General features: G+C 32.3%; 34 protein-coding genes and 1 non-coding gene across 48 annotated transcripts; 24 read left to right on the plus strand and 11 right to left on the minus strand.

Moving 5' to 3' along the window:
• Positions 1 to 2,354: 2,354 nt before the first annotated feature.
• On the minus strand, positions 2,355 to 4,519 carry LOC140051594 (zinc transporter ZIP3-like). 2 transcript variants are annotated; one of them, XM_072096854.1, is made up of 2 exons: positions 4,439 to 4,519; positions 2,355 to 3,910 (listed from the first exon to the last, which is right to left on the minus strand). In XM_072096854.1, exon 2 carries the CDS (start codon positions 3,829 to 3,831, stop codon positions 2,752 to 2,754), a length of 1,080 nt encoding a protein of 359 aa, XP_071952955.1. In that variant the 5' UTR covers positions 3,832 to 3,910; positions 4,439 to 4,519; the 3' UTR covers positions 2,355 to 2,751. The 2 variants fall into 2 exon arrangements, with proteins under 2 accessions (XP_071952955.1, XP_071952956.1); XM_072096855.1 differs by lacking the exon at positions 4,439 to 4,519 and adding an exon at positions 4,206 to 4,274.
• Positions 4,520 to 8,398: 3,879 nt separating this feature from the next.
• Positions 8,399 to 11,496, minus strand: LOC140052533 (protein amalgam-like). Its single transcript, XM_072098141.1, has 7 exons — positions 11,154 to 11,496; positions 10,700 to 10,880; positions 10,123 to 10,220; positions 9,740 to 9,900; positions 9,354 to 9,528; positions 9,016 to 9,060; positions 8,399 to 8,618 (listed from the first exon to the last, which is right to left on the minus strand). The coding sequence occupies exons 1-7, from the start codon at positions 11,494 to 11,496 to the stop codon at positions 8,485 to 8,487; spliced, it is 1,137 nt and encodes a 378-aa protein (XP_071954242.1). The 3' UTR covers positions 8,399 to 8,484.
• Positions 11,497 to 21,447: 9,951 nt separating this feature from the next.
• Positions 21,448 to 26,880, plus strand: LOC140051076 (transmembrane prolyl 4-hydroxylase-like). Its single transcript, XM_072096165.1, has 8 exons — positions 21,448 to 21,646; positions 22,098 to 22,179; positions 22,486 to 22,640; positions 23,083 to 23,144; positions 23,613 to 23,647; positions 24,104 to 24,269; positions 24,492 to 24,747; positions 25,349 to 26,880. The coding sequence occupies exons 1-8, from the start codon at positions 21,458 to 21,460 to the stop codon at positions 25,592 to 25,594; spliced, it is 1,191 nt and encodes a 396-aa protein (XP_071952266.1). The 5' UTR covers positions 21,448 to 21,457; the 3' UTR covers positions 25,595 to 26,880.
• A 5,056-nt stretch (positions 26,881 to 31,936) lies between these two features.
• Positions 31,937 to 45,747, plus strand: LOC140051538 (uncharacterized). Its single transcript, XM_072096785.1, has 9 exons — positions 31,937 to 32,110; positions 33,995 to 34,166; positions 34,703 to 34,900; positions 36,898 to 37,214; positions 39,502 to 39,662; positions 40,169 to 40,295; positions 40,450 to 40,587; positions 41,252 to 41,368; positions 41,813 to 45,747. Exons 1-9 carry the CDS (start codon positions 32,023 to 32,025, stop codon positions 42,781 to 42,783), a joined length of 2,289 nt encoding a protein of 762 aa, XP_071952886.1. The 5' UTR covers positions 31,937 to 32,022; the 3' UTR covers positions 42,784 to 45,747.
• Positions 45,748 to 47,059: 1,312 nt separating this feature from the next.
• LOC140052534 (pentraxin fusion protein-like) lies at positions 47,060 to 48,744 on the plus strand. Its single transcript, XM_072098142.1, has 4 exons — positions 47,060 to 47,156; positions 47,719 to 47,820; positions 47,934 to 48,059; positions 48,512 to 48,744. The coding sequence occupies exons 1-4, from the start codon at positions 47,060 to 47,062 to the stop codon at positions 48,742 to 48,744; spliced, it is 558 nt and encodes a 185-aa protein (XP_071954243.1).
• Positions 48,745 to 52,445: 3,701 nt separating this feature from the next.
• Positions 52,446 to 55,450, plus strand: LOC140052733 (uncharacterized). Its single transcript, XM_072098430.1, has 3 exons — positions 52,446 to 52,642; positions 54,169 to 54,280; positions 54,449 to 55,450. The coding sequence occupies exons 1-3, from the start codon at positions 52,477 to 52,479 to the stop codon at positions 54,531 to 54,533; spliced, it is 363 nt and encodes a 120-aa protein (XP_071954531.1). The 5' UTR covers positions 52,446 to 52,476; the 3' UTR covers positions 54,534 to 55,450.
• Positions 55,451 to 59,675: 4,225 nt separating this feature from the next.
• LOC140052731 (fucolectin-5-like) lies at positions 59,676 to 72,327 on the plus strand. 2 transcript variants are annotated; one of them, XM_072098427.1, is made up of 7 exons: positions 59,676 to 59,759; positions 60,308 to 60,421; positions 61,746 to 61,835; positions 70,193 to 70,409; positions 70,705 to 70,965; positions 71,251 to 71,362; positions 72,164 to 72,327. In XM_072098427.1, the coding sequence occupies exons 1-4, from the start codon at positions 59,696 to 59,698 to the stop codon at positions 70,390 to 70,392; spliced, it is 468 nt and encodes a 155-aa protein (XP_071954528.1). In that variant the 5' UTR covers positions 59,676 to 59,695; the 3' UTR covers positions 70,393 to 70,409; positions 70,705 to 70,965; positions 71,251 to 71,362; positions 72,164 to 72,327. The 2 variants fall into 2 exon arrangements, with proteins under 2 accessions (XP_071954528.1, XP_071954530.1); XM_072098429.1 differs by lacking the exons at positions 70,193 to 70,409; positions 70,705 to 70,965; positions 71,251 to 71,362; positions 72,164 to 72,327 and adding an exon at positions 62,312 to 62,379.
• Positions 72,328 to 80,181: 7,854 nt separating this feature from the next.
• On the plus strand, positions 80,182 to 84,429 carry LOC140052535 (hyalin-like). The gene is made up of 5 exons (XM_072098144.1): positions 80,182 to 80,185; positions 81,370 to 81,630; positions 81,771 to 82,031; positions 82,550 to 82,661; positions 83,468 to 84,429. The coding sequence occupies exons 1-5, from the start codon at positions 80,182 to 80,184 to the stop codon at positions 83,562 to 83,564; spliced, it is 735 nt and encodes a 244-aa protein (XP_071954245.1). The 3' UTR covers positions 83,565 to 84,429.
• Positions 82,776 to 82,847, plus strand: Trnat-ugu (transfer RNA threonine (anticodon UGU)). The gene has a single exon. It is a non-coding gene; the product is annotated as a tRNA-Thr (tRNA).
• Positions 84,430 to 90,925: 6,496 nt separating the features above from the next.
• On the plus strand, positions 90,926 to 99,373 carry LOC140052726 (uncharacterized). The gene is made up of 10 exons (XM_072098421.1): positions 90,926 to 91,095; positions 91,712 to 91,828; positions 92,135 to 92,224; positions 92,662 to 92,877; positions 93,531 to 93,773; positions 95,080 to 95,340; positions 95,481 to 95,738; positions 96,271 to 96,531; positions 97,571 to 97,679; positions 98,142 to 99,373. Exons 1-10 carry the CDS (start codon positions 90,999 to 91,001, stop codon positions 98,224 to 98,226), a joined length of 1,737 nt encoding a protein of 578 aa, XP_071954522.1. The 5' UTR covers positions 90,926 to 90,998; the 3' UTR covers positions 98,227 to 99,373.
• Positions 99,374 to 100,380: 1,007 nt separating this feature from the next.
• Positions 100,381 to 109,189, plus strand: LOC140052728 (hyalin-like). The gene is made up of 10 exons (XM_072098423.1): positions 100,381 to 100,469; positions 101,021 to 101,134; positions 101,805 to 101,894; positions 102,747 to 102,962; positions 103,305 to 103,547; positions 103,750 to 104,010; positions 104,656 to 104,898; positions 105,184 to 105,432; positions 105,601 to 105,712; positions 106,894 to 109,189. The coding sequence occupies exons 1-10, from the start codon at positions 100,406 to 100,408 to the stop codon at positions 106,973 to 106,975; spliced, it is 1,674 nt and encodes a 557-aa protein (XP_071954524.1). The 5' UTR covers positions 100,381 to 100,405; the 3' UTR covers positions 106,976 to 109,189.
• Positions 109,190 to 112,106: 2,917 nt separating this feature from the next.
• On the plus strand, positions 112,107 to 120,050 carry LOC140052724 (uncharacterized). The gene is made up of 10 exons (XM_072098418.1): positions 112,107 to 112,218; positions 112,915 to 113,022; positions 113,436 to 113,525; positions 113,912 to 114,130; positions 114,616 to 114,858; positions 115,142 to 115,402; positions 115,763 to 116,008; positions 116,928 to 117,173; positions 117,484 to 117,646; positions 117,941 to 120,050. The coding sequence occupies exons 1-10, from the start codon at positions 112,122 to 112,124 to the stop codon at positions 118,032 to 118,034; spliced, it is 1,767 nt and encodes a 588-aa protein (XP_071954519.1). The 5' UTR covers positions 112,107 to 112,121; the 3' UTR covers positions 118,035 to 120,050.
• Positions 120,039 to 128,101, plus strand: LOC140052725 (hyalin-like). 2 transcript variants are annotated; one of them, XM_072098419.1, is made up of 10 exons: positions 120,039 to 120,142; positions 121,533 to 121,646; positions 122,633 to 122,722; positions 123,021 to 123,236; positions 123,652 to 123,894; positions 124,457 to 124,717; positions 125,350 to 125,592; positions 126,254 to 126,499; positions 126,668 to 126,818; positions 127,282 to 128,101. In XM_072098419.1, the coding sequence occupies exons 1-10, from the start codon at positions 120,046 to 120,048 to the stop codon at positions 127,361 to 127,363; spliced, it is 1,743 nt and encodes a 580-aa protein (XP_071954520.1). In that variant the 5' UTR covers positions 120,039 to 120,045; the 3' UTR covers positions 127,364 to 128,101. The 2 variants fall into 2 exon arrangements, with proteins under 2 accessions (XP_071954520.1, XP_071954521.1); XM_072098420.1 differs by lacking the exons at positions 122,633 to 122,722; positions 123,021 to 123,236 and having other exon boundaries at positions 127,282 to 128,099.
• Positions 128,102 to 128,120: 19 nt separating this feature from the next.
• LOC140052727 (hyalin-like) lies at positions 128,121 to 134,353 on the plus strand. The gene is made up of 11 exons (XM_072098422.1): positions 128,121 to 128,254; positions 128,398 to 128,514; positions 128,953 to 129,045; positions 129,267 to 129,482; positions 129,823 to 130,065; positions 130,160 to 130,297; positions 130,533 to 130,676; positions 131,062 to 131,295; positions 131,956 to 132,201; positions 132,400 to 132,508; positions 132,692 to 134,353. Exons 1-11 carry the CDS (start codon positions 128,161 to 128,163, stop codon positions 132,777 to 132,779), a joined length of 1,722 nt encoding a protein of 573 aa, XP_071954523.1. The 5' UTR covers positions 128,121 to 128,160; the 3' UTR covers positions 132,780 to 134,353.
• An 8,488-nt stretch (positions 134,354 to 142,841) lies between these two features.
• LOC140052729 (sushi, von Willebrand factor type A, EGF and pentraxin domain-containing protein 1-like) lies at positions 142,842 to 150,462 on the plus strand. Its single transcript, XM_072098425.1, has 11 exons — positions 142,842 to 143,073; positions 143,184 to 143,459; positions 143,731 to 144,490; positions 145,956 to 146,075; positions 146,674 to 146,766; positions 147,109 to 147,315; positions 147,692 to 147,928; positions 148,509 to 148,772; positions 149,125 to 149,373; positions 149,771 to 149,885; positions 150,336 to 150,462. Exons 3-11 carry the CDS (start codon positions 144,409 to 144,411, stop codon positions 150,412 to 150,414), a joined length of 1,446 nt encoding a protein of 481 aa, XP_071954526.1. The 5' UTR covers positions 142,842 to 143,073; positions 143,184 to 143,459; positions 143,731 to 144,408; the 3' UTR covers positions 150,415 to 150,462.
• Positions 149,879 to 155,848, minus strand: LOC140052730 (caveolin-1-like). The gene is made up of 5 exons (XM_072098426.1): positions 155,776 to 155,848; positions 154,814 to 154,881; positions 152,726 to 152,896; positions 151,857 to 152,007; positions 149,879 to 151,320 (listed from the first exon to the last, which is right to left on the minus strand). Exons 2-5 carry the CDS (start codon positions 154,874 to 154,876, stop codon positions 151,127 to 151,129), a joined length of 579 nt encoding a protein of 192 aa, XP_071954527.1. The 5' UTR covers positions 154,877 to 154,881; positions 155,776 to 155,848; the 3' UTR covers positions 149,879 to 151,126.
• Positions 155,849 to 157,619: 1,771 nt separating this feature from the next.
• Positions 157,620 to 168,907, minus strand: LOC140052211 (uncharacterized). Of its 2 annotated transcripts, none has more exons than XM_072097668.1 (14): positions 168,811 to 168,907; positions 165,458 to 167,238; positions 165,147 to 165,221; positions 164,491 to 164,985; positions 164,246 to 164,377; positions 163,590 to 163,821; positions 162,973 to 163,116; positions 162,530 to 162,643; positions 161,760 to 161,833; positions 161,555 to 161,665; positions 161,071 to 161,186; positions 160,119 to 160,257; positions 159,188 to 159,308; positions 157,620 to 158,528 (listed from the first exon to the last, which is right to left on the minus strand). In XM_072097668.1, the coding sequence occupies exons 1-14, from the start codon at positions 168,857 to 168,859 to the stop codon at positions 158,434 to 158,436; spliced, it is 3,678 nt and encodes a 1,225-aa protein (XP_071953769.1). In that variant the 5' UTR covers positions 168,860 to 168,907; the 3' UTR covers positions 157,620 to 158,433. The 2 variants fall into 2 exon arrangements, with proteins under 2 accessions (XP_071953769.1, XP_071953770.1); XM_072097669.1 differs by having other exon boundaries at positions 165,458 to 167,235; positions 168,811 to 168,887.
• Positions 168,908 to 179,077: 10,170 nt separating this feature from the next.
• Positions 179,078 to 248,281, minus strand: LOC140052267 (atrial natriuretic peptide receptor 1-like). Its single transcript, XM_072097741.1, has 21 exons — positions 247,850 to 248,281; positions 226,588 to 226,690; positions 224,545 to 224,704; positions 223,880 to 224,000; positions 223,210 to 223,417; positions 212,886 to 213,037; positions 210,836 to 210,908; positions 210,223 to 210,364; positions 203,150 to 203,236; positions 202,855 to 202,998; positions 202,011 to 202,132; positions 196,938 to 197,079; positions 195,807 to 195,972; positions 193,978 to 194,191; positions 192,323 to 192,410; positions 191,511 to 191,650; positions 185,038 to 185,190; positions 182,263 to 182,361; positions 181,883 to 181,974; positions 180,290 to 180,506; positions 179,078 to 179,653 (listed from the first exon to the last, which is right to left on the minus strand). The coding sequence occupies exons 1-21, from the start codon at positions 247,904 to 247,906 to the stop codon at positions 179,583 to 179,585; spliced, it is 2,751 nt and encodes a 916-aa protein (XP_071953842.1). The 5' UTR covers positions 247,907 to 248,281; the 3' UTR covers positions 179,078 to 179,582.
• Positions 248,282 to 256,382: 8,101 nt separating this feature from the next.
• Positions 256,383 to 268,578, plus strand: LOC140051122 (uncharacterized). Its single transcript, XM_072096242.1, has 6 exons — positions 256,383 to 256,494; positions 261,451 to 261,530; positions 262,083 to 262,155; positions 262,420 to 262,510; positions 265,679 to 265,742; positions 266,069 to 268,578. Exons 1-6 carry the CDS (start codon positions 256,386 to 256,388, stop codon positions 266,762 to 266,764), a joined length of 1,113 nt encoding a protein of 370 aa, XP_071952343.1. The 5' UTR covers positions 256,383 to 256,385; the 3' UTR covers positions 266,765 to 268,578.
• Positions 268,579 to 268,967: 389 nt separating this feature from the next.
• On the minus strand, positions 268,968 to 288,449 carry LOC140052213 (uncharacterized). The gene is made up of 17 exons (XM_072097671.1): positions 288,284 to 288,449; positions 287,702 to 287,803; positions 287,100 to 287,246; positions 286,615 to 286,847; positions 285,577 to 285,600; positions 285,420 to 285,462; positions 285,057 to 285,314; positions 284,275 to 284,369; positions 283,842 to 284,068; positions 283,321 to 283,405; positions 282,927 to 283,081; positions 278,056 to 278,117; positions 277,463 to 277,484; positions 276,882 to 276,930; positions 275,347 to 275,430; positions 274,158 to 274,379; positions 268,968 to 269,890 (listed from the first exon to the last, which is right to left on the minus strand). The coding sequence occupies exons 1-17, from the start codon at positions 288,306 to 288,308 to the stop codon at positions 269,771 to 269,773; spliced, it is 1,953 nt and encodes a 650-aa protein (XP_071953772.1). The 5' UTR covers positions 288,309 to 288,449; the 3' UTR covers positions 268,968 to 269,770.
• A 111-nt stretch (positions 288,450 to 288,560) lies between these two features.
• LOC140052212 (uncharacterized) lies at positions 288,561 to 299,762 on the plus strand. Its single transcript, XM_072097670.1, has 20 exons — positions 288,561 to 288,731; positions 289,429 to 289,689; positions 289,855 to 289,952; positions 290,058 to 290,192; positions 290,792 to 290,926; positions 291,700 to 291,826; positions 292,005 to 292,120; positions 292,546 to 292,732; positions 293,096 to 293,188; positions 293,625 to 293,770; positions 294,128 to 294,259; positions 294,501 to 294,735; positions 295,586 to 295,764; positions 296,669 to 296,755; positions 296,924 to 297,148; positions 297,740 to 297,858; positions 298,135 to 298,269; positions 298,480 to 298,588; positions 298,701 to 298,821; positions 299,520 to 299,762. Exons 1-20 carry the CDS (start codon positions 288,644 to 288,646, stop codon positions 299,750 to 299,752), a joined length of 2,961 nt encoding a protein of 986 aa, XP_071953771.1. The 5' UTR covers positions 288,561 to 288,643; the 3' UTR covers positions 299,753 to 299,762.
• A 23-nt stretch (positions 299,763 to 299,785) lies between these two features.
• LOC140052216 (phospholipase A2, minor isoenzyme-like) lies at positions 299,786 to 316,193 on the plus strand. Of its 2 annotated transcripts, none has more exons than XM_072097674.1 (5): positions 299,786 to 300,547; positions 312,528 to 312,603; positions 314,157 to 314,328; positions 314,908 to 315,044; positions 315,846 to 316,193. In XM_072097674.1, the coding sequence occupies exons 2-5, from the start codon at positions 312,564 to 312,566 to the stop codon at positions 316,001 to 316,003; spliced, it is 507 nt and encodes a 168-aa protein (XP_071953775.1). In that variant the 5' UTR covers positions 299,786 to 300,547; positions 312,528 to 312,563; the 3' UTR covers positions 316,004 to 316,193. The 2 variants fall into 2 exon arrangements, with proteins under 2 accessions (XP_071953775.1, XP_071953776.1); XM_072097675.1 differs by lacking the exon at positions 299,786 to 300,547 and adding an exon at positions 302,508 to 302,590.
• On the minus strand, positions 302,815 to 308,270 carry LOC140052214 (uncharacterized). Of its 2 annotated transcripts, none has more exons than XM_072097673.1 (8): positions 308,234 to 308,270; positions 307,842 to 307,980; positions 307,163 to 307,319; positions 306,403 to 306,539; positions 305,706 to 305,846; positions 304,319 to 304,466; positions 303,947 to 304,077; positions 302,815 to 303,448 (listed from the first exon to the last, which is right to left on the minus strand). In XM_072097673.1, exons 2-8 carry the CDS (start codon positions 307,894 to 307,896, stop codon positions 303,279 to 303,281), a joined length of 939 nt encoding a protein of 312 aa, XP_071953774.1. In that variant the 5' UTR covers positions 307,897 to 307,980; positions 308,234 to 308,270; the 3' UTR covers positions 302,815 to 303,278. The 2 variants fall into 2 exon arrangements, with proteins under 2 accessions (XP_071953774.1, XP_071953773.1); XM_072097672.1 differs by having other exon boundaries at positions 307,842 to 308,035.
• LOC140052217 (phospholipase A2 AP-PLA2-I-like) lies at positions 308,878 to 314,946 on the minus strand. 2 transcript variants are annotated; one of them, XM_072097677.1, is made up of 6 exons: positions 314,869 to 314,946; positions 312,170 to 312,262; positions 310,689 to 310,773; positions 310,125 to 310,266; positions 309,459 to 309,598; positions 308,878 to 309,172 (listed from the first exon to the last, which is right to left on the minus strand). In XM_072097677.1, exons 3-6 carry the CDS (start codon positions 310,747 to 310,749, stop codon positions 309,018 to 309,020), a joined length of 498 nt encoding a protein of 165 aa, XP_071953778.1. In that variant the 5' UTR covers positions 310,750 to 310,773; positions 312,170 to 312,262; positions 314,869 to 314,946; the 3' UTR covers positions 308,878 to 309,017. The 2 variants fall into 2 exon arrangements, with proteins under 2 accessions (XP_071953778.1, XP_071953777.1); XM_072097676.1 differs by having other exon boundaries at positions 312,170 to 312,270; positions 314,869 to 314,910.
• A 1,128-nt stretch (positions 316,194 to 317,321) lies between the features above and the next one.
• Positions 317,322 to 317,891, plus strand: LOC140052536 (uncharacterized). Its single transcript, XM_072098145.1, has one exon. The coding sequence runs from the start codon at positions 317,322 to 317,324 to the stop codon at positions 317,889 to 317,891; it is 570 nt and encodes a 189-aa protein (XP_071954246.1).
• A 366-nt stretch (positions 317,892 to 318,257) lies between these two features.
• LOC140052127 (elongation factor 1-delta-like) lies at positions 318,258 to 328,136 on the minus strand. 2 transcript variants are annotated; one of them, XM_072097547.1, is made up of 11 exons: positions 328,052 to 328,136; positions 326,038 to 326,182; positions 325,197 to 325,283; positions 322,906 to 323,002; positions 322,382 to 322,479; positions 321,462 to 321,527; positions 321,071 to 321,134; positions 320,693 to 320,739; positions 320,491 to 320,569; positions 319,400 to 319,515; positions 318,258 to 318,693 (listed from the first exon to the last, which is right to left on the minus strand). In XM_072097547.1, the coding sequence occupies exons 2-11, from the start codon at positions 326,152 to 326,154 to the stop codon at positions 318,655 to 318,657; spliced, it is 810 nt and encodes a 269-aa protein (XP_071953648.1). In that variant the 5' UTR covers positions 326,155 to 326,182; positions 328,052 to 328,136; the 3' UTR covers positions 318,258 to 318,654. The 2 variants fall into 2 exon arrangements, with proteins under 2 accessions (XP_071953648.1, XP_071953649.1); XM_072097548.1 differs by lacking the exon at positions 325,197 to 325,283.
• A 1,456-nt stretch (positions 328,137 to 329,592) lies between these two features.
• On the plus strand, positions 329,593 to 372,557 carry LOC140051304 (uncharacterized). Of its 3 annotated transcripts, XM_072096471.1 has the most exons (53): positions 329,593 to 329,759; positions 333,202 to 333,315; positions 335,132 to 335,245; positions 340,434 to 340,556; positions 341,097 to 341,219; positions 341,665 to 341,784; positions 342,109 to 342,228; positions 342,658 to 342,777; positions 343,541 to 343,657; positions 343,928 to 344,050; positions 344,178 to 344,300; positions 344,801 to 345,976; positions 346,157 to 346,270; positions 346,631 to 346,747; positions 347,316 to 347,365; positions 353,758 to 353,826; positions 353,997 to 354,146; positions 354,312 to 354,461; positions 354,561 to 354,710; positions 354,807 to 354,956; positions 355,056 to 355,205; positions 355,305 to 355,421; positions 355,587 to 355,727; positions 355,942 to 356,212; positions 356,525 to 356,647; positions 356,829 to 356,942; positions 357,520 to 357,633; positions 358,312 to 358,422; positions 358,941 to 359,057; positions 359,922 to 360,074; positions 360,637 to 360,927; positions 361,266 to 361,465; positions 361,829 to 362,030; positions 362,181 to 362,288; positions 362,691 to 362,881; positions 363,443 to 363,568; positions 364,456 to 364,526; positions 364,841 to 364,881; positions 365,030 to 365,126; positions 365,398 to 365,503; positions 366,331 to 366,450; positions 366,843 to 366,946; positions 367,242 to 367,380; positions 367,615 to 367,704; positions 367,923 to 368,213; positions 368,636 to 368,767; positions 368,889 to 369,048; positions 369,173 to 369,378; positions 369,649 to 369,750; positions 369,893 to 370,114; positions 370,367 to 370,426; positions 370,633 to 370,687; positions 371,318 to 372,557. In XM_072096471.1, the coding sequence occupies exons 1-53, from the start codon at positions 329,699 to 329,701 to the stop codon at positions 371,407 to 371,409; spliced, it is 8,001 nt and encodes a 2,666-aa protein (XP_071952572.1). In that variant the 5' UTR covers positions 329,593 to 329,698; the 3' UTR covers positions 371,410 to 372,557. The 3 variants fall into 3 exon arrangements, with proteins under 3 accessions (XP_071952572.1, XP_071952574.1, XP_071952573.1); XM_072096473.1 differs by lacking the exon at positions 358,941 to 359,057; XM_072096472.1 differs by lacking the exon at positions 335,132 to 335,245.
• Positions 372,558 to 372,746: 189 nt separating this feature from the next.
• On the minus strand, positions 372,747 to 395,790 carry LOC140051306 (proteasome adapter and scaffold protein ECM29-like). Its single transcript, XM_072096475.1, has 44 exons — positions 395,727 to 395,790; positions 395,027 to 395,157; positions 394,646 to 394,762; positions 392,972 to 393,090; positions 392,641 to 392,796; positions 392,167 to 392,338; positions 391,802 to 391,899; positions 391,368 to 391,409; positions 391,102 to 391,180; positions 390,848 to 390,964; positions 390,302 to 390,463; positions 390,124 to 390,173; positions 389,561 to 389,627; positions 388,979 to 389,101; positions 388,200 to 388,303; positions 387,927 to 388,065; positions 387,009 to 387,368; positions 386,471 to 386,602; positions 385,833 to 386,001; positions 385,141 to 385,424; positions 384,634 to 384,735; positions 384,084 to 384,293; positions 382,998 to 383,112; positions 382,593 to 382,707; positions 382,366 to 382,434; positions 382,057 to 382,174; positions 381,481 to 381,837; positions 381,153 to 381,200; positions 380,850 to 380,968; positions 379,547 to 379,709; positions 379,161 to 379,220; positions 378,941 to 379,030; positions 378,568 to 378,634; positions 378,130 to 378,221; positions 377,945 to 378,011; positions 377,713 to 377,844; positions 377,090 to 377,358; positions 376,729 to 376,772; positions 376,362 to 376,563; positions 375,695 to 375,827; positions 375,122 to 375,227; positions 374,932 to 375,026; positions 374,660 to 374,731; positions 372,747 to 374,367 (listed from the first exon to the last, which is right to left on the minus strand). Exons 1-44 carry the CDS (start codon positions 395,746 to 395,748, stop codon positions 374,144 to 374,146), a joined length of 5,712 nt encoding a protein of 1,903 aa, XP_071952576.1. The 5' UTR covers positions 395,749 to 395,790; the 3' UTR covers positions 372,747 to 374,143.
• A 301-nt stretch (positions 395,791 to 396,091) lies between these two features.
• LOC140051305 (mucolipin-3-like) lies at positions 396,092 to 412,375 on the plus strand. Its single transcript, XM_072096474.1, has 14 exons — positions 396,092 to 396,217; positions 399,454 to 399,707; positions 400,425 to 400,616; positions 401,468 to 401,615; positions 401,880 to 401,970; positions 402,529 to 402,625; positions 402,953 to 403,049; positions 403,891 to 404,015; positions 404,667 to 404,816; positions 407,657 to 407,758; positions 408,026 to 408,148; positions 408,826 to 409,032; positions 409,501 to 409,631; positions 409,837 to 412,375. Exons 1-14 carry the CDS (start codon positions 396,160 to 396,162, stop codon positions 409,874 to 409,876), a joined length of 1,815 nt encoding a protein of 604 aa, XP_071952575.1. The 5' UTR covers positions 396,092 to 396,159; the 3' UTR covers positions 409,877 to 412,375.
• A 1,214-nt stretch (positions 412,376 to 413,589) lies between these two features.
• LOC140051680 (uncharacterized) lies at positions 413,590 to 416,922 on the minus strand. Of its 2 annotated transcripts, none has more exons than XM_072096971.1 (3): positions 416,297 to 416,922; positions 415,878 to 415,937; positions 413,590 to 415,458 (listed from the first exon to the last, which is right to left on the minus strand). In XM_072096971.1, the coding sequence occupies exons 1-3, from the start codon at positions 416,862 to 416,864 to the stop codon at positions 413,927 to 413,929; spliced, it is 2,160 nt and encodes a 719-aa protein (XP_071953072.1). In that variant the 5' UTR covers positions 416,865 to 416,922; the 3' UTR covers positions 413,590 to 413,926. The 2 variants fall into 2 exon arrangements, with proteins under 2 accessions (XP_071953072.1, XP_071953071.1); XM_072096970.1 differs by having other exon boundaries at positions 415,878 to 415,976.
• A 19,835-nt stretch (positions 416,923 to 436,757) lies between these two features.
• On the plus strand, positions 436,758 to 440,572 carry LOC140052537 (deoxyribonuclease-1-like). The gene is made up of 8 exons (XM_072098146.1): positions 436,758 to 436,904; positions 437,272 to 437,360; positions 437,782 to 437,865; positions 438,193 to 438,308; positions 438,753 to 438,865; positions 438,993 to 439,138; positions 439,790 to 439,885; positions 440,517 to 440,572. Exons 1-7 carry the CDS (start codon positions 436,758 to 436,760, stop codon positions 439,824 to 439,826), a joined length of 732 nt encoding a protein of 243 aa, XP_071954247.1. The 3' UTR covers positions 439,827 to 439,885; positions 440,517 to 440,572.
• A 2,784-nt stretch (positions 440,573 to 443,356) lies between these two features.
• Positions 443,357 to 452,385, plus strand: LOC140051614 (uncharacterized). Its single transcript, XM_072096885.1, has 14 exons — positions 443,357 to 443,411; positions 443,892 to 443,961; positions 444,483 to 444,537; positions 445,301 to 445,588; positions 446,245 to 446,496; positions 446,856 to 446,990; positions 447,941 to 448,090; positions 448,239 to 448,379; positions 449,692 to 450,114; positions 450,348 to 450,415; positions 450,665 to 450,938; positions 451,423 to 451,507; positions 451,675 to 451,776; positions 452,111 to 452,385. Exons 3-14 carry the CDS (start codon positions 444,489 to 444,491, stop codon positions 452,226 to 452,228), a joined length of 2,085 nt encoding a protein of 694 aa, XP_071952986.1. The 5' UTR covers positions 443,357 to 443,411; positions 443,892 to 443,961; positions 444,483 to 444,488; the 3' UTR covers positions 452,229 to 452,385.
• Positions 452,386 to 457,052: 4,667 nt separating this feature from the next.
• Positions 457,053 to 461,259, plus strand: LOC140052538 (angiopoietin-1 receptor-like). Its single transcript, XM_072098147.1, has 6 exons — positions 457,053 to 457,101; positions 457,527 to 457,808; positions 458,011 to 458,262; positions 458,644 to 458,778; positions 460,970 to 461,119; positions 461,231 to 461,259. Exons 1-6 carry the CDS (start codon positions 457,053 to 457,055, stop codon positions 461,257 to 461,259), a joined length of 897 nt encoding a protein of 298 aa, XP_071954248.1.
• A 9,819-nt stretch (positions 461,260 to 471,078) lies between these two features.
• Positions 471,079 to 480,160, plus strand: LOC140051616 (uncharacterized). Its single transcript, XM_072096889.1, has 13 exons — positions 471,079 to 471,198; positions 472,816 to 472,862; positions 473,122 to 473,406; positions 473,669 to 473,920; positions 474,984 to 475,118; positions 476,005 to 476,154; positions 476,279 to 476,419; positions 476,775 to 477,197; positions 477,447 to 477,514; positions 477,749 to 477,977; positions 478,462 to 478,546; positions 478,714 to 478,815; positions 479,162 to 480,160. Exons 2-13 carry the CDS (start codon positions 472,817 to 472,819, stop codon positions 479,277 to 479,279), a joined length of 2,034 nt encoding a protein of 677 aa, XP_071952990.1. The 5' UTR covers positions 471,079 to 471,198; position 472,816; the 3' UTR covers positions 479,280 to 480,160.
• An 11,041-nt stretch (positions 480,161 to 491,201) lies between these two features.
• On the plus strand, positions 491,202 to 501,513 carry LOC140051615 (uncharacterized). 3 transcript variants are annotated; one of them, XM_072096886.1, is made up of 13 exons: positions 491,202 to 491,321; positions 491,882 to 491,931; positions 492,182 to 492,466; positions 493,193 to 493,444; positions 495,279 to 495,413; positions 495,706 to 495,855; positions 496,402 to 496,542; positions 497,700 to 498,134; positions 498,449 to 498,516; positions 498,716 to 498,971; positions 499,404 to 499,485; positions 499,644 to 499,748; positions 500,440 to 501,513. In XM_072096886.1, the coding sequence occupies exons 2-13, from the start codon at positions 491,883 to 491,885 to the stop codon at positions 500,561 to 500,563; spliced, it is 2,082 nt and encodes a 693-aa protein (XP_071952987.1). In that variant the 5' UTR covers positions 491,202 to 491,321; position 491,882; the 3' UTR covers positions 500,564 to 501,513. The 3 variants fall into 3 exon arrangements, with proteins under 3 accessions (XP_071952987.1, XP_071952989.1, XP_071952988.1); XM_072096888.1 differs by lacking the exon at positions 500,440 to 501,513 and adding an exon at positions 500,301 to 500,430; XM_072096887.1 differs by lacking the exon at positions 491,202 to 491,321 and adding an exon at positions 491,680 to 491,717.
• Positions 501,514 to 502,894: the final 1,381 nt, after the last annotated feature.

Consider the following 502,894-nt stretch of genomic DNA (forward strand, 5'->3'; position numbering starts at 1 on the left):
CTTCCTGGACAATACTCCGAGGGCAAATAATCTTTTAGGACAACTACCTCCGTAGGACAACTAACCCCTGGACAACATTTCATTTGTTTGTTTTCATTTTACAACCCGGATTATACAATATATTTATATACATGATAAAAAAAAACAATAATAGCTCAGTACCACCAGTAACCCGTATCACTGTAATTCCTTTTTGGTTAATCGTATCAAATTAGAAATTATATTATCATAATCTTATTACCCCGCGGACAACTGCCTCTGACACAATACTCCCCGTAGGACAACTACCTCCTGGACCTGGACAATACTCCGAGGGCAAATAATCTTTTAGGACAACTTCCTCCGTAGGACAACTAACCCCTGGACAACTACCACCCAGAAAACTATCCCTTTAGAACAACTACCCCCCGGACGGACAACTAACACCCAGACCATTCAACAACCTGACCTCTGCAACAGCGTATAATAGGAATTAATAACTATATTTTAATTCGTTACTTTGACAAATTACTATTCATTATTGTAAACAAAAGTAAAAGATTGAACATAAATATAGCCTGGTATAAACTGAAGATTGTCACATGATCATAGGATAGTCGAACGTATTATATAGTACTCCCTGTATTTACTGTAAAAACTGGGTTCGCTAATAATAATAATAATTTTTGCGTCAGGACAATGCTTCGATAACCACTGGTCTTAAAAGAATTAATTTTTGTCTCAAATTTGTCATTTGTATTTTTGTACACTTGAAGAATAATATCACTTTTGATATTTGACCTCAATGTTCACTCACCGAATTAACGGCGATCTTTAAATAAATTCCCCTCAAATAAACGGTGACCATGTCACTCTCATGACACATCATATGGAATAATCGGCGTCTATTTCCATTAGATTATACCCCCTCCCATTGAATAAACAACTTTCTTCCAATAAATGTCCACCTAAAAACCACCTAAACAATAAACAGCCCAGGCCGTTTTTTTCAATAAATACGGTACTTTAAATCTAGCAAATCTAGGGCCTAGCGTGCTGTTAAACAGAATAATCGGTTAAAAACGGGTGTTTCGAAACTAGAGACCCGAGACCAGAGACCATGAGACCCGAGACCCAATACGAAAAGGGAGACCTAAATATACGAAAAGGGAGACCCACGTACGAAAAGGGAGACCCCACTATACGAAAAGGGAGACCCCACTATACGAAAAGGGAGACCCTAATATACGAAAAGGGAGACCTAAATATACGAAAAGGGAGACCAAATATACGAAAAGGGAGACCCAAATATACGAAATGGGAGACCCAAATATACGAAAAAAGAGACCAGAACGAAAAGGGAGACCCTAATATACGAAAAGGGAGACCCAAATATAGGTCTCCCTTTTCGTATTGGGTCGTGTCAGGTCTCTGGTCTCGGGTCTCTAGTTTCGAAACACCCGTTAAAACCAGATGATTTCATTTTTACAGAAACCGGTCCTATATATTTGTCTACTTTTAGATTGGGGGGGGGGGGGGGGTAGTTGACCGGGGGGTAGTTGACCGGGGGGTAGTTGACCGGGGGGTAGTTGTCCTAAGGGGGTAGTTGTCCGGGGGGTTGTTATCCTAAGGGGGTAGTTGTCCTAAGGGGGTAGTTGTCCTAAGGGGGTAGTTGTCCGGGGGGTAGTTGTCCTAAGGGGGTAGTTGTCCGGGTGGTAAACATCCGGGGGGTAACTGTCTAGGGGGTAGGTGTCCTAGAACCATCAAACTAATAGTATAGTACATGCAAATAATATTTTTAAATAACCATGACATTAATTTTTTTAAAGCTAAATATGGTATAAAATATTGAAAAATGATTAAATACTTATGTAAATAAATGAGTATATAAAAATTATAAAATGTATTAATTGTTATTGGACGACCTTAAAAATATTACATTGATAATACTGTACTTATGCATTAAACCAATATTTATTAATATATAGCACACATAATAACGAACAAAATCAAATACACCGGGAAAAAAACATAATACTAATCTAATAAATAATAATAATATATTAATACATAAAAACTATTTTTCAAAAAGAATAATTTTTCAATAGCGATATGTTTTGCATTGATTTTGTTTTAAATCTTAGTTTTTAAAAAAGTACAAATAATCAAATCTTAATTGTTGTATTTGAACATTTTCTGAACAATCAATCATTTCTTTCACTGCATATGAATTCATTATCAACATTTTAAAATCCTAAATACTTTGCATATAAATTTAGTTCTTTAAAACAAATTAAAGAACATTGAACTTATTTAAATAGAATATATTTAACTAAAACGTATTGCGCTACTTAGATCTAATTTCTTACCTTGTATATAAAAATTGATATTGGACCATTGGTAAAGCAATTATTTGGTAATTGGTTTCCAAACACAAAATTTGTATAGAATGATCCTATAATACATATTTCGTTAAATATGCATTGTCCCCAAAAACGTAAATTAAACTTAAAACTTTGGCCATTTTGTAGTTTTAATAAAGTTTAAAATTACTTAATGATTCGTTAAAGAAACAGTCAAATTTAACCAGTAACCCATTTACAATGGCCTTATGTTTGAATATTTTTGCCTTTAAATTAAATAGAGTTTTATCGGATAATTATTTTTTGTTTTCAAAATGCAATTATTTGGCCATTATAAACAATATTTAAAAATTACTTTTCAGGGCGAAACAATATATTGTTAATATATTTTATAATCATGTTTATATTTTCACCCAACTGCTTCAAACACAGCAAGAAAGGCAAATCCAATAACGGTAAACAACACTTTCCAAAGGCCATCTCGTTCATTTTCAAATTCATGGTTTAATATTTCAAAAAATGTAACATAGATAAAAATGCCTGCAGCAAAAGCTTGGAGGATGGCTGAAGACACCTGCGCTACGATTCCCTGAGCTGAACTCACTCCCACTCCAAGCATTATTCCAAATGGTATCATTACAGAGAATATTACTCCGTATAAAATAAAAGTTTTTTTAGTAGCATGCGATTTCAACAAACTAGCACCTAAAGCGAATGCTGCTAACGACTCATGAGCTATCATAGCAATGAGAAGATACCAGACCATTCTGGCTTCATTTTGTAACCCAAGAGCCATTCCTTCAAAAACGGAATGTATCGATAAAGCAAATAAAAGAACTAAAGATCGTAGGCTGTTTATTTGACCACCACCACCTAGGTGACTATGCCCATTTTGATCATGATTGTGATGATTCCGTGAGCTGCCATTTTGAAGCATTGTCAATCTATCGGTTTCAGTACTAAATAGTTCATCTTCGCTTGAATGTTCTAGTCCACTACTTTCATTTAAAGGCGTTTCCTTTTTCATCATTTCGATGTCATTCGTTGCCGATTTTTTTTTCATTGTACATGCTGTCACACATTTTTCAAAAATCAGAATTAGAAAGAAACCAATTATAACTAGCAATTCACAAACAGGATAATCATGATTAATGTGTCTTTCTTTGATAATTTGTTGTACTTGTGTCTGTGCAGCTGGAAATAAGCCTAGGAAACAGGTTGCAAGGAATACACCACCAGCTAAGCAATTACAGAAACTTAGAATTCTACCTTTGGTACTTTGTTGAACAGGTCCAGATCTGGTCCTGCTCTTGGATCGGAAAAGGAGTATTGGAGATAAGGCACCTAGAAGTGTGGAAGCAAAGACCAGTCCCATTGATACAACTTTTAACGTCATCAAATCTGCCATGTTTGGAGTGGTGGTATTTACAATCGGCTGGAAGATCTGGGAAGCAGAAGAATGCTGAGATGTTGTGTAAGAGGACGACATCACCACCAATGTTGTCTTCTGGCTGTTGTTTATTGAATCTTCTTTTTAAATGATCATACTTGTAAGCTGTTATTCAAATCTATGAATGGCAATAAAAAATAGCTAATATAATAAAAATTGTTTGTGTGGAAAATAGTAATATTTATGTTTGTGTATAAACTTAGCCAACGCAATATTACAGGACTTTTTATTAATAGTAGAAGTAGGCCCTAGTAGGGTGGGCCTCTAGTGTATTATGAAATACAAAATTTCAAATTGCCTAAACTAAATAAATACTTGCTTGTATTGTACAATTTAAAACTGAAGAGCTAAATTAAAATTGTACTAGGCCTAGGCTATGTATTGTAATTTTAAAAAAGCTTTATGCCTACTACCTCAGTAACATCGATTCGATCCTAGGCTAGGCCCTTATCTTATGTCTATGATGAGGCTAGAGTACTACTACTATGCCTAGGCTAGCTGCGCCTATATAGTATAAGCCTACTAGCTAGGCCTAGACCTAGCTTAGGCTATACGTACTACTTGTAGGCCTACTGCCTCGAAGCTCATATCTAGCCTATTTTATAGGTCTGGTGGTTTACATAATTCATACACCTAACGTGTTCACCTTATGCAATCAACAAATATCTTGACCTGCATGTATGAATTGTATTATTAAAAATAATAAGTTGACGTAGCAGCCTCCACGAAACCAACTTTGACGAAACCAAAACAAGTAGTCTAATTAGCATAGCGCCCTCAGTTTTAGCACGACCACCACACACTGCGGCGGGCCGATCAAAGATTTGAGGTACAGTATAATAATGTTATAAAAAACTTTACTTGACAACCACTTTTGGATCAGTGGCAACACACTCAGTAGTGGTGCAGTAAATGTAAAACATTTAATAAATTAAAAAAAAGGTCCACTTTTTTAGGCCTGACATTTATAACCCTCAAAATATCTCTCTTTCAAAATAAAAGAAAAACAATATTCATTATTTTCCATTAAAAAATATTCCGTAGAGGTTCGAACCCAATCTACTAGAGCTGAGAGCATTCAAACTTGAGCATTACCCGTTACGCCACGTATTACATGACTGGACAGCTGATAATAGTGTATTTATTGTCGAGGTTTTATGGCAGTCTATTTATTCGCAAATAATGCAATGCAACTTTGTTTCTGAATTTAAAAAAGGTCCACTTGATTAGGCCTGGCATTTACAACCCTCAAAATATCTCCCTTTCAAAATAAAAGAAAAACATTATTCATTATTTTCCATTAAAAAAAAAAATTTCGTAGAGGTTCGAACCCAATCTACTACAGCACCCAAACCTGAGCATTTACGACAAAGTAGTACAGGGCTGGACAGCTGATAATAGTCTATTTATACGTGTATTACGTAATTCATCATTACATCATAAATATCATATTAACCTTGATAAAACCAAAATGATCAGTTAGCTCAGTCGCCTTGACAACACGCATGTCGTAGGTTTGATTCCACGCTGGTCGATGGAATAGAGTTAAAGGTATGCGACCAACTGTGTTTGAGGTTTCACAGAAATATACGCCCCTCTCCCCCCGTCACCACACATCATGAGGCGACAACATCAATGCATCTGGTGATGGTATGATGTGCTGGAAACGACCACAAAATGCTGTGGCAGGGCCTTAGTGCTGAGGCAGGGAGAGCACATTAAACATCTTTTTACATTAAAAAAAAATCTGTATTCCATGTCGTAAATGTTATGTTTGCTGCCCTCAATTGTAAAAGAAATTGAATTTATTATTTTCATCGCAGGTGTACGACATGGTATGCTGTGCGTTGTTATGCAATAGTTGTGCAGGTGTAGTGGGAAAGATGGCATTGTTAGTCATTCACGGTCAACATGCCACACTGTTAAATTTTAGATTTTGTTAATCAATGTTGCTACATTTGTAACGAAAATGTCCGATACATGCTTGATATTGTATTGTAATAAATTATGTTATTAATAAACGTTTTTGGTAGTTGGTGTGTATGTACATCGTCCCAGAATAAACACATGTTTTAAACAGATAGTTTGTCTCCGATGGTTTTTGTATGGGGTTAATGGAGAGTGAAATAAGATCAAATATAGAAAATTTGCAAATACGCCGATTTCTAGACCAATTTCGAAGCTTAGACTAATTCCGCCGCCGGGCTAGGCCTTATGCATATACGAAGTCGAGTTTTTAAAGTAGAAAACCCCACCTAAAATGTTGAAGTCGCGTCTGGATAGTTGAAATTTTAACATTATCATAATTATCATAGGTGATTATGTATAGTAATAAGTATAAGTATAAGTGCAATTCTGGGCTTTATTTTCATTAGGCCTATTAGACCTGCCCCAACAATGGTGGACAAGTACTGGAGACTTAATATTTCAATGAATAGGTGCACTTTTCGGGGACACTAAATAGTACTGGAGACTTAATATTTCAATGAATAGGGGCACTTTCCGGGGACACTAAATAAGTATTTTATCTTAGACAAACGCAAGTTATTAAAATCACTGATATGGCTTGAAACTAATTTTTCTTTTGCATTACGGATGGAGTAACCGATATTGAACCTATATAACAAGTTTGAAGTATTTTTTCTCGCTGTATTCCACCATTGGCGCCAAATTGAATCCACTGGAGCACAGTGTATTAACATACGAAAAGATATTAACATTCAGTGACTTATTTCTATGTTTTATCACTGTGCTCCACTGGTGCCAATGTTTCCACTTGAGCACAGTGTATTAACATACGATCGAAAAGATATTGAAATTGAATTGTGACTTTATTTATATTTTATATCACTGTGCTCCACTGTCGCCAAATTGGGTCCACTTGAGCACAGTATTTTAACATACGAAAAGATATTAAAATTAAATGACTTTATTACTATTTTTTATATCACTGTGCTTCACTGGGCCAAATTGTGTCCACTTGAGCACAGTGTATTGACATACGAAAAGATATTAAAACTTCAAATTAGGTCCACTTGAGTGTTTTAACATACGAAAAGATATTACAATTAAATGACGTTATTTCTATTTTATATCACTGTGCTCCAATGAGGCCAAATTAGGTCCACTTGAGCACAGTGTATTGACATACGAAAAGATTGAAACTTAAGTGACTTTATTTCTATTTTATATCACTCTGTGCTCCCCTGGTGACAAATTGTGTCCACTTGAGCACAGTGCATTAACATACGAAAAGATATTAAAATTTAGTGACTTTATTTCTATTTTATATCATGGTTATACAAAAGTACGATACTATTTTGAAGGCATGTTTAGAATTTTATATATCAGCCAACAGACTTGTAATATCCCAAAAATGTATTGTTAACTACGGTAATATATACTCAATATTATAATATAATTATTATATTAGAATAAATTATTATTAGAACTTGGGAGGAGAACCTTAAGGGGAGATCGTGACTTTAAAGTAACAACTCTTCCCATGAGTAACGTTTTTAGAAAAAAACATATTACTAAGTTCAAAACAATACAAGCTAAAGCTCTGTCTACACTATCAAAGTGTATGTGACAAAAATGTGTGATGTGCTCAAATATGGTAGCGATATGCCCAAATACGGTAGTGATATGACATCGTGTCCATATAGGCATCACATTTTTTGTCACATAAAGTTTTATAGTGTCTCAGAAAGAAATCATGGTTTTATTCTTCGTTCGTTTGTGCTCATGTTTTAGCTATATGAATAGCATGAATTGTTTAAATTTATCGTAAATAGGTCTCAGCACCAAATGTAAATATCCGTGTTTATGAAGTACATGAACTTCTGGTGGCAATTACACTTACCTTAATCAATTTAAAGAAAAAGACGAAAATTATTTATGAATTAAGTAGCATTGTGCGCTTATTGAAAGCAATATTGGACAAAGGGCACATATCAAGAACTTTAAACTGCACGGTGTCGCAGTGTTTCTTTTGTTGCGGATTTTGATGAATATTAGTGACTTATCTAGAGCGTCCATTAATAAGTTTGATCAGGGGAAGAGTGGTGATGTATGATGCGTGGAAATAATGACTATGCCTAATTTGTAATAACTGAAATCAGTTTGCCATTAAAATAACAGTAGGAATGGGTCATTGTTTATACATTGCATACATTAGTACAATATTTATACACTATATACATCCTTTTTTGTCGTTCTCTTGGTTAATATCGAATAGCTATTATCACCCATACTACCCCCGCATGCCTCAAATGTATATAAGTTATTGAAAAATAGTAACAATCTCTATCCATGCCTTGGGATAGGCCTACACCAGGCACTTAAATAAATTTAACACACTTCATTAAAAATCAAGTTAAATTTGACTAGGAAAACCTTCCTACGAAATAATTCATCTTTGTTGCATTTTCAAACCATTCATTTAATAATAATGAGTAAAGGTTTCATTTCTTTAAAAAAATTGAGCCATCTATATCCTAACAATTCGTTCAACATTTCATTCGAAAATGTGCCTTATCAATGTGAAATTATTGCTATTTTTAAATATATGTTTAAATATATGTTTAAAAACATTATTCTCCAATTTGATATGAACATTATTGACTTGCTAATAATAATATTGATTAGTCTAATTATTAGATCAGATTTTAAAGTTATCTCTACTTTATTTTATGTTCCAAATGTTAATGTAATAGAAAGTAAGCAGAAAGTAAATAGGAGTTGAGACACCGATCGCACATTGGCACGTGACGATGAAGGTAGAGCTGAAGCCATGTCTCCAACTTGAGGACAGATTCTTTTTTCTAAAGAAACAAAGATTGAGAAAATTAATTTATTATTATACATTATAGACAGTCGGTAATATAGTCCCATGTAGTGTATTGTGTATTTAGTTGTACATGCATGAATATGTTTGGTCGTTTCCACTGCGGCATCACCTTGTGCTTTCACATTGAGTATATTATTAATTATAGGCCTACCAGGAAAGTACTATTGTACTATTAATTGTTACTTGGTTGTTTATCTTTGTCAGAAAAAACGAATGACCCCATTGGAAATAAGTCCCACATCGGGACTTTCATGGGATATCCTGCATCTCTGTATTTGTCTTTTTAAATGTAAATTGTATATATCTTGTTTCATAAACTTTGTGTTTTTTTTAGATGCTAATAAATAAATCAACATCAAATCAGATACTACCTGGTGTTAGCGATTTCTCTTTTGAAGTTTCTTCTACCAATAACTCTACAAAGATACGTATAAGAATACAACTTTTTGGAAATGGTATATTATTAGTCCCGACACTATGCAATTCAGAATATATGTGAATGGCGGTTTCTATTATTTTATATTTATTACATCATTTTGTGTTATCAAGCAGCCTGGATGTTCAACAAGTTGACATTTCAATTAATAAACAAAATACTATTTCCATACATGGGCAATTTATTCGATGATAAATTATTCCAATATCCAACGATCGATTACCTATTGGCATATTTTTCAAAAAGTGCCCTCTAAATGTGAACTTAGCCTACCTGTCGTTATGAAATATATCGGGGTTGATTCATCACTTTCTCCAAAATCGTTGGTAGAAGAGACAGTAGCTTTATAGCTCCAATCAGGGTGAAGATTCTCAATGTAATATTCGTAAACAGATGATTTCGTAGGAATAGCACCCTTACTTATATATTTTATGACTTGTTGACCTTCCTTTTAAAAACAATTAAAATTATGTTATTTATGTTATATACGAAGCACAAGCACATAGGCATATTCAAACAATTATATTTCAATTATTGGTTTTGTATTTATACTTTTACTTGAAGTTGAACATTTTGTATCTTTCGGTTGGAAATTACCAGTAGGCCTAAAGACTAAAGACGAAAACACGACAATTCATTAACATTAAATACAAACTTACCCCTGTTTGCCAAACATATTGATATTTGATGATGAATCCATTTATTGGAATAACATTTCGATGACTTTCTTCAACCCTTTTCGACGCTTTCCATCGCAACAAATAACGAGTAGACCACGAACTGATGACAGAGGAAACTATTGTAGGCGTCGTTGGTGTTCCTTATTACAATAAAATGCAAAAGAAAAAATGTTAGCAAAATAGAACTCATTTGACGATGTTGCCTTCAGAAATCATTTATTTTCAGTGTAAAAGTATAGTACAAGATGAGAAATGCAAGGAAGCGAATCGATCCTTCCTCATTCAGAAATTATATTAATGAAAATAAAATAAGAACAAAATGTTAAATGCTGCATTGTTCCTGTTGTCACCTTTACACTTACCGGTTAATACAATGTTCACATCTGTATACCCAACATCATTGGTTACCCTGCAAGTGAAGTTTCCATAATGCCTTGCTTCTATTTTGGATATACACAGCCTAAAAGGATCCAATACAATATATTTAAATAGAAGACTTCTATACTCAGTCCAAATAGCACACATTCATGTTTTGCTGATAAAGTCAAAATCTTCGAAACTTGTAAATTTTGAATAGGTTTATGCAATGTTGAGTTAGAAGATTCAACATGGCAAACAATGCATCTCTTTTCATGCGTACATAACAAAAATAAAGAGGAAATAGAATATTCTGTTGACAGAGGCCTTTTGATGTTCATTCTAGAAATCAAAAGCTTGCCTGTGATGTAGGCCTACTGTAGTTGTACCTGTTTTGATTTTTCTGAATTTTAGTTCTTTTTTTGTGTGTGCACCTCCCCAATGCCCAACTAGCCACTGTAGTCTGACGACATTTTGTATTAATTTTGTAAAGCACAGCGGAGAAGATAGAATCTAAGATGTGCATGTACGTCTTCTTTTAAGACGCCACCGGATTCAGAGTTGTGTACTCAATGTGATTACCTTGTTCGCTTTTCGTCACCAGTTATTGAAATACCTGGTTGACGATTTGAAAGCACCGTAGTGTTCTGAAACCATGTAACTGCATCAGGTACGGGAAAAGCGTCGATACAACAGGCCATGCAAACATATCTTCCAATACCACTACGATAGAGCTGTCGGCTAGGTTTTATTCGCGGCTTATCTGCAGTAATAATACTAGTTTAGGTTATCTAATTCAATATTTAATTCATCTATACTGTTTTAATGAATATTAAAAAGGTCTCTATAATGAGTGTGATGTTCTTAAAAGTGTTGATGGAAAAAAACAGGCCATTGTAAATACATTATTGCCACCAATAGTGTACAAATACGTCCCTAATTTGAATCCAAATGATCAATACCGGTACTACTAGCTAGACAAATATACATTTCCACATATCTAGAAGAGTAGTTATTCGAGACACTTAACACGTACATTTGATTATAAGTTTGACAATCTGCCTGTCACCTTCGGCGTCGTTTAGGTGGTTAGCTGCTGTGCATACATAATCACCAGTATCCTCTACTTTTACGTTCCAAATTCGTGCTACACCTTGACCACAGTCTTTGAATCGTGTATCATTGAGTTCTTTTTGTAGGTTTGTCCGATGCCAAGTGACTGTCGGTGACGGCTTACCGTCTGCTATACAGAACAACACTACGTCTCTTGACTCTTTGAAATACCTTGCGTTTGGATCCTTTGAACCAAGAGTCCGAGTGCTCATCGGTTCAATTTGAATAATTTTTCCAGGAGCTGAAAATATAAGAGCAGTTTCCATCTCGATATTAAAACTTTACGATTGAATACTATGCTAAGAAATACTTCGCAACCCACCATCACACTATACAGCTGATATCTCTAGCGACAATAAGCAGCTTGCACTATCGCTTTTTCTGACAGCAAACTTCATCCCATATTGGATAATGTATGCGTATCTACTCGTCTGCCTATTTTTCTTTTACTCTTTTTTCAATGGTTTAAGCGTGGTTCCCACTAGACGTAATTGACGCAAGGTGCTGTATTGCATAATCACAAGTGGGAACCGACGACGCAATAGTACTGCAAACATCGCAGGTTTGAGTTCATGCAGGCGGGGGACAAACACAATGATTGAAAGGGCATTTTCTTACGGTGCGTGTCTACTCTTTCTCTTTTAATCTTGTTTCAATGTTTTACTATGGATTAATGAATGAATAATGAATATTCATTAATCCATGGGTTTACTAACTCAATTTCGTAATTAACCGGGACTTTCGGGTTATTACTAAAACACTAATTGTAATTGTTTTTTCTGATTATGTCAATCTACACTTTTTTTTACACAATATTTGTTATGGTATATATTGCTAGGAAACGTCTATACCTAAAACATCAACGGTAATCGTGCTTCTCTGGCGCTGGTCAATGTAACATGTATAGTTTCCAGCATCATGTACGGTAATAGATCGTAGAATCAAATTGTTAACACCATTTGCAATGTCATATTCCAAGTGAATGTCTCGCTGTGTTGATATTAGCTCATTATCAAACGTCAGCACTATAATATAATTAGATAATGCATTGAGTTTCTACTGATTAATCTCTAGCTACCTTAGAAACAAATTTAAATACAAATGTAATAACAAGAAAAGAAAAAATATTGAAATGAAAGTAGTAGATAATGAGAATTGAAGATAAAAAAGTATTATAATGATGTTTAACTCATTCTGATAGGATGTTGAGTAAAAGTTATAACGACGATAGGATGTGGAAATATTGTGACAAATACAATGGCGTTAAAACATAATAAGAATAAGGTAAAATTAAAACAAGTACACGTACATTCAACGTTGTTATGAAACCACGTTGCAGCAAAATTGCCAGAAGTTCCAGTAGGCATCGTGCAATATAAAATAGCACTTTCACCTGTTGGCACTGTGATTTTCATAGGAGGACAACTTGAGTCCTGGCAATCTTTGGAGAAAACTATAGTGAAATTAAAAATATGATATTAAAGATTAAGATAATTCTAATAGCAAAATAAGCTTAAAAAATGGGGCGGTACTCTTGTACAAAAAAGTAATAGTTATTGGCCTTTTTAATTTTCTGTGGAAAGCAGTACACTTTCAATTGTTTTACCTACAATTTTCAATGTATTTCTATCGTGCATTATATTTGATTATTTTCAATTTGATATTTTAAAATTTCAAAAACTAGATTTGATACTAAAATAAATTTAAAAACGACGATGATTTGTAAACCGACCTTTTAGAGTGGTCTCCAACGGTGTAGCTGAACTTGTATTTGACATTTCTGCACAAGAAAGGAATGTACACAATTACATTATAAATGGGCTACGTCACCATATTTCTGAATCATAGTAGGTAGAATGTAGAATTAATGAATGCAGAGAATACCAAACGTAGAAAAATGAAACAACTGTGAAAAAGGATATGCTCTTAAGGCAGTGTGGTCCCTTGGTACTTAAAAAATCGTTGGTGCACAATCTATCCCAGACTCCGTGTATTATTTATATGAAAACTAATTTACAGAGTTTGATACCTGTTGATGTTCTAATCGTGGATTCATAGAGCTCTAATCTGGAATTGATCTTCTCTTGTTTATACGCTTCTAATTGTTCGGTCAGCTCGAGACATCGTGTTTTTAGTGCTTTGTCATCTCCATCAGTGGCTACAGCTGCTTTAGAACATTTATCACTAACAGTGTAAGAATTTGAACCTTGAGTTAGTTCTGTCAGAGCAATAGCTTCTACTGCTAAAATATAAAAACAATAAACGACATTAAAGTACGGATACGGATTTAGAATCGGTTTTGATAAAAATGATTTCATGGTGACATATTATGTCTTAATCCGTGACGTATAACCGGTATCCCCTCAGATTTTAATTGACTTGAAATTGATCATCTATTTTCTAATTTATTGATACTAATTCAAATCAAGAAAATTGAGGTGTTTTTGTTCGCCAAATGTGTGTGTTCCTTAAGTTTGTTAAATTGAGTGAAGTTGAAATGTAACTCTGAAAAGCCTTGAACAACAAAATAATTTATATACATCATAAAAAAATGGGCTTAATTATGACTCTTTAATGTCTTTATGGCAGACCTAAACTTGTGTTTAATATTGTCGATCAGCACGTCAATACCGGCTCTGATTAGTTCCCGATCATTAACTCTGCTCCTCAAAGTCGAGCTAAGCGTCAACCAACAAGTAAATTGAGAATATAAAAAAATAAGCGTATCCGTGACGTAGTGATTGCAATGAGTATCCAACTGACTGAAACCGTCAAGTGTCAATCATTCATTTCTTCTTTCTATGTTGACATTGTTCACAATTATTAAGACCAAAACGAGAATATAATTAGTATTAGGACTACTTGAAATCTTGATGAAATTTGTTTGGTATTCGTTAATGGTGGCCATAGATTTTCAGACTTATTTTGACCACCATCCTCCTCATAACATTTATAAATGTATATAGATTTACTAAAATAATGTATTTAATGTGGGAAAACAGTATACCGTAATAAACAATCAATAAACAAACAAAGAAAGAATAGTTATGTTAAGAAGCAGCAAAATGAAAATAGTTCATTCATTCTTAATGTTTTCTACGGTTTGTTTCCATTTTTGTTTGTTTCGGGCAAGATGGTGGAAATAAATCAACGTTAGGCTACATCATGTATATTAATTTATACACCTATATCTTGTTAATTATTTCTTAATCAATCATCGATTGCCTCTCTCATATAATAATTTAGCTAATAATAATCCTTCTATTGATATTTTCTATTTAAGTCTTAGTGCCTTTAAAACCTGTTTAAAACATTCACTACATTTTTAACCATCAGTTGTCACTTGCTAGTTCCCCTTACTTTTTTAATACCGAGCGTTCATTTACCCTTACAAGTTTTTTAATTGTTTTTTCCATGTAACCATTTTTTGTCTTTCTGCCTGTTGTTTTCATCTTGTTGTTTTTTCTGTGTGTTTTGTTTCTGTTATTGGCCAATTGGTTGTTGGTAGTGTATGTGATATAAAATATATAAAATAAATATTAATATATGGAGGGAAAAGGGCTATCACAGCTCATATACATAATACACTATTGAAAGAAGAGTTAGTGGTAAGTGGTAAAGTACTGTTATACAAGTTGTTTGTTTTTTTAATTTAAACATTAAAATCATATACAAGAAGAAACGACATATCTGCTTGGTCCTTAGCCTATTCAGAAAAAATGCTATCGCCTTCAACCCCAGTTGTATCTTTTACGATATTGATAACTATGGAGGAATTACAAACTAATAACCAAGCATAACATAGCTTAACATTAGGGCATATACATTTTTTCTTGTTGTTGCTGCGAGACCATTAAAAAGGCTATATCATCTGAATTATGTTATTCTGCCTAAAATATGGTTTAATAAAAATAAACATGTTTTTTATACGGTTTACCATATTCGATATACCGGATCTTTCGATTGGGATCCTGCCTTCTTCTTTATTATTTCAAAGTTGTAATTATTCATATTGTTGTCTCTTTTTATTCCACCATTATAAATTATCTAAATCAAGTTATTGTACATACACAGGGAGTAAATGAATGTTATGTTGATTGATTGGCTGGTTGATTGATTGATTGATCCCTACTAGAATCATGGAGCTATAGGCCTAGCTCCATGCTCGAATCTTCCGAATTTTAGAGAATGTTCTGTGGTGGTCCAGACCCGACACAACATGCGTTCTATGAATCGTCGCAAATCGAAATCTCTCTTTTATATAAAAGAGCAAAATACATCTTTATACCTTGTGGAAAATTATACAAACATTAATTTGGTAAAGTTTAATCATTTCATCAGCATTTTTGTTATCAGTTAACAGGAAATAAATTAACTAGGTGGTTTTCACTAATATGATTTGTACTTTCTGAGATTAAAAGTAATTTTTAGAAATATGACATCAAAATATTGATCGTAATTGATATGTACATAATTATGATACTGATTTATTCTGCTTTTTATTCATCAACAATAGTAGGCCTATAATCATAAAAGCTGGAAATTGGTACGGTTCATTGTCATGAAGACAACGTACATCAAATCATAATTTAGTTTTTAATTTAATCCTAGACTGATGTCATATTTGTATTATTTTAGCTACAAACACGGAGAAATAAGTTTCTTCATGACTACGAACAGCCGAATTACAAATAGTTGTTAGAAAATGTGAGTAGACAAAAGCACAGAAATACTCTATCATTGTTCAACATGAATGTGTGTATTAAGATTACGTTAGAAGTAATTATGGGTGACCGTCTTAATTTTTAATTAATTTTCAATAACTAATTGCGAAAGAATCACTGTTTTCACAACTATATTTCTAAAAATTTAATAAACTACAAACTTTAAGAGCGTTTAACAATTAAACATTGATGACCGTTTATCGATGCATGTAGAGCGACCATCATTATATGGCGCTTGTAAATCTGTGCAGGTCCCCTGCGTGACAGAAGTTTCAGAGTTGGATGCACATGAGTCAAGACATCATGTGATTAGCTATACTAATTATGCATAACGAATAAGTGATTTCATATGTCGGGGTTTTGTCCTGGCCTTCGGTAATTTTACGATTAATGTTGTCTGTAATTCCCAAGCAAGGAGAATAAATAAACCTGCTATTTCTTCATGCACTAAATAAAATAAAAATATTAAGGATTTCGTTTAGGCATGGATTATTTTTCATCAGCAAATCACTTTCGATCATCCTGAAAATTGTGAGGATGGGAAAAAGATGTACGTGTGCAGTGGAGTATCTGGGATTTGTAGGAGGGCTGTGGAGGGATGTAGGCCTATTGATGTGTGTATATATATATATATAAATCCAAAGGCAAATTACTGAAAAAATAACAATGCTGTGGGTATCAGTGGATTTGGGTATAGACCATTATATCACGTTAAAATCAGAGGCAAACTTATTGTTAGTTATTATGAAGCAGACATATTCATGAAATGTATACATGGTATCGTAAAAATTAAAGTGATTATTTTTCATACATTATTCATTAACAATTTGCAGTTAATTTGTTAGGTCTACCTTAGGTGAAGTTACTCCAACAGATAATGGAACTGCCAAAAATAGTTATGTGTTTTACTTTAACTGCACTTTTGCATAAAATAATAAGAAACATAAAAAATCTCTAGTTATTAATTTTGTATCATATGCACAATAAAAGAATATGATGATGACACAAAATGAAGCCGACATGGTGGAAAGCAGCAATATTGTCGGCGAATAAATAACAATTTGCTTTCTAGGAAATATTACAAAGAACTCTAATAATTACCTTTTACCTTGAACAGACCGCTTGGGCAGTAATGTTAAAGATTCAATTTCTTTGCAATAAACTAGTTTGGTTAGTAAATTAAATTGATAACGTAGGCGGTCAAACAAGCACCATAAGGCCATTTTATATCAAGGTAAAGTCTTTGAATTAATTTACTCTGTAATCAAAATAAATGCTTATTTATGGATGGATACAACTTATTAATGTTTAAAAAAGGGTAATCGACAGTGCGTTCAGATAATTTAGACATAGTTAAAAATAATTGTTTTAAATAAGACCTTTTTAATATTGTAATTATTACTTTCATTTTGTGAAGTCAGTATGTCGTCGCTTATATAAAGAGCGACTTTTCACCTAACCATCATTTTTGTGTGATATTAATATAGCTGTTATTATTATTATTGTCATTATATCAAAATAGTACGGTAGTAGGCTATGTTGTGTTTAGTTGTTTTTGGCAGACAGTTTTTTTTTCAATTGAGTCATGGGGCCTTAAAGGTAAATGTTAAACAAAATAAACAAACATTTGTTATTAGAAATTGTATTCAAAATATTTTGTTATAAATTGTAAATATTTTCTTCCACAATAGTGCATTTTAAATTTACATAAATATTCCAAATCGATATGTAGAACGCTGTAGCAATTAGAAAGAAACCGGACAAAAGATCAAATTCTTCTGATGCGATCAAAGATTTTTTTAAATCTTAAAACTGAAAAGTGTCATTAAAGATGTATTGTCCCCCAAAAACATGAACAAATTAAGGTTAATAAAAATTGTTTGTAGTTTCAATAAATTTAATCACTTCCGTAGGAAAAAACGGAAACAAAAATTAAAGTTTTCACTTATAAAATGACAAAATAAATGATTAAATTCAACCAAAAACCCATTGGCTGACAGCCAATTTGACTATTTTTTTAGGAAAATGCATTTTTTGCGATCAAATTTTTGGTCAAAGTGGATAACTATGGGTGAGATTAAAATGACATATTCAACAACAAAAATAATAAGAATTAATTTTTCAGGGGGACAATACATCTTTAATCTAATTGTTAATTACAATAAATCTTATGAAAAAGTACGGTAACCGTCTACGTACTCTAAAAGACGGATACTCAGCTTAAGTCGTATAAATAAATTAAATAGGCCTAAACAAACAAACAATGTACCGGGATTTTGTGTGTATTATTTTTCGGGAAATCGCTTGATAACAATTCAAAAACATTGCAAACTATTTAGATCTATCAATAACATGACTTAAACTTCAGTATCAAAGTGTATTTAAACAATCAAAATATCGTGCGTGCAAACTAAATGGATCTTTTTTTGCAAATGCGATATTGTCAACTAACTGCTGTACAGTTAGACAGTTGAAAGATAAATATAAAAAGACAAACACCGATTGATACAAATTTACTTCATAAACTAAAATTATATCCTAACTAATATTAGCTGTCTTTATATATATTTTTTATTTAGTACTTAGGCCTACTTAATATAGTACTTACCGATGCTGGTCAATAGGACTGTTAACTTAAGTCGACAGTAACTCGTCATCTTATTCATCTTGTCAACTACAGTCTTTCAATTATTATGATCTGATTATAAGCTCTGGTCAGTGATAATTAATAAGCGTACGTACTTCTATTCATCCAATAAAAATCTTTAACACATGACGAGAATGTGATGTTGGCACGCGGGAAAAAGAGCAGACTATGATTCAAAATGCAAACCGCAGGCGATCACTGATCACTGGGTTATTACACGAATCTTATTATAATGTAACAAGCATTATGAAAAACAGTATAAATGGTCTATGGTGTACTTCGTTTATCTACTCTCTATATGAGTAGTGATCATGTCTGCTATTCAAGGTTTTGTCAATTTTATACAAAGTAACTGACGATAGCATTAGTTAATGAGCTACATCGGGAAATTTAATCAACTTTGATACCAGATCGAGTAAATTAATATCATCATATTGCAATTTGCATTTTAATTTTCTCGAAATTAAAGAAAATACGGTAGGCATATACCCTTATTTTCTCTTTTGAGTTGGGAGAAAAATCCATCAGGTTATTAAGAGGATACAATCGTTTTGACAGCGTGTGTGTGTGTATTAATTTGTTGGTAATGGTAGTAAGTTGATTTGTTTAATGGACCACGTGTCTTCAAGTTCATTTTCAAAATAATTGAATCTTCCTTAAAACGTAACTGAGTGACAGGTAATTGTCAGTGCATATAGTGCATGCTGCGAATTATGTCATATTGGTTCGTCATTAACACATTTTCGTTGTATATGTTTACTATGATAAAGTGGATCCAGGATTATGAAATATCCTAAACCTATTGGTTGCATTATCTTTTGCGTCATATATTATATATCACCAGGAATGCGCGAATTATAGACACATGGCATAAGCGCAACGCAAGCAAGTTGACCAATGAAAAGAGAGTTCGAATAACCCATGTCTTGTGATTGGTTGCGCTTACGTCCTTGTATTGCGTACTAGTGGAAACCAAGCTTACACGTTATGTTATTGATTAATTTTAATAAAAACTTTTAAAAATTACAATACCAAAATATGTCACAACACAGAAATAATTTTGTTGAAAACATGAGATTTATTTTTCAATTAAAAGTACATGTCACAAAGTACGGTACTGCTGCCTAAAACATTTTACATAATGCATGATATTTTAAATACACTTATTCAAAATATTAATTAAAAACATTGTTACAGTTGTATGCCCCACAGCATCTTTATTCATTTCAGTTTGACCTTTTCTAAGGTGACTTGTCTCAAATAAATGAATTAAAAAACTGTCAAGCATAGCTATTCTGTAGTAATATGTCTACCGCCACCTATAAAGAGCATCTACACTTAAATTGGTCAGCATGGTCAGCATTATTATAGCATAGTTACGTAATAAAGTTTTCTAAATATTTTGGCACAATTTTTATATCTTATACAAGTCAATAAGCACCTCTTGTTGTATAAAACAATCTAGTCTAAAAATTGATGTTTACTCTTTCTCCAAGAACTTATAAATCGCAAACGTTTTTTCCTGGTTACCATACTTTACATTGTGATAGACTGTCCATAATCACTTTCATCATTTCAGGTGAATCCTCTTTTAATGCCAAAGTCAATAACACAGGCTTACTGTTCCCAAGTTGATGTAATTTCAAAGCTATATTTCGACCAAAAACATGAGTGACAGGCTGTAAAATAAAGTTAATTTTAAATATTATGAAGTAACATAACATTTTATGAAATTTAAAGTTACATTGGAATTCGCAATAAACATTTAACAATTACCTCATCTTTACCAATAAGCACTTTGGTTTCAAACAATGATTGCTCCAATCCAGAAGTCTCAGCTTCATTAAATATGTACATCTAAAAGTAATATAAATCCAAAAGCAAATTACTAAAAATAATGACAATGCTGTGGGTATCAGTGGCTGGAGCTCAATGGAGATACAAAATAAGTAAAACAGCCAGAAAAATAAGCAGAGCTTTCAGGAAACACCAGCCCTTCATCAGTGAAGAATCACTTTACTAAAAGTAATATAACATATATTATATAAAGCAATTTATTCATTCAATAATTATAATTAAATTATATAAAGTAAATGCTTCTCAGATAAAGATACAGTACCTAAAAGTAATCACAATCATTATTGTAAAATAAGTCTTACCACTGTGCCTAACTTTTGGAACTGAGTCACAACCAGCATCAGTTTGTCAGTAAATGAAGTACAAACTATATCTGTATGTATTCCATTGATCTCTACAGCACTCTGTTAAAACAATTGATTAGGTCCCAATTCAAAATCTATATTTTCTTTTATTTCTTTGTTTTGATTCCGCACATCATTTAGTTATCGATAATAGAGTAATTACTGGGTCGAAACGACCTGGCCTGAATTTGAATAACAACCAACTGCCGCCTGCTAACGTCTAAACAAATAAAGAATCTATCTAGGTAGGCTAGGCCTAGCCATAGAGTGTCTATATTTCACCACATTTTGTAAATGTAGGTAATGTAACTTTAAGTAATATTGTAAATACATTTATATCGTTTAAACTAGCTTTAAACGGATTAATACCTTCTTTGATTGTGGAACAATTTCCACGCTACCTGCAGCCATACTACTTCTGCTCTAAGAAACAATAATAAACAAGTAAGATTAGTTATACATTTTTAAATGTTTTTCCAGATTATATGATAACAAAATAACTATAATAATTTTTTTTATAGTTGATGAATATTGTTTTATACAAATAAAATGATTTTTCTCTTGAGTTTGTAATACATTTATATCTTATTAAAATACTTTTTTATGATTAGGCATAGGTCAGAGAATTATGTTGACCTGTAAAATGTAAACAGAAATGAGGTTCTGCAAAGTTCTTGATACATTTTTTATTATTTTATTAATTAATTCAGCTTATTGTGATAGTGAAAATAAGTATTCTGATTCTAAAAAACCTTCTGATGCTTGCAACGGGAAAGAAAACGATCAAAATGATTACTGTAGCAAATTAGAAGCTAAAAAATTGACACGGCTAGATGGAGTTGAGGTACGTATAGTACCTATTATATAGGGAGGCTAGCCTAGGCTACAAAACCTTTAAAAAAAAAATATAGCATTTAATAGATAGGCCGTGCCGGCTCCATGGTTACGTGTGGGGAGAGTAATTTTTGCTAGATAATGATAATATAAAGGCCTAGGCCTAGTAGATTCTAGAATAATGATTAATTATAATTGCTGGCTCTTGTTTGAGTAGGCCTATAGAAAAATAAATTATATTATATTTTAATAATAATATTATTTTTTCAATACAAAAATATAAATAATGTAATTATATTATAATAAGCATGTGTTTGTGACTAATTAGTGTCTATATTCACACAAAAGAATTAAAATCTCGTTATTTAATTTTATTTAAAACAAGTATGTGTAAAATAAAGTATTTCAGTTTTAGGGTTCAGTATAGATAAAATATTTCCTGTTTTCGTTGTTTTTTTAAGGTTGGATTCTCTCGTGAAGTGAAGGTAGAAGGAGACAAAATTTTACACCTGTCGACGTTGAATATGAAACCATTACTTTTTGGTAAATAGTAATGCATAATGAACTGGTCATCAAAACTTATAAATGCAGTATTAAGGGCACACATTGGGACTCAACAAAGTGTCGACCCTTTAATAGTGTCCCTAGGCCTGAATTAACAAAGTGTCGACCATTTAATAGTGTCCCCTGAATTAACAAATCGTCCCTTATAGTGACCCCTAATAAGGTTTGACCTTTTCCCTTGTTCGTAAAGTGTCCCATTAATGAATAGGAATAACAATCTTGGTATAGTAACTTTAAAACCATTTCCCCCCATATGTCTTACATATGTATATGTTTTAATTCCAGAAATAAAAGATTTCTTGACCAAAAAAGAATGTAGTCATATTATATCTCTTGCCACCAAAGTTGGAATTAAAAGCAGTGTGACGCATCAGGAGACCAATGTTGATGGTATAAGAATTATGGATAATAATGGTGACAAGATGCTGGATATTACAGAGGTAATTTTATTCCCCCTCTTAAGTTCTGTCTACACTATCAAACAAGACAAGAAAAGTATGATGTGCTCAAATATGGTAGTATTGCTCAAATATGATAGTGATATGACATCATCATGTCTATTGGGCACATCATATTTTTTGTCACATAAAGTTTGATAGTGTAGACAGAGCTTAACAGGTCTTTCACACATGTTCCGGCACGGTTCCCGTCAGGTGTAAAGACCCTTTTAATAATGAAACTTCCAGTTGATTATTTAGAGCATACCTGCCAATATTTTTACCAATGTAAAATTGATAGGTTATCTATGTCAACGCTTGTATTTCACCTGCATGTACAAAGCAAGTAATGAGAAGAAGATAAATATAATATATTTTTATATTGATTTATAATTTTTTTTTTTTTAGCCTACCATAAAAATAATGTACTCTTTTTATTTTTTAGATGAAAATAACAATTGAAGATAATTATGATATTTATCTTGATGATGCTGATATTAGAACACTGTAAGTTGATTTACATCCTTTAAAGTCCATCTAGGCCAAGAAGAAGCCTACAAAATGCTTTTGTAACTATCCTTCATTAATCATTTAGTTGTCTTTGGTACAGTAGTTTTTCACATTTCTCAGCAGTCTTGATTTTTTTTTAACACATCAAATTGTGAGTAACTTGCCAAATTAATTGATGGATAAAGTATTACCATGCTTATTTGAGACTTAGGCAGGGAAAAATTTCATTTGAAAATTTTGTTTAGCAAAATTGCTAATCAAACTGATTTTTTAGACAAGAAACATAGTTTTGTATTGTATTTTTTGCTACACAATTGTAGAAATGTGTAGCAAAAAGGTTGTTTTGTATAGCTTTTTGCTATGCTACACTGGTGAAATTATTCCCTGTTAGGGAGGTGACCACTGGACCTAGCTTACCTTGGAATTAGAAGTTATATAGTCATTGAAATTCATATTTTTTCACAGTTATGCTGATTTAGAAATTGACCCAAATAAAGATGGTAAGTAAATCTTAATTGGTTTGTAACATTCATTTATTTAATTAATCTGTACTACAATAAAATGTTGTATATTTGCACAATATTAGAATATAAACTGTACCCAATGAAATACATATCTGTAAGTGTAAGATTGAACACATTTACAAAAGGTGTGAAAGGTATTTCGTTGTTGTTGATTTATATAACCTAATGCCAGGCTTTCACTAAAACCCACTTAAATCTGTGAAAAACCATTTTACCTTTAAATCAATAAAAATAAATTATAATTTACTAAAATGGTGTAATTTCAAATTGTTTAATTTTAGAGGAATTAGTCTATAGTATGAATATTTATTTTAACTAAATTCGCATGAGCAATAAAATTCTACTTGATTACTTTTGATTATCTTATAAATACATAATTGTCGTGTTGATTATATTATATTGTGATATGCTTGTTTGTTATTATCTTTAAAGACATTGTTACCAAAGATGAGATGTTGAAACTTTCTCCCAAGGACTTGAGGGCATACCTGAACAATCTTGTCACGACTTCACCAATTAAGAAATCTCGCTTCAGTGAACAAGCTTGGATTTTCCCAAATGAACACAAAGATAAGCTGTTGGATACCATTACAGACAGGTGAGGAAATGTACTGTAGTTTTTCACAACTTTCCTTTTTTTACTAATTCAGATAAAATGGTAGAAGTAAATAATATGAATCCCATATAAATAAATTACCTCCCTCTGAACCATGTTACGGCCTATCTGAGGTTTACTGTATGTCAGCTCTTTGAGTGATTTTTTTCTTTTTTGAATATGAGAGACATAGTTATTTACCAATAACTACTTATATTATTAAAGGTTAAAGAATATTCTTGAACTGCCTCCTGTTTTAATTGACAAATACAATGCCATCCAAGTTGTCCACTATGGCAGACATGGTCACTATAACGCTCACCAAGATTCTGGATCCACTGACCAACCTTGCTGCCATCTTCACAGCAACAAGAAATGCAGCATCTGTCGATACTTAACGTTCATGCTTTATTTGAATGACGTTGAGGAGGGCGGTGAGACTGCATTCCCCATCGCTAACAACGAGACATTTAATATTCATGTAAGTGTATCAGTTGTAATGAATTTGCTTCTCAACACCATATTGTCAATATGGTCTGTTCAAGATCATTCATTCATTTGTAAATCTTCTAATAGTAACCCACACTCTAATAGTAACCTCCTTCTAATAGTAACCCCCCCCCCTTCTAATAGTAACCTCCTTCTAATAGTAACCCCCCCCCTTCTAATAGTAACCCCCTTCTAATTGTAACCCCCCCCCCTTCTAATTGTAACCCACACTTTAATAGTAACCCCTTCTAATAGTAACCCCCACGCCTTCTAATAGTAACCCACACTCTAATAGTAACCCACACTCTAATAGTACCCCCCACCCTTCTAATAGTAACCCACACTCTAATAGTAACCCCCCCCCCCCCACTTCTAATAGTAACCCACACTCTAATAAGTGTGGGTTACTAATAGAAGGGAGATTACTATTAGAGTGAGGGTTACTATTAGAAGATTTACGGTGACATATTATAGCTCTCCTTCTATCTCTCTTCTCCAACCAACTTCTCCTGGTGGAACTGTGTATTTTAGCATTTTTCATGTTGTATCATTGAACATTGATTTTGTTAATATTATTTGCTATCATATTGTAGACTTTCCGCCAAAGCGGCAACACCCATCTAAACAGCCGATGCAACCAGGCTAACCTAAGAGTGAAACCAGAGCTAGGAAAAGCTGTTATCTGGTACAATCACTTAGTTGATGAAGAGACTGGATGGCTAGGGGATTTGGATGATTACACATGGCACGGAGGATGTCCAGTTACGAAGGGAACAAAATGGATCATGAATCGTTGGATTAATGTGAGTCCGGATAGAGAAATCGATCTCAGGATATAATACATTTTGATTTTCTCACAATAGGTTCATTGATCATGATTCCACTGATCATGATCAAGGCGTGTTATGTGATATAATAACATGATTATCTTAACTACTTTAGCATGATCAAGTGGAGCATGATAGAGAAACATGATTAACCTTGTTTAACATGCTGAAATCAATAAATAAGATAATAAATCAGCTATGATTTAGTACGTCATTCTACACAACCGTATTGGTCAATTTTACATGCCTCATTAGCATAAGTAGTTCATGATCTACTTTCTATTTTTATCATGCTTAACTTATCATGATGATAATTAAGTCAAGGTATTTTAAATGAACATAACCATTGTCCCACCCTAGACTGTATTACTTCTGGACAGTTTTTCTAATCTGATTACTTTAAATAACAGATAATCTTCTATGAAATCCCCTATCTTCTTTCAGTTGGTACTGTAAGTTTAAAAGCTACTTGGCTCTTTAATTTAAATCAGAACGAGATTTTAAATTTTAAAAACCAGAAGAATAATGTTACAAATAGTAGATATGTATGTCACTGTATTTTTAAAAGTAAAGTAAAAGTACTTAAAAAATATGCAAATAATTATTTTGTGCAATAAACTGTTTTCGCGGCGAATTCTGGTTATTATCAATTAGATTAAGATTTGTGACTAGTGCCTTATATAATGTTCTATGTAATTAATAAATAATTTTCACCACCGAAGACATATGAAATTATATTTTTTTTTAAAGTATGGAATACTTAGGCCTACTTGACATACATATGCGGTCATGATGATAATTCGTTTTATGTATTTTTATAATCATTGTTATTGTTGTAAAATAGATTATATTATTACTTTCCAAGTATTGATAATAGGCCTACAAATATTTTACAGTACCTGCTTTATATGCATTATTAATTTTATTTTGTTAACAATTTTTACATTTTTCCTTAGGCCTAATTTTATTTTAAACAAATACAAATTGATTTTTGGTAGGAAGATCGATGTACTATAATTATTGTTATTAAGATTATGCTGTATATTTTTAAATGGGCCGATATTATAATAATAATAATAATATTTATTTGGTCATCAATGAAAAAAAATAAAATATTGCTTAAAAGAAGAAGAAATATAATCAATTATTAAAATTAAAATCTCGAGTTAGAATATGGGCCGAAATATTAAATAGCACGCCCTCTGTCGCTTTCTGAATTTTGCTACAAGTATTCATTTTTATTATTGTTTTTCTTGTTTTGAATGAAAGTAAAAGGATGTTAACCATCTTTCTAAAATTCACATAGACATTTTGTTTAGATAGTTTTATAATATGGCATAGAAGAGAGAAGGGCGGCCCAGTTAATGCACTTTATTATTTGTCACAATGTTTTATTGTCATTTAAATGATTCAGGGAAACTTCTTGGAGCATTTAATTATGAAAAGATTGACTTGTGATTGACTTCAGTTTATAAAATCACCACACCATGTCATGCATGGTCGCCATAACTGAAATACATCAGCAATACAATTATACTCGATGAATAGACGGGCATTCCAATGCATCTGTTGGTTGTTTAATCTACGACAGAAAAATCCCCACTGAATGCACTTGAACAAAAGAATGAAATACTTGAAACTTCAATGCCTTTTGAAATCGTACTTTAAGTAAATCTTTGAACAAACAACATGCTAAACTCACTGAAATTGATGTTGTCTTAACCGAAACCATTATCACAACTGTAATGTGCTTTATACAAATATAACTATGTACCGATAGCGTGGGTACGAAAAGTAATTATTTATATTAGGCCTAGTATGTGTGTGTATTCAAACTTTAGGTTGTAATAATAACTCGTGGGTAAAACCGTGTGCAGAGTAACAAAACATAATTGGTTATGCTTGAAAATCGTCTCGCTTGACTAGTAGACCGATACATCCGTTAACTTTGATCGAATGAAACAACAAGGAGTACTTTCAATCATTGCCAACCGACTGGAGCGTATCCCCCATAGGAAACTAAAGACACCGTTACAAAAAATGCGTTTAAATGGAATGATGTTTACACATCTATACATGTTTCTTTTTCGTGTACAGTACTTAATTTTTCGTACAGTAGCATACAACACAGATAGCAGCCTGCTATAAAACGCAATGTCTTTGTCTGCTATTATATTTCATAATTAAAAATTACGATAAAAACGAACGGACTCCCGTGAAGTGCGTCTGCTGTGGTCCGAATTGATTTCTATTGTCAAAAAATATTAGTAATTACTTAGTGACAGATATGAATATTAATAAGTCAACATGGTGTTGTGAACACTGTATCACGTGCACTCTGGCATTGAACCTGTCTCATAAACATACGGAAGATGAACTCTTATTGATTTATTTTAATATTAATTCTATCAAGAATATTATCAGGCATTATTATTATAATTGATGAGGCACCGGTGGATGATGCGTCATCCGAAAACTGCAAATGCAAGAAGCGGACAGTTTAGGCCTAAAAAATAGTTTGTTATGGTATACTCTGGTTGATATATCGGGCCCTGAAACAGAGTTAGGCCTACTTAGCTTATGAAAGCAAAATTGTATTTAAATATGTTTCTCAGGCGGTTCCGTAATCTCTTTTTTCGTAACAAAACAAAAATGGATTGAAATGCAAAAATGTTACGGATGCGGATTTATCTTGAAATTGTTTTACTGTACTTGCAATTTCTTATCTAGTAAGACTATATTCACGATATACATTTTACTTTTATTAGAATACTTATACAAAATAATAATCCAATGATTCAAGGAAACGTGGCGAAAGACATGTAACCGTACTAGGCCTACTATAAAGATGGCAAGAGTTATAGGCGCGGCTCACCTATGTACAATTAATACTGTACAAATATAAAAATGCTATGGAGAAATGCAATGGAATAATATCTGTATTAATAATACAGATATTATTACTGTATACCATCGTAAACACTATTTCCAAAACGGTAAAAGGATGGAAATGGATAGATATTGGATTTTATGTTACGATCGATTCTAATTTAATTAGTAACTCATAATACGTTTGCAGTAATCCGAAAGCGGAATATAATAAAACACAACACTAACCCTAGTCAAGTACATTTACAAAACGATCAATGAATAATACAATAATAATGGGTGTGACCACTCCTTAAAATAACACATTGTATATAGTTCACACTTTTGGTAACTGCTAAATAGCTGATGTATGGAATGTAACAATACAGTAGCTAGAATTCGTCATACCTACTTACTTAAGCCTTGTTACACCTAGCAATGCATAGGCCTTCAACTACACGTCTCCATCTTACACGGTTCTGGGAAATTCCTTCCTCCACTGTCCTGAGTTGTAGCCTGCATCCTTTCACCTCCTTTTCCAGTTCTCTACTCCATGTGTTCATTGGGTGTCCTCTATTTCGTTTTCCTCAAAATTTCAAATTCAAAGAATTCGTCATAATGAACTTAATTTAGCATTTTTTAATCTGGAAGAATAATAATTTTGCTTTACAAAAATCGAAGCTTTTTCAATAAAATAATTGTTTGCGAATATGAAATTGGTTCAGCGCACTTTTTTTGTCAGCTCTATTTACATTTATGTCATCTTTTATCGTTTACGGTACTTTATAATGAAATTGCGGCTTAATGCATTCAATAATCCCAGAAGTTATTAATATTCTTCGATGCGATTTATTATAACATAGAGGAAAACAGTTAAGCTTATTTTTCTTCATGAATAAAAAGACCTGGTATTTTACAATGGAATAAAAAGTTCAAATCAAAATGTACTAACCAAGTGTCAACTAAAAGATGAACAAATAAAGATTGAAACAGCTAGAATTATAATTGCTTGCCTCACATACCTTATTCTGAGTTTGTATATTATCATATAAAATTAACTAAGGATGTATTATTTACAGTATTATAATAATTATATATTTTGTTAATGAGGCATACACGTACAAAATAACAATAAATTTGTTTTTCAATTCAACTTTTATTTCAGACAATTGTCCATATGGTATAATACATTACAAAGAGAGAAAAAAAGATGAAGGAGAGAGAGAGAGATGTAGGCCTAGTAACTTTTTGAGGGGGAAAACACAAGAAAAATATCCAAATTAGAATTTGTTTTTAAAAACATGGCATACGATTATGCATAGCTCTTGAAAATCGTTTTGACTCCTGTAAATTTATTCTTCAAGGGTCCCCCTCCTGGTCAAATACTTAATGATCTTGTACAAATAGCGTTCTAAGGAATTCTAAAGAAAAGGGTAAATAGAACCTGAGGGAGTGTACTTTTAGATCGTGTTCACTATGAATAGATTTCAATAGAAGATTTACTTGGTGCATGCATAATGCCGTCTTTTGTTACGAGAACACTGCATATTCAATAAAGCTCTTTTTATAAGGTAATGACGAGCTTTTCTATATGCAAGCCGTAGGCATTGAGAAATTGCTTATGCTTTCGTGACAGGAAGCTACTAAACGAAACTTTTCCAGGCCATTTTGGTTCCGCTGTTTGGCTGGCAAACATACGACGTAAGATTCTGTTTCTGCTGGTTTTCTGGGGTGAATTATTAAGGAAGACTTGATCGTTAAGTTGGATTCTACGTACTGTACTCTAATTGGATATCCATATATTTTAGTGCTGGGCTTACAATCGTTAACTCCACCCTTTTACAGAAAATCAATCGTTCATCTGGCGCGAAGAAAGCCAGTAAATCGTCTGATCGATTGAACAAGAACAAGTAGAGAGGATAAGCACGTCAAGCTTCGAAGACTTCTTGAAATATCGGTGGTCAACTCTGTGTTTTTATCAGGATCGTTGAACCGTACGCTGGAGAAACTCTCTTCATGATTGGGGAAGACCACGTATGTTTGAACCAACGCTTCACTGAACTGTAAAGAAAACATTTTTCTATCAGAACCGGTCAACTGTGAGAAGTACTGCTCATCATCATGATGCAAACGGCAAAGAGAAGACGAACGGGAGGTAAATGGGGTAGGAGGGAGTTATTTTTTGGGTTGTGTGTGAAAGAGTACGAGTAGGCCTATGGAGAGTTTATCTTGTGGAATTAGCAGAGTGATAGTTTCCTTTCTATTGGAATGAACCAGACTACTAACTGCAATTCCATGTTACAGTAGATTCAGGTATACTGCAATATCTAATTTATTTCAATATATTTTTGCATTTTAGGCCTATTGTGCGATACAAAATGTAGGCTATCTATTTAAATGTAATCAGAGCTTCTTTATAATATTTGGATTGGTACGAAAAATGTTCTGCATTAATATAACGAGTTATAATAATAATTATTCCAGATAATGCCTTACATTTAGAGGATATTCAGTATATAAATACCCAGGAATTCAACCCGCTGTTGTTGTGCAAGCTCTGAGAGAGTTCGGCGATAATTCATTGGGAGACTACAAAATCCGTGTGGATTTAACATTATTTCTTTTAAAAACCGCAACAACACATTTTCATTGAAAGAACTTCTTTGAAAACATGGGTTTCTTTATAATATAGGCCTATGCATAATAAGTTGGTCTACCTTTCATTTAGATGTGAAAGACTAACAAAAATCGGCCTTGGTGATTTACTGTATTTAAAAAGGGAAAAAGACCTGTATCAACTTGATTAACAATAATGCTTAGCCTTTTTATAAGTACTGGGCGTTTTCTCAAGTAGCAGACTTGATAATTAAAAGCTAACTTATGATTATGATCAATATATATTCCTCTTTTGTTGAGTATTGACATAAGACCTTGAACGAATGCACGTAAAACCGCGATTCTTTTTGAAGTCGAATAAAAAGAAACCTGAATTCCGGTATAGTTCGGGTATTTGTTCAGTTTAGAATTGCTTCAATGGTTTTGCCCGGCTATTCACTTTGTATTGTGTTTGCGCAAAATAATAAAGTCATGTCAAAATTAGTGATAACGTCACGGATAGATATAGGCAGTATTTTTAAACTGAATATATATGTTGCTCCATCACATGCTTCTTCTTATTAGGCCAGTTATTGACTCTACATTCATTCATTTTACGGTAAAAATCTGCATTGTCAATAATTTACAAAAGAAAAATGTACCAAGCAATAAGATTTTCACTATAGCCCAACCATTATGCCTACTCAGGTTTGGCAAAATAAAACCATAAACGACATGAATCTACTATTTGTTCGAGATTTGTTTAAAGGAATGGATTAATTAGAAAAAAATAGGCTCGGTTATAATTAATACTTATTTTGACTTTTTTTTAAAATTGCGCGAAAAATATGGTGTGATTTAAAGAGGGCGCTCATACACCACGTGGGAGTCTTCTTCTTCGCGGTTGTTTACATGATTGTGCGTTCAAGATCCGTTCCGCTACATTGGTCAGAATAAACACAAAATCTGAAGTGCCTATGATGACCAACTCTGAAGCGAATACCGAGGAAATTGATAAGGAGAAAAATGAAGAAGAAACTCCTAAAGTTTCGTCGAAAAAGAGAAGTATGTTTAGATAGTTATTGTCGATAATATCCGTAATTTTGTGAAGATGATTTGCAGCTCCAATATGGCACCACGCCCTGTCGATTTAGAAGAGTGCTGTTGTTGTTTCTAGGCCTTCTTCTCGCGCTCTGCCTGCTGTGTGTTGTTTGTCCTGGGGATGTAAGCTTTGGAATAAATTCTTAAAAATCAATAATACAGGTTCTAAATTGTAATTAAGTGGAATATTTATACTTGTTTAACATTATTTTCGAACAATCATCTTCTACATTCAACGATTTGTTCCATGCATGATGAGAGAAATGTGGCGTGTGTTGAACACTCGCTGTCGATATAACACAGCGCGTGTTGTTCGTTTTGATGGCCATCGTTCGGGGTCGTTCTGCAATTATAAAAAACGCAGGCAAGGCCTAGGTCCTTTCCTATGTTACACAAAAACACACACGGTAATATGAAAAGATAGATTAATAACATTACTATTGTTTACGGAATTCTTAAAAAAAAGTTAATACTACACAGTAGGCCTAACCTAGGCTATTTTTACTCGGGGTACCCGAGTCTAGTACTTACTCATTTTCTCCTTCTCTTCCTCCATCTGGACACTATTGAGTAAAAAGTGCGATTTTTAAAGTACTACTCCTCCCTTATTCGTTATAGTATTGAGCTGGGATTTGGCATGAACATACTACAGGGACATGTCCTCAAAGCTATAGAGCCGGATTTTTAATTTTTTGTTAATTAATTTGTTTAATTAAGAAGCCACAATGTGTGACACACACCACAGCGTTATGTAGTTATATGGTTATATGCGGATTCTTGGCGTAGTGGTTATCACGTTTGCTTAACACGCAGAAGGTACCTGGTTCGAGCCCGGACGAAACCTTTTTTTTTAACTTTATGGTGAAAAGTACTGTATACGCAATATGATAATTATACAGAGTATATCTTATTTTTATTATTTTTTAAAATACTATTGTGTAATCGGTAATTATCACTTTTACACATGTTTATTTTGCTTTGTGCTTATTACCATTTATTTGTAATTTAAATGGATTAAAAAACTTTCTGTAACCCACATTTTTAATGTAAGAGGTTTCGTAGTGTAGTGGTTGTCAAGTCTGCTTAACACGCAGAAGGTCCCGGTTCGAGCCCTGGCGAAACCTATTTTCTTTACTTTCTAACTGTATACGTCTGTATACAGCTTCTTTCGCTGTACCCCGAGTATTGCACATTCGTGCTTGTTAGTATAGTAGAGTTTTGATCAATTATAATACATTTTTTTATGTAAATGCAATACTTTCAGCTTCAACTGCTTCTTGTTACGTATAATTAATAATAAATATAGGCCTAGGCTTATTTATGTTTTTTTATACTGAAATAAATAGATTAATACAGATCGACGTTCATTCATTCATGCTGAATATATATATTTTTTTATTTTATTGTTGTAATGTTTAGGTTTACTGTAGTTGTATATATAATAATTTAGTGGGCTACTGCAGGTACCATATTACTTGGTAAAGTCCTTAGAGACGGAATTTGGCAAAAATTATCAGGTGGGATTATAAATTGATTGCAAACAATAGATTTATTACCAAAATCTTGTGTCTAAATTTAATCGATCACAAAATACTCTGAACTACTGTTTTAATTGTTGTTTATTGTACCATTTTTCATGCTGAAATGTGAAAATCTTTAGTATTATAATCATTTTGTTTTTGCTATAATAATTAATATTAGTAGGGACACTATTTCACACCATTAACCAATTAACATTATAAATGTTAAAAATCGCTGCGCAATAATTTGTTTTACAGCAGTACAGTACTGGACCATGATTCAAATAAAAGTTAGAAAGCTAATTGCTGTTGAATGCTTCTTTTACAGAGATTGATACAGTTGGCGTAAACCAACTAGGAGGGTCATATGCAAATGGCCGACCTCTTCCTCCCACCATCCGTCAACATATTGTTGAACTTGCTCAGCAGGGTGTTCGACCGTGCGATATTTCGCGTCAACTGAAGGTTTCCCACGGCTGCGTCAGTAAGATTTTAGTAAGGTATGGCTTATTCAACACATATTTAGTCTGTAGTATTTTTAAAGCAATTTTACACGCACATTAATTTTCACTATTTTTTTGAACGAACCAAAATTCCAAAACCAAACGCATTTGGACATTGCCAACATTGGTTTCCTTCATGAGTAGGCTTCAGTACTTCTTTAAGCACCCAAACTAAACCGTTAATATGTGTCCTGTGATAGAACAATCAAAAAATAAATCAAGCAATACATTACTACAGTATAACCACCTACAAATTAACCTTTTTGTATTAATGGGTGGTGTCACTCAACCCAGCCTAATTTATACACAGCAACTCCCCACCCCACCCTTTAAAGAGCCACACTTACTGTATATCCCTAGCTAGTGCATCCCTAATAGTGACTATTATTAAATATGACCATTCTATTTTTATACCTGTACATTCTGATGTTATTCTGTTGCACTTACTGATATTAAAATTAATGAATATTGGCAATTTATCGTACTTTATATTGCTTGCTTGGATATATGATAAATGTGTTAATATTTCCCAGGTATTATGAAACGGGGTCAATTAAGCCTGGGGTCATAGGAGGAAGCAAACCCAAAGTGGCGACGCCAGAGGTTGTTACCAAAATCGGAAATTACAAGATTGAAAATCCAACAATCTTTGCGTGGGAAATCCGAGAACAACTACTGAAGGAGAAGATATGCACAGCAGAGAATGTACCAAGCGTTAGTTCAATCAATAGGTATAAATTTTTTATTATAATTGAAATAAATCTTTTTATTTTAATTCATGTAAAAAAAAAATATTTAGTAGTTTAATAGTATGAAATGAAAAGAGCATCCAATTATAAGATTAAAATTTATTGTTTTAAGTGTTTAAAAAAAAAAATAAATAAATTGACTAAAATATGAGAATTAATAAAAATTCATTAATGTATTACAGTGTAAACAATTAATTCTCTTTTATAGTTTCAATGCATTATTATACAGAACCCTATCCTATTTAACCTAATTATTATTATTATTATTATTGTTATATCATTTTCTTTCATTAGCATTTTAATATTATACACAGTATAATATGTACTATTGATGAATATTATTAGCATTTAATATTTTGAATAATTAAAAACACATTTTCTTCCAGAGAATAATGACTCTTTAATTTAAGTTGAAAATAGAGAAATCACATTATGATGATTGTCATTAAGGAAAGCAATCAGTTTTAAAATTATTCTCTAATTTGTAAATTGATTATTACGTCAAATCATTCAGTTGAATTGTAAATTAGCTTATTCACACATTTTACATTGACTAACCTTTTGCTAGTCTATGACTACAATAGTGCAGGTGATCAACAGGATATTACAGTATCACATTATCACCCTTATTTTTATATTTTATCTGCATCACCATCAAAATAATAATATACAAAAATGAATATTTATTAGTTTAATGGGAGAATATTTGTTGAAGAAGAAAATTGTTGAAGTTAAAAGATTGAAGGAAGTAAATAGGGGGTCCACTTTGCAAGTGGGTTTCCTTTTGCCTACAACAGTGCACCATAATTATTTTAAGAGCATGTAATAGCACGTTCAAATATGGTAGTGATATGCCCAAATATGGTAGTGATATGCCCAAATATGGTAGTGATATGCCCAAATATGGTAGTGATATGCCCAAATATGGTAGTGATATGATATCATCATGTCCTTATATGGGCACATCACATTTTTGTCACATAAAGTTTGATAGTGTAGACAGAGCTTAAGAGCATGGGATACAGTATAGTACTGTAGATGTTCAATCTTGAAAATGAGAGAAAATATGTAAACAATTGACTGAAATTAATCAATCAATACTGTAGTTCCATAGAAATTATAATCTTCTGATAAATTGTTAGATTTTGATATTTTTGCCAACTATTTTTATGAATAATAAAACATTAATTAATGACTAAACATTTCACATTACCGTACATTAGACAATGTCAGAAAATGTAAATCGACCCAAAGTAAATTTTTAACATCTTCCTTGTAAAATGTAACATTATTTTATTTGAAAAAAATCAAATAATACAGTACTGTACTGTATAGCATTTTTTTTTGCATTATAAACAATTTTCAATGATTTTTTTTCTTTCTTCAGTTAACATTTTAAAATTGAACATATTTGAATAATTGAGGCTTTTCAACATTTATCAAATCCAAGAAAGATTGTATAAATGGAGCAGCAGCCTGCTCTCATTTATAATTAAATACACATGTGTATATTGTATACAATACTAGCACTTCTACATGTACAGTAGTAGCAGTGACATTTTTAGAATATTTTATGTAAACTCACAATAAATGCAGGTAGAATGTTTTTTTAGTTAATTAAAGTTAAACAGTACTACTGTAACAATTACTTTGTAATAATAATATTTCAAACTTTGATTACTGCAAAACATGTATGACATTTGTAAACATTTTTTCAGTTAGTTTTTTTACATAGTCACTGATTACAAATAGATTAATTATTCTTTAAATATTGCATTCTAGTTTTAAAATGAGATATCTAGCTTGTAGTATGAACTGTTTGTTTATAAAATCATAATAATATAATAATAATCATCTTATTAATGCATGATGGTAACATGGTAGTATCTCACATGTAAATCAGGTGATTATGTGTAAGTTTTGCAGTATACGTTATTATCAGTTTTTTATTTTACAACAAGTTATTTTTTGTATTAAAGAATATTACGAGGCAAGATCATTGGTGGAGATGAACCATCTCCAAGGCAGAGTGGAGCATCGGCTGTCCCCATCACAAAAGAGCAGCAAGCTATTGCAAGTAACGCTAGTATGACAGTAAACGCACTTGCTCACATGAGCCAGGACGAGGCCAAGAAGTATGCAAGCCTCCTTGCAGCCATGAGCATGAATATCAACCCACAAAGCTTTCAACAGCAACAGGTTAATAACGGCGTAGTAAACATAGTTCCTTCACCGTACTCGATTCATAGTCTGCTTGGGATACAAGGACAACCAATTAAGCAAGAGCCATCAGAAGGTAAGTCATCACTTTATACCAAGATTGATGCATTATTCACTGTACTCTCGTTGAAAAAACAAATATGGTGACTGTAAAAACACACCAAATAATATTAGATACATTAAAACTATTTTTTAGTCTTTATTTGTCAATTTTTTGTTTAATTTAAATTTTATCTTTAGACATTTTTATTTCTATATTCAATTCTGATAACATTTAATTGACATAATTATTTAAATACCATTATTGAATAAATGTTTTATTGATATTACAAAAAAATATTACACTTTATCTGTTCTATAACAACTCTTGCAAATCAGTTATTAACCTTAGCAACAAAAAGGTTAGCAACCGGATACCTAGTTAATTAAACAACAATGCAAAGAAAATAATTTGATTGTTATGGTTGAGTGATCCTAAGTTTTCTCTTAGAAACATGATAGGACAGTAGTTCCTTTTTTCTCTCAACCATGTTCGTCTTGTAAGGAATAAATTAGACCACTAACTAAAACTAAAAACAGTTCCTTAAACGCAAATCAATTTTAAGACAAAATTGTATTGAGCAAGAAAGCTTGAAATAAAGAGGTGCTAGGTCAAATGTAATACATAAGGCCTGAGAATATTTTGAATTAAAGATGATTTTATTGGTAAAAATATTGTTTTTATTGGAATATATGAAAAGAAAAGTAAACCAATTACTGTATGTTCATTTATACATTTATACTCCAAATAATGAAATACTGTACTGTATACTTCATTCTGATAAATCCATTATTTTGACAGTGATCATTACTATGTACTACAATATGTCATTGAAAATGGAAAGCTGCCTTAATAATGTTGCCGATTTTTCTTAGAATTCCCAATTGTGTTTCACAAGTATTTAATACTATAGACTTAAACATAATGTATACAAAATATTTACAATATTCATTGCATTTGTCTATAATTGCAGTACTGTATAGTAATAAAAAAATTGTATGATAATCAATGAAAATTTCCCATTCCTGTTACTTCCTTTGCTATGGCAACCATTGCATCAACGTTGAATCTAATATGCATTATTGACTTTCATATTCTGTCAGCATTATGCGCTGCCTAGTCAATAAACTACACTGTTTTCTTGTTTGCCAACATCCGCAGGCAAATATTTTTCTACATTTGTACACAATTTTATTGTTGTTATTTTAACATTTCTGTGTAGAATACTATAATACAAAGATTATATACAGTAGCTTGTATGTCTGTCTTGTAACAGATGTATTTTTGTTTATAATTAAATGATTAGAATGAAAGATGGTATCAACATGAAATGAAAAAGAAATGAAAAAAAAATGGATAGATTTGAAAGCTAGAATTAATACTGTTAATACAGTATACAGTACACAAAATTTGTCTTTTCAAAACTTTAATTAACGACTTATCTAATAATAATAATAAATATATTTATCTAACCTAGCCTTATTACAAATAATTTTGATAAACTGAGAGAAATTGTGCAAAATGGTCAAATTTATTTTAACATGTATTATTATTATAACTTTTTTTATGCAAGAAAGACATTTCTTATTATTTATATATGAGAAATTGTTTATTTTTCATTAAGAAAATACATTTATTTTATACATGGATTACAAGACTTACCAGAAATTGAGAGTTAATTTTTTCAGTTTTTGAATAAAGTTATGTATATACAGTATATCGAATCTGCAGACAGTACTGTTTCGATCTTATTAGATCTCAGCTCAGGTTTCGAAATGAAATATTATATATACTTTATCGTTTTGATTTAGCCTTTTGCTTTTTTTTGTATCTCCATTGAGATTCAGCCACTGATACCCACAGCATTGTCATTTTTTTTAGTATTTTGCCATTAGATTTACAGTACAGTAGTACGTAGTAATCATAAAACAGAGGTTTACAATAGAATTTAAACATTGATTTGCATTTAGATTTTGTTTTATTGCTACAAAGTCTTTTTTAAAGGATTTGCTTTGTGATTGACTTTATATCAAATGTGTATGGTATACAGTACAACACCTCCTTTGGCACACCCCTATTAAGAGGACACTTGAAAAAACGAACAAGGAGAAATATAAAATGTTTATATATGAGAAGCTTTGTTAACTCCCAAAGGTGTACCCTTAATAGGAATTCTTCTGTATTTAAATGGTTGTGGTAAATAAAATATGGAGTAAAATTATAATATACTGTATGTATGTTACAAATAGAGACAAAATGTAAAACGAACCTTTTTGTTTTATCCTCATGTATCATTCTCTAACCAATTGTACGTATTTTGCAGATGAAAAAGCTACAGCTATTGCTATCACTGAAATGGCGAAAGAAAGCAAAGATGGAAAGTTTGATGCCGTTGAGAAAGCATACCAGATTGCAACCAACAGTATTGGAGAAAGCGACATCTCTGCACTCGCCAATGTTGCGAGTCTTGTCAGTAACTTACAGGTACTTTCACTGGAAATTTTGTTAGTAATTTAATAGTTTTTTTTAGTTATGGGTAAATAGACATTTTGTAATTTAAAGGACATTTTAAAATGTCAGAATGACTACAGGGAGCTAAGAGTTTTTTAATTTAGTGTTTATTAATAGTAGAACATCCTTCAGCAATTGACAAATGGTTCCGTTATTGGAAGATAGACATTTTTTAATTTAAAGAACATTTTAAAATGTCAGAATGACTAGCTACTGTAAGGTTTTTATTTGAGTGTTTATTAAACACAGTAGAACTTCCCTCATCACTCAACAAAGTGTTCCATTATTGGAGTTATAAATATATTGCTCTTGTTAATGTCACAGAGTATCCCCTTGATATGGCTTTACTCTCTACTGTAATAACTAAAAAGCAATTTATAATTGAAATTTATTAAAGAAATAATTCTGGACAAAAAAGCCTTTAAACAACACCAGACCAAAACTCTATCTTTTAAATACTATATTGTATATATTTTCAGGTACCTGTCACAGCCCAAAATATTGCAGTGCCTGTCATAACTCATGTTACTTCGTTACAGCATCAGCAAAATGCTAATATTCTCACCACAGACAAAGCAAGAGAAATCGTCGTCCCACTGTCTTCAGGTAACCCAATCAATTTAACTGAATTCATTTATTTTTAGGTTGTGCTGTTAAAAAATTTGTATTTGGGAAAATTTAAAACTATTTACTGTAGAGTATTAAGAGCAACAGCAATCTTGTGTGCATATGATAAACAATTTGTAAATATAAATTTCAGTTCAAACAAGTTTGGCAAACGACAGTGCAACATTGACAGAGCTGCAACCAGCCGAGGTGTTAACCCTCCAGGCACCTGCTGTACCACAGTCCTTAGCAACAACCAAGCCTAACGAAGCTGCTAAACACCCATTACCAGGTATGTTAAGTTCTTATTGACTTCTTAAGTAACCTGTATTGGAAAATAAACTGGCAGCCTGATGTATCAGAGATCGTCAGCCGGATAGGTACTGGTGATAAACACTACACATGTCTGGCCCTTCTTTGTATAAACAATTGCATATGTTCAAAAAGAGTATGGGACTATCTCTTGTGTTCTGAAATGGTATAATGCAGATGTAATGTTATTCTTATCAATATGGAGCTTTCGAATCATGTTGCATGAAAGGACATTGGTATGACCTTCCTCCAATCGAAAGGTCCCCTAATGGGAAACCATAGTTCATATAATTACTGGCAATGTAGATTTGTGCAAACTTCAGATTGAACCTTCTTGGCTAAAAACATCAAATTCACAAATTGTAATTAAACTGTAGACAGCTGTTTTATAATAAAGACACCATTAATATTTTTAAAAATATTCTTTTTCATTTCCCATAGTAAGATTAATCAGTATATTATCTTATTATAAATCTGGATATATTTTATATTTATCGTTATTCCTTTGTTGTAATTAATTGCAGACATTAAAATATAATTTCAGAATTTGATAAGCAGTTCTTTATATATGATTATTTATATGATTAAAATTGTAATCAAAAGATTGATTATGTGGATTGAGATTGTATCTGTTTTTTTTCTAGTTGCTACATACAAGGCTATAGCACCTCGACCAGGATTTAATGTCACACACCCATCTACCATAAACCAGACGAATGGGAATGTAGCCATTTCAAGCGCAATGCTGTCTACCACAGCAGGTAAGGAGAAAAAACATCTTTTGAATAAATATACAAATAAAGAATGTTTATGAGTTTGATTGAAAACTATTTTATGAAATTCTCTTTCAATAAATAAAAATATTCTCCTCATCCAATACAAAACCTTATTATTTGTTACTAATACACCTACTGTTCTAAAGAACAGTTTTATTGAATACACTGCTTCCATGTCTCAAAATGGATTATATATGGCAAACACTGCAGAATTCTAAAAATAAACGTGCAATATAACTATTGTATATAACTATTAAATACAAATTTTAGCATACAATAGCACATGATACAAAATTAACCAATAATGAAACATTTAGTTTTGTTGTACTTAATAAATTACAAAAAATACCTATATCCAAATTATGCTTTCTTATGAGAAATTTATTTCCCCACCATAAAATAGCTATCATAATATATTTTTTGTTCCAGCTGACCAATCTGCTCCTCTTCCTTCAATGAGGGTGGCATTCCCTACATCAGTAGGTAATACAGTTGAATTAACAACAGTTCCAAGTCAGTTGCAGACATCACTGGCACCGCATCAAACCTTAGTGCCACAGTCTATTACAACATCTCAAGGCATTCCGTTATCATCTCTAGGACACACCACAGTTCCTCTACAAACAGTCACCTCATTGCCTGGTTCTGTCAGATATGCACCTGGTACAATCTCAGCTCCACAGATGGTTACCTTTCAACAACTGGCTGCCATTCAAGCTGCTCTACCACCAGGCACCATTGCAGCCCACGCAGCTACGTTGCAACCTTTGCCAACAATGCAGCAGACCTCAACGCTCTTGCAGACGGTAGTGCCTCAAAATACGATGCCTCAGACAACTACTTTTTTGCAAACAGCAGTGCCACAGAATATTGCACAACAGACATCTGCTCTTCTGCAGACAGCATTGACACAAAGCAATGTACCAACAGGCTCTGTCACATTACCTCAACAGACTGTTCCGATTTCAGTTGCAACACAGGGAATTATGCAAGATCAGCGACAAGTTCTTCAGCAAGTTCCTTTGTCACAGCCAACAACTCTACAGCCGCAACCGGTTGCTCTGGCACAAGCACCTCAGCAGGAACAAGTTGCTACCCCAGTAGTCGCCCAATCACAAATTGTACTGCAACCACAAGTTATCACCACAGAGGTTGTTGAAGAGGTTGAAGTACAAGAGGTTATCGAAATACAAGAGGTTGTCACAACACCAGAAGTAACGGTATCTTCCCAGCCAAACATGGAGACGAATTCAGAGCACAGTGTCACCCAATCCACCCCTCAAGAGCTTGTGACAACAGAAGCACCAGTTGTATCGATGGAAATTGAGCTGTCAGAAACAGATGCACCGATGCAAATGGTAGAGGTTGTCACATCTTCACCAACAACTACTGCATCATAACAGAGGAAGTCACATGAGTGATCATTTTACTTAATAATTCCCAAATTTTTGATAATAACTTATAAATAAAAAAAAATATTTATTTCTTTATTTTAACTAGAACTAGCTCAGAAAATTTAAATTCCTTGTAAGTGAACACCTACAATAATGTTAAAAATATATAAACGTTCTGTTAACTGTCAGTGTACATTATCTTGAAAATTTTAAAAGCAATAATTGAGAAATCAGATTTGTTCTAACAAGCGTATTAGTCAATTTATTGAAGACAGAACAAGGATGACTATCTTCATTTTACATATCTTCACAGTTTGTATTATGAAGTAATTATATAACACCAATATTAATTCTACAATACATAAAGTGTATACTTATACAAATAAATAAAATAGATTAAAATGTAAAGCCTGGTTTTCATCGAAATCTATGCATGCAGTCACATTGGGCTACAAAATAAAATACATTCGTTTTTTTTGTTGGAACAGTAGTTTGGTGAAGAATAACCAGTAATGCAATGATTTGCATAATGCAGACCTATGCATAGTCAATGCTATTCTTGTTGAACGTGATAGCAATTCATACTCACATTTATGAAGCATCTCTAATGAAATCATATTAAGAACACCAATTTTAAGAAAACCAGGCTCTGTATTCGCTGTATATTTCGCTTGTCTTTATTCAATAAGTAATAATATATTGGTAGCCTGTAAGCATCACAATAATGTGTATATTTCTCTCGTATTTTTTAACCGTGTCAACTTTATGATAAACCTTAACTCTAATCTGTATATTTTGAATTTCTAGGTTTTAAAGGAAAAAATGGTGAAAAACACATTTCTTTAAACAAGATTTTCTTATTAAAATATTCACTCTTTGATTGTAATAAGAAATTTTTAATTTAGAAATATGTATATATCCTTCTTGGTCTTATAGTAATTACCCATATTCCTTAATAACTTTTAAACCATTTGAGTATATGCTAATTCACAGTAGGGTTGTTGATGCATATTTCTGCTGAGCGTAGCTACATTTTGGTGTATTTTCACCAACATTTGCCAGCACTTTCTAATGGTGTTTTTTTAAGTGTAACAGGAAGAAACTGAAATAAAGTTTAATGAACATAGTTTCCTTACTTTTATATTATTTTTTAAAATAGAATATGACATTAATAATTGTATACGTATCTTTCAAATGAATGGATTTATTTTGACCTTTTTGCTATTATACTTGTATCTTTGGTATGATTTAAATGAATGAAGTTGTTTTCTTGTTTATAATTTACATATTTATAGTCAATTTGAATATACATACATTACTGAATTTAACGTAAATCTATGTAAATGCTGGTTACCGTTTAATTTCTAAGGAAAAAACATTATATTTTATGCATAAAATATGCTAGTATTATAGTGTTCAACATTACCGTAATGACATCAACTTAACGATAACTTTGCAAACCTTATTAACATAATATGTCAACCCTATACATACATTACTGAATTTAACTTAAATCTATGTAAATGCTGGTTACCGTTTAATATCTAAGGAAAAAACTTTATATTTTATGCATAAAATATGCTAGTATTATAGTGTTCAACATTACCGTAATGACATCAACTTAACGATAACTTTGCAAACCTTATTAACATAATATGTCAACCCTATACATACATTACTGAATTTAACTTAAATCTATGTAAATGCTGGTTACCGTTTAATATCTAAGGAAAAAACTTTATATTTTATGCATAAAATATGCTAGTATTATAGTGTTCAACATTACCGTAATGACATCAACTTAACGATAACTTTGCAAACCTTATTAACATAATATGTCAACCCTATTCTATTTTGTGTTCAATTGTATAATATATATTTTGGTGGAGGCAATCTCAGGAGTTTCCCTTTACATTGTCTTTCAAAATTGTTGTAAATACTTTCCCTTATCCATTTAGTGTAACTGATAAAATACCCAATTGTTTACCTTTTACAGGGTAAAATTATTATTCACAATTAAATTATAGTTAAATTTTTACCTTTTTTTTATTCGATAAATTCAGAGAATTAAATCAATATGATTATTTTATTTGGCAAGTAGTGGTTTAAATTATTGGTTAGTTTTTTTCTAATTATAAATGTCAATGTTACCTTAAATAATTGTTTATATTAATTTTATCAACTCAATTTTTATTTTTGCTTAAAAGAAAATAATCTGGAATATCTTCCAGGTTATATACAAAAGCTTTGTTAAGAAAGTGCTAGCAACTTGTTATTTTAAATCTGAATGAAAACTATTATATTAATAATTAAGTGAAGATAAAAAAACCCCACATTTTAGTAAGGACTTATAAATAGAATTCATACGCAGTATTTATTATGTAGAAATCCAAATATATGGCGCCCTCTTTTCTCAACTTTCACATTGTCAAGTAAAATTGAAACACATAAACATCATACAGTATTTCAACCCTTCTAATATTTGTTTATATTACATCAAATTTAAGCGGTTTACTTGTTGTTTTTTTTAGCAACATATCCTTATAGCATACCGTAATATACCTTATTGTGTTTTACCACTTGCTTTACATTACAATTTCTGGGTAATTTTCATTGTAAATATTATATCTAAAGTATTTTTCTTCGTGTATTTTGCCTTTTCATTTTGTAAATTCTTTTTATTAGTATTGTTGTGTTTGTCATAATTTTGTATAATATCGGCCTACATCTTTTCTGTAGAAATGTAGTATATTTTTTTTAATCTGTTGCATTTATATAAGTAGAATACTGTATGCTGTTCATTGGATGTGGATATTGAGTTGACTACATCCATAATCCAATGTTAATATTCTTGTAGGCCAAACATTTTTATTTCTATCTTTATGTATCCACGAAATAAAAGGCTTGCCAAAAGCATTGTTTCTTTTTTGTTGTTGTATTTTTTTAGAATTCATTTAATTTTGTATTATATGCTAGTAATTTAGAGGTAGGCCTACTCCTCTATATTGTGCAGATGATTTAAATACATTTTTCATATCATAAAAGAATAATACAAAATGACTATAGAAAAAAAACAAAGAGAAGTGAAAACGATATATTTATTCCAATTCAATTCCTTTTTATTGAAAATAGATACTGAATATAAAATGAAAACATTGTTACACATTATTACTGTTTTCTGAAAACGAGATTCTCAATAAACCGTTTCATGTGATCCGATCCGGTCATCAAAGCTATCATCTATCATTGTAATCAAGATTACCACCAACAATACCTCAATGACACATAAAGACAAAACCAAACAATGAAAGAAATTTGGTTTTACAAATTACTTCGATTAAAAAATGAATGGTTTTTTTTTCGTAATCTGTGCATAAAAGTCCCTAGGAAATAAACAAACTTGATAAAATACATATTTGTTTGTAAATATTTGTCCATAATATCTGTCTCTGTTGACACTACAATAAACCATGTCGTAAGATAGAAGATAAAATTTCATGAACAAAAAAAATCACCAACAAAGCCTGTTTTCCTGTGGACGTTATTCGACGCTATCGTCGTTGATCGTTAACAGTTCAACGACGATCGTTTGAAAACGATCAAGTTGAAATGATACCTTTTCTTGGAAATCATTAAAATTTCAATGTTTACGTAAAAGATTGCCGATTATTGTTAACGATAGCATCGAATAACGTCAACAGGAAAACAGGCTTAAGAAAGTTAATTTATCATGCAGTGGTGGTGGTTGTAAGATTTTAGCAATAACTATGTGCACTTCCTCTTAACGTGTATGACCTCAGAAAAAAGATGCAGGCCTATATCAATTTCGGATAATATTCTTTGTTATTTTCATAACGAATTTGAAAATATACAATTTTAAAAACGTTACTCTCTCGGGCTCCCTACCTCCACCCTATAAGGGCCCTACCAACCAATAAACTCTATACTTTAAAATGTTATGTGAAACAGAGTATGTTTAGTTCTACGAATATCAAGCATTTCAATAAGGCTAATAATAATAACCGACCGAAAATGTCCAGGCCAAAACGTCCTTCTAAAACCTTTTTTTAATTTTTTTTATTTATTTCATATTTCATGATACCAAAAACAGGACCGACGCAGCGGTAACACACACACAAAATAAATATAAATATCAAATTCTGCAATTAACAAACCTTATGCAGGACATTGTGCGTAATACTGAAGATTCCGAAAACATTACATCCTTAAATAGGAGAAATAATAAAATCCAAGGAAGGAAGGACACGATTAGTCTAACAAAATGTTTTCTCCAGTATACATCGTTGTCTGGTTCTCCATGGTACTTTTGCATATTACGAGATCTCAACAATGTTCAAGCTACGATTCGTTAGAATTAGGTAAGAAAAAAAACTTCGTTTTCAACTTTGTTTATTGTTATTAATAGAGGAAAACAATTACATATAATTGACAAAAAAATAATATTAAAAAAATATAACAAAAATAGATATAGAAATGTTTTAAATCCAAAGGCAAATTACTGAAAAAATGACAATGCTGTGGGTATCAGTGGCTGGATCTCAATGGAGATACAAAAAAAAACCGAAAAGCTAAATCAAAACGATAAAGTAAAACAGTCAGAAAAGTTAGTTCGGGCAACACTAGCCCTTCATCAGTGCAAGTGAAGGAAATGTTTTAAATATACATGTTAAATACTTCTACAACACTTTTTTTTAAATAACACATTTCTAACGGAAGGACTAAGATTAGTTGTACCAACACATGGAAGTATATATACCTGAATTAATACGAGGTATCTTTTAGGATTATGCCCTAAATTGAATGAGGTGTTCTGTCGCTATTAAGATCAGAAATAAAAAGAAGAACATAATGACTCCAAATGAGATTGTAACACAATTATAAATCTTAACATTTTCAAAATTAAATTTTTATTTTGATAAGTGTCCGAGTTCAAAGAGGCAAGACAAAGTTCATTGTACCACGAGAATACCGTTGCAGGAACTGCTGTTGACGGCTCAACTATTCGTCCATGTACTCACACTAGTAAGTAATTCTAAAACAATAACTAGTACAGTAGTATTGAAATTAATATGATAAAACATCAGTAATTGAACATTTTATCTTTGTTAAGACGGTATATTTTTTGTTTATTCTAGTTTGTTTTATTGTAACTAATGTATCATTTCAAATAGAAAACGAACAGACGCCATGGTGGTACCTGGATCTCGGAACAGAAATAGTCATATCAAAGATTGTATTATTTAACAGAGTAGTTTGTTGTGGTAAGACGATCTAATAACAATTATTTTGATTAAGATTTGACTTACAGCCAGCTAAAATACGGTTAGCCTATTAAGACAATGCGTTTTATTCAGAATGTTTTAACCACATTCATCAGACACATAATGCCATAATGCTTTCGAAGTTAGATATCTCGTTTAAGATCGTTGGGGGTTTAGTTAATGTGACTGATTATCCAAAAACATTCCTAATTATCATAGTGGACAGGATTGTACTCCTTCCTACTGGTAAGCAATCCACCAACGTATACCAAGACAAAGCTGCGTAGAGGAATCATTACGATGACAATGTAATTTGCCCATATATGAATATGATGATGCCATATCGCTACCATATTTGGGCATATCACTATCATTTTGTGCACATCACACTTTTTTGTCAAACTAGTTTGATATTGTAGACAGAGCTTTAATGACAATGTTGTTCTTATTAGCGATTAGGTTACAAGGAGCAGATGTTCGTGTTGGAAACAGTAAGGATTTGCCATTTACAGAGAATACAAGATGTGGAACAGTAGTTACACAAAATGAAGCAGAGAATATAAACCCGATACAACGTTACTGTAACCCACCTACTGGCATTGCCGGACGGTATGTCAGCATAACTAAACCTAGAGTTGTTGGAATTCTTTCCTTATGTGAAGTAAAGGTTTACAAAGGTACGTAAACGTTAATCATTTTTAACATCTTTTCAATTAATTAAATATGTTTTAAAATGAAAGCAATTTTAAATTATATTTTTTTATGACCAATATTATCAACATTCATAAAAGTTTTTTTTTTATTATGGCTCTACACCAACTGCAAACTACTGTATCTAGCATTGTTTTTATGTTTCTAATGACGTTTAATAAACTGTGTCAATGAATGAGGATTATTAATAGTCTCAAACAGCTATTATGTCAACAGTCTAATTAAATAATTATGTCTATAGATAGTGGAAAACCTGTAGTTCTGTGTCCAGATGATATAGAAGTAAATGTTGAAAATAATCAAACTTTACATCCGGTTACTTGGAATCTTCCTGAAGTTTATGATAATTTGCAAACAGACCTAATGGTGACCTGCTCTCCGTCATCAGGCTTCTTATTTCACATTGGATTCACCAAAGTTACTTGTTCAGCAACTGACGCAACTGGAAACGAAGGAAACTGTTCGTTTGTTGTAAATATTGCAGGTAAAAACAAGATAACAGTATGTTTTGACTATCAATAGTACAACAACAATTAGCATTACTGTTCTTTTTTATCCTAATAATATCAAAAATAAAGTAAATTGCATACCACAAATAACGATTAATACATGACAAATAATGTCCTTCTTATTTGCGTCCCATATTTTGAGTGTTTAAAAACTTTATTAGGATAGAACATGTTTAAACAACCTTTTTTCAAACATCCTGAATAAATGTTACTACTGACAGTATTTTACTATAGCATTATTCATTCAATGTATTTTACATTTATAATAATGAAAGTGGATTTTATTTGTTTATTAGATAACAAGAAACCAGACCTCGTTTGCCCTACGCATATCACAGTAAAAAGCAACATTGACCAGTACGAAAATCCAGTTACCTGGAGTGACCCAACAGTGACGGACAATTTACATAAAGGTATATCAGCAACTTGTACACCTGCATCCGGATCCATCTTTGACGTTGGTTCAACTATTGTCACGTGTTCTGCAACAGATGGTACTGGAAATGTTGGAAGCTGTTCATTTGTTGTCCATGTCATAGGTCAGACGTTTAATAGTAAGGAGTACTTTTTATTTCATGTAGAGCTATATAATTATTTGTAAGCTTACAGGATCGAAATAGTACCTTAAACACATTCTAAAATAATGTAGGAATATTAATATCAACACAATAAAGAAAATGTATACTCTGGCGTTTCGAAGTAGGCCTACATAAGGTAGTTACCTATTTCAATAATAATTAACAATTATAGGCCTATTTGAGGGAAATTGTGAACTGCGATTACGTACTAAAATACTCTAAAAAAGGAGAATTTTTCAATTATTTGTGTATGTTTCATTTTTTATTCAACATTTATTTAGTCATCAATTACAGTACATCATAATTACAGTACAACTGAAAACAGGGATCCTGCATAAAAAACTGTAGCTTCGTTTTTTTGTAGGACCCTTTTACATAAGAACAAGTATATAGAACTTAAATAAACAAAGGTGTTGTTAATCAGCATATAGTGATAAAAAGTATTTTTTGACCTGTTTTTTTATACATTTATTTTGTTTCTTTAAGATAACCGGTTTATTACCACCATTACAAGTGAATTCTTTCCACAATTTTGGTCCATATATGGGTATAAACTGTTGACTGCAAGTTAGTCTTGTGAAGGGAATTTCGAATTCAGTTTCTGTTCTGAGGTTATGAGTAGGCCTAATACTGTCACAGTAATTAAAAATATTTAAAATGTGATAATGTGGTAATTCATTGAATTTTACGTTTGCCATAAATCCTATGACGTTTACTTTGTAAATATCATAAACGTTTAATATTTTTAGTTTCTTAAACAGTGGCTCTGAGGCTTGTCTGGATTTAGAGAAGGTAATGCATTTTACAGCTCTCTTTTGGAGTTTTAGTATTACTTCTAACGTGCTCTTGTATGTATTTCCCCATATTAAGTTACCATACTGAAGATGAGGTAATACTAAGGTGTTATAAAGACTAATACGGACTTTATGAGGAAAGAATTCTCTTACTTTTAAAAGTATACCAATTGCCCTAGACATTTTTTTTCTAATAAGCTGTATGTGATGTTTCCAGTTAAGATTTTCGTTTAAAATTACACCTAGAAATGTCACATTTTCTTTTCTATGTAATAACACATTATTCATTTTTATTTTAAACTGGTTTTTGTCAAAGTTCTTTTGGTTAGTTTTAAAAACAACGTAATTAGTTTTGCTGACATTCAGTAACAGCTTATTTGCTTTAAGCCATACGTTTATTTTTTCTAGTTCAATATTCATAGTATGGTTTAACATTGTAGGATCTCCCCTTGTTATACAAGTTGTGTCGTCAGCAAAACTAATTATATCTATTTTACTACTTGCTCGACTTATATCATTGATGTAAATTAAAAACAAAAGTGGTCCTAAAACAGAACCCTGTGGCACCCCTATATTGGTGTCTTTTAAACATGATGATCTACCGTTGGCATAAACATATTGTTTGCGGCCACTTAAATAGTTTCTAAACCACATTAAAACGATGCCTCTTATACCATAATGCGCCAATTTGCTCAACAGAATACTGTGATCGATAATGTCAAACGCTTTTGACATATCTATAAAGGTAGTAAGTGCATATTCCTTTTTTTCAAATGCATTTAATATTCTATGGACCAAGTCGATCATAGCATGAGAAGTTGAGTGTTTGTTTCTAAATCCATATTGATTGTTGCTTAACACTTTACATTTTGTAAGATAATTGTATAATTGATTATGGATAATCTTTTCAAAAACTTTCGAAAAAATGGGCAACAGCGATATGTGGTACAGTTAAGAAAATAAATATATAAACCAAATATCGTCATCTTAAACGCTGATCGTCATTAGACATTGCGCGTCTCACTTGTGTTCGCCACTCAGTACGTTTTTGAGCAAGCATGTGTATAGGTCTGCATGTGAAAAGTTCTCCTTTTTTATGTTTACCATCCATGTTGTTTTTGGTCTTCCTTTTGGTCTTTCTCTGAGCCTGAGATTAACAAAATAATAAACTGCAAAAAAAAAAAATCGTGAAAACAATACAGTACAAAGATTAGATTTGCAACGCCTCTCACAAAAGTAAAATTTAAACTGAACATTTGGGGCATTGTTTTTACCTATATCAGAGCTAGTTAGTGTACCGTAGTGGGTCATACGTATATAGTAAGTGTGGTATACGTTTTATAATATCTAACATCTTAATTTAAATTGTGTTTGAAATTATAAATACGCCAGAAATGATTAGCTTTACAACATACACATTCAGAACATTTTGTGTATAAAGGGAAACTAGCGCCCCCATATGGTTATTAAGATTCTATACCAAATACAAATTTAGGCGCCCGATCGCCATTTCCCTCTATTAAAACGTTTCAGTTGCGCTCTGTTGACTCTATATGAACATTACGTTATAGTTTATATATAAAGACAAATAAACGTAATGCTTTCAAGATTTTTTAATATCTAAAAAAATATTAATTAGGCGTACAGTATCATAAATCTAATAATATGTTTAGCTAAAGTTAGAATAATAATAATATAACATTATACATACTGATTCTGTTTGTTTTTTCTAGTTAAAAACAATTTTGTTGATAACAAATCTGTGTTTATTTGTCCTGAAAACGTTACTGTGAACAGCAATATTGACCAATCAAGGGCTTCAGTGATGTGGACTGGAACAATGACCCCTAACAATGGGAATACAATAACGTGCATACCAGCATCGGGATCGGTCTTTGAAGTTGGTTCAACTATTGTCACTTGTTCTACTAGACATAATGATGACGTAACAAGATGTCAGTTTGTTGTTCACGTGGAAAAATTTATTTCAGGTAAGAATACAATCTTCTAATTCATGTAGTGGCTTTTCTTTGTTAGGCCTGATTACAATTAGTATTTATTTTATAATGTGTACTTTTGACATTTTACATTATAAAGTTATTATTTCTTTTTTATATTCGTGGGCTTAGATTTATTCAAACTATAAAGAACTGTAGGATGTATTAATAATTATACTTCCAGCAATTGCCTACTTTCTTAATAAATACGCTTGTTCTCTGGTTCAACCAACGATCTAGTCTAGATAAGTAGCATGACATCCCAAACATTATATATTTATTTCGGTATACATAAACATACAAACAGCAGTAGCCTGGAAACGTTTATTAACAAATATATAAAAGATAAAGTATCAGTGGTTTCAATATAGAATTGTCAATAGAATTTTAACAACAAAAACCTTTCTAAAAAAAATTAAGATAAAGAATTGTGATCTTTGTACTTTTTGTAAAATTAACACTGAAACAATTCAGCATATTTTTTTATGGTTGTATCCATGCAAATACTTTTTGGGTTTTTGTTTTTTCAACAAATTAAAAGCAAATGAATAGTTGGAATTATAATTTAAAGAAAACCCTTACCAGAGAATGCATTTTATTTGGTAATGCTTACAATGCTGTAAATAATCTTGTCATTTAGGTAAAATATTTTATTTACATATCTAGATGTTCTGATATTAAACCACCAAATTTAGGACTGGTTAATTTTTTAAGTCGAATTTTAAAAATAGAAGAGTACTTACATTCGATAAACGACAAAATAGAGTTATTTAATGAGGACTGGAACGTTAAACTTTTGATTTTATAAGTAAATAAATAGGATATACCTTTTACATATTTTGTTTGCATTTTTGCTTTGGCCTTTTAATTATTTTAATTTAATTAAATTTCTGTTTTTAAGATTTGTTCTGCCTCATGTGTCACCGCTGTGTCGGTTTTTTTTTGCATATTTATTTTTCTCTTTTGTTGGGGCAACCCACTTTTATTGCAATGATAAACAATATGGTGAAGGTTACAGTATAATATATGTCTATCTATCTATTTATCAATGAATATTTAAGTGATATTACACAGACAGAGGTTAAAAGATTATATAAAATATTTTGATATTGTGTTGAAATCTAGATAAAACAAACATGTATACAGAGAAAATTTATATTACAGAGCTAAAACGATATAAAGATTGATATTCAGTATTAAAAAGAGATTCGATATAATATAAATATATATATGATAAAATGGTATATTGCATTATAAGATTATGTTTTGTTTGAATACTTTTATAAAATTGTATAGTTTTACATTTTGAACATAATATTTCTTTTATTATTTATATTATAAAATAACAAACTAATAAATATTGCAAAGCTAAACCCAAACCGAAGTATGGGGATACGCCCTCGTCGCTAGCCAGGTTTATTTTAATAGTTCTAGTTTAAATCCTGGCTAGCACGTCTCCGTCATCCCGAATAAAAAAAAAAAAAAAAAAAAATAACATGTGGGTATTTCCAAATTTTTAGAAAATTCATATAGTGGACATGTATCTACCAGCGCAAGTGTTTATAAAGCAGTAATCGCAATGTTCTGTGTAATGGTTGTTATTATGGCATCTGCGTTATTTCTGGTTGTCAGGTACAGTAACATGTCATTTATTCCATTACGATTTAAAATAAACCTAAATATATTTGAGGTAAATATAAGGTACTATTTAAAGAAACTTATTCTACATAATTATATCTTTAAAATATTAATAGGCATGAGCTTTGTGTTTATATTTTTATTTTCATTCGTGTTTTTTAGATACTATAAATCGAAGTTAAATCATCACACAATTGGAGTCACCAAGTTAGAAGGTGATGCGATGAGCTGGAAGATTCTGGAATAATAATACGACGTACTTGTTGTCTAAGAATCATACTCTAATGCACTGTTAACAATATTAAAATAAAGACATTTAAACTATATAATGGATTGAAACAACATCTTAACATGAAAGCATGACGTCCATTTATATTTTCTTAGCTCTCTTATTAATCCTATTGAATAACTGAAACTATTGTTTTGAAGTTACAGCTTAGATTCAATTAATTGAAAGAAGAATATAGCTTCAACTTCGTTGAAGTTAGGTCGATAGTTATAGATCTAAAGTTGCACTCCTAGTCAAATTATCATTCCATACAGGAGTTCTAGTAGCACCAATGGGCAAACGCTATAGAAAAAACCTCTGAAAAAAGTATTTGTAGGCCTTACTTAGGCATAACTGTTACTATCAAAATACGATGTATGTAAACGTCCTATTAAAATCGTTTTACAGGAAATTCTGAACAAAATGGGCCTAGAAGTGGTTCCTGGTGATAAAATCTAAAACCATAAAAGCTTGGCAATAAAGGGAATGAAACGGATGGTATAGAATGATAACAAGTTATTAAAGACTGAAAAGGAAATTTAAAAAAAATTACCACCTGAAAAATGTTTTTTTTTCTATAACTATAGCATAAACCGTAGTAGCATTGATAATGATATATAATAATTAATATTATTATTTTAAGCATGATAACGTTTACATAACATATTGCCTAATTTTGAGTTTTTTATGTAACTCCATGTTTTATAGAAACATGTTTAGGCTATAAGAATGTATCTTCCAAGAAACATAAGAAATATATTAGATAAGAACAATCTTTATTTTGATGACCACAAGGCGAATTTGTTTTCCTTGAAGCTTAATTACACACACTATAGACCTACAGTAATTAAAATTAATACAATATAATAATAAAGATTAAAATTAGAAAAAAAACATGATGGATAAAAAAACATTGAGTTGTTTTGAGTTGAGGACAAATGAATTCCTACATCGAGTGCTTGCTATTAAGATTGTGTCAACCACATCCCGGTGAACAATCTATTTACCCGAGGAATCAAGAGATCACCAACAATCCCAATAAGTATTCTTAGAAAACAGATTTGCAGATGATTCGTTTTATTAATATGATATCTTTTACACATTGTGTAGAATGATATCATTGTTTTGGTAATACACTTTCTGTACCCACAGAAAAAAATTACACATATTGTAGTAATGAAAACGTAATCTGTATATAGGCTAGGCTACAAATTCCCATACTGTAGTTTTTCTAAATGGTACTATAATTTGAAAACATTTCGGTAATTTTGTCATAAATACATTCATATCATTTCCGTCATAGAGATGATTGATTATGATAAAGATGGGAGGTAGCAGGGGCAGAAAAAATTGGGAATTATGGGCGGCAATAGTGGGTTCTACATTTTTGATACCACAAGTCTAGATACTAGTTTATTTTAATAATATATAACATATCGGACCGAACGTTAAATCAACAAAAATACAGTCGCGATATGAACGGAACGAAGTACAGGTATAGGCTACTAGAATTATACGCATGCGCAGATTAATATTTTGTATAAATTACCGTTCCTTTACGTCTACCTTCCCCTTTCGTCTACTAACTATTGACTTTGACCAGCACGGTAACCACTGAGAATGCAGATGTGTACAACGACGCGGCAAGAAGCTTGCAAAGGAAGACACCGATTTCAGTTTCTTTAAAATAATGATAGCATTATTTCTATTGAGATGAATTCGATGATCATAATGCAGCATGGGAATCTTGATAAATGTTTGGAATATAAATAACACTCAAATACTATACTATTTTTACAAAAATTATATTTACTGAATGTGTAACAAAATTGATCGTATTTGATACAACATTTCTTTAGAATTCCTTCTAATTTTCCATTTATAGATTGTTCCTAAATTTTACAATTCACCATTTCCTTAAAGGGGGTTTCCGGGTTTAAAATGAATAGTAAAAAATGTAAAATATATTTGTTTGTCTCTTGAACGGTAAAAGTTTCAATTTATATAAGCGCCCAGTGAAGCAGAACGAAGGCTGTGAAATCAGGCCAGATTACAAGTGCAGCTACGGCAAAATCACACTGTGGTTACAAAATAGGAAATTCGTGAAATGGTCCATCTTCCGACGACTCGTTATCAAAAACCATATCAATTACTTTTGTAAAATTATACTTATCTGATGTAATTTTAGTCGGTCTTCCCATTTATAAAGTCAATTTTTTATGAAAATTCATCAAAACAGTGAAAAATTAGATATGTTTGCACTTTACGTTTGCCGATTTTCGCACCGACTTAGGGAAAAATCAAAATCAATGAAGCGTAACGTATACTGTACATTCCTGCTGAGGATCGAGCGAGACGAAAATACACGTGCTCTCTCTGCTGCCCATGCCTGGCATCGTCACGTGATAAGCAGATACAACAATACCAAACTGGTCGGGTCGAGTATACCCCGTCTATAATCACAACATGAACGATGTACAGTATTTGATTGAAGGTCGACTTGACCTACCGGATTGGTATAGATAATATAGCTCGAATGAGAGAGTTGGAATATTTGTGTAGTGCAGCCTATAGTAAAAGGCCTGGTAGTATCAATTCGCATAGGGTCTACTACACTAGCTAGCTCAATTTTTAACTGGGCCGGATCGGCTAGGTCTCCTTCCTACTACCTGGTCTACTTGCTTGATGCATGAGTATCCGCTTTTTTGGAGAGTAAACTAAGCCTATTTTATTTTAGGCCTACTTAGACGATCGGGACACCATACGTGTGGACGGCGATCGGACCTTGTTTTGCTTCAATATTTACAGCCGATTTTGTAGAACGTTTTAGGTTTAGATTGTTTAGGAGTTTGGTTGATAGGATGGGTTTTGTTATTTATGGGCCAATCGTCTAGTAGTAGGCTAGCTAGGCCCATGGGCCCCATTGTTTTAACGTAGCCATCGTGGCATGGAATCCCTAGTCAGAATGGCTCTCGCCCATATTATTATTAGGCTAGGCCTAGAGTAGTATTGTACGTGAAGCCGATAATACGATCTGTACTATAGAGTATAAAAATAGTATAATTTATGACTCCGTATCTGTACTAAATTTTGTATTTCATTAAATGTCAAATAAATATATGCTACTACTGTTATTATTACACTTTAGGCCTAGCTTAGAAAATCTACAAAAAATGTATTTCACAATGATCGGGTGGTCGTCGTTTGACAGGGGAGAGAGATGTAAATTAAGGCTGGTTTCCTGTCGACGTAAGAACATCACTTTTGTTGCGACTACGTCGATTGAAATGCGGATTTTACAGGAAACCGATTACGATCGAAAATTTATAAAATCGACGTAACGTAAGAAAAATGGTAACGACAAACGATTTTACAGGAAACCGATGACCTAACAATTGTTGCGTTACGACGTTTTCTTCCGATTTTACAGGAAACCGGGATTTTTTATCTTACGCTTGAATGAACGCCCTTGCGTCACGTTTCTTACGTCTCTTACGAAAGTTGACTTGAAGTCAACTTTCGCAAGAGACGTAAGCGCAATCGTAACAAGCAACCAATGAGCGACAAGAGTTATGACGTAATTTGTATGACCTTACAGTGAAATATAGCCGGACAATAACATTTGTATGTATTTACCGTACTACTACAATTTTAGCCCACTTTACGATGTTGTACAATGTACATACTTTACAAATGCACAGTAGTTTCAATATAATATTGTTCTAATCAGGGAGTTTACAACTCACATCAAAATATAATACTCTTATTTATGGACGTGCAATAAACAATCCGCATTGAAACATTCGACATTTTTCTGTTCTATTTGTCGGTAGAAACGTCGCGAAAATGAACATTTGCAACAAGATAAGATATAGAAAGCCCTTGTAAGCAATATAATATTATTATGTAACTTAAAAAAAAAATGTTTGCTTGATTTTGTATAATTTATATTGTTTTGTCAATATAAATTATATTTTGGTATGCCTGGGCCCATAGGTAGGTCTAATAATAATAGGAATCCCGAAATGATTTGCCGTTTTTTAATTTTGAAAACTATTTAAGGCTAGGCCTACTAAGGCCAGAATAATTAATTCATATTTTGGTTCATACAATAGTGCATAGGCCTAGCCTATTAGCCTGGCTCCTAGGCTAGTTTGATTATATTTTGGTCAAATCCATTCCTATTAGTACAGTATTAATTAAGTATTATCACTAATACTAGGGCCTAGCATATCTACTAAAAATAATATGTTGGTGTGCTGCACTGACACTGAGTAGCTACAGGTACAATAACAACATTCAACATTTCGCGCGAAAAATGATAAAACCCGCTCTAAAAAGAAACACCAATCATAGATGTTGTTTCAAATACGTCATAAATCCGACCGACGTAAGAAAAAAATTTCAACTTTCGTAACAACACTAAAATCGACGTAAGCATACGACGTGTGTTTCACAGCCAAAATTTCAACTTTCGGGAGCAGCATAACTACAGATGTTTCTCTGTGGCCCGACACGATCTTGACTAACGTCAACGACGTCAATTTTTTCTCAACTTTCGTAAGAGACGTAAGAAACGTATGAAACGCAAGAATCGTTGCAAAATTCAACTTCTTACGTCGATAGGAAACCAGCCTTTAGTTGACAAACACAACGTACATGACGTCGCGAGTTTGGAATCCACTGGTGACGTGATCTTGTGAATATCTCATGAATATTAATGAGCTTCCCTAAGCTGCTGAAAAACAGACTTTCCATGAATTTACCCTAAAATGTATATGAAATTTAATTTTTTTAATTTCTCGTTAATACTTCTTCATTCTGACATGTCTATATTGTTATAATATTTTTTATTTAATAAATAAACGATATTTAAAACCAATTTTAAACCCAGAATCCCCCTTTAAATATTTTAACAAATGCTAAAAAAGTATAAAGAATGGTAGAGTGTTGTGATTGTGTGTAGTAGTAATACTGGGATACAGAAGATTTTGAACCAATAATAGGTAAGTCTTTTGGTTGCTTTGAATACGCGTTTCCTGGTGAACCTTATACACATTTCACATATTAAATAAATGATGTCACATCTGATGGCCCATTATTACACAATGTTTCCGTCAGTGTACAGCTTCGTCTGTTTTATGGCTTTTCTGCATATATCGACATCAAAAATCATTCAGTCATGCTACAATACGTTCGAATTAGGTAAGTCAAGTTTATTTTCATACATCTTTAAAATCTAATATATAGGCTACTAAGTAGGCCTATAAACAATTTAGTAAAATACTGAAATTGGAATTTTGAGAAAAACCGTAAGCTTTTTTTAAACGTATTGTATTTTATTTTATTGTAAGACTAGATGATTTATCAATTTACGATCATGGGAAAATGTAGAGATACCAAAGAGAAATGCACGGTTGTACATTACAATTCTCATTTAGAAAAGGTATGACTTTCTAGTCAAAACAATATAATAATAATACGATTTACCTCTGCAGCAGACATTCCAATTTTTAGTATACATCCGAATAGGTCGACTACACCAAAAACTATAACTGTAATCTTAATCAAGACTAAAACAAATAAGGAATTTGGGCTAAAATTATGAACCGAATTCACTACACACCCAGCGTTGTTTCTAAATTTGATTGTAGTTATCTGCCAATTGAAATGACAGCATGTCTTTATAAGTATGACATTGTACTGTTGAAGAATAATTATAGCTTTTAAAATGTTTGTCAAAAATTGTCTAGTGTCAGAGTTCAAAACAACTAGACAAAGTACAACACATGGAAATGGTCCTGCTTCGTATGCTGTTGACGGTGGAATAAATGGACAGTACAGCAAACGTACATGTACGCACACTAGTAAGTGATAATGCGTTTTAATTAATTATCTATTTCTAGGATTGATGCATATTCTATAACAATACTTGTTAACGTAGTTTTACTAGCATCAAAAACATAAAACATTTCCAAATAGTTTTCTTATTCAAACGTTAAATAATTTAGTAGTTGTATTTGTTTTATAATGTAAACCTTGGCTAAATACTGTAAACATGACTGACATCCTATATATCCTATTCCGCCTGCATTATTGTTTTCCAATCCTTCTTAAGCAGAGATTATTTATGGTATACAGTTGGAAATTATAGGGGCGATATATAAGCATGAACTTCGATCAAATATTCCATAATAAATCTCATGAATTACTTATGTTTCTGCCTTAACCTGATAGGAGAAAAACATGACACTAACGGCCTCACCTGCAATAACATGTATTCAATGGGTTTAGCGTATGTTACAAACGATGAATTGGGTTTCCTATCCGAAACATAGTTCAATCGAACGTTTAATGATCAATGAAAAATGATAACCGAAAGTGAAACATTAAGAACAAATAATAAATGATAATAAATGAAAACTTATATAGCGCCGGTATCCTCCACCCATGTGGCGCTCATGGCGCTTTGTGCATTAACAACGTGCGAGAACATCAGCGAATAGCGACGTCTTTAGGTTGGTCTTGAAACTGTTTAGACTAGTTGAGCATTTAACTGTTGCTGGTAAGCTGTTCCATACACTTGCGGCCGCAACGTAAAAAGATCTCTGACCCCACTGATTTTTCGCTCTACGATCTTGAAGAAGGTTTTGTGACAATGATCGTAGGCCTCTGCGGGATGATTCGTAACGATCCACAAGGTCAGATAAATAAGCAGCGGAGCACTGTCATTTAGGATCTTGAATACAAACAACGCAAGTTTGTACTTAATACGTTGTTGAACAGGCAACCAATGCAAATCCATCAGGACAGGAGTTATGTGAGCGTTTGATTTTGTATAAGTTACAATTCTAGCTGCCATATTTTGCAAGCGCTGCAAACGTTGTATTTGAGATTTTGGTATGCCAAACAACAAGGCATTACCAATGTCAATTTTAGAAGTGACAAATGAGTGTACAATCAATTCAGCTGTTTTCTTGTTAAGATTACCGCGAATACGACCAAGGTTCCTAATCGATATGCATGCTGCTTTGGATACAGTTGTTATTTGTGCTTCCAATATTGAACAATATTGAACAATACTTCATGTTATCATTCTATGGCAAGGTGAACGTTTCTGTATATTTTTTGTTATGAATAGACAATTGATAGATTCTTAAACAGTATTTTTATTTTTTTTCCAATTGAAAGCCTTCATGAATAATCCATGGTGGTATGTTGATCTCGGAACGGAAAAAGTAATTTCAAAGATTGTTATATTTAACAGAGAAGATTGTTGTGGTAAGTAATAACAATATATTAAACTCAGTATCTATTTGCATGTACATTTAATTCTAGTCGTGACCGCGGTCGAAGGTGTTAAAGAGTCGCTATTTATCTCCATAGACTTACCATTAAAGTACAGTAGTCTAATTTAGGATGTATATTAAGCAGAATACGACATTAAGTCTCCTTTTAATGTATATGAATTGTTAAACCATAGTCTAATCAACCTATATTATCGATGGGCAGTTAGTTATTATACTTTTAAACTATTTTCGACTATGCTGACTCAGCCTGATTTTTTGGTATAAGTTCATTTCTCCAAAAATAAACTCCAGGTAACCTAAAATAAAAGTGTACGGTTTATTCTCGACATCGCCTCGATAGAAACAATTAAACGCAGTTGGTTATCTGAACATAAGTTAACTTTTTCAAGCCTATATTATTATACCTTAATGTTTTTAACATTTTATTTATGAATAATCTTCCATCAGATATTAAATAAGCATAAACGTGCTAATAAAGATTCATCTTGGTAATGTAAAAAAAAAAGAAAAAGAAGACACACTAAAAGAAAAGATAGCTGAAATTGAAAAATTCAAAGATGACTCAACAAGAATGTACCAAGCAGTAAAAAACCTAAAACTTAACGAAAATAAAAGACTTGTAGTAGAAACAGAGTTCGGTATAACAACAAACGAAGAAGAGCAGGTAGAAATAATTAGCAATTTCTTTGAAAACGTCTATCACAAATCACAAGAAAAACCTATAAACGAAAACATTAAACCTATTGAAATGAAGTCTCCCTTTACAGGTGATGAAGTTGCCAAAGCAGCGAAATGCTTAAAAAATAATAAAAGCCCAGGAAGTGACCAAGTATACTCTGAAATGGTAAAATATGCAATAGGGTTGGTGAAATCTGTCCATAATAGGTTACTTTTCTGTCCATAATAGGGGACTTTCTGTCCATAATAGGGACTAGAGGGCGCTGTTGTTTGTCCATAATAGGTAACTTTCATAATTGGCTGTCCAAAATAGGCGACTTTTTGTCCACAATAGGCGAGTTTATTGGAGTAGTGCGCCATTCATTGTGTTGTCCATAATAGGTGATTTTGTTGGCGTACTCGATCGTACGTACGTAGTTTATTTCGCGAGTAGAAGTAGTATTATTAGTTAATACTAATTTGCTTTCTCTTCAAACTTCGAGGCTACCTACTGTAGGCCTAGCTAGTAGGAGGCCTAATTAGTATAATTATTTAAGTCTCTCTAGCCGCTAGGGCCTAGGCTAGTCCTGTTTTAGAGTTAGGCTACCTCAGGCATAGATAGTACTACTACTAGCTTATAGGCCTAGCTGGAGTCCATTTGTTATTGTCCACTATTACTAATGAAATGTGAGCTTTTTTTTTCTAGGCCTACCTTACAGCAGGGGGTACCTCCCTGCTACAGTAGGAATAAAAATGACATGGGCTCATATTAGGTAGATAGGTTTCCTACTACAAACAACTAGGCCTATCCTCATTATCTGTTTTTTTATTATTTTAATATGAATATTTTACAGACTCATCTCGTAACTATACTGCCTAACTGCAGGTCAGGTCTGGCGGACTAGTCACTATACAGTCTTTTACTAATACCACTGCCACCACCGCCCACTACTATACTTTAAAGACTGAAATCAGCTACTACTAGCCTAGTCTACTAGACCTATTGGTAGTTTGTCTTCAAATCACAGACATCTAGATTGCTAGATTGACCTTTTTGTTTTTTTAAATTATTTTTTGAATGAATGAGTCTTATCCAGACAGTTCGGACAGTTAGTAGGTTGGCAGTATAGTAGAGCCAGAGCTATTGTTACTGTATGTTATTAATTATGTCATCTATTTAAATCTCAATTTTTCCCATATTTTTTGCATGTATCAAAGATTGTGTACAGTGTATCTTCTGATCAATGTTATAGTACAGTAGCATGGACATTTCTATTAACTAGGGTAAGTAACAGATAGGCCCAACCTACAATTGAAGAAAAATACTTTACATACAACCCACTAGGCCTACATCTTTTAGGACATTTTTCAATATGACCAAGATACTGTAAAATCCCAAGAAGAAGCCTATTTAGAAAAAGTATTTGTTTGCAAAAGTAATCTTCGGAAAAGAAGGATACAATTTAGTCAAACATTTTCAGAGAGACAAACTGAATTTTATCAGTACCGTAGTAGAAAAACTGACAATACATGAAAATTAATTTTTAACATTCTGATTTGAAATATTCTATTCATTTGAATTGCTAAGAAATTAAAAGTAGATATTTTTTTTTTATTTCCATTCATTATAAACATTACAATCACAGTACAAAGAATAGATAAATCCACTAACAAATTCATGCAGACAATATTTCAAAATTTAATTGAATGTTATATTATTAAAGCATTCATTCAATAAAGCATTTGTCTTTAAAACATTTAATATCAGTTTTCATATAGTGAGTATGGTAATAATTGACTCTAACAACTGGTATAAACTTAAATTTAGTAAAACAATCCTACATATCTTTTTTTTAAATGCAATAAAATATTTAAACATAACTGTTTCCCACCATACAACATGAAAATTTGTCTCAGCATTACTAAGATTGAAGTTTCTTGCATTATACAATACCTTTTTTTTATTATAGGCATACAGATGTTTGATATTCTGCTCATATACAGTATGCTGCTGAAATGAAAAAGTACATCACTTCAACATATTATTTTTGATCATAATCATCGATCAATAATTATAGTAATAAACATAATCATTATGGTGCATTTTATTTATCCTTGCTATTTTTTAAATTGTAGTTTAACCATGTTTTTACACTTTTAAAAATAATATAATTCAGTATTTTTTAAATGTGATTTAGATTTTGAATAAACTGTTCTGAATACAGAACAAAGGTGTTGATTGTACACAGCGTGTATGTAAACTTGATTTGTCGTATTTCTTATTAGTATTAAACATTAAAATTGATTCATTTAATTAAACAATATAATAAATGGATGAGATGTGCTGCTGTTGATCCACTTTAGACTGGGATGGTTTGTCATTGAGCTATGTGGATCCAGAATTTTGAAATAGGGGAGGACCTAAAATGACGAAATGAAGTGCTGAACTGTGATGTCTTTTTCAATATTAAATTGATTTTTATTATTACTGTTAACAAAACAAAATAAGTCCAAAGAAACAATACATTGAAACACCAATGCATTTATAAAAATAACAGTTTACATTTCATTATCTTAAAAAAATAAAACTTTATCAATATTATTATTAATATTAGAGTATTATGGGGTATTTTTTATTTTTGTAAAAGAACGTGTGGGTTCGTTTGGTGATTTATTTAAACTTGCAATAGTATGGTAAGTTGCGTAATGTCTGTCCATACTATCAAACCTAAAATGAAGTTCAAATTAAATTATTTGTTGCTGAATAAATTTCACATTTCATTATTATTAGTGGACAATAACAAATGGACTAGGCCTAGGCTAGTAGGCCTATATAGAGGTAGCCTAACTAACAGGACTAGCCTAGGCTAGAAAGACTTAAATATTTATACTAATTAGGCCTAGGTAGCCTCGAAGTCTGAACAGAAAGCAAATTAGTATTACTTCTACTCGCGAAATAAACTACGTACGTACGAGTACGCCAAAAAAATCACCTATTATGGACAACACAATGGATGGCGCACTACTCCAATAAACTCGCCTATTGTGGACAAAAAGTCACCTATTTTGGACAGCCAATTATGAAAGTCACCTATTATGGACAAACAACAGCGCCCTCTAGTCCCTATTATGGACAGAAAGTAACCTATTATGGACAGAAAAGTAACCTATTATGGACAGATTTCACCAACCCCGCTCAAAATATGCACCTATAGAAGTTTTTAACCACATAGCACAGGCCCGTATGCAGCATTTATAATGAGGGGGTGCGAGCGAAGCGAGCAACAATGGCTGGGGGCCAGGGGGCCGCCAAGGGCCCCCGGTCAGGGTCCAGGGGCCGAAGGCCCTGGAAAAATTTGCGTTATTTGACGTTCTAAAGACTGATGTAAGACTGTCTGTTGTGGCTTGGGCTAGTTGAACGATGGACACCAGAACTTAACGCTTTCATGATGAGGCCAACTCAGCAGGGGTGGCGCCAGGATCTTCCCGACGCGGGGGCTACATTCCCCGATGAGGGGGCTATGCGAGCGAAGCGAGCATCACTAGGCTGAGGGCCAGGGGCGCCAAGAGCCCCCGGTGGGGTCCAGGGGGGCAAAGCCCCCGGAAGCAACGCGTTCTAGCGTCATTTGAGGTCTTTTTAATCAGATTTAGGGTAGCCATTTTTTCCATTTTTTATAATGCATAAATAAAATACTGCGTGCAAAAAAACGATGCGCGATGACTGTTTCAATCCATATTTTTCAATTTAAAAAATAAAAGTTCAAAGAAAATTTAGAAAAATAGAGTTGGAGGTCCCGGAAATTGGACTTATTATACTTCAAAACATGAAAAAAAATATATAAGTCCCTATCATGGGTTGTGACTGAGCTAAGAAATGTTTGAAAAATAGAGATGCTAGGTCTCGGAAAATGTACTTCTTGTTCTTCGAAATATGACCAGCTTTATTGTTGGGGCTGAGCTAAGAAAATGTTTAAAACTAGAGCTGCAGGTCTTCAAAAAATTGCATTTTATACTTTGGTGGAAACATCAGGCCTAGAGGCTTAAAAAACGCAAGCGTAGACCTTTTTCAGTCGGGGAAAAAAGTTTATTCCTCCCAGGTGTATGCATGCGTACCATCTGGACTTCCGAGTGGTGAGAAATTCATGACATACAGGATATTGAAAATGTAATAACTATAGCTATAATGTTGGCTAAGCGAAAATGGCATGTTTTTTTGTTTAGTAATAGATGAAAAATTTATTTTAGGTGCCCCACGGTACAGAAGGTTACTTGTAAATTAAAAAATTGGTGAACAAACGAACAATTAACATAATTCGTTTTTGCTGTAGTGTAGCGTACGTCGACGCAGTACACGACGTAACCGTCGGTAAACTTCGCCTGGAAAATAACACATTACACATTTTGGTCCCTGGATGAAACTTGATATCACGCGTCTCGACCCAACGTTGAACGATTCGTACAAAGGGATACCGCCAGACAAGTGCGTACCTAGCTATTGTTTAGTAGTAAGTTAGATCGCTGGCAATAATGAATGCATATAAAGTGCATATTATCACTCTGACGTACTCTCACGGTCAATGAAACGTCGCGGTTTTCTAGGCGCTGAAGCTAGCTACGAAGTGAACGCGAACGCTTTTTACTGTATATTATATTCCCCGACAAAAAGTACACGTGTTCCCTTCGGTAACCGTCGGTAAACTTCGCCTGGAAAATAACTACATTACACATTTTGGTCCCTGGATGAAACTTGATATCACGCGTCTCGACCCAACGTTGAACGATTCGTACAAAAGGATACCGCCAGACAAGTGCGTACCTAGCTAATGTTTATTAGTAAGTTAGATCGCTGGCAATAATGAATGCATAAAAGTGCATATTAGCCCTCTGACATACTCTCACGGTCAATGGAACATCGTGGTTTTCTAGGCGCTGAAGCTATATGAAGTGAACGCGAACGTTTTTACTGTATATTATACCGCGTACCGCGTACATGAAGCGCTAAGCTATTGCTTGTCGTCACATGATCGACTGCGCATGTTTTACATCGAGTTTGTAGTCAGTTCAGATTCCGTAATTTAATTACCGGTATTTTTTCATTTTATATTAGCATATTTTTGTTTGTATACCATTGATAATGTAAATTTTGTATATATATAATGATATTGTCTTTAGTTAAACAAGACAAGAAAAAATACCAACCGAGGAAATAGTGGACCTTTTGGGACTTGGGGGGGTGCGTCTGCACCCAACGCACCCCCCCTGGATACGGGCCTGTAGCAAAAATATATACCAAACAGCTAAAACAGGAAACATACCTAAAGAAATCAACGAAGGCATATTGCATCCAATACCGAAACCAGGCAAGATAAAAGGTCCACCAAAAAACATCCGACCCATCATCCTACTGTCGGTTCTTAGGAAAATCAAAGAACTTATAACACAAGAATCTCCTGTTCGTCCGAAGCGCGTAACAATTTCGAAAGGCATTGTGGGATAGAATAGAGCTATGGGTGGCGCCATTATGAGCCATGGAGTAGGGCGCCCGCATCAAATTAGAAAGTCAAAATCATAGAGGGGTTCTGCTAATGCTCTAGGGGGTATAGAGTAATTGACTGAGGAGTAGGGCGCCCGCATCAAATTAGAAAGTCAAAATCATAGAGAGGATCTGCTAATACTCTAGGGGGTAGAGTAATTGACTTCCTAGTTTGGAGGGGGCGCTGCTCCATGCTGTGAAATGGCGTCGCCCAGTTTGACCTTTTAACCATTTACTTCCGATACTGTGTTTTGAATGCAAATTGAAGAACAGGAGATTCTTGTGTTATAAGTTCTTTGGGAAAATGCTAGCAATATGCTTACTAAATAGGATAAACGACAGATTAGATGAACATGTCCCTGTAACACAGGCCGCGTATCGCAGAGGACAATGCACCAAAGATTATATAGCGCCGCTACGCGGCGCAAGATAGGTAACTGTTGCCAAGCTCCTATCTTATAACACTACGCGCCCAGTAAATCCATGGACGCCATTCGGGCGGACAGGTTATTATTGTGATTTAAATGTAAATGGTTTAAATTTTGCGGTCCGCCTCGAAGTATCTGTTGTTAACCATCCTTATGATTGATTCATGGAAAAGGGAAGAAATTATGTAAACAAAGTAAAATAAAAGTTTCTTTGGGATCTGGACACTTTCCGATTAATTCTGTGTGTTTACATTTATATGTTTGGTTAGACAACTTCATTCTTTAACCGAAACATTGTGGATATTGCCTTGACGACGACTTTATTCCGGTTCAAACTTGTCCGCCGGAATGGCGTCCATGGATTACAAAGGTCTCACCCAGTTACCTATCTTGCGCCGCGTAGCGGCGCTATACAATCTTTGGAAGCACTACCGAACATGTACATACATGCAAAATGTTAGCAGAAAAGGCAATTGCGTCATCTAACTACGAAATAATATTACTACTACTTGACATGACCAGTGCATTTGACACGGTGCGGAGGAATACTCTATTCGACATACTGACACATATATTACAAGATGATGAACTACACATGTTGAAAGTTTTGATAAACAATGTAAAATTAAGCGTTCGAATTGGAAAACAGACAGGAAAATTGTTTACTACTACACTAGGAGTACCACAAGGTGACTGTATGTCTCCGATACTGTTCACACTATACCTAGCAAAGGCACTCGAATCAGCAAACACAACACCACTACCCCTACAACAGCTTAATATCCAGATGCAGTATGCAGATGACATTTCATTTATTAGCGACTCAAAAGAACACATAACTAAAATAAAGAAAAATGTAACAGAGAAATTAGCAGAATTCAATCTAAAGATAAACGAAAGTAAAACAGAAGAATACCTAATAGGAAGAAACACCGATAGTAAATGGGAAGAATGCAAATACCTCGGTAGTAACTTGGACACAGAAAAAGACATTAAAAGAAGAAAATCACTAGCAGCTATGGCATATAACAAGCTGAAGTCGTCGCTAGAACACAAAACGATGTCTATAGACGTGAAATCCCGTTTGTTTGACGCATACATAGCAAGTATTTTCTTATATAACAGTGAACTCTGGGTACTAAACCAAAAATTACAAGAGAGTATAGATATATATCACAGGAAAATGTTGCGAAAGATGATAGATATTAAAGTAACAGATAGAGTGTGTAACACGAAAATATACGAGATAACAAAACAAGAAGAATGGAGTAAAAGAATTAAACGAAGGAGACTAAAATGGTATGGACAAATAATTAGATTACCGGATGATACCCCAATCAAACAAACAATGAAGGAAACTAACAGGAAAGTAAAACGACCCGTAGGAAGACCAAGAAATAACTGGATGAATCAAATAAAGAAAGACTTACAAGGACTAGTAGACACTAACACAATAACAAACCATCCTGCCATAAACAGAAAAAAATGGAAACAAATTGTGGAAAGCTGTGAATTGTTAATGTTATTGTAACTGTTAATTGTTAGTACAAACACCATTGGAAATAAGCTGTGTCAGCTTTACGGATGTTGTTTCGAGTACCGAAACAAACAAACTGAGTATATCATGTATTTGCATTTTGTGTTTTTTTTTGCGCCTAACGCATGTTAATGTTAATTACTGGTTATTAACAGTGAGTTGTTTGTTTTAAGCTGAGAGGTTAGCAGGAGCAGAGGTTTGTGTTGGAAATAACAAGGCTCCACCGTTTTCGGGTAATGCACAATGTGCATTGACTATATCACGAATGGATGCAATCGCAATAAACCCTATAGAGATGTCATGCAACCCACCTATTTCTGGGCGGTATGTTACTGCATATAAACAGCTTCGAGGATATCTTACATTTATGTGAAGTAAAGGTTTACACAGGTGAGTACATATTAAACTTAGTAATAAATCCTTTACAGTTATTGCTCACCATCTATGGAATTTCTAAAAAATCATTAAAAACAATTGTAGACCTATGCGTACAAAACACACCTTTAGGGCCATTTGTGGAGGAAAAAAACTAAAATTAATACCTATTTATAGTATAGTATTTATCAATACTTTAAAGAGCTTAATTTTAAATTAATACTGTTATATCTCTTTTCGCTATTCATCGTGTCCGATAACGGGCTTAGGATCAAAATACGTATTATATGTGTATTTGTATGTTCTTCAGATAATAAGGAACCAGATCTAGTGTGTCCTGAACCTATCATAGTTAACAACAGCACCGACCAGTACGAATATCCAGTCACCTGGAAGAACCCCATAGTAACAGACAATTTGCTTAACGATATATCAGCAACTTGCACACCTGCATCGGGATCCATCTTTGACGTTGGTTCAACAATTGTCACCTGTTCTGCGACAGATGGTACTGGAAATGTAGGAAGTTGTTCATTCGTTGTCCATGTCATGGATCAGACATATCTTTCTTGTAAGCACTGACTGGCATAACTTTTAACAGTACGTTAAACACTTATGTTGATGACTGATATTAATTGTAAGCAATAGCAAGAGAAAAGTAGACATTCATAACAATTCAATTCTACTGATTACTAGGCCTATCATCATTTTTATTGCATCATGGTTTTCCTTATTATTGGCATTATGAAATACATTTAGTTAGATAAACCTTTTTTAAAATTAAATTAAATTCACATATACAAATTATTATATCCAACCCTTAATACTCAATATTTAAATTTATTTTAAAACGTAGGTTTTTCTGATGAGGGCCATAAATTTATTAGCGCTAGTGGTCAAGTAGCAATTCTCGTAGTCCTATGTATATTCGTTGCTAATTTGGTATTAGCTTTAATTGTGGTTGTCAGGTACAGTAATATTCTGTTATTTTCATTATTTTCAATTTTGATTAAAGCTTTTGAATTGGCGAAAGTTCAGAGAGGATGTATCTGGTGGGTAAAAATCTATGATAATATCATAATGGCTCTGTAGTCTAGTGGTATGATACTCGCCATGTAAGCGAGAGGTTCGAATCCCGCCAGAGACATTTTTTCATACAACTAAAAAATAAAGAACTTTCGCCAATGCTCGACAAGATTATGAGATCATGTTCCGAATTATGAGCACTGTTTCTATAATTTACAGTATGATTTTTATATAATTTTCACAGTGATACGCAACACATTGATTTATATATATATTTGTAAATATACCGTATGTATGTATGTTTTATAATAATACAAAAAGGCGGATCATTTGGCTGCCCTATTCTCTTTATTTTTTAAGGTTTAAAAAGGCGTCTAAGAATCATTTGTAAAAAGTAAAAAAAAAAATCCTATACTCTCTCTCCCTTTCAGAACAATGGAATATTAAACAATGTTATTAGATTGCATGCTATTATTCCTAAAACAATATAATTACTATTATTAATTACTTACAGCAAGTATAATTCCATAAGTTGTTATTTTTCTTTTCATATGACTGTTACTAATTGGATGATTTTGAACAAATTATGCTAGTTTATTGAAATTTGTTTTGTTCTTTTTATGTGGGTTTATGCAAATTCTCCAATATTTAACATTGTATAAATGTAACAAATAAATAAGAATTAAGCAACAATTTGTTAGCTCAACTTTTTAATACAAATTTATAACTGATGTGTTATTTAGGTACTATAAATGGAAATGGAAATATAAGTAGGACACATTTACAGTCAGCAAGAAGAAAGAAGATGATGCAATATACTGTTCTGTATTGCAACCATAACCTACTCATTTACTAAGAAAAAAAAAACCCCATGAGATGGTTGGAAATTACTGTTCACATTTAATTGCTGTGTTTTGATTCTTTTTAAATTTAAACCTAATTCACTAACTGAAAATTTATAATAAGTATTGAGTGGCATATTTAGCAATTTTCATTAAAATTTCAGAATTAAAGTTTTTCCTAATTAATATAATTATCCGGTAACATTATAACGGTTGAATTAGTGAATCTATGTATTATTTGCTATTGTCTTGCTATGCCATTATTATTGCATTATTTCAAAATCAAACAACTGATAAATCTGGAATGGCACATGCCATACATCTTTATTTATATAAAAGTTAGGCATAATTAGTAAAATGTCATTACCAACATAATGTTATTAACCCAAAGAATCTAGAATCATTGTACAGTGTTACTGTGCTTGTGTTGATATTGTATCTAATACTCCCAACAACAACAACAAATGTTTTTTACGCGTTTCAAGTGAGTATATAGTCAACTTAACATGTAAATACTGCTAAACTAATAAATAGTGTAATTTATTATACTGTTAAATACATTGTGAATACACAAACATAATCAAAGAATGGATGTCAACGACTTCCGATGATGATTCTATTTAACATCAAAGTTGGAAAAAACTAATATTAACAACCACTTCCTGTAAATCCGAAGACGGATTTGCAGCAAATTATTGTTATTATATTAATATCTTTCAGATACATTGTGTAGTTTATATTCAAATAGCAGAAGCAAGATAGAAATAAAGTGTTTATAAGCAACTTAGACCTCTGTTCTGTACTCTTACTTGTGGTACCTGTATTCTTAATAAGCTCTCCGTCCTGGTTAGGCCCTATATATGTATTTGGTAATAAGATTCAAGAAGATTCAAGATTTAAGAAATTGTATTGCTCCGTTTAAAATGGAAATTCATTTTGCTTGGGTGGCATAATTAAGAAAATAATAGACAATAAAAATACAAGAAAAATACATCAAATTGCATAAACACTTAGGCCAATGTTAACATACTATTAGAACTATTAAAAATCATTAAATTTTAAAATAAATCTTACAGTATAAAGTTATCGTCGAACACATATGAATGCTATTTACAACAAATGAATTCCTAGTTCTATTTAGATTGGCTGTTGGTGGTCGTAGTCTAATCTATTAAACTTGTAACAGTTGGATGGGGTCTTTCTTAAGATACACTTCTCGTAAATTAGTGATTAGATTAGTTAGATCTGCTTTAATGATACGTTGCGCAATTTTACGTGGTCTCTCTATATTTTTCTTATCTTTTTCATTATAATATGATATACCTCCATGAGGACGTACTGCCAACAGAGATGCGGAGGTATCAAGAGACGATGTGGCATAACAGTAAAAATAATTATGCAACGTTTTCAGAAAGTTAAGCTCATCATTAAATAGCCATGTTTCTTGCAAACAAATAGCATCAAGTCAAGAATCTCCTTCTGTCTAGACTTTAAGTTCTTACAGTTATACGAAACTACTCGGGCATCACAAGTTTGGTGTACAGCCATGACTAGTCAGTATAGTTAAATCAGGAGTATATTGCTTATCTTTCAAACCTATTCTAGGCTCATAATATTTACGAATGATGGCATTAGCATGCTAGATCGACGGATCAAGTATATTATCTCTCTATATTTAGCATCGCAGCTCACAATGAAAGAAACATATTCGACACTTTAACAGCCAAAGCACTCACTTGCAGTGACTGCTCAACGGACCTATTTCCAAGGTATAGACAAAAAGGACCTGTTTTATTAGTTCCACGTTGCGACATTCTGCGGTTGTAGCGTGGTATAATTATAATGTCCAAACAACTAGATAAAAGGCATCCTTATCGTCGTTTCTTTCAACATAAAATCCATTGAATACGCAATGTCATTAATAAAAAACTTTTGCAAGGCCTAATGTTTATGTGTGCTAAGACTTTCAGGAACGGAAATAATATAAAGAACAAATAGTCTTTAAAAAGAAACTATTTCTTGATACACATTTTTATTAAATATCGGACAACTTTCTTCTGAACAATCTTCAGACATTTAACGCCTATTAAAATAACCACTTAGCCAAAATTAAGCATTTAGTAAAAAACAGCATTGACCAGTACGAAGTTCCAATAACCTGTAGTGACTCCACAGTACACCTGCACCGGGATGCATTGCCACTGGGATGCATTCTTTTTTCCCTATTAGGTTAAGGCAGAAACTATAGAGGGTGTGAATCAACACATAAATATTCATGATGTGACGGCAAACCCTGGAAATAGTTTTCAAACGGTAACCGAAAATGATCTCTCGTCGCGTTGCTAGGAAAGCTGCTGCAAAAACATTCACCAACCGTGTAGCCGCACCTACGTACGTATAGTATTAAACATTGTAATGTAGTGCAAATGAATTTGATTAAGAACTAATTGGCACTAAAATAACTGATAAAATACTTTTATTGCAACTTTAGGGTTGAATTATACAAAATGACATACATGTTTAATATTAGTCTGAACGTTGTACTTTCAGACATAATGAATTATTCCCTATAATATACATGGGAATATCTTTGGCACTGCTAATGCAAAAACAAAATAATTAAGAATAAAAACATTATAATAATAATATATGTTGCTTATGTTTATGAAATATTTATTTTTTTGACATCCAACAATGTACATTATTAAATGAATTAATTAAAACTCACACATAATCTTAGAATCAATTGTGATTATACAGGTTTAATTATATCATAGCTAGGCCTACATATTAACGGATTCTGCCAAAAAAAAGGAAAGACAATTAATTCATCAACGCGACAACATCATACCTCCATGTTCAGGCTATTTAGGCCTAATAGCTAGCGTACGATGTTCGTACGCTACGGCTCTTTACCAGCTATGTAGCAGGTCTAGTGTCTTTAACAACAACATTGTATGACGTCATGAGCTCAGGCATGCATCATGAATATTGATGATATACGTACGCCCTCTATAGCTTCTGCCTTAACCTAATAGGAAAACAATAATGCCACCTGGATCAATCTTTGATGTTGGTTCAACTATTGTCACGTGTTCTGCAACCGCTAGAAATGTAGGAAGTTGTTCGTTTGTTGTCCATGTCATAGGTCAGAGAATTGATTCAGGAAGATTTTGTTAACAGATGTAAACGTTGTGTTATGTATAAACACGAGTTTACTGAATAATCATATTCATACCTATACATACTTCGTAGGGCCTACATTAAATGAAAGTCACACTTTTCCTGTTGAACATTCTTACAAAATGTTTTCGTCAGTATATACCATTGTCTGTTTTATGACTTTTCTGCATATGTCGCAATCCAGAATCATTTCATCATGCTATGATACGTTCGAATTAGGTAAGTTATCCTATATCTATTTTCTCAATCATCTAATTTTATGTACAAATTTAAATAAACAATCGGGAATCAAAATCCAAATTGCGTAACCAATTAACACAGTTTAGTAATAATACTTATATTGGACGGTTAAGTTAGGTAACGTTATCCTTAAATGTATTGTATTAGGCTGCTAAATTCATTTATTTCCATCATCATCTAAAGTAAAACAAAAACAAAACCCAAAACAAAGGAGAAATGAAGTGTTGTAATAAGTATCAACTAATGGTTTAGAATGAATGGTTTAGTGACTTATAGGCCGACACATTGTATTACACGATTTTAGTCTCCTGTAAAGTATATACATTCTTCTTAAATATTAACAGCGCGATACATAATTTCCAAACTATAACTTTATTGTTCCGAAATTTAACAACGTAAATAGGTAATTTGGAATGGAAAGAGTGGCAGAATTTCAAAACTTGGATGACAAATGGATTGTCTGTCGTTGGGACGACAGTTAAAATACGCTGCATTTTCAAAATGTTTACCTTTTAACACAATGCTCATTATGAAAATGTACCATTGATGAATATATAATAACTTTTAAAACGTTGATCAAAATTGTTTAGTGTCAGAGTTCAAAGAAGCAAGACAAATTTCAAGATATAATGTAGATGCTTTTTCTTCACACGCGGCTGACGGTGGAATAGATGGAACGTACAAGAAACGTTCATGCACGCACACACGTAAGTGATAAATTGCAAAATGTTTTAACGAATTATCTATTTTGTAGGATTTTATACATATTCATATAACATAACAATACGTGTAGTAACGTATTTTTAAGAGCATCGACGGCATGTAAACCATTTCAAAATAAATAGTTTCTAATTCAAACTTTCTTTTCGATCGATCGCAAAGACTTCAGCGCAACGCAGAATATAGGAATTGACCAATGACATTCGACTGCTCGAATAATCCGTCAAATCCGTGATGGTATTTTTGTCGTATTTTATGTAATGTAGGCCTAATTGATATTTCTTTCATTAAAGTTTTAGAGGATAGTACGTGGTGGTATGTTGATCTCGGAACAGAAACAGTAATTTCAAAAATTGTTATATTTAACAGAGACGATTGTTGTGGTAAGAAGATTAAATATCATATTTGAGTGATTTTTTACTCGGTATTATTCTGAATTCTATTATATTACGTATACTCTAATTTCTATTGCATGCGTGTAAGGTACACTTTCGTTGAAGAGTTTGTATCTATCCAATTGGACTTCTTGTACCAGTGGTCTAATGGTGGATTCCGAGTTCAAATTTCTTCTCACTCTCTCTCTCTCCCTCTCTTTCCCCCATATTTCCTCACTTTAGCGTTTAAATTATAAAAACTTTAGTTTATTTATAGGCTTATAATATATATATATATATTATATATAAATCAAAGAGCTGCATAGGCAGGATATAGAAAAAAATCAAGATCAAATAAGTTAAAACTGCCTCAATATAGATTTATTTTAACGACATGTTTCGGGCATAGCCCATCATCAGGTGAAAAGAATTGTAACAAAGGATAACATATATAAGTCACAAAATTACATAATAAAACAAATCAGCCAATCAAAGATGTTAACAAACAAAAGGCATAGTTATAAAGGCACACCTCCAAAAGCTATGGTGTACGAAGCAGGAATGGTTGCTTATAAAGCAGGAAATTTAAAACAAAGACAAAAGCTTCAAGTGTAAATAATTGTTAATATGTGAATGTCTCTGGCAAAATTAATGTTTAAAGGATCTAAATTGTACATTTATGCCGGTAGGGGCAAGAGTGCCAAGCTTTACAATTATTCTTTCTTCTATAATTCTATGAGATGTCTCAGAACCATTACATACTTTAACACCAGAAATTGTAATATCCGAAAGGGAATGCTCATTATTACAAAAATGGGTGGCTACAGGTAATCCGGGAGTCTTTAGTTTAATAGACCTTAAATGTTCTACAAACCTATCACCTAACCTGCGTTTAGTTTCACCAATATAAAGCATATTACATTTAGTACACGAAATACAATAAACTAGATTTCTAGTGGTGCACGTAATACGATCTGTGATAACATAATTACCAGAAGGTCCTACTATTTGGTTTGAACATGAAACGTAATTACATGTCGAACATCTATTTCTATTACATTTGAATATTCCAGTTGATTCATTACCTTTGTTTTGTAATTTAGATTTAACTAAAGTGTCTTTAATGCTTTGATCACGTCTGTAAGCTATCATGGGTGGTTCTTGAAAAATATCTTTTGTAGCGGATTTATCTTCAGTCAAAATTGAAAAGTTATCGCGGACAATGTTAATAACCTTCTTATTCATAGGATGATACGTGAGGACTAGAGGTATGCGGTCACAAGCATTTGTATTACGTGTAGGTTGCAATGTGTCCTCGTGCGTTAACTGGCAAACTTTTCTTAGAGATTTCACAGTAATGTCAGATGGATATTCGCGTGCATTGAAAAAATCGATCATCTCAGATGCTTTGATGTTAAAGTCATCATCATCGCTACATAAACGTCGAAGTTGCGAATACGGTATAGCATTCTTACAAGCTGGAGGATGCGAAGAGTTGTAATTTAGATAAGTGTGCGCGTCAGTATCTTTGTAGTGGACGGATGTAGAAAGACCAGGTTTATCAATAGATAAACTAATATCAAGGAAAGGCACACACTTGTCAGAAATTTCATGAGTAAACTTTATAGCAGGATGAAAATTGTTCACGAAGTTAATGAACTCATTAAGTTCATCTAAAGTTCCCGACATAACACCAACACAATCATCAATATACCGTTTGAATAAATCTGGTTTCTTTCCCTTAAAATCTCGTAACACATTCTGCTCAAAATACCCCATAAAGAGGCAAGCAAAGTTAGGTCCCATTTTTGTACCCATGCTTATCCCAGAAACTTGCCGAAAAAACTTATTATATATATATATATATATATATATATATAAAGTATCATTAAATAAGATAATTTATTTCAGTTTTGTACTTTTTGCATATTTTCAAATGTATATCACTTGCTCGTTGTATTAACCTGTAGTTCTTTCTTTATTTAAGCGGATAGATTATCAGGAGTAGAGGTTCGTGTTGGCAATAGTCAAGTTTCGCCCTTTTTTAGTAATGCACAATGTAGATCGACTATTTCACGAATGAATGCACTTTTGCATTTTGTGTTTTTTTTTGCCTAACGCATGGTAATGTTACTGGTTATTAACAGTGAGTTGTTTGTTTTAAGCTGAGAGGTTAGCAGGAACAGAGGTTCGTGTTGGAAATAACAAGGCTCCACCGTTTTCGGGTAATGCACAATGTGCATTGACTATATCACGAATGGATGCAATCGCAAGAAACCCTATAGAGATGTCATGCAACCCACCTATTTCTGGGCGGTATGTCACTGTATATAAACAGATTAGAGGATATCTTACCTTATGTGAAGTAAAGGTTTACAAAGGTGTGTACATGGTAATAAAGCTTTCGCTATTGTTGCTAAACATCATGTGTACACTTAGACAAATCACATGTTTTTCCACCAAGGTTTACAGAAATCTACGCTGATTCTAATTTCAAAATCACAATTTTTACTGCGCATTTCCTAAATATGACCATATCAAAAAACGAAATTATCAAAATACTGTGTACATCAACAATAAATTAATCCTAAATCATTTTTTTTTAATAAAAGGGCTTTACTTCATTTTTTTTTCAAATCGAGATTGTTTGAGTATTTGATTTGACTAGTATAATTTATGGTATGACCAATATATAATGAATCAGCTTTATATTAGCGGGTACGATTCTCAGATGAAAAGTTTCTTTGATTAAATTTGTGTTTTTGCAAATATAAAACATGTGAAACTACGTGGAATATTTTATATTGATATACTCCTAAAAACCAGAATACTACCTGTACATTGAAAAACAAAAACGCGTTTTGGTCAAAAGCGACATTTTGTAGATAAGCTCCTTTTCAACATCGGTCAGCATAGTTGGGCCTATTTTTATTTTCATTTATTATATTTCTTGTTATTGATCTTCATACAATAAAACCAATAGGTTCAAAAGAAGGAATGTAAACCTCTGTCATTATCTTTATAGACATTGGAAAACCTAAAGTTATGTGTCCAGATGATATAGTGGTAAATGTTGATAATAATCAGACTTTACATCAAGTTAATTGGAATCCTCCTGACGTTTCTGATAATTTCCATACGGATCTTTCGGCAATCTGTTCACCGTCATCAGGTTCTTTATTTCCAGTCGGATTCACCAAAGTTACTTGTTTAGCTTCTGACGCAACTGGAAACCAAGGAAACTGTTCATTTGTTGTAAATATTGCAGGTCAGGTCAACTATTTATTATTTATAATAATGTATTGTCAATATAATCTGTATGTATTGGTATTTGTTTAACATATATATTTTTCTATATTTGCGATATTTTATATCGTATACATGTCAATTTAATCTATAGGTATGTGTATTTGTTCAATATATATACTTCTATATATTTTTATATATTTGCAATATGTTATACCGTAAATACAAATTGTAAGTAGTAGTTGTACTAAGATGACATCGGGTATGAAGCGTCTCACATACACACAGAGCCAACATTGCATCTTGGACTTGCACAGTGTATGGACTCTAACCTTACGGTTTCCATTAAATATACCATTTCATGCTATCATTCTAAATAACTAACTGTACTTTCAACCTATTGCATTCATCTTTTTTTCATTCCATCCATCTTATCTTGGTGAAAAGGGAGGATACTACATTTTCCTCCCCTGAGTTTATAGCCTCTCTACTCGAACACAAATAAGAACACAAATAAGATAGTTTAACAAGAAAATTTTAATCATGTATTTTACCGCCATTTTTCATTTCTACATTTAAATTAACATCGTATCTAAAATTTTAAATGAGAAAATGTATTGTTAATACTGAATTCTGGCATCTTATTATGTAAATATACCGGTATTTTAACTACTCTAAACACTTACTTTTAATTGTCACAAATGTACTTATATGTATATAATATATTCATCAATGAGAATTTAAATAAACGTGAGAAGAACTCACACAAGACAAAAAAAAAATAATGTATTGCGGAATTACAGAGGCCAACTAGCTAGGCATCCATATATGACGTTCGTTCTTATCGTGGTTTCTTTCAACATTTTCAATTCATTGAATACGCAATGTCATAAATCAAAACTAATTGATAGGCCTAATTTTTATGTGTGCTAAGACTTTCAGGAATGGAAATAAGAACAGATAGTCTTTAAACAGAAACTATTACATTTTAAATAGACACTATCCAGAAATTAAAAAAATATCGGACAACTTCCTTCTGAACAATATCCAGACACCTAACGCCTATTAAAATAACCACCTAGCCTAAATTAAGCATTGAGCCAAGCTGTTTTTGTGGTAAGAGCAGCTAAGTTACTCAGTACGCCGGGGATCAATTTATTAATTATAAGTCTTATTTGCACATCGTAATAATATATTATTATTGTATATTAGATAATAAACAACCAGACTTAATCTGTTCCAAACATAATAGTAAAAAAAAACACATTGAAGAATAATAATGAAGAAAGAACTATGATCCAAACTGTAGTTGGGCATAAAGGTACAAGTTGTTTGTTTTTTCAGATGATAGAGAACCTGACCTCATTTGTCCTGAGCATATCACGGTGGGCAACAATACTGACCAGTACGAAGATCCAGTAACCTGGAGTGACCCGACAGTGACTGACAATTTGCATAAAGACATATCAGCAACATGTACACCTGAATTGGGATCAATCTTTGACGTTGGGTCAACTATTGTCACGTGTTCTGCAACGGATGATATTGGAAATGTTGGAAGTTGTTCATTCGTTGTCCATGTCATAGGTCAAACATTTATTTCTTGTAAGCATAATATTTATCAATACTTTAAAGAGCTTAATTTTTTAAATTAATACTGTTATATCTCTTTTCGCTATTCACCGTGTCCGATAACGGGCTTAGGATCAAAATACGTATTATATGTGTATTTGTATGTTCTTCAGATAATAAGGAACCAGATCTAGTGTGTCCTGAACCTATCATAGTTAACAACAGCACCGACCAGTACGAATATCCAGTCACCTGGAAGAACCCCATAGTAACAGACAATTTGCTTAACGATATATCAGCAACTTGCACACCTGCATCGGGATCCATCTTTGACGTTGGTTCAACTATTGTCACGTGTTCTGCGACAGATGGTACTGGAAATGTAGGAAGTTGTTCATTCGTTGTCCATGTCATGGATCAGACATATCTTTCTGGTAAGCACTGACTGGCATAACTTTTAACAGTACGTTAAACACTTATGTTGATGACTGATATTAATTGTAAGCAATAGCAAGAGAAAAGTAGACATTCATAACAATTCAATTCTACTGATTACTAGGCCTATCATCATTTTTATTGCATCATGGTTTTCCTTATTATTGGCATTATGAAATACATTTAGTTAGATAAACCTTTTTTAAAATTAAATTAAATTCACATATACAAATTATTATATCCAACCCTTAATACTCAATATTTAAGTTGATTTTAAAACGTAGGTTACTTAATCAAACTGTGCAGAATATTTTAATGACTTAAAAGATTGAATATTCTTTTAAAAGCTGCGTGGCAGGGCAGTTGATTTATCATCAGCCTACCTGTACATGCGCAATATTCTCAACATGAAATGGAAGGAGATTATGCACAGCACAAACATACGAAATTAACAAATCAATGGAAGGGTACTACACTTATTGAACAGTATATGACATATTTTAAAATGTTGTTATAGGTTATTCTGATGAGGGCCATGAATTTATTAGCGCTAGTGGTCAAGTAGCAATTCTCGTAGTCCTATGTATACTCGTTGCTAATTTGGTATTAGCTTTAATTGTGGTTGTCAGGTACAGTACTATTCTGTTATTTTCATTATTTTCAATTTTGATTAAAGCTTTTGAATTGTTGAAAGTTCAGAGAGGATGTATCTGGTGGGTGAAAATCTATGATAATATCATAATGGCTCTGTAGTCTAGTGGTATGATACTCGCCCTGTAAGCGAGAGGTTGCAGGTTCGAATCCCGCCAGAGACATTTTTTCATACAACTAAAAAATAAAGAACTTTCGCCAATGCTCGACAAGATTATGAGATCATGTTCCGAATAATGAGCACTGTTTCTATAATTTACAGTATGATTTTTATATAACTTTCACAGTGATACGCAACACATTGATTTATATATATATTTGTAAATATACCGTATGTATGTATGTTTATAATAATACAAAAAGGCGGATCATTTGGCTGATCTATTCTCTTTATTTTTTAAGGTTTAAAAAGGCGTCTACGAATCATTTGTAAAAAGTATAAAATGAAAAATCCTATACTCTCTCTCCCTTTCAGAACAATGGAATATTGAACAATGTTATTAGATTGCATGCTATTATTCCTAAAACAATATAATTGCTATTAATAATTACTTACAGCAAGTATAATTCAATAAATTGTTATTTATTTTCATATGACTGTTTTAACTAACTAATTAAATGATTTTAAACAAATTAGGCTAGTTTATTGAAATTTGTTTTGTTCGTTTTATGTGGGTTTTTATGCAAATTCTTCAATATTTAACATTGTATAAATCTAACAAATAAATAAGAATTAAACAACAATTTGTTTTTAATACACATTTAAAACTGATGTGTTATTTAGGTACTATAAATGGAAATGGAAATATAAGCAGGACACATTTACAGTCAGGAAGAAGAAAGAAGATGATGCAATATACTGTTCTGTATTGCAACCATAACCTACTCATTTACTAAGAAAAAAAACCCCCATGAGATGGTTAGAAATTACTGTTCACATTTAATTGCTGGGTTTTGATTCTTTTTAAATTTAAACCTAATTCACTAACTGAAAATTTATAATAAGTATTATAGTTTCAGATTGGCATATTTAGCAATTTTCATTAAAATTGATTTCAGAATTAAAGTTTTTCCTAATTAATATAATTATCCGGTAACATTATAACGGTTGAATTAGTGAATCTATGTATTATTTGCTATTGTCTTGCTATGCTATTATTATTGCTTTATTTTAAAATCAAACAACTGATAAATCTGGAATGGCACATGCCATACATCTTTATTTATATAACAATTAGGTCTAATTTGTAAAATGTCATTACCAACATAATGTTATTAACTAAATGAATCTAGAATCATTGGACAATGTTACTGTGCTTGTGTTGATATTGTATCTAATACTCCCAACAACAACAACACATGTTTTTTTATGCGTTTCCAGTGAGTATATAGTCAACTTAACATGTAAATACTGCTAAACTAATAAATAGTGTAATTTATTATACTGTTAAATACATTGTGAATACACAAACATAATCAAAGAATGGATGTCAACGACTTCCGATGATGATTCTATTTAACATCAAAGTTGGAAAAATACTAATATTAAAAACCACTTCCTGTAAATCCGAAGACGGATTTGCAGCAAATTATTGTTATTATATTAATATCTTTCAGATACATTGTGTAGTTTATATTCAAATAGCAGAAGCAAGATAGAAATAAAGTGTTTATAAGCAACTTAGACCTCTGTTCTGTACTCTTACTTGTGGTACCTGTATTCTTAATAAGCTATCCGTCCTGGTTAGGCCCTATATATGTATTTGGTAATAAGATTCAAGAAGATTCAAGATTTAAGGAATTGTATTGCTCCGTTTAAAATGGAAATTCATTTTGCTTGGGTGGCATAATTAAGAAAATAATAGACAATCAAACTACAAGAAAAATACATCAAATTGCATAAACACTTAGGCCAATGTTAACATACTATTAAAACTATTAAAAATCATTAAATTTTAATATAAATCTTACAGTATAAAGTTATCGTCGAACACATATGAATGCTATTTACAACAAATGACTTCCTAGTTCTATTTAGATTAGCTGTTGGTGGTCGTAGTCTAATCTATTAAACTTGTCATTAGGAAAACGAGCCCTATTTAACGTGAGCTTTTAGTACCCCGGCTAACCCGGGGTACTATAATTGCCTGTAATTGTTTTGACCCTGATCAGTCTTGTTGATGGGTAATTAACAGAACAGTGGCCATCAATCATGCAGGAAAGTATCTGGGTACTAAAAGAAGCCAAGCCCACTTTGTTTGCCAACAGCCAATCACCGACAGCATCAGGTTTCAGTTACAGCATGTTTTTTAATGATTAGGTAATAGTTTGATTTCATGAAATAAATGAATATTTATAAAATAGCCTTTTCACGCCTTATAATTATTTAAGTAAGCCTTTATTTCCATGTTTCCTTTTCGATTTTGTACATTTTAACAACATTGTATGGGGAGCTACAAAGTTCAACCTTAGATTGAGTAGTCAAGCGATCAACCAATTACAATTAAATAATTTTAATTTTATTAATTTACCAATGAAATACATAGCCTACTACAAATGGATTCTGAAATAAACTGGGATGGTGCGATGGGATTTGGTAGGGATGTCAAGAGGTACACCATCACATCAGACTCGGGCTGAGGTATAGGCAGGGAGTTGTTATTAATAACAACTCCCTGGTATAGGTAGGCCTACAATTTTTGAGAATATGAGCGGGAAATTCAAATAAAATAATGTAGCCGTAGGGGGTGGTACCCATACGCTTCCCAAAAAGTGTTTGCGCTATATTAGTATATAGGACCAGATATATGAATTAATTAATAATACTAAAAAATCTAAAAAATAAATCTTTTTATTTAAAAAAATGTAATTGAATGAATGTTAATAAACATAAACGAAACCTATATAAATAACAATCTTTTTTATTGTGTAACAAGTTGATGTTATACGATATTATAATAGAGGGATTATGCCTCATTTTAGTTGTTTATGTTATTCTAAGAAAACTGCACATAGGCCTACATACATTATGTTCACTTTAGCACTCTAGTATTTTAAAACATTGATGACTAGCAATTATACACGCCCGGGCGGGTTTCCTATGTAGTTTTAAAACTTCACAGTACATTCCCGATCATTTGATAACTCATTATGCAGATGCCCTAAAATGCACCCACCTCCCCAACACACACCCGCACTCGGGGATTTTTTAACTTATAATGTTAAACTTCCTGGTACAAATTCTATTGCAAACCCCGGCTCTATGACGGTTTTCAAATGCAGTTAAAACATACCCCAGTTCACATTACTCATGTGGTCATTGATACTAACCCCAGCAAATCACTAAGCCTCCAACCCCTCTAACCTCTGCACACTGTGATTTTTTTAAATATAGTTTAAAACCTTCCCAGTACAATTGTGGTCATACAATCACGAAATATTGTGCTACCTACATTTGAGAAAGTGTGCAATCCATTAAAAAATTGTGCTCCTCTTTGAGAAATTGTGCTACCTTTTTGAGAAATAATTGTGCTAACCATTCGGGAAATTGTGCTACCTCTTTGAGAAATTGTTCTACCCATTCGGGAAATTGTGCTACCTCTTTGAGAAATTGTGCTAACCATTCGTGAAATTGTGCTACCTCTTTGAGAAATTGTGCTAACCATTCGAGAAATTGTGCTACCTCTTTGAGAAATTGTGCTAACCATTCCGGAAATTGTGCTACCTCTTTGAGAAATTATGCAATCCATTCGGGAGATTTTGTGCTACCTCTTTGAGAAATTGTGCTAACCATTCGGGAAATTGTGCTACCTCTTTGAGAAATTGTGCTAACCATTGGGAAATTGTGCTACCTCTTTGAGAAATTGTGCTAACCATTCGGGAAATTGTGCTACCTCTTTGAGAAATTGTGCTAACCATTCGGGAAATTGTGCTACCTCTTTGAGAAATTGTGCTAACCATTTGGGAAATTGTGCTACCTCTTTGAGACATTGTGCTAACCATTCGGGAAATTGTGCTACCTCTTTGAGAAATTGTGCTAACCATTTGGGAAATTGTGCTCCCTCTTTGAGAAATTGTGCTAACCATTCGGGAAATTGTGCTACCTCTTTGAGAAATTGTGCAATCCATTCCGAAAGTTGTGCTACTTCTTTGAGAAATTGTACGTACGGTATACCTATTTGAGAAATTGTGCTATCTTTTTCACGTTTTTTCATCCCCTTCATAATCCATATTCCTATATCTTACCATGCACCAACTCATTCCAAATGTTAAAGGATACAAGATAATACTGTGACGGGATTTAATATTATGTGCCAACAATACTTTATCGCATTATGCAGGTTCACATTTTTAGTCGCGTGGACGCGACTCTATAGTTCACTATGTCGGTCGGTCGGTCTGTCTGTCTGTCGGTCCGGTATCACTATGCATGTTATCGCTTTCTGACCTTATCTTGATATCAGTTTAATCTAGCTAAGTCAATTTTTCACAGTATATTCCTTATGGCCAGGAATCGATGTGGTTATGTTTTCACGGTGCGCAATAAAAAATTACGCGGTCTACGCACGATTTAACGAAATCACGTTTGTAATCATATCTTCACAACCATGAATCACAATTAAATAAAATTTGGTACTCATAAATTTCAGGGCATAAATCATTATATGGCAATACAATTACGTGCGTAGCGCATGTAACGCATGCGTACGCGCGCTTAAAATTTTCAAAATTTATTTTCGATGAAATAAGAGTACGTTTCAGGCAATTTTAAGGGTTTACAAAATTGCCATGAGTGCGCAGATTTTTGCGCGCGCACTGTGCATTAAATGTTATTGCGCACTCTTTTTGGCCGATTTCTGTTTTCTTGACTTACTTTTCAACTAGAAATTACGTTATATGAGCACGTCAAAAGTGACAGGCTACGCACGTGTAAATTAAAAAAATATAAATGTTTTTAAACATTTCAACATTTTTACACATGTTCAGTAGTTCACTATGTCGGTCGGTCTGTCGGTCTGTCTGTCGGTCGGTCCGGTATCACTATGCATTGTAGCACGCGACTTAATGGCTGTTGGCCTTGTTTTTTAACGGACAGGAATTTTTTAAGAATATATACTCTATAAAATTTAATTCAAATTAGGCCCATAATATATGTTTACATGGCAATTGTTAATTTTCAAATTTCAAACATGCACATACAGATTTTATTCAGTGTATTAATTACAGTATCTGATTTTTTAGTTAATCGTTAAAATAATGATATCCTGGCCTATAACAAAAATGTTCCATCTGTAACATTAACAACCATTTTTTAATATTTACTTAGACCTAATCTATTGATTACAATTCAGGAGTTACAAATTAAGAGTTAACATTTTTGGTATCATTACTTCACACAACTTAGACAAACAAATGTCACATTAATGTGAAAAAAAAACTGAACTATTATGTATTGAGAAAAACATAAATATATATTTCCTCCATAAATGTGCATACAATTGGGGTATACTCAAGAAAAGGGGTTTATAATTGAGACATAAAGTAACTATTATATAAAATATGATTATAAAATACAGTATTTAATTGTTTGCTTATAATTTGAAATAGTATTACTGTACTATTTATTATACTCCCTCTAATGTTAAATATATAGGCCTATTATAGGCCTATATATTTAACATTAGAGGGGTGGCAAATCCATAGAGATCATTTTGAGATCTCAGCTGAAGAACATGAAATAGTTTATAAATATAGTTTTAATTTCAAAACAAAAGTTTTTGCTTTTCCAGCGATTTTAGTCTGGGTGCACAAAACACAAATTTTTAATTTAAACTCATCTCTACAGTTCATTCTTGGCTCCCTGCTGTTAGATTAGAACTGACCTTGCTAACCACAAGGCCACTTGCATTCTTTAATTTTGTGTGCAAAAAATTTACCCATGGTATAATGGTGGTTTCTAAATACAATGAGTGACCAATTCCAAAATAGGCTGTGCATTGCAGCCAATCAGAAGCAAGGAAGGCTGAGCCTGGAAGATGAACAAGGTGTTACGTGATTTATTAATTGCCTAAGACATTAATGACTGGCTTTAGGCAAAAATAAACAAGTAAGATGCCAGAGGCAAAAGCTCACGCTAAATAGGGCTCGTTCTCCTAATGTAACAGTTGGATGGGGTCTTTCTTAAGATACACTTCTCGTAAATTAGTGATTATATTAGTTAGATCTGCTTTAATGATACGTTGCGCAATTTTACGTGGTCTCTCTATATTTTTCTTATCTTTTTCATTATAATATGATACACCTCCACGAGGACGTACTGCCAACAGAGATGCGGAGGTATCAATAGACGATGTGGCATAACAGTAAAAATAATTATGCAACGTTTTCAGGAAGTTAAGCTCATCATTAAAAAGCCATGTTTCTTGCAAACAAATAGCATCAAGTCAAGAATCTCCTTCTGTCTAGACTTTAAGTTCTTACAGTTATACGAAACTACTCGGGCATCACAAGTTTGGTGTACAGCCATGACTAGTCAGTATAGTTAAATCAGGAGTATATTTATTATCTTTCAAACCTATTCTAGGCTCATAATATTTACGAATGATGGCATTAGCATGCTAGATCGACGAATCAAGTATATTATCTCTCTATATTTAGCATCGCAGCTCAAAATGAAAGAAACATATTCGACACTTTAACAGCCAAAGCACTCACTTGCAGTGACTGCTCAACGGACCTATTTCCAAGGTATAAACAGAAAGGACCTGTTTTATTAGTTCCACGTTGCGACATTCTGCGGTTGTAGCGTGGTATAATTATAATGTCCAAACAACAGAGTCCAACTAGATAAAAGGCATCCATATTATATGTGACGTTCGTTCTTATCGTCGTTTCTTTCAACATAAAATCCATTGAATACGCAATGTCATTAATAAAAAACTTTTGCAAGGCCTAATGTTTATGTGTGCTAAGATTTTCAGGAACGGAAATGATATAAAGAACAAATAGTCTTTAAAAAGAAACTATTTCTTGATACACATTTTTATTAAATATCGGACAACTTTCTTCTGAACAATCTTCAGACATTTAACGCCTATTAAAATAACCACCTAGCCAAAATTAAGCATTTAGTAAAAAACAGCATTGACCAGTACGAAGTTCCAGTAACCTGTAGTGACTCCACAGTACACCTGCACCGGGATGCATTGCCACTGGGATGCATTCTTTTTTCCATATTAGGTTAAGGCAGAAACTATAGAGGGTGTGAATCAACACATAAATATTCATGATGTGACGGCAAACCCTGGAAATAGTTTTCAAACGGTAACCGAAAATGATCTCTCGTCGCGTTGCTAGGAAAGCTGCTGCAAAAACATTCACCAACCGTGTAGCCGCACCTACGTACGTATAGTATTAAACATTGTAATGTAGTGTAAATGAATTTGATTAAGAACTAATTGGCACTAAAATAACTGATAAAATACTTTTATTGCAACTTTTGGGTTGAATTATACAAAATGACATACATGTTTAATATTAGTCTGAACGTTGTACTTTCAGACATAATGAATTATTCCCTATAATATACATGGGAATATCTTTGGCACTGCTAATGCAAAAACAAAATAATTAAAAATAAAAACATTATAATAATAATATATGTTGCTTATGTTTCTGAAATATTTATTTTTTTGACATCCAACAATGTACATTATTATTATTAAATGAATTAATTAAAACTCACACATAATCTTAGAATCAATTGTGATTATACAGGTTTAATTATATCATAGCTAGGCCTACATATTAACGGATTCTGCCAAAAAAAAGGAAAGACAATTAATTCATCAACGCGACAACATCATACCTCCATGTTCAGGCTATTTAGGCCTAATAGCTAGCGCACGATGTTCGTACGCTACGGCTCTTTACCAGCTATATAGCAGGTCTTGTGTCAACAACATTGTATGACGTCATGAGCTCAGGCATGCATCATGAATATTGATGATATACGTACGCCCTCTATAGCTTCTGCCTTAACCTAATAGGAAAACAATAATGCCACCGGGATACATCTTTGATGTTGGTTCAACTATTGTCACGTGTTCTGCAACCGCTGGAAATGTAGGAAGTTGTTCGTTTGTTGTCCATGTCATAGGTCAGAGAATTGATCCAGGAAGATTTTGTTAACAGATGTAAACGTTGTGTTATGTATAAACACGAGTTTACTGAATAATCCTATACATACCTGTACATACTTCGTAGGGCCAACATTAAATGAAAGTCACACTTTTCCAGTCGAACATTCTTACAAAATGTTTTCGTCAGTATATACCATTGTCTGTTTTATGACTTTTCTGCATATGTCGCAATCCAGAATCATTTCATCATGCTATGATACGTTCGAATTAGGTAAGTTATCCTATATCTATTTTCTCAATCATCTAATTTTATGTGCAAATTTAAATAAACAATCGGGAATCAAAATCCAAATTGCGTAACCAATTAACACAGTTTAGTAATAATACTGATATTGGACGGTTAAGTTAGGTAACGTTATCCTTAAATGTATTGTATTAGGCTGCTAAATTCATTTATTTCCATAATCATCTAAAGTAAACTAAAAACAAAACCCAAAACAAAGGAGAAATGGAGTGTTGTAATAAGTATCAACTAATGGTTTAGAATGAATGATTTAGTGACTTATAGGCCGACACATTGTATTACACGATTTTAGTCTCCTGTAAAGTATATACATTCTTCTTAAATATTAACACCGCGATACTTGTCATAATTTCCAAACTATAACTTTATTGTTCCGAAATTTAACAACGTAAATAGGTAATTTGGAATGGAAAGAGTGGCAGAATTTCAAAACTTGGATGACAAATGGATTGTCTGTCGTTGGGACGACAGTTAAAATACGCTGCTTTTTCAAAATGTTTACCTTTTAACACAATGCTCATTATGAAAATGTACCATTGATGAATATATAATAACTTTTAAAACGTTGATCAAAATTGTTTAGTGTCAGAGTTCAAAGAAGCAAGACAAATTTCAAGATATAATGTAGATGCTTTTTCTTCACACGCGGTTGACGGTGGAATAGATGGAACGTACAAGAAACGTTCATGCACGCACACACGTAAGTGATAAATTGCAAAATGTTTTAACGAATTATCTATTTTGTAGGATTTTATACATATTCATATAACATAACAATACGTGTAGTAACGTATTTTTAAGAGCATCGACGGCATGTAAACCATTTCAAAATAAATAGTTTCTAATTCAAACTTTCTTTTCGATCGATCGCAAAGACTTCAGCGCAACGCAGAATATAGGAATTGACCAATGACATTCGACTGCTCGAATAATCCGTCAAATCCGTGATGGTATTTTTGTCGTATTTTATGTAATGTAGGCCTAATTGATATTTCTTTCATTAAAGTTTTAGAGGATAGTCCGTGGTGGTATGTTGATCTCGGAACAGAAACAGTAATTTCAAAAATTGTTATATTTAACAGAGACGATTGTTGTGGTAAGAAGATTAAATATCATATTTGAGTGATTTTTCACTCGGTATTATTCTGAATTCTATTATATTACGTATACTCTAATTTCTATTGCATGCGTGTAAGGTACACTTTCGTTGAAGAGTTTGTATCTATCCAATTGGACTTCTTGTACCAGTGGTCTAATGGTGGATTCCGAGTTCAAATTTCTTCTCACTCTCTCTCTCTCCCTCTCTTTCCCCCATATTTCCTCACTTTAGCGTTTAAATTATAAAAACTTCAGTTTATTTATAGGCTTATAATATATATATATATTATATATAAACAAATCAGTGCAAAGAACATATATATATATAAAATATCATTAAATAAGATAATTTATTTCAGTTTTGTACTTTTTGCATATTTTCAAATGTATATCGCTTGCTCGTTGTATTAACCTGTAGTTCTTTCTTTATTTAAGCGGATAGATTATCAGGAGTAGAGGTTCGTGTTGGCAATAGTCAAGTTTCGCCCTTTTTTAGTAATGCACAATGTGCATTGACTATATCACGAATGGATGCAATCGCAAGAAACCCTATAGAGATGTCATGCAACCCACCTATTTCTGGGCGGTATGTCACTGTATATAAACAGATTAGAGGATATCTTACCTTATGTGAAGTAAAGGTTTACAAAGGTGTGTACATGGTAATAAAGCTTTCGCTATTGTTGCTAAACATCATGTGTACACTTAGACAAATCACATGTTTTTCCACCAAGGTTTACAGAAATCTACGCTGATTCTAATTTCAAAATCACATTTTTTACTGCGCATTTCCTAAATATGACCATATCAATTGTAAAAAACGAAATTATCAAAATACTGTGTACATCAACAATAAATTAATCCTAAATCATTTTTTGATAAAAGGGCTTTACTTCATTTTTTTTTCAAATTGAGATTGTTTGAGTATTTGATTTGACTAGTATAATTTACGGTATGACCAATATATAATGAATCAGCTTTATATTAGCGGGTACGATTCTCAGATGAAAAGTTTCTTTGATTAAATTTGTGTTTTTGCAAATATAAAACGTGAAAATGTGAAACTACGTGGAATATTCTATATTGATATACTCCTAAAAACCAGAATACTACCTGTACATTGAAAAACAAAAACGCGTTTTGGTCAAAAGCGACATTTTGTAGATAAGCTCCTTTTCAACATCGGTCAGCATAGTTGGGCCTATTTTTATTTTCATTTATTATATTTCTTGTTATTGATCTTCATACAATAAAACCAATAGGTTCAAAAGAAGGAATGCAAACCTCTGTCATTATCTTTATAGACATTGGAAAACCTAAAGTTATGTGTCCAGATGATATAGTGGTAAATGTTGATAATAATCAGACTTTACATCAAGTTAATTGGAATCCTCCTGACGTTTCTGATAATTTCCATACGGATCTTTCGGCAATCTGTTCACCGTCATCAGGTTCTTCATTTCCAGTCGGATTCACCAAAGTTACTTGTTCAGCTTCTGACGCAACTGGAAACCAAGGAAACTGTTCATTTGTTGTAAATATTGCAGGTCAGGTCAACTATTTATTATTTATAATAATGTATTGTCAATATAATCTGTATGTATTGGTATTTGTTTAACATATATATTTTTCTATATTTGCAATATTTTATATCGTATACATGTCAATTTAATCTATAGGTATGTGTATTTGTTCAATATATATACTTCTATATATTTTTATATATTTGCAATATGTTATACCGTAAATACAAATTGTAAGTAGTAGTTGTACTAAGATGACATCCGGTATGAAGCGTCTCACATACACACAGAGCCAAAATTGCATCTTGGACTTGCACAGTGTATGGACTCTCCCCTTACGGTTTCCATTAAATATACCATTTCATGCTATCATTCTAAATAACTAACTTTCAACCTATTGCATTCATCTTTTTTTCATTCCATCCATCTTATCTTGGTGAAAAGGAAGGATACTACATTTTCCTCCCCTGAGTTTATAGCCTCTCTACTCGAACACAAATAAGAACACAAATAAGATAGTTTAACAAGAAAATTTTAATCATGTATTTTACCGCAATTTTCATTTCTACATTTTAATTAACATCGTATCTAAAATTTTAAATGAGAAAATGTATTGTTAATACAGAATTCTGGCATCTTATTATGTAAATATACCGGTATTTTAACTACTCTAAACACTTACTTTTAATTGTCACAAATGTACTTATATGTATATAATATATTCATCAATGAGAATTTAAATAAACGTGAGAAGAACTCACACAAGACAAAAAAAAAATTATGTATTGCGGAATTACAGAGGCCAACTAGCTAGGCATCCATATGACGTTCGTTCTTATCGTGGTTTCTTTCAACATTTTCAATTCATTGAATACGCAATGTCATAAATCAAAACTAATTGATAGGCCTAATTTTTATGTGTGCTAAGACTTTCAGGAATAAGAACAGATAGTCTTTAAACAGAAACTATTACATTTTAAATAGACACTATCCAGAAATTAAAAAAATATCGGACAACTTCCTTCTGAACAATATCCAGACACCTAACGCCTATTAAAATAACCACCTAGCCTAAATTAAGCATTGAGCCAAGCTGTTTTTGTGGAAAGAGCAGCTAAGTTACTCAGTACGCCGGGGATCAATTTATTAATTATAAGTCTTATTTGCACATCGTAATAATATATTATTATTGTATATTAGATAATAAACAACCAGACTTAATCTGTTCCAAAAATAATAGTAAAAAAACTCATTGAAGAATAATAATGAAGAAAGAACTATGATCCAAACTGTAGTTGGGCATAAAGGTACAAGTTGTTTGTTTTTTCAGATGATAGAGAACCTGACCTCGTTTGTCCTGAGCATATCACGGTGGGCAACAATACTGACCAGTACGAAGATCCAGTAACCTGGAGTGACCCGACAGTGACTGACAATTTGCATAAAGACATATCAGCAACTTGTACACCTGAATTGGGATCAATCTTTGACGTTGGGTCAACTATTGTCACGTGTTCTGCAACAGATGATACTGGAAATGTTGGAAGTTGTTCATTCGTTGTCCATGTCATAGGTCAAACATTTATTTCTTGTAAGCATAATATTTATCAATACTTTAAAGAGCTTAATTTTTAAAATTAATACTGTTATATCTCTTTTCGCTATTCACCGTGTCCGATAACGGGCTTAGGATCAAAATACGTATTATATGTGTATTTGTATGTTCTTCAGATAATAAGGAACCAGATCTAGTGTGTCCTGAACCTATCATAGTTAACAACAGCACCGACCAGTACGAAGATCCAGTCACCTGGAAGAACCCCATAGTAACAGACAATTTGCTTAACGATATATCAGCAACTTGCACACCTGCATCGGGATCCATCTTTGACGTTGGTTCAACTATTGTCACGTGTTCGGCAACCGATTATATTGGAAATCTAGGAAGTTGTTCGTTTGTTGTCCATGTCATAGGTCAGACCTTCAATGGTAAGGAGTACTTTTATTTATATAGAGCTATGATATTATTTACAAACTTACAGAATTGACCAGTATGACAAACAATATTTTAAATTTTTTTTAATCTACTACAATATTTTAATAAATTAAGCAGCCGAGGCTACCTGGGGTTAAGGAGTAAATAATAATTATACAATTAGTATAAAAGTAAAGTAGTAAAAAAACTAAGGAAAATGGTGAATGAAAATTGAATAAATGAAAAAAAGAATCGCCATTTTGCTTTTCGTTATATCAAAATAGTTTACTAAAATCGTCTATATGAACATTTACTTTCAAGTAGGACTAGTTAGGCCAACAAAAATAAAATACGTAGTATTATAATGCTTTAATTATTTTATCTGGATATTTAATAATTGAGATATAGTTATTGTCCAAAAAAGACGAACAATGCCACAAATAGCCAGAAGGCTGAAACTGTGACATTTTACAATACAAAAGTTAAAATCCGTTTAAATATTGTAATTATTATACTTTTATTATCATTTTTTTCTTTTTTTTATAGTTAAAAACAATGTACTTGATAAACAGCCCGTGCTTATTTGTCCTGAAAACATTATTGTTAACAACAGTGGCATTGATTTAATGAGGACACCAGTAACTTGGACTAACCCGACAATGAGCTCTGATAATATTTTACCAACAATCTGTGCTCCGGCATCGGGATCGGGGTTTGACGTTGGTTTCACTACTGTTACATGCTCTGCTGTTACTGATGACGTAATACGATGTCAGTTTGTTGTTTACGTTGAACAATATATTTCAGGTAAGACAATACATGTTCGACGTTCTGTTTTTTTTAACATGATGTACACTATAAGTGTACACAGTCAAGCGGATCAGAAGGGTAATATATCCCGTATTACCTGTTTGATGTTTCTACGCGCGCGTTGTTTATGTAGTGCATTGTATTTTTATCGTTGAGCGCATGCGTAGTTGTAATTTCAAACCCGTATTCGACGGTTAAAAAAGCTAATCGTAATCGTCGAAAGCTCCCTATTGTTGTTGTGATAGCTAGAGCTCAAAATGGATGAAAATAAAGGTCGTCGATTTCAATGTGTACACTAAGAGATAAAATCGTTGCACCCTGCTTGTTCTTACAAAATACGGGAAATATCTAGCCTACGTTCTGGTTCCATGGAATTTTCTTATATTTTGTTATACACTTGACAGGATCATCATTATCATCTATCTCGTTTTAAAATAGTTCACACACTTTCATTTGTTTGTTTTCATTTTACAACCCGGATTATACAATATATTTATATACATGATAAAAAAATAAAAAAAACAATAATAGCTCAGTACCACCAGTAACCCGTATCACTGTAATTCCTTTTCGGTTAATCGTATCAAATTAGAATTTATATTATCATAATCTTATTTCTTAAAGCTACCCATTTTTCTATACTTGTTTCTTTATTGTTATATGTTTCACATTCAATGTTATATAACATATTGCTTTTAAATGAATTCCATAAAGATTTACCCACTGGCTTATTTAGTGCAGATAACATTTTTATTCTATAAATAGTAAATGCTGCAAAAGTGTAAATATAATCTATTAGCTTATCTCCCGTTCCTAGTATTAATTGTTTAAATGATATATTATTGTGATTTAAACTTACAAAGATACTAAGCATTTTCCTCCAATATTTCTGAATAAATCTACAACTAAAAAACAAATGATTTTCATTTTCAATTTCCGTAATATCTGAAGATCTGAAGTGATAGTTTAAATTTGGCGCCAAGAATGTACAGAAAGTAATTTGTGGGTACTTTAAAATTATAGTTATTATTATTAGGTTATTCGTATGATGAACATGTCTATACGACAAGTTTGAACAAAGCAGTGATCGTAACACTTTGTGTAATGGTTGTTATTATGGCATCTGCGTTGTTTTTGGTTGTAAGGTACTGTACCATGTCATTTTTGGAAATTCCGATTTTCAATAAACCAGTAAATATAAGGTGTCTTATTTAAATTAACTTCAACATACATACTACCGCTTACCACTATTTATGAACCACCGTGATTCTAAACCTATTTAATTTAACTTTCGCCGATGAGCTATGCTCGACGCGATTATGGGATCATGTTCCAAATATGAGCACTGTTTCAATAACTTGACAGTATGATTTATATATAATTTACTCAGTGCTACGCAACACAATCCAAATATATACAAGTTTGTATTGGGATTGTTTTTTGTTACGGGTAACTCACTATGTAATGAAATTAGCGGACATACGGAAACCCTAATATAAAATTGATGAAAAGAAACAGGTGGTTCGAAAATGAGGTTGCAAATTAATATAATGTACAGCAATAGAACGCTTTGTGTTTATATTTTTATTTTCATTTGTGCTTTTTAGATACTATAAATCGAAGTTGAATCATCACACAATTGGAGTCACCAAGTTAGAAGGTGATGCGATGAGCTGGAAGATTCTGGAATAATAATACGACGTACTTGTTGTCTAAAAATCATACTTTAATGCACTGTTAACAATATTAAAATAGAGACATTTAAACTATATAATGGATTGAAACAACATCTTAACATGAAAGCATGAAGCCCATTTATATTTCCTTAGCTCTCTTATTAACCTATTGAATAACTGAAACTATTGTATTGAAGTTACAGCTTAGATTCAATTAATTGAAAGAAGAATATAGCTTCAACTTCGTTGAAGTTAGCTCGATAGTTATAGATCTAAAGATGCACTCCTAGTCAAATTACCATTCCATACAGGAGTTCTAGTAGCACCAATGGGCAAACGCTATAGAAAGAACCTCTGAAAAAAAGTATTTGTAGGCCTTACTTAGGCATAACTGTTACTATCAAAATACGATGTATGTAAACGTCCTAATAAAATCGTTTTACAGGAAATTCTGAACAAAATGGGCCTAGAAGTGGTTCCTGGTGATAAAATCTAAAACCATAAAAGCTTGGCAATAAAGGGAATGAAACGGATGGTATAGAATGATAACAAGTTATTAAAGACTGAAAAGGAAATTTAAAAAAAATTACCACCTGAAAAATGTTTTTTTTCTATAACTATAGCATAAACCGTAGTAGCATTGATAATGATATATAATAATTAATATTATTATTTTAAGCATGATAACGTTTACATAACATATTGCCTAATTTTGAGTTTTTTATGTAACTCCATGTTTTATAGAAACATGTTTAGGCTATAAGAATGTATCTTTCGAGAAACATAAGAAATATATTAGATAAGAACAATCTTTATTTTGATGACCACAAGGCGAATTTGTTTTCCTTGAAGCTTAATTACACACACTATAGACCTACAGTAATTAAAATTAATACAATATAATAATAAAGATTAAAATTAGAAAAAAAAACATGATGGAAAAAAAAACATTGAGTTGTATTGAGTTGAGGACAAATGAATTCCTACATCGAGTGCTTGCTATTAAGATTGTGTCAACCACATCCCGGTGAACAATCTATTTACCCGAAGAATCAAGAGATCACCAACAATCCCAATAAGTATTCTTAGAAAACAGATTTGCAGATGATTCGTTTTATTAATATGATATCTTTTACACATTGTGTAGAATGATACATATACTGTTTAACCTCGTTATCATTGTTTTGGTAATACACTTTCTGTACCCACAGAAAAAAATTACACATATTGTAGTAATGAAAACGTAATCTGTATATAGGCTAGGGTACAAATTCCCATACTGTAGTTTTTCTAAATGGTACTATAATTTGAAAACATTTCGGTAATTTTGTCATAAATACATTCATATCATTTCCGTCATAGAGATGATTGATTATGATAAAGATGGGAGGTAGCAGGGGCAGAAAAAATTGGGAATTATGGGCGGCAATAGTGGGTTCTACATTTTTGATACCACAAGTCTAGATACTAGTTTATTTTAATAATATATAACATATCGGACCGAACGTTAAATCAACAAAAATACAGTCGCGATATGAACGGAACGAAGTACAGGTATAGGCTACTAGAATTATACGCATGCGCAGATTAATATTTTGTATAAATTACCGTTTCCTCGTTTCCTTTACGTCTACCTTCCCCTTTCGTCTACTAACTGAGAATGCAGATGTGTACAACGACGCGGCAAGAAGCTTGCAAAGGAAGACACCGATTTCAGTTTCTTTAAAATAATGATAGTATTATTTCTATTGAGATGAATTCGATGATCATAATGCAGCATGGGAATTTTGATAAATGTTTGGAATATAAATAACACTTAAATACTATACTATTTTTACAAAAATTATATTTACTGAATGTGTAACAAAATTGATCGTATTTGATACAACATTTCTTTAGAATTCCTTCTAATTTTCCATTTATAGATTGTTCCTAAATTTTACAATTCTCCATTTCCTTAAATATTTTAACAAATGCAAAAAAAGTATAAAGAATGGTAGAGTGTTGTGATTGTGTGTAGTAGTAATACTGGGATACAGAAGATTTTGAACCAATTATAGGTAAGTCTTTTGGTTGCTTTGAATACGCGTTTCCTGGTGAACCTTATACACATTTCACATATTAAATAAATGATGTCACATCTGATGGCCCATTATTACACAATGTTTCCGTCAGTGTACAGCTTCGTCTGTTTTATGGCTTTTCTGCATATATCGACATCAAAAATCATTCAGTCATGCTACAATACGTTCGAATTAGGTAAGTCAAGTTTATTTTCATACATCTTTAAAATCTAATATATAGGCTACTAAGTAGGCCTATAAACAATTTAGTAAAATACTGAAATTGGAATTTTGAGAAAAACCGTAAGTTTTTTTTAAACTGTATTGTATTTTATTTTATTGTAAGACTAGATGATTTATCAATTTACGATCATGGGAAAATGTAGAGATACCAAAGAGAAATGCATGGTTGTACATTACAATTCTCATTTAGAAAAGGTATGACTTTCTAGTCAAAACAATATAATAATAATAATACGATTTACCTCTGCAGCAGACATTCCAATTTTTAGTATACATCCGAATAGGTCGACTACCCCAAAAACTATAACTGTAATCTTAATCAAGACTAAAACAAATAAGGAATTTGGGCTAAAATTATGAACCGAATTCACTACACACCCAGCGTTGTTTCTAAATTTGATTGTAGTTATCTGCCAATTGAAATGACAGCATGTCTTTATAAGTATGACATTGTACTGTTGAAGAATAATTATAGCTTTTAAAATGTTTGTCAAAATTGTCTAGTGTCAGAGTTCAAAACAACTAGACAAAGTACAACACATGGAAATGCTCCTGCTTCGTATGCTGTTGACGGTGGAATAAATGGACAGTACAGCAAACGTACATGTACGCACACTAGTAAGTGATAATGCGTTTTAATTAATTATCTATTTCTAGGATTGTATGCATATTCTATAACAATACTTGTTAACGTAGTTTTACTAGCATCAAAAACATAAAACATTTCCAAATAGTTTTCTTATTCAAACGTTAAATAATTTAGTAGTTGTATTTGTTTTATAATGTAAACCTTGGCTAAATACTATAAACATGACTGACATCCTATATATCCTATTCCGCCTGCATTATTGTTTTCCAATCCTTCTTAAGCAGAGATTATTTATGGTATACAGTTGGAAATTATAGGGGCGATATATAAGCATGAACTTCGATCAAATATTCCATAATCAATCTCATGAATTACTTATGTTTCTGCCTTAACCTGATAGGAGAAAAACATGACACTAACGGCCTCACCTGCAATAACATGTATTCAATGGGCTTAGCGTATGTTACAAACGATGAATTGGGTTTCCTATCCGAAACATAGTTCAATCGAATGATCAATGAAAAATGATAACCGAAAGTGAAACATTAAGAACAAGCAAGGGTTACAATATTTTCCAATATTGAACAATACTTCATGTTATCATTCTATGGCAAGGTGAACGTTTCTGTATATTTTTTGTTATGAATAGACAATTGATAGATTCTTAAACAGTATTTTTATTTTTTTTCTAATTGAAAGCTCTCATGAATAATCCATGGTGGTATGTTGATCTCGGAACGGAAAAAGTAATTTCAAAGATTGTTATATTTAACAGAGAAGATTGTTGTGGTAAGTAAGAACAATATATTAAACTCATTATCTATTTGCATGTACATTTAATTCTAGTCGTGACCGCGGTCGAAGGTGTTAAAGAGTCGCTATTTATCTCCATAGACTTACCATTAAAGTACAGTAGTCTAATTTAGGATGTATATTAAGCAGAATACGACATTAAGTCTCCTTTTAATGTATATGAATTGTTTAACCATAGTCTAATCAACCTATATTATCGATGGGCAGTTAGTTATTATACTTTTAAACTATTTTCGACTATGCTGACTCAGCCTGGTATTTTGGTATAAGTTCATTTCTCAAAAAATAAACTCCAGGTAACCTAAAATAAAAGTGTACGGTTTATTCTCGACATCGCCTCGATAGAAACAATTAAACGCGCGCAGTTGGTTATCTGAACATAAGTTAACTTGTTCAAGCCTTAAATTATACCTTAATGTTGATACCTCTCTAGCAAATAATTTTACAAAGATTTTCAAAGGAAATCAAACGAACATTTTGTAATTCCTAATATCAAAGGGATAGCTTCGAAAACATTTTATTTATGAATAATCTTCCTTCAGATATTAAATAAGCATAAACGTGCTAATAAAGATTCATCTTGGTAATGTTCATGACTACACTGAAAGTAATGAAAACTGTTAAATAATGCTGTAAATTGTTAATGTTATTGTAACTGTTAATTGTTAGTACAAACACCATTGGAAATAAGCTGTGTCAGCTTTATGGATGTTGTTTAGAGTACCGAAACAAACAAACTGAGTATATCATGTATTTGCATTTTGTGTTTTTTTTTGCCTAACGCATGTTAATGTTACTGGTTATTAACCGTGTGTTGTTTGTTTTAAGCTGAGAGGTTAGCAGGAACAGAGGTTCGTGTTGGAAATAACAAGGCTCCACCGTTTTCGGATAATGCACAATGTGCATTGACTATATCACGAATGGATGCAATCGCAATAAACCCTATAGAGATGTCATGCAACCCACCTATTTCTGGGCGGTATGTCACTGTATATAAACAGATTAGAGGATATCTTACCTTATGTGAAGTAAAGGTTTACACAGGTGAGTACATATTAAATTTGGTAATAAAGCCTTTACAGTTATTGTTCACCATCTATGGAATTTCGACATTGAATTCGTCTAAAAAATCATTAAAAACACATCTTTGTGCCAATTGTAGACCTATGCGTACAAAACACACCTTTAGAGCCATATGTGGAGGAAAAAAACTAAAATAATACCTACAATTAATTATCTATAGGCCTAATGTATGCTATTTTATTACATTTTATTACAAAAAAACAACCCGAAAATGTTGGAAAGAAGGAATCCTGCCATCAAACAGCTTTATTTACTAACTGTTAATAATATAACAAACTATAAGAACTAACATTGGTTTTGTAGATATTGAAAAACCTGAAGTTGTGTGTCCAGATGATATAGAATTACATGTTGGGAATAATCATCGTTTACATCAAGTTGATTGGAATCCTCCTGCAGTTTCTGATAATTTTCATACGGATCTTTCGGCAACCTGTTCTCCATCATCAGATTCTTTATTTCCAGTTGAATTCACCAAAGTTACTTGCTCAGCAACTGATGCAACTGGAAACAAAGGAAACTGTTCGTTTGTTGTAAATATTGCAGGTCAGGAAACTATTGCTAAAGCTTGGTTCCCACTAGGACGCAACACAAGAACGCTTGTGATTGGTCAATTTGCTTACGTTGCGGTAATTACGTCATTGCGTTGCGTCCTAATGGGAACCAAGCTTAATAATGAAGAAAGAACTATGATCGAATCTGTAGTTGGGCATAAAGGTACATCTATACAAGTTGTTTGTTTTTTCAGATGATAGGAAACCTGACCTCGTTTGTCCTGAGCATATCACGGTGGGAAACAATACTGACCAGTACGAAGATCCAGTAACCTGGAGTGACCCAGCAGTGACCGACAATTTGCATACAAATATATCAGCAACGTGTACACATGCATCGGGATCAATATTTGATGTTGGTTCAACTATTGTCACGTGTTCGGCAACAGACGGTACTGGAAATGTGGGAAGTTGTTCATTTGTTGTCCATGTCATAGGTCAAACATTTATTTCTAGTAAGCAATACTTGAAACAACTTAACAGTCCTAACTTAGACAATTTCGTATTTATATGTAATGGTAGAAATATAATATTTAGGCCTATTGAAATACGCAATAGTTGCCACTGTAGACATAAAGTATTACATTATAAAGTTATTTTGTAATTAAATAGTTCGACACATCCCATAACTACGTCTTACTAAAAGCCAAATTATTACAAATGAAATGTTGACGGCGCAATTTTTGTAACGGTTCCAATCCATCCATGTCGTAACACTTTATATAACGGATCGAACGTGATATCAGTCAACAACAGCCAAGCTTCTCAAGTGTCGCGCGCGTGGTTGCTAATACTGCTAAAAAGAACATCAACGTACAAAACTTTGGCATTATAATGACATCGCACTCTCAATGGCGTAATAAGAGTGCACTAGAACATTGATTTAATATCATGTGACACACAACCTTTCATTAAAATGACAAAAATATAGGCGTTGTATAATATTGTTGAACTATATTAATTATATAATTAATTATTATAATGGACATTTGGTTGAATGTCATCATGTTTTATTATGTTGTGTTTAATTATGCTGTAGGCCTATGTATTGAATGGTAAATGGTCTGTTTGATATTAATATACAAATGAAAATATTTTAGATGATGTACGGCCTGTTCTCACTTGTCCTGGGCACATTACCGTTAATGGTGATCAATCCAGGGATCCAATAACTTGGAGTAACCCCACATTGACATATAAAGGTACATTGTCAACGTGTACACCACCATCGGGATATGTATTTGACGAGGGGTCAACCATTGTCACGTGCTCGGCTAGAGACAGCAATGGTGAAGTAATAAGATGTTCATTTGTAGTCCATGTTGAAGAGAGAATTAATTCAGGTAAGTTATATTATTAATATCACATGACAACATAAATTATAAAAAATGTATTAAATTAAGGACATTCAAATTAAAAAGGTCTTAATAAAACACACATACCAATCACTACATTAGTGAAATATCTTTTTAAAATTTCAATTTTTCTACTTAGGCTTACGTTTAAAGTATAAACACATTTCATAATATTCCATTTTAAAAATTAAAAACAAGTTTAAAAATTGGATTTATGTTTACGTTTAAGTTGTTTTTAATTTACAAAAAAAAAAAACGTTTTATTATTGGTAGATCTTGCTATCGGTATTGTGTGTCCAAGTGACATTACGTTTAATACGGATCAGCCTGTAGTTGTATGGAATGATCCCGAGTTGACAGACAACGTTGGTGGTACTGACGTACAGCCAACTTGTAATCCACCATCTGGCGCTACGTTTGAAGTTGGATCAACCAGGGTTACTTGTTTCGCATTTTATCCTATTGTTAACATCAGCTGTTGGTTTAATGTTGGGAGTACAGAACGTTCTACGCCATTTGCAAGTTAGTAACAGTTAATTACAATTGATGCTTACTGCTAACTCAATTTTCATTAACATAAATATATCGGTGAGACGTGTCAAAATTTAAATAAAAATGTCAAGTTATCTGGGTCTTCAATAACCTAAATAGATACGATGATAATTATTGTTTGAATTACTATTCTTAAAGATCATGCGCAAAGTGCCAGAGGATCAATGGATACCCATTCTCTGTTGTTAGCAGGACTCACGGTCATTATAACGCTTGGTCTTATCGCATCACTTATAGGCCTAATAGTCAGGTAATACTATTTGTTATATTTATTGATAAATGTTGTTTATTTTGAAGACCAAATGCAAATTCTTTGGCATCAAAACCCCATCTTGGATACGTAGCCAATTCTTCTAACTATGGTTAGCAAGTAACAAATTAAGTATAAACGTTAAAAAGACTGATTTTAGGAACACATCAAAAATTAAATAAATTGATTAACATGGATATTAATATTAATATAGACGGTACAAAACTTGAAAAAGTAAATAACTGTAAACATTTAGGTGTCTTTATCGATGAAAATTAAAAATGCATAAACAAATAGATCAAGTGAAAAATAAAGTACTATCAGGTCTGTACTATCCAAAAAAATGCAGCAATATTTTCCCTCAAAATATTCAATCATTAATGTACAAATCTATTATAGCCCACCATTTTGACTACTGCAATGTAGTATGGGGTCGTTGTAACCAAACCCTCAAATATAAACTCCAAGTAATCCAAAATAGAGCGCCTAAAATAATTACACATAGCCTAAATCTAGGTATCACAGGCGCTCAAAGATTTAAATTGGCCTAATTTAGAAGAAAACCAATATTACAACGAAGCAGTCGCAATGTATAAAATAATGAATAACTTGACACGATCCTACTTAAGAAACAGGTTCTATGAACGCAAACAAACATATACTACTAGATCAAAAGATATTCTAAGTTTACATAAGGCAAACACTGAGTATAAAAAGAAAAGTTTCTCGTATTCTGTGCAAAGCTATGGAATAGTTTAAATGCTATAAACTCAAATGCAATTACAGCTCCAAATATATATATAATATATTAAAAAAATTATAAATGACCAAAGATAAAATATACTTGAAACTCTATGTTTTTCATGAAATCATTTTTTTTTTCATAATGTACTGTAAATGATAACTTGTGTAATAGTATAAATAGTTTTGTAGTAAGTAAAGGCCTTGTGAAAAACACCAATATGGTGATTCAAGTGTCGCATCCGTTTTTAAATAAAGTTCTTCTTCTTCTTCTTATTATTATTATTATTGTTATTTTATTATTATTATTATTATTATTATTATTATTATTATTATTATTATTATTATTATTATTATTATTATTGTTAGTATTAGTATTATTATTATTATTATTATAATCTATTTAATGTTAATGACTGATGACTGTTTTATTGTTTCAGATATCGTAAAAAAAAGAAGAATAAATTTGGAATTAATATGAAAGCAGATGAAGGAACAGTGACATGGGAGCTAATGGAATAATGTTTAATTCAATTTAAAAAAAATGTTTTTCTAATAGTCTTTTATTATAATTGAATACGTATAATATTAATCATACAGCTGACAGTAATGATTTAAATATACAAATTGGAACCAGTAAATTAGAACAAGTTGATAGTATAAGGTATCTGGGAGTCGTAATCGATGAAATGTTAACTTGGAAACAAAATACTCAATGTATTAGTAAAAATATTGGATATAAAATAACAATGCTAGGTAAAATGGCTAGTAGTTTAAGTAAACCGTTACTAGAAACTCTATATATAAGTACAATTCAGCCTTGTAGTGATTATGCTATAACAGTCTGGGGAAATACGACAGAGTTAAACAAAAATATTTTAAAGCGACATCAAAAAAGAGCTGCTCGAATTGTAACTAACAACTTCGATTATATTAATGTAAGGGGTGACAACATCATCCAGAACTTATCGTGGCAAACTCTTGAAGAGAAACGAGATTTCTCCCTAGCATGTCTAATGTATAAATGTGTTTACGGCCTTGCACCAATTAGATTAGTAAATGAAATTGAATTGATTCGCGATATTCACACCCACTTAACACGTGGAGTAGAACATTTGAATGTAACAATACCTAAATACACCCTTAGTAAAATGAATTCGTCCTTTAAAGTTGCAGGCGTAAAAATATGGAACAATTTACCAATTAATATTAAATCGGCACCAACAATTACGTCCTTTAAGGCTAGATACAAATCTCATTTCTTTTCATAAAAAACTGACATGTATTATATTTAATTAAGTTTCTCTTTTGTATATTTTGATTAAGACAGGACCACAATGTAAAACAGATACACTGTTATCTGATTGTTTTATCCTGTATAAATATATTATTTATTATTATTATTATTATTATTATTATAATATTGTAAAACCAAGGAGATAATAACATTTGATGTACTAGTTTAATTTGCTTACACCAACATTTGAAAAGTAACATTATTGATGCAGATTGTAAAAATAGTTCTGACCAAAGCAGAAGCAGACAATAAATGATATGTAAATATATATTTGCAATATAATTTGTTGGTTTGGAATATAGATATTTAATTTAATCATCATTGTTCTGTCTTTTTTTGCTGCTTTGGTCAGAAATATTTGACAATTTTATATTAATTTTAAGTACTCGCATCGATACGCTATTTACATAAATAATAAGTGTTACTTATTATTTATAATTTGAGAATATTTCAATGTGAAGAATCTCTCGACTGTTATTTCCATTAATTTACATTTTCATCAGGCGAAACCAATATAATATGATATAATAATATTAAGAGACGAGTTGAACCAAGGCAATCTAACAACCGGACACTGAGCTCGCCTTGTCAAGATCGCAGCCACAGATAAACCATTTGATATCAGGAGCGCAGCATACTGTTGTTAGATTTCCTTGGTTGAACAAATAGGCCTACGTTATATTATTTAAGTGAATCTCAGTTGTTGAAACATGCAGCTCTAAATATGCATTCCTATTATAATTATCATTTCACACATGTTTTTTATTACAACTTTATTTAGCAGTTATAACACGAGTGGAAATACTTTAAAACCACTATTTCGCATAACCTTTGTTTAAAGTATGCTGTAGGACTAACTAATGTACTTGCATACTATGCATGCATAATTCAACAGCCTATGACAATAATTTTTACAGGCAAAGTTGATGGATTAATGTTTTCGATTAATTTTTGGTATTATGTGACATTAAACATATTCAACCAAATTATTGTAAACAAATATTTTGTATATAGGCCTATCTTTAACAGAAAAACTCAAATGATGTTATAAACATGTCGAATATAGAAGATTGGGTCAACCACTTCCCGTTGTACAATCATTAACCGAAGAGTAAAGAGATCAACACTCTCAATAATAGTAGACCTATTCTTAGAAAACAGATTAACACACGTTCTCACATTCCATCCAATCCTGCATAGTATGTCAATGAAAACGTACGTAAGGACAAATTTCGCGCCTAATTTGAGATATTTTACTCAACGATAGAAAGTTAAATACATACTTTCTGTACTAATTTTTAACACTTTTTTTTTTCTCTTTTGTGGCGTGAACCACCACCTTTATTCTTTCATATCATAATTAAATACATTACAAATAAATCAGTAATATCTGTCTTCATATGTTCTTTCTTTAATTATATTGTTTTCCGTTAATATTCTACATTTTTCTTTATCTTTTTCTGCTCAAAAAAAAAATATCAGTAATTTTTGTAAATTTTAGTTTTTCACATATTGTTTCCAATATTATCCTCCTGCTTTCATGGTTTGTTATTATTCACATTGTACACAGACAATATACATACCATTTATATACATCTTATAGACATTATATACAAAGATATAAAACAACGTTTAATAAATTTATTAGGTACCGGTAACTCTTTTAACATTATATGAGCGTTAGTTTGTTCAGATCTTTAACAATAGACTTAAATACAATCCAAGAGTTTTTACACACTGGTTTGTTTAATTCAGTTAAAATCTTAATGTTATATATTGAGAAGACAGCAATTGAATATAAGTCATTTTTGTATTCACAATCAGACCCTAAAAGAAGTTCTCTAAAAGAGCTTCTGCCATTGTCAATATTTTTAAAAATGTTATCTATGTTTGTCCATAAAGTTTTATTTCGTATGCATTCAAAAAACATGTGTTTTTCGTCTTCAATTACCCCACATAAGTCACATACATTATTCATTTTCACATGCCACTTATGAAGCCTTTGATTAGTCGGAACAATTTTGTTCAACAGCTTGTAATTTAGTTGTGCATATTTTTTGTTTTTTTCATTTTTCACTTTTTTTATCCAAACGTCACTCCAATTTATTTTCTGAATTTTTAACACTTAATGAAAACCAGTATAATAATTAGGTTAAGTTAGAAAATTAATTATTGACGATTAAAACAAATAAAGGTTAAACGACTCAAACAGGGTATTTTTCAAGTGTGGACTGGTACATACCGTTTGTTGACGCTGAAAATTATCTACAAACAATACGTAATATTACGAGGATTCTTCTCCGTTTACAGTAATTGTTTTTAATTGCTGAATCACGGTACACAACTATACATGCATTACTATAATTATTATCAATTACAACGTTAGGCCTAAACTATTAAAAAAAGTTATAAAAATATATAATGTTTTTTTTATACATACGTTACTTTTATACATAGTATACGTTTATACATTAATTGCTTGACGGCTATGAATTTGGTTTTTTTCCCGCGAAAACTTTTTGTTTGTTTACTGAAGCCACAAAACGGTCTCCTTAAAATTAAGCCCGAACTTTTTTACAAATTACCATAGTACGACACCGATCGGAACTATTATTTCCAAATAAAAAATCGTTATTCTTCCTCTATGGTTCAATATATACATGTATAAATATTATTCTAGTATGTCATAGTTAGTTGTTTTAATTAGTGTTCCATGACTTTCTCGTCAAAATTAATGTCTCTCATTGTTGTGCTATGTCAACATAATGTCAATGACGGCGAAATGTCCCCAATAATGGGGATAGATATGCAAACAAGTAACAAGTAAGTAATAGAGAAGAATATGATTCGAAGAAAATTGTGCGGAGAGATTGAGAGGGGAAAGATCTATACATTCTTTAAAACATTAATTTACACTATTATTCAAACAAGTTACAATGATCTTAAATCTATTCCCCCCACCCCACATTATATTATCTAATTTTATCCATAAACTTTTGTAGTAATTATAATCATACTAGATGGTACGCTCGCTTCGCTCGCGTACCATCTAGGTCGTGCCCACAGATGGTTCTCGAATACACAGTAATTTCAGCGTAACAAAACTGGCGATTTCAAATGTACGTACCGCAGGACTATAATACATTGTCGTTTACAGAATCGAATAAATAGACACGATGATTTATGTAGTCAACTAAAATTAGCACCCTGGGAATTACTTCCGAAGGAGAAACTTATCACAAAATGAGTCCAAATTTTTGATTTGGACTCATTTAAAGAAACCCAATTTGTGTTTTGTATGTAACATTAGGGTTGAGGGATGGGAAAACGGATAGGTACAAAGTGGAACAATTTTTAAATATATTCTTTATCCACTCAGTAACGAAATATTTTTTTCATGTTTTATAGGTCTATAAATAATATACCTCTAAATAAAGTAAAACATTAATACTTTGTTAAAACTGTCACTGTCATAATCGATTGAAATATCAAAGTACATGTCACGATACACCACTACGGCGTTTATCAGTAATAAAGTTTATTTGTATATATTTTTATATTACATCTAACAGTATGAACATTCACAGTAAGAAATGTTCGATTCAAATGACGACCAAAAATAGTTAATAGGTATTTACTGTATTGTCAAAGTATTGCAAGTTTATTCTCAAAGGGCCCATATATTTACCTCCGTATGTGTTAAACCAAGGGCTCATAAATTTACCTACTTGTGTTAAACCATGGAGGTATATATTATACCTCCATGGTTAAACCAAACTCTGGGATGTTCCATTCATCGCAAATCAATACATTAATTTGTATAATCGTATATTAAATCTATCAAAATAGTATTTTTTTTAGAAAATCGGCCTTTCTTCAACATTATGATGCTGTACTTTAGCTGTTCAACCAGTTTTCAGCTATTAAAAACAATTATCGTAGGAGGAGATAGGAAAATGCGAAAAACACCCCTATTTGGGGCAAATCGTTGAACCTAAATTCGTTTTAATCGTCAATAACTAATTACCTAACTCAATTTAATTAGTAAACAGGGTTATGTCAGATGGTTAAAATCAGTACCGAAAGTATGAACCAACTTTATATACCATCGAGGAAAAATTCTATAAATTAACCGAGATTTATCGAATTTTGCCCTTACGTAAATTTATATATAGATTATGATGATATTTGTAACGCTGACAAGATGAAATTTGATCAAATTGGAAAATTTTTGTTTAACAGGTGTGTTTATTTTGGTTGAAATTTACACGTTACGTATTCCCTGATGAATACACATTCGCTTATTAAATTATGGAGCTATACATTCATGTTTAAAAGAATGTCTTTCGCTGTTGCAAACATTCTTACACAATGTTTGCGTTTGTATACACCATCGTCTGTTTTATGACATTTATGCATATATCGACATGTAGAGTCATGTTAACATGCTTCGATACGTTCGAATTAGGTAAGTAATTTTTTTGTCTAACCTAATTTGTGTGCATATATACATAAATATTCGAGGAAATTGTGTAACTAAACAAAAAAAAATAAGTAATAATAAAATAAACTAGAGGGTACTCCGAGAGTACAAGGCTCCGCCTACTGTAAAATTCACCTACATAAAATGTCTCCGGATATATTTTTTTACAATTTGTTTATTAGCTCTAAATGTAAATAGGCTAACTGCACACTACAAAGTTGTGGATGAGAGTTTGGTATAATGGTTATGTACACAGCCTCTCACAGTTGAGATCGCTGGTTCAAGTCCGGACTGGACGAAGGGATGGAATTCCCAGACATCGGCGTTCCTATGGTGATTGTAATATCTGCCATTTTGGACGATATAGCAATATATCATCTCCTGTATGAGCTCAAGAAATGTTTACAATTGATGATATTTTAGGCTGTGTTTGTGGTGTATACCATCAAATAACCGTAATTTTAAACCTTAGTTTCTATTTTTAAAACTTTGTTTATAGTAGCATCTAGGCCTAATTTAATAATAATAGTGAATCTAATTATTAGTAGGCCGTATTGTCATAACCATCCCATCATACATTTCGTTTAATTTAAATGCAATTTTCTAGCAGCAATTATTCCACAAAATAATAAATAAATGAAAACAAAAAGCACCTTTAAAACGGTTGTCAAAATTGTTTAGTGTCAGAGTTGAAACCAGCTACACAAGTTTCAACAGCGTGGTCCGGTTCAGCCTCAAGGGCTGTGGACGGTGGAGATTATTTCGGCAGCGGTTCATGCTCGCAAACGGGTAAGTCATATTGCGTATTGCATATTGTTGATGAATGTATTTTCTGTATGAAATAGGCTTAGAAATACTTCTAACGTTGTTTTACCAGCATCCATTAAAATATTAACATATTCATATTTTTCAAACTTTTTAAAAATGAGTAAGCCTATATTTTTAAATTTTATAATGAAAACTTTGGCTAAATATTTTTATAGGCCTAATCTTAGATTTTATAATCGTCCTTCTCGCCCCAGGTAAACTCTGCTTTCTTTACAACCCATGCAATAGTGTAAATACCATGCTTAGAAACGATGAGTCTTCAAATGACAATATTTTTCCATTGTCTACAATTCTTCTATTATCACGTTATTGCATGTAGGTTATTTTCTTTATTTTTCTTATTTTCGTTTGCCTATCTATTTCTTTTATTAAAGGTAGCCTATATACAACGTGGTGGTATGTTGACCTCGAAACGGAAATATTCATTTCGAAGATTGTTATATTTAACAGAGAAGATTGTTGTTGTAAGATTATATTAATAGTAATTTTAATGCAATTCTCTCTGGGCGGTTTCTTCCTTTTTAAATGAAATGAAATTAATTTTTCATCTTTTTCTCATTTTCAGATTGTTCAGCGGCGCTTAGAGGCACGCTATATTAAATTATGTTTAAAAGTAGGCCTATTCTAAGTATTGCATGTGTTTACTAGTCCACAATTGAGAGTGTTGAAAATCACTTAGACCACTGGGGCTTTCGTGGTATTGTTCAAATTCGATTTGATAGCGAGACTCGACGTGGTACAGCAGAAGAGCTGAAATATGATTGTTAAGTCTTGTTTTGCATATTTTCAAATATTGCTAGTGCACCTTGGTATAGTAATATAATTGAGCTCTTTCTTATTTTTGTTTAAGTCGATTCGTTAGCCGGTCTTCGTGTTCTTGTTGGAAATAACAATGTTTCACCATTTTCCGGTAATTCGCAGTGTGGGCGGATGCTTTCACAATTTGATTCAATCGCAAGCAACCCTATATTAATAACATGCAGGCCACCTATTTCTGGGCGGTATGTTACTTTAATTAAATCAGGTCTACGTGACCATCTTTCCTTATGTGAAGTAAAGGTTTACAAAGGTTTGTACATACTTGGTAATAGAACTTTTTTATTTTCTTTTTCGACATCATGAACTGCTTCATGGCACACATGTAAACTTAATTTGTCTAAAAAAAGCCATTAAAATCACATCTTTCCACCCAGTCAGAGAATCCTATTAATTTCTTAAAATAATAATAATAATAGTCTGTTCTTATATAGCGCATATAAGCAGGCTCTCAATGCGCAAAAATAAAAGCAGGAAATATAATAATTGTGATAGTCTAAATTGCACCATGCAATTATTATTATTGTCATCAATATTGTTATAATAAAATAAACATGTGTATAAAAAATAATATATTTTCGAGAAAAAAAATATAATAAATATATATATTGTATTTCTTTATAATAATCTTAATAAAACGAATGGTCGAACAAATGGATGTAAAGTTGTGTAACCAAAAAAATTGCATTAAATTACCGACTGTCGAACTTAACAATATAAATAACATTGGTTTTGCAGATATCGGAAAACCTGAAGTTGTGTGTCCAGATGATATAGAAGTAAATGTTGAAAATAATCAGACTTTACATCAAGTTAATTGGAATCCTCCCGAAGTTTCTGATAATTTTCAGACGGATCTTTTGGCAACCTGTTTTCCATCATCAGGTTCTTTATTTCCAATCGGATTCACCCAAGTTACTTGTTCAGCAACTGACGCAACTGGCAACGAAGACTACTGTTCGTTTGTTGTAAATATTGCAGGTTGTAACAACATGGATAAAAAGTTTTTTTTTCAACCTTAATTACTCTCAGGACCCATGGGGAAGTCACATCCGAGCATTTACCTTCTTCAGATTTAAGTTTATTGTTCTGATTCTAATTGCTCATGTTAATTGTTTAAGGGTTATTTTTAAAAGCAATTAAAGTTACATAAAACTCTTTGAGAACGTCAGCAACTCATGTTACAATTAGACACAACTGTTTCACTATTTTACGCATGAAAGAAACTTGTACATCACAATTGCAATATATTTTTGTTCTATAGATAATAAAGAACCAGATCTAATTTGTCCTGAACATATCAAGGTAAACAACCATACTGACCAGTACGAAAATCCAGTAACATGGAGTGACCCTACAGTGACCGATAATTTACATAAAAATATATCAGCAACTTGCACACCTGCCTCGGGGTCTATCTTTGACGTTGGATCAACTATTGTCACTTGTTCTGCAACAGATGGTACTGGAAATTTTGGAAGTTGTTCGTTCGTTGTCCATGTCGTAGGTGTAGTATTTATATCTGGTAAGCATAACCGTTGTAGGCCTACCTATGCTATCAGTACCTAGTTAAACGATCTGTTAAACTATAACTAGAGTGTTGCTTGTCTTAAAAAGGAAAAATGATAAACAGTTGGCATAACGTAATAAACATCTAATAAAGTAAAATCGAAACAAGTAAATGTTGCAATAGCTCTTACTGTTTTCCCCTGAACATTTTTTTTTAAACAAAAAATGTTGAATATGGCATTTTAATGTCGCTTAATGGTTATTCAATTTGACCAAACAGTGGATACACAAATAATAGTCAATCGGAAGCCCATTTTGTCAGGCTGTAAAAAAGCTTTTATTTATAAGGCGCCTGTAAATAACATTATATTTATAGATGACGAACGGCCCGTTCTCATTTGCCCTGAGCACATTACGGTAAATAGTGATGATGAGACTAGAAAACCAGTTACTTGGAGTGACCCAATATTGACACTGGAAGGTATATCAGCAACGTGTACCCCTCCACCGGGGTCACTCTTTGACGATGGTTCAACCATTGTCACGTGTTCTGCTAGAGACAGCAATGGTGGCGTAATAAAATGTTCATTTGTTGTTAATGTTAAGGAGAGATTTATCTCAGGTAAGAGTGTTTAATATTGAACTAGCAATACAAAGAACAAAATAAACAGCTGGGCTAGTCAATAGAAATACTTCAAAAGAATGACATATTTGCAGAGAACCAACAACTTAAACCTTAGCACCTGTTTGGTCTTTCCTTGCCTTATTGTTTTGTCTTCTTTGTATTTTGTATGGCAGAAAATTGAATAAATAAATAAATAAATAAACCATTCTAAATAATTGAAAGTGGAAATATATGGTGTAAATTGTAGTACCAAAGTTTTAGAAGAATTTTAAAGTTTCCTTGAAATACTATGTTGTCTTTCAAAATCTGGGCTGCCATACGCCTACTAATTCTAAAAGTTTGGCAAATGTAAAACAAAAGGCAAGAGAAAGGTAGACGATGTGGCTTTCAATTTGATTGTCCATTTGCAGTAGAATTTATATTTTTCTTGGAAGAATATTTAAGCTGTGGTGCTAATACAGAATTTTGGAACAAGTCAGAGTTAATATAGAATTGCTACCACTACAACAACTATTACCACAACAGATTACTATTACTATTAATACAGACAAAACTCACAATTACAACATTTTTTTTTCAGAATGTGTAGAATTGTTTTTGAATAATTAAAATTTGTTTATCAAATGTTCACGTTAAACATACATAATAATTAATATTGTGATCAACCTTTTTTTATTCAACAGATCATGATTGCTACTAATAACAAGTTGTAATAATAATAGTAGGCTACAGTAGCACATACACTTGATTACTTACAGTGTAAACATATGACAGTTCAGACCAAAACACAAATTGAATATTTTTAGTAATATTTTAAAATTATAAAATTGACTTTAAATGTACTGAATCAAAACAATTGTGTCAGTATTTGGTGAATCACTCAACATAAACTACGTTTTATTTTTTGCATTGGTAGATCTTGTTATCGGTATTGTGTGTCCAAGAGACATTACGTTTAATACGGATCAGCCTGCAGTTGTATGGAATGATCCAGAGTTGACAGACAACGATGGTACTGACGTACAGCCAACTTGTAATCCACCATCTGGCTCTACGTTTGAAGTTGGATCAACCAGGGTTACTTGTTACGCAGTTTATCCTATTGTTAACATCAGCTGCTGGTTTAATGTTGAGAGTATAAAACGTTCTACGCCATTTGCAAGTTAGTACAGTCATTTTGGGGTTATTAAAATCTTGAAAATGTTCGGATAATAGCTATATCATTCACATTGACTTCATGAAAAAAAAAATTAAAAATTAATATTATTATCTCGAGTTAATAGGGCGCCCTCTGTCGGTGTGAAAGTATATTTTTCTGTTTCTATATTATATCTATTTCTATATAATTAAATCATGTATGCTATTAATATAAGTACTTAACATAATTATGTGTATATTATAATTGTTTTTAAACTGAAATTTAAAAAAAACCTGCATGATAAACATTAATTGTTAAGTTATTATTTTTGAAGATCATGCGCAAAGTGATATCGTGTCCAGTGACTCCGATAAGGGGTCCACCGACAACGGGTCTACTGACAGCGGGTATACATGCACAATTCCTTGGTTGATAGCAGGACTCATGTTCTTCGTAGTGCTTGTACTTATTGCATCAGTAACAGTTGTGGTTGTCCGGTAATGTTTATATTATTTGTAATATTCCTAAATCTATGAATATCATTGTTATATGTTATACAGTAGGAAGCCAAATATAATGTTTATTACGGAATTATGTGGAATTAATGACATACGAAAATATTGAAATTACAAAGGCAAAATCACATTTATTAATACATTTTATCTCGAGTGTACATATTTGCTTTACCAAAACAATAGTTGAGTATATACATACAAACAAAGCAAGCACACGTTTTGGTTTTAATTTAATAGTCCTAGAAATAGAAAAATTGTTTTGTTGTCATGTTTCAGATATCGTAAATCAAAGCAGAGCACACTCGGAATCATTATGAAAACTGAAGAAGAATCAGTGTCCTGGGAAAAGGGAAATAATATAATATACTAATGTGAAATTAATGTTTCCTATTTAGTGTTTTAATCTACTAAAGACGAAAATATACATTTACTGTTGTTTAAATTACACACTAAAATTCGACTGACATCTCCAAATTAACAGTGTAAACTGGTACTATGACCAAATTAGAAACAAGAAATGATTAAAGTGATTGTCTTACATTCTAAAAAAAGAAAGAAGAAGATTATATTTCTTTGAAACCTGTATGGAACGGACCACTTGGCAACGATCTTACGCATTTACATAATAATTGTTGCTTATTATTTAGAGAAAGTACCAGAACGTCATCTTAAATGTATTTAGTTATTCTGAGTTGAGAACCATGATCATTTGTAAAAACCTAGATCTAAAGATGGACGACATAGTCTAATTAGGCCTACCACTTTGTATGGAAAATGCTTAAGAAAATTGGAATAAGAAACTATCTCACATAACCTATGTTTTAAAAATAATATGCTCTCAATATATACATTAAGCAATTTTAATTAATCATTTAGAGACAAGTGTCATGATTTATATATCCTGATTACATAGTTACAGTACATAGATAGTAATTAAGAATTAGGAAACACGGTCTTTAAATAAAAATGTTATTTTGAAGAAGAAACATGGTACTAAATAATCAGTTCTTTCCTCTTTAACATGGGTTTGCAATCTATATACCGTACAGAGTTCTTTCTTTCTTTTCATAAGCATTATTTCCTCATTTGAAGGAGGAAATTATACGGCAGCATCTATTTACGTAAGGAGGGCAAGGTTTAGTTTTATATACTGTTTGGTACTATATAACTTGATTCACGATTTTTTCTGACAGCAGGTAACTCCCAGGTTGGACATTTTATTTGAATACATAAATTACCATCGTTGCAATGCAATATTCATAGTATTTCTTGTACATTATCGTATACCCTTGCGTACATTTTCACCAAAAAAAAAGATGTTTGCGCCGAAACTTCATTACGGTATTCCAAAAAATCTGTGGGTACTAACTATTGTGCAACAATTCTTTAATAATAATGTCACTGTCCTATAATCATATTATAAATATTTCCGGGTGGAATCCAAAGTACTCTCTTATATCATAATAACATAATAAAAACAACTATGAGAAGAGTTGAGGCTGCATCAGTATGTCGTATTCAAATTTAATCTATCTTGATCAACTTTGTCGAAGCCGGTAGTTGCAGATGCACTCCTTATTGTGCAATTACTATTTCAAACATAGTGTCACACTGTTAGTATTAACCAAGACTGGAAATACCTTCAATTACAGACATGGTATTTCTATACGGTTCCATAAATAAACATGAAAATAAACTACTCATATTGTAATAACAAAAAAAACTTTCACCAACACTTAATGCAGATTTCTGATCTTTGCAACGAATGTTCTTATTTGCTGTTAGGCAACACACAAGACAGTATATATCTATCTACCAGAAACACACAGACAGTTGCCTAAACACAGAATGCAAACAGTGTCTGTAACTAATTAATATATAGGCTTGTGAACTTTACCCTTTTTCAGTATTTTCTGTTTTTTTCCCTCATTAATATCATAATTTTAGCCTTTAGTATCATACCATTAGTAAACATTATTTTTGTTAAATATATCCATTTATATTTCATTTAGCATTTTTGTTTTCTGAATTAAACTGAAACTCAACATTAATACAAAGTATTTACTTCTTAACATTCTTGTTTAGTCCAATTGTATACTAATCAAAATTACAAACTTGTTTATTCATTTTACTGTACTTTTATTTTATATTTTACAATTATTATTTATAGGGCTTTATAGTGAATGATTGGGGTTAATAATTAAGATTTGGGTAGGACATTATAGGTTAGGCCATGTAGGTCTGGTAATAATGGATTAGAGATTTTTTTAACAGATGTAAACATTTTCGTTGCTATGAAAACGAGTATCCTGGTGAGAACCCGATACACACAGTAGGCCTATATTTCGCATATTAAATTTCTGTTTTGCCATTCTTGCAAAATGTTTGCGTCAGTGTACACTCTCGTCTGTTTTATGACTTTTCTGCATATATCGACATCCAGAATCATTCAGTCATGCTACGATACGTTTGAATTAGGTAAGTTATACTCTATTTTTTCAATCATTTAATTATTTTAGCATACCGGTAACGAGTCTTTGAAACCCCATGTTTAACGAAATAGCACAAGAGTTACACTAGGTAAGTTATTCTGGAATTTATTATGTAATGTAAATATATAATTACTTTTATTTCAACGGTCTATTTACTATATATTATGATAGATAAGTTTCAAAGTTAGTATTTGCCATTGGTACCCAGATTTTTCAATTAAATTCAACTTGGTTTTATTTTCCGCACAAGGAAAACCACAGGCCTATATAATATGGATGATTCATATTTTAAGATAGTTCTATAACGTAATGTATATAATACTGTCGATGATAATAATACTAATAAAGGCGAATCATATAATAGAAATAAATAGATCAGAGACGCTTTTACAGCAAATTTGAACCAATTATTATTGTAGATTTTGAAAACGTACAATGCGTCGATTTTCTTTCCGTCACAAAAGCCAATATTATACTTTACGGAACACGACGGTTAGTGGGGAGGACGACGAATATCCTGAGTTCGCTAGAGCGTAAAATCATATACAGTCAGCATAGCCATAGTTTTATTAGGCAAGCTTGGTTCCCACTAGAACGTATCGCAAGGACGTAAACGCAACGCAAGCGTTTTAACCAATGACAAGCGAAGTTATAGACAGTTATCAATCACAGGCGAATAAGCCATCGCTTGTGATTGGTCAATTCACTTGCGTTGCGTTACGTCCTTGCGTTGCGTTACGTCCTTGCGTTGCTAGTGGGAACCACGCTTTACGCACTTTTAGAGCCTTTAGGCGAAGACGTCGACCGACAGTCTCTCCCTCCCCTGTCTCGTGGCGCAAGCCCTTCTGAATAGCTTGGCTATGGGGATACCGAATAGGCCTATTATAGTCTTCCTAGCTAGGGCCTCGCATTCAACCGCCGCTTTTAAGACAGCCATTTTAACCTAATAAAAATGTTATTTCATTAAACAATTAAATTAGAAGTTCAAATATTATTTAGAGTTTTGAAAATTTGAATTGAATATAAAAGGTTATATATACATTATTTCTAGTTGTTCTCCGTAAACGGGAAAATGGCAACTTTATCGTCCTCAAAAAGTTAAGACGACGGAATTTCACTCTAAGCTCCGCCCACTTTGTTCAAGTTCATGCATAAAATTATTCATGGCTGTGGCTTCCCGTCGTGTTTCGTAAAGTCCCTATTATTATGTTTACGTATCTTTTACAAAGTTTAGAACTTTATATATATTCCTGCTTTACCTCAGTCACATAAGGTTCTGGATTATAAAAATAGGCATACGTCTACATCTCCAAAATCATCAAAACTATGCTCGTTATAAATATATAACTTTTAAAACCACTCTTCATTTTCTTCAGTATCAGAGTTTAAACAAGCTAGACAAAGTTCAATGAATGCAAATGGTGTTGCTTCATATGCTGTTGACGGTGGATTAAGTGGGCAATACAACAGGCGAACTTGCTCTCATACCAGTAGGTATACGAGCCTGAAGTCTTTTAAATACTATTAAAATGGTTAATATGTTTATATGCTCTAATTCTTGCCCACCCGCAAGGGGACTGGAGTGTAACTAAATGTGTTTATACTATTAGTAGTGAATGGCAATCAGTTGAACGAGGAAGAGAAGAAGAATTATTTTACGAATTGAAAGATTTAATGTTTAACGATTTGCCGAGTTAAATTATCCAATAACGCTGGTAACCAGGATGGAAGGGGCGGGTGAATGTTCCCCTTTTGTAGAAAAACAACATCCTTTGCAAAAATCCTGGCTCGTTCGTTTCATAAATAACAAGAAATATTTCTTACAAAAAACGCCGCTTGACATTTTAACATCAATCATTGTTCTTTTGATTAATTTAAAATTAATTATTAAAAAAATGTCATTTAATCGCAAAAATACATACAAATCACAGATAGTTCTTTAATTATGAATCACATGCCCATTTTTTCACTAGTTAATTGTATACACAGCATTTGAAAGAAGACATGTGTATTATTTGCCAACAAACATTAATCTACTAATTTAGAAATGGAATTTAAAAATGGTCAATCTTGAACTTCAATGTGCTGTAGTCTGTTTGTTGTGACCTCAACCTGTACTGAAGGCATGTAATTAAAAACCCTCTAGAAACAACGTGACTTCACGGTGGTACAAGTGACAAAATTCTTCCACAATCTGTTGATTCGCGTCAACCACCAATCAAAGGGCGAGAATCCATAATCGTTACCGTAAACCGTGGGCCCTCATACTCTCTTTTTCCTGACGTATTTTGGGTCCAGCAGCTGGGACCTATAAATTATAGTCGAGTTTACAAATTCGCAAAACTGTCAGCCTTAGATACTAAAGCTACCGCTATGAAACAGCTTATTAATGAATATGTTCTTCTGGACATAGCTGGCTAGAGCCGTGGCGCAAAAATATTCTGCAAACAGGGATTTTTTATTTTTTTATTTAAAGCTCAACAGAATCGACCGTGGTGGTATGTTGATCTCGGAACGGAAACAGTAATTTCGAAGATTGTTATATATAACAGAGAAGATTGTTGTGGTAAGAGTACATTAATCATTGATAAAAAAAATATTGGGGCGTTTTTTTAGGGCATATCAATTTTTACCTCTGTTGCATGCGTGTATTGCTATCGCTGTAGACGGTTAAGCAAGTCACTATCCGTGTTTATTATATCTTTTTAAAATGTTTGGGTCCAACCCATGATAACATACAATGACAGCATTCAGTAGTCTAATGGTAATGTCAATCAATATTTCTCAGTTTAGTACATATTTAAAATTTATCATCGTTTATTTATCGTGCATTGTGGTAACATTCAATAACTTTATTTTTTAAGCGGAGAGGTTGGCAGGTATGGAAGTTCGTGTCGGCAATAACAATGTTTCGCCTTTTTCGGGTAATGCACAATGTGGATCGACTATTTCACGAATTACTGCAATCGCAATAAACCCGATAGAAATATCATGCAACCCACCTATTTCTGGGCGGTATGTTACTGTATCTACACCGATTTTAGGAATTATCACATTATGTGAAGTAAAGGTTTTCAAAGGTGTGTATAAACATCAATATACGATAAACATTTTTAAGGTCTATTATGTGTTATTATCTATTATTGGCAGAACGCTTGCAAAGTTACTACGTATATTTGTTTTATGTAAGTTTTTACACAATACACAGCAAAAAGTTACCGTCGACATATTGCTATCAAAATCTCATGTATCTTCAATAGGCGCCCATATCAAATAAAACGCCCTCTGTCGTTTTTATGCATTTGCCGAGTATTTTTCGCTCAGAGTTTTTACAATAAACAAATTTTATTTTTAAAACAATATACCGACATTTTATAAGTCAAAGACATACTACATTAGGTTTTATAGATATTATAGATATATGTTATAGATGACAACTTTATTTACCAAATGTTTAATAATATAATCAACTAAGCACTAACATTGGTTTTGTAGATATTGGAAAACCTGAAGTTGTGTGTCCAGATGATATAGAAGTAAATGTTGATAATAACCAGACTTTGCACCAAGTTACTTGGAATCCTCCTGAAGTTTCTGATAATTTTCATACGGATCTTTCGGCAACCTGTTCTCCGTTATCAGGTTCTTTATTTCCCATTGGTTTCACCCAAGTTACTTGTTCAGCAACTGACGCAACTGGAAACGAAAGAAACTGTTCTTTTGTTGTAACTATTGCAGGTCAGGAAACTAATGATACTATGAAAATTACAAAGTTTTATTTTAAATCTTTATGTTTTGATATAGGAGAATTAATTTTAAAAATTAAGTCACTAATTGTATGGTTAAATGTATTATTGAAAGACAACTATTAGACCTCCTTCAAACCCCCCCACCCCAAGATATCTAATTTAAATATTACATTGTTCGTTAAGCTCTGTCTACACTATCAATGACATCATCAAGTCCATATGCATAATATATAGGCACATTACATAAAATGTGATACTGTAGACAGAACTTTATATAACGAATAAACATGCCTATTTCTTAAATTATAATTTATATAATCATAATTGAAACATTTTGAACATATTGAACCAATATACTCTTGAACTAAGGCTCTGTCTACACTATAACACTTTATGTGCCCATATATGGCCATGGTGATGTGAGATCACTGCCATATTTGAGCATATCACTACCAATTGGGCAAATTACACTTTTTTGTCAACTAGTTTGATAGTGTAGACAGAGCTCAAGATCAAAATACTTATTATGTTATTTTTTAAATGTTTTTTAGATAATAAGGAACCAGACCTCGTGTGTCCTGAACCCATTATTGTTAACAACAGCACCGACCAATACGAAGACCCAGTTACCTGGAGTGACCCAACCGTAACTGATAATTTGCATAATGATATTTCCGCAACTTGTTCACCTGAATCGGGATCAATATTTGGTGTTGGTTCAACTATTGTCACGTGTTCTGCAACGGATGATACTGGAAATGTGGGAAGTTGTTCATTCGTTGTCCATGTCACGGGTCAAAAATTTATTTCTGGTAAGCATAGGCCTAACTTCTACTATTTTTCTTTATTATCTAAAGAACAGACAAATATACATATACATAATATACAGTATAATTGCAATTGTCTCAAGAGGGTAAACTTTTGTCTTTAAAATTAGTATTGCTATATCTCTTTTAGCTATTCATCGTGTCCGTGGGTGGTTATGGGTGCAGAATAAATCTCTTTCTAATTCATCAAAATATATTTATGACAATTCTATTCTATAAAAGTTTTCATGTGCTGCCCTACGAAGAACAGAGCACCTAACAATAATAGTATTTTAATTAAAATGAAGAAGTTTTAAGTTGACGTTTTCGCTCCTCTCAAATCGACAGGCACCGCGTTCCAGATCCCCGGAGCGGTGACAGAAGAGACATTGTCACCAGCTTTCCGATTAGATCGTGGAACGAAAAGTCGAGTGGGACAATTGGAGGAGCTGATCAAAATTGGAATGCAGTATTTTATTGTGTTCCTTAATGCATTAGTTTTAATTTGCATAATGAATATAGCCATACAGAGTTATTTTAACGAACACATTTACGTTTGAATATGCAACAACATTTTCAAAATGGTGCTTTTACTGTTTAATATTTTATAATAAAACACTTAAAACTTAAATGTACAGGTGACCAACGACCTTTCCTCACTTGTCCTGGGCATATTACCGTGAATAGTGATCAATCTAGGAACCCAGTTACTTGGACTGACCCCATATTGACGCCGGGAGGTATATCAGCAACGTGTACACCTGCGTCGGAGTCAGTCTTTGACGATGGTTCAACCATTGTTACATGTTCTGCTAGAGACAGCAATGGTGACGTAATAAGATGTTCATTTGTAGTTTATGTTAAAGAGATATTAAAATCAGGTAAGATAATATTATATTAGTATCACTTGACAACATTGAATTTTAGTGTAGTCATTAATTCATGCAGTTAAGACAGAAAACGGACACCCTTAAAACATTCTAAATAAAAAGGGAAACCACATTATGGAACCCGTAGTGTCCAAAGTCGGATAACGGTCTCTAGAAGTGTGCTGTATGTCATGTTTCTTAACGTCTGTGCTTACAATTACAAGGATAGTTTCTAGAAGAAGTTTATGATATAATGTTTACAATTTATATGTAGGTGCTTTTTGGAACAATTTGAAAGTGTTGGCAAATTATATTTTATTGTAGTACCGGTATGAAATTGGATGTTCTGAAAAATTTGAGTCTACGTAACAGTATTGCCAATTTGAATTGTATGTGTCAATTAGAGTAGATTCCATTTACATTTTTTGTGGAGAAATATTAATTAAAATTAACTATTATTTTGAAACACTAAATCTAGAATTTAGGGACAAGTAAGCCCTGAGAGTAACTTTGCTTGCTGATACTACCACAATTGCTTCCAAACACAAATTCAACATTTCTTTATGTTCAAATTGTTTACAAATGTTGATACTGGATTGAAATTGTATACTTTATAGGCCTACATTGTAGGAAATTCACTTAAAATCGATTTGTTTTAATATATTATGGGTAGATCTCACTATCGGTATCGGTTGTCCAAGTGACATTACGTTTAATACGGATCAGCCTGTAGTTGTATGGAATAAACCCAAGTTGACAGACAACGTTGGTACTGACGTACAGCCAACTTGTAATCCATCATCTGGCTCTACGTTTGAAGTTGGATCAACCAGGGTTACTTGTTACGCAGTTTATCCTATTGTTAACATCAGCTGCTGGTTTAATGTTGGGAGTATAGAAAGTTCTACGCCATTTACAGGTCAGTCTACAACCTTTTAATGAAACACTAGTAATAATTGGTGATGATACTCTCGTCCGTTGAAGTTTGACCGCCTCAGACATAATTGTGTGGTTCACCCATTGTTCCTATTTAAAAACTGGAATTCAATCACGATATCAATCTTTGTTTAAATGATTATTTTTTCAGATCGAAGTGACAGTGGGTCCACCAACAGTAGGTCCACCAACAACGCGTCCACCGACAGCGAGTCCACCGATGCACAGTCTTGGCTAATTGGAGGACTCGTTATCATCATAACGCTTGCTCTTATAGCAGCGGTAACAGTTTTGGTTGTCAGGTAATGTTCATAAATTTTGTTTATTTTTAAGATAGCCAGACCAAATGAAAGATCTTTCTGCTCAAACTATGTTACAAACATAGATTCCATTTGATATTCATTTCTGGCTGACTGATGAAAGATAACGGGTTCCGTTTTCGATCGTAAAAATCATGGAAAAGTGATATTTATTGTTCGGCCGATACAATGATTTTTACAACTTAAAATAAAAAAGAAAACAACTTTTTATTTCCTTTTTAATTTTCGCTAAAAAAAGAACAAAAATGTCATTCTTAAATAACCATCGCTTTGCCGAAACATTATTCCAATTTTTAGAAACATACCGTGCATATAGGTCGCGTACAGGAATCAAGCGAAGAGAATGCATACTTTAGCTAATTTTAATTCAGCTAATTTTAATTTAACATAATAAATTCAATAGATTCAATAATTCAGGTAAAATTAACTTTGTTTATTGTTTCAGATATCGTAAATCTAAGCAGAGTACACTTGGAATCAATATGGAAACAGAAAAAGACTCCGTGACCTTGGGAATTGTTAATTAATGTTATTCCAAAATATGTTATACATGTATATAGGCCCTACGGCCTTAGGCCAAGAATATATATATTGTCTGTACTGTAGTTCAAATTGCTTGCACTAAGATTCGACATAGCTAGTATAATACCATTCACGATAAACATTGTATGGCCTACAATTGTAGCAGATTGTATACAGAATATGATACCTGACCTCAACTGACCTAGCTTGACTACTTTTTTATGAGACATTGTTCAATACATTTTCAAAGAAAAGTAGGTAGTATAAAACTGTAGATAATTGTTGATATACCATGAAGATAAAGATGTGTTGAAGAATTTGGTAAATGTTTTAATATATGCCTTTCTATTATTATTTGTATGCAAACGATTTTTATACTTCGTAATTTTAACTATCTCCCCAATGATCAGAAAGTGCTTATCTAAACGCCCTGCCCCCTCTCCTACAAATAAAACATAGGGAAAACGTCAACCGTATTAAATTAACAAGTTTGTGGTTCAGTACGTTGTACAGTCAAATTATATAACAAATAAAATAGTATTCAATTAATTTACAAGTGTATCCAAACTATTAAAAATCTAACTGCACAAATTTAAGGTATTTTTCTGTTCCATATAGACGTGACACAGGCTTCTGTGGATCAGCAACTTATAATACGATAACCATTAGGCCCTATGTAGGAAATTGTGGTTGCTACAATTTCCTTAAACTACTACTGTGTACAATTCCAAGTAAATAAAGGAACTGAAAGAGTCTCGCTTTACATTAATTTCTCTATTCTCTGGTTGAACATTCTTACAAAATGTTTGCTCCAGTATATATCATTGTCTCTTCTATGACATTTCTGCACTTTTCAAAATCTCAAAAAAATTCATGCTACAATACTTTCGAATTAGGTAAGTAACAACCCTTCAATTTATTGTAATTTATAAATATTTAGTTGATTAGTTGAGTTAATATGTGTATCTATATAAAATGCGCATTCTGAACTGTCAGTTACTATTTACCAATTCAAAAAACGTTTGTCAAAATTATTTAGTTTCGGAGTTCAAAGAAGCTAAACAAATTTCAACACATTCGTCCAATGCAGTTGCGGCATGGGCTGTTGATAGTGGAACAGATGGAATATTTGCCAAACATACGTGCTCTCACACTCGTAAGTGACATTACATAATTATGTAAGTTTGGGAGTCTTTTCACTTCTATATGTTATTTATTGACAACATAATAATTAACATGGTTCACATTATGAGAAGCGACACCCAGGAGTGGACGCAGAGAGTCATTATCAATGTATTCCTTCTCTGTGTTTCGATTTAGAGTGAATTACCTACTGTTCGGACCGATGATATCGGCTAACCAACTGTAGAATGAAGTCAACTAACCATAACAGGCCCTAAATTCAATTGATAACAGAATGCAATCCACTACTTTAATCGGTCGTAAACAGTAAAAGCATAAACTTCTTCAAAAACACCTTTTAAAAAACATATAGTATTTATAAGGTAAGATGCCCCTTATGAGTTTTACTAAATACCCTTTTTACTTTATTGTGGTAAGAATTTCATGTTTTCATAATTTTGTTTTTTAAAAGATCTCGGACCGAATAATCCATGGTGGTATGTTAACCTCGGAACGGAAACAGTTATTTCAAAGATTATCATATATAACAGAATAGACTGTTGTGGTAAGACTATTAATATGATATTCAACGGTTCAATAGGCTTATTAGTATAACATTGTTTAGTATTGTTAATATAATATTATAATAAATAAATGTCTGATTTAGTATCTAAGCTTGGTATGATACTGCTAGATCATTACCATTAAATTAAAACAATCTGTCTTTATGTGCTTAATAGCGCATTTACATTAAAAAAAACATTTTACATTTTTTTCACACTTAAGCAACTAGATTAGCAGGTGCGGTTGTTCGTATCGGCAATAGCAATGCTTCACCATTTTCAGAAAATTCACCATGTGGCGAGAGAATTTTAAGAACAGATGCATTGACCAAAAACCCAATAGAAATGTCTTGCAACCCACCAGTTTCTGGGCAATATGTTACCATATCGCTACCAGGAAGTCAACCACTTACTCTGTGTGAAGTAAAGGTATACAAAGGTACTGTGTACAGATTATATCAACAAATGCACTTACATGCTTAGATCTGTGACTTATATTGTCATTACCTACGGCGTTATTATTTACTCATATGTTATTCACATTTATTTCGAAAATTCCAAAGATAACAAAGATATTATGAACTAGTTCAGGAATCGAATTTTAAAGTAGAAGACTATGACATTCCCTCAACGGAAAACAAATTCTAGCAAAAGGAACTTCCAATTTTAGATAGTTTAACATTTTATGCATGACATGCTTACATTTACAACAAATTATTTTCAAATGTCCTTAAAATAAAATAAGAAAATTTAAGGGAAGACAATTAATTATTTTTCAGATATTGGAAATCCTGAAGTAGTGTGCCCAGATGATATAACAGTAAGTGCTGGAATTAAACAATCTATAAATCCAGTTACTTGGAATCCTCCTGAAGTTTCTGATAATTTTCATACGGATCTTTCGGCAACCTGTTCTCCGTCATCAGGTTCTTTATTTCCAGTCGGATTCACCAAAGTTACTTGTTCAGCAAGTGACGCAACTGGAAACGAAGGAAACTGTTCGTTTGTTGTAAATATTGCAGGTCAGAAAACATATCTTTCTTTAACGAATAAGCCGAATCGCAGAAATTAAACTAGTATGGACTATTAAAAATGCAAGATATTGTTGTTCTTTAGATGATAAGGAACCAGACCTTGTGTGCCCTAAACATATCACGGTTAAAAACAATACCGATCAGTACCAAGATCCAGTAACCTGGAATGACATCACAGCATCCGACTTGGTTGGGGGAAGCGGGGAAGTTTGGCTTCATGGTAAGGGCATCTGTATGCATTGTGATACAATTTTCTCAAACATCCATTTACTTTAAAAATCAGAATTTGCCACTAGCACCAGAAGTGGCTGAACTTGTCTGCTGGGTAAAAATCAGACGACAGATTACCACGCAAGCTTGACAAAAAAAACTTGGTAATTTGTTATCGGGCCTAAATTAAACTTCCACAGTAGGCCTACTCCCTAACTGACCTCAGTTTGTTTCTCCTACGTTAGATATATCATCAACTTGTACACCTGAATCAGGATCAATATTTGATGTTGGTTCAACTATTGTCACGTGTTCTGCAAGAGATGCTACTGGAAATGTAGGAAGTTGTTCGTTTGTTGTCCATGTCATAGGTCAGACATTTGAATCCAGTAAGAATAAGTTTTATATTCTAAAACAGGTATCATCAACAAATTAAAACAAAATACAGGAGGCTACTAAAATGTAATGATAAAAAACGTCGACATTCTTTAAAACACCATCTCCATTTGTTGTGAAATTGACTATATATATTATTTAAATAATATATTGTCAGAAATATCGTGCAAATAATTGTGAAGTTTTAATTGCAAGAGCCAATCAGAAAGCCTAAAATGTTGGGTTTTTAGACACGTATATTTGTTTCTGGTAAGGATACGTAAGCAAGATAAGCACTCAACCTAAATCTTTGAATGAAAACGACAAAGAATTAAAAAAAAATTTTTTATTATGCTATATAATATATCATTAATGTCCCATACAAATACTTTACCTTAGATGACGTACGATCTGTTCTTACTTGTCCTGAGCATATTAGTGTGGACAGTGATCAATCAAGGACAATAACTTGGAGTGACCTTACATTGACATCTATGTCAGCAACGTGTACACCACCGTCGGGGTCAGTCTTTGACGATGGTTCAACGATTGTCACGTGTTCGGCTAATGACGTTAACGGTGACATAATAAAATGTTCATTTGTTGTTCATCTTAAAGCGAGATCTAGTTCAGGTAAGTGTATGTCACTTGGAGGCCCCTCACAAGGTAGGCCTACAGTTTTTGTCGCGAGTAGCGTCTGCATAAGCTTAGCAACAGGAGGTTGAAAAATATACAACAATAATATAAACAAGGCCATATACATAGCTGCAGTCGAGTGCGCAAATTTGAGTTAGTAATCACTTAAACAGTAAACATGTTTGATATCTTTTTAAAAGTCTTTAGAGCTAGATTTAAAAAAAAATATCATTACATAATTTTATTCCAAGATATATTAGTGTAAACATAGACTGTCAATGACAGAATAAGCACATTTACATGATATGGCATGTCTGTGTGAAACGACGTCCAATAGGAACATTGCCATTCAAAATAATAATCAAACAAATAACAAACACAAGAAAGATCCAAGTATTCAAAACTTTAGTTTGGGTATGGGACATGCACATTGGAAATAAATCATACTACATCGTAACCAAACTTGTGCTGGAAAATACACTATAAGAGCAGAACTGAAAGACTAATTAGAATTTACAGCCTAACTACTTATTTTGGTTTGATGGCACTGTGGAATAAAAAATTATCATATAATTTAGAATTAAATTAAAAATTATGCTAAACCGGACTTTTAAATGTACTGAATAATGGTTATTATGTTTTAATTATTATTGGAAGATTTTAGTATTGGTATTGTATGTCCACGTGACATTACGTTTAATACGGAACAGCCTGTAGTTGTATGGAATAATCCAGAGTTGACAGACAACGTTGGTACTGACGTACAGCCAACTTGTAATCCACCATCTGGCTCTACGTTTTTAGTTGGATCAACCAGAGTTACTTGTTACGCAGTTTATTCTATTGTTAACATCAGCTGCTGGTTTAATGTTGGGAGTCTGATAAATGCTACACAGTTACCGGGTTAGTAGCCTACACCTGATATCAACTATATAACACACAATAAATAGTGCAATGTTCTGCTCGCGTGCATTTTAAATATTCTTTTATTCTGTATGCTTTTAAAATCTTTCTTTAAATCAAATTTGTGATTTTCTTTATAGTTCCAAACCTATAAAAATCGGAAAAATCAATAACATTCTTAAATCTTTATTTTCAAAGGGTATTCTCATAGTGACAACGAGTCTAAAGACACACATCACTATTTTGTAATAGGAATAGGCTGTGTAATGGTTGTTCTTATTGCATCAGTCATAATTGTGGTTATCAGGTAATGTTCATATTATTATTTACGATTACGAACCAACTTAGAGTTTCAAAAACTGTTCGATAAGATCAATTTCTATATATTTGACTCATACTTACCTAGCATTCTCAAGAAAATGTCAAGACATTATGTTTATTATTTCCTTTTGAAAACAAACCTAACTTTACTGAAATTAATTTGTTTCAGATATTACAATGCAAAGCGTAAGCAGATTACATTTGAAATCAATATGAAAGCACAAGAAGAAACAGTGACTTGGGACATAATAAAATAATCTTAATTATTCTACACTATCTTAAAAAATTCCATTAGTTAGTAATAATGTAATGCGTATGCTATATTGTAAAACTAAGAATTATATAATGGTAAACAAGGAATGCAAATGACAAATCAGAAAACGTTCAGGGGGAACCAATTCTGATCATCATTATTATATTCGTAATGTTGAATTATTTAGGCTAGCACCTAGCCTATCGACGTAAAATGTTATAATATTTTATTGATATATTGATGCACCAACATGTAATACAAGTGACATTCACACATTTGGATTTAGAGGGTTATCCCGAATACATAATTGTTAACGTAATTCATTTTTATAATACCACAAAAATTACGTATAATCATAAATAGAAGGCATTTTATTACATTCACAACATTATTTAAGCTTAGGCATGCTTCGAGAACCATTTCTCATCATCAGTACAATAATAAGAAGTTATATACCCTCTTAACCACTGTATGTACATGTGACAATTAATTAGCATGATAAAAAAAGGAAAAAACTAGAGGGTACTCCGAGAGTACAAACCTCCGCCTACTGTAAAATTCCCCTACATAAAATTCCCAAGAAAAATGTTTTTTTTTTTTTACATTTTTGTTATTAATTCTAAGTGTAAATAGGTTAACTGCACACTACAAAGTTGTGGATGAGAGTGTGGTGTAATGGTTATGTATCCAGCCTCTTACAGTTGAGATTGCTGGTTGAAGTCCCACTGAGGTTTTGTTTTTTAAATTTTTTTTTGTGGACCTTGATCTTTGACCCTGACCCTTCAAAATTTAACCACAATTATATGATGAGTCATTGTGGCTATGTTTCGTGGGAATCGGATAAAAACTGTGGTCTGTAGGCAGTAAAATAGTTTTTTGTTAGTTGTGACCTACACCTATAACCCTTTCCCTTCAAATTCGAACTCGTCCGAGCTTTTTGGCCATAGATCATTATTGTGGGCAAATTTGGTGAGAAGAGGATAAAAACTGTGGCCTCCAGGCTGTTCACAGACACACACACAAACATACAGGGGTGAAAACATAACCTCCTTGGCGGAGGTAATAACATAACAATGAAATAGGCAGCAGAGATGATTTCACACGTGAATTAAAGGGCGTCCTTAAGTTTGTATGCGGAATCTGCAGAATATAGAACCGTTAAGCATTGGGCATTAGCAAGGTCCTTTTACAGCCAATCTTAATCTTCGATCAATTTTCTAATGCTAATACTAGGCATACATTGCATCTATTTTATTCGATGCAACGGATCTAAAATGGATAACAAAAGTGCATAAACATAACTTACTTTCCGGTAATTACGCCAAATTATTCTGTTGTTCCGCCAACGGCATTGGTTTTTGCCCACTTGAGTTGATCATTCCATTGCAAATACATCTTCAGCCCGCGCCATATTTACCAGCTCATAATAAGACTAACGTGATAATAATACTAGTTGGAATATATATCAAAAACAATACGTTAAGGCATAGGTGTCGTTTTGGATTGTTTTATTTGATGTAAAATAGAATTAGCTATGCCAGACAACTAATACATTTAACATATTTTTTATATTAAAGTACACCCTATAGGTGAAATTTATTATTGTCTAATTAATCATATTAATATGAATAAATAAAAACTAAAATGTATTTTTATTGTCTCCGTTTGTTTATTATTATGTCAAGAAGATATGTATTCATCGTGAATATCGTAATGTTTTTTCTTTTTTTTAGAAGTGAATAATTGAACCTTAGCAGCATTTAGTTGAACCAGACAGTTGTATATAGTAAAGTTCACTAATAGTCAAATGGTTGAACAGAATTAAGGACAAGACATCATGAGAAAATCCATTACTTGTATGTGTTATTATTATTTGGTACCGGTATGAAATACTTCAGAAATTAAAATGCGTTATTTAATGATGGTGATTACGTAAGGCGGAAAATAAAAAGCTTTAATTGGATCGCTTCTATAAACTTTGTACGGAAGAATGAATGTCCGGAAGATGTATGTATCCTGAAAGTTCAATAATTAATGTGTGTAAAAAGACAAAGTATATGTAAACATAACAGCTTGTGTAACCACATTTGTGCATTATTTGTGGATGAAGTATGACCTCACCTCAAACTCAAATTCAGACTTAAACATACCTATAATGAAACATGTTTTCTAGAATATATATTCCTGTATCTTTATTGACGCTTGTTGAATCTTATAATCCATTTGTCGCCGAACGTTATGGTAAGTTCTGCACTCCATTATTTAAGTATCACATAATAAAATAAATAAATCATGAGAAAGTAGCAGACTTGGTGTGATGTTTTCTAAAAAAACATAAACTGTCGTGTGTTTGACAGTTTCTCCATCATGTTGACCAAAAAAATCATCAATAAATTACTCCGCCGGCCATACTGTAGACATTAGAGATATGCTGAATGTATAACAAGCTACAAAAGTTTGTGTTTTGAACAGATCTGGTTTCACGGGGAAAAACTGCAAATCAGAGTTCAACGCATGGACCTAGTGTGGCAAACCAGCAGTTGATGGCCGTAAGGATGGAAACTATTGGGCTCATTCTTGTACCCATACAGGTAAGTAGGCCTAATCATGTCTTAAACGTAAGGTAACAGTTTAGGGACTACGATAAGTATGCAATGTACTTTCAACATCGTTTCCTTAATATGTAAAGTAAGACATTTGTAAACAATATCCCAGTATAATCTCTTATATTATTACGACCTATTATGCATTCGCAAAAGACGGGTTAATACAAACAGAACATAAGTTTTCCATCTTTTAAGCTCGGTTTCCATTAGCTAGGACATAACACAGGGAAGTAAGGGCAACGCCAGTGATATTACCAATCGCAAGCTGTCATTGGTCATTTCACTTGCACTGCGTCTACGTGGGGACCAAGCTTTCAAACATTATTTTACGTACTAGTGTAAATACTAATTATTTAAAAGTTTCTTTCACATTCGTTTACTTTATCTGCAATCAATTTAAGCAGCACACGAGACAAACCCTTGGTGGTATGTTGATCTCGGATCATCAAGACTTATTGCAAAGATCATCATATATAACAGAGTTGATTGTTGCGGTAAGAGTTTTATCAGTACATTATTTTGCTAATTCCTGTATTTATTTAAACAGGCAAAAAGATAATTATAATACTATGGAATCGTAAAAATCAATTGGAAACGTTTATGAAAAAAAAACACCTTTTACAGCGTTGCAACTAGTAGTAGGCCTAAGGCAAAACTAAAACTTCAACTCTTAACTAGTTGTTCTATTTTTTGTTTTAAGGAGAACGGTTAGATGGAGCTATTTTGGGTGTAGGAAACGACAAGGTATCGCCGTTTAGAGGAAATTCACATTGCGGGACATTAGTTATAGCCGATAATAGCCGGCGCATACAACGACTGTGCTTTTTAGAAGGCCAGTACATTAGTGTTTATATACCAAAAAAGGAGGCTCAGTCTTTTTCTATTTGTGAACTAGAAGCATACGTAGGTATGTACAGTATAATCTGAAATAATTAAATTCACAGAAAAATAATAATTAATTAATATTTTGTCACCGACATGGTTAATTTATGATTTGATTTAATTTCTGGTATTCTTCATTCGATGAAATTTGAAAAATTATTGGTTGCTTTACCGCTTTCCTGTTTATTGTAATAATAAAGGTCTTTGTGAATAATACACCAATAACGACATAGAAACATCATAAATATATAATATCTCTTTATATAATGTATTTAGAAATCCTTCCAAACAAAAAAAAAGCTAATTATTTTTTATTATGTTACAGATACACAGAAACCTTTTGTTATTTGTCCAGATGACATTGAGATAAATTCTGATGCTAATCAGAATTTAAATCCTATTACATGGCGAGATGCGGTGGCATTTGACAACACTGGTCATAAAAAGAATAGGCTTAAGTTACGCTTCCATGGTCATAATAGACTAGTAGCCACTTGCTCAAAGCCATCTGGTTCATTATTTGAAATTGGGTTCACCAAGATTTCTTGTTCTGCAACTGACCGAAGTGGAAATGAAGGCAATTGTTCGTTTGTTGTTCATGTCAAGGGTTAGACATTGCGTTTTTGTTTCATTGTTTAGGCCTAATATCTTAGGTTACTGGGAGTATTGTAGGTGTCACTACCAGATTCTTAGCATGTATTCCGCAGTAGGCCTATCATGGGAAAATTACGGCATCTCACGTGGTGCTTGTATTATGTAAGGTTATTACGGTCTATGATAACTACACTAGGTAAAACAACATCATATTAATATAGGGTATATATCTATTGTTTTCAAAGTCAAACTGAAGTAATCGTTATTTCCAATGAAACTTACTTAGCAAAATAATCATTTCTTTCATTTCTAAAACCAACTAAATTAGACATCAAAGAGCACGCTTTCACTTGTCCCGAACACATTACTGTGAAAAATGACGTTGACCAGTCTGAAGATCCTGTAACTTGGAATAAACCCACAGCGATCAACAAAGAACATAAACCTATACCAATCACATGTACGCATGCATCTGGATCAATCTTTGACGTTGGTTCAACTATTGTCACGTGTTCCTCAACAAGAGGTACTGACAAAGAAAGAAGTTGCTCATTTGTTGTACATGTCATAGGTCAGATATTTCTTTCAGGTAAGTCTCGTTGTTTTATTTACTCATAAGTGGTGTCCATTTATACGGCTGTAACTTGTGAAAAGTTAAATCACATTTCTTGTTCTTACAATACCTTTTTTTTTGTAGATGTCCCTATCGTGATGTGTCCTCAAAGCATCTCATTGTTCTCTGATAAATCTTTGCAACCAGTGACATGGAACAAGCCAAAGGTGGTGGACGATTTTGATAGCGATTTAGTGGCAACCTGCATACCTTTCTCTGGTGATTTCTTTGCACGTGGATCAACACAGGTTACATGTTCAGTGACCAATTCATTCGGAAACAATGGCAACTGTTCTTTTGTTGTTGATGTCACGAGTCTCAAGTCACCACAAGGTGAGAATTATTCTTGTCACTGCCTTCAATTATCGTATAAGAATTCCCTCTAAATTATATTACACGTGTAGGACTACAGTATAACAATATTGGAGAGTATATTATGTAGCGTGACTTTTTTTACAATTTAAATTTGTTAAAGCTTTATCTCAAGATGACGATGCGTCTGACATCGCACATGGGTACTTGGCAGCAGCTGTTACCGTTCTTAGTGTGATGGTGTTAGTATTGGTGCTAATACTTACCATCATAGCCAGGTTTGAGTAGACATACATAAAATAAATGAGTATTTGTATCGGCGGTAACATAAAAATGAAAACAATCCAAACCGATAGCCTATGCTAAAACACGTTTTTAACACCATGTCTCTTGCCGTGGCCCTTTGTGGGAAGTTGCAAATTAACTTGAAAATATCGTAAAAAAAAGATCAACAACGTACCCATATAATATAAATCGAATACGCCATATAATACACATATGATCTTTTGAATGGAATCACTGAATGGAGATAGCATAAATGCTGACGATGAAGAAAAAGAATGTTTGCCTTGCAAATTAAAATGAGTGGATAAAAGAAAGACAAAAAGAAAGAAAGAAAAATAGAGCACCATCAAATTAAAAAAAACCAAAATAACAAACAAAATCTTGTTGTTTTGCAGATACCATACACGTAAGAATAAAGCTGGAGGAATTAAAACGGAGGATAACAACGCTTCTTGGATTGTGTTGGAGTAACAAAACATCATGCGAAACATGTTACGTTTATTAGATCCCAATGCTTCGGAGAAATTAATTCGGATTAAAAAAAGATACGTTATTATATAGGCTTATTATATTGATAGAAAACACCTAGGAACACTATTTCTGTATTGTAACGTTTATTAATAGGCCATAACTTTTACAAAACAATAACTAAAAACTACTTTATTGCAACCAACTTATAAATGCTTTGGTTTTAATCGAAAATAAACATTACCTTATAAAATATTATGTCTTATTACATTTGATGTGCAATCATTGAGCGTGTTAGATTGATTCGTGAAAATGAAAGTGTTTTTTCTTTCTTAGAAATGACTTTATTATTACGTTATTTGACAGTACTTGAAACATTAGGCCTAGTGATGCGGCGTTTGCTAATATTTCCTAGTCGATCATATAGATCAAGGTAATATAAATTAATTAAATTGGTATTTCATTAACCATACCCAACCCAACAGTTCCAGCACCATTTATGATATTACGCTACTTATTATACCTGGATGACGTAAGACGGAAAAATGAAAGCTTCAATTGGTTGGCACGGAAGTAATATACGTTCATTGTTATCTTATTGAAAGTTCAGTACCAAAAATGTGTGTATAAAACAATAGGTAAGCCTGTAAATAAACATTCCATATTGCTGAAACTATATTTGTTGATAATTACTTAATGAAATAATGTTGTTAAGAATATATATTATCTTAACTTTATTGAAGCTTGTTGAATCGTTCGTCGACGAATAATTATTCTTATGGTAAGTTGTGCACTTGTGCTATTGATTTATTAATAAAACTAGGAACTCCCTCCCTGGTTCTCGGAATGAAGGTTTTAGAAGGACATTCTGGCCTGGACGTTTTCGGGCGGTTACCATTATTGAAATGCTTGATATTCATAAAACTAAACCTACTACTAACCTGTTTCACAGTGTCTTAGATGATTAATAGTATTTTAACGTATAGTGTTTATTGTTTGGTAGGGCCATTATAGGGTGGAGGTGGGGATGCGGAGTTAATTTGAGGAAGGTGCTTATTCGAGGGATACGTTTATTTTTTTAGTTTTAATAATATGGTAATATTTATAAATAAAAGCCTCTAGATATAAAAAGTGGTAAAAAAGAATAACAAATGCTTGGTAAATTGTAGACAACAGTCCGATGAAATATACTACAAATAGTATAATTGTGTTATAAATATTATACAATATTGTGTCTATAAATGTGGATGGGCGTTTATAATATTTATCGGCGATTCTTATTTTAAGTGACGTTTTATTGGCGAGGTGTTCCGGGCCTTTTTTCAAATAAATACCATCCTAATTGGTATAATTAATACATTATTCCGCGACACAGTGGGCCGTTTTGGCCAAAGATGGAAGATGTTTTAGACGGCTTGCAACATGGGCAGAAGTATCCCAGGGTCCTAATGGGACACAGATAGCGCACAGTATATGCATAAATCCTGGCAGCTTACTCACCAACTCGCCTATTGGAGTTTTACTCTATTTCAAACAAAAGCTCCTATCATCAGTTCTCCCAATGTAATTGTATTTGTGAGGGCGTGTGGCGCAGTGTTTTGGACGTTCGACTACTGATCGTGAGATCGAGGTTCGAATCCAATTCTCGCCGCATTGCTTGAATCCTTAGGCAAGATACTTTACTTACGTTTGCCTCTCCACCCAGGTGTATAAATATGAACCCGGTTAGATCAAAAAGACACAACTTTGCGCTGATTACTAGATGCATTATGACAGTATGTTTCCATACGTGTTTGATCCAAAAAATGACTGGGGTAATAATGTTCAGCGCTTAGAGGTTTCACAACATAAATCCAGGATATTATTATTATTATATACTTATTCCCCACAATATACTCCTATGCTTTATGAATATATTTACTTTGATCTTTATCAATGTACTCTACTGTACCGAAAATTAAAAAAAATAAATAAAATGGCTATCGCCACCAACGGCCAACTTAATTGAAACCAGGAAAGTTGCAAGGTGAACCCGAAAATTACTTACTACCGCTTAAAAATCTATGTTTAGCGGTATGTATCCAAGGCGAAGATTTGTCCTGAAACTTTTCCATTGTGCTCGCCTATGTCAGAATTAACCATAATTTATAATATATAAATATCAAATAAAAAAATTATGTGTTTACAGCGCTTTGACTGCTTCTTTTAGACGATATATTTCATTTCATTTATTTATTTCACTTTACAAATATATAAATATAAAGTGGAAGAGCCTAAAAGAAAGCAAAGCTTGTGGTGAATAGGCTCCTCAAAATATATAAAAGAAATTGTTTTGTTACTAAAGACGCAACGCAAGGACGTAGACGCAACGCAAGCGAGTTGACCAATGGCAAGCGGCAGTTTAAATAATTCATCGCTTGTGATTGGGCAAATCACTTAAGTTTGGCTTACGTCATTGCGTTGAGTCTTCAGAGGGATTTACATAACATCAATTCCATAATTATCAAAATAGCTGTCTCAACGACATGGCACTAAATATTTCGGTATAATAAGTAGAAAAAACTCAGTCTTCATTGTGTGGTGCTTGTGCCTCACAACCATTATTTGATTCAAGGTCCATTAAGCACACTTATGGATCCAATGTTAATGCCTGATAATGTTGTACATTGACCAAAAGAAAAGATATTTTCACACAGAGCTGCTGGTTACAGGACTAAGAAATGCAACACAGAGTTCAACGCACGGACCAGGTGTTGCAAATCGAGCAGTTGATGGCGGCAAAAACGAAAACTATTTGCTCATTCCTGCTCCCATACAATTAAGTAGGCCTAATCATACCTTAAACTAAGTAAAATTAGGTGATAATTATACAATGTAGGCCTACTTTCAAAATCATTCATTGAGACATACAGAAAGTAACAATACTGATGATAATAGGCCTAACACCTTTTAGCTTATTTGGATCCACTATATCAATGTACTCGTGTACGAAAAAGTATATTTCAAATGCGCTCAATGGCTGCACACCAAATGTACAATACGATACGATAGTATTTATTGTCATTTATTACAAGAAGGTACAAATAAAATTTGGTTGGTTGATTTACATTTCATATAAATACAATAACAAAGAAATTACAGAACAAATGTAATACGACATATTATTTTAAAACGATGTTTTAATTTTGGATTAAAACCAAAGGTTACATGATGTCTCTTTCAATTGCGTAAATATGCGACTTATGATTATTAATGATTAAAAAGTTCAATCCATCTCTTTATTTGCATTTTTTTAGCACATGAGACAAACCCTTGGTGGTATGTTGATCTCGGATCATCAAGACTTATTGCAAAGATTGTCATATATAATAGGGATGATTGTTGTGGTAAAAGCTTTAGCATTTTATTTTACAAATGTAAATCCTGCACGCATTTCAGGTCGGCAGCTCAAATTTTAAAAAAAGGAGACGGGATCCACCCGATTCTCAGTACTGAGATAGATTTATTTTATTATACATATGAATTTAATACAACCCCACTAACTGTGTTTCACATGTATATCCTAGTACCATACACCATAAACTAACATTTTATGATACAGTCACCGTGTGTGATACATATGCTGTATTACCAAAAATGATACAGGGCAAATATTGTAGAATATACAGCATTGAGAATCCGATACAGGATCATATCAGCTTGGAATTTGTTATGATTTACAATTTACTATTCTGTCTTTTAGAAGGTCAGTACGTTAGTGTTTACATACCAAAAATGGAAGCTCAGTCTTTTACTATTTGCGAACTAGAAGCATACATAGGTATTTATATTTTTAGACAATTTAATATACAGCACAGAAAAGTTCTTACTATAGGTCACTGACAATGTTAACCCGTAAAGCCGTCGATCCTATTAATATATAATTGCATAGAAGATGATGTGTAGGAAATTGTAAATAATTTTCTTGAAAAATAGTCATTAATCTCATATCGATAATTGGTTAACATCAAAATTCACTTATCAGATAAATTAAGGCAGTCTTTCAAAAATCCATCTATCACATACAGATACAGGGAGCCCTTATGTTTTTTTGTCCAAACGACATTGAGGTGAGCTCTGAAGTGGACCAGAACGTGAATGCTGCTTCATGGTATAGTCTTACGGTTATTGACAATTATTTCGTTGACAATCACATAGTAGCCACTTGCTCAAAGCCATCTGGTTCCATATTTGAAGTCGGGTTCACCAAGATTAATTGTTTGGCAACTGACCAAAGTGGAAATGAAGGCAATTGTTCGTTTGTAGTTCATGTCAGAGGTTAGATTTTGAGTTTTCTTTATTGTTGATATTGGAAGATAGTAGACCCTGCGCATACAAAATGGTGGATTAATTTAAATTCTTGCTGTCATTTTATCTATATAAAACATACATATCATTATAATAAAGGTCGACCGGAATGTTTTCATTCAAATTCAGCATGTTAATACTAGCCAAGTACTACTAAACAAGTTAAAACAACAAAGTCGAATACGGTACTAGTATGTAAAACGTTGTTTTCTAAAATCAAACGTAAGTACACTACGTCTACGCATTATATCGACACTTGTTTGTTTATGGCGATGTTTTACACTAATTTAAATTTCTACAGTAAACTAAATTTAGATGACAAAGGGCCTACCCTCACTTGTCCCGAACACATTACCGTGAACAATGACGTTGACCAATCTGAAAATCCTGTAACTTGGAACGAACCCACAGTAATCGAAAACGTACATAAAAATATATCAGCAACGTGTTCACATGCATCGGGATCAAATCTTTGACGTTGGTTCAACTAATTGTCACGTGTTCAGCAACAGACGGTACTGGAATGTAGGAAGTTGTTCGTTTGTTGTCCATGTCATAGGTCAGACATTCCGTTCAGGTAAACACTTAATTAAGATTGTTTAATTGACTGAAGTGGTATTTCCATTTAGAACCGAAACAGTACTTCAATCTCCAAACTGTTTCTCAACCTACAATCAGAACGTTTGATGGCAAAATGTTATGGGAGAAACCTACTGGGGTCTACCTATATCTATTTTCTATTACTTATAATATACGGTGCCTAATATAACATAGTTACATACAGACTTAAGATATGTGTACCTTATATTATTTTAAAATAAATGTTAGCAAGATCTTTTCTTCTGTAGATGTCCCTATCGTGATGTGTCCTCATAGCATCTCAACGTGCTCGGAAAAATCCTTGCAACCAGTGACATGGAATGATCCAAAGGTGATGAACGATTTTATATCGATTTAGTAGCAACCTGCATACCTTCATCTGGTGATCTCTTTTCACGTGGATCAACATTCAACACAAGTCACATGTTCAGTAACCAATTCATTTGGAAACAAAGGCAACTGTTTCTTTGAGCGAGCATAGTCAATGTTAATGAGTTCAACTACAATTATGCCTAAGCCTATGTCAGGGAAGAGTAAGATTAACTCTTCCCTGATTATGTAAACAAGATATCATGCTAACTTGTAAATAATAATAAGGTAAAAAGCCAATAGAAAAAGGTCAATGTAATAAGACACAATTCATTGTTATTTGGCACCGGAATAAAATCTCCAAACTGTGCCAGTACCAAGTATGTAATGACGTTGTTTAATAGATATACCGGTGATGACGTAACGCGGAATCTCCAATTGGAATTCTTTTACCTTGGCACGGAAGTAATATATATCTGACCATCTTGAAAGTTAAATATCAAGAAATGTGTGTATAAAAAATTGTGAGCCTATAAATAAGCATTAAATATATGCTGAAGACACATTGGTGGATAATTGTTACTTCACTTTACTTGCTTTTACTAAATTAATGAAACATGAAGTTTAGAATATATATTCTTGTAACTTTATTGTCTCTGGTTGAGTCTTTCTTATCCAGAAGCGGCACAAGTTCTTTCGGTAAGTTGTGCATCCGATTATTTAATAAAAATTGCTTGACTTAACTTTCTTAACGTTTTTTTAGTATCTGATACTTAAGGTCAAGGTGTCACATCCATGTTGATACAAATCCATCAAGCAAACGCGTAAATCCGCCTAGTGTAATATTAAGTATGATATTGTCAACTTGTATTGCCTTTCGATGTCTTTTCCATACAAAAAGACAACAACCCTACACAATTTGTTGGTTATCCGCTCTTGGCGGATAATTGGTTATCCGCTCTTGGCGGATAACCCCTTGTTATTGTCAGGATCTTTTTTTTTTTTTTTTTTTTTTTCGATATTCTTCTTTCTTTCCCCGAATTTTGTTCGCAGCGTATCTCTAATTCTTGCTGACATAACATTGCATAACTTTGTCATAAGATTGACCTATAACTTTAGATGTGCAGCCAAGCTTTTCGGTGATTTAGGAGTTGCGCAGCGTAAGTTACGCGCGATTTTATGAATTTCAATGATTGATCATAGATTAAAAACCAAAAGTCATTTTCTATTGAAACTTGGTAAAAATTTAAGTCATATTATGCGCAAACTTTCTATGGATTAAAAATGGCATGTTTTACATAAAGTTACGCGCGCACGCGCTTTCAAAATTTCAAAATGCGCAAAATTCATTTCTAATCATTTTTCTACGCGTTTCATGTCATTTTGAGCATTTCAAAATTTCCCACGCGTGCGCAAATTTTGTACGCGCGCGTGCGCACGTGGCGCAAAAACATCCCTTTTTTGCTTGATTTTTGTTTTTTCAGCCTTTTCTAGTAAATTTATCAATTTTCAATCAATTTCGACTTAAAATCACGTCACACGAGCTCGTAGAATTGGATAATTTGCGCGCGTTTTTGATGAAAAACTTCAAAAATTTGTCAAAATTAGACCTTTTTTTAAACAGTCATAAATTCTAAACTACATTGTGAACTTTTTTTAAATTACATATTCTGGAAGTAGATGAGTTTTATTTCTTGAATCATGCATTGATATGGCTAACCGGACATTGTGACGTCATCGTATGGGCACCCGAATATAAAATATAGGATTTTTTTCTCTTTCGTCATAGCTCGTCGAATTTATTAGAGCGCATCTCTACTTATCCGTCTTCAATTTCCCCCATTTCTTTATATTGTCTAAGTTCATCAATTATCTTTCACATGATTTGCCATTTGCAAAATTGTGATGACGTCATCATGTCCAAAAGCGTCAATTACTTTGGTCACTTATTTTCATCTATTCTGAACTGTATGTAGTAGGTATGTATAGTGTTATTTTGTATATACTTAGACGTGACACAAAATAGAGGGCACACTAACATTTTTTCAATGGCATAATCGTTTTTCTGCGCGCAATATTCTAACGTATGACGTGCACGTGGCTTTTGCGCTGCGGATAACCTAACTCGTCCATAGTGACGAGTTCAAGTCTAGTTTTTATTTAGAGCTGGTTTCACGATTTAAAAATGCAAATCAGAGTTCAACGCATGGACCGGGTGTTGCAAATCGAGCAGTTGATGGCGGTACAAATGGAAACTATTTTGCTCATTCTTGTTCTCATACATGTAAGTACTATAGTGAACATTAATTTATGAACAATTGTGTGATACCGACCGGGCTCAATCTCTTAAAAGAACACATATTGGACAAAAATCTATCAGTTTTACAGGAGTTAAGTTATGGAACAGCTTATTAAAAATTCTTTAAATTTATACTCATTTAAAAATTACTATCAAATATTTATTTGACGAAATGCCTAAAAAGATTTTATATTTTTAGATTACTTCCGATTTGTGTTCTTGTAATGCTAATCTTTCACTGTATTAGTCCTATTAATGTGCCTTTTAGTTTTGTAATTATAGTTAAGTTCCATTAGTAAATTGATCAACTTCAAACTTCAAACTTATTTCACTATTTACCATCTTCTTTTAAAGTAAATTATTCTTGTTGTTGTTATTGATAACTTCTTATTACTTACTGTTTTTAAGGGTCTCGGCTTAAAACTTTGTTTATTTAAGTTCCCTTTCCATAACTTTTTGATGACATATTTGTTCATAGTTTTATGGAATACATTGATTTTAATTGATTTGATTGATTGATTAAATGCGACTTTTATAATAAAATAACTTTAAAATTGCGTATTTTTTCTATTATATCATTAAGTACATGGACGGAAAAACCCGTGGTGGTATGTTGATCTCGGATCATCGACAACTATTTCAAAGATTGTCATATATAACAGAGATGACTGTTGTGGTAAGAGTTTTAGAATTTAGTTTTACTCATGTAATTATTTCTGTATTTATTTAAACGAAAACTAATTCAAAGATTGACATTATATTACAGATATTATATATTGTTTGAAGGTATGTATGGCGAAATCAAATGTTAATATAACGTTTGCGGTACACCACGTAGGCCTACATTTTAGAATTTAGTTTTTAATAACAAGACTAGTATAGTCAGTAGGCCTACATCAATTAAAAAAATAAGATCAACTAAACAAGTTGATGTACATGTTTTACTTGTAGAGGCAAAGGTCAAATTTCAGGTTTACCTTTACAATTATAACAAAACAATTGTTCGTTCAATTTTAAGGAGACCGGTTAGATGGAGCCGTTGTGAGTGTAGGCAATGACAATGTTTCACCTTTTAGAGGAAATTCCCAATGTGGATCCACAATACGTAGCAGCTCATTGTACAGCCGTCGCATAGAACTACGGTGCCAATCAGAAGGCCAGTACGTTAGTGTGTATGTACCAGGAACGGATGCCCTGTCTCTTTGTGAACTAGAAGCATACACAGGTGTGTACTATATAAAAACAAACAATTGATTGACAACACGAAAATAGTATTACAAACACAAGATCACAGATCAAAAAGATATATTAAAGAAGCTATTTGGATAAAAAAAACCATGACAACAACAAAGAAAGAATAAGGCACATACAAATGATAAAATATTTAACATCTGATAGTCCCTGAATTAGACTATTGGAGGGCAAACACAACACCCTTAGCAACCAACAACAAATAACCTGTCATTGCCCCAGCGAAACGTAACAATACGTCAAAATTTCGGCTTACTCAATTACAAGTAATTGATACTTATCTAATAATATTGAACTATTAGTGACGTGATTAACGGAAACATTTTATAGTAACTCATACATCTTTGCAGACATACAGGCTCCTGAGGTCTTGTGTCCAAGTGATATTGAGATAAGTTCTGATGTCAATCAGAATGTGCATCCTGTTAGGTGGCAACCTCCTATTGTTATTGACAACACCGCCCGTGTAGCCATTTGCTCAAAGCCATCTGGTTCCTTATTTGAAGTTGGGTTCACCAAGATTACTTGTTCTGCAACTGACCCAAGTGGAAATGAAGGCAATTGTTCGTTTGTAGTTAATGTCAAAGGTTAGTATTTAAGAATATTAGTCGCTTTACACAAGCACTGAAAGTTACCGGTAATCATTTCCTCTGTAAATGTGTAATTTCACTCCTTCCTGGTAAAACACTGCAATGACAACGATTTTCCACTAGACGAATTTGTTCTCGCGAATTGAAAGCGTCAGCTTATACGCATGCGTAGAGATGGATTTGGTAGATGGAAAATATATAGGCGTAAGGTTTTATAATTTTCGCACGTCATTACAATATTGGATACTCGACTAGACTGTTTTTTTTTAAAATTCAGATAAATAGCATCTAATCCTCTGGAGTGTGATTGCTAAACAATTATAATTATTATTAATTATTTTAAGAATGGTACTAATTCAGCATGCATTTATGACTATTTGGTTTTTTATATCTATAGGCCTACAGACAATTTGTTTGTGGCAAAAATGAGAAATATTAATATACCGTAAAAAAAATAAATTAGTAGATGCGTAGTAAAAACACTAAAAACCAACGTAAGTATGGTACTTGCACTTGCACTTGCTTGTGACGTTTTACAATATATTTTAAAACAATGTTTACAACATACTAAATTTAGATGTCAAAGAGCCTACTCTCACTTGTCCCGAACACATTACCGTGAACAATGACGTTGACCAGTCTGAAAATCCTGTAACTTGGAATAAACCCACAGTAATTGACAACGTACATAAAGATATATCAGCAACGACGTGTACACATGCATCGGGATCGATCTTTGATGTTGGTTCAACTATTGTCACGTGTTCAGCAACAGACCGTACTGGGAATGTAGGAAGTTGTTCATTTGTTGTCCATGTCATAGCTCAGATATTCCTGTCAGGTAAATTTTTAATAAAGGGTTTCCTTTACTCTACTACTATGGAGTGAGTGCAGAATCTGTTTGGGCTTTAGCCTATTCTCATTCCTGGTTATTTTTTTACATTGATGACTGAATAAATATTATTATTATTACAGTATTATTATTGTTATTACTCTATTATCATTGGTGTTACTTTTTAGAACCGGAACTGCACTCCATTCTACAAACTGTTTTTTAACCTACAATCAGATTGTTTTAACGTGATGGAAGACAACTGTGGAAGTTCCACTCTAAATTATCTTTTATAATACACTTAATTAAATCATACGTCCACTACCTGATATTTAAATCAAAAACTTCCTTTCTTTTGTAGATATACCTACCGTTATGTGTCCTCACAGCATCTCAGCGTGCTCGGATAAATCTTTGCAACCTGTGACATGGAACAATCCAACGGTGGTGGACGCCGTTGATATCGATTTAGTCGCAACCTGCATACCTTCATCTGGCGATCTCTTTGCACGTGGGTCAACACAGGTGATATGTTCAGTGACCAATTCATTTGGAAACAAAGGCAACTGTTCATTTTTAGTTGATGTTACAAGTCCCAAAGCACCACAGGGTATGTATACATATTTCTACATAAGTCCTTCTACGTCTACATCTAACCAACAGTCCGCTCTAAATTATAATCATACAGGACGTGTACAACATTCTTTGAGTGTATATATTTCATTTCATTTTTATTAATTACACTCTGTATGATACAAACAAAAATTGATAACAGAAAACGTGCATGTTCTATTCACTGCAATTAATATGTTTTTTTATTTATTATTAAGTTTAATAAAACATATAAGCTCACTGTAGTAATTCTCGTTGAGCATAGGGTTGTTTTGGTTTTTTCTAATAAACCAATCCTTCACTTTATACAGCCCGAAGCAAACTTACGATATATGAATTTTATCTTTTTCGTTGGCATTATACATCTTAACTTGTTTATAAACTTATCTTTAAAGCTTTAACACAAGATGATAATGCGTCTGACGTCACACGTGGCTACCTGATAGCAGCCGTTGCCGTTCTTAGTGTCATGGTATTAATCTTGGTATTAACAAACATCATCATAGCAAGGTTTGAGAAGTGATTTTCTTTCATTTACCAGAAATAAAAATATAGAGATAAATGACATGTAGATGTCAAAATCAATTATTAAAAAAAAAAAAAATTACGCAACTGAACTTGCAAGTAAAGGTAAATTATTTTACAGGAAATAAATTGAATGTATTAGAAAAAAAGACATTATTAAAGTAGACGTATGTAACTAAAAAAGCTATATGATGAACTAACTTACTACAATTTGAGTGGGAGTAGGCGATATACTATACAGCGATCTTGGCAGTAATTGTGGAACGAACATGGCACAGATGGAAAACATAAGAATGTTTTTTCTTGCAATTTCTAATGAATAATAAGTATTATCAAATTGAGCTGATTAAGCGGTAAAAGATACTGTTTTTGGTTCAACAAAAAAGTAAAACATTTCTAGATTTTTAATCAATACGCCTAAATATTTTATTTCAGATACTATAAACGCAAGTGTGACAGCTTAGCTGGAGGAATTATAATGAAAATGGAGGATAACAACGCTTCTTTTAATTAATAGAAGTACAAAAATACCACACATTTTACAAAACTATTATTTATGTAAACATTAAATAAAAAAGGTTATTTAGGCCTACTAACAGTAAGCCCAGAGGTATTCCAACTAGTTTTATGCCATTTTTTTCAAGGGAGGAATTTCAGACATTTAAAAGTTAAAATTACACTTTAGGAGGAGGTAAGCTCACTTGATAAACTACAGTGACAAAACAGAACCCCAACAATTCATGATCAACTTTAATTAAAAGATTAGAAAAAATGTTAAACATATATCATTATTATTGATAGATAGATAGATAGATCGACTAATGTACATTTAAGATAAGTGAGACAGTACACAAATGTAAAAATGTGTTCGACTTTTCAATCCTGTTTAAATATAGTTGTGAACAATGCTTTTTAAAATGTTACTATTATATTGTATATATTAAATTTAGGTAAAACTATAAATACATTTCTAAACCCTAACTAAATTGTTTTATTTAAACTATACAAATATACAATTTTAAAAAGTGCCTAAATTTAACCTTATTTTAGAATTTTAACACATATTTTGGTCCTTTTGTGTAGGCTTCACCGATCGGGATAGAATTGCTTCTTCTTATGTTTTAGAGAGTTTGGTTATTCTATTTGTATGTGTATTCTAAAAATAGATATTTTTCAACATCAGCAGCGTTATTTAAATTACATTATAAACATATATGAAACTATTCTTATTCTGTAGGACTACTTGTTGATACTCGAATGTTTCCCAGAAATCGGCCAGCTGATTCAAATACGGGGTCAGCAAATGTCCTTACACAGTGTGACCAACTCTTGCCTACCCAGTCAAGAGAAACTACCCACATCTTAAGACAAGGCATTACATACCAAATGTGACAAAACGTTAAAAATGCAAATTGAATTCCTGTAAGAACAACCAACAACAACATTCTATTAAAATTAAACTGTGTTGATTAGACATTGCACCAACCCGACGTTGGGCTGCCTTATACAAGCTTCGCTTTTTAGGAATCTTGCCCCTCTTATTTTAATCATTTTTACTGTTAATTTTTAATTTCTATGAAAGAAAAGAAGAGAAATAAATGTTACTTTGATTGATTGATTGATTGATTGATTGATTGACGTAATTCTACCGAATATTTATTTAAAGAATGTTAGAAAATGTGTGGAATAAATTCGCAAATTGGGCTCGAATCTACTATACTTCACTCATGAAGCAACAGGTTATGCACATACGAGATACTTTTTAGTTTAGTTGATTCAGGGGATTCAATTTAATTATTCAATTTTAATTATTCAATATTTAATTAAATAATTTCCCCGATTTTAAGAATTCACAAGTTGTTTTAGTATGGGGCTTAAACCTACTTCCTCTCAAAACTTTTAATTTCAACCAGTACATTAATATTTAAATGATACAGTACTTTACTCACTACTCACCCCAACACAATGAAAACGGTAAACTGCATACGGCTGTTATTATCTTATAACACCAAAGTTTTGACGAGGAAAATGTCAAGAAACTATATTCCCACACAAAATCAAATGAGTGCATGCCATCTGGTTCGGCAAATACGTCATCAAATCCCACCTAAAAGTTAATGAAAAATAATTTTTTATAGAAACAATAATCATTTGGTTGGTTAGCTATCATCAGTTCATATACGGAACTTGGTGTTGCTATATGTCCGTTAATGTATCACATCAGGCACAGAACATTGATTCTAAACCGCTCGGTGATATACTGAAATTTAATTAATTAATTTGAAACGATAAAGATGAGGAAATCTGTGAGAACCGAGATGCGAACCCGGAACCTTCTGCTTAATATGCAGATTTACTAACTATTAGACCACTGGGTCTTTCCTGGTATTGTTCAAACCCGATTGGATAGCGACTCTTCTGTGTGCTACGGCGGAACAGCACTTCTAGTCCCTCAATTGTACGCACGCGCATCAGAGATCAAATTGATACGCCCTCATCTTTCAGTATTTTATTCATGAAGCTGGATCTCCGAAGAGATACTTTTATATATATAAACACATCAGGCGCAGAACATTAATTCTAAACCGCCCGGTGATATACTGACATTTAATTGATTAATTTGAAACGATAATGATGAGGAAATCTGTGAGAATAAGAAAAAGTATATATTTATATTTAAAGTACAAGTACAAGTAAATATATAATTATATTTATTTACTTGTACTTGTATTTGAAATATTTCATGTAGGCCTTAACACGTCACGTCGAATAGCGATTTCCTCAAACTAAGTTGTGCCATAATAACCTGATAAAATAATACTTACTCGAACGTCGTCATTAACTTGATAGGGATCTCTCTCTGTCATGGTTGCCATCACGTTTTGGTTGTGCTTCTTTGGGCCCGTATCTTCCGTGTACGGAACAGTTAAGTCATGTTGTGATAGTCTTCGCCCAATTTCGGAATCAATCTTTTCACCGTTTGACATAATTGTTGGCTTTTACAAAAATAATTAATTAAAAATTAATTAGTTAGTTATGACGCGTAACGTGTGTGATGTGACACCACATAGAATGAAAATCGTTTCTAGGACATACCCATTAGATGTGACGGATTCGAACTTCGTAATTGTGTTTGATCTGATATTCCCTTTTAATATTAAAACAAAAAAACAAAATAGCCGAAAGCTGTCCGCCCCAAATTATAGTAAGCTATCTGACTAAAATCCTCAGTTGGGTGAGTTAGCTGTTTTATTCTCATTGGTAAATTCTTTCAAGAAGTATTTCCCTGTGTTGGTTTGCCGAAGTCTTTAGATGTTCCAAGGAAAGGCGATAAACAACAAGTTGGAATTTGTTGCAAAGGAAGGAAATTATTTACGTTTGGTAGCATCTCTATTTCTAAATTATAAAACAGTATATAGTAAGACTATTAGACTCCTTAAAACCCCTTAGTACCGAATTCATAGAGAGAGAGCCATTTCCCCTATACCATGTTCTTTTGTTCATCATACCATAATAATTTAATTCGAGTTCTCTATCCAAATGCTCATACTTATACGTGATACGTGTTTTTCAGTAGTAATTTCTAAAACGCAAGAATGAAAATGGGAATACATTTTCTTGATCTCTTTTCATTATATAAAGTTACTATAAACCCTAGTGTTATTATATTCCATAAACTATAGGTTGAGTTGAATGATTCATCATTCAATAATTCTAAATTAGACTTTCCTTATTCTATTGTCACTTATCCTGTTACTCTTGCGTCAGGATTTATTCCTCAATTGGAACTATTTATAATTGTACCTAATTAAGTTGTTATGATAATAATATCCTTACCTTTTTGCATTGTTCCCAAAAGTAATTAGACATATCCAAAATAATACATTTGTAAGCTATAACAACTTACACGAAACCTAAACATTTAAGCCTAACCTTGCAATGGCGGAACTGTATTATCCAATACTAAAACGACTTTGAATGTACATCTTGAACCCTGACCGTATGGTTATGGATATTCTTAGTAACATTTTTTTTGGTGCAACTAAAAAGAAACTTAATGAACCTCGTAATACCTCAGTGTAACTTCTGTAAGTACTTGCTGTATGCTTCATAATTTCGTTCAATTCACAAAACGCTGTTGAAATTATCCTATGCTGCGTTCGGTCGTATCTCCAGTCTACGCAGTTAACGAGTATGAAATCCTCTTAAGCAGACTAATAAAGACATTTCTTAGCTTAGACTAGACATGTTTTCCGTTCAAAAGCACAACCAGTTTTTGCAAAACAATTTCTTGTAGGCCTACGTATGCATATTGTTAATTAGCCATGACAACAACATAGTCAAGTCAAATAAATGTACGTTATAAAAACTAAGAGAACCATATTGGTATAGTTTGAAAATGTTAACAAGAAACGACACTTTTGGTCCAATTCCAGATTTAATTGATTCAGGAAATGAAACAATTGGCGGAAACGCACATATGCTAATGTTGATGGATTTTTAACTTTATTACATTTAGAAATATTTTTTTTAAAATTTACATTATTTAAAATTATTTATATTAAAATTATGTAATGATCTATGATTTAAGGTTGACCCTCATTTCTTCTAAACATCCTACTTCTCTTCTGAAATCGAAATTTTTCTTTCTAAAACCAAAATTGTCCTCTAAAATCGAAATTTTCTTCTAAAATCTAACCTTTAGGCCTAATCATCTATAATTAACCTAAGTTTCTTCTAATTGACAACATCTACATATTTTTATCGACCTATCCTGCTTTTTTTTTCTAAAATAGTCTTCATCTTCTTCAATCCGACATCATTCCTTCATTTCATTAATTTTAAATGAAGTTATAAAACTATTATTATGCCTATATTTATGTGTTTAATTTGCATCTAAATTGTGTCCATACCGTATTATAATGAAGACATGCTTGTTCGTAGATAGGTCCTTCCTCCGTACGTTTAAAATCCATAAAATCTGCAAATACAATTTAACATCATAATTTAAAAATGGTGTGATCATTATAATGTTTATAGGCCTAGTTCAAATAGTAGTTTGACATTGAGTGAATGTGCTATTTTAAGATATAGATATATCGCTAGATTCTCACTTCCTGTAGAAACTCATACAAATTACAAAAAAAAAAATCCTATTAAATCAGTTTGTACTGCAGTATTCTAGCACACAAGGTAGGCAATCACTGCAGTAAAAGTATCACTGCTAAATACATTGTAAGCAAGTAACATGTCCATTTTTATGTTCTCAGAAAGTTCATTAGGCTTAATTGTTGACAGTTATATCCGCCAAGTTCACTCTGTTTGAAATTAGTCATAATTAGTTTAATTACAGAATGCGGACATGAAACGTGAAAAAGTGAACAACTTCAACGTTAAAATCATATTATTATCATTAAATTCTAAAGCTCAGAACATGGAAATAAATAGTAAAAGTAAATAAAATAAAATTATCAGTCTCCCACCAAAACAAACTAGTCTAGCATGAAACCCGCCGTACATGCAGTCTGTATGACTATACTTAATTGAAATTAATTAATCGTTTTAAAAATTACATAGAAATACAGAACAATAGAAAGTGAACTTTGAATTTCCTTTTTAATATTAATAAATATTTATATTATATCAATTTTAAATAATTAAAATAATAAAAATGTTGATTGACAGTTAAAACAAAAATTGGCAAAGAAAAATAAAACTTGAATTAGTAAATCAAACTTAAAGAAATTAATAAAGAAAGAAAAGGAGAATTTAGGCATAAGATTTTGATAACGAAGGAAGAAGGAAGGCAATTCTAAAGTTTACAAATTCTAGATATAGATCTAGAGATTGGAAACAGTTCAAGCAATACACTTACATTCACAGGAAAGCACACTCAGTCTATTCTGAGCCACACCATACACATTATGATTAAGTTTCCACAAAATACAAACTAATTTAGGCCTATAAATAGAATATGGCAAAACGAAAATTCTAGTATATGTGCATTCCTATAACCCAATTTATGTCCTTTAAATCGACTTAAAACGCCTTACTTACCTACCTATATTCTAGGCCTATTTCTCCCAAAAAGTTAGATGCTGCAAGCTTTTCTGTGTATACATTATTAACTATGCATAAATCGTAAGGCTTGGCATTACACATATATATCCAATTTAAATACCTTGGCCCTCTAACAGCAAAGATCACTGTACTATTTGACGCACTGATGACACTTCCTGAAATTTTTGAAGTAACCGAAAAATATTAATTCAATGTTACGGTGCCAACAATTATGCATGCTAACGCGTCAATATAGATAATATTTAAACATAAAAGATACTGCAATTTTATTAGTATTATTGGCTTTTGGAATGAGTATTTATCGTGAATAAATTATCAGGAAATCTTTGTGTGTGGGGAATTGTGGTTCAGGACTATCAATTAATTTTATGAAGCTCTACTTCCAACAAATATTTAAAACAGGACGGATCGAGAGTACACACGTAGTGGTGCGCTAGCTCCCTTCACCCCTCCCCCAAATGAAATTAAACACCTTTTTCATAATATGTCTAGAGTATAGCATATTATCTGTACGGAATGTACAAGTGAAAACGGCAAAGGAAGTCTTCTAATATATAGTTTCAAAAATCCTGGATTCCTCCTGGAAAATACATTGGAATCTGGTCTAAAGATGACAACACATATTTTCATTTACTCCTTATAATTGTTATGATTATGTCATAATGAGATGGAAGTAGTTCTGCAACTGACATTTGTTATCATAGTACTGTACTACATTCTGACTCCTATCCTTGCGTAATTCAATTAATTAATAGTTTTGTTTGAACTTGAAATTAAACTGCATTCAGAATTACTGTTTTATAATTCTCATGTCTTATAAACATTTCAATGACTAGGTCTATTCAATATAAGGTCAGTTGATAATTAAATATATAGCTGATAGGTCATGTATAAGAATTAATATTGTAGGAATAACAAACGGAAAGACATTTATTAAAAAAATACATTTTAAAATGCACGATAGGGATCATCTAAACAAATTATTTTACTGCAGTTAGGCCTACTACATTAAAAAAAACATCTATAGCGTAAAATTTGCGTCGTTCAGCAGTCACTGCAATAAACAAATTGTATGATCCCTCCACCCCGCCAGCGATATTTCTTTTCGTACACAAGTTGGGGACCCCTCATGAAACGTCACAAACTACACATGAATATTCATTAGTCATATCCAAAGTTATGGCGTAAGAATTGAGCTAACTACATTTCGCAAATGCAAACGCTTTCTGTCTAGCCGTCTGTGTAGTCGAGTGGATAAGACTATGAACTTTAAATGGGTTCAATTTCCATGAGCAACTTCTTTATTTAGAGGGTAAGGTTTAGTTATATTTAGGAAGTAGTTCGGCTATCTTTCACATAAGAGGTCTGCAACTTATGTACGAGAAAAAAAATAGCATCCCGCCAAAACATTACGCATCCCACAATAAGCTTTCTAAATAATTTAAATGTACTTGCTGCAATGACTGCAGTACAATAAATGTTGACATTTCCCCTTTAACTGTTGATTATTTTAACATTAAAAATAAAGGCACATACAGTAAACAAAACATGCAATGTACAGTAATATATTTTTAACGAATATTTTTTTATTTCTTTTAAAAAAAAATACTTTTTCTGAAAAACAACAAAACATAGCTGGATAATAAAAATATAAGTTATTTCTACAAATTAACAGTACAGGTCACATAACATAACACAAATAAACCTGTTTTACTTAATTGCACTGACAAAACTGATTATTGCTCAGTTATACATTATACTGGACGAATATATCTGGATACAAAAATAGAAAAAAATGATTTAAAAACATAACAAAATATAAATATATTATAAGCAGAGGAAACGTATTACAAATACTTTGACATTAAATACTACAAGTTTACAATGAAAGGACCTTCAATGTTAGGTAACGACATAGTGAATATATAAACGATCCTTATAGGAAATCCTTGATATAAAATGCTGACAACTTAGATATAAACATTTGTATGCAAGATTTTTATCTTACAAAGTAGTAATAAAGAGCTTTCGATTTGCGAAGACTGACGACCAAAGATACAACAAGATACAAAATCATGTTTTTATGTCATTCAAGTTTAAAGCATCCAGTACAATTACAGTGTTAAATACATCAATAAATACATTTGGGGGTAACAAAGTCGTTACAAATTATATTTTCTTAGTGGTTGTTTTAATCAAATTAGTAAGCAGCATGATTGTGGAAAAACATCCAGTAATAAATACATATAAATAACTGTCATTATGTATTACATGATTTTAGACTGGCCACATGGAAAATCCAGGTGTCATTATTCTTATTACAATAATAATAACAATCATGATTGATTGAGATTGGTACAGAAGTAATTATATATTTTTATATATTCTATAATTAGAATATTTCATTTGGGTTTGTTTTGTGAATTTACTAGTACTAGAATTAGTATTTTTGTTATGAATGTGCTTTGATTTTCGAATCTTCTTTTATTTTCCAGAACATAAGCTGTAGACATGATTTAGCATCTTCTGTACTGTCATGTCCATCCACTGAAAAAAAAAAATATAAAAAAATAAACATAATAATACTAACACCCTGGGCTGGCATTTATCAACCTCTTTGAGCCCGTTCGGACTTTACAATTTACATGTGTAATGGTCACTTGTGATGTAATTTTGAGATAAACCAGCTGCTTCAAAACCCCAACTCATGAGGTGGATTTTTCCATTACTCTACCCCTTAAACTGCAAGCTGATTAACCACAAGATAAGGAGCAATTTTACTAGTGTAAAAAGATGCATGAAATATGACCTTGCTGGGTAAACATCTTTGTTTTGTAGAGGTTACCAAGTATAATGAAAACATTTAATTGCAACTCTTGTATTGGTAGTGTCTGGTTTTAGAAAGTTGAAAGTTCCAAATGAGCTGTTTAAGCCACAAGGTGAAGACAAACTTTAAAATAAAAGCACTCAGAAACTGAGTGAAGTACTTGGCAACATATGGCGCAGTTAAAAGAATTCAGATTGTTTTTTTTAATTTGTGAAGTTATTAATGGACCGATTTTCTTGAATTTCAATAAGCATATTTTGGAAATATTCAGAATGATAAATTGAAATTGTAGATGCTATCGTGCTAAGAAACAAAGCAAGAACTATTTAGCAATATTATTTACTGTATTTTTACAACCAAATGATTTTTCTGATCTTACCATTGTTTTGTATTATTGTGTTTAAGCAATCTGCCATCAAGGTTCTCAGAGCTTTCTTAAATGGTGGACCTCTTCTATGTGGAAATACTATTGCTGTATCAATCACTGTACTGTGTATGAGCTGTATAGAAAGCCATGAAATCAACATTATTCACTGATTTCAGAGTTATGATTTGTCATTCAAATAAGCATCATGTTTGAATTTGAACATTTGATAAAGTAGATTTAGAAAAAAAATCAATACTTTATATAGGTAACTACATCATAATTTAGTCCTTTGAATAAAATATCAAGTCATTGGTGTCTTGTGCATGGTAAATCAGTGTACTGATAATGATATGAGGTGTAGGGGATCATGTTCTAGGTCATAGTAGGAGAGGGTAGAAAGAGTAGAGGATCGTTTTCTATGTGCTGATAATAGCATGGGAAAGTGTAGGGGTTCATTGTGCTTATAATAGTATGAGAAAGAGTAGGGGATCATTGTGCTTATAATAGTATGAGAAAGAGTAGGGGATCATTGTGCTTATAATAGTATAGCCCCTTTCTCACAGAGCTGTGTGCCAGGAATATTGCGGGAATATACCATTACCATGCCGGTATGGTTTTCTGTGTCTTGGCATCATGCCGGCATCGACATGACCTGCTTTAGACCTAGTAATATTCTAGGGATATTCCCCGCAATGCCAGACGGGCATTCTGTGAGAACGTAACGCTGTTATATTCCGGGGTTCCCCGTCGAGGCTTTGACACCTTGCACGGTCAGGCAGGAGAAAGAGTAAAGGTCTATTTGTGCTGATAATGGTAGAACAAAGAGAAAGGAATCGTCCCTTATTGTGCTGATATGGCATTGTTATTGGTGTGGGCCCAATTTTCAGTTGACTTGAGGCCTATTTACATTTTAGATGAAAAGAAAGCATGTGGAAATGTATACCTTGAGAGCTAATAAATCACTTTCTAAGCTGTGTCCTAATAAAATTGTGTCAGCACTGAATAAACTGAGTAATACTGCTTGAACATCTCGTATTGATGTAGTCACTGACTTCATATCATTCTCTGTTATGCCACTGAATCTAAAAATAAACACACAATAGGCAATTACACAAACATCTGTTGGCAAAATATGAGAAAGTGCATGTCTAGCTACAAACAAAGACCAATACATACAACAATTGAACACGCATAGCATTGTTTATAAAAAGTGAAACCCTTTTCACCAATTTTCATAAATATTTAATATAAAGTTATGGGCTATGCTGTAATAGTTTATTTTCAATATACTACACTATAATGCCCAGTTCTAAATGTTGTGACCACAAAGACCTTGAACTGTGATTGAAAGAAAAGCTTTGCACATACATTTTGTTTACATCACATGTCTACTGAGCTGTTTGATTCGCATGAGTGCTCATGAACATGTGACAACTCATTTCCTGAGCTCTGATTAGTTGCATATTAAAACTATTCAACTACTATTTCAAAGAAGCAAATGCATATGCATATAAGCTGATGCTTTTGATTCATGCACAACTTCACCTAGTGAAAAACAGGCTTATACCATATACTGTAAAGGCCAACATTTTCGCAGCCCTAAATTTTCGCGATTTTACATTTTTAATTATTTCGCAACCTTTTATTTTCCAGATTTGAGTTTCTTGTGTAATTTGTTGAACCAAATTGGTGAATGTATTTCGCCTCCTTGATGAACGTCAAACAATTGAATAGCGTTGAGTAACATTACAGAATACACGATTGTAAATTTAGGGATGTAAATAAATAATGGCTAACTACAGTAAGCCTAGGTTATGCCTGATCGACTGTAAACAACATTGTTGGGAATTTCGCACGCCCTTAATTTCGCGATCGTTATTCAAGCATTACAATACCTTGTGTTGTGATCTACAATTGGATTAGGTGGTTTCACTAGACTATCATAAACCTTTTCCATAGATTCTCCAATCACTGTTACTCTTGTCAACTCTAAACCCTTGTTAGTGTAGCACTACAAACAGAATAAATGAAAATAATACTGGTTATTAATGAAGAAACAAGGTATAAAATATATTTTAACGAAATCTGTTTGATTTAAAAAAATGAAGATGGTTTTAGTAAAAAATTGCTATTTTGGATCATGGAAAAAGATATTTGTGGCAGTGACATATATAGAAGATAGACAACTTCATCTCATTTTATTTAATATAAAAAGAAGTTATTTTAATGTGCACGTACAAATCACAAGTAATGAAAGTGAAATCAAACATATCACACAGGAAAAATATATATATAAACAAAAATATAACAACTAAAAATGTATGATTTACCATTCAAACTAGGCAATCTTAATACTAAAAAGAGTAATTAAAGAATTACCATTTCACAGTCAAGTGCAAATACTCCGGGGCTTTTATTTGGTAAAGGTGATTTAGCAATAGTTTTCATAAATCCATCAAAATTTTCACATTTTTCATCAGTAACATGATACTAAAATAAAAAAAAAACAGGAGAAGCAAATAAGTTCAGAACCTCAATAATTTTATGCTTTATCAAATTATATTTAAACTATGTATAATTGTACCTTGCCCACACAACATCCTGTGGCTTCTGCATCACCAGAGCAACATGTGTATCGTGACTCAAAACTGCCCGCAACTAAAAATAAAGTTACAGCAATTAAATATTTAACATTAATATTATTCATTCATTTAGCATTGTAATGTTCTAATCTGCTAAACACAAACATATTTATTTCAAAATAAAATAATTTTTGTCTAATCTAAAAGTAAAAATGTACCTTTTACATACTCAATTACCATTTATATAAAACTTTCAAACTATAAAATTGTTTCTGAATTCAATGATATATCAATTTTACGAGTTAAATTATTCAATGGACACATCAACATATGAAAATATTCTCCTCATTCTACGTTTATTCAATTAATACACTGCTCCCTGTTTGAATCAATAACGAAAGCTATGCCATTAAAAAAATATTCTCAAAATGCTTACAAAAGTCTAAACGAGCAGTAGAACAACAAATCAAACTTATACTGAACAGCATGTGATGCAAAATTAACCAATGAAATGACAAGGATACATTCATGTGCATTCTAACAAACAAGTATTACTGTACTTTCTGATGTGCACCATCTTTAGTGATGCACAAATATGTGTTTATTAGGTAGCTTCTGATTAGTGACAACCAATGACCTGAGTTAGGTCATGTTAACTCATTGTTTGCATGTGGGGAAGTTGGGACACTGTATATTCCTCAACACAGTTTTGATGGGGTATACATGTTTACATACAAGTGGACAGCAGATATTTCAGAACATATAAAACTACCTTTCCTTTTCCATAACTTTCCCCAATGATACACACATTCTTCTTTTGTTATATATCGTCCATCAGGTCTGCGTAAAAAGGCTTTGCTACACCGAGTGCATATGTTGTGATTGGCTGCAAGAAAATGTTTGTTTATTTCAGCAAAACAAAAATTATTAGTAAATGATTAAAATAAATAAGTTTGAAGATAAAGGCCAAAATAAGTTTAAAAACTTTAAGTCAAGGTCACTGATTAAAATTGAACTTAAAATTAAAGACCAGTAAAATAAATAATATCTTATTATCCTTTTGTAGTGGCAAGGTATTACCTATCAGATCTCTCAACCACCAAGCCACAGGGCTCATCAAAACTCCGGAGTTTACACACAAACAGGGTATATGATACAAGGTAAATATAATACAAGTTTAAAACTAAAGACTTTACAGTTGTATACAGTACTTACGATCAGATGATTTTACTTTTTTCTTGACTTGCACATAGACAATGGCCTTACCCGATGTGTTTGAATCAGGCCGTGGGTAACCATTATCATTTAGTTCTTGTTCTGTCATTAAATATTTCTGCAACATGTTGTATAAATTCAAGCCTGTATAAAAAATGTCAATTAAATAGATTTTTTTTTCAATCCCACGATATGTTTAGTACTAGTAGTGCAACAAGAAATTATGGATTATTCGAACTAATGCATCTATCTTCTTGCGTTGTGCCTTTAAGGATATTAGATTAGCCTGTGAGAGGGTTCAAGACCCGTCTGTGTCATGCTTATAACCTGTAATGGCAAGATACATTGTACTTTAAATGGGGTGTATAGCCATTGGTTCTGTGTACTTGCAGTATATTACCCATGTACACAATAAAGAACTTCGTACTATGTTGCCTCTATGTGTGCTTGTCATAATCAGTTTGTTATTTATATATTCCTGTCAGTGAAACATAAAAAGGGAGCACTGAGAAGATACAAGAGCTGTCAAAGACAACTACCAATTAAAACAGTAAGTAGCCAGTATAGAGTAGAAATAAATTAAGATTTACTTTTAGGAAATCTACTCTGAAACTAACCTCTAAGTTTTGAAAAATCCATCCCAATCTTCTCTTGTATACTAAAACTTGTTTGAGCTGCACGCTTCCCTCCAATGTTTGCCAAATGAGAAACAGATTTTACTGGAGTTGATGTCTTTTTAGTATTTCTATTGTCCATGGATCGAATTCTTTTCACAGTGTTTATACAAACATTTAGATAAACATTTTTCGAAGAAGCTTTTTCACAAGCGAGCTTCTCTTCTCCTAATGCCTAAAAAGTAAAAGGTTTTGTCAAATTGTTTGTTTACTAGTATAAATGAATATTTAATGAGTTCACTAGAGTGCTTACCCACAGATAACAAGATGCAACCCAAATGACTATACCAACAAAGATGACAGTTATTGTCACAAAAACGTGTGGTAAGTGAGGTAATAATAATATTCATTTGGTTAAAAAAAACTATAATTTACAAATCTATAAACAAAAACAATAATTTTTCATTTTCATGGCCAGGCATCCAAGAACACACTCTCATTGTACCCACTTCGGACTTATATTCATTTCATATGGAAATGACTTTATCTTAGTTTTCAAAATGTACCTTTGACTTAAACGGTAACACCAACTTTATCTAAGAAGGAAAATCCAATTTGCAAAAGTCTAAATCAATTATGCACTAGCTATTATAAGTTACCGTATCAAATGCTGTTTGCTCCTCTAGGCCAACTTTTATCAGCTCATCAATAAACATTGTCAGGTAACGTTGTCGTACAACATTTGGTATATTCTTACCGTATCCAAGTGGTATAACAGGTCTCTTGCTGGCCTAAAAAATAAGTGTTCTTAAAACATTTTGAAACTTTTAAATGATAAACAGCTAAAGTAGTTTAGAGATAATTGTACAGTATACAAGGGAAGATGCATTAAAAGAAACATTACCTTTGTTTTTGGTACATGGGCTACTCTTTTGACACCTTTGTCTGCCGTTCCGGCAATAGTGACCCAGTCTACAGATTCTCTTGGTGTGGGTTTCGGGCTTTGTAAAACTTTTTTGCTGGAGACTACCGATCTGTCAACCGACGTCCTTGATGTATTGGAAGGAGTTGTTGATCTGTCAATTGATTTCCTTGATGCACTAGAAGGAGTTGCTGCAATTGAGTTGAAAGAGTTGGTCTGGGAAGGAGTTGTTGATCTTTCAGCTGACTTCTGTGATGTTCTGGAAGGAGTTGCTGTAATACTTTTATTCCCTTTTGGTGTACTTGTCTTTGGAACAACTTTAGGTAGATGTGCTAATCTTCGTTTATCAAGAGATGACTTTTCTTCAGCAGGAACATTTATTCTTCTGGCAAGCATCTCTTGTATTTTAAGATATCGATTGTGACATATTTGAGCAGGGCTCTGGGCTGGAATACGACGTTGGACTGGACGTCTAACCTATATATAAATTATATGCCATCATTATAATGCAAAGTCTTTCCCAAATATCCAACAGAAACATAAATATATAAATTTTATATTTTTTTTCTTCACATCATTTGCCTAATATTAATAATTTTTTAATATGATATGAATGCAATGTGTCCTTTTGTGCCTACCTCTCCATGTTTGGATACATGTGCTTGTCTTTTTCGCCCTGGGTGATTTGTATCTACATATTCTTCTTCAATATTCTGGAAGAAAAAATATTATAAATACACAATTAGTTATTGTATAACAACATTCCAAAAATTCCATTATTATCTTATTTTAAGTAACAGTTTAATAAAATAATTCCCTTTGGCATTTTTCTACCAATTTCACAGTTTTTTTCTATCCTTAAGTGCTGCTTACATTGTAATATAAGCTCCACATTTACAATTTCCCTTTTTTTTTTAGAGTAAAATTTTATATTAATCATAAAACTGACCATTTTAACATCAGGAACTTCCTCAATTTTGACTTTAGTTTCTTCGTTGAAAATCTTTAAGCATTCTTCATATGTATCTGTTTCAAAGTCAGTAAGATCACTTGAAATGTCATTGTAGGAAACACTGTCATAATCATCACTGGTTGTAAAACTTTTCTTTTTAACGATTTTGCTGGTTTTGTGTTTTTTAAACACCTTGTTAGATGGTTTTTCTTCTTCAGAAAGTGTTCTGCTGGCTTCCCTTAAGTTTTTAGTACATTGTTGTTTTTTCGATGATGACACAATTTTCATTTTCTTAAAAATATTTCCACCTTCTTCCTCAGAATCTTCACCAAACAGTTCTATGCTTATTTTTCTTTTCTTTGTCTTTTTTATTTCTTCACTACTGGAGGATGATATAATATAAATTTCTTTTTTAGGAGCTTGGTTTTCTGACTTTTCTTTCTTTATTTCAAGATCTTCTGTTGAATCTATTTCCTCTATATTTTTCCCACTATGCATAGTTGAACAATTTTTCCGCTTATTTTCTTCATGTAAAAAAGGAGATTTAGATTTTGAAATACTTCTTTTTGATTTTTCAATCTTTAACCTTTTTAATTCAACAGACTTTCGTAAGAGTTGTTTAGATTTTTCTTTGGAACTTCCTTTTTCAATTTTCAATAAATTTGATTTATCACTTTCTCTTTTTAAAAGAAAACCATCTTTATTGTCAATTTCCGTACTGCTATTGTCTGTCTCAATTTTATTGGCTTTTTTGGTCAAGTTTGAATTTTCTTTAAACTTCTGCACAGATTTCTTCTTTTTCATTATCATTTCACCAAATGATTTATTGACTTTACATTTCTTAGAATATGTTTTAACAGGTTTTTTAATGGTCTGTATTCTGCTAAAGAACTCTGCTAATTTTTCTTCTGAAATTTTAGGTTTAATAACAACATGTTCTTGCACATGGTCAGTTTCCTCTTTTTCAGAATCCTCTTTGTCATGGTCATCACTTTCAATGATCTGCAAATCTCCAGTAGTATCAGAGCTATAGTAATCATTATTTGGTTTGATTTTTTCCTCTTTCATTTCTTTATTGTTTACATCTTCAATGACTATTAGAGAAGCTTCATCTTTTTTAATTTTCTTATTAGATACATTATCATCATCTACTTCTATCAGCCTTTTATTTTTAGTCTTTTGTGAATTTATTTTCTGATCAATTGGATTTTCTTTACTTTCTTTTGTAGAATAATTTTTGGCAGGATGATACTTTTGTTCATGGTCTTCTGAAGATGATGCTGTCGAGAGGTCATTATAGGTCAACTTTGTTGCATGATATACTAACTGTGTGCTACTTGGAGAATTGGCTGTATCTTCAGATGCATCTTCATTGGTTTGTAATTCTTGCACAGGATCATATACAAAATCATCGTCAGTAGGGAGTACGCTGTCAAATGAATATCTCTTTGAACCATGCAGATCATCACTGTTTTCAAGGTATTTATTAGAATTTGTTTTGTCTGTGATTTCATCAGGTTCGGTTTCGGAAAAAGCCAAGTCATTACTACCAAAATGACCATACATCGGTGTTGCCTTGTAGGAAAATTCAGCAGTAGTTGACTTCTCTTTCGGTATCGGTGTTGCCTTGTAGTGTAAAACACCACTAGATGTGTCTTTGCTGCCACTGGCTTCATCTTTAGGGCATTTAGCCAGAGGTGTCGCCACATAAGAGCAGCCATTCCCACCAACACTTTCAACTGGATTTGAATTTTCACTTGTAACCACAGGAGATTCTGCTGAAGAAAAAAATGCCCAATTTGAAGGACCATTTTATAGAGGCTAGAATTAATTAACTGAACTTTTCCAGTTGACTCAACACAACCACAATCGTTAAAATTTACTTCCAATAAAACAATTATTAAGAAATTAAATATTTCTACATAATCTAATGATTGAAAACATTTCAATAGAAATAGGAGTGTGATTTAAAAAAAATTAGATTCAGGTTTTCATATTTATCAACTGTGGCGTGGTCTTTCAAAATTAGCTGTAAATGAGGGTGGTGAGGTCATTCAAGATGGGCATAATACTAGGCATAATATTTGGAAACCTGTTTGAACTTGCCGGTTGACTGAAACTAATAGTAGTGTTATTGTTGGGTAAAACGTCTGTGCAGATGGCATATGGTCTATTGTAAAAGTAAAGTTGTTCAACTCAAGAATACATAAGAAATGAGTGAGGCTACTGAAAAGGATTGTTCCTGGTACATACTACACATTGAATTTAATAATGTAAACAATTTTGATCATCTTTTTTACCTTCTTCCAAGATAAGATTTGTAATAAAGTTGGGACCTTCTGGCCAAATTGGTCCGGCAGACGAGTCCAGGATAGAATCATGTATGGAAAAAATCCTGACAGGATAGGCTAGGCCAACCATTAGTATACTATCAGTATGCGAGCATTATTGATTGAAGATATATTTCAATTCAATTCAATTCAATAAACTTTATTGTCAAACTCATGAATGGCTTTAAATTTTGGCTGAAAGTACACACAATTGTCTAAAAACATTGTCGCACAAACAGTAAAAAAGAATAAAATCACATAAAACTGAGAACAAGATGTCATATAAAAAAAAAAATACAGATTGAGTTAAAAATACAGCTAAAATACTTATTGCGTTTATCTTTTCCACATTACATTAAAATGCCTCATAGCAGATGGGAGAAAGGATCTACGTAGGCGTTCAGTGTTCCAGCGAGGATACTGTATGTAGGGCCTAATGCGCCCAGACCGGCGTTACGTAATGTACTGGTTAAGGGGGTGGCTAACATCTGACATAATAATAATAAGTTTATTTGTAAGTGCGTTGTTAAGAACTTCATCTGATTTCTTAATATCGTTTCCTATTATCCTTTTGGCAGATTTACTTATTCTTTGTACTTTTTTCATGCATTGCTGGTTTAAATTGTATATAATTATGTCTTTAAATAAATGTTTTACCGATGACATACATTAATTAATTACATTAATTTGATACAAGGGCTGATGGCTTGTTGATGTATTCTGCCCAGGGACAGTGCATCTTTATTGTGTATAGCCTAAACATAGGCCTAGCATGGAGTAAAGAATATTATTATTCTTTACTCCATCATGGGCCTAGGTAGCCTGGCTAGGCATATACTAGGCCTAGCTAGGCTAGCTAGGCCGTAATTAATATAATGTGGAACCTTATTAATTTTGCCTAGGCCTAGATGACTAGCTAGGCTTAGATCCATTGGATAGATTTGCTTATATTCAATCCAAATGTTAGGAAAACTTGCTAGCTGGGCCTAGATAGACATATCTTTTGAAACGATCGTTTACCTTTGGAAGTTCGAACATGCCTGAAATGACAGTACGGCCGACGACACATGCCGCGGCCTTGAACATAAAACGGGCAATTTACCCCTCGGAAATAACCAGAGGATGTAAACATTATTATATTGTAAAAAAACCCTACGAATATCCTTTCGTTATCGCTCACATTGTTATCATATATAATTAACTATTAAAGTGAATTATATAACAGATACAAGCTGTAAAACAGTGTAGGCTAGTATAGGCTAGCCACCACTGTGTAGGCCTAGTAGCTTCTTTGTGGACGACTACTCAGCAGGCTCCTGTCCTCGATCCTGTGCAGCTTTTTGTTGAGTTTATGCTGCTCACTACTATTAGTAGTACGGAGCGCCATTTATGCCTTTATTAACTTCAATAATAGAAAATAGTACTACGGTAACTGCTCAAGTGGACCCAATTTAGCACCAGGGTAGCACAGTGATATAAAATAGAAATAAGTCACTACTTTTAATATCGTTTCGTATGTTAATACACTGTGCTCAAGTGGACACAATTTGGCACCAGTGGAGCACAGTAATATGAACTCCATTGGCTCCAGTGGACCCAATTAAGTTTCAATATATGTTCGTATGTAATAATACACTGTGCTCCAGTGGATCCAAGTTGACGTCAGTTGTGGAGCACAGCGAAATATTCACATACAAAAACATCGAGAAAAATGCTTCTGAAAAATGTTAAACTTGCTATAATGTTAAATATCGGTTACTCAATCCGTACTGCATAAGAAAATTTTGTTTCAATCCATCAGTGATTTTAATAACTTGCGTTTGTCTAAGATAAAAACTTATTCACTGTCCCCGTAAAGTGCACATATTCATCATTGAAATATCAAATTAAATATTAAGTATGAAATAATAAAAAACTTGTGACTTTATTTCCATGTTATCTGTGTTCCACTGGCGCAAAATTGGGTCCACTTGAGCACAGTGTATAGAACACACAAAAGGATATTAAAGTTGTGATTGGTCAAATCACTTACGGTACGTCTCTATTGAGAACCAAGCATTAGTTTGGCCAAACCCAGACAAGACGGTCATGTGTTTTCTTTTTATATCAGATGTACGTTGATTACTACAAAATAAACAATAATGGCTTTTACGTTGTTGAAATACACGAGTTTCCTATTTATGTGGTTTATATCAGAATCTGCAGACGGTAAATGTTTATTTTACATTCTTTCTAGATCTAACACATTCAGATAAGGCCTATGATTATCGTTATTATTATTAGTAGTAGTTTTAGTGCATTATTTTCCATATAACATCTATTAAATCATTCATAATTAGTTATATTATTTGGACTAACTAATTTTAATTATTGTGAAACCTCATAAACTCAGAACAAAAACATTAACATTAATTTTCTGTTCTGAAATTATGAGTTGTCACAATAATTAAAATATGTAATATGTAGGTAATTCTTTTTACGCATTCTTTTTAGGTAATTCTTCTTTTGTGGGAATTTTGTTCTATGAGATTTTATCGTGAAATAATAGTTTCACTTTATATTAGGATATATCGTATTTTGTATCTTCTTCCCAACTTTTTTATTATTTTTTTCTGGGAGGTGTAAAGTTTCGAACTTATATGGGTTTCCTTCCACACATACTGTACTATGTCTTTTATTTTGTTATTATCGTACGTGTTTATATAATTATAATTTTTTATTTATGTATTTTTAATACGTGTGTGGAGAACATTTAATGAATATTTATTGAATAAACGAATAAAAGTATAAAGTATATTTCGTCAGAAAAATACAATCATAACAAAAACAATTCAAAGAGCATAGGCCTAAAAAAAGATTTCAAAATCTCACAAAAATTTAATAAGATACAATATAATTCAAAATAGAGTAACATTCTTAATAAACAATTCCATTTATTAAAGTCTTAAGGCCCATTTATACTACGACGATAACCGATAAGACAAATACATTTTTCATACATAAAACAAAAGATATCTAAAAAGTTTTCATTCTAGAACTATAAAATAACCATCTGCTTCCTTTTATGAAAATATTTTCACACATGATTAGTAAGAGCAATAATATCGTGACAATACAAAGATTTTATTGTTTTTATTGGATTAAAAGAAATTATATTTCTTTCAAAGACAGCATAAATGATTAACCTTTCTAATTTCTTTTGTTTTACGTAAGGAAATGCAGGCTTATTATTTATCGTCGATCGTTATCGTCCTATGTGTAAATGGGTGTATGAATGGATTTCTAAATCTATTTCATAATAATATCCCTTGATTTATATTATAGCGCCTAATTTTGTGAAACCTCTAATCGCTGTACAAAAACTAATAGGCCTACGATAAAAGGGATTCCACCATGGCATGGCCTTCGTCGCTAACCAGGGATCGGTCTAATTGAACCACCAGTTTTGTTTTTGGACTTCTTTGCTTTATCGGATTGATTTATAATGTTTGTTTGATATTTAAACACAATTTTAATTTCTCTAATGTGTGGGTCACTGGGTAGTAAGTTTCTCAAGTTGACGGCAGACATTAAACCCAATTACTGTTTAAGCCATTTTCACCATCCTATTCATTTTTAATTTGTCAAGTATATCTCCACATGTGAAAACAGATACCACTAATGTACATATAATAATAAATAATGTATATTTATAAATGTAAATAATATATTGTTTGAAGGTTTGCATGACGAAATCTAATGTTGATATAAAGTTGAGGACGATCAAAGCATATTGATCGAAATGTCAAGAAACTCTACAGTTCTTTTCAGTACTAATATACGTGGTGTACCGAAAAGTTTATATCTATATTAAATAACTGATGAGAAAAACATAATGCATAAGATGTCAATGATCTACTCACACAAAATTACATTACTGCAGTTTATAAAAGCAATTTATTTATTTACGTTGTCATTTTCTTATTGCATCTTTTTCTTTGCAATTCTATTAATAAAAAAAAATCAGTAGTTCATAATTTTTTGGAAGTTCTTCTATGAATGTTAGTCATTCAACCAGATGTCGAGCCAATCGCAAGTAGCGTAGGGCATGACACTTTTAAACAAAATCTTAGACGGTGACATTGAATTCGGATAAAAAATTAGTTTTTTTGTTGCTATTGTTATTGTTATTCACGTATTTATTCAATATAAACACATCTGTTGTAGTGTGAAATTTTAGTAGAATAAAGAAGAAATTACGCTTTGGTAGATGATTTTCAGATATTCAATGAGTCTAAAGTACTGTTTTTCATGCTTTGTATATAACACCCTCTTATTTGTGTTTTTATAGCTTGTACTGGAATTGACTTTTCTTCTTATAAAAATGAATACATCCACGACGGCAACCTTGGGTCATTTAGAAACTGTATTGTTGTTGAACACAATGTGATAATAGAAACGGAATCATTTCGGGGGTAATAATAGCTTTTTAATTCATCATCATTATCATTATTATCATCATTATCACTATTATTATTATTATTTGTTTTATTGGTTATCTTCTGGGTTATTGGTCATGTCTCAACTGCTTCCCTTAGAGACATAGCGTGTGCTGCTCCCTGGATGGCCGTCATTTGAGCGCTCCCTACGATGTCCGGTACATTACATTTTTCATGCCTTGTTTTTAAATTTTTGAAAATGTTTCCAAGAGCGTCAATTACGTTTGGAATCAGTGCCACTATAACTTTTTCTTGGATTCACTAATTGATTTCAAAGCGAGTTCTTTGTATTTTCTACACAGCTATGACAACAAAATGTGTGGGCCTACATTTCTTATCAGTGTAAACTGTCATGTCCCAAGTAATTCGAATGTTTATTCTCTGTGACTTCTAATGGCTGTTGGTCATACCATTTGTCAGTACATTCGATTCCGTATTTACTGAAAATCTCCCAGTGTACCCACAATGCTACCTTGTCATGACGCTTTCTATACTCTCGCTTTATTATTATTATTACCGCTATCGCTACCGCTACTATTTATGAAAACGTATAATTAAACATGTTTTTTTCTAGAGATCCGTTTAATGGTGTCATACCAACGTCCTATCAAATATTGTTTGCTTTAGAAAATATTCAAGTAATAAAGGGTTACCTAAAGATTACTGGTGATAGCCCTGAAATGAAACATGACATGAAATATTTGCGAAATCTACGAGAAGTACATGGAAATGAGTTGGATGGGTATATAGTTATTTTCATTTTTACTTGACTTATCTTTATCATACTAAACATGAAGTTCCATCTCATAATATCATAAGTTGTTTCTATGCTTAAAAGACATGTATTCGATAGTGATATATTGACTTATTTAAAGATGTTAATATATACATAATTATTAATTTTATTTCAAGTTGTAAATTACTTTCAATACAACCAACTTAGGCCTATATTTGCTGTATATTTTTTGTATAGTGGAGCAAGCATCATAATCTCCAGAACGGCATTGAAAACGTTGTCATTAACTTCATTGAAACTAGTGGAAAAGGGCCACATATTTATTCAAGACAACGACAATCTATGTCTAACAAACGAATCACAGTGGCATGTTATTGTTTTAGATAATAATATACAAGATATTATCATCTCTCGTAATCAATCGCCAAGCACTTGTGGTAAGTAACTTGTGGACTACCTCAATTTTGATTGTTGAACACTATAATAATTAGTTTTTTTGCTGAAACATGCTCAACTATATACATATATTGTTATATCCAAAATCAATCCTGATCTGCCCATTTTAAATTACCTAATATGCATAAAATCAAAATGGCTGCCAATTATCTCTTAAACCATAAATATATTTTTAAAATTATTAATCATGCGCAATAGGCCTACCAAATTTGTTTTTGGTTTTGTAGATGCCGAAGGCTATGTATGCCATGAAGATTGCTTGGGTGGTTGCTGGGATTTGGGATCAGATAATTGCCACCGGAAATTTTCAAAGTATAAATGCCCAAAGTAACATTTCCCAAAAAAGGAGCATGGAATTCCAAGTAAAATGGAAGTTCTTCGTGATGGCGAAGACTATGAGCCGATTTTCAAATTTGACATTGAACAATAGATTTTATTTTAATATCCCAATTATACATGTTATGGAACTAGAATTTGAATATAATGTGTATATTTTCAATGTTAGTCTAGTAGACGAGGAGGAAATAAAGATGGGCATCCGGCTGGGAGATTTGTCGGACCATTTTTTTAAACATTTTTATTATTTATGAATTGAAACATTTTATTTATACTGGGTGACATCTCCAGAGGGCATAGTTATGATCAGTGGCTGTAGTGAAAGATGTAGTAGGTTCTTTAAAGAGCACACGAGTCGAGAAGACTCTTCTAACACCACCAGAATCGAGTGAGCCCTTGCCGATAGTATGGCTAAGTAATTACGGTTCCATTTGCAATCAATAAACACTCAAACAGTTAATATATTATATTATATATTATACATAAATGTCATCATATTATACGCTATTGGTATACTCAGCGTTAGTCACCTTACTTTATAACATAAAACATTTATAATAAGTATTGGCAATTAAAGTAGTTGCTATTTAATCCTGATTGTTGCTTATAAGACCTTTTTTATTATTATTGTTGTTGCCATTGGTTTCTAAATCCAGATTTAATTGTAGATTTTAAAAAAATATTGCTAATTTGGCTATTAATATTATTAAATGTATACTTGGTTCATTATATAGTCCGTTCCAATAATGCAGAAATATGGAGATAATAGAATCGATCGATAAATGGACCAAACAAAACATTTATTATGTACTATAGTAGAATCCTAAAAGAGACACTTGGATAGGGGTTCCCGTTTATTATGCGGGAAGTACCGGTATGGTGTTCCATAAATAGAGGTGTCAGATGAAAGGGATTCTGCTGTAATTTTTCTTTTCAATTTCAATTTGTTTTTCTTTCTTTTTCGTATTTTTATGGTGTTAGATTATTGTGTAATATCACGAACTTGTGTAAAAACGATCAATGTTGATTGAATGAGTTGTACAATTTGTTCTAACAAATGGAAAAATCAAAATACGTCACGACGTATCTTGGAGTATTTTATATGATTAACGTATACTATAAATATACTATTTACTATATTTTATCTATTATTACGTACTTTGTACAATTTAGATATAGTTTATTTCGTCATTAATAAAAATAAAACAAAAATTCCCTGTTCGTCCGCATCTTGGGATCCGGGGATAAAAATTGGTTTTAACTGACAGTATTTACACGACGACCCCCTATTACCGCGGACTATTGCACCATACCATTTTCTAATCTGGATCGCTTCTCTTTTTTTTAATATTTTCAATCTGAAAGACGGGGTGAAACTAATCTAAGACATAAGAACAACAATTTCGACTGATCAAAAACAGTTTCTTTATTCATGGTCACAGATATTTTGCATAAAATCACTTGTGCGCAAATACAGAATGTAGCTATTATAGGCTGTACATTAGAGGAGAAACTAAATCATCAATAAAGACTTGGCACTGAGTGGTGTCGTAATAATCGGGCAATAATTTACACATGAGGCCCAAAACACTATATCACACCCTTCGTCGGATCGTTTTTATATTACCTTTTTTGTATAATGTAAATGGCATCGAATTGGCCTATGTCATTAAATACAATTAAATAAGCTCTATAACATTGGTCATACGGATCGGCTAACGGGACATTTATATGTGATAAAAAAATTAAAAAAATAAAACCGAGAAAAAAATAAATAAACGAAAATCCAGTAGAGCAAGCCAACTAATAATATACATTTAGTATTCTCGTGACATATACGTACTATTAATACTGTATCGCGTAACAATCATGTATCGAATCGAATGTATGATGACTTTATAATACGCCCTAAGAAAATTATTCTTCCTCCAAAAAAAACTTGTAATTAAACCCTTATTGGTAATCTGATCTTTCAGTAACCAAGTTTAATTCTGAATAGGACAACATACTTTACATGATAATTTAAAAAGCTCTGGTCGAATGCATTACTAATTTTACTGCTAGGCCTACAACTGGTGAAGCGAATTTAGATCAACCCTTTCTCCTACTTTTGTGTTTAATGAACATGTATCTTTGGTTGACACATCTGAATTATCAATATAGGATAGATATCGTATTCAACAAAATAACTAATGCTTATAATATATGATTCCTGTAGGCTTACCAAATTAATATACACACAACATTTTTATAATTATTGTAACAGGTAGCTGGTCTGAATGACACCTTCACCTCTTGATAGTAATCGACATTACTAGATCACTGCTTAAAATCACTTTAAAAATTAATGTTAAACATGATTATTAGTAATAATTGTATATTACAAACTATAAAGACACGAGAAGAACTCAAAACATTATATATACATAATAATGATGAAATACACTTTCGTGCACCATCTACATTCAATATAAATACTATTTATTTAAAAATACGGCATGACGTCATTGTACATCACATGATTTTCAATACACACTGCATCAACAAATAATAACATTTTGACTTTTTAAATGTTTGTAAAATACAGTACATAGGTATAGAAAATCAACGAAGACATAGGATCAGTCCTCACGTTATCTGACACTATAGCGAGAGTACCCTTCCCACCCCGTACACACTTTGTATAACAAACAAATCTAACAACACACTGGGGGTAAAGTAGGACATTTAGACACAATTTCCAAGTAGCAGATCATTTTCAAATATAGTTTAAAACCTTCCCATTTACTATATTCCTGCCATGTCGATACCTCACACGCCATGGAAAAGCATAGGATGGAGGCATTGGATTTTAAAACATTTTATAGTGAAGGCACCATCAGAATAAAAAGAATAATAAGACAACAAATTCGTTCAAGAGATTCATTTTAAGAAAGCAAATATAAAAAACAAACAAATAATATACACAAATAAAAAGAGCATTGGTCATTTTGTTTCATGTTACGTAATGATGACGTGTTTTGATCTTCCACTAATATAACAGGACTGAATACTGCACATTATTTTATACGATACTAAACTGCAGCAGCTCAGTCATTACATTTGGTATCAATTTTAAATCCACAATGTATTGCTCTTTTTTAGGAAGACAGCAATACTTAGGCAAGAACAGAGCATTGTGTTGAGGCCGATTGCATAGATGAAGCGTGCGACAAAAACGCGTTTCAAAAGAATAATAGGTTCACCGATATGAAAAAGCATTTTATAAAGTTTAACGCATTTCAAATGGGCAATCGGGTACACACACATTGCGAAATACAATTTACATTCATGTAACGCAACACAACAAAGCAAAACTGACACTAACCTACAATTATCTTACACACGAATCGCTGGTCGAATTAAACAATTGAACAGATTTTCATTTTTGTGGTGGGTGGGAGGGGTGGTGTTTGGCCTAACCAGGCCTATACACTTATTATTATTATTATACATGGCTACAGTTGAATACAAATACATTATTTTTAAAAATAACATTTTTCTGGAAGTTATAATGGGATGGAAACGGCTGTGCCATTATTATCTATTAATATAAATAAATACTATATATTTTATTTATATAAATCACGTACGTAACGTGGAATAAAACTTTCTTTTACTATGTACACTGGCAATTACATTATATTATATTACAGTAAACGTTCCGGCTAAATTAACCAAGTAATTTCAATGTTTTCGTTTTACACGTAAAAAGAACTATCAATATTTAACACTTTCACTCCTGTGTTAATAGTAGACAAGAAACGCTCAATCGATCTCTTATATAAATATATCTATTATTGTAAACAAGTAAATACGTCACTTGTAGTTCCTAAAGCGTGGTTCCCACTAGAACGCAACGCAACGTAACGCATAAAAGCGAGGGTTTACTCATTTAAGCTTGGTTCCCACTAGCGAGGCAACGTAACGCAACCTACGCAATGTAAGAAAATTCCCTTCCAATAGTTGTGTTTGCCCCCGCCTCCGTGAAATCAAACCTGCGATGTTTGCAGCACTGTTGTATCGTCGGTTCTAATTTGTGATTACGCAATACAGCACTTTGCCTCAATACGTCGCTGCGCTGCGTTCTAGTGACAACCACGCTTAAAATGGACCTGAAATGGATTTTCGATTTTTTTCATTTTAGAATGATGTTTTGGGGGCTATTAGGTGTTGCTAGAATGTATATTGTTACAAAATATAAATTGGCCCTTTTGGGGAAAGCCCCATTTGAAAATCAAAAAAATTCGCGGGTGACGTCACTTTGCGAATATATTCCTATCCCTCCAATGGAAAATTTGCAGTTTTTTGGCTATAACTCTTGAAATCTATGGAGTATTTTCTAAAAAATGCTTGTGCATTTGCAGAAACGTATTTAGAATTTTTTTAGATAAAATTATTACCGTATAAACGGTTATTCATCGAGTAAATGACGATTTAAAATCTTAAAATCAACGGTTTTTTTCTGGCAATACCGAAGTTGGCCTGGCAACGTTGTCCGGGATACAGCTCCGTGCGCAATGATGCGTATCCATATTTTCCGTTCGTGTATTTTGTATATCGTTCGTAATTTATACTGCTAAAATGTGTTAGTTTCTTTAGTTTTTAGTTTAGCAGAATTAAATTAGTAATATGAGATGATAATTTATTTGTCACGAATCAGGCAGTTCGAAAACGAATTTTATTCATATTTTTACTTTGGCTTGACAATGAGCGAAGCAAGTTGTTGATATCGCTTTGGTCCTTGGATGCACATGAAACGGAGCCTCGCCGCATGATGTGGGTGGTGGATCGACTCCGCGCGCTGGATTGGGGGGCCTAGGCCTAGTAAAGGTTTGGGAGGTAGGCCTTCTAAATTCGGGTTTTAGAACAAACGAAGTACATTTTAGGGACCTATATTTCAACAACATTAGATATTGAATAAATTAGTATTAGTGTCAACGCTTCGCGTATCTTTCCAGGCCGTCGATCATTCACTGACTATCGGGCGGCATACACGCTCTCGATATCATCGTGTGTATATGTGACGTCGTGAATATAGAGGCTTCCGACGGCCGTTAAAATAGAATATTGCAATGGCGTGAGTAATTTTCGCTAATTTACCATGGTATCTTAAAATTTCGTTTTTACTCAAAATACTATACATTTTGTTTTTATTTGTATGGGTTTGTGTTAATTTGATACATTTAAATAACATGTGTGAATTTCTTGAAAATCGAAATTCCATTTCAGGTCCATGGTTGAAATATCATTCACTCGAAAGAGTTCGGTTTTTAGTTACAGTAACGGTATGTCGTTATGTGCACTGTCACTTTCTATGTGTAAGCTATATTTGCTGGAAATTCCGTCTACAAACTAAAGTTTTGTTGGTAATAATATATAACATTTTTACATTACGATACTATTTATACATTTGACTGACGTTTAGGTCTTCCTTTATCAATAATGTTGTATGAATCTGGAATGTGTGGCGTAATGTGCGAGGATTGATCTAGGAAATTGGGGATGTTTTTTATCTACCTTTTCTTCTGTCTTTTGTATTTTTACACTAAACGATGGCAATTTGTTACAAATATCTTACACAGTAAAGTTGAAGTTTTTATCTCAATACATTTTAATTTTTATTTAAAAAATCTTTCTACCAATAAATATGTAATAGTAATCCAATAATTTATCTGGCTGGTTCGGTTTTCCTGATTTTCAAGAACGGACTTTGGTGAAGACGTTGTTTAAACACATTTTGTAAGTTAAAATGAACTCTCGTTTATAAGTAATAACTTCTCTGACATTTCTAAACCGTCTTTTTCTTCTATGGAACCTATAAGGAACAAAAACATAATAAATTATTAATGATGATGGCAGTATTACAGTTTATTGTTCTGACGTTGACCGGCCAATTGTACAATTCATATTGATTTTCAAATAGTCAAACTTAGGCCTTATAGTATAACCAATGGTCAACATAATGTATGTAGTTGACGTAGGCATACGCAGGCTGAAATCAGAGGAAAGTGAGATACAACTCTTTTCGGTATAACAAGTGTTTTGTTTATCTAGTTTGTAATAAGTTAACAAAAATTATATATTTAGGTATGCAAGTATTTACGATTTATAATTAATACATTTTGTTTATAGTTTTTGCGAGATATTTAACTTATAATGATAATATGTATGTATAATAATATTATAAGACAAAATAACGCGCACATGTCATTGCATTAGTTAATTGGGAAAATAGTATTGCGCATGCCCGATACACAGGGCCTACTATCACAGTCATATCAACGGGAGGACTAAATCAAAAGCTCTGTCTACAATATCAAACTTTATGTAATGTGATCATATATGGACACGATGACGTCATATCACTACCATATTTGGGCACATCATACTTTTTTTGTCAAACTAGTTGGATATTGTAGACATAGCTTAATAGTGCTTTGATCACCTGTACCTGGAAGAGAAAATCTTCTGAAACTTCCGTCTTCACTTCGTTCTTCTAGAGATAGTTTCTTTGTTCTATTGTCCTCTTCATCCATTATGATATTAGTAGATGTTAGTCCAGATGAAGATCCACCTGTTGTTGCGATTGAATGATGTGAATGACGTAACGAATGTGATGGAATACGCACACGCCCCATTACCCAATACGTCCTCATCATTCCCTTTCCCTGAAAAAAAACCCAAAGTTATTACGTAGATTATTAATCCTGCCTAATAAAACTTTGACTATAAATTATATTAACACCTTCTCTTCCCATGGCTTGTACTTATCCAGCGTCCATTGTAGAACAAGGTGTGTCATGGAATTATATATATTATGTTTTACACTATCGAATTAATTTTTGCGATTTCTTCTTCTTAAAATAATACTATACCTTTTTGTTGATTGACTTACAGTGTGTTTTTAAATGTATTAATTTGCCTATAGGCCTAGACAATCTTTTCATTTACGGTTCACAATTCTGGAATTATGAGCAATAAAACACTTTCAAAGTGACGGTAGATTGCGTCACAAACTGAACCCGACAATGATATTAGAGGTGAACTGTGACTATCACGTAAGATGCATACATTAACATGTTTTCTACTAAGTACCCGTGTGACACTTAAACACGGAAGGTATGCCATGTAAACAAAATAAATGGGGCATTCGTAGAAATACGTCAGTAAAGAGAAATTGCTCTATCCCATAAACTCGAAACATTTTCTAGTAATAAATTAAGATTAATTTCAAATATCAGCATTTACGTTTTATGTCTTGGTTAACCTTTGATGATACCCATTCATTATTGTATTTGATGCAGGTGTCAATTCCCAAGGTAAACCCGGCAATATACATCGTAAACCTAACTCAACTTCGTTTAACTCTTGTCATAAACTTACGCGGGAAAGTGTCTTAAAAACGGAGCCTAGTCATTTTTCATCTTTGAGCAATTATAAGCATAATTGCATTTCGACCACTTAAGTGTATACTAGTAACTAACTGGTTAATTTCCAAGACATTTTGAATACTATTATATATCATGATAATATATATTTCAGATAGTATATTTTGGACAGTAACCTCATTAGGGGCTCAGAATATGTTACACGTCCTAGTTAAAGTGTTTTCCTGAAACATTTCTTCTGTAGAAACCAAATCGTATTGAGAACCTGCATTTCAGAAGAAACCATATCTCCTAAAATAAACAGTTCTTAGACAACCCGTCGTATTCCAAGATTGAGACCGGAAAAAGAGAATCAAATCATATATTTTTATAAGTTAGCCCTGACAAAGATCTTACCGCTTCATCCTCTTTGCCACTATGCAGTGATGTAGGCCTACGTGCATTAAGTTGACCAATCACAAGTGACGAAATATAAGTATGCAGTTTCCAGAAACTTTGTTTCACTCCATACTTTCTTTCTACACAATGTGGTACTTATACTAATAAGCTCATACGTAAGTGCGTTGCGTCCAATGGGAAAGAACCAGACATTATTATTGTGAATATAGCCTGGTTGTAATGACTGTTGAATCTGAACTGAATTGTTTATTATTTACCTTCACTTGCATTTCTCCCCTTTCTTCCACACTGTACCCACCAATCTTATCGAGAACTTTCTTACAGTTATCACTAGCCTGTATTCTTAAAGCTGAAAAATAACATATCATCATCATTTTATCAACTTTTCTAAAAACTATTGTAGGACGCCCTCGCAATAAACATGGTTACGTCAATTTGTATTTTCGCTTAAATTTTCTTTAATTTGATAGCTTATTTCACTGTAATAATTATACGATAACGGTAGTACATGTTCCATAGCAATCACGTTTTAGAATGCATTTCACATACCAGTTTTTCAACGCTTAGGTTTGCGCCTATAACGTTGAGCTATCATCATGTTTAATTGTCCACTAAAATTAGCTATTACTTTGCATACCTTCTCCTGTGGATTCCATTCTAGATGCCGTGTTGACCGTGTCTCCGAATAAACAATACCGCGGCATTTTCAGTCCTACAACTCCAGCCACAACAGGACCTAAAATGTAACAAAACAATTATGAATTGGATTTATTAAATTATTTACTTCTGATTTTTATTCATACAGTATAATTTTATACAGAAGTATATCAAACCCAAACACAAAATTACAATTTTTAAATGTTCTCCTATCAAAGAGCAAAGTTCATGAAATGTAAAGATTATCAATGTAAGAAATTATTGAAAACATTTCTCATTTAGTGAATTTAACAAACAATCCATTGATTACAATTATTATTACTATTTGTACTGCAGAAAAATGTTCCTATGAAGATTCAATTATTCAGAAATGCCATTTTACGTTTGAAAATCATGTTTTATTTTAAAGAAGAAGACAATTATAAATGAAACTTCTTGAGAGCGAAATACATGCTATAGTCATTATGCTTATTATGATTTATATTCCGATTGTACATTATGGTACTATTGCACTTTGTAGTTTAACTACTGACAATATGATAGGAGGATTCCGCCTATGGGAAAGCGGTTGCCTGGAGTACATATTAAGTATTAAATAACACGTTCAACGTTCAGAAAATCCCATCTAGTGCCTGCACACGAATTACGTCATATGCGCTCTTTCACTGATTGATAGTTAATGACATTTTATTGATCTTTATTGAACACACATCATTAAACATTGTGATGGATGAGATTATATAGAACGCGGTTTGTGACTACGTGGATAGAAGATTGGTCACAAAGTATGGGTGTTAGATCCACTGGGATTCTGAGGTATTCAGACCCTAGGAAGATCTGAAATGATTCCATGCACTGAATAATATAACGCTAGTACTAATTTAGTCCTGATTCGTTTGAAAATTGGTTGGAAATATTTAAAATAAACCTGTGAGGTACACTGTGTGAAGCAAAGGTACTCAGCGTAAACTAAAAAAGAAATCCTATTTCAGTGTAGACCTACCGTATCTAATATTTTGACATGGAAATTTTTTGTTTAAATAAAGCTAATCAATCAATCAAATCGTATTAAAAAATTACTATTTCATTCTTGATGACTCTATAATACATTCTTTACCACATCAAGTGAGAAAATATTGATTTTTTGAAATTTCTAAACTCCAATCATCAATTCGCCTCTGGCTGGGCACATATCGAGTTTGTGCAACAATGCTGCGCTTAATTTTCTAAAAAATAATCACATCTAGACCTACATCTAAATTTCTTAAATTATTAAATAGAGTTTAACAGAGTACATTGATATTAAACTGTGTAGGCAGTAAACAACTTCACTGAATTGGTATTGGTAACATGTCTCATATATGTTTTCCTAACAATTATAGTCAAATTTAAACCAAGCTGAAATTAAATAGTGTGTAAGATATACCACCGTGACGTCACTTTTTTTTATTGATATATTTAAGTTATTTTCTTTAAATGAGACCTTTCATAAGCATTCTGAACCATTACTTCAAACAATGTATAATAAGACTATAAATGATTGCAGTACGTAATATTACCTCATGGGTACATTTACCATATGGACAATTGTCTGAAATAAAAGTTGAATTGAATTTCTATTATAATCTAAACAATGAATGTTTATTTAATAATATTTCACAGTTATGAAAAGTGATTTATAAATATATATGGACTCGTATTAACCAATTGTAGAATCAAAGGCATTCTTCAGAAATGATAATAAACATAATGTGGCATAGGTAGGTAATAATACACGGCATTGGACTAAAATAAACCATTTTTATGTCTAAAAGGTGATATTCCAATTCGGAAATCTATGCACAAATAACCAACGCTGATTAATTTGATAACACGTTTAAATGTAATTATTCAATAAAATTACTGGTTTTCAGTTTCATAATTAATTATAATTCATTCATTCCATTATATCAATGGCTAAAACGTAAACACAACGTATATCGATCCCGAAAGTCCAAGCAACCTCCATTTTTGTTGTTGAAGAATGGTTTATATTAAGGCCATTGCGTTATCTTTTGATTATCATCTCAGTTCAGTTTCGGGCCGCGGTAATAAAATCATTGGACAATACATCTAATGGACAATGATACACGACAATACGTTATTTAACGCCATTCAAACTTAATGACCTGATTGATGTGGATGTATAAAGTGTATGTGTTTTTCAATTTCATCAAATTTGATTACATTGTCGAGTATAGGTACGTCTACTCTTGCTAATTCAGTCACTTTCTTTTTCTTTATAATGTCACTTATGGTAAAATGTTTAGAGTTATATAAGTATAGTAAATGATCGTCGCATTGTTTGTAGAGTCAAAATATCGATAATTTAGTCTTAAAAAACATTTATACGGAGCACCTATACAGTAGAACCCATTTTCCACTTTAAAAAAAAAATCCCTCGAATCGAGCATTTCCACGAGGTCTGGTGGATTGGTTGCGAATTATTGATTATGGTATATCTTAATCCCACTAATCTAGTCAAAGTTCTTCCACTTTTCTAATAGGTGAGTCTGCAGGTGGATTAAGGTGTACAGTATCTTATATCTATGTACTTCTTCAATCATATTTTGAGTCTGCTGGTGGAATCCCATTTATCTAATTTCAATGATGACTCTATTGAATACCTGAACTAGACATTACAATCTAATTGAAGCGGAGCAGGTCAAAACAAAAATATAAATCAACATTTGATTTGATTGGAAAATTAACTTACCAGAATGAATTCCAGCCCTAATTAGCAACTTGGTGTCTGGTTTATGCGGTATAACGAATGTGTTACACACCCTAACGAGGTCCAGTGCCATGCTTGCAATTTCACCGGCATGCTTATCTCCATTTCTATTTGGAAGACCGGAGACGACCATATCTAATGTGGAAATAAAAAAAAATAGATTTATTAATATCTATACATATTGTTGCAGATGTATGCATTTCAAAAGGTGTGATAAACGACGCAACCACATGCAGAGTCCTGAGTAGTGTCAAAAGTGGTTATGTCTTATGTATCTTATTTGTATGGCGCGCCAACCTGTCATTTAGTTGGAAATAAAGATATCTCTATTTAAAACTAAGATATCTCTATTAAAAACTATTCTATCATTTCTTATATTCTAATATGAATATACCCTTTTTAAAAGAAAGTACATGTAGTCTTACAATATTCAAGGTTGTGTACGGAATAGTTAAAACAAATTCTGTAGGCTTATAGTGTGATAAAACATGACATTATAAATAGAGAAAATAAAAAAATATATTATAAATCCAAAGGCAAATAACTGAAAAAATGACAATGCTGTGGGTATTAGTGGCTGGATCTCAATGGATCCAAAGGCAAATAACTGAAAAAAATGACAATGATGTGGGTATCAGTGGCTGGATTTCAATGGAGATACAAAAAAAAAAGCGAAAAGCTAAATCAAAACGATAAAGTAAAACAGCCAGATATCAGTTTTCTGTAATAAATAACCAAACAATATATTAATTTGTGTTTAATTTCAACAGTTCAGATCTTCTGCTTTGCCAATTTTCTATTTATATAAGATTGGACGCAATTTTTAAACATTAGAATTGATCCGAAACATTTGGGAACAAGGTACATGGATGTAACCCATCTGATTGTATCCATTTTCAATGATTCTTTATTCCGATTAAAGTTATTTATTATCTTTACTATCATCTATTTTCTTCCACATTGTGGTCTGTAAATTAAACAGTAGCTACTATTTCAATGTAATTATTGCTTTATTTGTCTAATAATTTTGCTATATTGCTGACATACTTTACTGTAAATAATTCAGTATAAATACATATTAATAAGCCACGCACTTAGAATAATCGGTATTCATAATGAATATATTTACATGACATTTGCATAGAATGTTTATTTAAGATGAATATATTTGCATAAACTTGACTTAGAATTTTATTTAAGATGATTGATACCGGTAACAAATATTATAGTATATTAATCTGTCCATGTGTCATATATACATTTTGTATACAATGTTACATGTATACTACCGTAATACGCCGTCTTATGTTTAGACACGTGTGACACAGTATTACAGAAATGGCTGAAATATTTGAGCTGTAACTTCTTTAATCTCCCGAGGTTGTGCACAAATATTTTTACAAATTTATAGTTGTTATTTCAATTTTAATATGTTGGTTAGGTTATGAAACTACTGTTCTAAGAGGTCAGAATGTGTGCTAGTATAAAAGGCTAAATTGCTACCAATATTGCACAGATTAATCATAATTCAATGGTAAAAGGCAATATATGTCACTATTCATCTTCCTTGAAGCTACTTTTATGTATTTTATATCGCTCTTCAATTTATTATGACTAGCATTTCAATTTCACGAGAACATGATGTGCACCTTTACACTCGTTAATTGAAAATTGCCAAAAGCCGTAATCTATATTTAAAACAGCTAGTATATTTAAAACATCTAGATAAATTTCCGCTAATAACCCCTTGTGGCAAATTGAAGTTATTAATTACAATTGCTACTATAATAAATATACAATATTCGAAACGGTTCGGTTACCAACGTGGTAATACTGGTAAGATGATATTCCGATTTTCTATGGGCTGCTTTTGGTCGACTGGCCGAGCAGTTAAGGCCGCAAAAGGATCAACATCGAAAGCTTTCACCGTAAAGGCTTCTGGAGGTCCTTTGTACACATACATATAGTGTGAACAAATAACCAGAACTGTTCTTAAGAGTAAGGGTTTACCCGGTGTACATGACCCATATGCACTGCACTGCGCTGTAGTAACTGTCGTAGGCAGAAGCAAACTACATTTAATGTAAAAAGTTTGTGTAAGAGGAGGCGGTGTCCAAATCACTGGTTTGGAAAGCAGAACCACATTGAAAAAAAAAACCTATTGCGATATATCTGTACATGAATCTGTCTAATTCTGTAGCATAAGTTTTATCTGATTCCCACCCCTGTCGTGTTTAACATATATATATATAAACTTTATTTAGACACGAGACTGATGTGCAGTACAACTCGTTCAATCAATATTGATTGTTTTTACACAAGTTCGTGATACTGTATTACAAAACAAAAAAAATCAACACCATATAAATACAACAGAAACGAAAAAAATTGAAATTGAAAAGAAACAAAATTACAGCAGAATCCCCTTCATCTGACACCTCTATTTAGGGTACACCATACCGGTACTTCCCGTGTAAACGGAAACCCTTATCGAAGTGTAGAATTCATGGGGATTCAACTGTAATACATAATAAGTCTTTTGGATTTCATTTACCTTAAAATAATAGTGATAAAACACACATTTTACTTAGTATTTAGCCATTTTAAAAGTTGGATGTAGATCGTAGATTACCATACCATTATGTTTTACAATGCATTTTTCAGATACGTTTTAAACAACTTAACTGAATTTGGAAGGGTATCAACATTGAGACTATTCCATATAATTGCTCCACGATAAGACAGACTTCGTTTTTTAAAATCGGTTTTTGGCTTTGGGATGAATAGATGTGTATCACTGTGCCTTAGATTATAATTTATATCATTGAATGTAAATACATTATTTAGGTAAGGTGGGGCATTATCTGTCAAAACCTTATATATAACCATACAACATTCATATCTATCTTGATAAAATAAAGGTGACCAATTAATTTGCCTTAGTGCCTCACTACTAGGTGTGTCCCATGTTAGACCACACACGATTCGAGCTGTTCTGTTTTGTATAGTTTGAACTCTTTTCATTAGAGTTTGACTACTATTTCCCCAAATTATGTTACAATAGCTCAAGTAAGGTATTACAATAGAGTTTGCAATATGTTTTAATATGTTTTGTGGAAAATAATAGCTACATCGTCTAAGCATACCCAATCCATTTAGAGCTTTACCTCGAATGTATTCAATCTGATTTTTCCATGATAAATGTTCGTCTATTATGATACCGAGGTGTTTGCAATATCGAACGCGTGGTACAACATCGTTATCTATATTAACTGATCTATTTTTTTCTTTGGTGGTTGCCAATCGGTTTGTCGATCCGATCAACATGAACTCGGATTTAGAGACATTTAGACTCAATTTATTATTTTTTAGCCAATCGTCGATTTGTATAAGTTCTTCATTTATACTTTGGTATATTTCATTTTCATTTTTTGAAGAACAATAAATTATAGTATCGTCAGCATACATACTTATTTTACATTTGTTTACAACTTTCGATAGGTCATTTATATATAAGAGGAAAGCAAGTGGGCCCACGATTGACCCCTGAGGCACTCCACATTGGATGTGTGTATAGTCAGACAATGTATTATTTACATTTGTGAATTGCTTTCGCTCAGACAGATAGCTCTCGAACCATTTTAAAACATATTTACTTAAACCATAAAGTCTCAATTTGCTTAATAGTATGTTATGGTTTACCGTATCAAAGGCCTTTTTAAAATCTAGTAAACAGATTCCGACCAGCTTACCCTCGTCTATTGCACTATACCAGTCTTCCGTCACTTTTGTAAGTGCAGTAGATGTTGAGTATGATGGTCGAAAACCTGATTGATTTATACATAACAGATTATTATTATTCAAAAAAGCATAAAGTTGATTAAAAACGACTCGTTCAATTATTTTTGAAAGTATAGGTAGGACGGAAATGGGACGATAATTATTAGGGTTAGTTTTTTCACCATTCTTAAAAATTGGCGTGACCTTTGCTATTTTCCACGTATTTGGGAATTTACATGTTGTGAAGGAGTGATTTATGATTCTTGTAATTGTTGGGGATATAATCGGGGCAGACAGTTTTAGAATGCCCGGTGGTAAGTTATCATGACCAGTGGCTTTGTTTTTTGAAAGATTACTTAAGTATTTATATACAAATTCACATGTGATGTGTTCGAATTCAAAATTATTTTCGGTGAAAGCATCGATTTCATCATAATTTATATCATTTATCGGCTCATGTATTTGTGATGCAAGATTTGAACCTATATTTGAGAAAAATGTATTAATTTCATTTGCGATGTCCTTAGCTTTATAGAGGACATCGCCATTATCATTGCAAATTGTTTGAATAGTTTGAGTTTTCTTTTTTGACGATATAATATATCTTATGGTATCCCATGTTTTTTTTACATCGTTTTTATTTTCTTTTATACTTTCTTGAATAAAATTAGCTTTACTTTTACGTATTAATTTATTGCACATATTTCTATACTTTCTGTACCTTTTCCAGAGTGATTCATTTTTAGAATGTTTACATTCTCTTTTGAGTTTATCTCTTTCTCTCATATTTTCAATTACATCATCAGAGAGCCAAGGAGCTGTTTTTTTACGTACCCTGTGTTTTTTCCAAGGAGCATGTTTATCTAAAATGTTGGTTAGTGTAGTTTCGAGAAGTTTGGCACTCTGACTTACGTCGCCACTGGCGGTAATACCATTCCAATTTACCATTAATAAATCGTTTAAAAAACTGTCTTCATTAAATTTTTTAAAGTTTCGTGTCATTTTATAATTATGATCCTGTTTAATAATTTTATTTGTTTTATTGGAATCTTTATTATTTTTCGCCCCTTTCCCTATTATAGCGAATGGCATTGAGTGGTCACTTAAGCCGACGTGGATAACTCCAGACTTTAATATTTTAGAAACATTTGAGAAATACATAACATCTATTAATGTAGAGGAATGTTTTTCTATACGTGTTGGTTCTTCAATGATCTGTTTTAGATTAAAATTTTCACTTAATTCAATTAGTTTCTTTGTGTAGCAATGTGGATTGTCAGACATAACGTCACAGTTTAAATCTCCCATCATCATAATATCTTTGTGTTCCAGTTCAATCTTTTGAAATATATTTTGTAAATATTCAAAAAGAACTGCTGTAGTATTTGGAGGTCTATACCACAATAGAACAATTAGATTTTTACATTTATCACGTACTATTTCAATAGATAGGAGTTCGAGTTCATTACACATTAGATCATTCCTGATTTTGTGGTTGGTTTTTAGGTTTATATAGAGTGCTACACCTCCACCTTTTTTAGTTTTACGTCTATCTAGTCTGTGTAATATATAATTGTCAACATGAAAATCTTCATCAATAAATGTATTATCTAGAAATGTTTCGCTTAAGCCAAAAACATTGAAATTGTTGTTATTTAGAATACGTTGCAGTTCATCAAAATGTAAGTCTAGGCTACGTATATTTAAATGTGCAAATATAAAACCCTTTTGATTAAGTTCCTCAAATATATGAGGATCTTTTTTTACTATTTGGTTTATATCTGTTATTGTATTATTCCTATTATTTATAACATATGAGTGGTTATCATTAATTAATACATCATCTATGGCCTGGGAACATTCAGTAGTATTGTTAGTCTCTTTTTCGGACTCTGGCTTTAATGTACTTCTTAGACTCTTTGGTCAATTATTTCGTTCGTAATAATGAATGTGGTTGCAGCTTCTTGCTAGATATTTCAAACTTGGAGATACCGTAACTCTTCATACGATTGATAATATCATATCGATAGGCCACCTATACTATTTATTCGCAAGAGGTATGTATACATTACAGTGTACTTTAGAAAACCTTAATGGGATTACCTACAGTTATTAATAAACGCGAATGTGTCAACTCAAGTGGTTCGTCTGTTTTAAATAAATCAGCTTATAACCCGTCAGATTGAATAAGCCTTAAACTGTTTCTATATTCAATTATATTTACATTTGGTTAAGTGAGTTCTCTATATCATATCCAAAAGAATAATTCACTTGTGTTCATTTTACTAAAAATATTTATGGAATATGAAAATATGATTCAATGCGTTATGATGCAGGAGTAAGTTATAATAAACATCGCGATCACCTTAGGGGTGACGCCTACTCAGAAGGGTGCTCACTCTTGTATGCTATTACGGACTAACACCCAATGCCCATCGGCTTACACCAACAAATCAATGGCGGCTATGCTTTATTCAGTTTAATTGATTGACACATCGATCATAGAAAGTAAAAATAAAGCATGTCTTAAGGTGAACTATGCTTTATATTGGTGTGTTCGTGGTTAAATATCTGTCGACATACACAGCAATTATTAAAGCATAATTATGAATTCGGGGCAAAATTTGTAGACCTTATATACATGCGATTTCCTTGGATTCAGCTAGATAACTTACATGCATCTCCGATTGTCTCAACTTTGTATACGTCGTAGTTATCGATGATTGAGTCAAAGGTCACGTAAAGTTTGTTGAGAAGAGCAATGATCTCATACGGTGAACTGGAACTTGAAAGTTTCGTAAAACCAACTATATCACTGTAAGGGAAAACAGAAAATTAATAATATATTTTTATGAGGTTAGATCTTTTTTTTCTCAACTAAAATCAATGAGTGATAAAAGAAAGTATTTAAATTGGTATTCATAGCCTTAATCATTTTGCCAGTGCGTGACTTTAACACAATTCTCGTTAACTTACAAATCAGACTCCAGATTCATGCTTTGAATTTAAAAGTATGCTTTAAAACATTGAGTTATAATTAAAAAGATCTTTCCAATCCTTCCTAATTATCCTAATATTTTAAACATAGAGAATGATCGTATGTATCTTCACATAGACTCACTATAGAAGAGTGAGATTACCATGAACTGATCATAATTTAGAGTTTTCAGAGGCTTACATAATCTCCAGACTCATGCTTTGAATTTAAAAGTATACTTTAAAATATTTAGTAATAATTAAAAAGAACTTTCCCATCGTTCCTAATTATCCAAGTATTTTAAACATAGAGAGTTATCGTATGTCTCTTCCCATAGACTCACCAGGGAAGAGTAACCACCATAAACTGACCATAATTTGGAGTTTCAGAAATCTTACATAATCTTGCTTAAAGAAAAATATGTATACGGCATTATGGAATAAGGCATTGCTTCTTGATATCTCGTTGTACAAGTTGTTTAATAGTATTTAAACATTTTCAATAGCGTACCTGAAAAATATGGTGCAACCTTCAAAGGATTCTGCCGTTGCGCTTTTCCCACGTTTTAACTCGTCCGCTACAGACTTAGGAAGCATACCTGAGAGGAAAGGATAATTTAATTTTGTAAATCTAGATATTGATGACGTTAATTACATTAGTAAAAAGTATCGTAGATGGTTTTCTGATAATATTCAGTTTTGTCGTATGTCACTGAATGCTCTCATCCAGATATTCATATATTCTGTTTCCTTAGATTATTAACCCGATTTATGACTTTACTATATTTTGATTAAATTTATTCAATAATATTCATACTACAGTTGAGAATTTTAATATTTGATAAAGGTTAATACATTATTAGTAAAAAGGTAGAAATTGTCTTTCTTTAAAGATATATTGTCCACTGAAAAAATAATTCTTAACAATTTTTTTTTAATATTCCATTTTAATGTAACATAATAGTTATCCACTTTGACCAAAAATTGGATCAAAACAAAAGATGTATTTACCTGAAAATGGTTTTTGGTTGAATTTAACCATTTATTTTGTCATTTATACATGAAAACAAATAAACGGAAATATTTACGTAAAAGTGATTCACAATAAGTGTGATAAAGTATATGATAGTAGTTTAAATTCCAGACAAAATATCCTATAATGTACGAAGTAATTTAAGCTTCACATAATATTCATACAGTAGTTTATCTCGTTAAAACCACCTTTTACTGCCGCTAGCCTTTAATTACATCAAACCGGTTTATTATTCCAAAATATTCTGCTTCTATTAGTTTAGAGTTTTGGGAATTATTAATAAGGATTATTAATTTCGGCACTAATTACCAACTTGAAAGAAGTATAGAGCTTCATTGCGACATGAATATAAAGTGGCCAATAAATATTTTACAATGGAATTCTTAAAATAATTAACGCTGAAGAATATTTCAGTTAATGTGAACTTCCCTATACTAACAATTTTGTATTATTGCGCATGATACAATATAATATCATAAATGACCTATAATGAGTATTGTAGAAAGTAAAAGGCCTATATTTTATAATGATAATATCTAAAATTGCACTCTCGCCATTATGGCGACATCGCACATCGATTATTAATATATCAATTTAATTCTAATTTTAATGTTATACGCATTATAACTGTAACTCGTGTGTTGTCATAGCTACTTCACTTATTTAAGAACATTAATACAGAAGTGTCGACGGTTCTATTTGAAACTTAACGATATATATAACTACGATACAAGCATGCCAGTTGACGACGAATACATAGGAGTATTTTATCGTTGTTAAAGATAGTTTACAAAGTTAAATTGCGTTCAATCTATAAGATAATAGTGTATACTATAGGAATACTTTTCTAGCATCGGAATTGGACTTATGATAATAAGAAACTTTTGATTTTGTACGGCCTAATAAGCAAACATAAGCATTAATTGTTTTGCCGTTAGTCCGGGATATCGAGTGAGGGAAGCACACCCCAGTGTTCCCGCATGCGCACAATGAATTATTATAGTTCCTGATTCATAGGTCTCAAATAAAATAAAACGCACTCACTCATGTAATTTAATTTAATATTATGAAGTGTTAATTCTTCAGTAGATTATTAAGGTTTGGTAAAAGAACACAAAAATCCAATAACCTACTGTAAAGTAATCTGTCTGTCTTCTGTTTTTCGTGGATAAGATCTTGTGTTCGTTCGTTGACAAGGACCTCAAGATGTTTGGAATACTTCTCCATTAACTGCATCATCATATCGACAGGACTGAGTTTCGACGGATTAATAGTGTACAGAGTTTGCTTAATATGACTAAAGGTGGGTCTGGCTAAGGCTGAATCTTGCCAACAATTTGTAATCAACTGCATAGAAAAAAAAAATATCAAAAACATCAAACAATTACCTATACACATTTAACACAATGCATACAGTCTTAATTTTATTTTTGAAGCACGTTTAAAAAATGGTACATGATTTAACTAATATTTTTAACTAAAAATGAAAAGTTACAAAATGAAACTAAAAAACCCAAATTAAGTTATACGTTATAAATCAATATAATTTTGAACAGATAAAACTAAAAATGAAAAGTTATTTAAAAAAAAATATTTAAAAGTCTCGTCACATGTTGGGATTTTTTCTAAGGATAAAATGAACTCTACTCCCAAAGACTAATTGTAATAAGACTTGTTTATGTAGAGCATCTTGTGTATATGCTTGTCTTGTGAACCTCTGAGGGTCCCTAATGATCAGCAACTGCTGAATGGATTACCCTTATTAAATATGAAAAAAAAAAACAGATTGGTAGTAATAATACATTTCTCTAAAAATGTGATAATTGTATAATTATTGATTAAACTAGATATAGTAGTTAGTAGTCACAATTCGATATTTTTATTCGAAAATGTTTTCAATATTATATAACGTTGTATTATTAATTAATTAATTAATTACTCACCAAGTTAATTAAATCAAAATAATTAAATTATTCATTCAACTTATCATCGAATTGAAATTATCATTTAACATAGTAATAGCGAAGCAATTAAATTAAATCAATTGCAAAGAAATTAAAAAAATCAACGGTTTGTGGTATCAATTCTGAAATATTGCGTTGATAAATGAAATCACGTGTAAATATTTAAAATTAATATTGTAAATAATATATATATGAAATATTGAATAATTTATGAGGAAAAAATACAAGATTATCTTTATAATTTGGTTTTGCCAACTTTTTATAAGCAATATTCCCATGTGTGAACTGTAAATCCTGATGCAAAATAACGTCTAAAAAATATAGCCAATCAAAGACAGAAATGTTTATAGCCTAAATATCTTGAAGAAAATATCTTAAGGATAAGAACTTAAAGGTTCTACGTAACTGATTTTTGATTAAACAATTTGTTATTCTCCTTCTGTCGTCCTGTTGGTGACGTAAGGTGGATGCCGAAGTTCGTACTCAATAAGTGATACGAAAAGAATAATTTTTCTATCTAACATATCTAATGGTGTGTGATGTAAATTTTGAAAACCCGGAAAACATTCGTCAGAAATATTGTGACTATACTCTGTACCGATTATAAAATATTGCCGATATTGTAAAACACACATGACCCGATGCATCATTTTGCTAATTATGTGATAACTACACAACTATCTGAACCCGAACGAAAAATATCGATAACACCTTTATTTATATATGAGGAATAATGTGTTTTTTTGTACTTGTATTAGCTTAAGGAAATGAGTTCCTTCACAGCTAACGAAGAGTCTACCCGATGGCAGTTTATTCAGCTTTCTTGACTTTGTGTCAAAATATTGAATAACATTCAGATAACATAACTCCTTGAGAGACACTCCTATTCAGAGGCACTTTCCCGTGGAGAAAAAGAGAAGGGCAATCTATAATCAACACTCGGTTAACCCATTATACTCAGGAGAAGTCTTTATTGTATACTGAAAACAATTACCAACCTCTATATATTCTTTAGGACAAGGACAATGTTCATCATTGTTGTTTGATCTTGGTATATCTGCAAGATCAGGTAATTCAGGACGCCATACTCCATTGATCTTTTCTAAATCTTCTGATTCATACGGCTCGCTTCTTGATGCAATCTCCACTAGTATTACAGCGTAGCTACAAAATAAGCAAAACTGACGGTGTAATAACATGTCACCATACTGGATGAGAAAGAATTGGCAAAAGCGTTAAATATTTAAAAGATGGTGATGGAAATATTAAAATCATAGGATGGAAATGATGGTGAAGAAAAGTATTTTTTTGTGGCGATAAAAATATTTAAAACAATGTTTTATTATTAAAGATAGTATGATAGTGGTAACAGTTGAACTGATAAATTTTAAATACCAATACAGAATAACATTCCATATTAACGATATCTATAACTTGATAAATGAAATTATTTGCTCAGCGCTGACGTTTTGTCCCACTCGATTTTTTCTTCAAAATAATTCTCTATGTAAGTCTAGGCTGCCGAGTATTCGCTTAGATTTCGTCAGAGTTGGGCAGAAGATTTAACAGCTTAACTCTCTGACCAAAAATTACTATTATTTCCTGTAGAAACAATCATAATTATACTACATCTCTAGAATAAAGTAGTAATTTTGATAATTAACACGCGTAAGGAAAAGTTAATGGTGATGATGAAAAATGATGATTAACTTTCTATTAAACAATGTATTAAATTACTTCGAAATCTCTTGTTTTGGATTAAATACAACTACTTTAAATTCATTAAACAGTTTTTCTATTAAGCTCTATCTAACTGTCAAACAAATTTGACAACAAATGTGTCATGTGCCAAAATATGGTAGTGATATGATATCATTATTTCCATATATGGGCACAGTACATTTTGTTTGTCACATAAAGTTTGATAGTGTAGACAAAGTTTTAGACGTTACCATGTTTTGCTTACTTTTCCAAAATAGCGAAATTGTTTTTTCATAACGCGCCACTACCACTGGTTAGAAAACTGTGGAAGTGTGGAAACGACGCTATTAGAAAACTAGCATGTGGATAATGACTGCTTGACGCAATAGCTGCGTATAGTTGCTTAAAATTAAAAGTACGCTACTCACCTGTATACATCAGTAGTGGGTGACTGTACAATGCCATGGCCATTGATGACCTCCGGTGGTAGATAAACACGTGCCACTTGGTCCTTATACGTTCTGTCAAATTCTTGATCTTCAACTTGACGAGTAAGGGGCATACCGTAATCTGAAAATATGACCAAACAAGACTACAGCTTTATACTTCACATTATTCGGTAACATGATATTCGTCTACTTTGTAAATATCTGAATGTATTGAAAAAGAGAATGGGAAACGTCCAGACGCCTTATAGAAGAAATTTCTTCCCGTTAAATCAAACTTTGAACAACTTACATACTGGCCTATCAACAATTTAGGAACTTATACATTTTTTTTCAAAGAACAGACAGTATAGCACTGATATAAAAGTGATTAATGGGGCCGAGTTGACTTGGGGCCGATTTGGCTTGGGACCGAGATGACCTGAGGCAGAGTTGACTTGAGGCCGACTTGACTTGGGGCCGAGTTGACCTTGGGCCGACTGGACGTGGTGCCGACTTGATTTTGGCCGAGACGGTTTAGGGCCGATTTTTCAGAAGAAATAACAGTGAATTATTATTTAGTTACAATGATAATCAAACACAGTTGATTCCTAACACACTTGACCTGATCTAATGGATTTTGCCGTAAGAAGTTCAAGATATTGGATAGTTAGTACTTTATTTAAGATTGATTCTGTGTCAGATGTCCAGAAAATAGCAGTATAGACGATATCCTTTATAAGCTTGCTAAGTGCACAATTTGAAATTTCCAGATACAAGAAACGATAGCGTGGTCTTTATGACTACATGCTTTGGTACATATACATTGAAACTGTCTCTTAAACATTTTTGTTTGAAAAAAAACCCATCGTTATTGAGAACAAACCAAGACACTGGCTAAATTAAGCCCATTTATTAAGCTAGATCGACTGTTTCGTTTTTCTCTTTAAGCTATTTGCCAATCAAATCAAACTCATTCATTCGATTTTTCTAAGTGGTAATCTTTCTTGTCAGCTTTCATCATAATGGACTTTCTGATAATTCAATCATACGTTTTCTCCAAGGACATTATGTATCAGCTTGTTCAATTTCAACTTAATACATTCTTTAAATTCGTCCACTTTGTTGTAAATTGGCAGAAATAATGTTATTGTGTACGGCGGTGAGTTCAAGAAATACGAATATAGGAGTCTACAGTTTGGTTGCGTTTTGCGTCAAACTGTCTATATATTTTAATGAATTTGAAGCAAACTTATGCAAACTTGTTGTTATACAACCATTTACAGTTATCAGTACAGACTGCTAATGTTTTAATACGCGGATTTAAAACCCTGATAGGGTCTACTAAGGCTAAGGACAAGGGTAGAGGATCCTTGTAACATTCCCCAAAGATGTTCTTCGAAAGATAGGAAACTTTCTAAATGCGCATGATCTATACACGGAGAATATCAGCATCTGTAGGCTATGGCTTAGTCCTACACAATTGTTCTGGAAAACACCAGAAGTTTCAATACACAATATATAAAATTGCATTTGGGCTAATGGAGAAGGAATCGTTTAGGACTTTTTGAAATCAGCTTTGAAAGTACCTACTCAACATATCAAGGTCATATTATGCACAGACATAGAAATACATGTAATATACTAATTTAATAATAAGGCATAATAATTCTGAAACATGAATATTTATTAAATTAAATGAATTAACAATCACTGCATTTGAATTAATAAGGTATATATATTTCTATTTGTGAAATGCGTATTTTAAGGAAACCCGAGAATGTTGGCTGTTGCACGTAAACAGTTTTAATTTTTGGATTATTGCATATTTAGACATATTGACGCTGTAGTTGTACGCCATTCTGGCGACAAAGGTATTCATAACTATTTATTCATTATTCATTTTTATCATCGTTATGACTTACAAGATTACAATGAATGATATAACAATGTTAACTGATTAATGTTATCAGACAGAGATGAATTAAGGTAGGGCTACATTATCTCTCTCTCTTGGACCAATAAACCGTTAAAGGAACATACAATCCTAGCCATGCCTATAGCTAAGGATACTGTTAGTAATCATAACTATCTTTCGGACAAGACGTAAATCCAATTTTACAGTAACATTGCGAAATGTTGCAACATTGCTGTGGAACAATTGTTATGGAAGAGCTAACTACTGTACATGTGTCTCTCTGTCATATAAGAAAATTTAGGGTAATATGAATTAAAGTTTGCAATCAAACTATAGCTATACGCGAATGTAGCGATCTGCAATACTAACAGGTGCCCCTGAGTCTTTATATCCAATAATACCAGTGTTTTGTACTGAATAGTAATTGCACTTTAAGTTTCAAAACAATAATCCCATATAACCATAACGAAATGGCATATTATTAGTAATTGATTTAAATTTGTTGGTTGAAGTTGAAGCCGACTTATTCGGGTAAACAGCTAAGCCTGAAATGGACACAGTGAATCGTGCTGAGCTAGATATATCCGTTTGTCAATTTTCAGGAAAGTGCGCCGTTATCAAACCATCGATTAAATACCATTGTATTCCCTCATTAGTGTTTGTATTTATTTCTTATGTAACGTTTATATGTTCAGATTTATAGATGGTTTGTCGTGGCGCATAACTATTTATAACTTCCATTGCATTATATCATCATGTTGTAAATATTACATAATTTAATGAGTCTAATAACATTAGGTCTCTTAAGTTTAAATTACATGTTGACGTATGTGACCTTTCACATGATAATGTGTTTCTGTGGCTGAGTAAAGGAATCCCCGTGCATTTAACTATGCTTGGAACTCGAGCGAATAATTGAGTTGACTGGTGCAGTGAAACAGCTAATTCCACGCATCATCAACTAATCCTAGATACATTAGAAAAGATTAATGTATCGACACATGTCACGTGGTTAGGACATAGTTTGGTGTCGCAGACGGTAGTGTCCAGATTGATGTTGGATTCATTTAACTATCGTTCAGATCTAGTTGAACTCGTCAAACATAAAAGAAGCCGGTATCATAAACGGCATATCAAATGATAGGAATCACTTACATTAGATAGTAGTAACTTTAATTTATGAGACTGTAACGGATTATTATTATAAACAAGCTGTTCTATTGCAAGTTTACATTGGTGATACGGTAAAGACGTTACACCATTTCTAACTTAATTACAATATCAATTAATTTGCTTGGATCTTGCTATTTTTGCTTTTTCTAACAAGTAAATAGCAGATGAAGTTCTAAGAAAGGATGAAACAATTTGTTGTTGGAATCATTTATTACAAACCTGTGCAATATCATTACTCGTATACTAAATAGTATTTAGTGTCTATATAAGCTTAATTATCTTGTCATTTGAATGAATCAATCACACGACCTCATTCCCCATAGGGACCCATGTTAATTTTGTGTGTAATTCAGTATACACTAAATGTCAAAAACGTCATTATTTTTACAGATTCTCATTTATACGCCTTGGCAAAGTAAATCGAATGAAGATAAATGACAAGCCTAAAGATAAAGGCAGTATGGCTAGCCTCTCCTCACCAACATCACTTTCCCCCAGGCTTGATAATCATCATTATAGGTTCAAGTTCACTTTGATTTCTCTCAATTCTGTTTGTGTTTTTTTACATTCAAAAATTAAACCGTGTTATTCATAAAAAAAAATCATATGTAGATTCCTATACTTTTCACCAGAGAAAATTTATATCATATTGCCATGCGTTTGCTAAAAGATGTTATATGCCTATAATGTTAGGCTATACTTTATCGTTTTTGCTTATTTTATTTGTCATTAAGATTCAGCCACCCACAGCATTGTCATTTTTTCATTAATTTACCTTTTGATAGGTAGATAAATACTTCTTATCTATTCTCGATATCTTGTACCTTACAGTATTCTACGGTTCTAAACCAACGATAATGACAATGGTGTATCGATGACTCATAGTTATTACCGTTTATCCAAATGTCGATGAATTTACTTTTATGTCTCTTCTATCCTCTTGTCTTAATGATAATGTCACACCTTTCTAATGACGGGTGTTTAGAAGTATAGAATGGCGCCATTGTTTTTAATCCACTCTGTCTTAAAACGTGTTTATGCCATCAACGATATATTACTATTCATTTCTTCACAATTGCATATACAGTAGTTCTATAAGCAAACTGCAACAACGCTTCGTCTCCAGTGGGCCAATTATAGGCCTACATTTATAAAGCATGGACTTTAGTTAAAGAAGACCATAAGTCCAGTTAATCGTTTCGCGCACTCTTCGTAATACAAATAAGATGGATAATTGTAGGAGAGGTATTTAATGATAGTAACACGAGCATACAAGCACAATTCAGAGAGTATTTTCTACGTACCCATTCTTTTCTCTCTTATCTATCTTTAATTGATGATTTTTTTTACTATATATGTTGTAAATGAATTGTATGCTCTTTAGATTTACAAGGATTACAGAAAACTTAACTTATAAACACTTTTCATTGAAGCAATTCCGAAGCACAAAGCGAACAGAACAGAAATGAATAATTCAGTACGTATGGATCATGTGCAGATTTATGACTTCAATTCTGAATTCAAGAATGAACAGACGTCCATTTTAATTCAATTCCACCTGTATTAACCTTGCCAACCGACCTTCATTATGTTTTTTAAAACTATGTAATGCATTATTGTCTTAATATACACTATTATTATAAAACTCTTAAATAATATAGTTGTAGAACAGTATGCGTATACAAATGAATACTATCGTGTACATAGAAAAAAAATTGCCATACATGTAACATATTTGCATGTTAGGAACTAGTACTCCCTTCCATTTTTAAATTAATTTACCTTATATAATTATTTACACTATCTTTTATTCACGATTGTTTAATTCTTTGTTAAATGATTCAAATTAATGTGGAGCATCTAATCCACAGAATATAAATAGTTTAGGCGAGAAAGAGAGAAAACAAATTCGACTTATTGTTAGAAATGGCAGTACATTTATTTTGTTGACGATCATAAAATAACGTTTACGAAAGTATATTTACCTGTGACTTTGACAACCCATCTGTCATCAACAACACAATTTGATGACGTCAACCGTCCGTGGTATATTTTATTCTGATGAAGGTAAGTCATAGCACGAGCTATGTCAGTACAGAAAGAAAATCTAAAAAAAACCAATTATTTCTAATTGAGGCTATACATTGAAAATAACTGAAAGAATGTCTGCAAACAATCAAACAAGCCCTAAAACGAAAAAAGATAATTGAAGTATCGACAAATATCAAAGTCGTTAGCGTTCGGTCAAATAATCAACTGTATCTACAGGTGTTATACTTCAGAGTACATAATATATTACATTTTTCATTCGCACGTTGCTTTTGAAATTGTATCGTCTGTCGTGATTTCCCGCCCAAGGCGAAATAATTGCGACAAAATTCAGAAGTGAAATTAAGCTTTCAATACTAATCAACTCATATGGGAAGAAAATGTTAAAGGATGTACTAGTTATTACAAAGTTACCAATACAACACAACGCATTCTAATTTGGTGAATACAGTGTCAGAAATAAATTTTTTCTAAAGTTTGTAGGCCTAACGTAGAATTAAAATCCAACTACGTGTTTAAATTTATATTGTTCAATACAAAGGTTACGGGTTGCACTATTGATTTTAATCACGCTCTAATACATTAACCTTGGTAATTCACATAATTAAACTTTTTTACAGAGCAAACTTATTGATAAAATAGCATTAAGCCTAATAGGAATATAGTATTTTGTTTAAAAATAGTTAAATGCCCATTGAATCAACCGTGTGATAACACGATATTGGACATACAGTAATTGGCAAAGATTTCATACGACCAAAGTATTGATTATTTCGTTACCTGAAGCCCCAATTTAGTGGAATGTCTTCATTAAGAAGAACGTCTTGCACGCTTCCCTTTGGGCAGTACTCTGTTAAAATGGAAACATTTGGTACCTCGATGCAAGCTCCAATGAATTTACATAAATTGACATGCTGAACATCCCTATAAAAAGAAATATAGATATAGTATTTTAAGACGTTCTACTATTTATTATTATTATTATTATTATTATTATTATTATCAAACACTACTGATTTCTATTTGGTTTTGAGTGTCAATCAATTATCAATGTGGGTATGGTATAGCTACCTACCTTACACTTTTAACTTCTTTTCTGATTGCTTTCGTAAGTTGAAACACTGTCTTCGCTATCCGTTTCACTGCTAATGTTTGACCATTACTAAAAAAATATAGAATAGATAAAAAATAAGGTTAGGTTTACTTTTATTGAAATATTTAAGGATGGAGTTATAATAATAGAAAGAAGGATGCAGGGAAGCCAAAGTAATAAACCATGACAATGATTACTGAAAATGTAAAAACAAAAAAACATTTAGATTTATTGGAAGAACTAGGAATAGGAAAACAGAAGTCATGGAGGAAGCTAGAGAATCCAAAAAAGGAGCAATGAATCATGGCAAGAGATGACAGAGAGAGATTCCTGACAAAGTAATTATTTTCAATTTCGTTGGAAGTAAGATCTTTTTTGTAAAGAAAATAACAGTTAGGCCTATGGGAAAGTAGAGGTAAGGAGGCAAGCAGGTAGTTGATGAAAGAAGATGCAGAGGACAGAGACACACATTTAAGATGCTGCAGTGAAAAGAGGTGAAGGAGGACATGCGATAATTATCTTCTGGAACACAGTGATACTATGTTAACAATTGTATGTCATAAGTTAATTTAATTTCTTAAAAGTTTATACTGTTCTTCGTAGGTTTTTTAAAATAACACTTATTGCCAAACGCATAAAGTGTTTCATTTACAATGGTTGATCAATGGTCTGTAGACCGTTTCCAACATTGGCGAATGATTACGTATTCCGGTAATGCTTACTGAAGATTACCTCTAAGATGGGATTGATCTACCTTCTGTCGCACGTCAGTCTATGACTCAACGAGTTTGATATTGGCATACGCATGGTTTAGTGGCATTACGCATTTAAGAGGTTGACTGTTTTAAAATCTTATAGGAGACATTTTTAAACAAATATCAACCGACGATGAGGTGAAGAAGTAATCTAAACTCGATTACGGTAGAGTAAGTATTTAAAACGTTCAAGCGGTCGAAAGGTCAATGTAATTTCATAATTGTGGTTTGGTGTGAACTTAAAAAGGAGTAATTAACAAACTGAACCATGCGTATCATTTGAAGCAAGTCCCGAGTTAAGAACACACACATAAATTATAAAAATATCTTTCTTAATATACTGTATCGTTTTTACATTGCTACAAAATATAATATTGTTGGAGAGTAAGCTTAGTTCCCAATAAGACGCTAAGGCGTAAGCGCAACGTAAGCGAGTTGACCAATCACAAGTGATTGGTTAAACTGCTTACGTTGCGTTTACGTCGCTGCGTTACGTCCTAGTGGGAATCAAGCTTGAGAGAGTTAAGCTCTCGGTTCTAATCTGAGTGCAACCACGTAGGCCTATTATGATAACAGTGTGTGGCGCTGATATTGAGTATCAGCAACGAATATATTATTGAACAACAGCATTATATTGTGATTGTTCAAGTAAACTATTTTTCCTGATTTTTGTTAACATTGGAAAGAGAAATAATAATACAAACATAAACATGGCAATATATAATATAATATAATTATTATCATTATTTTTGCTTCCTATTTTGTTTACATTTCAAATTGTTAAAAGAGTTTTACATATTGTTTATATATTGTATACGCTAAATGTGAGTGAGCGAAATTTAATTCTAAAAATGTTTTCTCAATTATTAAGCTCACAAAACAGGTTAAAAGTGTAATAACCATATTCTGGTATCTGCTACTATTTCACAAGATTTTTACCAACACACTATTTATTATACACATCTCACAGGAAACAAGCATCGACTAATTTGAATTTTCTTTTAAAGTGATTATCTGATTGATATCTGTTCGACACTTAACTCTTTCTGATAGTAGGCCTACCATAGAGAATTTAAAGAAGTTAATGTTACCAAAGCATGAATGGTTAGTTCATTTAATGTACAAATAAGATATTCGGATCGAGAGATATATACAATAAAAACATACTAATAATTAATAAAATTAATGTTTAGAAACAAGTATAATATTTAGAAATTTGAGTATACTTGTAAATAATAAACTTACGCATCGCTATGAATTGAATGAAGCAACAACAAAAAAATTGTATTTGTGTCAATATCTTTAAAAAAAATATTTTTCTCAATAGAAATGCAGTATATGATGCTAAAAATGAAACTCATTATATTGATTTATTTGGGTAATTTCAAGGCTACTTCAACAAAACTTCTTTGTGCAACGGCATAAGAAGCCTGAATATTAATGGAATAAAAGTTCCTGAACAATTTTGTATAAATGTTTTGTATTTGTTGGACGGACAGAAAACATTTTCACGAGATGAAAGATTTACCGTACTATTCAACTCGGATACGCATCGTTGAAAAAAAAACCAGTCGGTTCAGCTTGGTTGAATAAAACAGTAAATCCTTCAACTCGTGAAAATAGTCTGCAAATTCGATTTTTAACAAGTTATTATTTGTGTGAGTGTATTTTTAATGATTACAATAGGAGACCTAAAAGACGGTAAAAAGTTCACGTTTTAGAAATCCCGTCTCACCAGCCATGATTACTTTTGTTTTTCTTGTTCCCTGTCACCATGTATTGTATTTTTAGTCGCGACGCGACTCTCTACAGCTCACTATGTCGTTGGTCGGTAAAAACATTAACTTGAGCACTCGACTGCACCCATGTATATGGCCTTGCTATGTATCGTTTTGAGGTAAATAAATGAAATGAATATTGACCAAATTATAATGTAGAAAATAATGAAATTAATGTATTGTACAGTTTCACAGAAATACTGAAGCAGCAAACAGATATGTTATTTTCAGGATTGTATTGGGGGATGTGGGGGCATGGACTCAGATAGACATGATCTTGTGGCACACCCTGGATCTAAAACCAGCGAGGTTGCGGTTGTGCATATTTGAACTCGACCAATAATTATACTGAATAGTTTAAAATACGAACTATGACTATGTTCTATTAAATGAGTTCTGGTGATTTTCTCAAAAATTAATAATGAGGTCATAATCTCTAAATATATCAGCAGTGTTCTGCTGTTCTTGTTAAGAGGACGGTTTAGCGTGAAAATGGTCAGTTCCAGTCCAATTCATGTCATAATTCTTTTCTAATTATTATCATTATTTTTGCTTCCTATTTTGTTTACGTTTCAAATTGTTAAAAGAGTTTTACATTGAAGAAATATTGTTTATATATTTTATACACTAAATGTGAGTGAACGAAATTTAATTCTAAAAATGTTTTTTTCAATTATTAAGCTCACACAAAACAGGTTAAAAGTGTAATAACCATATTCTGGTATCTGCTACTATTTCACAAGATTTTTACCAACACATTATTTATTATACACATCTCACAGGAAACAAGCAACGACAAATTTGAATTTTCTTTTAAAGGGATTATCTGATTGATATCTGTTCGACACTTAACTCTTTCTGATAGTACCATAGAGAATTTAAAGAAGTTAATGTTACCAAAGCATGAATGGTTAGTTCATTTAATGTACAAATAAGATATTCGGATCGAGAGATATATACAATAAAAACATACTAATAATTAATAAAATTAATGTTTAGAAACAAGTATAATATTTAGAAATTTGAGTATACTTGTAAATAATAAACTTACGCATCGCTATGAATTGAATGAAGCAACAACAAAAAAATTGTATTTGTGTCAATATCTTTAAAAAAATATTTTTCTCAATAGAAATGCAGTATATGATGCTAAAAATGAAACTCATTATATTGATTTATTTGGGTAATTTCAAGGCTACTTCAACAAAACTTCTTTGTGCAACGGCATAAAAGCCTGAATATTAATGGAATAAAAGTTCCTGAACAATTTTGTATAAATGTTTTGTATTTGTTGGACGGACAGAAAACATTTTCACGAGATGAAAGATTTACCGTACTATTCAACTCGGATACGCATCGTTGAAAAAAAAACCCAGTCGGTTAGGCTTGGTTGAATATAACAGTAAATCCTTCAACTCGTGAAAATAGTCTGCAAATTCGATTTTTAACAAGTTATTATTTGCGTAGTGTATTTATTATGATTACAATAAGAGACCTAAAAGATGGTAAAAAGTTCACGTTTTAGAAATCCCGTATCACCAGCCATGATTACATTAGTTTTTTCTTGTACCCTGTCATTGTTAGTAGCGACGCGACTCTCTACAGCTCACTATGTCGTTGGTCGGTAAACATTAACTTGAGCACTCGACTGCACCCATGTATATGGCCTTGTTATGTATCGTTTTGAGGCAAATAAATGAAATGAATATTGACCAAATTATAATGTAGAAAATAATGAAATTAATGTATTGTACAGTTTCACAGAACTACTGAAGCAGCAAACAGATTGTTATTTTTAGGATTGTATTGGGGGGGGGGGATGTGGGGGCATGGACTTGTGGCATACCCTGGATCTAAAACCAGCGAGTTTGCGGTTTTGCATATTTGAACTCGACCAATAATTATACTGAATAGTTTAAAATACGAACTATGACTATGTTCTATTAAATGAGTTCTGGTGATTTCTCAAAAATTAATAATGAGGTCATAATCTCTAAATATATCAGCAGTGTTCTGCTGTTCTTGTTAAGAGGACGGTTTAGCGTGAAAATGGTCAGTTCCAGTCCAATTCATGTCATAATTCTTTTCTATTTGTAATACAATTATACACGTATTAACTAGGTCTCAATTAATTTCAAGATACTATCAATCATTACGAATAATTCATTAAGTGAAATGATGAGAAAATAGTATTAAATGATTGATTTGCTCAATACATGAGATCATAATCAATAATGATTTATTATGAATAATTAAACTGAACAAAATCCTATGACATGGGGATATTATGTAATAATTAGAATTTCCATGCCGTATAATGAACTATCCATTATTAGTATAAGTCTTATCGAATACATAATCACTGGACCAGTAAAAAATAGTTTTTACCTGCTCTTTCTTAGTATAGAAGTACAGTAAAAATACTGGTTTTACCGTCAATGTTACTAATTATACTTTATTCAGTCGATGAATAAAAGCTATCATGGCTATTTGAAATTATAGTTTTGGTTCGCGTAAAGCCCATTCTTGATTCTAATTGGTTGTGCGTTTTTTCGCGTCACAAAAAGTAGATAAACATAGTTATTACGCATGCGCAGTAATCATCATCACGAATACATTCGCATGATTATACAGAAAGATGATCTATCGTAAGTCTATTTATATAACACATTTAGAAACAATGTTTTATACTTAAAAAAGAATATGTTGAGCGCAAATCTTCAGAAATGGTTTCGGTATAATACAGCACAATTTACGTATTCTATGGAAAGTCAAGTGATATTATAATGTCAATCAGTGTGCTCATTCATTCTGATTAATTTTCACTTTATTAACTTTTTATTTTGATACTCTATAACAGTTTGATTATTAAGGTTATAGACTAAGATTTTAATTAATATGGTAATCAATAATAATGAAAAATATTACTTTTAAGACGTCTAGATTTCATGGGCACTTAACGTCTAATTATACGGTATCAAAATATGTAATTAAAATAATGATACATTGCTATTTGTGAAGAGTTGATGCATACTTAATTACCCGTCGTCTATCTAAATTTAATGTAATACTTAATCAATCGTTCTATCGTAGATATATTTGATTTTACTGGTTTAATCAACTTTATTAAACATTTTCTTTAGAAACACAATTTTCATTATTACTTATTATACGAAAGTTACGTTTGTATTTCCAACAGGAATAAGTATAGTTGAATGCCTTCGGTTGTTTTGCTAAAACCTTCTTCTGGACATATTGTTTTCAAAGAAATGGTTGCAGCATAATCCTGGAGGCATTCTCAACTATACTTCCTTTTGGAAACACATGGTGTACTGCAAACCTCGATGTGCATTGTTTATTTTAAGCCTTGTCTACACTATCAAACTGTTTGTTACAAAAAAAATGTGGCGTGCCCATTTATGGACATGATGTCATATCACTACCATATTTGATCATATCACAACCATATTTGGCCACATCACACATTGTAGATAGTGTAGACAGAGCTTTAAACAAGATTATTTCCTTTTTATTTGTCGTTTTCACTGATCTTCTTCTGAATGTGATATTTAAAAAAAAACATACCGACAATTGAAAAAATATTATTATACGGTCTATAGTTATATAATACACTTTGTCTTCTTTCAAAACAAACATAATGTATTTATCTAAATTATTCAATTATTATATTTGTGTATGCTGAAGTAATGTACTTACTAAATAGCTGCATTATTAATGCAAATTGGATACATAAGGCTTTTAGATTCTCAGAAATGGTGTTATAGTTTACACGCATAGGAATCGCCTTGCTTATTGAAAGACAGTCAATGTTAATGAATAATAATGATAATGGTGTCGGAACGTATTTGTCTCTAAAGAAGGGGCTTAAGTTAAAGAAGTCACACTCGAAGTCACAGAGCATATTGCAAACTGATGAAATACATGCAAGTGTGTAAGGCCTTCTTTATTTCAAAGCAGGCATTACGCAATCAAAGTTTGTGTATATATTTTGATGTGGTATAATGGTAAGGTATCAAATCATGCAGAAGATTCCGGTTTATTTTTCATTCTCGGGTATATCCTAATCTTCTACGGGCAATCATTAATGTTAGTATTATCACTAGAGTTTAATATGCCTGCAATATCACGTGATTCGTTGGCCCCTTCGTTGCCAACTGTGTTGGCCCTTTCAGAGCATCCCAATGTTCCTTTTTTATGTTCTCCTTTTACGTGCATGTTGCAACGATGACTTGCCATTCATATTAAATAAATTTACAACCAATACTTGTTTCCTTGTATTTGTTTATCGGGCTCACGTGTGTCAAAATACTATCTTGTTTTTTGTATGTATATTTTCCCACCTTTGTAAGGTTGTATATGATAAGCATAAACTATGTATGAATTACAAATATTAATTTGGAAATGTTCCGCCTACTATAGCTCCACTGTATTTTGTTGTAGGCCCTACTTAGAAAATAAAACCAAAACTGAATTGATCGTAATGTAGAAAGTGTATACTTACTAAAGCCCTAGTTCAGCAAACACTTGTTTGTTTTGCATCTGTGACGCCAAACCTGTGTGTCCACTACTGATATCAGTAAGGTTTTCTGCACTTAGTAGCATGCTAACCATACTGCCCATTAAACCTCTTGCAGCTCCATTATCTATCATTTGTAAGCAAAACAATAAAGGTAAGCCGACAGTAAAACTGTAAATTAATCTTAGATATGATCATTTACTCTCCAATCAGCAAAGTTATTCGTCATTATTCATCATAAAAAAAAAATGAACTGAAGTTAGAGTGGGTTGATGAAGAAGGTTTATAGATACAATTTATTTTAACATCACTATTATTTATTTTTTAATTAAAATGTTCATTGAAAAAATATTAATTTAAATAAAATCCAGATTTAATTTAAATGAATAATAATATAAGAATTACCGACATTAATAACTAAATAAAAATCATTCTGATGCTATTAATTTTCCATTACTGTCAACATTAAAGGACCATATTGTGTTTTTGAAATTTATACCATACGGACAGTTGTCTTTTACAGTTTTACTTACAACAAAAGTGTTAGATATATCGTGTTGTAATCCCTAATCTCGCTTGAGATAAAGTAATAATTTACCTGGCTTTATTTCATCATAGTTGATTATCCAGCTTTCATCCCATAACATTTTTTGTTGTTTCCAGTAGAAATACTAAAGATGACAAATTATAATAATTTAAAAAAACCTCGCAGATATGATTAACGTAAATAGTTTGATTGAAATAGCTAGAAAGGAGGAGGGGTATGCTTCTCCCCGGCGTTTCCATTTCCTCAGACACCCCACTCTACCTTTTAAAATGTTGTCCCGAGTGTATATTGATTGATAGATTGATCTTTAAAAATTAATTCAATGTTGACATTTAAACGGCACCGTCAGAAAAACTTAAACGTGTCTAAATTATAGGCCTACACGTGTTTGTCTTTTCTTTAAAATCTGTCTTAAGTCGTTTTGATTATACTGTAGTGTTATATTTTTTAAATTTATGCCAAGGCAAGGCAAACATCATAAAAAACCATCCTGCCCATGGCTGACGAAAATGGCAGAAACTCGTGTCATAAAAGAGGCGTAACTGACGATGATTATAAATGCAAGAATCGTGTCAGGTGTTTATATGATGGGCCTCCGTGGATATATATTAAACTTGAACTTAGAATATAACAATGACATAATGCACTCGTAGGAAATTGTAGTTATATTTGGGATACTATCTGAATTATAATAATTTTTAATGCAAACACAGCGTCTTTTAACAATATCATGTTCTATATTATTACGATAGTCTCACTTTTAAGTATGGCGATTATTAATGATAGCGATGGGTGAATAACTCGTTAAATGGTACACATTTTTCTAGACAAACAGTTATTAGTGGCAACACATACCACATGCACGAAGGTGGGGGGGGGGGGGGTTGGAAGAAGAAGGAACTTAATATAATGTTTTATTAAAGGAGCTTTCCGTATGCGATCACGGTCACTGGACATACACTTTACAGTGGTGACTTAAATAAACCTAATTTCTCTGTAGTATTACTAACCTAATTTAACAGTTTAATCAGCTGTATTTAATTGACGCTCCCTATAACTATCACTAAAAACAAATAAGCGGGGCCTATGTCATACTATCTGCAGCTTTTAAATAGAATCAATAACGAACGAGCTGAACTTAAATTGCAAATAAATTAAAACTGTTAACAATGTCGTTAGTAATGTGTTTATTAATCTCCAATTACATAGAAAGTAATGGTTTATTTGATTCCACTCATTAAAACACACGTGATCAATATTCGGTGTGTGATTTTGTTCTACCGGGACTTTACTCGTCTTACAGCACTGTCCACTTCCGTGCAGTAATTCGTGATTAGTTTTATCATGAGTATCAATAATTGAGTAGAATTATATCTCTTAGAAGTTATTCAATTACATTATTGCGCTTTAATGGTAAGAGTAGACAAATAGATGCAAGTTATGGCAATTTGGAGATAGTTCTGTTGTTGCGGCATTTCCGATGGTAGGATGGATCGTATGCAGATTCCTGAATGTATGAATAAAAATGAACTAAGTATAGGTTGCTTATAATTAAGATTATAGCTTGAAGAAAATTATGATACTACATGAATAATAAATAACTGGACATTAATATGTTACCTAACTCTAGACATGAAGAACCGTCTGATTTAAAACATAAAGCATCAACATTTTTTTTTATTAACTTTAAAACAAATTTAATTCCGTTTCAAATGATATGAAGTTTAGTCCAGATGTTTTGCAACAATATAGAACAAAATAACTATTAATTATTAATATTGAATAAACTGGCTGAAACAAATTAAATTTAACAATTAATACACAATATGTTTCTTGTCAACGCAAACAACAATCCAGTGAAATATATTATACTAAAATGATCCTGGAAAGGTAAGATTAATCAGTTATCCCTATAATTATCATGGGCAAGTGGACCAGAGACCAAGACTATGCTGTATACAGTAGTGTCGCTGCTACGGAAAAAGACTAACTCCACACCCCACCCCCCCCCCCCCCCACCCCAAAAAAAAAGATAAGAAAAAAAAAAGAGGGCGGAGATGGAGGAGATAGGAAGCGAGTAGAAAGATACATAAATGCTTACCAGATATATAAGTGCTAATAGCACAACGATTGTGAAAATCGATGCAATGATAGCCGCAATCTCTCCTGTACTCAGAGGACAGCTACCACAATCAGCAGGGCATACGCTACAATCTTCGTCTCGTTCGGTATCACAAAATGCATCACCACAAACTACAAAATTATGTAAAACACGTTTATTCGTAATCGTTGCAGTTAATTTTTGTTAATTTTTGTTAATATACGGTAATATAAATAATATTTACGCTTTACTATATTTTGAGGAATGATCTATAATACTTTGCAAGTATCTTCATATTTGCCAGTTCTTATACTATGACGTTATATATATATATATATACTATGACGTTATCCAAATTCCTTCACTTGCACTGATGAAGGGCTAGCGTTGCCCGAAAGCTCTGCTAACTTTTCTGGCTGTTTTACCTTATCGTTTTGATTTAGTTTTTCGCTTATTTTGTATCTCCATTGAGATCCAGCCACTGATACCCACAGCATTGTCATTTTTTTCAGTTTGGATTCATATTTAGTACACATATTATATTCACAGTTTTTAAAATTCGTATCCTGTAAATAATTATCTGCATTTTATTAACGCGGCTCATTACTAGAATAAACCCTAGTTTCTTTTGTATCTGATATTTAAAAAAACTAAATTAATAATCATTTAATCTGTATTTTCCATGTCGTTAATTTTTCTTTTAATTAGAGAAAATTGATCTCCCATCCATCACATAAATTAAAAAAACATTGGTTTGGCTGAAGTGTTATTTGGGATCACCAAATAGAAAGCAAGATAATTTGTTTATTTATATTAATGAGTTATAATGCTCGTGTAATAATATTGCATTGTACGATAACCAGTTTGTCCTTGTTTTATTTAAAACATCATTTCTACAGTAAACCATTCAGTGGCGGATTACCATCTAGCCGAAAACTATCATTAGGTATATTTAACGTAATAAAGCAATTATTTGTACGGAGTAGGCAGGAGGATGTTACAGTATTATCTTTCTTTTCTTAGATTAGTCTAGATTCTCGAAAATAACATAGTTTAATTTCGTTCATATAGAGCTATAGGGCATATGTGAAAATATTGGTAAAGTGGTCGTCTCCCCGTACCGGTTCTAAACACCCAGCTCGCAAATATTTAGCGCCCCCTTGTGTCATTATACTGTACAATCTAACCATTTCTTTGTAATAAAGTTATAAACATGATTCATCATAGAAAATACGATGATAAGATGGCACTGTAATTTATCATATACAACGTAAGTAAAAAGTGGTATAATGTGAAAAAAAAAAATATTCTAAAGACAGTATGATAATGATTATAACATGCGTGTTATGGTCATTTGAGATCAAAACAAAAGCAAAGAATATGATGGAACTACGAGCACCGTGACTTATCGCCATGTTTGTGGTCATTAGTATAAATATACTTTTTAACTGTCAATACGAAACGCATGCATATTATAAATTATTTGAAATGAGCCCTGATCTTCTGATGACAACTAACTAAAATACATCGCGCGTATTACTCCGTTAACACTGATTTGTATACAGGTGTTACAAAAGAATTTCATGGTTCGTGCGTTTTCTATTATGACACCCCACGAGACGATTGATACAGAATATTATCCCCACGTCCATTGCGAGACATTTCACGTACTAATTGTATTAACATGCAGAAAACATCACTCCTCGCACACACAGCATACCAGAAGTTGGTTGCTCTTAATCGTCATTAACTTTAAAAATAGTTCCTAACTAAACATTCACAAACGAATATCGATCAATTACTCAATGTTATTTTAAAGCCAGTTGAAGAAATTCAATTTAGCTTGATATAGAAGTCATTAAATTATAAAGTACAGTAATCTAATAAAGATTTGCTTAAAGACCTTTCCCACTTATATTGACATCGATCTTTAATATAAAGTCAAATGTATGCAAGTTAAAGAATGATGAAGCGGCGTATACGGGTTAATAATACTTAGTAGAGTTTGTCTACCGAATTACCCCGATTCTAAAATCATCTTATGCAATGCATGGTGAATGATATTCCCAAAATGGAGGTTTAGCATTGAAACTTTGTTTATTTCGTGAAGTGGGGCCTAGAACAAAACATTGTATATATATATATGCCTAGTTGTGAAGAAACTGAAGACCTGTAATAATACAAATACCAAGGCAAGGGAACAATTATGTTTTTTTCTTTTCCTTAATTCAACAAACCTAAAAAATAATTAAATAATAATAATAATAACTTAAATATTAGGAAAAAAATGCAAAAAAAAGTTGTATGATTGACATAAGTACACATTCCATTACTCCTATCCTTTTTTACATAACCTATTTACTGTTTAAAATTTTGTAACCTAATTGGCAAACTTATATATAACTTACAAAGAAATGATCTGACATTAAATGACCTACATATGTGGGGGAAAAACCAACTTATTTTTTCTGCAAAATTATACAACTTTGAAGTTTATCCACAATTCTGTAGAAATTGTGAAATACACTGCTCACAAAAGTAGGCATATTTTTGTTTTGGTGAACCCAAGTAGCATTATAAAACACCCATTTCACGTCAGATCTAAGAGAAGTAATATTATATTTTGACAGCCATTTAAAATTATTTCGCTTGTTGGTGCATTGTCAGATTCTCTGTGGAGCATTGTTTGATTTCGTGTCTAAAATTAGCACGTTTTCGGACAAATATCGATACCACAGCCATCCGTAAATAAAAGAAAAGTCTAGGGACTTCTGTTTGTTGTTCCTCTTCAGTAAACATTCTTGTACAAAGGTGCGTTACTTATTCAAACACTTACGGTACACGTCTTATGACATGACCTAAATATGAATAAAGTGGATAACGAGACCTGGGGGTACTACTAGAAAATATACAATGGGTGATACAGTGCACGGTGAACTTGCCAATACCTTTAAATATTGATTTTGTGTAGGCTACCATCTTGGCTACCATATCAAAACTATGACAATGTTCTATCAGGGAAGAGTTAACAATTTAACTCTTCCCTGGTTCTATAAATAGATATATTGCAAAAAGGTTTTAAACATTCTCTCGTGCTTAATAATTTACTAATAATGATTAGAATTATCTGCAATTAAGCTGAATGTTTCGAGTTAGAACCTTGATTGGGAGGCTTTTTCTCATTCTCACAAAGTTCCTCATTTTAATCGTTTGAAAATTAATTAATTAAATTCAGTATATCACTGGTGGTTTAGAATTTCTTCGATGCCTGTAAATGTTTAAGCTGTTTGTCATTCTTATGAATATATTCTAAACCACCAGGTGAAATATGAAAATTGATTAGTTAATTTAGATAAAGATGATGATATTTATGGGAATGAGAAAAAGCCGCCCCAACCAAGATCCGAACTCACAATATTTCTGCTTGATATGCAGATGTCGTAACCATTATAGATAATATATGCAAAAATGTTATGTAATTTGCATAATTGTCTCAGATGGAATAAATATTTTACGATTACATAATGGTATACTTTATTTTGTATCAAAGTTTGTTGTTAGATTATTTTGGATATTTGTTCAAGCAAGTTAAGGGCAGGGGGCAAGGATATTTCAATAAGCCGAAGTAAAACTAGATTATAGTTATGGTAATAGATACCACATTCCAAACTGAGATTGTTGTCTTAGGCCTAAGGGTTTTGGCCGTGGGGTCACAGCATTTATGATCATAGGACGAAGGGTTATTCGCCTTAAACAGATCATATCGATCTGAAGATCAAAGGTTACAAGACTGGTGATTCTGAGTAACCAAAAGTCACAACCAAAATATAAGCCAAAACTGATACAATTTACCGTTAATACAACTTTCCTACACATTGTGTTGCCTTTTTTTAAATTAACCGATTCTTTCTGTTCTGTTTAGAAATCACGTTTTCTACATCTTATCTTTGAAAAATATTACCGGTACTAGTATTAAATTATATGAAGAGGTTAGCTTAACTTGATGTTCATGGTTTACAGAGTGCATCTCGGTTTTTACTTTCCAATCTTTATCACATCTTTATCGTTGCTTATCGTTTTGGCTTCATTTCATTTTTTCAGGGCAAGGTAACACATTGCGCAAAACAAAACTTGAATCTCTTAGGGAGTTAAATACAACTTTACAATATAAAAGGTGTGACGCATGACTTGAAATATATTAAGAAAACAGAAAAATAAAAACGTCTTAGTTGTCACGGTTTGAGTATGATATACTGTAGAACAGGTTTAAGACAACTGTTACAAAAAGTCAAGATTTCTAGCGGAAAAACATAATTTAATGTAGCCTAGCAAATGTCGAGTTCTCTTTTACAATAATAAAACATGTTGAAATGCATTTTTATAATCAAGTTGTATTATCGGAATGGCAAGCAGTCTGACCCCAAAGCTATCAGATTAATCATTATGTGTTGTCAGTATTGATTATAATGTATACAATTCTACTTGATTGAGGCGTACCATGTAGAAATGTTATACAAACAATTTATATATTTTTTTTGGTTTCTATAAAAAATCTTAATATGCCATATGATAATAAAATAGTTAATCAACTGCAGTACGTATTTTTTCTCATCGTGAATGCAATGGCACAGAGAGTAGTAAAAATACTAATTAGTGTGGTTTTGTGTAAAAACTACTTTTGGCGCTGATGAGCTGCTGACGCTGGAAACTCGCATGTTTTTAAAATGACGTCATTTTCAGAAACTGTAGAATACATTCGCTATTAGACGCGCAGCTCATAAAACGCTTCATTTTATGGTTTTACGCTACACGGACAAATTCAAATCACGTAAACAGTATATTGTTGTGTAAGGCTTGGTTCCACCATGGTTCCACCGTAAGCCGATTTTCCACTAGGCGAAGTTATTCGCGCGAATCGAAAGTGTCAGCTTACACGCATGCGTATTAATGCTTCCATCTTCCAAATCTTTCTCTACGCATGCGTATAAGCTGACGCTTTCGATTCATGCGAACAAATACGCCTAGTGGAAAATCGGCTTTAGGCTCAACGCCATTTACTTTACCAATAATTACTTGCTTTGCGCCTAGGTTCTTGCGTTGTGTCCTAGCCCAATATCCACCCCCATTATATCACAACTAAACGACTATTTTGGGATGGTTTTCCGTGATCTAACCGAGCTACAATATCAATACTTAGCAAAATAGATAAAATGATAATGTAATTAACGGTGAGGTCCCTAACCAACTTCACAACTACTGATGACATCATTTATTATTTTAAAATGTAATGTAAACTACCATGAAAATGAACCTAGCGTAAAATGTAATTAACCATACCTACTAAATGTATATTTATGAAAATTGTACAAGAAAAATATTAGGATAAAAAAAAAATTAGCATTCGTAATTTTTTTTTTCGGTTAAATGACTAAATAATTGGACCGTATACGACATGACTTTAAACAAACTAACTAGGTCTATGATATATTTTAAAAGAAAAACGTTAATATCGATTTCATTCGTAGGAAACAGCGTGATATTTAATAGTTAATGTGCAAATTTAAAAAAAAGTATGCGATTGAATTAGAAATAAATTCAGTTTATAGAATAGGTCTAAAAGAGTACCACTACAAGTCAGACTTTCTACAGTAAAATCAAACTTCATTGTTAAACTAGCATCATCTAGATTTCCAAAGACAACTAAACCGGTAACGATAACACCTGGATTTATGATCAAAGTGGAACTCTATATAATAGACCAATCCCACCTGCATCGTTGGTATTAGAGTAAATTAACAAAGATAAGTTGGCGGTAATTAAATACCCGACGGATACGTCAGACTATATTAACCGGAATTTATTGAAGCGTTGGAGGAAGTAAAATAAATTTTATGGTTTACTTACATAGTTTATGCATAATTATGTCATGAATATTATAACAATAGTAATAAATATAATGATGCGTTGATTATTATTATCATGGTTTGTCCAGCTGTGTCAATTGGTAATTTTAATATTTATGAATTGTTTATTTATATATTTATTGTTATTCTGTGTATTTTTTAAAAGAATAATATCACAGAGGAGTTATAGCATATTGAAACTTTCACTAATTTTTGTTTGTGTTCATATTTGTTGGTATTCAAAGATGCCACATTATATAAAATAATTGTCTAACAACAACCAAGATTTTTGTCAAGACTTTTGTCAAGTTAGAGATATTGATATTCACTGACCGATAATCTATTCTTCCACAGTTAGCAGTTACTGACAATCTTGAAATTTACTTATTGTTTTGTAACCAATTCTGAAAATGTCAATCTCGATAAAAAGACCAATTTTACAAATCTTTTATTCATTTTTTTTTAAATTAAACATTTTTAAATTATTTTTGTAGACTGATATTTAGGGTCCCTCTTTAATGAATATGAAATACTGTACTAATAATAATATATATACTGACGTTTCAATATTACGCCATCATAGAAAAAAACTGAACATAAATATAACTTAGACATGCACAAGGTGACAGTTGACGTCTGTGATTACATCGCCTATTTCCATCGGGAAATAACATTAAACATGAATTTTCTCTTCTTATTGGTAACATTAAACGTATTACAATTTAACTTAATTTAACAGTCAATGTGCTTTTTACACAGATTTGCGTCAATGTCGACAGCCCATGAGTTTCGTCAAACAATCTTGAATGTAAATTAACCCGTATCAATTTAGTTGATTTATCAAAATTGAAAAAGAAAAATCACACTAAAACATACATGTGTCACGCCAATATGAAATGGTTCAGATGTTATACGTCAGACAAGAGTTATGAAAAAAAAACTAATATTTATCAAGTTTTGTAATTTTTTAGGTTGAATTTAAAGTGATTAAAAGCCCACTAGCACTTAGACTGTCGAGTAGTATGGATAATCTAACAATGATAGGTTATTAAATACTGTAAATGTCCAGGCTTTACGTCAACGAATTATTATGGAGCATCTATCTAGTTATCAAACACTGGAGAAATAATTAATATTGAGGTTAGTTCATTCTAAATATACAGGAAAATCCTATGAAATGTACTTTTACTAATACAAAATTAGCGGAATAAAAAAAAAACTTGTGGTCAGAAAACATATATTCTCTCAATATTTGACTGTTCTTTTTAACATTTTTATAAACAAGTTACTACAGCCTGTATACATTTTAAATAGGTTAGGTCGAAAAATCATGGTAGAAATATGGTATATTTGTCTTATTTAATCTTGTATCAAATAAACTAATCTTCGACGACAAGCTGTCAATTCGCATTTCTATGTGTTTAAATGTGTAATTGTGTTTTGGTTTACTACAATTTACCCTTGTAACCTTTAAATATAATTATGTTAAATTAACTGAGACTATTTTGTGAATTGCTTGCAGGCTTGTTTGCTATACAAGTGATAAAATGACTAAAATTGATTTTAGACGAACAATGCAATTACTGCATTGAATAACTAATAGCAAAAGAAAAACACTTAAATATAACTACATGACCCTTGAAATTCTTTTACATAATATTAAAGCGGATAATTGTTACATAATATTAAAGCGGATAATTGTTACTCAAAATTAAAGGAACTAGGCATACACCCGAATCTGCATCTGTCGCTAGGTAGATAATAACTGGCTATTGAGAGTCACCTAGATACGAGTTAGGTTTGTTTTAATCCAGTCGTTTTTTTATGTAAAAACGTTTGATATGATAATATCATATATATTATTTATATAATGTGATATAATACTTTGGTATATTAATTTGTTTGTGTAACCGTGTAACTGCTTTACAAACTTAAAATCCGAAAAACGGCAAAAAAGAAAAAAAATGAGAGTCGCACCGGAGTACAGTCGCACAGTGACGATTAGCGTTAAAAAATCATCGTATAAAATTGGATGGCGATTGATGACAATGCCGTAATTATTGCTACTGTATACAGATTTTGATCAAACTATTTAAATAAAACTGTATAATATTTGTACTGTTCTTTTCCTCTTATAGGAGGTTGAACTCAAATGTTTTAGATAACAGAATAATTTAATTTTGCGAGGAAGCCTTTTTTTTCTTTTAACACTCTAGAGAACTGTGATTAGCATTACAAGATTGAAGTATCGCCCAAATATAGTAATATTATCGATTTTCACTAAATTCAATACGAGTTATGTTATGTAGTTGATTGAAATTTAGATGGCTGACAGAAATTCATAGGATTGCCCGATTTTCGTTAACGCCATGGACATTTTGTATCGACATTAAGCGATGCCAAAAATATGTGTAAATTGTAACGGAAAGTTGAATTCAAATGCTCATACCAATCTATAGTCCCTAATACATCATTGTTTTCGAAGTTACATATCTTTCAAAATAATCCCAAAATAGATCAATAGAGATCAAGCGTGTCATAAATAATTCTCAGTTACAAAGATATCCCCACCTCACATACACACCCCTTGTTTAGTGGTGTACCATCTACTAAGCCAATTATACTGAATTCCTCAACATATGTGGTATTACACTCTCAGTATACGGATGATTCTTATGTTTAGTAACTTATATAGATTCTTTCAATTATTCTTCCTTCCGTTTTCGGTTATACATACAATGCGTTGCGCACGATTACACGCGAGCGTGTTGTTGTTGACTTAACATAATTTTGGTGTGTACACCTGTTTGGTGTTCAAGCTGTTTCCGACCAACTGGCAAAAACAGGTGTTAAACTTTGGTCGCTTAGTTACGGATTCAGTTTGTTCCGCCCGTGCCAAATATCGTGTAGCAATTAATGATATTTAAAGAATGTGCTTTACGTTATTGGATTGCATTGTGTAAATCATATACACAATGAATTGTGTTGACGAATCTAATTATAGATGTCATACGGTCATTCTGCATTATGATGATTCTTTGCTTTAGAATCTGTTTATTGCCTAAGCTACACCTTATACTCATATAGGCAAAGATTTAAGGCCAATTTACACAGACGAGCGCGTAGCATGCCCCATGTAGGATCTGTATATCCTTAATGGGAAAAAAGGCTTTGTGTAAATGGTATAAATAAGGAATAACATAGATCCTATATTATTTGTATGCCTATTTACTGTGTAAACTGGCCTTCAAAGAGAATTGTTTCATTTTAGTCTTACTCTTCTAAAGCTTGGTTCCCACATGGAGGCAACACAACGACGTATACGCAATGCAAGTGTGTTGTCCAGTAACAACCGACAGTTCGAATGACACATTGCATCGTGATTGGTCAAATACTTACGTCGTCCTTGCGTTGCGTCCTAGTGGAAAAGAAGCTTTACTAAAGGAAAGTCTAAACACACATTAGAGCCATAAATAGAGAGAGTTACGACTTTGAATGGATTAGAAGCCATGTTTGTGTCCAACTACTATTCTTAAGTAGCGTATGGAGTTGAGTCTTTTGTTTTGAAAATGTATAACGTTCAAAAGGCTTTAATTATCGAATTTAATATCAAAACAATCAATTTGTTTAAAGGTTTTTGTTAAAATAATTAGAAAATTATAAAGTTACTGCGAACATGATTTTAAACAACAAAAATAGCAATTTCGGAACGGCTCTGGCTGTGCGCTCCATGCACGCGCCTACGCGTGTGCGTTTAGTCTGTACAGCGATTCTCTATAATAGTAATGCATTGTTTTTACATTTTGTTGTTTAAAATCATGTTCGCAGTAACTTTATGATTTTTGATGGCGATTGATGAAAATTCCATAATTATTGCTACTGTGTGTATACAGATTTTTGAAACAAAAACTCTTTAAACAAATTGATTTTTTTTATATTATATTCGATATTTAAAGCCTTGTGAATGTTATACATTTTTTAAGCAAATGACTCGACCCTATACGCTATAATAAGCATAGTTGGACACAAAGATGGCCGGTGTGCACACCACGTGACTTTCTAAAATCTGTGAACGCAATGTCGAAACTCTCTCTATATATGGCTCTGACACACATCAAGGAAATGCGCCCTCTTCGGATGAATAATTTGAAAACTTTCATGATTGGTTCCCTTATTTTTATTTCCTTGGTCATTAAACAAAAGGTCATTACAAAAAAATGAATGACTCAGATCATGACCGTCATGATACCTTTTTATGTTATGTTATAAAATTGTATATGTTTGAAATATATTCGTACATGCACGAAGCTATGAAATCAATATGAAGAACTCCACTGGGGACAATTAAACGTTTGTATTGACATCTGCTACACAAACATAGGTTATTGGCTTAAGAGTTAAAAAACACGTTCGTAACTTACCGACTGCCTCTTCCACTGTCAAGACGCTATGCAAGGCTGCCTGAATGTTCCCTATGCGAATGTGAGCAATTATGGAAGTCAGGCCTGTTGTAACTAAAGCAACCTCCGTGCTCCACATCGCTGTTGCTAGGTTACCGTAAACGGTCGGAGTATGTGTAAATATGGTTCCATTTGGAGGAATCCATGGTCCGCAGATACCATTACCAATCTAAAAATAAATCCGTAATAAGCAAATGAAAACTTACTTCCATAACATATTGCAATTTATAATAGGCCTAAGAATAAGAAGTAATTTCTGCCAATAAAAATAACACACACAAACAGAAATATATATACATATTTTTTCTCATTATCACAGATGTTTTCATCTTTATCGTTTAAAATTAATTAATTAAATTTCACCGGGCGGTTTACAATTTATTCTGTGCCTGTGTGATGTTTATATACATGAAGGGCTAGTGTTGTCTGAAAGCTCTGCTAACGTTTCCGGCTGTTTTACTTTATCGTTTTGATTTAGCTTTTCGCTTTTTTTTTTGTACCTCCAATGAGATCCATCCACTAATTTTTGTTTTAGTAATTTGCCTTTGGATTTATATATGCATATATATAAACTATAAAGTACCTCCTCTCATGTTCACATTGAATAATGATACATAGGCCTATTTCTTACCACACTTTGAGGACATGAGTGGACATTAATATGATGTAAGCAGCAGTTATTCTCGTCGTAACTTGTATCCCTATCGTCACATGTAGTATTATAGCAAAAATCCTTTGCTTCTGCTACAGAGCTGAAATAAACCAAACTTGTGTAAATCATGAGATAAAATACATGCAATTTTACTTGGAGGGTTAGCGAAGTTTTTTTTTTCTTTTTCTTTTTTCTTATGATATTCAACAACTATTGAATGGGCATTTGATTAATTCATTGTATTTGTTATCCTGTATGTTATTATATTGTGGAAATAAATAAAATAAAATAAATTGAAAAATGATAATTATTTACATTACGTTAAATGTTAATATTGTTTTCAGGCTATAGGCCTATATGTGTTTTTTGATAAAAATGTCCATCTTATAGGTTTAGTTGTTACTAATTTAATTTTACATCCAAACTAATTACGTGTAACACGTAGGCTCATAAAAGGCGGGTTATCGTACCATAATGCCACTAAGCGGTAGCAAATGCCCATCAAATAATATTGCATGGACCTATATATCGATGTACAGGTCTATGTTTATTGTACAAACTGTTCAAAATTAAGCCCCTTGTCATGTTTATTCAACCTACTACAAAAAAAAAAAAATAATATTTCCATTTCAGGTTTTACATACTTTTTGTTTAGTATTCGTCCATGTAACAGGGCATAATCTGAATTAGTATCTATCGCCCATTCGAAAAATTCATCAGTAGCTGATAAACTGTAATTTACATAAAATGTCTCCTCGGCGACAACTGTGCTGGGAACATCACCAACCCAAGCAAACGATAAGCCTAAATTGAGAAACAAATATTAAAATTTGTTAAAATCATCAATAATATACTCGTTTTACGAGTGGCAGTTTCAGGACGTTATTTTTGTGATAAAATATCATTCTGTCTGGGCATACATTATTTTGTGTAAAACTAACACAACCTTATTTTCTATCAATGTCAACAATATTTATTTACTTTTCATTTTACATTTTATGGAAATGCGAATGTGAATGGCGCATAACATCGAAGTGTTGACGTTTTTTAGTAAAAATTGTCCACAAAACTGAAAAAGTAAATTACATTTGGAATAGATTATAATTTTGCCAATAACACATAACTCGTTACTTCATCATCGATAATAATAATATAATTCAATAATAATAATAAAAATATAATTTTAGAATGGACAGCATTGGACCGCTGATAATGAATTAACACAACCGTAAATATTTAAAGCTTGGTTCCCACTAGGCCGCAACGCAAGGACGTAAACGCAACGCAAGCGAGTTGACCAATAAAAAGCGACAGTTCGATTAACTTATCGCTTCTGATTGGTCAAATCCCTTACGTTGCGTTACGTCGTTGTGTTGCGTCTCTAGTGGGAACCACGCATAAGATGGTCTGTACGTATTCATAATTAGCGTGGACGCAACGCAATGGCGCACGCAACGCAAGTTACGCATTATAAAGCGTGGTTCCCACTATAACGCAACGCAGCGACGTATCGACGCAAAATGGTGTATTGCGTAAACACAAGTGGGAACCAACGACGCAATAGTGCTGCAAACATTGCAGGTTTGATTTCATTTTCTAACGTTGCGTAAGTTGCGTTACGTTGCATCGCTAGTGAGAACCACGCTTTAGCGACAGTTTGAATGCATGATCCACCACCGCGTCGTGATTGGTCAAATTACTAGCGGTCCGCTTCGTCCGGTCCTTGCCATCCAAATGAGAACGCTTTAACCTTACTTCGGTAATGTACTGAATTGTTACAAAGAAATACAACTTACTTAATTACAACTATGAAAAGGGTCACAGCAAGTGTAGTATAATCATCAGAAATATAACAACAAAACCAAAATGGAAGTACTAGATACTGTCGATTATACTCATTAGTACGGGAATGAAAGGTAGTCATTTTGAAAATAATTAGCCTACATTTCTTGAATGTTTCTCCAGACAATTTATGCTAACTTCACTTCATATATCTAATCGATTTCATCATGTTATTATTCACAATATTAATCTTCGGTGCCGTTTTCTTACTGTATGCAAGAATCGTGCTTCAAGTTAGCATCACTGCTTTTTTCGTCGAATCATAAAAAAAAAACGTTCATACAATACTCGTTTGCACTTTCTTCATAAGGAAAAAACACAGTAACATTTACGAATAACTCCATGTTTTAAAACTTTAATTCTGTGTTAAGAAAGTGAATACAATGAGACAAATAGGCCTACAATTAGGCCTATTATCGATTTTTTTTATATTTTATCGATATATCAATATTGATTGCTTGGTGCTCGTGTAGCCTAATCATTTTCTTTTGATGCTGCCTTCAAAATGCAAAACACGAAGAGGATGTTTATGTTATATTTTCAGAAGTCATATTCATATAAATATAATAAGTTACATATAGGAACCGGCCAAAAAACAATACACCAATGCACTAAGCAAATTATCGACATAATAGAGTGTTCAAATTAAAAATGCTTTTAATGTTTACGTTTCATAACATTTATCAACAGTCTAGTCATTTATTAACAGTCTAGTTCAAATTAATAGTTGATACTGATAGTGCAAAAGTAAGATCAGGGAATGAAGGATGAAAAATGAAATTGAAGTAGGTGAGCCTAACAAATAATAAATCTACAATTTGTAAAAAAATAATAATAAACTTTACCTTTTGCGCGACAGTCAAATACATTGTCTTTATCTTCAGATCCAGCATCTAACGACCAACAGTGAAAAGTTGAATCACCCAAATTATGCCATCCATAACCTCTCTAAATAAATAAGAAAAAAACCATTTAGAGCATACGATTATTAAAGACCCATTCCCTACAATTTGTGACTTTTTTTCACGCCGCTGCTCTAGCCAGCTAGGTCCCATGAGGACTACTCATTTATAAGCTAAAGCAAGCAGCAGTTATAGGCCTAGTATCTAAGACCGGCAGTTTTGCGACTTTGTAAACTCGACTATAATTTATAGTCACTTGTATCACCGTGAAGTCACGTTGTCTCTAGAGGGTATTCAGTTGCATGCCTATAGGCTGACGTCACACACACAGCACATTAAAGTTCAAAATTGACCATTTTTAAATGGGCATGTGATTTTTAAAGAACTATCTTTGATTTGTATGTATTTTTTCCGATTAAAGAACATCTTTTTAATAATTAATCATAAATATATCTGAAGAAAGAACAATGATTAATTTTAAAATTTCGAGCAGCGTTTATTGTAAGAAATATTTCTTGTTTAATAATGCATAAGAAGGTCTGGGTTCGAGTCTCGGTTGGGGCGACTTTTTCTCATTCTCACAGAATTTCTTATCTTATCGTTTCAAATTAATTAATTAAATTTCAGTATATCACCGGGCGGTTTAGAGTTAATGTTCTTTGCCTGTTGTGTTTATTATAATATACTTTAAAAGCATTAAACCAGGTCATTCCTGGTCTTAAATATGTACGTTTTATGGTAAATTATGATAAAAAGAGAGAAACAATGCACTACCTAAGTACCTCGCGGTGAATGTCCTCTCGTGGACGGTCTTTAGGCCTAGCCTAGCTCGGCTTGGTTTTGCAGGCCTATAGCTGGTAAACATCGGTACGGTAACGTACAAACATCGTACACTAGCTAATAGGCCTAGCCTAACTTTGCATAGTTGCTGTATTAATTGTCTTTCTATTTTTTTCAGAATCCGTTGATTGGTGAAAACCCGGCATTTTCATCCATTTGTTTTGGCCTTACGATCGATCGAAAAGTGAGTGATAGCTTACAGAAGAAAATATCAATCCGCGCCCAATGCATGTTGGGATTTATAGTGGGCCGCTTAAATGATTAGAATCGACTTATTTTTCACATTTTTAAGCGTTTAAAGACGAAAAAAGTTATCTCAATACCACCATATAGTATTTATTTTTATATTAAATGTAGTTTGTGACCTTGAATTAGATCTAAAAAACGAGTGAATGAGACTTTAAATGAAAATTATGAAAATTGTTATGATATTGATAACCGGCGCAACAAGTGGAATTAGGACAAACAAAAATACTACAAATGATGATGAAATGATGTTGTTAAGATTTGTCTCCACTGTCACATTTTATGTGACAATATAATGTGATATGCCCATGGACATGACGATGTCATATTTAAGTATATCACCACCATATTTGGGGACATCATACTTATGTGTAGGCCTATACACAGCTTTAAACGACTATGTAATGCTGTTAGCCTTGCTTTATAGGTATAGGACTAACATACAATTCTCTTATTCCTATTAAAATTCTGATTTGAAAAATATGAAATTAGCAGGTCACATAATTGATAATAATTTAAATAGACAAATAGTACGACTCGCTATAAAATAATGAGACCAATAACACGTGTGTACTATGTTTGTTCAACTGTGTAATTGTCTAACAGTAAATATCAAAATGAGACTGGATTCTAATAATTGCCATGAGTATTCGCTAGAGAAACAGAAATTCATGCTTAATACAAATATGTCAATGTACGCAATAGATAAACCATTACATGCAGTGACATGTGGTTTATTGTGGATAAAGGCTCTTTAATGGTTTGTACGGTATTTTTTGCTAACATATTTTAGTATTTATTTAACCGTAACCAAACCGTAACGTAACTTTGGAACGCGAGTTTAAACGTTTTTAAACGCTGGTATCACTGAGTTTCCACAAGAGTTCCATTTAGCGGTGTTGTTCCTGACGAATTTATCAATTAATAACGTAAATAAAAACAAGTAAAATATAATAACAGTGATTTATTTTATTATCCTTTATTAGGAAGTAAATTAATTTTTATAAGAAATTACATCGAAATTTACCATGAAGCCAAAACATGCCAAAACCAACGACTAAACGTCTCAGACGAAAGGCGCTAGAATTAATTTCTCTATTGAAAACCAAGTCCATTATAATCAATTTAAATCTTACAATTCTAAGGAAGGTAAAGCCTTTATAACATTCCTCTTATTATGATATTATTGGTGAAATTCTGTGAATATCATCCGTATAGTTTACATTAATTTAAAGATATAATGTAAATTCCAACATCAGCAATTATTGAAATGGATGGAAATTATGCGTAATGTACATATAGCCAACTGCGTTGTTATAGCTTATTCTCACAATCTTCGGGAGATTTAGACGTATGTAATAAACAGTGCATGATCTCGTTAAAAAGCCATTTCTATGTCTTTATTTTCGTTTTCGTATGAAAGTAGGGATGCCGTGGCGGTTATTTTCATTCTTTCACGCGTTACTGGAATTTATCTGATGTAAACGCACACTAGCGTTGTAACTCATTAACCCTTTTGGATATTTTCCGACACGTTAAAGGGAACACGCTGCATTAAGGTGTGCGTTCATACGCGACTGCTTATTTTATTACTGATATTAAACAAAGAGACTCACGAAGTCTCTTTTAAGAAATTCATAAATGAAAAGTCATTTATATTATCTACTATCAAAAGTATTTTGCTAAAATTCAGTACATCGACAAATATTATGTATAGAGCAGATATTTTCGATCTATGCATATTACAATAATTTGTTTGAATGTAATTATTAATGATTATTGTTCAAGGCGCATAGTGATGACAAATAAATATTATGATTCATAAATTTAAATTATCACAATATTATATTAATAAAGAAGACAGAAAGAGAAACGGTGTGTTCATATGAAAGGATTTCCACAATTCAATAAAATCAATACATAACTTGTGATAATAAATACAATTTTTTTATTCCTAATAATTATTAATGTCTCGCACGTCTCATAATGATTTGGATATTGATTTTTTTTTTAAATAAAAAATAACAATATTGAGCAAAATAGGTTTGGATGATTCGTTAACGACTGGTATGTATATCATTATATGTATCAGAGAATAGACCGTAATGCGTGGTTTCCACTTGAGATGCAACGCAGCCACGTAACGCAACGCATTTTACCAATCTCTCATATCATAGCCTATTTCACCCATTGCTGTGTGAAGGCCTCCTCCAGCTGTTTCCATTTAGTTCTGTTTCTTGCCGATCTTTCCCATGTTGCCGTTTCCATGTACGTTGGTATGTCGTCACGCCATCTTCTTTTTTGCCGTCCTCTTCTTCTTCTCCCTGTCCTCGGCTGCCATTCATTCAATCTCTTCGTCCACCTGTTGTCGTCTCTTCTGGCTATGTGTCCTGCCCATCTCCATTTCAATTCTTCGATCTTTACCACGATGTCTTTGACTTTTGTTCTTTTCCGTTTCTTATTATGCTTTACTCTGTCTGTATTGATAGATTTACCATTTTTCTTTCCATCGCTCTTTATGTTGTTATCAATTTTTGTTCCATCTCTTTCGTTGTTGCCCATGTCTCTGCCCCATATACTATAGTTGTTAGAACACATTGATTGTACACCCTACTTCTTAGTGACATGGGGATGTCTTGGTCGGTCAGGATATGCTTGTGCATCCCGAAGCTTCTCCATCACAAGCGATGAATTATTCGAACTGTCACTTGTGGTTGGTCAACTCGCTTGCGTTGTGTCTACGTCCTTGCGTTGCGTCCTAGTGGGAACCAAGCTTAACCCGACGATTATTATATTAACTAAAGGATCCTCGTTTAAATGTATCACATTGTTGATAGCAAAAATTATTTGACAAACAGAAATAAAATTCGTCAACAAAATAAATGAGTAACACCAGATTCCCAGTGCTTTATCTTCACATACTCTAGATACATGTGAAGCACATGTGATGTTGTATTACCAAATATTCCAGATACTTCGGAAATAGATACCGTACAGTACCGAGAATCGGCTGTGAATAATAGTAATTAAAAAAAACGGGGATTTAAACACTGAACATGCTGAAACAGGGTTTATACGCATGCGTGCTTTATTTATGATTAATTCTGGAGCAATAATATTCACATATTTTTGTTTCCGGATTTATATGATGCCCTTATGACGCAAAAACACATTTTCTGAAAATATTGGTTGAAAAAGATCAATGCTCTGTTGTTTACTCACACAAGGCAATGACTTTTGGGTTACCTGATACAATTGAGTATCAAGCATTAAGTAACAAAGGAGGTTTAATCAAGTAGTGTTTAATTTGTTGATGTAAGTTAAGATCATATAGCGGCTCATATGGCACCAGAAAGCGGTTATGTTAAGTGACCTAAGTGTAACATTATCATAATCTTGCCCTGTACAATGTATTGATCCATACTATTGTCCAGTGTCCGAACATGACAGTAGGGGATAGAATATCTGGCCATATACTTAAATCAGATTTATTGAAATTTCCATTCGGTAATTTTTGTTTCACTTAATATCCCAAACCGGGTTGAATATAAAGAATATACACTGCTTAACTTCTCACCCGAAAGATGGTGAGATATAAGAGTATATTTTAATTTACCATTAATATTAAAATCAACACATGGACCAAACGAAATAATTTTTGGTATGGTGCTGTCCCTTTGTTAAGAGTTACGGTAACTGATCATCGCAGATCAGATGACGTGCCCAAACTTTTTCCTTTTCATTCCACCCCATCAAGATGAATATCATGTTGGATTGCTTTCTTATAACTCGGAATTAACAATGTATCGATAAAACCACACTCTGATTTTCTAAGACAAAAAGTAGGTTCCCTTTACATTGTGAATCTTTATGTCAATTGGAATCAGAAGTGCCAATTTAGTCGACACAGAAAAGTACAGTTAACGGCGATATCATGTTATTGCAGTTAAAAAAAACTTTATATAATCTAAAACTAAATACACACGCCTAGGGTATGTTTGCTCAAGGTATGTGCTGTTTATGGTTCACTTGGTAACAAAAACGAAGTACTTTGGTATAATTGTGGGTGAATAACATAAAACTCGAAACGTATATAAAATATAAAACTGTCGTAAACAAGACTGAAACTGAAACCACCATGGTACTGAATCTGTTTTACTGCAGTGTATAAGAATTACAGTGTTGTGTTATGAACGACAGGGCGTTTGTGCCTGCTTTATTTGTTCTGAAACGTAAACATATATGCCTCAACAAACATTGAACTTAAAGAAAAATATGAAAATACATCTAGCTTACAGAAGGACCCGGTGAGACATTTCAATAACAATTACACATAATACCAGCATTATTAGAGTTGTGCGGGAATTGTATCTACTTTACGAGCATTTATAATGATATTTTGTTTAATTGAAAACTAATGTCAACAAAGACTTTGCTGCCGATTCATCTACATCTAATTGTGATTCTTGTTGTATACTTAACCGATCAATACTTATTTGAATTTAAAGGAGAACTTAAGCAACTGCGCCCAGGGCTTACGTCAATTTGTCCCGACAGATGCTCAAGTGTAGCTACATAAGACAACAGGCAATCGAATAATTAGAACATGGCTCAGGGAGATAGGAAGCTAGGTAGGGGATTGACAGAAAGCTTTTGAAAAAAAGGAAACGTCATTTGAATTAAAACAGAAAGAATGGTATTGATCAAAAGTAGTTTACAGTTAACAAAGTCAGTCACACGACCCATTTTAGTCGCGTACAACGCGATTCTACAGCTCACTATGTCGGTCGGTTGGTCGGTCGGTTGATCGGTAAACACTAACTTGAGCACGCGACTGCAGCCATGTATATGGCCTTGTTTTTTAGCATTGGAATTTCAGTTGTATTGTCCTAAAATTCGAATCCGAAATTAATACACGTTACATAATAAGGGGTATGTGACGAATCATCTGTAGGGCCTATTATGATCTATCATGTGTAGGCCTATGTGTCGAAGTATAAAGAGATTAACAATGGTTAAAATGACATTTTCCTTAAATTAGAAACCCTAGTATTACGGGGACCTTCCGGATCTAATAAGGTTCCCCTTAATATGGTGTTTTCTTAAATTGGGTTTGGCTGTTGACATATATTGCACCTCGTTTAATTCACGGAAAATGTCTCCCAATAAGGGTTCCCTAGACTATATAGGTTTTCCCAAAGATGTGGAGTCTGCTGTACTGCATAATCACATGTTTCATATACGATTTAATTACGGTAACCTCTTAAGTACATATAACAATTGTCTCATTTTAATGATGTATTCCAACACTTAATTAGCGTTAGCATTAGCTGTTCAAAGTGCCTTTTCGTGGTCAGCTTCTGTTCTCTGGAACGCCCTTACAAATTATATCAGGAATGCTGAATCACTCACCACATTCAAACACCTCCTGAAATCCCATCTTTTTAATTTGCATTTTCTTTAGTTTTTGCTCTTTTTTTCTGTTGATTGTTCAGCGCTTAGAGGCGTCCTGCATTTTGCGCTATAGTAAATTGAACATTATTATAATATAATTATATTATTATTGCTACAACGTAGTAGTTACCATAATCATGCACTCTAAGTAGTTTATTGAGTAGATGTGTTCATAAAGTAAATAATTAAATATAAGGCCAACACTTTTATTATTTATTTATGTCTTAAGAGGGTAAGCTAATTTTACATCGTGTTTAGGATTGACATATCAGTGTGAATGAAGGCTGTTAGAACTTTTTTACGAAATCTTCCTTTATATAAATCAATATTCTTCAAGTTTCCTTATGGTTATGAGTAGCGTTTTGAACGGTGAGTAATAATAAGGTCTCCATATACATATATATGCACAAAATATGTTTTTATTTTAGTGGTTTGCACACGAATCCATCTAATATACAGTGGAATCTCTATTAGGGGAAAAGTAAAGTATCTCCTTTAGAGGTGTACCCAAAAAAGTGGTTGACCATCCCCGGTCGTTTCACTGTTGAATGGGGATGATGTACTGTACAATAATCAATACATACTTTCTTATGGTAATGGTATAGAGTAAACTTGCAGTGCAGATAATTTATATTCAATAACAATTGTTACCTTTGCCGTTTCCAATTTTGTCAACTTTATATACATAGTCGAACTACAGTATTAAAATAAGTGAAATTCCTTCTTCTTATCTTATCGATAAAACGAACATATTAAAATGTGTGTGAAACACATGCCTAATCAATTTCAAGTTAGATATATCTTTGGGTTAAGTGTAAACTTATAGAAGTTAGAGTTCGGGACTTGTCCCTAATCAGACTAATTAGGAGAGCTGTCTAACGACACAGCGCTATCGTAAAGGCATGTAACCATGCTGCGCCGCACCAGTCAAACATAACCAGCGCATAATTACAATAAAATGTAAAGAATGGAGATACGCCACATTACCTTACACTTGGCGATAACACTATTTGCTTAATTTGAAAATAAAATGAAGTATGGAGATCGTACAGCTGAGATGCGACAGCATGTTAAACGCCATCAGAAAATCGGTTTGAATGATTAGTGCATTACAATTGATATATGCAACTGAACCGTTCATTAAAATATATATTTTTCAACAGATTACACGCGGAACAATTACATGACGTTAAGTATAGGTATTTGACCTAAGCAATGCACAATAGTTCTTTTTAACAATAGTGAATATGCCAAAAATGTTTGATAAATCAAAGCTTTCTTGAAAAACAACCCATAAGCACGTCATTATGAATTTTTACACGAAGTACGTTGAAATACCAAACTATGATACAAATTAAAAATAGAAATATTAGATATGTTTGACAGTAGCGTTTATGCAGACCTAATTATATAAACCATTATGACTAAATCGTTTTAGAAAAATAAAACTGTCAGACCGAATCTTTATCCACAAATTGATGTACAGATAATATACAGAAAGACATTACACACTTGACATAAACATTCAGGGGTGTATGTGAGAGGGAAGGATTATTACCTCTTTATTTGACACTTACTACAACCTCTTTCCGGACATGGACGTCGTACCATGAAAACCAATCCATTTGGCGTCAAATCACAAGAAGTGACATATCTTTATCGTTAGATTTTGTTCTCGATTGAAAAGAATAGCATTTTAAACTACACAGTGGTATAGAAATGTGTAATACTGAAGGTTTCAGAATATGTTAATTTTCAAAATATTAGCTTACGTGATAACACAATTACAGCTTCTAATATTGCATAAGAATTGAAGGCAAGATGATAATATTTTTAAAAGCCCTGGATTGAAATTAGAACGCGATGAAGTGGTTTATGTTAATTTGCATAAAGATGGTCGCTTAGAATTTAAAATCAATACTTCTTAAAATTAAGAGTTTTTACTTCAAAAATATTGGACTTCAAACGGCTTCCTAAACAGCCGGTAGACCTACAACGTATATCGTCAATAGCAGAGAAATATATGATTCACTACAGGTCCCCGACGGCAAACTTGGAGTAATAATATTATGCATTCATTACATTATTTCTACCTATAAATCTGTATCTTCATGTTTACGCTAAAAAAAATATCAGAAAGGGAAGCAGAATATTACAATTTCTGCAAACAGATTACGTACCGCTGTACACAAGTTCTCTTCATTTCCATCGGCGCCGTGTTATAAACTGTACTAGATTTTGAAAGTAATGAACAGAGAAATATAACAAACCATAAAAACGGGAAAAATATTTCATCTATTCCGTGGTTACGATCGTTGCTAAGCCAGCGCACTGCGGAAATAGCTCAGGCTATTCAGTTCTGAACACATTCACTCTAATATTTTTTATTACAATAAAGGAGGGGTTAACCACAGTAGATGAAAAACAATGCCATATACATGGCTGCAGTCGCGTGCTCAAATTAGTGTTTACCGATGAACCGACAGACAGTCAGACCGACCGACCAACCAACCGACATAGATGAGCTGTAGCGACTAAAAACTTAACGCTACCATCTAATAATCTCTCAATATGTGAAAAAAAGATCCAAACGACCATCCCAGTTTACGAACCAATGTTTTCTGATTGGAAAGCTGCAGCACTAACCAACCGGACAAACAGTGACGAAGAAGAAGCTACAGCGTTACAGGAGAGAGGCATGCAGTATCCCGTGGGATGAATGTTACTGTCAGAAGACTTGATACGGGATGATGCCTATTAATATCATTATGATACCACGGCTCGTGAAATTGTGGTATAATTGTTCTTTACATTGACTTCCAATAGGAATTCAATTGATTCTACGTAACGATGGCACATGAATTAACATATTAAGACCATAAACTTTATAGACCGTGATGGAGCTGTCTAATCATGACAACTGTCATTCGCAAATGAGAACATTAATGAATCGAACATTAAATATATCATTGCAATTACAATTCAAATGATAGCATCTAAGCTTACTGACCCTTATTAAATTCACCATCGTGGAAAACTGAACTATTGAATCGGATTACCCTCTAAAGGAGTCGTATTCAAATTATTTTTGTACATTGCAGTATAATTTAAAAAGTATACCTGGAGGATATATTTTTCTCGAAATCATAAACGAAGAAGATTAAGATGAACAAAACAAATGTTTAATTATAACGGTAACTTTCGTAGAAAAAAAGCACGAACAAAATTATACAATCAAACGGCTAAATTCAACTAAAAACTCATTGTCTTACAAGTTGACTTTTTTTTTGCTTTAATTACAGATTTTTCAGGTAAATCGGATTTTTTCGATCCAAATGTTGGTCAAAGTTAAAAACTATATTTTTGTTCACGGGGACAATGATATAATTAAGTTTTAAATAATTAATTCATGGTTGTACTGTACATACAACTGTCTTACAATTACATGCAGTACACCGAACTTTAACTTTATCATACAACAATACCATGAGTATGACGTGTTTCTTTTCAATGTATATGGTATTTCATGAAAATCGTATTTCTTCCTATTTTAGGGCAATAATGCAATAGAAAATTTCCCCATAAAAAAAAAAACACATAAATTAAACTTGCTCATAAGTGACAATTTATATTGCTGTTAATTGAAATATATGTAGGCTAAAACGACTCAAATAAAATCAAATATATTTTAATTCCCTCTCCTTAAAAAAAGTAATAGGCCTATACTAAATAAATAGAATAGGCAAATGGTAGAAAGTGGAGGAATTTCAAATCCTCAGGTTAACAAAATAATTCAATAGATTGTTCCAGATACATTTGTGTCAAAATAGTCATTTTAATTTGGTATTGTTTTATATATTAATTAATAAGATACTCACTGAGATCGTTATCTCCTTGAAGACGGGACATTACATCTAGATCAAATACGATGAAATTTTGTCATCTGAAAATACATCTTGATTTGTGTAAAATGGAGTGGTTTAATTTGGTAGTGATAGGTTAAAATATTCAGAATTAGTAGCTAACATATTTAAAACATAGCTAATATTCTTTACTTATTATAATAATTTAAGTTATAATATGATAATTGTAGGTTGATTAATTAGGCCTACAATGGAATTCGTGATTTTGTTAAACTATTTTTTTGTCTCACAAGCAGTGGTATTTCTTATAATACGTGATGCATCCAAAATCCATATATGCGTGCTAGTAAGGTACGATAAACATACTGTTAATTGCTGTAGATACGACACCTATCATCATTCGAGATAAGTGTAATGGCTGGTTACCCACACTACATTTAAATGCTTTTGATGATGAGGCACATCTTAAGAATATAAATATTATAATAAGTAAACATTAGACCTTAGAAACTGCCTGCGTAGTCGTCGTCGCAAAGAAGTCAAAGTAAATACACCAACGACAAGTCTAGGCTACTATTTAACACAGTAGTTAACAAACAGCAAGCAAGGTAAATAATCGTAAACCTGTGCTTCTGAATAATAGTTAGCCAATTATCTAATGCTACATGACATTTTGGAAACGCAAACGTTTCATTTCTTAATGGCGCACCTAAAGAAAAATCCCTGAGGTGACTATTGAAAAACACGTTCAATAGAAACAAATGACTGACATAAACATCCATCTACCTCAACAATATAAACATTATAATTTACACAAAAAGTTTTTGAAAACATCATTAAAAGTAATAGAAAATAACATAAAACCTATGCAATATTCTTGAGTGAGAGAAGGAAATAAAATACTGTACATGATAACATAATTTTAGTTTAGTCAAACAAGATGGAGAAGGTGACTATTGAAAAACACGTTTACTAGAAACGAATTACAATTGTAAGAACATAAACATCAATCTAACTCATTAAAAGTAATAGAAAATAACAAATATAATATGATAACATAATTTTAGTTTGGGCATGGAGAATGGTTTGGGCAAACAAGATGGAGGCCGAAACTCCTCTATGAAAAGCAATTAAAGAGGTAAAAGGTAGTTCTATTGAACCGTTCCTATACTGGGGCATTTCCTCTATAAGAATCTCTTCCATTTGGACATCTTCTTTCCTATTTTGGATTTATCTCCTACAATTTGGGCCTTTCTTACATTTGGTCCTTTCCTACATTTGGACCTGCCTTCTCTTTGAATGTCACACTTATTTGGAAATCTTCGTTAAATACTTGGCTCTATATCTCTGTCATTGTTGACATTTCCATGTTGAAACAAGGCTATATACATGGGTGCAGTCGCGTGCGCAAATTTAAGTTAGTGTTTACCTACCGACCGACCAACTGACCGACATAGTGAGCTATTATAGAGTCGCGTTGCACGTGACTAAAAAAGCATAAACAATATGTTTCCAGCTGGAAACACATTATAATATAATATAATATATATATATATATATATATATATATATATATATATATATATATATATATATATATATATATATATATATATATATATATATATATATAATATAGGCCTAATCATTAATGTTTTGTTATTATGTACCGAACGTATAAATTAAGAACAACTATACCTCGATGTACATAATATATTGACATTGATATAATCACAACAGAATGCTAATAAAAATATCGCACAGATATTTGAATAAATATTTTACACTGGCGCGCCAAATTTATATAAAATGTCCAGACTGTGATATACCTTAGGGAATCTATAAGTACAGTAGAAATCAGCTTACAGTGCGACTTATGGTATTGAAGCTTAAACCTTCAAATAGAAGTTCATGAATATATAGCAGGCAAGGGAGGTAAATACTATCGATTTGGCACTGTTTCATTGGAATTATAAACAGGAATTTAAAAACAATAAGTGCATGGTAATCAATCTATTTTGCATACATGTGCGCGAGTGGAAATAATCTCAAAATAACAAACGAATAGCACACAATGTTAAGTAAACCAGATGAGGTACTTACTGTATTCTTTACTACAGAGTACTTTCAACAACTTATTTAAACATATAGTAGTCAGAACAATTGTTCTCTATATACTGTAACAATTATAACTGTATAATTAAACCAAGAACTTAGAGTAGGCCTTATAATGAACAAGGCCATAAACATGGCTGCAATTGCGTGTGCAAATTTGAGTTAGTGTTTACCGACCGACCAACCAACGAAACCGACAAACCCACCGACATAGTGAGCAGTAGAGTCGCGTTTTCACGTTTGCTATCAATATTTTAACAAATGGTAAAGTAATTGATTGATTTAAGTATATGTCATATAGAATAGGGTGCTACTCTTTTTTGAAAAATAACACAATCTAGCTACCCCACCTCCACCACCACTTCATCAATCTAGTGAGAATGTTATTAACATAACTACGTGCATTATATCATCGCCAGTTAATTGACATCTTACCTCTAACAAAACTCAATATTTAAAGCAAAATGCATTTAACGTCTTCTTCATTCTAATGGCGTTTGTTTAATAACAATGACATACAAATACCACATTTGTCTAGTTAACAAGTGACCGATATTGGCGATCCTGAAATTAGGTTATATTGACATGTATTGTATATCTTAGATGTATTCTTCATATTTACGTACGTAGTTTCATTATTAGCATAATACAAGTATCCGTAATTAAAGCCAAAGACAAAAGTCTGTCTCAGCAGTGTTTTTTGTTCATCTCGAATACGTAATAAACACCTGTCTCGTTGAAGAATCATCAACAAGAGAGAACATTAGGAATAGTCTGTCACTTCTTATATTGTTATTAGTTGAATTCTTTGTCAGAAATTATAGGCAAATAATGCGTACAGCTATAGCCATGAAAATGAAGCACAGGGAAATCATTCTGATTATTTACGGAATATGTAATCTTATGTTATTATTTCTCACCTCACCTCACAATGAATACAAACACTTAGGATACACCCTGCTTTTAAATTTATTTGACTACATTTCTAATAGTACACACATAATATCTTCCTCTAAAAGCGTGGTTCCTAGCGACGCAACACAAGGACGTAACGCAACGCAAGTGAATTGACCAATCACAAGCGATGGCTTATTCGCTTGTGATTACTAACTGTATATAACTTCGCTTGTCATTGGTTAAAACGCTTGCGTTGCGTTTACGTCCTTGCGTTACGTTCTAGTGGGAACCAAGCTTCAATAAGGACCATTTTGGTTGTAGTGGTACGGTATTTAATACCGATTTTCGTTAAGAATCATTTTACATCTAGCTTCTTTGTTCCTTCGTACCATAGAATATTGGTTTTGGGTCTTCACAGTGTGAAAATGAATGTGCGTTAAACTAATACCGTAATAATGTTAATACAAATTCTGATAATTTTATAGTATTTAAGTACACAGTCAATAGAGGTATATAAACAACATGCTGTACGATTATTCATGAGACGTTGTCGAGGTAAGTTTTTTTGCATAAACGAATAATTAGCGTTTATTATATTATTTTCAAATTACAGTGAGATTTCGACTAATTAATCAAAGATACTTGTATTTTAATTGGTTGTTCTAGGTATGAATACCAACACAGTAGAATGTTGACTCGAAATGATGTAAGTAATTGACGGGAGATCAACTAATCAATCAAAACTAATCAAGTCTGATGTATGTACTAATTGTGCTTATGAAAGTTATAGACTCATAATTAAATAACATTATCAGGGAAGAGTAGATTTACAATTTTTCATCCCTGATCATTATTCTATTCATCATTGTTATTATCATAATAACCGTCACATCATCATCATTATCATCATCATTATCATCATCATCATCCTAGCATAACATCTTGATATTGTTTTGATCATCATTTCATCACATCATTATCTTCATATTATCAGCATTGTTTCCATCATCATTCTCCTCATTTTATCATCATCATCATCCTAGCATAACATCTTGATATTGTTTTGATTATCATTTCATCACATCATTATCTTCATATTATCAGCATTGTTTCCATCATCATTCTCCTCATTTTATCATCATCATCCTCATCCTCGCATAACATCTTGATAATGTCATTGTTTTGATCATCATTTCATCACATCATTATCTTCGTATTATCAGCATTGTTTCCATCATCATTCTCTTCATTTCATCATCATCATCATCCTCATCCTCTTATAACATCTTGATAATGTCAGTGTTTTGATCATCATCTTCATCACATCATTATCTTCATATTATCAGTATTTTTTCCATCATCATTCTCCTCATTTCATCATAACCACTATCATAATCAACATCATCATTATCATATTCAACATCATTATCATTCCTCATTGCACCATTTCATCATCTTCATTATTCTATTGAATGTTGTCATTTTTTACGATCATCATGCCATCAGTTACAATCACCAAAATAAAAATTACGTGATGTTTAATTAAATAATTAACAGGCCTACTAGTTAGTTAGTAAAGAAAATAATAAACTGTATGATTGTTACTTGAAACATACTGAATATAATAAAAAAAAATTAATACTTAGTAAGAATAATGATTGACTGTGTTAACATTGTTATTTAAACATATATGACTGAATATAATATATTTGCTGACAGACGATATCTGTGTTAGGCTTCTGATTTGAGATTGCATAACTTGAATGCTCACCAAAACTAGTAATAATTTTTAATCACGATTCCTTCATCAAATGTGACTTGTGCTTTCAGAATATCTGCTATTTATTCAACTTGAGTCATGATTTACATAATGCCAAAGAAGTAAATGCCGCGAAACTAGTGTACACTCGTAGAAAACATATACGGGAGCTTTAAATAATTGTAATAATTAAATACATGAGTTGTCAGTAGGGACGTAAAACCGTTTGAAATATTGTTTTGAAAACTAACACGACATCAATCTCCAACTTTCAATACTCTATTATGTACTCAGCCTACACAACCCTGTTATATCACTTCATGTTTGTTATTATATAAACTTTGTTTCGTTATATCTCAATATACAATGCATATATTTATACTATATTTATTATTCTTTATTTATTTATATAATGCAATAAATAGCAATTAAGCAAATTGCTGGGGGCTGTGTTTCTTGCTCCATTTAGAAGCACGTTGTTCACCTTTTAAAGCTCTGTCTACACCATCAAGCTATATGTGACAAATAAATCATGTGATTGCCCATATGGACATGACGATGTCATATCACTACCATATTTGGAAATATCACTGCCCTATTTAGGCACATCACACTTGTTTTGTCAAGCTAGTGTAGACAGAGTTTTTAGTTATTGTGCAAATACAATATTGAACATTCATGGTAATTGCATTCGATGGCAGGCATGCCAGCACTAATTAATAACCATTTAAAACAACTAGTCCTACATTGAAAGTGAAGGTTAATCACAAGGTTATAATGATATTGTCGAAATTATTTGAAATATTATTAGTATCATTATGATCAAATTATTTGGTTTATTAAATGAATCGGTATTGTTTAGCTGGCGACTGTATACACGGTTCGTCAGGTAATTATTTGTCTTTGTAGTAAGGTTAATTATATTATACCTATCTAATCATTATTATGTTTTACATCGAAGGCCTTTCATACGTACACTAAAGAATGCAACGTATACAGTATGGTTATGAGTGTGAATATGTCAATCGTGTGGGTTTACTCAGAGTATTATTGGTGTATTATGTAACATTAGAAATAAATGCAATTTGCTACTATCGTCACTAAAATAATGTTTAATTTAGTGGACTTCTTTGTGTTTATGTTAAAGATATCGCGTCATGAATTGTTTAGATGACGCAAAATAAACTTAATACTGATACATTTAGATACATTTAATACGGACAGTAGGTCTAATTATAACTAACTGGTTTACCACCAGTAAAGTTGGCTACGGGATAATGACTTTTAGTATTAAGTAACAGGGAAATTAATCTCACGTCATAAGTGGTTCCAGGAGGCCCACCTGTATTCAACAACATTAATGAAACGAAGATGGTCGGATAATTGTCTTCATAAAGCCTGTTGAGTACATTCGAATAGGGTGCTTGATGGACCCTAGATCAAGTTAAGCTGGATTACTATAAACTAGACGCGTCTATGTTAACGTACCGAAGTGACTATCAAAAGCGACTCTTGTCGTGTGTAGATACCAGAATACAAACCATGTTTGATGTCCATAATCTACACTACATGATTCACCTATGCAGTCAGCCCTATTGGTTATGGCGGAGATGATTAGAAGGACGCCGTGGACGTCATAGTCTGATTGGCCCCAAAATCAATTCTGTCCGTCTGCACGATCTGTACGTACAGTCAGGACGGCGTGAGAGAGATCTGATACGTCCTCGATCAATAATTCCGTCTATAAAGGAAGTATTTAATTTTCAATGGATGATATCCTTTGTTGAAAATTTAATGTCCTAATTTTGTGAATTACTAATTAGGTTAAAGATTGCTGATACCACAGACTGAAATGTTTGTTTCCTTGCTCTCTGTTGCATATTGGGCAACGTTTCCATGCGAAAAGGGTCTTTCACACCTGTTCCGGCACGGTTCCGGTCCGGCGAATTGAACACCAATGTTTCGTTTTTACGACGCTCCACGCGGCCAAGCACCAATCGATATGCGCGTAGCCGCGTAAAAACGAAACATTGACGTTCGGTTGGATTTGCCGTCGCCGGACCGGAACCGTGCCGGAGCAGGTGTGAAAGGCCCTTTAAAGGGTCTTTCACACCTGTTCCGGCACGGTTCCGGTCCGGCGCCGGAAATCCAATCGAACGCCAATGTTTCGTTTTCACGCGGCTACGCACATATCGATTGGCGCATAGCCGCGTGAAAACGAAACATTGACGTTCGATTCGCCGGACCAGAACCGTGCCGGAACAGGTGTGAAAGACCCTTAAGCATGGTTCCCACTAGAGACGTACCGCAAGGTTGTACGCGCAACGTAAGCGAGTTTACCAATGACAAGCCACTATTTGAATAATCCATCGCTTGTTAAGCGTGGTTCCCACTAGCGACGCAACACAACAAGGACGTAACGCAACGCAAGTGAATTGTTCAATCACAAGTGATGGATTATTGGTGTGATACGTCCTTGCGTCACCGTCTCGAGTCGCAATCAAGCTTTACGCTGTTGGAATTGCGTTTAGTAAGATTAATGTTTTGGTAAATTTCAGGCTTTACGCAGCAAACTACATCTGTGACCTATAACGGTATGAATATATATTATTCCGTAGTTTTTTTAAGACCGCGTGACGCAACCCGCTGCTGTATTTTATAGTCATAATTTTACGATACCTTATTTCAAATATCGATTACACTTTTCTAGTTTTGCATATTTATTACCGAATGCATTGTACCCAGATTTCTACTAACAATCTATTTTATATTAATGAATCTTCTTGTTGTAATTTTTAATTTGAATTTGGTAATTAAAAACAATAAATTGATATCGTCTGCATTCACACCATAAGTGTAATTATACGATGGGAAGCTTCGCAGGTGTTTCTATGAGACAAGCTAAGCCTGCACAGTATTCTCCTAAAGCTTGGTTCTAACTAGCGACGCAATGTAACGCAACCTACGGAACGTAAGAAATGCCCTTCTAATAATTGTGTTTGCCTCCGCCTGCGTGAAATCAAACCTGCGATTTTTTCAGAACTGTTGCGTCGTCGGTTCCCACTAATTGTGATTATGCAATACATCACTTTGCGTCAATACGTCGCTGCGTTGCGTTCTAATGGAAACCATGCTTAAACATGTAAGTATCGTAACATAATTTGGTCCAAGAGCTATAGGGTGTGGCTCCAACTTTGTAGAATATCCTTCAATCCGAAAGTGTTTATTTGAACTTTTAAACCCAACTGAAGATTTTATTTTTCTAAAAGGTTTTTCATTTAGGCCTATCTAACCATTTTTCTTGTACAATGATGTACATCGTATTCAGGGCCTGCTTAAGCGCGCGTATATATATATTTTTTTTGTATTATTGTTCATTGCGTTTCAAGGCCATTGGTTGATGAAATCACTAACCTAATTGAAACTCTAATCGCAGTTTAGGAGTTTCTAATCACAGACCAAATACATTCTATTGAAGGAACTCAACTTGGTACGCGGAAATAAAAGTTCAAATGGAAACGGGGACCAAATACACCGGTCCAAACATGGAAACGGTATAATATAAATAAACAACTTTAAAGAGCTGTCAAATTGTGTGTTTAGAGTAACGTAACGTTTACGGTGTGTTTTTCGGCCACTGCGGCAAAACACGATGCGTTGTATGGAATCTGGAATTAGGCCTAGTTTGAACTGTTTCACTTCAACACTACACCCATTTTCCCGCGATTTTTATCCTCCATCGGACCACAATCTCAATATATAGTTTAAACGTCGGTATAGGATACTGTAAATTATGTTTCAGTTTTTTCCTTTTCATTAATTAATATAGTATCGCCATATGGTGTGATGTTCTCTCAACGCTTTATGAATTTAATTTAATAGAATCAATAGAGTAATTAATATAATATAACAATATGGATACATTTAATTTATACGTCAATTTTTATGTCCGTGAATAACATGCACGTACGCTGACAAATAAGATACGATATAGGTACGTCAGCTATATGGAATGTGTTTCTTGTAGCTATGAAGCGCCATAAATTAAAAACCAACAGTTCGATTGCGTAGAATTATAATGCAATTATAATTTCAACGTAAATTCTTCCTATGTGATTGCAAATATATCCACAATCTCTGTTAGTACTTCATCTGTGTTATTTCTGTTGCGTTAAACTGTAATGTGTATTGATGGCGTTAACAATTACAGTCAATAGCCCTCTGGGTGATCGTACAATTAGCCATGTTAACTGAATGTTTTAATTAAAAGTCGTTGACATTATTAGGAAGATAATGTAGATATTTAGAGTAAAGCATACAATCTGTAATTCTGCTTATAGTTATCTGCAAAGCAAATCTAGGTCTAACACTGACCGTAAACCAACAGTCAACAAAACATAACGTCTTGCTGTCCAGACTAGGAGACCTAACCGTGTAAATCGGTTGTAAATTTGATATAGGGACCACTGAGACTGGTCATGGATCAACACATTCTATAGTATATATAACGGATAAAAACAGAAATGTAAAACCTCCTGAGTTGTTTCCAGACTATAAGGGAACCGAAACTGCTGTATAGGTTGTAAATTTGATATACTAGTTCCACATATTTATACGGAAGGTGATTATTTCTTTCAAGTTATACGATAGATTTCATGTACTTTGGGTGGCGTGGACAAGGCACGCATATTATTATGTTCAAGGACATTTTCTGAACCTAAAAAGATGAAAGGAGCTGATCACCTGGCGTTAGTTTTTCATATTTAAAAAAGTTCTATCACACGATAATTTAATAGTACCGTCTATCGAATACCATGTTATCCATAATTGTTCAATCAAATGACAGTAATCTATTTCAGTTTAATATAGGCCTAAATATAATATTTTGTTTCTTTTGAATATCATGACAACTTTTTGATATAGGCCCCCTAAGCCAGAATATTATGAACGTTAACTTCAAAATACTCAATTTATTACCATTATCCAGTATTATAAGGTCAGTATTTCTAACAGTTAGATACATGGAAATATTTCAAATAGGAAAAAAGACATACTACATTGATCATTATAGTTGTATCATTGCACAGTACTATACTATACAACGGACGATCAATCACAGTCGATACAAATCTATGTAATTAATCATAACATTATAACATATACATATATAAAAATGCTATAAAATATTGACGTTTGTAATAAAATTTATGATATTAACGTGGTTTACAAGCTGTTTCGCGCACATTTTAAACGGAACCGTCCCATTTATGTATCCCTGTCTTTATAATCATGATTAAGCCATATGCTTCTATGGATTGGATTAGGGATATAGAATATCGTTGAAGTGAAAGTAATTATGTCTACAAACTAATTGTACTTACCTGAAATGCGTGTTAATTTTATCAATAAACGTACAAACACGACTAAAAATAACACAAGCCGTGATTTCCTTATTATTAACTGTATGCAATGGTCAGTGATCAAACTCATGGAGATATATAATGAACAATATCTCTATGTCAAAATTAAATGTAGATAGAAAGATATATCAGGTTGTAGGGTAAATTAAGTATCCTACAAATGAATACTGTGGATTTTTTATGACGTATTTCCTGATCCATTACTTCACCCTAAACACCAAATTTGAGTATAATTATGTAGGCCTACTGTGCCTGTAGCCTACCAGGAAATCTAACTTTAACCTAAACTTAACTATGTGATACATATGTGACACTGTCGGGGACACGATTTGTAGATAATGCAAAGTGGATGTAAATCGGTTAAATATTGAGAAAAGAATCAGAAAAATCACCACCTCTGCCAACCCCCCCCCCCCCCCCCCCACCTCAATCTTAGATATAGCAAGGGCATGGCGAAGTTTCAGCGAAAAAACACAGAGTATTTATGATGGCCACTAGCTAAAGTATTGAGAAGACAGAAATATTAGACTCATGAGACTCCTATGGAAAAATACCTCTACAAATGGTATTTCTGAAATAAACTAACGGATAAAAAATCCTCAAATTCTTACCTGCACGACTATCAATGTCAAAAGTGCCTGGCAGACGAAAGTTCGTATTTGCGCCATTGATTAAAAATCATTCAATATTCTTTGAAAAAAAAGTAAAGATCTAGGACATTGTAAAAATCAAACTGCAAACAGAGTTTAAAATCAGCTGTCAAAATTTACTCCAAAGTCGATCGAATAGTTCCTAATAAAAATCTCCGAGACGGTTTATGCTGTCCATATCAGCGAACATAAAATCCTAATTCGTTCTTCATCAGGGGAAGTATTTCCCTTTGATGTGTGGTGAACACCGATTTCGCGGAGTGGAGTTGTCTCGTGTGAAACGATGTGATCGTAACGCAAGCATACGTGGATATACAGTCTCTCTCTTGATTCCAGTCGCTTTATGTTTAGTCTCGGCTGTGTACTTTGTGTTCAGATTGAGGGCTTCGTTTCAAGTTCACCACTGATTTACGCTGAATATATCACGTGATAGCAACCACTGCTATGACATCATAGATACACTTATGTACGAGCACAGCAGAAAGAAATATGTAATATTCAATCTATTGCAACGTGTTTTATTGCAGTGTTCACATTTGTTTGTGTAGACATTGTGCAAATCCATTGAATGTAATTTAAAACTACTATCCGCGCAATGAATGTTTACTATCCACTATACAGGGGGCACTGCAAACATCCAACAATATCAGACTATACCAAGAACAAATAAAATTGTTTTCGATCGTATTATAAAGAGAGAAAATATGATATGTCGGATATTCCTGTGGGAATGTTTCCGACACAGAAGTTGTCAATCACCATAGTCATGCAACATAATTTTCTTTAAAATATGACGTAGACAAGGAAATTGGAAATAGGCCTAAAAGTGAACAAACAAGAGTACAGCCAACTTGATTGTCAAACATTATAATATAATATATTCAGGAGTAAGCCTATATTTCGCTTATTTTTTAGGATACTCTCCTCGGGACTCTCCTATGTCACTTTGATTGTCTATAACGCTTAGGCCTATTTTGTATACGGTTGTACGCAGTTAAGCAAAAGAATTTGTTTTAATTAATTAAATTATAATCAGTCAGAGAAACCTTTCGGTTGGTTACCGGTCGTACTTAACTACCTGAAATAACATGTCAGTTATCCATCCATATAGGTATGAATGGGCATCTTATTTTTTTTTTTATCCGAGATATAAACTTTCACAATCATACATAGAGGGCACTATAGCTTAAATTTAAGTAGAAATATTTAAATCCAACAAAATATTCCAAAGAGATTCAAGTAGTTGCGGATGAGTTGGTGATGGCGGGAGTGTGGGTGGGGCGGTGGTCTTTGGTTCGAGGTGGTATTAGTAAAACTATCAACATTAATTGGATATTCTTAATGATTGTCAGCTTAAAGCAACAATCGGTATAGGCCTACGTGTATTATTAACTATAAATGCCACCGGTATTGTATTTACGAGCCAGCAATATTGCTTTATATATTGATTTATAGTTAATATTGTTATTTATTAAGCCTTATGTTTAGGTTGAATTATAGTAATAACCCTAATTTTTCTTTATTAACCGGTAAAGGTAAATACTTTTGTTGAAGCATGCTAATTCTGCCATTGACGTATGTACTTATTTAGTGACAGTAATATGACTTACTTGGTGACATTTATTTTGGAAACGAATGTTGCAATAGTTGAAGGCTCTGCTTACAAATGCTGTTATAATGTTTATTGACATATTTTTTTAAATTTTATTGACATAAAATGCATTTCTAGGAAAACATATTTTTGATTAAGGAGTAAATATATCTGTGTTTAATAATAATAATAATAATAATAATAATAGGCCTTTACCTTAAACCACATTGATAACATACCCCAATTTGTAACAAGGTGATGCAGTGCCCTATAATTTTCTTTCGTAATAAAATAAGTGAGATTATCATCAATGTTGAAGTTGCGAATGTTCATATTTCATTTTTTCTCTTTTGTGGGGGCAACCCACTTTTATTGCAATGATAAACAATATGGTAAAGGTTACAGTATATATGTCTATCTATGTTTATTTATCAATGAATATTTTAAGTGATATTACATATGTTCATATTTTATAATAAACAATAGAAATTTTAAACCCAGGGTATCTTTAAAGAGATATTTTTGACTGCTGTAATTGATATAATTATCTTTTAATTGCCTTTCGATCAAATTTATGGTTTTGTTTGTTATATGGTTTAAAAATATAGTCTAATTCTTTAGCTAATTGTGTTAAAGTATGCTGTCAGAAAGCAATTCCAGAAAATGTTCTTTCAATGCCGGACCGTTCGGATCAAATCATACTACTCGTATAGCCAATGCTATAGATGTTTAAAAGACTAAACCAACCAAAAAGACTTTTAGAGCTGACTACGCCACATGCCGTGTCTAAACAAAGTAATGAAACAATGGAATGAAATACAGGCTAATAACACAAACAACGATTGTAAATCAAGAGAACCGAGTGCGTTACTCCATTACATAGAATGTTCATTTTAATTGGACCGCCATGTTCTTGTTTATTACGATGCTTATATATAGAATTTAAATTAATGACGTGACATAGGAGAACAATAACGTTTGAAATCTGAAGATCAATTTTCAATTCCGATCCAGAATATCAACCCACCGGCCACGCTGCCTCAACCACTGCTAGCTTAAACAAGATGTCTGAAATAATGACTATAAACATATCTGAAGGAATACGAATACGAATACTTAGAATATAAGAAAGAATACGATACGGCGAATCAAATTTGTCATTCCCAATAAAACGAATCGTAAAGTCGTTTTACTGGTTACACGCAACGCCAAAGCATTTATAGTTGTTCCTTATGTCAACTTTTATTTATCGTTTAATAACCCTTTTTAATTGTATATGTATATAATATGTCGTTATATTTGAGGAAAAATCATTGTTCTATTTCTAACATTATGGATATTTTTATTTTAGGAACATAGTTATCTTTTTTTTATATAAAAATAAAGAAACAGGTGTTAATAAGTAAATGTAAATACAGTAAATACGTTTTAAAATGTTTCTATCGTTTTTAAAGTATAAAGTATAACGTTTTTATTTTAAAATCAATAAATTTTAAAGTATAAATGTATTATTATATTGGGAAAACTGATAAATAGGTCTGCATGTAGATGTGTGCAATATTGATCAGAGAATCATAAATGGAACCAATACCTAATTTACTTGTGCAAATGATCTATTGGTTGACTGGCGTACACTATTTTTCTTCGTAGAATGCAATGTTTTACAATTCGTACTGTAGGCCTATCTACATTGGATATAAAGTGGGACAAACCCACAAAAAACACACTATTGCGTCTTCACCATTAGCCTTCAACTATAACACAGTTTGAACACGTATCACCAATAAAACAAAACCATAAAATACATAAAAGTGATCTCTTTTAAAAACCACATGTAAAAACATGGAGTTATATCAATCCTCTCTGTTGTAAAGTATCAATAAAATTGAGATGTGACCCACATATTAAAATCAACGGTTACCTGCCACACTGTCGTCAACTTATGTATCGATCGCATTCATTGTAAAGAGGACATCATTGATCTAGGCACCTAGTCAGATATCAAATTATCTAGTTTTTACCTAACAGCAATGACCTGAAAAGTGTGCTCTGTTATGTTTGGTGTGATGGTGTTTATAACAGTCATATGTAATGCAATAATGACAATGCAACGTATCCCCTTCATTTGATGTAAACCTACATCATTTCTAAACAAGAAATATTTCTTACACGAAACGCCGCTCGACTTTTTCTTCTTCATTGAATGATGCTTTTTTTTTTAATTCGACTTGAATTTATTCGGAAAATCATCATAAAAAATACATATAAAGTGATTGAAATTAGGCTACTGACATCACAAATAATACATTTATAAAATATTTTCCAGGATAGCCCAAAAAGCTTATTAGCTTATTTCCTTTTATAATCTAAAATAAAAAATATAATTGTTACAAAGTATTGCATTGTATTGTATTGATATTTTATTAATAATTTCAGAAATAATGATTTATTATCAATTTTTTTTAACAATCAGTAGTATAAACTTTTTGTGTAACATAAATAAGTCTGAACTACTCTATTTAATTAGATATAATAGCGCAAGCATGATGTTTGTAACGAATAACGTTTCCTCTTTCTATGAATATTGGAGGAACTCTATACATTATAACGTAGAGCCTCTGGTATTAAATACAAACATGTTTTGAGGATGTATTTTATGATTGAATTTAGTTTTTTTTCAAATAACATGATTTCTCACGAACATTCATCGTACAGAAACAAAAAAACTTTAATAAAAAAATAAGTTACGATATTAGACTTACATAACGTCAAATAAAATCTTTGGGGTTTTCTTCGAATATGAATAAGAATGTATTAATATTGATGATAGATATAATCGATAGAAATATTAATACCAAGATGATAGATTCTTGTTAATATACATTTTATTAGCACATTTGTATAGAGATTTAACAATGCCTATCGCTATACTAATGAAATGCTGTCTGAGTAAAAACAGACATGTAATAATATGAAAATATTCTAAAGAAAATAGAACGAAACCTATAATGATTACAATTACCGAGAATAACAGAAACTTACTTATTTAAATTATTACAAAACTGTTTAAATAAATATACAGAATAGTAAAAAATTGGGAATACATGAATTGGTAACAATAAATACATAATTTAAGAAGAATGAATGGAGACAGTTTTATTTACCAGCACCAGTAAAAAATTTGTAAAATTACTGGCCATGAATTGGCTCAATGTACGTATACAATGTATAACACAACATGAAATGAATGAAATACCATCAGGTATCATCAGGCACATTTGTCATTGATATAATGTTCTAGTAGCACTGTATGTAGTCGAATTATTAGTAAAAAGATAAATATTTTTGCACATATGGCGTTTCATACGTATACTACAAAAATAAAACAATAAATAAATAAAAAAAGACAATGAATACAGGCTTGGGGCAAGTCTACATTGTATGTTGTCTGACGTTGTACGTCCGAATACCCAGTAACCATCCATGGTTTGTTGCGTTATATTTATTGAGTTATAGCCTACTTTCTGGGTTTAGGCCTATGCCTCTTTTTCATCTATTATAATCTACCCATATGATACTAATATCTATGATTTACATTTAGTATTAATTTCACACAAAAAAAAGTGTTAACTTGAATTTGAATTTAACTTGATATGATATCTATTCATAAACTAGTTTAAACTCATAATTGTGTTCCTTTTTATATGCCTTAAATATGTATTATTCAACATTAAATTAATTGAATAAATTTAAGATGGTTCTAATCTTGTAATACCTGTTACTTAAGTTACCTGTTGAATTGCCGAAACGAAAACATTAAAACATTACTTTGTCTTGTTGAGTAAAGAAAGAATTATATTGGCAATAAAAACAGTATGTTCTCGTTATTTCAACTGAAGCGATTTCGGAATTGGCTCATGTTGCCTCTGTAAATTAATTGTTTTATTTTATCGAATCTACATACGTGGATACAAGTCGTTCGTAGTACATTGAATGTGGATCAATGTATTCATGCTGCTAGAAGCATTGACAAATGTATTATTTGTGTTTTGAATAACTTTGAGTTTACTTAATTACGTGTACTTCCAATGTCCACGTTTCCAACAACAGATATGGATTAATAAGTTTTTCAAATTTACAATGTCTATGATTTATTTTAGACTTGGTTAGTGTCAAAGATGATCAAAGCTACCATAATATTATGGTGTATGTAACTTGAATAGAGGTTTGTCTTTAATTGGCTACCCAGTAAAAAGAATAAATAATAATCAGTACGTGCAATAGTGGTTCTGTAGCATTGACAGCTTTTAAACCCATTAACAAATTATATATATAATTATTAGTCATTGATAACATTTGATATTGTACTTTTTTCTTTCTTTATTTGTTGTTGTTGTTATTATAAGTATCTCACGTGTAAAGCTCTGCTTGTAATGGGATACCATTTTCACTTATGTATCATTATTTTATCATCTTCTATAATGGAAAGAAAGATTACTTACTAAATAAAAAATATTCATCTTCCCATGCGCATTTGGAATTACACTTTGTGCCAACATGTCTGTCCATGATAGCAGACGACAAAACGTTTGCAACCCAACGAACGTGTTTGTCATCGGCGAAGTTACATTATGTTGTATTTGTGAACTACAGCATGATTTACAGATTTTCATTTTGCAAACTACGTTTTGCAGTTTTCTTAAATTTAAACAATTCATTCTTAATGTCTGATGTCTGTTCAAAGACGAGTTATCTGTCTTGCGATTGGATAGTTTGGGCATAACCTGAATTCGATATATGGACTTTAACTACCATTTTATTAGCGCAACGAACTATACGGGTTTATCGTCAAGTAGTGACTATAGATTTAATGAATTGAAATATAGAAATGAACATTTATGGAGACGCGTCCAAGCCTGTACAATCAAGCACTTTGATCTAAAATTGTAATCTTTTGCTTGCACATTCCAACTCTTCTACCATAATAATTAGCAATTTCCGCACTATATAAAGAATGAACTTTTCTGTTTATTTGATGTATCAGTCTGCATATATTTTATGATTTTTACTATTCTTCTATACTTTAATTCCACAAAATGGTTTTCACAAATTTTCAAAATGATACAGTTTATATAATTATCATTAATATGTCAAATTGACTTATATTTGAGAATTTTGCTCTCTTCTTTAAATATTTTGTGGAACACAATATATGAAAGAAATTAAGGAGCTCTGCACACGTATAGGCTTACATATTCTCTCCAAACTCCAAACGAGTTTATGCATGCAGTAAAAGAAAATGACGATTATAATGATGATGATGATGATGATGATGATGAGGATGATGATGATGATGACGACGATGACGACGATGATGATTATGATGATACATATTTAGTAATACCTCGTTGGTAATTTCTTAATTGCTGGTTTGGTATTGTCTTCGATTAAAACATATAGGGACCTAATACATGTTTAGAAGAAATACAAATTGAGGTTTCTGAGGTTTGTGACCCCGGGCCCATCAAAACAATAAAGAATGACAGTTTAATGAACATGCTTACATCCATTGTTAGTATTATTTATTATTCAACGTGTATGTATTATTCTACTTACTTTCATCTAATCAATGGCAAAGATCCGCTAGAAGCAAGCTTAAGTCAGAGTTATCATTCTGCCAATTACTTCAATGAGTTACATTCTTATCGTATTACACACTTTATTGAATGTTTTCCATCGATGCTTTTATAGTATGGATACTGAAACACATGCCTAATGACTCACACAAAAGGTTGCACTTACGCCTCAAACTAACCCCAATTATCGATGGTTTGTCTCGAATGACTTCATTATCATTTCAAGATATTTCATTCCATGACTTTAAAGGCTATTATTTTCCGCATTAGAATTGTAGGTCATAGTTTAAAACTCAATGATAATAATATGTAGGCCTAATAAAATAATATTTTAAAGATCTCTCATTATTCAAAACATTAACATTTTAATTTCTTAAATATAAAATACAAATTTTCTATAATAAAATAATAATAGTTGAAAAATAGCTAAAGTATTGCGATCAATAATGCGAGCGACCTAATTATTGTGGCAAAAAGACTGAAATTATAGTCCTATATCGTGATTCAATATATAGGTGACATTTTCAAAATAGATACCGTACTGTTTCTTTTTTCTCTCCTGGTATTAAGCCAAATGTTATACTTTGTATACTAGGCCTGCCTATCTTACATTTTCTTGTGATAGTTTGTTTGACACTACCTATTACACCAAAAATAATTATACATTTTATTACACGAAACTTTTAAACATAGGCCTACTAAATACGGAGTAAGCCTTGTAGGGCCAATCATTGTAAAATAATATACCTCCATCCGGATGACTTCTGGATGGTATGAATAACAGTGCATAATATCATCAACATAATAGTATTTATAGTAATTATAAAATAAATTTATTTATGAATGAATGACCTTCACATCTGTCAGATGTTTCACAGATTTTTGCATTTAATAATTATATTGAGCTAAATTTAATTGCACCTCATTATTATATTGACACCTTTTGTGGTATTTTTAATTAAATAGCTTTCTCAATATGCAAAAGGATTGTTCCAGGGTGACTCGACTCCCCTAGATCGATCATTAAAAAATACCTTAATACAGGTCTATTACATGAGTCTCTCGCAGCTATTATTTATTAAGAAACGAGGATTATGGTTAGTAAAATACGAACCCATTGTCCACGCCCTACATGTAATGATATAGGCTACGAAACTAACTTTAGGTAAGTTGTCAAATCCAGTCAGCCTGTAGAGGGCCGACAATAGATTTTTTCCCTGTTTTACTTCCGTGTTTATATGTTGACTTTTTTTAGACGAGGTTTAAAAACATGAGATTCTGCGAAGGAGAGCTTTTAGAACTTGCAAAACTTCCTCCAGATTTGGATGGTGTTTTGCAGTTCAAACCCCAAGCTAGCAGAATAAGAGATCAAATACAAGGTTTGTCTGTCCTTTAATTGAATCCACGAATTTCGACCATAATCACGACTGTATATCGACCTATTTTTAGGCCTAGAAGCTAGGCCTACTAATCTTTAGGGTTACTAATACTAGGAAACTACGAGGAAGGGACCAGGATGGTGGCCTGATACACATCCCAAAACCTAGTCTGGTATAGGCTGAAAGTTGGCTTGTATTAAACTTGTATGTATGTGAAAACATCAAGATACTATACAGTATGTTATCACATCAACATTGTTGTTTCAACGTTTTTATTATTTTGTAAAATTCTGTCCATTCAGCGATCATGATTATTGATAAATAATAAATTATTTCTTAATCTTCCAGCAGCGAGAATTGAAGATGTAAGCACTATATTAATAAGCTTTATCCTGTTACTTCACAAAGCAAAATATTATGAAATTAGGTAACAGGAAGATATTAAAGCCCAGTGAGTGGAATATAAACATCTGCTTCTCTTTACCATGATATACTTTGTGCAAAACTGTCATTTGTAGCAATAAATAATATTTGTAAATGGCTGAGTCTACTCATCATAACACTACATACTCTTTTCTTCTCGGCTGTGAAAATGTAGAAACCATTTCTTGGTAAATTTGCATTTAGTGGTATATTATTGAATTGTATAAACCCTCCATGACACCTGCAAGTGATACTCTCGCTTTCCTTTTGACATTTAGATACTAATTTTTGATATCTATTTTGACAGAATAATTATTAATGTTATTCCCCCCCCCCCTCCCCACTTTCTTGAAAAACTTTCCCTCAAGGTAGAGACTGTAAAATTAAAAAAAAAGCTTCTACAACATAACTAGGTTTAATAACAGAATGAATTTAATGGAAAGTGTATATTTGCATTTTAAAAATATTTTTTAAACCATTTGACAGAATGTAAATTGCAAATACAGTCTTTCATATTACAATTGGCATTTTATTGTGTAATTTTACGGGTATTATGCTTTAAAGAAGGTTTGAAATTTTACTAAAAGTTTGGATGCTTTATACTATTCTTTAAGCTTAGATGCAATGCAAGTGAGTTGACTAATCACAAACGAAAGTTCAGTTACACTTCGCGTTGTGGTTGGTCAAATCAGGGCTTTGCGTCCAAGTGCGAAAAAAGCCTTCATAACCGATCCTTTTTTTTTCATTTATTCATTCATTTATTCGGTCAAAATCAACATACAATACATGATTACATAACAATGTTACAATACAGAAAGTTGAAACTTGAGATTCACAATTAAAAAGAAGGAAAAAATGTTATAAACAATCTAAAACAAGCAAATGTCTAAAATGATGGTTAAAAAATGGATTAAAAAAGTTTTAAAATGGCATAAAAACAGCATTAAAACAGAATACCGTTTAAAAAGTCATTAGAAATACAAGTTATTAAAAAGACAATAGAATATTAAAAGCGTTCAGTTAAAAAGTAAGCAGCAAAATAAAGTTATGAACATAAAGAAAAAAACAGTTAAGATGAAGACCAGGATAGCCCCAAAAAACCAATTACCTAGGTTTATTTCCGTTGGCGTCCTGTAGTATTGTATTGTGATTTTAAATTATTTTATTTACCGCCGGTTTTCTCTTTTGTTCGCTAAGTATTCTTTAACCAGTTTTCTAAATATCCAAACACTCATGGTGTTTTTTATGTCGTTTGGTAATTTGTTCCAGTCATTAATGGCTGTAGAATAAAAAGTTCCATCGATAGCTTTAGATGCTTTTGGCAGAATGAAGTTGAATTTACTTTGTCGTGTACCATGGCTATGCTGGTCACAGACCTTATCAAAATATTCATTTAAATACGAGGGAGCGGAATTATTTAAAATCTTATGCACTGTATTTAACTTTATTTGAGTTACTCTGTCTTCGACATTTAATAATCCTAGTTTATTCAACTCTTTCTGTCCAATATGGGTTCTTGGTCCTTCACTTAAAATATATCTAACCATATTGTTTTGCATGACTTGTAACTTATTTTTACATTTCTTTGTAGTGGCAGAATACCATGAGGAACATGCATAATCGAAATTACATTGAATAAGTGCATACTGTAGCTTAAAATTTTTCTTGCATTTTCTTAAAACCTTGAATGTAGTGTGTGTGTGCTACCTGAAGTGTAAAATAAAATAAAAAACAATTCTCGTGTCAGAAAAAGATAAATTATTCAGATTTGTAATTAAAGTATTAGCAGTAGTAGTTTGCTTTTGATTGGCTATCAAATCAGATTATCAAATCCATTAAAAATAAAGTACCCAATTTCAGCAACATCTTAACAAAATAATAATTAAATAATTATGTTGCTTCAGTATATTTCACTTAATTTATGTAACCACTTCACAATAGATTCAAATTTATAATGAACTATTGAAGAAAACATAACAATAATAAATAGGTTAAATTTATACTGGTTTACTATCAAAAACTAAATATTATAATGGACTACTTTAGCATTACTACATTGTGTCAAGTTTTTCAAAAAGATAGTGGCCCTTTACTTTTTCAAAAGATACACTGGGTTCTTAAAGTGCCTCTAGTTTTAAGTATGGTACATGTATCTGAGAAGACTAGTTCTATGAGAGCCTAGAACCTAGTGTCGATATGGTGGCTGAATCTTGAAGCTTTAATCAAGTGTCACACAGCTGTTTGTAACACAGGGCATGGATTAAACAATCGTGTCAAATTTATCATGCGCTTTATTAAAAACACAGTGAACTAGATATCACAATCCTACAGTATACATTATAACAACTTTCAGATCCCCATGCCTGCTTAAAATTGAGGAATACCAATATTACAACATTAACAAGCATAAAATACAGTTTTTGTCAGAACCTCTCAAAATGTTGATTGACAAAGCAGGATTTTGGTAACATTTTATGGACACCAAGACCAACAAACATGTCAAAGATGATGAACTGGGGAGCCGAATTTCGCAAGTGACTGAACCATGTAATCAATTTCCATGACCTTATAAGAGAAGCCAACATACAGTAAAATATTAATAACTATAGTACTGTATTCCTATTTTGTTTAAGTAGTTTGGGCAAACATCCCATAAATATTCTTGGATCCATAATTTAAATTGCAATATACTTTTAATTATGCATTTCTCAAGAGAGTTATCAGTGATTTGTTACTCAGCTGTTTTTGTAATTAAAAATAAAATTTTATTTTGAAAATTGAGTTTAATTGTACATCTTCTAAAGTATTTAACCATTAAAATTTATATAAATTTTATTTTAACTCCTCAAACTAAATCTGTCATGAGTCTTCTAAAGTATTTAACCGATAACATTTACAGGTATGTACATTTTAACTCCTCAAACTAAACCTGTAATGACAGCTTAATATACGGGTCTTCTTTTTAAGGAACTTAATATATAATGTCACCTATAGATCTATTATAATATCAGCAATATATTTTTGTTATAACTGTTATGTAATCATAATTATCCTCATAGATTTTACGATATGTTTAAATTTAATGTTAATTTCTATAACTACAACCATAGGTCTCATCCTCTTATTTCATCTCCCAAAATACAGGACTAACTATATTTCACCAAAGTATTAAATACTCTGGTGCAAAACTTTGGAATGTTTTGCCTCTTTCGTTCCAAAGCATAAAAAATGTAAATAGTTTTAAAAAGATTGCAATATATTATTTATTATCAAACGATACTTAGCGGCTACAGTATGTTTTTATTATATATTTACCTCTACCAATTGAAAATGTATTAATATAATTTATACTGCAATTGAAATGTACTGTTTGACGTCTTATTGATTTTCGTTTCTGTGATTTATATATATATATATATGTTTTGTTTGCTTTTGTCTGTTTTGTTTTGGCATCCTTTACTCAAGCATTTGCTTTATTGTTGACGCCACCATTTTAAAAATAAATATTAATTTTGATTGATTGATTGATTTGAATGATTATACAGTAAAATATTATACCATTTTAGAAAATCTTACTATTTTTATACTGTAAGATTTATCCTAGCACTAACTAAACATAGGATTTGAATACTGAACTGAACTGTTATACAGGTAGAAATAAAATGTTTCTTAACATTATGTCTTCATTGATTTTTATTTTAGTATTTTGATGAGGCACCGTAGGTTAAATTAAAATGATATTAAAGTTAAGATACTACAAAGATTAAAGATAATGAATGCAATTTATGTAACTCGATAATTATCATTATTTTATAATGATTTTATAACGAGAATGAGTGCATTCAATAGAAATAAATTTGCTAAAAGATGTTACCGGCACAAAACGACAATAGTACAAGTTACCATGGAGAAATCATCCTCTTCTGTTCCTTGTAATTGATATGTATTGAATTGAATTGAATTGAAATGTATTCTCTTGTTATGATACACTTTGTGCTTTAAGTTGCTTTGTAATTTTTATATTAATTCATAATTATTTATTTGGGGTATTTTTTCAAGAATTACCTAAAATAACTGATATATTGAGAAATGAAATGAATGCCAATGACATTTAGTTCATGTAAGAAATTTGCAATATTTCTATTGTCTAGATAGAGAATAAAACGCTGTATTAAATAAGGATAAATACATGCTATCAGCACAGTCAACTGGTTTTCTATAGGCATGAACATTCATGGGTGTAATGTCTTACTTCATATTTTTTATCAGTGAGGCTATCGCATGGCCAAGCGTTGTTCACTATCAGCAGAGTCAACTCACAGTGTGCCCTATCTGTATTTTAGTTAGTGGCTACAGTGATCTAGGCGCTAGGCCAGTGGAAAATAGTAAACTACATCAGTAAGCTTCCCATTTTATCCAGTATTTACATAAGTTCCATAGTATTTATAGTATTAAATTATTTATTTTATTATTCAAAAATAAATTCTTGATGTACTGTATAATATTATAATCATTCCTTTTTTTAATTTTTAGGCTACAAGTCAAGATGGTTCAAGTTAAAGGGAAACTTTTTATTTTATTACAGAATAAATGATGAAGGAAAAGTTAGAGAAGTAAGTATTGAAGTCAATATGTACTTTAATTAGTAAATCATTTTGAGTGAAATGAAGTGGCGATTATCTCTGATACATATCTTGAATCTTTAAAGTCAAAGCGTATCCTCAGGTGAGGCTCATTAAGATAATGAAGTCAAAGTTGGCTGTTTTAGTGATAACATCACAAACTATTAACTTTCTTATCTTAACCTTTAAGTAAGTGGCTCTGAAATTGATGAGTTTTCACAAAATGTAAAAGTTTATTGAACTCCCTGTTTATTAAAATTATATAGAACTTCTCCTTTGGGATACCTTTATTAAGTAGACACGTTCCTTTGTAACGAATGATAATATTATGTTTTAACACTAAGACCAACCCCTATTTAAGAGGATACCTAAGAAGACAGTATATGTTAGTACTACTAACATACTTTGGTTCCCTAAGGTGTCCCCTTAATAGGGGTTCTAGTGTATCTCAATCTTTGTTTAACTATAAAAGATAAAATACCATAACTCTGCAATGTTTAAACAACATTTTCTATTAATAATTTTGTTGGTTTTGTTTGAAAGCTTCTTGGTGCATTCTTGATGGAGCGATTTCGTATTCTCCTGGAAGTCAAACCTAATTTTGCATTTTCAATTGGTAAGTTTAACCAAACTCATATAATGTTATTTGCATTTAAGATGTATTTACTGCAGTAACTGCAGTAGAATTGGGACAGCTCTTGGTCTTTATTCTACATTACAATTTTTTTTTTAAACTATGTAAAATCGATGTTTGAGTCAGTGGCCTTTCTTCTGTTTAATTATGTTATAAATTATAGTCCCTTATGATCAGCTTCGGCTGAATGGACCACCCTCGTAAAATACTGTTGAAATAAAAATAATTACGGATTTTATCTTCTAGCCTTTCAGAATGATCGTGAACGAAAGTATATTTTCGTGACGAACTCCAATGCTGAATGCCAGCGATGGTCAGCTGCATTACGAAATGCAAGGTACTGTATGATTTAAACATAAAAGAGGCTAGGTTACATCATGACCTTTCTATTTAATATCACTATTAGCATTTGCATTTATTACACCATAGAGATTACTACCTTTAGTTGTGTCCTTATTGTTATGTGCTCATTTTAAATTATTTTTTTTGTTAGTTCAGAGAAATAAAAATGATCAACTTAAAACATACTTTAGCAGTTCCATTTTGGAAACATCATACAGTAAATTATAAAATCAACCAAAAACATTATTTTTATAAAAAAAATTTCCATTATGACTCCTGATTCATTCATAATTTTATTAAAAGTAATCGTCAAAAGAAGAAATTATGTTTAACACCCCTATCGGATAATGTTATTATCCACAAACTGCGCCCTCAAGTGAGTGCCATCCCACCTACTAGTGTCATCATTTCTTTTGATCTTGTTGGTGTTGTAACAGCTGTCTCCCTTGGACTCGAACCAGACCCTAGACATCAGTATAAATTCTGTGGTCTTTTGAAACAAGATCACCAGGTCATAGTTTTGAGTCTCACAGACTAGAAGAAATTTACTGTACTTGTGCTCAATCCTGACCTGTTGCAGGATTCAATCCTGACTTGATCCACAGTTCAATCATGACCAGATCCAGTGTTTAATCCTGACCTGGTGTAGGGTTCAATCCTTACCTGATCTAGGGTTCAATCCTGACCTGGTGCAGGGTTGAATCCTGACCTGATCCAGGGTTCAATCCTGACCTGGTGCAGGATTCAATCCTGACCTGGTGCAGGATTCAATCCTGACTTGATCCACAGTTCAATCATGACCTGGTCCAGGGTTCAATCCTGACCAAGTCAAGGGTTTAATTTTGACCTAGTGCCATGGTTGTAACTCGAATAAAAACTACTACTACTACTACTACTACTTCAAAATGATTATTAATTTACAAGATAATTGTCTCCTTTCAACTTTAATGTTTTATTGTGGTTAAAGTTATTAAGTAAAACTAGAGCAAATACGATAATAATTAACAAGAGTATCGCTACAACAGTGCAACCATGTACATCAGCGTAGGAAATTATTTAAAAGCGAATATAAAAACAAATGAACCATAATTGATCATAAGAAACAGTTAATTGCAGTAAATTGCTTTTAGATATTTAACATCTAAGCAATTGTGCTTGATGGTAACCATTTAAAGTACTTTATTAAAGAGACAATATTCTGGAGACAAACTACTAACATGTCAAAATAGACTTGTTTTTCTCTAATAAATGGCACCATTTTAAAAAGGTCGTACGCTATTTATTGCTAGTTTTTCTTCTTGCTGTCGTTCGCGGACAAGTTTTAATGTAGTTAGCAAGCCTGGCTTGTTTAAGATGTCTACATAGCTATTGGCATGATTCGAAGGGTTCATTTCAAATTTTTTTTTTTCTGCAGTTAATGCAGTAACTAAAATAGTTTTTTTCAATGTTGAAATGACTGCAATGTTGAAATGACTGCACAATAACAGTGTGTATGATTATATTATTACTCTAAAAAAGCTTGAGAAATAATTGCATAAACATGGTTAAAGATTAAACAAGCTGTATAACTGCAGTAGAATTGTGAAATGTCCCTATAAGTCCTTCCAACTTTATACTTCTGTAGATGGATAATACAGATAATTTTAAACACTGCATGGTACAATGAAACAATTATAATGTGTATAAAAAAAAGCATGCACATTCAATAACAACCACTTATTGTTAATAAGAACATTAGTAATTGAAGAAAAGATATTACAATCTACTTTGTGAAAGAAAAACAGTTTCATTTAAATAAATATTAATTTACACAATTTAAATTTTAGAAAGTAGTATTCTGTAAATAATCCATTTTCACTTTAATAATGAATTAATGCAAAATAGAAGAATATTTTGAATGTATGCTTCATTTAATTTATTTCATTGTACAGTAGATTAGTTATGTACAGTAGTTTCTTTATTGTATAAATATTTATTTTTATCACAATTTATTTAATACCAACTGTAAAATACTGATGCTCAATTCTGGCATAAGATATTGAAATTTAGGTTGAACTTTTCCAAATATAGGAGGCCATGTTTCCCATCTTTCATGTTCCAGCTCTTAAAATTTGTGTTTGTGTATTTGGAACAATTTGATATCAAGTATTGTTAAAACATAAAAAAAATATAATTTAGGCCCAGGCTAATGTTTATTTTAGCTTTAACTTGTGGGCTCAAATATTGTTATAGAATATTAAACACGTTTTAGGCTATATATATATATATATATATATATATATATTCTTGAAGAAAACAGCTTAATACAGGACTAGCTTACCTGGATAAACCGACATAGGTCTATTCCCGTTTGTGGGGAGAACATATCGAAAAGTAAAAATATTCATCATATTCCCCTCAAAGTCAGTGGCAACGTCCGTGACCATGGCCTCAGGTTGGCAGCAACGCCCATACATACCTCACCATTTCTTTTTGAGACCTCGAAACGTTTACACATGTCGCCGTATGAGAGAGATACAGTATCTATTGTTATAACTTGAATTCAAGATTATAATCCAACTTGAATCCTACCCCCTAATTGTTGCCTGATTTCATATACAGGCCCCTGAGACTAACACTAGTATGGTATTAGCATATCATTATAAAAATAAACAGTTTCATTTACATTTTCACTCTGTTTAAACTAATATATTTTGTCTGTGTAAGGGGAGGTTTTTTTCTTTTGGAAATATTCTCATCTTATTCCTTTTTATATAATTTGTGTTATTACTTTATTATCACTTTAACATTTTTCTTTTTAAAATTGATTATATTTGTTATGTTTGAACCAATTTATAGTGAATTGAAATGGAATAATTTATTATAGATTTCAGTTAAACATAGTGAATCAATATTTAATTTAACTAATCACTGAACAAAATCAAAAGAATAAAAATAATGTAATATTAGACATAACAGTTGCAATATGTTTTATGTATTTGGTGATTATAGACGCAAATCGAAAAATAAAATATGCATGTTAGCAAAATTGGAATTTGAATAATTAATTATTCAGGTTTTAACCATTAATAGTTATTATGTTTACTGAGAGACATGCATTTGAAAAAAATGCAAGCAAAATGTATTATGTTTAACATCATTGTTTTTTTATTATTTTGTTTAGTTATGAGAAATTACAAACGCAATTCTTCCTTCTACAACAAAAATTGATCCGCATTACAGGGAAAGTAAGTTGTAATAAACATTTTAGTTTTTTTTCTAACCCACTGAATTTGTTTAAAATACCAATGAAAGATAATTAATACTGGAATCAGAACTTGAATGTAGGTTTATAAGGTGATTATAGATGATGTCATATCACTAAAATATTTGGGCGTATCACTACCGTATATGAGAACATCACACTTTTTTTGTAAAACTAGTTTGATAGTGTATACAGAGGATTAAGCCTGTACCTATTTTATATACAGAGCTATTTTATGGCTACGGTTTGGATCACCCCTCCCTTTTGCTCAGCGATTTAACTCTGAGAATTTTGTTTTGTTTATTTCAGAATCCAGTACAAAGGCATGGATTACAAAGGTATTATGTGGATTTTCTGAGTGAAGATGGCATAGAAATAAATGACGATGATAAGACTGATGAAATTAAACCAAAGATAGAATTGACAACGAATTGTGACAAAGAAACAAAGCATGATCAAACTAAATCCAAAGAAATAAAAAATAAAAGGCATCCATTGGCTTCCATACAAGAACATAGATTTCAACAAGAACAGGGTAATGACAATGAAAAACAATGCAAATTAGAAAAACAATCAGATAGTGTAAAGAATAAAACGGAGACATCTCATAATGGTGCGGCGAATTCGGTTTGTAAAAAAGATGAAGAAAATTGCTTAGCTTTTGAAAAGAAAGATAAGGCAAACATACAAAGAGTTAGTTTAAAGAAAGGAGAAATGAATGCAAAGGAGGAAGGAGGCAATCACATTGTTTGTGAAAACAATGAGGAAAGTGATATTGTTTGTGAAGAAAAAGAGAAAAATTGCATTGCTTGTGAAGAGGATGTGAATAATTCAGTTAGCTGTGGTGTGGACAAGGCTGATTGTGTACAACAGGGTGAAGAAAAACAGAATAATACTACAAATCAGTGTGAACAAACGTTTAAAGAAACGAATAAGGATTTTGAGGTTGATATACAAAAGGTTGAAGAATTGATAAACAATGAAACATTAACCAGTTATTTTTAGCTGAAATTGAAAGTGGATCTAGTGAAAGTGTAGGAGGATGATTGAAGCATGAAAAAGACTAGTCTGTTTGCCGTCAGATGTTCAAACAAAGAAATGTGACTTTTGTTAGGGCTACCTAATCAAACGTGTGAATTCCCATTAATCTCCAAAATATACGCATAAATTAGGTGATTTTTTAAATCAAACAACCACTACACTTACAGTATCTTACATAAAAAATGTTTAATGTGAGTTTATGTCAACTTCAGAACAGAAAGAAACTCAAGTTCACTGAAACAAACATACACCTACATCCAAGGGTACCATGCTTTCAATGCTTTATACAATGAAAAAAACTAACCTCACATATGAATGTCCATTTGAATACCCTTGGCATTATGTAGGATGTTTTAAGGGGCACATGGGACTGTATTTCAAATAAGCACCCAATCATAATAAAACATATATCTTTTTATTTCCCCCATAAAAACGAAGAAATGATTATTATTAATGTCGATGGGGATTCCTTTCTAAAATCTCTAAAGAGATTTACTTGAAAATGAAATAAAATTATAAATTATTGTTGATATCAAATGATACGCCATTGATGTTCTTCATGCCTATTCAATATTTTTTATAATCCATATAAAATAAAATTACTGCAGATAATAACCGGGTCCCCAAGTATTTCATGTGAGTGTTAGTACAGTCTAGAGACATTAAGCATGTATGTAGATAATATAGTAAAGAGTTATTCGTTTTGTGCCATGTTTATACATTTTGGTATTTTATCCAACACTATACTGGCCTTTAAATCAAACTCAATCTTCAGGACATTGTTATTATTCAATTCTGTGCAATTAACAATATTCTACCATTTTAATAGCTATACAGTCCATTCTCCCAATACCGGATATGCTTAGGCTGGCCTAACATGTCAGGTTTTCCAGAAATTCTGATATTCCGTAAGTGTTTTTAATGGTTAAAAAAGGGAAATTTTGGGAGAGTTGACTGTATTTAGGTGTGTGCTATTTCATGTAAATATAATATTCCATTAATGACTATCATTATAGTTTATTTTGTCATACAATATATATATTATATTAATAGTATATTAGGTAGTTTTTATACAGCCTAATAGTGCATGTAAAATATAACATTTCAACAATAACTAGTATTTTAAAAATTGTTTAATTATCAATTTTGATAGCTAATGATACACCATCTAACTCAAATTGACATATATTACATAGGTGTTTTAATCGGGTATATCAACATGACCAAAAAAGAAAGTTATTCCAGAATCTAGTGTTCTGATAGTGATAATAAGTCATTTTTATTGATATGCTGTATTCTCCGAAACCGATCTGGACATATTATCTCCCAGAACCAATTTCAATAGTGGAGAAAATCTTAAAAAAACATGATATACATTCCATGGTTGTTTATATTTCTCTCTATCACAAGAAATGTTTGATTTATTATCATATTCCGCCATAAATTTTCTAAATTATTGTTAACGTGGGATCTATAAACATCTTACACATTTTGAAAAAATCACTTTGTTTATCGTTAATGTGTTTTATTTGTACACATTGAGTGGTAAATGAGTGCTTTATATGCAAAAGGTGATGTATAGAATTTTAATTTGGATGTTTTTACATAGAAACACGTATAACCTACTAATCTGAAGCACATTAGCCATAGGTTGATTTTTCACTGACCTCATTAAACTTTGGTATATCTTTATATTTTTAAAATCACATATTTATTTACTATATAGCAATATATAAAATTATATTAATGGATTGTTCTGAAAGACTATTAAATAAATATCACCTTATAATTTCAGTATGAGATTGATTGTGCTTTACTCCAGTACTTTGTATAACCCTTTCACATCCCCTAGCAACATTCCAAAGTTTATACACACCAGTATGTCAAGAAAAGCATTTTGTTTGGTATGAATTAAATGGGAAACTATGGAGTTCAAAACATGAGGGTTGAACGGTTCCAAGTATGAACCGAGGATACAGTACCAACAGCATCATTGTTTAAACTGGTATGTGAAAGAAGTTTTTCCATAGTTTCTAGTCAATGTGAATGGTACTAGTGCACTGGATACACTCTGATGTTTCTCTGTTGACTAATCATGGTGGTGAAAGGGGTACAAACACACGATTATTAAACAAAACTACAAATACAAAAGAAAAAGGAATACAAGTTTCAAATATATGGTTCACATTTTATTTTGTGGAATTTAAAAACATTTATAGCTAGTAACACAGTTCAAAACATGATGTTCTGTATATTACATAAACTACTGTACCCTCTATGACATTAAGCATTTACCATTCTAGGCCTGAATGTCAAACCATTCTATAGGCATGTATGATAACTCGCCAACTGCCAAAACATTCACCATTGTGTAGGCCTGAAACCTCATACAACATTGCAAAGTTGTATTGACTTACTTCAAGAATATATCGATGCTATAGAAATTTACACCACATAATTGAATAAGCATTTATGACATAACCTTGTACTGTACTTCTTGCAAGATTTTACAACGCCATTTTTAACCGTATTTTGATTGAATTAAAATTACAAAGACCACAATAACTGTCCAATGAAACGTGGTATAGCTATATAAATATACAGTGAAAAGGTTTTTTTTGCAAACTAATTTTTAGAGAGAGAATTATTATTCAATTATAATACAGTTGAGGACAATTTTGCGATCAATAAACCACAAAGAACAATTTTGAATACTCAACTAAACAGTTGTATCTTCTATCTATAAAAAAGCTAGACATTTATTTAAAAAATTGTATACTCTTGGAAAAAATATACTAATCAAACACTTGATTTTTTCTCCAGGCACATAAAAACATTTAAAAGCAGTTTAAAATAAAAACAAAATGTATTTTTGAATACAATAACACAGTATAAAACAATTCTATGCTAAGATACTACAAACAACAAAATACAATAACTGAAGATTGTATGGGTTGTATGCTACAACTTCTATCTCCTTCGATGGCCTCGGCTGCGTGGGGGCGATAGTGGGCTGCGACTACGCCTGCTGCTTCGAGAACTTTGATTGCGCCTTACATAGTCATCGGAAGTGTGTACCCTATCATAACCCTAAAAAAACAAAATACAGTATTACTATTTTATAACTTTTTTACAGTCTGTGGAAATTAATAGTAATTTAATTAAATGAATGGTGGATTTGATACAAACTACACGATTTTGACATAATTACAGACATATTTAGTTTCTTTTAAAAAGAAAATTACAGTGTTATTATAGTTTAAAAGAGTTAAAGCTATGTGAAATAAGATGTGAAATAAGATATGTAATATAACAGCGGCATCATTTCCTGCATGCATGATATTTCAGTATTAAATTGCAAGTACCTAAGATTTAGGGGTCGAGGCTTGATGGCCGTGTGAACATTAATAAGGACTTTACAAAACATGACGGTTAGGGGAGGACGACGAATATCCTGTGTTCGCTAAAACGTAAAATCATATACAGTCAACATAGCCGTTTTATTAGTTACGCACCCTTGCGCGAAGATGATGACCAGCAGTATATCTCTCTCCCTCCGCTTTCTCGTGGCAAGGGGCCCTTCTGAATCGCTGACTCTGGTGATACAGCATAGGCCTAGCCTTCCTAGCTAGGGCCTCGCATTTAAATGCCGCTTTTAACACAGCCATTTTAACCCAATAAAAATGTTATTTCATTGAACAATTTTTTTTAATGGGAAACTAAAAAATGGCAACTTTATTGTCGTCAAAAAGTTTGGACAACGGAATTTCACGCTAAGCAACACCCACTTTGTTCAAGCTCATGCATAAATTATTTATGAGGCTTGAATCCATCGTCCTGTGGCTTCCCGGTGTGTTTCGTAAGGTCGCTATTGCCATTTTGAGAGGCAGCTATTTCGAACCATATCATGAAATCCTTTTTTATTTCTCTTGTATTAATTAAACTTTACTAAGAACTTTAATTAAAATGTTGTGTTTATGTTAGCATACATGCAATCAATGGTTTTGATGGATAAACCTACGGATTTTAAATGTCATCCAGTAGAACCCTTAAGGGGATACCTTCAATACCCAATAAAATTTCCTTTTAATAAGAATGTCATAGTAAATTGTTCATAGTGAAAAACTTTGTTCATTTTTCTATAAGTGTCCTTTTAATAGGGGTGTCTTTGAATAGGGTTTGGCTGTAGTGTCGAAAAACTGTTTATTATTCTATAAGTGCTTGAATAGGGGTTTCCTTGAATAGTGTTTTTTGAAACACTTTGTTGCTTGGGAAAGTGTCCCCTTAGGGATGTCCCTTGAATAGGGGTTTGCAGTAGTGTTGAAACACTTTGTTGCTTGGTAAAGTGTCCCCTTAGGGATGTCTCTTGAATAGGGGTTTGCAGTAGTGTTGAAACACTTTTGTTTCTTGGGAAAGTGTCCCTTAAATAGGTGATTAAATGAATGTGCTTTACTGTTACACATATTGCATTTATTGCTATTTCATTGCGATTACTGTTATAACAAATTGAAAATCAATTACAAATAAGACAGAAGCAGATAAATGGTAGGAAAGGTAAGCTCTAACACCTTGACAAATTAATTTATATCCAGAATTGCTCATTCTGCGCTTATTTGAATTTTCAATTTAATTGCTTTATCAGAAACATCTTTAATATAAATTCACTGACATACTCTAAATCAATTTGACTACTCTATTTCTTGAAAGAACCATTCAATCTGCCCCATCATCAGAAATTATTATTAATTACAAGAAATTGATTAAACAATTCAAAATCATTCTTCATCTCTTATCAGAAAACAGTTCCTTGAAAATCAATGAAACTATTAAATGCTTAATTTAAATTCTCTCTATCTTGACACTTTCAAAGAATCCAATTTTAACAAATTAATTTAATGAATTGAAGAGCTTTGAAAACTTTTTTATACAGTAGTAGAGATAAAAATAATAGTAGAGTTATTATAATAGTAATAGCAGAAGAAAATAAATGCAAGACAGGCAGACTGTTCATAATTATTAACTTAAATTTACTTTATGTTCCTTTTGTAAGACTTAGTAAAAGCCAATTTTTTATTACAGTTCATGGACCTAAATTATGGAATAAGAGAATCTAAAAAAATGTGAAAATGCAAAAATATTCAGACATCAAATGAAGTTTAATTATTTGGAAAATTATCATTCACAAATGTATTATTATTATGCCACTTTTACCTAATTTGTATACATTTTTATTTTGTTTTATGTCTTGTTGGGTCTTTCTGAGACAGGCCTTGGCCTCTAAGTCAGATCCTAATGTATGATATATTTATTTGTTTATATTGTTTACATTGTTTAAGTTTTCATTAATTGAATAAATGTGAAATGAATGAATGAATGAATGAATGGTATACCTTCTTCTGAACAACAACATTAAATCAACACACATTTACATATTTTAAAATGTTTTCATATAGTAGAATCCTTATTAAGGGGCCACATTTGATTCCTAACAAAGTGTCCCTTTATAGGGGTGTCCCCTGAATGGGGTTTCCAAAAGCAAGATTTTTACTGTACATTACATTCAGTAATGAATGTAATGTACAGTAGAAACATGGCTTTGCTGTGTGTTTTCACTTTATGTTTTTTTTGCTAAAGCTTAATTTATCATTGTGATGTACTATTTTCAAACTAATTTTTCTGCCTTTTGTATGTTTTTATACCTCAACAAATCAATTCGGAAAAAATGTAAGAATTTCAATATTATATTATTATGAATACCTTAACAATAATATTAACCTATATTCCATACCATGGGCTGGCGCGTAATTGCTTGACATTTAACAATGAATCTTTGACTTTCTAAAACAAAAATAAGCTTCGACATTTATTGAAAATATGCATTACCTATAAACCAAGAAAATGATTGTTTAATGCTAATAAAAAAGAAAATGTCTATAATTTATTTCTTTTACACGCGCAAAGTAGTCAAATAATACATACTTTAATTTTACTTAATTGTTCGCCTTTTAAAGCAATATTTGAAATTTAATCGGATTCTTATTTTTTAAAGCAATACATTTTAAAGTGATAATTCTGCAATTACTTATAAATAGTTGTTAGTCTAAATCCAACATTAAGGCTGTGAACAAACGAAATATCCCCTTAATAGGAGTAGGAGTTTACTTCAATCTTTATAATTGACAAATAATTGCCATAGAGTAGCTTTATTGTTTAAGAACATAAAATAATATATAATTGTGGCATACAGTATGCAAGGCAAATCGGACATAAATCGGAATTTTCAAATTTGAGATTTTCAGAAACTGAAACTACATAATCCAAGATTTAAAATGCTGAAAAAAATATCTTGATACCATGTCTACTTCCAGAGATATCTCAGTCTAAAGGTTTGGCCGTTACAATCAGTGTTTTGAGAAAAATTATTTTAAAGGTAAGTAACAGGAAATGACAAATACAAAAAAATAAAAAGGGCGTGCCTTAGCAAACAGGTATTCTAATTGTTTAATTTTGATGAAACTTCGCACCTTCGTAAATTAACTATTGTTCTATTGTTATGCAAAATTTTCATTAAAAACAAGCCACTGGAACACATTTCAATTTAAGCATAAAACATGATATGTTTTATGAAAATCGTACATAATTTACGCCATCCATTTAACCAACATACCACACAAAATATAAAAATCTATTTGTTTCTTTGTCTCAAAATAGAAAAACACCAAGGTAATGTAAATAAATACTGTTTCAGCTATCATTTTCTGTAAAAATTAAAAAAAATGAAATTTTTCAGCCTTTTATTGTTTTTGACTGTCTTTACAAATCTACACATCAGACTTATGTCCGATTTCGTCACTCATCAAATGGTTGATTCTTAACAATACAGAATAGACTGGTTCTTTTCAGGTGTAGAACTTATAACTAACTTATATTGATGGTGGCAGAAAAGAGCATTCATCTTACAATGTGTGAAATTAAAGAAACAAATTGAGTAACAACTATTAAATAGTTGTGACTCAATTTGTACAAAGCAAAATGGTGTTAAATATAGTTGTAAGTTAGGTTGGTTACTGTCAAAATATACGTAATAAACAAAAAACATCACATATTTTTATTCTATGTGTTTTGACAACAACAAAAAATCTCATCATATCATTATAATTTTATTTTAAATAGTAGTTTAAAGATATATTGTTCCCCAAACACATGAAAAATGAAGATTAATAAAAAAAAAAGCATTTGAATAGCATATTCATAAAAAAAAACACATTTTGTCAAAGTGCTTTAACCATCTTGTGCTGATGATGTAAGTAATTAGTGAAAGAAGGAAAATAATGAACATCAATGTTTTAAAACTTACCGATCGACGATCCTTCCCGCGTCTGTGTTCTCTTCGACCGTGATCTCTATCTCTGTCCCTTTCTCGTTCCCGATGTCTGTCTCGATCTCTGTCACGATCACGACGGGACATGGGTGGTGGTGCAAAATCTCGCATCTGGTCTCTCATTGTTAATGGAGGAAGTGATCTATCCATTGAATAGTGAGGTGGGGGTGGGCCCATTGGTCCTGGAGGGTAAGAATTCTAAAGAAAAAAGGATTTATTATTAAGAAAGTATTTTCAAAAACTTAGCTAGAAATGTTAAAGATGTAAAAAATTATTTTTAACAAAATTGTTGTTGAATATGATATTTTAATGTAACATAATAGCCACTTTTACCAAAAAGTAGATCTTCTACGGAAGTGATTAACTTTATTAAAACTACAAAATAACATATTCAAAGTCTGATTTAATTAATCTTCATTTTTCATGTTTTTGGTGGACAATACATCTTTAACTGAAATGAAATGTGTATGGAGCTTATAGATTAGTAGTTCACCTCTATTCAGTGACACCTCTATTAAAGGGACACTTATCCTGGAAATGAATGAAAATGGTTAGGTAGCCACTATTAAAGTGAGACACTTTGTATTATTTACCCAAAAACATGAAAAATGAAAATTAATTAAATCACTCTCATAGAAAAAACAATATTAAAATAATGTTTTCATGCATAAAAAGACAAAATAAATGGTTAAATCAAGGAAAATTAGCTAGCTGGCAAGCAATGTGACTATTTTTTGCTTTAAATTACAGTTTTTTCAGGTAAATGTTTTTTAAATCAAAATTTTGGTCAAAGTGAATAACTATTATGCGACATTAAAATGGCATTATTCAACAAAAAATGTTAACAAATTTTTTTCAGGGGGACGATCTTTAAAACTAAAGATTCCAGTATAATTATTTGTTATACAATGTTTAAAATAAACTGTAACACTGTGTATTAATTAGCAAAACATAAAATTCATTCTGCAGAATTAAGAAAAATCAATATTCGAAACTATAAATAATTGTTTCTATCATTCAGTTAAAAACTTTATTTCAAAAGACATTAAATTATTTTAATGTTGAACTTTCAACAGAATTAAAAATCAACATTTGAAACTATAAATAATTATTATCATTTAGTTAAAACTTTATTTCAAAACACATTATGTTATGTTGAACTTACAGGATGTGGCGGTCCATATGCCGGAATGGACATAGGAAGGGGATGCCTTGATTGGTGAAAATCACGTAAATAATCCGAGTAGCTCTAAAAAATAAAAAAATGTCATTAAGGAGTCTGTAATAATATAGGCAGAGATAATGAGGTGTGCAACTATATACATGTTACTATAATACCCAAGGCCACAATTAATCATGTTTTTAAGATACTGATGGGATTAGCTCTCGCATGTTGCGCTTTATATTGCAAACACATGGAAAAAGGATCCAAGTAAAGTCTAATTAAACATTTAGACAAAGTATGAAATAAATAAATGACTTTCAAGAATATAGATATTTATAATTTATAATGGGATTTAAAAAAAATTTAATATTAACAATTGCTATAACATGAAATTAAATAATGGGAGACTTCTACAAAAAAGTTGAGGCATAGAAGACAGCCCAAACTGCACAATGAATAAATTTATATAAATGTATGATAAGGAAATGTGATCAGAATGTGAAAGAGCAATCCTGAGACATGAACACTGAATTTTCTGTTTGAGATATCCTACCATTAGACCATATACAAAATTAATTAATTCATTTTTAGTATATCACTGGGTAGTTTACAATTTATTCTGTGCCGTTTGTATTTTTATTATATAAACCAAATGTTTTACTAAATTAATTTTATCTAGAATGAAATGTTGAGGTCACGTACAAAGCATAATATCTAAGATATACTTAGATGTGAATTTAAATCATGAAGCTTTTAATTAAATGCAAATTTTAATTGTGTATGATTGAGATGATTGTTTAATAATTATAATCCAAGGGTTGGTGACAAAACTTAATGATGGCTGATAAAATTGAAGAGTACCTAGAGATTGGGCATTTATGAATCAAACGACCTTAACATGACCTTTAGAGCTGTATGAAGAAGAGGTTAAGTCTAGGGAAAAAGCTTTAGGGCAGAAAAAAGCTTTTCACCACAGAAATGTTGGGCTGAAGAGCTTTATGTTGGGGCAAGAGCTCTAGACTTGGGGAAGAGCACTAGATTGGGGAAAGAGCACTATACTGGGGAAAGAGCTCTAAACTGGAGGAAGAGCACTTGACTAGGGAAAGAGCTCTAAACTCTAGACTGAGGGAAACATCTTTAGGGCTGGATGAAGAGTTCTAGGCTGGGGATGAGCTCTAGATTGGGGGAGGGATAGATCTTTACTGCTGGATGAAGAGCTCTAGGCTTGGTTGAATAGCTTTAGTTGAGAAGACATATTCAGGCAAGTCTACATTTTCCATTATTCATCTTAACCACAAGTAGGTGGCAGCATTTAAAAAAGTGAATAGCGGCATCGTGAATTCCATGTGGCATTATGTGTTTCAACAAAGGTGGAAGCTTTAAAATAATTTTTACATTTATTTTAGGCTGGGTGGCTGTCCCACAGTACCCATCTAAACAAACTTGATTATACTCTTCAAGATTATAATACTGCTACAATTAGAATTCATTATAAAGAATTATTATCAGTATGATTAATATAAATCAATATTTACCCCACCACTCATCAAGTCACGTGGAGGTCCATTACTGTATGGAGGTGGCCTGAAAAAACAAACAAAAAAAAGTTTTAATAATGAGTGGATAAAAGAAGATTAATATCTAGGTCATTAGATGGGTTTAAATGATAGTTCACTGAAAGTTTAATAATCTGGAAAATCACATAAGAAAAAGGATAAAAAATGTATGATTTATTACATTTGGTATCGACTGATATTAAGCCACTAATTTAATTATGCCCTACACATAATGGAAGATCATTATAATTAACATCCAGACACCTGCAAAAATGCTATTAGGCATAGGACACTATTGTCAAGTAGTTTTACTAAAGGCAAATATTGTGAGAGAAATGTAGAACTGAGATAACACAAGAAAAAAATGGTTTGTGGGTATTCCGGTCTTCTGCAACTGGCAGGTGCACGAACAGTAAAATTGCTTATTTGATAAAAGCATTTCAAAACACAGACGTGAACAGCATGGCACAAGCTAACGTTAAGAGGAAATATTAAAATGAATCACACAATGGAGAATGTAATCCATTCTAAAAAAATCTGTCAAATTATTGATATTTTACCTTCTTTTCGGTCTTTCATAGTCTGAAAAAAAAAAACCCCCCAAAAACATTACAATGAATATACTACTTAGGTAACTATGTAATCTAAATCATAACAATATTAAATGGTTGCTACAGGTTTAAAACACTCATTCTATTTACCGCCGTCAGAAGTTGTATCATAATACTGTGGTTTAAACAATATAAATTTTAAACCTGGAGCTATTCTTTAAGCCAAATGGTATAATATCATTAACCATCCATAAAGGATGACAAAATGTAGGATAGGTAGGTAGAATGGTGTGGTGACCTTTACTTGTCTGAAACCTATATTCTAAGTCAGTCATTATTTTTTCAATTGTCTGTGTTTGATTTCAGTGGTAATAAAAACCAGATACAGTTATATTTCTATTCCAATAATTTTCCAATTTACCCATTTTATAGCTGGTGATATAGTGTAAGTAAAGTCAGTACTTGGCTGCTCAATACAATACTAGTCTACTAACTTTAATATTTATTTTAATATTTTTACAGCGTATTAAAATTCTTTTAAATTGAAATTTAAGGCTTTGTATTTATATGACTGTAAAGCACATTAGAAAAGGAAGACTAACCATCTCGTCTGTTGTAGCTAGGCCTGCTTCTCTTCATGCGGTGATAATCTGGACGAGGCGGCCTATCAGGTAATAATACTCATTAGATATTGCACTTACGTAAAACATGTGCAAGAAGGATGCATTAAAAAGAGATTCCGACTTAAATACCGTGGATTATCCTCATAACACTTACTAATATCTTGAAAGGTTTTATAGAAAATTTGCCAAAAAAGGGATAGATTAAATACGAGAATCTACCAATTCACATTTCAAATTTTAATCGATTGAAATCTCATTTAGTGATTTTCATCTCATTTCAAATTAAATTATAATGTTTTTTCATTCGGCGTGTCATGGTGACGACACGTTTGTAAGGTCGTAGTACTGTGGATAATCGAGGCCGGTGTAAAAGTCACGACTTGCTCTTATTCCTGCTAAAACGGGAAAATCAGTTGTGAATATCACACAATAAGTACAATTTAGTCAATAAAACACCATCAACCAACAGGTAAAGTAGATAATGTACTTATGGTTGCTGATATGGAGTTGGTTTGTCTTTCAATTAGTGCTATTTTCCAAGCTACGTTAATTAAATGTAAATGCATGGAGATGGTTTATTAAACTGTTGAGTGTTAGTTAATGTGATTGAAAGTACTTCGTTTACCATAATGCTATAAATAGTTGTTGCATGTAAAAACAAATTTTGTGATTTAATTGAATAACAGTTTGATCCTACTATTAAAAATAAAAACTTATCTTTTTTACGTTTTAAGAATAAATATTCTATGTGTTATCATAATAAAACAATATTATGGATTTTTTTTTACTTCACAGGATCCATGTACCATAGATTGTTAATAAGTGAGGAGGTGAGTCCCGTGTTCTCTGAACGTAGGGGAATGAGCTGTTAGGAGCTCATTGTACTAAGCCTTGGCATTATGGTAGGGTGGCCAGTTCCTTTCCACGCCGCCTTTTTTCTCCCTAGTATTTTCAACCAGGTACTCATTTTACAGCTGAGTGAACTGGGAGTTGTCGGGCATTGAACCCGGGTCTATCTGTACGACAGTCAAGTGTCCTAACCACTCGGCTATCCAACTCCTGTTAATAAGTAATTAAATTGAAAATTACTTTTTTTTTAAATTATAGTACTTCAATTTACAGTTACATTTATTATATCAAAGAAATATATAAAAAGGTAATACATAAGCAAATAAAAACAATATTGAAAAGGCAACAGCCAAGATAATGTTAAAATAATTATGAAAGAATTCTAATTAAAATAAGAATATATAAGAAAAATGAGTTTTAGCAATTTATATTTCATATCATTTTATAAGAAAACTCACATTTGTAAATATACAGTAGCCGTCACATTTTCTAGTAGGAGTTAATTATTCTTCGAACAGAGATAATGGTAAATAACCGCATTACTTTCCGCTATAACATGTACTTTCTTAAGCATTTAAATGTTAATTTTATTATCTAGGTTAATTTGGTATTCACCATTCTTCAGTAATTTATTTATTGTTAAGCTATAAATAAATTACGGCAAAAGGATGTCAATTCAGTTCAATTTACTTCCAGAGTAAATACACAATTTAGCGAAATATCAATGACAATTTTACTGTGAAATATTTTCAATTTGAAGTTTTTGATTGTGTATAAACAAATGAAATAATATCTTTTTTTTTCTTTTTGTATTCTAATATTACAGAAGAATACACTTTTCAAATAGTGAAATATGTTTTAACACTATGGTAACTCCTATTCAAACATATAAGGAGACGATTTATTGGGTCTCTAGGGTGTCCTCTTAACAGAGGTTTTACTATATTTAATAATATTCAGTTATTATTATTTAAATTAATATTATCTATATATAAATTTACGTAAGGGCAAAAATCGGTAAATCGTGCGTTATTTCTAGAATGTTTACTCGATGGTATATAAAGTTGGTTCGTACTTTCGGTACTAATTTTAACCACCGGATGTAACCCTGTTTACTAATTAAATTGAGTTCGATAATTAGTTATTGACGATTAAAACGAATTTAGGTTCAACGATTTGCCCCAAATAGGGGTGTTTTCCGATCGTGGTATACACTGTCTAATGGATGTCAATTTGAAAAATACCCGCACACAATAATACGAGGACACTTCGCATTTTCCTATCTCCTCCTACGATAATTGTTTTTAATAGCTGAAAACCGGTTGAACAGTTCGAGTACAGCATCATAATGTTGAAGACAAGCCGATTTTCTTTAAAAAATGCTATTTTGATACATGTAATATACGTTTTTACAAATGTATTGATTTGTGATGAATGGAACATTCCAAATTATTTGGTTTAACCATAGAGGTATAGATTTAGATTTATGGGCCCCCTTGGAGAATAAACATAAATAGTATTGCAATGCTGTACAATACTGTTAAGGTATTAACCACTTTTGATCGCAATTTGAATCGCAAATTTCTTACTGTGTGAGTGTTGGTACTGTTAGATATAATATAAACAAATATACAAATAAACTTTATTACTGTGAGTGTGGGTAGGCCCTACTGTTGGATTATAAACATATAATATACAAATAAATAAACGTTATTACTGACAGTTGCTTCTCAACGTTTGTATTAATTAATAATTTAAAAATATATAAACGTACGTAGTGATGTATAGTTACATGTACTTCACTATTTCAATCGACCATGACAGTGAGAGTTTTAACAAAGTATTAAATCGTGAATGTTTTACTGTATTTAGTGGTATATTATTTATAGGCCTATAAAACATTAAAAACAATATTTTGTTACTGAGTGGATAAGAATATATTTTAAAATGTTTCCTCTTTGTACCTATCTTCTTCCCCCATCCCTCAACCCTTAATGTTACATACAAAACACAAATTGGGTTTGTTTAAATGAGTCCAAATAAAAAAATTTGACTCATTTTGTTTCTCTCTCGGAAGTAATTCCCAGGGTGCTAATTTTAGCTGACTACATAAATCATCGTGTATATTTATTCGTTTCTGTAAACGACAATGTATTATAGTCCTGCAGTACGTACATTTGAAATCTCCATTTTTTTTTCGCTGGAAAATACTGTGTATTCGAGAACCATCTGTGGGCACGACCTAGATGGTACGCGAGCGAAGCGAGCGTGCCATCTAGTTTTTGTAATTATTGAAAGTAAAAGTTATTATGCTGCTATTGTTACATAGAATATTTGTTTTTAAAATGTGTTCTATTTACAGTTGTGGTATGCTATGAGTGTAAGTTAATTTTGATAAAACAATGTTTGTGTGATGCCTTTAATTGATTTTTATGATGATGATTCAATGACTTTATCTACATAAATGAATGATATTCACACCGACTTACAAGCATTCCTGTTTCGTTTTTAGAAATATAGAACATACCATTATGTCTGGATGTAGAAAGACATCATAGTTCATACAAAGTCCTGGTTACTTTTGCAACTTCTACCTCAATTGATAAATGGGATAGTCCCTTGTAAGTTGTACAACCAACTTATTTTATGTTCAATCTCAATTGAGTATTATGCATATTGTTCAACCAACATTTGTATACCACCTGTGTGAGTGCTGTGCTTGTGAAGTTGATACTTCTAGTCACACAGACACGATATTAACCACAAAAGTCTCTTCATGATGATCAAATACACTTATAAAGTTCACATCCAGAAAGATCTAATGAATATGCATTACAATCATCTGAATATTCACCTACTGCTTAATGAATAAATTAAAAACATGCAAATAATATAGTCCAATTGAGATACTTCTGATGTTGAATAGCTTGAGCAGTAGGATTTGAATATTCAAAAAGATAATGATGTAATTTGCATATACAACAGTTCAGCATGGAAGATAGAGGCAGATGCCAACTTTGGAGATCTCCATGGTAATACACATAAAACAAATACAGTTCATGAACATATTTTCCAATAAAAAAATGTCAACGTCCTTCACTACCTCTACTATCTCTTTTATAAAACCACCGGAAAAAGGGTATAGTTGATCCACGACTGGTGTGACTGTCAAACAGCGCCACCTTCCCACCTTTACGATGATAGTAATATATTTGCATTTGGCAGTCCTTTTGTATTGGCTAGTTAAAAACCTGGGTTAGATTAACAACAGCAACAAGGGAAATGCAGAATAGTGACAAATAATGCACTCGGTAAATTATGTAAAGTCCGGTTTTGAAATTGGGTGAAGTCCGGTTTTGAAATTGGGTGAAGTCCGGTTTTTGAAAATTGGGCGAAGTCCGGTTTTCCTTTTCCGGATAATGGAGCTATGTTGATCTCCACACGAGCTCAACTAGAGGTATTGCGCACAAGTTGGAACCGGAGGAGGCTCAAGAACACGCCTGAACAAGCATTTCGGCACGAAGGACCGTAGAAGCTCGATTTTGGCTGGGGAAGGTTTATGAAACATGATAATTAATACACAAAGTTGTCTAATGAATGCATGCAGAAATAGATAACGTCCCTACATTCTCTCCAAGGATTGATAATTTAGAAAAAAACAGAGTTTTGTTACTCTGGAAAAGGATAGCCTTTAAGTTATTAATTAAAAAATTAATGTATTGGCCCTTTAAACTTGTTTTTACAATTGTATCCAATTTCTGCAGCAAATAATTTTGAATAAACATAAATACTATTAACCATTTCAAGGTTCCTACCATATGGGATTTTAAATATGAGGAATTCGCAATATTATATTAATAAAACATTGAAAATGTTTCAGTAACCAGCTGTAATTATCCCCGAGTTCCAATATCCTGCGACAATGTAAATTCAAAATGCTACAACTGAAATATATCAAACCACAAAAATATATTCCATGAAATCCATACAAGTAGTCTAACCTCATTGAATCACGTGAAGTTCGACTGCCACCACCACCTCGAGAGCCTTCATCTCGCCTTCGTCTTCGTGCATCGCGCAAAATCTCCACAATGTCAATGTGTGGATCCATTGGAAACAAGCGGCAGAGTTCTTCACCAACACATGGTTCAATTTCCTGTCAGAAAGCAACACTATTATGCTTTTTTTTTTTTTTGCCAAACCAAATGATTTATTTGGTTTTGATTACATGGCAGTTTAAAAAAAAATTATTAGAATTGTTTGTAATGCAATTCTGGCGACTTTTGAAAATGCTATTTATAAACTATTTTATGGAAAAAATCGGAGCACTACTGAACCTTTCTTTTCATGAACTTTAGTTCAGTTGGTGTATTGTTATATGTAGGATAAATTTACCTGACCATCACGGCCTATCTTCACTGGCTTTGCGTCATTCCATGGGTTGTATAAATGCTGAGTTTTGGTAAATGATACTTCTTGCCTAAACAAAGATGAGGAAAATTAGTATTCTTAAAATTTTGTATCAAAAATGAACATGGGGACAGTAATAATAATTATTGCTGAAAATGTATTCCTAACACACTGTAGCCCATTTACACTAGGACGATAACGATCGACGATAAATAAACAAATATGCATTGTTCATACATAAAACATAAGAAATCTAAAACGTTTTTATTCTAGAACTATTTAGGAACCATCTATACTTTCTTCGATGATATTTTCATGATTAGTAATAACAATAATATCGTAACACTACAAACATTTTTTTGTTTTATTGATCATGACGTCATTTGATTGGATTTTTAAAAATATTATTTTTATCAAAGACAGACAAAAACCTTTCTAAATTATTTTGTTTTATGTAAGACAAATGCATGTCCTAGTGTAAATGGGCCTCAACAGAAATGATATACCTTGTGATCCAGTCTAGTTCAAAAGTGCCTCCCAAAGCTGCACGACTCAAGCCTGTAGGTAACACCCAATTTACAAGTGGTCCTTCTCGCATAGGAGGTGTTCGCATACGTGCATAGCCTTGGAATTTACCACTTTCTTTCACAGAGAATACCAACACAACGTGACGACAGGACATGTAAGCATCACCAAGCTTGTTTTCATTGATGGGCGGTGTAGCCCATACACCCTAACAAAAAAAAGTTATGTAATTTCATTTATTATTTATTATAGGTTATTAAAGTCAAAGAAGAATATATATTCAGAAATATTACTCTGAATCTTTTAATCATTAAACATTTCATTTACATTAAAAGTTAATTAAACATTTCATTTACATTAAAATATAACATTCCAATTATAATTAAGAAACAGTAAAAAGAAAAAAACTATTACTTTTGCTTTAGCCAGAGCAACATTTTCATGATTGTTACTTTTGATTAAGAAATAGCGAGCACCACGAAACAAATATTTTAACTTTGATTGCTGATCTGAAAAACAAACAAGAAAACATTAGAATTACAACAAACTTGTTAAACTGAAAATAAACCATGCTGCAATCATAATTTTAAAATATATTGGAAGCCAAATACTCTGGTCAATGAATGCACTGTATAATATAATATGGGATTAAGGATGTAGCCAATCAGATGCACTGAAATAAGTCACGTGTACGGTCTATCATGCACTAGAGTGCAAAAAACAGCACCCTGCGTGTAAATCGTATGGCAGATTATGGATCGAGCTAGGCCGAAAATGACAAACCCGGATGTGCCTCGTGCATGTCACACCATTGTAAAAACCTTCAAGTAAATACCCTCTAATGTACTCCGACTAGTGCGTTATTTTTTATATTAATACAAAGGTACACATGGTAAGGATGTGTGGCGCAGTGTGTTGGATGTTGGACTACTGCTTGTGAGATCGCAGTTTGAATCCAACTGTGCCGCATTGCTTGTATGCTTTGCAAGATACTTTACTTACTTTGCCTCTCTCCACCCAGGTGTATAAATGGGTACCTGGTTAGATCAAGACACAACTTTGCACTGATTACTAGCTGCATTATGGAAGTATGTTTCCATACATGTTTGATGCAAAAAAATGACCAGGGTAATAATGTTCAGCGCAAAACCGGATATTATTATTATTATTATTAAATTCACAAGTTGACCACATACCTTCTATATTCTTATTTCGTCGATCATTCTCGTAGACAATAGGCGAGATACGTTTACGTCGGTGACCATGATGTCCATCCGATTCGTCACTTTCTAAAGATCCGGTACCATCACTTGAGCTAGCTTCGCTACGAGTGTCGAAGCCATCATAATCCTGATTGTCATTATCTTCTTCTCTGGTCGATGTTTGTAAATCATTTTCTTCATAAGCTACCTCGTCCAATTCATGTTCTTGACCATCTTCGTCATCATCATCTTCTACAAGAAGGAAGAATATTGTTAGGAAGACTTGTACTGCCTTAACAATTCAAATTTGTCAGAAATCTAGGTATTCTAATCTATAGTTGTATCTATAGTACTAACCTGGTTCATGATCATCTATTTCAATCACTTCTGGTTCTGGCTCCTGTACATAATAAAACAGATGTAAATTGTTTATGTTTTTGCTTTGGCTCTTTTTTCGAAAATATTTCTTTTCATACTACAGTATTCAATAATAATATTAAGAAAAAAAATTTACCTTTTCAATGATAATTTTTTTTTTCTGTCATAGGAGAAGATAATCCCAACATAGAAATAAACAAAAAATCACAAATATTATCAAACTAATTATTGAAAACATAATTATTAATCTGTATTATTATTATTAATAGAGAGTTTTCGCAATCTTACGAATACGATAACGAAAACGGATACGTCACGCACACGTATTCGTTTTCGTAAGCCATAAAAAAATCTGTTTCGCATGGCAACGAAATATTGAGGCGCATTGAAAATATGACTGCGGTAAATTTGAGCAAAGCGCAGGTATGTGTTACTTGGTGCTTGGCTGCCTAGGCCTAGTGTAACATCAAAGCGAGTGAGGACTTTAAAAACTGCTATTTATCAAAATTGACTTGGCATTTTAGTAAATTACTTTAGTAATAGTAAATTACTTTCAATAAATCTATAATTATATTATAATCATGAATCATTCCTGATTCAAATGCAAAATGTGCAAAATAGATCAAAATCTATACTCGTTTTGTAGTTACGAATATGACTGGTGATATTCGTCAAAACACGAATACGCTTTACGAATATGAAATGGGGATCAGCTCAAAAGTTTCACAAATGTATGACGAATCCGTTTTCGTTATCGTATTCGTAAGGTTGCGAAACCTCTCTATTGACTTAATCCTTCAAGAGGAAGTAACACATTATTGTTTCAGTCAGTATGTTTATTTTATGGAGACATTTGATGGCATTTAAATACATGTACAGTATAAATGTTAGGGAAAACTTTGGTCTACAGTACAGTGGTACTTGATTTCATTAAAAAAATAATACAGGAAGTATATAAAATAATGATGCTATATATCTTACAAGTGCCTGGATTTAGGAGATACAAATAAAATATGTAAAACAATAAGTAAAGCAGTCAGAAAGAAGTGCCTAGCTTTCAGGGAAACCACATTCCTTTGTCAGGGCTTTTATTTATGTTTGTATTAGTCATTTATTTGAAATAAACAAAAATCCAGGAAATAGCTCAAATAATGGATTCAAAATCTAAGCAAACCTTTGTAACGTCATCACTTTTGTATTTCTTGGAACTTTTCTTCTTAGGCGACTTCATTTTTTCTTTCTTTTCAGGTTGTTCATTAACTACACTCTCCTCTGCATTCTCTTGGTTAGTGGATTCAGAGTTCATCTCCTTTTTTTTCTTTGCGGGTGAACCTTCATTTTTGGTTGTGTCAGATAGTGCTTTCTTTTTAACCACCTTCTTTTTTGTGTTTGTTACTTTTCCATTTGCTTTGTTTCAAAAATGGAAAATAAATTGTTATTCCCATTTAAATGATAATGAGATTATGAGAGAGAGCTTATCCAGTTTAAAACTGTTTTATAATAACCCAATTTTTACTGGTTATCAGAATGTTTAAAATGATTAATAAATGTGTACATTTTTTTATGAATTTTTTGGTGAATACCTTAAATTAGCCTAAAGTTAAAAATCTTAATTCCAATACTGTATGCAAATCAGACAAAATATGTATAAAAACTAACCAGTATTTTTCTTCTCAGATTTCGCATCAGTTGAAGCTTTTGGCGAGTTTGTCCCAACATCTTTTGGAGGAGATGGTTTCGTAGTTTTGTTGGCTTTGCTGCCAGTTTTAGATTTTGCTTTAGGTTTAATTGTTTTTTTAACTATAACTGTTTGGGGAAAAAAGACATGTTTCATGTATTTTAGCTGCACTATTATTTTGTTTGTGTGTGGTGTGGGATATAGTTATACATAAAATTGCATACATATATTGTGCTACCGTTGTGGCTGCTGTAAAATTCAATTGTCGCATCAGCAATTTAAAGATTGAGTTTTTTATAATTTCTAAGTTTTGCAACCCATAGTTTTTGGAACGTTGACCTAGAACATCATTACATCCTCATTCTCACTCCTGAGGACGATCAAAGCATATTGATCGAAACGTCGAGAAACTCAACAGTTCTTTTCAGAACTAATACACGTGGTGTACCACAAACTTTATATCAACATTTGATTTTGTCATGCAAACCTTCAAACAATATAGAACATTTAGAAACAAACTATTTTGTCAAATTAAATGTCATCAATCAAACTTAACTTAATTTTAAATGTTAGGTTACTGTACCTTTGTGCTCGCCTGAAGGTGCAATTGAAGTGTCAATTTCATCAGCAAAATCATCATCTACAGGAGCTAGAAAGTCTGTCATCAGATGAACCACATCCCCACCTATAACATAAACCAAAAAATAAATTATTTCAAAGCCAGTGAACCAGCCAGACAGGCCCTATAGTGAGTGCAAGCAACATGAAATAATTATTGATATTATTTAATAAATGACTGTTATTGTTAATATGAATCATCCACACAGCATTGATGATTTCTTTTTTTACTATTTTATTATATTTGTGCCACAAAACTACACTGACTGCTGTGCGAGTAGGCATGTATCAAGTTTACTATCGGCACGATACATTGGTCCCTACTTACTGCAGCACCACCCAACACAACAGAGAGAGAGAAGCACACGCATAGACAACGCACGTCTCGGCTAGAATTCACAGGAGGCCTAGCATAGCCCTCTAGACACTAGAGACTAGGCCTAGGCTAGGCCTACTACTACTACTAGCCTGCTAGGCCTAGCTAGGCCTAGTAGGCTAGATAGCTTCACCGATAAAGTTCCTTTAATTCTATAACAGTATTACTCACCTTGATCACTATCTTGATCGGACATTTTTATTTAATCAATAAAAACCTTAATTTAAGTTTAATAACATCTACTCATTTATGCGGTAAATGTAGGAATTTAATTAAAAAACAACCACTCTCCAGTTAAAAAAAGAAACACACACTAAACAACAATGGCGAATTTGCCAGATGCAGCGCCCCCAACCCCAATAGGATAAAATCTCTGCCATTGGTTCTCCGAAACCACCTGACTTCACGCTAAGCGACAACAAACATTAACCACCGTGTTCGGCTGCTGCTGCGAGCTAGTGTCGCGGGTCTAGTTAGTGGGCCTAGGTTAAGCCTCTCTATTTATAATATGCTAAAAGTGTTGTTAACATTATGAAATTAAATTTTCAATCGTTACTACCTCCCTTTGTTATATATGTTTTACTCTACCATACTAGATGTACTGATGTAAACTATAATGGTATGTTAAAAAGTTTTAGTTAGGCCTAGGCTAGGGCCAGGCCTATTCTCTATTTATTTAGGCCTAGGCTAGGCCCTAGGCCTATAGGCCTAACTTTAACTAGTTTAGAGGCCTAGCCTATATAGGCCTAGCTAGGCTATATAAGACCTAGCCTAGCCTAGGCATAAAGGGGAAATACTAAATAGTAAAGAGATTGCTAGTCTCTTGGTTTAGTTCCTTAACTACGATAAAAGACTACAACGTAAAATACTCACCATTGTAATAGTCTTTGTATGATAATAATAAGTGAGTAGTAATAATATAGGTTTGGTTTCCGTCGTCGACTTCTCAAGTGTCCCTAACATACTTGACATTCCAAGATACGCACGGCGGAGCGCGTCCAGGTGTTTAGAACGACGCGATCCGCTTAAGCATCTGTGTAGCGGCACTACAATAGGCTAGCTAGTAGTAGGTAGGTGGTAGGCCCCCCAGTACTGTAGTTGTAGTAGTGGTAAAGTAGGCCTAGTGGTAGTGTACTAGACTAGTAACTAGCCAAATGCCTTTTTTAGCTAGGCCTAACCTAGGTAGGCATAGGCCTAGCCTATTCGGATTTCGATCCTCCTCCCTGGCTGGAGTATGTATTATGATGATTCTATTAAACTCACCATGAATGTATTTGATGTTTGTAATTATTACTAAATACTATTCTTATTTATAGATGAAACAGAAGGATTATTACTTAATGAGAAAAAACAGCAAGCTACAATTTTAAACCTCCATCCAAAAAATTCTTCAAATTCCGGATTAGATCTTAAGTCGTCTGCGAATGTATTACTCCAAACTGAGAACTTGCAAGCACCGAGAGAGCCAATCAAAACAGCAAACCATTTTTTAAAACCCTTTCAACCAATCACATTGAAATTTAATGTCAAGAGAGCGTCACATGAACCAGTCTGTGTGTTATATACTAATAATAACGGTAAACAACAATTGAATAACTTCATAAATTTTTTTATAAATTATACATGTTTTAAGTAAAGTAAAGCATATAAGCTTTGATACACAAAATTTACTAGAGGATGCACTCGCTATGCTGACTTAAATTCTGAATATGTCCAATCATTTGTTTTTTTTTTCTTTTTAGAATCAAGTCTTGATTTCGAAAAGAAGATTTACAAATTCTGGAAAACTCTAGAAAATGATTTTCATTGTAGAACGTGGCAAATTGGATTTATTGACACAGTTAGTTTTTTAAATATTATAAATTAATTTGTTCTGAAAAGTATGCTTCCAGTGTAAATAATAAAAAGAAATAATAAAAACTATTCCTTTTTTTTTTATAAATAGACACGTCAGGATTTATCAAGCATTACATTGCCGCAATCATTGCCAACTCTAACATGTTACATTGGAACAGCCTCACCACATGACTACCATGGCAAAGGAACCAAGAAACACCTTCATAAATGGTTTAACAAATTGGTACGAACTTTATAATAGTACTTTTAATTTTGATTAAATTACTGTAAAGCTCTGTTAAGACTATCAAACTAGTTTAACAAAAAAGTGTGATGTGCTCAAATATGGTAGTGATATCCCCAAATATGGTAGTGATATCCCCAAATATGGCAGTGATATGACATCACCATGTCCATATATTGTCACATATGTAGTGTAGACAGAACTGTACTTCATTGACAAATTTAAATTGACAGAGCTCTTTACTGCATTGACAAAATAAAATGTTTTAATCATTAGAAAGCTTTTATGTTATGTTTTTTTTTTTACCATATTTAATGAGGGACCCTCAGAGGTTCATAGGACAAAAACACACAAGATGCTCTACATAAACAAAGTCTTATTACAAGTCTTTGGGAGTGGAGTTGTAATTTTGTCCTTAAAAAAAATCCTGACATGTGACGGGACTTGAACCCAGGACCCCTTTTTATTTCATTTCTATATTTGAGGCCTTTTTTAATACTGTAACCAATAGGCCTAATTTTTTATAGATTATCTTCTGTTTATAAATACTATGTATTAACCAAAGTAGTTTTATAATGTTTTTATCTATAATTTTTTAGTACTTACTACACCTTGAACGATTGCCCGAGGCTAGACGATCTACTATTGATGATGTAATCAAAACTGCTAATATAACACTCTTAGCATTTCCCGGTACTGTCCATCATTATGATGTCGAAATGATTCTTATAGTAGTGAGTATTTTATTTTTGTTTGTTTTTCAATAGGTTACCTGACAAGTGTGATGTATTGCTGTTTTTGTGTTTCTTTTATGTGTCCCTAATTTGTGTAGATCAGTATCAAAGCAAATGTTAAGCCTTGTGTTTATGAACTTTGTTTGTTTTATCTTTATACTGGTTGACCTCTTCAGTCAAAGACTGATCTCCCAGAGGGCCCAGTTGGTGATCAGTGGCTGTGATGTACTAATACACCGGGGTAACCCCCTACTCGTCTGGAAAGATGTACTAGGTTCTTTAAACTGCACACGAGCAAGTTGTGTACACTGGACCTACGGTTTATAGTCCTTATCCGAGAAGACTCGTTCTACCACCAGAACCATGGAGTGAGTGAGCCTCGAACCCCTGCCGATGTTATGGATACGTGATTACGGTTCCACTGTCTTAACCGCTCGGCCACTCACTCACATCCGCTCGGCCACTCACTCACATCCGCTCGGCCACTCACTCACTTTGAAAATCAAACTTTAAAAACCAAAACTTAACTTCTTTACAACAACAGAAGTAAATATTTATGCATATTGTTTCAGCTTTAATGATTCTTATGATAAATAGAACTGCTATGGTATAGTGCTTACATTTTTCACTATCTTGACTTAAGCAAATAAATAGGTACAGTAGTCTACTGCTCTTATTCACCATGGAGCAATTTACTTGGTGATAAATTAAAAAATATAGTGTTAAACAAAATAGTCAGAAAATGTTTCCACATAAAACTTTTTTTCCCCTAGTTGTCTGATATATACAAATCGTCTGTTAATTTTCTGATGGTGCATTCTGGTTCAGTTGATGAAGAAAGCCTGAAGCGTCGTTTTAATGTTGAAAAAGACCCTGCTGTAATTGCATTTAATGGTTCTGGTAAGTGAGTTAAACCAGTTCTGAGCCATTTTTGCAGAGTTCATGTGTATGCATTTCTTTCCTGAAGTAGATTCGGAAATGAAAAAAAACCTTTCACAGCATAGTAAGTTTAAATAAACAAAAGGTATTATTATTTTGTTTGATTGAAGAAAAATTATTGAAATGCTGTTTGTTTTAGGATGGACAAAAGGATCTACAAAAACATTGGCAAGATTCACAGATGGTCAAGTAACACAAAATAATTTAGAATCATTCTTAGTGACCCAGACGTCCACAAGCACTGTCTTAAACCTGGTAAGCAACGATAATACTTATAGATGACCCAAGCTTCCCCTGAAAAAAAAAAAAATAAAAAGATTAAGTTCAGTTTTACAATTTTTAGGCCCATTTCAAAAGTCTGAATCTGTGATTGATATTAAAGCTTGGTTCCAACATAGGCACAATCCAAAGACCAATCACAAGTAACGACATATCGTGTTGTGATTGGTCAAATTAATTTGGTGGGCTTATGTACGTCCTTGCACTACGTCAAAGTAGGAAGCAATCTTAAACAAACAATCAAATGTGGTCTTTGGGGAATTTGAACATTAAATTTGTATTTTTCAAAACTGGCGTAAATTGGTATTACATCTGAACCTCATTGCATAAGCACTGCACTGGAACCGTATTTTTGTAAGCACTTTTGCATTGGTTATATCAACATTTTTATTTTGTTTTAGAACAACTTCAGAGAGGAGGTACTAGAGGGGGTAAAGATCAAGCAAGCTATCCTTGTTTGTCTTCATGCACCATGGGGAGTTGACAACACCCATTATTTAGACGTTTTTCATCGCTCACAACAAACATTTGAGAATCTCAACATTGATTTGAGATTTGGTCTAGTGGATCTTACAACTGATGCTGAAGGTAAAGATAGTAACTTAAGCACTGTCTGCACTATCAAACTACAGTAGTTTGACCCAAATATGGTAGTGATATACCCAAATATGGTAGTGATATGACATCATTATGGGAACATCACATTTTGTTGTCACATAAAGTTTGATAGTGTAGACAGAGCTTTATAATATATATTTTACAACACACCTAAGTGTATCCTTGCCATTCGATTAATTGATTTTGTATTTTTATTATTCAAATAGATAAGATAATAGAAGATAAAAGTGTTTTTAATTTCTCAATTTAATAAAAAGAAGTATCTTTTGTACAGAGATAAATATTAAAGATATTAGTATTTTTCAATTATGAAACTAAACTTTTATCCTTCAGTTGTTTACCGCTATGTAGATGCCACATATGCAAAATCAGTGCCGTTTACCATGTTATTTTGGTATCCAAAGAAACAACAACACAAGGCTAAAAGTAAGTTTGACCTTATATGGCTTTTATATGCCATGTTTGTTTCTTTATAAAAATGGCTATTTATATAATTTTATCGTAGATTGTATATTATGCGATAAATATTATTTAATAATTTTTTTATATATTATTATTGTTATTATTATTATTATATTAAAAAAGATATTTATTAGTAGTAAATTAAAAAATATAGATATAAGGAAGAAAAGCAAAGAGATTATGGAGCGGCTGTACCAGAATATACAACACTAAGTATTGTAAAGTTATAATACTAAAAAATTTTAGGCGATCTTGTCAAAGGTCAAGCGCCTTCAGCCTGCCACGTTTCGATATTCAATATTTACTATTTGTATGGAGAAAAATAAATGAAGAAAGAATGAACAAGTAATTACTGAACATGCAATAAAACCTTTATTTATAACTTTTTAAAACTTTATAGGAACTATTCATCAAGCTGTTCTGCAATCTGGTTTACCATCCTCTTGGAACATTGCTACATTTATTAAACAACAGGAGTTACCACTTACAGATAAATCAGGCAATGAGTTACAACTTTTAGTTTTCTCAGAAATTTCAGATGTAAAGGTAAATTCATTGAAGTTCATTGCCTCTGTGCTTATAAAAGTCCGAAAAAAAAAAACGCCCGAGGCCTCCAGCTAAACTAGGGGCCTCAGGCCTCTGGATTACGCCACTGAGGGCTGATAATGGCAATAGTATTAGCATTGCATTGAAAGCTCTTTTCATGGCATTAATTGTTGCAGTACAGTTGATTTACCCAATAAGAACCTTCCTACAGATCCAGGCACATAATATTTTCGTTAGTAGATAGCAACAATTGTTTTTCTTTCAGTGAGCTGTGTCAACATTCGACTTTTCAAATTTGTACATTGTCAACAAGTATTTAAAACAAGTTATGTTTGTTTTACAATTTTATATCCACAGTTTGGAGTCTGGCAACCCAATGAAATGTGTTCTACTTATGCTAATTTCACCCAACCAATAACAGTACTCAGGGATGCAGATCCAAAACCAGACCTAAAGAATGTAAAAATGAATAAAGTCAACAAACAGAAGGTAGCTTTCCTCATTGTATGTAGATGTCTTGCAATATTCTAGATATTATATGATTATTCACAAGCATTGTCAAATACAATTTAGTATTAAAGCATCTTCCTCATTAATTTTAAAATTACTAATCAGAATTAACAAATACTATCAAGTAATCAGCTATATATTTAACAGTCTGTAGTTTATATAAGATATGGACTGCCAACTAAGTAAACAATATCATTTATTTGAATGTTATATTTTGTAGAAATTAGTTAAGAGAATTGGATCATTGAATCAGATAACTGCAGCAAACTGGCACTCTCTGATAGAGACATCTGACTCACCACTTGATCTCCAGCGGCCATTTTCATCTGGTATAAGAAAAGAGCAGAGTATATTTGTCAAGGTGTCAGTTGTTGTATTCATTCGTGATAAGTGTAGCAACTGTGCTCGCAAACTTAAGGTCTTTGAGAGAGTTAAAAAGGCTGCTGAGTTTATAGGTAAAAAAACAGTGTTTATTTCTAGTTTTATGCTATGTTATGAATGTCTCTAATCCAGATCTAATACAAGATCCACTGAATAATTTAGGATTAAAAAACAAGGATAACCAAATTGATCAAAACCTTGAATTCCAACTCATACATTCTGTTTCTTTTTTTTGGGTTGCCCTTGTTTTATTTTATAATGGTGTAATATAATGATATACTTTTATAATTAAGAAATCGACCTTTGTATCAGAATTCAAATAAGTTCACAAACTTATCATTGTAACCTCCCCAGATAAGATCAATCACTCCCACTTAAACACCCCTGGACCAACTTAGGACCAATCGTTACCCTCACAGATGACGTAGTGACATATGCAAATGAACCGAAGCCAATATACCCCCAAGTTTCAGAAGAGCCCAGACACACCTTACAGCCACCTCACGGAGCACACACCTCACAGCCACTTCTTCAGAAGCAGACCTACACTCACACCTCACCGACAGCATCACTGATCCTCCGTTCCTTATCTATACTTATAGTTGTATATTGTACTGAAGTATTATACTGAATAAACAATATATGTGTTACGACAGTTAAGCGAGTAAGAGTCTTCATTAGTACCTCAACAAACACTATATTACAATGGTTACAGTTTGAAAAGTTTGTTTGACTATATTCCTGCCTAAATCAATAAGTAGTTATATTTTCCAATGTGTAACATTTAAAATGTACTATAAGTAGACAAAACTGTGAGTTCCAAGCTTTATTTTAGAGAGGTTTTAAAACATGGCTTTTTGTATTCTACTTCTTTAATGAATTCTACTGAAGTATATACTGTATTATGTTTTATTTTTGTTACAGAGGGTGCCTCAGTATACATGATGAATTGCAGTGAAGATGTTAAATTGTGTGATCGACTTAAGATCCGAGGCTTTCCAACTGTGTCTGCTTTTCGTTCAATCAAAGAAAATGCTGTTGAGAATTGTTTATCAAAGAATAGAGACAATTTAGTTAGAGTTGACTATCATGGCTACATAGAGGTAAGCCATCTGGCCTTCAGTGATTGATCAAATTATTTACAAGTCCCTCACACAAGACAGTAGGGAGGTTTCGCAACCTTACGAATATGATAACGAAAAAGGATACGTCACACATTTGTGAAACTTTTGAGCTGATCCCCATTTCATATTCGTAAAGCGTATTCTTGTTGACGAATATCACATATCATATTCGTAACTACAAAACGAGTATAGTTTTTGATCTATTTTGCACATTTTGCAATTGAATCAGGAATGATTCATGATTATAATATAATTATACTTTTATTTAAAGTAATTTACTAAAGTAATTTACTAAAATGCCATGTCAATTTTGATAAATAGCATTTTTTAAAGTCCTCACTCGCTTTGATGTTACGCTAGGCCTAGGCAGCCAAGCACCAAGCAACAAGTACCTGCGCTTCGCTCAAATTTACCGCAGTCATATTTTGGACGGCGCCCTCAATATTTTGTTGCCATGCAAAACAGATTTTTACTGGCTTACGAAAAACGAATACGTGTGCGTGACGTATCCGTTTTCGTTATCTTATTCGTAAGATTGCAAAACCTCCCTAATATTTGCTCTAGTCTTGTCCCGTATCTTGGTCTAAAGATCTACAGTAGTGTAGTATACATGTTATCTTTGCTAGTATTCTAATCTGTGTTATCCCATGTACTATTACAAGCTAGTAGCCAGAAGGGATTTGAAAAAACTACACTTTTTGTTTAGGTTTCCTTATCACACCACAGTAGAGACTAGCGAAAGTGATAGTAAATATGCCTAACCAGCTTAGTTCTTGACAATTAATGCCGGTGTTAAAACCCTATAAAATTCCTGGTTACAGGCTTATGTGGTGGTCTCCACGATACAAGCTGTAAATTACGTTTGTATCTGTTTTAATTACAGGAAAAAGAAATTATGGAATGGTTGTCTCGTGTTTCTATACCGGTAACAGAACTCTCTGATTGGACAAAGTTAGATGACTCGAAGATTGTACGTAAAATGTTTAAAATGACTTATATTGGATTTAATTCCAGGCAAATACATAGGTACAGAATTTCTGTGCCTAAAAGTTTTTTATTTTACAATAATATGTATACAAACTACAGTATTACACTTCTTTATTTGTAAAATTGAACACAACATATATATTTTTTATAGGATAACCAAGATGAGGAAGTGCGTGTACTAGCAACTGTCTTACCACGTCGTCTGGCCTACCACTACCTAAGATCGGCATCTGGTCACACATCTTGGCTCCCTTATCAGTGCTTTGCCGTTGCTTGTGAACGTCTATTTGGTGTTGCTAAATGTTATGGTGCAATTAGTAAAAACATTCCCGATCGTGATTTAAAGGATAAAGAAGATGATCTTGTTGTATCTCAGGTCTGTTATGATAATACTCTTTAATGTCTAAAATGTCTTACCTATGAAATTAATTAATATTATACTGTTTTCAACAACCTTACCTCAGTATACTGTATAAAGCATAGTGCAGTATAATGTTTCATTTTAAAGCTAAACTTGTTTCATTCTAAAACTAACCTACTGTCTAGCAATCTATATATTTAATTATAACACACATTATTGAATTCATCTAATTTGATTGGTTAATTATGCATCACGTATCATTTGGAATAAGCCCTATCTCATGAAAAAGTGATATATAATAGTGATAATGAATGGCTTTAATGCACGTTCATCTTTTTGTAAAAATATTAAGAATTGTTTACATGTGACGTTGTTGACTGATCGCGTTCGGAACTCAACTTGTTGTGCGCACCATCTGTAACTGTTCAGTCAATTTTTCAACTCAAGAAATGTTCTCACCATTCAACTCATGAATATTCTGTTTTTTGTATAATAATTTTTTCTTCTGTTACTTTTTATTGTATTATCTCATAAAGTATGACAATAGTGACAGGTTTATCATTTCTTTTCTTGTACATTTTTATAAACAATTTTCTCATATTTTAGATTATGATGCAGAGGAAAGATGGTGTAGAGGCTTTGATAATGCGTGCTAACACACCACTCTTTCTTACGTTAAAAGATGATTCGACAAAGAAACTTCACAAATTTCATACACCACACAGGTGAATAAACTGAATTTTACATAAACTGATTTACTCTTTATTTAATGTATTGTGAATTTGTTTGCTTATTCTTGTAATTGTGTATTTTGAATGCGTTTGTATTTTTTTAAGAATCACTATTGTAATTTAAGTGCGCTACTGATTTAAAAGTATAAATATGTTTAAATATTTACATTTCTATAGAGTAATAATAAATGTAAGTATAATGTGATTTTAAGGGGTTTAATAAAAACCATACAGATGAGCTATACCTTTCTCATCTTTTGCGCACCATAGGTACAATATTCGTAATAATCAGCGATGTGAGGACGATCATGCTCAATGCACTGAAGTAATCTCGTTGTTTATTCGTGATCATAGCCGTCTTCCTGTCACTCATCTTACTATGGATACATTTCACACATCTACAGGGTAATTCACTTTTTTAATAATCATTTTCATTCTTTTAAAATCTTTGGAAACCATAAATTGTATAGCGCCACAGGGGTTAGGAACATGCAAGGATCCAGTGATGATTAGAGAATTTTTTTAATTTAATAAATTTAATTTAAATTTGGCATATATTGTTTCTTTTATTATGTCTATTTTAAAACATTGTTCGTGTTTCCTTTCTCAACATAGTTTTGCAGTTGATCATGACAATGAGGGCAGTGTTTTTTCTTCTGGTCAACCTGTACTAATTGCGTTAGTACATAGAGAAAATATTTCATCACATTCAGTTTTTCTTGAGGTGAATTTATTAAAAAAAATAATGATTCTGTATCTTAAGTACAAACACATTTTTTTGACCAAATTATGCACATTTGATTTCATTTATGTGTATTACTTTTTTATTTACTCAGTCCTTAACAGATGTCGCCTACACCTTTTACAACAAAATAGTTATAACAACGTTGTTAGTTGAAGAATTTCCTCAGTGGGCTACTAGGTTTGTTCCTTATGGCTATCACAGACACATTTTTGGTAAGTATGTTTTGTTCACACATAAATTGGGTTAAAAATAAACATCAATGACATCACCACAGTATGTGTAATACCCATAGAGATACTATTAAACTGCTAGAGAGTCAACTAAGAGACAGCCTGTGGGAACCGGGTAAACATTTTAAAACTTAATTTATAAAAGATTTCCGATACATAATCATTCAACTGAAATGTTATTCCATAAATTTGCTCCTTCAAAACTAATCCTAAACTTCCCTAAAGAAATACGAGCTTGAGGTAACGCTAAATTATAATCATTATTACTTATTATTAGCATACAAAAATAATAATTTGAACTATTATGAAGAAAAACATAAACTATATTGTTTAAGAAAGGATCCATATAATGATTAACCAAGATGGCACAGGCCTTAATGCTAAGGGTCAAGTTGGCGTATGACCCTTGAGATAATCCACACTTAGATGCACCCAACAGAGCATATTGTATTTTCCAATTGAATGTTTCTGAAAAGTCCTACAACCTGTTTGTTGGGTTCCTGAATGAATGGAATTATAATTAATTAACTATATTATTTTTATCATCTAATTAATAACAGGTTGTTTTATTATTGATTTTCTGTCAATCCAAATTACTGACACATAATGTATTCCTACACATTGCATTTTGGATTTAATAATCAATTCTAAAATGTAGCTCTATTTATTTCTAAATACAGAACATGCAGCCGAATTAACAGAACACATAGTACCTTCGCTTCATATATATCCACGCCTTTGTATTGTCCGTGGCAACGACCACCAGAGGGCAGCTTTCTATCCACATTCTAGTCAGTTTCTGATGCAATCTAAAGAACTTGGTAGAGTTATTACAGTAAAAGAAATTAAATCTTTTGTGAAAGAATTTATTGATGACCCAGAAAGCATGATGGTAAAAACTGAGCATTTTTGATAGGTGGAAATTTAATTAAGAATTAAAGAATGAGCCATTAGAACCAATTCAGCTGTCAATTGTTTGTGTTGTATAGAATGAAGATACTGAATAGGGAGATGTTTTATTGTCTGCCATACAAATAAATAACTGAAAATATTGAACTCTCAGTGTACATCAAAGACAGTTAGAAAATAATATTATTACCTTTACAATCTTTAAATATCAGTACAGATTAAAGCTTTTACAGACGGGAAAGTTTTTCATGCGGAAAAGGGTCTGAATAAGGGTTTTTATAGATAGTTAGGCCTACTGGTAGTAAAAATAGTTACAGTTTCTCAATACCGGATACCATTGGGAATGTCTAGTATTCTGAATGTGTTTTTAATTGTAAAAATAAATTTAGGATCTTTTGGTTCAGCTTTGAAGGTTACCTCTATAATATAAATAAATACTTATTACATTAGTCTAAGCTAACGCCATTCAAACTTCAGAGTTACTAGTCAATATGTGTACGTGATTACATCTTAGAAAACCCTTATAAAAGACAATCAATGGTGCTTATGTTTAGAATTTGAACCATTCCATTGTATGACAGTTATTCATACTTTTCTGTAGTACTGTAGCAAATTGTTACAGTGCCCTACTTTATTGATTGCTCTACACGCATTCCTATACACACAATAGATGCTGTCTTTTATTATTAATTCTATATAATAACTTGGTTCTTTACCATGATAGTGTATTTACTTGTGTCTGTCAATAGGGTAACAGCTTCACTGTTTGAGTACCACATACAGCTTTTTGAAGTGGAAGGTAATTTGATTTAAATTGTTTATATTTATGATTTCTTAACGTAATTGTGTTCTACGGCAGTGCTTGAGGTAATTTGAAAAAATGTTAATATACATAATTTATTATAGCAATATTTGTTAATTTAAAAGTGATAATTTATATAATAATTGTGTGTGTTCTAATATATATAATAATATAAATATGACTTTGACTGTTTTATGAATTGTTATTTATTAATTGTAAAGGAGTGTCATTTTGCACAAAATTTTAAAACTTGTGTTTTATACTGTATACTTTATTGTGTATATCTTTGCGGTTTGTTTCCTTATTATATAGTATAGAAGTATAATTGTTAAGTTTATGTTAGACCTAATTAACTATTTTATAACAATAGATATATTTATAACTTGAATTTATAAATATAGTTTTATCTCACGGGTAAAATCAGTTGATTATTACATTCCAACTATGTTTTAAAAAATCTGTTACAACATTGCAATGAATAACAATTTCGAATTGTTAGGCCTATAACAAGTTTATGTTTCAAATTGAAATTAGGCCTAAATTAACCGTTATAAAAATATATATTTATAACTTTAATTTATAAATATAGTTTATCTGACAGATGTAAAATCAGTTGATTATTACATTCCAGCTATGTTTTGTTTTAATTGTTACATCATTGCAATGAATAACAATCTCGAATTAGGTCTGTTGATTTGTACCGCCATTTTTATAAGGATTGTACATTATTCTGTATTAAAATAGTGAATGTTACTAAAGTAGTATTATTAAATGTTTGAAATTGAAAAAAAAACTTTGAATTAAACCTATTCAAATATACTAGACCTACATTTTAACTGAAAGAGAGAAATTGCAAAATATATTTGAATAAAAATTCCTGGTAACACTAAAGCAATGGTATTCGTTTCAATGCATCCATTTTAGGTATTGTTCAGATAACTCTATGTTTCTAACATCTTACTGAATATGTTCAAATTAGATTTAAAGCTGCATTCACATCAAACCCAAACCGAATTTGCTGTATTAACATATCGATCAAACTTCCTGTTGTTGGTTCGTTCGCCATACCGCAAAATGGGTGTGATCTAGCTTTGTCGACGTTCCATTTTTCGAAAAATTCCCTGTACTAATAGTAGTTTTTTGTATTTTTCGGTTATTTATTCTCAGTCCTGAGGACGATCAAAGCATATTGATCGAAACGTCGAGAAACTCACAGTTTTTTCAGAACTAATATACGTGGTGTACCGCAAACCTTTTATCAACATCGTTTATGTTACTGTTACGAGCGTGATTAAACCATCACGAATCGCCCATTCCATAAAGTAGATGGATATTTGGAAAAATATAACTAATTTTTTCGATTGAAATTGCCGAAAAGTCGATACTGGATATTGCATTGATTTACGTAGAGCCGAATCATGAAGATGCAAAGGGGGTTTTTTTTATTTATTTGTTTTTATTCTTTTTATCGTCCAACCATAAAAAAACAACCACCTGAATAAATAAAAAAAATGCAAAAGTAAGTAAACAGAATGAAGAAATTTAAAGAAAATATAGGATGGTTAAATGTGGTTTTATAATTCCAAAAAAAAATAATTTCAGCTTTTGACAATTAGGCTACACTCATTGTATTCATTTCATAACGTTCGAGTACTTTAAAGTAGTTTCATGCTGTCGTCCAATCAATTTGATCCAAGCTAGTGTTTATCGCAATATTCGCAGCAGCTTTGAAACCTGATTGTTGGACAGGATTGTTATTGATGTAATTCCATAGTTTTGATTGGTCCGAATAAGCCGAAAATGTTTTATCCTACTTGGTTCCCACAAGAGACGCAACTCAAGGATGTGATGCAACGTAAGTTATTTGACCAATCACAAGCGATGGATTATTCAAACTGTCACTTTTCATTGGTCAACACGCTTGCGTTGCGTTTACGTCCTTGCGTTACGTCCTAGTGGGTACCAAGCTTAAGTATTTAAATAGGTCGGTTTTCTCAACCAGTAACATTAGCTTGTCGTTGCTGCATCAACTTTTTTCAGGTTTGTCAATTGTTTTTACTTTACATTTTATTTTACATAATTTAGTAGACAGAGCTTAGGAATATAGTTTTACCAGCATTATAGGTTGTACAACATTTTAATTTGATTGTATTTTAAGAATTCTTTTCTCATAACTTTACTTTCAGCTCAGAACAAATTTGGCAAATAAATATAAGACTATTTTGATTTTATATTTTCTTTATTTTAAACAAAATAACTATTATATCGTTGACAACTTTCTAATACATTTAAACGAAATATTTACATATATTGTACATGGTTTTTTATGTCGGTTGAGAGGAGGAGATTGGTTCGCATATGGTGGCATTTCTGATACCCTGATAAGAACTCAGTTTTGGCATGGAGGAAAAAATAATAATGGTGGTTTTGGTTTATTCATTCATTAATTCATTCATTTCCTTCGATATTATTCATTTATTATTTATTTCCAATATCTGTCTATTGTAGCAACTTTGATTAAGAAAAGAAAACAATTTGAGTATCATAATACAGAAGGAAGTATTATTATAATTAGTTTTCAAGTCGAAATAAAGTATATGCCTAAATGGTTCATCATGTGATTCCTAAAGGGAAGTTTTTAATGACGTTTATGCTTCCTTTAGTAATCGAATTCCTGATGGTACTGTCGTTCCTTGTTCGGCATACCGCAAGCCTACTTTATAAAGAATTATAGACCTACATACAGCTGAGCATTATTATTGATTTGATTTTTACATGTTTTTCGACTGTGCTTACGATATTTGGAGTCGTATGAAGCAGTTTCGAAACAGAGGGCGGCTTCACGGTCACATGTGCAAATTGCTTTTCCACAATCTGTGTCTTCCTGGAAAACATCTTCTGTAAATAAAATGCAAAACTGCCTCAATATAATAGTTGCATCAAACAACACAGAATCATGCGCACATTCGGCCTGTATAGGCCTACCACGTAACATTAGTTATGTCACCAAAGAGGGCTAAGGATGTATTAAGCTTGGTTCCCACTTGCGACGTAACGCAAAGCAACCTGCACAACATAAGCAAATGCTATTTGCATCACTTTGCGTCAGTCGTTGCGTTCTAGTGGGAACCACGCGTTAGGACGGATGAAATTGAATCCATGCATTAATGGTTATTAATAAGTAAGTTGGTTCCATGGGCACAGTCCATCGCTATTTTGTTAGGTAGAAACCAATTCACCAGGATAAATAACTAACTATGTCTGAACGGGCCATTATGACGCAAACATCTGACGTAGGCTACGCGCGACGTGGAGAGAAAGAGAAAGATTTTTTATTGCATTTCCCAGTGAAAACAAAACTTAACATAATATTAGTCACAATATAATAATATTTACCGCATGTAAGACTTGCATCCGATCGACAACCAGTGGTAGAAAACTTATACCGTGCTATATAACTTTGAATGTTAGAACATTTGCCTGTATCAATGGCCTCACCATAGCATTGGTCATGGTTTTTGCAACATCTAAAAAATACCAGTAATATTAATAATAATAGTTTATTGTTATATAGCGCATTTAAGTAAGCTCTCAATGCCCCGCACATTATTACCCCGATCATATTTGCTCGATATCAAAGCGTCTGTAGATATCTCCTATTTTTAGTCAAACTGATCAAATTTCTCTTGTTTTTATTCAATATCCTATTACACAGGCGCCACCTTGGCTTCAAAGCGCCTCTTTTAAAGTCCTACAGCTTATACCCACCTGTCGGTCTCATCGACTGGGGTGCCAACCCCACCAAATCCACACCAACACCCGTAGTGGTTGTACGATTCCAAAACGTGTCTATGTGTGGTACATTTTACCATCGATCGGAATTGGTCTAATGCTCTTTTAGATCGGCGATGCGAACCTAAAAATATAGTATCTATGTAAATATAAAGTGGAAACAGTGTAACATTTGGGTACATTAACCGTCTCGATTAGGCCTACTCACCCTGTCTCAGATGTTTCGCGATAGGATAGGTAGATTTGATACATTAAATGATTAATTCTGAGATAGGCCGCGGACAATGCAACGGTTGTGTACATACTCGTCTCGGTTACTCACCTTTAACTGTCTATGTTCCGCGATAGGTAGATTTGATAACATTTTATTCGGACTATACGATTGTTCCATTTATCTCTTATAACAATTGAGTTTAAATCATCAAGAAATACACTTCAAATAATAAATGATTTTTTCACGCATGATATTTTACCATGTTGCTATGCAACTTATCAACCGAATATCATATAATCGATAATAGGTTGAATATAATCATATGAAACAATTCTGTAGTAGATTATACAAAAAAAAAAACAATTAGGCCTAGGCTACAACGGTATTGTTTTGCTATCACTATTGTATGCATCTGTTTATATAATTTTGAAACATTCGGACCGTAAACGTGCACCATACAGAATCACTACTAAACTAATTACTAATGTATTAGGAATATGCAATCTTAAGTCTAGTATAGTGTTTAAACAGTGTACAAAATTCTTAGGCTATAAGGTAGATTAGCCAAGGCTTATATATTCATCTTTTGGTCATGGCACAAAATTAAACTACAGTACCTGTATTTGAATTAACAGCCTCACTCGCATATAAATTGCATAACAGTATCAGAAATGACGAGAAGAAAATTTTCTGTTCCATGTTGAGTGTGAATAAAAATTATCATAATAATTATGCGTATGGTTGCATTTCATACCGCTGATGGCGTCATCATAACCATTTTACTTAATTTTAAAATACCATTAATAATAGGGCTATAGGACCAACTATACATGAGTGTTATTGCCCGAATAAGTGCTAAATAAATCTCAAATATACAAATAAACATTTACGTATGATTTCCTCACTGTTCAAATAGTATATGTAATATAAACCCGGAAAAATTTAGCCCGGTGAGATAAAAATAAGACTAAAATGGTACAGCCATCTAGAGATTGTTCAAACAGGAATGATGGCCGGCACAAACTATAACTACGATAAAGCGCAAAATGGATCGATACATTTTGTTACTCTCTTCTATGGTAGGCCTACAAGCAGCCTTTATCGTATTATTTTAGCTTGAACTGACAAACACAGTGAATGTTTATTTACTGCAGCTAGATCTGTCGTAGTACCGGTACCCTTCAAATAAGCTTCCTTGTGCAAAACACTTTGCCGCCATACGGTCACATTCGCAAATTTCCATTGCACATTCTTTATTTACTTTATACCAACTATACGAGTTAGCTGGGCCTACAAAAGTAAAAAAAAGGCATTCATTATTATTATTAACTTACGTATTAATAGCCTAAAACCTTGTCTAACCAGGGAGTTGCAAATTATTATTTTATTTATTTTACAATTCCTTGATCAAACTTTATGTGACAAAACAATTTGATGTGCCTATGGACATAATGATGTCATATTACTACCATATTTGGGCATATCACTACCATATTTTCTGGGCAGAGTCATTAGTATGCAGTAAGAATGTAAATGCACTTGGGACCACCACCGTCACCAATAAGCATAGTTAAAGTAGTTTTGGTAGTTACCTCTCAGTTTTTTTTGCCTCCAAATTTTTGTAGAAACAAAATTTTCCTTCATAAAAATGACTTTTGCTGTTGATGTTTCTAAAATGTTGTTCGGTAGGTTGGAGCTAATTGTACCAGTTGTCGAGTTGGTTAATGTGTTTAGTTAAAAGTTGAATTTCTGATTAATTAAAATTGTTTCGATTTGTTTTTTTGATTAAATGTTGTTGTTGATTAATATGTATCAAGTATATCGATTTGATTAATACGTTACATACAGCAAGATATATCAGCATTTGCGGTTCCACATTCTGAGTATTTAAGGCGGTACCATGCGACGTAGGTGAACGATGAGGACGGGCATTTCTTTGTGTTCACTGCCTTCAAATAACACAAATCATGCTGTTGACAACATCTGTATGCAAACGAAAGGAATAAAAATGAAACATGAATATATACATCGCAGTCGATTACCGTACGGCGTCATGCCAAACAACAAGAAATTGCGGGACTGTTCCAAAAAGGACGGTAACAGGCTCATCCATATTATCACACAATAAGTGTGTCGTACACGCGAAACTAAGTCATATGTGACTGTTTTTGTCGTTATGCGCGATACCATGCGATATCTTGTAGGCCTATACGTCGTGTTCGTAACTGTCGAGTATACGCTCAAAAGCGAATGTAAGCATTATATTCAATGTGCGAAAGTTAAGATATGTTAAACTCGTTCTCTATAGGAATTAAATAACATATGAGTCGGTTTTCTGCATTGTTTATTTACATTATCGGATGTACTGTACCTCTCGGAGTTAACGGCACGGAGGTATAAGATAATTAACTAATCACAGTCACCAAATGCACGTCGGATATAGGCCCTAATTCTGATATGATTCAAATCAGCTTAAATCCGTTCTACACGATTAACTCTAATGCGTACGTGTGAACACACTGACAATACAACGTGTCATAGTGTATATACTCATTCCTGGTGTTAGTTACGCCAGTTGCTCCAATTCGTGAAAATGGTTTACCTACCCGTCAATGTGATCAACTGGCTTTCCTTCACCACCAAATCCACAGTAGCATCCATACCCAACGAATTCAAGAGGATCAATCCCCGTTGTACATTGGATCATAGTGCCGAATTGGCTTAGTTCACGCCGTGCGCGATGTGGCGCATTGATAACAGCACCTACAGGAAATAAAAGAGGCTTTTAAATACATTATTTACAGCATGTATTACAGAACATAATTCTGTTATTTAAACTGGATAAAATAGACCATTGTTGCTAGCTGAATTAGTTAAAACGTGTCTGATTGGGCGGGATATTGGTTGGAAATCAGTTTTTAATTGACTCAGTGTGCGATTAACTTGATTTGTTTTTGTTTATGTTGAGGGGACCCTTAGGATGAGGGCTATCCCCGGTACCATACAAAATGATTCCGTTTGTTGTTTCGTTTTTATTTTCTTTTGTTCATGATAATGTCGAAATATATCAAATCAAAATCAGTGATCAGATCCTATAGATTCTGATGGGCGACCATTGCCATTTCGATTAGCCTATAGTTAAACTACACAATCTCCTTAGAGCCTAATGATTATCGATAAGCGTCACACTCATCAGGCTGAATTTGCCATACTAATTAAATTATAATCAGCAGTGAAAAAAACTTTCGAACATGTAGACCTAGCAATAAAAGAAGTTCAACCAACCTGAATTTACATTTGACAATACAACTATGCTTAGTATTGCTGCTACAATCCTCATGTTGTCACTAACGTCTGCTCAGACTGCGTACCGGCCAATGTTCGTTGGTTAATTGTATCGTGATGAAAAACTAGCTGTAGAGACCTAATACATATTTGTACCTTTACCTATACGATAGTGTTATCTTCTAACTTCATATCTATGACGATAAAAGCCAATGCCCTATTACGAAATTAGAGCTAGAAATACGTACTTTAGAATGAGGTTAAATACCTAAACTCATTATTATTATCAACAAGTAAAATAAACTTAATAATTTCTCAAACCCGAGAATGCATTAGGTCTACAGCTGTACATCACAGGTTTAATCTAAAGTAAAACTTTTCACTATACATACCGTGTGACTGCAGGTGATAACGCAACTCTAAGTAGTATTATCAAGAAGACAGGCCAGCTAAGTCGTAAGACTACCTCTGTGACGTAACGATCGTACTATCTTTATACACATGAGTTCAATTTCATGTGACTTATTGTTCTCTAATTGTTTCCGACTTATGAATGTGTAATATGTTTATATAATAGTATTACCTCCGCCACATAAGATTGCTATCCACCAATTATTATTTTGAGATACATAATTTATTTATGTTTTGGAGCCTAACTGGAAGTCTCTTTTTCATTGGCATCGTTTTCAAAAAACGTTTTAGTTTGTATGAAAAGTGTTGAGGATTTTTGTATTCAAATACTATGGCAATGATTGCTATCTGCCTAATTTTTAACAGCCAAAATGAAAAACGGGGTTTTCCGTCAACGGTTATTTTTATTTCAATATGACATAAAAACAGAAAAATAGACAATACAGCAACTAGAATCATATTGAGGATCCATACTAGAAGAATAACATATTCTTTTCACGTATAAAACCCTTTTCAAACTAAAATAATATAATTAACAAAGTAAACGAACATACCGTCGGACTCGGTCTACAAGACGGTCGAGCATTTTGGGGTCTTGGGTACAACAAAAAATAAGTAAACGATATAAAATGATAATAACATTTATTACTTAAAAAATGCATGCATTTGTATTTTTTTTTTTCGAACGCCAGCATTTCCTACCAAACTCGCGGAAGAAAATACATTTTCCGAGAGGCTTGTTAAAGTTATGAAACAGTCTTCAGTTTAGCATTGTGACTTGTCGTGTCTAACATGACTTGGGTTATAAGAATTGGAAGCACTAGCAAAACACAATGCCAGTTGACGATCACATTTGCATATCGCTATTGCGCAGTCTCTGTAAAGCCATTCGTACCATGATGAATAAGCAGACGCAGAGGCTGAAAGACAGACGTAAAATGAACGTAAACACACAAATAAAATAATAATTAAAATAATTATTTTGGCTAACCAATGCCAAATTAAATATCTAAACCTTCCGTTTAATAACTTATTTTAAAAAAATTATTGAAAGGGCTATTCGGTCACTAGGTTAATGTTTTACTGATTAATGCGAAAAAAACAGAATGTTACTAATTGATTCAAGTTTTCTTTTATTAGATTTGGAATTATTTCAATCCAGAGAAGCATTAACGAAATAGTCTTTACTTAGGCATTGGCTCTTACCACATTCAACTTCTGGAGTCACAGACTGACAGTTCCGTGTGTTGTAGCGGTAGTTGGTAGCATACGGCATTAAGCGATAACAAGGACCTCCCTCGCTTGAATCGGTTTTTTCGTAACATCGATCGTGACGCTTACAACATCTGAGAAAATTATTGTATTAGTATTTTATCAATGTAAAAGTGTGCGTATTAAGCTGTGTCACACTATCAAACTTTATGGACATGATGATGTCATACTACTACCATATTTGGCATCACACTTTTTTTGTCAAACTAGTTTGATAGTGTACAAACAAAAGTGTAAAATATAATTTGAGATCAACCTACACTTTACCCATAAATAAAATCGCATCTTCCTGAAGATTCTTTAAATCGAAAATTATTTTATAGCACAATAATAAAATAGGCAGATTAAAATCAAGATGGCATTTAAACAAGTAGGCTTTACATATGTTTATATAATATTATTACCTCTTCAACACAAGATTTCTATCCATAAATTATGATTTTTAGATACTGAATTTCTTTCGTTTTCAGACGTTTTAATTTGTATGAGGATTGATAGGCCTAAGTGTTGAGGAATTATTTTAATGTCAAATAGATGGGCGATGATGGCTATCTGCTGCCTAATGGCATTTAAATTAGTAGGCCTTACATATAGGCTTACCTGTCTGTATTATCAATTGGATCACCGGAGCCTCCAAACCCACAATAACATCCATAGCCATTGTATTCATAAAATGCACTGCGACCAGTTGTACACATAATCATATCGGACATCTGACCTAGAGAACGGCGATGCCGATTACCTTTTTTTGAAGAAAAAATTATAAAAACGATAAAAATTAAATTTATTAACATTTTATTAGGATTAATGTATTACAAATTGTCTTTAATAAGTTAAACAGAAAACAAACAAAAATTAAATAAGGGACGTGATAGTGTCTCTTTTTAATTGTTATTGAGTCTGACGGTTTTTGTAACTAAGGCTTTAATTCCCTTTAAAAAAAAATAAAACCCAATGATAACGGTAAAAATACATGTATTCTATATCCGTCCGTATACTGACACTGTATCACAGTGGATAGCTTCTAAATACAAAATATTTATAGTTAATTATAATTAATATCATAATGAAAATGCAGAGCGTCTTTATTACCTGAAATATTTTGAGCAATCTATCACTTGTAATTTTGATGGTATTATACATGATTTAATTATAATTGTTTACCTGGAAGTGCTGAGCATGTGGATAGACACACGAAAACCAATACAAGGAATGACGAGAACATTTTGAATACAAATAATTCCTGTACCTGTTGAACGAAAATTAACTAATGGGTAAACTAGGACTAGAAGCCATAAGATGAACACTTATGACTGAATATGTATGCTAAAGTTATGAGATGTATGTACATTTTTGTGAAATTTTGTGAGGTTTTTGCGCGTTTACTTTTCATCAAGGATTTCTCCATAGAGATATTATAGTGAATATTATATAATGACATTATAGTTTACTATAATACCTTGATTATGATTATGATTTCACACAAGGAGGGGTAATTGTCGAAGATGTTGAGATAACAAATCGTATGTTTAAATAAGGGAAGTGATCTAGTCTCTCTCTCTCTCTCTGAATTTATTAGTTTTACTTTTTTTGTAACTTAAGTAGCTTTCGATAGTGTTGCATAGTCATTTCCCTATACAACTTTCCATATTGGAGATGTACTGACAAGATAAGGGGGTTATATAATGTATTGCAAGTATATGTACAGGAAATACGTTTTTACTTTGAAGAGGATACCATTGGCCTTAGATATTGGATTTGGATTTTCGTATATAACAATACCTAAGAAAGGAAAGTACTGTGATATGGGCGTTGCTGTCAGCAGCCATGATACCGTGTGATATGTTTTTTGTTGCTAGACATGATACCGTACCGGTAGAACAGGCTGTAAACTAGGACTTTCTTAGACCAATAGGTGAACTATAGGACTATCTTGGGCCTATATGAATAATAATTTAGTTCTAACGGATATTACCGGGATTTGCCTACTATGCTCACTCAATTCAATTCAATTCAATTCACATTTATTTACTCATCGTTTATAAATACAGTTTCATAGCATAAATGATGGCAAGGATCCTGCATAGAGAAGTTTACACTTCTGTTTTCGCACTCGCATGTCATATGGGGACCTCCCATAACATGCAACGATATCACCGACATTACTTTTACTTCTTAATATTATATAAGTGCTAATACGCCTACGCAATATGCAATGTTTGTGGCCTAGGCCTATATAAATGTTGGTAAATGTGGTTAAAACAAGATTTTAAATGTACAATTTTATATATAACAATATCCGTTTTCGGCTTACCTGCTGAAGAATTCTGTTTAATAGGTCAGTGCCGAGGTGTGTTCTAGTTGTTGTTTAGGCACTATCCTATTCAAATATAGGCCTAATAAAATATGCCTAGTGTAAATATAACTACCAAAGATAATTTGTCGGCTACTTTCACATCTTCTTCTGAATTAGCACGTGTTTACATTGTAAATATGACACCTATAATTACGAATTTTAGTAAAATCCACGTGTGAATGTGTGGATGATATCGAGTATCGATAAATCGATTGATATCGAGTATCGATAAATCGATCGGTTTGCTTGTTAATAATAATGAAACAACATAAACAATATTTACCCTTACCTGATTTGTGTTAAAGAAATTGAAACTCAAATGTCCTTATGCAACTGATGCACAAATTTGGTGGCTGGATATTGTTAACGAACTCTCACCAAACTATAGGCCTATTATATAATGAAAAAGTATTGAATCATATTACACAAGCAGCATTGCATTTCGATATCACGTTATACTAATAGCCAATCAGATATCAGGAGTCAAGAAAGTTGAACCTATAGACAGTTTCGTTTGTCTAACAATATCTTGTAACAATTATTCCGATTTTATGAAGTAACGATTCAGTAATTTTCCAAATAGATTGAAATCAAATTAATAGGAAATAGAAAATATTAAAATTAAATATATCTTATATACATTTTAGTTCTTACAGGTAAATATTACAAGAAAAGGATCAAACATGCGTCTTAGTGTTGTGCTGTGTATTGTCATGGTCGCTGGTGAGTGGGAATATTTAAAGATAAATTGTCCTCCTAACATTTTTTGATGTGTCATTTTAATGTCACGTAATAGTTATTCACTGTGACTGAATCGAGAAAAAATTTATTTACTTGAAAAATGTAATTTAAAGCAAAAAATACTAAAATTGTCTGTCAGACAACGGTTTTGGTAAAATAAGTGAAATAATTTTTGGGTTTTTTTTGTACAGAAAGTAAATAACTTTATTAAACTACAAAATGGCATATTTCAAGTTGGATTTTATTAATCTTCATTTGTCATGTTTTGGGGGACAATACATCTTTAAAATCAAGGTTTCAGGTTCAGAGTATTGAAGCAAATGAATACGAATAACATATACATTTAGGGCCATGTTAGAAGAAGTTGTTTATCAAATAATTTAAATTCTATTTCCGATATCGATATGGATAAATATTTTAGTATTGGGTTTATACCAACGGCTACAGTACTCATTAAAATAAAAATAATGTATTCATCATCATAGGACTATAATTATAAGGACATTTTATTAAAATCATATTAAAATCTTTCATTTTCGTAAGTGCAAAAGGAAACGCGGATACTTTTGTTACAGCAAATTTGTAGACAAATCGAAACAAACTTGGGAATAGTTTTTAATGACGTAATAATACAAAGTTCTCAAGTGAGATGGCTCGCATTAAATGGCATTGGTATGACGTTGGGATGACGTAAAATTGCTGGTCATTTTTGGATATAACACCTTGCCCTTATAATTGGTCATAACAGGGAAGGGTTAATTTAACTCTTCCCTGGTCATAATGATAATGTCATGCTAATGTGACGTAGTATATCCTGTCACATTGATTCTATCACATTCACATTCTCCTATCACATGACATGACATTTTCAAATTATGTATAAAAAAAACGTTTTCTTATCTCAAATCAGATTTTAACTGTACTGTATTGATTAGTGGCTGGTAGCGAGTGATGTAGAATATGCACGAGATAGGCCTATGGGAATATTAATTATGTAATTAAAGGACAGGATCTAAATATATAGGAACTACGTTTGTTGAAACGATCAAAGTATATTGATCGAAACGTCGAGAAACTCAACAGTTCTTTTCAGAACTAATACACGTGGTGTACCGCAAACTTTATATCAACATTTGATTTCGCCATGCGAACCTTGAAACAATATATTGAATATTTAATATAGTATATTGAAACGTATTAACATTTGAAATGAACTAGCATGTTCACAATATATAGGAACTACGTTTGTTGAAACGTATTAAAATTGGACATGATATACAGTTTAGTCTTTTCCGTGTCGTTATAATTTGTTGTATTCAATTCAATTCAATTTCTTTTTATTTTGGAAAAATTGTATCCATATCAACAAACGTACAAACAGAAAAAGAAAATTCGCAAACTCTAAGCTTATATACGATATATATTAACGTTTATGAAAGAAATTAGGAAAAAAAAATGTTTTATAATAGCAAATATTATAGGCCTAGGCCTATGCAACCACAAACAATATCTTAACTGCATATTTGTTATTTTAGCATGTTATGGCGGTACAATTCAGCGACATAAAAGGGATCTGATACAATTTGCAACAATCCTCAGATGTGCAACAGACAGAGAAAATTTAATGGATGTCTTATTCGAATTCAATGGCTATGGATGCTACTGTGGCAAAGGAGGCAAGGGCGAGCCTGTCGACGGCCTAGATCAGTAAGGATTTGTGTCCTTTCTAAAGCTCTGTCTAAAACAAAAAGTTATTTATATGGACACGATGACATCATATTATCACTACCGTATTTGGGCACATCACACTTTTTCCTTTGTCAAACTAGTTTGATAGTGTAGACGGAGCTTAAGAGAGTGGGTGTTTTATATGAGGAGAGAAGACTTGAGTATTGCTGCATTTTTCACTACCATATTTGGGCATATCACACCTCGTTTTTTGTCAACTAGTTTGATAGTGTAGACAGCGGTTAAGATAGTGGGCGTTTTATTTGAGGAGAGAAGTGTTGCTGCATTTCTAAAAAAAGAATTTATAGTTTCCTGTTTATTTTTACCTTTTCTGTTGAATTCGATGTCGAGGTTGATTATTTATTAATAATTATGTATCAGTTATTATTTGTCTCTTGTTCGATTTATCTATATATGACCTATGACCTATGACCTATGATATTTTACACCATTTTTTAATACTGTATTAATGATCTGAGCCTAAGGTTAAGCCATACAGTATACCAATACATTTCTAACCTGAACTTGGAGCTAAAATGTTCTTCTTAATCTCTGTAGATGTTGTAAAGTCCATGACGATTGTTACGAGAACCTCCGTAATGCAAACACGTGCAAGAACAATTTTAATCTTTATGCCGCTTCCTATCAATACACAAAAGAAAACTGTGATACCGCAGAACCGACTATAACATGCAGTAAGTGTTTTATATCCGAAGCATTCAACAGAGCTAAATTAAAGATGTATTGTCCCCCTGAAAAAATAATTCTTAAAAAACAATTGTTGAATATTCCATTTTAATGTAACGTAATAGTTATCCACTTTGACCAAAAATTGGGTCTAAAAAAGTGTATTTACCTGAAAAAAATGTAGTTTAAAGCAAAAAATGGTCAAATTGGCTGCCAGCCAATGGATTTTTGGTTGAATTTAACCATTTATTTTTTCATTTTACAAGTGAAAACATTTTTTTTTTTCATTTTTTTTCTACGGAAGTGATTAACTTTATATTAACTACAAAATAAGGTATTCAAAGTCTGATTTAATTAATCTTCATTTTTCATGGGGGGACAATACATCTTTAAACACTATGCTTTATATATGTATATCTATAAGCCAGTTTTCCACTAGGGTATTTTATTCGTGTGTACCGAGGGCACAATATTATGTCTATATTTTTGAATGCGAAGAACTGTCCAACCAATCGGAGCAAAGAAATGTCTTCAGCCGATTTTATTCGCGCAAATCGAAAGCGCCAGCTTATACGCATGCGTATTCATATTTCCATCTTCTAAATCCCACTCTACGCATGCGTCTATACTAGAAGAAAACGAGCTTAATTCATTTTTAGTTTTAAATGCAGTAGAAAATGCCGCGAACTTTTGTTGTTCTCATCACGTCAACGGAAAAGTTCATGACTTATGTTTAGAGAAATGTTTAAAATCATCACATAACGATAACCATGTATTAAAAGTGTACTAATAATTATGCTATTTTTTAGAACCTGCATCAGAATATGATTCCTCCTGGTTAGTACTCTTTTTACGAAGTGATGAATGTGTTGCTGGTCTCTGCCAATGTGATGTTGAAGCTGCAAAATGTTTCGCACAGCAGGAATTGAACGAAAACTACAAAAACCACCCCAAAAATACCTGCTAATCATGGATTGCCGACTGCGAGCATATTTTAAGTAATTTTAGAGCGAAGGAAAAATATAAAATTATAATTTTAGTTTTAAACAGACTTACAAATATAAAACTATGTTTAAACATTACAATACTAGGATGGATATGTAATAGATAGGCATACCGTATTTATGTAATAAATAAATAAATGGGTAGAAGAAAAATCAGAAATGACAGTCTTTTTCATTGAAGAGAATAAAATAATTGAAACTAAGTGCATGAGAATAAAATGCACTCTATAATATAGTTGAAATACTGTAAAGTGGTCAATTTGATGGTCCGTCAATAAGAATATTGTAGCTGTTTTATCGTCATAATAATCAATTATAATCATAATCGATTATTGGCATTTATGGTAACAATAGAAATTATAACGATTTATACATTTATAATATAATAACATATAATATCAGTGGTGGATCCAGGATAGTCATGAGTCGCATGGTCATTGGAAATGAAGTGGTATGGCATGAACCTGGTGGGCCATATACACTGCCCCCCGCCACACTCTTTCATGGATGCGACACTGAGATAGTCTTTCGTTGTCGTTTAGGCTAAAACATAGACTTATTTTCTCGATTTCCATTTCATTGTTTAGTACTGGACTAAACAACTCCTGGCGTACCGTTCATTTGTGATATAACTGGCCAATACAAAAATCGGCTTTTAATCCGATCAGACTGTTCAAAGACACCTTCAAAAGTTTACGTTTAAAAATTAATCAGCAAAGGCATTGTAACTACTAAGTCCTTTGATCACAAGCATGCAATTAGGCATTAGTTAATCAATATATCCCAGTTAAAGTTCTACGACCGGCGCGGTATAAACAATAACTTCTGAGTTAGTCTATCCTTTTAATTATAGCCACACTTTCAATCGTGGTTTTGAAGATATGTACAGTAGGGTCTACTGTAATGCACTATTAGACTTTCAGCTAAAACAACGGTAAGTTTCACATTTTAAAGTGTATTTAATTTATTACGAAATTCTTAATTCGATTTAAAGGTCTCCTTCAAACTGTTAAAAGATTGCGTTATCAAGTGTTAAAATGTGTAAACAATTAGCGAGTGCAGTTCGCAGATTCAAAATCTAAATTACTGTATATTTTTGTATATATTTATAGGCCTATAATACATAGTACTTTTGTTTTTACATACTTAGATGCGTAATGTACAATTTCCTCCAGGAAAACACACAGCATGCCTATGCTTTTCTATTTTATTAATGACGTCCTGGAATAACTTTGCTTGTTTCTATTTCTATGATCATTGTCTTTAGGCCTAGATAGTGCTATGGATATTGAAATAATAAACGAAGATGGAGAGATCGACTCGGGCTCAGAAATCGACGTTGAAGACGAAAATAACGTACAGGAAACCAAGAAAAATAAGCAAAGTAAAGCAACGATAGCCGCCAAGATACTAAACGACTTTGCTCAAAAACGCCTAGAATTTACTATTTCCCATTTGGAAAAAGAATTTCAAAGTAAAACAAATATTCTCACATCTCAACAAAAAGATCTAAAAAAGGAGCTTGTTGTTATAAACCCAGCCAGCAAACCTGTACCAAAAAAGGGCCTGGTCATTCCTCAGGGCCTGACGAAGAAACAAGTGGACAAATTTAAAAAGAACCACTCAAAAAAAGTTCGTCAATCAAACTTAAGCATGTCACTGAAGGAGTATGATGATGCGAAGAAAAAGCGTGATGAAGAAATGAAAGAAAAGCGTCTTGCTGATTCTAAAGAAGACATCGAGCAAAGAACCAGCGCAATGGTGAGAAGAGGACGACGTGGTGCTATACAGCTAGATGACCGGTCACTTATTAAATTGAAAGGACCAAAGTCTGACACAATTACCAAATGAAAAATGCTGTTTAAAGAACCAATGTAGTTTGCCTAATGATTGCTACAGGAGTCTTACTAACCAAATCAGCACACAACACTGTACACATACGGACGCACTAGACCCTAGGCTCTAATAGTACATAGTACTTGTCAAAATAACCCGTAAATAATCAACCTCACTGGACCAAACCTTACAGCATTGTGCACAGGTGTTTTTTAGTAGTACCAGAAAAAAAGAGTGCTAAAAATGGTAATATAAGCATAGCAGTTAAGCCAGTTAACTGGTAATCATTATTATTCTCTACACAATTGGCCGAGAGTTTTTAAATAATGTACAAGGTTGGTAAACAACTAATAAATACACAATCAATTTATTTGAAGCCGTGAGTTAATTTTTTATTTCAGATTGTAATGTTTCACAAATAAATTATTCAATGCTAATGCAGATATTAAAAAGATTTCAATTTCTAAAAATATATATTAATGATACAATTTATAATAATAATTGAGATGAAAAATACCTTTTTCACAAATTACATTTGGAAATTTGAGTTGCATATGCTGCTGCAACATGTAGATGTTTTACATGCAAGATATTCAAAACACTACTGTAACAGCTTAATATAACCATACATTTTATTTCATTAAATTTAAATCTGTATTGCATTAATTCAATATTTTAATTACCATTTTTTTATGAATAAATGTTGGAAATAAGTACTATTGATAGTTGATAACGGCTTCTTTTTTTTTCTTTATGAAGTTAATTCCTGATCAATTTCTTATATCTTATTGAATGCTACCACATCCATACTTTGAACCTGTGTATAGGAAGAATAAGAACAAAGACAATTATTAAATTGTTCAATACAGGTGTGGGATGGGGATTCATATTTCATAAAGATAGCGATGTGATGATGTGAACTGGACTCATTACAGACATTTCCTACTTAAAACTTTCAAATATATACAGTACTAAATATAGAACTTGGAACAATTGCATTTGCTCTATAAATATATTAAAAGATTTTCTTTATTTTTTTATTTTATTTTATTCAATCGAAACCAACAGCGATAATTACCGCCACTAACAGGTTTGATAAACAAACCTTGATTGATCCCAACATTGATCAAGGGCTTCTCTCGTCCAGTGCTCACTTTGACCAGAGGAAAGGCATGGGCCAATACGTCTGAGGCAGATACCAGATGCAGAGGCTGCTATAAGAGTCGGCAATGCTGATTTTAAATGTCTAACAGGACCCCAGCTCTATATACAGCACCCGATATTCCCAGATGGTCTCCCAAGCCAGGCCCAATGTTGCTTAACTTAACGTGATCTGACGAGAACCGGTGTTACAACGTGGTAAAGCCGGTCTATCCCCTTATGCTTGCTTTACCTTCTATTAAATAGCGCACCCTCTGACACTGCTTGCCTTTTTTCACATATTTTTCTACAGAATTTACCTATTAATACTGTAAGAATTTATTTGTAAAATACAGTAAGATTACAATGAAAAGTTGACTTACAAAATCTTCTATATTTGTAATTTTCTCCTCAAGAAAATCTGTACCAACTTTATCATCTTCTACCACACATGATATTTGCAGCTTTTTGATACCATACGCTACTGGAACTAGTTTTCCTAAAAAAACATAACACAGTAAATGCATTTAACATAAGTAAGTATTCAAATTGAAATCAATTTTAAATTAAAGTGGTTACTACTCTAATGAAGCAGAACAGAACAGACTATATTTATCATTAGGCACCTTTAGTTCTGATAAAGGGGTCATTTAGCTACTAAATAATAAAACCCAGTAGAAATCTTTTCATAATCAATGGCAATAGCATGAATTCGGTTGCACATAATGCTGATTTCAGAAATTTAGCGATATCATGGCTACGCGATTTTTACCAATAAAATGACATTTTGGGGAGAGCTAGCTTGTCATCTATCTGATGTAAAATAACACAAGGCCAATACTGCTTGTGGCGAAGTTCGTCGAAAATGCCAATTAATTAGTTTTAGTTAGTTACACGATAGAATAGATAATAGTCGAATATTTGGGTCTACTATAAGCTGGAGAAAAATAATATAAGATATGGCCATTTGAGCGTGCGAGTATAATGCGTATTCACAGTCAAAACCGACTACATCAATTTGGTGTCGATGTCACGCTCTGTACATTAGTAGTAAACTGGCTTTGTTGTCGGAACGAAAGTTTTTTAATTTTAATATATTTATTTAGGTACAAACGCATTCAACTTCCAACCAACATATATACGACCCCCGGGAGAGGGGCGTCACTTGTCCGACGTGCGTCATACCTTATGAATACCATGACGCACCCGTGCGAAAAAAATGTGACTCGCCTTTATTTTGACGCATTTTGACCATGTTGTTTATGATAAGGTGGGTGGTAAAGTGACGGACATTGACACACCTTGTTCATTGATGTGACGTACAATTTAGGTTTTTTGACACACCCCTGCGTCGGTAATTATTTGTAAATGACGCACCTCTCCCGTGGGTCATACAATAGACAAGTGCATTAAGTGAAGTGAAGAAATGTAAATCTTGACCTATAAATGTATAAATAACAATCTTCATGATTACCTGTGCCCCATAAAAGTCCATCTGTTTTAATCTCACGAACCTTCTTTTCTAGCTCTTTCATATCGGTTTCATCATCCCACTGAAAGTAAAAACATAATATATCAGGGCTGGTATTTATCAATCTTTTTGCTTAAGTCAAGAGAAACCAGTTCCATTTTATGTTAATTAAGGAATAAAATATTACATAAAACAAACAATTTACCGGTTTGACATCAAGAATGATGTTAGATTTGGCAATCAATGTTGGCTCTGAAAAAAATTATAAAGTAATACAATTAAAAGCATACTGAAGGAACATCAGATCAAAATAATAAAGATGTATAAAATCAAACTTTGTTAGAATAGGCCAATTTTTGTAAAGCTACTTACATTTGAACACAACACTAATTATTATTTCACTTTATAAAGACTATTAACACTTACATTTAATCAAAAACTTCCCGACTTTAATGGGTAAATCAGGTAAATAATGTTTCATATATTTGGTCCAAGTGAATAAGTATTATACGACTCATTAAACAGTTTTAAAAATTAATTTTTTCATCGGACAATATATCTTTAACGGATAAAACATACTTACTTTTTGCTTTCTTAGCATCATATGCTGCAATACGTTCTGCTTTTATCTTTGCTAATTCTTCAGCCTTAAATAAAAGGGTTTGATAATTTTAAAAAACCAAATATAACAATATCATCATCAGTTGGGCCTCTTGTCTAATGACATAAAGCTTTCCACTATTTTATGCCATTTTCCGTTGTCGTTGTCAGGATGATTTGGTTTTTTCTGTATAATTTAATTATGTAGATTTTGGTCTTTCACTCTGTTTCCTTACTTTTCTGCTTTTACAATAAAATATTCTTAAGCTCTACCCTAACTAGTTTGAAAAAAAAAGTGTGATATGCCAAAATATGGCCACATCACATTTGTTGTCACATACAGTTTGATAGTGTAGACAGAGCTTTAAACTTACATCTTCATCATCAGTATCACCAAATAAATCTTCATCGTCATCGTCATCATCTGCTTCCACGGCTTCCTAGAAGAAAAAGAAAATGAATTTGATTCAATACACCATGCTATTCAATAACACTGAAACATTCAAATCACACATAAATAACACGCTTAAATTAAGTATATCATCACTTTGTAAAAAAAGACTCAATACAGTACATTGTGTTCCTATTTTGATTTATTCCAGTTCTAAAGGCCAACTCAGACAGCATCGTACGAGGTCCGACGAGATGTCTTGACTCGTCTGTGCTGTCTGAGTTGAATCCAGACAAGATGGGTCGTCGTGAGATAGCATCGGGGGTAGTTTTAGGTCGTCGTGAGCATTTTAAACATGTTTAATTTTCACCCGACGGGACGACTTGTATGCGCGCACGCGTTGCAAGGTTTGTTGCATAATCTTGAATTCAACCAATCAGAAGCGCAGGCGATATAGTCGCGTCGGGCTGTCTGAGTTGAGTTGTCGCGGAGCGTTGGCAGGATTGTCTGTCGGCAGGACTTCGAAAAGACAAGACGTTTTATCGGGCCTCGTCGTATCGCCTTAACAAATTTACTGTTTGAAGTATCAATGTAAATTGTTAAAACAATGTGTTATTATAGGTTTCAAACATCGAAGTACAGTCTGGAAACCTCTACGTATGGGATATACAAGAGTTCCAGCTGTTAATACAAACAAATATATGATTCTTCTGTTGCAAAGGGTACAAAATCATACAGCCTGTATAAGGTAACGTTTTATTACTATTTGACGTTTTCCTATGTGGTTCATATATATGTTTAGGCTATATCCGTCATTTTTTTTGTATGTTGGACTACAAGCATTTGTAATTTCTTCAGATTTTTGGAAATAATCATTTTTTCTTTAAATGTCTTTATGTCTACCTCATTTACTCCATTCACTTGTGGTGTACCAGCTGCTTTTTCTAATGCTGCTACTCGTGCAAATAATTTGGATACATCTGCTCTCAAATCCTCGGTAACTTAAAAAGAAAGATGTAAAGAATATCAATAAACACTATAAACAAGTAATGCGATCAGTAAAACATTGAAAAAGTGAGTGCAATAGTAAAATGAAAATGAATGATAAAAATATCTACAGTATATTTTAAAATAAGGTGGTCCATGCGGCTACAATTGAGTAGTCTAGCCTCGACTACTATCCTGCAGGAGGATAGCAGTCGAGGAGCAAGGAGTAACTAAAGCCTGAGTCAAGAGTGCCTACTGATGCCTTTGCGAGTGTACCCAAAAATCTTTGTTGGTTAATACTAATTCTTGCAACAACTTCATTCACAAATGGTGCATTTCATTCTGCCTTGAACTGAAAGCAGTAGGCATTGCCAGAAAATAGCTCAAAAAGACCTGCTAAAATCAAGTAAAAGGATGTGGTATGCAGTATATTAAATTACCTTTTTTTAATAATTTATTTTCCTTTTCAATCTCTTCAAACCTTTGACTTGAAACTCCTGAATCCGGTACAGCAACACCTACTTTTAAACCAACACCCTGAGAAGAAAATATAGGATAAATCCAACGACATGAATCAGTATAAACATTTTGAATTTTAATCTAAATGATTTAATCACACACATAGATTAGGCATAATGCTGAACGTTTAAATTTACTCATACAAACAAAAGAAAATTCACTCAAAAAATTATTTATGTACACAGATTTTAAAAATAAAAAAACATTACAATGCTGTACTGTACTTGGCAAGATATGTATTAACATAGAATACTGTCGGTGTTGTCAATTTTGCATACTTCAAAAAGGTTTACGCCCGTATTCTTAAACCGGACTTTAGTCGTAGTTCGAGCTAAAACTAAAAAAAATGACGTCATTTTAATTCATAAACGGAACTTTAACTAAATCACCGACTAAATCAGGCCAACCTCGACTAAATCGAGACGGATTTTGATCGATTTTTTTAGTCCTGGAGGGGGCAGACTAAATGGTCGACTAAATGGTTTTTAAACGATGTTTATAAAAAACGTAACAGTCATTGAGTTGTTATTATTGGCCCCATAGCGACAATGGGAGATGCGGCAATTCACCACGCGATGGAATGTTTAGGGGGCCTAGCGCTTTCTTGTCACGCTATGAAGTGCGTGGTTCGTGGCGATCATACTTTGTTGGGGCCTAGAAAATATAAAAGTTACCGTACCGCCATGGTTCCTAAATATATTTTTAAGATTTTATTTGTTGTTAATCAAATATACTTCACTGTTAAATTAATACTGATATTGTTCTAATAATTAACGATTAAAATTATTTTTCATGTATATAGTCCTGATGCGTAAAAAGTGTTGTAAGAAATGGAAAGTGATATCAATGCGCAAAATTTCGTCTGCTCCTCAAATACTCTCTTGTCATTGGCCAATGTATAGCCTTTGTTACCGAGACGTGTGCAACTCGACTAAAAGCTCGACTTCATTAAGTCGAACTGCAAACTTCGACTACTTCGTTTTTGAATCGAATTTGAAGTAATAGCTCGAACTACGACTTTTCCAAGTCGAACTTCGAACTACGACTAAAGTCCGGTTTAAGAATACGGGCGTTAGTCTTACTTGCAAATATAAAAATTGCATAAAGGTTTAGTCTTACTTGCAAATATAAAAATTGCATACATGTTTTGTAGTTTTGTTAGTAGAAAATTGAATTGAATACAGATGTGAAGTTTTGTAATACAAGTGCCAATAAAATGTCTATAAATAAAACTTGTTTTGGTGTTTTTTTTGTATTAGTAATTAAGTGCATAATATTGCACAAATATTTGTTATTTCTGTAATAATAATAAAGTAATAGTGCGCCAATTCCATATTCTATAAAATTATCTGTCTTTAAGAATTCATTTCATTACACTTTCATTACATCACATTACCAGGGTGTGGCATATTATAAAATAGCAATCCTTTTCAATAAAACAATAAAATAAAACAAATATACTGTAAATGATAACAAAATTAAAAGGAAAATATGTTGTTTAAATATAACAATCAGAATAATTATTTTATAAAACAAACATAGTTACTGTACAAAAATAATTATCTTGACATAAAAAACCAACAACATTGCTAATTTGAACAAGTAGCACAGCACATTCGTATTTATCAAATGTGTTCTACAAAACGAAGATGAAATGGGAAGGGGGATATGGAGAGAGAGACCAACTAATAGATACAGTATACCGCAACATACATGGAATACACACACAAAGTAAATGCCATGCCAGAATTCAATAACATACCGATATGCTAAACTGTCAAGAAGCAGTAAAGAAATGTAGAAAAATGTCAAATAAATTATCGTAATTGATCAATGATAAGGACATGCAGAAAACCAAATTAGTGGTTTCATAAAATCAAGTAATATAATGGGTAAGGTATAAAGGTTTTCACTTACCACTACTGTAGTACAGTAATGCATTGAAAGATTGTTAATGTTTATATTGTTAATGTTAAAAAAGATGTCCCATAAAAGTATTTGTATAGAAAAAGTAAATTAAAAAGCAACAAAATGGATTTGAGTGTATATTAAGAAATCAATAAAAAAAAAGTTAAAATTAGTAATCACATCATAATTTTAAGCCAAGTCCACCTATTAAGAAAAAGATTGGATAACTTAGCTAGTGACACAAGGCGTGCATAGGTGGAGCAGTACTGTAAATTTTTTGCAAGTAATGCGGATAGCTACTCACATCAGTATTAAGTGAGGATTGTATGTTTTGTCGGGCACGAGCTATCTCACTCACAAGATTGCTGCTAGAGCAGGCACCACCAGAGCTCTGCAAATTAATGCAAAGAGAGAAGAAAGTACACACAGAATTATGCACAGTAATTACTGTTCACTGTAGAGTTTAAATTAATAAGGACTGAACAATAAATTAAACTTATTAATTACATTTTTTGGTTATGAAAAAAAAGAGCATAAAATTTAGGCCCTACCAGCATGTTAGGAGAACAAGTAACTTCTTTATATTGTAAAAGAAAAATTTATATTCCAATACTTTGCCCGAGATTGTTTATGTGTCAGGCCTTGTCTTTTGAAAATTATAGGTATGCTACAAATTGCACTCCTCAATACATTCAGGGATGCTGTAGGTGTGCTGTTTGTATTTTGGTGTGTAGAAATTTACCAAAATTAAGCGTGTTGTAAATCACACTCCTCAAGAGCAATTTAGGAGTATGTTAGGTGAGTGATCGCACTCGCTCGCTTTAAAAGACAAGGCCTGATGTGTGTATAGTCAACATTTTTATATAAAAATTCCCTTTTAAATTTTGCTTTTTATTATAAATTAATAATACAGTAGAACCCTATGAAGAGGATACCTTCCGAACACATCAATATAGGGTTCCTCTCATTCATTTCAAAGAAAGTGTTCCCTGAATAGGAATGTCCCAATGGAGGGATTCTACTGTAGGATTTTTCTTCACTACACCCAAGGCAAAATGTAAAAACAAACAAATTTTAAAGACAAACAATGTTAATATCAATGTGGAACAAAACTATGTTAATATAAAGCAACAACATTTAGTTACCTCGACAACAAGTCCTGCATGTTGGGATGCTAGCTTCTCATGATATTTTACTTCAGCATCCTCAACACGGCATTTGTCAAGCCACACAGACTCAAGTATCATTGGGGGTGGAGCCATTTTAATGAAAATATTAATAGGCTTAGACCTGAAAAAAAAAAGAGATTTATAAATCATCATCTTGTCCTTTCCTACAGTACTACTAACTACGTACTAGCTAGGGGACTAAGCATAGAGTTTAGTTTAACTAGCCTAGGCCTAGATATAATTATTAATCATTAATGTATGGGTAAGTTTAGGACAGGTGGTAGAGTAGCGTATAATAGTAATAGTTAGGATTCCGGCACCGGAATTCAACTGCCCACTGTTAGGGAATCCGACACGCTATTGCGCATGCCCAGAGCGAAGTAATAAAAGCTTGCACTAGTGGTGGAGCCATTTTAATGAAAATATTAATAGGCTTAGACCTGAAAAAAAAAAGAGATTTATAAATCATCATCTTGTCCTTTCCTACAGTACTACTAACTACGTACTAGCTAGGGGACTAAGCATAGAGTTTAGTTTAACTAGCCTAGGCCTAGATATAATTATTAATCATTAATGTATGGGTAAGTTTAGGACAGGTGGTAGAGTAGCGTATAATAGTAATAGTTAGGATTCCGGCACCGGAATTCAACTGCCCACTGTTAGGGAATCCGACACGCTATTGCGCATGCCCAGAGCGAAGTAATAAAAGCTTGCACTAGTGCCACAGACCGCGCACACTACACCACCGTCGAGAGTCGGACGTTATAGAGATTTACTGTAGCCTATTTAGTCGTTGCGCGAGCGAGAGAGCGCGATGGATGAAACTTGGCCTAGGCCATACATGAATTAAATAATTAAAATACGACTGAGCCACGCGTTAAAATAATTATTATGATATGATTAAGAATCAGTATCTATCTAAGAATCGTAATAATGTAAATTTATTTGACAGAGGCAGTATGAAGTTCGGAACCGGAGAAAAACATAGGCCTGCCCAGTGTCATAACGCTTCGTATTTCAAGAAATGTACGAAAGTGAATAGCGTAGCGTTGCGACTTCCCGAACAGTTCTGGTTTTTTTTTCACATCATATCCGCGCGGCGGCTGCCGTCAACAAATCAACTTGTATACGAGTGCATGTTATTACATTATAATGTGTTTTATGAAATCTTCTATTTTGTACTTGAAAAATCATAAAACTAGTCATGTAATTATAATTCATAATTATATGAAGTTTATATATGAATAGGCTAGGCTTCGCCGTAGCGCAGCTATTAATCGATCCATCGCTGTTAGTCTGTAGAGTATACTATTATAGAGTCACCGATTACCTCGCTCTGGGCATGCGCAATAGGGTGTCGGATTCCCCAACGCTGGGCAGTTGAGTTCCGGTGCCGGAATCCTAACCACGGCGTAGTTAATATAGGCCTACACTCCGCCTCCCTCACCCACCCTAGCAGCATAGTGTGTAGGCCTAGTATTAACCAGCCTAACCTCTAGGCCTAGCCTAGTAGTAGGCCTATTCTATAGCCTATAGGCCTAGCCCTAGTAGGTAGGCGCGCTAGCCTAGCCTGACCCTAGCTAGTTAGTAGAGGAGGCTAGAGGAGGCCTAGAGTATTTAACTAGGCCTATTCTATTAGCTAATTTTTCTATTCTTTGGGAAGTTTCAGTTTTCTACTAATGCTATCCGTTTGATTATGTAAAAAGGATTAACAATTTACTGATAAAATGCTAGGCCATGGCTGGCTGGCTGGCTGACCCGAGTGTACGCCCCGCGGTTGTTCCGAGAAATATAGTTATATAGGATAGGTTTTAATGGATTGCCGGCGAAACAATTACGAGGCCTAGCCTAGCACTTGTAACATGCATATGATCGGTTGAGATTTTTGACCTAAAACACTTTAGATATGTACTAAGTTTGCATAAATCTACTAAAAGAATATATATTCTAATATTTGTAACAATATAACAATCAAAACTAAATCTAATACCCTTGAAATTTCAAGTTTAAATGATGGAAAGAACTGATGAAATTCCCAATGTGGTCGACGTGTGATTCTAAAAGGACAGATTGATTCAAGAAAATGGCTTAAAGAACATCGTAGACATCGGCATTTGGTTTTAACAACGTGGCCACCTGCATTTTAATTTATGCATACTTTATAATTATGCTGAATACCATTTCACTCAATGAATAATGTAAAGTAAAGCATTGAAATAATGAATAACAAATAGATGAATTAATTTACAGATTACTTTATACTTTAATAAAGAGATGTAATTAATTTAAGTTAATAATAATACATTTACCGCTCAGTAAGAGTTAAACTCTTCCCTGGTTAAACACACCAATTTTCCTTTACAAACAATGCTCCATGCTTTATCTTTTATAAGCATAGTTTTTTTAAAAGGAAACCTTTGCCTTTTCAGCAGTTTGCTTTTGCAAAATACAGCATTATCCATAAACAAATATTTTGTTTAATTTCACCTTTCTTTAAGAAAAAGAGGGGTGATCGGCCTACTATCTGAAGATCATAGAATTATACAGCCGATACATCGATTATAAAATACACTGATGATATTCGCGGTAGTAAGGCCTACTTTGACACAGTGTGACAGCATTGAAAGTGTGACAAACAAAATTATTCGTACAAAAAAATAAGTATGTCTACAAAAGAAAATAAGTTCTCTCTTCTTGAGCATGTCCAGCCATGCGTTCTAGTACTTGTTTTTCGTTTGTTAGACAAGTTCCATGCTGGTTATGGAATTTAGAATAGAACTCTCTAAGTTTTAGAACAACGAGCTTATACTCTCATGCCTATCGCACAATATAGGCTGATATAAAGTGTGAATACAATTATGGGATATTAAAAGTCAGAGTCAGTTAGGCAATACTAGACCACATCCTCATTTGCAGGACATATCAATTTCTTTTATTTCGGAAAAATTTCGTTCATATCAACAAAATAATGTAGGCCCTACAGTACAAACAGAAAAAGAAAAAATGAGCCCGCCTAATGTAAGAATTTATGATATTTTATGAAAGCAATTAAAATATCAGTTGATAAATTTGAATTGCATATTTGAAAGACATTAAGTGATTGGTGATACGGGATGAGTGTTGAATAGTCGATGCATGCGGTGCTTTTGTGGTTTAAGTTTAAAGTTTGATTTAATATCTGAGCTGATATAGCTAGCTGTTTCGTACCGGAGTACGAAACTCTCGAATATGGTGTTTGATTATTGTTAACCATAGAGGCAATTTATTATGCTTTTACGTCTTATTGCCGGCCTTTGCTTCATAATCATTTTTATTAAGAGTCTCATAGACCTATAAGTGCTAAATGCTCTTAATGCATAAAAACCATACATAAAGCCAAAGCTAAAGCAAATAAACACATTTCAAAGCATGGACCTGTAAGCTGAGTAAATCCCAAAAACTTAAGAACAGAAGCAGTGGACCGTCAGTGTGAAGATTAGCATAACACAGGCCATTCAGTAAAACCATTTACCAATGCATGAATATTGTATACTTCATTCAAAGTAAAACTTTCAGGCAGTACAGCACTGTTAGAGTAACATAAAGTATTAAGTATGATTAATATTTGATAGATTGACACCTTAACGAACGTCATGATATGGAATTTACTTTAGGATTTTTACTTATTCTTCTACTGTCAGTGAATATAGCTGCACAAGGTAGGTAGTTTTAAAAAACATATTCATTTAGACCTCTAAGTAGGTCTTGTATGAAACAAGCACGAATGTGCAATACTCGGGGTACAGCGAAAGAAGCTGTATACAGACGTATACAGTTAGAAAGTTAAAGAAAAATAGGTTTCGCCAGGGCTCGAACCGGGACCTTCTGCGTGTTAAGCAGACTTGACAACCACTACACTACGAAACCTCTTACATTGAAATTGTGGGTTACAGAAAGTTTTTTAATCCATTTAAATTACAAATAAATGGTAATAAGCACAAAGCAAAATAAACATGTGTAAAAGTGATAATTACCGATTACACAAAATAAGTATTTCAAAAAATAATAATAAGATATACTGTGTATAATTATCATATTGCGTATACAGTACTTTTCACCATAAAGTTAAAAAAAAAAGGTTTAGCCCGGGCTCGAACCAGGTACCTTCTGCGTATTGAGCAAACGTGATAACCACTACGCCAAGAAGCCGCATATAACCATATAACTAACATAACGCTGTGGTGTGTGTCACACATTGTGGATTCTTAATTAAACAAATTAATTTAAAAAAAATTAAAAATCCAGCTCTATAGCTTTGAGGACATGTCCCTGTAGTATGTTCATGCCAAATCCCAGCTCAATACTACAACTAATAAGGGAGGAGTAGTACTTAAAGTAGTAAAAATCGCACTTTTTACTCAATAGTGTCCAGATGGTGGAGGAGAAAATGAGTAAGTACTAGACTCGGGTACCCCGAGTAAAAACAACTAGACCCATCTTAATCGAATACCGTACGCGTACTACTAGTCTATGAAAACTTCCTATAATTGCATATTAATATTTTATATGGGCCTCTAATTGACGGTACAAAGTTATTTGACATAGTAGAACCTAATTTTTTGTGAGGTTGATGATAAATCTGGCCACCTAGATAATTGTACATTCATTTATACTAATGTAATATTTAGTATTGAATAGGCCTAGATGCGACATATGGCGTGTTATAGGATACCGGTATAATAAAATGCAGCCCTCCATAAGAAAATATGCTGTTATATAATTATAATACATAATATACGGATTCATATTATTATAGCCTATTAAACATTTAACATTCATGGATCGGCGTCTTGGTTTAAAAAAAAGAAAGAAAGAAAAAGGGAATAAACACATTTATTTGGAGTTTATGTGCTTTCATGGCATTAATAAATTCTTTTTGTGCTTTGCTTGTTTGTTTGTCTGTCCTGTTTTGTTTCTGTATGTTAAATCAAACATCAAAATATGATTGCAATTTGTTTTTCTTAACTGCCTAACCCGTCACAAGCTTTTTTTGGAGGAGACCTTCAAATTGCGTTACTTCTTAGGTTTTGCCTCTTAATTATTTACAGTTATCTAAATTGTATTTAGGCCTACAGTGAAAGAGAAAAGGAAATAAATGTTATTATTATGAATGAATCAATAAATGGTTGGCATTAAGACACCACTCCTATCATATCAAGCCACACCACTTTCTCGAAACTAAACTTTCCTAGTTTGCATTCGGACTATTGTTTGAGTCATAGTTGCCGTAGCGTAATACATGCCGATGTCATTGCTTGGCTGTCCAGTAATATAATAGCCAAACAATGCTTTGTGGTTTACACAATTATTATATCCATTGTACCATGTAACCAGCGGTACCGGTACAGATTGGCCCACACAACGTTTTGATTATGATACTTAATTTTTTCATTCGGTCTTTTAAACATTTTTTAAACAGATATTAATGCATTTTAATTGTAATAAACTTCACAGCAATATTAGCCCATTGTCGGATTCTCAGAAATTTAGAGTATGCGATTTTTGCTTCTGACCCTTTTTGTTGAAAGACTCATGGACGGTCAGGGCATAGTAAAAGATAAACCTCCACATACTATCTGTCGAATACGTGGTATTCGTTTTTGCTCATCTCTGTATAGGACATGCTTTAATTGTATTAATTTTCTAGTTCGTTTTTATAAAATAATTCATTATAATTAATATTGACGTTAGATATTGGCCTCATTATTTTAACTTCAAAATATTTCGCTTACAAAAATGAGGCCTTAGACCTTCACTTTTTTATACCATTCCAGCCCAGTATATACAGTATTGAAGGATTTATTTGTAGGCCTATTTACGTCGTGTTAATACCGTTAAGTGTTGATCAATAACACACTCAAGCTCTGAGTCTGATTTTGACATTCAAATTATTTTTTTTGTGTTAAATTAAATCCAAGACTTACCTGTACAGTAAGTAAAAAAAAAAAAAAATCGAAACAAAAAATCCACCACGTTGTCTTTTTACACGTTTGAATACGTGCGTCCACATTTTCCGATAATTTTCTGACCAATCATGGGTTTTGTTTACATCGCGCACGTGTTTTCACTTCACAGTCGATTCATTCGTCTACATCATAAATTATGCTTTAGGCCCACCATGCATAGAGAGATACATATTTTGTATACTATGTAATACTGTATTAATAATAGACAGCATGATTGGAGCAGGGCTTAGAGTATTGTTAGAGGAACATAAAGTGGGTGTATTCCATTTTGATATCCTAGGCCCTAGCTGAGGCCCCAGCAGACAGTGAGAGGCACACGCAACATCGAGCCAGTGTGCTTAGTTAGGGCAGTAGTAGGCTACACTTGCCCTACTGAATTTAGCTCTAGGCCTAGGTAGAATACTGTAGGCCTACTAGCATGGCATATCACCAGCTAGTGGTTTATACTGCTCTCAACTCAAATTGAAGGTTGTAGAATAATGATGAGGAAGTATGGGAATTTTTCTTTCATTTGACATAAAGTTATGGATGCAAATCTAGCCTCTAGGCACAGGTGACTTTGCATTCTATAAGGAGGCCTATTGTGATTAACAACTGTGTTTTAGAGTTATGAAAATAGCCCACACATGCAAATATTATAATAATTGTATAAACAAAAAACCTTCGAAAGATGTCACTATGAATTAGCTGAAAGCATCAGGTCTACTTTCATATAAATTTATGAGAACAAATTATTTTTGTTGATATCCTTTGAAGCAACGAGAAACGCAAACACATACATTTATATAATAAAAGAAGATTAAACAAAGATTTCTTTGTATTTGAGAAATCAGGTGCATGGTGACCTATGTTGACCTTTATTTCAAACCTGTACAGTGCACGTGAATTGCCAACATGATATTTATAGTGCATTTAATAATGGTTAAGAAAGGAAATTAAATTAAAAAAATGTTGAATGTTATTAATATTTCCTTATAGGCCTACTTGTATAATTATTTTGAAAATTTATTTCAGCAAGCATATTCAATTGTTTTGTATAATTGTGAAAATGAAAACATCTGTGTCAATACAGAAATCAAATGCTAAGAATTCTAAATTCTGAATCAAATAAAACATTTATTTTTTGTTTTGATAGATGATGATCAGTGTGCAAGCTCTCCTTGTCTTAATGGAGGTACATGTGTAGATGCGGTTGACTTATTTGTATGTGATTGCCCTCAAGGATGGGTTGGTTCCCGTTGTGAAGAATGTAAGTATAAAAATATCAATTACTTAATAATAAAATTTTTGTTTGACTAGTGCACTTCACTTTTTTTTAATTTTTACACTTTTACACCCTTTAAAAAAATGCTTTTTGATAGTCGCGCATAAATTCACTACATGAAATATTCAGACCACAAGCATCGACCGTAAATTCTACAGTGGCTCAGGTGTATTTTAGGTGTATTCGTTTGGTTTACTCGCAAACATCTTTCATTGAGTTACTAACTGCTCGCATACTTAAACAGCGAGGAGCTACATCTGCTGATGATTATCAGCATAAAAAAAACAGTCCAGTCAAATATACCTATGGAAACTCAGTCAATGATGTGGATCAAAATACTATCAAAATAAAATATACCTCTCTCAATGACTTTAAATTGCACTATGAATAAAATAACCTTTAAATCATGAATTCAGGTTTCTGAGTTTAAGCACCAAATTGATCCAAGCTATCACAGTTTCTACTTGTGACTTCCCGTACCACCATGGGTGCTGATATATATGACAATCTATTGTAAATAAATAAATAAGGATTTTCTACAATTGTTAACTGTACATATGTACGCGCATTGATATATTTCCTGTTAATGTAAGATACTGTCGCCTACATAGTCAAACAATAAACATTTTCTGCATATAGACGTCGTTAAACATGTAAATGTTTAGTAATATGTGGTAAAACATACAGAACTGTACAGTAATTATTTATTTGGTTTATTACAAAAAAATGTGTACAGTCAAATTTGATTCTTATATACATTAACAAATAACATGATTTCAGAATGAAAACTATTTTTAATATCAATGGGTTACAATAGCATTTAAAGTATTTGAATATGTTATTTATATATTGTATTTATATTTAAAAAAATGTTTGATATTTTTAGTTTTATTTTAAAATGTGTATATGCACGACACATTCACTGAGAACTGTATTCAAAGTACAGTCAATTCTCCAAATACCAGACTCTCTGAAAACCAGAAACTCTCCCAATACCAAAAAGTCCCAAATTCAGTTTTACCGTAAACATACAGTTTTCCGAATACCAGACTTTCCAGAAAACCAGACATATTTGGCCTGCCCAAAGATGTGCGGTATTGGGAGAGTTTACTGCATTAGATGGTTCTTACATGGGAGGTTGTTGCATATAATGGCTATTAAAGAATTACCACTCTCTATGGTGATGCAATCTATGCACTTTCTTGGTATTTTAAGGCACATTCACACTTGTTTCGTTTCATGGAATGGAAGATTAAATGTTGCCTTCTTTTCAGTGAAACGTAATAAATGTGATGTTTTAATCTATGGTTATACAGTAGAACTTCTCATTTAAGACACCCCTATTCAGGTGACATTCCCATTTAGGGGTCATCCCCATTTAGTGGACTCCCCTATTCAAAAGATACTCCTTCTTATCATAGGACACATTCCCATGAAATGAATGAGGGACACTGTTAACACTATTATTCAGTGGACAACCCTATTAAAGCCTGTTTTCCTGACGTTATTCGACACTATCATCTTTGATCGTTAACAGTTTAACAATGATCGTTTGAAAACGATCAAGTTATATTGATGACGATAGTGAGTACCTTTTTCTGTAAATGGTTAACATTTCAATGTTAACGTTGAAGATTTGCCAATTATTGTTAACGATAGCGTCAAATAACGTCGACAGGAAAACAGGCTTTAGGGAGTACTTTGCTTGGACCCTATTCTGTCGCCTTAATTTGGTTCTACTATTTGATAATAACATTACACCATTTGTTTTTGCTGCACGTTTGATTACTAATATTTACAGCATTGGATGCGTGCACTGGTATTACATGCTTTAACGGTGGACTTTGTGTAAATCATCAGTTTTTTGCAAGCTGCACATGCACACCAAATTTCACGGGTATCATGTGCCAAAACCGTACGTATTCATTTCTTTTTTTAATCCTTAACTTTAATAATTAATATAATTGGTACCGTAAATCTTCTAATTCTAACCCTGGTTATTATTCTTTGATTGGTTTTCAGGGTGGGTCACTATTAGAAGCGGGGTTACTATTAGAGTAGTTGGTTACTATTACCAATTTTCTGGTCAGAAAATCGTAGCAAAATAATAAAACAGTACGAATAAATAATAATAACTTTATTTTATTAACTCAAAAACACTCAATCCTCCCCACTCCCAAAATCAACATGCATTATCTCCTTGTTTTCAAAATACGGCTGCATCATAAACGACCAGTTTTCATAATGTCATTTTGTCAATAGTTTTTGTGACTCTAATATTAACCCCCATGGATTACTATTAGAGTAGTGGGTTATTATTATAGATTGACTTATAAGGTGGGTTACTATTAGAAGAGGGGTTACTATTAGAGTGTGGGTTACTATTAGAAGATTAACGGTACTTCTATTTTGGCTTCAAAATATTATGGGAAAAACTGAACTGTTTAAGGAAAAACCAGAATCATAGTTATAAAGCTAAAGCTCAAAAGTCACATGGTATACACAGGGCATGTTTTTTTTCTTTCTAATATTCGGAACTCTTCATATATGGCTCTATGAGAAAGTTTATCAGATCACTGTATCAAGTACAATTTGTACTTTTTACACACAATGAGTAAGTACAGTACCTTGTACAATGAAAAGTTTCAAGTTATGGACAAACGTTAATACAAAGATATTATTCATACAATGAAGCTATAATAATACGGGTTAGTACTATCTAATCAGCTCCATGTTCATCATACCATTTGATTGTCATGCCCTTTTAAAAAGACAGGTATATAATAATACCAGGTCTAATACATACTAGATGGGAACATAACTGAAATTTGCTTCATTACTATTTTGAACAAAAAGCTATATGTCATAATATCCTACCATTGTTTGGTTGTTTATTACTTACTTTCAGAGATAAACATATTATTGAATTAGAGAGTTGTACAGGTTAGACAAGATGCCTGCAAACTGTATAGTAAACAAATAAGGGGACGTGCTTTACTAGTCAACCTTGCAAGCCATTATCTCATAACACAATTAACAGTTTAACTGGAAATCTGTATTTCTGTATTTTCTATTGAGCATACAAATTCCTACAACTGACTGGTCATTGATGTAACAGTCGGGCAAGGATAAACTATTGTTGGTTTCTTCAAAATACAATACTTTTTCGGAAATTACATTGCCAACTATAATTGCAGTTTATTATTCATCAGCTCAATTAAATTTTTATATCAGTGATTCAGATGTATTTATTTATTGAAAAAGCAAATTACTGAAAAAATTACAATTCTGTGGTTATTGGATCTCAATGGAAATACAAATGGAATAAACAAAACGTTAAATCAGTAAAATAAAACAAGCAGACTACCAATCTTTCGGAAAACACTATTCCCTTGGGCTAATATTATTTAAATAGATGTATTCTTAAAAAAATAACAAACTATGAAAATTAACTTTCGCTATGGAGTAAGATTTGTACTTGTTTTGATAATACTGTACAGTATAATAATCATTTTAAATACTAAATACTACTTGCGTTCACGTAGTACATAAAGTTATTACTGGTTCGGTACCATCATTGTCAAAAACAGGCAAATCATCATGTTTAATTTTACAATAGTTACTGTATATCTCTACACTTGATTAATTAAATATTAATCATTAAATTCCATATTCATTTCATTTGGCAATTTAATAACTGTCATTGAAAACAAAGGTGGCTAATTACCAACAAAGTTAATATTAATAAACCAGTGATAGACCATCGAATATCACCAATTTTGAGTTTGTTTAATTTGTACAAGTACTAATAATACAATTTAAACTCACTTTAAAATTTAATTTTAGCAAGCTAAAATGTTAAAACACTTAGTATGTATAAAGTAGTATCATAATTTAGTATGAAGAGTAGAGTTAATATTCAGTCCATAGACCTGGACCTGGACCTATACCTGTATACATTTATACTGTAGGTCCATGGTATAAGGAATTACTTTAATTTGAAATAGATACTAATAGAAATATGAAAAATAATTGTTTGTTTACTTATGATGTTCAGTTTAATAATGTTGATATGAATGATTCTCACTCCTGAGGACGATCAAAGCATATTGATCGAAAAGTCGAGAAACCGATCAACAGTTCTTTTCAGAATTAACATACGCGGTGTACCGCAAACTTTATATCAACATTTGATTTCGCCATGCAAACCTTCAAACAGTTTAATAATGTTTGAAAAAAAAGTAACGTTCTTGAGTTTGTGGTTTGAATTTTGTATTTCAGGGGATTAAGGTAGGCTGTTGAAGGATTAAATAGATTTAGTGATCAGAAGCAAATCTCATTCACACTGTCCTTGATTGATACCAATAAGTTACAGCAAAATAAACATATGTACCATATTCAAGTCATTGTATCGGCATGAGTAAACAATTCTGAAAATGTACTTGAACTAATCCCATATTTAGAATAACTTAGATATATTATTCCATCTTTTTAGTATGTATTATTCAATAACTGTTCAAAGATCTGCTATTGGCTGTAATACTCAACAATAAAATGAATATACAGTATTAATGATGTTTATTTAAAAAAAAACATATTTGTACAGAATAAACCACATCAGACAGGTCTGTTTTATTTATTGTCATGTTTTATTAAATCTATAAAGCTAAAACTACATGCTAACAATAACAACTATAAAAATCAACAAAATATGATTATACAGTACTAAATGATTATATAAAATAATATATATTTAAAAAAAAACAAATCAAAAGTATTTTTTTAGAAAAAATAATTCTTGTTATTTTTGTTTGTTGAATATGCCATTTTAATGTCACCTCATCGTAATCAATTTTTACTAAAAATTTGATAAAAAAAAAAGCATTTACCTAAAAAACTGTAATTTAAAGCAAAAAATAGTCAAATTGGCTGCCAGTAATGGGGTTTTGGTTGAATTTAACCATTTATTTTGTCATTTTATGAGTGAAAACATTTTAATAATTGTGTCCGTTTTTTTTCCTACGGAAGTGATTAACTTTATTAAAACTACAAAATAATATAGTCTGATTTTATAAATTTTTAATTTTCATGTTTTTGGGACACAATTTTCATTTTTAAAGGAATCATAAGCTGATTCTCAAAGAGTTTAGCATTTACAACTTTTATTTGTATTCAATTTTCAAGATTATTTTTAAAGATTTCTTGATTGTTAATATATTATCCCATGATGTAATAATAGTCAATGAAAATGAATACAAGGGGTTTTCTATGGTCCTTCTTGGTATTTAATGCGATTACATTGCTTGGAAACATTTCAATAGCTTTCTTTTTAAAGCCGAAGTTTATTATTATATAGAGATTTAGTCTTATTTAAGTGGTTGGTAGCTTTTGTACCAGTTTGTGCCTGCTAGCAAGCTTATAGTGAGAACTGTATACAGTACATGTGGTGATTTTTTCTATTCTAATTGTTATGGGAACCAGCGATTGTAACAATGTTTGTTATGTAATTTATATTACTGTACCTTTCAACTGTAATAATTTAGAAATAAAATATGTTTTTTAATTTTTTACATAAACATAATTTTAATATCATTATTGACTTTTAAAATTGTCTACCTGATTCAAGAAAACAATTATATATTGAAAACAGCACATAATACACTTGTGTGAAAACTAAAAAATGGAAGAATATTAAAAGTGGAGCAATGAATAAGAATTGTTTATTTCTGTTCTTGATTCATTTTTTGGTGGTTACTATATTAAAGTTTTGTAACATTTTAGATAATATGTTTTTTACTATGAGGCCTAAATGTTCCACAGTCTAACTGGCATATTGAGCAATACATGTTTTGATGCAGTAAACTTAATATACAGAAAATTTGCAGATCTTTGCTAACTAAACAGTTTTAAAATCCTTGTTTGGTTTTTACTATTCTAAATTTGTGTGTAAAGTCTAGAAAACCTTTTTTTGACTAGGAGGCCTAAATGTGTGCTAGTTCTACAAAGTCTAAACTGGCATATTGAGCAATACATGTTTTGATGCAGTAAACTTAAAATACAGAAATTGGCAGATCTTTGTTAACTAAACATTTTTCAAAAATTATCACCAGCAAACATTAGCTCGCTTAGAAATGTTTGATTTGCTAGTTTGTAAGGGTGAATTTCGAACCCTGAAAATACAGTATAATTTGTTGAAAGATTATTGAGCTCTGGTTAAAAACTTTTTCATGTTGTCTTCATTAAAAGTGTATAAATGTATTCAAAGATAAGATAAGATAACTTTTATTGATCCTCAAAAAGGAAATTCATTGCTCGTCATAATAACAAAGAAAACACTATAAAAACAAATATAGCATAAAACCATTCATATAAAAACATCTAAAAAATTACAATATAAAATTATCTTCTTGACTTCCTGTTGTACTGGATGATACCGGAGGGAATAAAGGATTTAGCAAATTGATTTGTTTTCACACTGAGGAGCCTCAATCTACCACTTGGATTAAGTTGGTCTATGATCACTTTGTGGAGAGGATGAGAGGCATCCGACTCAATGCGTTCGAAATCTTTCTGGAGGTGTTCTAGGTGCACATCGGTAAAGGAAGGCAGTTCCAGACCAATCATTTTACCAGCCCGACGGATGAAAGTTTCAAGGCGTCCTTTATTCCCTCCGGTAACATTACCAGCCCAACAGGAGAGGCAATACGTCCAAACACTACATATAACGGATCTATAGAACGAAAGTAACATCAAATCACAGGAGTTAAATTTATATAAAGTTCTCATACAATACATTCTGGGACTTAATTTTTTGCTGATGAAGTCTATATGGTCTCCCCAACTCAGTTTATCATTGAAAACAATTCCTAGATACTTGTACTGGTCAACAATTTCAATTTCTTTACCTTTGATAGTGATTGGTTGAAAATTAAATTTATGTTTAGTCCTAAAATCAATGATCATCTCCTTTGTTTTTGATGCATTTATTTGGAGATAATTATCGTCACAAAATTTAACAAATCTTTGTATTTCGCTACGATAGAAAAGAGAGTCTGAAATAACTATTTTTTAATAGTAATAATATCCTTTTTTTATCTTTTTAGCTGCGACAGCATGCATGCCAAACCCTTGCTTTAATGATGGTATCTGTACTGTTGTGGGAGATAGTTCTAACTCGTACACTTGTACATGTACAGAAGGCTTCACAGGACAAAACTGCACAGAGTGTAAGTGACCCTTTCTGCATATAAAAACACGGTACCGTAATTTTATATTAGTGCTTTCTTTGTTCACTTGAAATTGCACAAGTCTTTTATATCATGTTACATATTATAACAAGTGATTATTTTTGGGACTTACAATTGACAACCTTAGACAAATAATTCTTTAGTACTTGTATTTTGAATAGCTTTAAACCAAACTAAATTTGTGCTTCAGGCAATTGAATTAGAGCATGAAATATAAATAGCATTGGTAGCTATGGTTGTTGTACAGGAACAACAATTTGTACCTGGAAAAGTGTCAAATAATGGAGAATATTAGAATCTATAACTTAAAAAACAGGTGGTGGTCACTTGTATGTAAAAATACAGATACACAATTTTCCAACCCTGCAAATGTACATTTCCCCTTTATTAGTTCACCTATGAACTTAACTGAAAAATGAATTTATTATTTATTTATTTGGATTTATGAAAATTTGATCTGTTGTCTACTATTGCATGATAAAACTGAACTTTTGAAATGTAATTGATTTTCATTTCTAGTGCCAGGCCCATGTAGCCAATTCTCTGATCCCTACTGTTTTAATGGAGGAACGTGTATCGAGTCTCTTTCGCTACCGGATTGTACATGTGCAGCTGGTTTTTCTGGAACAAGATGTGAAACTGGTAAGACTGTACATTAAAGTACAGTACTATAATATAATATCATTGCAAGATACCGTAATGACTGAAAGTTGTGAAGCCATATTATGATATTATTGAACTCCTGTTTGTGCTTGGATTACTGAATAATTTTGTCTCTTATAAAATGTACTTACAGACAGTATTTAAAACACTATTAAAATGGTAGCATTTAGATAATGTACCATTTGTGAAATTATTTAAGGAAAGTATGTCTTATAAGTGTGATTGGTGAATACCACCACTGGGCTGTAAATGTCGGTAACAGTACTTTAATCATGGAAAATAGACAAGGCCTTGATTGATTGACCAGTTTACTTTTTCATTGCCACATTGTCAGTCTGAAATGATACAGTAATTAGGAAATAAAAAACGTTGTCAATTTAAATTTGCCATTTATATATTTTATTTTGCTTTCTGTGAATTATAGAGGATTTAGATTCTTGCTTTAGTCAACCATGTATTAATGGTGGTAGTTGCCAGGTTGAAATCGATGGCAGCTACACTTGTCTTTGTACATCAGGATTTACAGGAAACAACTGTGACTTTCGTGAGTAATGCTTTTAATTATTATTATTATAATTTTTTCATTTTTATTTCTGTTTTTTGTATTTCTTTATTTTCTAATCATCATACTTATTTATTTATTTTTATTATCACTGATTTATTATTAAATAAGTTGCCATTTGCTTTTGCTCTTTTATAACATTTTCTGCTGATTGTTCACCGCTTAGAAGCACCCTGCATTTTGCGCTGTATTAAATTGAACATTATTAATATTATTGTTATAAGTTATAAGTTCATTACATTCTGTTTTTTTTAAAGTTCTGTTTTGTTCTGATTTCCTCTAATAAGTAAACTTTATTCATTTTAGAAACTCTATCATCCTGTTCAAGCCTACCATGTTTGAATGGTGGTATTTGTCAACTTAGAAATGATGGTGGCTACAACTGTCTTTGCCAGTCACCTTTTTCTGGAAATAATTGTGAATTTGGTAAGAATTCTAATAAGGAATTTATCAGTTTGAATTGCTAATCATGTGAAATTGAATACCAAGATTCTCAGTATTTAGTTGTTTAAATAACTAGTGAGTTATCTGTCATGGACCATTTGGTTCAGGGATGATTCCTTTGGGCGGGACCTAAACTGATGGCCCTTCATTTTAAATAAGTATAGAGGCATGTTCTTACTTAATTTTATACAGGAAACACTGAATATCTGAATGTATCTCAAATTATATTCATCTATCCATATAATAATTTCATTTCCTTTATGCTTGGTTTAGACATCTTCGTTATCATGATCCTACATTTTGTTTATACAAAATAGTTTAAAAAAAACAAAAATTACTGACCGCATCATATGTAAACTATGATTTGATTTTTTAAATGATGAATGAAAATAAATATTTTTTCTTTTTCAGGTATAGATTACTGTGCGCTTTATCAGCCTTGCTTTAATGGTGGTATGTGCATGAACCAGGCTGGTGGCAGTGTTGTGTGCCTTTGTACTGAAAACTTTTCAGGAGTTCAATGTGCAACACGTACGATATTAACTAGTCTATTTAAAATTAGAAAAAATTTATATTAATACTATCTACTAAAATAGTTCAAGGAATGTTTTCAAGGAATGTTTTCGCCAATACCACCTTATTGCTACACATTTATCAAATTATTTTAAAGTTGTAGCAGAGGTTAAACTACATTCAAATTATAGAGTCCTGATTTAATTCCTGTCAATCTTATGTAGAGTATTTTGTGTTTGTTCTATGAACATTTTACCACTTAGACTTTGGAACTATAAAAGATTTTATTAATTCATTCAATCTTTATTTACTTTAAATCATTATTCTTACAACAATACATAAACTTAAAGAAATATAATATTTATTTATTTATTTATTCTTTCTTTATTCTGCAAGCACTTTCAGTACTAGTGCACTGATTTCCAAAGTGGTACAGTAATTAAAAATATAACAAACATAATAAAATAAAGACAAAGAGTAATTGAAATATACATTAAAAATAGCAATCAATTTTAGAAAACAAAAAATTCAGTTAAAAATGTTGAGTACTAATTGTATTTTGGAATGAAGTTATTGAAAAATCTTTAAAGTTAATTTTTGATTCATTTGGAAGTTCATTCCAGCTTTTAGATGAACGATAAGTAAAGGTTTTTTTGCCTTGACAAATGTTCCAGGTGGGGACAACTAAATTGAATATGAATATATATAATACAACTGCACTAGAATCACCTTCTGCATGAGTGTAGAAGTAAAATATTAAGATGTCCTCTTATTGTTACAGCTGTTACAAATGCCTGTTCCAGCTCTCCGTGTAATAATGGTGCCACATGCAGTAGTCAGGATGGAATATTCCAATGTGATTGTCCTACGGGATATACAGGATTAACTTGTGACACAGGTAAGTCAGAGTCAAATTATATAACTTAGTGCTAACCAATCAGTGTTGATAAGTATGCTCCAATTAAGTGGAAGATGAAAATAGTATGTACTCATTATCTATCATTCTTAAATACCATTTAGCACAGATTGTTTATTTTTTAATCTAAAAATTACAGCCTTCACTTTACAAATCTCAACTAACAACAGTAGTAGTAGTAGAAGTAGCCTTGGCTAAGAAAGTTTATGAATATTGTTGGAAATACAAAATATCTCTTATTTAAAAAAATAGTTGTTTTTGCCTGTGAAAGCAGCCCATGTTTGAATAGTGGCACCTGTGTTGACATCGGATTGAATGTGTATTCTTGCACGTGTCCAACTGCTTACCAGGGTACTCGTTGCGAGATTCTTACAAGTAAGTAAATTTGTTGATTGTACTCTTGTTGTTTTTTCATTTATTACTTTCCATATTTAAAATACAGTATTGTGTATTTGGAAAGATTACTACATTATTGTTTATTACTTTAATGCGTTTATTACAGGTACAATTCGACCATGTGAAAGTGACCCCTGTTTAAATGGAGGTTCTTGCTTTGATAACCCTAATATCTACATTTGTTTTTGTCAAGAAGGCTTTGTAGGTACCAACTGTCAGTCAATAATAGGTATATATCTTTTTTCTAAATACATTTTTTATTACAGTTATAGTTTTAGATATAAATAACTGTAATTTTTTCTACATTTGTATGTATTACTTAGACGTTTTTTATTTTGTTGTAAACTCTTCATTCAACCTTCTGGTTGTCTTTGAATAATTTATATCATTCGATCAATTCTAGAACATATGTGTTGCATTTATAGCTACTATTTTGAACTTACTAAATGCAGTACCCTGTTTTGATTTTATTAAAATATTGAAAATATCTTGCTGTTTAACATGTATACCTGTAACAAAAAAATGTGAATAAAACAAGGACATCAAACATATCAATTAATGACAGGAAAATGAATGGTTTTTGATGCATTTAAAACAAGAATTCACTAAAACATAGTTAAATGCCAATATGCACACTTTAATTTTACAAAATCTGCACCTGAATCAGAAAATTACTATAAACATTGTCGAAAATAGTAAACTAAACACAGAGTATATTTTCTTTTACAGGCATGTTGCCATGTGATAGTAATCCTTGTCTTAATGGAGGAACTTGCATGACATCTGAATCTGAAACATCTTTCTTCTGCCAATGCCCAGAGAGTTTTACAGGGGTAAATTGTGAAACAGTGGTTATTATGCCATGTGATAGCAATCCTTGCCTCAATGGAGGAACTTGTATGACATCTGGAATGTCTTTTTTCTGCCAATGTCCAGAGAGTTTTACAGGTGTAAATTGTGAAACAGCGGTTATTATGCCATGTGATAGCAATCCATGTCTTAATGGAGGAAGTTGTATGACATCTGGAATGTCTTTCTTCTGCCAATGCCCAGAGAGTTTTGCTGGTGTAAACTGTGAAACAGTGGTTATTATGCCATGTGATAGCAATCCTTGCCTCAATGGAGGAACTTGTATGACATCTGCAATGTCTTTCTTCTGCCAATGTCCAGAGAGTTTTACTGGTGTAAACTGTGAAACAGCGGTTATTACGCCATGTGATAGCAATCCATGTCTTAATGGAGGAAGTTGTATGACATCTGGAATGTCTTTTTTCTGCCAATGCCCAGAAGGATTTACTGGTGTAAACTGTGAAACAGCGGTTACTATGCCATGTGATAGCAATCCATGTCTTAATGGAGGAACTTGTACGACATCTGGATTGTCTTTTTTCTGTCAATGCCCACAGAGTTTTACCGGTGTAAACTGTGAAACAGCGGTTATTATGCCATGTGATAGCAATCTTTGTCTTAATGGGGGAACTTGTATTTCATTTGGAACATCTTTCTTCTGCCAATGCCCAGAGAGTTTTACTGGTGTAAACTGTGAAACAGCGGTTATTACGGCATGTGATAGCAATCCTTGTCTTAATGGAGGAAGTTGTATAGCATCTGGAACATCTTACTTCTGCCAATGTCCTGAAAGTTTTGCTGGTGTAAACTGTGAAACAGCGATTATTGCGCCATGTGATAGCAATCCTTGTCTTAATGGAGGAACTTGTATGACATCTGGAATGTCTTTCTTCTGCCAATGTCCAGAGAGTTTTACTGGTGTAAACTGTGAAACAGCGGTTACTATACCATGTGATAGCAATCCTTGTCTCAATGGAGGAACCTGTATTTCCTTTGATAGCATATACATCTGTCAGTGTTCTTCTATGTATGGTGGCAACAACTGTGAGAATGAAGGTAGATACATTATTTAGTAAGCTGTAATTAAGGTCATTTTGTAATAAGCTAAATTGGTTTTTGTAATATGCACACAGAATTGTAATAGCCATCACAACAAGAACATTTCTGTTTTTTTTTACAATATATTTACTATCATAAAGCCCTGAATTTTAATATTTTATTTTCATTCCTTTTTAGTTCCTATAGTGTGTAATAGTAATCCATGTTTGAATGGTGGACAGTGCTTAAGTAGCGGTGACTCATATACTTGTAACTGTCTGACTGGCTATGCTGGAGACAGTTGTGAACGAGGTAACCTTTCTTAACAGTAGTCTATTAAATGGCCCCATATTGTGAAGTAAAACATAATACCACATTTGCACTAGTGAATAACCTGCCCCTAATGGTAAATATATTCCATTGTTGTAAGGTGTCTTCTCTTGTATTGCTTCCATAAGATTGTAGGCTTATTGGCTTCCTGATTATTTCTGCTTTACAGTATTGTTTTCACATTCCCCAATTGTTACTCTAAAATAAAGATCCTGCTGTAACCTAAGGGATGTTTAAACTCCTTGCCAATTAAATTTGTTAGGATCACAATAAAATGTTTCTGAACTTTTAAACTTAATTTATTGAGACATATCATAAATTGCTAAATAACTTTATTTTTAGAAACATTGTGTGATAGTGCTCCTTGTTTCAATGATGGTACATGCCTTCAATTGGGATCAGCTGCATATTTGTGTTTCTGTCAACCTGGATTCAGTGGTGTCAAATGTGAACTTGGAGGTAGCATTGTAGTGATCATTATTAGACATACATATTCCTTAACTTTTAAAAGGATTTTGAAATACTATTATGTTTATAAACATTCACAAAACATACGGTAGCGGTATAAATGCTAAAATGCATACAGATTTGTCAGTAAAACAAGGCCAACAGCCATAAGTCACGTGCTAAAACGCATAGTGATACCGGACCGACAGACAGACCAACAGACCGACAGACCGACCGACCGACATAGTGAACTATAGAGTCGCCGCATCCACGCAACTAAAAAGTATGTATGAAATATTTTCAGACCAACTCAATGAATATACAATGATCTTTATAAGTGTTACTTTGTATTAAATTCACCTTTTCTTGCAACCTTTTTAGTAAATGTGCTTTAGGGTTTTTTTTCTGCAAAAGTTACAATACACTACATATACATACATTTTACATATTTCTTCTATATATATCTATTAATTAATTAATTAATTTGTATGTTTAATATTAATTTAAATTCAAAACAGTTGACCAAGTTCACACCATTCAGTTTTAAAAGTTATGAATTTTTTAATGAATTGTTTTCTAGATGCAGTTACTGAACCTGGAGTAACAACTCCTTTTCCTGAAATAACTGAGGTTAGACCTACAGAAACATCAAAATCGACTATGACTACAGATTCATTGGCAAGCATGAATTTTAATACTACTGTTCTTGTCACTGAATCCACAAGTGAATTTGTGTCTGAATCTAAAGGAGGTTCTGATAGTGAATTTGAGTCTGATGTGTCTGCATCTGAAGATGGTTCTGATAGTGAATTTGAGTCTGATGTGTCTGAATCTGAAGGAGGTTCTGATAGTGACTTTGAATCTGAATCTGAGGGAGGTTCCGATAGTGAATTTGAGTCTGAATCTGAAGGAGGTTCTGATAGTGAATTTAAGTCTGAATCTGAAGGAGGTTCTGATAGTGAATTTGAGTCTGAATCTGAAGGAGGTTCTGATAGCAAATTTGAGTCTGATGTCTCTGCATCTGAAGGAGGTTCGGATAGTGAATTTGTGTCTGATGTGTCAGAATCTGAAGGAGCTTCTGATAGTGAATTTGAGTCTGAATCTGAAAGAGGTTCTGATAGTGAATTTGTGTCTGCATCTGAAGGAGGTTCTGATAGTGAATTTGTGTCTGATGTGTCAGAATCTGAAGGAAGTTCTGATAGTGTATTCGAGTCTGATGTGTCAGAATCTGAAGGAGCTACTGATAGTGAATTTGGATCTGAATCTGAAGGAGGTTCTGATAGTGAATTTGGATCTGATGTGTCAGAATCTAAAGGAGGTTCTGATAGTGAATTTGAGTCTGATGTGTCAGAATCTGAAGGAGGTTCTGATAGTGAATTTGAGTCTGAATCTGAAGGAGGTTCTGATAGTGAATTTGAATCTGATGTGTCAGAATCTGAAGGAGGTTCTGATAGTGAATTTGAATCTGATGTGTCAGAATCTGAAGGAGCTTCTGATAGTGAATTTGAGTCTGATGTGTCAGAATCTGAAGGAGGTTCTGATAGTGAATTTGAGTCTAAATCTGAAGGAGGTTCTGATAGTGAATTTGTGTCTGCATCTGAAGGAGGTTCTGATAGTGAATTTGTGTCTGATGTGTCAGAATCTGAAGGAAGTTCTGATAGTGTATTCGAGTCTGATGTGTCAGAATCTGAAGGAGCTTCTGATAGTGAATTTGAGTCTGAATCTGAAGGAGCTTCTGATAGTGAATTTGAATCTGATGTGTCAGAATCTAAAGGAGGTTCTGATAGTGAATTTGAGTCTGATGTGTCAGAATCTGAAGGAGTTTCTGATAGTGAATTTGAGTCTGAATCTGAAGGAGGTTCTGATAGTGAATTTGAATCTGATGTGTCAGAATCTGAAGGAGGTTCTGATAGTGAATTTGAATCTGATGTGTCAGAATCTGATGGAACTTCTGATAGTGATATTGAGTCTGATGTGTCAGAATCTGAAGGAGCTTCTGATAGTGAATTTGAGTCTGAATCTGAAGGAGGTTCTGATAGTGAATTTGTGTCTGCATCTGAAGGAGCTTCTGATAGTGATATTGAGTCTGATGTGTCAGAATCTGAAGGAGCTTCTGATAGTGAATTTGAGTCTGAATCTGAAGGAGGTTCTGATAGTGAATTTGTGTCTGCATCTGAAGGAGGTTCTGATAGTGAATTTGGGTCTGATATGTCAGAATCTGAAGGAAGTTCTGATAGTGTATTCGAGTCTAATGTGTCAGAATCTGATGGAACTTCTGATAGTGATATTGAGTCTGATGTGTCAGAATCTGAAGGAGCTTCTGATAGTGAATTTGAGTCTGAATCTGAAGGAGGTTCTGATAGTGAATTTGTGTCTGCATCTGAAGGAGCTTCTGATAGTGATATTGAGTCTGATGTGTCAGAATCTGAAGGAGCTTCTGATAGTGAATTTGAGTCTGAATCTGAAGGAGGTTCTGATAGTGAATTTGTGTCTGCATCTGAAGGAGGTTCTGATAGTGAATTTGGGTCTGATATGTCAGAATCTGAAGGAAGTTCTGATAGTGTATTCGAGTCTAATGTGTCAGAATCTGAAGGAGCTTCTGATAGTGAATTTGAGTCTGAATCTAAAGGAGGGTCTGATAGTGAATTTGAATCTGATGTGTCAGAATCTAAAGGAGGTTCTGATAGTGAATTTGAGTCTGATGTGTCAGAATCTGAAGGAGGTTCTGATAGTGAATTTGAGTCTGAATCTGAGGGAGGTTCTGATAGTGAATTTGAGTCTGAATCTGAAGGAGGTTCTGATAGTGAATTTGAGTCTGAATCTGAAGGAGGTTCTGATAGTAAATTAGTGTCTGAATCTGAAGGAGGTTCTGATAGCAAATTTGAGTCTGATGTCTCTGCATCTGAAGGAGGTTCTGATAGTGAATTTGTGTCTGATGTGTCAGAATCTGATGGAGCTTCTGATAGTGAATTTGAGTCTGAATCTGAAAGAGGTTCTGATAGTGAATTTGTGTCTGCATCTGAAGCAGGTTCTGATAGTGAATTTGTGTCTGATGTGTCAGAATCTGAAGGAAGTTCTGATAGTGTATTCGAGTCTGATGTGTCAGAATCTGAAGGAGCTTCTGATAGTGAATTTGATTCTGAATCTGAAGGAGGTTCTGATAGTGAATTTGAGTCTGATGTGTCAGTATCTGAAGGAGGTTCTGATAGTGAATTTGACTCTGAATCTGAAGGAGGTTCTGATAGTGAATTTGAATCTGATGTGTCAGAATCTGAAGGAGGTTCTGATAGTGAATTTGAATCTGATGTGTCAGAATCTGAAGGAGCTTCTGATAGTGAATTTGAATCTGAATCTGAAAGAGGTTCTGATAGTGAATTTGAGTCTGATGTGTCAGAATCTGAAGGAGGTTCTGATAGTGAATTTGTGTCAGAATCTGAAGGAGGTTCTGATAGTGAATTTGAGTCTGATGTGTCTGAATCTGAAGGAGGTTCTGATAGTGAATTTGAATCTGATGTGTCAGAATCTGAAGGAGCTTCTGATAGTGAATTTGAATCTGAATCTGAAAGAGGTTCTGATAGTGAATTTGAGTCTGATGTGTCAGAATCTGAAGGAGGTTCTGATAGTGAATTTGTGTCAGAATCTGAAGGAGGTTCTGATAGTGAATTTGAGTCTGATGTGTCTGAATCTGAAGGAGGTTCTGTTAGTGAATTTGAATCTGATGTTTCAGAATCGGAAGGAGGTTCTGTTAGTGAATTTGAATCTGATGTGTCAGAATCGAAGGTAGGTTCTGATAGTTACTTTGAGTCTGATGTGTCTGAGTCTGAAAGAGGTTCTGATAGTGAATTTGTGTCTGATGTTTCAGAATCAGAAAGAGCTTCTGATAGTGAATTTGAGTCTGATGTGTCTGTATCTGAGAGAGGTTCTGATAGTGAAGTTGAGTCTGATGTGTCTGAATCTGAAGATGGTTCTGATAGTGAATTTGAATCTGATGTGTCAGAATCGGAAGGAGGTTCTGTTAGTGAATTTAAATCTGATGTGTCAGAATCGAAGGTAGGTTCTGATAGTTACTTTGAGTCTGATGTGTCTGAGTCTGAAAGAGGTTCTGATAGTGAATTTGTGTCTGATGTTTCAGAATCTGAAAGAGGTTCTGATAGTGAAATTGAGTCCGATGTGTCTGTATCTGAGAGAGGTTCTGATAGTGAATTTGAGTCTGATGTGTCTGAGTCTGAAAGAGGTTCTGATAGTGAATTTGAGTCTGATGTTTCTGAATCTGAAGATGGTTCTGATAGTGAATTTGAGTCTGATGTGTCTGAGTCTGAAAGAGGTTCTGATAGTGAATTTGAGTCTGATGTTTCAGAATCTGAAAGAGGTTCTGATAGTGAATTTGAGTCTGATGTGTCTGTATCTGAGAGAGGTTCTGATAGTGAAGTTGAGTCTGATGTGTCCGAATCTGAAGATGGTTCTGATAGTGAATTTGAATCTGATGTGTCAGAATCGGAAGGAGGTTCTGTTAGTGAATTTGAATCTGATGTGTCAGAATCAAAGGTAGGTTCTGATAGTGACTTTGAGTCTGATGTGTCTGAAAGTGGTTCTGATAGTGAATTTGTGTCTGATGTTTCAGAATCAGAAAGAGGTTCTGATAGTGAATTTGAGTCTGATGTGTCTGTATCTGAGAGAGGTTCCGATAGTGAAGTTGAGTCTGATGTGTCTGAATCTGAAGATGGTTCTGATAGTGAATTTGAATCTGATGTGTCAGAATCGGAAGGAGGTTCTGTTAGTGAATTTGAATCCGATGTGTCAGAATCAAAGGTAGGTTCTGATAGTGAAATTGAGTCTGATGTGTCTGTATCTGAGAGAGGTTCTGATAGTGAATTTGAGTCTGATGTGTCTGAATCTGAAGATGGTTCTGATAGTGAATTTGAGTCCGATGTTTCTGAATCTGATGTAAGGTCTGATAGTGAATTTGAATCTGATGTGTCAGAATCTGAAGGAGGTTTTGATAGTGAATTTGAGTCAGATGTGTCTGGATCTGAAGGAGGTTCTGATAGTGAATTTGAGTCTGAATCTGAAGGAGGTTCTGATGTGTCAGATAGTGATTTAGAATCAGAAAACTCTGAAGGATTGGAATCAATTGATGTCACAGACATAATGCATGATGTGTCCATGGTAACATACACAAATGGCATGTCTAGCACAAGTAGCTCTAGAACAAAGTTTGATGAACCAACACTTGCTCCGATCACTGGCATGAGTAACATAGCAACCTTTTCCATGGCTTCTCACACTTCATTAATGGTAATTTTCGTAAAACTTCATAACATGGTATTGTAAAATTATTTTAGCATATGTGAATATTTGCAATAGCATAATACTGTATGTGTTTGTTGTCATTGAATACAGTAGTGTATAATTTGGATGTATGTATAGAAATTGATTTAAACAAAATATGCAATTGTAATACCATGTCATAAGGTTTTATTTCTTTTTATAATATAAAATCATCTAATCTTTTTCTATGTATATTCTTTAAATGCAGGAGGAATCGTTATTCATATTGTATGGTACTATGGTATTAACCTTTGAGTAGTTATGGAAATTTGTTTTTAAAATTTAAAATTTGATTGCAAAGCTAACAATCATACAACATGGTGATAAAAGTATACAGAAATTAATAATAATTCAAATCATTCTGAGAAATTTAAAGTTTAAGATCATATACTGAATTGGATATTACAATTGGAATATAAATTTTGCTCTGTTATTATATAAATTGGAAAATGGGTTAAAGAAATAGGCTAAAAAAGAATTAATTTTAATTTGCAAAAAACAAGCTAACAGCATGATAATATAACAATATACAGAAATACTATTTTCGGTTGTTTTAAGTTTTACTGATTTGGATATACCCATTGGAACATTAAATTATAATAATCTGATATTATGAATAACATGGTTAAAGGCAGCTAGTCCAACCCAGAAAGTGCATGTTTTTTTTTGCTGTTAGGTCAGCATGATAGTTATTCTCTAATTCTAGCACCTCAATTTAGATACACTATGTGCATGGACATTGCAGAATAAGGCTATTGACATTGTTAACCATAAGTGTAATTCAAAGTTTTCTATAGGCATTGTTGACTGGAAGGAAAAGTGTGTGTGTAATCCCTTGTTTTTAATGGGTATGGTCGACCATGCTTCTTATTTCTGTTGTCTATTATTAGCACAATTGAAGTAGACACACGATTGACTTAATTGCTGGTTGATAGAAAACACGCTAGAGTGTCACTCAACTATGCCGATACAAAATGATAAATTGCACTCACAGTTGTCCATGCCACACAGTCACTTCAAAAGCTGCATGGCATATTGCATGCTATTTTCTATGAATGGTAGTATTTCAATGCAGTGCAGTGAACAATTTCATTCATGTATAGTCTTATTATTCAACAAACTCTAAATGGCCAAAAGCCTAGTATTCACTATTATCAGAACCTTTTAAATTTTACTTTGCATCATCTCATTTTGGTTTGACTATGATTTTAAATCATTTCATTGAATTTTCTTGTTTGATGTGCCTTTCAATTTTATTTTTTAAGTTCCATTCTTGTTATAATTCACAATAATTGCATGTCACAATTGCACAATCTTCTCTCTAAAGCACGTTTGCCCTTGAAACAGAAAATCAACATCAACACATATTTCAGTAAAAACTGTAGCTTAAATTTAAATTTAATTGTTTGAAAGTTTTTAGTATAAAGTAGAACCTCTATCTAGATTACACCTATTCAGGTAGCACACCTACTTAAGAGACACTTTGTTGGGAACCAAAGTTTTACCCCTTATGCGTTCAACTGTAATTCAGAAATATTATTTACATGCAATGTTATATTTAATGAAAGTTCAACTGTATTCCAAAATCATACATTTGCAATAAAAACAATGTAAGGGTTAAACCTCCCAAAGATAATTCTGCGATGAATAATATCTATTTATAAAATTTTCTAAATAAATGACTGTATTTATAGACTGAAGGAGTAACTGAAATTGTAGAGGTGACAGAAATAGAAGAAGTCACAACGCAGTCACTTGTCACTGTAAGTAATAATAAGTAACAAAGAGATTACAATCTACTGCGTTTGTATGGATTACATCAGTTCATCTAATATGTAATTGTCAAAAGTATGCAGCATGTTACTTGATAAAATTTGGAAAACAATCAAATAAACTAAAATTTAACACTGATTTTTAATTATTTTCAAAATAGGATACACCTAAACCTTATACTCTAAGAACTCCTCCACCTCCGCCGCCATCTATTCCTCCTCCTCCACCATTTACTACACCCAGAGTGGATCAGAATGAAACTGAGGAAGTAGTAACGGAATATGAAGAAGTAACTGAGTTTATACCAACTGTGAGTATTGTTTATTTACACCTGTATACATCTAAATATTCACTATTAGCTTTCTGTATTGTTGATTTTTACAACTTTTTATCACTGTTTTTTAGGAAATTCCATGTATTCACAGACTTTCAGTAAAATGATTGATCTTTCCAACTTTTTATTACTGTTTTTCAGGAAATTCCAACTTCTGAGACCGTGAGAACTCCTCCACCTCCGCCACCATCTATCCCTCCTCCACCACCATTTACAACACCCAGAGTGGATCAGAATGAAACTGAGGAAGTAGTAACTGAATATGAAGATGTAACTGAGTTTATGACAACTGTGAGTATAGTTTATTTACACCTGTATACATCTAGCTTGTCACAATTTAGCTTTTTGTAAAATTGTTTATTTATCCAACTTGTTATCAATGCTTTTCAGGAAATTCCAACTTCTGAGACCGTGAGAACTCCTCCACCTCCGCCACCATCTATCCCTCCTCCACCACCATTTACAACACCCAGAGTGGATCAGAATGAAACTGAGGAAGTAGTAACGGAATATGAAGAAGTAACTGAGTTTATGACAACTGTGAGTATAGTTTATTTACACCTGTATACATCTATGTCACAATTTACCTCTTTGTAAAATTTTTTATTTATCAAACTTGTTATCACTGCTTTTCAGGAAATTCCAACTTCTGAGACTGTGAGAACTCCTCCACCTCCGCCACCATCTATCCCTCCTCCACCACCATTTACTACACCCAGAGTGGATCAGAATGAGACTGAAGAAGTAGTAACTGAATATGAAGAAGTAACTGAGTTTATGACAACTGTGAGTATAGTTTATTTACACCTGTATACATCTAGATTGTCACAATTTAGCTTTTTGTAAAATTGTTTATTTATCCAACTTGTTATCAATGCTTTTCAGGAAATTCCAACTTCTGAAACCGTGAGAACTCCTCCACCTCCGCCACCATCTATCCCTCCTCCACCACCATTTACAACACCCAGAGTGGATCAGAATGAGACTGAGGTAGTAGTAACGAAATATGAAGAAGTAACTGAGTTTATGACAACTGTGAGTATAGTTTATTTACACCTGTATACATCTAGCTTGTCACAATTTAGCTTTTTGTAAAATTGTTTATTTATCCAACTTGTTATCAATGCTTTTCAGGAAATTCCAACTTCTGAGACCGTGAGAACTCCTCCACCTCCGCCACCATCTATCCCTCCTCCACCACCATTTACTACACCCAGAGGGGATCAAAATGAGACTGAGGTTATGCCTACTGTGAGTGTGGGTTATTTAAACAGATTCACAAGCTTTATAAAAACTATTAATTTATCCAACTTGTTATCATTGCTTATCAGGAAACCTCAACTTCTGAGACTCCACCTCCACCATAGCAACCAGCCTAGAAATACTGTCAATAACATTTCCATTACAATTTTTCAGACTATGCCTAGTTTTACTAGAACACCGCCACCTCCACCACCTTCTATTCCTCCTCCACCAATAACAACATCTGGAATGGAGACCAATGGAACTGAAGAAGTTGTTACAGAGTTTGAGGATGTTACTAATGTTAATCCAACTGTAAGATTTTTGTTTTTAAAACTAATTTTAGAATTGTCTCAAAATTGTCACGTTAGTTTGTTTTACAGCATACACTATGTCTCACCACCAACACTTTGTGTGATTAACAATGTCACTGACAAAGATAAATTTAAGTAGCCTCTATCAATAATTTAACAGAAACTATGAAAATCTGACATCATCGACAATTGACAATGTTTTTTCTTTTTGGTAGGATCTACCTCAATCTGAGACTCCAAGAACTCCTCCACCTCCACCACCATCTATCCCACCTCCATTATTGACAACATCTGGTAATTCAGAAGTTTTGACGGAAATGATAACTCCATCCTTGCGTCCTTCACTAGCACCAATAAGAGCAACAACATCATCATTTGATCCGTGTCAGAGCAACCCTTGCTTAAATGAGGCTACTTGTCAGTCCGACGATGGACAGTTTAACTGCATTTGTGCTGAGGGGTATACTGGAGCCTTATGTGAAAGAAGTATGTATACACTATAACATAACCATTCATATATGTATTGAAAGAGAAAACAATGGACCGAGTCATCGGCTTTCCTCAGCTTTACCCAGTTAGAGTCAGTCAGGTAGAAGAATGATTATACAAGAATAATAATCATAGAAGAATTACACTTTTTAGTTTTAACAGCAAAAATCCCGAAAGTTATTTTTAACAACTTAACAAATTTAATACCAAAAACCCTCCAGTCAAACAAATTGCAAAAGTTGATTTTGTTAATGCTGTGCACTAACAAATGCATTTTATAGAATAAAACAAATTTCCAATATTTTTTAGTTATTACAGTTATAACGCCATGTGATAGTGATCCTTGTCTGAATGGTGCAGTATGTACAGATGGACTCTCAGTGTTTAGTTGTGTATGTTCTGTCGGTTGGATGGGACCTACTTGTGCAATACGTAAGTTTACTTTTAAGTGTCGGATCCAGAGGTTGATTTTTTGTTCGAATCCAATTTTTGGTCAAAGTAAATAACTATTATCACATTAAAATATTTATATTCAATAATTTTTTCTAAAGTTTTAGGAGGACAATATATCTTTTCATAAGCAAAATATTAAACATTATTTTTTCTTCGACAGCGGTTAATGCATGTAATGAATCTATATGTTTAAATGGTGGTGTTTGTGTTGACAGGCAGTATTTTGCACTGTGCACATGCCCAGCTGGTTACTCAGGTGTCCAATGTGAAATTAGTGAGTATTAGTTATTACTACCTAATCACCATACAGTTGAGCCTCTATATGGGGACAGCTTTGGATGTGTCAGTGTCACCTGAATAGGGTTGGCCATAGTTTTAAAGCTTGTATTGCTTTGTTCCTCTTAAGCATGGTTCCTGTGATTCTTGTGATTGCTACTTTTCTTGTCATTGGTTAAAACGCTTGCATTGCGTTTACGTCCTTGCGTTACATTCTAGTGGAAACCAAGCTTTAGTAGGGGTTGGCCATACAAGTATCCCCTGAATGGGCATTATCCCAAAATAGAGGTTATACGTACTGAATCTCTTTTATTTGATTGTATGTATAAAGTCTTCAGTCCTTTATTTGATGTAGTATGAGTTGCAACTTAATTTGGCATAATATCACACTTAAGTTATACTGGTACAAACATACATGTTGTATTTCAAATATTTTTCTTGCAAAATGATCTATACATGTAATGACATACAAATTCACAATGTAAATGACTATCTATCCTAATACACAACTTGTTATCTTATTGTAGATATAGTATTGCACTGTAATTCATTTTTGTTATCTTATTTCTGTATAGTGGCCATGCCATGTGCTAGTGCTCCCTGTTTTAATGATGCAACATGCGTAGAAGAAGGAGACCAGTTCCGATGCGACTGTACTGATGGATTTAAAGGATCTCTATGTGCTCAGAGTAAGAGGATTCATTTTATACAACTGTTTTATATTATTGCAACTTTAATAAATAAGTAATGTTGTTTATTACTGTGAAGGAGCTTTGTGTCAGGGGGTAAGTTTATTGGTTAGATGTTTTGTCTTCTCTGACATAAATTGTACTTTTGTGGAGATGTGTAAACAAGTAATTCTTGGACAGGTGAACAAGTAATTCTTTTTCCTCCAGATCAGTAGCCTGGCATTCATGCCTCTAGATCACCAAGCTCAATTTAGGATTTTAACCCAGTCACCAACAATTCACACTAAGGAAACACATTTAAAAATTCTCTTATCTAAGTAAATACTACATATGGATAAATCCTAAATATTTATTGTGAGAAATTAAATATTTAGCATCTAAGAGGAAACAGTAATACAAAAAAGACATTGGAAAAGTTTTCATACTAGATCTTTATTTGGCCTTAATGGAAGTCTCCCTGGTCCTTTTGTATATTTTTTGCTTTGTATTTTTTTTCTTTATGGATCAAATAAACTGACTTGTGACTTGTGTAACTTATTACTATCTGATGAAAAAAAATCCAATAAAATGATGTCATTGTCAAAAAGAACAATACACTTATTGTGAAAATATTATTTTTATCAAAGCCATGAAGTATAAGTGATTTACTGTAGTTGTACTTTTATCTTTTTGTTGCAGTTGCTGCTTGCTTTAGCAATCCCTGTATGAACGGAGGTGAATGTACAGAAACTGGGAATGAGTACTCTTGTAATTGTCCTCTGCCATTTAGTGGACAAGACTGCTCAATGGGTGCGTATTGGAGTATTATTGTGTTGTGTTTCAATTGATGTTTAGTTGCTATATATATTGTTTTGCTTTATCCGTTTGTTATAGTACCGTTTTATCTTGTCCTCACTTTACTGTCTCAAGGCAAGGTTACATTTTAACTGGTGTTTATTTAATCCTCTTTTTATCAACATTCCGTAGAAGCTAAATTACACTGTTTTATTTGTGTGTGTTTCAAATCTGTGAAAATACTGTGGTTTAACTGCATGACACCACACTTGGTTGGTGGTGAGAATTTGCAGGATCGAATCTCACCTTTCTTTTTATTTTTAAAAGTTTTAACTTCGAACTAACTTTTTGACATCTTGTTCCAAATTAAGCACTGTTTTTATATATTTTTTTGTTTATACATGTTTCGACTGTGTGTGCATTACTAATACTAATTTTAAAATTTTTTACTAAATAGCAATGTATCTCGTTTTTCCACTGAACTGAAAATATAGTAGTAATAACAAAGATACTAATATTGCATGTTTTTCCAGAGAATGATCTTTGTTCATTCGTGCCTTGTCTAAATGGAGGCCAATGCTTCAATGGTGGCACTTTCACGTTTTGTGTCTGCACTCCCGAGTTTGAGGGAGTTGATTGTGCAACTAGAAGTAAGTAGCATTCATGTAGATAGCGCCCTCATACATAATGCATATGAATGCTCATTTTAGACTTAAATGTACAGACGTTGATATGTACATTAACACTTATAGTGACTTATATATAGTATAGTAGCCTATTAACACTGCTGTAGTCAACTACGTAGCAATATAACGTACACTGTACAAGAATTCTTTAGCAGCCACATAACAGTAGTATGCTCATCTCTGAGATATGACATTAATTTGTAGAGATGTACAAAATGTCCATGTAAGTTGCACTGTATGACATTCACTTGATAACACTGTCACAAACACCACATTTAGATACAATTCTTTAAGAAAACAAACATTTATGTTTAAAATGCTATTAAAGGCAAACACAACAGCACAAGTGTCACGTGTATGTGGTTTGTATATACAAATGCATTGTTCATATAGCACTCAAACCAAACAGCAATAGCACCCAATGTTGGTACATGTTTGTTTTTACCTTGGTGTATTTGTAATGTTAGAAACTCGTGAAAAGTAGATTTTACTACAGGTATGTAATAATGTTGAACATTTGACGTTGCGATCATTTTCAAGGATCTGATGAGCTTAATTAAGTTTTTTTCCATTATAGTATACAAAAGTGCCAATGAAATTGATCAATAGTGGTTAATGATATCAAAGGAGTAATAATAAAATAATAATATAAACAGTTAATCGTTAAAAAACTAATTATGAAATAGCTGAAGTACCATCTTTGGAATTTCATTAGAATTACATGGTTTAAATATTCGGACTACTTTATATTAAATCATTTGTGGTGAGTTTTAAATAACATGTCTATTATGTCAAATATTTTGTTATTATTCTCCAAATTTTTATTAGAAGGTACAACAGAAGTTCCCCAACAGACAACTACTCCATCATCAGTAACCACCCTATCAGTAGAGCTGCAAACCAACAGCAGAGGAAATGCCAATACCCTTACTCAGAAGGCTACACCAACTGGTTCTGGATCAACACAGACTTCATCTGATGGTAGGTTTTCTTATTAGGATTGATGCCTTTATACAGAATGTTCTTTGTATCATACAATCTTTATTTATTATAATATCCAAGTTCACCTGTGAATCTAATCATATTCACTATTATCATATATGTAATTTTTTTTCCTTACTTTAGTAATGTTGGCAAAAACACACTGCTTTTCTCTAAAAATGATACTATTAGACTTTATTATTTGAATTATAACTTTATATTTGTACAGGTTATATTAGATTTATCTAAATGTTTGTTCGGGTTGTCTAAGGTGGATCAGCAAGTCTGAGAGCTTCAGCTTCATTTTATTGCTTTTTCTAAATCTCTGTCTACACTAAAACTTTATGGAACAAAAAAATGTGATGTGCCCATATATGGACATGATGATGTCATATCAATACCATATCTGGGCATCACATCACACTTTTTGTTTAAACTTAGTTTGATAGTGTAGACAGCTTTAGATTCTCATTTTGTTTTTCTGTTTGCTTTTTTTAATAATGAATAATAAATGAAATACTAAATAGTAGTATTATATGTCTGTATATTATTTGCAATACAGCTCAACCAAGCAATTTTACTGTAACCGGGGAAGCTAGTAGTGATACCGCCACCATGACATGGTCATCTGAAGCAAACGCTACATTTTTCCAAGTTGACATTCGTGAAGTGGATTCACGTCGTAAGAGGCAGGCTGATGGTAATTGGATAAGCTCGCCGATTTTGCCTGCTAATGAAACTGAATATAGCTTTAATAACTTAAAATCAAACACAGTGTATATTACGCGACTTGTTACATATGATATGAAGATGAATAAACACTTTAGTAAACAAGTACCATTCAAAACTGCAGGTATGAATAAAATTGAATCTTTAAAAAACATTATATTATCCAATTTTTTAAATCTATAATTAGACCATAAAAATAAATTTAATTACTACTTTCAAGCAAATAAAAAAATAAAGATTATCCAGATATTTACTTGTCAGATTATTTTTAAGAGCAGCTACAAAAAGCAATGACTGCAAACAAATTTATTTCGGTTTCTGAATGAAAAAGTGAAAATTAAGAAAATGAATGTTTCTAAATTATAGAATGGGTGTCCCCTACCATCTCCACTCACCACAACATCTATAAATCTGAATTCTGTTTCCAGTAAAGTTAAAAAAAATTGTTAATTTTCTCAACAGTTGCATCTGATGGCAATTTCGCTGCGTCAGATGATACTACGGACTCAAGCACAACGTCCAGCAACGCTATGCTGTTTGTCATGTTGGCTCTGGTACTGGTCATCTTAATAATTTTTGTTGTCACTGTAATGTACATGACTGGCCGAACACAAAACAGTTCTTCATCATATTACCCAACGCGGCAGAAATCTGGAAAAATGGTATGTATTTATATGATACTAGTGGTGTAGGCTGTATAGCCAGCCTATAGATAAGTACAGGTTCCAATCAAGATAATTTTGTTTATTAAGACTTAATTCATTATCTATATATTTTACATCCATTAGGTACAATTAGCCTTCCATACACATTACAAAATATGAATGTTTAAAATATTAAAATTATATTGTTAATATTAAACTTTGAAACTGTTGTTTAAATACATTTACTTGGATTGAAAATAAATAATAATAATTTTTCATTAATAGTCATGCATACATTGCCATAAAAAAAGCATAGGTACAATATAACATTATCACATGTTGCATATAACAAAATATAATGTTTAAACATTTTTAATCTAGGTTGATATCTCATATGATATTGAAGCAAACGTTGAGACAGTGGAGGTACAACAGGTGACCATTGAAGTAGACGTATGGGAAATTCCCAGTGGAAAACTTGCAGTGGAAAATGTAAAAGAGTATGGATCATATACGGAATTATGTTATGGAACGCTGGACACCAGAGGCACTGTTAAGCCAGTTTTTGTTAAGAAACTTAGAGGTATGTATGCTAAACCTTAATAGGTAGTTTTGATAGTTTCAAGAAGGTTTAACAAACGTGATCATAAACACTTTATATTTTGTATTGTGTACTTTTTGTAGATTAAATGTCTGTGTATTACTATTTTATTTACTTTTTTTGGTAAATTAGATATCTCCTCAGATGTTGACCAAAGGAAGTTGAAAGCTGAACTGGAGATAGTGTGTCAAGTTAGTCACCATCAGAATATTGTCAATTTAATTGGTGCTATTACTCAAGGTAATTCTTTTTATTATAAAAAAATGTAATTCGATGTAAAAAAGAATCCCTCCACTGTGATAGCTTAAAACTCCATGATTCAGATGTACTCAATGTTGTCTGTTTATATTTTTTTTAATAAAGTTCTTGTGATTGCTCAAACATTTATTAAGATTGCATGTGTATACTTTTTAATTAAAGATATTAATTGTATATGCAATTAGAGTTGTTGACACATTAAATCACAGTGAATTAAAATATTCAGACATGAATATGAAGATAAAGAGCACTTTACAAAGTAGTTTAATACTAATTATCTTTAGAATGTCATAATTCATGCAAATTACAGTAACTGTTGCTTGTGTTTTTTCTTTCTTGTGGCTTTATTAAATTTTACATTTTGCTTATTGTATTTATTTACAGATCAGATGACGCTTGTGTTTGAGTATTGCGAGCTAGGACGACTGAACGAATGGCTGACATCTTTACAAGAGATACATCAGCTCCTTATACATGACAACCCAGAGTTTGACATGCTATCACCCTTGATGCCTCATGCCCTGCACATTGCTTCTGATATATCCAAAGGCCTGGCTCATTTGGCCATCATGGGGGTTTGTAGATTTTTAATTGTTCATTTATTCATCGTTTACTCTATTTGTTCCAGCTCACTAGCTCTTTGAGTAACATAATCTTGTGTATCACTGGCTTTGCTGCAGAAAAACTGTAGTACATTTCAATAAAAAGTACACCATTACATTCCTGTTTAAAAATGTTAACCTTTTAGGACACTGTCTGGTGGTATTTCATTCTATATGACATTGTTAGAAAATTGTCTAGAAATTCTTTTTCAAAGAAATCTTCTCATAAAAAATCCTCTCAATCAAAATTTAAAACAGCTGGATTTAGATCTATATCGAGGTGTTCAAAATGTACTGGATTAAGATCTATCTATCAAGGTGTTCAAAATGTTAGGCATTTTTGTTTTATTATTTAGTTTTAACTGTAACAATATTCATCTTAAAATAGTTTGTATTATATTGTTTTATTTTTCTGTTTGTTTACTGTAATATGGAGTGAATGCAGAATCAGTTTAGGTTTTGCTTATTCTCACTCCTTGTTGTTTTGCATTGGGGACCAAAAATAATAATATTATTACTTATTATTATTATTAGTGCACAAAACATTGTTTAGGATCACACAACATAATGTTGACGAGTCACCTGACAGCCAAGGTGTGTGATTATGGCATGAGTGCTTATTCAGATTTAGACATCTTTGCAGGTGCTAAAGTTGTACATGTAAGTTTTATTTATTTTTCTTTTAATTTTGAAACCTAGACACAATTGGCTCAATATTAAATTAGTTAAAGCTTGTATTGTTACTGAATAAACTTGTGTAAAGCCTTGTCTACACTATCAAACTTTATGTGACAAAACAATTTGATGTGCCCATATATGGACATGATGATGTCACTACCCTATTTAGACATACCGCTACCATATTTGGTCAAATCACGCTTTTGTTTGTCAAACTAGTTTGATAGTGTAGACATAGCTTAAGGCCTTCAACTTCAACAAACATTTATTTCATTAAATGCCATACAAATAATTCAGATTATAAAAATGAGGACCAACCTAGAAGTAAATATGTCTCAGTTGGCCCTTTAACACTAGTAATGTTACTTTGCAAACTCTTGAGTTTTGCAAAACAGTTTCAGTTCAAAAACCACAGAAAACTAGTTAGCTCTGCATTTTACATATTTTTTCCTGTATGATAACAGACAGCATCAGATAGTTGGACAATACAATACCAGTCAGAGGTTCGATGTTTAAGAGTGGATGTCTTTATTTTCTGTTTGAAGTTATACATTAATAATTGCATTCTATAAATCTCTCTATCTACTATCAAACCAGTTTGACAAAACTGTGGTAGTTATATAATTTGATATGGTAGTAATATGACATCATCATGTCCATATATGGGCACATCACATTTTGTTGTCACCTAAAGTTTGATAGTGTACACAGAGATTTAGACCTGCATTTCTACAGAAATAAAAAGTTAATTTGTTAGGGATCTTTTGTTTATATTATGTTGTTGTTGTTGTCACATACAATTTGATAGACGTGTAGAATGAGGTTAAAGAAAGTTTAGCAGAAATCAGTTTTGTTTCTTTATTTTACAGAGTTCTCCACATACAAGATGGATGGCATATGAGACGTTATTGTATAATTCTTTCTCTGAGAAGAGTAATATGCAAGTGCTACATTTTGTTCAGAATAATTATTTGTAAAGCTGTATTATAAATATTGATCAAATTAGTAGAGAAATATGTGAAGAAACTATACTGTTACATAACTATTGTAATGGCAACATAATCATTCTAATATAGGGATTAAGGATGTAATTTTGATGATAGTTATTATATGAATATGATTTTGATTTGATGATTATGACAATGTGATAGTGTTTATAAGGATAAATATTAATATATATAAATATTTATATTAACAGGATAACAGAATAGGATTGGTAAATATTAATTATTAATCTTTTTTTTTTTCAAATAGCTGGTCATTTGGAATTATCTTGTGGGAAATTTTAACATTTGGTAAGTATTGAGAATTATGCATTATTCATCTGTTTTCAACAATAATTATTTTGTGAAAAAAAAGTACAATAAAATAAATATATATTATTAATTACTAATTTCTGTTTTAATTTTAAATTGTAACCTGTCATTATTGTATGTTTCTTAGGAAATAAACCCTACAAGAATATTCAGTTGGACAAGTTACGAGGTCATCATAAGGAAGGACTTCGACTTCCTAAACCTTCCACCATTCCTTCTGACCTGTAAGTACTGTATTTAACATAGCAATAAATAACTCTCAATTAAAGACCAAACTAGGAAATATATAACAGTAGTCCAGAAGAACATTATGTGGTTTAAAACCTTATCAATAACAATGGAAACATCCTGCCAAAGCTTCATCTAGATTGGTTGTCAAATGGCAGCATTCAGCAAAGAGGATATTATACAGTTTTATATTTGAGTTTTCATGAAGTAAAACGTTTTCTTTGGAACTTTAGTATTTTTCATAGTTTTGTTCGTTTCTGAATTTAGATCGACATTGTTGTCACAGTGTTGGAAGCTACAACCTAAAGACAGACCAAACTTCGAATACATCAATAATCTACTAGATAAACGGTGTGCTAATATGGAATTACAGGTTGGTTTCAAATTTCGAAACTTTTGAATAATAATATATATTCAGATAATATTCAGATAATATTTATTTAGATAATAATGAATGAATATATACAAAATAGAAAAAAGATATTAAAGTGAACATAGATAAAGCAGTAATTGGTAGTCATTATTATCATGGATCCCTTCTAGAAGTTAAAAACTTGTCTCGTAGGGACCCATAACAAAACACATTACTAAAAAAATAAAAATAACCTAGAATATATAATTATATAATTTAGGATAAAAAATTACAGTATAATAACATAACTAACATCTTCTTTATAAAAATTATTTAAATTATATTTCAATAGTTTCATGATAATTATAAATGAAATAACTACCGATATTGGTAAATGAAAAAAAAATATGTATACATAAATTATAATTCCAGTATATATATAGTATATACTATATATACATTATATATAGTATAGATTAAAGATTGCAATAATAAACAACAACTAATATTTTGTGTAAGACATAAATAGTATATGAGTATAAATAATGATAATAATAAATTGACAAGTTATCAGTTACACTTACTGCTATGTTGTTCAGTAGCTGTATTATGAATGAGTTTTTTTTATAGTAGAAGAGATACCTTCAGATCCCTTTCCTATGGGTTTCCGGCATCATTTGTTGAAAATGTCCCCTAATATGAGTGTTCCAAAGGAGCAGTCATATTGTAGTATACTCATAATTACCAGCATGACTCGATCTTTAAGAAAATAATTAGTTGTAAGTTGTTAAAGGTTTTATTTATTAGTTCTATATTTTAATCAATTTTCTCTTCATTTGTTTTTTTAGAATGTTAGTAAAAGAAAGGAGGTGTTTGCTTCCCTCACTAGGATTGGTTCAGCAAGTGATCACATGACTGCTTCTCACATCAAACAACTCGAACACCTAACAAATACCAGTATTCAAAATGTAATTGTTAGTTGTTAGTTATAGATTGTAATGTTGTGATGGTGGTAAAAAACATGATGATGATAATGATGATGGGGTTGATTGTCAACGGTTGTCACTGTAATTAAGCGCCTAAAGATGATTATACAAATATGATTGATATTACAATGAAAATGATAGAGGTGATAGAAAACATTTTTGTCCAGTGTTCATAATGGTGATTTTGATGTTGTTTGAAAATGTCAGTGTTGATTGAATTTCAGCTGTGAGAAGGAAGAGGTGATTTCAGTTCACAATGTTGTTTGTCAATAATAATTATACTGGTTACATTGTCAATGTTACAATGATTTCTTGATGATTAGATTAAAGATTCAATACCTGTTCTTTCATGTAATTGTGATTATATTTTTCAGTCTTCTCCTGCTAGTCGCCTGATGGCAGTGCAGTATGCTGGTACAGTCTTCCCAGGGAATCATGTTCCATCTAAGTTTGTACTTCTTCTTGCCTGTGGTGATGAGTAAGTATACTTTTCTCTTTTACACTTTCTTTTCTCTTCTATTCATTTCCCTCTATTTGACATCTTTTTCCTCTTCTTTTCTTTTCTTTTTCCTTGTTTCTTTCAATTTTTTCTACTTTTTGCTCTTCCATTGCACTCTGTCTTTCCTTTTCATTTTTTTTAGCTTTCTTTTTTTCTCATCCTTTAGTTTGTCTTAGTTCTATTTTCTTCCTTTTCTTTTCCTTTAATCTTTCTTTTCTTTACTATCTACTAAAATTTAATTGTTTTTTTTAATTTTTAAACTTTTTTTTATTAGGAATGATACAATACGTAGTGAAGCCGTAAACATTCTCCGTGCTCACACAAAGGTCAGTGAAGCTGACATAACATCCCATCAGCCAGCTGGAACTTACATGCCATCATTTCCTGAAATGGCATTGCATCTGAGGTCAAAGGTAACAGTAAGTGGGAAATGTGGTGACTTTCAGAACAGAAATTGGAAAACACATTTCAACTGTTTTAATTTACAATTAACTTTAAAACAATTTAAACTGTTAAACATTCAATAATTGGTTGGCATGTGTTTGTTTATCTGTCCTGTCGGTTTTGTTTTTAGTGTTAATGACTGCATTATGAGGATGATTTGTTTAATTGTACGTAATTTTAATTCTTTTTGAATATTTTTCTAGGCTGCAGAAGCCATGAATGCTCCAAAGCTGAAGTCACAAGGCCCTCTTGGCACCTTTACAATCCCATTCCATCCTGGGTCTTTTGAGAAGGTAACGCATTATTGCTTGCGCTTTTGTAATCATCATTCATTATTATATTCTAAATTATGAAATTAGGTTAATTAATAGTTAAAAATAAATAACACTTTATATTTTAAAATCTCAACTTTATTTTCAGAGGGTAACCCTCTGGCATCCAGAATGACAAACGTACTTAATTAAATTAAACTATTTATGTGCTTTCTATAAATTTAATTTATCTTTTCTAGATATCGGTTTACTTACGAATGTGCTTAGCTTATTCTGCCGGTGTTACGCCAAATGTAAGCACCATCGAACAAAGGCAGAAACAAGGCCCTGCTCTTTATACATACATTCAAGGCCTTCTACAGAACTATAGTGGTAGTCGACACAATCCTCTCATGACATACCTAGGCCTACTGAGACAGTATGTATCAGCTATAGGAGGTGGGGCGGCTATGCTGCGTCTACTAGAACTAGCATCTATTGCACCGAGTAAAGTAGGGCCTGAGTTTGCTACCAAAACTGAGCATTTAAAGGTAGGTTTTTGATGTAGTACAAGAGTAAGTTGAGTGGCCGTGCGGTTAAGACAGTGGAACCGTAATTACATAGCCATAACATCGGCAGGGGTTCGAGGCTCACTCACTCCATGGTTCTGGTGGTAGAACGAGTCTTCTCGGATAAGGACTATCAACCGTAGGTCCAGTGTACACAACTAGCTCGTGTGCACTTTAAAAGAACCTAGTACATCTTTCGAGACGAGTAGGGGGTTACCCCGGTGTATTAGTACATCACAGCCACTGATCACCAACTGGGCCCTCTGGGAGACCAGTCTTTGACTGAAGAGGTCGCCCAGTATAAATATAAAACAAAACAAAACAAAAACTAGAGCAGCACCAGTATTTTCTAATTTTGTAAAGAGTAATTAACATTCATAATGCTGTTTTGTTTATATTTCTAGGCCCTAGTGGAGTCTACTGATGATAAAATGAGGGAATATGCAGCACAGATGTATGGTATTGTTGCTTGCTATATGGAGAGGCCTAGCCTCAAGCAAGACCTTAAACATTTGATACACTCCATTGATCATGACGTAAGGGAATTGGTTATAACTATTGCTGAAAGTTTACTTTACACCTCACTCAATAGGTTATTGGTTGGTTTGTGCATATTGATTTGTTAGTGAATTTTTGTTTTGTTTTATTTTGTTTCAGAACTATGCTACTCAACATGGAGCCATATTGGCTCTTGGCTACATGATAAGTAAGCTGATCGAGAAAGAGAATAAGGATGGCAAAAGCTACATCCAACGTGACAGAGACAGTCTTGATTCCTCAGAAGATGATGTTTATAACGATGCAATGAAAGCCATTGGTAAAACATGTTTTATTTTAAGAGATTGATTCTGTCAAAGTGGTGTTCAAATAGAGGAAAACCTGTAAAAATAAATGTTAAAAGTGTATAAAATTATTACAAACATTCTTTGGTTTTGTTATAGGGGCTATGCTTGAATCCACCAATAAAGATTTAGTTTCTGCAGCCTGTGATGCCATTGCTGCTGTTGCCTCTCAAGGGGCACTGCCACTCAGTGGTGGTGGTAATGGTAGCTTCAAGGGCAAGAATAAGGGCAGTACATCAGTTACTAAGCATTATGTTGTGAAACAACTGACACAGTTGATCAGTAATGAGGGCTTTGCAGAACAGGTAAGAGCATTTAGGATTACTTCAACATTTTGTTTAAATGCCCCTCCTTTTGGATACCACTATTTAGGGTATATATGTTTTAACACTACCCCTATTATATTATTATTATCCCGAAGATATCCCCAAAATTGGGCATTCATTTTAACTGTACTTAAAACTGACCATAAGTTGTACTAGTATTAAAAAACTATCTTGGTTTTGATGATACCGCTAATTGTTTACTTTAGTTTCAAATACATTAAAATTATTATTATGTCTTAATATGTTTAGGTAAAAATAAAAGCTGCTAGAACACTTGGCAATCTTATTGTCGGTGAAGCAGATTTCCCATACAAAGAAATTGTAATGGAAGTATTAACTAATACAATTGAGGTGAGTAAATGTATTTGATCAAAGAGTCACAATAGTACTGTGATACTGTTATAATATTTTTACATTGTACATAGATGAGACAATTTAATTTGGTCATTATAGAACTATAATTGTAATGGATATCTCTTCCATCTTTCATCAGAATTCAGCTGCCAAAAAATCAAACCACATTGAGCTTCACTTTGGCTTAGGAGATGCTTTGGGTACTGCCATGCAGGGAAGAAGTGCCCCAGAGGGGCGTGACCAGTGGCTTGAGGTGACAGCTTATGATGGTTTAGGAGACATAGTTAATGGAAACCTCAGTGAATGTATTGAAACATTGTTGATGGGTTTCAAGAACAGTGACAATGAGAAGTACAAAGAGGTGAGTACAGCTCTGTCTACACTATCAAACTAGTTTGAAAAAAAGTGTGATATGCTTAAATATGATAGTGATATGACATCATTATGTCCATGGGCACATCACATTTTTTTGTTTGATAGTGTGGACAGAGCTTTAGATGACCACGAGTAAAATGTTCATTTTATGGTTTTTGGTTAATAGCAGCTTTTCAAAATAGTGAACGAACTACTGTATTGTTTTTGATACTATCTTAAATATCAATTTGTTTTTTAGGCTGTATGTATCAGGCTTTTGATTCTTGTAGAAATCTTTTATCAACGTGAGGAAATTCAGGTAAACAAAATTTAATTTTGATTTATAATTTTTAATACAAATATGCTATTACTATATTATTGGCTGTTTATATATAAATAAATCGAGTTTATTATCAATATTTACTAATGTTTAAAGCCATTAATTATATTTTGAGTGTCATTGAACCTTTTATTATAATTATAATATTATTTCATATTTAAACTTTGTTTTAATTTAATTAACAGAGCCAGCTACCAGATCTTAAGAATATTATCACTCAAAAAGTTCGAGAGTGGGATGGTATGTTCAACCGATTTATAAAAATATCTTCTTTGTACAGAAATTAAGTTCTTGATACAAAAGCAGATTTAGCCTTAAATTGTTGCTATTTGAACTCCTATATGCAGTAGCGTACACAGGGGAAATGGTCCCTAGTTTAACACTTCTTGGGGCTGGAGAATTGCATTAGGGTTGTTTATGCTCTGGGGCACCTTAAGCTATGGTGCCCCTGGGTTTAGCCTTTTAGTGCTCATAGTTGATACGCCACTGCCCAATGTGAATTAAGTTATATTTTTTCATATTTTTTTTTCTCTTTTGGTTTTTGTTTGTTATTCATAACATATGTATGTTGAATCGACTATTATGTATTTTATCCGTTTATTTTATATTGACACTGTTGATTCGTCTATTTGTTTTTTAAATATTTTTATATAGTTTATTTTATATCATTGTTGTTACTTTGGGAGTACGGAACCTGAACTCTTGTTATAGTGATTAGGTTCACTTTTAGGTTCCTGCCTACTCCCTTAGTTTCTGTGTTTTGTTTGTTTGTAACTGGTTTTTGGCAATAAATAATAATAATAATAATAATGTATAATTTTTGAAATGAACAATAATATAATATAGCTTATTTATTTATTTATATTCCAGGTTCTCAGCAGATACAGTATCTTCCTGAAGAGACCCAGTCTAGGTTACTTATAGCATTAAAGGCATTAAAGGCTGCTGAGGAGATTAACTAAAACAAGACCAAAGTTATCGCCCATTTAATGATGAAAACCCCACCAAAGCAAGAGTATCTAACTTATAAACATTTTATTTTTATATGTAATTTTAATCATTTTTCCACCAACTTTTCATTTATTTTAGATTGTTAATTATTTACATATATAAATCCAACCTGTTTAGATTTAAATTTAAAGGTTAAAATATAGTAAAAAATAAGGAAAAAATTGAAACTGTTGGAACTTCAATACCCAGTATAGACACAATTTATTTGAGCATTGTAATGTTTGTAATTATATAAAATTGTATGTAGTTTTTATAACTCCTGACAAAACAATATTAAAGGGAAACCTCGGTCCACAGTGTTTATTTGTATACTGTATATGGGATAAGTGTAGTTTTTTTTTTAAAGATTTTTTATATTCTCAGGAAAATATTTTAAATACATTTTTATTGGTGTCTTTACAATATTGCAAATTTTACTTCATATTCATATTTTTGTATTATCAATTATAATATGATTTTTAGCTTTTGAAACATTCCATAGTGTAAATACAATTGGTAGGTTCATTTATTTTGTATTTTTAATTGCAGTACTTGTAGAGAAGTAGAGGTTGTGTATTTTGTCAGCTGATTATTTATAATATTGATCTGATACATTTTATGTATGTACATTATAACCAATTTTAATCAAATATAATCACCTGGAATCATAATTAGGCCAAGAAACTGGAAAAAGAAGTCGGTTTTACAGCGTCTAAATTGTACTGTGATGTGGTATGCTGTAGGTTTTATAGAGCAAGTCTTCCCTGATGCTTCGATCAATATACCTTACTTTAACATATTAATTTCGCCACTTTGCACTTTCGCTTGTCTAGATTTAGTCAAAGGAAGTATAATATTTAACTAAACAGATGCTAGTACTTAAATAGAGCATAAAATAAATGCAGAAAATGAAATTAACAAATTAATAAGTAAATAACATTAGAACTGATAAATAATATAGTACATTGTTTGGTAATGTTTTAGAATTTAAGGAAGGTGAGAAACATTGTTAAAGGGACATATTTTGCTGGCTGACACATGCTGGTCAGAATGTTAAGTATACTGTAGTGTAGCATCTCATTTTATGCAAAGTAAATAAACAATTATATATGTTTTGTAATATGTTTTAGTTATGGTTTTATTTTGTAACTGTTCAAAAAGGGCATTAACCAAAATAATAATTATTAACAGTATCTTGTATCAGACTTTATTTAAAGCTCTGTTTACACTACCAAACTTTATGCGACAACAAAATGTGATGTACACATACAGTATATGGACAATGATGATGTCACATCACACTTTTTTTTTACTAGTGTGGAGAGAGCTTTACAGTGTATTGTAGTTTTGAATACGATGTCCAATGTATGATTGTACTTTGTCTTTCGAGCAAATTAGCACACACTTATGAATTCTATATGAAGACAAAATTTTGGGTCACATCTTGTAACAAAAAAATATCTATATACATAAATCAAACATTCTTAATTTCTAGTTTGATTGTAGATTCAACAAGAGACACTCAGTTATTAGATGTAATAGAAATGTATCAATTTATTATGAAAACATTCTAAAAATCACTTATTGTTAATGTCAATGTTTACAAAAGAATGCAACACGGACGTAAGTAAAACGCAAGTAATTTGACCAATCACGACATGATGAATCACTATTCTTTACATTGTGATTGGTCGAATTACCTGTGTTGCGCTGACATGTTTGTGTTGCATCCCAGTGGGAGCCAAACATAAGTACTTGCCAAAGTACTTCGCCTTATAAGTGTCCATATAAGTATGTCCTAGATGATATTAGTTCAAGTATCTTTCAATAAAAGCCATATCTGTTTTTAGGTATAGTTATACTGTATCTAAAATTCATTGAATAATTCCAAAATTAGACTATAATCTGGAAGTGATTGGTGGGAAGTAATGTATTTAAAAATAAATTAATTAAACTTAGTATTAAATAATAGTAATTTATACACTTTTCAAATCTGCAAAATGTAACAACTTGTAAGAAGTTGTAACCAGGTTTGCATAGTGTGAATACAATTTTGCGGAAAATCTCCTATGATTTCACATGGGTCGCTTGTAAAATCTCGGAAGAAAAAAACACCAACAAGACTCCTGTGTTTTTATTCCGAGTTCTTACTGCGTGCGTGTGTATTGCCCTGGTATTAACTGACCAATCATAGTAATCAAATACATAGCGCGCAACTATTCGATTTCACAAGGCTCGCATGTGCGTGTGTTAAAACATATAACAAGTCAGGAGATCAAACCTGGTTACAACTTGTAACAATTTATGCAGATGTGAAAAGGTTATTAGTATTAAAGATACCAAAATAAACAAATCCAATGCCATCCACAGCATTTAAAATTGATATAGTCTATTATAGTGATATAAAAACTAATATGATTATTACTATTTTCATTTTTAAATGTTCATTTAACAGCAGCTGATATGTTTCATTGGTGATAATTCAATTTGAAAAAAAAATAAAATTTAATAAAATTAATAACATAAATCATATGATAATAGCCTATTATAAAAATAAATAAACTAATTAATATTTTGTTCTTATCAATTCAACATTGTAGCTGATATACTTAAGTTAAAATAACTGCATCAAAAAAGAATTGTGTAAAAATAATATGAATGAAATCATACATCCTCTTATGGGATTTAAATGCTTAGTTTATTATTTTACTCTGTAACATCCCCTTGATCCTTCAGTTCTTGTTCAGCCTCTGCTTCTGTTGCCATTTCCTCCACCTCCTCTTCAGGTATGGCAGGCAAGCTAGAGATGGCCTTCCTGACATCTGCAGCATGGTCTCTCAATGGTCTGTCTGGATCAGCTCCCATCTTATTCAGAGCATCCAACAATTGACCACGTAAATTATTAGTTAAAAGAACAGTCACATCAGCACCTGGAAGTGACAGAATGAACAGATAATTAATGTATACAAATAATTAATGTTTATGAGAAATGTGAAACCAGTTTCATCTGGTTTCAATGTAGTAATAAAAAGATATAGTTAATGAATTACAAACTAGTGTAAAACCTATGTATATGAGTTGAAGGAGAAGAATATTTCTATGAGAAGAATAAATCAATTCTATTTAAGAAGGCGGAGACGAGTTGAATAGGACAGTCAGAATTAAAAACGAAAATATATCAATGGTATGAAAAAGTCAGCATTAAAGTGTTAAAATACTCACTTGATAATCTAGCAACCATATCATCTATAATTTTTACTGCTGATCTTCTAATAGCTACATACTTAATAATAGCTGAAATAAACAAATTGAGAATATATCACATATTTTGGTGTATAAGCTATATTAAAAATAAAGTCTGAACTTCTTTATATACAGGTATAATAATAGGTATAGGTATATAATGCTATATTAAAAATGATTAAGCCTGGCATTGTACATAACCTAAAATATACAGGAAATAATGCATTATTTTTGGTACCATCCAAACTTACCAAGTCTGCTACATAAAACTGGAACTATTTTGATCAAAATTGAACTAAGAACGACTTCATCTTCAGAACTGAGATTACCTTGTAAATATACCAAACTGAATTGAAAAAAAAAAAATTTTAATTAAAAAATCTTTGTTTAGTCACCCCTACTTACAATCAAACGTATATTTCCAATTGATATATAACTTACCGTTGTAGGAATTGTGACATTGCCTTTAATATATGCACTTGTATCTTGAAGGTACTGATTTCTACACCAGCACACATTAAACCACAAAACCGTTCATGTTGAATTTCTAATATAGTAAATATAAAACAAAATGTTAGGTAATAAAGATATTAGAAAAATAATTAAACAATAATTTAAATGAATTTCCTTCATAAATTTCTCAAATAAAATGTATGTAGATAATTAAGATTACGAATAATGGAATGTACCAATATTTAGTCAACCAGATACTATTGGGTATAGGACTAAACAGTTTTCAGGAAATCTCCATTTCAGAATGAAACTATATACAAGATTTTAGAAAATTAAAACTAGTTTTGTGAATGTTTGAGTTGAAATTTGAGTTGATAGAAAACTTTGAGTGTGGTTCATATTGAGATCAATAAGCTTACCTTTAATTTTGGTATATTACAGTATAACCACTAAAGTGTTCCTTGAATTGGGGTTCTTTGGTGTTTCATGTGAAATTGAATGAATAGGGGTTTCCTAAAGAAGAGGTATTATTTTTAACAATTGTATAGCATCATACAGTACCTTGAGTGTGCCTTGTTTTGGGCCATGCTTTACCTAGACTTTCATAGGCAAACTCCTCAAGTATCAACTGCTCTTCTTGTGCTTCTCTGTCTTCTTCTTCCTCTTCTTCTTCATCATCATCTTCCTTTTTTGTCTGTCATTATTTTATTGTTGAAAACACAAATGTTAAACTTTTTGTATAAAAGGTGACTATAATAGCATAACAAATTTTCATATATTTATTACAAGTACAAAAAATAAATAATAAATTGTGTAGCAAATAAAACACAATTGTCTTTACTGATGAGTTTATGGCCACTGGAAAAACAACATCGACTAGAGCCTTTATATATATATAAAACTCCACTCCCAAAGACTTTGTTTATGTAGAGCATCTTGTGTTTATGTTTTTCTTGTGAATGGGAGTGCCATATAAAGGATAGTGAATGAATTTACTTATGGTTATCCTTGGCAATTTGCCTAAATATAAATAAAAGGATTGGTAAAATCATTCTGGCAGTAGAGACTAGTAAATATCAACTTCAATATGGTTGTTTATTAAACAAAACAGACATACAATAATAATCATCAATAGTTTTCATTCACAAATGAAACATTGCTGGTTTATACAGGACATACATACATACATACAGTATATAATTGAATAAGTAAATAGACACTATCCTACCTTATCTATAACAGGGTAGAGTATCTCTGCCAAGTCTGCAAACCTATCGATATCATGCGTTAGTAATATAGTGGACATACACTGTAAGGCCTCCACCTTGTAGCTAACTTTCTCTTTTTTACATTCCTTCAACAATGCTGCTAAGATATCTTCCATGGTTGGCTGATCTGATGATGTATCACCCTCAACTACCAATGAACCTCTAAACAAATATAATACACATTATTGTGACAACTGAAATCTATCTGAAAAACCACAGTAGTAAAATATACACAGTATATAAAAAGATAAACTAACGTTCCAGTTTAGTACTGTACTCAAATTAAATTCAATTATATTGTAGAAGACACTAATGATGTTCACTTACTTTGATTTTGTACATAAGGATGTTAAAGCCTTCAATAACTCTTCCTGTGGATGACATTGTTAAACATAGCAATCGTAAATTATCAATTGATAAATACCAACTTTAATACAATGTATATCTAATAGTAATATTGCATTTGAAATGACATTTTGAACGTCAATTAACTATTGAAAATCTAAACAGATTTTAATAATAGTTCGTTCTTATATAACACAAAGCAAGCTCTCAACGCGTTGCACATTTTAACCTATTTTAATCTATACATTTACAAACATATTACATATTATTCTTATATTATATTATTATTTTGTAAGCTTTGAAATAATAAAGATATCTGCAAATCTAAATTATTTCTGCCTACCTTCCCATCCCATGTTCTACCAGCTAAGCCCTTCACAACCAACTTCAGTAGCTGGCCAAGATGTGGTTGAGTTAGGCTTGACCCTAGCTTACTAGCTATTGTACTTATTGCTCTTGCGCCCTGTGCTTTCCTGGGCCAGGATTGTGAAGCGAGTGCATCTTGGGTAATTGTGACAAGTTCTGGTAGATAAAGGCGAATGCCTCCCTCGGTGCCTGGTGTTGAATCAAGCCAAATGTCTTCCCATATAGACTCCACATGATCAGAATTTGCTGTTTGTTTGGAAAAATAAAATGTCATAAAAAACAACAGTATAATCATGTAGAATAAAATAATAGTACAGTATTGGGTTTTATTTATATTATTTTATTTATGAATACTTTTAAAGAATAACAGGTAACACTCTAAAGCTCCGTCTACACTAACTTTATGTGACAACAAATACAATGTGCCCATATGGACATGATGATGTCATATCACCATATTTGGGCCTATTGCTACTATATTTTGGCACATCACACTTTGATAGTGTAGACAGAGCTTAATAGTGTAGACAGAGGTTTAGAGTTTGAAATGGAAATACATTCATAACAAAAAATTAAAAGATTAAAGAAAACATATCAAACCTTTTTGTGGTTTTTCATGCATAGCTAAAAAGGTCAAAGGTAAAGCTACTGATGCATGATTCTTCAAAACATCTGAATTGCTCCGTGAAATTGCATGAAGTGTCAAACCACAAGCATCTCTCAGTGAATCATCTATGTAACAAATTTGAAAAAAATGTTATCATAATTATTATTAACAGTACATATTTATAGATACATATACACAGCAACAAATATTTGAAAAAAACCATACCATCTTTTTCCAGATACCAGGATTTAATACGGTTAAGAAGTTTTTCAACACTACTATCCTTTGCTACCTGAAAAAATAAATATTAAAGTTATTTCCGCAGAATGCATTATAAGATCCACTCATTTCTAAAACAATATTTTATGCTTCAAAGACTTTTTCTTTATATATATAAAACAAAGCAATACCTTAACTAGATGTCCAATTGCGGATGAATTACTCTTCCTGACAGCTGCGCTACGGTCACTGAAACCAGCTAGGAGACTGCTTAGAATCTTGCCTATATCAACAAACAAAAATGCATATTATGAACAGTTTTGAACCTTTGGTTTAAACTAATGATTATGGATGACCATAACTCAAAGCTAAGAAATGGTCAATAATCTGTGTAGGTGCCGTATGTAATGGCAATGACAGTTTTCTGTTTCTTGTTCTCTTCAGCAGCTCCTGCACTTCCTGATGTTGTACTCCTTTTGTAAAGCCACTCTGTCAGGCTGGACATCCACAGTACACTTTTACTACCTCTTCCAATTGATGTTTCCAGTCAAAGGCCAAGTTCTTGATGCTGTCTTTTCTGATAATGTACTGTACAAGGGCAATGATGATATTAATGAAATAAGTCTTACTTGCATATTCTTCAAGATCTCTCGGACAATGGCTGCTAAGCATCACCATAAAATTAGCTGCCCCTACCTAGAAAGAATTCAAAATTAAGTAGAGGGAGGAAACAGACTTTCTTTACTGTACAGTAAGTCATAGTCAACACGGAGGAGCATCAGTATTAAGCATTTTCATAAAGCTTGACTGTCTACACTATCAAACTTTTATGACAACCAAATGTAATGTGCCCATATATGGACAACTTGACGTCACATCACTACCATATTTGGGCACATCACACTTCTTGTCAAACTAGTTTGATAGCGTAGCTTAAGAATGTGAAATTTGATCATATTCATTTCAGTTTTAAACACTATTTATCACGTTGAAACCACTTACTTTTGTATTCACTCCTACTCCATACTTGATGACGTCAATAAGTCTAGGAACAAGCTCTTTTAACACTTCACTATCGACATATTTTGTGCACTATAATAAACAGAATACAGAGTTTTTAGTAACTACATAGTTGCAAAAACAAGCAAAATAATGTGAGGTACACATCATACTCTATATTTTTGCTGCATAAATATACGGTATACAAACATATTTAACTCACCAATGTTATGGTTTCCATCATTGATGAAGATTTTGCAGCTGCTACTCGGATATCATCAAGCTTTTACAAAGAAAAAGTGTAAAATAGATGACATATTATTGTACATTAAAACATATAAACACCTAATATATAAATACCTAATGTACAGTTTTGTCACCTTGACTCTTTTTCCACTTATCATTATTAACACTTAAGCTCTCTCTACAGGAAACTTTATGTGACAACAGTGTGATATGGACATGATGATGTCATATCACTACCATACTTGCGCACATCACACAAATCAGTTCATACTTCAATATCAATATTTCTAGTTATTTAATTAGTATTTCCTTTCTCTACTAACATAATATACATAATAGTCATCATCATATACTATAAATTACCTTTTCAACAACTCCTTGGTTTGCACTGACTCGTGATGATAAATAATTCAAACGGTTATCTTCAAGTCCACTTAAAGATTCAAGCAATGCAATGACCAGTAGTGGGATGTGTGGTGTTAGCATTTTACCAGCATTCTTAGCAATCTTTACAATCGTATCCAGGCTAATACATGAAAACATGAATTTATATAATTATAAAAAAAACAAGGCCAACAGCCATTAAGTCGCGTGCTACAATGCATAGTGATACCGGACCGACAGACAAACAGACCGACAGACCGACAGACAGACGGACCGACCGACATAGTGAACTATACTGACCGAAATTACTGAACATGTTTAAAAATGTTGAAATGTTTAAAAACATTTATATTTTTTTAATTTACACGTGCGTAGCCTGTCACTTTTGACGTGCTCGTATAACGTAATTTCGAGTTGAAAAGTAAGTCAAGAAAACAGAAATCGGGCAAGAAGAGTGCGCAATAACATTTAACGCGCAGTGCGCGCGCAAAAATCTGCGCACTCATGGCAATTTTGTAAACGCTTAAAATTGCCTGAAACGTACTCTTATTTCATCGAAAATAAATTTTGAAAATTTTAAGCGCGCTTACGCATGCGTTACATGCGCTACGCACGTAATTGTATTGCCATATGATGATTTATGCCCTGAAATTTATGAGTACCAAATTTTATTTAATTGTGATTCATGGTTGTGAAGATATGATTACAAACGTGATTTCGTTAAATCGTGCGTAGACCGCGTAATTTTTTATTGCGCACCGTGAAAACATAACCACATCGATTCCTGGCCATAAGGAATATTCTGTGAAAAATTGACTTAGCTAGATTAAAATCATAAAGCGATAAAACGCATAGTGATACCGGACCGACAGACAGACAGACCGACAGACAGACCGACAGACAGACCGACAGACAGACCGACAGACAGACAGACAGACAGACAGACCGACCGACCGACATAGTGAACTATAGAGTCGCTTCCACGCGACTAAAAACTATGTTACAACTAAATAACAATAAGTAGTCAAATACACTAAGTTTAACATGAACATTTAATGCACTACAGACGGTTTTATGAGAAGTACCTTAATCTTCAGGAGCTTGGCTATTGATTGTTTATATAATATTTTAGAGTGTATACTGTAGAGGTACTGTAATCTTTGTCTGTTCATATGTATTTAAGAGTCAGAGTTTAAACTGGCAAATTAAAAAAATTGAAATAAATAAATTAAGGACACCAAACCATGGTCGAAAAACTAATATCGACAACAAACTAACTTACCAAATCTGTTTAGCCTTATCAATTCCACTTGAAAGACCCTTGAGTAAGCACGGTAAAACAGATGCAATGGCTTCCACTCCAAGCTTACCTCTATCAACATCACATAGTTTGATTGACACCTGTCATAAGTAATAGTATAAAATCAAAAAAAAAAAATACATTTTACTACAGTGTAAAATATATATCAAATGTTCCTTCTAATAATAAATGATTATCTAACTTTATTGTGGAAAACTCAATGATATTATTTTTATTTATTTAAAATCATTTTTCGGAAAAAAAAAATGCAATGTTTTATTGTACCTTACTAAGTTGTCTACAAGCACCCTCAGCAGCCTCTCTCACCGTTGCCTAAAAGAAAACAGTATCATCACAAGTTTGGTGAATTCCAGGCCAATGATCTAGATTTCTAGAAGTTGTGGTCGTGGTTCAACCAGAGAAGTACTTTTTTTGCAAGTATTCTCAAATGTTATTATATACTCCTTAAATTAAAAAGTATGCTGAACCTGTTGGGTTTTTGTGTTTACAAATCATATACATACCATACTATAAGCATAATTAAAAAGGAAATTATAATTTTTTTAGAGAATTTTCCAAAGATTACAGAAATAATAAAGTGAAAATCATGTACCTTAATATCATCAATGACTCTTAAACATGTACTCCATAATTCTGGAAGTTCACCAACCAAACTATCCAAATCTCGATTCCTCAAAAGATCCACCATTGCTCTGCAGCTAGATTCACGATTCCTCCACTGAGGGTTAGTCAAGTTTGCCTGAACATCCTTCAGTATCTCCAGTAAATACTGGTCTGTCACCTTCTTCTCGTCGGTTACAAGAGCAGACCAGATACTGGTCATAGCTTGCTGGATCTGTCTGTTAGGGTCGTACTGGTATCGGTACAGCCTGGGCACTATCTTTGGTAAATGCACCGCTAGTTGCTCACTGGCTTGCTTGGCAATTGTTCCAAATCCAAATGCAGCCCCCTAGATAGTAATACGATCGAATATCAATTATAAATCGACAATAGTTACCATTGTAAATGAACACTATTAATTATTTGAAAGAAATTAAAAGTATAGACACTTCTCAGTTTATTAATTACTGTATATCTACATGAAGCAATTTCAGAATTGCAATTTTAACAATTTTATGCTTAATGGGGGAGATACGAGGTAAAATAATGCTAAATATATTTAAAATACCTTTCTAGAATTCCACATGGCATTGTGACTGGCCAGATGCATAAATTTGTACACCAAATCCGGTTGGTTGAGATCACTAGCCAATGAACAAAGCTCTTTATAGGTTGAAAGGCCACCTCTGAAATACATAATGAAACATTTGAGTTGGTCAAGCTATTTATTTATTATTTATTTTTTATTTATTAAATTTTCTGCCATTTACAATACAAAGAAGACAACAAAAATATAAAAGGCAAGGAAAGACCACCTATGCTAGTTGGTGGCAGCACAATATTTGTTAGGCTTAAGTATAAGTGAATGTTAACCTACCCTGTGGGGTTTTTACCAAGAGTTCCCTCATCGAACAGCTTGGTATCATCTGTCACGGTCTGCTTAGCTCTGGAATAAATTTAAAAAAATGCAAATTCAAGTTGTAACCGAGTGAATTTGCACTGGATATTGAATTTAACTAGTTTTGGTGTAAAGAAATAAACAGGTAATGTGATTTACACCTTTTCAAGGCTAAATCCAAAAATAACATTTTTTCTCCATTTTACCTTTTACCAGTCATAAGTCGATCCACTAATGCAGTAACCAATTCTTTGCGGCCCTCTTCACTGCTCTGCTCATAAACAAGACTTAGGCCTTTGGAAGCCACATCCTGTGTAAACTCTGTAAAAAGATATCCATCATTACTGTTAGTTTATACCACATTCAATATTTTGTTAACAGTGGCTGCTGTAAATGATAACTTATTTTGTATATTTGTCATCTGTCTTCACTGCCATTATCTTTCTGATTATTGTTTCCCTTAATTAATAATTAATTTGTTTATCACTACATTTAACACAAACAATCATAATTTATGAACATATTACCATCACCCTATTCTTATCATCAACATAATTTTCAACATTGTTATCATATTTGTTACCTTAATGTAATCCTTGTAAAATACTCACCACTGTTTTCGCTCAGCAAGTCCATAAAGGCCTGTTGTAGTTCCTTAAATCTGCACTTTAATGCAGGATGGGCACCACACCTCTTTACCATTGACAACAGCCAAATACAAGCAGCCTATTAAATACACAAGAAACAGACGTCATTAATACTTGAAGAGAGATTAACAGTGGTGTAACTGCCCTAAAAATAATGCGAGTGATATTCGTTATTCAAGTCCAACACCCAAGGTGCTCCTTTATTCCTGTTTCTTGAATGTGAACCAGATTACTAAAACAAAACATAACAATGACCTATAAATGCATGTCTAGCAATATATGTGGCTCCTTAAGCGTCAAACTGAAAAGTTTTGTATTTAAGTTAAAACAAACAATATAAAAGACGATCCCTTAAACTAATTAAAAATGCAAAACCGTGTCGTCATAGCAACGGATAACAAAATCCTTGCGGTAAACTCCTCCTCCTACAACGACGCGACATGCCATTGACATTGTACAGCTATACGTAAATCAATTAAAATGATCACATGAGCTATAAAGTTTTGCGAAGATTATCATAACTATAGTATCCAGGTGCTTAATGCAATGCAGTAACTTTAACAATGAATTATTAATACTAATACTTAGTAAATAATTAAATTAAGGTACAACAGGTCAAAGCCATATCTCATCAATATATATAGGCCTAGGCCTAGCTAGGTAACATAACCGAAATTAATGGCGTCTCAATAGAACTTGGCCTAATAACATTAAATCTGTATGAGTTATTGATCAATAAATGTAGCGGAATGCAGCTTACCGAAAATAGCAAAGTCACCCGCTATCTGCAGTACATAAACAATTCAGGTAAATATCAAAAATTAAACAATATATGTCAATATCCTATAATTAAAGTCACTAGCTGTGATCATACATCCTCTCCTCCCTAATGCAAGATACCTCCTCACATGGTCCTAAAATGACGTCATTTTCTTAATAATGCGCCCTCTCTAAATATAAACTAGTTTGGGACCAAACAAGTGGTTTTTCAAAAAAGGTAAAAACTTTGTGGAATTTCCAAATCAACTGCACCGACTATCTTTTATCTACCTGTTTCTTATGTGGATTCTCGCATGTGACATATTCTTTCAAGATTTTTACTAAGGTCCACTCCACTTCATCTTTTGCTGCTTCTTCCACAGTAAGGTCAAGGGTCAGTTCTTCCTGTCTCCAGACATCTCTCCTGGCAGGACAATGGACTGCTAATGCTGCCTGGCTAATAGCTTCTCCGACAGTAAACTGTAGTTCTATCTGCTTGGTCTAGGAAAACAAATTCGAAGAGTACAGTAATTCAGTGTTTTTAATCATGGTAACATTTGCAGGACACTGTCTTCGCAATAAAAGAAGAAATCATTTCAGATGTTCTGCTGTGGTAGTCAAAACATGGGCTTGAAAAACAAGGAAGACCAGCACCGCATACATTGATGTACTAGAGATGGATACTGGTATGCAGAGAAATTAACTGGCTGTCACAATGGCTTATAGGAAGTTATAGAGGAATCTAGTCATAGTTAGAGTAGCAGGGCTCTTAATATCAAATAAGAAACTTTCTTAAAACCAGAAGTTTATTAGTATACGTAAATTATTTTCCAAAGCTTACATTTGCAGTTTTCATCAGTAACATCAAAGCCTCTTGTGTATGAGGAAAATCAGGATCTCCGATTGGTATAAAGCCAAGGTTCTTGCAAGCTCTCTCCTTTAACTACAAGACAAAAATTGTTACATTAATTTAGTATTAGTTAAATACATTTTGAACAATTGTATCCAAATATTACACCACTGGTGCAATATCATTAAATTAATTGCATTTTTATTAAAATATTACTTTTAAGTAAGACAAAATTAATTATCAGCAGTCACATTACATAATGATTAAGCTTTAGTCATTAGGATGCAACAGAACAATGCAAACATTATAATCATCTAAACTGTCATTTGTGATTGGTCAATACTTCGCATGAAGTGGGGTTCTAGATGTAATATTTTATTACCTACCATACATTAGCATACTAATTAAAGTGTTGTGTTAATAAATTTACATTGGGGCAGATTTAACATTTTTTTTATCTATGCAGCTACTGTATTTTATTTATACTAATTAAAGTACCTTATGTGGGATTTTGATGGAGTAAAGTTTAGAACTAAGTTTCTTGACAATAGAAAACAGATTTATTTCATCATCTTCATTCCCCTCTACTTTCATATCTTCTACTGCCTCATCTGTATCAATGATTTTATCTTTGTTGATATCATCTTTCTTGCTATTACTCTTTTTGGCTAATTGAGTTTTGCTTGCTCTTGGAACTGGGAGCGTTCCGTTGCGGCCAATTTCACCAATGGCTGTACAGGCACCTAGACATAATATTTCTTGGTCTTTATCTAAAGTTTTTGCTGCAAAATGAAATAAATAGATTGAATGATTATTGCTTCTACAAGTATATGAAAACAATGGGACTGACACACCCAATGGTTACTATGTCTCAACAGTTCCCTTAATGGCCACATAATCATTTTTATTTGTCATTGATGATTGGCTGTACTTATAAATCATCACAATTTTATTATTATTTATTACCATTACTGTAAATAGTCACTGTATATATTTTATAATCAATATTATTTTGTACAAATCAATGTACCAACACGTTATTTATGGTTATCATTAATATGAAAATATATTACGATTGATTGAATAAAGTCCACAAGAAACTTTAATTTTATATGCTCCTTATATTTCATTTTTCAAAGGTGGGACCTCTGTCATATATTAAAAAAAACTTCAATTTAAAGAAGTCAAACCTATAAAGACTACAGCTTGTTGTATAACTTCAGCTAGACTCTGTGAAGTAGCAGGCTCATCATCAACTTCCATATTTTCCACAACGATATCTTGCTTTCTGTCTAGTAGATATCGCCTACCAATGGTGTAGCCTAAGCCTAAAATGGCTCCATGCTGTACTTCAAGACTCTAAATTTAACGAAAATGATATTGCAAACACTATATAAATGTTACATTATACAGAGATAAATAGATACTATAACGGTATAGCCATTGTGAAATGCATTGAGCAATTTTTTTTGTACATACTGTATATAAAAACTAGTGGAGAAAAAAAAATGTGATGCGCCCAAATATGGTAGTGGATGCTTAAGTATGGTAATGATATGACATCATCATGTCCATATATAGGCACATCACATTTTGTTGTCACAAAAAGTTTGATAGTGTAGACAGAGCTTTAGACCTGCATTTCTATAGAAATAAAAATTTGATTTGTTAGGGATCTTTTGTTTATATTATTTGTATGGATGATAATAGGACTGAAATAAACAAATGTAATTGATTAATGCTTTGTACATAGCTATGTTTTTCTGTGGGTTATAAATTCCAGAATGAAGTGTTTGCATTATTAAGTGAATTACTATTAAAAATTTACCTTTGTTTTTGCCAGACTGAGCATATCAGTAATGATGGCAGTTAGTTGTCTCTCATCAGATGCATTAGCCACGATTGACATCAACTGAGCTGAAAGATCACGAATGGCCTCGCGTCCAGATTTCATAAGGTTCTGAATCACGAAAAAGATATCATGAATTTAATATTTACATTCAGGAAATAAAAACTGGTCGTAAGGGTCACAATACAGTAGTCTTTATTTATTTATTTATTTACTTAACTTTTTTCAAAGGGTAGTTCTAAAATATAAGTAAAGTACCTGAAATGGGGGTTGTTTTTGCAATATATGGATACAGAAAAATAAAGATAATTTTTTAATTTTTATTTTATTTTTTCACTATTTTTTTTTTTTTTTTTAGAATGCTGAAAATATTGTTTTCGTTTACAACATAAGAAAAATGGTTTTCAATACTTGGAACGCACAATATAAAAATTAATTGAAAATTAATTAATTAAAAATGAAAAATTAAATAAAAAAATGCAATAAAAATGAATAAAAAGGTAAAAACCGCTAATACCTTGATCCAGTCAAGCTTCTTTAAAAACATATCAGCAAACAGATCTGTAGCAATTGAAACGATCTCTACAAGACAGTACATTGCTTGAGGTTCCGCAGACACCTTTAAAAGCTCCATGATGAGGTCGACATAATTAATTAAGGTCCCTCGTCCAGGCCCTTTGAGCATCTCCTGAACATGGCAGTACAGACCAGGGGCTTGATCTTGCATTTCCAGAGCATCCATTACAGGGGTCACACCTGTCTCATAAACTAGCGTTGACCTCAGGTAAAAGATGATCTCGTTAAAGACAATTGGTGTAAATGGAATAACCATTGTTCCAATGGTGACTCTAGACTTTCCTTTAAGTCGTAATTTAGCCTGTGAAATAATGTATAAGATTTTATACAACTACCTACATTGATAATTCAATATTAAAAAAAGAAAGACAATCTGTTACATTTATTGATTCTACAAGATGATTAACCAATCATTTTTTAAAGTAAATGAAACCAAAAAGAACTCTTAAACGTGTTTAAAACATTGACATATTTTATTCCATTATAACAACTCAATTCGGTTATTAATTTTTGTCAGTATACAATACAAGAACAGATTTCACAGGGCAAATGTGGAGATATTCTAGTCAACATAGGAAAGTGCTGGTTTTTGTGAGAAATATGCCTGAAACTTATGTTATTATCTTATTTTAAGACACATTGCCAAAGATTATCGTGAGTGAATTTGTTCACGGTCCTAATACACAGGAGATAATCTCTTCACAAGACAAACACACAAAATGCTCTACAATTGTTGTTTTGTCATAAGAACAAATCCTGACATCCAACAGGGAGTGGCAGTCGAACATGTTAATCATTAATCCACCCCGATAAGATTTGTAGGCAAGTATCTCACCACCAGGCCCATGCATTCACTTACTTGTTGGTATGTATAATGAGCCATCTCCTGAAAACTAGGCATTAAATCAGAACCTTTTGGTGAGTCACTCGGTAAGGACAAATCATGTTTAATCCCAACATGCACTGCTTTCAAACACATCTGACGAATATCTTCTTTGCTGAAATAGATTATCAACATAATAAATAACTATAAAATATATATTTTGATATCTCATTTATGCATGCTATAAGTATAGAGTTATATAAACTAGACCTGAACATGTTTTAATTGAATCTTGACTCCTGGACTCACCTATCAGCGGTGTTGAGAAGTAGTACATATCTAGATGGGATATGATTAGAGGGAAACACTTGAGCTGCATACTGGGCAGCAGCTAGTCTGGCTTGTGGCTCAGCCTGAAAATACAAAATGATGGTTATCCTTGCATTTTGATATTCTTTAGTGCTGCCCATTTGAAATTAAAAATGGAACTCGATAAATCAGAGAAATAAATACATTGTTTGGACACTTAGCACTTAACATAGTTTTAAATCATTTGTCAGATTTGCTTCAGTATGGGAAAAACGATACAAGAAGTGCAATGGTGGAAAAAAAACCAGAAATAGAACATATACTTGCCATTTATGTACCGCTAAGAAGGAATGCAGAGAGCAGACTAGGCCTAGGCCTCACAGTACAGTAGGTGGGTTTAATGTATATAACATATAATTCATTCATGTTTTGTATTTGTTGAATGGAGACAATATTTCATGAGTTGAAATACTGCTCTATTTATCTTGGCTTCACCTCGTTGAATAGAGCAGTCAATTTTTCAACTCATAAAAAAATCTCACCTCAACTAATAAACATATATATATTAAAAGTAAAAGGCCACTTTGACACTTATGTTTAAAAAATCAGAACCTTTCAAACACAATAATACAATGGAGATAATCAAAACCAGACAAAAAAATTTAATCGAAAAAGAATTTAAAAAATATGTATCTGAAATAATATCTTCTTAATAAACTCATTTAATCACATTAGTAGAAATCTCATTCATTCTCAAATTCAATACAAATATTCTTTACCTTTTCTGCATTAGTCATAATAATCGCTTCCATCGCCATGAGATTAGCTTTTGCCATGTTTTTAAAAGAATCGGCCATCATGGACAAAGACTCTTGGATATGCATACGCATCTCTGGGTCTTCCTATAAAACAAAAAACATACACAACTATAAAAATATAAAAGTATCTCGTTTAATAAAAATAATCGGTGTTTAAACGGTCTGATGCAGGTACTGTATCTTGTTAGTACAAATATTAATTGCTTCGTAGGAACTATTTATATTCTGGACAGCAATTTGACCTCCTGCTATGCTTCATTGCTTGTCAGATCTGAAAGGTCATGGTTTGTCTGGCCTAAGATGACCTAGGCAAAGTTTACAGCTTTTGCTTTCTGCAGAAGAAATCAATTATTTCAGGTGACGAATGATTGTACACTGCATAGTTCATGAGAGGTCTTTTGTCATCCAATGAGAAGCATTCTAATATCGGTTTGAGTCTTCAGGAGGGTCCTGCGTAATCAAAACCATCGTTATGCTATAGATACTACTCGCAGCAATCACTTGCAATTTGACATTTCTAGTGTAAAAAAACGAATTGAGTACCTTGCACAGTGAATCAAAGAAGCTCTGTATTATTGAGATGTCATTTGTAACTAGTTCTGGCAGCCTCCTGAAATTATAGAAAATGATAGGTAAACTTTTAACTCAAATAGGTGTAATTTACTCTCTATTAATATTAAAACATATTTTCACATTTGACACTGCAAAGGCCAATTTACAGTAAACGGTAATTGTAAGCGGAAAGCCGCATGACTTGTCCCATTTACACAGTGCGCGGAGTTCATGAGCGGTGTGACGGAAAGTAGGTGCTTGTAGACCTTGAGACTACTGCATGTTGCAAGCACGGCGCTGGCTTGAACTAGTCTAATATGACTGACTGTCAGTAGGCCTAGCATAGTAGCCTACCACATACAGGCCTACGTTTAGAAGGACTTGTTGTCTAATAACAGGTAACATAGAATTATTTCCTAAAATTATCTCCTAGAATTACCTTCTAGATTATCTTTCGAGACTTAACCTTTTATTATGGGTTGCTTTTAAACAGGAAAAACATATCACAAAATAGATTTAATTATAAGAATTTCATTTTAATTACTTTTGCTTACTTTGATAATTTAGCTACTGCTGTGTAGGCCAGTCCTTTCTGTTTGCTTTTCTGTGGGAAATAAAGTATTTTGTATGCATGTTAGTAATGTGAAATTATTTGTTTGTAACAAAAGCTGGATATAGATATAAACAATATTCTATATGTTTTTAATAGTTGTATATACTGTATATACTCACTGTGATAGTTTGTGTACCTTCTATCATCATTGGCATTAGTACTGGTCCCACAGTGTTCAAGCTCGCCTCACTGCTGTACGTGAACACATGGTGTACAAACTGGAGGCCCATAAGTTTTAGTTTATCATGACTAGTTTCTCCACTAACACATTCAGAAATCACCTGTTTACAGTATCCAGTAAATACAAGATAAAAATTAAAAACTATAAACCCATTTTATATCTTTTCATATAAAAGGAAGATCAAAACAACATGGATGGCAAAAATCTAAAAGGAAACAGAACTTTTCACATGCGGACATATACACATGCTTGCTCAAAAATGTTCACAAATACTTGGCAAATGTCATTTATAATTTTTTGTGTGTAATTTTTGAATTGTAAATTATTTTTAAAATGTTTACAGCGCTTTGGTCTTTGGAAAAAGTGCTATATAAATCACTATAATAATAATAATCTTCTTTATTCTGTATTTCAACTGAACAGTCACTGACGGCCTGGTGTCCTCAATCATGAGGACGGTTAACATAACAAGTAAGTATCTAGCCTTTAGTAACTGATGAGTATGGTTGGTTGCTTCCCTTGACTTGAGTAGGTATGGGAACAACTTTAACTTGATTCTTGTTGCCACTGCTGGTCGTTTGTCATCAGCTGGCATGTTTTCCTGAAATAAAAGAAAATCCTTGAAACATTAATCCTAATAAATACTGTAGTATATTATTACTGAAAAAAGATATAAATAGATTCAGATTCGAAACAGATAAATAAACAAATAGAATAAACAAATAAGAGTGTATTTACCACTTTTGTTGTAACTTCATTGCCAAGAAATAAAGTGTAAAGCTGATCTATCACTTCAGAATCATTCCAGTCTACCTCACTAAAAATAAATAATAATATGATAAAAATTGGTGTCAAAATATAAATAAAAATTGAATTGAAAATTCAAAAGAAGTAGAACATTTTGTACCATTTATGTTCCAGTCTTCCGTAACAGAAAAAAGATAAAAAGAAATTTAAAAACAAGTTGAACATTTTTGATATTGTATTCCTATTTTCATGCTTACCTCTGAAATCGTTTAATTAAAATTTCTGCCCCTGTTACTACTCTGAAAACAAAATTAGAGAGCATAAATCAAATTATGAAAAAAACCAATTTAATAAATTTACCATTGCAATCTACCAAATTAAAAAAATAGTTATTAATTGTTTTTAAAACAGAGAAATGGTTATGGTAATCTGGCAACTGAGGAGTAAAAGTATTAAAAGCTAACAAATATTTTTAAAATCCACTCAGAACATAGAGATAATGTTATAAATACTAGAGGGACAACTAAGTGGCAATGAAGCTAGGTGGTAATTAGGAGGTCTAACATGGCTGTCATCTGGCACATCTAAGTGCCCATTAACTGCATGGTAGCATATACATTGTGGCTCACGTTTTGAGCTTTGCTTATTATAAGTTGTAGGTCTATACCAAGGTCTCTGTGAATTTACTCACTTGTAACGAGTGTCTGCTGTAGCCACAATCAAATGGCAAATCACATCTTTCTCTGGCAGGATATCTGCACTTAAAAATTTGACAATACCAACTTTCCGCTAGAAAAGCAAATTGATTATAGTTGTTTTAGTATATGGAAGTAAAGGTACCGTAGGAAAATGTGAAAATAAAGCAATGTCTAACATTTTTCTGGGCCCCATTGATGTTTTCAAGTCTGATATTGTCATAAGTAGAGAAAAACTAGTTTTTGATGCATTTTGAACATTTGTATGCAAAGTTCCTAAAAGCATAAATTAAAAAGTTTGGATTTCTAAAGATTTCCAGCAAATGGTGTCAGCCAAAAAAGTATTATTAAAACAAACTACCAATTCAATATCCTGACCATCTGGAATACGATCTCCAATCACTTTCTTGAGTGAATTGACACTTAGGCCTGGTGGGACATTCAGTTTTACAGTGTTGGTAGCCTCTCCAGCAGTAGCTGAGGCAGGTCTTACTGGTTCAACCACACCACCTGTAGATGTTACTGGTACTAAACTGTAAAGTAACCAAATGATTAATGGTTATACACACATAATGTTTTAAAGTAAACTGAACTGTTGCTGCTGGTAAAGTCTTTTAACTCTCAGGTTAAACAAATAACAATTATTTTTTGTTGAAGTGACAAATCGCAACTAACAACATGGTTCTCATCAGCACATTAATTATGAACCACTTCTAGGGATGATGGCCAAATTGTGACAGAAAACTACATAATTTTTATAGAACAATAAACATAATAAATTAGATTAAACAATGGCATAAAAACAAAAAAAATAAAATGTTACCAGTCATCTTACCTGAATGTGTATGGCAATAAAAGATAGTCAAACATGAAATCCAGCATTAGTTTGGAAACCTCTGGTTTTCCCGATACCGGAAATAGAGCCTTCTTCTTGTCAACGTCTCTAGGCATCTCAATATTTGGCAATGCTGATACAATCATTTGCATAAGGCTGGAAAAATAATTTAAACAATAATTAATCAAAATCTAGTATTCAACTTTAAATACCAAAATCGGATTTGGGCTGGGGTTGTGTCTGGAAGTTAGAATGTGTTTAGTGTCTCATATCCACCTGTAGTATATTCAATTAATAAATTATGGTTGGTTGAAATAAATTGTGTACTTACAGATGTTGCTGGTGAGTTGGTTTATTATCTAAGCACTGGATAAGAGAGCTCACAAGAGCACCTTTTTTCTCATTTTGTAAACGACTGTAACCATCTTTTAAATACATAATTGTAAAATTCTGTAAACAAAAATCAACTTAATTAAATACAGTATTTGTATTATATATGGTTAAAACTAATTTGTAATACTAATAATATTAAATTATTTCAGGATATAAATTGCGGTGTACCACAGGGTTCAATTCTGGGGCCTCTACTTTTTATTTTGTACATTAACGATGTATTTAATTGCTCAAACTCGTTATCTTTTGTTTTATTTGCTGACGACACAAACATATCTGCATCTCACGAAAACTTGGATACGCTCATAGAACTAGTTAATGGTGAACTAAAAAATGTTTCGGATTGGTTCATGTGCAATAAACTATCAATTAACGTTAAAAAAACTAATTACATAATTTTCCGCAATCAGCGAAATCCAAGTAATTTAGAGAATGTAAATATTTATGTCAACAATAAAAGAATAGATAGAGTTAAATCGACTAAATTCCTTGGAGTACATATTGATGAATTTCTCACATATAAAAACCACATCAATGTTACAGCTAGGAAAAAAAAAAAAAAAAATATCTCGATATGTAGGCATACTATATAAAGTAAGACATTTTTTACCAACCTATGCTCTCTGGACAATATACAAATCACTCATTGAACCAGTATTAAATTATTGCAACATAATATGGTGTAGCACATTTCCAAGTTATTTAGATGAGTTATTTAAACTCCAGAAAATGGCATTACGAGCTATAACATGGTCAAAGTTTAATGATTCAATGACTGAATGTTTCTATAAATTTAAACTTCTTAAAATTGCGGATATCAATAAGTACCAAATTGGGCTTTTCATGTATAATGTTACTACTAATCAGGATGTGCGTTTTTCATCGCTCTTTATTAAAAATGGTTCTTACCATAATTATAATACAAGATCTAAAGACAAAATGAGACTCAGAAAACGTAATCGTACTTCTACTAGTTTTACTGTGTCATGTGTGGGACCCAAATTGTGGAATGACTTGAATTACGAACTACAAAGTACCAAATCAATATATATATTTAAATCATTGTTTAAAGAACATTTATTATCATTTTACAAATAATTTTAAAAATAATACTTGTTGCAGGATTTAGCTTTTTTTATTATTTATGTTTTAGTTTTTAGGCTAGTTTTTAGGGACATAGGGGGACACAACTAATCAAGCTCTTTTGAGTTTTTATGTGTTTCCTTTTCATCTTTTTTATGTTCTCATATATTGTTGTTGTATATTTTCATGATTGAGGATGAATAAAGAATATTTGAATTTGAATATATATCAATAATATTACTAAAGACAATTCTAGAGTCATATCTTTTGAGGCTTTATTCATTCAATAAGATTATGTTATTACATTATTAATAAATAAAATAATTAAGAAAATAATTCAAATTGAATTTATTAACCATTAATGGGATCATTTCTAGAAATAACTCTTTGCCATCTACCCAACACTGCACTTCGTAAACAAACAGTAAAATAAATGGTCACAACTGATTATTGTTATTGCTATACAAGAAGGCATCTTTTAAAAAACGATTGAGTAATTATTGATTTACTTAAAAACAGAAACACTTACTGTCACAAAAGAGGTGTTAGCTGGATCCTTATACTGATTAAGTAATGACTCCATTGGTAACTGAACCTGTGGCCTGCTCTTTAACCGTTTATTGATATGTGCCAATAACTGTATAACCTGTGGAAATACATATAAAAAAAGATTGACTTTTATTGAATAGATTTTTATGTAAAGATATAAAGATATAATAACAATGTTGGTGTTCAGAATTTGTTTTGTTTTAATGTGGATGGATGTATAGTTGAATATTTTTTTGAGTATTAATCTTCAATTACATTATACATTTTCTAAAATACTTTCTTTCAGAATATGTAATCTATGGTTATTGTTATTAAACACGACATTTGACTTCGTTTTACACAGCACCAAATATTTATTTACCTTCTTGCGGACTCCAGCATGCTTACTTGCTAGTTTAAGTAAAACCGGTGGTAAAAATCTGTTAATAAACTTCTCCAATTCTTCATCCGATGTAACAGACCCAACACGTAGAAACACACGCTCTAATAATGCTATAAAAATAAATCATAATGTATTATTTTTTATTTAATATATGAAAACACTATATAGTACTCAGACATTGTATTTTCTGAATATGTATTCCATTATATGTATTGTATCAGGATTTGTTTGTGCAATTTAAATTTGTACACGGGTTCATTACCTTTTGCAATTATAATTGTGCATGTTTTGTTAATTAATCAAATTCAAATCGCACTGCACAATTTGAATACAAAGAGCTATAATGTTAAATTGTTCGTCCAGCAGGCAGGGCAGGCGTAGCGAGTACACAATAGTAGTAGGCCGGTCTAACCTCTAGCCTAGCCCCTAGTTACTAGGGCCTAGTTAGGCCTACAGGTCTACTACTACTCTGAGGCATAGGCCTACTGTGTACTAGGCCCTACTAGCTAGCTAGCCTAGTAGTTAAGTTAGGCCTAGGCTAGGGCCTAGCTAGCTAGGCCTAGGAGTTATGTAGGCCCAGCCAGAGAGAGGCTATAGCTAGAGTAACAAGTAAGGTCTCCAAACTAGGCCTAAGCCTAATTAATGCATTTCATAAACGTACAAAAATACTCCTACTTACCTAATTCATCTTGCGCGTTCATATTATTATTTTTTGTCTTTCTTTCCAAAAAAGAAATGAGGAGTTTTAAAAGTGTGACATAGCAGAAAAAACGTCTGCTCTAATTCTAAGGCAACATATTGGAAAAGTGTATGTAAATAAATCTATAATATGTTTTAGTAAATAAATTAATAGCATCAATTACTTACAAAATATTTATACATTATAAAATAATAAATTTGTTATATTTTGTATTTTTATTTATCATTTAAAACATAATTTTATAATTTAAAATATATAGTTTTATGTATGAAAAGAACTTAAGTCATGCTTGAACAAGCATGACACATAACAAAGAAAAAGGGTCACAAGACACAAGACAGTAGTCCGAGACGACATTTTTACGCCAACGTAAAATTACTACGGAAATTATCAAATTATTTAAGGAAGACACATGAGTAGATACAGTCGTATTTGTGTATCTGTTCGCGATCATTACAATACAGACGACGGTGAGTCTTTGTTTATTATCAAATGTTTTTAGCCTAAATTATTAGGTCCTATTCAGGCTAGCTTGGCTAGCCTACTAGCTAGGACTAGCTAGGTAGGCCTAGGCCTAGAGGCCTAGCTAGGCCATCTTCTACTTACACTTACAGTAACTCCGTGTTTAAACGTCATCTTTCGTAGAAGGCTAGGCCTAGCGGCATTGATTGGTATGTAGCTATACCATCGTCCATATGGAATGGGAAAATTGTTCCCTATAGGCCTAGGCCTAGTAATAATGTAATTTTTAGCTGTAATTTTTTTATAACAATCTGAATTTTATGCCTGCCGATAATGATATGTTTTTTTCTACCCTTTACCTATTTGTTGTCTTGTTTTGCCCTGCATATGCTTGGTCCCCCATGCTGTGACCCAGGATGCTTGTTACATTTTTTGTTTTTATTTGAAATGAAAGATGATTTTATATTCTGTATAAACAATATTTTCATACATTTCTTGGATTCTGATGATAATTAATAATCCTTTCTTTGTACTAATATTTCACTGACATTGTTTGTACAGTGTATTACAGTACATGCTTTGCCCAGGTGAAAATAAAATCCCATTGTTTAAAGTTTGACACATGACTGTTAATCAATCTTTTGTCAGCCAGGTCAGACCTCTTATCATTTATGAATGGTTACCCTATCTTGTTTATCTAATCTTGTACTTTGTACTAATTGCATGTACACCATTTTTGATAAACTAAAATAGAAAAAAACAGATTTTAAATGATAATAGAAATAGAAACAAAATATAACTTTCTATTGACTTATAAATATAAAGAATATTAGGAGTATTGAGGATACTACTGTAGTACTTAACTGTAGAAATGAAACAGGTTTATTCAACTTTTATTTTTAGACAATCTGTCTGATACATATTACAAAAATAAAAACATGTTGGTTTCTGTAACAACCATCGACAAATAGCACGAAGTAGAGAGGACCGTTGACAGTAAATGCCTCTCTCTATAATACATGCTGGAATCCATCAAGATACATATTATATTTAAAAAATTTTATCATTTTGTTTTTTACTATTCTGTCAAGAAAACCAAAGATAGAAACCATGTATGACTAATAGGTAAAAAATTTAGGGATTTTTTTGTGTCTTATTTTTGACATTTTTAACTTTAGTTTTTTGTTTTTTTTATTAAACATCAAATCTAATTTAAGAAAAATTGTTATGCTATGTATATTTATAGTGAACATCTTTCTTTAATTTGTGTTGATGCTGTATAGAAATAAAAGTCCTTTAGACACATTTTAAATTACATTTTTTTTACTGTGTACTGTACATAATTATTTTGGACAAAACTGGTTATTTTTTTCATTGTTAAACATCATCTAATATTAGGAATAAATTTTATTCTATGTTTTTTTATATATTGTAATTTTATCTTTAATAGGTTTGCACACTTTAGTAGAAATATTAAACAATCTAATATAGTTTGTTTTGTTTTACTGTAGTAACACTAAAAGGCTCAACTTTCCTTCCCTTCGCAAATTTGATATTAGCGAATATGCTAAAAATAGAAAGAAATGAAATGTTGGTAGAAATAGGATACCTCTTAATGTTAAAATATCCAAAATAGAAACAATTTTATACAGTACAAGGAAATTGCTTCACATTTGGACATTATAAGTATCTACTTTGGCTTTCGAGAATTGTAGGAGTTTGATTGAACAATTTGATAACATTTCCTGTAGCTTCAAATAACACTTAATTTGTGGGTTTAATGTTTAGAAAGCAAAAACAAACAACACCATGCATTGTGCCCTTGTGTTGACATACAGTTCAGATTGGTAGTGTGCTGTATGTCATTCTGTCATGTATTTTAAGTGTATTAAAAAGCTATATTTACTATACAATTTCTACAGTACTGTACAGAGTAGTACTGTACAGTGGTACTGATCGTAACAGTGTAACCATTGTTTGATATCCCTATAGTATCGCCCACACTATGTGGGAACAATTACTGAAGATTTTGTAATAACTTAATGTGCACTGAACAGATACTTTTACATAATTTTTTATTTTTGGATGCAGAAGGCTACAAAACAGCTTTTGCAAAACTAGCCTACCTCCTGTACCAGGGCTCGAAATTCACGCTAGCAAACTAGCATTTTGCTAGTAGATTCTTGATAATTGCTAGTTGAAAATTTCAAAACTAGCAAATGTTTGCTAGTGTAATTTTTGAAAAAATACGTACTTTTTAGCTTAGCCACGCTAGCCGCAAATCGCTATGTCGACAACGGCTAATAGGAACCAATTTGGTGAAAACAATTGTTTCATTTACACGCCGCCAATTTACGTCAAGGAAACGCGAATAGCACCGTGAATCATGTGGTAGCATAGTTGTTAACGATGTGCATTATAAACAGCAAGCTTTTCCCCAACACAAAAGCATGTGCATTTAGTACGTCGCTAAGGATTACATCATCAGTCACGTGATTACAGAATACTCGATTATCAATTTAAGGATTTAACAAAATAAATATTTTGCCTACACAGTGGTCGAAGCGCGTATTTAATAGATTCGTAAATAGTAAACACCCCCCCACAGTTTTGTCATCGGCAATAATATTTTATACATAGGCCTAGTCAATTTTATTCCGCTTCAAATTAAAAGTTTGATGTTTCGACCTAAAAAAAAGTGGGCCGAAACATCTCGGGACGAATCGTCCATAGGCCGAAACGCCCTTGATTTGGCTAGCATGAAAGCATGTCTTGATCTTTTTTTAATTTGGCTAAAAAGGGTACTACTACTACTACAGCTTTGCCTAGCTAGCTAGGCCTACACCTAAAAGCTAGGCCTAGGTCTACACCTAACTAAATTCAGATTTGTGTAGAATTTAACTATTTTACCGAAAAAAAATTGTGATTGCTAGTTATGCTGCTGATTTTGCTAGTTAATTTTTTTACAACTAGCAAACTTTGCTAGTCGAAAAAAAAAGTAAATTTCGAGCCCTGTGTACTGAAGTGGTTATAGGATTTGTACCAGTAACTTTAAACAAATTAATATATACCATCTTCTCTACTGTAAATGATACCTTTAATAGTAATTCTCTAAAATTACAAGGTCTTTTGAGGAGCGGAGAAAGAGCACCATCTAGAGTGGTTTGTCAAGTTGTTGAGTTGAGGATTCTTTTAAAGGGTTTTAAAGAAGTTTATACATTATGTGTTTTATATTTTCATACAGAACTACCAGATATTATGGATACCAGCAGAAGCGTCACTGCGACAACCCGCTCAAGGGCAAACACTTATGAAAACCCACCTCAAAACGGCACTTTAAATTGTACTTATTTTGAGGGACATTCAAATGAGGTGGAATGCTTTCGACGCATGTTAAAGTACTTTTTTATGAACACATGGCAAAAGTATAAAGCAAAAGGAAGGAAACCATGGAAACTCGGTGTTCAATTATTAAAGATAATATTTGTGACAGTTCAAGTAGGTTTTAACAATTTATATGTTTTTCTTACAGTACATACAGTATTCATATTTCTTTTCTTAGTTGTAATAATATATTGCAATCATATGTTTAAGTGGTTATCATCTCTTCATAAAATGAGTTTCATTTTACAGAAGTACATTTTCTTAAAATGTTCATATTAATAAAGGGGATTCTGTTACAAGATCATGTGATTACTTTTATACAGTACAAAACAGTACTTTGGATGATGCTTTCTGTCACTGTTTATTGACCTAGCTGTGAGGTTAACACCTACAGTAAATGTATTATTCATTCTGGTGATGGATACCAATATCGGATTAAATTCATTGTCACGTTTGTCACTTATTGTCACATGTTCAGTACAGTAAACATGCAATGAATCATTTGTCCACTGTCTCTCTGAAAACTCTCCTAAAATCAGATTTTTTTTTAGTTCCAAATCTTCCCATTTTCTTTTTTACCATTAAAAATATTCAGAATAGAATTGACTTTTCCAAAGCCCTGCCATATTAGGTTAGCATAACAGTGTCTGGTATAGGGAAAGTTGACTGTAAATAGTTTTATTTACCTGTATTTGCTGTGTTAGCCTATTATCTAAAATTATATTGATTGAGGCAGGCAGCAGTCTGTACAAAGAGTTCAAAAGGATACCAAATTGAAAAAAAAACTGGTTTGCATTCTTCAAACGTCTATTCTCAGTTTTTTTTTTTCAGCTATGCTTGTTTGGCTACAATCAATTCTCTCTTGTGACGTTCTTGGAAGGAAACCAATGGGCGTTTGAACACATGTTTATGTTGAAGTGGGACAATGCATATGATTCTTTTGCCTATCCGAATACTCGTAATCTTTATGCTATATACGAGAAAAAAGAATTTTATGATCACGTGGATCATGCAGTGAATCAGGTATAGTAATGAATCCAAATGAACAAAAAAATAATATATTCACTAGAGGGCGATCTATTTGAAACTTACTGTGTAGAAAATAAATGAATACAAATTTTGGTAAATTAATCAAAACTAACTTTTTTAAAGAACTAACTGTACCACACTTTATACCATACGTTTTTAAATGGAATAAACTTTGTATACTTTGTCAGAAAAGAAAGTGCCACTGTCTGATATAAATCTGTTGCAACCATTTTTTTTCTGCTATTACATTAAGAAAAACACTGAAATACCAGGGGCGGATCCAGCATTATAGATTCATAAATAATTATTTTAAAAAGCATGGTTAGCCCCCACCTTAATCTGCGCCTGAATTTGAAACAATCTCCTTTTCACATATCACAAAGCTGTGAAAATGAATGAAACATACAGTATGAAAAATAAAATAATATTTGTGAATAGTTTGTAAACTCTGGCTTCCTGCTACTAAAACACATTTCTAGTACAAATTTCAATTGTCCTTTCTCGGGTATCATCGCAGGAAATGTCTAGATTAAGCTTAGTAACCACAGCATAATGTACAGTACTCTACACTTTATAGTAACAGGTCAAAGTACATGCACTCGTCAGGCATTAAACTGCAGTATAATGATCTCTTTATTTAAATACAATAACATTACAACCTGGTTATTCTTGATGATGTATGTATGGTAATTTCATCAAGGGATGCATAAGGACAGTAGTATGGACATTAGTATATACACGTTATAGTACTGATACTGAGCCATAGTACAACCTCTCTTTGCTGAATATAATCATTGTATTTAACAGTTATTAATTCATTAATTAATTCTCTTTTAAAACTCTAGTTTGCCAAGCTAGAAGATCTTGCTATAGGATCGTATGAGTATGTGGATAATTCCACTGAACACCATCAGGTAGACATTTGCCAGACATATTATGCCAACATTACTGCATCTGAAAATACATATTCTGTAGACCTAACAAAAAAAACAGGTAAGTAAAATTGCATTTTTATTGTATTTTACCGTAATAATAGAAATATTTTTGTGTTTTTTTTATCTAAAAAATGTAAATAAAATTTCTTAATTATAAAATGATTGAAGAAACTTATCTATATATGTATTTCAATATTTATAAAAATTAAACAAATTATAACTGTATTGGTAATATTCTTTGTACAATGAAATAAAGTTCAAATGATAAACTTAAACTGGAATAAATCACTGTGCTCTAATTTTATTTATTTTTTAATTTCAGAGTGTTGGCAAATTAAGGTTGATACTGCATCAAACTTCTCTTTTTTAGAATATCTGAGAAATCATAATGAACCAGAAATTAACTTTGACAGGTACTGTATAAGAATTTCAAAAGATTTATAAACTTTAGTAAAAATGTGAAAAAGAAAAAAGAAACTCACAATAATTTAATTAAAGTAGGACTATTTATAGGTACTGTATTATATAATAAAAATGTTTATGCATTGAGAATGCATTTCACCATGTGCATCTAGCCTAAAAATGAAAACTCCTCATTTAACCCTCATGCATGGGCCTTTATTTTGTACCTGAATTGGAAAATTCCTAGCAGAGTACTATAATCTAGCTCATGTGCACTTTAAAGAACCTAATACATTATTCAAAACGAGTAAGGGTTTACCCTGGTGTATTACATTACAAGATACAACCAAACTACACATTATTAACAAATCACACCTTAGGAGTTATTTATCTTCAATACTTTTTTATAATTTAAAAAAATGTATTGTGCCTTGAATATGAACACTTAATAAGAAGTGGCTATTTTATTTATTTGTTAATCCCAGCAACAGGCAACTACCACTTATGGTTGACTTTATTAAAAAAAGTCTTCTTTGATGTTATTGCATTTCCTGTTTTGTCTTACTTAGTTTGGTAGAAGCAAAGGTAAATTTCTCTGTGAAAACTTTTCTTCTCAAGTTAGAGAAACACCTATCCTCTCCAGATTGTGTATTATTCCATATACAAGTAAGTTGGAAGAAGAAGTAGGTAAACTAAAAGATGGATAAACATTTTAAACTAAGGATTACATTTTATGTTATAAAAACAAAATCTAGTAGTAGTTAGATAATTCATGAAATATAAAATTAATTTGATGTCTTTGGTACAGACATTCCCTGGCATACCTCATCAGCATGAGTTCAATTTAAAGAGATGAGCTCTGTCAATAATATTTATTTATTTACAATAATATTTTGTTTATAAACACATTAGCTTGTACTGTTGATAACATGTAATTTGAGATGAGCTGTTTCAATAATATTTAGTTTTGTTTCTTGTTGTTTTTTTTTTCAGATTTTATATTCCAATAGTGAACATAATGGCAGATTGAGGCCAGAAATTAGTCAAACACATGACTTCCAGCTCCAATGTAAAGGTAGCATTAAAGGAGGTAAGATTTATTAACTAGTTTTCCATGTTAAGCTATGTCTAAACTGTGACTGTGTTTAAAAGTGTGACGTGCCTAAATATGGTAGTGATATACCCAAATATGGTAGTGATTTGACATCATCACGTCCATATATAGCCATACCACACTTTATTGTCACAAATTATAAATATTTAGAAAGATTTGCCACATAGTTTTAAAGATCTCTACAATGTTCAAAATCTCTGCTTAAGTATTCTGATGAGAATTCCTTTAATTTAAAGATTTACTTTTTAAACCATTTTTACATTGCTTATGGTAACTGGATTTGTCAAGACGAGTATAATCATAGATATTGTATATTATTTATACTACAGTAGGTGAACTGTTGTGGTCACTTTGATTGGTGGTGGTCGCTATTAAAGTAGAGGGTAATTTTCCCCGCATCCCCACAAGGGAGTGCCTCACTGTAGGTGCTGACCAGTCGTGGGCGACCAATGCTTTTACCTTTTTGTACATAATTGTTGTTGTTGTATGTTGTATGTATGTACATGTAGATGTATTTAAATAATAGTTACCGAACTGAAAAGCACTTGCTTCTTTTTGGTGTACTGTTGGGTGGTGTTGTAAATGTAATTGTAATTGTGTATAAACATAAACTATATGAACTCTTCAGTACAATACTTTTCACCCAGAGTAACTCTGATATTTGAGACAATCCCTCAAAAACTCTTTTTCAAATAGTGTCAATGTTGTTTCATAGGTACTGCGATAGGAGCTTGCTCTGCCAAGCAGGCAATTGAAGACTTGGTTATGTATACACATTTCCCATTGTTCATAATTGCTTATTTTGTATTCTTCATAGGCAAATTGAATTTCAGTACAACCAGAAACTTAATGATTATGTTTGACGTTGTTGTAACCTTGTTGTCCATCCTATCGCTGTTACTGTGCTTAAGGTCACTGTGTAATGCTCACAAGATGAAAAAGGTATACTCATTTTGAAAAGTTTTAAATACAAAATTGAATATTATATTGTATTGTGCAATATTTCATTTATTGACCTCCTTCAAATCAAAGCTTAAGACATTTATCATCAGCTCGGAATTTGACTTTAATACATGATTCATTCATTGCATTGTTGTGTCAATGCACCATGATCATTCAAATTTGGGATGGAAACCGGTGCAATATAAGATTTCCTTATTAGTATTTATTTAAATAATTATTTGATTTTATTAGATAAGAACAACTCCAAGTCCACTTAGCTGTAAATAAGGAAACTGGCCTACCACATAATGCCACAGCTTAGTACAATGAGCTCAGAATAAATATGGGACTTTACCTATTTTATTCAACTGCCTGTGTTTGTTTATTCATTTTAGTAATAAATTGAAGGAAAACTTTATTTGAATGTATTTTTTATTGTATTGGCATTTCAGGCTCCCCCTTTTTATGGCAACTCAACAAATTGAAACTACTATACAGTACTAAAAAAACCAATCACAAGCGATAGATTATTCGAACTGTCGGTTGTCATTGGTCAACACACTTGTGTTGCTTTTATGTCATTACGTTGTGTCCTAGTGGTAACCAAGCTTTACAATCAATCAAACAATCACTTTTATTTGTAATTTGCAGAAAACACTCAAGTTCTTTGAGAAACATTTTGAGAAGTCTTTAACTTCAAGTGATCGACTGAAGTTTTATGATTTTTGGCTTATTGAGATTTTAATCAGTGATGTGTTGGTTATTTTTGGTTCAATGTGGAAGCTACAAATTGAAGAGAAGGTGAGATTAAGTTTAAATCAAATGTGTAAGATAAACATTTTTCATGATCTGTTCCCATCATCAAATCTGCTGTTATACTGTATCAGATATGCAAGTTTGAACCTTAACTCATTATACAGTCACGCATCACTAGATATTGGTAAATGCGCAAGTTAATCATATCAACTCATTTTTTTTATTTTATATTGATGATCTTCATCATTTTATTACCATAATATATCCTATCATAAAAACTATACTTTATTAAACAAATGTTTTTGATTGTATATACTGTACTATTAAATAATATTTTGAACACATACGACAGCCATTTTGAGGATTCCCCGCCCTGCTAAAATCACTTCACTCTCTCCTTATTGACTCTCCATTTGTCATATAACTCCATGGCATTTTTGTATCTAGTCTAAATCTAAAGCTGCGTTTCTATCTATTTTAATTCCCAGCTGATACTAATACGTAGAATGTTGGTAAGATTCAATTACTGTATTGACTTGGGTATAATAATTATACTACTGCAAAATCCAACCCCCAAATTGACTATGAGTATGAGCTTATACCTTAGTCAGTATGGTAGTTCACATTTTTTAAAGTATAATTAGCATTGAGCTTAAATGATCCGCCTTCAGTGGTGGAGTAAATCACATCTTTTTTTTTGTAGAGAATAGTTAGTTTTCTGCTTTTTTGCTTTGTTCTTCTGCAGGATCTTTTAACATAAAAATGTCCATGATCATTTTCCTTCATCCTATAACAATAATGCAATTCAACTGTTTTGTGTATCACATGCAACATCGTCTATGTACAATGTTTGTAATTGTTTTACTGTACAATACTGTATCATCATCCTCACCAATCGTTTTTAACTTCATATTCAGTGATAATACACTTTTTTTTAAATGCAATGTGTTTTTGTATGCAGTGACAATATTTGATTATACGTTTCTAGAGGAATTAAAACAATTGCCATGAGCTGTTAAAATGAAAATGGCCACCAATATTCCTTTCGAATGGGATTATGAAGCCAATAATGTGTAGCACCATCTATGCACAGTTTCACTTTTTTAATCATTAAAATTATCATCTAAACCAATTGTCTTTATAAATTATTTTCATTAAACTAATACTTAATAGAAGCGTAAGGTAAGTTGTAGCAGCTGCAAACCCCACCACCTCCAAAAAAATCCAAAAAGGTTTAGGCCTTAGCCTGCCAGTACTATCCTAGGCCTACATGAAAAATATGCAATATAACAGTAGAACTTAGTAAGTTCATAAAATTACTTGCTCTTTTTATGAATAAACACTCCACTGTATTAAAAATAGACTGCTAAACTCTAAAATTCATTAGTATAGTTAAATATTTACAGGTGTTTAAAAATAAATAACCTTAAATATAAATAAATAAAGTAGAAATTGCTACTATAAAAATGTTATGCTTTAAATGCATTATTTTAATTTCTTTTTGTTTCCTATTATTGAAGGCTTATCATAAATAGAAGGCTTATAAAGTAAAATCAACTGTCAGTCTAGTAGACAAAAACATTGTTTTGCATTGGATTTTTGCTATGCTACACTGGTTAAATTATACCCAGAATGAAGTCAAAACCATAATTTCATGTTTAAAATGTTTGCATACATTCAACCCACATAACAACCAGCATATGCCTTTAAAAACTAACCAACATTATAGAAATATATAATGTAGAATATTTTTAATGAGTTAAAAGATTGACGGTTTTAATTAACCAAGATGAAGCCGAAACTATTAGGGCATTCAGGCCCTTAACTCATGATAATTTTCTGGCTTTTCAATGAACACAAAACATTATTTAATTAATCTCTAAAGAGTTTAACTGCACAATTCAAACAGGGACCAGTGGCCGTATTAAGTTAACTTAACTGAGATAGTTCCCTTACATAAATTTATATTTCACTTATAACTCAATAAAGTATTTCCCTTAAAATTGATTATCACTTTAGATAGGAGAGTGTTAGTGTTTTCCAAGTATGCTAAGTGTGAATGGTTAATACGGCCATTAAAGATTTGGTTATCTAACCATATTTAGTTGTATATATTCCAAGATGGATAACATTAACAGGGTTTATGTCATGGTTAAATTTTATAGGTGTAATAACTTTAAATCATAATTGCTAATATTTCTATATCATATCGGTATCATTTCAATATTTTAACTAATATAAATAATGATTAATAATATTAATGATCATTTTAACTCATTCACATTCTCTAACTTATAGCATTTTGATTAATTTGATTGGTGGTGGAGAGAATTTAGAAGTTTGTTCCGTGAAACATGGATTTGATTCCTTTTTGCTCAACGCCAAAAGATTTGCTGTTGTGTCCAGTACCACCAGATCATCTATGTTGTTGTCATGTACAGCATTGTAAATCCACTCATGTGCAACAGAAAGTCATGCTCCACATTTTATACCCCATTATATAACTTAAATTAAATATACACATAAGGTTTTATCTTTTGTCCACTCCCGACATAAAAAAATGGTTACAGACTGCATCAAAATCACCATCAAGTTTTTTACAGGAGTTATCTGTTATTTTATTTTTGTCTTATATTTATTTAACGCAAGCCAAGATTATGAGCTCTGTAATTTCCATTATATCGGATAATAATAGGAATCCGTATCTGTGTTTCGATGACATGTCGCGCAAAAACTGTTTTTTTAATAGGAATTGACCCATAGAGTCCTGATGGGATCACCATTTCAAGAGAATCAAATGTTTGAGCTCATCCTTTATTTTATTTTCAGCCCTTTTGAGTGAGTTATATTGTCTCTTTACATTTCTTTCTTTTGTATTTAAAAAGAATTCTTCAAGTTACGATTTATGCAGTATATTACTTGGTATTGGGTGCCTACTTGTCTGGTGCGGAATCTTAAGATATTTAGGTTTCTCTTCTAAATACAATGTAAGTAGTAAACAATATTGTCCATTGAATTAATATAACATTTTTCTTATTCAAACTGTGTTTTTTAATCAAGTTATTTTTATTCAAATTATTGAATTATAAAAATACAATAAATATTGTGAATAAATTCAATAACACTAAAATTGCACTCTTGATGACATAAGCGTTCAATGGAATAGTTATTGCATGACACACAATCCTCCAATCAAATGTAATGATCTACTGTACTCAGTTGTGTTGTATTTTTTGTATATTTGATTCTTGCAGATTTTGATCTTGACAATGAAGAATGCGATGCCTAATATGTTGAGGTTCTTGCTTTGTGCTGGCGCAATATACATGGGTTACGCATTCTGTGGTTGGATAGTTTTAGGTCCTTATCATTACAAAGTAAGTTATTGGTTGTAGATTTAGCATGGTTGCAGATTTAGAGTGGTTGCAGATTTAGAGAGATTTAGAGTGGTTGCAGATTTAGAGAGATGTAGAGTGGTTGCAGATTTAGCATTGTTGCAGATTTAGAGAGATTTAGAGAGATGTAGAGTGGTTACAGATTTAGCATGGTTGCAGATTTAGAGAGATGTAGAGTGGTTACAGATTTAGCATGGTTGCAGATTTAGAGAGATTTAGAGAGATGTAGAATGGTTGCACATTTGGCATGGTTGCAGATTTAGCATGGTTGCAGATTTAGCATGGTTGCAGATTTAGCATGGTTGCAGATTTAGAGATATTTAGAGTGGTTGCAGATTTAGCATGGTTGCAGATTTAGCATGGTTGCAGATTTAGCATGGTTGCAGATTTAGAGATATTTAGAGTGGTTGCAGATTTAGCATAGTTGCAGATTTAGAGATATTTAGAGTGGTTGCAGATTTAGCATGGTTGCAGATTTAGAGTTTAGTGATCTTTGTTATAGCATCTCTCAACTTCATTAATAATAATGGTATACTGTATGAAATGTTTAGCTAATTTTTTTTAAGAGATGAGAGAGCTAATAAGTTTGTATAATCATTATATTATATGCTTTTAATAATCATGTTAATAACAATTTTTGTAACATTTTTTCCCTTTAGTTTCGAACCTTAATTCGGTCAGTGGAGTGTATGTATTCTCTTGTGAATGGAGATGATATGTTTGCTACATTCGCTGAAATGTCTGAAAAGAGTGTTATGGTTTGGTACTTCAGTAAGGCATATCTCTACTCCTTCATTAGTCTTTTCATATACGTTGTTCTCAGTTTGTTTATCGCAGTCATCATGGATACCTATGAAACACTGAAAGTAAGTACATAATTATAACACACATAAGTGTATCCTTGCCATTTGATTGGTTGATTTCAATTCACATTCATTATTTCCTATCATTTCAAAAATACTAATTGTACCATCACCTTTTTATAAATATCATTTTGTACAACACTGTAGGCTGGTGAAAATAATCAATAACTAACCTGTAGTGTGCGCCGTACTCCCCAATATTTCCAATTGTTGAAAACCTGACTATCCTACTCGCTTAATATTTGTACCATTCAATGGATAAAAATCATTATTTGAGCATGAAAATGGAATTTATTCAAGGACGTTTTCAAGAAATTCAGGAAATCAGATATTTTTTAATGTCATAAAAGATTTTGGTAGATTTTCCAGTTTTTATAGAGTCTGATATTGTGAAAGTTGGCTGAATAGAACTAAATACAATATAATGTTGCATAAAGTTCCTGAATAAGATTCTGACATATGCTTTTCTAGGATTACCAACAAAATGGATGGCCAACCAGTGAGTTGACATCATTCGTGGAAATGTGTACGGATCTTCCAGAATCTGGTACATTCAGAGTACAGTCAGATGAATCAAGTTTATTTTCGTGTTGTCCTTTAAGGTCAGTTAAAATGATTTTCTTTTCATTTCTTTCAAATTTATCTAAATTAATTAACTTGCTAATTGCAATTGGCAGTTTGGAGTCTTTAATACTTCAACTATTTTCATAATAAAGGTTTAAATAAATAATAAACATCATTGAGAAACTTTATTTATTTACTACCAAAACCTCTAAATTGATATCCTATTTATTCTTTTTATTTCAGGAGAGACAATGATACGCAACATGATAACCTTATACGGTGATATCAATTATTTTTCACAAATATATTTTAGTATGAACTTAAGTAATGTATCATACCGTATGACTTTGATATTTGATAACTCTTTGCCACTAAGTTGTTAAATAATAAGCAATAATTCCATAGCTTACTGTACAATACAATTATTGGTAAGGAAACTGGTGTTCCGTGTACATTGTACAAATACAGCATAGACGCCAGTTTAAAAAATGTTGAACATTAAAAAACTGAACATTTTTTCTTTCAATTCATATTTCAATGTATGATATATTGTAAAAATTATAAATTTTGAACAAATAGTATGTAGTCAGATAATTAATTATAGGTAAGGAGGAGACTGGTGTTCCACGTACACTGTACAATTACAGTATAGACGCCAGTTTAAAAAATAAAATGTTGAACATTAAAAAAAGAAAAAAACTTAAAATTATTTTCAATGTATGATATATTGTACAAATTATATATTTTGAACAAATAGCATGTTCAACTATTAAAATTAAATTGCCATATTTGCCTTATTAGATAAAGCAATATAATTCCATATTATATTATGTTTATGATAGATAGGATGGTGGACAATGTTTATATTTATGAATCTGCTTTAATATTCTGTACAGAAAAATATGTTTGTCTTCAATGTTTAACATGTTTGCATTCTTAAAACCTTGTTTCCAAATTAATGCTAAAATTGTTGATATTGTTGCCATTTTTCATTGCTTAAAAAAAACAGCATGAAAATTGAACCTGCCAAATTATCCTGTCCCTTGTTCTTTGATTTGTGTACTCATCAGCAACATATTTTATAAGAGCCTGGGCAGGTTAAATTATTTACCCGATTGTTTGCACATGAGTTTAGCAAATTGCCTTGTAACCTTATGAAATAAAAACTATTGGCCCAGTTAACCATGCATCATATAAATTCCTTATTTTCTATCAACATGGTCCATGTCCATCTAATGCTTTGTTTTGTAGTTTTTTTATCAGCAAATAACCTACTGTAATGCTCAGTAATGCAAATAGAAAACATTATGTTAGATGGAAGGTCAACTGAGGTCAAAGGTCAACTGTGCTGATAGAAAATAATAGTTTACATGATAGTCAGTTGCTGTACACTTTGTACAAATGCCTTTAACTTGAAAAATTGTATAAGTTAAAGTTTGTGTTCAAATTCAAATTGTATAATTTAGGAGGTGTCCAATGTGATAATATGGTGCTAGAATAATAGTTTTGTACTGAATTGGAAGCAGGAATTCCAATATACATTTTAGAATAGAATATATCCATTTTTGGATATTCAGTATTAATCAGTTAGTTATTACTAATACAACTAGAGAGTCAACTCCAACACAATCATTACTGAAAAAACAAACCACCATTGAGATGGACCATTAAATATTGGCAAATCAGATACTGTACAGTATGCCCACTAATTCATATACCACTACATCTGATTGTTGAGCTTTGGGTGCTACAGTATATTTGGTTTTCATACAATTTTCATCAAAATAATATTTTTGAACAGATACTATTTTTTAGGATTCTATGAAGCCATTACTTTGCTGTCACTTGGTTGACTCTCTAGTTTTATAAAATGTACACTATATGATAGATGCATCCAGATATTCCAAGGGAACAAATGTGTAAATCATATTGATTTTGTTACCATTTATATCTGCCCAAAGAGATTTAAAGAATAATCTTTACATTTATTTTGTGTTATGCATATTAAAATCTAAAATCTTTTATTGTATCTTTAGAACCTTATAAATGTCTTTTTATTTTCATTTTATCTGAAATAAATGTTAGGTATTAAAGTAAACACAACTTTATTGTAGTTATCATACCGTAATTGTAGTTAAACATGATATACTGTATTCTGCAATCTGTTTTAATGTAAACAACATACTGTAGGTTCCATAAAAAACATAAGAATCATTTATTTTTGTTATGGCTCTTGTTTGTCTGATGTTGAGTTCTAGTTTGATAATTATAATTGATTCAGGGACAAATTTTTGTTTTGGAATTATACCTTAGGCTGTGTTCGGACGTAAAATCAGTTACATGTGTAATCGGTGATCGATCGGACGATGAACATATTTATACACGTGTAAACTAACAAAAAAATACCCAGCAGGGTCATATTTCATGCATCTCTTTATACTATTAAGGTCAAATTGCTCCTTATCTTGCTGTTAATCAGCTTGCGGTTTAAGGTGGAATTGAAAAATCCACCTCATGAGGTGGATTTTTGAAACAGCAAGTTTATCTCAAAATTTACACCACACGCGGCCATTACACGTGTAAATTTGTTCCATCCGAACGGGCTCTTAGTCTTCCATTCCTCTGTGTGAAATCAGTCCCAGCCTCTTGGAGCAGAGGCTATTGTGTATGCTTTGACTGTAATTTCAAACACTAATGTCTCTGAAATGTATTTGTGTTTGGGCCCATGTTGCGACCCTGATGTTATTGCATTTATATAATGCTATTTTTGTAATTTAAATAACTTTTCATCAATAAAAAAGTAAGTAAAACTCTTGTCTCTTGTAATCTTGTACTAACAATTTAAGATCACTTTAGATAGATTTTGATGTATTGAAATTATTCCTACAAAATTGAATTGAAAATGTACATAAACTCCTGTAAAATCAGACCCTTTAGCAATTTAGCAATCGAGTCGAAAGAATTACTGTAATAGACAACATTTTGGTTTTGGAAGTTCAGAGAATCAGGGAGTAGGGATTTGATGTTTATTTAATGAAGTGCCCACTGTATGTACCGGTATATGAAACTTGGACATTAAACAACTTTTTTTTAAATGGTGACGCTAGACTCTAAAATCAAATTCCAAAACGCAATATATATTTAAAAATACAAAAATGCATATGATTTATTTTCATCTAGCCAATAAAATTGATTTTAATACAATTTAAAAAATAAACACATTTCAGTAATACTCAATTTTAATCATTATACCAAAATACCTGTCATGAATACAGTACTCTTATTTATAATGAATAAGACCATACCACAAGGTACTAGTCAGTTTCTTTAAGTTTAATTTACTTAATTAAAATGTTTTCAAATACAAATCTATAATATTGCATTATAAATAAGTACTTGTGTATCAAAGAGTTTGCTTTACTCTACTATAAATTTCAAAACATAGACTTTGTCAATTACTGGAATGTGTTCAATGGGTGTTGCACAAAATTGTACAAAGGATTTAGTTAAATAATATAATTTACATCTTTTACTTTTAGATTATTTATCTATTTATTATACACAATACAATTTTCATAAGTTAAATACTACAGTATTAATGTCCTTAGTAACGAAAAATCATGTTGGATTATTGAATACACACTTTACATTGAACATATTGTTTTAAACGTGATAGCCTCTTAAAATCAATAAAATTAAACTTCTAGCCTAACAAAATTTAGGGTGAATATTTTAAAAATCCTGTGTCCAGAACTGAATAATAAAACTGCATTGTTATTTTTTTATTACTAAAAGTACTAAAAACATTTACAAAAGTAAAACTAAATTAATAAGTTGGCAGTTATGAATATATTCAAAATTAAATTCAAATGCATTCAAATATGCATTATCACATACAATCATATGTTTTATCAATTCATTGCCTAAAATTATAAATTAAAACGTTAAAGTTTACTATGATTTAAATAGCACCTAAGTCGGTGACAAGAAATGTAGCAAACAATAGTTTCCATGAAAAAATGCAAAATAACAATTAGTTACTACTAATGTAAAGGACTTATAAAATCATGAAGTAAAAAGTTTCAAAGGGAATTATATGTTATTATGGCAAAATGAAAAGCTTAAACAATCAAATAATCTACAAACTGCAGCAAAGTAGTATTTATACAGTATTCCTTATATTAATGAAGTTTCTAGGAAACTAATGCAAGAGAACAACTTCTATTGTATATAAATACATTAAAGCTTTTAATTCTATTGCTTGTGATTGGTCAAATGTTGTGGGTACATTGTTGCACCCTTGAACCAAACTCTAATTGGCAACTTCAAGTTATTAGTACTGGTATATGTTGATTGAATTACCATAGACTACAGCGAGACGCCCATTGGAAGCTGAAAGTCCAAGTGAGCATTCCTCACTATAAATTGCCTTCACAAATTTAAAATCTTTGTCGTACATTAAAATACGACTTTTCATACCTAAGAAAATATTATACTCTTCATCAACACAAACAGCATAATCACATTTCAAAGACTTGACACACATATTAGATTTCATATCAAGAACTTCAACAAAGCAAGTGTTGCTAGAAATCTCTGAGTCATCTTCATCACCTGATGATGAATGTGTGGCTTTGTTGTTACAAATAAACAATTTATCATTTGTATGTGTAACATCAAGAAACCAGGGTGATATTGATACTGTTCTGTTATCAGGAGTAGAAAGAATTGTAATTTGTTTACACAATTTTTCGTTTATGTAATGATTAACGCAATTTCCTACATTGTTTGACACATAAACATGGACATTCCCTGATTCTTTTGAAACTGCAATACCTTGTGGTATTCCTTTATCGCCAAAATCTCCTTTGCCAAATTGGCTTATTTCCCATTTCATTTCATTTAACATATCGAGAACAATAATTTCTTTTGCATTTGTCTCTGTAAGGAAAATTTTACTATCAATGCAGCAAATATTAAAAAATTTACTCTTATCACCTGTTGAAAAACATTCACAACTACTACTACGATCAAATCTGACAATTGTGTTTGTATTGTTGCAACAAAGAAGGTACTTTCTTTGAGAGGTGAAGCATACATCAAATACATGCTGAGGTTCTTGCCACTTCATGATTTCTGTCAAGTTGAAATCAATTGGTTTTGAAATGTTTTCACCACAAACATACGCTGGGCCCAATCTCCACAATCCTGTATTTTTGCTTTTACACTTAAATTGTAGGGTACAACGGTTTTCCAACTGACTCTTATCCAATTCATAATTACCTTGATTCTCAGAGTTTTGCAGAATTAAATGTGCTGATACAGGTGTATCTTCATGACTTTTGGTTACAGGATTACCAGCAGAATCTCTTAAATCAACTTCTACCCTTATTGTTTCATTGTTTTCAAATTTACATATTTTAGGAAAGCTGATAGAACATTTACTAGTATCTACTGGTATATAATCAACACACTGACAATATTCATTAACCATGTCTTCAAATTTTTTCAAATCATCCTGAATATTACTTATTGGTTTGAAATAACCAATGCAATCTGGACAACATCCTTTAATTTCATCCATCAACGAATCAGAAATTGATGTCTTACTGATCTCTTTTAAAAAAAGTTCCAGTTGTTTAATTTTCTGTTCAAGTTTTGAAATTTTATTTTGTTTCGTTTTTTCAAGACCACGTATGCGTACACTTACCACATCATCAATCTTATTTTTCATATCCTTGCCAGTCTGTACAAGGCGAACTCTACATTTTTCTGCTGTTTTATGTACACGTTTCTTTGTCTCTATACATTTTATTAGTTGTGTTTCTATCTGCTTCTGTAGCAACTGATGTTCATAGGGCAAACCTAACAAAATAGAGTGAACTATAAATGTTTCTATAAATGAAATAGAACAAAAAAACAAAGGCCTGCCTACAATTAAGAAATACGATAACAAAATTAACTTTTTCAGGCTTAACTAAAACAAGGCTGGATTCTGATTTTCATTATAGATATGGTGAGACCAAAACAGTATTTGAAAACAAAGTTTAAATTTGATAATTTTCAGTTAATAAAACAACAACTTCATGAAATAATCTGTTCATTTTAAAAAGGAAGTAAAATTAATAAATAATTTTTGGCTTTTATTACACTATGTTAAAGTAAACAGAATATATTTTAAAGTTTTTTATTTTAAAATATTAAATAGTTATTTGAACAAGAACAAGATATTGATTGATTAAAAAAAAAACCGAAATATGCCAGTTTTTTTATGTCTCACTTACTTTGACCTATATCTGTTGGATTGCTGCTATCTGCTATGTCAATATCTACAGTTTCTTGTTCTGTAACACCAATAAAACTACTCTTGAATTTTTTTGCAACTGAAAAAAGGTATGGTTCATTATAATGGGTATTTTGCAAAATCATAGAATCACTTACTTTTACCCAGTTGAAATTCTGTTTTAAATAACAATATTAGCTCAAATAATTGATTTTCTACTCAAATTCTAATTTCATTTATTTTTTATCTTTTTATACCATTTATTTTAGAAACAAGTGGTTTGAATAACATTTAGTACACCATTAGATCAGCTCCATATCATTGGTGACTTGCAATTATTTTTAGGCCTTTTGTCTACTAAAATTCTAATTTAATTTATTCCATTTAAACTATATTTAGTTTGAATCATTATCAGCCTACCATATTTTTCAATTGTTATTGATCCTCTGGAGTCACCAACTTTTTGGAGATGTCTTTGAAACTTCTTCAAAGTTGACACATCAGACTGATTTAATATCAATTTCTCATCCAGGTGTAACAGTAATTTCCAAATGCAACTGAAATCTTCTTTTAATTCATAAAGACACTTCAAAGCTGTCAAATCTCCTGTAAATTGATGTCCAACTTCAATCAAAGCCAGACGAAAGTTAGAAAAGTGTTTTGACTCCTTTGTTACATCATACTTATAGTCTGGAACCTTCCCGTTATCAGCAACCATTATTTCTTTGACTGATGTCCACAAGCGTTTGTTCCCAATCAAAAATAGAATCTCATACATCAGAGACACATCTTGGGTTGTAATTAGATTGTGATTCAACAGTTTTCTAAAATAATCAAATGTGTTGCTTTTTGGGAACTTTTTCTCAAAAGCAAGCAAACTTAAAATGTCCTTTTCTTTCAGAGTTGTTTCCTGATTAACATGAGTAATGGCACTTAACAAATTGTCCTTTTCCACCAAAGTTTCTTCAGCTTGTTCTGCTCGATCCATTTTTGTTTTTCGTAGCTGGACAATTTTATCTGAATTTTATAACTTAATAATATTAAGATTGATGGAAATTGATTAATAATAATATTTATTTTATTCCTGTTCAAAAGAAGGTGTATTATTATGAAAAAGATTTTATTCAGATAAATGAACATGTATTACATGGCAAGCGTACTGTATGTTTGGCGCAATCTTTATTATATATTTCGTATTTTATAAATACATGGTTCCATGTTGCTGTCATATCCATCACATTTATGGAATATACAAAGATAGAAAAAATAATGGGTTAGGAATTATAACATTATTTCCATTATTAATTCTTTGATACTATACAGTATTTTTTTCTCGATTAATCAAAAAAAGATTGTTTTAACATTTATTAGTATGATGTTATACATTCAAAACCATTTACTATTCCAAAAAGACTGTCACTGATGTTTTACAAAATTCTGTTAAACTAATATATTACTATACCATTGACATAGTATAAGAATATTGTTTATATTTCAATTACAGTATACCACATAATTAATTGCATTCATTACTGAAATATTTTAGGATCTAAAAGGATAAAATATCCATCTCCGTCACAACGAAACATAGGGAAATGTGACGGAGCTGACCGTGACGGAGATGATGTATTTAGCATAGGACAGCCCAGGATCACCTCGTAGGCATGTCTGACAGCGGAGACGGAGTACATACTTCTAGATACCGTAAATAAATTGTACTTCCAGTTGAAAAAAAACCAGAAATTATAATTATTTTATACATGTGTTCTATACCGTTCGGATATGACATTCAATAAAGGTACGCAACTGTAATTTTTCTAAAACCTCGTTTTATTAGCTTTTTTCCTCTTTTATTGAAAGTGCGACTAATTTTATTTTCATATCTTCGCATGTTTACAACGCACAATCAATTTTTTTCCCTGCCGTTCACTAAATTGTAGACGGTACTTTTAAATTATGTTACGGTATACGACACAAAACTGTGGGACAAGCTTTTTCCAAACAAAAACTTTAAAAGTTTGAGATTTATATGTATGTAGAGATGTATTTTGAATAATAAAATCGCATGAAATCATGATTAACTAACTTTTTACAATATTTTCATTAACAAAAATGCTGTTATCAAATATATACGGCGATCATAAAATTGAAGATCTGATGAGGTTTTCTGAAACATATTTATAAAAATTAACAATATTAATGTTATTATCTTTTTTGGTTTATGTAATTAAATAGGCCTATTACTCTAGTAGCTAGATCAACTTTCGTATGCACTTTGAGGTCCAGAGAATTTGACTTCAGAAATTGGTTTAGGGTGGTCAAACAATCATTTTTGGCTTGGTTACACATTTTGAAAATGTGGCGAAAGGTCAAAAGGTCAGGGTGAAAGGTCATAAGACCAAACACCAATATGTCCTTAAATCTCAACAACCACTGGTCACAGCGAAGTAATTTTGGTCTCAAATTGATCAGAAGGTATACATTCAGTCTAATGGGACATTTTAGTCAAAAATGACCGGAAATGCCATTTCTGACCTTTGACCCACACCTCAGGGCATGTATGTATCTCCGTAACTACTGATCGTAGACACTTAAATTTGGTCTTAAATTGTTTGAAATAAATATTTATTATTTGTAGCAAATTTTTAAAAATGTTACAAAAGGTCAAAGGGTCAAGGTCAAAGGTTATATGAACAAATAAAAATAGATACTTGTATCTCGGCAACCACTCGCAGCAAGTCAACTTTAGTCTCAAAATGTTCAGAAGGCATGCTTTCATATTCAATCTAATGGGACATTTTAGTCAAAAATTATCAGAAATGCCATTTCTGACCTTTGACCCACATATCATGGCATCTTCATATCTCTGTAAGTACTGGTCGTAGAAACTTAAATTTGGTATCAAATTGTTCGAAATATACATATTTACATTCAATGTAATAGAAAATGTGGTTAAAAGATGAACAGAAATACTATTACTAATGTTTCAAACAAAAAACATATCTCTACATAACTTATCCTTAGACAGTAATGTTATGCAATAACTGATACTTTAAATTGTTTCAATTTCAAGTACTAGTTATTGCTGTCCCCAAGAACATTTTGATAGAAACGTCAAGCTCAACAGTTCTTTTCAGAATGCTAGAAGTAACTTGCCATGTGTATCCGATTAAACTCCCCGGGCATTTATTGTTCAAAGGGTTTTTAGGGGCAGGGGAGGCATCTTTATTTGTGGTATAATATGGTAATATGTATAATCAAATAAATACCATCTAGATGTAAAAAAAAATACAGCACAATTAATATCAAAAAGTGAAAAAAATGCTTGGTAAATTGTAGGTTATGGTAGTTAATGTAATGTGTTGTGATACAATTATTGTGTAAATGCATGTGGCGGGCGTATTCCACATGGTGTTCTATTAGAGGGAATGGTGGCGTTTATTTGAGAGAGGCTTTTATTCAAAGCGGGTGTTAATTCGAATAATTACTCTAATTTTAATAATTATAATTCGTTTCTCAGCTGATAAAAGGTACTTTACATGATTCGTTTTCTTCTTTATGCTTTTTAACGAAATGTTTCTGTCTTTTAGAATAAAAGTGACACTGTCATAGATAACATTAAATGAATCTTCTCTTCCAGGTGCCAGTATAATGATTATAAAACAATGACATATCATTATCCTGACACAATTGCACTCATAATGGATCTTCATTCTATCATCTGTTTGTTTGTGACTACAATTTGACAACAATCTTTTGCATATTTTTAAATGCCAATACATAGCTTCATTACTATTGTACAATATGTCCAGCTTTCCTGAAAACACCCTTGTGTACTGTAGTACAGTGTTGTAGTATGATTTTATCATGATAACTTCTGATGCTTTTATTGTCAATGAATTCAGTACCTAAAACATGTCAAAGTTTCTAGTGGTATTGATAATAAATCTCCAGAAACATATATTGTTTTATTATCTACACTGGGAACAGACGTGTATAATAATATACACCGACAAAACTTCGTAACATTCAAAAATATTATGCAACAGTGTTACGGAATAATGACAATGAATTGGTCTATTATAGTTGTCTCTGATACCTTTTATTACATGATTGTACTTGCAACAGGATAGAATGAGGTTTAATCCAGTTATTATTCTTATTATATTAATTTTTTTTTTTTTATCTGAGGTGTATTTATTTGATTATACATGTTACCATTATTACACCCAAACAAAATAAACGCCTTCCCTGAATAACTAAATGCCAGGACCTTTTATTCGGGTAACTATAGTAAGTTACTTCTAGCATTCTTAACTGTTGAGCTCGAGTATTTATTCGAATTAACACCCGCTTTGAATAAAAGCCTCTATTCCCTTCAATAGAACATCATGTGGAATAAACGCTCCGCCACATGCATTTACAAAATAATTGTATCACAACACATTTCATTAATTACCATAATCTACAATTTACCAAGCATTTTGACATAATGTTATCATTTTTTTATATTAATTTTACTGTATTTTTTTACATCTAGGTGGTATTTATTTGATTATACATGTTACCATATTATACCCCAAATAAAGATGCCTCCCCTCCCCCTAAAAACCCTTTTGAACAATAAATGCCTGGGGCGTTTAATCGGATACACATGGCAAGTTACTTCTAGCATTCTGAAAAGAACTGTTGAGCTTGACGTTTATATCAAAATGTTCTCGTGGACAGCAATAACTAGTAGGCCTACTTGAAATTGAAACAATTTAAAGTATCATATTGCATAACATTACTGTCTAAAGATAAGTTGTGTAGAGATATGTTTTTTGTTTGAAACATTAGTAATAGTATTTTCTGTTCATCTTTTAACCACATTTTCTATTACAATGAATGTAAATATGTATATTTCGAACAATTTGATACCAAATTTAAATTTCTACGACCAGTACTTACAGAGATATGAAGATGCCCTGGTATATGGGTCAAAGGTCAGAAATGGCATTTCTGATCATTTTTTACTAAAATGTCCCATTAGACGGAATATAAATGCATGCCTTCTGAACATTTTGAGACCAAAATTGACTTGCTGCGACCAGTGGTTGCCGAGATACAAGTACCTTTATTTATTTGTTTATATAACCCTTGACCCTGACCCTTTGACCTTTTGTAACATTTTTCAAAATGTTTTTCAAATAACAAAATATATATTTCGAACAATTTAAAACCAAATTCAAGTGTCTACCACCAGTAGTTACGGAGATAAATACATGCCCTGGGTTGTGGGTCAAAGGTCAGAATTGGCATTTCCGGTCATTTTAAACTAAAATGTCCCATTAGACTGAATATAAATGTATACCTTCTGATCAATTTGAGACCAAAATTACTTCGCTGTGACCAGTGGTTGTTCAGATTTAAGGACATATTGGTGTTTGGTCTTTCACCCTGACCTTTTGACCTTTCGCCACATTTTCAAAATGTGTAACCAAGCCAAAAATGATTGTTTGACCACCCTAAACCAATTTCTGAAGTCAAATTCTCTGGACCTCAAAGTGCATACGAAAGTTGATCTAGCTACTAGAGTATATTACGTTAATTATGATATAAGTCAAGAATTTTTATTTATTAATGATGAATTTTCAGTCTCTATCCGACACTTATTGAAGAATGATCCATTACAAAAATATATGGGTAGTAGATGGGCCTCTATGTATGTCGATGATGTGTTGTCCAACTTTCCAACAGGATCTTCCCCAATAAAATAATTTGGTTGAATCTTTCAATTCGAAGCTAGGCCATACAAAAGGCAGCCCAGAACTCCTACACTAGGGTAGGCCTAGCTACTACTACTACAAACAACAACTCCCTGCTACTAAGTAGGGATCCGTAAGTAGTAGTAGTAGGGCCTAGCTCCTTTCGTTAGTTAGCTCTAGCTCTAGGCCTACTATAGGCCTAGTAGTATAGTAGTAGGCTAGTAGGTAGTAGGGCCTAGGCCCTAGAAGTAGAGAGTAGAAGGGCCTAGCTAGGCTAGGCCCTAGGCCTACTACTACTGGACGAGGCCTAGCTAGTATTTTAGTAGGCCCTAGATAGCTACTAAAAGTAGCCTAGAGAAAGTAATAGCAATTAGGTTGGCAGAAAGTAGGCCTAGCCTAGGTAGGCTCGGTCCGCCTAAAAACCGGAAAAAACCAAAAAACACCGGAAAAACCAAAAAATACCGGGAAAAAACAAAAAAATACCAAAAGAAACCGGAAAATACCAAAAAAAAAATGACTATTTACCGGAAAAACAACAGATAGGCTAGTAACAAATAAATTAAATGTGATTTTTGTGTCAAAGTCGATCGTCAAACGCCACAAGTAAACATCTTTGTATAGAGGGCGCAGTCAGATTATGGTTAAAATTATAATAAATAATATAGGCGGCCATTCTTGCTGTAGTTAATCGAGGTCTAAAAAAATAAATATTTACAATACTGTAATATTATAATTAATTTTAATCAATATATTTTTTTTGTAGGCACGTACGCACCAAGTCACCCCTTTTGGCCAATTTATCCCATTACACTATTTTCATAAATTATACATATATAAAAAAAAAAACACCGCATTATCTGTTTCAGAACATTTAAATTGTCCATTTATTTGACACAGAGCATTCCAATCCAAAATACTCGTTCATGCTTATTTTTCATGATAACATTAATATTATATACTGTACTGTATAAATAAATAAAAATAAATTGATATAATTATATCTATATAAACACAACAGACAAAGAACATTTATTTTAAACCGCCCGGTGATATACTTACATTTAATTAATTAATTAATTTGACACGATAAGATGAGGACATCTGTGATAATGAAAAAAAAAAGATTCGAACCCGGAACCTTCTGCTTCATATGCAGATGTCCTAAACATTCGAGCACTGGGGCTTTCATGTTCAAACTGGATAGCGACTTTTTATCACTCTGGGCCTGGTACAGCGGAACAGCACTCCCTCAATTTATATATAATTAATTATAGGCTAATTATAATTATTAACGTTTAGACCGTAAGTATACGGTACTTTCTACAATAACCAACAATAAATGATACAAAATAACAGTAACAACAAAGACCGTGCCAACCCTCAGCACTAACATTTCTACAAATTAATCAAATTCAAGAAAATCAAATAATTATGTTTAACACTACAGTAAGGCCTACAACTAATACTAGCCTTACAGATTGTATCAATATCAATGAAAAAAATTGTAAAAGGTATACAGTAAGAACGCGCCAATATTTTAGATTTTTAAATTAAAATTGTAAAATTGTGTTGCTTTTTTCATATACAATGAAGTTGAAATCAATAACACTAAAAATAACTACAGTGATAAATAACATTAATTATTTTGTTTATATACTTGTATTGTTATTTAAATATTAAAACGTGTTCAGTATTATAATTAGTTTAGACCGTGTAGGACCACCTATAGAATATCATATCATCACATTATCGTTACATTGTATCATATCTATAGTACATTATTACCGGCAGTACAGTTTAACTGATCTCCTATGGTATTTAAATCAAGAAAAGAATAGTTATTTATAATATATGAAATATGGTTATATAACTAAATAAATCATTGCCTTCCTTTTTACTGTTAAATGGAAGAAATTCCTAATCCTAGGGACATGAAGCAGATACGAAATATAAAGTAAGGAATATCATGGAAAAAAGAAAAGGGACATCCGGGACAAAATACAGAAGACAAACAATGCGTGGAACACCCGATATTTATTGCACTGAGATGGGTTATGAGAGACCTTTCTAGATTTCTTAAAGGGAAGATAAGAGAGATTTTGAGTCTGAAGTGCATCTGACCGATGATGTAATTAAATGAATTAAAATTAAGATTAATAAAAACGATTATTAATTTGGAATAAAAGCAATAGCGAAAATGACAGAGAATTGAAGAGAATTATGCACAAAATAATATAATATGTAAATGGTAAGGCTGTAATCAAATACTAATTACTCTTTCCGATTTTCGAACGAGTCTTGCTTGATCGCGGTCGTTTTCTTTGGCCTGGTTTTTTTGCTGTTCAAGATGATTTTTTTTTAATTTTCAATTTTCCGTCAGTGGATGATATTGAAGTTTTTGAAATGTTTGCGTTTAGTTGAACTCTCATGAACTTGGAGTATAGACGATTTCTTTCGTCATCTTGTTTCCCAGCCCATATCGCATGCGCTACCACGATTTTTTTGTCTACAACATAATAATTCCCGGCCCTGTCCGTGTAGTGCTTGTCGAACATCAGCGTACTGCAGCTGTACCACTTTGTGCAGGATGTCAACAAGTTCCGGTAGTTTTTTTGGTTGCCAATTAATTGCCAATTTCAATATGTGATTAATACTTTCACAATTATTGTTTGTCCATTTTTTTGGAATTACCGTTTCTTTTCGGCGCGGAGAGAACACTTTTTCTTTTATAGTGGGTAGAAGTGTATTTCTAAAATGGTTTAAGAAACCAGGGGCTAATTGGTTTAAGTAGATTTCTATATCTAGGGCTTTCGCCTCAAATTCTCTGTCATTTTCGCTATTGAGTAATTCTCCGCAAATCATATTCACTATCCTATTTCGTTGTTCTTTGCTAACCCCTTCTTTGTCCCTCAGGAATTGTATGATGTTTTCTTTTATATGCCGTGTGCATAATATGTGATGGGACGAAGGAAAACAAAACTTTATTGCCTTTACCAGCGCTTTCTCTTGGTCAGAACCAATAATTATGTCATCGGCCAGATGCACTTCAGACTCAAAATCTCTTGAATTTAACTTCCCTTTTAGATGCACAAAGAAATCTAGAAAGGTCTCATATAACCCATCCCAGTGCAAGAACATAGGTCCAATAAATATCGGGTGTTCATTAGTGGTTGTTCGACGCATTAACCGGTGTTTGAATACAGTTAAGGTTAGAAAACAACCACCCAGGTTGAAAGTCCGGTCTACTCCAACAATAGATTTTTCTACCGGCCCACAACAAAATCTCTTCATGTCACTTATTTGATCTTCTGTATAAAGAACTACACTTGGTGGTTTGTCACCTACAGCGTATACTTTCTTGACAAATTCATTGTCAGTAAGCTTCGTCAAGATCGTTTGTAATTCGTCTGCTGTATTCTGTCCTGCATGATGTCCCCTTTCTTTCCTTTTCATACTATATTTTATATTTCGTATCTGTTTCATGTCTCTAGGATTAGCGTTGCTTTCATTTAACAAGAGATCAGTATAAACGTCTCTTGGGGCTTGCGTGGCAGAAAGTCTATGTTTTGCTGCCATCATTGTACTTTTTGCGGTTCTTATATATTCGGTTCCGGGTGTATTTCTGTTTCCGTGACTTCTCTTTGTTTTAGGAAATTTGCCTAGGTATTCCACCAACGCTAGATTTGTTGACTCGTCGGGAAAAGATTTATCTATCCACGTGACCCTTTTTCGGAAAGAAGGGTCACGTTTAAGAGTCATGTAACATCGGCACACTAACATTATGTTTTCAGGTTGTGGGTTCATTGGTGTCCAGGCACCTTTTACCTTTGTACAGTACACACCATCCCGTTTAACCACAGTTATCATAACGCCATTCATCATAGCAATTATTGTTCGAGGTGTTGTAGTTTGAGATGAATGCCAAGTACCACAGTCATCGTAAAAAATACTGCGTTTACCATCTGCCCTGAGTGCAAAGTTTTCTCCATTGTCTACAACAAATGCAACGTTTTCTTTTATGCCACAAGGAACCTCATTGATAACTTCACTAATTGGGGTGTGTACCAAAATTTGTCTCACGCGACTGATTCCAAGAAATCTACCTGTCAATTTGATACCCTGTCCTTGACATGGTTGTACAACTTCTGCAGCATTTTGAAGCGACTCTAAGTCCGAGGATACCGAGGGTGGATGTGATCTGTAGAATGTATTCCTCCATTTGAAATCTTCAATCGATTCTGGGTCAGAGGATGATACCGTCCTACATGGTTCAGCATCCATTGATGTGGGAATTTCGGACCATTTTTGTTCATCCTTCCAGTAAAATTCGGGCACTGAATCTAGGTCAGATGATGAACATACATCTTCATTTTATGTTGTTTTGCATTAGACGATGGTACACCTATTATAAAAAAAGAAATGGATTAAACAAGTTCAAAGATTTCGTCAATTGTTTGAGATTTGCTACTTTTTATTAATTAATTTAGGCAGGCGTCATCTTATTTTGCAAAACATTTAATAATCTTAATGGGGGAAAAACAAAATGTCGAGAAATAAGTAGCCGTCTGTTTCTGTATTTTTGTTTTGATCTATTTTTCTTTTGCCGTATTATTGTGGGTTTTTTAAATTTCCGTCTGCAGCGTTGGTTCGGCTGATTATTTAGTTTTTATTAAAAGATGTGTTTTTTAACATGTTTGACCTTACCTTTTGTTTGTTTATTTTTCTTGTATTTTGTTTTCCTGCTTTTCTCCTTTTCCGGCTTGTTTCCCTGTCTGTTTGGTGTCTGTGAATGCTGATCTTCAATCGACTCTGGGTCAGAGGACGATACGGCCCTTGGTGGTTCAGCATCCATTGATGTGGGAATTTCGGTCCATTTTGGTTCATCCTTCCACTAAAATTCTGGCACTGAATCTATGTCAGATGATGAACATACATCTTCATTGTTAAGTTGTTTTGCATTAGACGATGGTACACCTATTGTACAAGAAATATAACTGTTACTAACGGTCGAGTTTATCATTGGAACATAACTTTGTTACCACTTCTTATTTATTGCGTAAGATATGCGTTTTAAATGTATGCAAACATTTAATAATTTAGAGTATAAGTAAACAAGGTAGATAAAAGAGAAAAATATTTTGTAGGAAAAAGTAAGTCACCTTTCGTTTCTGCATTTTTTTGTTCTCTCTCCGTTTTCCGTTTTTCCGGCTTTGAATCCGTGTGCAGCGGTGCTTCGTCTGATTCCGATGAAATTATGATCGGGGACAACGACCCTGAATTACATAGAAAAAATAAGACCATACTTTTAATATAGTTGTAAATGGGCCGCTGTTTCACGATTTTTTTGTGTGTTTTTGACCTTATACGAAATGTTTTTATGTCATCAAACGCTTTCAAAATTCAACGCAACTCAACGCAACTCGCCGTAACGTTACGTCGACAGGAAAACAAGCTTAACGCTTGTTAACAGTATGCGGTTTCTTACCTTTTGGTTGTTGATTTTGCTTGTAATTTGTTTTCTTGTCTTTCTCTTTTTCCAGCTTAGGCCTATTTGCACGAGGCAATGATTCGTAACTTCTGTTGGAATTGTTTTGCGGAATTTAGAACCTAAGAGAAACCCAAACAATCTAAATCAATTAATTCTGAATTTTTACTTGTACATTATTTTGAAAATTTGTTCAAGTTTATATTTCAAATATTAATTTTTTTTACCCTTTCTTTGTTTTTGTTTTCTTTTTGTTTTGTTTTCTTTCGTCACATTTTTCGCTTTGAACGTCATGTCATCGGATTCTATTTCTGGCATGGAGAACAACGATTCTAAACAGACGAAAATAGCAAAAAAATATAAAAGCACTGGTAATTATGACAGTAATTATCTGTGTTCAGGGGCAACTGTTTTTGAATTAAACAAGTTAGGCCTAAATGTTTTTTATGGAGTTAAATTGTTTACAGTATTGTATTATGAAATTATGACATCAATACCTCATTGGCTTAATTATTCTTACCATCTAGCTTTTCGTGCCCTTTGCGTTGTCTTGACTTGTCAATGCTTTCGTCTGATTCGGATGAGCTTATCATAATTATGGGAGATGTTTTTAAACCTGATTTGAAATACAAAGAGCAAACCATTAGATGCCAGAAACTTAAAATAAAAAATTAACTTAATGAATAAAGTTGTTAAATTTAATATAATAGACCTAAAGTTATACCTTCAGATTTGTCTTGGCATTTCTTTAAATTTATTTTAAGACCAATTCTGATCTTGCCTTTGTATTTTCTGTTTGCTGTCAAATGCGGAACATCCATTAGCGGCACAAAGTGATTTGGTGTCTAAATGTGTTTCTCTTCTTTCGGATCCAAGATTTGTGTGCTCGTCCACATGATAAAAATTGGCTGACTACCTGCCTTTTGTTTACACGGTTAAAACTTCTATTCAGAATTCGATACACCTTGTCCATCATGCCATTCAATGGTGGGTATATTGAAACTATTTCGTGACCTATGACAGTGGCTAACGCTTGAATTTGCCATGAAGACGAATATCCACTTTCACGACTACAATCCATACAAGCCGTGTCATAATCAGGGCTCACAAGGCCGATTTTTGAGTACTGGTGCATCTCTATATAGAAATCTTTCTTCGAAACCATTTCAATAAATGTTCGGACGCGCAATTCAATAGATAGTGTGTCATCCCCGGTCAGCGCCATGGACACGGCATTGAAAAGGCAGCTTCCGTCACCAGAGACTGATATGGGTTTCAATTCTCTGACATTACCACATCTTCTCAGTAGTGCCATTGAAACTTCATCAATTTGAAAATTCCCAGTCAACTGAGATGTTAGAACATTAAAATGTGTATCTCTTAGCAAAAAATCTTCCATCTTGGCCACTTCCTTTATATCTACATCATTTCCAATTGCTGATGACATTCTGAATAGTGACTGAAAGTAGTCAAACGTTCCGTCGTATAAGCAACAACATTGTTTACAACTGTAAGCCAAACTAGTATTTGAGAGGTACTTAAGGTTTTCTTTGGTTACATTTTCACATTTTATATGAAACCATCGTTGACATAAATCGCAATAAATTGAATCGCCTGCACAACTGATGTTGCAAACGCCACACAACCATTTCCTCCCGGCATTGCTGCAGCTCTGACAAGACTTTCTGGATTTCTTTCTCCTTTTACTTTCCATCACCTTATCTGCAGTAAAAGGAACTAAAAGAAATATTTCTTGAACGGACTCAGTTTCAGGAAAGTCACTCAATCCAATGCTTTATGTCGGATCACCTAAAAAAAAAAAGTTTGCCTGTAAGCGAAAAGTCTTCAATTAACTATGGAATTGATAAAGTTCACGTTAGATTATTTGAATTTAAATTTCTAAATATAATTTTTATTATATTGTTGAATAACCATAACGGATCATTCGTCGTAATAACAAAAGTTAACATTTTGATATTGTTATTGTTATTTAGGCATATTATTAACAGAAAATTGAAACATGTCATAAAAAATTAATTGAATCAAATGCCCAGTATTTGGTGCGGCATTAAAATATCATACTCATTGTTTAAAATAGGCCTAATTTATTTTCAGTTGGACAATTAGACCGTACCTTTACTATAACTTACTAAGTCTACCTAATATCTGAAGACATTAAAAACAGCTTATTTATTCAATACTTCCAAACGACAATTACCAACTACAACTTTATTCTACTGAATAAATAGGACAGGGGTAGTGACCTACTTTTTAAAACTATCCCACGTACAAATAATCTTACTCTTCACACATACCATAATAATTTTAATCGACGTTTGTCCTATAATTGAAATTGATTCAATTTCAATTTATTTCTATAATATAACATACATAATAATATAAAATAACATAATGTTAATTATTAATAAATAAAATTGCATATACATATAATGAAAAGTAGTTCAGTCATGTGGGGTGAGAGTCATATAAATCATAAATACTTGATATTAAATAGACAATTATAAAATCATATAACTCTTTAATTTTGATAATAATCAGACTTGACGACCTAGGAAGGACGAAGTTGGACTATTCTTATCTTCGTGTGTCAAACACGTGTAAACAAATTACTTCCTTGATCGACGTCAGGCTTGTTAACTTGATTTATCGCGAGTTAACTTTTCAGGTTTACTGATTGTTACATTGCACGCGACGGATACACTCATGGGCTGTGTTTGACCTAAACATAATTCCATGTGATGAATAATCATTATGATACACACAGTACCCGCGAATGGAATTCCATTTTTTAAACTACAAATATTGCTGATGTATTGTATTGGCTAAACTTAATTTTTGGTAGTATTTATATCGTCATTGTTACTGTCAAATCAAATACTGTTAAAATAGAAAAACACGCTCTTAGAAAAGAATGTTATAAATGCGCAAATGTAATGTTTATTATTCATCACACGTGGAAATATGTTTATATCAATTTAGATTTGATAGATTGTATTTTAAGCAATTAAAAACTTTAAAAAATTGTAATGTGACGAATCCGCGATCTGTAAATAATATTAAGTATCAACGCTTAAAGCAAAAAAATCAAAACCAGACAACAATGTAATTACAAAACTAGCAAAATAGATACCAAACCTCACACAATTGCAAAGTATAAAAACCCATTGAAAAAAAAAATAAATTGTCTGATTCTGATGCATATCCAGTATTGCTTTTATTTTGTAGCATACATATATTTCAAAGTAAAGGAATCCTTTGTGTATAACAAAATCAATGGCCGTAAATGGTTCCGAATTTTATTATTGGTAAAACATGAAAAACGAAGATTATTTAAATCTTTGAATATGTTATTTTGTAGTTTTAATAAAGTTAATCACTTCCATTGTTTGCTTTAAATTACATTTTTTTCAGGTAAATACATTTTTTTCGATCCAATTTTTGGTCCTAATTGATAACTATTACGTTACACTAAAATGGAATATTCAACAAAAAAATGTTTAAGAATTATTTTTTCAGGGCGACAATACATCTTTAATAGTTTGTCAGGGGCCGGAAGAGTGCACTTTTATTACACTTAGCCATCCCATTGCAACATATCAAACCATCAAAATAACAAAATGTGAATGAATAAATATGAACACACAACAAACAAAGCGATTCCAAATGGTTTGATTGTCGAACATGAAATCATGGAGGTGTATATACCTCCATGATGAAACCAACTTAACCATTTGTGTTTCCGCAGCAATGTGTCGATTTAGCTATGTATCAAATAATTAGTATACCTGGAAAACACCGGAAATACTGGCCTATAGTTTGATATTTTATACTTTCGTTTCGCCCATCATCTAATTCACACAGCACGATTTTTCTTTAGCGTCTTTATTTTCGTTAAATTCAGAACAGTCAAAAGAAAAGGTATAAAGTTCCATATCCAGTAATGCTTTCATTTTTTATCTTACATATTTCTACTTGTGTTAAACCAAACTCTGGCAGACTGAGAGATTGGGATGTTCCATTCATCATAAATCAATACATTTGTATAATCGTATATTAAATCTATCAAAATAGTATTTTTTTAAGAAAATCGGCCTGTCTTCAACATTATGATGCTGTACTCTAGCTGTTCAAACAGTTTTCAGCTATTAAAAACAATCATCGTAGGAGGAGATAGGAAAATGCGAAGCCTCCTCGCATTTTTGTGGCGGGTATTTTTCAAGATGGACATCCATTAGACAGTGTATACAACGATCGGAAAACACCCCTATTTGGGGCAAATCGTTGAACCTAAATTCGTTTTAATCGTCAATAACTAATTATCTAACTTAATTTAATTAGTAAACAGGGTTACATCAGGTGGTTAAAATCAGTACCGAAAGTACGAACCAACTTTATATACCATCGAGTAAAAATTCTAGAAGTAAGGCGCGATTTATCGAATTTTGCCCTTACGTAAATTTATATATAGATATAATAAAATCAATGGCCATAAATAGTTTATCAAATGCTGTTATAATAAACTACACGCTCTCAGGGGAAAATCTTGCAATGCGCAAATGTAGTACGTTATATTTTTATTGTGTGGAATTAATAATTATTATTCATCATAGGGAATTATGTTTATATCAATTTAGATAAGATAAAGTATATTTAAAGCAATTACACGTTTTACATAAAAAAACGAAAAATCCTGTAAATGCGTACCTATAAATATATTGTTATTAAGTCCCCGGGTGTCACGAAACCTAAGACCACGAAAGCTAAGACCCCCTAAGACCTAAGATCACGAAAGCTAAGACCCAAGACCTAATCTAATAAGATTACAAATATTTATCTTTCGCACCTGCCTTGTATTTTAACTCCCAACATTTATTCTGAATATCACACCTTAGAATTGGCACTTTTTTTTATGAAAAAGAATCACATAAAAAGTAACGGCGCTAGTTCCGTTTCGCACCTGTCGTTTATTTCGACTCAAAATTGATTAAGTAACTTTATCGTGACTACCACACCTTAGAATTAGGCCTCAAAAATATTTTTACGAAGGAGATCACACAAAAAGTAAAAAATAAATCCTTTAAATTGATGAATTTACAGACGTGCTTCTCGCACATCGGTTCGTGAATTTCGCATACTCCATGTTCAATGTTGTTGTTTCTATGGAGCGCCAAAAGAGCAATCATAATAGAGGGCTAAAAACTATATATATAATATTGGGTATATTTAATGCATTTATTGGATGAAAATTACGTTCAATTTTATCATATTTTGTCAATGTCAATGCAACAAAAATATTACTGTTGATACTGTACATGGTTTTTGCAGGAACTTTTAGGAATGAAAATCGACAAATTCATCATCATATTACATGTACTGTAGGGGTATACCTGATCTAAATAATATTCCTCTTAAGCCCCTTTCTCACAGAGTTGTGTGCCAGGAATATTGCGGGAATATACCATTACCATGCCGGTATGGTTTTCTGTGAGAACGGGTCGTCTTGGCATCATGCCGGCACCATGCCGGCATCGACATGACCTGCTTTAGACCTAGTAATATTCTAGGGATATTCCCCGCAATGCCAGACGGGCATTCTGTGAGAACGTATTGCCGTTATATTCCGGGGTTCCCCGTCGAGGCTTTGACACCTTGCGCAGTCAAGTGTATCACTTTGGCGCCTATTCAATTCAATTAACAATAATAATGTCGAACTGGAGGGATAATGAGATAAGAGAGCTGCTTAAAATAAGGGGACAAGAAGAAATTTGTAGCATAATCTATATAGGCCGCTAGGCTAGGCCAGCCATAGCTCTTTGTTTGTTGGTGCCTGACCTTTCGTCGCCTTGTAAATTGTAGGCCTACAGCCTTCTAAGGTGTTTTACAGATTGCCGATGACGGCAAATTAATTGCTATACCTGTATAATATATGCACAATATACTGTACATAGCATGTATTGCATAAATATGCTATAAAGGAAGATAATAATCTGTAACTTAACATTCGCCGCCATATCATCGCTAGACAAAAATAATAACAATAAAGGACGCCCTCAATAATTATTTTGTCAGAGACTTTTTATTGGCCGAATATGCCCGACTCCTTTCTCACAGAAAGCCGGTATATACCGGTTATATTTCCGGCACGATAGTCCGATGAGAATGGGTATATGCCGGTAACGATACCGGCACGACGCCAGCACTGTACCGGTATATTGCAGGCACATCTGTGAGAAAGGGGCTTTAGTCTTAGTCTTACTCTTAGGTCTAGGGTTGGTTGCTATTTGAAAACAGCAAATTATTAGCAGTAAAATGTTACAGCATTTTTATTGACAAAATATATTAAAACTAGACATGAAACTCGTCACTTTGACGAGTTAGTTATCCGCACCACGACAAACGCCACGTGCACGTCTTACGTTGGAATATTGCACACAGATAAAGATTATGGCATTATGACAAGAACTGAAGAATATGATATGCTGTTAGTGCTGAATTCTGTCAATTTTGTGTCATATAGTATATACATGCAAACAGTATAATCTGTATACATATTACATACAGTGTAGAATAGGTGAAATTACGGGACCCGCCATTTATTCCAATTTTTAACATGGCGACGGTATCAAAATGAAACACTTAGATAGCAATTTCAGAAGGAAATTATCTCAGGAACAACATATTAACGTGTAGAAGAAATTTGAATACGTAAAATATAGATGCGCACCCTTTTAAATGTGATGAACTATTACGCAAAATATGAAAATACGACTTTTTTTATTCAACTGGCCATATGATGACGTCACAACATCCGATTGGCAAAATGTTTACATGAATTCGTATCTACAATCCAATAGCTTCCATAAAACGTTTTAATCGTGATTATCACATTTTATTCTTACGAGCTATTACAGATTAAAATTTACTGTAAAGATGAAATTAATGACCCACGTAATTAAAATTTTTTGGCATGATGACGTCATAAAAATTAAAATATTTTTATCTCATGCTAAAGAAAGTTGATTGACCTACACAATATATAAATGTAAGAGAAAAAGGAATACAGATAAGCGTGATGCGCTCCATTGAATGTGATGAACAATAACGAAAGAGACAAAAATCCTATATTTTACATTCGTGTGGCCATACGATGACGTCACAATGTTTTTTTAGCTTTATCGATGCATGATCCGATATCTACAACTCATCAACTTCTAGATTTTGTAATAAAAATAAACGGTTCACGGTTTACTTTAGAAACTATGACTGTTTAAAAAAAGACATAATTTTGACGATTTTTTAAGCTTTTTCATAAAAAACGCGCATGAAATGTTTAATTCAACGTGTTCGTATGGCGTTATTTAAATTGGAAAAGGTCTAAATTGTTTTCAAAATTACTAGGAAAGGCTTGAAAAATATGATTCAAGGGAAAAAAATATGTTTTTAACGCTACGTGCGCACCGCGTGCGTAAAAAATTGCGCGCCCGTGGGAATTTTTGACATGCTCAAAATGACAAGAAACGCATAAAAAGTTGATTAGAAATTAATTTTGCGCATTTTGAAATTTTAAATGCGCGTGCGCGCGTAACTTCTTGTGAAACATGCCATTTTTAATCCGTAGAAAGTTTGCCCCTGATATGACTTAAATTTTGTCAAAGTGTCAATACTAAATGACTTTTAGTTTTTAATCTATGATCAATCATTGAAATTCATAAAATTGCGCGTAAGTTACGTTGCGCAACTATGACGTCATTCAAAAATAGGAGGTGCACAACTTCACGTAAATGCCCATATGTTGTCAAAGTTATGAAATGTTATGTTTACACATTTTAGAGAAACGCGATCCACAAAAAGGAAGGATGGAAAGAAGAATAATACAGAAAAAAACTGTTGATCTCATACAATAACAAGGAGTTATCCGCTTGGTATACCAAGCGGATAACTAATTAAACGTGTATTTCAATAATAAATGCATTAAAAGAAGACGCATTCCACTGAGTTTTTAACCATCTATTGTTGTTGCTCTTTTGGCGCTCCATAGAAACGAAAATATTGAACTTCGAGTATGCTAAATTCGCGAATGGTATGCGAGAAACATGGGGTGTCACGAAACCTAAGACCACGAAAGCTAAGACCCCCTAAGATCTAAGATCACGAAAGCTAAGACCCAAGAACTAAGATTACAAATATTTATCTTTCGCACCTGCCTTGTATTTTAACTCCCAGCATTTATTCTGAATACCACACCTTAGACTTAGCACTTTTATGAAAAAGAATCACATAAAAAGTAACAAATACATTTTTAAATTGATGATTTTACAGACGTTTTTCTCGCACACATACTGTTTGCGAATTTCGCATGACTAGCCTAACAGTATACAGTAGGCCTACCCCATGTTCAATGTTTTTGTTTCTATGGAATGTCAAAAGAGCAAAAATTATATAGAGGGCTGAAAACTCTGTGGAGTCCATCTACAGTGTGGATGAAACAATGTAAAATTAAAATTGTAACGATAATAGTATAATCATGCTAGTATGAAGAAATAAATACTCGCAAATAAATTTTAATTTAAAAATCATGATAATTTCGTTTTCTTTGTGTTTTTAAACTTGTACTATTATTGTTGCTCTTTTGGCGCTCCATAGAAACAAAAACATTGAGCATGATGGGAGGAGTTACAGTATACAAAGAAACACGTCTGTAAAATCATCAATTCAAAGGATTTATTTATTTGTTTTTTTGTTTTTTTTGTTTTTTGTTTGTTTTTTTTTTAGGTGTGAAAGAAAAAACATCCTCTGAACCAACACAATGGAGTAAATATATACCAACAAACAACCCGTCAAGTTTGTTTGTTGTAAAGAAAAAAATATACATTTACTCAACGGGCGAAAATAATGTGAGTTTATCTATGTTTTGCGGTAGTATTTAATTATATTTATGGTAATAAATGAAACCTACTGTGTTTAAAATTATGTATGGATAAACAAGTATTGTTTTTAAGCTGTATAGTATATCTTAGAATTTGTAATCTTAGGTCTTGGGTCTTAGCTTTCGTGGTCTATATATCAGATCTGACGAATGCAAAGAGTTTTACAAATTTAAAATAAAGTTGGTTGACCTTATTCCTAAATAAAAGAATAATTATTTTGTTTCCCGTGGTCCCGCTCCTGGTACAACATTTTAGACCTTTTTGTCGTGTCGATGCATTTCCACCTAAATATTGTCTTAGATAGGACGATAGGCTATCATATTAATGTTCCATTTGCATTAGTATTTAAAAGTAGTGTTTTATTTCGTGTTATTGAAGAAATAAAATAATTGTCATTGTCGGGCGGTTTATTCAATAAAACAACATCGATTTAGTCACCACTTCATTGGATTCAATAGCATTAATTCAATATTGTCTTACTCGAGGGTGACAACAAATGTCTTCAATCGATTCCCTTTTTTCTACAATGTTGCCACCCAAGGCTATATTGAATTTAATGAAGGTGTGGTAAACTAAATCGATGTTTTATTGTATAAAAGTTGGCTGTTTCCCAGCAACATTGTTTCACTCTGCTCCGCCTGGCCGTGGTGTCCATTAAGTTAACAACTTCCGAACGGGATAGTCAGATATTCAATTTTATAATGGCTGTAAGACCACAAATTCTTCTGGCTACATTCTGCCTCATAACTCTCACTCAAGTGTACTCAATAAAGATTGGGTCCTTCAATATTCAACTTTTCGGGCAATCTAAAGTTGCTAAAGATGACGTCGTAGATGTTTTGGTACAGGTATGCTTAAGTATTTTCTTTTTAGTTTTAAACAAAGACATATACATGGCTGCAGTCGCGTGCTTAAGTTAGTGTTTACCGACCAACCGACCGACATATAGTGAGCTGTAGAGTCGCGTTGCACTCTACTAAAGATAAATTAAATAGAACAGAATGGTAAGATAAGTAAGACAAACATAATGTTCTACTTAAATACAAAGATTGCTTTAAAAAAGCTAAATCTAGCAATTATATTTGTTCTGTTCAATTTATGTAACCTCTTCAGCTAGTAGGCCTTCAATCTAATGTATATAGATAAGAATTATAATCAGAATTCTGAACTCTGGTCATACCATAATTGAATGCATTTTGTATTCGTTTGTTTAAGATTTTAAACCGCTATGACTTATTGCTTATCATGGAAATTCGTGATAAAGCCGGTACTGCAATAGTGGAACTATTGGATGCACTCAATAAGTAAGTATAGTGACGTAGTTAGAATGTATACATCAAAATAAATAAATGTAGAATAAAGCCAACAGAAATGGGTTTATTATTCTTTTAAACGAAACCATGTCTGCTAAACTGTAATAAACAATGTTTTTACACAGCTGGTTTAAAAATAGGCGTTATTACAATAATTTTAATATATCAATAATTTATTTTGTAGTAAAATATTTATTTTGATTTGTATATAAATGTGACCCAAACAATTAATATTAAACATTGTAAAAACAGTTAGGCCTAAACAATGCATCACAGAGCTAATACTAATTTACATTCATCTGTCACTACTACTAAATTTATATTAGTGTTTTGATCCAAAGTTTAGTGTTTTTACGACTATTAACACAGATGAACATGTTAATAAATGTTGATAAACTTACCTTAATTTCAGTGTTTCATCAGAAAATTATAAGATGGTCATAAGTAGCAGGACTGGTAGATCAACATCAAAGGAACAATATACATTCTTTTATAAGTAAGTGATTCTACACTGAACATACACAATTTATAATACTTATCTTTAAGAAGTAGTGCCAGAAAATGATTGTGATTTTAATTCCAACTATTTCGATACGATCTTTTATTTTCACGATTTGCATTTTCTATAATTTGCCCAACAAAATTGGTTGTCCTCATCGTCAAATTGGTGATTGTATTTCGCCTCCCCTCTGGACGTCAAACAATTGATCATGAAAACGGCGATGATTTAATCAAGGTTTATCAAATGAGTGCTCTTTATAATAAGTTTTTTTCTGGAAAAATGCTTTAGGCCTAATTTTTTATATTTTTTTGATCTATTAAGGCCTGAACTTTTTGAGGTGACAGACCAATATGAATACGACGATGGTGATGAGGAATTAAAGGAAGATACATTTGAACGGGAACCTTTTATAGTTCGCTTCAGTTCTCCATCAACATGTAGGTTGTTTTTGTTTTCTCTTTTGTGGCGTACATACCACTTGTATTTACATTAGTATCATCATAGTCATGCCATCACCACATATTATTTTCATTATATACATAGTATCACATTGTTTTTTTCTAATGTTTTTTTTGTATCAGTGATCAACTTCATCAGTGGTATAACATTTTAAATTTTGTAAATTCACTTTATATTACATATTACCTCTTTAAGTTAAGTTGTTACTAACAATATTATATTCTAATCAAAGGGCCTACACAATACATCTGTTTTTATAAGTAGGTTTGTTAATTATGGCTTGTTCCATGAAAGGTTTAATATAGGCCTACTTTGCACATTTATACTCAACAACAAAAAAAGTACAAAAATGCAACAGTGGAACAATTTAGTTAATAATTAATTATTGTCTTCTATTGTTTCAATTTTAATTGCTACTGCAGTGGTGAAAGATTTTGCAATGGTTGGTATACATACTAAACCTGATGATGCCTTTAATGAAATTGACACTCTGGCTGACGTGTATGATGACATAACAGAGAAGTGGAACATCGAGGTAAAAGAACAGATTGTCTAACAACTTTAATTAACTATGCACGTGGCATGCCAACATATATCGATTTTTGTATAAATAAGTAGTATTTATTTTCTGCTTTAAAATTCATCAATATTACTTTTAACAGGATGTCATTATAGCTGGAGATTTCAATGCAGGTTGTTCGTATGTTAAAGATTGGACTGGTAATCGACTGAGACAAGATAGATTCAAGTGGCTGGTAAAAGATGATGCAGACACTAATGTTGCTCACAAGCAATGTCCATATGACAGGTAAGATTTCTAAGACTCTGTCTACACTATCAAACTTTATGTGACAACAAATGTGATGTGCTCATATATTTTTTATTTTATTTTTATTAAACTTTGTTTAATTGTTTAATGAGCCGGAGCTGACATGCATGAGGTGATCAACACAAAAACGGGAACATAAATACAAAAAGACGAGAAAAAGGAAAACAAAAGGAGTGACCAACAAAAATATAAATAATATATATGGACATGATGATGTCATATCACTACCATATTTAGGCATATCACTACCTTATTTGAACATATCACACTTTTTTGTCAAACTAAGTTTGATATTGTAAACATAGCTTAACAATAGGATAAAGGAATGATGAATGAAATGTCAAATATCCCGATATCATCATCACCATCATCATCATCATCATTCCAGTAGAATTCATAATAAGGTGACACCTTTCTCATTAGTGTAAGTGTTAAAACACATATTTCCATTCTTTCCCCTGAATAGGGTGTGATGCAGTGATGTGTTGTCAGTGCTTCAGACAAGCAATTATTAAACCAGCACGGCATGAACATGAGCTACATTTAAACAAACTATAATAACAAGAAACAGTGACGAGTACTTTGAATTAACCTTGCAATGGTTTTGTTTGCTATTTCACAATTTCACAGATTTGTTATTGGTGGAACAGTCTTTTTGAAGGAGTGAAACCACAGTCAACACAAGTGTTTAATTTTAGTGCTAAATATGGGCTGGATGAAGAATTTGTAAGTATAGTATTTAAAAATGTAATTTTATTGGTAGGCTTATTGCATTTAATTGAAAATCGATATCACTGTTGTCGCTCCCAATTATGACTATTTAATATTAATAAATTACTATTAATTATTAATACCAGATACAGGTATTCCCTGGTAGGGTCGAATTAATTCCGTCTTGTTTGAAGTTTTGATTTAAGTTAATTTGTTAGTTATTGAATCAATTGAATGTTTGCTACTTTAAACATTTATATAAAGTTCCATTGATTTCCAACAGTTAATATTATTGTAAATAATGACACAATGCTGATACAGGTATATAGTTGGAAATTACTATAATATTGTACGGTTCACTAAAATAATTAAAAAGTGAATTGTTAGATATTAAATACAAAGAAACTAAATTATAGATTTATGTGCTGATTGAAAAAGGAAATGTTAATGGAATTTATGAAGAGGTCATAGTTAGACATCAACAGTGTTACTCACCATGCAAATATGAATGTTGAGAATAAATGCAGGATACACTCAATAAAGAAAACAAATTACAAAATTATAACCATTGCAGATATATTTTTATATAGGCCCTAATAATATTTTTGTCTTCATATCAAATATTAACCTTGTTTCAATTTTGTAGACAAAGACAGTTAGCGACCACTATCCAATCGAATTCCAGCTTTTAGAGATTCAAAGGTAAATATGTAGAATATTATAGATTAAAGCCTGGTTTCCATTAAAATCGCTACACGCGCAGATGTCGCCGACGCAATCGGGAAGGCTCCCCGATTCATCGCAGTCAAATCGGCAAAGTTCAACCATGTTCAACTTTGCCGATTTTGTCGGCGATGAATCGTATACGCGTACTAGATCCCCGATAAACTCTAGCGTTTCCATAGAATCGCTACGCTCTGTCATGTAGCGATTTTATGGAAACCAGGCTTAACATTCTGTGTATTAATAACAAGTGACATTTGTTATTAAACATGTATGACCAATAAGGTTAATTATGAAGACGATACCGTACAGTATATATTCTATTCTATACTCGCTTTAAAAAAAATTTCTCTCCCGAATAAATGCCCCCACCCATAGAACGTTTATTTTCTTGAATAAACGTCCGCCACATGAATACGATATTGTATTATAACACATTTATGTTTTTTATGTTTATTAGTAGAATTCATCACTTTCATGATCTACAATACTACTGTATTTTATCAGTTCTTGATATAATAAATCTGTTGTTTTTTTTCGTATCCTGGGCAAATTGATTTGATTATGTTACCATATTAAAATAAACGCTTCCCTCGAATAAGCGTCCCCCACCCCGAGCAATAAACGCCTTGGGGCATTTATTCGTATGTAATATGTTTCTGTTTTTATTTAAGCCCCGAAGTCCTACATAATGTAGAAGAAGAGATGACACGTTTAGTACTCGACGAATTGTAGATAGATTACTTGGATAGTACCAAGTGACCTAGGCCACTTATTGCACGTGAGAAATAAAACATGGAACTCAGCAACAGATCCAATAGAAGCGTAAACAATGCAGTAATAATTAATGTGCATCACCTCAACAGTTATTCATAGATAGAGTGTGCAAAAAAAAAAAGACCATAGGAAGACCATAGATTAATGAACCAAATAAAAAAATATTTAAAAGGGAAAAATGTAGATATTAACACAATAACAAACCATTCTGCACTAAACTGAACAAGGTCATTTACTGACCGACCGACCAACCGACCAACCGAAATTGCTGGAAATGTTTAAAACATTTATATTTTCCTCCAAGTAGTAATATCTACTGTCAAAATAACGAAAAAATATGAATATGAGGTAGTGTTTACCGATCAACCGAAGTTGCTGAAAATGCTAAAAAATGACATAGTGAGCTATAGAGTCGCGTTTGCACGCGACTAAAAATGGAAACAAATCGTGGATCGTGTTTGAATGACGTAAAACATTTTTAAGAAAAAGAGAAACATCTAATTTCAATCCAAATTATATATATATAACTTTATTCACGATCTCAGATTAATACAAAGTACATACACAATTAATTGAAGTTGTAGTTACAAATTCATTAATTTTTTTCAGGCAAAATATAGTGAGGAACTATAACTAGACTAGTTATAGCAACATTTTAGGTGCGATGATCTTGTAACTCACCAACAATGAGAATATAATATTTGTCTCATCAATAAACATGCGTTATGTTAATGCCTTTCCCATCCAAAAATAGTTTAAGTAGACATGTCACGTTTGTTTGCAGTTAAAGTATAGGGCCTAATATATTGTCGAGTATGTTTGCAGTTAAAGTATATGTTGTCAATTATGTTTGCAGTTAAATTAGTTTTCTTTATAATTAATGTATTAAGATTGTTGTAGTACGGTAGATTGTTATGCGGTGTGTACTGATGTGTTATTTAATATTGTACTCTATGGTATGGCCTAATAAATTATATTTCTTACGATTTTGTATGATGTGTTCATTATTAAAAAATATTTAATTTACCACGTAAGACATTCCTGGTACTGTATCTAGTTTTCTCCAGTATCATAGAAATTTAGTAATACATCATATGTATCTCCTAGCATTATACCATAACCCTTGAACTTACAAAATACAGGCATCCCATATGATATCAATATGATAATATGATATCAATGAGATGCTGTATTTACAAGGAAGAGTGAATTCATTCTTCCCTGGTATTACCATATTCCTATGATAGGCCTAATGGGACAATATTATAGTACAGTATGTAGAGATACAGCACTGTATAAGTACAAAGAGGCTGGGTACCAGGTACAAAAAGTTATGCAATTATATTCGCTTAAATTGCCTTATTAGAGAGGTTTCGCAATCTTACGAATACGATAACGAAAACGGACACGTCACGCACACGTATTCGTTTTCGTAAGCCATAAACAAATCTGTTTCGGATGGCAACGAAATATCGAGGCGCGTCCAAAATATGACTGCGGTAAATTTGAGCGAAGCGCAGGTACGTGTTGCTTGGTGCTTGGCTGCCTAGGCCAAGCGTAACATCAAAGCGAGTGAGGACTTTAAAAACTGCTATTTATCTAAATTGACCTGGCATTTTAGTAAATTACTTTAGTAAATTACTTTCAATAAATCTATAATTATATTATAATCATGAATCATTCCTAATTCAATTGCAAAATGTGCAAAATAGATCAAAAACTATACTCGTTTTGTAGTTACGAATATGACTGGTGATATTCGTCAACACGAATACGCTTTACGAATATGAAATGTGGATCAGCTCAAAAGTTTCACAAATGTATGACGTATCCGTTTTCGTTATCGTATTCGTAAGGTTGCGAAACCTCCCTATTGTTAAAGATTATACGACAAAAACACATTTGTAACCTTTGTGTGTTTTATACAATACGGTTGTTATCGAAACTGTTTTCAATTCACTTCCTCATTCTGTTCAGCAGAGCAAAGATAAGTTAAACGATTTTACAAGTTTGTTGCTAAAACTAAATTCAGAAACTAATCGTAAGTATTCTTTATTCTTACATGGCATCTTTCATGGTGTATGCATTTTCTTGAGCAAAGAGCCGATCTCTTCTTCGTCAATTTAAGTTTCAATTGAGTTTATTCCCGAGTTTATTGTACAAAGATGGGTTCCAGGTTAGTATAGATTGGATCATGTTTGACACTGTCGGTTCCCAGTTCTAAATTTGTAATCGTAATCAGTACCCACCGACAAAGGTATGTTTTTATTAGTTGCCTAAACACTATTTAACGACGCAACGAATCATCAACGACTGTATTAAACAAAATTGTATCACTTGAATTTTAAATTATACTAGGCGTACTGAATTATTACGACATTTCCAATGCTTCCAACTGGTCTATTTAAATTGTATATCAACAGATAAAAAGAAAGCAGTCAGTCAGACAGACAAACAGACAATATTTATATTATTTTTCTATGAAAAATGGGTATCCATACTTTTCTTTTTCGTTTATTAGACCATATGCCTACTTCCACAAGTACACTGGGTTTAGGACCACATTGATTTCCTTCCGGACTCGAAGCTCCGTAAGTATTATTATTAGGTATTTCAGGAAGTTCGACAAAGTGTGCCTAGATAGAGGAAAGCTATGCAGTAATTTTTAAAACACACCTGCAGATGATAAGAGATCAAGTTAAGTTTTTAATATTAAATAGAATAGTAGGCCTATTATACATGTCTTGTAATTATAATATTTGTTTTAAAGTGTGGTGATCTATACGGAGGTCTTATATAAGATATTAAAAGAATGGTTATATTTAGATGGTTAAAACAACCAGAACGAATAATTGTTTTACTGGGCGGTTGTCTTTATGGAGAGATTCTTATCATAAACTCTCAGTATTAGCACAACATTCAGCACTTAATAAATGTTACATTGTTTGAACACAGTATCAAAACGCAATATGATAATACTCATTATTTAATTTATTTCACATGCAATTTTATATTTTTTTTACAGTATTGTTTTTATTTGTAATTAATAATTAATTAATCAATATCGAATGAGGTAACACATAAATAAGTTTTTATAACTTTTATAATTTAGAAAAGTATGGTTGTCATAGTTGTAATCTTGCTTCAAGTTATAACTTCATGTCTGGGTAAGTTTTTAAATGTTTCCATGAAAAACTAGCATGCAATTATTCCTTTAGTTAATTAACTTGTCAAAGTTTAAAAATGCTGACCCCCTGCGTTTGGTAACCATTCTATGTGGAAAATAATTACTATGTCATAGTTTAAAATTAAATTTCTTTAGGAATTATTTGTGCACAGGCCAGTTATCTAAAATAATCTAAATTTAATATTTTCTGCCTTAATTTATCATCGCCGAAATGCATTTTAGGTATAAGAAAAGATCTCAAACCCATTTAAATATATTAATCTTCTATAAGTCACAAAATAAACTAATTCTATTTTTATCTTGGAATTTTCAAATGGCGCCCCTTTTAATTTTTATGTCATGATTTGATATCTTAAAACGTACAACTTACTGTTTTTAATTAAAAATGTAAATTATTGCTTACATGCATTTCAAACTTAGGCATACTTTTGCTGATTGAATACGAGTCTTAAATTATTTCGGTTAATTCACTCTTTTTTTCTGTATTGATGTGTCATTCTTGCCATTTTTAAATAGGGATGGATTCAGCACAATTCACTGCTTTGTCCGACGTTTGTCATGCATAGTCTTAAAAATTTACCACTCCAGAGTTCGCTTCCATATATTGGTAGCAGGCCTTTTTCTTTAGTAATTTTTTTAACATGATATCGTGTGAAAATGATTTGCTGCCTGCCTGCCTGAACGAATGATGAATTGCAACATTAATCAAATATGGTAAATCATATACGTCTTTTCTGCTCTAGGAAATGAAGAATATATAACAGTTCTGAATCAAAATCCACAAAGCAATGTTGACACGTATTATCAATGTTATACTCCTACTGGTTATACTGATTATATTTTGAGTTACGGGAGATCATTTTCAGTAGCGAATGATGAAAGTTTAGATGAAAAATCGTGGACCGACGTGCCGCGTGATAATCCGCGTAGATATGTTGTAGAAGATCCAGTAGGCATGGGAGTATACTATTGGAAGATAGTAAACAATGATGACACCACAGTGGTTCAAACTATTAAAATAAGAGACGATGGTAAGTAAGTAAGTAAGTAATATTGTATTGTTCCAAGAACAGTACAATTTATAAAACAGCATAAAATATGAATGAAAATAAATACATAGAGTAATACAACAAAGACTTGGAAAGAAAAAGAAAACATGGAAAGCAGGAGATAACCCTGGTATTTTGTTATTTATTTTATTTTATTTTCAATCTTTCAAAAATCAGAAACAATTAACGGGCTGTCTAGGTAAAGCAAAAGTTTAAAAAACTGTCATCAAATTAGAAACTGAATAAACGTTTTATAAAGAAACGACTATAAAAAAAAAATAGTATAGGCCTGAAAAGATTATTTGTATTTCTACTTACTGTTTGCTTAAACGTGTTAACGTTGGTGTAGCTTGTGATCTAGCCATTTTCACCAACCTCATTGTTTTTTTTCTTTTTAGTTTTAGTATTTCTGTATCTTAAAAAGCTTAATATTCATTGTATTTCATTGTTAGTGACGTGATTATTTTAAATAAATACGGAATTAAAATGTTTGTTAAAATATACTTAATTACGCAACTATTTGTATACATTAGAGATGACGTCACAATCAATTGGTTATTCCTATTTAACTGTTAGTAAACGTAAGTATTTTTTTTTATCAAAATGCTACGATAAATGTTCTTTTCTACAACCAACAGCCTTAATAACGCCTGGTAATTCTAAAAACACAGTAACTGTAAACGTTGGAGATGACGTCACAATTAGATTTAACACTCATTTGAACAGTAATTTAGCCTGGAATAAAGATGGCTTCAATAACATACAGGTTGGAACGGAAAAGAGCATGACCTTTGACCAGGTAGAGACCAGTAATGCTGGTGTTTACGAGATGTATGAGGATGGAAACCGTGATCATCGTAGACATGCGTTTATCAAGTTGATTGTACGAGGTAATATGTCATGCCATAAACGGTAATAACGATGATTGCTTTGTCAGTTGAGGCGCCGGTTATGAACTCCTGAATATAGGCCCCTATACATAATTAACTCACCATCGGATATTTTACGGCGGTCGAAATGAACGTGACTGTGACGTAATGGTCTAGACCTAAAATGAAGAAAGAATCAATATTTCATGTATGTAGGCCTAATGTACATGAAATGTATGTATGTAATGTATACATAATACATTAACAAATACATTACATAATCAGTGACAACATGACGATGATAATATATGTTGTAACATGACTGACATTTTGTGACATTATGTTTTCGATTTTCTACTTGATTTTCCCCCCTTTTATAGCTTGTCCACATCAAAAATGGGGTCCACCTGACTGCACTGGTGAATGTGAATACTGCTATAATGGAGGTGTATGTGATGATAAAACAGGATTTTGTATCTGTGCACCTGGATTTAGTGGATCTACATGTGAAACAGGTGAGACTGTGCTAAATGAAGACCATCAATCAACAGCACAAACAAATAAATTTTATTGACACACAATTAGGCCTACCTTACGGTGCGTATTCCTAAATTTTAGATATAGATTTATTTGAATGATCTATCAGCTAGATAGATTGAACTAAATTGTATGCAAATTAACCAGCCCTGAAGAAAAGTAATGTACAATATTTAATTTGTATATAGGTTTAGCGAATAACCATGATTTAAATGTGTGTGTATTGGTGTGCACGTGAGGATTTAGTAAATATTCAAAATAATTGTGTGTTAAATATTATATAAATTGTATGTATTGTATGTTAAAAAAATAATTTAGTTTTTGCAGTTTCATTAAATGGCTTATACTATTGATTCCCACTCGTAAGTTCGGTGGTATGGTACATGCTAAGCTATATTGAAACTAGCGAAAGGCAGTATATTTATACCAACTCTTGTGCATGGTTTTATTTAAACAAAACTTTATTATTGTAATTATCTATTTATAAATTGCTCTCGTCTTCTCTTCACTGGATTAAAAATATTGTCTACCTGTGTGCGACGCTTAACACTACGCGATCATTATAAACCCAGGTCGACTTTCATGGCTTTCTGTTAAGTAACGATCTTCAAAATCCAGATTTAAACTTTTAAATCTTATTATTTTTCCAATCTGGGTATTTTACATCACTAAATTAAGAAAACAATATAAATAAAACTGCCTCCGACTTTGCTACGAAGAACTTTGTCAAGCATTCACTCAATTTCATTTACTTTTTTCTTTTTAATATTAATTTAAAAATTCAGTTTACAATGTGCATTTTTATTTGAGAAAAAACAAAACCATATGCTACATAGATAGTGATAGATGTGACAGTGTAGTAAACTGTGTTTAAATTTAAACATATAGTTTCTAGTAGTATAGTTTTTTTATCCATTTTCTATTTTAGAATGCGGTGGAAATAAACATGGTTGGAATTGTGAACATTTTTGTACCCAACACGATGATCTTACTGCATGTAAAGATAAACAGTTCTGTTTACCTGATCCATATGGATGTAGCTGTGTTACCGGTTACAAAGGATTAAAATGTAACACAGGTAACAAAAAAAGTTTTTATCTGAGCGTTAGGCCTACTGAATATACGACTCGCGGTAGCCTAACTAATATAAGTAATACGGATTATTGCAGTGGTCTTTAACATAATTATTTAATTGAATTATGTTATGTTATTAATATTGCATCCAGAATGTTCGTCGGGTACATTTGGTGCAGATTGTGCCCAAACTTGTCATTGTAAACAAGGTGGTTGTAATCGATATACAGGAATATGCACTGACACTCAAGACTCATCTTGTGCATTTCCATGGAAAGGAACTAACTGTCAAGGTAAACCAATATTGTACAATTACATAGACATACTAATATAACTACTAAAATGAAAGTAGGATGAACCAACAAAAAGACTAAAAAGAAGATGTTACACTCCTGACGAGGACGCTGAATAAATTAGTATTTTATGTTTTATAATTTATTTTTTTTTAGTAATGAATTGGACGAATCCACAGAATACAATATTTGGTTTTAAATGAATGACATAAGATAAGATAAGATAACTTTTATTGATCCTCAAAAAGGAAATTCATTGCTCGTCATAATAACAAAGAAAACACAATAAAAACAAATATAGCATAAAACTATTCATATCAAAACATCTAAAAAATTACAAGATAAAATTATCTTCTTGACTTCCTGTTGTACTGGATGATACCGGAGGGAATAAAGGATTTAGCAAATCGATTGGTTTTCACACTGAGGAGCCTCAATCTACCACTTGGATTACCGTTGGTCTATGATCACTTTGTGGAGAGGATGAGAGGCATCCGACTCAATGCATTCGAAATCTTTCTGTAGGTGTTCTAGGTGCACATCGGTAAAGGAAGGCAGTTCCAGACCAATCATTTTACCAGCCCGACGGATGAAAGTTTCAAGGCGTCCTTTATTCCCTCCGGTAACATTACCAGCCCAACAGGCAGAGAGGCAGTACGTCCAAACACTACATATAACGGATCTATAGAACGAAAGGAACATCAAATCACAGGAGTTAAATTTATATAAAGTTGTCATACAATACATTCTGGGATTTAATTTTTTGCTGATGAAGTCTATATGGTCTCCCCAACTCAGTTTATCATTGAAAACAATTCCTAGATACTTGTACTGGTCAACAATTTCAATTTCTTTACCTTTGATAGTGATTGGTTGAAAATTAAATTTATGTTTAGTCCTAAAATCAATGATCATCTCCTTTGTTTTTGATGCATTTATTTGGAGATAATTATCGTCACAAAATTTAACAAATCTTTTACATACAAAGTTTTCTAATGTTTTGAAAGAAATTTCTAGGAATTCACTCCGATTTAGGTGATTATCAAAAACCTCGTATATACCATTCTATATCTCGTATGTAGCTACTTAAGCAATACGTGTTCCGATTAACATTTTCTGCTTTCTGATCGGTTATTTATCAAAATATTAGGTATATGCCTAAAATTCCATTTGAGAAAAACCCGGAAACACGAAGTTTTGTTAGTATAGTGATGATGTACTGTAGTATTGGCATCATGCAATAAAGATTATTGTATCTCACTCATGTTTCTAAAAATGAAATATATACATTTGTGGGCAAACTTTTTTGTAGAATGTCAGTCTAAACGGTTTGGAGAAAACTGTGACATTGATTGTACCAAACCATGTGAATGTCACCGACTAAATGGAAAGTGCATCCAAGGGACATGTTTTTCTGGTTTTCTTGAACCAAATTGTGTACCTACATATGACGGAAGCTTGATAGCTAATGCTTCAAGTTCTTCTATCACTATTGAATGGACGCCGTGGAGTACTGATAATGGAGAGGAAGACCTGGTTATTGGATACTTTTTATATCACAAACTAAGCAATACTGATGACTGGAAAAAGGAATTCTTCAATACTTCCTTATCAGGTACTGTTACAAGGTTAATAGTGGACACACACTATACTTTAGGTGTTTCAGCTATGAGAGCTGGCGAAGAAGGTGAAGGACCAATTGGAGGGATAATCACAGTAACAACACTTTGCGGAAGTAAGTATCTAATTATAAATGATATATTATATATGTAATTTGGCGCAAATTTAATTAGTGAGTAGAAATAAAACCATGAAAGAACATAATTTATTATTGAGAGTTTATGTTATTCATACTTGTGAATCATGGAATAAATATATCCATACAATCTTATGTATCAACTGTGGCAAACTAACATTGTTACTAGGCTTCTTCAAATAACAAAAAAATAAACAACAATTTTTTAACAGAACCTTCTCCAGTTGAGAACGTAAAACTCCAAACACCTTCAAACACTGGTATTATTGTTACATGGATAGTAAGTACAATTCTAGAGATTTGTTGTTAATACTCATTTCGTCGTTTTATACGAAATATATTCTGTGGATTCTCATACTTTACTGAACGCGTCGAATGAGTTAATCGGTTACATACTGTAAATCGGTTGACAGAAGGAACTTTCCAAATGTAAAATTGTCCCAAACAATCATTTATGTTTCGTACTATCACATATTTATTACAATTATAACGTTTTCTATACATTGCGTTCTTTCCGTTCGTTTTTTAGGGAAAACTTGACGCTGAGTCATTGAAATGCTCAACTGCGGTATTTGACTATAGAGTATACCTAAAAGTAATCAACAATAAAGGATATCGGGAAGAGGTTTACCAGACAAAAACAAATCAATTTAAAATTGAAAATGTTGAAGTAGATGACACTTATGCTATCTTAGTCACTGTGTCTAATAAAGACAGTGAGAGTGAACCAGTTAGCATTTTAAACGTACCAGAACAAGGTAATGCTGAACAAGGTACTACTGAACAAGATACTGCTGAACAAGGTACTGCTGAACAATGTCTACTGCTAAACCTAAACTAAAACCTTTATGCATTTGATTATAATAATAATTGTCTAATTGATTGATTTTGAATAAACTGAGATGAAGTTGAATTCCTCTCAAAACCCTTACAAATTCAACATTCAAAGTTTAAGATCTAGGTCTACCTCATCTGTTTTGTTTCAATTCAATGATACAGAACTCACAATTATGTGACACATAAGTAACGTTAAATCACGAATTTTGTCTATAAAATTGGACAGATATTTGTAAGGAGAATCGGATACATTCCTAAAGTCAAATTAATATTTTATTTTCTACCTTTTCGTTTGTTTTGAAGCTGCCATATCACGTTCATATCTATTCTGCTTTAGCTTCATATTTAACCCATTTTGACTCACCTAATTAAGCATTTCCTTTTACGTCATTATGTATTACATCACATCTTAAACATCCACATGATTTGTTTGTATTATTTGTTTCTAAGAAAATGCAAACGGAATCATTGCTGGAGGTGCTGCGGCAGCAGGGGTGTGTTTTGGAGTCATCATTACTATTATGGTTACGATCTGGTAATTTATCCAATATCAATTTTATATTTTAAAATATTTAGAATATTAGATAAAATTTGTTATTATGTATTTTAATTGTTTGTTTGTGAGCCATTCTAAGTTTCAAAACCATTGTAGGCAGAATGTTAAAGTTTAAAAGTGATGATCTATCTTGCTTGTTTCTAAAGTAAACAAAGACTTCGGAAGAATGTGAGTAAACCTGATGCAGCAAATGATCCACAAGTCTACTATAACACTGCAAGTAACAATTACAACAATTTTGCACCAGGGTAAATTTGTTTTCTTATACATTTTTTTACATGTTTTATGTTTCTTATATGTTATCTTCTATCGTTTTGATTTAGCTTTTTATTTATTCAGTCACTGATGCCCACTAAGCATTGTCAATTTTCAGCTATAGGCCTAATACGATAATACGATATATAGACGATAAATGGATGGATATAGCGAACAAACAAATATAGGCCTACAAACAGTAATACGTAACTATCTATAATAAAGGCCTATAACATTTTTTTATAGAAAGATAAATGTGAATATGAAAGAATTTGACATATTTCAAATTAATGATTAATAATTTTTTCCTTCATTTCTTAATTCAAGACAAAACCAAGACAGATTGTATGACGTAACTGATGCTGATTATGCTACAGTCACTGGTCGTCCTGTTTACAGTAACACAGCACAGACATCAGAAATGAGAGAAGACCAACACAGATAAAATCAAGAACTGAAATCCTTTATCGAAACTATATTATTCTTTGATAAATAACAAAATAATGAATGATTATACTAAACTGTTCATTGATGGAATCACTATTTGTTGACATCTTATTGGGGTTGAGCATCATTCGTTATTGATAATAAATATTATATTAATCCAACATATTAAAATGTATACTAATGATTAATGGTGTTGATATTAGTTATATAAAATAACGTTATGTTGTAATCTAAACTTATTTAATGTATGTCAATGAAATGGTGTATTTTATTCATTTATATATAACTTGTATTATTCATTATTTTTATTGTATAATAGAGCTCCATGTTTGTTATGATTGGTTATTACATTTTGCATTAATATTATACATTTTCAACGTTTGTAATACCGTATTTAGGTATTCTTAAGTTGGCTTCGTTTCAAGGTAGTCTTCTTTTCTGAATGGGCTTTTTTTCGAGATTACTTTTGCAAACTAAAGAGGGTTGAAATACTTATTTATCAACCTTAAATCATCTGGGATATTTTTTCACAGCTTTGCATCAGAATACCTGATAGAGACGTGGTGTCCCATGTTTGTTCGATATTTTGGTATATACACATTTTTCTAGTCTGTGACCTTGTTGAATAATGAAAATTAATCAATAACAAATATTTATGAATTGTCTCCGGAAGTTTACCATGTATAATATCATGAACAAATAAAATATTTTAATACTGATAAATAAAGAAGCGACCTCTATTTGTAGTAGTATTTATTTATTGACAATTTTTATTTACCATGCATTTGTATACAATTTTTTACTGTATTTTATCACTTGTCGATGTAATACATGTTACCGTATTACACACACTCCTTCGAGTAAAGCCCCACCCCCTCCCGCTTATTCGAATAAATACGGGAGCCATTTTTTAAAGAATGAATGACTTGATATTTTATTTAAAACAAAAATGAATATCGTATTTTACCAATTACCAGTAATCACTCAAACCGGTAGGCCTATTATAGATCGTGTTTATTTATTTTAATTACACTGTATCATGTTTAATAGCAACAATAAACAGCCTGCAGTATCGGCGACAGTCATCGAATAACGATGTAGGAAAAGAGGCTACTGTATTAGTATCAGAAGACACAACTATGAATATATAATCAAAAACGAAACACCTTTATAATTCCTTTGTGTGTTTTGTTGATTTTGAAAACAAGCTAGTACGATAGCTTTTTCATCAACAATATGTCTGAAATGTTTTGACAAACAGTTCTGGAAGACTTTTGAAAATACTTTCTGCTCTGTTGAACAACAGAACGAGGAAGTTCCATGAGGAAGTTCCTTGTCTAGTTCAGCAAATCAGAGAGAACGTAAGTTTAGGACAAGCATTAAATTAAGAAACAAATTGTAAGTATTCGAAATTTATTATTTATTTACAGCTCTTTTTTGTCAGTTGAGAGCTTAAGTTTAATCGAGGTTATTGTTAAGAGATGAGTTCTAAGTTAGTATAGAATGGTTGGTCATCGTATCTTTTGATGTAGGCCTATAATGTCTTTATAATTTGAAATCAATAACCAGTACCCGTCGCTTTCACCACAATGCTTGGTATTAAGAGATCGTTTGAAACAAATTCAATAATAATTTTACTTTCATATACAGATATTATACAACAAAGGTCAGTTACACGTGATAAATATCTCAAATAATAATGTGGTAAACAAATTGGTTGTAGTAGCCTATCTATATATAAATTTACGTAAGGGCAAAATTCGGTAAATCGCGCGTTATTTCTAGAATGTTTACTCGATGGTATATAAAGTTGGTTCGTACTTTCGGTACTGATTTTAACCACCTGGTGTAACCCTGTTTACTAATTAAATTGAGTTCGATAATTAGTTATTGACGATTAAAACGAATTTAGGTTCAACAATTTGCCCCAAATAGGGGTGTTTTTCGATGGTGGTATACACTGTCTAATGGATGTCCGTCTTGAAAAATACCCGCAGACAATAATACGAGGATGCTTCGCATTTTCCTATCTCCTCCTACGATAATTGTTTTTAATGGCTGAAAACAGGTTGAACAGCTCGATTATAGCATCATAATGTTGAAGACAGGCCGATTTTCTTTAAAAAATACTATTTTGATAGATTTAATATACGTTTATACAAATGTATTGATTTGCGATGAATGGAACATTCCAATCTCTGTTCCACAAGTGTCTATTCCCTCAGGCGTCGTAAAGGCAAGTACAGGTACTGTATACTCATAACAGAAATTCGATCCATTATTTTTTCAATCTGTGCTGCAGAGGTTGGATATAAATTTTTTTTAAACGGATAATGAGCTAGCGTTTTCACTCGCCGTATATTATGTACACATCTTTATTATTGCAGTTAAACCACCCACATCATCACCCTTCCCTCACTGGCATGAGTAGCGTTGTAAAACCAGTAGAGGATAGGCCTACGGTACATCACATGCCCTAAACGCAGAACAACTTTGGTGGTGGGTAGGGTAGGAACCAACTTAAGTATGAATTGGCTCTAAGAAACAATTGAAAACCATTAGGCCTACTAATTAAGTTGAGTTAGATAATTTAATATTTATTGACGATTAAATCAAATTTATGATTTTCCCCGAATAGAGGTGGTTTTCACAAATTGTTTTACATTATATAAACATATACACGTCGTAGTGATGTATCGTTACATGTACTGTACTATTTCAATCGACTATGACGGTGATAGTTTCAACAAAGTATTAAATCGCAATGTTTTACTGTGTGTATTATTTGTAAAACAAGAAAACAATTAATATTTCGTTACTAAATGGATAAAGAATATATTTAAAAATTGTTCCTCTTTGCACCCATCCTCTTCCCCATCCCTCAACCCTAATGTTACATACAAAACACAAATTAAGTTTGTTTAAATTTGACTTAAACAATGGTCTCATTTTGTGACAAGTTCCTCTTTCGGAAGTAATTCCCAGGGTGCCAATTTTAGTTGAGTACATAAATCACAGTGTCTATTTATTCATTCCTGTAAACGACATGTATTATTGTCCTGCGGTACGTAAATTTGAAATCGCCAGTTTTTTAACGCTGAAATTATTATGTATTCGAGAACCATCTGTTGGCACGACCTAGATGGTACGCTCGCTTCGCTCGCGTACCATCTAGTCTATATATAAATTTACGTAAGGGCAAAATTCGATAAATCGCGGTTTATTTCTAGAATTTTTACTCGATGGTATATAAAGTTGGTTCATACTTTCGGTACTGATTTTAACCGCCTGATGTAACCCTGTTTACTAATTAAATTGAGTTAGATAATTAGTTATTGACGATTAAAACGAATTTAGGTTCAACGATTTGCCCCAAATAGGGGTGTTTTCTGACCGTGATATACACTGTCTAATGGATGTCCAACTTGAAAAATACCCGCACACAATAATACGAGGACGCTTCGCATTTTCCTATCTCCTCCTACGATAATTGTTTTTATTGGCTGAAAACTGGTTGAACAGCTAGAGTAGAGCATCATAATGTTGAAGACAGGCCGATTTTCTTTAAAAAATATTATTTTGATAGATTTAATATACGTTTATAGAAATGTATTGATTTGCAATGAATGGAACGTTCCAAATTATTGCATACCTCTATGGTTTAACACAAGTAGGTAAATTTATAGACCCTTGGAGAATAAACAGAAATAGTATTGTAATGCTATACAATACTGCAAATAGGTATTAACCACTTTTGATCGCCATTTAAATCAAAAGTGTGTTGGTACTGTTAGATATAATATAAACAAATATACTAATAAACTTTATCACTGTGAGTGTGGGTAGCCCCTACTTTTAGATTATAAACACATAATAATATAATACTTTATTACCGTCAGTTGTTTCTCAACGTTTGTATTAATTAATAATTACAAAAATATAAACGTATTAGTGGTCTTTAAATGTACTTTACTATTTCAATCGACCATGAGACAGTGACAGTTTTAATAAAGTATTAAATCAGAAATGTTTTACTCTATTTAGTGGTATATTATTTATAGGCCTATAAAAAAAAACATTTCGTTAATGATTGGATAATAAAGAAATATAAAGAATAATTTAATAAAATTGGGTTTGTTTAAATGAGTCCAAATAACAAATTTCGACTAATTTTGTGACAAGTTTCTAGGTGCTAATTTTGGTTGACTACATAAATCATTGTGTCTACTTATTTGTTTCTGTAAACGACAATGTTTTATAGTCCTGCCGTACGTACATTTGAAATCGCCAGTTTTTTTACGCTGAAATTACTATGTATTCGAGAACCATCTGTGGGCACGATCTAGTACAATACAATTATACTAATTGACGACACTACGCTACACTTTATAAACACCATTAATCGACGCAACGATTTTTTTTAGAAAGTTAAACTACGGTACAGTATTTATAAAACAATTGGATTTTATTTGTGTGCGTGTGTGTGTATATTTTATTTCAGGACTCAAATGATTGGTTATTGTGGTTATTCTGGTAAAATCATAAAATCTGTAGTTTTTCTACTTGTAATGTTTATTCAAAACCTTTCTTGTATATTGTTATTGGAATTGATTTTAACCAATTAAATAAATTAATTTATACAACGTGTTCTCATTTAAGATTAAACAGTTTAAATTTAATTGCAATTTTAAAAGTTCGGTCCAGTTGGTAAGATAATAACTTTTCTTGATTAAATTCAAGATGCTTTCTATGTAGGCTTACAGTCTGTGACACAAGCTGGAGATACACTGTCTAATATCATTATCTTTTTCTCCAGGAAAATATGATTATTACTTTACTAGCTTTGGTTCAAGGAATTGTTTCCTGTTCCGGTAAGTTAACTTTTAAATACCAATAAAAATAACTTAAAACTCTATAATGTTTTTTTAGATATATTAATACCAACAACACAATCTCATCGGCGATTATTCAAATCAAGTATGCTGCCAAAAAGCGTCTTCGTATATTGGGCGCATATTGTTTCTAAATTGGTTTTGCTTACACTACTCTCTCTCTCTCTCTCTCTCTCTCTCTCTCTCTCTCTCTCTCTCTCTCAACACTCAGTTAATAATAATCCAATTGGTATGACTATAATAAGTAATTTGAAATTCTTGATGTAATCGAAAATTTTACAAAAATTGTAAGACAGAATTGAACATATTTAATATCATTATTATTTTTTGTAGTTTGAATGATAAAAATGTAGTCTGTGATTTATGGAATTGTCAATCATACAATTCATTGTATTTATATTCAGGAAATGATGGATATGTAACAGTTCTGAATTTGTCTCCACAAAGCAACGGTAACACAGGGTACCAATGTTACATTCCTACTACATTCACTGGTTATAATTTGAGTTACGGTAGATCTTTTAGAGTAGCAGATGATGAAAGCTTGAATGAAACATCGTGGAACGTGCCACGTGATGATCGTAGATATGTCGTATATGATCCAGTAGGAATGGGAGTATACTATTGCAAGATAGTAAAAGATGGCCTCACTACAATCGTTCAAACTACTAAAATAGGAGATGATGGTAAGATTATATTAATATCCTGTTAAAACATAATCAATTGAAAACTAATTTCATGAAATGTAAGATGCACGCATCCACACACCCGGCCGACACTAGCTATTTCATATTAATTTTTTTTTTTAGAATTTCACCAACATGTACATTATAATATTAGCAGTTTTAATTTAATTGTAAACATACATATTTATTATTTATGAAACAGCCTTAATCACGCCAGGTAAAACTAAGAACACAGTAACAGTAAATGTTGGAGATGACGTCACAATTAGTTTCAACACTGATTTGAACGGTGATTTAGAGTGGAGGAAAGATGGTTCTCCTCCATTTAAAAATGGGATAGACAAGAGAATGGCATTTAACTCAGTAGAGATCAGTGATTCTGGAGTCTACGAGATGTATAAGAGTGGTAATCGGTCTCAGCGTCTACATTCGTTTATCAAGTTGATTGTACGAGGTAACATTATTATAGATAGAGTCGTGAGTGGCGGATGTCAGTGCCATATCTGAACCTTTGACAATATTTTTGCCCAGTATTATAAAAGAAAAGTCTGTAATACAGCATTTAATGTGTACCACATGTGGTGGATGTATTATGCAAGGTTGGAATAATGGTTAGATTATGATCGTTGGTACTTGGTGATACATTATGAGACACATGTGATCATGTACAGAATCGGCTATATTATTAGTTCTCCTTGTCAAAACATATTTAACATATTGTAGTACAGTAGTTTTTAAGGTCTAAATCCTATTAAGTCAACATTTAAATAAGTAATAATTTCTTTAATTAAATAAACAAAATAAAAGATTAATTGTATGCTTAATCTGTTTGTAGAGTGTCCACGTCACAAATGGGGTCCAACTGACTGCACTGGTGACTGTGAATACTGCTATAATGGAGGTGTATGTGATGATAAAACAGGATTCTGTATCTGTGCACCTGGATTTAGTGGATCCACCTGTGAAATTGGTAAGAGAGTCTTTAGATAATGCAAACTATAACTGAAAATGTCCTTAATATCATCCTAAATTATTATACTTACTTAAAGCTCAGATACAGGCATGAATTTTAAATATAATATCTGGTTAATTGTACATAAATCAAATATATATTTGTAACAGAAATCAAGACGAAAAAGCATGAATTTCCCTTAAATATGGTCAAATACAAAATTTGACAAAAATTTGCCATAAAAACCAGGAAGACTTTTTTTCAGTAGTTAGGTAGTTTAAACCTATGTAATAACATGTCTGGTGACTCCCTAGAAGGTGAAAAAAGATGGTGGATATACGGTGAATAATTTTTGCTTTAGCATGAAAATAAAAATCTGAAGTTGAATAAAAATACTAGAAATGTAAAATTCAAGTTATATTACCTATATTTAGTCATTTGATAACATTTTTTACCACACCGTTTATTTTTCATAGCTTTTTAAAATGCCTCTCTATTTACAAAATTTGTGTATAAAAAAATAGAGATTTTACTGTGTAAGTTGAACTATCCCCCCACTGATAAGAAAGTGCTTATTTTCAACAAGCTCGTGTAACACAAATAAAATCCCAAAAATTATGAAACATAGGGGAAACTATAGATCGATAATTATTGGAATGTATGATCAATAGAAATGTTTTGCCCGCACCTGGCCTTTAAGATTAATAACATGTCCAATAGAGATTTTTCAAATGGGAAACATTATTAGATTCAAGATTCAAGATTCAAGAAATTTTATTTGTCCATAAAAATGGAAATTCACTTTGCTTGGTAGATTAAAACAACAATATTGCAACAATTTAAAACGTGCAGTATTATAACAGATTAAAAATACAAGATAAAAAGTTAAAAATACTGTTAAAAATGTAAAACTATTTAAAAATTGCATTATCGTCTTACATTAGAATTGAAAATATGAATGCTATTTACAACGAAGGATTTTCTAGTTCTACAGAGATTTGCTCTTGGAAGTCGTAGCCTACTGTAATACCTGATCTATCTAAGTTATAACAGTAATGTAACGGATGAGTGGGGTCTTTCATAATATTGTTTACTTTTTTTTAAATACTTTTTTCATAGATAAATGAACACGGCGTTAGATCAGCTTTAATAATACGTTGTGCAATTTTACGTGGTTTCTCAATATTTTTCTTATCATTTTCAGTAAAGTTATCATAAAAACATCCAATGCTAAAAGATAAAATACTTTGAATAATACTTTGATAAAATAGAATTAAAATAGTGTTATCAACTCTAATTTGCTTGAGTTTTCAGAGAAAGTAGAGCCTTTGAGATGCCTTCTTTGAAATCATGAGAGAGTTTGACTCCCATTTTAATTTGTTGTCAATTATAGTACCTAAGTATTTGTATTGGGTTACTCTTTCAACCTCGGTTTCTTTAATAGTTATTACATTATGTTCAACTGCGGTTTTACGAAAATCTATTATCATCTCTTTGGTTTTAAGTTCATATCCTCACACCAATTAACAAATCTTCCAACTTTATTAACAAATACATTTACATTATGCTTACTATCGCAAAGAAACCCTCTAATTACAGTATCGTCAGCGTATTTTACAATATTGCAATCTTTACTTAAAATATTAAAACTACTTGAATAAAAATAGAACAAAATTGGAGAAACACATCCTTAAGGAGCTCCAACACTGATATATTCTTTGTTGGATAGGATACCATTGCACTTAACCATCTGCGGTCTATTAATCAAAAAACTATATATAACTTTGGCGAGCTGAGGTGGGACATTAAAACTTAATAACCTATCAATTAAAACATGTGGTAAAATAGTATTAAAAGCACTGGAGAAATCGAAAAAAATAGACCGTACATAATTTCTTTTTGAATCAAGGTGATGATATGTATCATGGAGATAAGAATTAACAGCATCGTCAACCCCTCTATTTTTCTTGTATGCAAATTGATTCTTATCTGCATTACCAATATTTTCCTTAAGTCTAGAAACAATCAACCTAAGCATTTTATTAAATTTGAAGTAATTGCAATTGGTCTAAAATCTTTTGGATATAAACATTCAATAAATAGTTTATTAAAAAACCTAAACGAAAAAGATGAGTGTAGCTATTATTGTTAAATGGGAAAATATTACATTAAACACGTTTGTTTTTAAATGTTCTTATTTAATACACAGAATGTGGAGGCAATAAACATGGTTGGAATTGTGAAAATTCTTGTACCAGACACACAAGGAACAATGCATGTAAAAACTTTCAGTTCTGCTTACCTGATCCATATGGATGTAGCTGTGTTACTGGTTACACAGGGTTGAAATGTGATACAGGTAGGTGTAACCCATTACTAAAATATAATAGGCATATCGTAACTTCGTTTTTAGTTACTTGAAATTTGTATTTTATTTTGAATTTTGACCTTATACAATATAAATATATAGATACTTTTATTTACAAACGATGGTCATGAATACATATTTTTTTTTTTAATGATTAACAGAATGTCCGTTGGGTACATTTGGTGCAGACTGTGCGCAAACTTGTCACTGTAAACAAGGTGGTTGTGTTCGATATACAGGAAGATGCAGTAACTCATCTTGTGAATTTCCATGGAGGGGAACTAACTGTCAAAGTAAGACCGAATTAAAATGTTTTCCTAATTGATATGGTAAAATATAGTCCATTTGCATTGGCGTAATTGAACTGTCAAAACAAGGGGTTTAATGATAATTTAATAATAATCAAAATATAACATTTATAAGGTTCTTTTTTTAAATATCGATCGAAAATATTGAGCTACATATAATACAATTATTAAATGTATTCCATGTTGAAAAAGTTAATTCCTAATTCTTTTAGAATGTCAACCTCAATTTTATGGAGAAAATTGTGAAATTGAATGTAATAAGCCATGTGAATGTCACAGAGTAACTGGAAGATGCATGGAAGGAACATGCTTTTCAAATTGGCTTGAACCTGATTGTAAAGTTGGTAAGTTCCTTGTTATGAACACAAAAAAAATCGGTTGCGCAAGCGTGGCGTTTATAACTGAACTGCAGAATCGAATTGAATTAGGCCTCCTCTTTACCGAGCGACATTACGTTTTTTCTGAATTTGAATTGTTTCAAACCCATTAATTGTAGAAGAACCAGCAGGGATAGCCAGTTGCTTTAGGTAACTTAGTGGTATAGTATGTATGCGCGAGAACGTTCTTTTATGTAATGTTAACACGATTAAGAAAAGAACGAAATATAATAACAATAACTAATATTCTATGTATGAGTGATTATAAGGTACAAGTATACATAACTGTCACATAAATTAATGAGTAGAGTATATATCTCGTTTTCATAAAGATTTCAGTAAGTATAACATACCTAAAAACCATAATTATAAATAACGATATTATTTTTATTATCAGAAATAATTGATACCGCATTTGTACCGGCAAATAACAATCAGAACACGACTGCATCATGTTTAGTAAAACATTATAGTACAAACAACTTTGCAACAATGATTATGGTGACCAACAAACATTTCACTGAAAACATTACAAAACTGGTAGAAATAGAACAAGATGGTGAGAATATAACAACATACACATTTTCTGTGACATCAAATGTTGATTCAACTTACAAATGTGTAATTGTGCATGAAGGATTTTCTGCTCAACGTGAAATCGTTGCTCAAATATTTCGTAAGTTTAACCAACAAATCTGCATTTACCTGTATTTATAATGTTGTATTTTCCTTGTAAGTATAGAATAATCACAATTCAGATTTAGTTTACACTTAATATGTATATGTGTGTATTTAAATCTCAGCTTATATTGGCTCATAATATCCATGTCGCGTGGAATAAAGTATTTGAAAAGCAATAGATTTGCGTGACCAAGGCTACTGAAAATAGCCGAAACGTAGCAAGTAAGTACTTGAAAAATGATTTAACAAAAAAGTTAACATTTATTTTTAAATATCCATTTGAAACCTGATGAAATTTTTTTACAATAGAGATAGGTATACCACAATATCGTTTTTGTTTTAAAACCTTGTTTAGGGTTACCTTTATATACTGGAAGTATGACGGTACTTACTATTTCAAGCTCCTTTATCACCATTGAATGGACGGTATGGAACAGCAATACTGACGATGGAGATGGTCCAGTTGTTGGATACTTTTTATACCACAAACTGAGCAATACAATTGATTGGAAGAGGACATTATACAATAATTCTTTATCAGGCACTGTTGATGGGTTGATGTGGGATACAGAATACACTTTTGGTGTTTCAGCTTTAAGACCTGGTGAAGGAGGAGAAGGACCAATTGGAGAAACAACATTCACTGCAAAAACACTTTGCGGAAGTAAGTTTAATCTATTATTATGAATTGTATTTATTTATTTTAGAGTTTGTAAAAAAAAATTCTGCTATTAGATTTAGATTTAAACATTTCTCAACTTGAATTGTGTAGTTAAGTCATTTACGTGGACCTGATTTAATATTTCACGTAACGGATATGTTGTTTTTCAGGGCCTCCTCCGGTTCAGAACGCAAAACACAGAATGTCAACCTGGGACCCAAACAGTATCCAAGTAACATGGATAGTACCGGTACGTAAGTTTACAATTAATGATGACATCATGTTCTACTCTTCTAATCTAATGCAACATATTTACAACAAAACCTCAATTCCAATTTGTGATAACAGTTCAAAGCAAGTCACACAGTGTTTTCTGCGCAATGTCAGTACAACGCCAAGAATTTATGATTATCATTCGCAATATTGCTTTCACCATCAGCTATTTTAAAGCAATGATTGAAATTATTTAAAATTATTAATTAAAATTGGTAAAAATCTCAAGCCCGTAGCCAGGGGAGTTCGTAAGGTTCGAACGAACCCCCTTTTTCCTGAAGTGCCCTTTCAAACCAGACTAGCCTAGGCATAGGCCTAGCCCATAGGGTGTCACGAAACCTAAGACCACGAAAGCTAAGACCCCCTAAGACCTAAGATCACAAAAGCTAAGACCCAAGACCTAAGATTAATAATTCTAAGATATAATACAGCTTAAAAACAATACTTGTTTATCCATACATAATTTTAAACACAGTAGGTTTCATTTATTACCATAAATATAATTTAATACTACCGCAAAACATAGATAAACTCACATTATTTTCGCCCGTTGAGTAAATGTATATTTTTTTTACAACAAACAAACGGGTTGTTTGTTGGTATATATTTACTCCAATGTGTTGGTTCAGAGGATGTTTTTCTTACGCACCTGCCTTTCTTGTATTTTGACTCCAAATTTGTTGACTAACTTTATCCTGAATACCACACTTTAAAATTAGGACTTATAAGTACTTTCAGAAGGAGAAACACATAATAACAAATAAATAAATCCTTTAAATTTATGATTTTACAGACGTTTCTTTGTATACTGTAATGTAACTCCTCGAGCTCCCCATGCTCAATGTTTTTGTTTCTATGGAGCGCCAAAAGAGCAACAATAATAGTACAAGTATAAAAACAGAAAGAAAACGAAACAAAAAAACTTATCATGATTTTTAAGTTAAAATTTATTTGCCAGTATTTATTTCTTCGTACTTGCATGATTATACTATTATCATTACAATTTTAATTTTACATTGTTCCATCCACACTGTAGATGGATAGAGTTTTCAGCCCTCTATATAATTTTTGATCTTTTGACGTTCCATAGAAACAAAAACATTGAGCATGGGGAGCTCGAGGAGTTACATTACAGTATACTGCTACTAGTGTACTATAGGCTAGTCATTTTGTGTGCGAGAAAACGTCTGTAAAATCATCAATTTAAAAATGTATTTGTTACTTTTTATGTGATTCTTTTTCATGAAAGTGCCAATTCTAAGGTGTGGTATTCAGAATAAATGTTGGGAGTTAAAATACAAGGCAGGTGCGAAAGATAAATATTTGTAATCTTAGGTCTTGGGTCTTAGCTTTCGTGATCTTAGGTCTTAGGGGGTCTTAGCTTTCGTGGTCTTAGTTTTCGTGACACCCCTAGCCGGTATGATGATTTTTTTTTGCATTTTCTGTAGTATAGCCAGCAGGCAAATGTTACTTTTATTACTAAATAGCAAGATCGTATCATAAAATAGCTAGGCTAGTAATCCCGCCGTTTCCAGTGTATTTTCAATTTTCAATTTATTTTACAAAGAAAATTCGTGATTTTACATCATTTGCCGTCTCTTACTTTAGTATTAGCCCCGCAAAAAAACTTAGTTCATTTTAGTTACACTGCGCACGTGTTGCTTTTCGTAGGGGACGTTCGCCACTTGTGGTGTGTGGTTATTCTAGGCCTGCTTACATAGGGAGTTCTAATTAAGAACTCCTTGCTTCATCACTTGATCCTTCTTGCGTAGTTATAGGTCTCCTCTTTGTGACCATCACTCTTTTTACACAATAAAAGGAAATTTCCGAAAGCGATCAGTCCGTCATTTTTACGGATCGCCTGCGCGATCGCGCTCCTCAAACCAGCAATTAACGTCGCTAAACCAAATGGTGTCTTTTATTAAACAAATCAATTTTTATGTAAAAAAATATTGTTAATAAAAAAACAATATTTAATAGTAGGCCTAAATAATGTGTAATGGAGAAAGAGATTCTTCACTTCTGTCTTTGATGATTCTTTTCCCCGAAAAATGTCAACCATTTTGGTTACTAAAATACAGTGGAAAAACATGTGCTGTCATCTTTCCAGCTGCTGCTCTTCTAGTATAGCCAAAGAATATGGTATAGCCATAGCGTGTGTGGCAGCCCTTTGTAAACACAGCCAATTGACAATCAAATAACCCCTTTTAAGGCACAATATTAACTTTAAAATGATTGTATTTTATTATAAATATTTTGTTGACTATTTTGCTATATTTTGTTATATTTGTACTGTATTAGTCAAATACATGTAAATAACTCCACATTTTCTGTCCGATTTTTTAGGCCTAGCTAGGTTATCCCCTACCTACTTTAGCTAGCCCAGCCAGGTCAAGTAGACCTAGTTGTCCAATGACTCCCAGCCAAGTTAGGCCATGGCCTTATCTCTTGTTTTATACTGTTGGACTGTATCCTGCAGCCCCCGGGTGGGGGTTGGGGGTCATTATTTCCTCGAAAACACAAGGAGACGTGATGGACTGAAACATGCCGCAGGTGTGTGTAGGGCACAGTCATGTCGGACAGCAACAGTTTGGTATGGTGCCGCGGTGCGGTGTACAGTATCAGGCATATTTTCTACCAAACATCCTGATATTTTCAATAACACTAATTTCCAAGCATCTAGCGCAGGGGCGGACCCAGGGGTGTTGCCTTAGTGGCCCGGGCAACACCCTAATTTCATACTAAATGTTGTTTCTGCCACTAAATTAAAATTGAGTCCCATTTCTTCGTATACAATATCCATATTCATACGTTATAGAAGTCCAGTCTGAAAGAGAATATTTGTAAATTGGCACAGCAGTCACCAATAGGCCTACTATACCGCGCACAGATAAAAGTAGATAAGTTTCTGAGCATACGCAGAACAAATTTCTGATTGACTAGTTTCTTGTGGTGCGCGCGTCAGAGAGCAGGGAGATGTATCCCTCTCTTGATGAGAGGTACGAAAGGAAGCCAACACACACTGTGTTCGGGAAAAAACCCGTCATATGGGTCGTCAATTTGTTCATAATTATTGCCATAATTTAAGGCCAAATCATAGTTTTGCGTATAGTATTATTTTTCCGTGTAGTACCCAGTTTATCTTCATTTCCGTATACGTCCGTAATATTAGGCCGAATTTCAGAATTAACAGAGAATTATACCGCATCGGTAGCTGAGCAAACTCGGAACTTGATAGACTTAGTCATAAATTAGTTACAGAGTTTTACGGCATTTTATCATTGTTCAATGTTTTGTTGTTAGCTTATTGTTAAAATTGGTAAAAGAAGTAAGTCTGGCGCCAACAAATTTAGCGACCTTCACAACCAAAATATTTCTTTGTAACAAAAATTATTTTAAATGGAACGCTACAAAAACAATCCTCTGCTTCATCATTGCATAAATACCAGACAAGATCTTATCTTTGTTACGTTTTACATCAATCCATTTTGATATCACGCAATCCATTTTTCAACAATATAGTAGTATAATAATAACATTTTGATTGAATAGTGAGGGATTAGTTACAGTGTTGACCTTAAATAAACCATTGGTAATTTACTGAAAATCCAAAATGAACTTGTGTTATATAATACAAGCAATAAAAACTATCACAGATTACCTCTAATAGATCAAGCATTCACATACGAACTTTTCGACAAAACATAGCTTATATTCATTCCTTTTAAATATTAGGCATATTACCAAGGCTGATAATCGATTTGTCCATAATAATTATTGCGTTTTGCCGGGGGGTTTCCATAATCTAAGGCCAATTTTTAGGCCAAATCATAATTGTGCGTATAGTTTTTTCCGATGCGCGTAGTATCCTATTTATCTTAAAATGATTAATTGCTAATAAATTTACAATAATTGAGTACAGTTATTAGAATGTAATACCGTACCAGAAGTACCTTCATCGGGAACTTCCCCGTGACGTTCGCATTGAACGAAAACAAAAATGTTATCCTATAGGCCTATTGTTAGTCGCGTATGTTTTATTACCGGTGTCGAATAACATTATGCTACGATCCCGTGTTTGTTAGCGCACTATAGAGTGAGTGACATTTCCGTCGAACTAGAGGTGCAATTTATTATGAATTTTACGTGCGAGAGTACCATGTAGGGGTGTCATTTAACAATTTTCTTGCTCAAATACTCATTGTCTACAGCACTGGAGTCTTTGGGCAATCCTCTTAAAATAGTCCTGCGAGTCTGCGACCGCCCCTGTAGCGCTCTATCTTTTCCAATTTTTCTTACCTCAGCCCCAACCATGATGAGGCCAAAGAAGATCCTGGGGCAGGAAACTCTTAAGAGAAGGGGTGCTCTTGCGGCTGGTAACCAATATCATTGGTGGTTTGATCGTTTGATATTAAATCATATAAGCTGGTTACACCGGGGGTAATTCCCATAAGAGGGGCCTTTTGGGAAAAAAGAACCCCCCTGTAAAAATCATGGCCGGCTACGGGCTTGAATCTAGCCATGTAAAACATCTTTTAAATCAAAACTAGTATTCATTTTAATCATAATGATCTTGCACTATTGATTGATTTTGAAGGACAATTTAGACGTTGATTTACTAAAATGTTACAATACCAATTCGGGTATGTACACAGTTTATTTCAAAACGATTGACATCAAAGAATGCAGTGAGAAGGTTTACCATACCAATGCTAGTCAACTTACTATCGAAAATATTACAGTAGATGACCCTTATCTCATCTTGGTCAGTCTATCAAATAAAGACAGCGAGAGTGAATTAGTTAGAAGTTCAAATGATATAGAAAACGGTAGGTATACTGCGTCAATAATACATTTCGTAAAGTATTGTACCTTCATCAAAGAGATAACAAATTAGGCCTATTGTATTGTTTACATTATTTGTTATGACGGTAAAGATTGAGAGACAAAATCAAAAGAAACCGATCAGAAATTGCCACCAATGTCATCGTTAAATAAATTAAGTCTTAATATTTATGCAAATTTCAATTTCGAATATTTTTAAGAATGTATGCCTACAAATAGATCAAATTCTGGTAGCATCATTGGTGGTTCTGTGGCAGGCGGCATTTGTGCTGGTTTTATCACCTTCATCATAATATCAATTTGGTAAGTTAACAAGGCCAACAGCCATTAAGTCGCGTGCTACAATGCATAGTGATACCGGACCGACAGACAGACCGACAGACCGACAGACAGACAGACCAACAGACAGACCGACAGACCGACCGACCGACATAGTGAACTATAGAGTCGCTTCCACGCGACTAAAAATATAGTCCCAATTTTGAAACAAAATAGAATATCGACACGTTGTTTTGCAATGACATTTTACAACCATAGTCAAATACGATAGGCCTACCTTAAAACTATACTTATTTATTATTAGTATTTTTCATTATTACAGTTGTGTTTTTCTTTAAGCCCACAAAAAATACGGAAATATGTTAGTAAATCTGACGGTGAGGAAAGCAATATTTATCAGGAATACGCAGCAGCTAGTAATAATTCAGAATATTCATCATGGTAATTATGAGTTTCTATTCTTGTTGCCAACTAATATTGACACCTCCTATATTTAGGCCTAATTATCACATCACATTAGGTTTAATCATTGCATTCATTTGTTATTGTGTTTAGTATTCAGTCGGTGATTATAACATTAGAAATGTTTCGAGTAGTCAATGTAGTGCAACTTGACTAATTTAGCAACAGACATCGCGCAAATCTGCTGTTAGTTGTGTGCTGTCCTTACTGTTCTGGTTGTATCTGTACTAATCTTGTAATTTTTAAATGATAAGTTGTTATACTATTGGTGCTACATTTTATTTAAGTATTATTGTTATGATATTATGATGCCCGTTGAAATCAATACTGAGGTCTATAACATTATATTTTGTGTTTGTCTAGTAACCCAAAAATAGTGACAAGTTTTAACAATGATGATTCAACTGATCAACACGTGTATCAGAATTGTGCAAGTTACAATTCTTCACCAGAGTGAGTATGGCATTCAAGATTTAATCATTAAGTACATTTGACAATAAAACAAAGGTTTATTTTCATATTTATAATAAATAAAGGAATAATGGCTACATAAATGTATACTGTTAATACAATATTAAGAAGGCTTTTTTTCCTTGTAGACATGTACAAAGGTGGTGAGCAGTTACATACATCTCTCACTACTACTATAACATTTTAATGTATTTTCTATTTTTATAATTCATTAAAAACGTTATTTTAACTCGAAAATTCGATGGAATCATTCATGATTGAAAGATATGTGTATATTTTATATTTCAAGCAATTATGAAAATCCAGACATTGTTAAAATGCCTGAAAATCAACCATATGAGATTGTAAACTTGTTCAAGTTAAAGTAAATTGTCATCGATTACGAAAGCGAAAGATGCAACCAACATTTGGTTAATGAGAAGACTTTCAACAGTACGGAAATCGTTAACAAAGAATTGATTCAATGATGCTTGACCCACAAATATTGCATAAACAAAATAGAGTACCGACGGTACCGTATATCTGTATTAGCACATTTTAAACATTATTAGTAATTAAACATTGTTCAAATGGTTGTATGTAAATATGTTACCTTTGTGAATATGTAAATTTCTATTTGATAATTCAAAAGTTATTGTCAAATAATAATTGTGGTCATTGTTACAGTAACACGGCACATACACCAGAAGAAAAGACCAACAATTATAAATCAAACCTTAAAACTGATTAGATTATATTATGATTTGATAAATGTTATTAGGCCTAATGTAAAACTGCTGAAGTTGATTTTAGCATGTTCGTTTTATTTTATGCTTTTCAGCTTTTATTTTAGTAATTCAGTATAAAAATAAATAACAAATGAATAAAAAAAAGTAACTTGTTTTATTTTTACTAATTGTATATCTCGATCTTGTGGAAATTTGTAATCGAACACGTTATCTGTACTTTGATGTACTTATACTATCCAATTGTTATAGGATATACACATGGTAGGCCTAATGGTAGGCCTAATTAGGTTCCGTTATTATTACAAACTGGAAAATTTTCTTTTTTGTTGAACCAAAAAGTGTAAATAATTTAGTGACGTGTCAACTAAACTTCACTATGGTATTTATACTTATTGTGTTTGTCTGTTGGTTTAACAAATAAAGAAAACTTTCCAGTTTGTATTGAATTCATAGTTATGAATTTATTTAATAGTTAGGTTATTATTGGAACGGATTGTTAGTACATAATTACGAATTTCTTGAAACTCGTATAAAATCACTTTCCAACTTGATTTGAAGGCTCTATTATTTATACATTTAAATGACGATTGAAAACTCTTATTTATACATTTAGATTATGAAGTTGTTGAAATAGAAAAGACCCCAAATGATGGCTTATTACTATGTTTTCATTTAAATAATGTACACACCTATATATTATACTGTACAATGCCATTGTTGAACAAATAAATGTTTTTTGAACTTGAACTTGAAAAATAGCAAACAGCAATAGTAATAATACCCTTTTCACAGTTCACTACCTCAACTAGTTCAATTTCACGTTATTTTGTTTCTGTTGTTTACTAAGTTAGCTCCAGTCAAATTAACACAATGTGATTGAACAGCATCGATGAAAGTATTGATATTACAAGTTTACTTCCTTATACCGTTTTAGTTAAGGCATACGATATATTAGCAGCATTTCTATTTGAAGTACCTATCTTATGTAAGTATTCATAACTTTATTTAAGTAAGTCAAAATAGAATAATAATTTTTAAATAATTGTGATTTAGATAACTTGACTCTTCCTTTTTATTCTAGGCCTAATTTAAAATGACAAATCAAGAGTGACACTCAACAGGTTGAAACTGATTTTTAGGACAGAACCATTATCTTAAATTACGCAATAATATGTTTAGTTTGTTTTATCTATAGATTGTTTAATATGTTTAAATATTTTTGTTATACAATCAGTAAAAAAGATGTGAAATAATTTTTTATTTTGTTGAACCATGTTTTGTTACTTATTTTTATATACGAAGAAAATGATGTTTAGTTTAGGCCTATTTAGGCCTACCGAGCTTAGCAGGATTTACACGTTATTAGACACAAGTACTACCAGGGCCGTAGCCAGGATCTGTCAAGGGGGGTTCGGACACTAAATATTTGGGTCACCCCCCCCTGGGGGTGGGGCCTGATGCGAGGCGAATTTTGTTAAATGACACCCCTAGATGGCCGGAAAAGACACTCTCGTACAGCATGCTACCAATGAGCAAAAAGATCGTACTTTTTTCCTCCTTCTCAAACACGTCGATAATTTAAAGGACGATAACTATTTGTTGCCGTATGTTAGATGCGCGTGCTCTGTGCGGAACCGCCGATTGTTTGATCATTTACTCCGTATTTTGTTTTGCGTTCAAGTTCAATGCGAACGTACATCTAGGAGCAGCCCCGAAAAAAGCACACTGGTTGAAGGCAAATGCTATTTGCTAGCTCTATCTATAATATTTATTTACAGCAATTTGTTGAGGAATATAAATATTTAAATAGGTGATATTGATACATTTTAGTACGTATCGGCTGGTGGTCTAGAAAAAAAAAATCGGATGCCATAATGTGAACTACAGTACTTGATACCATAGATATTATAGTGTAAAATATTAATATTCACTATAATCCTCTATGATACATTATACTTCATAGTCACACATAAATACTGAAAGTGTACGTCGGAAGGCTACTTTATGCATGCTGCCTGACTGCCAGTGATCTAAACAATAATATTATAGGTACGCAGTTGTCTGGCGGTGTCCTTTGTACGAATCGTTCGTGCCCCAGTTCGCTATGAGACGCGTCAATATCATGTTACATGCAGGGACCAAACATTTATTTTTCAGGTTAAATCGGCAATTCATTTGCAGCTTTTAGAAATTTATAGACACGTATCACTAGTTGACGCTCATACAGAGAAGAAGGTTCACGAACAAGTTTACGAATTTTTCAATTTACAAACAACTTTTTGTACTGTGGGGCACGTATTTGGAGGATTTTTGGAGATGAGGGTGAGGTATTGGGCATGTCGGAGATGGGGGTTCGCAGTCGGTTAAGGGGGTTCGATGTAAAGGGGGGGTTCGCCCGAACCATAAAAACCCCCCCTGGCTACGGGCCTGACTACTAACAGGTCTGTTCTGATTTTTAAAGTTGTGTGCTCTGCATTTTATTCGAATTATTGAAATAAAAAAGCAGTGATATATCGATGACGCTGATAGTCAACATAACATTGTTTTTTTTTCATTACGAACATTTATTTAGAAAATAGCTAAATGTATACTTTTATTTTAGTATGATTTTTCCAGTTTTAATCTTGCTTCAAGTTATTTCCTGCCTGGGTAAGTAAAATATTCAAAATATATTCAAAATGTTGGTTTGTAGGCTAGATCTAAATAATGTTCAATCTTAATATCCTTCTATTCCGACAAACTCCCATAGATATTTTTGGTAAAACCCAGCGTCGTCGGAATAACAGCTTAAATTAGAAACTTTTAATGTGTAAATACAGAAAAATCTTTTTCACAGTCACAACATTTTAAATCACCCGGTGATATACTAAACACGTATTAATATTTAACCTTTAATATTCTACTTTAGGAAATAATGGCTATATAACGGTTTTAAATAAAAATCCACAAAACAACAATAATTGGGAATACCAATGTTACACTCCTAGTATATTTGCTGGTTACAGTTTGAGTTACGGTAGATCATCTGCTGTCAGAAGTAACGATAGTTTACAGGAAACATCATGGAACGTTCCGACTGATGATCGGTATGGAAGGTATATCACCGATCCAGTAGGCATGGGAGTATACTTTTGTAAGATTGTGAAATATGGTGTCACCACAGTCGTTCAAACTACTAAAATAAGGGATAATGGTAAGATAATAATGTTATCATCATGTGTATAAAAACATTTTTGTATTCAAATAACTAAAATTGTATTTTAAATAAAATTATGGTCCTAGTAATGTACCGTACTAGGCACAGGGATATACCATAATATAAAACTAATAATAAAACTAACAATATAATTCAAAATTTTTTGAAGCTAAAATGAGATTCATAAATGTTTAGTTATTAATAGTATGGATCGCTAATGAGTAAGTTAATATTACTGATTTTAGTATCCTATTTTCAGCCTTAATAACGCCTGTAAATTCTAAAAACACTGTAACTATGAATGTTGGAGATGACGTCACAATTAGATTCAACACGCATTTAAGAAGTGAGTTAGTGTGGAAGAAAGATGGATCTACTACATTAAAGATTGGAACAGAAACGAGCATGACCTTTGACCCAGTAGAGACCAGTGATGCTGGCGTTTACGAGATATATGTGGATGGTCACCGAGAAGATCGTAGACATTCATTTATCAAGTTGATTGTACGAGGTAAATAATTATGGTGTTTGCTGATTGCCCTCTCCGTCCAGGCGGTGGTTATGAACTCCTAAATGTATACATAATTAAACCGCAATCAGCATTGTCTAGAAGGATGTATTGTTTTAAGTACGGCGGTCGAAATGAATGGCGGCCGATAATAACTGTGGTGTATTGGCCTGGACCAATGAAGAATCAATTATTTCAAGCAACAATGTAACCTGGCCAGACTTAGGTTGTTTATAACAACGTTTTAGAAGAATTTGAAGCGAAAAAGTATGCTCGAAATTAAATTAAAACATAATGTGAAAACGAAACCACACGGACAGTAACGTTTAAAATACATAATTATGACGATGATAGTATAAGTTGACATCGATATTATGTCATCACTACAATGAGAGTACTAGAGAGGTTACGGCAGGTCAAAAGAAGTTTAGATTAAAGGCCAGGTGCGGGAAAAAAATTTCTATTGATCATACATTCCAATAATTATCGATCTATAGTTTCTATGTTTCTTATTTTTTGGGATTTTATTTGTGTTACACGAGCTTGTTGAAAATAAGCACTTTCTTATCAGTGGGGGGATAGTTCAAATTACACAGTAAAATCTCTATTCTTTTGTACACAATTTTTTTAAATAGAGAGGCCATTTAAAAAGCTATGAAAAATAATTGGTGTGGTAAAAAATGTTGTCAGATGACTAAATATAGGTAATATAACTTGAATATTACATTTCTGGTATTTTTATTCAACTTCAGATTTTTATTTTTATGCTATAGCAAACATTATCCACCGTATATCCACCATCTTTTTTCACCTTCTAGGGAGTCACCAGACATGTTATTACATTAGGTTAAACTACCTAACTACTGAAAAAAGTCTTCCTGGATTTTTTATGGCAGAATTTTGACAAATTTTGTATTTTACCATATTAAGGGAAATTCATGTTTTTTCGTCTTGATTTCTGTTACAAATATTTTATCTATGTACACTTAACCAGATATTATATTTAAAATTTATGCCTGTACCTGAGCTTTAACTAATGTAAACCTGATTTGTTCTTCTGTTATAGCATGTCCACGTCATAAATGGGGTCCACCTGATTGCACTGGTGACTGTGAATACTGCTATAATGGAGGTGTATGTGATGACAAAATAGGATTTTGTATCTGTGCACCTGGATTTATGGGATCTACGTGTGAAACTGGTAAGAATGTTCTAAATGAAGACCATCAATCAACAACACAAAAGTTAACTGTTCTTGACACATCCTAATTATTACCTTATGACTAAATTTTTGGTATGGCTATCTTTCTAGCTATAATTGAGCTAAACTTAACCAGCCATGAAGTCATATACAATATACTCAGATTTAATTGCTTCAAATCAAGCGAATCACTTTGATTTAAATTTATGTGTATTGATTACTGGTGGGTAGGCTCCTACGTGAGGATTTAGTCAATATTCAAAGTCATAGAAGTGTGTTAAATATTTTATAAAATTATACCATTAGTTTAGTTTAATTTATAAGCTATATGAAGACTCTTATGCATGCTTATATTTAACCAAACAAAACTTCATTATTTTAATTATCTTTTTATAAATTTCTCTCTCCTTATTTTCACCGGAAAAAAAACCCGTCTACATGTGTGCGACGCTTGACACCACGCGGTCATCATAACCAGCAAGAAATTTGTGACTCACCGTTAAACAATTACCTATCATTCACATTTTAACTTTACATTTTTGTCATTTTTTACATTAGCCAATTAAAGAGAAAATATAAAATAAAACTTCCTCTGACAAATCATTGCTATCTGATGATTGATGTCTCCGGTGAACACCTTGGAAAGGTCTTCCCTGGGTTGACGCACTTGTTTTGTTCATCCTCTCTATAGGAAAGACCTTTTTCAAACATTCACTCAATTTCCTTTCTTTGAAAAATAAAATTGTACAATGCACAGTTTGACTTTAAAATATAAAAATAAAACCAGATCCTACATAGATAGTGATAGAAGTGAAAGTGTAGTAAACTATTATTTTAAACATAGTTTCAATTCTAAACTTTCATTTTTCACCTTTAACTATTTTAGAATGCGGTGGAAACAAACATGGTTGGAATTGTGAAAATCCTTGTACCCAACAAAATGATCTTACTGCATGTAAAAATTGCCAGTTCTGCCTACCTGATCCATATAGATGTAGCTGTGTTACCGGTTACAAAGGATTAAAATGCAACACAGGTAACAAAAACAGTTTTATCTGAGAGTTGCTGAATATACGACGCGCAGTAACTTATATAGGTTATGATTATATTGTAGTGGTCTTTAATAACATTTTATGTTTTTGAATGTTGTATTGGTGCAGTATGTTCATCGGGTACATTCGGTGCAGACTGTGCTCAAACTTGTCATTGTACACAAGGTGGTTGTGACCGATATACAGGAAGATGCACTGACACCCAAAACTCCTCTTGTGCATTTCCATGGAAAGGAACTAATTGTCAAGGTAAAACCAATATTGTTTTAAGACTGACAAAAACTAAATAATAATGAATACAATTTTGTTTTTAAATGAATGACATTTTGTTTTGGTTTTGGAAGAAATTTCTAGGAATTCACTCGTATATACCATTCTGAACCTCGTACACTAGTAGTATTTACGTTTTCCGACAAAAAAATGTTCAGCTTTTTGATTTTCTGTTTTACGTATAAAATTACATTTCAGAAAAACAAAAATGGAAACACAAGGTTTTGTTTTAGTATATTGACTATGTAGTATTGACATCATGGAATAACGATTGTTATCTCATTCATATTTCTAAAATGAAATAATATACATTTTCGGGCAACAATTTTTGTAGAATGTCAGCCTAAACGGTTTGGAGAAAACTGTGACATTGATTGCAACAAACCATGTGAATGTCACCGACTATCTGGAAAGTGCATTCAAGGAACATGTTTGTCTAATTTTCTTGAACCAAATTGTGTACCTACATATGACGGAAGCTTGATAGCTAATGCTTCAAGTACCTCTATCACTATTGAATGGACGCCGTGGAATACTGAGAATGGAGAGGAAGATCTTGTTATTGGATACTTTTTATATCACAAACTGAGCAATACTAATGACTGGAAGATGGAATTCTACAATACTTCCTTATCAGGTACTGTTACAGGGTTAATAGTGGACACAGACTATACTGTTGGTGTTTCAGCTATGAGAGCTGGCGAAGAAGGTGAAGGACCAATTGGAGGGATAATCACAGTAACAACACTTTGCGGAAGTATGTATCTAATTTTAAATAATATATTATAATTATGTAATTCGGTGACGGCACCAATTTAAATAGTTAGTAGAAATAAAACCATGAGAGAACTAATTTATTATTGAGAGTTTATGTTATTTATACGTGTGAATCTAAACATGGAATAAATATATCCATACAATCTTATGTATCAACTGTAGCAAACTAACATTGTTACTAGGCTTCTTCAAATAACAAAAAAATAAAGAAACATAATTTTGTTAACAGAACCTTCTCCAGTTGAGAATGTAAAACTTCAAACTCCTTCAAACACTGGTATTATTGTTACATGGATAGTAAGTACACTTCTAGAGATTTGTTAATACTCATTTCGTCGTTTTATACGAAATATATTCTGTGGATTCTCATACTTACGCGTCGAATGAGTTAATCAGTTACATACTGTAACGGATGACAGAAGGAACTTGCCACATGTAAAATTATTCCAAACAATCATTTATGTTTCGTACCATCACATATTACAATTATAACGTTTTCTATACATTGCGTTCTTTCCGTTCATTTTTTAGGGAAAACTTGACGCTGGGTCATTGAAATGCTCAACTGCGGTATTTGACTATAGAGTATACCTAAAAGTAATCAACAATAAAGGATATCGGGAAGAGGTTTATCTGACAAAAACAAATCAATTTAAAATTGAAAATGTTGAAGTACATGACACTTATGCTATCTTAGTCACTGTGTCTAATAAAGACAGTGAGAGTGAACCAGTTAGCATTTTAAACGTACCAGAACAAGGTACTGCTGGACAATGTTTACTGCTAAACCTAAACTAAAAAGTTTATGCATTTGATTATAATTATAATTGTCTAATTGTAAATTACGATTTGTATTGAATAAACTGAGATGAAATTCCTCTCACAACCCTTACAAATTTAACATTCAAAGTTTAAGATCTAGGCCTACCTCATCTGTTTTGTTTCAATTCAATGATACAGAACTCACAATTATGTGACACATAAGTAACGCTAAATCACGAAGTTTGTCTATAAAACTGGACTGATATTTGTAAGGAAAATCGGATACATTCCTAAAATCAAATTAATATTTTATTTTCCACCTTTTTGTTTTTTTTAAGCTGCCACATCACGTTCATATCTATTCTGCTTTAACTTCATATTTAACGCATTTTGACCCACCTAATTAAGCATTTCCTTTTATGTCATTATGTATTACACATCTTAAACATCCACATGATTTTTTTGTATTATTTGTTTCTAAGAAAATGCAAACGGAATCATTGCTGGAGGTGCTGCGGCAGCAGGAGTGTGTTTTGGTGTCATCATTACTATTATGATTACGATCTGGTAATTTATCCAATATAAATTTTATATTTTAAAATATTTAGAATATTAGATAAAATTTGTTATTATGTATTTTAATTTTTTGTTTGTGAGCCATTCTAAGTTTCAAAACCATTGTAGGCAGAATGTTAAAGTTTAAAAGTAATGATCTATCTTGCTTGTTTCTAAAGTAAACAAAGACTTCGGAAGAATGTGAGTAAACCTGATGCAGCAAATGATCCACAAGTCTACTATAACACTGCAAGTAACAATTACAATAATTTTGCACCAGGGTAAATTTGTTTTCTTATACATTTTTTTACATGTTTTATGTTTCTTATATGTTATCTTCTATCGTTTTGATTTAGCTTTTTATTTATTCAGTCACTGATGCCCACTAAGCATTGTCAATTTTCAGCTATAGGCCTAATACGATAATACGATATATAGACGACAAATGGATAGATATAGCGAACAAACAAATATAGGCCTACAAACAGTAATACGTAATTATCTATAATAAAGGCCTATAACATTTTTTTTAATGGAAAGATAAATGTGAATATGAAAGATTTTAATCATCATTGACATATTTCAAATTAATGAATAATAATTTTTCCCTTCATTTCTTAATTCAAGACAAAATCAAGACAGAGTGTATGACGTAACTGATGCTGATTATGCTACAGTAATTGGTCGTCCTGTTTACAGTAACACAGCACAGGTATCAGAAGTTAGAGAAGACCAACACAGATAAAATCAAGAACTGAAATCCTTTATCGAAACGATATTATTCTTTAATAAATGACAAAATAATGAATGATTATACTAAACTGTTCATTGATGGAATCACTATTTGTTTACATCTTATTGCGGTTGAGCATCATTCGTTATTGGTAATAAATATTATAATGTATACTAATGAAAGGGTGTTGTTGATATTAATTTAAAAAAAATAACGTTATATAATTGTAACCTAAACTTATTTAATGTATGTCAATGAAATGGTGTATTTTATTTATTTATTTTATATAATTATAATTTGTATTATTTATTCTTTTTATTGTATAATAGAGCTCCATGATTGGTTTGATTTGTTATAGAATATTTTGAATTATTATACATTTACAACGTTAGTAATACGTAAAATGGGCTTCTTCTTATTTAGGTACTCTTGGGTTGGCTTCGTTTCAAGGTAGTATTCTTTTATGATGAACTTTTTTTCGAGATTACTTTTGCAAACTAAAGAGGGGTGAAATACTTATTTAACAACCTTAAATCATCTGGGATATTTTTTCACAGCTTTCCATCAGAATACCTGATAGAGACGTGGTGTCCCATATTTGTTCGATATTTTGGTATGTACACATTTTTCTAGTCTGTGACCTTGTTGAATAATAAAAATTAATCAATAAAAAATATTGAGGAGTTGTCTCTGGAAGTTTACCATGTATAATATCATGAACAAATAAAATATTTAAATACTGATAAATAAAGAAGCGCCCTCTATATGTAGTAGAATTTATTTATTGACAATTTTTATTTAACATGCATTTTTATACAATTTTTTACTGTATTTTATCACTTGTCGATTTAATACATGTTACCGTATTACAAACACTCCCCCGAGTAAAGCTCCACCCCTCCCGCTTATTCGAATAAATACGGTAGCCGTATTTTAAAGAATGAATGAATGACTTGATATTTTATTTGAAAGAAAATGGATATCGTATATTACCAATTACCAGTAATCACTCAAACCGGTATTTTAGATCGTGTTGATTTATTTTAAATACACTGTATCATGTTTAACCAATAATATACAGTATATTTCCTCCACGGTTTAACCATGGAGGTATACCTCCATGGTTTAACAGCGACAATAAACACCATGCATGGATGCACCATGCAGTATCGAGGACAGGCATCGAAATAACGATGTAGGAAAAGAGGCTACTGTATAGTATCAGAAGACACAATCCAGTATGGTATGAAGTTTGCTACAGAATATGGGTGGATTGTTATTGCTGCTAGTCACCAGGGGACATCAGGTGATTTGATCACCCTCCACTATGAATATATAATGAACTAACTGCATGCATATCACAAAAATGAAACACCTTTATAACACCTTTGTGTGTTTTGTTGATTTTGAAAACAAGCTAGTACGATAGCTTTTTTTCAACAATTATGACTTTTGAATATACTTTCTGCTCTGCTGAATAACAGAATAAGGAAGTTCCACGAGGAAGTTGCTTGTCTAGTTCAGCAAAGCAAAGAGAACGATTTCGTAAGTTTATGACAAGCATTAAATTAAGAAACTAATTGTAAGTATTCTAATTCTATTTACAGCCGATATCTTCTTTGTCACTTGAGAGCTTAAGTTTAATCGAGGTTGTTAAGAGATGAGTGCTAAGTTAGTATAGAATAGTTGGTCGTCTTATCTTTTGATATAGGCCTATAATGTCTTTAAAATTTTAAATCAATAACCAGTACCCGTCGCTTTTCACCACAATGTTTGGTATAAAGAGATGTTTTGAAACCAATTTAATAACGATTTTACTTTCCTATACAGGTATTACATAACAAAGGTCAATTTTTAAAAGATTCTTTCACAGGGTCAGTCACACGTGATAGATAAAATATCTCAAAGGAGTACAAATAATAATGTTGTTAAAAGAATTGGTTGTCGTATACAGTAATATCATAATAATTGACGACACTACGCACACTTCCAATAAAAGTATAAACACCATTTATTCTTATCGACGCAACGAAATTTTTTTGGAAAGTTAAACTACGGTACAGTATTATTTTATAAAACAATTGGATTTTAATTGGTAATTGTGGTTATTCTGGTAAAATCATAAAATCTCAAGTTTGTCTACTTGTAGGCCTAATGCTTATGTTGCCCAATGTTCTTCAGAGAACAGGAGGAACTAAGTCTAAGTAAGTAAGTTACTTATTAATATTGAAGTTTTATATGACAATTTTAGGCCAATGCGATTTCTATAGTGTTCTTGTTCTTGTAATTTTTCTTGTATATTGATTTTGACCAAATGAATGAATAAATGAATACAACGGGTTCTCATTTGAAATTAAACAGTTATAATATAATTACAATTTTAAAAGTTCGGTCCAGTTGGTAAGAGAATAACTTTTCTTGATTGAATTCAAGATGCTTACTATGGAGGTTTACAGTCTAAGAGACAAGCTGGAGATACACTGTCTAATATCATTATCTTTTCCCCAGGAAAATATGATTATTACTTTACTAGCTTTGGTTCAAGGGATTGTTTCCTGTTTCGGTAAGTTAACATTTAAATATCAATAGAAATCACTTTTTTAGATATATTAATACCAACAACAAAATCTCATCGGCGATTATTCAAAATAAACTATGCTGCCAAAAAGCGTCTTCGTAGGCCTACATTAGGCCTATTGTTTCTAAATTGGTTTTGCTTACCCTACTCTCTCAACACTCAGTTATCACTGCTAATCCAATTCGTATGATTATAATAAGTTTTGAAATTCTTGATTTAAATATTTAAAAAAAAAATTGTAAGAAAGAATTGAACATATTTAATATCCTCATTATTTTTTTGTATTTTGAATAATAAAAATGCAGTCCGTGATTTTTTGAATTTTCAATTATACAATTTATTGTATTTATATTTAGGGAATGATGGATATGTAACAGTTCTGAATTTGTCTCCACAAAGCAACGGTAACACAAAATATCAATTTTACATTCCTACTACATTCACTGGTTATAATTTGAGTTACGGTAGATCATTTGGAGTAGTAGATGATGAAAACTTGAATGAAGCATCGTGGGATGTGCCGGGTGATATAGAGAATAGAAGGTATGTCACGAGATCAGTAGGCATGGGAGTATACTATTGCAAGATATTGAAAGATGGCGTCACCACAGACGTTCAAACTACTAAAATAAAAAATGATGGTAAGAATCATATATTGATTTCCAATTTCATGGTCATATTTTTGAAATTGTTATTACATGTATAATAATATATATATATTTTTTTTTTATTCAACTGTCATTTATGATTATTGCTTATTGTCTCTATTGTTTACATATATATTTACTAATTGTTATTGTTTTTATTGTAATTTATTTATTTGTTTAATTTTTCCAATTTTTATTTCCTACATAGGACATCACATTTTAAAGCTTTGCTTATAGTGATGCCCGATTCAATCAATCAATATATAACTTTTGCTTAAAACCATGTTCAACTGTAGGCCGTTGCCAATATACAGTAATCTCCCTAAACAATGCTACTTTTAATACTTACAATATTATATGTTTTCATCTTTTCCATTGATTGTAAACCTCTAACTAAACTTTCCAGTATTTTATTATTCAACTTCTGTTTCCAATAATAGTCAATATAAACAATAAATTTTTATTTTTATCATTACTGTAAATAATCATTGTATATATTTTATAATTTATATTTATATTGGTCTTGTTTTTTTTGTTTGTAAAAATCTACTGTAATATTATACCTTATTGTGGTTACCATTATAACAAATGTACGATTGATTGAATAAAGTTCACATATATAAAAAAAAAAAAAAAAAAAAAAATTGAAACAAATTAATTGAAAACTTAGTTCATAAAATGCTAGCAATGTTAAAACAAAACAAGCACGCATAGCCTACACACACCCGACCGACAATAGCAATTTGACGTTAGAAACAATTAAAGAACTTCACTAACAATGTATATTATATAATTTTAATTTAATTGTAAACATACATATTTATTATTTATGAAACAGCCTTAATAACGCCAGGTAAAACTAAGAACACAGTAACAGTAAATGTTGGAGATGACATCACAATTAGTTTTAATACTGATTTGAACAGTGATTTAGAGTGGAGGAAAGATGGTTCTCCTCCATTTAAAAATGGGATAGACAAGAGCATGACGTTTAACTCAGTAGAGATCAGTGATTCTGGAGTCTACGAGATGTATAAGAGTGGTAATCGAACTGAGCGTAAACATTCGTTTATCAAGTTGATTGTACGAGGTAAACTTGTATTTATATAGACAGGGAATTGTGAAATATCAGTCTTCCCTGATAGAGCATCTTGAGCACGAATCTCTTTGCTGTATGCTCCTATTTTGACAGCAATATTATAAGAACAGGCCGTAATACAGCATCTTATGAGCATCACATGTGGTGACTGTATCATGTAAGGTTAGGGGTCTATAGTCTATGATACTAGGCGATATACGTAAAACACATGCTGTTTCATGGTACTCTCAGATACTAGACACATTTAGATACATATTTTTGTTCTTCTTTATTATTAGATTTTAATGTCTAAATCTTAATTAAGTAAACACTGATTACGCAAGAATTTCTTTTATGACAGAAACGAAATCATACATTAATTTTTGTTATACCGGATCTGTTTATGAATATCATTTTTGTAGAGTGTCAACGTCACAAATGGGGTCCACCTGACTGCACTGGTGACTGTGAATACTGCTATAATGGAGGTGTTTGTGATGATAAAACAGGATTTTGTATCTGTGCACCTGGATTTAAGGGAGCCACGTGTGAAATTGGTAAGAACACATACTTCATAGAACTTCAATACAAAATAAAATCAAATACGATTCTCACAAATGAATTACGCTTACTAAGAACTTAAATCACAAAGGTGACAAAAGAGGATACTCGTATTTACCTTTAAGTGTACATTTTTCCTCTACAAGTTTAAGTTACAAAATACTTAGTAATTGAAATGTGTATTCCAAGGTTAAAAAAACATTTTAAAAAATACAAAAAGAAGTAAAAGCCTACAACACTGGACTATTGAGTAAAGCTTTTAAAATACAGAACATTTTTATGCCTATAGTTTAAATTGCTTATTAAATAGTTTAATTGCACATGGAAGGGATGACTTATTATGACGCTCGGCCTTCTTAATTGAAAGGATCAACCTACCGGATTTACTAAAGTTTAAACAATCAAAAAGAGTGGGATTTGTTAATTATACTAAGCCTACTACTACATGATTGATTAAATGTTTGATTTAAAATGTAGAATGTGGCGGCAATAGACATAGCTGGAAATGTGAACATCGTTGTTCCAGTAGCGGTGATCTTACTAGTTGCAGATATTTTCAATTTTGTTTACCTGATCCATATGGATGTAGCTGTGTTACTGGTTACAAAGGATTAAAATGCGATACACGTGGGTGAACCTTATTTTTAAAAATAAAATCAGACTTTTAATAGGCCATTTTGCAGTTTATTAAAGTTATTTACTTCCGTTGAAAATTAAAAGAAATATATCTTTACAATTTGATGCTTTAAATATTAACCTTTTCAGGTAAATATATATATTCATTTTAACTAAGTAGAAAGCCAGATTAACTGAGACAGTTCTCAACACCATGGGTACAGCTTAATATAATAAAACAAGAACTATGAACTTGGTTACTTCATGGTACTTTAGTACTACAAATTTGTTTTATAATAAAGCACCATAAAGAAGTAACCAAGTTCATAGTTTTTTATTTTAATATATTCATTTTATATATACATTTTTAATTAACAGCATGTTCATCAGGAAAATTTGGTGCAGACTGTGTTCAAAATTGTCACTGTATACAAGGTGGTTGTGATCGATATACAGGAATATGTACTAACTCATCTTGTGCATTTCCATGGATGGGATCAAACTGTCAAAGTAAGACTGAATTAAAGAATACACAGCATTTTAGTCGCGTGGACGCGACTTTAAAGTTCACTATGTCGGTCGGTCGGTCTGTCGGTCTGTCTGTCGGTCCGATATCACTATGCGTTTTAGCACGCGACTTATGGCTGTTGGCCTTGTTTCTAATTGATACGGTAAACATAATAATATGTGTATTTGTATTGACGTAATTGACCTGTCAAAATAACGTTGAGAAACAGACATCGATCGACAAGTGTATTATCATAAATTGGAATAGAATATCGTTATACACTTAATTTCTTTTAGAATGTCAATCGAATTTTTACGGAGAAAACTTTGATATTGTATGTAATAAACAATGTAAATGTCACAGATTGACTGGCAGATGTGTAGAAGGAACATGCTTTTCCAATTGGCTAGAACCTGATTGTGAAGTTGGTAAGTTCCTTGTTATTAATACAATTTTAGATTCGTCAAAACATCCGTGTGTATTCCAGCCTCTCTGAGCCTTTCGACGTAAGCGTTTGTTGTAGCCTATCATGACGTTGATTGAATAACGAAAAGCATTTTGCGTTCCACTGCGTTGAATATAGAAGTTATATAAAATAAAGCTATCGAGTGCAATCGAGTGCACATGGTCGGTCACTACTACACTACAATTGAGTGAGTTCTGTACGTATTCTCGAAAACCTTATTTAAAGAAAAAGCCAAAGGCGAAGACAACATTCAACATTATGGGTGCATAATATTTTTGATTGACCTACATAAGTTCCATAAAAATATAAGAAGTATGCATGCCATACATTATATACCCCAATTTTGATTACCGATATTAATTTTTTCAGGAATTATTGATGCCACATTTGTACCAGTAAATAACAACCAGAACACAACTGCATCATGTTCAGTAAAACATTATGGTACAAAAAACATTACAACAATGATTATGGTGACTAACAAACATTTCACTGAAAATATTACAAAACTGGTAGAAATAGAACAAGATGGTGAGAATATAACAACGTACACATTTACTGTGACATCAAATGTTGATTCAACTTACAAATGTGTAATTGTTCATGAAGGTTTTTCTGTTCAACGTGAAATCGTTGCCGAAATATTTCGTAAGTTTAACAATTATTTGGTTTCCTCTCTAAACATAGATTAATCAAGATTCAGATATAATCTGTTCTTAATTTGTATACGTGTGTATTTAAATCCATTCACTATTCACTCATAATATCCATGTCACATGGGATAAGTATTATTGATAGAGAGGTTAGTGATATAATATCTCTAAGGAAAACTAATCTTTTATTGTTGTAAAACCTTCTTTTAGGGTTACCTTTTTATACTGGAAGTATAACAGTACTTAATATTTCAAGCTCCTTTATCACCATTGAATGGATGACATGGGACAGCATTACTGACGATGGAGATGGTCCAGTTGTTGGATACTTTTTATACCACAAACTGAGCAATACAAATGATTGGAAGAAAACATTATACGATAATTCTTTATCAGGCACTGTTAATGGGTTGATGTGGGATACAGAATACACTTTTGGTGTTTCAGTTGTGAGACCTGGAGAAGGCGGTGAAGGTCCATTGGGAGAAACAACACTCACTGCAAAAACACTTTGCGGAAGTAAGTTCTATACTATTATAAATTATATTTACGTTACTACTGTTTGCTCCTATGAACTTTACATTCAACTGGATTGTATAATTAATTATGTACGGGTACTTGAAAGATTTACTATTTCACGTGATGTATATGTTGTTTATCAGGGCCTCCTCCAGTTCAGAACGCAAAACACAGAGTGTCAACCTGGAATCCAAACAGTATCCAAGTAACATGGGTAGTACCGGTACGTAAGTTTACAATTAATGATGACATCATGTTCTACTATTCTACTCTAATGCAACCTATTTCCAGAAACACCTTAATTCCTTCCAATTCGTGGAGGTGACACCTGTTGTACATCGTGTAGAAAAGGCAAGTAACAGTATAGTGTTTTCTGGACAAAGTTAAGTACAGCAGTACAACATCAAGAATGTATGTTTATCGATTATCAGTCAAACTATCCTGAACGTCATCGTCGTCATTGCTTTCATAATTAGTTATTTTAAATAATGATTGTTAATTATCCATTAAAGTTTGTATAAAACGGTCCTTCCAGCTAGGTAAAACATCCCTTTTAAAGCAAAACATCTAGCACTCATTTTAATTGCACTATATTGATTTATTTTTAAAGGACAATTTAGACGTTGATTTACTGAAATGTTACAATACCAATTCGAGTATGTACACAGTTTATTTTAAAACGATTGACATCAAAGAATGCAGTGAGAAGGTTTACCATACCAATGCTAGTGAATTTACTATTCAGAATATTACGGTAGATGACCCTTATCTCATCTTGGTCAGTCTATCAAATAAAGACAGCGAGAGTGAATTAGTTAGAAGTTCAAATGATATAGAAAACGGTAGGTATATCGTCAATAATACATTTCTAAGCATTGTATGTTTATTTGAGAAATAACAAATTAGTACAACGTGTTGTATAGGTAATTTAATTATTTACTTTACATGACGATAATTATTGAGAAACAACAAATTCTAAAGAAGCCACTCAAAAATTGCCACCGATATGTCATCGTTTCAACCTCTGCTTCTGAATTATGGTTATTATTGTTATATTTATGCACATTTCAATTTCGATTATTTTTAAGAATCTATGCCTACAAATAGATCGAATTGTGGTAGCATTATTGGTGGTTCTGTGGCAGGTGGTATTTGTGCTGGTTTGATCACCGTCATCATAATATCAATTTGGTAAGTTCTTGTAATGAATTTTTACAAGAAGAAAATATAATACCAATAAAACAACTTTGACCCGTCGTTTAAATCTACTATTTTACAACCAGAGTCAAATACGATAGGCCTACTTTAAAACTACTGATTGAATTGGTATTTAACTTTTATTCATGGTTGTGTTCCTTTAAGCCAACAAAAATTACGCAAAAATGTTAATAAATCTGACGGTGAGGAAAGCAATATTTATCAGGATTACGCAGCAGCTAGTAATAATTCAGAATATTCATCATGGTAATTATTAGTTTCTATTGTTTCTGCCAAATAATATTTACACCTCACATTTTAATTTAATTATCACATCCATTAAGTTTATTCATTGCATGCATTTATTTTGTTTTGTGTTTAGCATTCTTTGTGATATAACATTAGAAATGTTTCAAGTAGTCAATGTTGTGCAACTTGACTAATTTAGCAACAGACACAGCGCTGTTGATCAAATCTGCTGTTAGTTGAGTCCTGTGCTTTCTTTTCTGGTTGTATTTTGTACTAATCTTGTAATTTTTAAATGATAAGTTGTTAATATTGGTGCTACATTTTATAATAATTATCGAGATGATGTGATTTGGGCCTTTTGAGATCAACACTGAGGTCAATAGGCATAACATTATATTTTGTGTTTGTTTAGTAACCCAAAAAAAGTGACTAGTTCTAACAATGATGAGTCAACCGATCAACACGTGTATCAGAATTGTGCAAGTTACAATTCTTCATCAGAGTGAGTATGGCATTCAATATTTAATCATTAAGTACAATTGACATTAGAAAAAGGTTTATTTTCATATTTTATAAGAATAACTTAATACTGAGTACATAAATGTATCACCACAGGTAATATAATATAAAGAAGGCTTGTTTTCGGAACAGTTAAACCTCTCACCACACTTATACTATTTTCTGTTTTTATAATTTCAAGCAATTATGAAAATCCAGATATTGTTAAAATGCCTGAAAATCAACCATATGAGATTGTGAACTTGTTCAAGTTAAAGTAAATTATCATCGATTACGAAAGCGAAAGATGCAACCAACATTTTGGTTAATGAGAAGACTTTCAACAGTACGGAAATCGTTAACGAAGAATTGATTCAATGATGCTTGACCCACAAATATTGCATAAACAAAATAGAGTACCGACGGTACCGTATATCTGTATTAGCACATTTTAAACATTATTAGTAAGTAAAAAGTGTTCAAATGGTTATATGTAAATATGTTACCTTTGTAAATTTGTACATTTCTATTTGATAATTCAAAATTATTTTCAAGTAATAAGTGTGGTCCTTAGTGACACAGCACATACACCAGAAGAGAAGACCAACAATTATAAATGAAACTTTAACACTGATTAGATTAGATTATGATTTGATAAATGTTAAACAATAATGGAAAACTGTTGAAGGTGACAACATTTTAAATTTGCAATTTCCAAAAGTTGATTTTAGCATGTTCGTTTTATTTTATGCTTTTCATGTTTTATTTTAGTAATTCAGTATAAAAATAAATAACAAATGAATAAAAAAAAGTAACTTGTTTTATTTTTACTAATTGTATATCTCGATCTTGTGGAAATTTGTAATCGAAGACGTTATCTGTACTTTGATGTACTTATACTATCCAATTGTTATAGAATATACACATAGTAGGCCTAATGGTAGGCCTAATTAGGTTCCGTTATTATTACAAACTGGAAAATTTTCTTTTTTGTTGAACCAAAAAGTGTAAATAATTTAGTGACGTGTCAACTAAACTTCACTATGGTATTTATACTCATTGGGTTTGTTTGTTGGTTTAACAAAAAAGAAAACTTTCCAGTTTGTATTGAATTCCTGGTTATGAATTTATTTAATAGCATTAGGTTATTATTGGTACGTATTGTTAGTACATAATTAAGAATTTCTTGAAACTCGTATAAAATCTTTTTCCAACTTGATTTGAAGGCTCTATTATTTATACATTTGAATGACGAATTAAAAGTCTTATTTATACATTTAGATTATGAAGTTGTTGAAATAGAGAAGACCCCAAATGATGGCTTATTACCATGTTTTCATTTAAATAATGTACACACCTATATATTATACTGTACAATGCCATTGTTGAACAAATAAATGTTTTTAGTCGCGTGGAAGCGACTCTATAGTTCACTATGTCGGTCGGTCGGTCTGTCTGTCTGTCTGTCTGTCGGTCTGTCTGTCGGTCTGTCTGTCGGTCTGTCTGTCGGTCTGTCTGTCTGTCGGTCCGGTATCACTATGCGTTTTATCGCTTTATGACCTTATCTTGATATCAGTTTAATCTAGCTAAGTCAATTTTTCACAGAATATTCCTTATGGCCAGGAATCGATGTGGTTATGTTTTCACGGTGCGCAATAAAAAATTACGCGGTCTACGCACGATTTAACGAAATCACGTTTGTAATCATATCTTAACAACCATGAATCACAATTAAATAAAATTTGGTACTCATAAATTTCAGGGCATAAATCATCATATGGCAATACAATTACGTGCGTAGCGCATGTAACGCATGCGTAAGCGCGCTTAAAATTTTCAAAATTTATTTTCGATGAAATAAGAGTACGTTTCAGGCAATTTTAAGCGTTTACAAAATTGCCATGAGTGCGCAGATTTTTGCGCGCGCACTGCGCGTTAAATGTTATTGCGCACTCTTCTTGCCCGATTTCTGTTTTCTTGACTTACTTTTCAACTCGAAATTACGTTATACGAGCACGTCAAAAGTGACAGGCTACGCACGTGTAAATTAAAAAAATATAAATGTTTTTAAACATTTCAACATTTTTAAACATGTTCAGTAATTTCGGTCAGTATAGTTCACTATGTCGGTCGGTCCGTCTGTCTGTCGGTCTGTCTGTCTGTCGGTCTGTTTGTCTGTCGGTCCGGTATCACTATGCATTGTAGCACGCGACTTAATGGCTGTTGGCCTTGTTTGAACTTGAACTTGAAAAATAGCAAACAGCAATAGTAATAATACCCTTTTCACAGTTCACTACCTCAACTAGTTTCAATTTCACGTTGTTTTGTTTCTGTTGTTTACTTAGTTATAACCCCAGTCAAATTAACACACTGTGATTGGACAACATCGATGAAAGTATTGATATTACAAGTTTACTTCCTTATACCGTTTTAGTTAAGGCATACTATATATTAGCAGCATTTCTATTTGAAGTACCTATCTTATGTAAGTATTCATACATTTATTTCTGTAAGTCAAATAAACAATTTAAAAATAATTATGATTTAGATAACTTCACGCTTCCTTTTTATTCTAGGCCTAATTTAGAATGACAAATCAAGAGTGACACTCTCAACAGGTTGAAATTGATTTGACAGAACCATTATCTTAAATGACGCACTATTATTTGTTCAGTTTATTTTTATAGATTGTTTGATATGTATACATATTTATGTTAAAAAATCAATAGAAAAAATGTAAATTAAATTTTTATTTTGTTGAACCACGTTTTGTTCTCTCATTTGTACTTATACGAAGCAATTGATGTTTAGTTTAGGCCAATTTAGGCCTACCGAGCTTAGCAGGATGCACACGTTATACGACACAGTACTACTAACATAGGTTTGTTATGTGATTTTTAAAGTTATGTGTTCTTTATCTTATTCGAATTATTGAAATAAAAAGGCAGTGATATAACGATTACGCTGATAATCAACATAAAATTGTTTTCTTTCATTACGAACAGTTAGTTAGAAAATAGCTAAATGTATATACTTTTATTTTAGTATGATTGTTCAAGTATTACTGTTGCTTCAAGTTATTGTTACCTGCCAGGGTAAGTTAAGTTTTCAAAATATATTCGAAATTCTGGGTTGTAGGCTATATCTAAATAGTGTTCAATCTTGATATCCTTCTAAAATTCTGACAAACTCCCGTAGATCTTTTAGTCAAACCTAGGGTCGTCAAAATAACAGTTTAAATTTGAAACTTTTAATTTGTAATACAGTCACAAAATTAATTTTTAATCACACGGTGATATACTGAAAATGTATTAATATTAAACTAAAGGAAATGTTCTACTTTAGGAAATGATGGCTATATAACTGTTTTGAATTTGTCTCCACAAAGCAACGGTGACACAGAATACCAATGTTACACTCCTAGTATATTCACTGGTTACAGTTTGAGTTACGGTAGATCATTTGCCGTCTTGAGTACTGACAGTGTAATTGATACATCGTGGAACGTTCCGAGCGATAAGGTGGTTGGAAGGTATGTCACAGGAGCCGTAGGCATGGGAGTATACTACTGTAAGATAGTGAAAGATGGCGCCACCACAGTCGTTCAAACTACAAAAATAAGAAATGATGGTAAGACTGTAATAATGGTAAAACCAAGTACTCATTTTTTATACGATTACAGTTCGCGCGAATCGAAAACATCATGATTCATCAGCACTCATGCGAATTCGAACATGAACATGAAAATCGCAGCAATTTTGCTCTTGTAGCGACGAACCGATGGATTTGCGCAAACAAATTCGCCTAGTGGAAAATCGAATTTACAAATTTCACAGTAATTAACTGGCTTTTGATTTAGATTAATGCTCATTTTTTGGTTTTTATTTAATTTTTTGAATTTCATACCCATCCAATAGCAATAGCAAATAACTCGCCAATTATAGGATGGATAAACTATTTCATAATTTCTCATGCTTATAAACTAAGTCTCATTTGAGGCTTATAGGAGTGGAGTTAAGAAGTCGTGACTCGTGTTAAATAAAAGTTACATTATTATGTTAATGTATTATTACGATAACAACAATTTATGTATGTTTTTTATGTATCTATATATCAATATATTTATACAGGATTACACAAACGGGTAAAAGAAACCCTGTTTTGCATTGTGGTCCTGTCTTGAATACAAAACAAAATCGGGGAAAAATGTTTAGTTTTGTGAAAAAAAAACGAGATCGATTATATTCTCTATTTAGTTTGAACATTCAATAAATATATTGTATGAAAATAATGCATTTCTTTCTATAGCACACATGCATAACATAAAAGATTAATTAATAATACCATTTTTCTCAGCTTTAATTACGCCTGGAAATTCTAAAAACACAGTAACTGTAAATGTTGGAGATGACGTCACAATTAGTTTCGATAGCGATCTAAACAATGATTTAGTGTGGAGGAAAGATGGCTCTATTCCATTAACGATTGGACCGGAAAAAAGCATGACTTTTAACCCAATACAGATCAGTAATGATGGGGTTTATGAGATTCACAAGGATGGGAACCGAGGAGATCGTAGACATGCGTTTATCAAGTTGATTGTACGAGGTAAATATATAATTTTAATATTTACAAAAACAGATTTCAACACATGATGAGGTTTTATCACTATATATGCTTCTTACAGCCAATTCTTGCACTCATTTAACCTAAATATTAGTGAAATATTGTAAGCTTATGTGATGTATCTCAGGGCCAACACTATTCATTTTGTCACAAATAATTATTATTTATTTGGAAACTACACTTTTGAAATAGTGGCACGCTTCTTAATAGAAGGTCCAGAGTAATTAAAATAAAAGTTTAAAAAAATGATTTAACAAAGGCATATTAACAAGAAAACTTAAATTTAATTATGTACAAAATATAAAAGTAATAAAAGTAATACACGATTTAATAATAAAATACTATAGACATTTCCATTGTTGCTTTCCCTTCTTTTACTTATTGCCCGTTTGGTAAAGTCTTTACAAAATCGAAAATCATGTGAACCAAGAAAAAACAATAATTTTTTTCCAATAATAAATTTAGTCAAAACACCAATTGCATAGATAGACTTTGCTCGAGGATTACCAATTCCTCCAGTTTTAAATTCTGAATTCTGATTCAGAATTACTGGGTAGCCTACATAGGACCGCCTTTATTATTACCATCTGGTAACGTATTGAACCGCATTATAAAATGTTGCAATTGCAATTTCGAAGTCAAATCTATATATTAATGCTACTAATTTTTTTCGCGTAATTTCACTTTATCTCCATCGAAACCACTTAACGATACGTGCTCACATTTGGCACACTGATGTTTATTAAGGGGCCACACACGATAGGCTATGTTACTTTCCTGAATTTTAAGGATAAAAACTAACAAAAAGGGAAAAAAGAACAGTAATTTGACGTCTCAGCGACCATGTTACGTCAATGTATAAACTACGCAACCTCCTCTGTTGTGTACCGCCATGACCTGATCTATCATGCCGGACAGCCAAATTAAAACAGAGTTAGTCTCGGCAGCCGGTCAACCGATTTGAATGATCGCGTCGTTGAAGTTTTAATTAATCACATCTATCTTTTGAACAGAATGATTTTCGTAAATCACGGGTTGGCTCAGTAAGTAAAACGCCGTGACCATTGATATCATTGATGAGTACGTTCGAGTTCGAATCCGCGATATGTGTAAATAATAAGTACCACCGCTTAAAGCAAAAAAAAAAAAAATGAAAACTAGACCACAATGTAATTACAAAACTAACAAAAAAGATACCAAACCTCCCACAAAAAATTTGCAAAGTATAAAAAACCATTGAAATGAAAAAAATGTAAACGAAATACAAAAAAAATACAAACACACGCCTGCACACAAAAAAACGAATCCAAATTGGTGTCGTGTTTCGACAAAATCAATGGCCGTTAAAATAGTATTTTATTCTTGACACTTTGTTTGTTGTTTTTTTTAAATAATTTCTCAGGGGCCGGGAAGCATGAGTGCCCTTTTATTATACTTATTCATCCGATGCGAATTATTATTAAGGCAGACAAGACCGTGCGGAGCTAGACCACAATTTAATTATAAAATAGAAAATTTGTAACAAATCTCCCACACAAAACACATTATCAAAACAATATCAAAACCATTGAAATAAAAAAATAATATATTGTAAACGAATAAATATTAACACACAAACAAAACGAATCCAAATGGTTTGATTGTTGAACAACTTAACAATTTCTGTTTCCGCCGCAGCAATGTGTTTTTCGCCGCCGCGGTCTTCATCGTCACCATCGTCGTCGCCGTGTGGCGTCGCCACCGCCGTCGTCGTCATCATCATCATAGGTTACGTGCTTGTACAGTATAACAATTAATGAAATGTCTTTTATTATAGAGTGTCCACGTCACAAATGGGGTCCACCTGACTGCACTGGTGACTGTGAATACTGCTATAATGGAGGCGTGTGTGATGACAAAACAGGATTTTGTATCTGTGCACCTGGATTTATGGGATCTGCTTGTGAATCTGGTAAGAACTAAGTATAAGCACTTATAGCATACATACATAATTGAACGGAAGGTGATGATAAAGCAAGAATACTATTATTGTAACCCGTAGTGGAGAGTTGACTTATCTTCACAGACAAACAACTTCGACGACCGATAACTTCATTGAGCAGGAAAATCTAGATAGACCTTAACTTATTTTGACGAACTTGGAGTAGTAAATAAATCTCGATAATATGACATGTAATGTTTTTAGCTAGGACACATTTCTACCGTAGACGAAACCAAAATAATGCAAATCTGCTTTTCAATAGAATGCGGTGGCAATATGCATGGATGGAATTGCGAAAATCCTTGTGTCAGTACCGGTTCTCTTACTTCGTGTAGAAACTTTCAGTTTTGTTTACCTGATCCATATGGATGCAGCTGTGTTACTGGTTACAAAGGATTGAAATGCGATACAGGTAAATTAACCAATTCCACATACACATACGTTGATTGCGATAGATTATAAACTAAACTGTTTTCAATGAATCGTTAACATATAAATGAACACCTGAAGATTTGGATTTAAAATGATCAAGAATCTGGAAGCCCGTTCGTACCACTATTTATTTTAATTTTATCTTATTTCCAAACCCAACCAATAGAAAAAATAATTTTAAGAGCTGTTATCAGGCGGACGCCACAGTAATTATCTATTATTATTATAATGCATATGGCAAGTTTCAAAATCAAAGTAACTATCACAAGGATTATTACGGAAGCCCATTTTGGTCAATAGTTAGTTACATTGAGCGGTTGTTATCTGTATGTATTGCGGTCGCCACTTCGAATTGAAAACTTGCTATTATACATTATTTGGTCATTATTTTTACATGCAGTTTACACGATGTTCATTTAGTAGGCCTAATTCACTGAAATTAAGTTGACTTTTTTTGTTTTAATATTTATATAATTGCAACAGACTCCAAATAGCAGCGTATTTATAATTTAATTTAATTTTACAGTATGTTCTTCGGGTACATTTGGTGCAGACTGCAATCAAAATTGTCATTGTAAACAAGGTGGTTGTGATCGATATACAGGAAGATGCACTGACACTGAAGACTCATCTTGTGCGTACCCGTGGACGGGATCTAACTGCCAAAGTAAATATAAATGTTAACTACCTACTGCACTCACTCCATACAATATACAAGAAAAATACAAATAAACTATACATAAACAATTCATCAATAGATAATAATTCAAGCACTTTCAACCTATGAAAACAAGGCCATATAGATGGCTGCAGTCGCGTGCTCATTAGTGTTTACCGACCGACCGACCAACCAACCTACCAACTGACCGAAATTACTCAACATGTTTAAAAATGTTGAAATGTTTAAAAACATTTATATTTTTTAAATTTACACGTGCGTAGGCTGTCACATTTGACGTGCTCATATAACGTAATTTCGAGTTGAAAAGTAAGTCAAGCAAACAGAAATCGGGAAAAAGGAGTGCGCAAAAACATTTAACGCGCAGTGCGCGCGCAAAAATCTGCGCACTCATGGCAATTTTGTAAACGCTTAAAATTGCCTGAAACCTACTCTTATTTCATCGAAAATAAATTTTGAAAATTTTAAGCGCGCGTACGCATGCATTACATGCGCTACGCACGTAATTGTATTGCCATATATGATGATTTATGCCCTGAAATTTATGAGTACCAATTGTTTAATTGTGATTCATGGTTGTGAAGATATGATTACAAACGTGATTTCGTTAAATCGTGCGTAGACCGCGTAATTTTGTATTGCGCACCCTGAAAACATAACCACATCGATTCCTGGCCATAAGGAATATACTGTGAAAAATTGACTTAGCTAGATTAAACTGATATCAAGATAAGGTCACAAAGCGATAAAACGCATAGTGATACCGGACCGACAGACAGACCGACAGACCGACAGACAGACCGACAGACAGACTGACCGACCGACATAGTGAACTATAGAGTCCCAGGAACCTTCCATTCTAAACATTATTATCCTTGTTGCTTTCCTTTGACTGAAGAATCATGACATTTAGATAACGTAGTATAACATCAACTGATTCTAATGCCTTATAATTGTTCTCATTTATCCCTTTTGGCTTGAATTCCCTCTGAGAGAATGGAAAGATCATAAGATGAAGGAAATGAATATTAAAATCGTTTTTAAAATTTCAATTTCAAATTTCTGTTTATTTCCACAATATAACCACATATAATATACAATAACACAATGATAAACTAGTTAGGTAAAATTGAAATTTTTTGTAGAATGTCAGATTGATATAGGCCTAAGCCTATTTGGAGAAAACTGTGACATTGATTGTAACAAACCATGTGAATGTCACCGACTAACTGGAAAGTGCATCCAAGGAACATGTTTTTCTAATTCTCTCGAACCAAATTGTGTACCCACGTATGACGGAAACCTGATAGCTAATTCTTCAAGTTCATCTATCAACATTAAATGGACGCCGTGGGATACTGACAATGGAGAGGAAGATCTGGTTATTGGATACTTTTTATACCACAAACTGAGCAATGCTGATGATTGGAAGAAGGAATTCTACAATACTTCTTTATCAGGCACTGTTACTGGGTTGATGATGGACACACAATACACGGTTGGTGTTTCAGCTGTGAGAGCTGGCAAAGAAGGTGAAGGACCAATTGGAGGAAATATCACAGTAACAACACGTTGTGGAAGTATGTAAATTAGTTCGAATTTCAGAATAAAAATACTTTCTTTAATGATTATAATTTCTAAGGATGAAAACCACAAATGTAAATAATTTCATATATTTCGTCAATTAAAAACATGATAATAGAATACATTTAAACATAACAAAACCTATCCATTTATTGAGAGTTTTCCTTCTCAATATAAACATGTAATAAGCAGTAGTATCGATGGCGTCATAGATCATCAACTGTACACTCTCATGACTAATACATACTGTAGCAAACTCCTATATCTAAGAGATCCAATAATAACCCCCCAACCCCAATTTTTTTCACAGAACCGTCTCCAGTTGAGAACGTACAACTTCAAGTTTCGAACACTACTACTATCATTATTACATGGATAGTAAGTACAATTCTAGGTATTTTACTATTTAATCATTCCGTCTTTTAATACGAAAGTAAAACAATATTTTTTTTCTTTACATTTAAATTGAGCTAGAATCAGGCAATAGCCGTATTGGTGGGTGTTGTGACATAATTCTCATGCACAATTGTCCTTTTGTACACATGCTTACGTTTCCGTCCTTTTTATATACTTTTAGGGAAAACTTGGCGCTGAATCATTGAAATGCTCAAGTCTAGTATTTGTCTACAGAGTATATCTAAAAGTAATCAACAAAAAAGGATATCGGGAAGGGGTTTACCAGACAAAAACGAATCAATTTATAATTGAAAATCTGGAAGTAGAATATCCTTACGCTATCTTAGTCACTGTGTCTAATAAAGACAGTGAAAGTGAACCAGTTAACATTCCAAGCATACCAGTTAAAGAACCAGAACAATGTACTTCTGAACAAGGTACTGTTAAACCAAAACAATTTTTAAGTTTAATAAAAATAATAGTACAAATATTTAAGATTATTCAATAGAATACCGCGCTTTAGAATAATAGGTTTAGCTGAAGGCACCTTCTCGATTATTTTATTATCTATCTTGTCTGAGACTCTAACTGCAACCTTAACTGGACGATGATGACTTGTAGATTTGAGATCTACCAAAGAAAACTATTTTTATATCGCTAGTTTTATTTTACTACCTCGATACAGATAATAATATATGCATTATCAATAATCTAATGAATTTATATATACTGACAATATTTTGGTTCTGGTATTTTACACTGCATATATTAGTTTCTTGTCATGATGTTCAATCCTCAAGATTAGGTATTTCCTTTCACGCATTTTATTCAATACGTCTCCATTATCTTTAGTGTTATTTATTTCAAAGGTACATTCGGAATCATTGCTGGAGGCGGTGTTGCTGCAGGAGTGTGTTTTGGTGTCATCATTACTATTATGGTTACGATCTGGTAAGTAATCCAATTATTTTTTTGTTTAATTTTAAACTATAAATTAAGAATATAAAGAAAAAATGTTCAATTAATTAATTTTGATGTATTCTTTTTGAGCTAATTTTTCAGATTAAAAGCCATTTTAGGCATGATCTATCTTGTTTTTTTTTTTTAAGTAAACAAAGACTTCGGAAGAATGTGAGTAAATCTGATGCTGCAGCAAATGATCCACAAGTCTACTATAACACTGCAAGTAACAATTACAATCATTTTGTACCAGGGTAATTTTTTCTTCTTATTCATTTCTAATATTTGATTTGATCATAATAATATTATCAGAAAAGTTTAATGACCCGAAAACTAGGAAATTTATTTCTGGCTGTTTTAATTTATCGCTTTAATTTAGGGTTTTCTATTATGTGTATCTCCATTGAGATATCCAGCCACTAATACCAACAGTATTGTAAATATTCCGATTGTTGTGTAATGTCAACAAAAACCTAAATTAGGAGCTCAGAAACCAAACACAATTCCTACTTGTTTCCCCATCTTTGTACATTTATTTTCGGCCATTGTGGAAGTATAACTCGAGATTCTGATGAGATTTTGTGACGTCATCAATATATCGATTTTCCTGAAGAGCAATAATATAAATCAATTAAATAATAGGTTATGTACAGAACATCATCAACAGTTATGAAAAGGGAAACCTTTAGTCTGTAGAGCTTAGCAAACAAACATTCAGACGATAACTTGAAAATTGTAGATGTTATTGTGCGAACAAATACACATAATCCTAAAAAAAGTTATAACAGCTATTTCAATTTCAATAGCTATACCCAAGAGCAAGGCCGATAGCATTTTATGTCAAAATAAATGTGAAGATGAAAGACAGCCGGCCAAAGATTTCAAGTTAATGAGGTTTTACATCTTTGATGATAATATTTTTTTCAATACATTTCTTAATTCAAGAAAAAATCAAGACAGAGTTTATGAAGTAACTGATGATGATTATGCTACGGTAACTGGTGGTCCTTGTTACAGTAACACAGCACAGACACCAGAAGTGAGAGAAGACCAACCAATAAGAAAGTAGAGACTTTACCAAAAGAGGAATTCTTTGATACATTTTTAGAATGATTATCTTATCTCCATTGAGAGATTATTATCATTATCATATTTTTAAAATATAGAAAAAATTAGGCCTATATTATGTTGATTTTGTGATTATTATTTTATAGTATTATAAACGTAGTATAGGGTTTGGAGAAAAAGGCCAACAATCCCACATTTCTATTCTAAAAGAACCGTTGTTATTAGCCTACAATTCAGACATTGGGTATTTTAATACCATTTGTAGTTAATAAAAAAAAAATGTATTAGGCCTACTTACTGGATTATATCGGTACTAACTTCAATTTCGATTTTCAGAAAAATAAACATTCGATAGCAACTGAGCTGTATTTAAAATAGATTTCTGTAGTCTGGTTTAACTCATATCTTTATATTATTCATCGGTGATGAACTTATAATTAATTAGTTGCATTGTAAATAATTAGGCCTGGCTTCTAAAGCTAGAATTCTAGACAAATACAAAATAACCTATTCGAAGTCTGATTTAATTAATCTTCGTTTTTCAGGCTTTTGGGGGACAATACATCTTTAATAGTTAGAACTATGGTTTTAATTTGTCTAGAAAATGAAAAACAAAATTCTGAGTCAGTAGTGTTAAGATGCTTTCATTCACCTATAGGGCCTGGATTATAAGTGAAAGTTCCTGTTCTAAGAAATAGATGATGACCAGAACTTAATTCCCAGACAACAACAAGTCCATCATTGCTTTAACATTCTGCTATGAGAATCACTCTTCCATATTTATTCCTGTGTAGGTAGATGTAGGCCTAGATGTGTACTTTTTATAGGTATTATAATAAGGTTGTTATAAGTTCTAGACAGAACATTTAATTGTATCTGCGTCAATACTTTTATGATTATCGATGTGGCTTACAATACTACAACCTTAACAAGTAGCCATACAATGTCTATGCTCAGTAAAACAATCCACCTGTGTATATTGTATTAGGACGGTATTCAAATATTGATGCGCGCGCACGTGGCGGTATCGTCGTTTGATGATGATGAGAGGAGGAGGAGAGAGGAGGAATTCGAAGAAAAAGGCTCACCACCACCGCGTGGCATGTAGAGCGCGCAACATGCAGCTCTCAACAAGGAGAAGTGGGCTTTTTGTGGGGAACATATACAGCATCAACAAGCAATGCAAACTGATGCCTGGTTTGACAGGTGTCCGTTTTAGCCTAGTTCTATACACTACAGCCTAGGGGCAATTATAATAATAATAATAAGAGAAAGAATGGACCTAATAAAGGTAATATTCCTAGGCTAGGCTAGGTACCCAGCCTAGAGGCCTAGCTAGGCTAGGCCTACCTAGACTCTAGGCTAGCCTACTAGGCCTAAGCCTACGGCTATGCTAGGCATAGGCTAGTGCTAGGGCAGGACTAGCCCACTTTTCTTAGTAAGGCTAGGCCTAGTTAGAAAATCTATTGTAGGCCTAGGCTAGTAGTAGTAGTAGTAGTATTAGCCTATAGCTAGTTAGGCCTAGCCCTTATTTAGAGCTAGGCTAATACTAGCCTATGACTAGGCCTAGCTAGGCCCCTAGAGGCCTCTAGGTAGTTAGGCATTCAACTATAGGCCCTAGGCCTACTTCTATCTAGGGACTAGGTAGGCCCTAGGCTAGAGTCTCTGTAAGAATTTTTTCTTCTAACTAAGCTCTTCTATTCTAGTAAGTTGTAGGTCTAAGCTAGACCTAGGCTAGAATATTAGAATATCCTGTCCATAAAATTAATAATATTATTAATATTATATTATGCCTAAGGCCTAGGCCTCTAGATTTAGACAGTTGTTAATTAATTTTAATGAATTTATATGTTGTTTATAATAATAATGCTCTGCTATCCACCACCACCTTTATAGACATATACAAATTACACAGTTGTCAGTAGCAAAAATATTTTTAAATACAGAGATAAACAAGATTTACAGTAAACAACAGTCAATTAGAGCTCACTCTTAATTTGTAATTAATAAGGCTACTCTAGTAGTAGTAGTATAGACCATAGTTATCAATATTTAATATTAGGATGCCACTGCCAGCTAGGGAGTTGTTAAGACATAGGTATGAGGTTACTATGATAAAGATTATAGCCAGTGATCGTACCCTTGCACTTTGTATCAACAATTTACTATTAATGTCTTTGTATTTTTCAGAAAAATATTATTTCTATTCTAACTTTAGTTCAAATGCTTATTTCCTGTTCAGGCAAGTTTTATAACTTTTTACAATTTAGTATGGAGAGCAAAATGACCAATTGTTCAAAATAAGATGTTTTATATTTGGTCTATCTTTCAT

This window comes from Antedon mediterranea, chromosome 6 (genome assembly GCF_964355755.1).
Source record: "Antedon mediterranea chromosome 6, ecAntMedi1.1, whole genome shotgun sequence".
Lineage (NCBI taxonomy): Eukaryota > Metazoa > Echinodermata > Crinoidea > Comatulida > Antedonidae > Antedon > Antedon mediterranea.

Excerpts from the sequence above, each read along its gene's own strand:
- LOC140051616 (XM_072096889.1), top strand. The coding sequence starts at position 472,817 with ATGATTTTTCCAGTTTTAATCTTGCTTCAAGTTATTTCCTGCCTGG. Across the intron at positions 472,863-473,121 it reads TCAAGTTATTTCCTGCCTGG|GAAATAATGGCTATATAACG; the intron begins GTAAGTAAAATA and ends ATTCTACTTTAG. Across the intron at positions 477,198-477,446 it reads AGTAACAACACTTTGCGGAA|AACCTTCTCCAGTTGAGAAT; the intron begins GTATGTATCTAA and ends TTTTGTTAACAG.
- LOC140051305 (XM_072096474.1), top strand. The coding sequence starts at position 396,160 with ATGAGTAGATACAGTCGTATTTGTGTATCTGTTCGCGATCATTACAAT. Across the intron at positions 400,617-401,467 it reads TGGATCATGCAGTGAATCAG|TTTGCCAAGCTAGAAGATCT; the intron begins GTATAGTAATGA and ends TTAAAACTCTAG. Across the intron at positions 404,817-407,656 it reads AGCTACAAATTGAAGAGAAG|AATTCTTCAAGTTACGATTT; the intron begins GTGAGATTAAGT and ends GTATTTAAAAAG.
- LOC140051306 (XM_072096475.1), bottom strand. The coding sequence starts at position 395,748 with ATGAACGCGCAAGATGAATTAG. Across the intron at positions 393,091-394,645 it reads CTAACACCTCTTTTGTGACA|AATTTTACAATTATGTATTT; the intron begins GTAAGTGTTTCT and ends TTTTGTTTACAG. Across the intron at positions 374,732-374,931 it reads AGTTTTATGTAGCAGACTTG|CTATTATTAAGTATGTAGCT; the intron begins GTAAGTTTGGAT and ends TGTTTATTTCAG.
- LOC140051614 (XM_072096885.1), top strand. The coding sequence starts at position 444,489 with ATGGTTGTCATAGTTGTAATCTTGCTTCAAGTTATAACTTCATGTCTG. Across the intron at positions 445,589-446,244 it reads TATTAAAATAAGAGACGATG|CCTTAATAACGCCTGGTAAT; the intron begins GTAAGTAAGTAA and ends TACAACCAACAG. Across the intron at positions 448,380-449,691 it reads GAAAGGAACTAACTGTCAAG|AATGTCAGTCTAAACGGTTT; the intron begins GTAAACCAATAT and ends ACTTTTTTGTAG.
- LOC140052726 (XM_072098421.1), top strand. The coding sequence starts at position 90,999 with ATGTTTTCGTCAGTATATACCATTGTCTGTTTTATGACTTTTCTGCAT. Across the intron at positions 91,829-92,134 it reads ACGTTCATGCACGCACACAC|TTTTAGAGGATAGTCCGTGG; the intron begins GTAAGTGATAAA and ends CTTTCATTAAAG. Across the intron at positions 95,739-96,270 it reads CATAGGTCAGACCTTCAATG|TTAAAAACAATGTACTTGAT; the intron begins GTAAGGAGTACT and ends TTTTTTTTATAG.
- LOC140051122 (XM_072096242.1), top strand. The coding sequence starts at position 256,386 with ATGAGATTCTGCGAAGGAGAGCTTTTAGAACTTGCAAAACTTCCTCCA. Across the intron at positions 262,156-262,419 it reads TAATTTTGCATTTTCAATTG|CCTTTCAGAATGATCGTGAA; the intron begins GTAAGTTTAACC and ends TTTATCTTCTAG. Across the intron at positions 262,511-265,678 it reads GCTGCATTACGAAATGCAAG|TTATGAGAAATTACAAACGC; the intron begins GTACTGTATGAT and ends TATTTTGTTTAG.
- LOC140052127 (XM_072097547.1), bottom strand. The coding sequence starts at position 326,154 with ATGGCTCCACCCCCAATGATACTTGAGTCTGTGTGGCTTGACAAATGC. Across the intron at positions 322,480-322,905 it reads AAATAAATTATTAAAAAAAG|TTACCGAGGATTTGAGAGCA; the intron begins GTAATTTAATAT and ends TTTCTTTTTAAG. Across the intron at positions 320,570-320,692 it reads TCATTCTTGATGTCAAACCG|TGGGATGATGAAACCGATAT; the intron begins GTAAATTGTTTG and ends TTTTACTTTCAG.
- LOC140052724 (XM_072098418.1), top strand. The coding sequence starts at position 112,122 with ATGTTTGCGTTTGTATACACCATCGTCTGTTTTATGACATTTATGCAT. Across the intron at positions 113,526-113,911 it reads TAACAGAGAAGATTGTTGTT|TCGATTCGTTAGCCGGTCTT; the intron begins GTAAGATTATAT and ends TTTTTGTTTAAG. Across the intron at positions 114,131-114,615 it reads TGAAGTAAAGGTTTACAAAG|ATATCGGAAAACCTGAAGTT; the intron begins GTTTGTACATAC and ends TTGGTTTTGCAG.
- LOC140052733 (XM_072098430.1), top strand. The coding sequence starts at position 52,477 with ATGTGGACTGGAACAATGACCCCTAACAATGGGAATACAATAACGTGC. Across the intron at positions 52,643-54,168 it reads CGTGGAAAAATTTATTTCAG|AAAATTCATATAGTGGACAT; the intron begins GTAAGAATACAA and ends CCAAATTTTTAG. Across the intron at positions 54,281-54,448 it reads GCGTTATTTCTGGTTGTCAG|ATACTATAAATCGAAGTTAA; the intron begins GTACAGTAACAT and ends CGTGTTTTTTAG.
- LOC140052727 (XM_072098422.1), top strand. The coding sequence starts at position 128,161 with ATGTTTGCTCCAGTATATATCATTGTCTCTTCTATGACATTTCTGCAC. Across the intron at positions 129,046-129,266 it reads TAACAGAATAGACTGTTGTG|CAACTAGATTAGCAGGTGCG; the intron begins GTAAGACTATTA and ends TTCACACTTAAG. Across the intron at positions 130,677-131,061 it reads AGGTCAGACATTTGAATCCA|ATGACGTACGATCTGTTCTT; the intron begins GTAAGAATAAGT and ends ACTTTACCTTAG.
- LOC140052728 (XM_072098423.1), top strand. The coding sequence starts at position 100,406 with ATGGCTTTTCTGCATATATCGACATCAAAAATCATTCAGTCATGCTAC. Across the intron at positions 101,135-101,804 it reads ACGTACATGTACGCACACTA|CTCTCATGAATAATCCATGG; the intron begins GTAAGTGATAAT and ends TCTAATTGAAAG. Across the intron at positions 105,713-106,893 it reads CTTATAGGCCTAATAGTCAG|ATATCGTAAAAAAAAGAAGA; the intron begins GTAATACTATTT and ends TTATTGTTTCAG.
- LOC140052731 (XM_072098427.1), top strand. The coding sequence starts at position 59,696 with ATGGCTTTTCTGCATATATCGACATCAAAAATCATTCAGTCATGCTAC. Across the intron at positions 59,760-60,307 it reads CTACAATACGTTCGAATTAG|TGTCAGAGTTCAAAACAACT; the intron begins GTAAGTCAAGTT and ends AAAATTGTCTAG. Across the intron at positions 60,422-61,745 it reads ACGTACATGTACGCACACTA|CCTTCATGAATAATCCATGG; the intron begins GTAAGTGATAAT and ends TCCAATTGAAAG.
- LOC140052537 (XM_072098146.1), top strand. The coding sequence starts at position 436,758 with ATGGCTGTAAGACCACAAATTCTTCTGGCTACATTCTGCCTCATAACT. Across the intron at positions 437,361-437,781 it reads CTATTGGATGCACTCAATAA|TGTTTCATCAGAAAATTATA; the intron begins GTAAGTATAGTG and ends CCTTAATTTCAG. Across the intron at positions 438,866-438,992 it reads CAGAGAAGTGGAACATCGAG|GATGTCATTATAGCTGGAGA; the intron begins GTAAAAGAACAG and ends TACTTTTAACAG.
- LOC140052214 (XM_072097673.1), bottom strand. The coding sequence starts at position 307,896 with ATGAGGATTGTAGCAGCAATACTAAGCATAGTTGTATTGTCAAATGTA. Across the intron at positions 304,467-305,705 it reads CTACGACAGATCTAGCTGCA|GTTCGCATCGCCGATCTAAA; the intron begins GTAAATAAACAT and ends CTATATTTTTAG. Across the intron at positions 304,078-304,318 it reads CCAGTCGATGAGACCGACAG|ATGTTGCAAAAACCATGACC; the intron begins GTGGGTATAAGC and ends GGTATTTTTTAG.
- LOC140052729 (XM_072098425.1), top strand. The coding sequence starts at position 144,409 with ATGAAGTTTAGAATATATATTCTTGTAACTTTATTGTCTCTGGTTGAG. Across the intron at positions 148,773-149,124 it reads AGCTCAGATATTCCTGTCAG|ATATACCTACCGTTATGTGT; the intron begins GTAAATTTTTAA and ends TTTCTTTTGTAG. Across the intron at positions 149,374-149,770 it reads AAGTCCCAAAGCACCACAGG|CTTTAACACAAGATGATAAT; the intron begins GTATGTATACAT and ends TTATCTTTAAAG.
- LOC140052533 (XM_072098141.1), bottom strand. The coding sequence starts at position 11,496 with ATGGAAACTGCTCTTATATTTTCAGCTCCTGGAAAAATTATTCAAATT. Across the intron at positions 10,221-10,699 it reads GGTGACGAAAAGCGAACAAG|GCTGTGTATATCCAAAATAG; the intron begins GTAATCACATTG and ends GGATCCTTTTAG. Across the intron at positions 9,901-10,122 it reads TGTGAACATTGTATTAACCG|GAACACCAACGACGCCTACA; the intron begins GTAAGTGTAAAG and ends TATTGTAATAAG.
- LOC140051076 (XM_072096165.1), top strand. The coding sequence starts at position 21,458 with ATGAGGTTCTGCAAAGTTCTTGATACATTTTTTATTATTTTATTAATT. Across the intron at positions 21,647-22,097 it reads CACGGCTAGATGGAGTTGAG|GTTGGATTCTCTCGTGAAGT; the intron begins GTACGTATAGTA and ends TGTTTTTTTAAG. Across the intron at positions 24,270-24,491 it reads TTGGATACCATTACAGACAG|GTTAAAGAATATTCTTGAAC; the intron begins GTGAGGAAATGT and ends ATATTATTAAAG.
- LOC140051594 (XM_072096854.1), bottom strand. The coding sequence starts at position 3,831 with ATGTCGTCCTCTTACACAACATCTCAGCATTCTTCTGCTTCCCAGATC.
- LOC140052213 (XM_072097671.1), bottom strand. The coding sequence starts at position 288,308 with ATGTCCGATCAAGATAGTGATCAAG. Across the intron at positions 287,804-288,283 it reads CGATCAAGATAGTGATCAAG|GTGGGGATGTGGTTCATCTG; the intron begins GTGAGTAATACT and ends TTTATGTTATAG. Across the intron at positions 284,370-285,056 it reads ACGAAATAAGAATATAGAAG|ATCAGCAATCAAAGTTAAAA; the intron begins GTATGTGGTCAA and ends TTTGTTTTTCAG.
- LOC140051615 (XM_072096886.1), top strand. The coding sequence starts at position 491,883 with ATGATTGTTCAAGTATTACTGTTGCTTCAAGTTATTGTTACCTGCCAG. Across the intron at positions 493,445-495,278 it reads TATCAAGTTGATTGTACGAG|AGTGTCCACGTCACAAATGG; the intron begins GTAAATATATAA and ends CTTTTATTATAG. Across the intron at positions 498,517-498,715 it reads CTATCATTATTACATGGATA|GGAAAACTTGGCGCTGAATC; the intron begins GTAAGTACAATT and ends ATATACTTTTAG.
- LOC140052534 (XM_072098142.1), top strand. The coding sequence starts at position 47,060 with ATGTTTTCTCCAGTATACATCGTTGTCTGGTTCTCCATGGTACTTTTG. Across the intron at positions 47,157-47,718 it reads CTACGATTCGTTAGAATTAG|TGTCCGAGTTCAAAGAGGCA; the intron begins GTAAGAAAAAAA and ends TATTTTGATAAG. Across the intron at positions 47,821-47,933 it reads TCGTCCATGTACTCACACTA|TTTGTTTTATTGTAACTAAT; the intron begins GTAAGTAATTCT and ends TGTTTATTCTAG.
- LOC140052212 (XM_072097670.1), top strand. The coding sequence starts at position 288,644 with ATGAAATTAAATTTTCAATCGTTACTACCTCCCTTTGTTATATATGTT. Across the intron at positions 297,149-297,739 it reads ATGATCTTGTTGTATCTCAG|ATTATGATGCAGAGGAAAGA; the intron begins GTCTGTTATGAT and ends CTCATATTTTAG. Across the intron at positions 298,270-298,479 it reads ACATTTCACACATCTACAGG|TTTTGCAGTTGATCATGACA; the intron begins GTAATTCACTTT and ends TTCTCAACATAG.
- LOC140052216 (XM_072097674.1), top strand. The coding sequence starts at position 312,564 with ATGCGTCTTAGTGTTGTGCTGTGTATTGTCATGGTCGCTG. Across the intron at positions 312,604-314,156 it reads GTGTATTGTCATGGTCGCTG|CATGTTATGGCGGTACAATT; the intron begins GTGAGTGGGAAT and ends TTGTTATTTTAG. Across the intron at positions 315,045-315,845 it reads AGAACCGACTATAACATGCA|AACCTGCATCAGAATATGAT; the intron begins GTAAGTGTTTTA and ends GCTATTTTTTAG.
- LOC140052538 (XM_072098147.1), top strand. The coding sequence starts at position 457,053 with ATGATTATTACTTTACTAGCTTTGGTTCAAGGAATTGTTTCCTGTTCC. Across the intron at positions 458,779-460,969 it reads TGGATCCACCTGTGAAATTG|AATGTGGAGGCAATAAACAT; the intron begins GTAAGAGAGTCT and ends TTTAATACACAG. Across the intron at positions 461,120-461,230 it reads AGGGTTGAAATGTGATACAG|ATACTTTTATTTACAAACGA; the intron begins GTAGGTGTAACC and ends ATAAATATATAG.
- LOC140052211 (XM_072097668.1), bottom strand. The coding sequence starts at position 168,859 with ATGTGTCGTCGGCCGTACTGTCATTTCAGGCATGTTCGAACTTCCAAA. Across the intron at positions 164,986-165,146 it reads ATGTATCCAAACATGGAGAG|GTTAGACGTCCAGTCCAACG; the intron begins GTAGGCACAAAA and ends ATTTATATATAG. Across the intron at positions 163,117-163,589 it reads GGATTTTTCAAAACTTAGAG|GCTTGAATTTATACAACATG; the intron begins GTTAGTTTCAGA and ends TTTTTTATACAG.
- LOC140052536 (XM_072098145.1), top strand. The coding sequence starts at position 317,322 with ATGGATATTGAAATAATAAACGAAGATGGAGAGATCGACTCGGGCTCA.
- LOC140052217 (XM_072097677.1), bottom strand. The coding sequence starts at position 310,749 with ATGTTCTCGTCATTCCTTGTATTGGTTTTCGTGTGTCTATCCACATGC. Across the intron at positions 309,599-310,124 it reads CCAATTGATAATACAGACAG|ATGTTGTAAGCGTCACGATC; the intron begins GTAAGCCTATAT and ends TAATTTTCTCAG. Across the intron at positions 309,173-309,458 it reads GACTCCAGAAGTTGAATGTG|CCTCTGCGTCTGCTTATTCA; the intron begins GTAAGAGCCAAT and ends TCTGTCTTTCAG.
- LOC140052535 (XM_072098144.1), top strand. Across the intron at positions 81,631-81,770 it reads AGGTCAAACATTTATTTCTT|ATAATAAGGAACCAGATCTA; the intron begins GTAAGCATAATA and ends TATGTTCTTCAG. Across the intron at positions 82,662-83,467 it reads GCTTTAATTGTGGTTGTCAG|GTACTATAAATGGAAATGGA; the intron begins GTACAGTACTAT and ends TGTGTTATTTAG.
- LOC140051680 (XM_072096970.1), bottom strand. The coding sequence starts at position 416,864 with ATGGATCGAGCAGAACAAGCTGAAGAAACTTTGGTGGAAAAGGACAAT. Across the intron at positions 415,977-416,296 it reads AATAACAATTGAAAAATATG|TTGCAAAAAAATTCAAGAGT; the intron begins GTAGGCTGATAA and ends ACCTTTTTTCAG. Across the intron at positions 415,459-415,877 it reads TCCAACAGATATAGGTCAAA|GTTTGCCCTATGAACATCAG; the intron begins GTAAGTGAGACA and ends CTATTTTGTTAG.
- LOC140052730 (XM_072098426.1), bottom strand. The coding sequence starts at position 154,876 with ATGGATTTTAAACGTACGGAGGAAGGACCTATCTACGAACAAGCATGT. Across the intron at positions 152,008-152,725 it reads AAGTTAATGACGACGTTCGA|GTGGGATTTGATGACGTATT; the intron begins GTAAGTATTATT and ends ATTAACTTTTAG. Across the intron at positions 151,321-151,856 it reads ACCGTTTTCATTGTGTTGGG|GAATTCAATTTGCATTTTTA; the intron begins GTGAGTAGTGAG and ends TTGTTCTTACAG.
- LOC140052725 (XM_072098419.1), top strand. The coding sequence starts at position 120,046 with ATGTTTGCGTCAGTGTACACTCTCGTCTGTTTTATGACTTTTCTGCAT. Across the intron at positions 120,143-121,532 it reads CTACGATACGTTTGAATTAG|TATCAGAGTTTAAACAAGCT; the intron begins GTAAGTTATACT and ends CATTTTCTTCAG. Across the intron at positions 126,500-126,667 it reads AAGTTCTACGCCATTTACAG|ATCGAAGTGACAGTGGGTCC; the intron begins GTCAGTCTACAA and ends TTATTTTTTCAG.
- LOC140051304 (XM_072096471.1), top strand. The coding sequence starts at position 329,699 with ATGGAATTTACTTTAGGATTTTTACTTATTCTTCTACTGTCAGTGAAT. Across the intron at positions 356,943-357,519 it reads AGGTGTCCAATGTGAAATTA|TGGCCATGCCATGTGCTAGT; the intron begins GTGAGTATTAGT and ends ATTTCTGTATAG. Across the intron at positions 368,768-368,888 it reads TACACTCCATTGATCATGAC|AACTATGCTACTCAACATGG; the intron begins GTAAGGGAATTG and ends ATTTTGTTTCAG.
- LOC140052267 (XM_072097741.1), bottom strand. The coding sequence starts at position 247,906 with ATGGCGCAAATACGAACTTTCGTCTGCCAGGCACTTTTGACATTGATA. Across the intron at positions 210,909-212,885 it reads TATTAGCACTTATATATCTG|TATTTCTACTGGAAACAACA; the intron begins GTAAGCATTTAT and ends TGTCATCTTTAG. Across the intron at positions 191,651-192,322 it reads GGTTGCACCATATTTTTCAG|TGATATAGTTGGTTTTACGA; the intron begins GTACGCTATTGA and ends TTTCCCTTACAG.
- LOC140051538 (XM_072096785.1), top strand. The coding sequence starts at position 32,023 with ATGATGACCAACTCTGAAGCGAATACCGAGGAAATTGATAAGGAGAAA. Across the intron at positions 32,111-33,994 it reads AGTTTCGTCGAAAAAGAGAA|AGATTGATACAGTTGGCGTA; the intron begins GTATGTTTAGAT and ends CTTCTTTTACAG. Across the intron at positions 40,296-40,449 it reads CGTCGTCCCACTGTCTTCAG|TTCAAACAAGTTTGGCAAAC; the intron begins GTAACCCAATCA and ends TATAAATTTCAG.